Consider the following 458,828-nt stretch of genomic DNA (forward strand, 5'->3'; position numbering starts at 1 on the left):
GAATATATCTATAGTAAAACTCACAACCGTGCATTTTCCTAAGAAAAGTCTGAATTAACAGCTCACTAACAGGTAATGTGTGTGGTCAAGCAAGGTGTTTTTTTTTCCTCTTTCAAAATGTTTTGATTTCTTCCGAAGTATACATATCAGTGTGTCTGTATTATCTTCCTGTGTTCTATGCATATAAACATACATATATGCATATGTATATATAACCAGTTAAGAATGTATATGTGTGTGTACTCTAATACAATGATAATATTGCAGGGGGATTATATATATTTCATGCTATGTATTTCTTGTTAGGTGAATGTGTGAATTAAGAATTAGGAATGCACTAAGGACATAGCAATTAATTTCCCTTGTCATACTTATGTGATTCCCATTTCAAGATGTCAAAGGAAACTTTCAGATTATATTTTACTCCTTTACTCACTCGATGAAAATTTCTTACTTTAAGTTTTCTTCTTTCACACTGAGTGAAAGAAAACTATTAGTAGCAAGTATGAGACAAGCTCACATTATCGTCTTGGCAGGTGATGCTTGGGACTTCCTGCTTAGCCTATTAATGATCAGATTTTAATTTGAAGAAGTGAGTAAAGGTCCTAAACATCTTGTATATCTCACTCTGAGTTTTAATAAGGCCTAAGACCTGCAGAAAAGCAAGCAAAGCCATATGCATGCAGACAGGAATTCTTTTGTGTCTGAGGACAATGTGAGTTCTGGTGTAATTTCTGGCTCTGCCATGGTCTTCCTCTGTGAGCATGAGCCATTTGCTTCTTTCTCTTTGCTTCACATTCCATATTTTCATTTAGGCATTACATTCTTTCCTTGCACGTCCTGTTTATCTTGTTTGTTAAACTTCAGTCTAATCAGGACAGAATCTGCCTTTTACTGTGTATCTTCCGTCTGTATGAGTAGTGCCTGGTAGAGTGGGTTGCAGTTGTGGGTTGTGGTTTCTAGTCTTTGGTCATTTTGTAACACAGCTAAAAATGACTAAATTTATCATGTTGGGGCCATAAAAATAGATTCTAGACATTGAACTCTTGAGCAATTGAACAGAGAAAACATAATCTTTTAGATATGTAAAGAGACTAACATACAGGCAAAGGCTGTTTTTTTGGTGGTGGTTTTGTTGTTTGTAACTTTGTTGTTCTTGGATAGCAATGTAATTAATTTTGTCTTCAGTGAAGCTAATAGTCACAATATTATTAAATTAACAATTACTTTTTAAGTACTTTATATATCTTGTTGGTGAAAAAAGGTAAAGAATTCTAAATTTAAGGTTACTGATAAGTGATTTGGAAGTGTGTGATAATATATTGAAGTAGATTAAAGCTGCAACATGAAAGGCAAATAGTGTATGATTTTTTTGCCATCCACTTTAATGATGTCTCGGTGCAATAGGTACTTGGAAGAAAGGGATAAATTAATCAATAGTGAAATTGTTTACTTAATTTATAGGCTACCTTTCCAATGTCAGTTTATAAACTTCTGGTGAGAAAAACTACTTGAAAATGTTTTCCTTGGTAAAGGCTAATATAATAAAGTAGAGAGACTACTGGAATTATGTATATGTTATTTTTGTACGTTTCGAGTAGCAGATTGGAACCATAGCCATTTCCATTTTAAAGTACAACTTTTCAACATGTAAATAGGCAGTTACTGTATTTTTTAATTACTTCAAAATTGTAACATACCAAAAGACTCTCTGTAGCTATATGTAACAAATAAGAACTCTCAACTTCAGGTGTTCAAACTTATAATTCCTGAGAAACCTGCAGAGTATATGTATACTTGAAAGTACTTTTAACAGTTGTACAGGAGAAGATATTTATGCCTAGTACAGGACAGCATGCATGTCGTTCAGTGTAGAACAGTTTTAAGTTTACACACTGCCTATAAGCAACCTAGTTCATATTCCTGCATTGTAATTAGTTGATTTGTAATCCTGGTGACAATTTAGGATGGAGGAATTTGTCTGGGTTTCTCTTTGTTGTCTAGGGATTTAGCCTTTTATATGCCTTTCCACAGTAGAGCTAAAATTTTGAGTCGAACATGACTTCAGTCTGTTAAAAAAAAAAAAAAGCAACCTTAGTTTCTAGTGTCCTGGCATGTTGATTATCTATTTCACAATTTTTATAAGGCAATTTATACTTGCTGCACTGATATACATTTCCAAATCTTAAATTCACTGTGATTTTTTTTATTAATTGCCTTTTTTTGGTACCAAAACATCTAATCAGGAAAGGACATATTTCTTAGGGTATTACAGGATGTGAGTGACAATCCAGCAGATTTTAAAAGATCACTGATTACCCATGAATTCTCCCAGTGACCAACATCCAGTAAAGAGGGCACCGATATCATGAACTCTTTACAAAAGGATATCAGTGATGTCTCCTCACTAGTAGCAATCTTTTAAATTTTAGGTAAGAAATATGTTGGTTTTTTAGAATACTATATGTGATCTAGTAAATTAGAGTGGTTACTTCATAATTGTATTATTGTAATGTTTTCTATATGCATATCATAATTTATTGTGATGGTAGGACTGTGAGGAAGCATGCTGGATTGAACAATCCTGTGACACACAGTATGGGGTAACTGCAAAACATTGCCTGAATATGACCTGCTCTGGAGACAGCAGTTCCAGCCTTCCCTCAAAGGTGCACAGTGTACACCAACACATGCTGATTAAAAAGACTATCCATCGGAATATAGGCACTCTGCTCAGTGGTGACTGACTTAGACAACAGTTGTAATTTCTATGTTAAATTACTGTAGATAGGAGAGACATTCTGTGGTCCTTATATTCTTATTCATTGTTAAAATGAAACTGTGCTTGGCTTGGTTTTCTTTTTTATGGGTGGGGGGAGGTTGGTTGGTTTTTTTCTTCTTTAGTAAAAATAAAGACTATCTTGTCTCTGTGACAAATTCCCTAAGGAAATATGTTCAGATGTTGAATCTAATTAAGTCTAGCCACTAATTGTGGTGCAATCCTTGAGCTGTGCTCCTAAGGCAGTTTGGGTTCAACTGACTTGATCTGCTTAACTAATGAGAACTCAGTTTTGATGACTGCTACCAAATCTGTAAAAACAAAGCAGACCAGAAAGACGTGAGATTTACAGGTGTTTTTACAGTTGTGTCATCAAGGCCCATGTTTCCTTTTCCCAGCCTCAGAGATGCTGGGAGGAAAGCAAATGTCACTCCAATGGTGGACCTGGGGAACTATAGGCCAGTCAGCCTCACCTCCATCCCTGGAAAGGTGATAGAGCAGTTCATCCTGGAGGTCATCTCCAGGCATGTAGAGGACAAGAAGGTTATCAGAAACAGTCAGCATGGATTCACCAAGATCATGCCTGACCAACCTGATAGCATTCTGTGATGGCGTGACTGGCTGGGTCGACAGTGCATGGAGGGCAGAGCATATTGTCTATCTTGACTTCAGTAAGGCATTCGACACTGTCCCCCATAGTCTACTCCCAGGCAAGCTAAGGAAGTGTGGGCTGGATGAGTGGGCAGTGAGGTGGACAGAGAACTGGCTCAACAACAGAACTCAGAGGGTCATGATCAATGGAGCAGAGTCTGGGTGGAGGCCTGTCACTAGTGGTGTTCCCCAGGGGTCTGTGCTGGGTCCAGTCATGTTCAACATATTCATCAATGACCTGGACGATGGGACAGAGTGTAACCTCAGCAAGTTCGCTGATGATACCAAGCTGGGAGGAGGGGCTGATACACCAGAAGGCTGTGCTGCCATCCAACGAGACATGGACAGGCTGGAGAGCTGGGCTGAGGGGAATCTGATGAAATTCAACAAGAGCAAGTGCAAGTTCCTGCACCTGGGAAGGAACAACCCCATGCACCAGCACAGGCTGGGGGCTGACCTACTGAAAAGTGGCTCTGTTGAGACGGACCTGGGAGTGCTGGCGGACAACAAGCTAACCATGAGCCAACAATGTGCCCTTGTGGCCAAGAAGGCCAACGGTATCCTGGGATGCATTAAAAGGAATGTGGCCAGCAGATAAAGAGAGGTTATCCTCCCCCTCTACTCTGCCCTGGTGAGACCACATCTGGAATACTGTGTCCAGTTTTGGGCCCCCCAGTTTAAGAAGGACGTGGAACTGCTTGAGCAAGTCCAGCGGAGAGCTACCAAGATGATCAGGGGCTGGAACATCTCCCTTGTGAGGAAAGGCTGAGAGGCTTGGGTTTGTTCAGCCTGGACAAGAGAAGACTGAGGGGGGATTTCATCAATACCTATAAATATCTAAAGGGTGGGTGTCAGGATGGTGTGACTAGACTCTTTTCAATAGTGTCCAATGACAGGAACAAGGGAATGGGCACAAATTGAAATGAGGGTGACAGAGCAGTGGCACAGGCTGCCCAGGGAGGTTGTGGAGTCTCCTTCCCTGGAGACATTCAAAACCTGCCTCGATGCGTTCCTGTGCCCCCTGCTTTGGGTGTGCCTGCTCAAGGGGGGGGTTGGACAAGATGATCTCCAGAGGTCCCTCTCAACCCCTACCATTCTGTGATTCTGTGATGCCCTCCTGTTCTTTCCCTTGCCATATAACTTTCCCTTCCCAGGATGCTTTCTGCTTGCCCAAGAAGACAGTACACTATAGCAATGCTGCTAACAACAACAGCAACAACAAATCAATACACATCCAGATTGGATTAACTCAATTAAACTTTGCTTTTATTATCTCAACCAGGGCAGGCCAGTAATCAAAGCTTCAGAGGTTTAATTGCTTACTTTCCCTCTCCTCAATATCTGTACACAGGGCCAGGGGACAGTCACACATGAAACTTTTATTTCTGAGAAACTTTTATTCCTGAAACTGTTATCCAATAATTCTCCAAATCTGAAAATGGATTGATTGCATGTGAATTACTTCTGCTTGCTTTTCTCTTCTTTGAATTCCTTTGACAGCTCTTTTCTAGCATTTTCCCCTCAAAGTATCCTTTACACTCTTTCCTTGCTGCTCTCCACTGCTGTCCTCCAGAAGCAGGCATTTTTATCCCATTATGTGTTCAAATATTTGTGTTAACCTTTAACATACCTTGACCATTCTACTTAACCTTTGGAAATCTTTTTATGTCTTCATATAATTTATAGTAATTTCCTACATTATCAGCAGAGGACCCTAGAATATTTGTAATTCAGTGCAGGAAGATACTACAAGAGCGGAAGCACAAATGTATCTGTAAATACTGGTTTATCCTAGTTAGATTCAAAGACCTGTCTGCTAGCTGATGTATATTCGTGGGAACAGAGGTTTCATAGTGTCACTTTGTTGTCTGTTAGAGTCCTTCATTCTGGGCCTTCTTGGAAAGTCAGGCGGTCAGTATAAAACTTTCTAATCTTTTCTTAGATGTTTTCCCCTAGATCAGTGACAGTTTTGATCTTTCTTCCAACCAGTACAGGCTGCAGATGGGAAATCTAAACCTACTAACTAATATCTATTTACGTACTTTGCATACATAAACATACATCAAATATCTCAGTGGTCTGAGTCAGTCTCCATGTAGTTGGCTTACTGATCTAATCAAAGTTAGCAAAGAGCCTATTCTCTTTCAGTTATCTTTCTCATTTTCTTTCTCAGTCCTCATTCTCTTTCATGACAATCTGTTATAACTTCCCTTCAGCTTTTGTCTGCAATTTCCAAACCTTTAAGAAAATATGTTACAGATATTGTTTTCTTAATATTTTTACTGTAGGCATCATAATAGACTGTAATATTAGAAATATTTATATATTAGAAATCTTTTTGCTGTTTTATTTCTCCTTGAATAAAGATTTTTGTCCTTTCTTTTAAATTCATCATGTCTACATAGTTGCCCTTACAAACTTAAGCTAGGGTAAATCTGTTTTTTCTAAGAACTAATATATCCTCAAGTAACAAAAGCTTCATATTTTTGCGGGTGTGGGATGGCAGAATTTAGACACTTGGATGGAGAAAAAAGTCTGGGTTTCTGCACTATTAATTTTCCAAATGCTAGCTCCTAGTTTTCTGGGTTTCAGTCTTTTCCAATCCTTCTCAAGCTGTCTCTACCTTATCTTATCTCCATGATGATTGCATGGCAAAAATAACATGTAGAATAATGCATTTTATAATGATGATGATATGGAGTCCTGTAAACTATGAGAAATGCTTTCTGAAGCCGCTGCTAATGTCTTCTTGTCAGCCCAAAACTATACAATGAAGGCTTAGAAAGTAGAAATTTACTCAAAAGTGTGGTCTGCATAGCTCCAGTACACCAGTCAGGAATGATTTGTCCTTGCCTGTTACATTGTACAGAAACACCGCTAAATAGCTTTAAGACCATGGGTTGGTTTTTTTTCTTGCTTCTTGTCTCATCCAGTGTATAAGTAAGTATCCTGATTTTATTTCTTTGGCATCTTGGTATTTTCAACTCTGTATACTTACTCATTCTACCATAGTGTTTTCAAAGAAAGTGTAGAGGTTTTAGAGGAAGCTTGTAAGTGGTCAGGCTGGCTCCGTCTCTGGGTCCATCACAGCTGGAGTTGATCAAAGTTTGGGCTGCCTTGTCTTCTCCTCTATTGCCTCTGGCTCTGTCTTTCCACCTTCTGTGCTGTGCTGGCACTAGCTCTTGTCTGATCATTCTATGAATTGCTCCGTGGGGCAGAGCTGGCTGAAAAGTTTTTTTGTTTAGTTGTTCTTTTTTTTATTTTTTTTATTTTTGTGGTGTCAGCTTCCAGGCAAGTCACCTCCCTGAGTTGGCTCCTGCATATTTATGTGGGTGTTAGTGCTGATGCAAGGGAAAGAATAGAAAAGCTTAGTTGGTAAAGAAAGGATGGGAGGCAAGGCTCTGTCAACCTGAACGTTTGTTTGTTTAAGGTGCCATAGGATTCCACACACCGGCTGCAGTTCCACTCTTTCTTTAAGCTGGTATGATCTTCCTACCAGCACCCATTCACTCACTGCTGCCCCCTTTTGTGCCAGCACTAGTTTTTGTGTAGCTGCACTATTCCAAATCACAACAGACCCCTCTCCCTGCCCCTAAATCCAGAGCAGTTTCTTCAACTGGCTGCCTATGTAGATATGTTACTGCTGGCAGTGAGCATGGAGCAAGAAAAGTAAATTCTGTGATGCCAGCCATTAAGCCAATTAAAGTAACCATGGAATTGCAGCTTGTGAAGTATACATATTAACATTTTACAAATTAAACCGGTCTGTGTAGCCTTGATACAACTTTTAAGAAGACTGTTCCTGAATGGAAGATTGTTTACGTACACCACACCCCACCCCCCGAACACACAACTCCCAGTTTAAGTCTTTTTGCAGACACCTCTAAGTCTGTGTCAGTATAAAGCCCAGATCTGGCATCTTTCATATTCCAGAAGTTTATGATGTGTTTTTATACATATATACAGGTACTCCCATTTGTATTTACACAGAAGATTAAGAAAACAATAGGGTTATGAAAAAATTAAAAACAGGGCTTTAAGAGATTATAATTGAAAAGTAATTTTATATGCTTCCCTGAAGTGTGCAAACAGGGAAGGAATGGGTGGATCTGCACATGGTGTAATGCACATTAGCATTTTACATAGATGATGGTCTGACCTGAGATTTGCATTCTGGAGAATGACCAAGTAGGAGAATGGCAAAAGGTAAATGGTAAAACTTGACAAGGGTTGCAATAGTTGTGCAAGATAGAATTAATCTCAACTTGCTTAGTCACTAAAAGATAAGTATCTAGCCTAAATTAATTGTTTCTAGGTCCTTTTTAGGTCGGGAGGAAGGGACAGACTCCTCCAGTGGCCTGTTGATCTCTTCTGCTTCAGTTATTCATGGGCAAAATAGGCAATAGTGAAACGTGCTATGGAGATACCTCTCCGTATGTATGTATTTGATTATAAAGGAATTTTACACAGTTAGCTTAGACTAGACCGCTACTTTTCATTTCCTGAACTTATATGAGATATAATTGAGCCTCAATGTTAGTTCATCATATGCACAAATTTTTATCTCCTTTAAGTGTGCAAAACCTTTATATGACTGACATCTTTTTTGTATTAACAAACTTGAATTATTTCAACAACTTAGCGCTTACTCTTTACGCAGACAGAACTACATCCATTTTAAAGAAGCTCTGAATTTGTAAGTGTAGTGATTTGACCCAGAAAGAAATTTTAAGCAAACATCTAAGAAAGTATATAATTAATGAGTTTTTAATAAAAAACAATAAAATACAATAATGCTGGAAGCTTAATTATGTTTTGGTAATAGCTTGCTTATTGAACACAGGGCTGTTTATTTTGTCTAGTGAATATGTTCATGAAGCCTTAGTAAATTTTTGAAGTAAAATTTGCAAGTAGTATAAAGCTCTAGCTGGCTAATAATAGGACATCCTCTGCATAAGTGTACTAACCTCCCCCCCCAAAGTATCCAGATCTTAAGGAGTAGTATCTCTGCATCTAAAGGGCGAGAGTCTAAATCTGAATGTAAGTATAAAAGCTGGAAAAGATTGAACATATGTTATTTCCCACCAGCACAATATTAAATGCAATTATTTTCTTTCTGCTAAAATCTTGAATATATCTTGCAACACAGCCTCAAAGAGTCCCCTGCTGCTGTTGATTATAGTGAATCCCACTTCCTGCCACCCAGTAAGTCTTTGCAATTTTCTCTTTTTCGCCACCCTGTGGAGATAAATAATGTATATTAATGTGAAAATATCAACAGTAAAATCCCTTAATATTCTCCACAAAATAAAGCTTCTTTCTAAATCAAAGGATTTGTATCTTTCATTGATTTTTTTTTTTTTTCAGAAAAAGAAACAAGTTCCTCATGTAAGGGCTTTGAAAAGTTTGAATCTCACTCTTAGAAAACAAGTGTGCCAAATACTGTATAGAAGAGGGCTGGGTTTTTTAGGATTGAAAAAGGATTTGGTATGGTGTACTACATTTAAAGCACAGATTTTAGTCCTTCCTATGTCAGTCTTTCATTAAATAGGCCTTAACAAATCCTTCTTTCACCTCATTCCATGCAGAACCTTAGAAAGTATGCCAGAGTATTTTGTGCTGTTTTTTTAGGAATTGCTACCTGTGCTGAGCACAATGATTACAGAGGATATTTTATAAAAGGTTCATCATGTGTGGCTACCTAAGGTGCGTGCATTCAAATCTAACACATTGCTAATTCCCCACTCAACCCTCCCTGATTTTGTACATTAAAAAAGTAACATGACAAATTTTCTTTGCAAATCTGAGTTCTAGAAAGGACAGGAAAAGTGAAAGCAGAAGGTATGACCCCTTGAATACTGCTTTACCACTTAGGTTTAGGTTTCAGTGCTTAAGTGGAAAATTAGCATATTAAAGAAATTAGTACTTGCTGATCATGAGAGTTGGGGGGTGTGACCATATTGATTCTAAAGTGCTCTCCTTTTGCTCAACATATTTTTCTTTTTAATTCCAACTTCCATGAGCATGGGCTCCTTTGAACATTTCCTAAGTTCAATTTTTTAAAAAAATCTATACTATTCAGCTTGGGCATAACTTTCCGTTGGATAGATTAGAAAGCTAATTGAAAGACATGTTCAAAACAGAAAAGAAGAAAAATTAAACAAACAAACAACAGAAACCTTAGTCACAGACATTTCAGATGGTAGTCTGAGAAAGCTAACCATTCCATATTATTAAAATGCCATTACATTAAAATAATGGCAAAATACTGAGACAGTGGCAAATTGTGTCCCCTCCTCTGTGGTTGTGGCAGGCCAACACTCAAGGATCCAGCCAGGAGTCTAATTTCTGTGGGAAGAAGGGGAAGGAGAAGGGAGGACACCTTTTGTGCCTCTGGGCTGAGGAATGTGGTACTAGAAAAAAATAGGAAGCTGTGAGCTGCATTGTGTTAGCTGGTTTTGTACTTGGAATTAGTGCAATAGCAGCACAGGCTGTTACAGACTGGGAGAAGTTGTTCCCTTCTTTTGTCCCTATCTGCTCTACTAATAACAGCTGCTGGGAAGGTATTTCCCCGGTGGTGTTTTTTGAAAGGTATACAAAATATTTTCAATTATGCCTTGCTGTTAGATTTCTGTGTAAATAATTTGTGTTATGGTAAAAATCTGTCTAAATCAGGAAGACTGTTTGCTACTTTCAGCCCCAATTCTATAAACATTTATCTGCATGTTTAGTTTTAATCATGTGAGCAGTATCCATTTGGGTGAAGTTAGGTATAGCTGTAGCAGCAAGTTGGAAACTTGACCTACTTTGCACATCATTATGTATGTAGCATAATTTTAGTCCAGGAGAGTAGCCGGCAGATGGGAAGCCTGAGTTGCAGAAGAGTCCATCGAAGAAATGAAATCTGGCCAACTAATATGAATTAAATATTTTTGTACTTTAGTGTAATACATTCATTCACAACTGAATAAGTAGTAGGAATAGCATAAGCATTAACAGAAATTAGAATTTATTCAGTGTCTGAGGTAAAGACCAAAACCAGCTCGGATGGTGGCAACACACAGGTGATTTATGAGTATCTTTTATGATTAGAACTGAAGTTTTTGGCATTATTTGACACGTCGCAAAAAGGTTTTTGTTTGTTTTGAAAATGCAGGTATGACAAGGCAGCAAAATTTTTTTAATGTCAAGTTGGCTATGCATCCTCTTACTTGTACCACAACATTATAATAGCAATGTTTAAAAAATCCTTCTATTGAATATGATGTAGGACTTTAAGAATGCAAAGCGTGAACCTTATTACTAACTTGTATGTGTATTCTTATACATTATCTGTTCCATTAACTTAGTTCCTGATACTGCAGAAGTTTATATGCCTAGAATTATATAGAGTGAATAATTCTATTAGAGTAAATTTGACTACTACAAATGTGTGAAGTGAAACATGCATTTGAGTCTTTGCAGGGCTGGGACTTTTAATGGTGATCTTGTTATGCATAAATATAATTGATATGTGAGGAGTCTTTATTGAATTAAGTCTCCCAACAGTCTCTCTCCAAGTAGAGAAATAGGATAAGAAGACGAAAAGTCCAAAAAGGGTAGGCCCCAGCTTTCCAGAGACATATGCCTACATTCACATGCATCCAACATAAGCAGATACGGATCTGTCTAAATTGAGCTCGAGGCATGCATTCTTTGAATTTTTTCTACTCAAGTGACTTGGTGTAAGTCACTTGTTCAAAAACACGCTGTAGGTTTGTAGCACAGCCAGGAATAGAACCCACATCTCCTGAGTCATAGTTATAGACCAGACTTCTTACATTTGTGTGAAAAGTTAATTTGCCGTGCTTCTATATGAGAGAGAATTTATTAATATTGTTGCTATCTTCCAGTGTTTTATAATTTTCTTGGTGTTTTATAATTTTCCTGGTATGGTCCCATTCAGTGAAGGTGTAGAACTGCACGCGGGCTTACCCTGTGTAGATGCGGAGCATCTGGTTTATACAAATGGTTTCCCACCAAAAAGGGAAACTTGGAACTGTAGATTTTTAATGCACAGATCTTGTGCTGTTGCAATGTTAAGAAGTCCTTGTTGTTATGAATGTGCATTATGAGTATATTGTACACAGTCCTGGTATGCAAATGTGTAGCATTCAGAGAAGTGAAATAATTCTGTGTTATTATTATCTTTGTAAATTGCATCTTAAGAGTTTGTTGAGGACTTTATGACGGCAGTTTTCTATAGTCACAGCCATACAGCACAAAGTGTTTCTTTCATTATTAACAATAACTAAGCCAATGAAAATGCTTTTAAATATACACCAGACAAGCAGTTATCCAGCTCTTCCTTCTTACCATCCACAAACCATCTTTTAGCATCTTATAAACGAGCATGTAAAATAGCTTTGTAAACATCTGCTTTTCATTGTTAATTGTCAGGGAAAACTAGAGATTTAAATGCTTCTTTTGTAGCATCCTGTAATCCTATCAGAAAGGGTAGCTCTAGATGCTTCTCCTTCCTCACTGCAGATAGCTTCTCTAGGCTGTGGGTTTTTTTTTTCCTTTCCTTTTTTGTTTTGTTTCTAATATTGATAGTTTTTATTTACTTACAAACAGCTTGTTTCATATCTCAGTTTGAAAGGTCTTGCATATTCTAGTCTGTGTGGCAACTCAGTAAATTTAAACCAAATATACTATGTAATTATTGATTACTGTGTGAAATGTGTTCAAAAATCTACATCTTTTTCTCATTCGGATCTGCTCAGTATTTTCTCTCATGTATAAACTGTCAGACTAGGTATTGTATCATACACGTGCAATAAGAAAACAAGAGTATATGTTCATACTGTCCTGTAACAGAAAAAAAAAATTTTGTGCTGCTACAATACAATTATCTTTTTTTTAAAAATGCTGCCTTTATTTTGGTTAGTTTTCTGTTCTAATAATCAAGTCATTAATGTCAGTTGAGTGTGTCTGGCAATGATTTACTTAAGGTAGCATTCATAACACACAGTAGCTGCATTATACAGGAAAAATAAATCTATTCATGTTACATTTCCTACCTTTAAAGCTTTTTTTAATATTGTATTATGGTCCTGGATTTGTAACATCTGACTTCTTGCTTCTTGCACACACAAAAGGAACATTCATGATTTAAAACTATTTCACGTTTTATATTTCTTAAACAGGAAAAAATATTTTTTAATGTATTTTGCCAAATCTGCTTCATTGGGAAAAGATACTTTTTTTCCAGTTAGAGTTTGAATGTTTCCATAGCTTTCGTCTTTAATCTTGGTATTTTGAAATCAAACTCTGCTTAACTAGTTTCCTCCAGCTCAGATATAGTTTTAAAATAATTTAGAATTCTCCCTGTTTTGTTAATTAAATAATAATTGAAAGGTACTGTTGCCTATTCATATTTTTATTCCTGCTTTTCAATATTTACTTCTAGAACTTCTCAAAAGAATTGTTACAGGGACCTCAGCATCACTGCATATAAAATTAATTGAAATGACATATTGTTGCAGTTTCTATGACAACCATATCATGATGCCGGTGCTCTCAAAAATTTATAAACTACAATTTCAACTATGCTAATACCACTGAGTAGAGTTAACATTTATTTACTTAATATTCTTATTAGAATTAAGTTTTCAATACTTCATTAAAAAAAAATTAGAAAAAAGGTGTATGTCAGTGTTTTTCATTTGTTTGATGTTGACTTTTTGTACGGGAGTTCTAATTTTTATGAGAACATTTTAAAAAATCTAACTCTGCTACATAATGTTGATGAAAAGCTTATTCAATCAAAACAAAGCAAATGTGTATCACCAGCCACAGACTTTTGAATATGACATTCCAAAACAACTCTTACAATGTAATCCACTCCAATTGATTTACAGAGAGTCTTGTTTTGCTACTGCAATGTTTAAAGTCAATTTATTCCTATTTCTATTGTCATAGATGCTAAACCTCAAATGCTTCTGACATGAGAGTACTGATTCACTGGCATGACTTACAGAAAGTCACAAGCATAAGTGTCTGCATGGCCAGGCACAGAATTATAAACCCCCTAAAAATATCTACTTATATTACTGCCTTCTTTTATTGTAAATGTTAACAAGCTTTGCCTGGTAACTTGGTTTTTTTTTCCCCCCATAATAAATACATACCTTTAGTATAATCATGCTATTCCATCAATCTGCAGGCTTTTAGAAGTTAGCTGATTTTAACAGTTTGACAGGGAACTCTATTACTCAGGCAACACTCACATTGGAATCAATGAGCGTTTTACTTGAGTAAAAAATTCAGGACCAATGTAAGATGCCTTATTCAAGTTACTTCGTAATTATATAGATTGCAATGACTTAAAAAATGGAGAGTTTTGCTCTCAAAACATAGCTATTTTATTTGGTTTAACTTGCACTTATTAAAAAAGTGTGGTTTATATTCAAAATGCGTGATTCTTGTGTATAAGACTTATTGATCATTGATTCAAATAGGAAATAAAACACCTTGATCTTTCAGTCATTTGTCTTAGGAAGATTCCAAAGCAGTCAAATCACATTTACTTTACTTCAGTCTTAAATTTGATATTATGTTGGAAAAACATTTCATATAATTGAATGTTCAAATATGTTGAGATCATGTCGCATTTTAGTTTTTAACAGTCTGAATACTTTCAGCAGTTTCTACCCAATGTTCCTGGTTTAGTAAGTTATATTTAAACATGTTTTGAAAGATTTATACAGTGATTTGCTTCTTAGTCAACTTTTTTGCAAAAGTTACTACTGCGTATTTTGGTTAGAAAAGCTAAAGTGTTCTAAGAAGTGATCAAAGGGAGGAGACAGCCATACTACCCATTCAATATGCCATGATATTTATAAGCTCCAGGCAAAATGGGACAGTCTGAAACAATTTTGTACCCCAAAATTTCTTTGTAGACACTTTCACCTTTTTTCTTGATATTTTCTAAACAGCTTATCCTTTCCAGCACCATCATTTTGATCCTCTTAATAAGAAGCACGCACTTTACATGCACAGGACTTCAGCTTCTGGGTGAAACGACTGACAATGACACGAGCCTGCACGATTAGGCCATATTATCACAAACCCACAGGAACATCTTAAAACCAATGCAATTTATAAGTGCACAGTGGTTGTAATATAAAATATAAAATCATTTGCCTATCTCGAGGATTCCTTTTATTTCTGTTTGTGTGGCATATACGCGTGGCTTAGTGGCAATGCATTTGTTTGCAATGAGGGCCAGTCCTTGCGTCAGAGACAACTGTGTATATTTATTCTAGCCTTCAGGGTTTTTTTGTTTTTTACATGGTATCTTTGTAGCACGGTAGTTAAGTCAGGAGCTTTAAAAATTGTGCTTTGTTGTTGGGATTATGTTTTGTTTGGGTTTGTTTTTTTTTGGGGGGGGGGGTATGAAACAAAAATAAGCTGATGGAATAAATACAGAGTTATAATATAAAGTCTGTACATATTCTGTTGAATTCCAGCATGTGCTGTCAGAATGGGACACTGCCAGTGAAAAAAAGGAAAGCACTGTGGTGTGCTGATAAACCTTTACCATGCTTCATAGGGCTTTGCAGGAATCGTGTAGCAAAGGTTTTCCTGTGAGTGAGATTCTAGGGAAAAATATTCAGCAACTTTCATGTTTATATCATGGACCTACGATTTACTCTGAGCTGTAATACAAAATTGGACTACTGTGGGCTTGTAAGGGGGTCTTCTAGCATGTGTCCCCTCCCAGCTCCTCAAATGTGTGTGCGGATATAGATATGCCAGTATATCTTTCCGTCCTTCCTCAGTCACAAGATGCGCCCAGCTATTCCCAGCTGAAGCTGAGAATATAGGTATAATACGTGAGGCCACACAGGTGTATGCTCAAGGAAGAGATGCCTCAGAATGATGGTGATGATTGCTGTAAGGGTATCTTGCATGGCTTTGGGTGGCTTCTGAAAAAGTACATTTAAGAACATTGTTAATTTTGAACTGCCTTTTTATATGTTAACGGTGTTTTATGGTCATCCTAGTATACAGAGATAGGAGTAGAAAAATCATTAAGTTTATTATTAATTAAAATTATTAAGACAAATAGGCAAATCCAGCTGTTAGGTGGAATACCCAGAATAGGAGGAGCATTTCAGTGGAAATGTTTGCACCTTCCACAGTCACGCTACTGGTTTTCTTTTTTTACTCTATACCTGCAACGTATCAGGTATTCAATCTTAACGTGATTTCTAATTACAGCTGAATGTAATTGCCAATTTTTTGGAACTTGTTATTAATATTCTTATGATTTATTCGCAGAGCTTACTCTGCCAGTATGACTTGGAGCCAAGAGTTTGGTGACTTCAGCTTTGCCGGTGCAGTTAGTGCTTTTCTGGGAGCCCAGGTGCCCTGACGTGATGAGTGCTTTCCGGTGGCTGGGGGTGAGCATCAATCCCACCTGCTGCTGCAAGTCCTGGGAGACGACCCCCCTTCCTGGTTTAAGGCTTTTCGTGGAACTAGGGCTGAGAACTGCAATGTCTTGCGATGCATTGTGCCCCTATATAACAGGATCTGTCTCCTAAAGCTGGTCCATTCCTATAGCTTTCTTGCACCTGGAGCGCACCTAAGAAACTCACTGTGCTGCGTCTCGCCTACAGCTTTTAGCAGTGTCACCCCAGGTACTGATCATGGGTCATAACAGCCTAGTAATTCTTTCGGGTTTTTCCCACTGCCCTTCCATTTAAAAAAAGTACGTGTAGATTATAAACTATAAGCCCAGCCGCTGGCTTGAAATTATCTAAAAGACTTGAGAAGCAAACTCCCCCAGGAGAGCCTGGGCAGTGCCACCAGCCTGATGTTGGCCGGGGCAGGAGGTAGAAGGAAGGTGGGCAGAGGAGTTCCGAGCGCTCCCTGGCACACGCTCCCGGCGGAAGCCGCCTGGGAGGCGGGAGGTCGGCGGCGCTTTGCAGAGCGCGGAGCCGGGCGGGGGGCGACGAGGGGCCCCTCGAGGTGCCCCCGCCTCACCCCCCGGCCCCTCCCGGGCGGCAGCGGGCTGTGCTCGGCGGGGGGAGGGGGTGTCTCGGGGCAGATGGGTAACAACGCCGTTGTCGGGCGTTTTCTTTGTGAGTTCCCACCTCCCCAAACTCGCCTTAAATTCTACCCCTCTCGCTCTCGCCCGCCCGTGAGAGCGAGCGAAAGCGCGGGTGGGAGCTCCGGCCCGGGGCGGGGGGGCTGCGGGCCCCGCGGCGGAGCCACCGACCCGCGCCGCCGGCGGCGGGCTCTTCGATGACTTTCGCGCTGCCGCTAACGCTGTTTGTTTTGCTTCGCGAAGTGCTAATCCGAGAGCTCCTTGGCAGGCGGTCGCTCTCGCTGCTCTCTTTGCACTCGCCTCACGGTGGCGTTTTAAGCACATAAACAAAGCCCAAGCGAGCGGCGAGGCAAGTGTGTTTTCTAGTTTACCTTTATCAGAATAACAGTCCCGTTAATGTTTTGGATAAATCAAAACTGTCTATTCAAGCGGTTCAAGTACAGGAGAAGCGCGATGCTTTACGTCAGTGGAAGGTGGTTTAATCTTCCCGGCCGGCCCAAAGCCCGGCTGAATTAGAGTGAGAGCCTGTGCCATCTGAACAGCACGGTCTCACCTGGGGCTGTGGTTTTTTCCCTCCTCGCTCTGCCTCCTCCCTCAGCCCCCCAGGAGAAGTTTACGAAGAATGTGATTGAAAGTGTAAAGCAGCAGATGCCGACGTTAAACTCCAGCTTGAGTTGAGTATAACGATCTGAGACACAGCCCTGAGCCGCCGCCCTCATTAATACAGAAGCATGCCCCTGGGACCCGAGTTACCCGGAGAGAATAAACACAATATAGAGTCACCTTACCTCCGAGCCGAGAGAGCAACGCTAGAGGTAGGAGAGGGGAAAGCGTGGCTCTCCTCCATCCCACCTCGGCCGGTCTGTCGCAGGGCTCCGGCACCGCTGCCGCCGCCTGCCCAGCTGGGATCCGCTCCCCAGCCCGCTCCCCCCGCCCCCCGGCAGGCAGTCCCCAAACTCAGCCCAGCGCAAATCCAGAAGTCAGGGGCAGCCTTTCGAGTCAATCCGCGCCGGTGCAAATCCCCCATGGCTTCTCTTCGCCACAGCGTGGAACAAAATTGCCGGTTACCCTGAGTTTTTGTCAGGCTTTATTGGCAATCTAGGAGCAGGTAAGGCGGCTGCTGGCTGCCAGCGATTCCCGTTGCACTTGCAGAGAGCAGCAGAAGCCGGTGGGAGTGTGGTCTGCTCTTCATTAGGGAGGGGGGAACGGACCCTGGAGGTGATGCAGTGAAACACTTCGACTTCCTTGCATTGTGTTTGTTACAGATCACGGGCGCTCTCCTTCTATAACATTCACTCCAAGCATTCTCAGACCCAACCGGAATAAGTTCCGATCCTCCCCTTTAGTTTATATTGGGATTGTCAAAGGATTAAATAAATGAAACTTTATTTGACCGTGGAGTTTACAGACCCTGGGATCCCTGCGCGCTCTGGCCTTATTCTGATTCTATAGCGGTAATTACCCCTCGTTTCTTTAAGTGCAGTAGATTTATTGCCTTAGAGACTATGCACAGTTTGATTGAATTATTCATTTTTTTTCTTTGGTGTAGACTGCATCTGGGGACTGATGTGACGTGTAGATTTTTTTTTTCAGGAACAAAGGGAATGTGGAAATGAAAGAGAGAGGGAGAGAGAGGCTGGCAGATGTGATGAGATGCGGTGAAGGTGTATCCAGCTTGGCACTCCCACTCCTCTCTTCTCCTCTCATTGCAGCCCTGGGTGACTCTCAGGCTAACACAAACAGCTTTTCTTCCGCAGCCTGCCCTCTGTCACTGTAAGTACAACAGCCTTCTCTTATCAGCATGCAAATTCCAGCCACTCACTACCTTAGCCTGGTGTTTGCACTTTAGATCTACAGAGGGGACCTTTAAAATGAACTTTCCGAGACAGGAAGGGGTTTTCGTGTCAAACTTGCTTTTATTTTCTTTGTAAAAGTTTATGTGGTTTTACCAGGTCGTCGTGTGTCCGTGTCCCCCCCCTCCCCCCCCCCCTTTTTTTTTTTGTGAACGGGGGAGGGTGGTGGAGTGGGGAGATTGTTGCTGCGGCTTTTTACTTCACTATCAAGATGATGCACAGGTTCAAATGAAATTAAAATCCGCTTGATCCTCTTTCTGCCAGGACAATACATTATGTTGGCAGATGACGCTGTAAGGAATTCAGAGTTTTTGTTTTCAGTCAGATCTTTAGCTTTGGCCGTTATAAAATGCAAACGTCCCTTAAATTTTGAGGAGATCGCCAGAGGTTCTTGTTCTAGGGGAACTCGTACCAGCTGATAGGTTTGCTTAGGAAGAAACGTGCAGTAATGTGCTTCTATCTAGTCTAACAAAACTTTCTCCCAATCGGATGATCAGGCTTTAACTTCTTTTCCTTTAGCTTTCTCTCAGACGCTGTTGATTATTTTGCAAAAGTTTCTCTGAACATCTTTAACAAGGCTATAAAAAGTCTTCATTGTCGGAGAGCGTCAGCAGAGGGAATTTATAAATATGCCTGTTAATTGTCCGGCATTAACTGGGGAGAGAGGAGAGTTTAGAATTGGGTGAGTGACGGTTAAGGTGGAATTTCTTGCCATTTGAATCAAAACTTCTTAGGCTGTTCCACCAACTCTACAGGAGTTGTAGGTTTGCTCATCATGTTAAAGATGCGGTGTGTAAAACTCAACACACAGACAGGTTGCTTAGGTTGTTAAATATTGCTTTACTTTAACGTATTTAATGAAGGAGACGGCACAAAATGCAATGACAGCTGTGAACAGGTAAGTGCCCCGACGTGAACTGCGCGCCTCCGATCCCTTCCCTCTGCAAGGACCCACAGCAGTTGAGCATCCCTCCTCAACATCTGCCTGCTCTGGCTGGTTTTAGCCTTAATGAAGCAAAAGCAAGGGAAGTAATTTAAAACGCGGTCTCTAAACGTATGGTAATGCTGAAAGTAAAAGCGTTTTGTTTTTTTTTTTTTTTTTTCTCGGCACGTGTATACGTATCTACACGGCGGCTGTTCGCTAATGCAAACAAAGAGGGAACCACAAGTATTCCTGGGCAGCGCACATACACGCACATTTGCATACAATGCCCAAGGAGTCCGCTTTTTCCGCCGCGGAGAAGTTATAGCTCCCTGGCACTGTCTTACATCTGTAACTTAATTGATCACACAGGGGAAGCAACAAGCTGGAGAGTACGACTTGCGCTCCGCCTGGGAGTGGGGACGCATCTCTGCGGGGTCCTGCCCCAGCCGAGTGTCATTCTCTGCGTAGGATTTTCGGAAGTGCAGCGAGATGCTCCCCTGCTTTGGAGTTAGGTGGGCGGTTAGATTTATCTGATGCCTTAATTATCTCTTGTCCCATTACCGCCTCGTACTTAGGAAGGAGGACGCTACATTTGAAGGGTGGGTTTGGGATTTTTTTATGTTTCCCTGTTTGTTTCTTGAAAGAAAAAAAAACTTCCAGTAACAAATTGATGGGGTTGCCAACTCGGGCAGGATAGTTCGTCCCTATATTCAGATTACATCTCTTTTCTTACAGAGCTTTTTTTTTTTTTTTTGCGCGCCGAAGCTACTAGATATGCAAAAAGTCAAGGTGTTTCCTTTACTTGCAGCAGGTTTAAACGCGTTACAAGGAAAGTGTTAGTGACCAATCACGGGAATTCTTATAATTAAAGATCAAAAAGGACACAGCAATATCTGGAAAGGCAGCTATTTCCTGTTGTTGAATCTGTAGCCCATATAACAGCAGCAAGGTGAATACTCTGAATTAGCTGGACGCAGGTGAATACAAACTCAGTATTTAGAATCTTACAATTTACCCCCTTGTCTCTGAATTTCAGCTTTTTAGTATCTTCTGTTAAAATGGAAAGAATGCATGGAAATTAGCTACTATGCCCTCAACCAGCTAATTTGATGATAAAGCCTTACTAGATTATTTTAAAGTTCTGCTTCAAGGTGTTTGCTGCTTGCCAAATAGGACTTGATCGCTCCTTTTATTGTAGTGGAATTGCCAAAAATACTGTATAAAAAGGTCTGCTGTTCCAAGAGGTTCTGACTTAAAACTCATTTTCCCTGGACTCGATTCGAGAGGGACGATAGTACCTCGGATAGCAAGGTAGAGGATGCAATGTGCACGGCTCCAGTAGTGTGTAGAGTTTTACAGCTTGTTAACAAAATGAAATAGAGTCCGATCAGTCCTGTGCCATCATGTTAATGCTCAATTTTCATCACGTTCTTCTGAAGCAACGTTCACTCGCAGTGGGGCTAAGTACGCTTCTGGGTCTAACCTATTCCGCACATTTCTACTTGGGAGAGGAGGAAAGCGAAATCAGGCTTTCCTCTCGTCTTTTTGGCCTCTGTAAGTTATGAAGCTATTTTAAAATTAAAAAGTTTCTCTGTTACTAACTGTTCCAGGCGCCTTCTGGAAAATGGGGAGAAAGTGCCAAAAATACAGAGATGAATCAACAACTTCTCTCTCTCTCTCTCATTTTGTGGGCTTGAGGTTGCTTTCCGCACTCCCATCTTAACAACAGTTTAGCCTAGGTGTGAATAATATCAAAAGAGGGAGACGTTAGCTTTGCAGCGCTGTTTGCCCACCTGATCTGCGGGCCCCTGACAGTTTGAAAGACTCTTTTATGTTTACCTTTGGAATGTAAAAATCCAGCAGAGAGACTTTCTTGGGTTTGCAGTTCTCTGTACCACTGGTTGATTTTTCTCCTCAGCTCCTCGTAGTTTTCCCTTCTTTCTCCCAGCTCATATAACCCACCCCCCACCCCCCAATTAGCACTTCCCAAGGGAGCGTGAGTTCTTAAATTGGTATTCAAGCTGATATTCAAGTCCCTATCTGTTGCCTTTTGGTAGGCAGAGAGAGAGATATTTATACATTGCCGCTGCTAAAATCCCTCGTCGTCGCCAGGAGAATCCCAACTTCAGCTCGAGTCCGTCCTAAATCAGTTTTTCTTCTCGGTCCTACCTGTCTTCCCCTTTTAACTGGGCTCACCTTTTACCTTTCTGTTGAACGCATCACTAAATAGTTTGTGGACTCCGAGTGCCTTCTCCTTCCTCCTCTCCCCTGGGTCCCTGCAGCTGGACTCCCATCTCTAGTTTAGACTTCACATTTCATCTGGTTTTTACCCCGACGGGGCTGTGGGATCGGGCTCCTCGGAGCCCCATTTATCAGCTGTCAGTACGCGCTTGCTGAGCGCTTTCCTCCTCGTCCCCGCTTCCCCACCAGTCCTTCCCATCTCCTGCACACCGTCTCTCTCCCGCTTTTTTTTTTTTGTGTTTTTTTTTTTTTTTTCCTTTCCCTTCCCTTCTTTTTTTTCTGAATTCGCAAGCAGGAGCCCGGGAGGACGTCCCGGCGTGTGCCGCCCCACGCCCTCGCCGGGAAGCGCCGCGCCGCGCCGCGCCGGGCGGGGGAGGGCCGGCGCGGAACACGCCGCTCCCCCCGCGCAGCCCCGGCCCCGCGAACCGGCTCTCCCGGGACCCCCCCGCTCCCCCTCCTCCTTTTCCGGCCCCCGCCCGCCCTCCCCTCCCCGCCCTCGCACCCCCTCCCCGGTAACTTTCTAGTACCTTTCCTCACCACTCCGGGCAATCAGTGGTCATTAGAGGAGAGAGGTTTAAGGTTTCATTTGTCTAATAGCAATGTGAGTGGTGATAGCTTCTCGGGGATGCGGCTGGCAGCCTGGGGTGATTTCACTTTCTGTTTTGTGCTCACTTTCTCCGCAGTTGTTGCTTTCCCCGCTCGCTCGCTCTCAGTCTCCCTCTCTCTCTTCCCCTCTCCCTCTCTCTCTCTCTCTCTGTGTTGTCTCATCTTGCCTGTGCTGTCTGGGCGGGGGAGCCCTGCCTCCTTTTGCCTTCCTCAGATCAATGCCCTGGCCACTCACTTTCTGATGTTGCACGACGGGAAATGCTTTGAATACTTACGACATGGCCGCTCACATTGATTGCCAAGATTGACAGCAGTAACCATCGCCTTCACTTGTTTCAGGAGGAAAAAAAAAATAATAATAATGAACCTGATTGTAACCAAATCTCCAGGCAACCCATCCGCAAACTTCTAACGATCGGGATCCTGCACATCCATGGCCCGGAGAAACACCAGCAGACTCTAGTTAATTTATTTTATTTTATTTTACCGAATTATCACCCATTTATTCCTCTTTCTCTCTCCCCTTTCACCTCTTTCCCTCTTCTTTTTTTTTTTATTTTTTTTTAAATTTTTTTTAATGAAAATTACCGAAGCGCGTTGCAAAAAAAAAAAAAAGGAGGCTCTCCCAGTGCTTTGTGCCACACTGGATCCCGAGGAGGTAACCAGGAAAAAAAAGCCCTATTGTGTTGTATACCTGTTGTTTGCTGTGGTGTGTAGTGCTGCGTGGCGTGGTGGTGGTGGTGGCGGTTTAATGGGTTTTCGCTGGATTTATGTCGCTTTGCAGGAGAGAATCCGGTTCCCCTTGCGCTGTCTTTAATGGGTTGTTAGTTGCAATTGAGTGAAGCAGCAGCGTCCGGAGGTAGATCTGTTGTTTAGCTTTTAACATTGCTGAATTCACCCCTTCCCCCGCCCCCCCCCCGCCCGATTATTTACTCTTATACCACTAGGGTGGTGTTGGGTTGGGGTTTTTTTTGTTGTTGTGCGTTGTTTTGGGTTTTTTTTTAATCTCCTCTTCTTTAGGGAAAAGTAGTTCTAGCCTCGTCCCCGTGCGAGTTTCCGGGGCTGTTTGAATCCCGAGGTTTCCGAGATGTTAAGGGACCCCAGTACCTTGAAATCACAACACTTTCTCATCCTTCCCGAGCAGAGTTTATTTTAAAATGTAGTGACAGATCAGCGTTGTATTTTAAGATCACCCACGGCAGGCGAACACATGGTGCTGGGAAGATATTGTACGTAAGGAACTAACACGAGAGGGAGAAAGAGAGAGAGAGAGAGAGAGAGAGAGAGGGGAAAAATAAAATCCAAAATAAATCTTTGCGAGCAGAGCGCTGCTGTCATTATTCCGAAGTGCTCGCGTGGGTTTCTCTTTACGGATAACCCCGAAAGGCACGGGATGGGGAAAGGCGAAGGGAGTGTAGTGGTGCTTTTAAATTCTCCGTTAAGTTTGAGGTGGGTAACTGCTTTGAAGTTCGCCACAAATGAGTGCTACCCACGGAGCGTGGAATAATACAAAGCTCCTGGAGCGGAGGTGGTAATGCTGGCTTTGGCCACAGCGGGGCACTGTCCCGAGGAGTTGCCGGTCTGTGGAGGCGCCTTATCTCTCCAAGCAGAGGGTTTGGATAAAGTTATACTGAAAACTTTAAAATTGATACCGCACCCTAATTTGTGATACACAAGGAGGGGGGAAGAAAGCAGTCCATCATCAGAGAGCTCTGTTTACACCCGGGGAAGGGGAGATGTGTGCCGCTTTGTGGCAACATTCGACTTGGGATTTCTTGCTGCCTTAGCTCTTTGCCGGAGGTCATGCAAATCGACCTTAAAAGAATGCATAAGCCATAAATTAAAATAAACCCTTAGCCAGAGGCTGATCCATAAGTAGACAATACCTAACCTGGACAAAACGGCTTCCTTTGCGAGCTGAAAAAAAGAATAGTGCCTAAACTAAATGCAAAGTAAGTTTTCAGGAGGTATTTCACTTACTGTTATCATTATTATTATTATTCTTTTAAAATAAAATAGTGGCAGCCGCAACCAGCTAGCGCAGCTGTTTACAGACGGTGCTGTAGGATACGAGCAAGGCAAGGTGTGTCTGGCGGAGGTCTCGTTCTTTTCCTGGCTTTCACGACCTTCGAAGCTGTTTGTTTTTTGACTGGGGATAAGAAGCCTCTTTAACCGTAGAAGCAATTTAATGTTTTATTCGGATACTGCTGAAGAGTTTACGAACAAATCTGGGTTGCCTGCAAATGTCACATGCGCGCACACAAGCTGTGTCTGTATATAATAGTCTCGGGGCTTGTTTTTTTTTCCCGCAGTTTTTGACAATTGTTCCATTCATGATCCTGAAAGGAATCATCAGTGGGAGCTAATGAGTGTGCCTCTGCGGCTTGCCCTGCTCCGGGGAGGAGCGGGCACCGGCGCTGCCGCCGAGCCCGCTCGTGTAATGCATGCACGCGTGTACCGGCGGCGGGGTCGCCCCTGCGGGAGCGCGGCTGGGGGTAGATACGTGAGAGAGAACATATAGGCGTGATGTGAGCAGGTACTTCCACGCGTGCATTAATAATCGAGCTGCCAGGGAGTCGCTCCTCTGCCGAGGGAGCTTCCCGGCTGCCTCCCCGAGCCGTGCCGAGCAGGGCTGCGCAGTTAACCCGCTTTGCAGCAGGGGCTGAGTGCTTCAGCAGAGCAGGGCCTTGAGGTCAATCACAGGCACCGATCACGTCGGTTTGATTGCTGTCTTTGCTTTCTGCGGCCCGTCTCACCGTGCTGTTTGGTGGTTTTGGGGTTTGTTTTGGTTAGGTTTTTTTCCTTTTTTTTTTTTTTTTTTTTTTTTTTTTAAGGACGGGAAGGAGTGAAAGTGGCAACGTGAGAAGACAATTAGTGTTGTGTCTGAGTGGCGGGGGGGCTGCAGGGAAAGTCAGCCTGGTGGGAGCCTGGGGACGACAGATTAGTTCTGTCCTAGGGGTGTTTCCCAAAAACATAGACGGTGAAACTTTCTGTGATAAAGTAATATATCTTCGCCTGCTGTTTGTAGATAAGGTATATGTTTATTAAGCTAATTTAAATAGCCTTCGGCACAAGAGCGGCGTTCTGTTCCTGCTGTTTTCTTTTACCCTCCTTTTAACATTTTTGGTATTCCCATCTTCAGTGCTGATCGTGAGGGCGGAAGGACGGTTTTATCCAGTCCCCAAACAGGGTTTGAAGTCCAAAAATTAACGAATTTCCCTTTCTGTATTCGTGTAATGGAGCAGTTTTGAAACCTGTTTTGAGACTTCGACTTGACTTGACTTGTTTTATTGACGTGCTTGTGCCCACTCATTTAATTAAGCCATTATACCATAAAGTAAATAATAAGAATGAATGTGAGAGATGTGCGTGGAGTCTGCCATTATATACAAATATTTCTCTGGAAAAGAGGCTTTAAAAAACTTTTTTTTTTTTTTTTTTCAGCACACCACGATTCTTTGGCAGGATCTTATTGCAGGTTTTTGTTTTGAGCCAGGATATTTTGCGTGTTTCTGTGCTCACAACGTTATGTGCGCACTACCCTTGGAATATCATCAGCGAGCGTACCTAGCAGCTCATTCTAGTGAAACTAAGAAATAATCTATTTATAGCGAGTACGTTTAAAAGAAAATAATGAGGTCATTTGGAGTATGCTGCAGTTTGAAGTAGCTCGGCACCTGGCAGAGAATACATATGCGTTTTCTTCAGACTCTGCACTATCCATAACTTTTCCTTATAATACATTCTTGTGTTAAGTGAGAAAGGCTGTTTGTAAAACAATCCCCTGGCTGGTTCCAGCGTTGGGTGAAGCTGATCCTGTAATGGCATTTTGTTTTGAACAGTTGCTGTAGTTGAAGTTCCCTCATAAGGTAAGGTGGCACTGGGTCTGAAAGGAGGTCCAAATGCCACATTTATAATTAGACTGCCAATTCAGCACATTGTATCTATTGCTATACAGGGATATACTGCTGTGTCTGGTCCCTCAATAGACTGTATTCAGAATTAGCCAATTCAACTGCTTAAACTTTGGAGTCAAATTTAGAATAGGCAATGAGAGAAGGAAAGAAAGAAAACAATAATGCTTTCTCTTTTCCTCAGCTAGCTATTAAAAGCCAAAGAATATACGGAAACCGAACCAGGCACTGCACTTGGAATCAATGCACCAAGCGCAGCCCGGCCAGCCTCGCCTGCAAAACCGTTTTGAAGCGCCCTTCTCCGGGGGGAGGGGAAGGTGAGCCCCGGGCACCGCTCGGAGCGCCGCTCGCCAGGCCGCTTCCCGGGCTCCCGCGGCCGGGGGGGGGTCGGGGGGCGCCCGGGGCCCGGCGGCGGCCCCAGCGGGGCGCAGCCCTGCCCCGGCGTCGCCGCGGGGCCGGCCCGGGTGTCCCGCTGCCGCTGGGCGGGCGGGGGCCCCCGGCTGCCCCGCCGCAGCGCCCCCGGAGCGGCTCGCCGCCGGCGGCAGCTCCCTCCCCTGGCGGGGGGGGGGGGGGAGGCCGGCCCTCCGCGCCCCCTTCCGCGCCCCGCGGAGCGCGGCGGCTGTCGGAAGGGCTCCCGCCCCCGGGGCGGGCGGGGGCAGCCGGAGCCCCGCGGGAAAGGAGCGGCCGCCGCCGGGGGACCCCGCGCCTCCCAGGGACGGCGGGCCGCGGGCTCCGGCTGCTGCCCCCTCCCCGCCTTGTCCCCGGATTTACGACGGTTCCTGGCTCATTGTCTTCTGTCATACTTTTTGTCTCGCTCACTCCGATTTCTCCGGCCTCCTCCCCTCGAACTTTAATTCATTCAGCGATGAGAATGTAGGAGGCCCTTTGGTCTGCAATCTGGCATCCTCTGCTAAACGCGCGATTTTCTCTGTCTTGGTTGCAGTTCGGTACCCTGCTTCAGTGCTGCTGGGAGACTTAGCTGGGCTGCCTTAAAGCTCACTTAGTTCCCTTTTCTGCTAGATCGTAGGGTGCAAAGTAGTGCCATGTGTATAACACATAGCATAAAGGGAGCGAGACAGATGGCTGTCTCTCCCTGCACATTACTGATTCTCTGCCGAACTTACGTAACTCTGCTTCATTTTTTCCTCCTCAGGTTTACACACTGGTGAAAGAGAGAAGAGAAAGTGGAGGCCACCAGTTTCCTTCGTAAGGCCACTGGTGCCTGACTTGTAGAAAATAATAACTGATGTCCAAAGTTAGTTGCCTTCACTTGTCAATTTGATTTTGTTCACAAGTGGGAACTACCAGTGCTTGTTCCCTAGCCAGTGGTTTTTAATATGTGGCCAGCAATTGTTAGTGGTCACTTCCAGCTGTACTTCTTTTGCTCAATGGGGAACAAAAATCCCTTCAGACATGTTTTTGCATCTTTGATCGTATTTTTAGTTGAAAGGATCCATGTATGTGTGCATTTCTTAGAGGCCTTGGAATATCTTGTGGTAATAAAGGCCGGAGCTTTGCATGGTGATAGCAATACCAAATATATTTTTTTCTCAGTGAGCATTAGAAAGTTTCTTTAGTCATGACCTTATATCTGCTAAACACTGTAATCACCTTGGGAGATATCACTTCAGGAAGCATTTCCATTAATTTTTTACAGTTGGTTTGATTTCGCCCTTAAAAGTGTACAGATCACACTTAAAAGGCTTCCGTCAATTTATTTATTTATTTCACGGAACAAAAATTACTTTGGAAAGAGAAGCCACAATGCACGTTTGGTTATACCCCATACAATGGGGTGATGTATATTTCTTTTTCCATAGTGTGACTTTAAAGATCAGCGGGCTGGTTTGGCAGAGGTTGTGTGTAATGACTAACATTTTAAAAGTTATGTAAATAGGGGTGTTTGTGTATATATAAGCTATGTCAACTGAAGTGATACAACGACATATTTTAAAAACATTTCAGTTAATATAGTAAATCACAGAGACAGAGCTTTGAAACACTTGTGCATGATGTCAGAACCTGCAAGGGAAGTACTGCTTTCTGATGTATTCAGTAGTTCATGTACAGCTTATTTGTCAAGTAGCAGCAAAACACAAAGTTGCACGGTTCAGGTTTGCACCTTAGTAAGTCGCTTTCCAGTCTCTTTCAGTGTCTTTTTCTGCAGTTTTTATTTACGCTGATTTCTACTTTTTTCCTTAGGGAGAACAGCAAGAATGGGAACTTTAGGGGACTTGTTACCCAAACACAGAAACTGAATTCCCTTTTACTTTATATGAGCTATTCAGAATTTTTTAGACACACGGTTCTCCTGCAGTATTTATTGGTGCATCATTACAGGCCACGACATCATATTGTGAAAAGAATAAAACATGGTAAAATGCTGGTATTGCTGAGGTTGCGTACTGGGCCAGTGTGATGTCTATATGAAATACGTGTGCATTTTAGTAGATGTAGTTCTGCGCGGGAGGGAGAGACCTGATAGACGTATTTGCTGGAAAGCAGCCGATTTCTACAGTGATAAAACTGGATAATTACATGTTCCCAAAGCCTTTTCAGCACAGAAGTAGGTGTTCTGTTAAAACATTATTCTGTGGCAACAACAAATATTTGTGACATCATTGTAAGAGATTTCCTGCCAATTTTTAGTTTACTGTCTTTCAGAAAGTCTAGAGTTCTTTGGCACTGGTGAAACTGCTACACATACCCATCGTATATTCAAGTATTCAGCGAAGTTTTAAATAATTCTCTTTCAATTAGTACAACAGGAACCTGAAAAATGGATTTTCTCTTAAAGAAACAAGAATCAGTACATAGACATTTCTTTCCTTCTCTTGCATATTTTTAAACACTCATATCAGTTTTATGTTTACTATTTTGTCTCCTTAAATCAAGAAGAAAGAAAACAGTATCCCAAGTTTGAAAATCATTGCTTGGAAATTAGTTTAATAAAATATTTCTTGAGCCTTGTGAATCAGAAAGAGTAATATATTATTAGATATATTGGTAAACTAGGTTAATCAGGGTCATTCATTTATAGTGGAGAATAAATATCTATCAATCGATGTTTTTTTGAAGTCAGGCAAAACATTCCATCGAGTTAATGTGTTCAAGGGTATCATATCAGGCACAGACAGGTACTAGAAGTGATAAAAAACAGATAACCTACAACAAAATGATTTACAGATGGGTCATTATCTTCTATAGAGAGGTTACGCAGATCATGTTCTTTATAAAAAGAGAATGTAATTCTATAGAGCTAGGAGAATTATCTAAATAGGTCTGGGTATTTAATGTTTTTTTCTGAGTAACTGGCAGAATTTGTTAAAGCAAAATCTTTTATCCTTACAGGCAGCTTATTAACGCAAGATATAGAACAGTACAGGGTTTGTACTTGAAGTATTCTTTATGTTTATTTTACCTGTTTGATAAAGTAAAGCTTAGGAAACATTTTGCTTCTTCCCGTGTGAACTTTGAGGTGCATAACTTTAAAATATGCACAAAAAATGTTACGTACAAATTTAAAAAAAAAACAAAACAACACAAAAAAAGGCTGGAAAGTTTGATGTTAGTGATTTATTAGATTTCAGAACCTATTTCATACAGCAAGTGCCTAAGTTGTGTCTTCTCTATCGGTAGTAAGACAGGATGTCATTTAAATATATTTTCTTTCTTCTTGAGCTAGACAGAAAAGTGTACAGTCAATTGTTTCTCCAGTCGCTGGTAGACTGACATAAGGCAACAGGAAACTCTAAAACCTCAGAGGTGCAGTATTGATTTGATTCCTAACTGCAAATCCTTCATATCATTGCTCCAAATATCTAACTTTACACCAATATTACCCATTCCTTTTATAGTGACACCATGCTTAGTAAAAAACTTCTAAGCACTGAGGTCAGGTGTTGAGATTGGATTCTAGTTTATTTTTTATGAATCAGATAAAGATTTCTGTGCATGAGACCGTATGTGAAGATGAGAGAACAAGAACATTTCCATATCAAAGGCCATATATCTGAGGCTGCATAGTAATTAAAATGCAGTGGTTTGGACTCTGTGCACTAGCACTTACGCAGAGCGTTGTTGGGACCTTGTGCAGCATGCAGGCGGTTGTCTCTTGCATACTTCTAGAAATATACTTATAATTTTGTACAAACATTTATGCCAGTCCACACTTTTCTGTGGATAATTTGTATTTCATCCAAACCATTCAAAGTAGAAGTTATTTTTTGAGCAACCCCCTCATTATGGCTTTTGTGCATCAACTATTTTTATTCTGGTTGTTTGTATTTCCTCTTACCAGAATGATGGCTTGTTTATAGTCGTATTTTTTTTTGTGCATTTCTCTAAGACCCCTTCCATATACCACTGAAATTTTACTACTTGCTTGAAATATCTTGTATTAGAAACAAAAATGTTATTTTATTTTTAGATTTATTGAAGATGATGTGATTCCTTACATACCATACTTTATGGCAAATTAAATGCATGTGCTGGAACATAATATTTTTAATGAAACAATATGTAGTTACTAAGTCCAACTTACTGTTACACAACATAAGGAGAATGAATACATTACTCCAAGGACCTGCCGATGTGGGAAAACTGGCATAAAATAGTGCAGGACGCTCCCTACTGGGATACTCTCTTCTGGAATAAATGTGACTCTAATTCCTGAGTAGATCGCCCTGGTGAGGAGCTGTTCCGGAAGGGCTGCTGTTGAATTGTTTACTTCATAAACTCTATTGGTCAGTATCCCAGTGCGGAGGAGGCAGCGAGCGCTGCAGATTTCCTCATTGCTCATAGATACTTGTTCTAGAGAGGCTCTATCCATTAATGCTCTAAAACTGACGAGGTGAAGCTTTTGGGAAGTCTTGATATTTAAACAGATGTTTGTACTGTGAAAGTCTTGTATTACGGCAATCTTGCAATCTCGCTTCATTTTGTCTAGTTTTAGGTTACAATTGGTGTGTGAATACATGAGTACTTTGAGCTAGAATATCACACTTTCAGAGATTGTTCTGCATGCTTTTTACATCTGTATTGTTGTGGATGGGCTTGTTAAACTGAGTTCCTGACCGTTTGTGGTTAGTAAAAACCCATGGTATTTTTTGCAGAAGTAGGGGGGTTAACCTCAGTGTCATGGCCTAATTCCAGCTAAGATAGGCTGTAGTTGCCCATCTACATTCTTCTTGTAGTTTTAACTGGCTCAGTTAATCCTCACTTCCTTTCCTCAATGCGGTAGAGCAGCATGCTAAGGATATTCGCAGCATTTTACCTCGGAAGTACCAAATCCAGCTATTGAAGTAATAGGTGGAACTAGATAATGAATCACATTTTGGGAGCTTTCTGGAGAAGAGGGGTCCCGTATGCCTGACTGGCTGCTTATTATTATTAGAATGAACGTTTTGAAGGATTTCATATATATGGTATTTGAATGTTGAGCTGTTTCAGAGGAATATTTTGATATAATTTGATATTTGACAGATTCTCAGCTGACATAAGCCAGTCTAACTCCATTTACTTAAGCAGAAGGGTGCCATTTTACTCTAGCCACAAGTGCATTCCTTAGGACAGGATGCAGTTCTGGATTCAATGGAAAGACCTTCCTGTGACTGTGCTGGGAGGGGGGTCACATGTGAAGGCCCTGTTTGCATTGGATTCATGGTAGAAAATAACTTGGTTTCAGCTCATGGCTTTAGGATGACACTAACAGGAAATAATCTAATGTGAACTACATATTAGATCAACTGTCTCTCCATGTCTCATCTTCCAGCAGGTCTTCTGGTATCGTACATACAGCATTCGGAAATTCTGACTGCTGAATTCCTGTAACTGTCGAGGCTGTGGCTGTGTGTTTTCTTTTTTTTTTTTTCTTTTTTTTTTTTTTTTTCTTTCAGTCACATCTGATCTGCTGTGAGCAGATTATCTTCCTGCAGATCCTTTCATATTTTTCTTTTCCTGAGGGATTCATGTAGGCCACTGTAAGAATATACTTTAATCAACCTTTAGTGCAAGTATATGTAGAAGTGAACATGAACATTTTTTATGTACGTAAGTAGACATGTTTTGACATAATTTTAGTAGTGTTTTTGTTATGGTAATGCCTACAATTGAGATTTGTATTCACCTCTGGTTTCCATGCATAGGTTCTTACATTCTGCTATCTATGTCTATTCTCATTGCTTGCTCAAAAGGTCAAAGATGAATTTTAGGAAAACCCTTTCATGCTTTCTGGTTGCCTTCTGTAGGCTCTCATTCCTATTATACCACCTGTTCTTTCCACGTAGAAATCATGGTACCTGTGGTATTTCTCTTCGAAAATAACAATGGAATATTTTCATTTATTTCAAAACAAATTATATATGATCAACTTTTCATCTTGATTTCATGAGCTAGAAGGTCATCCCAACTGGTGTTGGGATGGGATGATGGCTACACAGGCTGTGAGAAGTAAGTTTACAGAAGTGTAGTGAGATGGAAAAATGTGAAAGAGAAGAGATCAGGAAGGAAAGGTAATGCCATCTAATGTTCTAGAAAAAGGAGTAAGATAAATTATGTTCTCATTTCTGCTGAGCAGTAGTACAACAGGTCTTTTGTACTCATCTTAGTGGTGTTATTTATGTATTTTGACCACTCTCAGAATACCCCAAGTCACAAATCTGTCAGCATACCTGCCAGAGAAAAAAAAGGAATGTTACTATGCTAAAAGATCTGCTTAGATTTAAAGTACTGAGTGGGCAATCACTTTGCTGCCTTAAGGTGGAAGAATGTGCTAATATTGGCTGTTCTGGCATCGGGCTACTTTGGACTTGGAGAACAGATGCTATTAGCCTTTCTACTTTAAAGCTATATTGTTGCTCACTTTATTCTTCAAGAATGATCTACGCATGTTGGGGATACGTTAGCTTATGTGTTATCATGCCTTTGGGCTTCTGCACCACAGGCATGATGCTCCTGAGCGATGGCATGGTTCAGGTAGCCCCCACTAGGCATAACAATCCCTTTGACTTTTCACCCTTTGCTACCTCTGTGTACAAACTCATATAGACACGGTGGAGTCAGTTCAGCTCACCTGCAATACTCAACCTAGGCTTCATGGGGCCATGTCTACAGAGTATTCAAGCAGTTAAGTGGGCCTTTGTTCCCTGCTTGGCAGGTCTTCCTTCAGCCTTCGGTGAAGGCCAAAAAAGTTTTGTTTTCTTTCCTTGCTTGTGTACATAGCCTTTCCGTGTGATTCCTTTTTCCCTCAGTGAGTGAAAACTCTCCTTATTATTTTAATCTTCACCATTGTCTCTAATAATGATTCAACCTGTAATGTTTATTTTAAGAATGTAACAAAAACTCTAATTAGCAATGGTGGTGGAGATGCACTGGCATGTATTTTAGTGCAGATATACTGCCATGCATTTTATGAGGTGAATGGGTGTGTCCACTAACAGTTGATTTGAAAACACCATTGCACAACACTCTGTGATGGAATGGGATCAAATTACGGACCCAGAGTCAAGACGATGGTATAAAAGTGAAAGTCTTTGAGTGCAGTGAGTGCTATATATAGTCTTTTCAGCGAAAGAGAAAATGTGGATAGGAGAGACAAGATAGTTGAGGGACCCAAGGAGTAATCACTGACGATTAGCTGGAGTTTCTAATTTGTTAAGTCCTCCCTTGGACAGCTTGAATTCAATTTTTCACGATGTGAGTATATTGTATAACATGACCAAAAGCAAAAGGAACAGGAGGAAATTGATTTGGTGAATCATATGTAAGGGTGATTTCTTATAGAAGTGCAGACTTCAGGGCATAGGCTGTTGCTGATTCTGCTTCTGATGTTCCCCACCCCACTCTGCCCCCAGTCAAAGTGTCACAGAAATGCACAGGATAACAAATAAACCAGTAACAGATAAATGCATCCCAAAATTGGTTTTGATTACTGCGCTCCTCTTATGGAAGACTTGCAGTAATTCAGCATGGGATGATTAGATAAAGAAGGTGAATGCTCGTTTCCCCTCATGCTGTCTAAGCGTGTCTCCCACATGATACTTCCTGTCTTTCACATATTGTCTCTTTAGTATCAATAGCAACTAGATGCAAATCAGCATGGCATCTGCTAGTTTGTTTTCAGCCGACCGGGCTAAACAGCAGATATGGAATTTATCGCCAGGAGGCTGTGACCTCATCACAGACAAGTGGCATTCCCACAAGCAGGTAATGAAGCACCCCTATTGAGAGTAGCTAAAGTCCAAATCCTCAGTAGAGTTATTACATATTCAGTTTAAACAGCGCTCCCAAACTTTAAAGCTCTCCCTCGATTTTTTTTTTAAAAATCCATTCACTGTTGTAGCTGGAACAGCAGCTGTTGCTGGTCTCTGCCGATGTCACACTTGCTGAATTGGGCCTTCTTGAAAGTGTGTGGGAGAAAAGAAGGGATGAAAAAACAAAGGGAGAGGAAGAGGAGGGGAAGGCGTCTGAAAGGACAAAGATGGGAGGGAAGAGTGAACGTGTTGAACTGAATAGTAACTGTAATGCTCTTATTGCTGTTGAACATGCATAGAGAGTATCTGTAGTCAGGCAATATTTGGTAATAGCTTCATACATTTAAATTATTAAAATGCCTCTATGTAGATGGTGTAATGCTGTCTTTTAAGAAGATAACATGTAGAGGTCAAAAAAATTCCCTTTAGTGTTTACCGTAGTCAAGACTGAACTCTTTATTCCTTTTCTGTTGCTTATCAAATCAAGTTGTTCACAGGAAATACTTCGGGACACAAGTTATCTGTCCTTGCTGTCTGAGAAAAAGTAGGCTTCTGGGGAAGCTTTGAGTGGATCAGCTTGGACATTTTTGTAGTTTTTAGCAAGTCTTGTATGTGTACATAAATATTATTTATATGAACAGCCCCTGAATACTTAGCATGAATCTTAAACATTTTTGTGTTTTACTGATCCTTCTAACAACTGATTGATAGCAAATATTGTTGAAAGGCTTTACAGATTCTGAATGATCAGTATAAATTAGTAATCCCAATACACTTGCACACCAATTTGTGGTCTGAATATGAAATGAAATTGCATTTTATATATTTTTGATCTTGTTAGCGATGAAGGTTTGAGACTAGCTAAAAGCAAAGCAGTAATGAAATAGGTGCTTTAGAACCTGAAGTAGTTAGTTTCTGTGGATGGGAAGGGAGGGAGATACTTCAGTGAGAGGAAATGAGAGGGGAAAAAGAAGAAAGGGGGTAGGGTGAGAAGCAAAGAGACTGAAAAAAACCTAGGATGTGTGGGGGCAGATCAGCATTAGTGGATGCAGCCTTTCAAGGCGTACTTAAAGACTTCGTTCTCCTCTGTCACCTATTCTCTTCCACTTTCCAAGAAACTGAGGATGAGATATCAAAATCAGCATTTTGTTACTCATAATCAAATGGGATATTAATTGAGCTTAGAGTGGGAGTAATGACTGAACAGCTGTTGATAATGGGGACATATAACCTCCAGAAGTGGGAATACTGCATTATGTAAAAAGGAAAAATAATTTTCCTGTGTTCTCAGCTTTTCAGCTTTCTGGAAAGTTGTGCGGTTCTTGTACTTTAAGTGAGAGGTGTGGTTTGGTTTTTTTTTTTTTTAACTTACCTGTGATAGACAATCCTTTTAGAGGAACCTAGACCATGGCCTGCAGTCTTCCCGTTGTGTGTGTTAGGCTGGGCTGGGCTCAGAGCACCACATTTAAAAAACTGAGATGCACGCTGGCCTGCTAGTTATGTCGTAGAGGTAAGAAATAGGGAACCAGTCCAAAAATACAAGAAATATGAAGCTTTATCATGAGAGGCATTGAGCCACTGAAACTTCCAGGGAAGAATCCATATATCCTCAGAGTCTCTCCTAAGCATGTCCAGGGTTAGTAAGATCATCTGTACTGTGGCTTGATTGGAATTCTTGAGCATGTAAAAATATGGCACAGTGCATGTCAGCTCTTTTTCTCAGTGAATGCTGTAGACCAGGATTCCCCCAGCAATGTTCTTCCTAGTTAAAGCTTCTAGATCGTGGCAGTTGACTGTCAGGTGATTTTAGGGTCACACTATTACTGGTTATGCATGTTCGCTGTTTCACTTCTGTGCCACAATGTAATATAGTTGTCCAAATGAGGCATAGCAGCCACTACACAAAACAGTATTCCACGATTTGTTATGAATCATGTTTCAGACGTGAAGGTACATGTGGTCCTTTTTATTCCCTTTAAGTTTCTCTGTGCAAATTCTCACTTGATTAATGTATCAGTATCTTACCAAGCTTTTTAAAAATTCAGATTCTAATAAAATGCCTTTACTTGCGTTTAAAAATATTTGGTATATCAGTGTTTTGCAATGAATAGGGCCCTGAAATAAAAAGGCAGAACATGAAACAAACAACCGCTTTTGCACACAGGTAAAAGGCTGTTTAACACTAGCCATTACTTGTTTGGTGTAAGAAATGAATTTATTTGCATTTTGCTCTTTGCTATTTTGCTTGTCTGAAAGTGCACTTGGTGACACACCAGTTTTCATAGGTCACGCTTCAGCCTTGATCTCCTCGTGGTGAATTCCAGAGCTGTGGTAAAGGCAATCACTGGGTAAGAGATTCTCATTTGCCAGAAGTCACTGACAGCCACAGGCTGCCTGCCTGTTCTCTGGTGTTGGAGCCATAATGAATATGATCAGATGTGTGAAGAGCAGTTTGCCTCTTATCACAATTTTTGTATTAAAATAAATAGCAATGATGAATTGGATAGCTGGCATTTATTCCCAATAATTCAGGCAATGATGATTCTTACAACTGAACTCAACAGCACATGTATTTTCTCAGCCAGAGGAGCTGATGGGCTTTGGTCCTTTTTCTGGGCCTATGGGAAATTATTTTTTTAATATTTTGTTTTGTTTTTGGCACCCAAACCAAAAGAAAATTCTGCAGTGGACCATTGGAATGGCTGCTGAGCCCTCATTCTTCCTACTTGTAGTTGTGGAAGAAGGATAATCTGAACTCATAATCTCTGAACGGTTCACATCTTTAGAATGAAGTTCAGAGTTACTGGCTAAGGCAGGTAAAAAATCCATTTGCTTGAGCTCTTTCAGGTCCAGCTGATAACACTGAGGGTTCAGGAACTGGAAGATACCAAATACTCTGGTCCTAGTTCAGCAGACTATGTAAGCACATGCTGAGCTTTAAAGCCCATGAGTAATCTCAGTGGGAATGAGACTATGTATGTGCTTAAAATTCAGCATGTAGCTAAGTACTTTGTTGGACTGGAGCCGACATGCTTAGCACTTTAGAGGACTGAATCCTTATTCACTAGTGGTGGTTTATATATATTTTTGGCTATGAATTTCCTCACTGACCTGCTCCTTTGTTTAATGGTCAGCCTGCAACATAGGCAGGATTAAAAACTTCTGGGGCTTGTTTTGTCTAGAAGGCTATGGCTAATCTCCAGAGGGAATGGCTGATTTTACATAATTACTGATGCTAAATAAATATGTTCTTTATAATCAACTTATGTTTAATATCAAATTGCTAAGGTTTTTGATCGAGACCAACATTTAACCCAGATTTTATTTTTCCCTTTTTTTAGAACTATGTTGTTTATATGCAGAAATTAATAATTCCTGTCTACAATTAGTATATCAAGTTCTGAAGATAAGTTATTTTTGTTTATAATGACTTTTTCTGTTTCCAAGTTCTCTCTGCTTTCTACCAGCTTTTTTTCTTCATTCTGAAAGAGTGTTCTTCAGGCAATAATTAGCGGTGGGCTTTATCTGAACTGAGATCTCTAGGCAGTTCTGTCAGATATTTGGTCTCCACTCAAAATGTCTTGGCCATGTAAGGTAATGGTTCTAATTGTTTTCTTCCTCCTCTCACCTGTTCTGCTACAAAGCGTAATCCTGGCACTACCTCAATGGTGTTAGAATGACAGAAGCCAGAGAATCTTTTTCTGTTACTGTATGATTATTCCTAATTATATTCTTTTAATTTTTTACCCACATATTTGTCCATTATTCTCTCTAAATTCATGACCAAGCATCATAAAAGATCAACTGAACACACTGAATTAAAAAAAAACAACCCAGGAAAATCCTAGATGTCTCAGACAAAGGTAGTGGATGCAATTTCTTCTCAGCAGGACCAAACCTTGTTTTTTTCAAACCAGTGAGGAAAGAGAATTTCTTTGTCTCTGTAACAGTTCTTGCTTGCTTCCACTAAGATGGAATAGGGGTACAGTTAAGCGCTATCTTAAATCTTGACTCTTTGCCTTTCTTTTTATGCTCCATCTTTAAAATAGCTGAGGTAAAATATATATAGATTAGAGCGTAGATGGGCATGTTGTTGCACGTCTAGCTGGAGGGACAGAAGAAATCATACGTTTAGCTCTTCTTTCCTGCCTCTTAGCTGAGGTGCAGTAAATGACTGTGTGAAAGCTTCAAATGTAATGTCACTGTGTGGCAAAGGGAGTTAGCTGAACCCACAGGTCAAACCATGTAATGTCTAAGTGGAGGGACAGTAAGTTCTAGCAGGGAGAGCAGTGGCTTCTTAAACAATTCTAGCTGCATTCATAAGAGGAGGAACAATATGTGCCTTTCATGCAGCCCAGGGAGCGGTGGGCGCCGGTACTTAGGGCGCTGAATGGGGAGGTAGTAGAACTTGGCATTACCTATTGTTTTGATGCTGCCACAGACCATGATTACAAATATGTTACTTTACTCAGTGTCCTTCTTTCCCCTTGTGTAATCTACTTAGATTACAAGGTGTAAAGAATGTCTCTAACTCAGTGTTTGTACTGTGGGTATCGTATTTAAGTATGTTTTGGGAACAAATGGTAAGAGTTGCAAATATATGAGCAGATAGTTTTTAATGCTGCTGTATGGATGTGTGCTCTGAATCCACAAGAAGAATCTCATTTCCAATGCAGTGTCAGTAAGGTCCGACATGATTAAAACACTGCAAATTATTTTTTGCCAACTACCAGAGATTCATTGAAGGAGGATGCTGAAGCATAGGTACTTTTAAAAACATTTATCACTTCATGAGTTTTAAAATTAGATGGTCCAAGAATGCTTTTGAGAAATTTTAATGAAGAAAACGTTCCCAGTTCTGTGTACTACCAAATACATCAAAAATTGTGCCACTGACATTTTTATCTTAATCTGAGTTCAATTTTCTGTTAATGACAACTGGTGTTTTTTTTTTTTTGCATTTCTACTATTATTCTAAAGGTTTATTCAGCTTGACAGTTGTAGGATTAAGCTTTACAAACAAAAGGATAATATATCCTATGTTTACAAGTTAGCCAGAGGCCAGGTTTTATAAACTTTAAAAATACAGCTATTGCTAGTTTATAAAATAGTCTAGTCAGCTTTCCAAGAGAGAAAATAAATCCAGCAATGGAGCTGATTTCCACGGGAGCTTGATACTCTCATGTATAATAATATATTTTGACCTATAGCAATGTTATACATGAATCTTAAAAATATTTTGAAACAGGTAAAAATATGGAGTGCAAAGTGGAGACATATGGGGCCTGATTCTGTATCGTATACCTCCTGTGAGAGCCTTCAGTTTCATGGGAAGGGGCACTGAGCAAGTGACATTCACTACCATTCAGAACAGGGGCCACGTAAGATTTTAGAATCCAATCTTTCCAATGCTTTCTGTCAGATGGAATGGTTTTCATTAGTTAAAATCTGATAATAAGTTCACAGGCAGGCCTGTAATCACCTGTGTTAGCCGTGGAGAAAGGTATCTTATGTTTTCTGCTGAAGGCCATCTAGCAATGCCTTTAATCTTAAAATTTCAACTCAAAACGGAAGGGATCCAAAGGTCATAGCAAGGAAAATAATAAATTCTGGAAATGAATTTGGGATGCATCGGGCAACACAAGTATCTTTATTTACAGGCATGAAATTTAAAGCAATTCCATGTAAACACATATTCCCATTTTATCATTTTCAGCACAGGAATAATTCATCTTCACATCAGAACGGTTGTATTTACATCTGATGAAGAGAACATCTCAGATGAACTACGGCTGCAATGCTGGGCATTTTTATTTAGTTTGTTTTTAGTAATGGTGATATATTTAAAATTATGAAATCGGATTTGCCTGTGACTCTGGTGCTCAGGTCTCCTGTAACACTGAGGAGGTGCTGCCCTGTTAGTTCTCAATCTTGTCATTTCTGGGGAACAGCAGTGAAACTGTTTGTTCCTGACAGCAGACAGCCCCACTGCAGGGCCCTGGTTTCATGTTACATTAAGTATTAGTGCTGTTCTTTCAGGAGCTATTATGCTGTGACATCAAAGATTTTCTGACAGGGCAGTTGTAGGTTAGCACTGAAGTTGTCTACTGAAATTTTTAAGAATGGAATTAAATATATATGATCAGATTTAATATGAGAGATTGGAAACTGCATATAAAATGGAGTTAGTGGTTAAAGAAAGCGGCAAGAATAATTATTTGGTTTGGCCTATTTGTCCTTTCTTGTCCAAGGCAATTTTTATTGCCTTTAATTTCTACAGCAGTTCCAAAAATACCGCCATATGTTAACATTTTTGTGCAACTGCTTATTTTCCAAAAAATGTTGTGTGAACCAGGAGGAAAAGGAGTTTTATAAAATAAGTGTTCAGTATAGCCTCTGCAGTGCATATACAAATTAAGCTGTAAACAATAATTGTAATAGCACAAATTCCTTTTTTTTTTGATTGCCTAATTACTTAAAAAGATCAAGATACACATTTTAAATAGTAAGAAAGCAATTTAAATAGCAAGCAAAATGTAATAGTAATTTCTGAGACTTGTATCTTTGTGTAAGAGAGAAACCCTAACTGTATAGATTGCAATTTCAACTATTTTTCTTCGGAAATTCTGAATCCAGTTTCTGTACAACTTAAAGGAAGATGATAGAATTTGAAACTAACTGGCTGTGTAGCTGTTCAGAACAAAAAAAGAATTCTCGAACATGCGCAACTTCAAATGTTCCTGTAGATTCTTATGTGATGAAATCAGCGTTGCTGCAACTATAAAATTACTATTATGCTCTGATGAGGCAAGTTCAGTGACAGGAAATATCAAAATTAATTTTGGAAACACATGTCTGCATATTTTTGATTATGTTACCAAGGCATTTGTTCCATTTCATATCAAGCAAGAGAATCATTTATTAAAAATGAAAACGTGTACAATAGAGTAATACTTTTGCAGTAAAAAACCCCAAACAAACCAAAACCAACCCCACCCCCCAAACAACTAAGCACTTGAACAGTACTGTTTAGCCATAAACAAGACACCAACATAATTTGTGCTATGTATTTAATACTTATTTCAAGCATAAGAAACACTACATAAAGAAGGTACCTCTTTCTTTGTAGTAGGATTTTATTTATTTATTTAATTTTATTTAAAATATAACCAGGAATAAGAGGTATGATTCTAGGTCCTTGCTCAGGTAAACAGATAATTTAATTATTTTTGGGCTGTTCTGTTCACTAAAAGCTTGCAGGGTCAGTTCTGAAGTTTATATTGCAGTAGAATCTGCTATTTACGCTATGCTAATTGACCAAAGCTAGCTGTGTTGTAGCTTTGATCAGGCATAATGATTTTAGTTTGTTTAGATAACATTGCTTGACTTCTCCTTTGGTTTTCCTGCAATGCAACTCACCTATCAGCAAATCAAAATCTTTATGGCTGAACATTCAGAGGCAGCCAGATTAGAATGAAAACTCAACCCTTTATACTGATGTGTGAAGCTCTGGGAATAGTGGCACTACCCTTAGGAAATACTCACTGACAGGTGGCAACAGTGGAATACAAATTTATCCTTTAGCTCTATAATCTCAAATCACAACATTTCAAATATATATAAAGAAATAAAAATGTGGGTAGTAGACCTGGTTCTTGCAGAGAATTTTTAAAGCTGTTACAAAGGTACATGACAAAGTCTGGTTTGCTACTGTAACTAAAGTATTTGTTGATGAATAGTTCTAATGCCCTTGAGTGTGTGAGGCTGGAGGTAGATTTTTTTTCTTCTTTTCTTTCCATGATTTATAAAGTTATAATGTAAAACTGTGTTTTTAAACAAATTTTCAGCAAACCATGTGTACTATCAGGAATCCACTTGACTATTTTCTTATTTTGGACAAAGTATCTTTTCATTCAGCCTGCAGTTGCAGAGCCTAAGGACTTTGTTACATTCAAGTAATGATGCTTACCAGTTTATCTGCACTGTGTCTATCCTGGCAACATGTTTCTTCTTGCAGCTTCATTATGTTGTTTTTTTTCTTGACTATTAGAGATGTTACTGTACTTCAGGAAACTGTTTAGGGAGGAGTTGTCAAAAATTCTCTCATTATAGGAAGGTCTTGAGTCCTCTCAATTTCCTGCACAGAATGCCTGGAGTTTGTTGAACAGCTAATATTTCAAATTCTATTTAAATAAACAGCAGTAGAACTGACTTGATAAGCGTGCCACTAAACATATCATGTTACCACTTAACTTGGAGCTAATGCTTAATAGTCTGGTTTGCTCCATTTTGGTGGCAATGTTCATGTAAAGGCCAGGCAGTTCCAGGAAAGAAACAAACAGTAGTATTATGTTGTATTACAGCAGCAATTATATTTAGTTTTCTGCGAGTGAAGAGTTGAAAAAATAATGTCTAGCACATGAATGTATACTAAGCAATTTTTTAATTATCTAGAGGAAACAAAGATTAATTATATTCTAAATGTTTAAAATCCATGACTACGTGGACCACATATGACAAAAACTGGGAAACCTAGCCTCCTGATAGGTTAGTCTGTCACCAGCCTTTCCTGTTTATAGAATGATAATAGAAGTACCAAGTCATTCAAGGTGTGGTATGTACACACAGAGACAGTATCCATTGACAGCTTTGGATAGATAGCTCTGGATTTCCCTGGCTTCTGGTAGACCTCACAGTACTTAAAACGATTTGGTGAAGTTGTCTTTGTCTCTTCTTGCATGTTTAAAATGTATAAATGCAATCAGGAAAGCATCAGTAGGAGGTGATAGTTTCCTCTCTCAGCCATTCAGTTTTGCTTTGGTAAATACCCACTGAACGAGGATGTTAAACCTGTATTATATTTTCAGGGGTCATTCAGTCCTTGGGCAAACAGAATCAAATTCTGTGAGCCGAATTCTGTAGTCGCAAAGTGTTTGCATGTACGTTGTGCATGAGCTAGACTTGGACAGTTCAGAAGGTATCCTTTGGAAGACGAGCAAACCTTGTGAATTACAATTAAAATTACAACGGGGAAATATTTTTCTCCTTCAATTAAAACATAACAACATAATAAGGGTCCTTTCTTCCTTTTCTTTTTTTTTTCTTTTTTTTTTTTTTTTTTTTTTTCTTTTGTCAAAGCTGTCATTTAGATGCTACAGAAGTCTTAGCTCTCTTAGCTTCTCATTGTTATTGAACACCTCACTTGTGTTCACAGAGTCAGGACCCTTTTCCTTCCTGACAGTTCTGTTTCAGAGCTGTCTGTCAATGGAGTCAAGTCAATGGAGAATGGCCACTCAAGGGTTCCCATGTTTGGAGATGCCAGAGACACTGGAGGTACTGTAGGCAGGTCCTGGAAGGAAGTTGCGAAAGCCTGTGTACACCATCTTCCAGAACGGAGGCTGAACAGGATCTTTAGCTGTGTCCTGGTATTGGAGAAACTGTGGCTGATTCAGGACTTAGAGTTTGAATGGCTGCTGAGTAAACTTGAGTAGTTCAGCCCTGATGGAGTCATGACAAGTTGGTATCTGATAATACATTATTTTTATAACTGAACAGAACTTTGCCACTTCCAACTGATTTAAAAGCCCAAAGAACTGGCAAGGCACTGCTTGCTATATATGTTAGGCAAGAAGGCACCATCAGCCATCTTTGGGCCAGCAGGGATTGTTATGCAATCTATAAGACAAAAAGCAGAGACAGGAAAAGCCTGGCTTATGTTACTGTGTTGGGAGTGTCAAACTGTTTCACCTTCTCTCACTATCCAGTCCCAGGTTACTTGTCATTTCAAGCCCTGATGGCTTTGGTCAGAGGTACCTGAGGGTTTCTGATGACAGGCATGTTCCTCCAGGTTTAGAAGGTGGTTAGTGCTTTTGTAAGAGTAAGACTCAAAAGAAAGTAAATGTGGACCTTGGAGGAGCTTTACTTTTGATTCTGTATGCCATTTCCGTGCAGTTTTCTTTCGGTCTCTCTTTTCCTCTAAATTGTCTACCTAACCATGTCTAAACTCTCTTGCAGGTTAGAAAGAACATATGCAAGAGAACATGCACGATTACTATTTGTCTTTTACGTTTGTTTAGAGATAAGGACATTGGAGCTTCTAAATAGACAAGATACTAGTACACTGTGTTTAATTAATCCTCCACTCTTGAGAGAGAAATACTGTAGGCAAGTATGTTTATTCTCACTTTTCCAGTTGGGAAACTGAAGCAGGAAGGTTTCAAGATGGTTTGGGTCCTAGCCAGAATTCGAACTTGGAAGATATGGCTCATTTCCAGGCCTATGCTTAAATTGCAGACCATCTCTCTTTCTTTTTCTTATGCAATATTTTGTAATAAAGATAAGACTTTTTATACCATTACATATGCAGTTAGAAATAGTTCTCTATGTACTTGGAGTTGCCTTTTCTCCATGGCTTTTGATGGAGCATATGTCTGCTTGATCCGTGCTCTAGCAAGGATGCAGACTGTTTATAACAAATCTGTCGTTTATTCCTGTTTTCTTCCTGCCTGAGGGGGACTGCTCTCTTATGCAGTAGGCCATACCACTTTATAACATCAGTAGTTCTGTTACAGTGAATTCAAGATTACAGCAGGCTCTGGGAGGCTGTGGAGTTCGCCCATCTTGCTCTTAGTTAACTAGCCATGAGCTCCCACCATATGTATGACTGAACATCTGTATCTCTCTTATTTGTGGCTACACAAGTGAGGCCTGACATGCAAATCCACTCCTTCACAGCACAGCAAAGAAAGAAGTTAAGTTAAATCTCCAGAAACTTTCTTTTAATTCATTTTGTCCTTGCATTTTTCTGCATTTGTTTCATCCTGTCTTTCTGTTTTACGACTCAGCAATATATTGTGTCTTGAAAACAACATTAAGTGTAGTTACGCGCACACACACTGAGAGGAGAATATCCCCCCACAGTGTTTACAGCAACACCTCTAGGTGACGGCAGGCAGTAAGCTTTCTTTTTATAGAGCTCCAGACTACAGATCATTAGCTTGATATGGTAGCTCAGTGGTGCAAAGTAATTTGAATATTTATTACCCTGCTTAAGACTTTTGCTTTTCAAGTGGGAAATAAATGTGATAAGACCCCCTTTCTGTCCTCTTGCCTGGCATGCTAAAGCACAAATATGTGAAATGGATTTTAATTGTGTTTCCTTGAACCTCTGTATTAGAGACCAGCAACTTAGATACTTCTAAGCAAAAACATGTGTTGAACAACTGCTCAAGTTTGCAAAGTCTTTCTACAACCTTCCTTCAAAGTTTGAGAGGATATTCAGCTTCAGAAATGAGCTGAGTTTTCAAAATTTAATATATAAATGTTAATGTATAATATACAAAAAAGCAGCTTTATAAATGTATCTTTCAATGGGGCACTGTTACTTAAATGAAGTACAAATTTAAAGGCCCCTTAAAATTGGACTTTGCCAAGAATCATGGATTTTGAGAAATAGTAACAAACCAAACACTGTGTAAATGAAGGTTTGGGGGGGGAAGCCAACCCTATTACAATACGATCAGCAAGACATGAAAGCCAGCAGCAGGCAACAGAAAGGCAGAGGCAGGCTCCTGAATATATTTTAAAGGTAGAATGTTGTCAGTGTGTTTTCATTTAGCTATTTTAAGGTGTCTGTATTTCGCTTGCTGCAGTCACAAATTCTAACTGTGAATAATAGGAATCATTATATGGGTGTAAATGGTATATTGACTACATTTTTCAGGCTCAAACACACCTTCCTTGTTGGCAGTGGAAGGCAATGAATGAGGCATTTTATTAAAACTGGTGCTTGTGGTACTAATCAAAGGTCACTGGTTAGCTCTCACTTTTCAGTCTCAGATTTGTCTAGATGTTTGATCAGGGGGCTGCAATGAAATTATTATGACAAAGACTTTGTACTAGGCGGTATCTGTCTGCTGAAACTTGAAAGTCTTTGCCACAGTGATGCTGACAGCATGTGAATGCTGAAAGAATGTGCAAGAAATGTTATGTCTTAAAGAAACCTTTACTAAGTATCATCTTCCCTTTGTGTTACGTTTGAAATCATTTCAGTTGCTATTAAGGTACGAATGAAAAGGTGTTTTCTTGATTAAAGGTGGCGTGTTTTTTTTCTAAGTGTACTGTGTGCTTTAAGACAGTCTTCCCATTACTTACTCTGTTCAGTCCCTGCTGCACACAGCAAGTTCATTAACATGCAGATATGCAGTGATTGAAGTCGGTTGCCTTTTACATTGGAGTTGTCTTGATATAATGAGCTTCTCTTTAATGTTCAAAAAACTGTTGTTACTTTCTAAAAGGGGTTTGTTTGTGAATTTCATTAAATTTAATTCCATCTTCAAACAATTTCAGTATTGTTCATTTTACTACTATTAACACGCTTGCTGGTACTAAAAACTAATTTTAAATTTTTATTTTTTTTTTTAAAGAGATGCATTTTAACTTTTAGGCAATATGTGGTGGAGGGTTGTCATTGATGCTGAATGAGAGACCTCCTATTTAACTCATGCATTCAATATTTTAATTGGTGCCCATGTGCAAAAGTAGTAGAGAAAAGTAGGTTAGGGTTAGTCTAACTGTTTTCCCTCTTGGACTGGGATAGACAGCATTCGGTCAGGGAGAGAGAAAAACCACTTACTATGCCAGCTTTGTTTTCTTTGTTAAATTAGGCCAGACAAATGGAGAAGGAAATGCATTGGTCAGATAATCTGTCTTTGGTAAAGAAAGCATTATAGGATGCAAACTTAAAAAGGATGGTTGTAATTTTCTGCTCAGTATTTCTGATCTAAAAAGATTTGGCCATTCAGGAAACATAAGGTAGGAGCTTTCTTGCTGTGAGGTCAAAAGACAGTGAGCATCGAGTTGCTAAGATTTTGAATCTGAGCCTTCAGTGCAGTTTCACAGCTCATTCGATGCCAGTGCCTCTTGGAAACTGCCTGTAAAAGAAAACGAGGCATAGCATTTGAGGAGTGATTTGCTTGGTCTGGAAAAACAGACGAAGGTGATATCAGACTGCAGGTGGGGTGGGAAGCAAAACTAGGCTGGAAAAACTTTTACTTTTCAATAAATGCAACTTCAGATACAGTATTACTGTCCTGGAAGGTCTCTCATGGATTAGGAAACCGTCTGACATTACGTATTTTAAGGATGGATTATGGTAGGGTACAGAAGCAAACAGGAAGCAAATGCTTTAACTTGAGCAAATGGAGCCGGGAAATAGGAAATAAGTTTATATCTTGCCTTATTAACATTTTTTTTTAATAAACTGTGCAACTTCTAAAGCTGTATTTCTGAAACAGTTTACTATGAACAGTGTCTGTTTATAAAATGATGGCATTGACAATTGGCCTTGATGTGAAGGTAATGCTGTCATCTTAATTTTAATTTTCAGGTTACATAAGGAAGAATTAATTACAGATAACCCAGGTTACTATGGTATAATTTTGCATTCTTGTGCAAAATGCAGAGATACAGAAGTGTTGAATGTAATTTGGGACAACTGAAGAAGCTCCAGTACTGGCTTTGGAGCTACTAGCTCGGAAAGTTTCAGGTTAACTTCTTGATGTAGGTAGCAGAAAGCCTGGTATAGATTACAAATGATAGCATTTTGAATGCGTATGAAATTGAAAGTAGTTTATATGTCCAATAAGATGGAATACTACTTCGTTACTGTTTGGATACTGTTGCAATAGTCTTGTTAAAGCAAATTCCATCCCCCCCCCCCCCCCATTTGTGCTAATGTATGAAATGGAAGTTATTAAAACATTCTGTGACTATTAATGTAAATGTTTCTTCATTATCATTGCAATTCCAAAATATCTTTTTCTTATCACCTGTAGAATATTTTTAAATGTTCCACGGGGTGTTTGGACTTTTACTACTGTATCTGGGAAAACATTCCTTAGGTTGATGGATTTATCACAATCTATTTCATCAGTATTGAACTAATTTCCTTTACCTAACTTATTTCTCCAGTGGTGAATCTTCAGGAGTAATCTGAACCTCCTATGATGAGAATCTGCATTTAAAACTTACTGAAACTTCCAAGACTAACTTCTCTCAAAGTGTAATTCTTAGACATGTCCTGAACTCTGCACATGTGTTCTGGATTTTCTTTTTACAGAAATATTCCATTTACTTAACCTGAGATATTTTTTTTCCCCTGGAGAAGCTTAACTGTCTTACAAATGAAAATGTTCTCTGTGTAGTATGCACAGTTTATCTAACTTCAGGCCCTTTTATGCAGTGAGTAGAGAGAGGGTCTCCTACTCACGTTGCTTTTAAATTTTGGGAAAATCAGGAACTGTATAGAAAGCCCTAGCTCCTAATTTAGTCATTTAGGCTAGATATCTGAAGTGATGTGGTGTGAATATTGCCTGATAACAATTTATCAGTGTCTTGGTAATGATACAGTGTGAGAGTAGCTTTACTGCTGCCAATGTACTTGATGTCAGTGAAAATTTCCAGGCAAGTAAGAGTACCAAACTGGGCATCTTAGTATTAGAATTTTAATTTAAATAAAGGCATCCATTGAAAATGAAGGACTTGATCCTCATGAATGTCCTTCTTATATGCTACAGGCCCTTAGGCACATTATGGAATCCTATTAAAGTCAAATAAGACTTTTTTTGGGCTCATGACTCAAATGTAGTATAGCTCCAATTACAAAATCAGACTGTTAATTGAGCTGAGCTTCACTGACTTCTGGTTTTTTTCCTTTTCTTTCTTTTGAGAGATTTTTGTCTATTTTCATCCCTCAAAAACAGTTGTTAATACATTGCTCAGTGCAGTGATTTTTTTGTTTTGTTTTGTCTTCCTGGATTGTCTCCATACTGTTTAAGTGTTCTTTTTTTTAAGCCTTAAAAATATTTAAATGCTTGCATATGAAAATTTTGTTGAAATAAACTAGAGACTCCAAGTAGACCGGTAACTGCAAGGATATAGAGTGCCTGCCTGAAATGACTTTATCGTTTGTTAAAATCAAATGACATTCAGTACGGATACTACGAAGAGAAAAATCAAAATAGACACCTAATTATAATTACTTTTTTTCCTGTCATTATATCCGTACGTGCAAAACAACTGATTTGAGATCACAACAGCTCAATTTGGTAGGTACAAAGGTTTTTCCTTCCTTTTCTTCATCATCTACAGGATGTAATATAATTTCTTATACTGACCAAAGTCTGAAATTTCCTCAAGTCAATGGGTATGCTACCTGAATTAGTGGAATTAATTAATAGTGTATGAATGCTATCAAGGTTGTAGACACTACAGATTAATCATACAAGCAGAATCCAAAGGCTAAGCCTCTAAATTGGCCTTATTGGCTCTTCCAGCCAGCCAAAGTTGTTGTGTTAACATATACTTTTGTTGCTGTTGAAGAAATGTAACTGAGAACTAAAAACAACACTTAAGTGAGAGGGAGGAAGATACATTTGTGAGATGGACTTTGCAATTTTTCAATGCAGAATGCATTGGCTTTCTTCCAGATTTTCATGACCTTTTTGAAAGTTTAGTCCAAACTGCCAGTTCCTTTGTTAGATGAAAAATAACGTTTACTTATGAAACTAACCATTCATGCCTGCAGCTCTCAGTGTGAAGTGGGACAGAAAAATAGGAGCAATATAGAAGCACTTCAGTTTGTATCTTATATACTACAGAAGGTCTGAACGCAACAGGTGTCTGTCATCTGTTTTCATATCTTTTTGGAGGGACTTGGTCTTTGTCCCTTGAAAGGGGTATGTAGAACATATATATGAAAATGTGTGCATGGGTGGGCACATGCACGTGCGTGGTACCGAAGGAAATGCTAGGTTTGTTGTTAGACAGCAGCTTGTTTGAAAGCTGAGCCGAAAAACCCAAGTAGTGTCAGGTCAGAAACATGCTAAGTACAGGGATATGTACACTGCTGTATGAAAATAGGGGAGGTTGGGATGGGTAGCGGAAATAAGTCTGCCATGGTTTGTATTGACCAGGGAGGGTCTCACGGGGGAAAAACCAATCATGTGCTGCAAATGCTTGTTAGGGAAGTCTTACTGAAATGATCCCATGGACACTGGAATGATGTTTTCAGAGTAGAATTGTCTAAAGTTAGAGTTCTGATTCATGCTGAGGATTCAAAGTGGATGTGGTTGACTTCTGAAAGGTGCTTGCCCTTAGAATCATGGAGGAAGAGATGCCTGCCAAACACCTCTCAAAATCAGGCCACCTTTGACTTGATGGCTACAGCAGGAAGTCAGGAGTCTTGCTTTAGGTGCTCCTGTTTCAGCTGCTTTACCAGTTACACATTAGAAACAGCTACCATAGCTGCCAGTCTTACCATAGCATTATCTATGATTTGACCTACACTTATAACCAATCTGATGACTCATGGATTCTCAGAGGAACAGTCTATAGTGCAGATGGGACTGTACCTGGTTATAAGCCATTTGTACATAGGTCCCCCATTTTAACTGTAATGTAGATAATGCTTCGATATGAGCACTGAAGAAACTAAATATTCAATTTAGCGTGCCAATACCATGAAAGATGTAGAAATAGCTGAATGGTAAATACTGTAAATCTTTCAAAAGATTGTCCAGAAATGACTGACCTTTTGTAAATCATGTAAATCATATAAATCATGTTATTGACATTGAAAATTTTTCTCTAGTGTTATTGTTTTGTAAAGAAAGCCTACTATAAAAAATATCAGCTGCATACCATGTTGTAAATTAGGTTTAGATTTAGCTGTACGCTTACCTGGGATATGGGAGGCAAAAAGCTTTTTTACCACTCTATCACTCTATCTAGTTTTAGATAATTTGTCAGAAAGTACTAGTTTATTCTAAAGTTCACAGAGACAATTAGAGGACCTATATTTTTCTTAATTGCATTTCATTTTGGAAACTGCTTTTAGTACAGTGCACAAAGAAATGTAAGAAAAAAGTTAAGTAAAAATTTGGTTATCTAAATTAATTGGAATAATTCCAATAACCCCTTGGAAATTTTAGCTTAAACAGAAGGAGAATAAAGCACATTCTGTTTGGTCAAACTATGCTTTGAAGATGCTTTTTTTTCCTTTTTTTCCTTTTTTTTCACCTGTCTAAATTATTTACCTGCTACTACTTTTACTTTAACGCTTTATAGATAAAGATTTTGGCATACCATGTAAACTGGAGGATACCACACCGTGTGTGTCTGTATCAGATATACTGTAACTGAGGAGACTTTCTTTTCCTGACCTAAAATGCTGGAGATCCTCCGCACCCTTGCCTCACCCAACAGGGAAATATACTCACTGATTTATGTTCTAGGATTTTTAATATTAGCATGTCAATCTGTGAAGGGGGAGGGGTAAGGTGTGAAAAAGTGTGAAGTTGCAGCTTAGTATTTTCAAATCGTGAGAAAGGTTTTTTTATTTTTTAAACCTCTTAAGGAAGCGCATGACAAAATAGTCTGTCAGAAGTGCCAGCAGGTGTGGCTCTGAAAAGAAACACATTGTCCTAAAACTTGTAGGAACGGTGGGGCTCCGGGGAGTGAGGCCCTGCATCGGCTGCGGCTGCCTCGCTGCCATAATGCAAGTCCCTCTGCAGACACAACATGCCCCAAGATGAGCTTTGCACAGTTAGGTGGCAGACTGATAAGCAGCTCGGTTTTTTGGAACCAAACTCAAAAGTCATTCTAAGCAGGGGTATTTTGCATTCACAGATAGCTGTACATTGTTCCAAACATTTGCTGTTTTCAGTAACGCATGTTGCTTTCTGATAATGAGTTACTGCTTTCAAGAGCAGGCCTTCTTTTCATTGCTATAATATCAACAGGAAGGGACTGAACTGTTAGTACTGATGCCTATTGCCCGTGTTATTTTGGAAAATAATGCTTTAGGTAAATGCTAATTTATCTTATACTTTTTGGTTTCAATTCTATGTAATATCCAGGTATGGTCATCCTGAGGTGGGGATGCACAGCAACACAAGAAAGCATTGGAGAATAGTCTCGCTGGAAAAAGCTGGGGAGAAAAGCCAATTTACTTATTATCATTCAGCCTAGAAATATGTAGGCATCATTTAGAAATAAATAAAAGTAAAATTTAAGTTAAAAATGTATTTATCTGGAAAGAAACAGAAAATATTAACCAATTTCTCTGAAATCGATGTTAAAAGCGACCAACGTTCTTTTAAATACAGCCCTTCCTTAATTTGTATTGAAATGTGTTTAAGATGGAAGAATACATATGAGAAATCTAAGTGACAAAAATAAAATATGCTTTCAGTAGATGCAAGAATATGTTATATTTACTTTAAACTATAAACCTTTGTTTACACAAATGTGTGTGTATATGTGTACATACATGTGCGCCGCAAGCAGAATGGAGCTGGTCAACCAGTCTGTCTTGAAGACTGTTGTGAAAGGATCTAATATGTTTTGACTTTTTTACACCATGCCTGAGTTACCATCAGGATTTGAACAAGGTGCCTAACTACTTCTAGGTATCATGATTTGCTATTACACTAATGACAGGAATTACTAAAAATCTTTGCCACCTTATTGACCATTTAAAGTGCTTAATATTTCTAAGTGAACGCATGCTTTGAGGAGGTTTGTCCAGAATAACATTTCAAAAAGCAGTTCAAAAGAACAGTGTGGAAATTTGCAAGTTAAACTATGATTTATAATATTATTTTTGTAAGTAGCAACCGCAAAAATAATTGTGCTGCTGGAGCCAACAGCAGTATTTTGAAATGGTAGGATCTAATGTATGAGGTTATTGCATATGAATGGAGAGATATGTTATTGCAATGATATATTTTATTACTTGCTTCTGTTTTTATTAAGGATAATGAAAACCTTCTGTTTGGCCCTGTGAACAAAACTAATGTGACCTTTCATGTGACCCACCTGTTGTGCTTTCACAATCGATAATAGTTACCTCATGTTAGGGTGATCTGGAAAATAACAGTGTGCCAGCACCACAGAAAATAACATTTGTGTTTCTGTAGTTAGAATTTGTATTTGCCTCAGATCTGAAATTAAGGAAAATATATGTTATCTAACAAAATGCTTAGAAGGCAAAATATTATTCTAAGAGCATTGTCTGTATTAATAGCAGATACATTTTCAAAGGCATTCAGTTGCTGAATCGTAGCTGTAAATTTGCAGAATTGGCTTAAAATCTGTGATTTTTAATAGTATGAAAGATGGTGGGGAAAGTCCAATTAGCTGTTTTGAAAGTTAGGAGAGTACACAAATTTAAAATGCAAGTTTTCCCAGTTTTTAATATTAAAAAAAAAAAAAACATTTTAATGTAGTATGTCGTGTTTATTTATTTTGAGTGGAAAATCTTAAAAGGCTAGATTATTTCTAGACATTATTTGTCCAATTGTGTGCAGGTCTTGATTCTGGAAACAAACATTTAACATGAATAGCGCAATGTTGTTTTTCTAGGGGTGCCTGATAAAAGTATTAGACTTATATTGGTGTGACTTACAGGTTATGGGTGTAAGGATTTGAAGGATCAGGACCTTAATTTCAAAGAGGTTTTTCACACGTGGATTTGAAGTACATGTGCTACTGCTATATTTGCTCGACAGACCAGAAGGGCTCTTTCCCTTTGGAGCCGTTATGGTTTATCTCGTCAATGCTTGCAAGCTAAGAAGGATTTACACATTGGATCAATGATCCATGAAATAAGGGAGATTTTCACCGTATCTGTCAGTGACAAGTTACAGTATGGCCACACAGTATGCATTTTCAGAATTAATATGTTTATGAAGAAATATGTAACTATAAATGATTATTATGTGATACTACATAATGGTCAGGGAAATAGATAAATAATGTATTATGCATATTAGAGGGAACATTGTCATGCCTCTATTTCTTTTGTTTGGATTGAAATGTGTGTGTACATTCTGTATTATGTGCCAACAGTCTATGTTGTATGTGCATCAACAAAAATTAGACCCAGTTAACACAAGAGGTCTCTCAGTACTACCCTTTTCCTCAAGTCATGTAAATAATTAATTTTTTAAATTCTGTCCAAGTAGATGTCCCAGGTTCTGAAGATCAGCAGTCAGCTGGAGTTACAAAACCCGAAGGTCAAATGTCCTTAAATGAAGTGTCCTCTCAGCAGCACCTTGGTGGTTAAGCCGTGAGACTGTCCGTTTGAGTGCCTCCTGGTGGCAACTGCGGAGTTGTGACATGGAGAGAGAGGTCTCCTACTGAGTAGGCAGGCCTTGATCAAAAGCCCCTTTGAAGTCAACAGAAAGATTTCTATTGACTTAAACAGGCTTTGGAACAAGCCCTTAATTATGAGGTACTCAATCAGGCACGTAATTAGCTTCTTATTGCCTAATTATGTATAAAGGTAACTTTAGACCTATGACCCTTATGTAGGTTGGAACCCTTATCTTCCAGAAGCTCCATACTACAAACTGACACACTTGCAAGAGCAATGTCCTAGGTCCTTATCCTCAGTTCCTTCTCTTGCCTTAAGGGTCTAACCCTACGCTGCAGTTCAGCTTTTCTCCTTTGAGTCAGATGGCTGGCTCACCCCTTGTGTTCCCCATTATCCTCCTGTAATGAAGAGGACCAGGGCTGCCCTGTACAGCAAACCTCAAATCTTGTGTGTAAACTTGGCAAACTTCTTGGTACCAACAGCAGACTGAGCATTGCCATGCAGAAACCCTGTGTGTCTGGATCTGATCTTTGCCGGTGTACCCGTTTCGGCTATCCTAGCAGGAACACTTTGGTTTCAGTGAGACTTCTTCATTACAGAGGAGTCTAAATAGTGCAAATGGTGCAGCCTGGAGCTGCATTGTCTTTTGTAAAGAGTCTCCATGGGAACATCATCCAGAGAGGTAAAATGAGCCTGTCTTGGTCTCCTCCCTCTTCTTCAACCCGTTTGTTGATTGCTTGGTATGTACAAGAAAGCCTCCGGGGGTACATTGCTATGGAAAGCAAATGCCGTTAAGAAAGACAAATGATTCTTACAGGAGACACTTGTCAATCAGAGTTTTACTACAGTTTACCTTGAGCAGTATGTAAAAGATCACCGAGCATTTCTTGGAAATAAGAGAGTGTTAGCACGGGGACGAGCAAGTTACAGGTTGAAAACGCAGTTTATAGGGTGCCTCACAGAGCTGTTTTTAAGTCACCTGGATTTCAGTATTCCTGGTTATTCTTTTGAGATTTGTCTTCAAAATTATTTGGTGTTGAAATAATTTAAGTCATGAACTGGCAGGCATGTCATACTGCAAAAAACCAAAATCTGTAGTAGGGTATCTTGCACCTGTTTTTCAGTAATGGTGCAGTTCTGTGACTTTATATTAGAATTTTCCATGACTGCTGGCAGTAGTGTTCTTAGTCACACCGTTAAACAAGTATGAATTTAGAGACAGCTTGAAAGAGGGGAACATATGAAACAATCCTTTCCACAAGTTTTTGATGGACATCTATTTGGTTATGTTCTGTCTGTGAGGTTTGAGGTTAGGGGCAGAAAAAACAGAATGCCAGAGATTCATATTGTGCTTTTAACCTCCTCCTTTGCTTTTCGTCACTACTTGTCTTCTCAAAATCTAATTTAGATTCTGAGTTGCTTAGATTCTAAGCAATCTGTGGCAAGACTTACGTCTAAAATTTTTAACAGACAACCCATTTTTGCTCTGTCCTGTTTTTGGTTATTCAAGGTCAAGACACCCAAAAAGGTCTCATTTTTCAATGGTGAATGGGCAGGGTTCTCTGACAGTCAGTATCTGGAAGGTATCTTTGAACCACTGGTGGGTTTTTTTTGAATGCTGAAAAGACCTATATCTTTTATTTATCTTTGAAGTCCACACTGAAGTCCATATTAAAGATAATTAAAGAGGGTAGTGCAGATTGGCATTTTTCACTTAGGACAGATAAATGACATTAGTTTTTATGCTTTGAAAAAATAATACTGATATTTGGTTAAAAAAAGCCAGTGGTTTTCATATACTAGAAATATTTCTGTCAGTCATTCATCTAACACTTTATTCTCTTCCCAGATCTTTTCCCTGTTGTGTCCTTATTGCAGCAATCATCAAAACCATTTGAAGAGTTTAATTTAGACTGAAATGATTCTCCATAGAATAAACAGAATATCTCACCTGTGAAGGATGATTACATTTTCTAAATTTGTTTAAAAAGGAAGGACCTTCATAATTCACAAGTGTTCTACTTGCAGGTTTTATGGTGGAGAAATCTTACATACTTTAGGTCTGAAAATAAAGCACTGCTGTATTAAAGTGCTATCAGCAACCTGATCTTTCATATTATTGGCACTGAAAGAGTAAGGATCAGCCTTTTGATTAGAGCCATCACCTGGCCATATATTACTATTCTTTTACTGTGAAAATACTTTTTTTCTGGTTATTTGAGTACTCACAATGTGCTGTGTTAAATAAGGGCATTTCAGATGTCTTTCACAAATTACACATTAGAAGACAGTTGTGGTACAGATATGGGTAAGACTAGACTAAACTAGTGAAAGTATTAGCTTAGGGTTCTGATGTATCTTCTGCATGTGTGGGTACTCGTCATCTGCTTTTGCATGCAGCTGAGGCTATTGGCTTGCTGTTTAAGCTACTTGGTTTGGTGGGAAGTTCATTCGGGTACCAAGTCTAACTGAATACATATAAGGATGGAAAGTCAAATTCTTCACCCGCATGCGCTCCCCAGCAGCAATGCTGGTACAGATTTGCTTTGCAAATAAAAGTAGACTTGCCAGGAACTGTGCAAATGAATTTCCATGGCATTCATGGCAAGAACCCAATCAGAGGATGTGCTGTGGTACGTATCAGCTGTCTCTTGCAGCCCATATAGAAGTTGTATGGCTTTGCTAGCTACCAAAGCTGTAGATCCTCAGTGATAGCCTCTAGTTAGGTCTGTGGCCCTGCCAACCCTGTTACTCCTCCAGATCATCTCCAATTGTGTAGCGTACACAAACAGCTAATCCAGTTATGCAGCAGTATCTGGCCAGTCCAGATTTCCAGTAAGAACAGGGTATTTCAATAAGACTTCAGTATGTCTGAGTTGTTAAATAGTCTATGCTCTCTCCTCTGTAATTAAACAGATATTTAGATATCATATTCCATATATCTGCAACTGTGAAAAGATATATTTAATATATTTTCTGTCTGTCTGAATTTGTGAATTTCCAGTCATTTTTTTTAGAGGGTGACAACCTTTGCTAAGGGACTGAAACAGGCCAAATATGCTACTGTTGCTCTTTCTTAGGCCTCTTACATAACCTTTTCCTTTAGTGTCAGTTATATTTTTTTTCTCTCTTCATCATAGGTTATATTTTTCTTTCTTTAAAGCTGTGTTAAATTTGTACACCTGAATTAATTTGCTATCGCTTGATTGCTCATTATACCTTACCTAGCTTGCAAGTTCAAGAAAATTTTCAATATATTTCCAGCAGCTCATGAGATGAAATGTCAACATTTTCAATGCAAAATTAATTGTGTGTGCTTTTGTTTTTAGGGTTAAACTTGAGACTCTGTAGAACCAGTTTTGGCAACACCTTTAGGAAAATCAGGGTCATCTCAAGATGGAGTCTTACAAAATGAGTGGCTACTTTAAAAGCAGATTTACTTTACATACTTTTAAATACCTGCTGCAGTTTGGTACAGTTGTGTATATTCTTATTTCAGCTATCTTTTCCTTGAAAGATTTGGCTATCCTTTTCCTTTGAGTATTCAGGATGCCCTGTGTCCTTGCTTCTCTCCATTGCCTTCCACCTTTTCAAAGAAAAAGTTATGTTTATTCTGTCATATTTATTCTGCATTAAAAACAGTATCTGAAAGTCAAAGGGCAGTTCTGAATGCAGTAGTCTGGCCAAAAATATATTGGTGTGACAGAATTTCTGTTCATAAAAAGGAGGGAAAAAAAAACCTGGGGGAGGGGGGAAGAATAAGCTTATAGATTTCCTTAGGATTTTAAAAGTTGAAGAAAGGTAAACAGTCATGTTCTCATTTTTCTTGAATATCTCTCAATTCAGGAATATTTTGTGTGTATCTGGCTAGTTGTGAATGTAAATATGTGAGTACATATTTGTGAAAACATGTTTTATAATTTGAAGTTACTTAGTCTCTTAACTAAAATAATACCCCCAAAAGCACTTGGTCTGTCATAGATGACATAGCTCAGCTTTTATATCCTCTGTTCATCAAAAGAACTGACAAAAATATCTTTCTGACAGCGAAGTAGCTAGAAAAATAAACTAAAGATTGCTGATGCCAGAGCATGAGCAACCCAAGCATTTGCTAAGGCTAATATGGCCGACTGTAACCTGATCATATATGGACCAATTGATGATATTCTGGATAAATTTTTCATATGACTGATTTGCAGTTCTAAATTCCAGGAAAATATCTACGTTGAGTTTAGTGAAAAATAGCCTATTTAGTTCAGTACAGATATTTTGCAGCCAGATAGTGATGGAAGTGCTTCTTAATAAGTATATGGGAAGTTGAGAAACACATATTAGAAGAGGATAAATATATTCTGTTATTGGCAGACTTCAGCTTTTTTTATTTGAGGTTTAGAAAAGGTGTTATCTTCTCTCATACAATTTTGTATTATAATTAATTATTAGACAAGGAGGAGCTTCAGATGCATTCAGAATTAAACAGAATGGAAATATTTTTGACCAGACACTGAAAAAAATTATCCTTCTGGGCTATACTGTTAAAGATTTATGTCCTTAGTCTTTCCTTCCTTTTTCCTCTTTGCTGCTTCCCTGTTCCTTGCTATTAAATGGCAGGATTGTTTTAATTGTTTAAAGGAGAGGGGATTGTGGATAATTCTGGAGTGTCAGCTTCCGTACCTAAGCCTTGCTGGCTTACCGAGCTTTTCCAGTTCACTGATGCAAGTGCAAGCATTGAGTGGTTCATATACAGCTCTAATTCCAATTTATCTGGCAGTTATTTCTTGAATGGCCTAATTTTACATGTGATTAGTTTTTAATTCTTAAATCATAACATAAACTGTGTGTATTAGACTACTATAAAAGTATGTTAATACATAGGATATGATTAACTTGAAGTGTGAGTTGTTTTTCCTGGTACACCAGTGTGCAACCACCATAGCTTCTCTGGGAACTCCTAGTTTGCAGCTGAAGGCAGAATTCGTCCTGAAGCAAAAAAGTGTTGCAGGTTTTTAGGATGTGACAAGAATAACGTTACAAGATCTATAATTACAGCAAGGCATAACAAAGAAATCTTGTTTCTGTGAAAAGCAGACTGCATTTTTTTCTGGGCTGATCCTGGTTTCTGATTCACAGTTGTGAAGGCCAAAACATATAGAAATGCGTATATTTGTGTATGGGGAGGACTTGGGAAATCTCTGCTGGGTCCTGTTCCCCTTTGGGTAGGTAAGATAGGGCCAGACAACATAGCTTGCTCAGTTTATATCCGCCAGCTTCTCCTCACTTCCGTTTGAGCGCAACTGTAGAAACAACCATGTGCTGGGCTCACAACTAGCTCATATGCTATGCAAAAACTGTCCGTTTTTCAGAGCTGACAACTCAGTCTTAATGTTCTCGAGGAATTTAGATCTAGTACTATCTCATGTCGTTACTTGTACAGAACTTGCATCAAAAATATGCCAGGATGTATCACTTTTTATAAATGGTAAACTGCTAGTTTTATTAGAAAAGGTGAAACAAGAACCTATCACATATGGGATTTTTTTTAAAGTGCGATGGAGGTGTTAGGATGTTTCTTTTTCTATGTAGACATTAAACCTAAGTACTTGTCTCAAAGCAAATAAGACTTCACTGTTTCTGTGAAGTTAACATGTAATAAAACTGAAGTAATAGATTAGTGAATCTGCCCCATTGTGTTTGGCCTTTTCTAGATGCTGTGAAACTTAAACCAAAATATTAATTCCACTGGCTTGAAAGCACCAGTATCTTTCCCTGTGAAAGTTTTTCTGATGTTAAAGTAGTTGGTCAAGATTCTATGGTGTAAGTTAAATGGTCTTTCTTAATTTTTATGCATTTTGATCTGATTGTTCCTTTTGGGGATGGTATATTATCATCACATTGTAGTTGTTACATGTACTTGTGATGACAGTAGTTGAAATAACAGAGACAGCCCATAATGCTTTTGAAAGATGACAGCAATCTGATTATCCTTCCTGAAAGTAAATACTTTTGTTCATTTCTCTTGTTGGTAGAGACTTAAGAAAGTTGATGCTGATGCTTAAAAAATACAAGAATATGACTTGACTAACCATTTGCTGCTTGCTGCAATATTGTTACCCATGTTAACATTAAAGGGAAAAAAACCTATGGGAAATAAATAAACCATATTGTTTTTTTTAAAACTCTGATGTTAGGAAATATGCTCTGAGATCCTGTATAAAAATAAGGATGTAATGTGCAGTTTGTTTTTGCCAACAGATGAGATACATAGTCTTTGGAGTGTCAGCCAATGAGAATGATACTCTATGGAGTCAAATGTTTATTTACTTGCTCATGTATTACGTTTTGTCTGTCTGACGACTCGTCTAATAAGGATGAACATATTTGTGATTCCTCAGATTGTCATATGCACTCATAGGTCTCTTTACCAAACTGACTGTTTCTAACATCCCACTTTCATCAGTTCCGCTACCTTTCACTATTGTGCAGATACATTTTTGTGTGATTACATATTTTATCCATCTCTTCTTTGCATTTACTATTATAATTTCATTATACTTGTTTCTTCAAGTGTTGTTTTGTTGAGGGACTAACCTTACAAAGTTACTTGTAATAATAGTTTGTTTAATTCCATCCAAACTTCTTATATAACTTTCTTACTAATATTTTGGTAAATTTTTGTTCATTTCTCCATGTCTACAATTATCTAATCTGTTATTCTTTCACTGTATCTGTCCAATTTATATCTATGAAAATTTTGATGGGTGTAAATCCATGTCCTGGTAGGATTATTCTGACCTGAAAACCTGTGTTTTCTGATTTATATATTATCGTGGTACTTTAAAGGTTTCCATGCCATGTGGAGTGTAGCAGCTTATTTGTTTGCTGTGGGACTTGTAGTTGTCAGCTGGGATATATTTTTCTGTGCTGCACTATTTTTTAAAATATTTGCCTGTTGTTATTGGTGTGTGTATATATATATATATATAAGAAAACATTTTTTTCATTTTTTTCCACTAATTTCAGAGCAGTTGACCCATTCTGACACCAACCAGACTAATACTATGTATGTTCAATAAGCAGAAGTCTTTGAGAGAAACAGTTTTTTCCACCTAGAATACTATATAAAGTAAATTCCTTAGGGTATATGTTCCAATAGGTTTGTTATCATTTTGTGTCCTTGAATATGGGATGCTTGTAGGTGAGGGACATTAAATGTAGACCTATCCTCAGAATTCCCCAAAGTAATTGAAATGTCTAGATTTGAGACTTATTGGTAATCACTTCAGTTGAGGTCTCTGATTTTTTTTCATGCTATCCATACTGTCCTGGAAAAGCTGAGAACAATATCATTACTGCATAGAAATGTTCACCTTTTCCCACAAACTTTACTGGCAGAAATGAGTAAAATAAGACAATTCAAGGCAATCTGCAAGAGAGTTATTAATGCTGTTGAAAGTATATTTGATATTCTCATCATGGTTTCTTTTATGTAGATCTTGAAAACCAAGAGCCAAAAAGAAGTCTAGTATCATTCAAGAGTAGTCCATATTCCTGTCTTCTCCCTTTGTTTTTCAGACTTCCCTGCATTTGGAGCTGTGCTCATATTATTGCTGTATGTGCAGGCACAGGAAAAAAAACAGTGGTGTCAGGCTCCCATGTGAAATATTCTTGATATGGTTCTTCAGAGTATTATTGTGAAATGACTTTGGTTCCTTTTATTTCTAATAGTTTAATTTCTGGTATATCATTAGTTTGATTTCAGAGCGAGACATCTTAAAAGAAACTGAGTCTCAAACTAGAGGCAATTCACTTTACCCTAGTCTGTTAGATAATGCTCTGAATCATCAACATATAGAGGAAGCATAGAATAATGAAACTGGTAGGAGGTGTCTTGTATGTGAAGGTGGGGACATTAGGTGAAGGTGAAGACTTTCCTTCTTTCTATTCTGGTAGGACTTCCTAGGATAAAACGCAGATTCTGGTGTGTTGAAATTTCCTTTTGAGGCTGTGCTTTGGCAAGACGCTGTCATGTTGCTTATAAAATGACTAAAGTGTCTACCAAATGCAAGTGCCAAGTCAAAATATGTTCTGTATTTTGGTAATTGTGCAGAAAGAACACCAGATGGTTCTGATGATGAAGCGCTTTGGGTGGGATCACCAAGTTTTAATGGATGGCAAACTCCAAAGGCTTAATTACTAACCTCTCTAGCAGCAAACTTTTTATCGGAGTGGACAAGATATTTTCAGCCACAAAAAAGAAAGAACCATATATTTCTTTGCATGTAGCTGAATAAAACCCACTTAGCTTCTCTGTAGGAGTATCTGAAACTCTGAATACTTGGGCCTAATAGAAAGGATGCCAAATTACGCTTCCAAAGTAGAAAAACTATATTATGAACAATAGTGGTTTTGTTTGAGTAGCTTGATATTTTTGCAGCATGCTCACTTTTCACAGTGTGCTATTAATGTGTAGTTCTCCAACAATATGAACATAACCTACATTTTGGGTTCAGGTGTATAATGATGATATTTATTTTCCACACCTAGTCTGAGATGTCTCAAGAGCAGTGTGTTCTTTTAGAAGATCTTCCTATCACAGGAACTTGGACAGTCCACATTTAGAGAGTGAAGAAACTAAACAATTAAATAGCAGGTTGCTTGATTTCATAAAGTAAGCCCGTACAAGTTTGAAGTGTTGACTGATTTGTTTCTGCAGTGTTAAAGACTCTTAATTTTAATACCTTCCAGCCAGCCCTAATAACAGCATAGCAGTAATTTGTGCGCTGTGATCGCAGAGGACTTTTTATGTATTTGAATTAAGTGTTCTGCATATGATTTTTTTTTTCTTGCATTTGTATGTTTGCCAAATCCTAGTGATGTTAGACAACCTGGTGATGTTAGTATTTGCTTCCAGTTTTTACACATAGTATTACTCTTGTCTGAAACTCTAGTTGTTCTTGTCATTGAAATCGCCTAAAGTTTCGCTATTGACTGTAGTGTGATTATAGGGTCAGCTGTTGAAATACATCTTGGATAAGGCATAGTTGAGATAATGAGGCCAAGTGTAGTCATCACTTGTACCATGCAAGTTCTTTGGTTTCTGTAGGGTTGGGCCGGTGCAACTGCGAAACTCTGTGAGATTTGAATTTTATAAAAGGAGGGAATCCTGCTTCTTATGTTGCCACGTAACAGTGAACAAAACCAGAAGGGCCGAACTCATTTTTAGACCCTCTTATTGTGTCTGCAGGAGCCAGGTTTTAAAGATTGTTGGGACTTGCTGTAGAGCACAGCTGCTTCTCCACATAGGGAGAGGTATCAAGAAGAGTATCATACATGATTGATGGGAGACTCTTTTGTTGGCTTTGAGCCACTTTGTAAATTTTTTTATATAATTATCTCTTAATTTTTGTACATGCACTTAAGCAACTTGTGATTAGTTCGTCTTAAAATTGGAGTCAGCATGCTTACAGAGAGGATTCATCTGACTTGTAACAGTAATGTATTTTTTTATACTTACAGATTTTAAAATGTTTTAATAGTATTTTTACTGATTTTTGCAAAGCTTTACATGGCTTAGACTGGGATTCTGCTGTCTCTGATCTTATTGAGTAGAATCTTATTCCCTGATTTTCAAGGAGGTGACTTGCTATTAAGGTGTTGCTTAATTGCACAAATGACTCCAGTATAGTCTGTCAGTGTTAGAAATTGTGTGTTGCTTGATATCCCTCCTACATCCTCAAATTATGGTTTGAAACTTCCACAAACTTTATGCTGGCACTCAGTATAGGGGAAAATATCATCCAACTGTAGTATTCTTAAATATTTCTTTTCTTGTAAGGTACTTTAAAATTTCATCTGGAAATGTTATATATGTGCACAATGTATTCTTGAGGTGATTAATAATAGTAGTGTTTGACTTTGTGGTAAATTGTCAGGTATTGATAATTCTGTTAAGTCCTGAAAATTTCTAAGAGATTCATTACCTCATTGGGGTGACAGAAAAAAGAGCAAAATCCTAGATCCATTGAAATCGTGGTTGTTCTGCAATAGATCAAGTACAGCCAGGTTTTAACTACGTGTTCCAAAAATAGCCATGCCTTCCTGTGATGTTAGGGGAGTCCCGGGTTTTGATATTTAGGTATTTCTTTGAGGGACTGTATTTATGCACACTGAGTAGTGTGTCTGTTGATACTTTCAAAATGCATGCCCTCTTAGAACTGTACGCTTTTAAGACCCTCTATGGCAATTTACACAGCACTGAGAACACTGGGTTCTTGAACGTACCTGCAACCTGCAGTACCACCCTAATGCACTTAGTTGGAAAGAAAGTGAAGGTTTAAGTTATTTGGAAGCAAGGAGTAGTATGCAGTAAATTAACTGAGATTTTAAATGTGATCAATGGAACTATAACTAATATTTTACAATTTCTTAAATGAAGAAAGAGGATAATAAGGATTAAAAACTTCAAGTGGGAAATTTGATCTGTTAATGTGATTTTGGTTCCTGAGGGTAGCATTGGCTTTGATTTAAAACCTTTACATTTTCCTTAATTTCCCAGAAAGTTTTATTACAAGTTTACTTACATGTAAGTAATTAACTTTGCACTGCATTCCAAAGGGTGCATATGTCAGTAAAGGAGGGCAGAGTCACCTGGAAAAAGGGAAATTTCTAGCTCAAGGAAGCAAAGTATGTCTAGTTGAAGTAAAATAGAGGAATCAGAAAAAATTACAAAAAAAAAAAAAATAAAAAGAAAGCAACCTACATACTTCATAGTTGCTGGGGAGTAGTTATAACTTGTGCTGTAATGATTTCTGATGGATGTTGCTGTAATGTTCACTCTGGTGTTCGGTAAAAAGAAAACAGAGAAAACAACACCCTAAAATTCCACAGCAATAGCTGCTTCATTTAGCACAAGGCAGAGGCATATTTGAAGCGCTTCCTAAAGAACTTTCTTTTTAAAGAAATGTAAGCTATTCCCTGTATATTTTTCTTTCCTCATTTATTTTCTTTTGTTTAGTTAAACCAGCGATAAGATCTTGTAATGAGACATGTCAGGCAGATGAGTTAATTTTGTAAAATTTTTAGGTTTGCTATCCAGACTAATGCCAACTTTTTTAGTGTATAATATTTAATTAATTTATTTATTTAAGATCGGTGTTTCGTTTACATTTTTGAAATATACGCAAAGCACCTAGTAGTCACCCCTCTAGCTGTCAGCTTTTCATTGCTGCCTGTCAGTATCATGCTGAGGGCAGGTGCAGGTAGCCTGAGGCTCATAGATGTTGAGCAATGCTAGTAAATGCCTGGAGGTATGATTTTATATGATTACCTAAAGAGGCTAGGAATCATTTCATCACGTGAAAAGCAGAACCCTTCCCCCAAACTTGCCTTTAAATTTGTAGCTTAGGACAGTCTGTCCTAAAGTGCAGGGCCCCTCTGACTCCAAGATCAACAGTTTACTAGTATGCAATCTCTATACACAATACAAAAACCAGGCTATAAACATAAGCCTGATCTTTATGGACAGATAGAAAGTAGTGCTTTAGCATTTTAACCTGCTTGACTATTAGTACCCGTGACTGGGCTTAACATAAATGGGAGTTAGGAGTCATCGTATCATTTATCTGATGGATGGTATTACCTGCAAGGATTTCTATCTATTGAATAAATAAATAGAACAGCAAATTATATATAATGTATAATACTGTATATTGTTATAATACGTGATATAGTGAATATATTTCAGTTCTGGTTTCAAAGGTGAATGTTGCAGAAAAAATAGGAAATAAAAATATTTAGAGGATAGGCAACAAGAACAAGTATTGTCCAAAATCACAAAGAAATTTTGACAGAAATGTCATAGGTGAAAATCAGAAGAAACTAGGGCTTCACCTGGTTAAGCCTCTAAAGCTTTAATTCTTATCAAACTGATAGCTTTGCCATTGAAGGCAAATTTCTGTTTCAAGGTGTACTCTTTCCTTAATTAAACAAATTTTTTTGCTTACTATATAACTAATGAAGTAGTCAAGCTTTAGGAGAGACTGAAAGGAGGCTAAGAGGTTTCACTTTTGAGGGCTTGGCGAGCGAGGTACCGTGTGTGTGTGTGTGTGTGTGTGTGTGTGTGTGTGTGTGTGTGTGTGTGTGTGCGCGCGCGCGCTCCCCTCCCCCCGCCCCATGTGATTTAGTTGTCCGGCAGGTGAGAGTTAATTGTCTTCAGGATTGATTACTGTAGATAATCACAAATAGAATGGCTCTTTGGGCAGAATACAAAGCCATATCCGTGCTGGTAGTGCTCTGTGCCACATGCTTGGGGAACCATTTTCTGATAGAGGATACCTATGTAAGATGGGATTCTAACTGACTGAACAGATCCTTGAAGAAAGAAGTTTTATTTACTTATGATTTTTCTAAAGTGAAATTAAAATGAGAGCACTCAGACCTCCTCTTCTTTGCTTCTAGTGTCAGGAGAAACGAATTTCAAAAATTGGAGCTGAAAGGGGAAGGTTTATTTTTTATTTATTTTATTTAAAGAAAAAAAAAAAAGGCTTAAGCTTAATTATTATGTTTCAGGGTTTTGGGAAAAAAATAAAACCCCAAGATATGTAGTAAGGAGGTTTTGTCCCTCAGGGAATCCAGGGAAGTAGACCTGAAGGCAGACATTCTTAAGGCCTTCTAATTGATTTTTATGTCCTACTTACCTAGCTTTGAAAAATCTGAGCTTCAGTAATGTGGTACTCTCCAATACAGAACCCCAATATTTTGTCTGGATTAATGCTAGTTTCAGTGGGAGCAAATGGCACACATATTATGTTGTAATAAGACAAAATGGAATTGTCAGAAAAAAAGGTGAGTTTGCGTACAGCTGACTTAGCTCCTGGCCTTTTGGCTCACAACCTACTTATATTAAATTCTGAAGGTAAGGATACATTGTTACATTTTTCTTTTTCTTCTTTATTTTTTTTCTTTTTTTTTCTTTTTTTTTTAATTGAAATGACCGATCTCTGTTAGGGTTTTTTTTTTTTTGGTTGTTGTGTAAGTGAGCCACAGTTGTGACAGGTTGAATCTCCAATTTTTAGGGGATTTTCAAATCCCAAGAGCTATATGGTATATTTTTGCTGGAATTTTAAATATGGTAATGTGTTCCTAAGTACTAGTGTTATTGCTGATATCTCTAAAATATCAGATAGACACTTCAGCTATCTTACCATTTGTAGCTCTTGGAAATAATGCTAAAACAGGGCTTGCACAATTAATACTTCCCTCCCTTCCCCCATAAATATCTCTCTGCTCGAGGGCTTTAGGTTCCTGATTAAGAGGTTTCTGGTTACTATTCCAGGCCTTGCTTATGCATATGTAGGTATTATGCTATCAAAAATTGTGCCAAGGAGTTTGCATCTGGTAAATGTAGCACAAGTACAATTTAGTAGGTGTTCAAGTCCAGTGAAAGAACCTGATGAAGATGTGTCCAAAACCCTTTCCGTGTTCTGTGTGCAACAGCTTCAGACTTTGAGCAGCGATGTACGACTCAAAGCCTCCCATGTTATTTAACTGTTCACAACTCTACACAATTCTTGATGCTTTGTCTAGCAAAGAAAATACAGTCACAGAATTTGTTTTCATTTTTCTTTCCACAAAGACTGTTTATTTGCTCAGAGGAAGTCAGCAATTGTAGATAAAATATACATATATATAGGTATTTAAAAACTGGGGATAAAATTGATACATACCTGTACATACAGAGAGTTGATTTAAATCACAAGTCAATATAATTCCATTCTGTTTTGTAATTGAATTTCAATTTAGTCCAATCTAGAGCTCCTGAAGCTCATTAAAGAGACTTAACTGTGTGCTAAGTTACAGTTTAAATAACATTTTATACTTTTTCTACTGTTGTTTTCAGTCATATGAGTGAGCTGAAATAATGTACCCTCTTTTCAACAAAATAAACCAATTCTTCAGTAAAATTTCTTTAAATATCCGTCTGAATATGAAAGAGCAGGGAACCAGACACATGTTACTTATTCAAAAGATAAAGGGAGCCAAAATCTACTAATATAATTTTAATACAATTGTCAAGAAAAAAAATACATCAATGTGGTAGGCTAACAGCTCCTGTTATGTGTGGTGTTCTCCTTGCACAATACAATTATTGTGAAACGATATTACAGAATAAACAAAAACATTGGCATTATTTTGTGTTCAAGTTTTATCCATAGAACCCTTGTGAGATTGTTTTACAGCAGCGTCCTGAGACCATGTTATAGTTGCAAGTCCCTGTACACACACAGGGAGAGATTAAAAAGCTATCATTCCAAACAGAGAGAGTACTGTTGAGGCAGAGAGAGGGAGATGAGGAAAAAATCGCCAAATATTATCATGCAGGTCAATGCCAGAGCTGCCATATCTGTCTTTGAGTGGTTGGTTTCAATGGCTGTGTGATAAATGTCCCTGAAGAGTGACCCTGGATGCCATCTCCAAGTCCTCTGCACACCGCTGCTTCTCCAGGTGTAGAAAGTAACTTTCCAAGTGCAGTTTGTATTTACTGTAAAACTCTCTCTGTATTTGATATATCCTTCTAACTACCACATATTGGAAGGGTTTCTGGTATTTGGAACACTAGTCATGCTTCTTGGGGCTTGTAATGCTGTAACTTTTTATTCTGGGCTTAATTTGCTTTGTGGTGCCTTCAGCACATGGATCGGTATAGGCAAACGCTACAGAAACATACCCATTTTGAAAGCTTTCTCTGTTTTCTTTAATTCAATCCTATTGATTAGGAATGACCCAGCCTGTGGCTATTAAAATGACATGTAGCTCACAAGTTCAGAAGTGTTTTTTGTGTCATAGCTACATCATGTGAGTGGCGGTGGGCTGGTGCAGGAACTGCTGGGAAATCTGGGTCCCTTGATCTGGAGCAGGGAGCCTGCCACGCTTACCAGCCTACCCCAGGCCACTGAGGAGGCTTTTGCTATCTCTAACCCCTGAATTATAACCGGAGTTCCTCCTCTCCCTTCAGCCTTCCAAGCAGCGTGGTGTGTGTCTTGTGGTTCTTATCTGCTTGAAAATATGAGTACAGAGCTTATCAGACCTGGAATGCTAGTCTTCTTCCTTTTATACAAAAGAATAAATACATATTTAGGTGTTTCTTTCATCTGCACAGTGAATTGGATGTTTTTGGTGTTTTCAAGTGTAATTTTGGTGGCAGGTATAATAATACATTTAAATTAGTTGTTGGACATGTGCAATACTTTTCATCAAAACCCTTTCTAGTCTTAACCTGATGCTATGCTATGAAGTGATACAGCCAAAAGACCTTTATTTTGTATTCTGTACTCAGGTCCTGTAGTGATTGGATGCTTTATAGATATGCAGGCACACGGCAGAGAAACCTTCACGAGCTGCCTGTTGAAGACATAATGCAATTTTGCAAATGCATGTGCCTTTACAGAAGAGACCATAAGGAGCTCTTATAGTCAGTTATATAATAAAATGCTGCGAGATCATGTGCCACCACTGAGTGATACCCTTTTTGGAGAGACAGGGAACAACTGTTGCGTGGTGATGCTTATGGTGTTCCTATTTTTTCCAAGGTAGCTTACAGAAACACCATCTATTGTATGTGGATGTCGACATGCTTTTTGTAGGCAGATGTGAGGTTGCTCTAAACTAAAAGTTGTGTAGCTTACGTAAGTGCTAACCATAGCTAAGCTGGATTAGAGTGGGTTTGTGGCCAGTCATCTCCGAGTGTGGGCAGAGTGAACTCACATCTCCCCGCAAGACTCTGGAGAGGTATCCTATTTTAGGTATTTTTTGAGCCTTGTTTCTGTAATAATGACATCACAACTTCTGGTATGTAGAATTGTAAAGCATCACTGTTACAGAAGGAAGAAATAGTAGCTCCTTTTTGTGAATAAGGAGCTAAGAAGCACAAAGAAACTCTTGCTGAAGGTTGAGCAGAAAATCTGTAGCCAAGGCAGTGACCAAGTCCAGAGCTTTGGAGACTGATGTTTACATCATACATGCTATGTTGTTCTTACCTCAGTGTGATGCAACATGTGTCTTAAAATGACCAGTGGTGTAACAGGTGGTATGCTCTGATTCCTCCTTTGATAGACCATTTGGCTGCAATCTCTGTACAGAGTACAAAAATCTAAATGCGGATCATTGCAGAGGGACTCTTCTAAAATGAAAAGCATTAGGTAAACAGCATTACAGTGGTTTTGGTTTGCTTGGGTTTTTTTTGTAGTTGTTGTTTTGCTAATGCATGGAACCAAGCAGACTCAACAGTTAAGAAACAAGACAGCAAAGGCAATAAAATACGATCCCAGGCCATTGAAGAGAAGTGACACAAAGGGAAGATAACAGGAATTTCCTATGTCTTTTGTAGAAAGTCTCATCTATAGTGGTTAATTACTATGTTTACTTTCCTGTTTCAAAATTATCATAAATGAAAAGTTTTCTGTGTGTAAGTAAACCATTCTTTGTTGAATCATCTTGAAACTCTGCCCTTTACCTCAATTAAGTAAGATTTTTAGAGATCCAGCTCAAAGGACCCCATCATAATCAGCCTACTGCCCCCTTAATTTTTGAAGTTGTAGCTAGGGACATACAGGTCATGAATGTTGTTTTAACTGTGAAATTTTGCACATTTCAGGGTGTGACATTGCTGTGTGATTCAGGCCCTAAATGTATAGCTTCATTTCTGTATTATTCCTTTTTCTCATTTCACATCATTCTATAATTCTGAAAATAGTTTTTTAACAGTTGTTGAATGGTACATATTTTAGTCCCAGCAGCCCACAATGATAGGCCACATTCTTAAATGATATAACATGATGCCATGCTTTTTACTAAATAACTGCTTCCATTTTTTACTTTCAGGCTTCCTTCATGCTCACTGATGTCTGTGCACAGAAAATAGAGACTACCTGTATAGGATCTATCTTAGAAGAATCTGAATATTTTAATTGAAGTTTTTATGACTATTTTTTTTTTTTGCTTTCCAAAGCAGTGAAATCTAAAATCTCTTGGAATTATTAGAAGCTGTTTGGGCAAAAAGAGGACCATTTTATGAGTGACATTTGGCTATTTATGGAATCTTCTTTGCTTCATAAGACTTAGTGCGCACAAGATCCTGCAGTCATTTAGTGATGTATGTAATCTGTTTTATGTCCAGCATTCTCTTGGTGTCAATATGTGTTTGCAGGACAAGAAAAAGCGTAGCTTTTTGAAAAGTGAGTTATTTTTAAAGATTCTGTGAAATTGTTGGATGACTGTACATTATTTTTAGTCAAGTCAATGAGAGATGGTTAACTTTATTAACACTTCTTTTAAGCCAGGCCTGTCACGTTTTGGTGTTTGTGGAAATGACCTTGGTCTTATTTCATGTTACCTGATATTAGGACACCTTTTCCTTTTCAAAAAAACCCAACCCCAAACAAACAAACAGTAAAAATAATGAAAACTGCTATGAGATTTGCTTTTGACCAAACCTTTTAATTTAAAATGTAACATTTTTATGGCTTTCTAAAATGAAATTTTTGAGGCAAACGAGGAGATAATCAGCCTTTGCTATTTTCATTGAAAGCTGGTTGCCTGAACTCTTAGGTCCTTTTGTAAATCCCTGTCTTTGTGGTTTTTTGTTTTCATGGTGTTGGCAGTTTGTGTTGTTTGGGCTTTTTGTTCTACTTTCCATGACTTGGGAGTCCATGGTGTGTTACCTCTGGGTGTTTTCAACAGCAAGTGTCAGAGAAGTATAACTAGTAAGTTCGTATAGATTTGCTACATTGCATCTGCGTTTGCCTCAGTTCTCCTGCCTTGCAGCCACATTTCAGCTTTTAGGTTGAAATGCTGATTAGTACCAAAGCACTGGTACACAGATTTAGGTCTTTACACTGTGTTTTTCCTCTGCTGTCAAAAGTTTTTGCATTTTAACAGAGTGGTAGAACAGAAAGTTGGCTATGGTACAGGAAAAAGAAAACAACCTTTTTCATTTGGTGCATGCTATGTGCCGATCTAAGTACGAAACATCTTTTGGCAAAGGTACCTGAAACCAAAGCATAGGTTGCTCTTACAGCTTTATTTTTCTATTTTTCCCCTTTCATAGTGGGACTGGGAAAGCCAGTCTTTGATAAGGATGCTAGCAACTTTTCAAACAAGCATCTGAAATACTTGCAGAAATTGCAGGTATTTAGAAGATTTTTGAGAGCGTTTCGACTGCAAAATATCTGAAGTTTCTGGTGGGACTTGTACCTATTAAACTAACAGAATACTACTTTAAAGAAAACTTTGTTCTTGTATGTGTTTATGCAACAACTGTTCACCTGTGTAGTCACCTGGAGTTCAACTCAAGACATCTAAAGTGAAAGTGTAAACGGTTTGAGCTAATAGCATAAGGCCTAGACTTCTGAAAGAGTTAGGTCTTCTCAACATCAGTGGGAGCTGGCCTCCCAAACACCTTTAAAAATGTGATGCAAGTCTTCTATTGGTAAAAGAGACAGGTGTAAAAATCTGCATGGAACAACTACCAACCTGTATAGTATTAGTCCTTGGTCTATTTTATTTATGTAATAATTCTGTATTTCTTTGTATGCTTGGTATAGGATACACCTGATAGAGATTTTGTAGTAAACTTTATGATGATAATGTCTGATGGGCAGAGGGTTTTCTACATGGATAAGAAAATTTTTTTTTTGTTTAAGTAAAATTACCTGAAAAGCTAAAAAGAAAAATGTGATGTGAGGCTAAAGAATATAGGACTACAAGTGTAAAAGGGGGAAAAAATGGTTAGCAACTATTTCATCTAATTAGGTCATGAGGTGTGCTTTTGTTTTGTATGCATGCGTTAGCTATATCATCTATCTTTTGAGCAAGGAACTATGCAAGGTAAAATGAGTCAAGGCAGTAAGAAACAGGTATCATTTTCTTCCATGTAAACCCCAGGCACCTTGCACTTGAATTTTCACTGTCAATAACTATTTCTGGTTGATTAGATTGCTTATACTCTGCGTTGGTAGACCACTGCTATTACTGAACGCTTAATTGATCGCACTATATTATTAAATTTACTAAGGGAATGTGGTTGAAGGGAAAGTCACTTTTGTATGACGTACTAAAAATACAACAGCCTAGCTCAGATGAGTCCATTTTGAGTAGACTGGCCTGTTTGGTGTGTTGTTTTTGTTTTTTTCCACCCTGACCAGCTATGTAATAGATAAGTCTGCAGCTGGCTCCCAGTTCTGAGGTGTTATCTGAGCAGCAAGCCTTCATTTGCTTAGGATCACTGGCTATGGTTAGCCATGTCCTGCCTTCTCCTTCACTTGCACTGTTGCTGTAAGAATCAAGGCTTCATATACATATTATTCTGCAGGATTTTTTACCAAACTGAACTTTTTCCTGATAAATTAAGAGTGCTAAAGCTAAATTTAAAATTTTGTATATTTAACTTTTCCCCCTAATTGCTTGCCCAGAATAAAGGTTTGGGTGCTTTGTTCCTAAATTCTCTACATGAGGTGGTGTGCATTAAAGTGTATTTATACTCTTTCAGATTAATTAACTGTGACCTTATGAACAACTGTCCTTGTTTAATTGGTGGCTCCAAAGCACACTAATGGCATAAATCAGCTGATAATAAGATTCAGACTTGCTTTTAAAATATATAACACTGCACTGATACAGCAAATGAGATTTGTTGACTGCTGGCATTACAGGAGAGAAGGCACAAATGTGTACTTTCAGGATGGGGGAGGGCTTGGTTGGAATGAATAATATGCACTTCAAGGGTGGGTGTATGAAATAAGGAGGATATTCTACATCGAGATAAGTTTGGTATTCTCTCCTTGTCTCTAGGCACTGTGCAGTACTGGCTGGTGCACTTTAGGATACAGAAATGTTGTGGGAAGGTGTTTCTTGAAGATTACTGGAGGCTAACAAAAATGATGATTTCATCTTAAATATAGTTACATGTTTTTAGACTGAGCTTACACCCACTGTTTTATGAACTGCAAATTAATCAGATAGCTCCCAGAGAACAAAAAGGTTTTGACCTAAACTAGTTGCCCAGGCTCCATGACTATTTTCAGTTTAATGTTAGCCATATCCATCCTCACATTTTGGAAGGAAAACAAGGGCTGTGCAACAAAGTTTCTTTGTTTTCCTAAGAACTAAAAATGTGCTGTATGTAGACCAAACAATAAAAATAAACTACTGAACTACCTTCTAATGCATGGGAGTTCTGCAGAGAGGAAACCATGGATATTTAGAGGCATAAAGTGAGTCATTGTGCTAGTTAAAGAATTTTATAAGCCAAGCTCTGTGGGTTTGAGTTGCATCTGTTACCTTTCCAACTAGAACTGAGGGGTATGCAGGAAAAAGAATGTTGGATTTAATCGTGCCTTATAGTGAATGCATTGTACTTAGGCTAAGCTTCTAACTGGGATCTAGACTGTAGGAGAACAAAATCATTAGTCTGTCTTTCTCTATGAATTTTGCCTTAGATGGGTTCCAGTTAAATGCACCTAAACAATATTATTTTACATCAGTTAAGCTGCAAAGTGCTGTTAACAAAATACTTCTTAAAAGTAATGAATGTTCTGTAACACTTGAAAACAAAAAACCAAGCCAAAACTCCCCCAACCTGCCAAAAAACCCCTCACAGCTATTTTCCTTATTAAAAGATAACCATGCTTGCATTTATGATATTTCTTAGAAGCTGTAATGGACTGGGTTGCTATGGTGTGAGATGCAGAACAATGAAATAATTGTTTCTCTTGGTATTGGCTTCCTGGAAACAAATTCTGTGTAAATTACTTGGCTGAAATAGTGACAACAGTCTTGTGTGCTGTTTTATTTAGTTCATAGTTAAGTATCATAACTGTTCTATCATAATAAAAAAGTAACATTTATCAGTTCAGGTCTTTCTTTTGTTTCAATTTTTTTTCCTTTTATGTTTTCAGGTCAGTTTCATGAATTCAAAAGCAACTTACCAGTGATTTCTGGGAGCTGGGGCTGATTTTCTTGTGTATTTGTAAGTATTTATTGTTTAATTTTCCTGTTACGTGCATCTTTCTAATATTCTTTTAACATGTAGAATGGAAGCTATTTTAAAATGTAGCTGTCTTATCACAGTTTGGGAATGTTCTCTTATTAAAATTGTACCTAGCTAGTTATAAATTCTTTGTAGTTTTTTTTGCTACCAAGTTACGCTTCAGTTATTCAGAGGGGCTACAGATGCTTGAATTAACAGTGAATACTCCCGGTATTTCAAGCTTTCTTTTGGTTTTCATAATAATAATAACAACGAGAGAACCTGTTGCTTACAGTAACACATCAGCTGTGACACTTGATAAGGATAGCAGTGCATCTTGCTGCTGTGATGAAAATTATTTCTAGAAATTAACTGGGGCTGTGATTCAAGTCTGACAGGACTTTTAAAGGAAATGCTGCATGGGTTTACCGAGGAACCACTAGGATGACCAGTATCTGCTGAACCAGGGATGTATTTCTGTATATCCTGGAGAAAGCTCATCTTAATGTTTGCAGCAAAATGACCAAGACCGTAGTCATCTAGGCTATGGCCCAAGAATGTTTCAGCCTATGCCTGAGTTCAAATAAAGCAAATGGGACTAGGCCTATGCATAAATGTTTTGAGAAAGGGAAAGTTAGAGAGGATCTAGGAGGAAGATAGTTATTTATGCAAAGAAAAGAAAGCTTTCAGAATTGCTGCTCTGGATAGTCTTCAGCTTTAGTCAAGTATAATAAGGAAAACCTAATGGGACTTAGGCTTGGCATGATATAAATTTCTGCAATAACTCTTGCATGAGGTAGTATAAATGAAACCAATCTATGCAGCTTGTTCTTTTAAGTCACAAATAGTGTTTATGAATAAATATTTATTCAATCATTTTTGGAAAAAGATATTCACAACACTACATTAATCGGGGATAAATATGGCTGGTTCTCCTCTCAATATGGAAATGTTCTCAATTTGTACTATCCTTTCCTCTTTACAAATGTTTATTTTCATATATGGTTTTGCTATTATGTTTGCACTTTCCTTCATTTACAGGTCAGCATGTTTTTAATGAGCATTGTCAGTCGAATTTAAGGAAAATATTCTTATCAAATAAACAATTTAAAAAAAGTATTACCATTGAAAAATAGTTCTGAGAAGGCAATGTAAAGTGATTACTGACTTGAGAGCACGGAATTTGTTGTAGCTCTTCCTGTCTTTGCCACTGCATTTTCTTTTTCAAGCAGTCAATTAGACTTTCTTTGCCTCATTTTTCTCATTTATAAATGGAAATAGTAATATATTAGTCAATACAAACAGTACCTCTTTATACCTCAGTATGGAGTATACTTTCCAGTCAAAGTAGTGGAATGAATACAATGGTAGATTCATGGTGAACTTCTTAGTGTGTACCAGGCTAATTGGATGAGAACCCGTAAGTATTGTTGAATTTATGTTCCTGTAGTATTATGAACATATAAAAGGCTTTAGTAATTATATTGTGGACTCCTGATCCGAGTCCTGCGTTTCTTGGCTGATAATGAAAAAAAAGCTGTGGTAAACAAAATTGACATAAAAAGTACTTTGAAAACAATGTTTGTGTTTAGGTCAATCAAATATGTACTTGAATTTTAATGAGAAGTGTGGACTGTTGTTATCACAGAACTGTACACTGGCTTTCTCAGGAAAAGGTGTTCGTACGGTTGAGACACCTTACAGCATTGTGACCATGAGACCTGGAATGTGGTTCAGCAGCCTTACCAATGAAACCAAGTAAATGACTGTATGAAATGACTGTACAAAATGAACCACAGACTAGTCTTTTATAGGTCTTCTCTGCAACTCAGAGGTCAATCACATTGACATGAATATCTGGGGAAGCTAACACTATGGCTGACTGTTCTTGTTCTGTGATTAAAGGACTTATTTTAGTATTTAGCACTATATATCTGGGAACATACGCAAACCTCAAGTTCACATAAACTGAAAAGAAAATGTAGGATGTGCAACTGATTGATTCAGCCCACTGTTTCCTCACATACTGAAAACAGGGTTGAAATATACATTCTATAGTAATACAGGTTTAGATCTTCTTAAATCATCTCTGTGTACCCCTCCGAGCTTGCAAATATTCTGTAGGTAATATACATTAGTTCAGCAGATACAGACTCTTACTATTCAGTAACAGTAATATGTACAATCTCATAAATTTTCCCTGTGCTCTATAGAATAATAGCATGGGTTGTTACCTCAAGTATCTTTCACTTTAAAGGCTTGATTTCTGCAAATACTTATTCATGTGAGATGACCGTGGAAGGTGATGAAATCAGGATCAGGACGTGAGGCTGAACAAATAGGCCCTAAGCAAACGATAGCATGTACGATGGGAGCTTTGGGGGCTTGGTGTGGAAGACAAAAAGTTTGCATATGTAAGGGATTTGGAGAAGATGAAATTCTACGCAGCATTTAAAAAATGCTAATGAGAAGTGTATACCTTTTTCATGTTATGCTATAATATTTGGGCATGTTTTTATAGTGTATGTGTTTGATCTATACTCCAAAGGGAAGGAGTGTAGATCGGTGCTAGGAAGATTGATCTTTGAAACTGTGCATATTTTTTATATGGGGATACAGCAAAATCAGCTAAATACTGCTATAGATCTATACCGAAGCTATTTCAACCAGGGGCTATAATAACTTCTTCCTCAAATTTTTGAAAGTTTTGTCATAGACGCATTTTGCTGTAACATGTAATTACTTGGCTCATCCAGTTCAGACAACTGTGGGGTTTTATTTTTTGTCGTATTTGGCTAGTTTTGTTCAGGAGAAAACAGGATTGATGATTCATACAAAAGTAAATTTCATGGAAAATGTGACATTTGTGCTTTTGTGTTATGCCCACAGAGTAATTGTCCTAACTAAAGGTTACTTTTTTCAAGAATGTGGTCCTAACATGGTTTAATTTATTTAGTTGTTCTTCTCAAGTAGGTTTCTCCAGTGGTAAACTGGAATAGTTATTTAAAGTTACAGGCAGCAAAATAAATGTCCTCTAATAACACAGCAGTTAAAACAAATTTTGCTTGTATATCAGCAGTTAGAAATACCTTTTTACTAGCAGTTCAGTTTCTGTGTAAACATTTTATTGTGAGTTGACTACAAAGTGAAAACACTGACAGCAGGGGGAAAAAAATCCCTGAAATGAATGGTGTCCATGAAACTTCAGTGTCTTGCAAGAACAGTTCTTCAGTGAAAAGCCTGTATTGAAAATATTGTGAAAATAATATAGTTGGTTTTGAGACTAAAATCAAATCGCTTTAAAAACAAACAGGAGCAATTTTTTTCAAAGAAGGTTTAAAAAAAAAATAGAGACAATTAGGGGACACACATGCACACATATTATAACGCAACAAAACTGAGATTGTGAGCAGCTAAACATTATCCTTTCAAACACTAACTCCAATCAGCACATCATCAGGGAGTATGCTTTGCTTCAAACTCTGTATTTAATATTTTTTCCTCAATCTTATTTTCAAGGTAATTTTTATATATATTTTTCTTGTTTAATTGGGAGTGGTTCTATTTAAAACCTAGAGAGTGTGTTTATTCACACCATGGAGCATCTGACCAAATAGATTTGTGGTTTGTGTTTGTATCAGCTTATTTAAAAGGAGAAAACTATTAAATTGTGAATATTTACATGATAAAGAAAGTACAGCTTATTTGGAGCAAGTGAAGACATATGTGGCTTTGGCACTGTTTACCTTTATGGGTTTAATTGATAACATCTGACATTCTACTGAATTACAGTTACTTTATTTGGGAAAATATAGTGTCTATACTTTCCGGAAAAGCAATATACTGAACACAAATCTTAAAAAGAAAAATCTCCATTTTTCTCATCGTAAGACGTAATTGTTCATCAGCATTTTGGTCAAGGAGGTTGTCACTTATCACTTACATCTTTCTATAAAGGGGTGATTCTTTCCAAACGCCTCTTAAGAAAGCAGAGCGATGCTGTACTGGAAGCTCTATTTGCTGCAACATCCATACTTTTTTGGCATGTGTATGCTGGAGGTACCAGAGGCCTTTATCCTCTTCTGCCTACTTTCCTGCCACATGCAGTAGACCCTCAGCAATTTGAAGCTCTGTGTTCCTGGGGTTAGTTTATAAATGATGAATATAAAATCTGCTTTGAGTGGAACACTATCTTACTATTTTTATGCAATGCTTGCACTAGAGTAGCACACAAATCTTCTAATAAGAAACAAAGTTCCAGTATATAATGTGAGTTATAAAGAAATACAAAAATAAGGCACCTGCCTTGAAGAGTTTTCTTGTCTGAGAAAGCTTCTGTAAATACACATATTTTAGATGTACTTAAGAGAGAGTCAGTTGAGTAGAAACAAAATGGAAGGGGGAAAAGGCATTTCTTTACATTCAAGTAGTACCTGGTATGTAGACACTCAAGTGCATTTGGCAGTGTGGGTCTAATAGAAGCATATTTCCATCCATCTAGAGCTTTCTAGTTGTATCTGAAGAGATGAAGGCATGGAAGAAAGACTGAAGGAGAGAGAAAGGTAGTTGGGACATTCATCTGCTGAGAACAGGGCAGAAGCCCAATCAAAACTACAAAAAGTTCTGTTTGTTTTTCAGTACCTGAGCTGAATTTCTCTCTCCCTGCCCCGTGCTTCTAGCTGGGATGTTTGATGGATTCCCCTGTGTGGATTTTTCTAAAACAGTGTGGTTACGGGAGGTCACCTAGGGACTTCTAGTTCTAATAGAAGGGGTGTCTGTTGCATGATGCTGGCACAGAAGTATGTTCCTATCTGAGTTCCCATTTACCTTCTGAGTGCAGCAGATGTTATTTTGGCTGCTTCTCTACTGACCGTACAGACTGTTTTGTGGTAGTGAGTAAATAAATGAGTAGATATACAGAATGCTCATATTGTGGAAGCAATATGCATTGTGTTCATTTTAGCCAGTTCTTCTTATAATAAGCAAATAAATAAACTACTTCTAGGATTTTGGTATTCAACATAGCATAGAAATCTTCAATTCTTTATGAAGAATGAAATGTATGCCACGAGGGAAAATACACCAAATAACAGTTTTATTCATATAAACCCAAAGGGTTTCATGCATTAGATTCTTTAGCACTCACTAAAATGAGGACACCACTGAGGGTGCGAGTGCAATCCAGCCAGCTTCTGACACGCTGCACAAAATCAGATGCCACGTATGTGGTCTCTGCTGAACCATTTAGTGAGGCTGCTGTTAGAAATGCTTTTTCAAAGGATTGACATGCTCTGGATGTAAGCGAGGACCTCCTTGCTCTACTGCTCTTCCATATGTGTGCTGGACGAGATCTCTGTAATGCACTAGATCCATCTGCTGTCTAAAAAATTCTTTGCAAAGGTGCTAAGTAATAAAATGGAAATTCTCATCCCAACAGTTCTATAAGCTGTTGAAGTTGCATGCAATGCTTAGGAGAGACGAATCTGTTAGGAAATATTTGTGCTAAGAAGCTGAATTAAGAATGTGCAAGCAAAGTATTCCTACAAATCCATACATGGACACAGTCCTATAGTTTTTCTGAAAGTGGTTGGCATTTGCAGAGCCAAAATATTTTTAGAAGAAATGGTTGTTCACCACAAAGCCAAAGACTTGGGTCACTTAATGACTACAGTGTGAGATCTTAGAAAAGCTGTGAATTTTTTTTATGCCATGCTGCAAGTACTAAATTATATACAGTATTTCTCATTCTACACAAATTACACAAAAGGTTTTCTTATTCTACAGTATGCATGAACAATACCAACAGTTGATGTCAGCATTAACTTTTCAAATCATATTACTTAAAAAGGTGAGGGTTATAAAGTGTCCCCAGACAGCTTCATTTTCTCTCTGTCTTCCTAATGCACATGTACCAATGGCTGTTTGATTCATTTATTGACATAAAACAGAATTGCTTAGAACTAACCACTCATTCATCATAATCACGGTTACAAGAGAGCGTGGGGTAAGAGGTTAACTGCTTGCTAGATGTATCAAGATCTTTGGTATATACCAAAGCCTGACTCAATAGAAATCTGATAACGGTCTGTTGAAGGTAAAATATAAGTGTTAATAGCAAAATAAAAAAATTGATAAAGACTGTACTGTGAAACACTGACATTTCTAAAGTTAATTAAAAAGAGCTGATCAAAGTGAAGCCTCCATTAAAAATGTTACTTTAAGATAGTAAAGATAAGAGCACAAAGGTCACTTTTAAAAATCAGTGCGTATTTTTTTTTTAAAATTAATTTTCCATTAATTAATTTTTTCTTCTTGGCAGTGCTTTCATTAATAATTAAAATATAAATAATGTAAAAATATTATTTTTTACTTTTGGTAGTTCATGCACAGTGATGACAAATTGATGTTTTGGTATCTACAGCAATAAACTATTGGACAAAATCAATTTGAATTAACTGGCAGCAGCTTGTGTTCTTAGTACATGTGTGATGCATTCAGTACTGTGAATCATAAAATATTCAAAGAGTCTACACCTAACTGTGTAAATACCATATTATCTTTATGGGTTTATTAGAGATTACTGTATAATCCTGGCTCTGAAAGTTAGTCTGAAAGATGCTCTCTGCAGGAGCCTAAAAGCCCCAGAAAGTAATTAGTCCAATTCTCTGATGCTAAAACAAAGCAGGTTACATGTGTTTTTGAAGTTTCACCTCTCATTTCCGCCATCCCTAATGAAAGAGTTCACAAAATGTAGGACTTCATTCAAAGTCCTTATTTTCAATATATATATAAAAGTTTGATTTAGAAAGGGAGATGATCGTTACCTGGAAATTGGCAGGAATGAGGGTCGGACTGAGACAAACGGACCTGCAAAAGATATACTGTAGGGCACCAGAGTGAAGATGGATGACTAACTAACAAACTGCCTGTGTATACGGAATTCCTACTGGTTTAGTATCTATTTTCTACTTGAATGCTTTAGTATTCAATGTATAAATCTTTTCTTTTCAAGAACTGCCTGGTCACTGATATAACACTGAACTACAGTTAGATCTGCTGAAGTGATCAGAGTGAAGCACAGGAAGCTGAACGCAAGCTTAGCATGATGAAAGTGAAGTAGAAATTTCACTCTCCACCCCCCCATAGCTACCTACCTAAAACTTGAGAGGTGCTCCTCTAGCAGACACAAGGGATCAGAGATGTGGTTAACTATGGAGTGTGTGATAATGCTCCTTGGCCCTACTTCAGCAAAAGAAGTTTTATGAACATCAAATCATGCTCATGATTAGCCAGCCCATGAATGGAAAGTAGGCAGCCCTTTGAATTTCAGAGACAAATAAAAATGTTCCAGAATGTACCTGGTTTATTAAACAATTCTGTGAAGTTCATTGAACTCACTTTTATTTCTCCTGTATTCCTGAGATATTTTTTAGACTTGAGCATCCTATCTTAATAGAACATGCATTTCTCTTTAAAGATATGATATTTATTTATTTTAAGATATATTTATTTATATCTTTATTTAAAGATATATTATTTTCTCATTTGCTTTTACGTCTTTAGGGTTTGTTTGTACTATTGACATCTTATTTCATTGTTCCATTTTTACCAAGTGATTATAGTTTGTATAAAATCCAGCAATGAAATTATATAGCTGAAATCATTCTTTCTAAGATGCAGTGTTCTGTGTTTGCCAACAGTAGGTTTCATATCACTTGGCTGCTTCTTAACTCAGTATTTTTAAAATATGGTTAGAAAGTCTTCATTTTATGGAACATTTCCTCCTCCAAATCATGATGCAGAATTTAATATAAATTTTGGAGAATCCATTTCCCCTACAACCGTATTGGATCTCCCCATGCCCTATGTCCACTAAAGAACACTTGCTTATTAGTACCCTCTTATCCCATCTTGCATGGGCAAGATTTGATTATTGCTAGGTTATTGACCTTTTTAAAATGATTATATATTAAGGTAGCATCCCACCCTAGCAAATAGCCCTTATACTTCCTTACTGTGTTCGTTAACAAAGCCTAGAACTGTATCTATGTTTGTAAGAAATGTGAATGGGTTTGAAAGGACTCTTTTGCCCAAAGATTCATTTGGTACGAATTGAGGTATATTCACATGTCTCTGAAATACCAAGTATTGGCTGCTGCCCACTCTGAGATTCTTCTGATTGAGGATGGAAACCTAATATGTTCTTAAATCTCCAGGTCTCAAAATACGATCAAAGAACAAACAAGCTGCATTTCTGATCCTTCACAGCCCCATTCCTAGACAATCACAGCTAGAAAGTGACTAGTACTACCCTGTCTGTGTGTAACTTTTCTGTTAGTTACTTGCTTTTTAAACTCTTGGTTTTTATGGACATGACTGTAACTTTCAAACGATGATAAGGGGAACATAACCATGCACATTCTATTTTCTTTTTTGCTGTATTCCTCAAAACAGCTTCAAGACCTGTATAATCTTACTTCAGATTCCCAGATTTGTACATTAGACAACATATATACATCCTCTTCACAGACCAATTTATTAAAATAATTATATAATTATTGAAATGAAATATAATAATAATTTTTCTCTTCCTGTATTTTTTTAAAAATGGAATTTATACATTCTGATTGCCACAGTTTGCATTACAGATTTCTTTCAGACTGCAATATTAAGCAGCAAGCTATAACAATAATCAATATTCTGTCCCGTTAAAAGTATTTAGGTAGAGTTCATGCATTCAAAGAGTGTTTTTTTTAAGGCCACATAGATTCTTGTACCTTACCCCAGAAACATGCCAACCTTTCTTTTTTCTTTTTTTTTTTCTTCTCTCCCCCCCCCCCCCCCCCCCTTTTTAACTCTGGTCGTTTGTTTCTGTGTGTGAATAAACTCCTTCGTTCCTCCAGAACAGCCTTCCGTTTGAGATGGCTGTTTTGGGGGGTTTTTCCTCACCCACCCACCTGCCATTAACTATTTGGTTGCCACTTGAAATACTTCATCATCGAGATTCAAACTCATTGTCCTGTGGCCATTGTTGCTTAGCAGAACACCCATGCTTGCTTCCTACACAAACACACACACACACAAATTAATAACTGAGTGGAACCCCTCCTCCTCTGTGCTCCAGAAGGAGCTGCTCCAAAAAGAAGCCATTTATAGTATCAATAAGCTGCTTCTCCAAACCATGTACAGATGTGTTATTCAACCAGTTAATATTGGGGTAGTTAAAATCACCCATTATTATTTTTCTGGCAGATTTTGCCACTTCATTAATATCTTTCAACGTACTGAGTTGCTTGGCTGTTCCTTCTTTTACATGGCTTATATCATATCATGCCATCACAGCATATTCTGTAGTTTCGAGTTAATTGCCCAATTAACAGTGGTATTCATGAAGTGCTAGGAAAATTCCACAACTAATGATTTGGACAATTTCAAAATAGGTTGGTATTTCATAGTTTAAAATGTCAAACATGCCAATAGCTGCAAGTTTAAGACTGTGCAGGCTTAGAACCCAGTAGCTCAAAAATTCTGTATTGCAAAAATCGTAATCCAGCCCTCAGAAAGATATTTCCCAGCTCCCAGTATTGCCATGTAGGGAAGTTCTGCACCACCCTAATTTCTAGTTAGACTGGTGAGGTGGGAGTGTGAAATTGTCCCTCCTTGGCTTCTCTGTATTTTGTGGAAATGAGGGATAAGTACCTTGTGGCAGCAGTGAATGCACCCTCACCACCGACATGGCCCCAGATGATGATTATGGCAGCACTGGGAAAGCTGCTGTAATAACAGTTGTGTATATGCTGATGAGACCCAAGAGAACAGAGGTGCGAGTAATTGGAAGGTTGTAGGATTTGCTAGAGGACTTTGTACTTTTCTTTCCTGTTGCCTGGATTAGGTAGGGATATTAACAATACATAGTTAGCTTTGATGGGCCATTGTTCCCAGATGCAACTGAGAGTTGCCAATAGACTCTCTAGGCAGTGATCTGATTTTTTTGTTTTGTCTCACCAGCTGCCATGCAGAGATGCCAGGGGATACACTGCCTACCCTTTTTGCCTTTTCTCAGTACCTTCTATGCCTTTTATGAGTTGTAGGACTGAGGTGGTGCCATGTACTCAGTCTACATAGTCTCGGGATGCGCTGGGGCTGTAAAGTAATTTCATTATCATTGACCAAGAAAGAAATTATTAATTTTCAGTCTTGAAATTCAGGGTCAGAAGTGTGGTTATGCTAAAGGAGACAGTCCATCTCCTCAAAGCTAGCGGATCACAGACCCAAGGTTCGTTTCTAACTTTTTACATTATTAGAACATTTTGAATTTTCCTACTTATCCAGTCTATTGAGACTGTATTGGTGATCTAATGCAAACTGCTCAAAAGCATATACGTATGTGATTAAGGCCTTCATTCAGCAAGGTGATTTAAGTACTTTGAGGTACTTCATTGCAATTGACGGGACTTTGCAGGAGTTAAAATCCTGTGAATACTGAGATCTTTGCTGGGGTGGTACTGATTATGTAAGTATGGATGCTGGATAGCTCTTTTTAAAAATTAAATTACTGAAATACAGTGTTGTTTAGCGCTTCCTTTTAGTCCTTCTTGGAGTTGTGGCAGATTCTTTAGGACATTATAATATTCATTTTATAACAAAAATATAGTGAATTGTCTTAGCTCATTCCTTTTGGCAACTCAGCAAACTATCATTAACATTTTTCATCAGTATTCTGTTTAGAGTTTTCTAAACTGAAGAGTATAGTGGTAACAGCTCATTTTTAGATGCTATTACAGTTCTTTCACATTTTTATAGTACTGTAGTAAAGCTGAATTTACTAGCTACCTTGAAAGCGGAGTAAGACGGCATTAGAATCTACATTAAAGTGATTCAATACTCTTTAGAGAAAAGCCTTCTTAACTTGAGATCAGATACAGTATGTGTTTTGGGGGCAGTTTTATAAGGAATGCCGATAAACTTGAATGCTACCAACAACAGCTGCTTTTTGAAATATTGTTCTGTCCAGCTCAATGAAATTTAGGGGAATTTGCTTTGCTTTGTAAGCACATGTGATCGACATTAGCATGCAGGGGAGCTGCACCTGCAAATGGAAGGGAGGCTATATCCTAGAGACTAATTTTATGGTTTGAATTGGTAAAGATGGGGGGGATCAACCTGCATGCACTTGTTTCTCCTTGAGAGTTAGTGCAAATCTCCAGTCTCTTAGGTAAGTAACACGCTCTGATATATTTTTCGTAATCGTTATTCTTGGTGACCATTCAGATTCTTTCCAGTCTGAGTGCATAGAGAGGATATTTGTTTTCATAAACATTCATGAGTTAGGAAAATGCAAACTCTTCTGGGTCATTCAGTGTTTGTGTCCAGTCAGGTTGACCTGCAGTAAGTCCAGTGGTTACTGCTCCTGGCTTTATGGTTCTGAGCAGCATACTTAATCTTGGTTTCCTTTCTTAATCTTTGGCTAACTATTTTACATTTTAAAAGTATAATCTTATCATGGATGGCAAAGTCTGGTGCCCAAAAAGGGATTAGTGGTGGCCTCCAGAAATGGCTGTAATACTGATTACAATTATTACAGTTACAAATACAGTAGTGATAGTATGCGTAGGACAGTTCAGTAAGTGTAATTTTGAACTACTGAGATACTAATAACTCTAAAGCTACCCACAACCACTAGAAAATGTCTTACTGCTTTTAAAGGGTACAGGGTTCTTCATGTTCTAATCTGTACAGAAGTTTTATGCGTGTCTTACCATCTTACTGTTTTTCAATAATTTTGTACCGAAAGCTTTGTTTTCAGGTTAAGCTTTGGTTGTAGAAATAACCCATGGCCAATCATAATTTTAGAGAATTTTATGTCTTAATAGCCATGAAAAAAACATTTGCTAAATTATTTTTGTGTAAGATATGGTAATACATTTCCCATTTAGCACAATAGAGCATTTAGTGTTCAGAAAGAAATGCTTTCAGTACTTGGAATGCAGCAGTGTAATGTTATTTCTCTCAAAATATGATAGCTTTTCAAAAGTTTTTTCTTTTCCAGGTCAAAATGAATATGTTAATTACACTATAGCCTTAATAAAATTTGAGAGTATGACCAATAAATACCAACATAAAACAGAAAAATATTAAAAAGAAGATTAAGCTGTCTTTTTAAAATAGTAGTCTCTGATTCTATTGAATTTTTTGTTTTATTCCAAAGTAGGAACTATAAATTAGAGTGAAAAACAAAAGAAGATCCTTCTTTTATTAGCTGCACAAATTATACAAACTGAAAAAAGGCAGGGATGTAAAAAGTGATTGACCGTTCATTGTCAATTTAATAGCAATGTTACCGTTACTGACCATAGTGACATGCAAAGTATTGCAAACTGAAGAGAATGGAAGCAGGTTATTTTTGCATTTAAAATATGTAATCAGTAATTAATAGTTAACTTTATATATAAATAATTTTAAAATAGAATGGTAACCTAACATACATATAAGCAGTATAATTTAAGATCCAAGATCTAGAAATATTCTGTTTCATTCCATTGCAAAGTAAATATTTTTTTTTGAGGGAAATGGTGTTTATAATAAATACATTAATCTTTGTCTTTATGGTTTAAATATTCATTTTGATAATGCTTGAGAATGCGCAAACGTTTTGGGAATTGGTACTTAGCCTTGAGGTTAGGAGTTCCCAAACAATCAGCTAGAGCCATTAAAACAGGTACTCCCTCACACACACACCCCCGCCCCAGTACTGCATATGAGAAGTCACTGAAATATGTCATAAATATGTAATTCTGTCCAAGGAAGGTATAAGTGATATTACTAAAAGGAACAATTGTAGTTTTTAGCTATTTGACTCAGCTAAGTAATCTAGTTTTCAGTGCAAACTTACCTTCTAATTTCTCTGCCAAATTTGACCAGCCTAAAGATCTCTTTGATAGTGTTGCAAAAGTCTCTTTGCAAAACCACTTTCTAAGCCTAATAGGCAGTGCCGAAAAAAGTCTTGAATTGTGCTGTCCTAAAATGTTCAGTTTCAGTTTTGCTGTGAGCGAGAGGGAGAAGTTGCCTGGTATTAGGGAGAGCAGCATATTTTTGAGATTGTGGGTTTTTTTAAGAAAGAAATTACTTCTCTCACCAGACCAATCCTGTGGAATAGCCTCTCAGGCAGTGTTTAAGGCCAGTACATTTAAAATAATGGTTCTGAAAACAGGGGAAAAGATATAGAAAAGGGTGATTCCTAATTGCAGCTATTTGCTGGATAGTTTCTCTGTTTTGTTGTCAAGTTTCTAAAAAAACCGGAGAGTTTACAAACTTTAAAGACTGAAGGTGATCCCAGACACATCCTGTTCTTGGTTAAAGGTTCTGCTATATCACTGCTAGGACAAAAAAGTGAAGTGCCTCTCCACCAGCTGCAGAGAAAGAAGGTGATTTGAATGTTAATGAAGGATAGAAGTTTCATAGTAACAGAAAAACAGAGGCTCTATAGATAAGAGAATATTTTCCCAGGACGTCTCAGTCTGCAGTTGTTGTAACCAGAGGAAGTCATATTACTAAGGAAGTATTTAAATGTCTTTAACAGGTATTAGATGATGCAGTGGAGTAGTCATTATATTCCTACCCAAGCTCCAATGCATGAGAGGTCTATTGAAATACAATCTTTTGAGAATATCCACTTAGTCCTGTTTCTAGGCTTCCAGATTAGTTTGGGCATCCTGTTAATCTACAGACCTCCCAACACAAAAGGTTTCTTAGAGAAGTTACTACAGTTGCTGTTTAATGTGGCGATAAATATAATAAGATTCATTGTCTTTATAAATTTAAACACTCATGGTCCCCCACACCCCCCTTCTGCCCCAGCTGGAAAAAAATCCCTGTTTCAACAGCATTGAAAGACTTTGCTGATATTTCACATTAGGTTTTTTAATGTCCTTTGGACCTGGCAGTGCCTTCCAATGGTTCATAGCTCTTGATGCGAACATAAGAATTCCTTTTTACTCCTGCTTACTCTTTAGTTCTGATCATTCATTGCTATGTTTCATGAGCCCCACGACACAATCCACTCTTTCTAAACATCTGATCCATTCACATAGATAGTCCTACAAACACTAACTGGCATTCATGGCCTTCCTTGACATTCCTGTCAAAGAGAGAGAAAAAAAAAGATAGTAAAAACCATCTGTGTCTTTGTCTTTTCAAGTTTGAGTCAACCTACTTATACTCTAAGGTATCAAATGTTCGGTTATTATTTAAAGCACTGTCACTTGGTATCCTCAGCAGTTAATTTCTACTGTTAAAGTGGGTATTTGTAAAGCAAATTAATAGAAAAGTAGCAATGAGTTTACAATAGTACCACTGAATTGCTCACATCCTGAGACCCTCACAGATGGGCCTTGAGCTTATAAAGGTACAGCATTTGTCATCCTGATGGATGACTTTTCCTGCCCATAAAATAAGGGAAGTAATCTGTCCTCATTCTGCTTAGTTCTCTCTAAGCAGAGACATATATTTGGTTGCCAAACTCTCCTTTCCATTCTTCAACTAATCCCAGGGAAAAAATGGAAATATGTTGAAAAGCCTGTGACACATGGTGGATGACTAGTTCTTTGCTCCCAGAGTGCTCATCTGTAGTGCCTGACAACCCTAAGCTTTTTCTTGCTCCTATTTAGTATCTTGATGGAATTGCTGTGGGATCCACTGAGATTAAATTTCTGCTATGCATAGGAGATATGCGGCTTTCTGGAATGATAAAACGCAATTCTGACTCTCTGAATACCCAGTACAGGGCAGAGTGAAGATCAGCTGGCTTAAGCTAAAACTGACTAGCATGCAACAAGGGTTGTCCTTCCAAAACATCTTCCTCTGTTTTTCTCTTTTGAATATATCTAGCATTTACCTGCTAGTTTTCAGATAAATACGAATAATAATCAATTTCCAAGACCAAAAAGGGAATTCTGTTCATGAGTGTTATTTCAAAATATTGATTTGGGAATTTGGGAATGATTATGGAACAATGAATTCTCTTTTCCCCTTGCAATCTGTTGTGGTTTTTTTTTTTTCGGTGGTGGTTCCCCCCCCCCCCCCCCCCCAATCTCATCTGTGTGAGATGACAGACTTAAAAACAGTAATGTAACAGTCTATAAGCCTATCGAACTTTCCTGTTAACTGTCTTTGCATACCTACTGTTGCCATCACCACAACGATATCTGAGTACCTTGCAATATTTTATTGGTATTTGGATAAAATAATAACTTTAAAAGAAGGAGGGAAAAGATAGCTTTACTCACAGTTCTTGGTTAGGAATGGAACTTCACATACAGGGTTTTGGGAATCCTTTCCTGAGTCTTATTTTGACACTGGTCAAGGATACAGAAATTATAAGTTAGTTGCTTGATTTCCCCCATCCCTCCCCCAAGGCTACCTCTGTATTCAACAAACAGGGTAAAATAGTCACTGCTGGGGGTGGGTTGTGGTTCAGTATCACCAGTACAACTTCATTAGAATTTGTTTAATTTGGCTAATCTAAATGTAGCTTTACTACCTCTAAACTATATCAAAGTGACTTCTGTGAAGTCACCCTTTGCATTAATTCGTCTCACCAAATTGATAAAATGTCAGCTGTGTCATGGGATAGAATATGCTGATGCTCCTTATTTTTCCTGTGTTTTTACACTTGCACAGGGAGATGCTTAAGGTTAATTCAAGATGGATATTAGAAGCTAAGTGAGAAAGGAGCATGAAGAGCTCTGGAAGCTTTGACGTGTCATCGTGGTTCTTATCTTTAAATATAATGCAGTCTGTTGTCATGTGCTAGTGATGTCAAATATCATCTGAGCATTCTTTGGGCTGTCTCCACGTGCTACTGGCACATGTACATATTTCTGTCCATTTTTCAGTGGTACGTATTGGGCTTATTCCTGTGTTAACATTCCTTCCATCAATCCTGAATGCAAGCCAGCTCTACCAGCAGGAGAATTTTATATCTGTTTCATATGTTAGTGCAATGATGACTTAAAAGGCCACTCCTTAATTCCTTCCATCTAAGGTTTCTTCATTTATTCTATATTGCAATGTGAAGGTGTTTTCTTTTGAGGCAGTTAATTTCAAACTGTCTTACATCTTTGATTACTTCTGTGAAGCAATATGGGACACACAAAAGCCAGGAAGCCAGGATGTTCTCCTGGTACAACCTTTAGTAATGCTTCTGTGCAATTACTGAGGCAGGATAAAATGGAAAAGGGTAATAATTCTCAACGCTTGTTTTCCTACAATAGAAGATATGTGTATAAATCAGATATGAACTATAAATCAGAGTTATTTTCATTAATTCTGTAGGTAAGGTTTTGTTCACATTTACATCTTGGAAAGATCTAATTCTGGAGAACAGCTGAGTAGGAGGATCTTTCTCTGTAGTCAGCTCTGACTGATAGCTTTGAAACAGTCTCTTTTTCTGTCTGTGAAAGCATATCATTCTATAGTAGGTGGGATTTGCTGGACATGCTCTTCTTGAAGAAACAGATGAGTTAGCAACATTTTCCACTGGCAAATCTCCTGGGCAAAATATTTTTTTATAGTTCTTGTATATCTTTATGCTTCAACTGCATGCTTTAATTTTTGTGTCTTAGTAACTTAAGAATTCTAACCTGCTTAGAGGGTACAAGTAGCTGCATAGTTAAAAGCGGTCTCAGTTTTTGGCCACAGAAGTGTATTATTCCAGAGCACTTCTAAAGTATCTGAAGACTTAAGAACTGTAGTATCAATTTCAGAATACCAGTTTCACTGTGCATATCTTGGGGATGCTTCAGATACCTGCCTCAGATGAACTTGACAATAGACTCCTCATGACTGGGAATTTCTGCCAGAAATCTCAGCAGATTTCTGTCAGAGTTTTGCTTTAGATTTGGCAAAAGTTTGAAGACAGCATGGTAGCTGTAATATGTTTGTTTACAGAATGCTGGAGTATCTGAAAAATTCCAGTCAATTCAGTATAGGAGTCTAAAGTCTTCTGCAAGTTTATAGTAGCTATGTTTATAAGTGTCCAAGTACCTTTTTAAAATGTGAGAATTCTCATTTGTTGATACATTTGAAAGTTTTCTTTAAGGTCTTTTAAAATACATGATAAGTTCTTTTCTGTTGAAAACAGGATGAACAGAGTTTTTGTCGCTGACCAATTAAAAGTTTAATTGGCTAACTGTACTTTTTGTGTCGTCTTTCTGAAGCCTATTGCTTCAGTGAAGATCAGATAGCTGCTTTTAACTATTTTTGAATACAGCTTTGATGTAATATGGTGACAGGGAGAATGGCAGAGCTGCCTTGTCCTCTGAGCAAGTATGTGAATCCAGGAAATGTGGTCTTTAGTGGTAAACTGATGGGATGGGGAACAAATGTGTTCCAGAGGATAATAAAGTTAGGGAAAGATAATATATTCTTTCATTTTTGAATTTGTAATGCCAACTAGAAGAATTACCTTTTCAGTAGCTTGTTCCTTTGGACTCTGAGCTGGATGGCAAGTTGCCACTTGTTTGTTCTGTCCTGTGGTGTGCTCTTAAAAACTTTGGGGATATAAGTTTCCAAAAATTTTATGTGCTACTCTGTACTGTTACATCTAAGCAAGCACTAAGTTTCTTTCAGTAGAATACATTAAATGCATGTGACAAAGAAGCACCAAAAATAAATGGAAAAAATGAACTGGATGATGAGTTTTATCATGTTTAGACAATTTTCTAATAATTAAGGACATCAGATATGTGTTTGGTATCTGCTCTCGAATAATGACCTCCTGTGAGACCTACCGTGAGCTTTTTTTTGTGCTGAATATCAAAGGCAGAAAAACCCTGTGATTCTGTGGAAAAACCCCAGACCAACCTGCCTTGTGATACTATTGTGGATTTGCCATTGACTTGCATTTATTGTCTCAAGCTAAGCCATTTTATTTGACTGTAAACTAATTTTTTTACTTCCTGAAGAAAAAGAAACTTTTTATCATGGGCATTTCCGGCATATAATGAAGAAATCTTGTTTCATTTCATACTTTGTTGCTTCCCGTTTGTTCTGCAGTATACTGAGATTTTGTATCAGGAATGTGTCCAGAGCAGTATGTAATTGTCCTGGATGGACTGGAACAGAAGAGCGCAAGCGTCCTAACATTTTGAAAGTCAAATGTAGAACATCTAATGCATTCATCTTCACAATTCGGTTAGTTACAAGTGAGGTTTACTATGTTTTAGTAGTTTTATGCCTTTACACAGCTGCAGTCTGCTACACTACAAAGCCAAAGCGCAGTTAATGAACTAAGCAGTGTCTTCTGAAGGAAGGCCAGAGAGCCTAGCAGACAGCACTAGAATGCATAGGAAGGGTTGGTTAGCAAATATGAGGATCCCATTCTAAGAATCGTTTGTGACACAAAAAGTTGGGTTTTTTAAAAAAATTTTTTTACAGATGCTTTCAGATATATTACCCAAGTAGTTGTATATGAAAAGTTTACAATCATTTAAGAAAACAGAACAGAAAGAATTTGATTATCTGGATGCAAGACAGGCCTGACCCTAAGTGACATATTTAGTCCCACTTTTAAGAAATCAGATGAGGCTTGTGGTCCTAAAGCAGTGTATTATTACTTAATTACTAAAATAATTAGCAACTATTTTAGAGCATCACTCTGCACAGAATAAGTAGGAATTGGCAGTCTTGGTGTTCTAAATGATATTCTTCCGTGCATCAGTCCAACTGAAGTTTGAGAACTAACTTATGCTGAAGTGCTATAGCGTATCAATAAGAAGTCAAAGTATTCAAAGCATGTGTTCTGCTGTAGAATTCTAAATTAAGGCATTGTACTTCTGTTGATACGCATGCTCAGAAAAGATGAGCGTATGTAAATGAGCTGAGGTTAATATCCATCATGTGCAACTTGTATTATGAGGACCTTTACGGTTCTTGTTTTCCTTGATTTTTGTTGGATAGACCTTTGACATTTTGAAGTTACAGAGTAAATTGAAAGGATACAGCCAGAGCAAGGAAATGGATCCTTATCTAAATTTAAAAAATATGAACAGAATAGTTTAAAAGTAACCAGCCACCTCAAATGAGTCTGCAAAAGTAACTTTATGCAGTAGATCATGAAAGTTGTTACGAATGAAATAAACATTTAAATAGTTCAGTAGCTTCAATTCCAGCATCACTATACAAAGTGCAGTACATCTCTGTGAGGGATCTGATTTGCTTCTGCCCTGCAAAGTCACAGTCCAACTTAGCTTTCTGACACTGACCAAGCTGTGTGGATTAGGTATCGTTGATCTTAAAAGAGAAAAATTGGATACTTGGCAAACCTAGCAGGTATTTTGACACACTCTTGGATCTGGTAAGAATAATAAATTTAAACATTACCTTGCCTTGCACAGAAACCAGACTTTATAAATGGCTTTGAATTTTTCATGAATGACTGGGCACCCTGTTTTACTGAAACGACAGAGGCTTTTGGGCTGGGGAATTCGAGAGGAACAGGACTATGAAGCATGCTTTAAGGCTACTGATGGAGTGTCGTATAATTTTACTAGTTGCATAACTGCTTTTAACTACTAAACTCTCTCTGATTAAAATAACAATCGAGCTTGTAATTTTTCTGAACAGCTGCTGCTACAGGGGGTCATTACCTTGGAGAGCTTTGAAATAATCGTACTCCTAATACATGAGTTATGTAGTCTCATGTTTTACAGCAATGCACAAAGTTTAAAGTCTATAGTAGAATGTTATTTGAAAGCTGTCAAACCATGTTAAAAAAGACTGCATCGTCAAAGCCCCTTGTGGCCAGGATTCAACATGTAGCCTTGTCTTACTCATTATAAAATGCATGTTTATAAAGTTCCACAGAGCATCCAATTCCCAATTCACTTATATCAGCAAGACTTAACTTGCTCATTAATCTAAATTCTTTTGCAACTTTAATCTACATGTTTAATTAATCATAAAATGAGGCGGTAAGTAATTTCAGCAATGTGTGGCTTGTTATCAGATGCATTTAATCACTCTTCTGTGAGCTCATTTGGAAACACCTGAAGATGTCGAGAGCAGTTTGAATAAGCATAAATTATTCTTTGTCAGTGTACTTCACTCAACTAATAAGACATTAATTTAAAAGGCACTGTTCGTCATTTTTAGATCCTCACCAATATTTTTAGCTTAGCAGTATAAATCTAATTGTACATACTGTATGATTCCCAACATAGTGCCCAACACTGAAAAGGGTAAGAGTTCTATTGAATTCATTTTTCTTATTTACATGTAATTATATCATGTAATCGTAATTTTAATGAGGATTAACCATAGGTATCAAATCTGTTAACTATTCAAATGTTTTTGGAATAAGCTGCTAATTACTTTAAATGCTAAAGAATATTAGATGGTACAAAGAGTTATAGATTCTGTTTTTTCTTTACAGATAATAGCTCTTGTCATATTTGGAACACTTGTCACATAGTAACTTGCTATAGATATGCCTAAGTAGCTCAAATGCAGGTAGGATTAGCTTTTGAAAATACAGAAACAAAGACTGCAGTATTGCTGGGCATGTTACATGAATAGCTGCTCTTTCAGTTACTTACACAGGATTATACTGAATGGAAAATAATTCTCCCATTTCTCCTAGTCACCTAACTATTATGTAGTCAGTGATGGCATTCTAAAAAAATAAGACATGACCTAAGAGCATATAATTCAAAGGGGCTGAGTAAGTCATATATCTCTTCATGTCAAGAAAATGGGGATAAAAATCACATTTTATTGAATGTCATCACCTGTCTATTCTGTGAGAGAGGATGACATCCTATAAGAATAATTATTTCACTGGAAACAAATTTATTTGCTTGCCACGGACCATCTCAGTTAATCTTGCTTTTGAACAGTGGACCACATTCACTAGTTGTCTGGTATGTTCCAATATGGATCATAACAGGAAAGGGGAGGATATACCGTTTTGCCATGGAGTACAAATCACTTCCCTGCATTTTCTCTGCTGTATTTAATGTCTGTGAATGAACTCCTGTTTCCTCTGACAGTGCAGTGCTCTAATAAGAATAATATTGCCGTAAGTGCCCTGCCTCTGCTACCATGTTAAAGTTGCTGTACCATTTAAACTATAGCAATAAATTGTGGCAGTTGATCCTTTTCCCCTGCTGTCTATGTGTTCCTTTCTACCACAATTTAGTTTTTATTTTTATTCAGCTGCCTTTTGCAGATGGAAGTGATTGTTTGTTTCTAGAGCGCTAAGAGTTTGAGAACAGTAAACCTTTTGCAGCATCATATAGTACCTATCACCAGGCTGGACAGTTTAACAATGTTTTATGAAACCACAAAAAGCTATGTACAGATTCCATTTATGGGCTGACTAAAACACATACAAACAAGGAAATATGAGCTGCTCCTAGGCCTTCCTCCATGTAAACGCTTATTCTGACTTACTTACTCTGTAGACAGTAATGGATCCTTCACATGTGTTGCTTGCTTGGCCTGTTTTTGCCTGGAAAATGTCTTTTGAAACATCTGTGGTCAAGTTCCAGGACTTTAAAACAAAAAGTCTCAGTTCAGTAAACTGAAAAAAGAGAAGTTCGATTTTTCTGTAATTGCTCCTCGGAGAGTGTTATCAATGCTTATCAGTAAATATTTCAGTGTGTCTTTATGGAGGATTTTGAGAAATCTTGTTGCTGTGTCCGTTGTGTGAACCATGGTTACCTATGTTCCTGTAGATATCCTGAGATGATGATTATTTGTTTCTTCTTTTCTTCCCCTCCCCCCACCCCCCCACCTTGTATCATAGAAAAGCAGAGCTAAAATGTGTGGCTGTTGTAAGAGATTCCAGAACAGAAGGCATCATTAAAATCTTTGCTAACATACTACTTGTGATAACTCTAAGCAAATATACATGTACTTCATTAGCTAGTAGGTGAATTTGTGAAGTTTATGTGCTAATCACATTGGCCTTTGAAGGGAACATTCTAATCACTTGTTTATATAGAAATTGCAGAGAGCTCATGCTAAATACATCCAATTTGCATAATATATTTTGGCCTTTTCTAATTGTTTGGATGTATCTGTTATCTGCTTCAAGTCAAAAATATTTATTGACTTTATGGACTCGTATGGATTCTTCAGAGAGATACAGCTTTTAAATTTGTAAAAGCTTATGTATTTGTTTTGCAAGTCTGACAAGAAAAAGTTGCATGCATTACGTTCCAGGGATGCCTAGTGCAAGTGTTAAAAACTTGAATCAACCGTTGTCCCTCAAAAAAGTATAACAAAGGAAAGGAACCTTCATTCTTTTCTCATTAAATTTGTTCCTTTAAAGTTTGTATTTCCAAATGTTTCTGTATGTCTAAGACTGTTAGATATTTGCAAAAATGTACAAAAGATGAGACTCTTGTGCTCGCATTACTCCAACGGTCATAGATCCTAACAAAAAAGAAAACCAAGACCCAAAAAGTCGTCAGACATTTGTAACAGGTCTATAAAAGGTGGCACCATGATGTCCTGCAATAAAGCTAAACTTCTAGGAATAGTGAGACACCATAACAGCAGAGACTTCCTTGGCACAGGGGCTTATATTACAGCATCTGATTCATTGCACACAAATATACCAAAGCAGAGAACAAAGTTCTCAAACAAAAAGATAAAATTGCTCAGCCATTGTTAATTCCTATCATTTTAGCTCATAGTACAAATCCAGATAGCTACAGGGAAGAATCATGCCTAAAAGACACATATGTCAGCAAACAAGTAACTAAATAAAATAGCTAAATTTTTTCCCAGAAAGTGAGAAATGATCAGTAGATGCTATAGAAATGAGATTGAACCTGTTGAGTGGTATGTACCAGGTCACAACTACAATGGACAAGGTATTGCAAAGGTAATAATGGCTTGAAAAACAAGTATATTTATTAGCTGAACACCTTTCTAAAAGAGAGTAAACCCAATAACTGTTCTCCCTAAACTTCATTTGTTCTGATAAACACTACAGCGAAATATTTCATTCTGAAAAAGTTCAGCTGGAGGGGACTGCTAATCTGTTGTTCCCAAAAATGTACTTGCCGTTTTCAGCTGCCTTTGCATGGTTAAGCCTCATCATTATTAGGAAGCCATGGATCTGACAGGTAAGCAGAACTGCCAGTTTTTAAGCAAAACTTAAAAAGTAAATGCCTCAGCTGAGGGCTGAGAAACCACACATTCTTGCTAGTTACATGTGTTTAAGAGACTCTTCCCTGTTTTCCCCAAATGTGAATCTGACTCCTCTGCTTGTGACAAAATATTAATTTGAATTAATGAACTATTTCTGTTTTCTAAAGAAAGTGCCCCAAACTGTGCTTTGCCTTTGTTCTTTGTGGGATGTGAAACTTCTGCCTGTTACGTGAAAAACAGATTTTGTGTTAAGTTCACTGTTACATGCACTTACAAGATTTTTTTTTAATGCTTGAAACTGGTCACTTGGACCAAAATGCAAGTGCACTAACAGTGATGTACTACAACTTGTTCTGGTCTCTTATTTGGTGTACATATGTCCATACACTCACAATTTTTTAAGACGTTCATGTTGCAAAGGATCCATGTAAATGAGTAATGATATAAGGTACAAAGAGTTGTAAATTACTCGAGGCATTGTATATGGCCAATGGGTGATCTTTTTGGCAATGAAACTAGTTTAATGTAAGAGTTTTCCCCAGTACTTCTTGGATCACAAAATATAGCTTGTGAGCATTACATTCTGCAGGATGTCCCAAGAAGTGAAGGGAAATACAGTGGAGTATCAAAGGAAATTAAAAACTTCCTGCCATTTCCTAGACATTAAATGGGAAAATTCTTAGTACTATCAAACCAGACTTTATTACATTTGGGTGTTTGAAAAGCACATTTACATAAAAAAGATGTACACTCTATTGAATCATCTTTAGATGTGTAAAAGAATCTCCAGACACATCTACTTAATGCTCTGGGAGTTCTGAAACAGGCTGTATCTTTCTAACAAGCATGTGACAGGCCACAAGTTTCCTTCAGAGACTATGCCTGGTGAAAACAAATCATTGAGACTAGTAAGATTTTAAAATGCTAGCTATTTACCCTTGAGGAGATCATTGGTCACCAGCATTGTGGCTGCTTTGGAAAGAAATAAATCTGAGAAGTCCAGGAAAATGCCTGTGTGAATTTGGGACCAGCATTTTGCAGTGAATATTGCAGTGCAGTGTTATAACATTGAAATACATGCTCCCCATAGATAAACTATATACAAGGCCCATTGCTTGCTTCAGCAGGAGGTACTGATTCACAATCAGGCTAGTGCTTTATAGAAACTTGACATGATAAGTAAAAAAGTGCCACTGTACCAAGATGCATTTTTATCCTATGCAAATGAAAAGATTAATAGAAATCTATGTAGTATTGATGTAATTAATTTTAGACATGCCTATAAAATACAGGAACAAAATGAGAATAAAAATCCCTACACCTCCCCCCACCCCCCCAAAAAAAGAAAAAAAAAAGGGGTAGTAAAAAGAAGGGGGGAAAGCCATTTTGGAAAAAATAACCTGAATTTATATTACAAGTTTCAGGAGGTCATTTTGTAACAATAATAAACTTTTTTTTTTTTAATTTATTTTGTGAAAACACACCCTTCTCTAAAGAAAAAGAAATCTTTGTACTTCAGAACCTAATTTTTCACTTAAAACTTGGTTTGAACGACTTTTCAACAAACCCATGGTAGAATATGTTTAAAAGGCTCTCAAAGAGATGATGTATCATATTTTAGAGTACCACTGATTTATCTGTTAATTATTTAATTAAGCTGTAGTTACTAACAAATTTCTAATATTCAGTATCACCTATCAAATACATGGCAGACTTCAGGGAAATCTGAAATACAACGGTAAGTGTACCTGGTGTTTATGGTTGGTTTTTCATGCCTTGCAGGTATCTGTCTTGGAACCCCAGCACAACAAGGAATTTGCTGATCAATGACAGGCTGACAGGGCTCCTGAGGGCCCTCAAATACGGGTGTTCTTCACCAGCTTGGCTGGTGTCAATGAATGCCTTGACAATTTTCTCTGGTTACTTTTTTCTAGGATTTGAAAATGAATGCAAATGGTGATCTTAGGTTTAAGAATATGGTCTATGTTGCTGATATTCTCACTGCTTGGACAACTGGGTACTGATCATCACATTCTGTGAATAAAATAGCCATAGCAGGAGGTATTTTTTTTTTCTGAACGGTCTTTGTTAAAATTGTTCTTTCATCTCCATGGCATCAAAAGGGCGCTATGTAGCAAATAAGGGAAGGCATCACCCTTAAAAAAATCTTGACTCTTAATTAACCAAATGTATCCACTGTGGCTTTTATTCCTTTATTTTGAAGAGTTCTGAGGTAACTGAGAGCCTGTTTTCTGTGACACAGATTTTTTTTATTGTGCCTTAATGAAAAGTGCGAAATGATAATGTGACTTATTGGAAGTAGAAATTGCATTCTGAGTCATACCATGTCCTTCATATCAACTTAATTTTCCAAGTAGGGGAGCCTGCTTGGCCTAAATCTTTTCCATAGGGGGAAAATTTCAGACCAGAAAGGTTGACAGTGGTTGATAGACTGACCTATTTATTAATTTATTTAAGGCTAAAAGAAAACAAAATCTATTTAAAAATAAGATTGTGATGGTCCACTGGTGCTGCAGATATTCAAAGAAACATAAAATTGTGGGAGATGAAACAATAATGACTGGAGAACTTGTGGGAGGATCTTTGTTTTACTGAAAAAGATTAAGGCCCATCAGTAATTCCTGGATTTAAAATTATTTTATTATGTATTGCTATATTTTAGTTATAAAATATATTCCAAAGTGAGCATCTGACATAAGGAAGATACTAAATACTGCTCTAAAATAATAAAGCCCACAGAATTTATGTGGTCAATTTAAAACCAAAGCAAAACAACAACAAATAACCAAAAAGCACTGCCCTTCCCTCCATTTCTCTAAACTTTTGTGAAGTACCAGTTTGATCCTCAGGAAAGATTCAAAGATCATGATGGGAGTAAGGGGGTCAGTGTGTCATTTTAGGACTGTAAAGTGCCTGAATTAGTGTTGCTATATAGGCACTGCACAACCGTCCCAGCAGGCAATTACAGATGTGAGAGTGAAGCATCGCCTTCCACTATTTCCATTGTTTGTAGGAAAAGTTATGCTCCTAAATCAGATATCCAATTAGATACCTTGCCACTCTCTTATTTTTTCCTGTATCCTACTGTGTTCTTGAATGGGTTGGATAATCCCTCTGATCTTGGGTTTTGCCACTTACAAAATAAAAGCAATGCTGATTCATCTTTACAAAGTTTTTTGAGATCCAAAAATAAAAACTGAGTCTCAGATGAGCAAAAATGTCATTGCTGAATATCCTCTCATATTCAAATTTGTGAGTTTTATGGTTAGAGAGTACATCATAGTATTAATAACAAAACAGAAAACTCATTAATACCGTATTTTGTAGATATCATATGTAATAACTGAAGATGGGGACATGAATAAGAAGTTCTGTAGGTCTTTGATGAAGAGGTTTTTTTACATTTCAGTTCACAGAGGGAAAAGGGCCAGAGTTCTGTTATTGTAAAAATTTCTCTTTACTCCATCAATAAATCTGCCTCAGACTATAAAAATTGGTAGTAGTACAGCTGATTTAGTGCTGGCTGTACTGAATGGGAAACAGTCTTAGTAACCCTTGAAGCTTTGTGACAACACCCAGACCTGTTGGAGCCTGTATGTGAAAGTAATTTCAGTTGTTCTAGTGGTAGAGTATTTGAAGAAACTGTGCTGACTGAATAAGATATATTAAATGCATTTGAAAAATTGTTATTGATTTCTCAAGAACAAGTTGGCAAACGTTTGCGATCCATACCGGAACGGGACATTGTCATCTCCCAGGCCGGTATGGGTGTTGCAATTTGGCTGAATTTCTGACCAGTCAAGAGAAGGAAAAATCTCTTGGTTGTAGTAGTGCCATCAATGAGAGAAGAGAGAGGGCCATATATGAGATCTTCCTTTTCAGCTTTGACAGTACTAGGGTTTCCCAATATCTCTGGCAATTTAGCTATTTAATTTGGAGCCATGCTCATACTTCCAGAAGCTGGAACATCTGGACCATTATACAGCCAATCAGTGAATTAATTGCAAAGTGTAGCGAACCATTTCTTCATGTTATTTTTCCTTCTCTGCTGTAGACCTCCAGCTAAGGAGGGAGCCAACGTTTGAGTCAAATCTCTGCTCTTTTGCTCTATTTTTTCTATAATTTCTTGGCTGTCACTCTGAAGGCTGCAGTTTGATCATGATTGTAGTTTAGATTTTTGATTCAAGGGCTCATCTGAGTTGCCAGGAATTCTTGTTGCACAGCATATTACTTTCCAAGATGGTCAAGATCCCCACCAATGCCCACTTCTCTTTAGATTTCAAATTCCTCAGTGCACTCCAGAGCTGGTTAGGCAAGCAGCAGGGCTCCCTGTTGTCAAGAAAGAGCTTTTCCTCCTGTACCAGTTAAAACCTTTGACATTTTTTGTTGAGTTCTGCTGATGTCTTCATAGCAAGCAATTTAGGTTTTTGAAAAACAGTAAGAATAAGGACTTCTCACTTCTGCTTGGATATGAAACTATATCATAAGGCTGCATAGAGATGTGTTTATGTTGGACCAAATAGAATTACTTATGTTCAAATATGTTCAAAATAGAGCAGCTGATGTTCAAATATGTACTTAATATTTTTAATAGGGCCCCGAGAAATGGACTGATGAGTATTTAGCAATAGATTCACAACATCACCATTCCATATGAATCACCAAAAGGATTTCTGATTCACATAATATTTTCTACTTCCTATTCTCCTTCACAGCCTGTTAGGTGGTACGTTTAGAAAGTAATTTCTTTATAAAAAGAAGAGGAGGAAGATGAAGGATAAATAACTAGGGCTGCTGAATAATTGCTCTAAAGTAATTGATACCCTGTGGTCTGCTGAATAGTTTGTAAACTTGTCCAATTAAAAAAAAAAAAAATATATACCTATGATTTTAAAACATAGCAGGACCTCTGATTTCAGGTCCTAAAAGCAAAAACTTAAAAATGAGTTTTCAATGATGGTAGGTTAAACAGAAGGCAAATATAAAACCTAATTTACTTATTTTTCATTATTATTCCCAATCTTTTTAAATATTTTATTTATTAGTATCTAGTTACTGCTTAATCTTCTGAAAATACTTCATTTTAGTTTAGTGTATTTAGGATAAATGAAGTCTCTATGATGATTGAAGAAGGTGGGCTTTTCGTTTTTACAGGATCATGAATGAGAAACTAACTGATCTAGATACTGAAACATAACTTGTGGCATTTGTCAAACTTGTAAGAAGTGAAGGAATATTTTGGAAAATTGGTTTCACCTACTACAAAGACTCTTATTTTTCCTTTTAAAAATACTAATTGCGTATCAGAGATCCTTTTATAGTGCTTGAAAGCTTCTATATGGCAATATTGAAATGCAACATGGGCTAAATCTGGTTCAGCAGACTTGGAAGCAAGACTTCTAAATTAGCCTCATATTGTCATTCATGTGTCATTGAGTGAGCTGCTTAACACATCTGTGTCTCAGTTTCTGTATCAGTAAATGTGCATGAAATGTCCGCTTTACTGTTACGTCATAAGAATGAAGAACTGCAAAGTGGTCTCCCCAGAGGTGTGAGACATTACTGAAATGGGCATTATTAGATTTCTATCATCATTATTTTATTTGTATTACAGTATGTTGAGCCTCTAACTAAAGGTAGAACTCATTTGAACTGAAGGTTTCTCTGCTGCTTAGCTTACTTTCTAAATGGATAATGCAGACAAAAGGTAGAGGACAGAAAATATTTAATATTCATGCGCTGATAGTAAATTTAGACCAAATTCATCCAGACTGATTACTAAGTTAAACGAGTCTCTGTATTTATTATAAACTGTGGACTTTTAAAGGTTTAGATGTCCATCCTTCAGGAAAAACTGATCAGAGGATCTTTGAAGTATATGAATCTGGGCCAGATATTAATCATGGTGTTTGAGTGCTTGCATGAAAGTCCAGTGGTGAAAGTCCACATGCATGTTTGAAAAACTCCAGTTTTAATAGGTTCATAACTTTTAAGACTAGAGGGTTCATAGTAATTATTTAGTGTGTCTTGCCATAATGCAGGCATAGAACTGCCCCTGAAGTCCTGTTGCTGTGAAAAGCCAAAATCAGGACTAGCGATAGCTAGAGTAGAGGATATATCTTTGTGGGATGTAGCCTGACTGGAAAAACTTACAGTGATAGCAGATGTACCAGAACCTTTTGTTAATTTGGTTTAGTGTTTGTCTCACTTATTAAGCTGTGTGCCATAATTCTAGTTCGAATTGGTTTAATCTACGTGTACAGCCATGGCTGTCTGTATGGCTGAAAAATCCTCTGTTATATATGTTATATATTTTCTTTTCCATGTGCATACTGCTAGATTCTGATCTAGTATTTCCTTTTTTTTTTTTTCAACAAATTTGATGGAGTAAGCCATTTGGCTGCCCCACTGCAGAATGTGTTTTCCATTATTTTAATATTTCTCATGATTCTCTGTTAGCCTTTCATAATTGTAAAGGAATTCTGTGGAGAGGTAGTAGTACTTCTGCTGTCACCAAGTCGATTCTAGTGAAAACTTTCTCTCTTTATCGTACCCTTTGCAAATGCTTCTCCTCCTATACTGCTGATGCATTTCTCATGTAAGTGCTGCAGCTTTTTTACATATCACTTATTCGCTATGTTAGAAGTAAGCAAATTCAATAATATGAGTCCATTATTTTGGGTCCTGGTTATGTTTGTTTTCCTGTAAGGTATATTTGATCCTGATTTAAATGTCTTTATTTTTATTTTCTGTTAAGTCCAAAAGAATGCAGGTAACTACATAATATCTGGTGCTGCAAAGTCATAGTTTATTCTTCTTCACAGTACCTGGGTTTTAGTTCTTGCATTAGAATTGTATAAAATAATTTTAAGCACTTTGAGCTTAAAATAGCTATAAAAGGCTATGAAAGTAACATGCTTCACAAACTGAAAAGTTTTCCACCAAGTGGAGAAAATTGTCAGAGAAACAACTAATTGATCTCTGCTCCTTTACAGCTGTGTAATGCTATGCATAACTAAAAGCTCCTGTTAAATTAATTAATGATTTCAATTATGAACTTTTCTCCAAAATGTTATGATTCGTATCAAGCTGATAATGCAGTGACCTGGGAGTGTGAAATCCGTGTTATGTAGAGAGTCGCCAGTTAATTGATTCACAAATTATTTAAAGTTTGTTGCACCCAAGGGAGTGCTCAGATCCATGACAGCTATTTCTTAAAGTGTGCAAACTCTCTTTTCTTTTTAAGATTGCCTTGTGCTAACAAGCATGATAAAATGGTTGCAAGCTGGATATTGGCAGTTTGTAGTGCGCCAGTTAATGTATTCAAAAGATTTCTCTAGGTTTTTTTCCTGTATCCAAGTAAATGTCTATATGGAAAAGAAACCTTACAGTATCAACAAGAAAAGATTAATGTCTTGTCCAGAAAAAAACTTTAGTCTATCTTTTTATACCAATTGCTTCTGTCATTTTGAATGTTTCTGTTAACTTTTCTTATCACCTCTAATCACATGTTTCGTTTCTGATAATTGTAGCGTAATTCTTGTTTCCTGTTAAGGGAAATACTAGTGAGCGTTTCTGAAAAAGCTTCTGAGGGTTAAAATGATGGATATTTTCATACAATATTGTGGTAAGCAGCAGTTTCACAGTACAGATGAGTAGCAATTACGCCAACCTATGTTCCAGAATTTAATGTTATCAAATCCTGTATTTCACTGACTTTGTCATGCCTTTGTATGTACAGAAACTTGAACAAGAAGTCATCTTACTTGCTATGGATGCATAGAGACAGGAGGGGATGTTCAGTGTAATTCTGTCTGATTTTAACATCTTAGTGCATGAATTTCACAACAATTAAAAATTGAAATGTACAAAGAATAATATAGAAGGAGGTATTAAAATAAGTTAAAGTAATGTTAATATTTTATAAACCTTGATTAAATTTTTATAGATGTTATTAAAGCGCAGTTGGGTTGACTTCAGTGTTGTATAAAATGACTGCTTTCACAAATCCTTCTGTGAGTGTGAGTTTTTACTGAAGGGGCGAAAGGATTTCATGTGGCTCCCTGGGTGTAAGGGTTAGGAGAGGTATGTCTCACTCTGAAGTTTGTGTGATTGGAGTATTAGCAAGCAGTAATATTGTATTGATTTTTTTTTTTCCTATCAAAACATTTGGGATTGCTTGAAAGTAGAAAATGATTTTAGATACTAGCAGTTAAATACTGTAGCAAATAAAATCATGGTGGTAACTGGTTATTCCCATCGTCTTTCTCACTCTTGGAATATTCTGCCTATCCAGAGATTTAGTTCTCTCAGTTACCAGTCACTTTTTCCTGGTTTTGTGTTTCTGTTAAAAATACTTGTCTTAACTCTCCTGTTATTAAGACAAAACAAAACAATTAAAAATAAAAGTGCATCTCATGTTATGAAGTTGTACATTGCTGCAGGGCCGTGAGAAGCTGCCTTGAAAGAGAGTGACTTTAAACTAATATCTGTATTGTAGAAAAAAAATACCATTTCAAATACTAAGTGACTACTTCTGTTTCCTAAAATTAAGGAGCCTATAATCTCAGCACCATTAACAAGTGCTGTCATTCAGATACACAGTGTCTGGCTGATTTAAATAAAATGAAATGAAGATAGTTGTTTCTGGTCCCTTGGCTTCACTCATTGCCATAAACATATGCTCTGCGTCCCGCTTCTTTCCATCTTATTTATGACTTTAATTTGTTGTGTGGGCTGCGCTAGAAATTAAATTTAATACAATCCTCTAAGGGACCCTGTCATATAATAACATGGTAATTTCTGTGTATCCTTTTGAAAAATGAGGAAATTAATTCTTCCTGACATGTTCTAATTATTCCAGTGTGAATGGCAAATCCGTTTTTCCCAGCCCCTGAAGTGTTATAGGCACATGGCTGCTGTTCAAAGCTGAGGTGCTAATGCTGACCAGCAGTGCGTTTAATTTGAAACATGAGCAGACACCTTTCAACACACCTTTGTAATATTGGAGTACTTTACAGAAATTAATTCACTACTTATTTGGCAGCTTAGCCTGGGGGTTATGTTTTTTTATTCATCAATACTATAGCCATGTTAGCACAATGTTTCCTGTTTCCTCTAGTGCTCTGTGCCTGTGCTGCTAAATACAAATTCAGAAGGGTGCAATGGTTAGTTTTAATGTATATATTTCTAAAGTGGGGATGCGGGTACCCTAGCACTGATGATTCTCTGTTGCAGCAGGTTTACAGTTTGGAGAGAGGTACTAGAAGGTCCTCAGTGTTGAGCTAATTACATACTGTGGTTAACACTTTCAACTGAAATTACAGGGAAGAACTTATTTGAACAAACTCCCTGTGAAAGAGCTCTTCCACTCAGATGCTGGCCTCTGTTGTGACAATCCCATGCCTGCTTCCGTTTCTACCATATTGTTGGTCTCTGACTGAAAACAGAATGTATATGCTGTAACTTTAATATTCCATAATATACTTGGCATAGGTAGAGTTCTGTCAAGAAGCTTGAACTCACATGGATGATTCTGGGCATTTATGACTTTTGATATGTTGCCTTTGGGAATTTCTGTTTTAGTATGTTCATTTTGGGCAGGACTGCCAAGTGAAGTCCTTCAAGAGTTCCAGCTTTGTAATACTCAGATGTTGTCTTTGTTAAGTGATCTTTCAGGATTCAGATGCATGGAAGTATAAAAGAAATTTTAACTATTCCAAGAAACAGAATTTGACAGAATAGTTTTCAGAGATGTTGTTGAAGAGCCGGAATGAAGAATTGTCTAAAGAAACTTGCTAACTGCCTAGCTATAGGGAGAAATGGGGTGAATTTTGTAGAGGTGTCAGTTAAGGCAGTAAGGACATGAAATCCATCAGGCTCAGACAAGGGAAAAGAGCTGAAACCTGAGTTTCTACCAGAAGAGGGGAATGGGTAGAAATAGTAGGTCTATGAAAGGTGAAAGGAAACAGTAGTTGCCTGAAATGGAGAGCTGTGAGAAAAGGGCATCAGCTAAGACTGGAGAAGATCATATATAGGTTGAAGGTCATTATGTATTTGAGTGAAGCAGTTGCAGTAGATGAGAAGGACAGAAATTATATTCAAGAAAATCTTACAATATCAGAACAGAGACCAAAGGCAGAGTTACTGAGGAACCTTGCAAATATGGAGAAGATTAAGCTAACTGATTATCAAGTAATAGGAAACATACAGGAACAAAGAACTCTTATTTTATGACTAGGACACCAAATGCCAAAGTAAAAAATTAATCTTCTTTTTACACATGAGATTAACTTTTGCTAACAGGACAAGGAGTCAATGTCAGAACAATGATTAGAATTACTGGACTATACCTTAGTATGAAAGTCTTTATATAATGTCCTTTCTATAATAAATACTTAACTGAAGAATGTGTTCTTCTCACTCCAAGTAGTTATTTACACTGAAATCTCTGAATATAGAAGGAGAAGAAATAAATCTTATATATGACTTTCATAAAGAGAGATTTTAAGGCATAGTTGAAATTACCTTCTGCCCAATTCATAAGAGGTTTGAATTTCTTGAGGAGATCCTATTAGTGATATAGTGTCATAAATACTCGATGCATCCTTGCTCAATGCTTTGTTCAAGTAGTTTCAAAATGCAGTCTAAATAGTTTGACTACTGGATCTGGTTTTGATTTTAAAAAGAAATTTTGACATTAGGATTTTCACTATAAAGGCTAAATTCTCCCTGTGGATCTGTGCAATAGAAGACAAAACTAATCCCAAAAGGCCGACAATCTTGTCAGTAACTCCAGTGATAAAATATGTAAGATGGTGGTCTGACTATCTGAATAGCAAAATGGAAGGAGGGTAGAGCTCCATCAAAAAAAGATGATGACATAAAACTTGGGTGTTGTTTCTGGGCACTCAGGACTCAGTCAAGTCTGCGACCCACTGAGGTATATCTTGTTACATAAAAATTAGTAGGTAAAGGGCAGAAAATGTAAGGCAACACAAACCATGAATATAGAAGGAGTACTCCTCAAAGGAGCGGTACTGATTCAGTGGAGCTAGTGCCACATGTATTGTGAGGGGCATTGGTTTAGTCCTCAAGGATGTTACCTCTGTATCATTTTTGTGTGCCTAAAGGAGCTGCAACATGAAGGTATCTTCTTTTTTCCAGAACTAGAGAGGTCTCATGGATATGCAGAGATCTTGCAGTACCACCTAGATCTCTTATTTCCCCAGCCTGCCTGTGCATAGCTATTGCAAGCACAGCAGTGGAAGCTGTGGCCAGCTGTCTGAAGTCTTACAACATCTGTTGCTGTCTGAAAGCCCGGTTCAGATTGCAGTCTATACACCAGGATTAGCCACATTACTCATCATTCAGTGTACTCTCCTGTGTCACTCTCTGCATCTTCACCAAAACCTTCAAGGCTTTGTATTCTAATGGTTCTGCAATGGTACGTTTACTGGTGACTAGAGAGTATGGTAAGAGGAATATTATAAACAAATTTATTTTTGTTTTTCTGCTGTATTCAGAGTGGTAATGTTCATAGTAGAGCTTCAGAATAAAAAGCCTCGTTGTTCAGGTAATATTTAGTGCCTTGGCTGCTATGCATTCATATCCATTGCAGTGTCATAGTGTTTTTCAGTCACATTTGTCTGGTAATTGCCTCAAGATGAAGATCATAGGATAATTAAGGTTGAAAGGGACCTCAAGAGGTCTGCAGTCCAACCTCCTGCTCACAGCAGGGTCAGCTGTGAGGTCTGACCAGGTTACTCAGGGCTTTATCCAGGTGGGTCTTGACAAACCTCCAAAGACAGAGACAGCACAACCTCCCTCGGCAGTCTGTCCCACTGCTTGACTCTCCTAATGGTGAAAAAGGTTTTCCTTATGTCCACTTTGAAGCTTTCCTGTTTCAACTTCACTCTTTACAGCAAAGCTTAGAAGAGCTACAACACTGGTTATTTAGGTGGTAATGTATGATAATTCTTTTACAAACTGGTTGCCTTAGTGACCAACCATATGCAGCAACTTCTCTGCAGTCCTTCCTGCCTTAGCTTTTTCCACTGATATCTCTAGGTATAACCTGGTCTAATCTCTCTCTTTTACTCTAAGATCTCTTTTCAGAGGGGAAACCCCTCAGCTTGAATTCTGCAGTAACCATTTTGGTTTCCACTTAAAGTGCATGCTGTTAAACATAAGAAGACAAACATAAGTTCCAACAATGAACAACAGATGCTTAGCAACAAAACTTAGCTAGTGAGGGTAGTGCAGCTAAAAGTTAGTGTCTGAAGGATGATTCTCTTCCTACTATGCTTCATGGTAAGGCTTCCAGTGTTGGATTACACAGAAAATAAGTGTTTGTGTCTGGTCTGAGCTCGTGACCTTTAGTTTTTGAGGCTCTTCTTCCTTTGTATTACTAAATGCCGATTTCATCATTTGTTAGGTTTTGTGGGTTTTGGGGTTTGGTTCCCCGCCTCCCCCACCCTGGGATTGGATTGCAAAGGAAAGATTTAATTAGAAACGGAACCTGTCATCCCAAAGGTCTCCAATTTGAACCCAGCCAAGTAAATAATAGCCTATATTTGTTACAGTTTGACAGTTAGGTTCTCTGTGTTATGTTAATTGATGGTTCAAATACACAAAGGTGTCCACAGGGCTAGGCCCATGGTTACTGGCACTACTTGATAGCTTTTTGGCAGCTTGAGGAATCTTATGAGGCTTGGAATGGAAATGGCACTTGATCTGTCTGCCCACTCCTGACAATCACTCCTTTTGGGTTGGGGTTGAAGCAGGTTTGTGGGGTAATGTGAAGAGGCCTGCATGGCCAGTGGAGTGTCTGTTCTGTGGATAAATGGAGCCTTTTCAGTTTCTGAGGCTGTCAACCTAGTGTAAGCAATACATTCACCTGTGGGCAGAAAACAGAAAAGAAAGCAAGAATACCACATCTGTGTTGAAAGGTCTCTTGTTCATGAGAAGAAGGAAGCAATGTAGGAAATGGAAGAGGCAAGGTCTGAATGATTGTTTTTTCTGGGCTAGAAATGCAGTAACTTCTTTAGTGGATGAATGAAGTGTTTGTCACTTTTTCCCCCTAACTATCTTGAGTTCATTGTAGATATTTTCTGTGGCAAACTTTTTTTTCTGTATGTCCAAGAGACATCACTGACTGAATAGTCTATAAATCTTTTGCTCCTTCATCTATTCAAGCATAAGACTGAGATTATTAAGTGAAAGAAGAGCAGATCACTAGCACAGATATTTTAGGACTATTGACAGTCTTCCTCTACTAGGTACTTGAGGAAAAAAATGCTCAGAGGTCTACTGATATTCTCTTAATAATTAATACTTTTGATGATATAGGTTTATAATTATGCTTTGTATACATTGTAGAACTAAGATACCCAAAACGTTAGTACTAAGATGTCATAATTGAAACTGGTGTATTCTAGGACATAAGTATATACTCATCCCTTGCTTTTTTCCTCTTCATTCTTAAATTATGCTCCTTCCCCTTTATTCTACCACAGCCTATATTCCTCCTGTCTTTTTAATTGATTTGGTTCATTGTTAAATGGGTACAAAACATGAAAAGCAAGGGATTTATGAGCAAAATTGGACAAAAAATCCAAATAGCCCTTTCAAACATTTCAAGCAGAAGTCTGAATTTGTGATTTTTTTTTTTTTTAAATATGTCTTACAAATTGTAACACTGTTTTAAATCCTAAATCTGCTTTTACTCCTAAATCCATCCTTACATTATATTGGCAGATATTGCAAGTAGTGAAACTAAAATGTAGAAGAAATTAAACAGAAAATTATTTGGCTTTTCGGACAGCATCGAGAAAAATTTTTAAGCAGCTATCATTTTTCCTATCACTTCAGCCATTGCAGCTTTTTAAAAAAAATATTATTTAAAGTAATACTGGCATTTCATTCTGTGAAAAAAATATTAATGTTTTGCACATTTTCAGTATAAAAGTGTCTTACATACAAAGTTACTGAAAATCAGATGGAAGTAGAAACGTTATTTGCTACTTGACAAGCTGCGGTTTCTCTTGCAGCGAGACAGAACTGGCTACGCTTGCATTTATGATGTATTTGTCTTGCTAACTTTGGTCTTCATTGTGAGAGCTCCAATTCCGTAATTTCCCTGGCCCCTCTGATGGCCAGTCTGACACTTCTTTTAACAGGCTTCTGCTGCAGCCGATGGAACTTTGTACCATGCGGTCCCTGACTCTGGCCACCCAAGTGTCCTGTCTCACCACGTGGGCTCCAAACTCACCTGCCACTAAATTTATACTGCTTTTGCATTGTTCTCTCTTGGTCACTGAGCCATGCTCTGCCCTGAGTCTGAATGGGCATGGCCTTTTCCTTAATTCTGTATCACAATGCTATGTTATTTTTCTGCCTTATTTTAGCAAAGGATTTGTGCCACTGGCAACCCCTACATTACTGATGATTGAATGTGCTGAAGACATTCTCAAAATCTATGAAATTATGCAGTAGAAATATGAGCTGTAGAATACGTTACTTTTGGATCATATTTTATTTGCTGAATGGATAGTGCAGAAGTGACTTCACATTTTGCATTTGTTCATTTAAAAAAGTACTCCCTCTGCAAATAATAACTAAATAGACATATGGAGTTCATTTAGTTACTGTACCAAGAGGTGTAAAGTGGGCAGAATGGATGTAAAAGTGTTAGGCAAGGATTCATAATATTATGGCAAACCCCTATGCATAGTAATCTTCCACATACCTTGTTCTTAGAGAAGAACCGATTCCTCCATTTCTTAAAGAACTTTATCTTGCCAAAATCATATAGGGTACTGAAATTATGCTAACAGAAATGATTGTCCGAATGCATTGGACTAATGCTTAAGGTTATTAATTTTTATTGTTAATGATAAAATAAAGATATAAACTGTTAGAATAGCAGGAGAAATTAAGGGAAATTCATCTTGGTCTTAAGCCAAGCTAGGACTGGATAAGTGTTTCGGGTGGAGCTGGGGAAGGCCTTGCACTGTGACTTTCTTGGTCTATGCCTGGCTCAGTTTGCTCTTTGTCGGTTGAGGAACACGTCCAAACGGAAGGGGAACGTCAGGGAGAAAACTGTCTGTGGCTCTTCCTTCCTTAACCTGCTACAGCCCAAGTGCCCTTTCTGCCTGTCAGCTATGTATGGGAATATAGTGTTGCTCAGTACGGGAGAGAAGTGGTGCCAATCCCATGAGTTAGAGCCTGAAACCACATTTTAAATCACTAATCTACAGAAAATTGGATGCTCTTTAAAACTGAGAAATGTATAGCAGTACTTTTGAGAAACATTACAAAATTATGGCCATTTTACATTTGTGCGCACAGACACACACACGCACCTGAGTATGCGCCTTGAACCATTTGTGACCCCTTTGAAAATGTCTAAGTAATAGCAATACTATGGTAAAAGAAGTTGCTTAAATGGACAAACAGTAGGATACGAGAATGTGTATGGGACATATCTGTAGTATATCTGCTCACACAGATATGGGAGCATGAATTAAACAGCATGTACATAAAAGAAATAGCAACTCTAGGGAGAGTATATGTGACACTGCTGCAGTATTTGTTTAGCTACGGAAATGTCTGTATTTAAATTGGCAGAAATTGCATAGAAATCTCTTAAACAAGTAACCTAGTCAAGAGCAATAATCTAAAAGCAAGTAGGAGGACTGTAAAATAGCATGATTGTTTAGTTAACGTAGTTTTTAGTATAAATAGAGTTTCAAGTCAGCATGACTTTAATGCTGACCCTCCCAGTACATTAAAAAAAAAATTAATGCTTGAAACTAACAGCATGTTAGCAGCTAATTCGTGCATTATTTCAGTATCATTCATAAATTACTTTTGAATCCATTGACTTAAGAAAAAGAAAATCCCACAAATCCTACTTTTGGTCAAAGCATAAGACCGCAATTAACTCGGCATGTGCTTTTGAATTGAGAACACAGAGTACTGAGCTTTCTTAAAAAGCTTTTTAAAATGTTGGGGCAATACTTTCATAGAGCCTTATTGACTGAGCAGAGTTTAAGATTTGTCACATATGAAGTGATGTTAATTAAATATTGTTACTTCTTTCTGTCAATCAAGTAAGGTCAAGCTTTTTTTGTTACTTGAACAAAAAGGGAAGTGAAACAGGTGAAAATATATAAAACAGCTGTGAGGAAAACAGGAGGAATAACATAGTAGGAATTTAATTAGTTGGAATTTATGGGGGATACAGAAGGTTTAGGTGCTAATTCCAAAGCATTGCATTTTTTGCAGTCCTAATACCATTTGAATATTTTTTGGACTTCTTGGCAATATATCATTTACCTAATGAATGTAGAAAATAAATGTAGTGGCAGAAGGCCAGTTTTTGATACATGCCTGTGGTTTATTTAAAGTCATATTTGCAAACTGATGTTTAATATGGCTGACACTGAAACCTTCTTTTTATTAAACCAAAATGTCGTTAATCAGCATCCCATTTAATGCTGCTTCAGCTCTTTTGGATGCTATAGGCATATTTTTAAGACAAAATGAGTTGTTGTTTGTATTGGGTATTCAAGTATTGCTGATAATGTCTCCTCAAACCATGAATTTTAAAATTATGCATGTTTATATCCTTTTATTTCTATTAATGTGCATAAGCCTGTTGGCGTATCATATGTGCAAGGACGTCTTCAGGACAAGGTTTTCTAGAACATTCCTTTTTGGAAGAAATGAAAATTGGAGTATAATTACATGACTTGAAATGCTGGTACTTAAAATCCACCACCAAACATCATATGGTCTTCTATATAGCTATTACAATTGACAATTCTCTGGATGAAACCAAGAAGCAGCTATGGACATCTAGAATAATAGCTAAGCTGTATTGTTACATCAATGCATGAAGCTTGGACAGTGTACTATTGCAAAAGGGCTATATTAATACTGTTGGTATTGAAACCTTTGAAGGCATGAAAAGCACCCAGGAAGAAACACAGGGCTTTGTTTTACCATTTCTTCTTGTTCTCTGCTTAATGGGGGAAAAAATTCTGTGTGAATAGAATTAAACTCGTGTTGGGACTTCTGCTTCTAAACTTTTGTTTCCCAGCCCTTCATGTTTTACTGTGGGTCTTTGGAAACAGTGTGGCCCGTTGATGATATAAAGCCATGAAAGGCTGCTTCAGAATTTTCAGTGCTTTTGAAATTGTGTAGGTACTGAGGTAATATTTCATGGAATGAATCTCTTCTGTACCTACACTTTGGAAAATTCAGAAGTCTGTAGCAAAATGATGTCTGTACTTAGTTTTTTCACTTCATCCTGGATAACTGAGGAAATACAGGAGCTTTGATGTCCTAGAATGATTTTTGCTTTATGATGTTCTTTGTTTAATTAAATAAATACCAGTTATTTTTAAAAAAACACATATAAATTCCCCCAATTTTAAGATTACCTGAATTAAAGCAACTTAATTTGCATTGGAAATGTCACGTTTTAAATACCCTGTATGTTTTTTATTGTTTGGGAATATTTTTTTCTAGTACAGTATTTAGGTTTTCTTTTACAATTTTCCCCTCCTTGAGATAATTCAAAACTTGACTGAACAAGTACCTGAAGAACGTGAGCTGCTGTGAGCTGGAGACAGGAGTTGATGACCTCAGGAGGTCCCTTCCAACCTATATGATTCTGTGGGGCTTCCCCACCTCGACCAACGTCTATAGGCTGAATTAAAGAGCCAGGCTTTTAAAGTGAAGAGCTCTGATGGACAGGGTAGAAAAGGACACATAGTATGTATGGAGCACTTATACTTTACTTTGAATAAGGAAACAAAACATTTTGCTTATAATCAGCTTTTTGTTTATAGTGAGCTTCATGTTCTGGATGTTGCACACTCAGATAAAATTACGAAATATTCTAGTTTCTCTGAATTTTTGAACAAGGATTTCTGCATGTCCCCTTTGGATTGGGAAATGAAAACAGTGTTAAGTGCAGCATCTCTAACACTTAAATAACCTGGGAGAGCATAAAGCTACGCAAACCTGAAGCAGTTTTGTTTAATAGTACAAGATAGTGCCAATTAACAAATTAATCGATTTGCCCTGCATTAGCTATTAGTTTTGATACTGGCTGGTAAATAACATATTATGCATCTTTGAAAAAGCCTGTTATACTTTGATCCGCAAATATTTTATTAACAGAGGCTATAAGCCACAATCAGTGGCTCAGTTGTGGGTGGTTTTTTCATGCTTATTTTGATGATATAGCAGTATGTTGGGATGACATACTGTAGTGAGTGAGGATAAATATGTGTTGCCAAGGTCTAAATGGCAGCAATATGGAAGTAATTCAGCAGTCAGTTTCACTCAAAGTTTGAAATCTGTGCTGTATTAGAGGTATGCATAGAAGCTGTGTTAATTGCTAGCTTGTTTTCCATATGGTTCTGTTTTAATGGAGCACATTTGTTGCAGATGGTTGGAAAGTGGGTTAGACAGTGTCTAAACTGGCTATGACTAATTCATACAGTGATCATACTATACTTTAATGTTTAACAGTTGTCTTTGTAAACTTCTTTCATTCACAGTTCATTTGCCATTGAAATGTGGTCCAAGATAACTGAAAAGTATTCTTCTTTATTTAAACTTGGCCTTAGAGAAGAGCAAGAGCATAGGGTTTGTAGTCATCTTTTCCCTGATTCAACTTCAAAACCACACCCCAAATTGGTTTCTTCAGATGGGTTATCTCCATCATTATTATGGTTTGCTGAGCATATTTAGCTGAGGTAATGGACTCTAAGAACAGCCACTTGAAGAACTGAAGTGACCTTAACAAATGCTAAAACTGGCTTTGTTCACACCACAGTGCTTTCACCTCTTCCTTGGTTTGCAACTGACTATAGCCATTTTGGATACTAATAACCATTTCTTTGCAAGTTTTAATATTGCTGACTCAGACTCGGGGACACTAAATACTTGCATTATGTTGAGGTGAAACTGAAGGAACAAATGCAGCAACATTTTGTTGTAGATTAATTTAGTGATGACATGCATGACAATAAAATTTCATCTGTTAGCCTGGTGTTTTAACAGTTCATCTATGAATTAATCCTAAATCCACAGAGGAAATTAAAATATAGAAGATTGTCCAGCACTGATGTAGTTGGTTCTTATAACAGTTTATTTGGGTCTCTTGTGACAAAGCTTGTATGACTGACTTTCTCTTTGCTGAAGACTACAGTGAATGTCATAGTCAAACTCCAGCTGATGGTTCTTAGTAGAGTAAAAAAGAGCGATACGGTTCAGTGGGTTTTGCTACCATTTTTACTGTTGTTTTCTCACATTGTCACTAAAATATTCTCTTTGTTTTCTGAATGGGACATCTGCTGACTGGCCTAGCTTTCTTTACCTGATTGTGTGAAAAGTCTTGGTTAAATCTGTTAGGCCTTGGAGGCCCAGTAACCTGCTAAGTGCTATAGAGCCTGAAAGACATTATGTCCTTGGACTAACTTGTCTTTTCTACTTACAGCTGAATGTGATAGATAAAACAAACTTACATATAAAAGACTGGGGTAAATGTAATTCTAATACACATCTGGACATATGAATGAATAGTTGCATTTTTCTTATCCTAGAATGTATAAAAATCCATATGGAATAAGGTGTATTCTGTAGTAAGGAAGAAAAATAAAACAGGACAATTTTAAAAGAAAGCCTTTTTCTCTGGCTATATCACAATCGTGCTCAATGGGAATTGATAATATGTTTGAAGTGATAGAGAATTTGCTTATTATGGCTAACAATGTAGAATAATGCAGACCATTTGGCAGTTAGCACTAAGATGTCTAAACTACAGCTTTCAGGCAATAATACTATAACTTGAAGATTTACCTAATTTATAATTTTTCTCAAAGCTTTCTCCTGCTCTAAACCGCTGTTTGGCATGGCACTTTGTGCTAACCGAAGTTTGTTTTGAAACACGTTTACATTTGATTGGTGTTTTCAGATTTTGATAGCTGCTAGTTCCTCTCTACAGAAGTAACCTTTTAAAATGTCAGTTTTAATGTACAAATTTTATGAGAATAAAAAGACTTTTTAAAATACTAATTTTAGACTCCTCCGCTGAGCTTGTAGTCAGCTACTGTTGTCTCAGGCTGAGTCCTGGAAAATTAAGTCACTGCTCACTATGATAAAATGTGTACTCTGGACTTCATGAGGAGAAAAAAACACTTTCCTTTTAAACTCTTTTTCTGTAACTGTTGCACAACTGCCAAAGTAATCTTCTGCCCTTTTACGTGTTGATATTTACCCTCCTTCCTTCCTTCTCTCTATCTGTCCTTCTGTCTGTCTGTGTCTAACGTGCGCTGGATTTCCTGCAAGAGAGAATTCCTCTCCTCTTAGGCGATAGTCCTCCCTGAGAGGATTAATGTCAGGTACATCTGATTTAATCTTGTGCTCTGTAACAGAAAAAACTTACAAATTAGGAGTACAGTTTATCAAATATTTCATGTAAAACATGGTTTAAAGAGTTTTTCCCTCTAAAGGTGACCCAATATTAAATTGCTGCTAAAAGATCTGATAATTTTCTGTAACCTTAATTGCTGCAGCTTTTCCTGCAATTTGTCATATTGTCTAGGTTGCTGTGTCATATACTCCATTACAGAGGTGACACTGAAATTCAAAAGGAATGGAAGGTTAGGCTTCCCCCCCCCCCCCCCCCCCCCCAAGATGTCCCTTGTTCTAAATCAGAAAAGCAGCACTTGTTTTGGCTTCAGGGAGCTGTATGTTCAAGCTCACAGCTGGAGGTATGGTGCTGCAGTGTTGGTCACCAGTGATGGGAAAGGAAGAGTATAATGAATTTAAAAAACCAGCAAAAACAACACCACATAAAAAACCCTTGGGATTAAAGGCAAGCACTTTATTCTTTTCTCTCTCAAAGCTCCTGTATAAATTGTGCACACAGATGAAAGAATTACAGAAGGGAATATGTTCAGATTTTAAATATCAACAAGATATATTTGGTTGTGATATTGCCTCATATGGAAGTAGACAGATTTTCTTTATCATCTTCCAGTTATGATTCCTCAAATTGTGTCTTTTTGGTCATGATTCTTTTCAAAGAAGTAGCAGAGCTAAGCTTTTTCATTTAATTGTAGTAAAATGTTGCCCTAAAGTGGAATAAAATATTATTTTTTTCCTAGTTCATATAGAAAAACATATAAATGTAATAATATTTTAACTATAGTTTGTATAGATCTCTCCCATTTAAACACTATGCAAATCTTTCATACTGCAGGGCAAATAACTGTGAGACTATAATGTGCGGTGTAGCAAGCATACACCATAAATTTGATAATCATACTTGTGAGTTCTTCATATTTCATACAAAGAATTGGGAAGAATAAAAATAGAGGGAAAACAGCACACAATGGAATTATGAATATCAATGTGTAAAAGAAATAAGGAAAGATTACCTTGATCTTCTGCACTTGCCTGTGCTAAAACTATTATGCTGAATGCAGATCGGATGCTGTGAGTTATAGTGGAATGTGGGAATATTATGGAATCAGAATTCCTTTCAGAGGTACACCATTACTTTTGAAGTCCTATTATTTCCCCATGTGTTCTGCCTGATGAAATAAGGAAAGGACCCTTTTAACTGAGGCAAGAGAAGACTTCACTGCTCAGCTTGTACGTGTTTCACTGTACACTGATGGGCCACTGTTTAGAGAAACATGGGTGGGAGGCTATTTCAAAAGAAAATGAAAAAACCATTTGTTTAACTGCATGGCAACACAAATATTTTACCAAGTGAGGGCTGACTATGCATTTCATTATGACAAAAGGTGCAGGCTTAAGGGGGGGGGAAGCGCAAACCACTATCTCTCTAGGATTTAAGATAATCACGCTATATGTGATTATTATAAACCTCTATATGAATTTATGTATTTAACTCTTTCATTTTTTGCATCCCGTTTCTAATCTCAAGTAGTCTGTCAGAAGGAAGTGCTCGCAAATGTTTCCTCTCAAATGCAGATGCTAGGCAGAAGCTCCAGGGTTATGTAGGGCGTCCCTGAGCTCTCCCAAGCTGTTGCCTCTCTCATTCTGCTCCCTCCTCTCTTACTGCAGCATCTGTTCCCTGAGGCCACTCACCTGCAGCACCTGCTCTGTCCTGCACCTTGTGGTGTCCCCTTTCAGGTACAAGAGCTGAGACATGGCTACTAATTTCCATCTGCTCTAACTGGTGGGCTTTGAAGAAAAGGCTGAGAACATAACCTAGCGATTTTGCTTAAATGTAACTGTACATGTAGGTATAGATACCTATGCATACACAAATATATATTTGTGCATACATATAAAAGGTTATATATATATTTGAAAAGTCAGGAAAACTGTGTTTTCAAAACACATTTGGGATAATCATATTTTTCACAAATGTTGAAGAAACCAGGTAGTTGTACAGCTTTTCTGTGATTACTAGCAAGACTTTTATAACCATGCTAAGTTAGCTTGGTGGAACACTGAATTGATTACAATAATTAAAAAATTTAGCTGGTTCAACTTATTTGCATTACTGTGCTTACTAAACTGCTTAAGTTTTCACCAGTGTGACAGAGTTTCCAGCTGTGTCAGCAGTGAAAATTTGGTAAAGATTTAGATACACCCCAAAATGTTAATATATACTGAAAATGACATATTTTCAAAATCTATTACTCTAAGCTCTTTGAGAGTGAACTATAAATGAGTGTCTATACTGTAGCTAGGAGTATCTTCTTTCTAATAGGTTATATATTTTAATTCCACTCTTTAGAAATGAAAGATTTAAAATCCTGATAATTATATGGGCAGAAGAAATGAGTACCCAAAGACTGGGTGGTGCATGTCATTAAACTGTGAAGGTATACCTTTGGAGGGATGTTTAATGTGGGGCTTGAAGAATTGTAGTGAAAGTGCCTGCTTGCAGCACCTTTCAGGTCTGAAACACTGTGTGGCACAGCTCCAGAAAGATTTGTCATCCTGAAAGCTATTACAGCTGGAGCTGGATTTTAGTCTGGACCTAGGAAAGATATGTACAGGATACAGCATGTAAACAAAGCACACTCACTGTCCTGGGTTCATTAATTTGCGTGCTCTGATCCACAATGCAGTAGTATGACTGGCTGACTGGGTATTGAAGGCTCCAATATTAAAGAAAGAAAAAAAAAAAAAAAAAGCAACCAACCAAAACCTCCCAGACCTGTATATTCATTTGAATGGTTTTGGTTTGTTTTTAAGTGATACCTGTTTCAGACTGCTTAGAGATTCAGTTTCCCTCATTCCCTCTTTTTATCAGCAGATCTCAAAGCAGTTTAGAAAGGTGATTTATAAAGGTTTTGTTTCTCCTGTTTAACACATGGGTAAACCAAGGCATAAAAAGGTAATTAGCATGCCAGGTACTGAGTCAAAAATATGCCTTACTCTTCTGTGTGCCCTCTTGATTAGGCAATACTGATTGGGAAATTTTGACCAGTGGGAAAATTTTAAGTTGAATGCTGAAAGGTGCTGAGTGGAAGGTAATGAAGTTCACCTCGTGGCTATCTTTTGTGTCTGACACTGTGATTATATATGCATGATGCCTTCCTGTGTATGAGATATTTCATGTTGGGTTCACCAGCAAACTGAAATGCCTTAACAGTTACTTTTGGCCTGGTTTCTCTTGAAACCCTGCATGTGATTCTGAACTGAGATGCAAGCCAAACTGCAGACAGATATTTTTCTTTTCACTTAATTGGGGTGCAATTTTAATGCAATTTGTGCAGGCTGCTTTTGCATGCTAGAAAGCAAAAATATGTTTTTGAAATGCTCATTGAGTATATTTTGTGCCCTTGAAAGTATATAGGTAGCTTTTCTATTACATATAATATGAAATAATTTATCAGCTTAATTTCTGACACTCACTATAAAATCAGTGATGAATTGCGTAGATCAGTATTCTCGTGCAGAAGACAGTTTGGAGTATAATAGCTCTATTATTTATTGACACCAAGTGATAATAGCCACAAGAGTGGAGCTGACTTCTTGTGTGATTTTTTTTTTGTTCCATCATTTATCTAGTGATCTTCAGGACTAAAAAAAAAAAAGCAGATATGAAAATATGAAGACTGCAATTGCAAAAAGAGTTTAAGATGTCAGATCAAAAGCTCAATAGTGTGTTCATAGGGGCAACAGTTCCAAAACCAAATAAGAAAATTATAAGGGATTTCAATAATGTTTTGTACGTTACATCACAGATCAGGTGGGAATGAAGTTTTGGAATGAGCTGGGATATCTAGGCTTGCAAGATGATTTAGGTAGTAATAAGAATTTCTAGTAGTGATTGTGGTAATCTGATAAGTGACTTGAATTCCAATATGAAGTTGCTTGATCCTGTAGTTTCTAGGGCTGAAAAAGAGCTATTTTGTATGCCCAAATACAGTCTTCTGGAAACCCAAAGAGCAGACAGGTCTGCCTTCTCTCATCTGACAGATATATGAAGCTGTGCATACAGTGATACCCATATGGACTGACCAGGTGGAATAGGATGCAGAGAACCTGTAGAGAAGGATTCATGGAAAAAGCTGAGATAGGTTGTACATAATGAGATAAACACAAAAAGCTGTTATCAGTGCTCAGAGATAAGAACTATTCTTGTTTCAAAGTATATGAAGATAGAGAAATTTGATGTTCTGTATAATTAGTGCTAGTGGTTGGGGGCACAAGCTGGTACTGTGAAGAACAGGATTGGGTTCCACTGTATGCCTGTTATATGGGTTCCATTATGTATATATAGATCCATATTATACAGGCTCAATTTTTTTTTTGTATATATAAAAAAACACTTACTAATCTGTGGGACTACATTAGCAACAAAAAAAACCCCACAACAAAACAGATTTAGAAGGAACAGACTTCCCTTTTCCTCATGTCTTTGGGTCAAATATGCTTACACTGTTATGCATGAAATCTCAATGACTTGATGATTTTTTTTCCTGGAAATAAATTTTGTTCTGCTGTGCTTTAGTGTAGAGCATATTGTGACTTTTGCTTGAGTGTGTGAAAGTGATGTTCAAAGAAATGAGAAAGTAGATTCTCTTTTCTGCTCTATGCGCCACTAGAGTTTCTGGGATCAGCATGGCAGAGCTGTATTACTCAGAGATGTACTTTAATGGGCCCAGTTGAACTCATAATGTATCAAAGCCTGATCAGTGTCTTATTCTGCACCAAACCAGCATGATTACTGAGTATTCGACTGCTTTACTAGTGTTTCTACCATACCATGCCACTAGCTGCTGCTGTGCCAGCCTGACTCTTGTCAGACCCTAACATTGAAGTTTTAGATTACTGGATTACTCTTGGTCTTTTACATATATTTCTATGTGCTACATGGATATTCAGCAAAAACCACAGGACAGAAAGTACTGATTGTTCTAATGCTGACTGTATACAGACTGTACCTGGACAGCTCTCTAGCTGGTAAATGTGAAATGATGCAGATAATTTGCTGTCTAAGCAGCTCTGATCTTAAAGCATGAATTCACATTCTATGTAGGATACTAATGCAGATTTTATTGTTCACTAAAAAAGCATTGGCGTATTTCGTATATTCTAAGGAACAAATAGAACTTTTGGGAAATGGTGTATTTGCATTGTGCATATCAATACAGTAGCTGTCGCAAGATGCCTTTAAAATACACTGTTAGGATGAATTCTACAAACATAGTATGTACACAGCCACAAAGGAAAATAATAGTATTTTCCTGGCTATGAGTTTTGAAAGATAGAGCCACCTATCACTGTGCATGAAGTCTGTTTTTTATTAGATGTTAGCATATTTTGTATAAATAAACTTAGCGGTGTGTTTTCTGTCTCACAGAGGTGGTCTTATTCAGGAAAAAATAACAGCTAAGAGGCAGCCAAGGAACACCAGTGGATGATACATGTGTCTGTGAAAACAGGTTCTCATATCTTAAGATGTGATTATCTTGGCAGAACAGAAGTTAAGTTTAAATAAATAAATAAATGGTGGTACCAGCTGATGACAGTGATGTCTCGAAGTTGTAGAAGACTACTGTGAATTTCAGCATATTTTTAACCAGATAGAATACTACTACATAGTTAATGTTATTAACATTTTGTTTACCAGAATTTATTTGCCACATTGTAAGCAGCTCAGTTGTTTTTGTGTTAAGCAAATTGAAATTACTGTCTTTGCAAATAAGTGTATTTTCCCTTTTTACATAGGCCATTTCAGTGATTTGCAAATACTTGTGTTAATGTTTTCAAGGGCAAGTTGTTAAATTTTTTTCAGGATCAGGACTATGTTCTGAGGGAGTGTAGTAGCAGAAATGTGGCGGAATCTGGCCTGTACTGTGTAAAATAGAGACAGGCAATACAGAGTGTTGACAGGTGGGATTGAGATGAAACCACACCCATGGTCCTTTATATGTTATAATTTGCTTAACCTGGCTGTTTTGTAATTTATCTGGAGAGGAACTGAATTGTACTTTCCACTGAGTAGTGGTTTTGGGAGCACTGGGATTTGGAATCACACAGTACCTTGTTTCTGGACTAATGAACTTTTAAGTAAAACATAATGTGATAACAGATAAAGAATGATTGAAAATACCCTTTGCAGTCTTTTTTGCCCTTTACTGGTCAATTAGGAATCACTTGAAAGGTGAGAGACTTCTGCGAATGAACAGAAATCAAGTCTAGCACAGCTTCTCAACATCTCATCCAACTTCCTACTACTGTGACCTCAGAAGAACACTGTCACGCTATGCTGGTATGTTTGGAGGGGCTTGGACTGGGATCTTTATGGCAAAGATGTAAAGTTATAGAGAACGCATTTTTTTTCTTAACTGTTGGTAAAAAAACCAGGTTAAGTGGCATTAATCTTGAATGCCCAGCAAATTATTTGGAGTTTTAATGAAGGTATTCTTTGTGGTGCTGAACGGCAGCCTCTGCTGCTGTTGTTTGGATCCAACGTTGGCACTGTCAGCAAGGTTTTGCTTCTTCACTGGTATCAGGTGGTGTGCATCTGGGTATTGTGTGACATTTCAGCTTGCCAGAGATGTGGGCTCTGTGACTGGAGAAGGACTGGGTCTGTGTACGGTTCAGGTGGTCAGAAGACTAATGAATATTTTTACAGCTACGATTTCAAAAAAGGAAGTCACCTATGATACATTTTGTCACTGGGAGATGAGAGTTCGTTTGAAATTTTGTGTGAAGTGAGTAAGTTTGCTAAAACTCAAGTATTCAAAAAACCCAGAGCTTCAAGTACCATGAGGTCTAAGAAAACGTTTTCTAGTTGGTTTGAATCTTTGAAGTTGCATTATCATACTTTCTCCTGTAGCATATTTTATGAAAATATCACAAGACTTGTGGAAAAATTTTGAGATTTGGCAGCTCTAGCTTAATTTTGTGTGTTCTGTGAACTTGTTACAATGAACAGTGAACTGCGAAAGGACAAATATATACCTATATTTGGGGTCCTTTAATGCATTATTGGCTTTTTGTGAACTAAGCACAGAAGCAGAATTTATCACAGCAAGTTGGAGCTGGTTCTTTTGAGATTTACAGAAGTGTAGTTTAGTTGCTGTCTGAGGTGGTAAGAATTTTCCATTCCATGCTTTTCTCTGTGCCTGGTCCAAGTATCACCTGGCCCATGGTTGGTTTCAAATGTTTTCCTCTTTCCCTACAGTGTCTGAGTGGGCACAGACATCTTTCCAGTTAACATACAATAATCTCTTGTGCTGACTACTGAACTCTGATCTTTGGCTGGATGCACGGTAGTTTCTTTAAGCACATGTGGTGCAGAGTAGACCTGGAGTTGGGTAATTCATAAGAGCTGGGCACTATTATTATTACTATTATTATTATTACTACTACTACTATTACTGTTACTACTACTTGAAAGGGTCTGTATTATTTTGCACAGCAGTGTGGTCACCTGGCAGCAGGTCATTAGCATTTTAGGTTTCTTTCCTTCACAACAATGCACAACATGCTAATTGGAGGGTTTTGAAAGCTAAGCAACCTGTTTTAAAATCAGACATTTTAATTTGCAGCTTTAATGGCTGTATTATAATAACTGGCTTGGCTCGGGGGAGAGGGGGGTGAGAAGCACTTCTCATGTTCCAGTAGCAAGGCCCAATATAACAGAGGCTGACAAAATTAAAAACCTCATAATGTGACCTTTGCCTGGGATAAAAGGCTGTTTCATAACAATTTCCTTTTGTTCTTTGTTTAAGCCATTACTCCAAAAGGAGCCTCCGATTAATCTAAGTAAATGCATCATTACAGACCTAATCCATGTCCTTCTGTCAGTGTCTGTTTTAATTAAATAAGAAACACTAGCAGAAAGATATCATGCACAAAGCTGTGATTGGAGAAAGAGGGCTGTCTGATCAGGGTAGGATTAAAAAAGGCTTTACTGTTTTGTCCTTTTGCTCTAGATGCCATAATGTAGGTTAAAGGAAGAAAACTTGCCTAATAGTTTAGCACATTGCTCCCCATTACAGTATTAAAATAACCAGATTTACCAATGAAACTGTCCCAGACATCCAATTAATTATATACAGAACATTCACAGACAAATGGTACAGCAACTTCGTTTGAGTAATTTCACACATTGATATGTTTGGGACTGTATAGACTGTTGGCCAGAAAGTGTATTCAAGTGCAGTTTTTTCTATTAAATAAAACATTGAGTAAAATTATTGATGAATTTAGGTTCTTTCTTTCTTTTAGTACTTGTGGCTTACAAATTGTAAACATGATCTATTGCAACCCTCCGATTTTTTTAAAAATTATTTTTCATTTCTCAAAAAATTAAGATAATTATTTTAAAGTGATGAATTAATAAATGTTGTAACATCTAGCTGGTTAATATTGCTAAAGCAATACATATGTGAGAGACTCTTCCTCAAGGTAGTGTTTCAAGATCCCTGTGGTGAGAGTTTTCTCCCATATCCAGGCCATTATTTGATGTAATGAAAAGAGAAAGTGTGCAACACAGAGATTGTTAATTAATTTAGCCTAATAAGATGAAGATAAATGAAGCAAAGCACAGACTGAATGAAGCAATAGGTCTTATTTACAATTTAATACTTCTTTATATTAGGCATTTTTCAATTTACAACAGAAAAGACCCTGACTTTAAAGAAAATGTGTTCTGTGGGTACATGCAAGACAACTTTATATTACGTGAGCAGTTCTAAGGACTGCTGGAAATGCCTTTTGGGTTAACCTTTAACTTTAAGTTTTCTTCCCCTTTTTTTCCCTCCTTGCATTTTTTTTCTCATTTTGATTTAGAATATGTTGATAAGAATAAGAAAAAATTAAAACCTAAACTTTTCCCATTGAAATAAACAGCAAAGTACCAATGGGTACAATTGCAAGTCCAAATTCTGTTATTTCTGAATTTTTTGTTTATATTAATCTGAAATCATAGCCTATTTTTGAGCAATTTGTATTTAGAAAGATGCATTAAGAGAGGTAACTATAAAAAAATACAGTAAAATGTGACTTTAATTTCTGTTCCAAAGTGTAAATTTGTAATTGCTTATGTTTTCAACTATTCCATTGCAATGAAAGCTGAGAGGAATCCAGGATAGCATTATTTAACAATGATTTGATGTAATAAATCTATGATTTTTGATTTGGGAGAAGTTTTTCTTTTTCTCAAGATCACACTTACAGTAAATGTTTTGTGAAAAGCTGTAGAATTTCTTATCAGTTAAAAATAATGCTTAAAAGACATTCCAGAGGTTTTAGATATCTCTTCCTCCCACTCCCAATTTTAAATGAAGAATATCCTTAGCGAACATTAAGTCATAATTTGTATCAATTCAGTCACTGTGTCTTAAGGTATATTATTCAGTTTCCCAACTACAAAATTCAGGGTACAATTCTATATAAGAGGTGGGGAAAAAAAAGTCTATTATTTTTAATATCTTTCCAATAGTCAAACAAAAAAGTCCTGTGTTGTGACTGGCTTAGACATATCTTTATCAGTTTGTTCTAAACTCAGAATTCTAAATGATGACCCAAAACATTAGGTGTTTTTTTTTTTTTGTTAATGAAACATCTTTTACAGATGAATTGGGTCTGTCCACTATTTGACCTTCTGTCATGATTTCTGTCGGCAAAGGAAATGCCTGCCTTCCTTTTGCAGAAGCTAGACAGGACAGCGTTATCTAGTGTCACTACAAGCAGTGGTCTCTACAAATAGAATTATTATGGTCCCTACGTTTTTATCTTGGGGGTCATGAACAAATCCATGCAACTGCTTCTAAAGATTTCAATAAATAGGACTTTTTATCCAGACAATTGCCTTTTATATTACTTTTAAACAAAACTACTAGTCCATCAAGAGTTTCAAAAGGAAAACAATTCTACAGAGTGCTGGTATGGCAGCACAGACCAATCATTATGGCACCCATTCTCCAGTCCTTTATTTTTCAAGTCCACAACAATAGGTTGTTGATTCAATGGACAAGACCAGAACAATTAAGTTCTCTGTTTAGCAGCAGTGCAGCATTTTAATGCCCTCCTCTAATAATGGTCTCATTATTGTTATTCTAAGACTGGGCCTCAGGAGGAGGAATATTTGCTGGAGGTACGTCATTATTTTGCAAATTTCGATTAGCTCATCATGTTGTCTGTACTGTGAAAATCGTAGCTAATTAGGGCAGTCAGTTAGCCTACCAGCTTTTGAGCTTATGAGTTAAAAGGTAGCACACTTGATAGGCCAATGATGTGAAAAAGGTGGTAAAAAGGGGGATTAGAGCTGTTGCCTTAGTAACTCTAACTTCCATCTGTGCAGGAACAATGGACCTGTGTTTCTCCTCCACCTTGGTGTAAAAATTGGTTTTGTTTCGAAAGGACGGGGCTTTTTATGACAATCTGGAATTCAGCCTAACGGGGTGTAGTTTTAGTTGTTAGGAGAGACCATTGGAGAGGATAGGAAAGATGAAAGGTCATGGCGAGCTCCAAGGACATGAAAGGTCATTGTCTCTTGTAACAATAGTGGATTGTTTTGTCCCATTATTTCCAGCCAACCACTCGGTCAGGTGATAGAAGAGATACCACCAGTTTAGTCAGGTGGAACAGGAGAGAAAGATAATGCACCTTGTAAAGAACAAAAGATAACTATAATTTGCCTTTATTAAACAAAATTGCACTTATTTGTGACCATCCTTTGAAAAGGGTTGTTTACTGACTTTCTATTCCAGCCTGCTTTGTTCAGCACAGCCTCTGTAGGCCATCACATCTCTGGGAAGCAATCCAATGTGTTAGAAAATGTTGTTTAAGCTGTCTTCCCATGAAGAGGAGCCCCCAGGAGTACCACTGATGTGATACTTAACAATAAATTTAGTTGTTGTAGCTTTCTCACATTATTGGTGTTCTTAAAAGGTTTTCCTTCAAACACTCACAGAATAAAATTAACTATAAATATGAAATAAATTTGCTTCAATACTTTATAGCATTTTATCATAAATTCTACAGCACATATCATAGAAAGTTTACAGCAAACTGTATTAGGTGCTACAGAAAAGAGAGAGCAGTAGGCAGAGAGCAGAGACTTAAAGTTGTGTAAAAATAGATTTGCTATAGGACTGTTCTTATGCAAAGGGAAATAGATAAGTCTCTTCTGTGCTATGCAATAACTTTTGGAGACTGTCCCTTTGTCTAAGGAAAAAACAAAAGTACTGCAATATTATTCAATAAAACAGCTATAGCACAATTTACCATGAAAGCATATCCGTTAGTGAATAGAACTGCCATCTTATATTTTTTTCCTAGAGCATCCAAAAACCCAAGTCATTGTTTTCCAGGAGAAAAAACCCCAGGCTTTCTTAAGATTTCTCCATTTTTGCCATTTTTTTCAGCATTATGCCTCAGTCATCCATGAAACAAGTTTATTTTTCTCTTCCTCTTCCCTCTGTCCATAATCAAAGCACATCCCAAGGTCCATCTTATACCCCCCAAAGAAAGACTAGTTTTTCTAGGTCAGGATTCCCAGACTGTTTCACCCTCCTATACTAGATCTCTAAACCCCTTTACTGGGTTTGTTTCAATCTTTTTACTCATTTCACAACAGAGTTACTGAAATATATTGAATTCTTATGAAACTGATAAAATGTATGTATTTTGCTACTACTACCTTTGAAAAATAAAATTATACATAATTGCTAGGTATCCCATCTTAAACTATTCTGACCTTATTTGAACTCCCCTTTTTAGCTATTCTGGGCCTCTCTTATCTCATTTTTAGTTCTGGCCACCCTTGCTCTTGCTTTCTGACGACACAGATGGATGGCCTTGCACAAACTGATAACTGTGGTAATTTCTCAGCACACTGTTCAATAATAAAAGACGTTATTTTCAGAATTCAGCAGGCGTGTGCTGTATTTACACGTACACCGAAGATGAGAGGTTGAACAGTAGTTTCATGGGAGCGTGCTGTTGTATGAGCCATTGGACTTTACAACTTTCAGTTTGTTGATGCATTGGTTTACCGGCTCTTAGGTTTAGTAAGTAGAGTCTTTAAGAGAAAGAAAGTCTTATTTTAAGTATCTATAAGCTTTTAGTTTTTAAAGATAACCTATTCTCTTCAGTTCTTTATTTGTCATGTAGATATTCTCATCTGTTTTGTTACTTTTGTATTAAAATGAACTGAACAGTGTAGGCTGCTTAGTTCAAAATGGGAGCCCTGCAAAGGGTTAACCAGCAGAGAATTACAAATGAACTATCAGGAAAGTTGATTATTAATCCAGCAAGAGAGAAAATATCCTTCCAGTTAACAAGAATTAGTACCTGAAGAGCTGATAATATTGTTCAGGCTGTCGGTGTGGAATGGCAAAACCAGGTAAGCTAGACATCTTCTGAAAGGAATAAAGTATTTTCTTTATGCTTTTTGCTGTAAGAGAGGCTAGTTTTAAAAAGAATCTTTGTTGATTTACTTAAACTATCAGCTTATGAAACAGCATATGTTGATCCTCAGTTTCCTGTAATGAATGAAAGAAACTAAAATTGTGCTTTAACTTTGGTAAGAAGATATATTTCTAAGCTATGCAATGTATGTAACTGAAATATTAAAACAATTCTTTACTGGTTTGTGGTTAAGTGTGAGAGCTGATTACAAAACCTGAAGAGTCCTTTGCAATTGCAACCTAACATATTACGTAAGTTTGTCTTTAGTTGTGCTTGAACATATTGTGGAGGTTTATGGAAACTTTTATGTTGCAGAGCAATTTCATTCACAGAGTTATTAGACTTCTGTTTTCACACTGTATGAATGATTTATTCAAGTTTGTTTTGATATTGTGAACATATTTGTGTTCATTAAAACCTTTTTTTTTTTTGGTGGGGTTTCAAAAATCTAAGATCTGGGGTTAGAAGGAAATGGATGTTTAGTAAACGTACCACTGTGTTTATACAGAGAAATGCAAACCTAACCATTAGATCAGTTGAATATAATCTTCTTATAATTTTGGTGATTTTGTAAAGACTCAAAATTCTGTCTTGGGAAAACTTTGAAATTTGTCTGTTTGCTGCTGATACTAATCAATAGGTATGACAAACATTTATTTTTTCAGTGTAGTCTTCACTATTTAGTTTATTAGATGGTATGTATAAAATTTTTTAAACAATGGTCTAATACTGTAGAAATTAGAAAGTCTGTATACAGTATTTAATGACTTTTCCTAAGTTGTGTGCTGTTACTTAAATCAGTAGCTTTTGAAAAAATCCTGATTTGCTTGTAGAGTGGAATTCAATATGCGTATGATGTTACTACAGTATCTGTCTTGATGGAAAAGAGCTCACCATCTCCAGATTTTAGCCTATATCTATGAAATAGCCTGAAAGCTACATGGAAGGGATTGTGGTTATACAAGAATGAAAATACAGAAAAAAACCTGAAAGTAACCCAAAACTGAAGGCTGAGTCCCTGTAGCTGTTTAGTTCTAAGTGGTAACCTTTCATGAGCCATATAGAAAGGAAGAAACCTTTTGATTCTGAGAATGGGATTAAGATATGGCCTAGGGCAAAGGAGGAATGGAAAGAAGGGAAGAACAGGCAGTGAGGAAAGTGAAACTGAGAAGTGGCGTTTGTCTGACAGGCTTCATTGTTTTGTGTGTGACTTTGGCCTACTAGAGCAGAGAGACAGCTGGTAGCCAATTTTTCTGAAGGGAGACTCATCACGTTAGAGTAAATTAAATCCTAGCATTTGCTGATGATGAAGCTATCAGGACAAAAACAGTGGCATTTTGGAAGCTATGCTAAATACTCAGATATACAGAGAGGCAAATAACTTCTTGTGACACATTTTATCTGAGTATTTTTAAGGAGAATGGGGACAACACAAATAAGGTGCTTTGCATGAATTTGAACAGCAGTATCTAGGAAATATATAAAGAGAAAGAAAACCAATGATGAAAAAATTGTCACACAGGAAATGATATACGTAGAAAAAACAAGATTGTAATTAGTGGAGGAAAGTAAGAAACTGATTAGAGAAATGAAGTTTCCCAGATGTTCAAGGAAGAAATTAAAGTTAAATTAGATAAGCTCTTTTAACTAGTATTGGAAAAGAATGCTTGCTTCAGAACGGGAAAGCTAAACTTAAAACTAGAAAAGAGCTGGCAACTGAGTTCAGCTCAACTGTTTTCCTGCACGAGTGACTCTTTGGAATGCTCTGCTTGGAACATCATCAGGAACAACTAGTGTAGTGCTGTTGGGGGGAAAAAAAATCCAGGATGAAACTTGCTGTATGCTTATTTGGAATGATTAAGGTGAATGTATTACTTATGTATGTACTAACCCACAAAATTAGACAAATTGTTTGGATTTTGAAGTAGGATTTCAGGATTTATTGCTTTTTGTGTGTAAATGTAGTTGACATCTGAGGTCTTGCACTGTACTGGTTCAACTGATAGACTTTAATAATTTTAACATTTATTGTAAGTATTAGCTTATTGGCAAAGCCCTATCTCATCAAATACTACCTGCAACTGAAGCAAAACAGTCTTGAGCCCCCACAACTGTAAGCCAGTGTAAATTGGCTATATTTAATTATTATAATTTAAATCAACTGTGATAAAAGTCATATTCTTGAATAAAAAATGGAAACAAAAGAGATCAAGCAGAAACTCTTTTTGTGCCCATTCCACTGACTTGTTTCAAATTCCACAAGATCATAGTATAACTTGTGGAAAAAAATGTCCCCCTACCAAGTCAGTTCAGCGTGGCTCTACAGCTGACGTGATCCTTGCTTTTGTGCCAATTGTAGCTTCTCAGTTGTTTTTTTTTTTTAATACACAAGTTGGATGTGTCTGGAATAGATTGATAAGAACATCATCTGATTTAGTGGAACTAGCTTGACTAAGCAGGGTTTTCATGTTAAGTAAGATTGTTGCATTTTCTTCAATGCAGACTGTGTAGCTCCCAGCCTGTTTAAAGGCTTAAGGTTGAGAACTGATGAATTTCCAGAGGTCTCTGACTAACTAGACATATATCTGGAAACAGCTGCAATTTAGGGGAGGCTGCTGAAGCAGTTGGCCTGCAGCAAGCAAGCCATTCTTGCCACTACATGGTTGGGACAGTAAGATGAGATGATGGGTAGGGTGGAGCATAAGTATCTATACATTGCTTGATTCCCTACTTTTAAAAACCTGGCAGTAGCCAGCAATAAGCTTGCCTACAGAAGCAGATGGACAAAGAAAAGGTTGGGCCAGGTCATTTTTGTTCCTTGGACCACACCTTTTCTACGATGACAGTGCTGGAGAGAGAATGTGTTTCGGCTCATTAGGAGCTCAGTGAGGCTATATGGATAACACTGAAGTATTTTATAAGATTCAGTGTAAAGCTGCATAGTTCAAGGAAGCTCATATCTTATTAGCTATGGCTAAGGTCAGTTATCCACACAATGAGGGGGAAACTCTTTCATAAACAAGTAGATAAATATGGTGCAGCTGGTGCTTAGCTGTGCTTCAGGCTGTTACATTACCAAAAGAGTTCCTGAACAACTCCGGCTTTTACAGACTCCTTACAGAGCGTCAGCAGCTTAGAGTGGTCAGATGTAAAATAGCAAGGTTGTGTCATGAAAAAAGGATAAATCCAGGTGAACTGGTGACTTTGCATATAGGTGTCTACCTCCTAGAAAATATTAAAGACAAAATATAGGAATATCAGAACTCTCCTTCAAGAAGAAAATAAACCGTAAAATGTTAGAACTGAAAAAAAACCCCAACCCTACCTAGCCTAAACACCTGAATAAAACAGGCCTAGTGTCCTGTGGGTCTGGTTTCAGCACAAGTTGCTAAGTGTTCCATGTTTTTCAAAACTGCCAGTTAGATACGGAGGTGTTTATTAGCGGTTGATCCATCTCTGATAACATAGAGGCAAATCTTGTAAGACTTCATTTTGCCTTTAGGACTAGCTGTTTTACTGTCGTATGGAAAATAATTATATTTTAAACAGCTGCAAAGAGAGAAGAGCTTGAAGAGTTAATTGATTCATGTGCTGCTAGAGAAAAACACTTTTTTTTCTTTCCTTTTTTCCTCATCAGAAGTAGGAGTTACATGTGTTCCTTATTACATCCAACATATTCCAATAGTTTTTTTAAAAAGACATGCTCATGAAACAGTGAATTTCTCGAAGACACATTACTTTATTTTCGGCTACTAAATCCTGGAGCAATCAAACATGTCATTTTTCACCATCTGAATACAGTTCTGTGGTAGTAGTAGATGATAGTACATAACATCCATAGAATTGTAAAATGTAATTCCCTGGCTGTCTTTACTACACAGGCTTTGGTTGTATTTTTATAGCTGCTAGTGGAGAATCTGTTGGTTTTTCTTCCAAAGATAGTACAAATCAGTATCTGTGCAGTTATTAATTATTCTGGAGCCTTTAGACCAAATGTTTTAATTGTAGTAAAAAACCCACAAAACCAAACAAATAAACAAGACCCACAGCAAATTTGCTCTAAAACTGCATTCACCCAAGTCTGTCAGAGCCGAAGGACAGTAGATTGACTGTTGCCCCACAAATAGTTCTGTTTTACTAACCAGACTGATGAGATTGTGTTGTTGTGCAGGTGTTCAGTGTAGGAGGCAAACAGTAGTATTCAGAACAGAGGGGAGATTTGTCAGGGTGCTTCTGCTTAAATAGGTCAAACCAACCAAACTCTGTTGCGCTGGGAGAAGGCCAAAGCTGGGCACTTCAGCAGCAGCTATAATGCACAGATGCCACTGCTACTCAGTGACATCCTTTTGGTCTTTTTACCTCTGGACAGGGGTGGATAATGTAAATAATATGTAACAGTTTGTCTGCTGTCTAGTAGTTTATGTGCATGTGCAAGTTTCCTGCCATTTTACAGTGGGAGAATCATCTATTTAAACATCAGTGAGAATTGCAGCAGGCAAATCCTAACTGTTTATGTTATTTGTTTTTTTTTCAAAACAGACTTTTCATCATGACCATACTTGTTTAATTCCAATTTAAATACATTTGTTCTTTTTCCCTATTAACTTGGATTTAAAAAAAGCCATATGTATAAGCATACATCCCAATTTTTGCATGAAAAAAGTGAGTTAATTGCATATGTCTTTGTTCTTGCTTTACCAGGGTAAGCTTTTAGCATTTATTGAGGTAATATATGTGGTTTACTAGTGCTTATGCTGGATCTTTCTTGCCTGTGATTTTTCCATAGACTGCTGCTTCTTTGAAAGAAATATGTTTAACTACGTTGTTGACTATTCTTTCTTCTTTCTACTTTTCCCATCAGTTGTAGTCCATTTAACGCTATCATCATGTTACAGAGCACAGTTTTGAGGGAAAAGAAAGTAGCTGCTAGTGACCCCATGACAACTGTCTGGTAAACATGATTACTAATTTAGAGTGTTGTTTAATGTAAAGGCCAAATAAAACTCTGCAGCAAAGAAACATTGTTTTGTTTAATATTTCTATTAGGAAGGGAGCTGCGGTGTTATAAGGAAGAGAATAATAAGCCTCCCTTGCTTGTCAGGATTCAGATCTAGGCATTTGGTGCATACTTGGCTAGACTTCCTTTTTCAAAGAAAGAGCTAAATTTTGGAATTGATGTCAGAGTCAACTAAAAAATAATCAGTAATACCAGGTTTTTTTTTGTTTCGGGGAGGGTCAGATTCTGCTTTGAGCTATACTGATATAGTTCTGAAGTTAGTATATGGACTTCATTAGGACTATTCTCTCCTGCTCCCTACAGCTATGACATGTAATCCAGAGTTACTGTGCCCTTTGTCTTCTGTTATCTGCTTTTATCTGTTTGTAGGAAGCAAAGAAAGGGAAGAATACAAAATGACTACTTCACTTGCTAGTATCGACAATAATTGCTGCATTGGATGAGAAATGTAATTTTCCCATTTTCCTAAAACAGATATTTTCAGGGAGTAAGAAGGGAAGCTTGGTGCCAGCAAATAAATTATTAAGCATTTTTCTGAATGTTCTTTTACACTGTCACACTATTGGCCTTTAAGGGTATGCGGACATGCCTTAGGTGGTAGATGATCATAGAAGTCGCAGAAATAAAATTGCCTGCCCACTTTCAACAGCATAGAGGCATATGTAGGAAGAATGTTTTACTTTACTTCACCTGTACTAGTGAAACCCAACTCATTTTCAGTTGAACTTTAATTCATCAGTGGTAATATTCTGATCTTCTGCAGCTCCAGCAGTGCAGCAACTTTTAGTTTGAAAGATGTGCCCGCATGTCTGAATACATCTTCATAAATTATTAAAACCATACAAAATGTATTGACTGAGCCACACAGTAAGCAACTGAAAGAAAAAAATATAGTTATTGTTATTAAAAAAGTATATTGCTTTGTAAACGTGTACTGTAGTTTTTAGACCCGGACTAGGAAGTGATCCATACTTTAGAAAATTTGTGAGCAAACACTGTGATCCTGCAATACAATACACTATGTCAGTTACTGTAGTCTTCATTAATAACAATTAGCTTAGTGAATTCCTTCCATATGATGCATATGTGTGTCTGCCTAAACAACGTATAGTGACATGCAGCTTATAGATCTTTTTATCTACATATTTTTATATGTGTGTGTATAAGCATGCGTACATATACTTCCATACATGCACGCAAATCCATTTTGTCCATTATTTATATGTTTTTCTGTGTATGTAAATATGTACATGTATTTGCATATATATGTATATGAACATACACATGCATCTGTCTAATGGTCATTTATGTACATATGCATAGCAATGCCCTATATACTTTTCATACTGGGCACAAAACTTCACACTTCCTACTTTCAGAGATGATGTTCTAGAATTTAGAGGAGTAATACCCTATCAGCAAAAATATTGAGAATTAGTTGATAAAATCAGCAGTAGATTAGAATGCTTAAGAGTCTTCCAGGCTGTTGTTAGCAGTTTTACTTATTAAATGCATGGGTCGGTTCTAGCATACCAATAGACCTGTAACCATCCTGATGTTCTACCTTGCACTTTCAGAATTTCTAATATTAAGCAGGTAGAGAATTGGACACTGTACATATTAAGTTATTACTGAAGATATTTATAAAATTGCTTTTAGAGATTATAGAGATTATATCTATGTACTTTGCCAGCTTTATTGTTTTTTACAAGGGCTTCAAGGGAACAGGCATAAGAAAATCGGTTTCTTGGCACTATCTGTAGTAGTACCATGCTCCTCATCTTGATAAATCTCACCGTGAAGGGCTTGTGTCCCCTAATTTATGTGGTAGTCTGGAACATAATTCATTTTCTCATTGTTTCTGTTGCCTTCTGGGGGATAACAAAATCTTTTAATGTGATGTTATATTGTGAAAACTGAAAATGAACCTAATGAAAATAGCTTTCAGGTGTGTAATTAGATTTTTTTTTTTAATGCTAGAAAATAGATTTTTATAGCTTTTATCTATAAATGTTTCCTACAAGAGTAAGTAAGTATTAGTTCTGTTTTCTAGTATTAATCCTACTTTGCCAATCTTTACTAAGGGGTGTTTATTACTTTTCTGTCAAATAAAAGCTAATAAAATATACATACTTTACAGCTTGAACATATATGAAATATTTTCTTACACCCTTGAAGTCAGTGGCCAGGTGATCAACCCCAAAGTCACTTCTTTTTGTTAATATTCTAAGTGACCTTTTTGCTGAATTATATTTGTTCATATATTTCTTTAAAAGCCTTATAGCAGGTCTCTCTTGAATAACCTCTGTCAGTCCATAATCAGAGAGAAGTATAGTTGAAAATTTAGAGAAATGTAATCAATCCTTTGTTATGCAATAATTTTTTATTAGTGCTCAGAAGAACATTTGCAGGTTGAAAATAATGTCTAAAAAAAGTGTTATAGCAGGTTACACCAGCTGTTGATGAGTATAAGATACAATATAGAATGAAGAATCTAAACATACACATTTCATTCTCAGGAAATTTTATCTATATAGGAAAAGAAGATCTAAGAGGGTAGATAACAGAGTGAGAATCATATTGTCCATTGATTATACTGTTTACCTTATTGAAGAAACTGATTTTGGGGCAAACTACCAAATGTTGTCTTTTTGATGGAACAAATTTCACCCTCACCAGCTAATTAAGCTGAAAGTGTTACTTCACAGTATATATACTTACTTAATACTGTTTCATATACAGAGGCTAAGAGTTAAAGTGTATTATGGAGCCCTAAGACAGAAGTCTTTTTTTTCTGATCAGTATATTCTGCTCTTTTTTCCTTCTTTTTCTCTTCTTGCAACTCTAAGCAAGCGTAAACTAAAGGGTATGGCTTTTTTTTTTCTGTAGTTGTTGCTATAAAAAAATCCTTGCCTTAATGCATCAATATTTTTGATAACATTACTATTGATGTCTTTATTTTACTGACAATTTAAATTTTTTTGCATACAATTCAAGAAAACACTGGTTCTCATTATATGGATCTGCAGAGGTTTTGTCTTCAATTTGTGTTTCATGAAAGGTTACACCATAAAGAACTTGGCAGACAAGAAAAAAAAGCCTTATTTACTGCTAAAATAGGTGAGGCAATCGATGCAGCTTTCATTTTTACAACATACTTAAAACAATATGTTATGATCCTGCTCTGAATGAAAGGACCAGATAGTATCTGTCTTGAGGAATTGCTGGGATTTATGTGATTGGTAAAGGTTTGCTATCGGCCTGAGAGCATCAACCCATTTTAGGGAACCATGGAACAGTGGTACATTTTATGTTCAGTAGTGACCAGAGAATCATGGACTAGTAATAAGGGGACAAAAAAGGTGCTTGTATTCCATTTCAGTTTCAAGAGCTTTATTCCCACTTAGCAACTTTTTGAAATCAGTTCCATAAACTTGTGTAGGTAGTCATCTACTCCTTCTACTAGGTGATTGTGGGATTGCTGGTAATGGTTTGCCAGCCTTCCATTTTAGCTTGGAGATAGTCTTGTTTTTCTTATATTGTGGTACTATTTGATACTAGTAACATAGGTGAAGGCCCAAGGCTTTCCAGTCAATGGAGCGGTGTTAGTTTAATTTCAAGAAACCTCATAAACACCATTAACCTCCATAGAGGCATCTGCACTTTGCTTATAAATTACGTACATCAGACTACAAGGTCAAGCACATAATTTTCGTAGTTTAAAAATAATATTGGATCAAGATTTTTAATACATTGGTTTGTTGCCTTATAGCCTTTTGATAGTGCCAGTTTTTCTCTTTGCTCTGTAACAAACACAGCATGGTTATCTGACCTTTGTTATCCCCTTGTCATAGTTTATAGGTTGATAACCATTCTATGAGCTACAAAGTGTGGACCTGCCCCTGCTGCATTCCCTGAAATAAAGAGAAAAAGAAAAACAAGAAAGAAAATAAAAAGAAAGCCCTCTCCACTAACCATTAAATTGTAGGGTGATCTAGAGATAAAAGCAGAATCTCTTTTCTGCTTTTCAAATATTTGCCTGGCCTTCAAAAGGTATTTGCCTTTTGTGTTTACATTGGATTTATTTTTTTGGCCTACATGCAGAAAGAGAATGATACATTAAAGAATAATGGACAATAGAGAGGAAAATGCTCTCAGCTTTCACATCTAGCATGTATTTTCTACTTTAGGTTTATTTTTTTAATCTTGTCTACTTTTGTTTAAACAGAAATTGATGAGTATTGTAAAGGGTTGTAAATGTGAAAGTATCAGATGAAGTACAGCACAAGAAGATTATCTACAGGTTGGCAGGCAGTAATGGGAGTTGGCAAAGTGCCATTCTCTACTTTGAAGCTTTGGGACCTCAAATTATTCCTCTGCGTGGCAGAACAATATAAGGCTTCAAAAGTCAGTGTTCTGTCATTTGCAGAATTGCTTTTGGCTGTTCCTGAAAGAGGCAGGTGAGGTTTGCATCTCTGAAGTTGTATAAATCTTCACCAAGGCAACAGGAAAGATGCCTTGGTTTGAAAGCTGAGGTCTGTGTCATATCATCTTCAGTTCTTTCCTTCTGGATGGCATTAAGGCTTCCTTGGAACCTGCATTGTCTCTTGTGGATTTGTTTTCATTGCAAGAACAGTTTTCAGCAAGTTTATATCAAATATAATTTGATATAAAAGCTCCTATTCAAGGGAAGCGCCACTTTGGGACAATTACTTGTCCAAAGGTTGTCTTTTTTGTTGCTCAAGTTGGTCCCTTTGTCATATAACATATTACTACCTCATCATGAAAAGCTTATGATTTTGTTAGAGTGGAATCATGAAATAGAGATGTTTCCCAAATCTGCTTACTGTAATAATCAACACTTTCTGATGCCACTAACTTGAAAACAAACATGACCCAATGATTTAACTGAAGTATCTTGATTAATGTGCTTTAAAAACATGTGCATTTATAATAGATAAAAATATATTTCACCACATGTATGTCATAAAGCTCTTAGTATGTTACATTTCGTGAAAATTACAGTCAGTTAATAATGTGTCAGCTTCCCACTGTGTGCTTCGTAGGATACCGAATGGGTGTTACATGATTTATCTGCTGGATTTTGCAGGCTTTCTGTAGCGTGTCAGATGCCTTGCTGATTGCTTGGTGAAGCCTAGAGCATGAGCTCCCTCCTGCAATGTTTACTTTAAGTCAATCTACATTTGCTTAAAAGTATGACAGTCTTAAAATAAGATCACCTCCTCAAAACTTTCATAAAAATCTAGATACTTTTTAATGAGAGTGTTTTGTAATTTAGATGTGTGTTTGTGTGACAATCATAATTAACTTCATAGTTCTTAGAATTACACGGAATGGATTGTTAATGAAGCAAATATATTATATTGTTGCTAGAGTGATAATAATACTGTGAATAATTTATATACATCTCTGGGATTGGGGAGGCAGGGGGAAGTTACTTAATTCACATTTATTGACACTGTCCATAATATAGTTAGAAGGATTCTCTTTCCTTTTACCACTTTCATTCTTACGTATTTCCTTGACCTTCTCATGTCCTCTCATTCTTTCATTAATAGAGAGAACTAATAGGCCACATTGATAAATGTGAAGTGTTGTTTTCCACCTGCAGACTCAGAAAGTGGGAATGCCCAGTTAAGTTTTAAGTTCTCTTTATTTGTTATTTTTCTGGTGATTTTTTTCCCCACTGTCTTTTAGGATTACAGTGGAACACTTCTGTGTGTTTGCATCCGTGTCCTACAGCGCACACAGACTTGGAGATTAGTTAGAAGGTGTAGAAATTCCTATTTTCAAAACGTGTAAAATCCTGAAGACGGTTGATGACTGGAGGTAAAAACTGTAGGAGTCTCAAGATGGCAAGCCATTTGAGCAAGGCATCGCTCTCTGTGGTGTTCCACTGTACTTCCATGTAGTATGCTATGTCAGGATAATATGGTTTAAACTGGATGGGTAAATCTCTGTGTGACTTTAAGGGCGTCTAACACCAAATTGTATAGCAATAGGATTTAATAGGCAAAGAAGTCGAAGGGAGTTTAGAAAAAGAGAAATTTTGTGAGTTGATGATTTAAGAATTGAGGCTCTTGTCTGACGCTAATAAAGGTTTCTGATGTCATTCTTTTTGTAGCTTTAATGTACATTACTGAAATAATTGGTGTACTTCTGTGCTTGTGTTTGCTATCTTGAATGAGGTATAGGTTTATAATTTCTGGCTTTCAGATTTAAATCTATGAACACAGCAAGAGCTCAATGAGTTCTGGTACTAATAGTCCTACAATGTGGAGATTCTGAGCACTTCCTTGCAAATGGAAAGAGTCATTCATCTAACAAAAGTGGTGGAGAAAGAAATTTGCCAGAGTTGCAAAGAACCATTTCTACAAAGGTCATGTAGAGTAGATTAGACCATAATAAAAATATTTTTGGGACAGCTTGGGATTTTGAGAGAGGTAGTTAAGAAAGAGCTTTGAGGATGGGTGTTTTGAGTTGTGTATTTCGGATCTATCTATCACTTTGTCTTTGATTTATCTCATGTGCAGTAAAAACATGCATATTGTGAATTATAGGCTTTAATTCCCTGTCTGGTTTCTACTGATACCATATATGAGGAGAGTGAAACTCAAAAAATTTTCATCTTCTCCAGACAATTACCGATGGAATTATAACCCTTGTTTTCTTTCTGTTCCTTTTTCCCATTTAGTGTGTAATTATGTGTGTAAAATAGGAGTGGTAGCAGTTTCTAGGATTAATGTTGAACAAACGTTTATGTTGTAAACTTTGTTTTCTCTTAATTTACAACTTCTTCAAACTCTCTTCTTCGTTTAAAATTTACCTTTCTTTTCTTATAAATGCGTATTTATTTTGTGTTGGTTTGTTTGGAAATATTAGAGAATTGTGGGCAGTGTTTATGGAGCTATCCTATAAAGTGTTTCTTGTATGCAGAATGAAATGGTCATTTTATTTCTGTCTTGTATTTTTGCTTGGTTTATATATATTTGGTTGTGGTTGTAGTTGTATTTCTTTGGGGGAGGCGAATCACCAGTTTTCCCAAACAGGCTGGATTGGCACACTGCTGGGGCACCTCCAGAGAATCCTGTGGTTCTGCAGAGTGTGATATAATCTGTTAACGTTTGTAATCTTCTAGCTCAAAACTTGGAATGTATGGAATACTAAATTTACATCTGGTCATTTTTATAACATTTCTGGAAAATATAGAGGAGGTGCTCCCAAATTCCTCTCATAGTATATTACCATGCAGAAATAATTTCTCTGCAGCCTTTCAGCTGTTTTCAAATAATAGCTTTCTGGTAGGTGCCAAGCAGATATTCTGTCTGTCAGGTGCGTTGATCTGCCTTTTACTCGTCTAAGCTTAACCAGGTCTCTGTGCTTGTTTCCAAAGTGCTGACTTCCCTCTGTCCCTATTCCTTCCTTCTTTCCTTCCCCACTCTTTGTGCTCCCAAAACCAGTGCCTGGTAAAGCCACCAGGAAGAGCCTCAGGCATTTATTGACCCTGTTACTAGCCGTCCAGAAGGAGGATGAGTGAAAGTGGGTCTGTAGCCTCAGCCCCTCTTTAAAAAGGCTGGTTGGTGTCAAGGCCATTCAGACTGGTGGCATCTGCAGTGTGTGTGCTGCAGGGACCTGGGGAGAAATGCGGACCCATTCTCATTGGTGATCCAGGAGGTCTGCCTAGTAAAGCTGCACCTTAAAATACCTTAAGTGAAATCCTGATTCTGCTGAAGTCACTGGGCACTTAGGCATTAATTTTATTCCAGCAAGGATTTCACCAGTATTTTTATTTTGCAGCTGCAGTGTGTGGGGGAAAACCCTAAACCAAGATGAATGTGACTTCACATTGTGAAATACATTCTCTGCTAGCTTCATCCTTGCCTTCCTCCCATCTAAATAACTGTAAATGATGTTCTCTGTTAATAAGTGTGTACTTTGTCTAAATTGCATTTATTTTTCTTTTGACATACATACCATTTTACTATTAATCATCCTCTTCTCCTCTTTACTGTACAAAGACACTGTTGTGCTGATGGAACATATTTAATCTTCGGTATGTTGTATTTTAGTTCTATTGTTGCATTCTCATTTCTTTATGGAAAACCTTTCTTTATTGACTCTTAAATCATGGGTTAAGCCCTTATTGAAAACATTTTCCGTATGTGCTTCTTGCTAGAGAAAAAATTTCTTTTGAGGTTATAGGCTAGGCTTACTCAAATACTTCACTATACAGTAAAAATTCAGAGGTCTCCTATACGTTATCTAAAGCTAGAAATATACCCAATTACTCAGCAGCACATCATAAAAGAGATGCATACTATGTTCATGTCTGTCAGTGCCTTAAGTCATCACTCTACAGCCTTTTTTAAATTCTCTTTTTATTGAAACCAAGAAACAAAACAAAGACCAAAAAAAGGCAAAACCAACATCAATTAGATGTCAACATGACATCAAACAGCATAATATATCATAAAAATAAATGTATGATCTGGTGACTCAATGATTTCTGTCCATATGGTATTTACAGAGAAGTAAAGGCAAATAGCTACACATCTGTATCGAGAAAAATATCCAATATAAAATTGGCCATAGTGACAGCACTAGAAAGCTCTCAGCTGAGATTACCTGGAAATAAATAATAGGTAGAAAGGGAAGCGAGGTTCCAACAGTCTCACTCTTATAGGTATTTAGAGTTTTGTACAGCAAGCATTGTGCAGGTCTTATACATTATTATAAAAATTACTTTAAGGATGGAGATATTCTACTTGCTAGCGATAGGTCCAGGTTTATAGATGGGTGTGTAGTGCAACTGCATGCAGAGTCATGCAAAAGTGCAATTAGGAAAAAAAGAAATCTTTGGAAACAAATGTGATTATCTGTTGAAACTATTAAAATGAATACTGACTCCAAGCCTATTTCTGTATTTGCAGAAAGACATATGAAAAAGCCTCTTTGTATAAGTGCTAAGCACATTAAAAACATGGAGAATCAGTTAAGCCTTTAAAAAAATAATCTGGGAATTCCATTCATTATTATAGTAAAGGGCATCATAACTTTATAGTAAGTAGGGAAGGGTGTGAGGGAGGTGAGACTGTGGGGGTGGGAACTAGAAAGCGAAAACCTACTAAGATCCAGAATCAAACACAGCCTCTGTTATTTGAATTTGTTGTTCATTTTCAATGGAGTGATAACTGCAACAGCTCAGCCTGAACTGCCTGGCTCGACACTTCCCTTTCTAAGGAACTTGGATGTGTTTCACAGCTTACATCTGGACAACAGGGTACAGAGAAAAAGCCACAAGGATAGACCACATATTCTCTTTGCATGCTTAGGACTTAAATCTCATATATAATAGATGTATGCACACAAAGAAACATACATGCATGTAGATACATACAGTTATATCTACACACACACATGTTCACATGTGTATAAATCCAGCTCCACGTGAGACGCCTTCTCTTGTTGCTGTTAGCCTCAGTTCATAGATCTATCTCCTGCCTCTCCAGAGATACAAGAAGTTCCCTTCTGCAATTTTGTTCCTTTTCCCTATCCAAGTTGTCTTTTTATACAGCGATATCCGAGATCTCCTTTTGTTAATGTTATTACAAGTACAGCTATAGGTCTTAAAGGAGGTGATAAGTAACCCATTGGACCTGGGAAATGGTATTTCTGTGAGAGCAGGGAATAAGTAATGAACTCCTCATCTTTCAGATCAGCGATAACCTCAGTGAGACCACTTGGTCAATATTGTACATCTCACTGTACAGCCATGTCTCATCAAAGTAGTAACAAAATGCATTCTTCGCAGTATATGCAACTGGCTATTATAGATGATAGAAAAGAGTGAAGCGCAGAGCCTGTGGGGAGATGCAGCTCCTGAGGGTAAAATAGCAGTATATTGAAACCTCAAAGGAAATTTAAGAAGGGATGGTGTGAGTGTATGCCTGTATGCATTGAAGTCTGAAGCCAGAAAACTATGAGGGCTATGTGGAACATTTCCTGGAGCTTACCACTAATAAACATGGCAGGATTGTCAGCCCTGCAATGTCCATACTTTCCTTCTGAACCTGTGTCAGAACCCCTGCAATCATCAGATAGTGCATCCTAACCAAAGGGTAGGAGGTTTTCTCGGTGTCTTTCTGCACATATATGAGCACTCTCCCAGCTCCACGTTCTGTCCAGCTGAGGACTTTTCAGTATGCTTGGACAGTGCCACCCAGTTGTTTGGATGTCACAGTGCAGAGGACTAGGGGAGCTCCATTTTTGCCGTCCCATTTTGTCGTTACTGCTTCAGGCTGTGAAAGGCTAAGAGTGGAAAGCAACTTAGTCATTTGACTTATTCATACACTAATTTATTTTGGGTGAACTAAGAGTAAACCACCAACTGCCATATCCCACAGTTTATTAAAATGGCCTATATAGAACACAATTGCAAATAACAACCAGTTCCTTTGTTTCCCTGCTCTGTCATGCTTTCATTGTAAAATACTTCTTATTTTTTGAAATTGGGCTCATCCCATTCTCACACACAGAATATCCCCTCTGCCACCAAAACACTTTGCATATTATGGGCAACATCCCAAAACCTTTACAGTCAGCTGGAGTCTCTTCATTTACTTCATTTGGACATAGGTCTGCCTCTATCTGTGTTCAGCACAACTGAAATGCAACTTTTTCTGGAGCATGTTGGCAGCAATGACGCTATAGGCATCATTCCAGTGGAATGTATAGCAGTAGCACTGCGACCTGTAAGGACAGACACGACCTGGAGGACAGACAGGACTTCAAACTTTAACACTTCCTTCCAAACTACTCCAAAATTTCACTAGTGTAAATGCATCTCTCTTGGAAGCAGAAAAGATTTCATTCTGTTGCTCCAGGCAGGACTTTTATAAGTATAAGTAAACTGTCCCCTCTAGTTTTTCACATTGACTTATTATGCCACACTGGCAAGCTTAATGGCTATATTCTGGGTCTGTGAACCAGGCAGTTGCTGGAGATGGGCTGGCAGGCTAATATAGGCTGAGGTAGCATCAGCAGCAAGATTATTTTGGTTTTCACTGCTGCCTTAAGGGAAATTCCTGGAAATGTTTCTTTTATATATTTACTGCAAGTCACAGTGGTCTTTTTTTGGCATGTTTGGTTATCAATGTGATATTTCTGTGTTTCACTCAGTTTTATATTTTTGTGCAATAAGATGAAGTGTTGTGCTGCTGACAACATATAAATAAAAGCCTGGGTGACATTTTGCAATGAAAATGAGGAGATTTTTTTTTTTAATTTAGGTTAGTGTGAGACAAGAACACGAGTCCCTACTCTTTCAAGGAATTTAGAAAGTTGGCAGTGATGTGGTTGTAGTAGTACGCCACAGTTACCTTTTGACAGCTTAATTAGTATTATGCAAATATCTTCTGTGAATTTTTGAACAAGCTGTATTTGAGGTGAAAAATCTTACAGCATGAACAGGAAAAAATTGTACAAAGTATAGTTTTAACACCATTTTGTCTCCAAACTTCTAAAGCTAATTGTTTTTCTATTTTGCCTCATAAACATACATATTTCACATAAGATCTGTAATAAGAGAGAACTTGTGGCAAATACTGTGACCTTCAGTAAACTGTGGAAAGATACCTCTTCTAATCAAAGGCAAAAGCCATGATCTTCCTTGTTGTAACTGACTGTTGACACAAGAAAGGCCAGGCAGATTGACATCCATCTCTATAGAAACCATTAACCAATGCTGGATAAATCCAGAGCATTGAATCCATATGCATGCTTGCTTTTATTATTCCTGACCTATTGGCAAACTTCTGCATTTTGTGGGCTTTGTTTTAAAGGACGCTTTGAATCACAGATAGTTATTATGTGATTTCATCGGTGAAATAAATAGTTTTGGTTGTCTAAATAAAGAAATCAGTATTATTTTGCATCTACTAAGCATTATTTGCTTAGGTGTGGCTTGGTTTGGGTCCAGATTAGCACACAAGGAAGACTGTTACTTTAGCTGGGTGTAGCAAAACCAAGTAGTTTTGTTCATGTTTTCCAAATGATGTGCAAGTAATGTGTCATTTGAGTCTAACCGGGGTTTTACTGGCCTACGGTCCCTTTCTACTCTGTAAAGCATTAACAATTACTTTGTTGGCTGCGAAAACATAGGCTTTTAGGAGCCCCAGTGATGCCTGAAACTCACATCAGTCATAACTTCAGAACAATTGCCAGTCCTGTAGCAAGACCAGACGCTGTTAATCAAAGATGTAGTATACTGAACACTGTTGCCTTAACTTTCCCTTGCTGAAATCTTATTACTAGTTGTGGAGTGCAAGGAAACAAAAATGCTTTTCATTTCACTCTGTGCTGTACATTTTCCAGTTTGGGTGACTAAAGCTGGCGAGGATGCCTATTTTTGGAAAGAGGAATTAAGATACTTTGGAGAAAGTAGTGCACTGTGTGCTGACATTCCAGATGTCCAAACTATAGTAGTACCAGCCCAAGTTTTTGAGCCTTTCATGCCAATGATGACCTCATGAGGTCCAGCCTGGAGAAATACAGACATAGTTCTTCAACAATGTTCAAGAATGGCTCCTTCCTTTCATATTTCTATTCAGTGATCTCCAGTGTCCTTCTCTTTTCCTGTCTCTGACAAAATTAGCTCTTTATAATTAACAATTGTTAGTTTTTTGGCTTGTCTTTTAGACTTTTCTTAGAGTCTCTTTCACCCAATCTATGTATTGTATCCTCGGTCCCAAACAGAAAAACTTGTGATATTTTTCTCTTTGGCATTCCTGTCCTTTCCTAGCTAGCTGTTTTAATGTGGACTGTGGGAGATTTTACACTTGATTTGTTGAATCTGAACTCTTTGCTGTAAACTCTCACCACACAGAAGAAACTATCTTTATAAATGACAGAATGGACCTGGCCTGAATGGTGCTTTGTTTACTGTTTTCCTAAAAGGGGCCCCTCTATATTTCATCTGTCAAAGTTGCTTTTCTTTCTTTCAACAATGCTTGATTGTTTTCACAAAAATTCAGGTTCCATAGACAGGAGAATTCTGTATTATATTTTCCTGCCAAATTCCGATCTCTGTTTTCCTTCCCCTGTGCTCACAAAGGGCTCATAACTTACTGTCAACTGTGAGGCAAACCACAAAGCTCCACTGTTGCTCAGCAAATAGGCTCTATTGGATGATGGCTTGACTGGCTGTAAAGTTTGCTTAACTGTAGCAGCAGTGGCAGAAGGCATGTGGGGTACTGTATCTCCCAACAGGCCCAAACGCCTTCACTTCTCGCGGTTGCTTTTATGTTTTTAACGACTTTAATTGTTGAACAAAGTTGACAGTGCTTTGTACAACAAATTAGATGTTGCTTATATGTATGGATAGATGTGGTAGCTTGGGAGCTGGCAGAGATTAACTCAGTGTGATTTCCTGACAGTGGCAGTGGTTCCTTGTGATTTGGGAAGGTGTCAGAGGTGTTATGCCATCAAACTCTGAAGTGCTGGCTGGTGAGGTAGGAGAAAGCAGGACAGAAGAGTGGAAGAACAGCCACTATATGTGAGTGATATGTGCAACTAGTAGTTGTGTTGTTGTTTTTTTTTCCCTCCTATCACTTTAGATTTCTAACTACAGTTCTAAAAGAAATTATAGTTTTTGAGCTAAAAATAACCTTTGCTATTATGTTTATAGTCATGTATACTTTTAGATGACGATGCAGAAATTTTATTTAGAGCAATGGTTTTATTTTCAGAAGTCAGTGATGCTCACTTACTATCCAAACCATGTAATTTCTCCTTGCATGCAGCCTAAGACATTTGCAGTAGGTACTGAGCAAACTATTGGTTTAATTGAATCAAAGCAAGCCGTGAAGGGAAATGTTTTTTTCATCGGTTTATAACTGAAGAAAAAAAAAAAAAGTCTTCAGTTAGATGTATCTCATGGGTTGATTTTCTACAACAGATGCAGAATGTTTTGTGTTTTTCTAGTGATGAACATTTCGCTGCTTAACTTATGTGTAATGTTAGCAAATATTCCATGGAGGTTGTATTGATAAGCTATTTGGTGGGCTTGTCTATTCATCCTATTTACAGAAAGGTCCTTGAAAATACTAAAATGAATAATTTTGCTGTCTTGAGATTTATTGATTTAGTATTTTAATTATGTATTGAAAAGATGCCATGCATTAAAACTACAGTAAATTTAATGCCTTTCTAAAGTATTAAATATAGTGCAGGCGATAATATTTTTTTGTCTGATGTTTTGCACCTTGTATGAAAAAATGCAAAAGAAATGTATATAGCACAAAGCAAGTTGACAGTTTCCATTCCATTCCAGAAGCTGTGCTGGTTGGTTAAAAATATATGTTCCTTTTTTATTTTATTATCCAGTTTGTGTTTTTAAAACTGACTTTGCATCGCCAGCCTCTTTCTGAACTTGTATTTAATGTGGTGTTCATCCCGGTGTGGGAGCTTTCAATTTCATATCACTTTGATCACTACTTGCCAGTGCAGAAGTGCAGTCAGGTTTTGTAGGAATTCACTATTCAGTGTCAACAAACATTTCTCCCAGCATTTACTGGCTGATTTAAGTAAACTGCAGCTTGTGACATGGTATAGTAAAAGGATAATGACAAAGCCATAGAAATAAATACAACTCTATGTGTCTGTTTAGTGAAATAAATCATTGTAAGGAAAGACCTCTTTGTCTGCTAGTGAAAAGAGACTTGTTCAGTTATGAACGTGTTATGAACCTGATTTGAGATTCATCTTTTGCTGCAGGTTATGCCTTTCACAGGGAACTGAGAAGGGCTGGAAATTCAGTCATATGTGCTCTGGACTTCCTTTGTTTCCCTGGGTTAATTCATTAAACTCACCATGTCTCGGTTTCTTCTTTTGTGAAGTGGGAGTGCTGAGAGAGTTGCTTAGTAAAGGTGAAGATATTTTGAGATTTCTGGAACACAAGAAGTTGTGCTGATTGCCAAATATTAGACTGCTTCATCACCTTCTATGAAAAAATAACCAGGGTAGAGTCTCAAAGTAAGGAAAGCTCTTTATGGAGGTGCCTCCACTTGGAGATTGACCTCTCTGTTGAAAAGACAAGAAGGTCACCCCAAACCTGCCTCCTTCCTGGGGTGACCCTGGCCTCCCTGCTATCTCCAGTTTCTGCCCTGGTAGGATTTTTGCCTGCCTGAATCAGCTCCCCAAACCTCAATGACCAAAACTGATTCAGCAGAAAAAACTGAAAGAGGCTTTGCTTTCTCTCTTTTTGCACTTTATTTTTGTCTGCTCAAAGGTAGGCTAAGGGGCACCTCCCCTAGCCCTGTCATCTCAGCCCTGGTCTATGTAGTGTTAATGCTGTGGAGAGGCTGCCAGAGTGGTTGTGTGCTGAGGACTGATGTGGCCTAGTATAATTAGCGCAGAGTTTGTGCCTGCTGTGCTGGGGGTCTTATGTATTTGGATGACCCCGTCTCTTCCATGACCTTGCTCCACAGGAGCTGCAGGACTGCAGTGCTTTGCCAAGTAGCAACATAAGAATTCATGTTCAAGTTGAAACCTAAAATTGTTTTTGTTCCAGTAGTTTGTATTCAATTCTTCCCAGAATTATTGTCTGATATTAGCACTTATGCCAGACAGAGAACTAATTTTTGCTAATTTTTTGGAAGTGCTTGTCTGTGTAAGTGAAGAGATCTTGTTATTTTGAATCAGTTCAAGAGGAATAGATTGAAAAAGTACAGAGTGCGATGCACACAGTCTGCTAGTATTCAGAATATACCTTACCATTTTTTTGCATTTCTCTGCTATGAGTGTTTGGAGGAATATTACCATGTCATATGATTCCTGGTAATAATGTGATGGTAGTCAGTTTTTCACTGAAAACACAGAAATTTCAGGTTGCAAAAGGACCCAATTTAATTCTTCTATGCCAAGAAAAAACTTGTTAAGGATATATATTTAGCTGAGTAAAGAGGATTCAATTAACCTCACTACAGCTGCTCTGATTTACAGTGTCAGGATCTGACCCATACTTGGAAGTCTGCAACGATTCTATGTCTGTGTCATAATTCCTGGATTAAAAGATACATTTATTTTCAATTCTATTTGTATTTGGTTTAAAACCACAGACACTGGACTGTCTTTTTGATGGTTCATGGTAGGGATGACAGCCGCACCAGCTAAATATGCCTGTAAAGCTGTATGTTCTGTATGGCAATGCTTTTGAAATTGATAACAGAGCTCTCAACAAATGTCCATGAGAAAATGAAACTGTTTGAATCTGTTTTTAGGAGTAATAGGCTGCACTGTTTGCTTATCTATTATAAATTATTACCAATAAATGTAAGTGGGAAACTGTTACAAAATATAGCCTTGAGCAAAAATTGACACTGTTCGAGAAGACAAGACTTCTTTACAAATGTAGGTCACATGTTTTATCCTTAAAATATAGGAAAAAATGGGTCAGAGATGAAAACCGTTACAAGGCACTGTATATTTGAATGGTAAACATAATGTATCACAAGTTATAATAGAATATTTCAGTATTTTAACTAAAATCACTTGTAAGGGATCTAAATGGTAATGGTAAAAATGTTTAATATCACTGACAATATTTTAAGTTTGCTTCTCAGGCATTTGATTTTTTACTTTCTAATTATTTGGGGACAACTTCATTTGACTGGGCCTTTGATTTGTGTGCTGGTTTATGTCTTCATTTGTATTCTGATAGTTATGCTTCATGATGATCTTTGACACATTTAAAAATACTAACACGGAAGTTTGAGCACTTGGAAATGTGGAGTAATTCAGAGCCTGGGCACTCTTTACCTTCACCCTTATGATTGATTTTGCCACGCATGTTTCCTTCTCCTTGCTAGAGATCAGTTGCTCTATGCCATAATACTCTATGAAAAGAGGATAGTTGAGGGTCCTCAGTTATTGTAAAGTATTTCTTCCTATTTTGTGGTACTTTGCAGAACCGAAACCAAAAGACAGTAAGAGTTTGTAGTTTCCTTCGCAACTTAAGCAGTTTCAGAGTGCTGTATGCAGAGACTGCACGCTGCTTGATGTCTTCAAGCTGAAAGATGAAGCGGTATACATTTTACTTGCAATTGCTTTTTAGGGTTCTCTGATTCTTTTCAGTGCCTAGTCCAAATACCTTAATGAGTTCCTTAAAAATACACAACTTGCATTGGGAGACTGGTTAATATCAAACAATTATTTTGGTTTTATTTTTATTTTACAGATAACAATGAAAATACTTAATTTTTTTTGGTATGTCACACTAAGAATATGCCTATGAATAACAATGCCTTAGTTACTTATTTTAATTTCTTTTTTAAAGGCAGTAAAATTGGTAGAGATTTCGTCTGTGGATCTTGTGAAAGGATCGAAGATTCAATGTCTCAATAAAATGAACTTTGAATTGTTTGCACTTCCTAATGGCAACTGATTAGCTTAATTAATAGAGGAGAAAATGTTTCATTTTACTTTATTTGAATTCCTAGTTTGTTTCAATTATTTAACTTTTGTCTTCATATTTTCATACTGAAGTAAACTAACATTAAGTAAAAAAGGCCCCATCTATTCCATCCCATGAGAACTTGCACAGCCCAAGCAGTGGCGGGCTTGTGGGGGAGAAAGAGAGAAGTTGCCGCATTGTTGTTCTTGGCCACATTGCCGATCAAACAGGGATATTTCTGAAATATTTCCTGGGTAGTTTCAGCTAGGCATAGTATCCCCTGTAATCTTTTTCTGAACAGTATGCTGCTTCAGACTACCCTGTTCTTTATCCCAGTAGTAGCTGCAGTTCACTGGTAAATGAGGTGTTTCCTGCAGGGGTCTGTAAACACATTTTAGGGTTCCCATTGTGCACATATGTAAGGATCATATTGTGTAAGCCTTAGTTCAAAACAAAGAAATATGGTGCACAATGCTGCCTTGTAAAAGCCTGTTTGTAAGGACTCTAACAAAAATAAGAATTTCTCAAAGTTGCAGAAATTGGGACATTTTGTCTAGTTTTGTTTTATCTCATCAAAATGCTTGTGACTTTAAAATTGTTACGAGTCTTTGCTACCTTCCTTTCTTCCTCTGTTCCCATTGTCCCATATTCCAATCTGTCCTCCTAAATTTGCTGCTTAGCCCCTTGAAAACAATGCCATAATTAGGAATATCAGCTGGAATGTCAATATTCTAATACAGTGGGAAAGAAGTTGTTGTGTCGTATGATACAGCGTAGCGCACAAGAGCAGGCATCCATGGCCAAAACCTGCAAGCAGGTTGTAGCTGGAAAGCCCAGCCTTTCGGTGCTGCTCCTGGGGATGCAACACCTGAGACAAGACATAGGCAGTGTTCCCGGTTATGTGAGGTCTGCAACTTTTCCTTAACCTCTTCTGCAAGGCTAACAACATGTTTAAGCAGTCCTTGTGCCTGCTTTATCCACAAGGTTTAGGATTACATCTGGCTCCGGTACAATTGTGCAGTGTGGAAAAAAACTGCTTGTCCCTTACTGCCATTCTTGAATATTCCTTTGGAGAAAAAAATCTGTGTTCCAAAATCGATTCTCAGCTTTGCATATTTTGCTTTTCTCTCTTCTTTTGTAACTCCTCCAGCACTAGTGGAACTTTAAAAAGTATGTGAAGGCAATGTGCATTTACATCAATAAATATACAAGAACTTTGTGTATGCATTAGAAATGACTGGACTATTGATACAGAAAAGGTAATCCATGGTATCACTTAATAACGCAATTTTTTCGAGAAGAATTTAAGTTTAGCTTCATTTCTATGAATCCAATAAAAATATTTTTTCAAGTATATATCTTACCTAGGACATTCTTTTATATTTTATAGGATGCCCAGAGCTACTGTAGATATAAACCGCAATTTGTGGATATGAGATTTCTGCATCCCCAAAATGCAAATTTAAGTTCTGAATAACCTAAAGAAATATATGCTGAAAATGTTAGTTCTCATGTATTCAGATTACCCCCTTCAAAGGTTTTCCTCAGGTTTTTAATATCCTGAAAGTCCCAGTTCTGAGGCAATCTGCAGTTCAAACTTCATTTTTGGTTCTTAGAGTGAAGTCATTTAAACAAACAAATAAAAGTGGCACGTCATGTATAGCTTGTGCCAAAGTACACCATGTGCCAGTTAGAATCAATTTTTATGAATCCTCACATGTATGAGTTTATAACAACAATGCAGATACATAGGCTTGTCCCTAGCATCTCCAATGACACTTGTGGTACTTTAAATGTGCACAAATAACATCCCAGCATGGTTCTGACCTGTGTTTATTTTTAGTATTTCGTGGATCACCTTCTTTAGCTGTTTTTCTTTTTCACTTAATGAAAGACTTATAAATCTTATTGCTAAATAACACTAGGGTATTTGATAGTAAAAATAAAATCGCTCCTCCTTTCTTTGTGAGTAGCCAGATGGATGTTTTTACCCTTTAGGGAAATTTAGATTTGATATTTTTGTTATGTTTTGTTTTCTTCCTGGTAATTATGTTGGCACTTTGCTGATCCCTAGTTGTGCATTATTACAATGGAAGGTGACAATTTGATTGTCTTCAGTTGGAGAAACAAGTAATTTTATATTTGCCAAGCTGTCAGGTAACAGTACCTCACAGTACTAAGAGCTCCTGGCGATGTGGTTTGGCACCTATATTTAAGTGCTTTGATGCTTGTGTAACCTCTACTGAATCAGAAATATTTTGCCTGCTAGAAATGTTTTTAGACTTGTAGTGTAAGGTTTTTATTAAAAAGACAATCTGTAACTGAACTGCAGAGCCATTGTTTCATGTTATGTGGAGATACTAATTAGGTAGTTTACTGCAACTGGCTACAGGTGAGCCTGAAATTGATACTTTTTCACTATCTGCTGAGGTGCTTTATTTGACTTAGGAATGAAAATCAAAAACATAGAGGGGAGGGAGGAGAATGGGGAAGGAAGGGAGAGAAATCTGATGGTAGATAAAACATTTCTGTTCTGAATTAGGTGGTGCGGAGAAATGGCATGTGCCCTTTTGTTTTCACACCTGTAGGACTGAAAATTAACTCTTTAACTCATTACGTAGAATCTTAAGCACCTCCTGAAAATTAACTGTAGGAGGAAAAAAAAGTAAGAATACTGTATCTTACCATTGCGCTGTGTATCTCATGGAGTATTGAAAGGATTTAACGAACATTTCAGGAACTTACGGCCATCAGGTTTAAGTGTGGTCAGGAAGATTCCTAGTTATTAGAACACGTTCTTAAGTGGCTTTGTGAGGGGGAAAAGAAAATGTATTTGTGTCTTTCGTATAAAGCCTCAACTCAAAGTCTAAGCATGCTAAAGTAATTCCCTTTTTGTATTTTTAGGCATCTTTTATCAAAACCATTTATATAACCATTCAGCTAAACAGTTAAGTCATTCTATTCCATAAAAATATGTGAATTAATGCTTATTTATAGCAACCATTGTTTTTAAATTTTATTGTTAATGATTGCTTTTATTTATATTTTATATTCTGTTACTTGCTGCCTAAAACAACAAATCCTAATAAGTTGCTAATGGATAAATTCTTGGCATGCTCACTCTTGTTCCCATAGTTATTGGTAAAGATAGCTGGAAGTCAGTACTGCCTTTTTTCTTTTTCTTTCTCCAACAGTAAGAAATTGGATATCCAGAGACACATGGTGTAGTCATAGGACTTTAAAGGCAGTCATCACTGGGAAGCTAATACCAACCAATTAAACAGAGGTGGTTACGTGATGTAACATTATCAGGAGAAACAATTCATGAGTCAAAGCATTCCAGGGCATATGAGCTCCAGTCCAAAGAACAGTCTCAGGCTGTTTAAATAAAGTGACAGCAATATTGTCAGCTAAATATAAACTATAGAAAATATTAACTACAGTGACTGAAGATGAGCACATCCCAGGTGCTAAATGACTATTCTTTCACTGCCCTTTACTGCATTCAATGTGAGTTCACCTTAGGCATTTTCAGTGAAAGCTCCTGATTGTGAATACAGAGAATGGAACATTTAACCTACTAGAAAGGTAGGCTGTATTTTCAGGATTTTATGAATCTGAATAAACACTTTGGATTTTCACTGAAAAGTCATCAGGAGCTGCGAGGCTGTTTTCCTGCATCCATTTTAGTGTTTTCAACAACTAGATGAATAGGCAGGAACTCGTTCCCTAATCCTAATATTTTACTGTGGCTGCACAGCTGAGAAGGTCACTATAATAGCAGAATGTAAGAGACAGGCTTTCCAAAAACGTCCTTTTAGCTCTCACATTATTTGATTACAAATGCAAAGAAACACCATAAAAATTATTCCAAATCCTCTGAGCTTTGAGGAAGTCTGAATCTGAAGTAAAACTTCGTGATGTGGACTCATATCTATTAGCAGAAGTGTAATTTGTCTGAATTGGAAAAACAAATGCAAGAATAGCTGAGTGTGTATCTTGGAAGTCGTGGGTGTATTGCTTAGCTTGATGCTTATTTCAGTTAGAGATTTGGGTGCTCAGTTAACATTATAGCTGTCGTTTCTTGAACCATATTTACTTCCATCCCTCCCCCCCTCCCCGCTTTTATTTCCAAGGTGATTCCTGTGACTACCATAAACTCTCTGATCTTGCAGTGCTGTTTATGATCTATATGTAACTAATTCTTGTAGTATTCCTGCAAAATGAAGCTGAGGAAGGGCTTGAGGGAGTTGAGCTGATTTGCCTAAGGCCTTGCTGTTACTCAGAGCCAGGAAGAGAAACTGGGAGATTCTCTCCCTTTGCTGCCTTGTCAATTTATATGGGGTTTGTGCATAAGGATTCATGTTGGGGTGTGGGGCCTCAGGAGAATGGATTCTTTTAATAAGTGTTCATTTGTGCTACTAAAGCTCCTTGAAAACAGATGAGATTTCATAATTTTAGGAAATACCTTTTTATTCCAAAATGGCAGACAGATTACAGCATTAGATTTACAATGAATTACATTACTGAGTTATGCCTACATAGCATTGTTTCACAGGGGCAGAGCTGCAAATATTTTGTCTATTGGCAAGCTTTTTCATTAAGTCTATCTGAACACTAGTGTAACTGGTATCATTATACAGCAAAAATAAAGATCAGTTTTCCTGAATGTTTAAACTATGCTCAGCTGGTTCACAGCTAGACATAAGTAAGTTGTTCCAGTAACTACTATGCAACTATGTCTGTGTACCCCGTTCCACATCAGGCCCTACTTGTATAGGTGAACTTGCACTGCAAAATAAATTGCATAAAGGATGCTCCATGGGTAGGCGCGTGACTTTCAGAAGGGGTTTAATGATCCATGAAAAACTCAGGGCTACCAAGTGATAAGGTGTGCCATAGGTATGAAAGAGGAGGATACTGTGGGCAGTGCAGGCAGAGAATAGCATACAATGGTTTTAATTTATCCTGAAGCTGAGTGCCGATTTGTAAAGGAGGGTCCTGTAAGTCACTTTAAATATTATGAGAGGAGCATGCACATGTGTTGCTCTTTTAGAAGGTGGGGAGGGCTAAGATGCTGTGCCTGAATTTTACTTTTCATGAACACCAGGTTAACATGAAAGTTTAGAAGGAAATATTTCAAAGGTTATGAGTACTTCTAAAAATGGTTTCTCTTAATTTATTTAGTTCTGGAGTCACCAAAGCACTTAGACATATGCTTAACTTTTTGAAACCAAGTAGTCCAATTTGAAATTAGTGGACTGCTTGCATACTTGCAGTTAATCATGCACTTAAGTACTTTAATCTGGCACTTTGGGGAAAAGGAATGGAGACTGTTCATAAAAGCTCTGTAAGTGAATGTATTTCTAATCTAATCTGATTCCAATCTACTGTTGGAGCTGTAGACCTGGGTTATGTCTATACTGCAGTCACTAAAACAGGATGAATTAGTCCATCTGAGTACCACGCTACTGGAGTTGGAGTGCTATCAGAAATGAGCTTGTTTAAAATCAGGTTGGATATCTCAGCATTACAAAGCAGTCATTTATGTGGCTGCAGTGTAGACATGCCTTTAGGTTTATGAATGCTTTTTGAGGGTGGAGCAGAGCAGAAGCTAGAGTATCTGGCCAACTACAAGTCTGCTTTGTCATATATCTTGTTGTTATTGCTTAGTTTATATGTTTTTGAAATAGTGTCTGGGCTATCGCGCTGTTGTTATCTGTTCTAGTACTTTGTGGGTTGATTCTGAAATGTCTAGCAGCTAAAACTCCAGGTCTAGCCATAATTCCCACTGTAATATTTAATCATTTGAGCAGTCAGCAGGGATGGAAGATTTTAGGCTTTAGAAGCCTTTCACATCAGGAATATCATCTAATTGTTTAGAAAAAGAAGAGATACATTGTTTGAAGAATTTGAGACCACAGAAAAGCCTTAGGAAAAAAAAAAAGTATTTGTATTCAGAAAGGTATAACACATGCTGTCTGTAGGAGAAAAGGAAACATGATGGTTTGAGAATCTGATTGGCAGTCTTCATTAGAGCAGAGAGAATTTCTTCTCTGATTAAAATAAAAAAATCATGTAAAATATATAGAGAATGGAGCTGTTTGTGACTGTGTTTAGTTTTATGTAGGTAAAAAACCCTTAGCAGTTCAATTTTAGCTTTACTACCTTGGTATTGAGGCTGGCAGAAATTGGAGTCCGTATCCTTAGTTTTACTGAGGTTTTGGTAAATGATCCCATTCTTTTTCTGTCTTGAGTTCAAAATGAGTTAGAATTTATTCTAGTTTCAGAAACCCAAATCAAGAGTTATTTAATTCTCAAAATCGAGTAGGTGATAGGACTTCAGATAATTACGGCCTTTTCCAGCTTTTTTTCATACCCATTAGGTATATTTTCCACCTTTAGTGATTGCTGTGTTCAGCTAATCTGTCAATTTAACCAAAGCAACAATTTCACAATGTAGTTTTCTTTCTGATTGTGTGCTGTGTAATCAATATACTGATATAATATGAGTGTAATTTCCTCTCTTATTTTATCTCCACTGCACAGTATTATAAATAAACAGCTAAAAAAGAAAAAAGAAAGAAAAGCACCAAACAAATCTGTTGCATCTTCTTTTAAGATTGTACCACTGTAGACACTTGTTCTAGTAAAGTAGAATTGGACCCACTTGATTGCATTTAAATTTTTCATGCTTCAGCAGTTTGTCTGGGAGCACAGTAAAGAAAACCCCCCGAGCGAGGATAGTTTAGAATAATAGAACTTGATTTTGTGTATTATAGCGGCACCATTTGCGCTGCTGTAGTTAGGGTTGTGTCAGCACTTCCATTATAAACTCCTGTTTGCAGGGGTTATAACTAGGGAGATATTTTTTATCAGAAACTTTTTTTTAAAATCATTTGAGTGAATTTAATTGATAATAGGAGAAAAAAATTATAATGGAAATTAGTAATTTTCTCATACCTTTTACAAGCCTTATTTATTATTAATATTGATTTTTTTTTCCCTCTCGCCAGGGATTTTAGCAAATGCATTTTGAATATTTTAAATGTAAAATTGGGAAGTTATTATGGCTTAAAATTTGACTGCTATTCAGACTCCTAGTTTAACATTAAAACATTTTACCACAACAACCTGTTCTGTGGTTTAACGTTGTAATAAACATAAACTACTGAAATAGGCCAGATTCTTCTCCCTTTTAATGTGTTGAGAGCTTGGACTTATTGGTCAAACCCTGCCTTTGGACCTCATGGACTTCCATGTACAGAATTCTCCAATTTGAGTAAAAACAAGCAGGTAACGAGTAAAAACCTGCATGAAGTAATTGACTAGATAACACCCAGCTGCAGAGTTTATATTTACTCTGTTTTACTGATTATAAACCTAGGCATAATCAATATTTGGTGCATAACCTGGCACCCTCAGAAGACATGTACACATGAGGTGTATTGATTGAGTTAATGATTGTGCTGGGAAAGAAAGGTGGAGGGCTTAATCTAGCAGGGTCTTACATCTCTGTCCCTTTTACCCCAGTGTTTATACTCTAGCAACCAAGAGCCTGAAAGGTACCATTAAGTGCTGACCTCTCACCAAAATTAATGCACTAAAACTTGCTGTTTTAATAAAGGTTTGGGGAAAAATAGAAGAGAAACACACCCCTAAAAATTATGTCATGAGGAGAGCAAGTGCCTGGGAGGCTTGCCTGAGCTTGTCTTTCTTTTCAGGCTCCAGGACTATAGGTAACTGAGTAAAGTGCAGTATGAAAACGTGTCTGACCATAATGCAGCAGTGGAGAAAAGGGGTAGGTGGAGCTAGGAAGCATCTGAACCCTGCTCTTGGACCGTTCTCTTAGTCTAGTACAGAAAAATGTTGCTGGGCATGGCTTGAGATTGTTAGTGAATGTGACTTTGTCAATATAGCTTTATTTTTAACGTTAACAGAGTCCCCTTTTCTCTATGTAATCAACTTAACAGAACATGAATAGAGACTTCTTTTTAATTGTGTTTAAAGCATCATGAATAAGAGGAAAGTATATGAGTGTATATGGAAAAGAAAAAGTGTTTCCTCTGCAGTGCATTACCAGTAGATAGCTTTACTGAATGGTCACTTGAAGAAATACCAAAAGCCTGTTTATGAAATAGAGGTGAAGCCTTTCTAGACTAATTATATTCAGCATGTAATTTCTAAACTTCAGTCTGAATTTTGATTTTCAATTAACATTCCCAATTTGAAGATAATTTTCTATTTAATGTAATTGCAGGAAATAATTTATTGGCTGATTAAGACTGAGGGCCCAGCCTTCCTTAAGAAAACAGTCCCTAACAAACCAGCCTTTAAAGCCAACTCGTAGCTTTGGACAGATTCAGCCTATTTTTGCAGCTGCAGAGTTGTGTTTAATTAGGATTTTGCACTATTATTCATTGGTGCAGTTTGTAGTTGAAATTATTCTTAAGAGACATTTTCATTTCTAGTTTTGTGTCATGATTAATTTATGGTGAAGAAACAGCCATAGCTATTGCTTTTCACAGGAGCCTGTTCAGTTTGAAACAGGAATGAGATCTGCTGAGAAGGTGAAAGAAAGGAAAATCCTTTATTGTGACTTCCAGTTTTCATGTCTGGTTTTCAAATTGCATAGAGCGTTGTCTTATATTTTCATGTGAGTGATTACATTAACAGGACTATTTTAATGAGAAAAGTAAAATGAGTAAACCTTTTATTTTATCTTGGATCACAGTAATTATGAACCAGAACCTTCTGAAGTACGTACAATAATGCTGGTTCCTGAACTCTTGGCATGTTCTTTTTGCATCAACACAAATTCTTTAGTACAGTAAGAATGTAATACACAGTTTAAATTCCTCAGTTCTGCTTATTGGTAACTTTAATATTAGACTCCCACTTAGACTTAGGCTCCCCTAAAGAAAATGCAAACCCTTTTTTCCCCCACCAGTATCGAGTTTAAGAGGCCGGATTATCTCTATTTACCGAATTGTTATTCTAAATAGGTATCAGTGTTCTAATACGTTTCAAAGCACTTCAAAGCTTGTAATACTTTCATATAGAACTGTACATAATTAGATTAGTTGATCCTATATTAATTTTTTTTCACTGTAGGGTACTAAATCTGAACTCCCTCATTAATTGTGAGAAATTTAGCATTAGCTGTTAAATCCTATGTGAAACACAGGCTGCTACATTAAAACTACTGTTTAAATTGGAATTAACTTAATTATTTTTCTTTGCACTTGATATTTCCTTCACTGTAATATTCATGAAAGCATGTGACAGATTTGTAAATTTAACTGTTAGTCTCAGATTTCCAGACCTTTAATCAGTATTTATTTGTCTGTAGAAACAGTACTAGCAAGTTAATGATTTGCTAATTTGAAAAATGCTCGTGTGGTTTCCTATGTTAACTGATTTGTGCATTTTTAAAGAAATGGTATGAAATCAATTATTGTTAAAAAGCAATTAAGGTGAAGATCTTATTCCTTAGTTTCTCAGCAATTTCAGTGTTGAGGATATTCTAAAGTTACAAACAGCTGATATATTTTAGCTGCCTTCTTTCAGATTTATTAATGATTGTTTTAACAGTTGCAGTTAATCTTATTAGAAATTTTAAACAAAGTGTTTTCAGATTTTGAGTTGAAGTCAGTTATATTTTCATATAAGTGCAGAAACCGTGTTGAAAGCTGTGTTTGCATACGAGATGGCAGTAAGAGGCCATTATTAGGAAAAGACAGTTAACATAAATCAGTGCATTATACTTTTAAGTCATTTAAAGTAATTTGTTGAGCTATATCCTTTACTCCATGCCTAATATGAAATGAAACAGAATTATTTTGGATTTTTAGTTCAAACTGTAAAAGATTACACAGCTATTATACATCTATTCAGTAAACAGTTCAGTTTTAGAATGCTTTTCACAGTAATGTCTAGAAACACTTTCCAAAAGGTAAAACTACGTAAAAAATTTAAACGGGTTAAGAGCAGATGCAGCTTTAAACAAACAGCAAAAGGACTTATAAAGCAGAATTTGAAATGGATTTAAAAATTCTCATTTGTGTAGAAAACATCTGCTAGCAAGGAATGAGGTTAGGAAATCATGATGAACTTAAGTGTTTGCTTACAACCTTCAGTTTGCTCATGGGAGTAAGAGTTTAAAGACTTGAACTCCTGTGCAAAACCAACATGAAAATACCAATAAAAACACTATTTTCTGATGGCTGGAGAAAATTAAATTGTTTGACAAGTCTAAATGAACAGAATGACATCATATAACTTAACCCTGCCCTTGACTTCACATCAATGAATACTTTATCTCAGTGTCCCCTAAAACCATACTTTTTAGAATACTTTTGTTTGTCTGCATATGACTAATTTTAACTCTTGTAGCCAAGCGTGCCTCCTATCTGGTTTGTTTAAAGGACTATTTTGAGCTTGACTTTTTTTCATTTAACACCAATGTTTTATTTTTGTCTGCTTTTCTTGTTTTGTAGAAGAATGTCTTCCAAGCAGGCTACCTCTCCGTTTGCATGTGCAGCTGATGGAGAGGAAACAATGACCCAGGACTTAGCATCACGAGACAAGGAAGAGGGCAACAGTGATCAGCATGCGACCTCTCATCTGCCTCTACATAATGTAATGCACCAGAAACCTCACTCTGAGGAGCTACCAACTCTGGTCACAACAATTCAACAAGATCCTGAGTGGGATGGAGTCATCTCAGTCCAACACAGAATGGTGAGTTTCACAGTGGCTTTCTAAATTGGTATGGTAAAGTGTGTTCACTTCCATTTGAAAGACGTGTTCAGTATAATTCTTCATGGGTGTAAATCTTTTTTAAATGTTAAAGTGTTGGTGTTAGTAATAGATCAACATCAATATGGTGTAATTGTAAATTACAATTGTATAATCTTCTTAAGTATACAGGTCTATATGAATGAGGTCATTTGATGAGTTCACCTTTGAAAAGGAAATGCATCTATTTATCATGTTTTCGTTCATACCTTGATTTACGTCATAACCTCTCTAGCTCATATATTCAAGCATTATTTTCTGACAGGAGGATGTAGCTCACAACTGTTTGTCATCTGCAAAGTGTTGTGCCGAAGGAAGAGGCTTTAATATATTTTTTTACTTGTCTCTCAGAAATAGAACCCACCAAATCTGGAATATTACAGCTTTACACCACAACAAAGAAGCTAGCATTTTAGGTGACACAAACATCCTGCTGCATTTATAGGAAATTACAACTTTTTGTGGAGGGGAAAGGTGTTTATGGGTAACTATGTCATGCTTTTCTGCTCTAGATCACCAGCTTGTATATAGGTGATGTTAGCAATGATCAGAATTATTATCTGTATTCTCTTCAGTAGCCTAGGTAAAATAATTTTGCAGTTATAACTCTGTCTCTGCATCCCCAAAACTCTGCAATAAATGGGCAGAATGAATGAAGACTGAATGGGCATAGCATCTCAGTCAATTTATTTTCTTTGCATGTGTTCCTGAGGAACAGAATTAAGGTACGTGGAGCAGCCAGGTGTTCTGTAAATTTAGAACATCGTAATTCCAGACTCTCTATAAAGTGACTCTCACAGACATTAAATTCACATAGTTAGTTTATAAAGAATACCCTGCCTTTTCATAAAATTTCTTCTCTATTTTTATTAAATGTCTGTGAGTGGATTTTTTTCAGCAAGTCTTTTTTTTTTTTTCTTTTTTTTTTTTCACTAGAGATCAGCAGCTTTCAATAAGGTTAAAAAAAAATTGTAGAATTTTTTGACAGCTCTAACAATAATGAATTTATTTCAAATTCGACTAGAAATAATAATTCTAGTGCATTAATCAATATAGGTACTGGAATTCTTCATGTGTATTGTGAAGCCTAGAAGTAATTAAATAGACCACTGTGATAATATCTATTTTGTTAATATAGAGGGTTTTTTTTTCTTTCTAAAAACCAAATGATTCAAAAGATCGAACCAAACTAGAAAAATGTTAACTAGTCTGTAATGCACGATTTAACCCAGTGCAGAACTTCTCTAAGTATTTGGGCTACTGTCATGAAGAATGCAAAATTTCAACTGTGAAAATGGCTTTAAAGAGAAATTATTATAGGTTAGTAATTTGGTAAGGTAGGTTGTAAGTAGTACATATGGCATCTACACAGAATTCTCAGAAGGAACCTCATTGTGGATGGAGAGTCACCCTTTTGCCCAAGTCATGTGATAAGCACATCAGAATAATTTTAACTTCCATGTTATCAGGAGGACAAGCAGGATGCAGACTAGAAAGGATCAATCAAGTCTGTTGATGAAAAAAATAAATCTGTGAATTCATCAGCTACTTTCCTTTTCATTCAGAGAGGCATGTGCACTCTCGGTATTTCGGTCTTAGGACACCAATAACATTGATAAAATGACTCTGTCTCCCAGGGAGAAACAAACTCCTAACCTCTAGGAGTCCCTCAAAGCATTTGTTTTTTATTCAGGCTGTTCCTTGGACCTGGAGTAATGCTTGAGCCAAAATGATAGAACCTCTTGCAGTAGGATCAGTTGTACTCATTTGTATTGCTCTGGAGTGGGTTTACACTTAGAGCAACAGAGCGCAATTTCTGTTTTCTTTCTTAATGCTGCGCTGTTGTGTTAACGCTTGTGATACCTACCTCTGAATCAATACCCAGCTTATCATGTTTTAGAACAGGTGCATAAACTTTGCTTGAGTGACTTAGCACTCTGGTTTTCCTCCTTTTTTTTCCTGTAAATATTCCATCATATACATAGATTAATGCCCCCAAAATAATTAGGAGTTTCCACAATTCCCTTGGGTTAAATCTGGTGGTGGATGTATGTCATCCTTATTTACGTAGCTCTCGGCTAAACCAAACAGATTTTTTTTGCCCAGCTCAAAGCTGAATAGAATTTACAAGGCTTGGCTAGAAGTGAAAACTGATGTTCTAAGGCATGCTGTTTGGTTGCACCTAAAAGACTGTACTTAAAATGTACAGAGCAAGGTTCCAGTGTATTTACAGTTTAGGTGAGTTAGATGGCTAGTTGGATCACAACAGTGAAGTGGTGAAAAAATTTTTTTCTCCTTGAGGGACTTTCATTTAGGGTAACTTGTCTGGTTTTTTTATTATTATTATTTTTTCTCCCTTATTTATGTCCTGCATGAGCAAATACTTAAGCCTCAATTAATTGCACAGAATTTCTCTGAAACACCTCAGCCTCCAAGCAGACATCAATATTGCTAAGAAAGACTTCAGAGGTGCCCGCAATTTTCCTGATGAAGGCAATTTCATACTCCTTTAAGAGAGGATAGGCGTTTCTTTCCAGACAGACAAATTCCAGAAGGTGGGTTGGGCAATTTTGAGATAGGTGCTGTGGTAGTGACTGCTTTTCTACTTAATAAAACCAAATTCCCAGAAGGAAAGCACTTTCTGACCTTTCCCAGACGGATCCTTTCAAAGCAGATTTGAAGAAGCACCTGCTCGTACCATTTACACTGAAAGTAAAGACAGTAGTGCTGTCATTAAAATGCATCAATAATGTGTGTTGTCTGGTTATAAGATAGTAAATTCAAAGAATGCTGTGCCGACATATGGGGAGGAAAAAATTTCTCTTTTATGTGGTACCTAATTAAGGGCACAATCCTGCATCTTTTGTGCCCTTAAAACTACTAAGGAGTTCACTGGAATTTGTGAGAGCATACAGTATGCATCGTAACATGCTACAAGGGGCTGTACAGATCTTAGGTGAAAAAAAGATACTGTAGTAGGGCAATTTGACTGAAAAAAGAGATTGAGTTTTTCCCCAGCATTTATGGTATGCAGCACTTTCTGTAATATAAGATACCTTTAAACTACATTGTGTATTATCATAAAAAACACACTGGCTAGAAATGTTTTCAAACTTTCACTCCCTTTTGATATCAGGCATTGCTTTCCACTGAGTCCTTTGTGTATTCTGAATGTCTGGAAGCCAAAATATTTTGTTTTAACTCCCACTCTATAGTATTTCCCAGCTGTGTACTTATATGGTGTAATAAAAGGATTTAACAAATGGGAAATAGCAGCTGCATTTGGAAATTCCCTTTGTGCTTCGTATTCATTTGACAGATTCAGCAATGTGTAACAACTGTAACGTCAGACCTGTAATGACTTACACTGCGAGTATCGTATCACAAGTCAATTTGATGTTACAGTGGGGAGAATATAAAACAACAAAAAGATTTCTGTAATTTTATATTACTGAGCTGAAAAGTTTATATGTGTATTTCTAACTGTAACCTAATATAAAAATACCTAGATATATGGGTATTTATTGCTGCCTGTAGTTCTACTAGAAAATAAAATCTATTTTAAGCTTAAGGATGTATCCGTTTGCTGCAGTAAACTGTAGAGAAGAGGGTGAAGTGGTGCTAAGATAATGAGGAAACTATCCTGCTTTCTCCATGGACAGTGAGTGGCAGGCAAGAAGTACAGTCAAATTTTTAGATTGCATCCAAAACCTGTCTCTCTCAGGGCAACAGACTGAGAGGATGAGAGGGGATAGCCAACAATACTTACTTCTGCTAAATTTAATAGTAACTGAACTGTTGTATCCCAATAAAATGTTTAGTAGTAAATATTTAAAGAAATGGAGAATCATAATTTGTGCTTTGTTCACTGGGGAACCAGGGATGGTCCCCATCTTTATACAGAGCCCTGCACAGCTTGTGAGGTAAATTATGAAGGTTTTCTATTTTTGCTCTGAAGTATCAGGAGAAAGCAGCACCAACAGCAAGATACAGAATTAGATGGATGAGTGGCCTGATCTTTGAGGAATGGGATGGTGTATTCCCATGGCTGTAAAGGCTAGATGTGAGCCTTGTGAAGAATAAATGTGAGCAGCTTTAACCTAATGAAACATGGAATCACAGACTTGTCCCCCCTGCCCCCAACAGTAAAAAGAAGAGAGAGGCAAATTCTATTCCTGTCCTCAATCCCAATATAACAATCTGGTAACAGACAGGGTTTGTGAAGAACTCACAAGCACTCTGCTGATCACTATATGTGATGATGTATCACTGTGATGGTCACTGTACTTTTCTTTTCCCACTAATGTTCCTCCCCTGCCCACCACCACAGGGGGTATATAGACAGCATGTGCATGCACCAAATGAGGGCATCCACATCTTTTTGCTCTGCTGTTACTTGGAACGATGCAATGAATGACTGTTACAGTGAACCACAGAAGAAAGTCAAGTCTAAAGGATGGATGTTATTTCTCTGTGACAGGAAAAAACAAACACATATACATATACAAATACAAGTTAATTCCCTCCAAATATGTGCTAGTTTCCCTATACATTTTGTAACATCATTCAGAGACCCCTTAGATTTAGAAATGAAAGATATCTCATTGGATTTTTATCTCAAATGGCAACATCAACATATATTTCATAATTACGTCAAGTCTCTATCTTGTTGACTTCTTGCCAAAAGAATGAAAGGCTTGCTACCTTTCCGCTGTGTCTGCACGTAGGTCACACCAGTACTGACAGCAGATTTGTATATGCAGAAGGAAAAGCGAAGTTGTCTAAATGCCACATGTATTTGTTGCTTTTAAAACTAATTTTAAATCACCAGGTATCAAATGTAACTTTATTTAGCTTTACCAAAACTACTGGCATCAGAAAGGCAAAAAGAGGTGGTACCCTGAAGGTCTTAATGTTTCAGTGCTTACTGTCTCTACCTAAAACAAGCACAATCCTGTCACTCCCCCCCACCTTGTTATTAGCTTCTGTTGTTGAAAGTTCTTCCCTTTAAGGAAAATAAACTCAGGTTTTTAGGAGAGATCACTGAAAAATGTTTATACATGCAAAACACTGTGATTTTGTTGTTATATAAATTCATGGCTTCAAATTCTCAAAAGTTATAGATACAATTACATGTTTTGAAATTTTATTTTTAGTTCATTTACGGGCTGGATATGAGCGTATAAAATGCATCAGATATAAATGCCCTAAACTCTGGCAATTCTGTATCTGCTAAATTGCTCATGCAGCTGTTATTTACATGTACAAATCTGAATTTTGTGATGATCAAAAGCAATTCTACTGTGCTTGTGATATTATTTCTGCATGCCAGGTAGCGCATCACAATTTTTATCTAACTAAAGAGATAAATACCTTCATATGTGATTGCATGGGTACAAAGTTTTGGCTGAAACTAAAGGGTGTGAAAAAGCAGATGATATGACATTTCATTTTCCCATAAAATAGACTTCTGTGAGAAATATATTGCAGAAAAGATAGAAATACTTTTTCTTTCAAGCACGTTGTTTTGATTCAAAAAGCATTTGGTAATGTGTTTAACCTGACTTTATTAAGACTACCAACAACTATAATGTTAAGCACATGTCTAAAGGTTTGAAAGATCAAGGATGTAGTTTTACTAGCTTTAGCACAAAAAATATGTTTACACTTCACATCAAAAATAATAAAACAATTCCCTAAAGGTGTGCAGGATAATGTGGTTAATGGGGGTGGTGAAATACAAAATAGACTTTAGTTTAAGAATCAAATAATTGTCCTTTTTGGCATGCCTGTTATACTTGTATCATTTTCATTTTGACACTGTACAATTTTATTTTTCCAAATGCATGGTCTATTTTAAACCTTTTCCTGTATTCTAGTGTGAACTGTGTTTAAATAGGATTAATCATCCACTGAATTTTTTGCAAAAGACTTGTAGTTTATGTTCATCTAAACCCATAGTAATTTTATTTCTTTCTCTTACTTTAACACTTCCTATTTTTTATAGAGCAATTTCTGAAAAGTTTTTAATTCAGTTCTGTATATTGACATTAATTTTTTCAAAAGTAGAAGCATTAACACACTCTAAATTGTTAAATTTTTTTTCCTTGGGCAAGAAGGAATCAGGTATGCATGCTGATTAACACACTCCAGTCATTAACATGTGATTATGTGGGCTGCATATTGAGCACCTGCCAAAAGATAAAATCCAGCACTTTACTACATCTGTGCAAGGACTTTTTGCATTTCTTTTGTACTTTGACAGCTCAAGAAAAAACAGACTTTGGAATCTGTGTACAGCATAATAAAACTGTGTACATAAAATGTCTTCATGGAGGAAGGAAAGATACCACATATATTTATTTTAATCTTTGAGGCCATGAAAAATCCAGTGACTGAGACTTACACAGCACCAAGTGTAATATGGATCTCCGAATGTACTGTATCACTGACATTCATATAGTTTACAACATTCCTGCATGTTTATAAGGATTATCTGTTCTGGGATTCAGCCAATGTTATTGTAATTCACAACAGTTTTATGTGATACCTTTATGTCTCATAAATGTCTTGTTTTTATTTTAGTCTTCCAAAAGTTTCATCAGTGTTTACCTTAAAGAAATACAAGTACTCTATGCAGCAGGCTGGTTTCCTGCATGCATTCCTCGGCAAATGCTAAAAGGGAAAAATAAAGCATGTAACACATGTCATGTAACTATATACAGAGAAGGATTTCCATGTGCATTTGATATTGCTAAAAACATAAATACAAACTTTATTTTGATATTTACAATCGATCTAGTTATAAGTTGGACAACTAAGACGACCTAATAGGAGGAAGTTGGGTATACACAAAGTGGTCTGGAATATCCAAGCCACACAACCCTTGTTTTATTTGGCAGCTTCTGACAAGTATACATCACAAAATATGTGTCTTTATTTACCCAAAAGGTAAACAGTGCTAATCAGCTGGGGCTGATCACAATGCATCTTCAGTTTCAGTTTAGATGAAAATATAAATCTAAATACTCATTCTGTAAATGGTTCTTCCATTACTTTTTCCTTAATAAGAGCATTTAGTCAAAGTCCAGGGCATAAAGTCTCAATATTGTTGTGATTTATTGCCAAACCTAAACACAGGGAGTTAGGACATATGGTGTTTGGATAATTAAGGAAATCCTTACCATCTAACTCTTACAAAAGCACACATGAGTTTATGCGTATAATTTGTGGGTGAGTCGATTGCCATATAGAAATGATTGGTCATTGTGTTTAACAATTTTGAGGTGATTTTCTATTCTGGAATGGAGGAAAATGCCTGTCAACATTTTACACAGATTTGCTCATTTGTAAAGAGATGGGTTTAAATCACATAGTTGAAAAATTGTAACCTTCTGAAAGCTCTCTACTCAGAAGTTGGTGTACCTGGATTCATTTGGTTTGCTCCAACAACTGACTATGAAGGGATTGCTGCAATTAAGTAGTCGTGTTTTACATCAAAAAAAGAGTCCCTGCCTATTCCTTCCAAAGCAATATTTAGTCTTGCAGTGGCCTATTCATGTTTGTGTCATGTATGCCTGATTATTATGTCATCTCAGTTTTAAACCTATGATCAAAACTAAAGTTATTTACCATTTTTTCTTAATTTAGTGTATTACTTCTTGGCTTAGAGCTAGTGCTTACTGTTGTATTGTTTCTTCTTGAGGTTTTTAGATGTGTATAAAAGGTGAAATACAAGCCTTTTACAGATTGTATTCAGCCTATACTTTGGCAGTGAAATCAGTGTAAGTTTTATCAGAGTAAATGCTGAGTTAAAGATCTGTGGTTTTATTCCATTACTTGCCATTTGCCCTCCCACTAGCATAATCTGCTGAGACTTTACAAATGATGTTCTCTCAATAGCACATAGCAGTCATTCTCAAGCCTCTGATTTAAATAAATATTTCTTAATAAAACTTTTGGGTTTTTTTTAATCAGATGAGAATTGGAAATGATCATTTAGATGTTTAATTTCTCTTAATTCTATTTAATTAAATTCCTCAAAATGGGAAACCTTATTTAATGTAGTGATTGGAAATGATTTTGTAAACATTTGCTTTCATTATATGTTAACTCCAGACTTGTTCCAAGTGCCAGCATGCCTCTAGTACTTGGAATCAAAACCACTCTGGATATCCAACTTTCCTGGGGTGTTTACATGTGTCCCATTCAATGCAGAGACAGATAAATATCGCTTTATAACAGAAAAGCTTCATCCACATGGAAATAAGCAATTCAGCTAACACATTTTATGTTACTAATATTTTCTTTCTACTTCTTGGCCATTCATCCTGTGATTTCAGTTGAACTCTTACAGAAACAGTTTTCTCTCTGGTTATTGAGTAGGATTGCAGTCATCAACCTTCAATCAAAGTCAATGGAAGTTATTCTTAAATTGCTAACTAACACTGTGACCCTGATTTTGTACAACCCACAGTTTCAGTTCCCAAGTTTTCCTCTTTTCTCACCTTCAGGGAGCTTCTCTCTTTGAGACAGAATCTACGCACCCTACATGAAAGATGAATGCCACCATAAAGAGATTGTGACGTCTCTTTATTAAAATTCAGAGCCTTGTGCACTCCCCCCTTCTAAGGCCAGACAATCCAGTTCACCTGACTGTTGGTCTGTCCTTAACCCTTAAGAGGATCCCAAAGAGAGATACGTCCCAAGCCAGATCTCCATTCATGATTGTGGAGTCCCCAAACTGAGATGTTGCTTCTCAGCCCCATGTTTTGTACGTCAGCCATTCAGAGGAAGGAGTGAGAATATTGAATCTTGACTTTTAGCCTACTGTTTTTCACCAATAGAACTGTAATTTTGTCTGTGTTTGTTCTATTTTGGAAGTGAAAGGGCTTCGTAAAAGTTGATACTTTTTGTTGTTTTGAAGTTGATTCAGTTTGCAGATACTGCTGTAATCATTAGCTTCCCGGTATGAAAAATACTGGGTGAACTTTCAATACCTAACAGTACAGCAGTACTTCTTCACTTATTCTGTTAAAACCAGTGGGACCACTCATGGGAATATGAACTACTTTGTTAAAATCTAAATACAGAAGAAAACACATTTTTTACACTAACAAGAAAATTATGATTATTTGTTCAATCCCTTTAAAACAGGAACACCTAAGAAACTGTAAGGGTTTTGTTTCCTTTGTACAGAAACTAAATAACTCTGTTTTTGAAGAATTTTACCTATGTAACTTGTGAAATTTGGTGAATGTACATTCTAAAAAATAATTTTCTCAGAGTAAGAGGCATGCTGAAATATCTATACATATTATCTTAATGTAGCAGTTTTGAATGAATTATTATGGATTGTGAAGAAAATACCATGTATGTAGTCACAAAAAGTCCCTCTCTTTATTTACGGCAAGCCATTGTTTGTAATTATTCAGAATTGTTTCTGCTGTTAGCAGAACTATACTTGAGCCATTCACAGCAACTCTAAAATGAATGGCCAACAGGCCACTTGTTTACACGAGGTAACCTGGAAAGCTGATGAGACTAAGGACACTGTTGTTGGACCACAAATATTCAAAGCAAGCTTGGGATTGGTTAAAGAAGTAAGCTGCCCCTTTAACAAGAAAACGGCCAAGGATAGACCCAGGAAAGCTTTTTACCATGTTGTACTGGAAATCTTAACGTTGTTTTCTCATGGACATACAAGTAGAGGAGGAGGTAGAGGTTAGAGGGATAAGTAAAAGTATGATTTAATGAACGGGCTACCTGTCCCTGAGTGAGCCATGCATAGTATTTTAGTATTCATGCCTTGATAACTTCTGGTGTTCTCTCTTTCATGCATTTATTTATTTTTCTCCATTTTGTTCACTTTGAAACCTAATTCTTAAATTTGAATGGCTATATATAGGTATTTAATCTGTTATGACAGGGACATTTTGTCAAAACACTAAGCACAATGGGTTGAATGATCTGTAATAAAATTTTGTCTGTGCCAATGGGCTGGCAAGGAAAGGTACGCAGGAGAAATGCCCTTTATTTACCTTGATATTAAAAAACAACATTTCAGAAATAGACTCAATTTTGCCCCTGCTGATTAGTAAGCAGCTGGAATAGTGGTCCAGACTTGAGTTTCTGTCTTCAGCTGCTGGGCAGTAAGATTTTCTGCTTTAGTCATCTCTGCAAATAATACCCCTTCAACTTAAAACATTGTATCTGACTGAATAAGGCAAAGAAGAAAGCTTAAGATGTAAAATAGTCACACACATTGTCCCTTAAGCAGTCAGATTTATGCCTAATTTTGTGTAATAAGCTGCCTTCAAATTTTAATGTTTGCCCCTTATTAAGGGCTTGTCTGGAAATGTCACCATTGTGATGGGAAAAACTCCTTGTGCAGTACCCTTATATGTTCTCATATGGGCATAAACAGTTGTTCTACAATTATCCAGTATTAACGTATGAGTGGGTGGATAGTTTTATAAGTCTAGCAAAAGTATGGTGGCATCCTGAGCAATCTGCACCAGATGTCACTTTGGATGAAACTGAGAAGAAAGTCACTTTGCTACGTTATCTGTAGTAAGCAATACTTTTACCTAACACTTTCTGTTAGGAACAAGTTCAAAATTTTACAGATACAGCTTTTTCTTAAATTTCTTCTTTTCTAAGCACGCCTTTCTTATTGGAAATAAAATGTGTTTGAGATGGACATAATATATTTATACCAACGCTTTATTAGTATGGCAATATTGTTTTATTTATTGACTGGAAATACAATTACTTCTAATATAGTCAAGATTAAAAATGTGTAGGGTTTACTGTGACTGCATTTCACCAATGTTGGATGATGAAGCGTGCTCTACATTAAATCTTTTGTCCATAGACTAAATATTTGCTATTTGTCTTTATAATAAGATATTTCCTTTTATCCCCACTCCTTACATGGAAATCACTGAAATCAGTAAGAACAGCAGACCTTGAAAAATTCACCTTTCAAAGGGACTGTCATGTGCTGAAGATACTATTTCAAGGCTTGAAATGCCTTTTTACAGAAATACATTAATTTTAAACCTGAGCTTTCAGGGATGTGTTGGTTGTCTAGTGTATTATGTAGCTATTGGATGAATTTGGGCACCAGATTGTGTCCAAATACATTAAGTGGATATTCCTATCAGGCATATTCTCCTGCCCATGTTCTTGTTAAGTATTATAAGTTATGCTGAGAAAAGTTGACCTGCATGGAGAATTTTAATCAGTTGCTGATGTATTGCTCAGCTGGATTTTGCAAAATGAAAACATTCAAGTTGATCTGGGCTAGGTACTTTACTTGTCTTTATCTCTCCTTCCATGCTCTTGGAAAAAGTGTGAAAAATACCTTTAATAACATCCTTCCTTTCACCTCTGAGGTGAAATGAACTGGGGCTTCTTCATTCTATAAAAGGTGGTTTTATAAAGTATCTCAAAGACAGGAACTCTCATTATTGAATCCTCCCATATTCAAAAGAACCAGGTTCTCCTTTCCTACCAATGAATTTATTTTCTTGTTCTATGATAAGAAGCATGGTGGTCCTTTTCCAGTCTGGACTCACATTTTCTAGTAAGAGTACCTTATGCATTGAAGCAAGAGGACCAACAACTTGTGGAGATGCTATAACCTTTCTCCCAGACAACACATGTGATCCACTAGTCTCTTTTCAGAGGATACCTGGGCCATAAGAATGTATTTTCAGTTACATTAGGAGGGTAGCTGCATGCTGCTTGTGAATGTCAATGCAAATTAATTTTTGATAGCCAGGCCTACATCTGATATATGCGATAGATGCGATTTTGGTCATGCAGTGGGTGAGGTGCTGGGACATAAGCATGACATGCATCGATCTGCAAAAGATTCTAAGATCCACCAAGCAAATTAAAGTCCTTCATAAATCTGCTGTAACCTTTATTTGATTTTCGACAAACTGAATGCTGCAGTAACAACTTCCGTCAAATACAGTTGAGTCTTCTTTCTAGAGAAAATATAACACAAATGCTCCCCTTGCCCCACTGTTTTTTGATCTGTCTAGTTTGTCATGAATGTGAGGTCAATATAACCTGTTCCTATGGTTGGAATAAAAAAGAAAGCTGCCAACAGTAGATACATAGGAGTAAAAATATCTATTCTGATTCTATAGCTATGAAATTCCTTCTGAAGCCTTTTCAATGTCTCATTTTATCTACATTTTATTTGTAGATTATTCACAAATTTATCTAGAATCATAGAATACATGGGAATTGGTTTTGTTTCTTGTAGATAATTGTACATGCAGCTGATTTAGAATTTTCTAGCTGAGTTCTGCTGTTACTAGATAAGGTATTTACATTGGACTAGTCTACAGTTTTTCCATTTGCCAATTTAATCCTTTGACTGCCTTTCAGTTTGCGCAGTTCTGCTGAATCCTCAGCCACCCTTTTTAACCATTTCTGATTTCAGAAAAAGACAGGGCTCAGAAAGTCATCCTTGATGGATTTCTTAGCGTGCCAGTTCAGCTAACACACTGCAAATGTGTTAGCCATTTAGCGATCGCAGTACTACAACTGTAGGGCCAAACAGAACCAAAAACATTAGGGAAACCTTTTACTCTTTTATTTTTATTGGGCACAAAACTGACAATATAAAATATCTATTAGTTGGATCCTCATTCTTGCAAAGGCTGCCATTCTGCCTCCATTCCATAAAAGTACATTATTTCCATGAAGTTTAAACTTGTCTTATCTTCATTACGGATATTGCAGTCTTCTGGGCAAGAAGAAGTGTGGATGTACCGCCTGATGGAGGCAGGACTTGGACAGTCTTTCATTAGCAGTGAAGGAACATTATCCTGGACTATGTATGCATCCAGAAGAGGGAGAGGATAGTTTATCAGGAGGAAGAGCATTCAGTCATTTCTACTTGCTCCACAGCTTAGCCTTATCTTCTTATTTCCGGCCTAAACAATAGATTTAGTGTTCCTTGCTGAGAGCATGAAAAACACTGCATTGAGTGTGGATATGCACTGTAAGAGGACATTCCTTTCTTCGGAACAAAATCCTTTAAAATTACTAATTTGCTCTTAGACTGTAGTCTTCGAGGGTGAAAATGTTTTGTTATTTAATATTAATACATTGTTGAGGAAAAGTATTATAGAAATACAAGTTTTAAATTTAAAAAATACTAGAAGATGCTTTTGTAATTTCTATTGTAGCTTAGATCAAGTTTTAAGAAAAATGCAAAGTAGTTTTCAGAAACAACTGAAGCTAAGAAAGTCTTTTTCGAAAGGCAACTAAATAAATTCAGCTCTGTACCTGGTCTAAGCTATTGTTGTCCTTTGTGATGTTTGATTCTTTAATGAATACAAACGTATGGAATGAAAAATTCTTTAATGTTGGATAGATAAAAAAATGAAAGTAAAGTTTTTGTTCCATGTCACCTCTCTCTGTGTCAGTGCTTACAAAACCTCTGTTGCTATAACTGTGTTGACAGGGATGCTGCTACTGCTGGGATGCGATAGTGTCTTCTAGTTAAATATCTTAGTGAATAAATACATTTTCACTGTCACTAGCAAAGGCTGCCTCCTTCTCCAACGGCAATAATAGTGCTGTGCTGATCATATACTGCTGTGCTTGATGACGATTTGTCACCACCACCTTCTATGCAGTCCACAGCCCTTAGTTAAGGCAGTTGCTCATTAGTGTTGCTCCTTCTGTTACATTGCACAGCTACTTCTTAATCCTTTCAAGACCGAAGCAAAGATTTGTGTCTGATGTTGTTGCTGATGGTTAATGTTCTCTAGTCTGTGTTTCCTCAGACCTTGCTTCACCTGGGACATTTCCCAACACAAGTTTCTTCAGTACGCTGTAGATGGGTATTTTCAGCTCACGGAGTAGTAGAAATATTATTATTTGTGGGGAACACTATTTATTGGGAGAATGATTTTTGATAGACTTATTAATTAATCTTTTAATTCTTAGATATATTGCCACTATTATTATTACTCTTTAATTTTAAAGAAAATCTGTTTTATGGCATCAAATATACATGGCTGACATTTCCAGGCATACCATAAACAAAAAACCTTGATATTGTTTTACCTCCAATTTTTAGCACTCCTAGCTTAGTATTATTAAAAATTAAAATGGAATAATAATTTTGGAAAGGGAAGTGCAGAAGAAATTCCCATGGTTGAGTTTCTGAGGGCAAATTGAAGAATTTGTGCTCTTTTTAGCTGAAAGGGTGAAAGCAGAGATGCAGCAAATGTTGCACCTATGGTTGGGAGAATGAGGAGTCTGAACCAGAGAAATTCATGAAGGGCTTGACTGTTGGGTTATATCACAAAACTGAGGAGAATTGACATTACTTGTTGCTTTTTGATGCCTTTGGTTTTTTTAGCTTATTGCTCAAACCTGATATATTATCTATTGACAAGGGAGATAAACCATTTTTACTTCTCTCTGTTTCTAACTATGTAACACCTTCTGTGATACATGTAGTCTCAATACTTATATATGAGAATACATGACTTGTTCTGCCATAAACTTATTTCCTTTCTCATCCTTGTCTATGTTAGCCTGGAAAGTAACATATCCTTTTGTATATTATAACCTTCATTCTTTAAGAAAAGAGTTTAATTTAAATAGCAGTGAACGAGCATTGGTAAAAACATACTATAAGTTTTTTTGCTGAAGTGTGAAGTAGCTTCCTTGCCTCTCAGTCATTGTTGGTCTAATTCTTTTTCTAGTTTTAAAGTTAAGCTGTTTTCCATTAGCTGAGGATCTATCCAGGAATAATTTGTCCTTGCCTGTATTTTCTCTCTCAGTGCTACATGTATTGCTCTTACTTAAGGAACTAGATTAAATTGTAAAAGCTTACATTCATTGAAAAAAGTGTTGAAGTGACTCGTTTCTGACAAGGAATATCCTTGATGCGGAGTATCTCAGGCATGAAGTATGATTGTTAGAAGCATGGAACTGGACTGGCCTAAAGGGAAAAAGAGCCCCTGTCAAGCACTGAAACTGCGAAATTAAAATCATAATGCTCATTTTAGAAACAGGAGAATACATGTAGGCTTGTTAATATTACAGACTAATAAATAATGCTTTCAACTTTTACCTGTTTGAGATCCTACCAACGTAAGAGAATAGCCTATGTTTTCACATTGTATTCTTTCTTTGCAGGAGTCAGAGAGTAATAAGTTATGTTCCCTATATTCCTTCCGAAATACCTCTACCTCACCAAACAAGCCCGACGAAGGAGGCCGTGACCGCAGTGAGCTAATGACCAGTGTTAATTTTGGAACGCCAGAACGCCGCAAAGGAAGCCTTGCAGATGTGGTGGATACACTGAAGCAGAAGAAACTAGAAGAAATGACCAGGACTGAGCAAGAGGGTATGTGTTGGATAAGACCGATAGTTTCCCCACTCCCAAACCCTACAATTTTTACAGCATAAAGATTGTGTTGGGTATCAAAAGCCAGAAAATTGCATAACTGGCAAAGGCTAGGATAAAGTTATTCACAGGTTACCATAGCAATGGTAGCTTGAGATCCATTAGGGATTTTAGGCAAATATGCCAGTTTTTTAAACTTTCTAAATTGGGTTGGTTGTCTGTGAGTCAAAGCAAGAATGTTGGTTTAGGTGAAAACTCAACTCTTACATGAAAGGTTATGATGAATTCTTAACTGGTTGTAGAGATGTGATGGATATTCTTCAGTGGTATTCTTTTTCTTTTAAAAGATAAATGTTTATTTTGAACAATAGGGATGAATAAAACAAGCTGGTTTATTTTGCCTTAGAAATTCTCATCTTTCACTTTAATGACCCATCATCTGTGGCTAGGAGAATAGGAAACAGTATTAAGTGTAAAGAGTACTTAGTTCTGACCTATATATCTAGAATTGTGGCTGAAGAAATCAACTTTTTTACAGTCTGCTTAGATATCATTACAAGTGTTGAGAGAGAGAAAAATGAGGACAAATCTTTAAGCATAAGGCTGTTTATATATTCAGTCCTATTCAGATATTTTCATTGGCTTTGCTAATGAAAGAAACAAAACAGAATTGGAGAATGAGTTTATCAGAATATGTGTGCACATGGTCAGGGTCCATTATGAAAATGCCTCCCCATGTCAAGTAAAATGAAGTCTTGGTTGCTTCTGCAACAACACTTTCTAGTCTGTGAGCTCATACATGAGTTTGAACCAGGGAAGATGTGAGAGCAGGAAGCTCTGAAATAGATAAATAGATGTGGAGGCATCTGTGTGGATCCTGTTAATTTACCAGTGTTGTTTTGTGGCATTAAAAATAACCCAGGAAGAATATTTATAATGTAGTAGAACCATAAGGCAGTAGAACTTTGTGATTCCTTTTTTTCTTTGAAATATGAATAAGTTTAGAATGATTTTACCTTCTCAGTTTCATGGTATGGTCACAGTGCACTTCAAACAGTGCACTTCAGGATCCCTTGGCTCCATGTAGCAATGTAGATTTCAATTAAAATTGATGCTGATACAATAATATATTAAAATATGGGATAAAATTGTGTAGAGATGGAAGCTGGCTTTCAAATTTCTTGGCATAATTGTTAAATGCCAGCACATAGATAAATGTGTTCTATAGGTGTCCTTTCTGAAGCTGGTGAAACATCTCTAAAGAGAGAATGTCCCAGATTCTTTACTACCATCTGTCTGTTTTCAGCTGTAAAGATCAGTCTTTTAAAAATTGCTTTCTTAGATTTGGTGGTTAGACTAGGAAAAATATTTTAAATGTTACTTTGGCAAAGTTGTTTTTTACAGGCAGTAACAGTCGTTCAACACTCCATGCTAATCAAAGGTCTTGGCTCATACTTTGCTGCAGGAGTATACAAGTTGGTGTTGATTATAGTGACACCACAGCTAAGACTTCCAGGAGTATACTGAATGGTGTGCTAATAAAAATGTGCATCAAAATTTTAAACATAGTATGTTACTGTAAGGATTCAAGCATTTCATAGCTTATTTTTGTATGAATTCTCAATAATTTTCTGCACTTCCTCTGTATTACTATACACTAGTTGATTTGAGAGGTATGTGCACAGCAGAGAGATCCCTCTCACTGAATTTGAGCCTTCTGTGCAGTATGTTCCCACCAGCTGTGAAACAGAGGTCATTTCTGAAGTATAAAATAATCTTGCCTTTTATGGACCACATTCTACTGGAAAACCATTCTAAAATCTGCCTTTAAGTTCAAAAGTAATTGACTGTATCTTCCTGTTAAGTTCTTTTCGATCCATCCAGCATTTTCTGTAGACAAAAAGGTCACTTCCATTTTACAGAAAATAATTAATGAACATTTGACTGGTACCGTATAAACTAACATGGAAAATTACTAACAAGGAAAGATTGAAAATCCTTCAGGATGTTACACTTAGGAAATTCTATGGTTTTAAACTTCTGTGTAGACTAGGAATACCAAAATTCTATGACAGATTGGAATGGCTATTTCAGTATTCAGAGGTTTCTCTGAAATAAAAAGAAGTAAACTCTCCATACTTGTTTGATTGGAATAGAATAACATTTTTTAAATAATTACTATTTTGAGACTCTGATCTTTGTTGTGACTGTGGGTGCTGCAACTGACTCAGTGAAGAGTCAGTTGGAGAAATGAGGTCTGAGATTATGAAAATGTTTTGCCACTTTATAGTCTCTTTTAAACAACCTAACTAATAGCCTAATCACACATGTACCATACATGATGCTCTTTAACATCTATCCTTTGAAATAGTTTTCTGTGGAGTTCTTTTCTTAATGTATGCAGCTAATGCTGTTGAGGAACCCTTTGTGTAATAAGTCCTGATGTAACACAAATTGCTATCCAAATTGAAAACACCTGTTGATTTTTTGAGCCAATAGATAGCAGAATATAATTTCTTTAATGACATGGGAAAAGACATGTATTTCTACTGCATATTACTGTGTAAAATCTGTGGGGCTTGAAGCCTTGCATCACGCCTTGGAATAAATTAATTGTACATGTTAGCATCTTTTATGGGGAGGAGCTCCACAATCATCAATGCAGCTGTGGGAATTGGGCTAACATACAGTTTTATGCCAAGTTAATTGTAGACTTAGAAGTGGAATAAAGAATCATGGAATCATAGAATGTCCTAAGTTGGAAGGCACCCGCAAAGATCATTGAGCCCAACTCCTGTCCCTGCATAGGACAGCCCCAAAATTCACACCATATCTCTGAGGGCATTGTCCAAGTGCTTCTTGAGAATCGTCAGGCTTGATGCCGTGACTGCCTCCCTGGGGAGCCTGTTCCAGTGCTCCACCACCCTCTGGGCGAAGAACTTTTCCCAATATCTAACCTAAACCTTCCCTGGCACATCTTCCTGCCATTCCCTTGGGTCCTGTTGCCAGAAAGATCAGTGCCTCTTCTTCTTTTTGTGATGTAGTTGTAGACCATGATGAGGTCTCCCCTCAGTCTCCTCTTCTCTAGGCTGAACAAACCAAGTGACTTTAACCGCTCCTCATATGGTTTCTCCTCTAAACCCTTCACTAACTTCGTGGCCCTCCTCTGGACACTCTCTAGTAGCTTTGTATGCCTAATATACTGTGGTGCCCCAAACTGCACACGGTACTCGAGGTGAGGCCACACCAGCACAGAGCAGAGTGGGACAATCACCTCCCTCGACCGGCTGCAATGCAGGGCTTGATGCCCCCCAGGGCACGGTTGGCCCCCTTGGCTGCCAGGGCATGCTGTTGGCTCATGTTCAGCTTGCTGTTGACCAGAACGCCCAGGTCCCTCTCTTCAGGGCTAACCTCCAGCCTCTTGTTCTCCAGTCTGTATGTACATCCAGTGCTGCCGTGCCCCAGGTACAAAATCTGTCACTTGCTCTTGTTAAACTTCATACAGTTGGTGATTGCCTGGCTCTCAGAACTCAAGAATTCCAGTCATCTGCTCTAACCCCCACACGAGTACAGCAACAACTCTCTTTTAATGTTATTATAGTAACTTACTGGGCCATATATAGGATCTGAATTTGAGTAATATGAGTTGCTGGTGTCAAATACTTAAATATTTTGTGCTATACTTTCAGATATTAGATGTCTATTATGCTTTTATAGAGTATTTGTTGTCTCCGTTCTACCTCATAACATTGGGAAAGAGGTATATACTGAAAGAATTTATCGTGTCTAAATAGATAGCTTTAATCAGAGTCCTCTGGCTTCTGAAAATATGTTGTCTAATGAGAATTTCATCTGAGCAGCTGTGACTGAGGAGGTCAACAGGCATTGCCTAAGAGAACATGGCCCAGCTGGTTAAATCTGGTTGTTGTAGTGATTTAAATGGTCAAGTGCTGCTTGTAATCCAGGACCGTCTGTTTGTAAAGGAGTGAGTGCTTCAGCATAATGTACAGCTGTTTTAATCTTTCTTTAATAATAGTGCTTCAGCTAGTGTCATGTCTTGTGTATAACACTGGGAACATGAGCACCTCATACAGGACTGAATACACCTTAGGTACATTTTTAGCATTATTTGTAGTTTGAACAAAGATTACCAGCGTCACAGGATAAACAACATTTTTTGACTTCATGGTCCAGCATAGTACACTAAGGCCTGTGTCTTACTTTGTCTTACTGTGTCTTACTTTGTAATGATTTGAAAATGAGAAAACTGATGAGAAAATTGTAACTGGGGAAAAAAAAAAGAATGATACAAATATTTAGAGTTAATTTGAGTATGTAAAGACTTTGCTGACATGTGTTCTCTTAAGACAGAAGAGGTCAGAAATGAACAGGTGTCTAATTTAATCAACAACACTAAACTGTAGGGCCTCTTGGATAACTTCAATATATTAATCTTCTTAGTTTTTCTATGAGCAGAAGGATTGTTTTACTGGTTTGTTTTTGTTTTTTTTTTTGTTTTTTTTTTTTTCCCTTTGGAAGTATCCTCCAGGACAATGAAATATTAAATCTCTTTGCAGCTCAAATGAAGAGTTTAAGTTAGATAGTACGGTCAGACTGCTTCTTTCCCTTTCCATCCCCCTACAGTAAAAGACTTTTCTTTCAGAATATTGCTTATAATACTTTTGTGAGGAAGATTTACATCACCTGGGCTGAATTCTAGGCTGAGAATTGGCTTCCAGACAACTGTCGTGCTGTAGTTCATCATAAGCCTCTACCAGCAATAATTAGTAGTACACATCTTGTCTGTAGCTAGGAAAGCAGATTTCCCTCTTTGAGATCTGGAATGCTAGGTTGGCAGGTCAGCTGGCACTTCTGAGCTGGAAACTGGGCATGTCATTTCTGCTAAGTGCTAAGCCCTCATTACTCAGGGGCTGGATTCCTAATTCACTTTTGACCTTGATCCTGAGTGATGTATACAGTATCATTTTTCAACCAAGCTCAGTTCAGAATTCTAGCACAAGCTTTTTATAAACTGCTTCCCATTCTTGTTTCCTCCTTGAAGACCATAGCTGAACATTCAGAGATCAAAGATTTTTACGTATGTGTGTTGGAATAATGAACATCTATATAAAGAGTCGTATATTCATAAATTTCCATCTTTTCTCTGTCATGTGCACCTGTCCGTACTCTCTCTCTATGGGTGGATATAAGTAACTCACAGTGATATATAATATGTCTAAAGATACTTAAATTAAAATTTAAGGATTCACATGTATTATTCATTTTACATGCAATAAGGAAAACCTTACTATACTACTTGATAGTGGTGGTTTTTCTGAATTTGTCTTTTGTTATTTTTTTTCCTTTTTTTTTTCTTTCAGCCTCATTAGTTAATAATAATTGAAGGCTTTCTTTTATATTGCCTTAAAATAGATGAACACTTTCCCTATAAAATTTTCTAGAATGCCAGTAAGGACAGTATACTCAAGTATTGCATACACAGATATGTACATATTTCCTGTTGACTTCATTGGGAAATAAGGCAACTTAAACTTTCACAAACTGTGTTTTATAACTGGACATCGGTAAACAATTTCAGCTGTAATTTTATGCAGGTTTTTTTGTTGTTGGGTTTTTTGTTTTTATTTATGGAATGTGTGTGCTATATTGCATTAAAGGAGAGTTTCAGTTTTGTATTCTTTGTTTTAAGCTTCCCACAGCTAAGAACAGATGGAGTTCAGGCATATACACTTGGTTTTTTGGTATAGTTTTAAGCACAACCTTTGAGGACATTACATGTCAGGAGTTCGCTTTTGTGGATCAGGTCTAGAAGTGAACTACTGACCATCTGTGGTCAATGAATATTTTTGAATTTTTTTTTTCAGAAGTTTTACTGAGATTTAATTCAACCTATCTGTCTTATGGTGTGCTCTATACACACACTTCCCATAGATGAAGGCATGATCCCTGGTTGTCCTACTGCACTTGGCATTTATAGACCCCTTTTCTTTATTCTTCAGTTCTCTTGATGGCTCAGATATTTTGTTCTGGGTTAAGGCTTTAAAAATGTTACTGAGATTTGGTATTAGGATGATCCAAACTATTTAAAAAAAAAAATTTAATACTACTCTTCTATTTTTTGTGATACCTATGGAATTCATAAATGGTAGCTGGGGTACCTCTCAGCTAGAAACAAGCTCTTCAGATGTGAAAAATCCACTTTCTTCAAAGTCCTTTCATCATCTTTGAAAAACCTTGCCACATCTATTAGTTACCACCATCATTGTGTTTCCCTTTTATTCTTCTTAAAAGTAATTTTTGGTAAGCAAATTCAGAATTAGCTACTTATATAGTTAATTTAATGCATATCTTTTACTTGCTCTTTGTTAGAAGCCATATACGATAGCATCTAGGCAGAGGAATTTTTCTGCTAAACTCCAAACATGCTTCCAAAATAAAAATGCAAAAGCCCAAAAGTCCACACAATAAATAGACAACTCAGATCAAGTTAAGGAGAGATATGAGGCTCATTTTCCTAAACTTTCTTGAATTACTTACCTTGGTACCATAAAATTAAATGCAACTCACTGTCTGTCTTTTTTTTTTCATCCAATGATCTTAGTAAAATTACATTGGTCACTTCTTTTTCTTGCAATTTCTGTTGCTATTTTAGAAAAATATTCTATTTAGACAAGTTTTATACATCACAAATTTTTGAAGAATTTGTTTGTTGAAGTGTACAGTGAATTCCTGTCTTAATGTGTTAAATTAAAGTAATTTAGGACTTTTTAGGAGCCTTACCACAAAGAAAGTGGTTTCTAGGGCTATTTACCTGGTAACCAAAAGAAGATGCAGCCTAGTTTCTTTTATCTGATGTATTTGATTTTTCTATCAAAAATCATTCTTGTCTGAAACAGGAATAACTTTAATGAACCTGGTTTAATGATATTTAGAATGCAACATACATTTTGGTAACTATTTTTTTCTTTTTTGCAAAGGCAGACCTAGCCTGTGTAACCATACTGTACCTGGCCACTTCTAGGTATATGAGAATTTATGCTTTTTTCTTTATTATTTCCTGTCTTATATCCTTTAAGTCTTTCACAGTACTGTTCTGTGATTAAATGCTACCTCACAGTTTTTATTTAAGAAACTGGCACATGTTGTCATCTTTCCACCTTATCCTCATGTTTATTATCTAGCTGTCTACACTATGGTCTTGCCCAGTGTTGTAGCATTTGAACATATAGTCATTACATGTTCTGTGAGAATTACAGTATAGTAATTCTTCAGCATTTTTCAGTATGTCCCGTGTTACATTTGAAAGCTTCCCATAATTTTTCTTTGTTCTGAAATTTGTTCATGGCACAGAAATGGGGAACAACACAGGCTTTTACATAGGTATCATGAAGAATAAGATCTATATGAATAAGTCAATAGATTATGGAGACCATCTTTTTTGCTAAAAGGTTTTCATGTCCCTTCAGTTCTTAGCTGTAATTCAGGATTATCAACAAGAATGAGGCGAGTGTGATGGTAGCATTTTTCATAATAGGATCTGCTGAAAGTTCAATAGAAATAGCCACATGAGGACCTATTGGGCAATAACAGACCCTGGTCACTGCCAGGCAGTTACCTAGATGTAGGATCTATGGCTTTTTATGGAGCTTCTACTTTTCTGGAGGTTCTTTTTCCCAATGCAAGTTGTTTTCTTGTTGAAGCTTTGTACCTCTGTACCTCTACAAAATTGTTGCTTTTGCTAATAAATTGAGTTGGTCGTAGCTTGAATCATAATGTGGGGGGAATCTGAAATTCAGGTCTCAGTTCTGAAGATTGGGACATCCCTTCTAGCTATGATAATCTTTAAAGTATTTTTGGGTTGATGTTTACTTTCAACATTTTGAGTTGCTCATGTTACGTTGAGGAAATATCTTTATTCAGCCCTGAATATTTGCGATGAGTAAAATCCTTTTCATTAGCACAAATGGGTTTTCAACCTTTCCACATTGTCTCTGAACTTGAGCTGCAGACAGGGACAGATTAAACTGAAACAGGCCAAAATCTTCTCAATGCCAGCATCTACTGACAATTCCAACCAGTTCTTCCACAGTGACTGTGTTTTCCAATGTCTTACCTTCAGAGGTCATCTCATCTTTTTCTTTAATCCCGTTGTACCTCTCAATTATGACATTGTCTACTGCTGAATACAATTTCATTTCATTTAATTTCATTTTTACTGTGTGATAAATCACCTCCATGCTTCCATTTTATATAATTTTCTGCACTATGCTCCTCTACATTTTTGTCTCCTTTTTGGACATGGTGTAAGATCTGCTATCTTTACATTAATTGTATGTTATTAGTATTATGAAAGCATTATTAAAAAAGGATACCTAAAAAGCCAGCTTTTTCCTTAGGGCAATAAGAAATGTAGGCTCAGTATGAATGGGTACAACTGACATTGGGCTCTGTGGTGAAGAATGTAAGTGAATAAATAGCTGTAAAAATACAGAGAGTTGCTTCACTTATGTGATCTTGGCAGCAGAAAAATAAATTCAAACGTCATTGGTTTCTGATGTACTGTGACACAAACAACGTTATGATCAAATCATTCTTTAAAATGGGAATTGGAATACATTTTGTAGTCATCAGGTTAATAGTAGGGACTAGACTGCAGTACTTCCCTTCCTCAAATTGCTAACGTAGATACAAAAATGTGAGGGAAAGACAGGGCTCGGATGTGGCCAATGTTGTATGCCATTCTATTTTCCAAGTTCTGTAGGGTGCATGACCTCAGATTTCTTTGGTGATGAACTTTAGTTTTAGTTGGCCTTATTTTGCTTTGCCATTCCTGCTGTTTTGCAACAGGGCCTAAAAGTCCTTTAAGTGCTTGTGACTGGGGTAATGAATGAAAATATCTTCCCAGCACTGAGAGTATTGCATTAGACTGAATAGTCACCTTACTTGTAAAAGCACTATTAGAGAGGGGCAGCTGTAAGTAAGGATAACGATTTGTGTCCAGTGCTTATTTACTGAAAATTGTAAATGTATTATTTATTGAGAGCTCTCCAGACAGTGCTTGTCAGAATAAAAATGTCAACTCTAAGCAAAATGTTATAATACATAATAAAAATGCTAGGTGCGCACTTTAGAGATACAGCTAATTAGATCTGCTTTTCTTAAAGAAATGACACTAAAAATGCTCGGCAGCATATATATTTTAAATACTGATATATTCCTTATTTTTCTGTACAGTATTTGGTTCAGGTACCTTATCAGTACTTAAGAATAATTTTGACAACTTTATTTGGTTGCCATGAGAGAGACAGAGACATTCGCTGCCTGGTTTCAGGAGGCAGCTACATGTCAGGAGGCTGTCTTGTTCATCTAATGGAGAGAGCAGCTACTTTCACCTCTGTGTTTTAGTCTGAAACTCCAAGATGCCACTTCTTTCATGAGGGAAACCTGCCTCCAGTGGAAACAACAAACAATTATTGAGATTAGTCTTCAGCCGTGCTAATTAACCCCAAACAAATATTATGTTAAGGAGACTAAATCCATTCAACGGCAGTGTTGCTTTTGTGGTTTAGTCAATAGAAGTAAGAATTAGGAAAAAAGTAGTTTTTTTTTCCCTTTTAAACTACTACTTTATTTAAGTATTTTTAGACATTTTTATTTGCCCTGAAATTTGCAATGGGAAGAATTTGAGCTTAAAATATTAGAAAATCTTCTAGAGTGTTTTATAATGTGAGGAAATTGGATTTTGAAATTATCCTTTTTACAAAGAACTGCTCAGTTCAGCATCATAAAATTTAGGATGTCATCATTAAAAGCAGCTTTCTTCTTTCAAGTATATCAGCCAATTTGTGAAAGAGCCTTACTGTGATTATTTCAGTGACAATCTATCCACGTTCTCCTGCATTCAGTTTGCTGTTGGTTTCATAGAGCTGGAGAATCACAGCGGCTGAGGTGGGAAGGCACTGCTTGTGATCGTCTGGCCCAACACCCCTGCACAGAGCAGGATTGCCTAGAACAGGTTGCTCAGGGCTGTGTCCCATATCAGTTTTTGAGTATCTTCAAGGATGGAAACTCCACAACCTGTTCAGTGTTTGGTCATCCTTACAATAAGAAAGGTTTTTCTTATGTTTCAAGGGGATTTCCTGTATTTCCATTTGTGCCCTTTGCCTCTGGGCCTGTCACTGGACACCACCGAGAAGAGTGTGAATCTGTTTTCTTTACTTCTGCCATCAGATATTTATATATTATCTGGAGTGTGTTCTCTTCTGGGCTAAACACTCATGGCTCTCTGAGCCCCCTTCATAGGAGACATGTTCCAATCAGTTGGTTGTCTTGTGGTCCATTGCTGGACTGTCTCCAGTATGCCCATGTCTTTCTTGTACTGGGGAGCCCAGAACTGCACACAGCACCCCATATGTGGTTTCAAATATGGTTTACTTTAAGGCCTCTTGTTCTGCACTGTAAGATTGATCTGGTACGTTTAAAGCCACGAAGGGCTTGATCATGAACTTAATTGGTAGTATGCTTAAGCCCTATCTGAGTCCTATTCATGGGTCTAATTTCAGTTTTAGCCCTATGAGTGTGCTTTCACTTCCCGGTGCATAGCTGATGAGCACAAAGTGAAAACCAGGAACAAAACATAATTCAGTGTTCTGAACTACATGTTTCTGTGCTTCATAAGCACGTTATGATGAATCCTTCTAATTCCCATTTGTAGCCAGGCTTCTTCCTTATTTTCTCATTGGCATGTTGATCTCTAAAATGAAGGAAGAGTTAATAGTTGTTAATGTGTCAAAATTCTCCCTATTCTGTATTACTTTACTAACATAAAGAAGTGGGGTAGAGTTCAGATTGTGATATTAATGAAAAAAGAGTGCGGTAGCCCTTGTTAAACGTAGTCGTGAGGGCAAGTACTGTGTAAACATCTGCAGATAGCTCCTGTTAGCATTGCTCTGTCCTGACTAGCAGCACCCATTCTGCTGCAGTCTTGGGTCGGTCTTTAACATGGGCTGCCAATCAGTAAAGCCGTGCCAAAATGTCTTGTTCTACAGCCTAGCATTTTGGAATGTATCTAATAGCTATTTTCTTTTATTAATCATAATATATTTTTAGTTTTACTTACATAGGTGCCCAGAGTTCCTGGGCACAGTGCCCTACGTATGAATGCCTGTTTATTTTCATCTTCCTTTTTGTTAACTGTTTTACTTAATGCTTTACATAATCATTTGCCATATTTTTGACATGAAGCTATAATGCACTGCTGTCTGCTCACATTTCTTCAAGAACTTGATGTGACATCACCTTCTATGGTGAGTCATGATCCTCACTGAACCTAAAAATCCCCATCTTGAATACTCTTCTGTCTTTGTTTGAAAATGTTGAAGCAAGCAGGCTCTTTCACACATCTGGAGGAACTCTGAACACAGTCTAGAGAGCCTGCAGTGGCACCAAAACCGTTGAGAGCTCTGTAGTGAATTTCTTGGTAGTCTTGGTAGTCCACCCTAAGACTGGATCCTGTTTGCATTTATGCCATGCTGTATGTGTTAGGGGATATGCACAAGGACAGGATTCAGCTCTTTCTACTCTACCTTCAAATTTATCTGCATTTTCAATGTTTAAAACAGCTCTGGTTCTCAGTGCAGGTCTTAGCAGTCCTTATCGTATCTTAAATATGTAACAAGCAGATTACTTTTAAATATTTACAGTGAAACAAAAACTAACACATTGGGCAGAGGTTTGTTAAAATGTCAGAAGAACTTTCTGTAGTGTAAAATAAATATTGAACCAAGTTTATTCCTGAGGTGACTCTATTAATTTCAGCGGAATTGCTGCAGGAGTAGTTCTGAAAAAATCCATCTAGATTTTGTATCATAATTTTCACATTTTTTTAACAGAACTTTGAATAGCTCAGAAGTAATTTTGTAGATCTGGCATGCATATGTATCACTAAGTAAAATAAGCTTCCTTCAAGTTTCTGTTTCCTCTGCGGACTGTTTGTGTTTTTAGCTGTTGAAATGCAGTTGCTGCAGCTTTATTAATAGGTTTGATTATATCTGCAGTTATACTCATAATTAAAAATTTAGTTGGAGCATTGATTCCTCCAAGTTTCACTGTATCTATTGTTTCTGCTGTATAATGACTAGCCAACATATCATGTCTGTTGCCTTTCTGTGTCTGTGTATCAGATAACACAACAAACAGTGGCCAGACATACGACCTCAAAAATCAAACTAATTTGTTAATGAACTAACAAGGCAATGTAATAACCATCTCTATTCAGTCATCTTCCCCAGCTTTCAGTTATTCCTTAGAGCAAGAGTAGCTAGTGCTGTATCAACAAATTATTTGATGACAATAATTTGGCTGATGAGAATACAAGGAAAAAACCCCAATCTAATTAGAAAACACTGTATATTAGGTGGCAAAATGTGGCTAATATTTTGTCTTTTATTGTAAAACTGCAATTTGCAACTTCCAGCAGTTAATGATGTTTATGTCCCTCCTCCCCCTCCCTGTGCACAAAATAATTTAAAAAAAGGCCAAAAAGAGACTACAGGATTTGAAATACAGTGGCCCTGAAGTGATGGGAAAATGGCCAAGGTGTCACAGCTAATTTCTGACCCTGCTTTATGAGTTCTGCTGTTCCTTATTCCCCTTGTCAGTCTGTGAATCCCTGAGGCTGTACAAACTGGCCTAACATCACTCAACTCCGGTTTTATATCCTCTTTTAATAATGTTGAGTCTATTCTGTCCAACTTTGATTCAGACAACCTGCTTGTCTTGAAAAAGTGATATATTTAATCAGTGGCCCTGTCTCCAGCATAGCTCCCACTGCGTGAGACTAGAGCCAAAGAGTAGTGCAGTGGCCTGTCACTTCTGTTTGAATAGGTAATGTGGAGCTGTTCAGCCGAAGAGACAGGAGCTGGAACTGCTTGTTAGGACACATGATCAAAAGCCACTCTCTGCTTTCTGCCAATCAAGCCTCATGTCGCCTTGTGGGGCAGACATTAAATAGATTTTTCTGCCGTACACTGTGGGCACTTTGCCAGTTTGACATGTGAACTGTTACAAAAGATACCAGAGTTTCCACTGCTTGCTGACTGCTTTTAAATATTACCAAGTCCTTGCTGTCCAAAGTAAAATATTTTAAATAATGGATTATGAAAAATTTCCACTATTATTAAGCAGTTTCCTTCCTGCTCCCAACAGTTCGAAGATATTTTTAAAACCAAAACTGTAAGTTGGTTTCTGAAAACAAAAAACTGTTGAACAACCCTATGGCACATAGATTTCAACAATGTGATTATTGTCTGAGAATTGCAGTGAGTTGTGGCTTTCACTGGTGCGATTCTGAATATTGTTTCTATTTTTTTGTCTTTTCCCATTATTTAATTAGATTTTCCTAGTTGAGATCATAGCACTATTTTATTATTATGTTTATGTGGAGGGATATTAAGATTGGCTTGTTTTGTAAATTAGGTTGAATTTATTTATTGTGTTTATTGGCTGCCATTGCAAATATAAATTTCTTATAATGGTCTGCAGTTGTTTTTAGTTATACTTACCTTTGTTTTTTTTCCTCTTTGTCTATTACCCTTCATAACCACCTCAGCTCTTGTGCCCATGGCAACAACACTCAGTGGTGGAGGCTAACAAAGATGACATTTAGGCTTTGCCTAAGAAATTAATATTCTTTTGTAACTTGCAGGGCCACTGAATTTATGTCATTTTTTTAGAGGTCCCCAGTACCTAGATAACTTCTTCTATTAACGTACTTGCAGTCATGATACCCAGATATTTGCTCCCTCGTGCTTGTTCTTCCTGATATATCTTCTTTTTCTTTTTTTTTTTTTTTTTTGAGAAAAACTTTTGTACCAAAACATACCATGGCAATCTAGTGGAACTCATTTAAACAGTGGGCTACACATAAACAGCTGCTCCTTCAATAAGCCATGCTTTATAATACCCTTATTACCTTCTAGTGTCTCAAATTCTGATTAGTCAACAGTGCTGATTACTGTATGGCATTCCACTGCCCATCTTCCTTCTGCTCAGCTGCTCATGTCTTAGCTGTTACGTGATTACAACACAACTCATGCATTGTTTCTCCAAGTTGTTCTTCATATTGTATATCTTAAAAAAAACCAACTAAACCCTCTTGAGGAGATGGAAAAATTTATTTTGAGTCACAATGAATTCCCTGAAACTCTGTGAATTGTCTTTGTACAACTGTGATCTTCACAGCCTGCGTGCTCTGCAACTTTCTAGTAAGATTAATAAGTTATTTAGATTTGCAAGGGTAATCTATAAATAAATTGCAGTTAGAAGAACTTTAGAAAAATGATGGTTAGTTATTGTGAAATTTGTAACAGGACAGAATAGGAGAGACCAAAGACTGTGTTTAAAAAAAAAAAACGACACCCAAAACCCCCAGAAAACACACGGAGCTTCGGCTTAGCTTTGCTTTCACAAATATCAGTGGGTTCGAAAGTCAGAAAGAATAGAGCTATGGTGTGAGAAAGCGGTTTGGAAAACATACCCCCAGTAACACATTCTGAGTTTCAGAAAGGTGTGTGACGGTAGAAGGAATGCACAGAATGAAAATGGGAAAAGAAGGAATTGAATCACCAGCACTCTGGATCTCTGATTTGACCAGAAAGCAGCACACACAGAGGTTTGTTAAGGACATTGAAAGTTTGCCGTTTATAGGTAAATAGTGTGGTAGTGAGAACACCCTTGCTGTGGCTCCATAACCCCCCACAGCTTCCTTTGGTACAGCTCCTTAGAATCAAGTCCTGGTGAGTATGAAACGCTGACACACTCAAAATGCAACCCCATTAAAGGCCTTAAATCTGTCATTGTGCTCTGGAGCCTGTTCTGAAAATAGCAGAGCTCTTTTTGTAAATTAAAATCGGTGTGAATGGGAACAGATGTTGACATGCTTTACTTTATCTGCAGGGATCCCTGTTAGGGGGGAGAGGGTCAGTGAGGTTAGATGGTAGGAATTACTGCAAATGTGCAGAGGACAGGATAGTCTAATATAGACATTGTCTTTGGTTTTGTGTAGAGCTGTAATAATATCCAGTGGTTACTGCTGGTTGCTGATAGGTCTGTATATAAGGAAAGATGATTGTGTAATACCTTTATTTCCCTGGGAGAATACCTTCCCCTTTTATATCTGTTTACACAGATAAAAAGGGAGGGATGCTCACCTTGATTTTCAGAGTTGCCGTACCGGTCAGATCTGGGTTCCAAGAGATTCTGAATGACCTCAGTTCCCATTTACTTCCATGTTACCTGAGTTTACTCAGGACCTCATGGAAGGTGCTTAGCGTATTCTGGGCTCAGCCTACAAAAACTTTGTATTCAGTCTGACGTTGGGTAGAATTTTTGGTGTTTCATTACTTTTGAAGATTTTGGGTGAACTCTCATGTTGCATTAGAGTCATCATCAACTTTTAATAGTTCTTGAAATAAAAGAATAGTCTTATTTTGAAATGTGCAATTTATTAAATAGCTTTGCTAGTCAATTTAAATAAATTCTAGTTGAAGATTTTTTCTGATTTAAAAAAAATATTGCAAAGGATGAATTTATTTATAAGAACTGTAATAGTTTCCCTCAATTCCTTTTATATTTTAGATTACCTTATAATTTTCTAAATCTACATGAACAATAATGATCAATTTTGTCAGTATTATTCACACCTTTTATTAATTTAGCATAGATGAATAAATGTGAATGTTGTGAAGAGTTGATTGGGAATAGATTTTAAATCTGACAGTTAGATTACAGGGTACCTAAGAAAAAATGGCTCTTTCACTAGGTACCTAGTAATTTAATTCTTGTTTGAAATTATTATAATTTATTACAGTGTGTGGGTCCTAATGAATGTCTACTATTAAATGAAAAGGAGAAATTGAAATTATGAAATTCTTTTAACTTGTATCTTAAAAATCCTCTTAAACAATTCAGTAGATATTAATAAGCAATGTGCTTTTCTCTCCCTTTTATGTGAGTGCAAACAAAAACATTTTCGCCAGTACATAATGATATTAAATGAGTGCTTCTGGAGATTCTTACTTAGAATCAAGACTATCCTAAAATAGAATAGAATAATTTTATATGATGAAAAATATCTAAAATTTGCTATCTTGATTAGACATTTAGACCTTAACGTATGAGTCCTTCTTCAAGGAAAACTAAAAATCATTCTTTAGAAGTTTTACCTTTGTTAGAAATGCAGATATGTCTGTGCTGAGAAATTAAAACTTCACAGCATTTTTCCTACTGAAGGAGTCAGTCATCAGACTAGCATGAGAATATAATAAGTGTTATACTTTTACTATCATTATATAAAATTCCTGTTCCACTTCCCTTATTGACTTTGTTTTGAAAAATGGGTAGGAGAACTTGGTAAAAATGGGTAGGTATTTCCAAATAAATGGAAAATGGGTAGGTATTTCCAAGTAAATGTGAAGAATAGGCTATAGTGACATTTTAAATCAGTGGTGGAACACGGATTGTGAAGTATCTTTGTTAAGAGGATGAACACACATTAGAAAATTATTGGATACAAGCTATATCAGTTCATAGTACTGTAGCTCATATAAAATTAGGCCACTAATGGGGTTATACCAGGAAAAAAACTGTTTAAAAAATAGGTGGCCTTTAGTTTTGTCTGTAACATACCATGGTATCTAAAATTATGTGAGCATTATATAAGCAACTGATAAATAAAAAAGGTAAGAGGTTTCAGTGGAAATTTTGTTTGTAATTACACTGCTTACCAAGTCAGTAATAGTTGTGGCCATAGGCATTCACTGGTTTCAACTGGCTCAGGTTTCTCATCTGTACTGTTTTTTTGTAGTTCTTCTTCATCACTTACTATGCAGCATTTCCATTATTAAAATATGAACCAGGATCTTTCTACAAGTCAGAAGAATGTATTTCTAAGTGGACAAAGTCACTAGGGTTGCCTGCCATTTCTTGATTATTTTCTTTAAGTGGAAAACAATACAGTTACCTCCTTAGTGAAGTCAATTTAGTATGGGTAATAAAATATTACCTCTGGTTACCTGTTGCTGTCTTGCAGCTGACAGATGGAACACCGGTTGGATAGTCCATTTTAAGGTACCAAGATAGCATTGCGTGCTTGTGTCCTTTGAGATTCATGTGTCTTTCCTCTGGTAAGGGTGTGTGGGATATTATTGCACTGCGTGTTTCCTGATGTGATGCCAGAAAGAAAAAGAAAAAAGAACAGAAAATAGAAAAGAACAGAAAAAGACAACAGAAAGAAAAGGAAAGCAAAAAAGAAAAGAAGAGAAAAGGAGACAAGTCTGTTTTGGGGTGTGGGTGTGATTTGTCACTTCAATAATTTTTGCATTTTCATCAAATAGATGTTTCTAAGGTCAAGTGGACATATATGAAGCCAATATTCTAAGAAGTAACATGGATTTGGGACTGTTTGGGTTTTTTACTTTTATTTTTTTTATATTCACTACCCAAAATAAAAGGCACCCAACATTACCATAGTTCAATATGACTTTAGGCACAGAACCAAACTGGTTATGTTAACTCTTTGTGCTCTTTCTCACTGCCCACAATTGTGATGTAGAGTGTGATCTTGTATGAACTTTGCTATCTAGCTGATAGGATCCGTTTCAAGCTACTAGTAGAAAAATGGAGACTGAAGAGAATTTGTTCTTTTCAACCTTCTAAAAATACTTGGGCCTTTCTCATGAGTTAGGAATTTTTATATGTTTACTGTTCTTCAGTATAACCAATTCCAACAACTGCCCTGCTACAGTAACAAAATAGGAACATGCTAAAACATGAGCTGAAATATCCTTAAGAGCTAACATTTCAAAATATAAATGTGAATTAATGCTAGTGTAGATTTTTTCCCCATTTACTGAATTTCTTAGGCATATTATAGCTATGCATGCTGTTAATTAAAATTTATTTTCAGTAAAATATGTATCTACTATGAAATGAAGTTACTTATTTTATTAAACTTGTGGTTTAGGTATTATTTGAACTTTGAATGTGGAAATCTGAATGAGATGAGATTAAAAGGTTTAAATAGCTTTAAAATTATATTTACATTAGTGCAATCTGTCCATTTTAATACTAATCTGCTTTTTTAGCTGAGATTGTGTTATGAAAAAACCACCCAGAGTGGCTTAAAATAGCCCAAAATATTTGCAATATGAAGCTTGTTTGTTCATTTCTTAATCAGTCAGAGTTCTCAAGGAAAAGTTCAGTTCAGATATTAGCTATACTTCTTAGAAATGACCTTGTGGGGTAGAGAAGCATGGCACAGTGGCACTTTCCAGCTGTACACATGGTATCCGTCGGGGTACAATCATGCTCAGTCCCAGCACCGCAGGCTTGGACATATGTTGAGTTTTATTTCTTTCTTCTGACATTAATCCTATTCACCAGCTGTTCTGCCAGCTGCCATTCTTCAGCTTGGAGATTACATTTTGGGGGATACCAACAATTGCCTAGTTGACCAGTGTTCTCCCCACTTACTTTAAAAATGATTGGAGTTTGGGTTAACATTACTCAGTCTTTTTTACACTCTATGTCCTTAACTGTCTTTGAATTCTAGACTTGATTTATGATCACTTTGAATACACTGCAGAAAAACCCTCAAAAGAGCTCTGATTTCCACCATACTGGTAAATCTGTGCTCACAGAAAAAAAAGGTTTGCAGTTAACATTCTGAAAGCTGTAATTAATGTTACATGCACTATTATGTAAACAGCATTAATTACTGACAAATTCTTCTGATAAAAATCATATTTTAGTGAAAAGAATGTCTTAATTTTTCATTTTTACATGTGTCTATTTTAAGAAATAGCATTTTTGTAAGAAACAGTTTTACTAATCTAGTTTGAACAGACTATTAAATCTCTGTTACACTCATAACATATACTAATAAGTCGTATAGATTTCTCAGTTCATATTCCAGATGATCTGTCCATAAGCAGGATGTTAAACATCTGTAGTTTAAGCCTTCTGGGAGTAACAAATGCATTAATGCTGGAAAGAAATGTGGCCTGAACAATAAGGTTACAGACCATGTGGTAAAGAAACAACCCCGATATCATCAACTCAGCACATACAGTGCACTGTGCCTGAGTTGTAATACAGCAATAAAAGAACAATGACAGTCTTAAAGTGTATCCATTTATAGCATATATTTATCACCTTCATATCAGTAAAGACAGAGAATCCCATATTCAGTGTAATTATTTCATGTGGCAATTTAAAGATCTTTGTTGCACATCCTTCACAATTGAGCAAAATTGGCTATTAGCTGGATAAGGTTAAACTAAACTATAATGATAAATATTTATCACAGGAATATTCAACTAATAACACATATTCTGCGTTTCTTTGCACAGCCAGTGATTACATTCAGATTGTGTAAAACAGACATTGGAATCATCCAACTCAGGTCACACTTTAAGGAAACAGAAGCTACATTAATAAAAACCACCCACCTTTATTCCTTTTCCCTGTTCTCTTTTGCAGACTTCACACAATATTAATTTAAAACAGTTATAGAATTAAGGTATCAATACTTAATACAGATGAAATATTTTTTAAATAGGAATTACTTTTGACTTTCACCATAGTCAGAAAAAGTTTTGGGGAGGAATGGGGTGAGGAGCAGAATCCTAAGAAATATTCCTGATGAGATGATGCTCCAGGCTCACCAGTAGTGAACCCCCTTTACTAAATACGGCCATTCTATTTATAGAAATATTCATATTTTCATTGGTGGCCAAAGCACTGCTTATAGGAAAACCTACAGGTGACTAATAGGAGTTGCTCACTAAGTGGAATAATGAATAGTATTAGGTGTCAATTAAATCAAGCTTCCCCGAGGTGCAGGTGCTCCACAATGTACTGACACATTTCAAGTAGCAGCGCCACTTCACCCATGCATATGAACAAGCACATTTGCATATTAAAAAGCTGAAAATTATTTAACTGAAGCAAAAGTCTTTTAGAGATGATGGAGGTTATTAAAACTGTTGACAAGAAAGAAGGTAATTGCCTGAAAATGAGAGATGACATTCTGCTATACACAGGGAACGTTGTTTTTGTTGTATTGTGCAGCAGTGCCTGGGTGTATAACCTATTACATTGAGATTGCTCCTATGCAATTAGACCCTTTTTGTCCTCACTTCAATAAGGCTATGATTATGAAGGATTGAAGAACACTTGGCATATTGAATGTCTGTTGTTTTTATAACTTCGTCAGAAATGACAAAACACGTTTTGTGTCCTGTTTTTTCTTTGTAGGCTTATTGATTCTGTGATTATAATATTCATAAAAGACAATGTGTTCATGGTTGAACACTCTGTCATTTATACAGGTTTTATTTTTTTTTATTTTTGAGCATAGTACTTGTTTGAATGCCAAGGTGTTAGTCAGAAAGACAGGCATATAGAAAGTAAAAGATGAATAGGTGAGAAATATAGCACTCTAATAATGCCAAATATTTCTATTAAAAGTGAAATAAAAAGACCATGTATTTCTGAAGTGTCTGCTCCGAAATACTCACCAACTTAGAGTGAATTTACTTTTTATCTCTCAGCACTGATTGTTTTCCTATGTGTTTTCTTTGTCCTGTCTTTCCTAGTAATAGTCTAAAGAAACTAGTTGAATTGCACCTTGCAAATGGCAGGAAAAATTGCTTCCATGTAAGCTATGAGTGAGAAACTTCTTTTAGCTAACATACTATTCTACAAGGAAGGAAACAATGGAGTGTTGTTTTATGTAGCTTTCTAAAATAAAGGTGCCTGGCAAGCAATACCATTTAATGCTTACCACCTAAATGGTCATTTGTGGTGGGATTTGCAAAACTGCCTAAGAGATTTGGATGCCCAGTTCCCATTAAAGTTAATGAGAATTGGCGGCATCCAAATTCCCTTTGCAGCTTTGAAAATGTCAACCAGCCTTTCAGTGTTTGTGATCATGCTGTACGTTAAGAGAATATTTCCTACAAGCTCTGTTTTTGTCAGGTTTTCTACTGTGTTCCAGAAGTTGGCTCAGAATCTGGAGAGAAGCACAGTGATTGCAGCGACTTGCTTTGAGTTTGGGCAAAGATGTTAACCTTTCTGCTTCAGATATCTTGTCTGTAAATTGGAACCCTAGCATTTACTTGATTTTGCACTAGGCTTTGATATCTTTTGAATGAATTAATTTATATGAAAAAGTATTAGTACTTATTAATAAGAAGTTTATGTTTCACTCTTAGTGTCCTGGTCTGTTGAGGTGTGTGAGACATGCAAGGCCCTCATCTGTCTGAAAGTTTTAAACGCATTAAACCACAGAACATTGTAATGATATAAATTATTTATGATATAATTGATGTACTCAAACACATAATGAGTCATGAGGATAGATGATCCAAACTCAAGTAAAAGTATGTCATCTATTAGTATTAAGTATCTCTTCAAGAATGCATGATTTCTTTCAAGTTGTGGCTTTTTCATATGTGATTGCATTTTAATCTTTTGTCAGCCACTGTATGCCATATACTTTCAGCTGGCCCTTTCATGAAACCATTTATTTACTTTGATCTCTGAGACACTGAAATTATCTGGTTTCTTAAAATTACATTGTTCACAATTTGAAAAAGTAAAATTTAGAATTTATGGGATCAATCTTGCAGTTCTTGCCTTGATAATACACTGTTATGCCCCAAATGTAAGAAATTATTATATTAAAGATGCTATTTGGACTTCCTGTCATTCTGAGATACCCCCACTGGACCAGATTTTCAAAGACCTCTAGTGTCAAACAGCTCTTATTTAGTCACATTAAAAAATGTTTCATTTATTAAAACTCTCAGTGCTGAGAATAGTGGGAACACTTCAGAGAAATTGTTCACATCTTTTGAGTGCTTGAAAGAGAGTTGAACTTTCTGGAAAATCTAACTACTTGATTCTTGTTTTAAATGCATAAGAAAAATAGAAGCTCAGCAGCGGTCACATAGTTCTAATCTAGTATCATGTTTGGTGTGATATATGGTATGTACGTGTATATTTTGACAGTTATATATTGAATATTTGATATTTTGTTGCCTTAGCATCTAGTATTCTTTTCAAACAAGCTAAATAGAAAATCAAAGAAAACACTGATCTATTAGTTCCAAAGGAGTGCACCACTTATAGAGCATGTCTACGGCTTGATAAAATGAGTTGTAACTTCAAACACAGTAGCTCAAATATTCTGCTATAATATACTGTGGGAGGGTTTCTTAGCCAGGAGAAAGAATAGATGACTGTTATGGGCCAAGAAATATAATTTGATAGGTCTTGTGCAGAAACCATTATGGAAGTGTTTTTAAACTAAAAGTAATCTCACAGATTTTAGTAGAAAATAAATCAGTTTGCATGCTATTGAAAATTAATGTTTCTAAAATAAATCTTGTTTTAACCAACAAACATTTGGCTTCAACCAAAAGACAATTGAAGAATGTTCTCTATGCCATTAGTGAAGCAAAGCATATGTTTCTGCTTTATCGGTTGCTGACATTAAGAATACTGATTTACTGGTTTGAAACTGGTAGTTGTGCCACTAGGATTCATTTAATTTGTGTTAAGAATGAAGTTTATATTTTCTGCTGCACTTTTAAACTTTAGAATTTTTTGTCATTTTTTAAATAATATACAGAGAGAGTAAGGGATATTCTTAATATAGGAACTTTCTTCTACAAAGCCAGGCAATCTCCTGTGCTCTGAGGCATAGAAAGGATGAGAATGGTCGCTGTTCTTTTGCAGGACTGTCAGTTGGCAGGCAAGTAGGGAAAGAAAAATTACATTAAACTCAAGTCTGCTGAACCCCTGCTCTTATAATCACTCTGAAATCAGAACCGTGTTCATTTTGAAGTGAGTAGCCACGTGGAGCTTGGTGAACTTTGCAGACTTTGCTGCGGATTATTATATGGTTGTCTTCACTTACTGAGGACAGGACTCATGGGCTGAAGAGATTCCTGCTTGACTGGGGCTCCTAATGTATGGGGTGGCTACTGAGATTTCTGACAAGTCTTTAGTGGCCTTTGTTGTGTTCCATGCTTCCAAGATAGGAGGTACAGCATAGGTTTTGTGAGTTGTGGCAGAAGGACCTGCAAAAGGGCTGTCTGAGGTATGACGAGAAAGGGTTAAGAACCCCAAAAGAAGTAGCTGACTCCCCCCAGGGAGGCTCTGAATTCTAAAGACATATTCGCAGCTAGTGGCTCCTGTATTGCTTTGTCTGAAAGGAATAACAGCCCTTTTTTCTGATGGAAGTGATATTTATCTCATAGTGTCCTGACTCCGTAGTTGTGTGTATTGTGAACATACTTTCCAGTGACCCAAATGATCAGTTGTGGTTACTGACTTTGGATGCCTAACTTGAAACATACTGGGACTGATTTCTGGGATGTGTTCAGCGCTTAGAACTTCAACTTCCAAAACTACAAGGTCCACCAGCTTTGAAAATGAGACGTAATTTGATTCAAGCAGTGTACCTAAAACTTCTGGCCGTTTTTTAAATACCGCAATTGTGTATGTATCTGTATCTAGCTATGAGCACACGGATGTATAAATGAGTTTCATAAGCATTCAATGTACAGAAAATACATGGGCTGTATGTATTATTCCAATTCATCTGGGCAGTAAAACCCAGCTGTCATTAAACAACACTTTTCCTCTTTCAAATGACAGTTATGAAATGGCAGACTAGTCATTCTTTCAAAGACCCAGACCTCTGTTATTGAGATGCTCAGAAGCATCTGTTGATTTTGCTGTGCCTCTATTATGCCAGGCTGAAGGTGCTGTTGATAAAGCCTTCTGAACAACCTTCTGTTTTAACAGGGGTCAAATTCTCTTTATTAGCATGAAAAAGAGAAATACTTATCATTTGAACCAGATAAAAGCTTCTCCAATTCTTACTAAATGTTTCTGGAATCACAGTGGTCAATAAACTCTTCCTTTCTTTTCTGATTTTTGGAGGTGCTATCTTGTCTGTTAGCAGCAAATCTGATAAATAAAAATCTGTATATATTTCAGTGAAAATTAGGCTTTATTCTCCCTATATTTATGCAGGCAGGGTTGTTTTCCTGTTATTTGGTTTTGTCTTTAGCTTAAGAATGGAATGGTTGAGAGGTCTTTTACCATTTTTTTCATAGGGATAATGCTGAGAGTTTCATTAACAGAAAGCTTACATCTCAGCAGAATACAGGCACCCAAACTATTGTTTAGCTATCTAACTCCCAATTACACAAATGGCAATTAGGCACTTAAATCGTATTTAGATATCTGAATAACTTCAGGGATTTGGCTAATAGATCTTTATGGCTGACACATTTCTTATATGGAGAGAATTAGGGAGGGGAGTATGAAAGCAATAGTACAATATCTGATGAACTGATTCCCAGGTGATTTGCCTGGCTGACTCTACACAGCATTTGTAACCATCTCAATGAAATGTTCAGGAAATTAGCCTCTGTCCTACTAATCAAATTTTGAAATTTCAGAGATCCACCTGACACATTTGATTTTTCCAAAAGATAAGTTAAAAGGAGAGCAAACTCTTTTGTGAAGGCCAGATTCACATTTGGTGTGATTCAGATGAGACTTTAAACCTAGTTTCTTTTTGCACCTTATTTTACTCTATGGCTCAAAAAAATATTATTTTTTTTGCATGACATCTGTGGGCAAATCTGACCTCTGCTGAATAAACCCCATTGGAGTTTGTCTGAGTAACTGTTTGAAGAAATAACCAGGTCCAGATTCTACTTGGGTTTTTTTTTAATCTGTAGATTGCACAAAAGCTAAGAAGGGACTTGGTAAGAAAGATCACTTGGCCACTTTTGGGTAATGATAATAACTGACAAGAAATTCAGAGCCCTACTTGGAATAATTAATTATTACATTTTCCAGGCACGAGTATTTGGGGTAGCTCTTTTCTGTCACATGTAATCATTTAATACTCATTATGAAATTATGGTCAGGATGAGCGTAATAACTGTATTGTTATGTTTTCAATTCAGTTATCTCTATTACACAATGTTATTTTTCAAGTCCATCTTCTAAAAGTTGTGATTTGCCAAATTTTCCTGTTTATGAACTATTGAGAGATAATTAAAGTTGCCTGTTTCTCACATGTATCCTATTCATGCCATCTGCTACCTGAAATTTAGTTTGGATACTTGCCATGCAGTTGTAAAGTGTTTTCAGTTTTATTTATTTCTTGTTGAACATATGTTGTACTTATATTTATGTATGCTTAGTATCATATTCATACATAGATATAAAGAGAAAGCATTCATTTATCTTGGTTTACCCAGTTTACAGCAGATGATATTACCTCATGATGTCTCGAACCCAAAATTAATTTAATTTGGATTTAGTGAAATTTGGTCTTCATTCATGCCAAAAATTAAGAGGTACTGAATATGAATATTGTCAAGTAAACTTTGAAAATATGTTAAAATGTAGTTTAACTGAAAAAAAAAATACTGTTGTGCTTAAAACTGTTTGTATTGCAATTTTGCAAAAGAATTAAATTCTGAAGTAGTTGTATGAGACAGAAAATCGTCCTTCGGAGAAACTGAATCACGAAAGCATTGAGGGGTTGATTTTTTTCCCCCACTGGTGTTTTGAAAACCAGCATGTTTTGCTGGAGTGTGATGATATACTCTGATATTCCTATATTCCAGCTTCGTTCTAATGGGGTGGACCTGCTAGAATAGTCTGTGTCACTGTCCAGGAGTAAGCAGAGCAGTTTCTGCAGTTTCTTCATGCTTGTATGGTATTTTTATAGTACTCGGAGACTTATTCTTCTAGGCAGTCTGAGCATTGTTAGATTTTCCCTAACGCTAGGTTGAACAACACCACTGTGAATATAGGTGTGCAGTACAGCTGAGAGTTGAATTGTTATGATATTTATCTTCCTTTTTGCAGTGAGATGGTATAATTTACTCCTGGCTGTATCAGTCAGGAGTAATGCTTTCTCTATTTGCTCTTGGAAGTAAATTTTGTAGCAGGTCAGCCATCATATATCTTTCAAATTGTTTCAGAAATGTGTGTTTGTATATGTCTGTATATATAATATGCATTCTGCCTGTATCAAGGGCCGATAAAAGTGCCAAATAGCAGTGTGGAGTGCACAAAGTCTTTACCAGCCCAATCATTATGGTTGGGCGTGCATGCTGACTGTCTCTTCCTGCTCCTTTAAAGCTCCTGGTGGCAAATTATTGAAGGGGGGTGGTGGTGTCAGAGAGGAGTCATGGCTTCACCTCTGTATCTAAGCATGTATAAAGACCTGCCTGGTCACAGGGAAGCAGCCTCACCTGCTGAAGGAAAGTTGCTCGGAAGGTCTTGCTGGGTTGATGTGGCTACATTGTTACCTGAAAGGGCAATGGCATGTGCTTCACTTGGTGTTTCTGAACATTGAACTGCCATGCTTTTCCAGAGAGAGAATGCTGAAGAGTTAGTGGAAGTAGAGAGGTAAAGCTTATCACTCTAATTCATTCTCCAAAGTCTCATTGGAGACCGCTTTGTTGTAGGCACAGAAGCCATTTTTCCTCTTTCAGGCGCGAAGAGCTCCGTTCCCTAAAACGTACGCGTTATATGTGGGGATTAGAATTATTACATATTTGCTCTTCGGCATTTAGCCTGTGGTCACCTGATAAGTGTGGCGTTTTTAGGGTAAGTGCTATTATTTTACCAGGCTCGGGGTTTACACTCGTCATTCGATTTGGAAAATGTGGACTGGATGAATGGGCTTGTTCCTTTTGTAGGGGATTACAATAATACACGGAAGCTTGTGAGTGCTTCTGACAGATGTGTTGGCGGCCTGCCACTGCATGAAGGGTGCGGCTCTGACTGACAACTTACAATTATATGATGATGAATGGTTTTGATGTGTGTTCAAGAGAAAACCACTTTCTAGAAAGTGAAAGTTGTGCATACGGTTCCTATAAAGTAAGTCTTAAGAAGGGCCTTAGCTTCTATTTTCTGTTGGGATAACCAATTTGGATCCCCTTTTCTGTCAAACTTCTTCTGGTTTTGATAAATAAGGGCCAAACCGAAGTTTATATGGGGAAAATTAGCTTTGGCCCATTTTGGCTTAAGAAATGCTTTATCTGCATTTTTAGTCAAACTGACATCATCACTGTAGAGATATACAAATCCATATACACAGAGAAATACTTAAATATATACACATGACTGTCCAGTAGCCAACAAGTTCATCAAAGAAAATCCATCGAGCAAAAAACCACTTTTCTGTCAGGGGTATAATTCACCCATCAGTAGGCCTGTGTAGCTCATGTTAGTGTTAATGGGAGTTTCAACCACACACCAAAGACAGAATATACCCACAGATGAGTTATAAATGATCTCTTTCTTTGCTAGATTTAATCCAGATTTTTACAATATGGTACTGTCAAAGTCGCAGCCTCCAAGCAACAAGACATAGAGATAATTCAGTATAGCAGGGCACCTGGCACCTTGGCCCTGGCAAGTTGATACAGAATATGGTTGATGTTGGCTGACTCAGTATTGTTTTCCAACATGTGGACTGCATCTAATAGCTGATATGAGTTGCCTAATTTTGGGGAACTGTTACGGATAACTTTGCCTGTTAAAGCTGTGATATATTGTGAACTGGAACAAGAACACTTGCAAAACAAGGAATTGGGCTTTAAGATTAGGATATACCATCTAAGCAAGAAACAGGAGGTTGTAAAAGTAATGTTTAAAAAAACCCTAGATTGTGTTTGATTTGAACAAAGATAAGAACATGTGTATCTGACCATGTAGATAACATATCTTTTTGAGTACAAAATTAGTGGTTTACAAGTGGGTTTTGTGTAGTTTTCTGTTTGGCCAAACTCTGCTGACCCTCCCTGTGGACTGCTGGTCCTTGTTGTCTCTGGTATAAAGGGATGGACTCTTCTTCAAAGGAAAAAAGTATTTTTGCTTAAAAGTGCAGTCTTGAGTATAGGTGGAATGTGCCCGTGGTATTCAAATTTTTAATCTAGTCTTTGCAAAAGTTACCATTGTTAGAGAGGAATTGTTAAGCAGCCCGATCCAATGTCATGATTACTGCATGGCTTTGCAGTAAACAATTGTAATGGTTTTCCTATACATTTGTTGACAATGTTTTTTTTCTTATTCTCCGATCTGCTATATAATTCAGTATAAGGTTCCACTTTTAGGGCCTGGATGTATGTCTTTACCTATCTTTTGTAATCATTTCACTAGTGCAAAAAGAGAGAAAAAAAGAAAGCAATCAAAATGTATGGGCAAATGGACTGTGGCAATTTAAATTCTTTAACCTGTGTTCTGGGACTAATTGCCTGTAGCCTTAGGTGCTGAGTAGGTCCAGTTAATAGTTTTCAGAAGAACAAGATGTTATCATCTTTGTATCAAAGTTCACATTTATACCACTGTTTATAAGATAATAAACTCATTAGGGAGTTATATTTTGCTGAAGAAGGAAATAGTTTATTTCCTTTCAACTAAAAAGCTTTTGGACAATTCCTGAAAATATTTGTATGTGGGATAGTTCACTGAAAGGAATTATTGTTCCTAAATGAGAGATCTTGTCAGAATTCTTCTTACTTGCCTAAAATTGGAAACTTTCTGAACTTGAGAAACTCGAGCAATCTCCTTCTCGAATTAAAAGAATCCCATGTGACTTCAATGCTCATGGAGAGTACCGGCAGCTCTGGGACCTGTGGTGGCTGGTTTGCCTTGTGAAAAGCTGTGCCTGTGCATACTGCCTTCCTCCCTTTGTGCAGGGGAAGGTATGTTCATTGACCACTGGCTTAGGCTGAGCACTAGCAGTTGTTCCAGTTGAGATAGTAGGTTATACGACATTTATAGCTTTGAAAGGAAAAAGGAACAAAAACAAAGTAACTTATTCCATGGAGCTTAGTTCACTGAGTTCTGAAGGTTCTCTGAGTTTCACTAGAAGGAATTAAGATGGTTCCTTATAATTTTTTCCAGGGTCCTCTGTCAGGAGTACGTTATGTGCTGGACATAGAGCAGTAGTAAAAGCGAACAACAGTCCTTGTCCCAGAGAGCTTTCAGTCAAATCTTATGATGAGAGAGAACAGGTGAAAATATGATTGGAGGGGAAAAGTGGGCACCACTGACAATGATGTTAGCGTATTTGATGTAAGGAGCAGCAATCACAGTGTACCACCTGCCCAGCCATACATAAGGTGGTGTAAATTATACCTTGTCCATAAATAAGTGTTTAAAAAAAGCTTAGGGAACCAGAGACGTGTAACTTGCGATGTTTGAGACTCTGCCTTTGCAGTGCTCATGATTATATTAATAGTGTGAGTGCAAATGCGGGAGTAGGGTTTAGGCAGGTTTGCAGCCTAAGGATTATAGAAGTGGTTAGTTCACAAGAAAGATTGTCTGGTTGTCTACATACAAGGAGTTTTGTGGGTAATGTCGAGATAAAAACCCCAGTAAGACAGTTCTCATGTGAAGTAAAGACAATGAAAATGCAACCAAAGGGTAAGAGATTAATCTCAACTTCAATATATGTAAACACAAATTAGATGCACCAAACCATGACCATGTGGAGAACCTGGCAGCAGCCCAAACTTCTGCCTTTTTCTTGATAGTAACAAGCCTTTGCATTTACATGTTCAAATCATTGTGGCCACACTACTATTTCTGTGTGAATTCCACGTACAATCTTGTTTATAAAGGATCTAGCCTTAGAAATCATGCAGTGGCCTTGATAAAGACACTATAAAAGGCGGGAACTATAGCTTAAAACTAAGAAATTATAGATCCTGTTGTGAATTTTGTTATTATAAGTGCATGAAATGCATTAGACTGTGATCTAATGAATACAATAGGAATAAAACCTTCACCTGTTACTCATGCACTGAATTTGGTAATATATTTAAATTAATAAGGCAATACCATAATTTTCCAGTTTACTATGTCATTTAACATTTGAACAAAGACATTTCCTTCCTGTCCTGTTCTCTGGAATGCGTATTTCTAAGATCATAAATCAGAACATATAATTGAGTGATCTTTTGTGTGAGGGTTGTTCTGATAACAGGAAATTTTCTACTGGTCCTAAACATGAGAAAAATAATTCTAAACAACTGAGTCTTTGTTAGAATCTTTTGCGTTTGTGTAAAGAGTATATCATAAAGCAGCATTAATCTACAATTTCAAAGTAGGTGTATAGAATTTCATGCATGCTTAAATTTTCTGGGGAGTCATGCAGCTAAAATTCAGCTCATTAAATTAAACTGTTATAACTATGGAGTGTGGATTAAATCAACAAAAGCAAGAAAATTAAATGTTTAAGACAGAAATAATATAAATTATCTTTGTTACCTGCAATATAACTTTTAGTGAAGGTTGTGGTGTAATTCTCTAGAGCTCCATTGCTTATTTCTTCCATGCAGTGAGGAGGATTCTGGAAGAGAATGTTTATTAGCAGAATAGGGAATAAAGAATAACTTTAAAAGGTAGCATGACCTTACCGTGGTTGCCCTTCTCTTGTAGCTATGAAGATTTAATTGTACTGAATAGGTATTTACTTCTTTGGATAGCAGATTTTGGGATGAGAACTCCCCAAGTATTATTAAGTCTGGTCCCAGATGTTTCCAAATGATGCCCACCTTTCTTGGCTCTGAAATTTATCGTATTACTGTGCTACCTATTCTGGGAAGATGTATATGGTGATGAATTTGTGCAGCAGCTTTGGGGGTGAAAATAATTTTCTGCTGAGAAATGTAATGAGTTAATGGGTCAAGTAGCACATCACACTGTGACATCACTTCTAAGCAGACAGGGGAACGTATACAGGTGTTTCAGCCTGCACATGGGGGATGACAAGATTTGCTCTATCAGGAAGGCAAAAGGGGGCTGTGTCTGTTTTGCTGCACTAGGACAACATCCTGCACTAGAGTGCAACATCCACTCTATTATCATGAGGGCTTTTAATTTGTGAAGTCCAGTGTGGAGAAACCGAAGTACATTTCCTGTTCACCCTGTCTTTAATTCGGCATGATCAGTACCCTTCAAATTGCCATTGTTTCCAAATCTGGCTACTAAATCTAATTTATAAAAATCTGAGCTGTATATAAGCACAGGTATAAAATGGTTTTAATTTTGCAGAATATCTGCTTAACTGGTTAAAGTTTTCATCAGTTACCCAACAGAACTTAAAATGTTTTAAAATGAAAACAATTTTTGTTTCCATGTAGATAAGTATAATTTTTCTTACATGGTTAAACAATATTTTTCCTCAAAAAGAATTCTGATTCATCCAGTTCACTAACAGGATGACCCTCTAGGAACGTGCAACTATCCAGTGGCTTGTTATATCCTTACTGGTCAAGCCGAAGCCTTTGTGTCTATTAATTAATTATTATTCAGGCTGTGCTCTGAAGACATGGATATTACAAAATTGGCTGGGGTTTTGCAGCATACTCTGTACATGTGCTACAAACAAATTATCTTCTCAAAGTCTTTGTAAAGAGGAAAAAGGGTAGTCAGTATACCGAATTCACAGGTGTGGGACTAAGAGTGTGACATTAAAAAGATCATTGATTTATTGGTTGCTCAGCCTGAGGTGTTTAGGTCCTGATTCTTTTCCAGAGGACCTAACTTTGTGCAGCAGTTTGTATATAGCTATATATATGTTATAGCCTCAGTCTTTACATTGACTTTACATTGACACAGCTGCAGCTGTGAATGTTCAGCAATTCCTCAAATACAACCCCAAGTTTTTTAAATTGAGCTCCCAGAAAATGAAACTGCGACCCACCATTTCTCCTTTTGCGGTTCCATCCCTCATTCATTTAATTTCTTTGAACTTTTGCAAGGAAACTTGGACATTTGTTGCTGCAGTTCCAGTTTATGCTTTTGTCCAGGGTTGTCTCATGTGCTGAATGGAGCAAGAATCCCGGAAAAAAAAAAAAAGGTGTACATTTCTTTTTTTTAATTGCTTTTTTTTTTTTTTTATTTTTTTTATTGAAAGAGTTTATCATAATGTTTATTCACGCAGTGGCTGATTTAGGATTTCTTGGACATCTTTAATTCTAGCATTTCCATATCTTTCCAGTACTTGCCTTTACAAAATCAATAATGATCTTTTACAAGAAAAAAATTGATGGCTAATTTTCAGCTCGATGTATATAGGGAAATTAAAATTTTAAGAGATTATTCTTGAAGGTGTTAGTGCATTCTTTTCTTAAATCTTTTCACAGATTTGTAACAAACCAGCTATTATTCCTTTAAATATATATCAATGGCAAGTAGATTGGGCTTGTGAGATTTGTAAACCTTTTAAAGCTCAGTTTGCTGGAATTAGCTCAGGAAAGTCTTGCTTGTTCTATATTTATATTTATACAGAATATAATAGTTTGTTTAAGTCAAAATTTTATTAGTATAAAGGAGGCTATAGAAGTGATTTTGTCAGTGTATTTTAGTGTCCTGGAAAAGACTCTGTCATAAGCCATAGAGACCTTCTGAAATGGTAAATAGAGAGGAGATTCTAGCTATTGTTTTCATTCCTTTGCATCCTTGTTTGAAGTAATTTCAAATCAAGAGCATATTATTTCGTTTTCTTTGTATTATACTTTTACATTCAAAAATGCTTAAGGATTTCTCATGAAAAATTCTTGTTGTTATACAATTGTTTTAATTTCAGAATATTTTAAGTAAGAGCTGAGTTAAGATTTTTATACATAATATTAAGAAGCCTTCAAATCATTAAACAGATGTTTATTACTGCATTATTAGGGTAATGAGTAGAATACAATTTGGGGGAATAAAATAGAGGTCTTTTGAATCATCCATGTTTTGTTCATAAATCATCTGGTATCACAAATTTTCTGAGGCACATTAATCAGTTTAATAGAAACTGATTCTTCTTGATTTTCAGGAAGTCCCCTCACACCCTGACCCCCACAAACTAACCTGGTTACACACACTTGTATTACCTTTTGTTTAAGATTTTTTTACTCCCCCAAAATTTTACTAATATTTTCATAGTCATTTTGTGGAACTTCTGCTTTGTTAAATGATACAGTATTTATTTGGCATTGAACTTGATAGGACAAGATACAATGTTATAAATGCCTATTTGTACTACCAAATAATTTCTTGAGCTGAGATGGGATTGTCTTCTTGCTTCAGGTTGGCATGAGAATCTGAGAGAGCTGTGCAATGTTAAGAGAAAATAAAATCTGCCCCCATGTCTTCAATAAGATGAGTCCAGTGAGTGGGTTTAGTATGTAGCTGCACACAGGCTGACATGCAATCTGCAACTTCTTGACCTGCTAGGGAAATTCACTTGTAAAAGAAGGACACTGCATGTCCAGAAGCCATATGATACATGATTTATTCCAGAGCAGTTTAACAAAGAAAGATTTAAAGATTAAACTCTCAATAGTTTAATAGAGTAATAATGAGAAGAATGTCACTTCAACTCACAAGTATTTGAAAAGAGTGGATACCAATCATGAAAGTGAATTGTTTAGGGTTATAAAAGGACTAACAAGGAGCAGAGGTATGAGATTAAGGGAAAGAATAACTAGGCTGAATATTGGGAGAACTTTCAAACCTATTTAAGATTAAGCAGACTTTAATGCAGCTATGCTGATTAGTTCTAGCTAAGATTCTGGCTCAGTCTGTTCTTGTTTTCCACTCTGAAGAAAAAAAAAAATTGATCTTTCAGAGCTGGTCAATACAGAAGGATGTGAAGATGAGAAAGCAAAGAAAAGTAATGAAGATTTTGAGATCTGCTTCCATTAACACAACTTTATTTTTTTGTGCTAAAAATAACCAAATATTGCAAATCCTATTGACTTTGTTACTTTGGTGATACATAGTAAAAGACAGGAAAATAAGTGTATCATCTCCTTTATTATACCAGTTTATGTAATCTTTCGGACAGGGATTGCAAGAAAATTGTGCTCCCCTTTTCCTGACTATCCCTGATTGCTGTTGTGTAAAGGCTGAGACTCTCTCCTGCCAATATTATATTTTCACTTGGGAAGTAAATAAAGGTGCACATACTTAGGGAACAGGTGATTACATACAATACACAGCATACTGTCATTGTAATGTAAATAAGGCAGTGATGTGTACTTCAATGAATACAGCCAATCTAAGAGTAAAATATAGCTTATAATGGAAGGGAAACTTTAAGTGGAGGAATTAAATGTACATGTAATTTTGACAGGCTCAAAAGATATTTCTTTTCTACTAATATTCCAAAACATTGCATCCAAGCAATTACACTGACATTTGAGAAAGCTCCTTTTGACACACATGGTGTATCGTCTAGTGCAGTGTTCATGAAATTAACATTTTCCTGAAGTAATCATATACAATTAAGTGACCAAATAGTTCTGAGGCAATACAACTGTATTTCACAGGAACTAAATATATTTCTTCACACTGATCCTGCATGTTTTAGTTGAGCAGTCATTAGCATGTTTATAATGGTTCTAATTTAGCACAACATTTTCTGAATTTTATCCCTGAGTCATTTACAAATTGTTCATATTGAGTAAACAAAGGAAACAGATTGCATTTTATACTTAGTAATTTATCTGAAAGAAGAGGGGAGGGTTAATTGTCTGAAAGTTTTGCTCTGTTTGGGGAAGTGATTCTAGTCTTGCATTGCTTGGCACACAATGCCTTTTTCCCTCTGTTCTGGGGAGAAAAAAAAAGAATGAAGGAGTGAGTAAAATGAAAAATTAGGAGCAGGACAAGATTTGCCACTCCCAAAGGGGAGTGTGGAGCAGAATTGGAGCTGGCACGAGATTATCTAAAACAGTTGGTGCATTCCTTAATGATCAAGTGCTTGAGAAGTCCAGCTCGCTCTCACAGAGCATCTGTGTTGATGTTTATATCTGTGCCATGCTGTATGGGAAAAGCATGCTTTCTCTTGTTGCTTTTCTAAAAATAGTGTGGCGTATAGCATTGTATGAGTTATTTTAAGAGAACAAAAACATTTGCAAGGTTAAAGGTTCTGCTTTTTAATAAATAAATAAAAATAAAGGTCAGAACTGTATCTTGAGTTATTCTTTCCACGAAATTCAAACTGTTTTTTATCTAGAGTTTTGCACTGAGCACTTTGCACTAGAAAATTCCTGTTGAAACAAGCCATTTTAGGTGGAATTGGTAGAAGCTTCAGACTCTCTACAGTTTTTCCCAGTAGCCGCATCATAGAAGACAGGTCTGAAAATCACTCCCAGTTAAATTCCAGCATTTCTGTTTAGAATGTCTGTTGTTTCATGCAAGATCTAGACCATTCAAGTAGTGCAAATGAATTCAGAGGAAAACCAGAACATTTTAATGCCTAATTATTTTTAGTGAGCTTGGAGAGTTTTAATTAAAAGTTAAGAGAGCTCTCCAAGCTCTTACAGTTCTAATTTTATCATATTGTGGAAATCTTGTCACTGTGAAAAAATGTACAGCAGTTGGCAGATTTACTTGGTTCCCTGTCCTAAGCAAAACTGTAATCTTAGGTAGTCAGATCTCAGTCACTTTTCCGTTATTGCTCTTGCAAGAAAACATCTACTGCGAGCTGACTGCCTTTTGCATATAATTGTATTTAGGAAGGCTTCTTTGCCCTTTTTTTGTTTTTCTTTTTTCCGTTTTTGGTTTTACAGTACTGCCTACAGGTTGCACTGAGAATCAGAACCGTGTTCTAATTGGTGAACGGAAATGTGCTAGGTGTTCAACAAAACCCTTGCGAGATACACACGTCTGTGCCAGAAACATCACAGCCTCAATAGCCAAGGCAGACAAAGAGGTGGATAGAAATGAGTCAATATGAGAGGAGGGAGTAAGCGACTGGCCAGGATTATTTGGCTCCTTAAAGACAGGAGCAAGATAGAGAATTTAGGAATGATTTTTTTTGTTTTAAATTTGCCGTAAATGTAGCAAAAGGAATTAGCAGGTTTTCCTGTTCTAAAAGTCATGTTGCTCGTTTTTGTGTTGTGATTGTATTTTGTTTTTCAAGAACTTGGCTTTTGAAAGCTTATTAAATCAAGAAAATCTTGAAAAGTTGCCCAAAGAAATCAGTTCACTGGCTAACAACATGTCTGAAATGCCTTATATTTTAATTTTCTGTTAGACCACGACAATTAATTACTGTACATGAACAGTATGGAAATTGAGAAGGAAGAGATGAGATTCTCCTGACCTGCCTCTCCACTGACAGCAAAACTGAAACCAAGCTGCTTATGAGCAAGAGACAGTGGCAGTACATTGCAAATATGGGTGTTAAGCCTTCAGGCTGATTTTTGATTAGTTTTGTATTGTTGCTGTCTCCTTTTCTTTTATTTAGAGTTTATTGAAACAGGAAAGGATAATTTGTGTTTGAAAGAAGAAAAAGTAACTATGGCAACAAAGAATCTATTTTAGTAACATTACACAAACTTTACATCCTTGGATTAAAAAAGAATAGATAGTACCATCCAGCAGTTAAGTTCCTGATAGTCATGGTTAAATTATAATTTTATTTCTCATAATCATGAATGTAAATGTAAAGTCCTTAATTTAATTTTGAATTGTTAGAAGACTATAAAATCATGTTCTTTCAAAGTGAATTAACCTTTTGCCTTTCCTTTTGATACCAAAATGTTAGAATTTGCATATAATTTTAAAATACATAATATGAAGCGTGAAAATTAGGAAATATTTTTATGATATAGATATATGCTAGGTGGTTCCTTACCTTAAGGAAATCTGATGAGCAGTGAACTCACAAAAGGCAAGCTGTTTTCCTGCACTCAGAGATGGATCAGTTAATCAAAGGTCCCAACACAGGTATATTAGAAGTCATGACCGGATTTTAATAAATGTATTTAATTTTCTGAATAGTTAATATTTTTTATGAATGGATCTAATAATAGCACCAACAGACCTAGTGTTTTAGTTTAGTTATAAGTAACAAACACTGACTGGGGTAAATCTAAATTATGCTTGACTTTTATTCAGGACTATTTGTAAAGTACTGATTTTATTTAGATTTTTCTACTCTGAACAGCATTTAGTATTCCATGAAGAATACAGAAACAAAACTTCCTACTTCAGATGCATGATGGGTTTTATTCATAGAATCATAGAATGTCCCAGGTTGGAAGGGACTTACAAGGATCATCGTCGTGGTGGTGGTGTTATTTTAGATGCCAGGTCCCTACCTTCACCCACTTGAAAAAAACACATTTGCACTGGAGGCATGGGGTGAGATGTGCAAAGGTACAATAGGGAGCAGGGCAATGAAATGGTAGCCCCTCTAATGTTTATCTGCAGCTTATTTGGTTTTTGGGGAAAAAAGGCGGCTCTTCTCCTATAGTAGGAATCCGGTGCCATAGGCCTCGTAAGCACACAAATGTCTGTCCCAAGGAGTTAATAATCTCATTTAACATTCTTTCAAAGAAAAAAATCTCCACACAACACTTCTTCTCTAACAAATATTTCAGAGATGCTGACAGGGTAATTCCACTTGTGCTGTTTTCCTCATGATATAGACTTGAATGAGGCATTTGAACTCATTTGACAAAGGCTGATCCAAAGAACACCTTTTCTCCTGTGGAGCTGAAGGCAAATAAGGGTAATGAGAGTGGCCTAGAGAATATAGAACATTAGAGTTGGAGGAACTTGCATATTGTTACGCAGTCCTAAAGCTTGCAAAAAATATACTCTTTTTATGTTTAGCAATATCTACTAAATTGTAATGGGGTATAACTATAGACTATAGTTCTGAAATAGAGACAGAGATGCCACTAATTCTGTAGTATTGTTCTTCTAAAATGCAGAAGGGAAGTGTATCCTCCTCCTACTGAGGATCTGATCATGTTTTAGAACAGTTTCTCTTGCAGTATGCCTGATTTCTCTTCTAATTCCTCTATCATGTCTTTCCAGTGCCTCTTTCCTTGATATGTAACAGTTCAGATGCATGTAGAAATATGTCACCTATACCTTTGACTGAATTATATTTCTGTATTGTTTATGAACTTGCTATGCATTTGCAATCATTATTAATAAATCAATGTGCTTTTGTCTTCTGTCACAAAGTAATGTATGTATTCAAAAAGAATTGTATGCAAAACAAGTCGTGTTTTAGAACTCAAATCATTAATAATTATCAGTTTGCAGTATTGTTACAACATGTTTTGAGGGAAGCTTTTTATAAAAGAAATAATGAGGTACTGCACAGTAGCAAGAATAAGACAGTTCAGTTGATCACTGATATAGGTGTTATAAATATGCCAGTCTGTACTACAGTGTTTTATTAAGTCTCAAAAAGTCAAAGCTGATTTGAAATAATAATGTCTGACAGTCAGTGCTTTGAAGTTTTGCTGCTGCACTCTCACATTTAGGCTTTCTTTTATGTATGACTTTACCATAAAAACAAAAACACACAGACAGCATGAATGCCTTTTTTTTTTTTTTTTTTTTGTATCTGTATTTCAAAGAAAGTAATAGGAGGCTACTTCAGTGAATTAAAAGGAAAAAAAACCAACCCCCCAAAATCGATGAGGGTAGGTGCAGGCCACTGTAAGGCCATACAGTATTCATGTAAGCTATAGCTGGGGTTGGTAACTTGTTGAAGACCATAAAAGTGAAATTTAAAAAAGAGGGAAAAAAGGGAAGAATAAGGAAGAGACAAGAAGCAAAAGCTACCCTTGACAGGAACAAGATGACTTTCATTCAGTCTGAAGAACTTGAGAGCTTGGCTGTGATAGCTAACACACTCGTTCTTCATCACCGGTCGTGAAACAAAGAGCTGGATTCCATCCATTCCATGACTGATTGATTACCCAATGGACAAATGTTAATTCTTTTCATCGATGCTTTGTCATTGTGGAGAGATCCTTTTCATCTAACACCTAGGCTTTTTTTTTTTTTCCTTATTTATCTTTTAACATCCTCTTCTCATTTACCTTTGCAAAACTGTCATGTCTAACAAGATTCTCACAGTATTTTAAACTCCTTTAGTCTACAATTAAAATTGCTAACAAAGTATGTAATAAACCATGATATTAAATAATACTCAATGATTTCATTTACTCACCTCAGTCTAATTATACTTAACCTGTTTGCTGTCCTTGAAAGAAAATTTTTCCTAGTTCACAAGAGAAGAATAAAAAGGATGAGAAGCTGTGTGTTGTTAATATAATAAATTGCTCCAGTGCAACTTCACGAGTTTGAACTTACATGTGTCAGTACAAAATATGCTACTTTGTGGAATAATCCCAACTGTGGTTTATAAAGCCAGTAAGAAGAGCTAAAAATGTATAAATGCTAATTTCTTTCTTTGCTTCTTTTATAATTATCTTTAAGAAGAATACCCTTAATTTTTAAAATGTTGGGATCCACAAGGTTTTGGAATGGTTCGGAAGCAGAGCCTCGGTGCAGGGAGAGTGATGCAGTGCAGATGCGAATTCAGGCTTCTTCAATGTTCAGTGCTGGATTCCGAGTCAATGTTTTGCTTCTATAATGAATCAAATCAGAAAATGAATCAATACAGATGAAGACATTTTACTGATGTCAGAAGATGTCTTTGTACATTTTATATGTATGTAAAATTAATTTTGAGTACAGAAAGAAGAAAAAATTCCTTCCTGATTCACAAACCTTTCCAAAATGTGTGTTTGTGAACACAGAATACAGAAGTTGAAGGGAGACATGCCTTTCAAGTATAAGCCTTTATATTTAGTTTCATGTCTAATGTGGAGGACCTCCACACATATCATTATTTTAAATTCTAAAAGGTATGCAGATTAAACCTGCTAATTGAAAATTTTCAGGAATTTCAAAAGAGCTGTTTCTACAATATTATGGAAAAGTTTATTAAAAAATCTCATTCTGTGTTTTTGTATTCTTCCCAATAACAAAATGTAGTAGCTATAAATTGTGTGGTCAGATCTATAACACAGAGTTTGAACGAGATATGGGTGTTTAAAGAAATGTTTCTTAAGGATTTCAGTCATTTCTAGAGATAAAAATTGTAGCTGGCAATGTGATTATATCAGAAAGAAGACACACAGATAGATTTGTCTTCCATTACAGTTCGTTGTCAGTCTGTCTTTAGAAATATAGGTTTTGCCCTTATGAAATATAAGAACACTACAGATAAACATGGCTGTTCTTAACAGTAAGAGAAGAAATAAAGCAAGTGCTTTTGAGCTTTTGAGGAAAGTATTTTGTCAGCTCCTGTGATATTCTAATTGTTTCTTGTTTTCATTTTTTTTTTAAATGTAAATGTTTTTCCTTCTTTGTATGAATTGAGGAAAATATCTTAGCTAAAAAGCAGTAGAATACATAACCTATAGCAAACATCAAAAATCCTTTCTAAAGCTTTTTTTTTTTCAGGGATGAGGGGTCTGAAATTTTGGCAGGGGAGAAACACAGAAACATCTTTTTAAACTAATGATGATATCACAAAAAAGGGACAAATTATAATGTTCTATTGATAATTGATGGTTATTTCTTGATTCTTCTATTATCAGGCCAGAACTCATAAAAGTAATAAGTGCCTGTTATTGTTAAAAGTAAATTGTTATTATATAACAAGTATTTTAACACTGCCTATTGCAACTTACAGCTCCTTAATTTTGTCTTTTTCATAGAAAGATGTAATTAGTAAATAAATTAGCTTTTCTACTGAAATATTACTTCAAAAACATTTACAAGCTGTCTTGTCTTTCCATGGAGGCTTGCACGGTGAAAATGTGTTGCAATTAAAACCTGATCTTTGATCTTTTGGTAGTTACACTTTGTGTTGCTTTCAACTGCGTTTCAGGGGTTTTTGTTTGTTTGTTTCTTTGTTTGTTTCAAATGAGTTATGCTAATGTGAATTTTCGGGTTGAAACTACTTGCACCCTAAAAAGTGTTTGGCCATATGACCTTTTCTTCCTTAAACTTCTCCTTGAATCTTTAACTCCTCCTTTTGTGACCTCTTTGAATGCTTCTCCTCCCACTGAGTATTTTTAGAATCTTCTGAGGTGGAAGAAACTGTTACCCATTGCATTTATGCGATCTGTGTTGCCATTCTTAATCTGGGCTTTTTACCTTTGTTTTCACTTGTGTGACTGCTTCTGATGGGACTGCCGACATGAGAATTTGAGCCAAGATTTGACCTTAATCTGCCAGTAATTTAACAGAAGACATGTTAGGCTGAATTCTGCCTTCTTGTACACCCCAGTGTTAATTCTTAAGTGACTGGAGTGGGATCAGTGCAAATTTCAAAATTTGGAACATTGTTAGTTATTTAGAAAGCAATGTGTAAATTGTTCTAACACAAACGGCAGCTCACAATGGGAATTTCTAACAAGCTAAGGTGTGCAGCTATTCCCAGCATATGCACAAAGAAACAACATGCTCAGCACCACTGAGAGTGGTGCGATCTAATAATGAAGGTTTTAGGAATAAAGTTGCATTTAAGTATTTTTGATATCTTGCTAAACTGGGCCTAAGAGTTTTCAAGCAGTTTAGCATAGACATTTTTGATAAGTCTGGCTACCAGTGAATGCACAGTGGAGATTCTATTATTACTAACTGGGAAGGGAAAATAAGTGTTCAATTGTCTGTAAAGTTTTCTTGAAAATTGTTTATAAATCTGAATTGTGGTTCTTAAAGTCATAAAACTCTGGATCATAACATCAGCCATATGAATTCCCGTCTTAAAAATCACCTTTTGTAAGTTATATGGAAGGTTGTGTACAATTTAGACTTCAAACCCAATTAGTTTAATTTAGGAACTGAAAAAACGTTAGATTTATTGAAGTCTGTTATGCTCAATATCAAATTTTCTGGTGGAATTGAGGACGGATCATATGAAACTTACTAAGGCCAATCTTCTACTTTCTCCTAAGTGTAATGACTTCAATGAGAGTTTTGCCTACAGAAGGCCTCCCAGATTGGGGCAAAGATTTGAAATGTATTCTGAACTTCAGATTATAAAAGCATATCTTCTAATCATTGAATGTTGTTTATAGTGTACTGAGAAAATTTCTTATACTGTGAACATCCAATATGTAGAGTGCTTTTATGAATTCCATGGAGACATTATGTGAATAACTTTTGCATTGACATGGGTATAAAAATGGGTTTCAAATGTCACTGTGTGCCAAATTTCCAAAAAAAGCTTCTAAATCTTCATGTATAATTTTGAGTGTACAATCATTCTCAAATGAAAAAGACAGAATTTGTATATACATTGGCAATCTATGCATGTAAATTGGCAGTTAGCATGCATAAATCCTGAACAAAGTTTTTTCTTTCAATTAGACCCTTGTTAAATCCATAGTAACTCCATTAACCTCGGTGGAATTACTTTGGATTTAAAATGCAGTTAAATGAGAACTCTGGCTACAAGTTCATTTCCCCTTGAAACTATGATCCAACTAGAACAGGGAGAACAGTTTTAAAAAGAAAGTGACACCTGTTTTCCTGATGTGTGAGATTATATTTGATAATTCTTTCTTTTATTTATTTTTTTTAATAGATTCATCTTGCATGGAAAAGCTGCTCTCTAAAGACTGGAAGGAGAAGATGGAAAAATTAAACACAAGTGATCTCCTTGGAGAAATTAAAGGTATCTCACTAGATCAAAATTTAAATGTTTGCATATATTTTAAAAAGGGGATTGAGGTTTTTTTAAAGTTCAGCAAAAATAATAGAAATAATGATCATAAACGGAGGATGCTTTTCTCCTTCCAGTCAACTCACCCTGTTTTTTAATGTTTATCTTTGAGATGATGGATGTGTCTGCCAAATAAATAGTGTGTCTCACAATCAGTTATAGGCAGTATCAAGGATGTTATCACAAACACCAGGTTAGTTACATTAGTTCACTGACACTAGCTATATATCTCTGTGACCAGAGGAAGAGCAAGAAACGTCTCGAAAACATGGAGTTACTAGTACTTGGTACTCTTTCTTCTCCATTGCATAAAAGGTTACAAAAGGGGGGTAATTGTGTGATTACTGTTCTAAATCTTTGATTCAAAATTGGGAAAAAAATATTTGATTATATTCATGCTATTCCTGCAGCGAAAGAGCAGCTCTGAATGAAATTTGGGATCCCCTGAAATCAGTGCAAGTTTTATTGTATATATAGACAGTACTTTCCAGTATTGCCAAGATGTGTTGAACCAGCAATCTAGTAAAGGTGGAATTCTCTGACAATTAAGTATTATGTAGAAATCTTGAGGTGTTTTTCCCCACCCATCAATTCTTCCATGGATTTTCTCTGTAAGAAGAAATTCAGTGTTATTGATTAAGCAACAAATTAAAAAGGTGGGGCTTTTTTGTGCTGGTGGTCATAAGGCATAAGTGGTCATAAGGCATGTTTGAGGATTACAAAAGGTACCTAAGATTTACTTCTCTTCATTGGTATAATTTTATTAAATAGCAACTACAAATATGTGGAAACAAAGAATCCTGTGCATCATATTCATAAATATTCAGTAGCATTAAAAAAAAAAAAAAAGGAAGATACTATTTGATAAAAGTCAATGCTTAGGGTTTTACATTTCCACCAGTGAAACTTAAGATAGTTTGGGGTTTTTTATTATACAAACAGATGAAATATTGGCCTTTTTTAATAAGTCAGCCATAATTTGTTCCTTCAGCTGATTCACGACCAAAATCTTAGGCAGGTAAGGAATCCTATAGTAATGTCAGTGACAGAAATGTAGTATGCAGTTTTACAGGAATATGTTAAAATTGACTGTAATAAAATCCAACAAAATTATGTCTTGAATTTGCATTCTATTTAAAGCTGTATTGTCTCTTAATAGTGTGGAAAACATTGAATGCTAGTTTGTCCATTAATTGTGCAATATAACTACTTAGTCTTTAAATAGAAACTACTTGAATGCTATTAGTGAATCAAAATTAAAAGAGGTGGGATCTCTAACAATGCAGAATAATGTTCTTTATTCTTTTATATGGTGCACAAAGCTTTTCATGAGCTTTCATTTCTTAAAAATAAGTTTGTCTTTCTGGATTTATGTTATTCCTCCTATTTTCTTAGTGTATATATATTCACTGCAGAGTGAACAGGTAGAGTTCTTGCTCCTAACCCTTTTCTTATTTACCTACAAAGCATTCTCATACAGATTTGGAAGAATTTTCAACTCATTTAACTACCTTTTCTGGGGGTATAACTTATTAGCTGTATAAAAAGGATCACCTGATTAGGCTTACCAGATTTATGTGTTGATGGTCATTCAGTTAGTTTCCACAACCTACTTCCTGTGTCTCATCCCTGGAAACCTATCCTTAAGAGGCCTTAATGTCTGCAGTATCCCTCTCCACTACTAGTTGACTTCCAGCAAGACGCAATACTGAATCTTTGCTACTGCAACTGCATTTAAGATTTTTCACGAACAGGCAAAAATACAGAAAAAGCATACAGAAACATGGAAGATAAATGATGGTTGCTGTTGTGTTGTGCTTTATGCTTACAGTATTCAAACCTCTTGACAAAGACATTAGCGTGATTTTGTAAATGAAGAAAACAAGGTGCAGAGTTACATGGCAGGAGTAGTGGCAGGTCTGAAGCAGCCCATGCCTTTGGGCTCCCAAGCCAGTGGCTGAACCGCTGTCTCCAGGATGGTTAGCTCCTAGCAACCTAATAGCCTGGTGTTAACTCATATTAGCATTTGTGTGTCTTAAATAATCTCAAAAAGAAAAAAACCAGCCCAACAGTCTAGCCCATGACAGCATGAAAGCCAGATTTAAAGAAGGTAATAAAGCAAAGTAGGGGAAACAGAGAGAATTTTTCATCTGCCAAAGACGCATACTTTTAAAAAAAAAAATCTTTTCAGTGTTCAAGGTGGTAGATTTCCAAATCATGAATTTCATTTTCATAGTGCTGAATGAATTTCTGTTTAGGTGACTGGCAGGGCACACTGAGGTCTGAAAGAACTACTTTTGAAAATGTGCTATCTTTGGGAGGTCAAATATATTTTTCCTTAATTTCCATTAGATTCTAAATCAATTTATTTAACTGGCTGATATTTTTAGCTTTTGTGCAGACTTTCTGCTCATATTACTGAGAGCCTAACTTAAAGACAAGAAGCGATGCAGTAAAAATAAATAAATGAGTTCATTAGGGAAAAAAAATCTTGATTATAAGAAAGTGAGGTGTGGTCCTGTGGGGAACTGCTCTTTGCACTGACTGTTACTGGGAGTTGTTTATTTTAGAGAGAAGGCGTTGTTCTTGCTAAGGATAACCTGAGCACATACTCTTCCTCTCTGTCTGCACAACTAGAACCCTTCCCCCTTCCACAAAAGACTAGCATCTTGGTTGTGGGAAGGCAGTTCACTAAGAATCAGTGCCAGAAAAAAGGATGAAAGCAGAAAAAAAATGTACCACTGACACAAACTGTTTCTATTCATGTTTGGGAAGTACATAGACGAAAAGAAAAGATAATTGGCTGAGAGAAATAAATAAAAATGGTATTTTCTTGCTTTACCTTCTATATTTAGAACACAATAGTGTTAATCAAGATATAATTATAAACTATATCTATTAATTCAAACAATAGAAGCCAATACAAAAGTAACAAACAGTGAATAATTTATTTTTTCTCTAAGTGGGATTGTTCCTGTTCACAATTACTCTTGCATAGTGTGCTTCATTTGTAAAACTGCTTTTTCTGAGTTTCTTTATTAGGATTTCAGTTATTGATAATAGTCCAGATTCTTCCTTGAATTCCAGCCAAACAAGCCATTGACTTCAGGGAGGTTGCATGAAACTCAGAGGAGCATTTGGCAGAAAGCTTTGTAGCCAAATTCCAGTGGTTAAACAAGTCTGCTTGTTCATTTGATATGTTTATAAATGAAACACATAGGTCAAATTTTCAAAGGCCTATGAAGCAGTTGAGCTGAGTTAAATGACCGGCTCACCTGGAAAAAACCCCACAGCTGCCCATGCAAATCATTTGGTTGTCTTCTATTTGCCAGGGTGTGCATGCAAATACATGTATTTAAGGTCTACAAGCAATTTGTTAGGCTTATGTCCGGCTTTTGCAGTGTTGTTTTTTGTATAAAAGTAAGGATCAGGAAATACTTTTCATTCTAATTTTTGTTACCATGTCTTTGAATAATCAAAGTGGTGCAGGAGACTTTCCAAAATTTCCAGATATTTGGGTGCACAGAGTTCTGTCCTTATCCTCCCTTGCTGCATGTATTTCTGTTGCTTAGTTATCTAGTTTTTCTTCAGCAGCCACAGCTAGGCAGAGCAGCATCATTTATCACTATCCAGAGTCTGTTTTAAGTTTTCTGTTTCTGTTCCAAATATAAATCTCTGGAATAGCTTAGTCTTGCATGCATCAGGCAGTTGTCCTACTGAACTGCCCCGCAATGGTCTTTCTCAGCATGCAGGGTCTTTGAAGATCAAATAAGAAAGGTCAGTCTTTAAGTAACTTAAGTGATGATGTTATCGTGAAAGGATCGGAATTGGTCTAGCAGTCGTATAGAAGAGTAACTCCCGGGTCACCGGCTACTGTGTTGCAGGTTAGTTCTCTGGCTTCCATTGGTGGTGTTTACAACTTGAACTATCTATATTTATAGGCATTGTGACTTGAATGTCACATGCTGTCTTTGTACAGTATACTCTGTTTTGAGGATAGTGATTGATGTCCATAGATTTATCCAATACATAAGGCTGCATTACGTTTCCCGTGCTTATTCCTTCCCCTTTTATATTTGCCAGTTTATTAAAAAGAGCCCAAAACTCCTATTTCATGTGACACGCACACATGTAATGGCCTCAAAATATTTGGATAGGTGGGAGGCAGCATGCCTGTTTCCTAGGATATGTTGAATTCAGTAAAACGAGGCAACTTCACCCACCTGATAGTCTCCTTGTAAGATACACCATAAACAATATGGAAAATGATATTTGACCCTGGTATTAGAACACAGAAGAGATGGAAAGAGGTGTTTTCTAGGAGCATTTTTTGTGTGTGCATTAATGACTGGAAGAGGAGAGTGAGGCACAACCGTTTGAATCTAGTAATTTAACACTATCCATTTCTGGAATAGTCTTGGAGAGAATTCTGCATGAATGAATCCATGAGAAAGTTATGGTTTCTGTGTTTTTACAGTGAATTAAATTTTTTCTTAAAATATGCATGATTTACAAAACATTTTAAAATGTTATTTTTGCTTACATTTTATAAAATTTGCACAGATAAGCTTTTGGGTATTTCTTGGTGTGCTCTATCAAATGTGAAGACCGTTTTGCAGAAATAAATCTGATGTTTTCCTGCAGCCCTGACCAACAACCTGTAGTCTAGATTTGCAGTAATTATTTCTCAGTATAATTGCTGAAATTTCTTTCTCATTAATTCTACGGGTATATAACCGCGTGCCTTAAAAATAGGTATAAATAAATATATAAGTCATATCACAGAGGTACTCTGATGTTTTTTATTATGTCACTTTGTATGGCTATAGACATTTCAAAGCTCTCCTTTGTGCTCTCTGCTATAAACATATTTTACTTCTTTTGAAGTCTGTATGATATAAATACTAGCAATTAAAAACCAGCTTAGGCTTTGAGACACAAGGTCTTCTTAATTAAAACTCAAACAAAGGCTACAAGCAAAAGCCCCACTATATGATTAAGGTCTAAAGTGTTATGATACATTAGAATCATTGTTAACTGCTAGGATTTAAAAAATCAATACACAGGAAAAAGGATCAACTGGTTCCAATTAGTGAAACCAATGGAAGCATCCAACAAAACATAACAAAACAACGCAACCCAGAACCCCTGCACCCAAATCCTTAAGAAATTGGTCCTGATTAGAAATATACCACAGGCTTTAAAAGCTTCTCATAATGTATTTATTACCATGATCCAATGAAGTGATATGTTTAGCTTTATGTTGTAGCTCTTCAAATCAGAGACATATATTTGTTTTGCCTTTGCTCAAGTAATTTTGTGTAATGTGTTACAAAAATTACATTTCCAGGTCTAAGCTGACCTAAGTGGTACATTGATATTTGAATGACTGAATTTTCCTTAAGCACTTTCAACAGTTAATATTTACATACTCTTTAGTCTGATTTGCATGAAGAAGGTAATGGATTCCAAAATAAAAATATTTTGCTTAAAGTTACCACACCCCATTGTATCTATTTGTTATGGTTAAGATACTGATGTAATTAGTTAGACTAATTATTAGTGTGAACTAGATTAAACTACATGGTCTTTTGTCGCCTTGACTTTTTTTGATATGATATAAGTTTCTGCAGCTTTTGGATTTAAATAGACATAACTTGAACTGTACAGACACAGGGTAGTTCTGTGGAAATGAATGGGACTGCTCACTGTACATAATGATATTATTTAAATTATGTACATGTAAGTGTTGGCAGGATTGAAGCTGTACTTAGCACAAAAGAAAAAAATAATTTTTGTTGCTCTGGTCTTTTGGTCAGAGGGTCATATTTCAGTGGCACCTATCACAATCATGCCTGCTTCTAATGTTAAAAGTTAATGACTATTACTGTTTCTAGTTCTTAAAACTCCACAACTATAAATTACATTGTAATCAACCCTTCACATAAATCAAGTTCTCCATATTGTTGAATACATTTTATAAATAATATCAATCAAGATACATGCAGTATATTTCCAGGCACACAATTAATTTGTTACTTACTGCAATCACATACATCTATATATTTTTTACCTTACTAGTGTATGTTTCTAAGCTTAACAATTCAGGGCTAAATATATGAATTCTGTACCTTACTGAAATCGATGGGACAGCTCACTTATATGCTGTGTTCTGTGAAACTGTGTCCCAAATAGTGTACTAAGAAATAGAATCAACTCTTCTTGAGAAAAAAGAATAATAATAAGAATGATGCTAATAATAAGGAACTTGAAACATCAATACATTTATTGGGCACATTAGAAAAGACTACCTTGTGGAATTTGATTCATTCTTCATTTGTACAAATAGTGACAAGAAAAGGCATTGTACTGAAATGGTGTTAAAATGTTCTTATTTTCAAAAGCCATTTAGTTTTTTAGCAGAAAATAGTTTAATATAGACTAAAAATTACATGTAGGTGTTCTTCACTTTTGCTTTGAAAATTTGCCATTTTCTTCTGTTGGTAGGTTGTTTTTGTATTTATTTATTTTTAATTTTCATTATATCAGTAATTGTTTTATTTAATAAATACAGGGTCTTTAACTGTAGTTGAAAGGCTTCTATGTTGAAGAAGCCTATCACTACTTAGAACTTAAGGCCTTCTCTTCTAACAATGGATGTCAGTGGCAAATTTCATTTTGACTCAAGTCCCTTTTTAGTCACTAGTGGAGTTACTTACCTTTGGCAAAATAAAACTCCTACTGAAGACAAATATACAACTTCATATGAAAAAGCAAATGCATATGTAGGAGTTTGCACTGCTAAAACAAGAGTGGAAGCTCCATTTGTAGTGTTTCATCATGTTTCAGTGCTTTTGGCTTTTTGTTGCTGTAGATATATAATGTCAAATTCTAACAAATTAATGAATGTAAGCATTTGTCTAGAAAGATGCATATAGACACAGTACTGAAAGGACTGACATTTTCTGGTTGATTTGGATTCTGTGGAAACCTGTAGGTGTACTTTATCAGTCTTTTGTTACAGGAGTTTCATATTAAGGAAATCTTTGATTTGTCAGATATAAAAACCATACTATACTGTAGTGTTCTGTCTCTATGGATACTGAGCAACACGGGGAAGGGTGTAAGGAAAGGGCAAACATACAATAATATTTCCTCAATATACTCTTCCAGTTTCCCATGAAATATGATTAATGGGTTCATGATTCAGAGGTGGTACATTCAGGTTTAATGGCCCTTGGTAGAATTATCATCTATGAACATGTTCAATCATTTTTGAACCCTTTAATAGCTGGAAGATCTGTGGGGATCAGCTCAGCAGTTAGCAATATGCTGTATATTTGAACCTAGTACCTCGTAGGTGTCCCCTAGATCTTGTATTATAATAGACAGGGAATGGTCTTCCCCTGTTCACCTTCTCTGTTACACTACATTAATTTGTCTCTTCTCCAAGTTGAAAAGTAAAAATATATCTATTTGTTTCTTATACAAAAGCTATTCTGCACTTCGGTCACTCTCATCAACCTTCTCTGCAGTTAATTTAGAAAGAAACCTTTCGCACAAAATATCCCTATTCTGAGCAACATCAAACTTTGGCAGAGATTAATGAGAACCTTTGTGACAATCATTTTAAACTCCCTTTCTGAATAGGGAGTCTGTCTTAAGTATGTGGATGTTGCGTGGTAATGAGAGCATGCTGATGGTATCAAAGATATCAGATTTTTTTTTTTTGTGTGTGTTTTGTCTTAATTGATGTGTAAAAATACCTTACTGGGCACTTTACAAACTGTGGACCCAGAGATGACTCAGATATGTCATCTGTAAAACTTAAGGGACATAACATTAGTACTCAGAAAAAATGAAGTATGAGTGTATTTGGGAAACTCACGTGCAACTGAGAATATCAAGAACATAATGTACAACCTGACAGCCAGTGCCTCAAAAGCCTAAGCTCAATGAGGAATGGAAGAAGAAATACAAGAAGGGTTGTCCTTTTCCTCTCTAAACAAGTTGACCCTTTGGAAGAGGTTAACAATCAGTATTTTTTTCAAGAGGTCTTGATTTGTCTAACTGTGTCACCTCACTTCAGATCTGACCAATGACATCTGACAGTTTTCTGCCAAAGGGCAGATCTAGCCAAACTGGGCTCATTTTCCTATGTTTTCACCTTCCCCTGCCAACACTGAAGTGATTTCAGGCTAATCAGGAACCCCTTGCTCCAATCAGGTCATTCACGATACCGCCCTCTTACTTGGCGAGTGAATGGGTCTCAATTCACTGTCTCCCTTCTGTGTCTCCTGCAAGTATTTGTTCTGGATTAAAGTAACCAATTTCTCTCTTTTCCACTCCCTAGACTTTTTTTTTGTTCTGGCATGATTTGCCGATAGAGAAAATTTTCAAAAAAGCTGAAGTCTCATCAATTAACATGAATGTATGAATTGTAAGGCAAATTGGGAGAGCTATATTGAAACAGTTTCCATAGGAAATTTGTCCGAACGGAGAAAACAGAAATAGAAATCTATTAAGGGCATAGCCTGCCCCGATTCTGTGAGTTCATCGTAGGTTGATGAACACCCTCTGTGTTGATAAACTTAACAGATGTATACCCAGGCAGGTGGAACAGAAATGGCTCATTGTCATTAGCTATCACACTTGAAATCCTGTTATTTTATATATATATACATATATATATTTATATATATCTTACCCTCTTTTCTTTGAATTACAGTTAGTTTGACCCACATATCCTAATATTTACCTTGGTCTGTGTCAATATGAATTAACAAAGTTTAATGTCAGTTAAATTGTCATAAATGTTCTTTAAGACTGGTACAAAATTAAACTGAGACCTGCTCAATAGCTGTTTAAAATTTGTTGCCCCGTAGATAGCAATAATGAGAGGCTAACACACTCATGTTGGGAATGAATCCTCATGTCTATTAAGATTTGTTTGAATATGTTCCCATCACAACAGGTGCACAATTATTTTATGAGTAAAATATTATCAGCCTTCCAAATTAGCCAGGGCAAAATGCAAGTTGTCTGATTAAATAATCAAACCCAATACTTAAAATGCACTTGATTTCCACAGGAATTTTAAGATGCTAAGTCCCAGTCTATCAGTGAAACTGTGATTGTTTGCAGCATGAAAGTAGCAGCTTGTAGAGTCTCCTGTTTGGTATGTTTTACATAATTCATCCTACATTATACAAGACAAAACTGCTAAAAAAGCATATAATAATAGGTTTTACTTCTAATCAAACATTTTTAATCTACCAATGAAGGTATTATACTGTGCATTAAAATCAGAAAAAAGTGAGCCTCTAATGGAAAATAGTTTGAAAGTGTTCTGCATTCAATTAGGAGGCACATCAGTTTAGAAATACAAAACCCTGTGTTGTTTTTTAAATAATTTACTTTATGAAAGGGGAGGGGAAAAAAAGGAAAATCCTCTGCATCTGAAGTGCAGCTCGCAGTGTGGAGATCACATATGTCACCAGTTATTGAATAGCTCAGTAAACACAGTGACTCACAGACCCAAGAAATGGGTAAAATCTGAAACAGTAGGTTCACGACGAATGGAAAACTTAGAAGTGCAGCTGTCAGACACAGATTATATACAGGTAACTTTGTTTTCATATCTGAATCTGTTTGTCAATCAAGGAATCCTATGAATTGGGAGATGGGATCTCAAATACAAAACCACAAAGTCAGAGACTGTATCTGGAGGAGTTCCAAGCCACAAAAATTAGGGAAGAAGCACAGAGGGAACAAAAACTGTAAATGCTTGCATGGATTCTGCCTCTATATACATTGAATTTAAATAATTGTGTTGATACACCAGCAATAATAATTGCTGATAAAAATTATAGTCCTTATTTTGGGCAGCAATATGTTTTACTAAATGTGAAATTAAATGCAATTTGTATTAATTAGGGATAATATGAAAGTATGTAAGTGGTTGACATTTCCTACATTTTTAAACATACTACAATATGTGAAGATACATCTTTTGCATTTGTTTTGACTTGAAAATACTGTCGATTGATCTATGCCCCTAATGTGTTCTATTAAAATAAGATTACACCTCTAAACTCTAAGATCAGAAAAGTATTTATAGACAAGGTTCACCATACTTTGAAATGTAGTTATAGGATTTGATCATTGGTGTAACTGTTTACTAGAGAATTGTAGTTCCCTCTGGAAGCTGGCATACAGTCTTATTACAGATAATAAAACAAAATCTACTGTTAAAATGCAGATGGTGTACTCAAGTTGCAGGATTTTTACTTACACAACTTAAAAAGTCAGTTTAGTGTATACAGACATTTTATGTAGGTTTGTCCCACTTCAGTTTTTCTAAACCGGGGAGAGCTTACAGAGGCTTCAAGTTTTGATTGGTAACATCAAAGGAACACAAACAGAGGTTTACTAAGAAAGATAAAGAAAATAAAACGGGCATAACTGCTCTGCGGTTTGGTTTTTTTTTTTCAGATTCATTAAGAATCATAGAGTTCCTTTTAACTTGTAACCTTCGCCGCTTTACTCTGGTGCCAGGATCCATTTGCCTTTGTATTGTTGGGATTCTGCAATAGCCATAGGATGACTGGATTTTCTTTTAGAGGCTGTAGTGCATAGAGGGTTCCTACTTCAGGATGTATTTGTAAATCAATTAACCCTCTTCTCTATTTTGTTGTTGTTTTCTCCACCTTCCAAGGGTCTTACAGGGTGATTTTGGGTGTCTCAGAGTTCAGCCAGAGATGAGGGTGCCCACTTCTGAAATTTAAGTTTTTTCCAAAATGCAATACTTTAGCCTATCAGATTACCGTCTGCCACTTTTCAAGATAACAGTGATTGACAAAGGCACTTTGGGTCTCTCTGCATACTCTCAGATAACATATCCCGCCATCAGACAAATATGAACACTTGGTGCTAAGAACTGGCTGTGAGCAGGCCACAGTGAGAATTCTCTGTCTGCTGACCTGCAAAAACCATTGTCAGTCTCCACACATAGCTGAAGTTTAGTTAACTTCACAGATAAGTAGTTCTCTTCTCTCACTTTGCCTCTTTTTGTTCCCTTCCATATGTATTGTGCTATCAAACACCAAGAAAAACATTTTTCTGAATTATAGTTACAACTATGGTGATAATCAGCAAATCACCTGTGACAAAATATAGGTGTTAATTGCACATCAGCTGAATCTGCTATAAGAAATTTACATTATGACAGCTATGCTGGTGTAAAATGTTTGAATGCATTAAACACGTAGAAATTAATATAAAGTTTAAGTTTGGAAGTGAGGGAAAACTGAAGATTTATGTAATGAAAATGAATGTTGTTTAACTTGTTTTCATGAAATAGTTTTCACAAAGGGGAAATAGACCCACTCCAACTCTTGTAGCATGATCTGTAAAAGGGGAACACTGCTCTTGACTGATCAAATTCAGATCCTACAGACCAGCTGGCATCACCAATGCCAGGGCTGAGACTGTGGCTGCTATCTGAAATGTTAACATTCATAGTCTCAGTTTCTGTGATGGTCCTTAACAACCTCTGAGAAGTATGTATTTTTTATTTTTTAAACAAAACTAACATGCCATTTTTCATTGGAGTTTTGAAAGAGTTTATTTGCTGTTGTTCATGAACTCAAGATATATGATCTTTGTTTAATGTTCTTGACTGACAGCTAGAAGATAGGAAATGGTTAAATGACATTGAGAGTTAGAAGGTTAGTTGGTGAACTAGGTAATGCTTTTGCCATGCATACCTATTCAGGCTTTTAGAGTAGTGCTCTTTTTTCATCAGTGTTAGCAATGCCACAGCAGGCATAGAGCTATGCAGTTGCTTAAGCAACTGAGAAAGTTGCTCCTCTTATAGTATATACATTGAATTAATACCTAAAGCAATATTGAGTACTTGAGTTAGTAAAAATCCTTTTTGTTTTTTGCATAGGGAAATAAATGTGAATAAGTGTGTGTGAGTGTTGCCTTATAAATGCATTTTCTTTATTATCTTCACATGTCAGATTAGTATTCATTCTGATGCCAGCTGGTCTCATATATGGACTTTTGTCTTTATATGTTGAGTCCATGATATAACTGAAAGCTTACTGCAAGCTTAGCTTTACTGCAAGCTGCTGAGGCTGCCTAAATGCATCATTATCAAGCCAATAATGGAAGAGCTCCAAGGAAGGATTTGAAAATATGTAAATGAATGCAGTCCTTGCTATTTTGAAGTTACCAAAGTGCTACTGAGTTCTAGGAAGTGATATCTAAATACCCCATGTCCTTCAGCAGTTCTTCGACAATATTTCCATTTATGACTGTATTTATTTTGATAACCTGAAATTATGATGATAACATAATGTATTCATGGTTATATGTTAAAATTTAGCTGTAAGGGTGCAGCTGAAAACCTTTTTTTGTGCTAAGGTTATTACCTATGTGAATCTCAAAGTGAGGAACTTAAGGTTTTGACTGAAACTTGTCAGCCCTAAGCCTGTGTATACACACCTTCACACAGATCTACATTCTTATGTGCACTAGCTGGTGTTGCATATCAGAAAAGTAAATGGAACTACTTTTACGTTAAGGAAAGACAATTGACCTGTAGGTATGAACTCCCATACAGGGAAAACAAATCTTAATAAAAACTCATCAAATTCTGTGTCTGAAGGGCTAAAGTTGCTACCCAAGAACTCAGAGGAAGAAATGGAAAGGGAATCTTTGGTATAAAGAGGATAAAACAGAAAAACATCCATTTGACTCCAGCAGTAATCATAAACGGACACCAGGAACAAGGAAGAACAGGGAAAGCATATACTTTCACACTAGCATTATACCAGCCTCTGACTATTTTCAGTTCCAGGGATTTCCTGACCCTGAGTTGGTTTGTTTTGTATCAGTCATCTAGATCTCTCTTCCCTCCTTCCAAAAACTTGTCCAGTCTCCCCTTGAGCTTATAGAAAACTTTGAGCCCACAGCATCTGTTAGAAAGATATTACATGGCTCTAGTGCCCACTGTGTGAAGAACCACTTCAGATCAAAATAAACTGAATACTTCTGTGATTTAGACTCATCTATATAATTTTTAAAAATAGGGTAAGATGCTGTCTGAGTCAAAATGTGTTAGATACTTAACATATTTTTAAAAACATGACAATAGATCTATCTGCAATAGTAAAGTCTTAAAGCCCTTTAAAAACCTGGCCCAGATACACCTAAATCTAAGAACCCCCTTGGAAAAATACCCCAGGTCTTTACAGATGCAGTCAGATTTTAATTTTAATTTATATTTCAAACCCACAGAGAGGAAATGGCCATAAAATACATTGCTTAAGTGCAAAATTATTTTGCAGTTACAGTTAGCTGCCTTCTTTGTGGGCAGTATCTCAGCATCACAGTTACACTGGTGTAACTTCTGAGAAACATGTCAGAAACATTGCATCGAGTTGCAATGAGTTTGTTGTTCCAGACACAGCTCATTTTTTTAATAGGACACTTAAAAGGAAGATGATTAACTTTGAAAACCAGTTGACAGAAGTCTCAGTAAAAATCTGTTTTCCCTGCTCCTGCTCCTTTGTTTGTGGTTTTAGTTTTAGTGTCTTGTTAAAAAGGAAAAATAATGATGAAATTGCAGTCACTGTAGAAATAAAGTAATGAAAATGCAACTTGGACAGTGTTTTATTGTCTTAAGGAGAGAGGAACAATTAGGGGATCCTGTTTTCTTAAATATATCCCACATCTATTTATAATATATTGAATTGGAATGCTGTTATAATGGAATTCAGAACCTCTTGGTGTGTTTCCTACACACTCCCAGTGCTTCAAGACTTATTCTGAGTTATCTTTAGACTGTGCTTAAAGTTGTGCCTCAGTTCAGACCTTTGAATGTTAAATTACATTAAGTCTTTTGAATAGGCAGTGTTTATGTTTTCATTCTATGCAATTCTGTCTGAGTGGTAGAATACCTGTATAAACACAACTAAATAATATGATACCACTCTCTGGTTTGGGACTGTGAAGAATTTCATTACCAGTGATTCTGTAGCAAAGGGCTGTGTTAAATGTTTTGGTTTGTGATCAACTAGGTATACAAATAAATTGAGTTAAGAAAATTTCCAACTGTACTTTTAGTTGCTTCTAAGAAACATCTGGCTAAATATACTCATGCTTGTGGTTAGATTATAATTATACCAGAACACTCTTAGGGTATGTGTGGAACTTCAGTCTGCAAACATAGGCCACCTCTCTGCGCTCTGGTTAATATGATTTAGGAGGTTTTTCTGCAGTTAGAAAACTTGACTGATAATTTTGTAGCATATTTCATAGAGCACAACAAGCTTGTCATAGAATTCTAATTTGTTCTGGAATGTGTTCCATTTATTTATTTATCTATTAAATAAACTTTGAGGGAACAACAGTCATAGTTTACTTGTTTGATTTTTGTTTCTCATACCCATACAGTGAGGTTGTGGTTATTTCAGAAGACATAAGATAATTCATATTTGTAGCATTAATATGCTCTGTTAAATTGGTTTTACAGATTACTAGGTTGTGTGTAGCAGATAAGTAGCACTTTCAATTTATAACTGTTTGATTATGAAAGAAATTTAAAATAATATTCAGATTTAGAAGCCTGAAGCTGCCAATTTTGACCACCTAATGCCATTATTAATGAATGTATGAATGGACCTGTTTCAAAGCCCACTGAAATAAGTGTAAATCCTTCAACTGACTTCTGTGGGCACATTCTAAATGTATAAAATGTTGTTGCTTTTCCATACATATCAAAGGATTTTGACTAAATTGTCTCTTCTCAGATGAAGTAGGAAGTTTCTTCTTTACAGCTTCCATGATAGACAGGCTATGCTAATGTCCTTGTTTTGCAATAAACTTTGCTTCTTCATTACTTATCACCAGAGGCAATAAAAATCTTCAGAGGCAAATATAAGTTTTTCATTGATATACTTGTTTGTATTTGTAAGACATGAAAGATGAACATGTAATTAAGATCAAAATTAAAATTTATATTTAAAGTATATAAATCTTGCAGTACTAATACTCCTCATATTTATATTTAGACATTTCTGAGTGGTGTAGCTAATAACTACTAACTAAAAACTCATGGAAGTAACTTATTTAACAAGATATAAAACGTAACTGCAAGACATCATAAGTCAGAGTACATTTCACATGGGCACATCTCCTCTCCTGTGTATATTGTGCATTCTGGATGCAGTAGAAGAAATGCATTTGGGTTACAATTTTGAATATAGGAAGAGAGGCAAGACTCCTAGAGCGTTTTGGAGTGGGATCCTCCGTGTTAGCTTTAAGGCAAATGTACTCCAATAATTGAACCCTAATATGTAAATCAATTAGTCCTTTTTTATAAAAAAGCTGCAATGGCACCTATGGAAAGGATCTCTTCCCTTCTTTCACCCACAGAGAAAAGTATTAGTTCCTGTCCTTGTTCTCATAGACCTTCCTAGCACACAGATGCTCAGGTTCAATATAAGGCACAACACCATCCTCCTTAAAACTAGATTGGCCCCACAGGAAGATAGAGTCATGACATGTTTTTTCACCTGATTTGGCTGTGTCCAACTGCAGGAGTACACATAGAAGCTGTATGGCCTTCAGCTGTCACCTTTTCTTGCCATCAGCCCATGTATGTGTTTATAGACATTACAGTGCAAAGTATTCCTTGCTATTTAAAGAGAAGAATCATGTTTTTCTGCAAATACTGTGACAAAAAGCAGAAAAAATTTTAAAACCTCCTTTTCTGCAGCTTGCTGTTTAAAATGGAAAACATAAAACATATGATTCTTTTTCATCTTTCATTATTAATCCATAGTTTAGACAATGTGAGGAGACCTAACAAACAAGCAAAAGCTTCTTCTACATCATGAACTTTTTTATGAAAGACAAATATCAGCTAACAAAATCACAAGTAACTGTAAGTCCTGTTATATAGAGAAATTAACTCATCTAATTCGTACGAACTATACTCATCAAATGAGATATTAAACTAACTTCCTCTAAACTCATCTTCCTTCCAGTCATTTTTATGCATGTACATATACAATTCTCTTTCCAGAAAAAGATTATATAGAACAGATATTCCGTTCATCCCTGTGATTGAAGATACGAGTTTTAATTGGAGAGCTCTTCCTTGCAAACAAGTGCTTTTTTGCACTTGCACCGCAACAGGAAGAAATACTAGTTTAAAAAGAATGAAAAATTGTATGTATCACTTGGAATTGTATCATGTTTACATAATAAGAAAATAAGATTAATTTTGAAGAGTATCATGGCACCCAGAAATCACTTGTTAAAGTTAAAATTGAATATGTAAAGAAAATGACTTTTATCCAGCTGTATGCTGTTATGAAAGAACAATCAATTAAATGGAGCAATTTCAAAATCAGTCCTGAATTCTCCATTTACATTTTTTCCTCCAGCAGACTCCTAATCTTTTCCTGTTGGTTGATAAGATCCTACTGATTCCAGACTGTCATCAATTGTGACTCTCAACATTGTAATACCAAAAATACTACCTGTGATTTTGTACAAGCAAAACAAAATAGCATTTCACATCTAAAAGAGGAAGTTACAAAAAAGTATCTTTTTTACACCTTTTACTGCAATGTTTTGTATGAATATTAGAGATGGCTTGGCATTCACATGTCATACCATCTGTTCCTCCATATTAAGGCACGGGTGCAAATGTTCACCTAGAGCTAAAATATTTTTCTTGTTTTCTGGAAATGAAGGGTAGGAGTTTTCCATTGATTTCAAACATCTAAAACATTAATTAAGTAAATTAAGATATAGTGACACTACTAGTGCAGCAGAACTCTGTTCAGTAAATTTTATGAGTCAGAAGAGAAAAAAAGAAATTGAAAGAATTATCCAGAAAGTGAAATAACGTTTAGGACAAAATGCTGTTGTGTTGGAATCCCTCTGAAGCTGGTGTGAAAAGTGGGGCAGTATTTCTCTATGTAAGTACCGCATTCTCAGTTTCACATCAAGCTATAAGCTGCTAATGGAGAGAGGTAAGAATTTAATAAGAAAGTGCATTTAAAATTTCTAATACTATGTACAGTGTTGTATGTCAAATGATGCTGTTGGGACAAAGCAGTCTCAGACCTAAATCTAGGGTGGTGCTGTAGAATATATATATGTATAGGCTTCTTCATTAACATTTCTACACACCTAATATCATGAGTTTTCAGAAACTGAGAGGTAGAATGTCATTTAAAACAACGTTATTCTACAATGTTCAGTGATGAGATATTTTGCACTTCTATTTGACATGTCTGCTATTGGTCCTCTGACAATTACAAAATTCCGCCAAAGCTGCTGAAAGAATCTCTGTGTTTTGAGTCAGGTTCAGGGGTAAAATAATAGGGAAGGTGAACAACTGGCTTCACTTCCTATTAATGGGAACATGGGGATTGGTTCTCATACTGTTATAAATAAAGGACATTTCTACTGAACTTTCTGGTTCTACATGTATGCGTAAATAATGGGAAGAGACAATTAGGCTTGATGAGTTGTTAATTCCAGTGTAACAAAGAAGCTACAAGCACTGAGAACATCATCGTTATTAAGGGACTCGATTTTTCTGATACTTAGTACTCATGTTCTGTCTTCGGAAAGAAAACTTTGTCTGTCTCCATTTTCCTGTGAGACTTCTCCCGTTTTGTTATGTTAGAGCATTATAGGGCTATTGGGTTGGAGATAGTTGTACAGACCTTGCAAATGAGAAAAGTTATAGGATTTAATGTTCCAACCTTTTTTATGACTTTCTAATCTCCTTGAGGAAAACATAACATTGGCCTGTTATTGTTTTTTGTCCTTAATGTGTGTTCTTTGATAGAGAAAGGTGAACCAGCCTTGTGCCATTTTAAATTAAGACATTAACTTCCACAAAAAAACTGGCAAACGTGATCTGTGTGGGGATGTTTGCACAGAGAAGGTTCCAATCCTGAAAGTTTATTCCTACTGTGATGTTTAAGTATTTCTGCTATCCTTATTAACACAGTTGCTGTCATGTCACTGGTTTTCTACAGAAGACAAACTGTTATATAATTATGTGACGGGTTTTTTTTTTGTTGTTGTTGTATTTTTTAAAATCAGTTCTTTTCCTTTCCAATACCTCCTTTATCCTTTGGATTTTTTAATTTTTTAATATAGTATTTCCTTCTGTTATATGGCCCACAAACACAGTTTGGAATCTTTACTGTTCCTATCCTCAGAACAACATCGTTCTCCCCTTCCCCTCCCTGATCTAGGGAAATACTGTAATCTGTATTTAAATGGGAAGAACTAAAACTGAAGGTCAGGATATTTTTTCAGCTCTCTTAAGTCCTGAGTGAGTACCTTAAATGGATGGACCATCTTTCCTCCTCTTGTTTGTAATTTTTTTTTTACTTTAAAAGCACTGGAATAGAGAATTAGAGTAATTAGAATCAATAATAATATTAATAATACAAAATTTGCTGTCTATATAACACCACTATGTTAATTTTATTTTACTGGGTTATGCCTTGGGCTACAGTATTCTCAGTTAACAAAATACAACTACTCATTTTTCCTTTCTCTTTACATCATATTTTAGTGTTTGTACCACTGTACAGATTACTCACAGCCCATGGCCTCTGCTATATCATTATATTCTAATTCAGCAAGAACAGGTTGGCTGTGAGTTTTTAGTTGCAATGTATAAGACTATATTCAATAGTATCATTTTTTCCACACAGAGTCCAAACAGCTCGTATAGAGTATATATGAAGCATTTCTAAACTAACTGAAAGCACTAAAGCATTCATAACTAAATCTCTACTTGCTGTTGAAAAACCCTAGGAATAATTTATTCAAAAAAATTGTCGTCGTCTTCCTTCCACATGCACATGCACGAATTAACACTTAATATGTACTTGAATTAACACTTAATGTGTACTTCTAGTATTATTTAGAATGTAAGTGACAAGTTCTTCTAGAATTTGAGAGTAATTCTAAGCAATTGGCTAAAGTTGGTTTAGGGTTCTTTTTTTTTTTTTTAAATAGCAAACAGTACTGAAGTAGAATTGTATGTATGAGATAGTAACAAAATAGCTAAATGTAGCTGAAGTCTTCCAAGGCTTGTGTCAGATAGAGTTCTTCTTTTCACGCATGTGAAAGAAAATAAGAAGTCAAAGAGATTTGTTGGAATTCTGCTTTTTGCTGGGTGCTGCTTCAGAGGAGGGGGAGGTTGAAGCTCTGGCTAGCATCACATTCTTTCCTACATTCCTGACGTGGATTACATTTTAGGACAACGTATCATTGTGCTGCTCCATGAGCTGGCCAGGCACTACTCAATTCAGTCCTTTGACTAGTAGGTTGCTTTGATAGTTTTGGCACTGTTTGGTAGTAACTTGTAAAAAGTTTATGTTGATCTGGTCACTGCAGTGTGTTTCGTTTGAATATATTGGTTTACTTTGATTAGAGCTGTTGTGAAAAACAGTCAAGGAAGAAATCCTCTGAATATAAGACATTCCTCAGGAACCACTTGGGAATTGCTAAGAAACAATGCAAGAACAAAAAGTCCAGCAAACACATGAGATCAAAATATGTCAAAGGCCAAGAAAGAAACATTGTCTCAGAAGACGTGGGTTATTTGCAGGAGCAAAGCTAAGGTACAAGCACTTGATGGGAAATGATAAGGCAGGTAAGCCTGCCTCAGTTGCCATCAGGTGATGGCAAATCTTGAGGGGAAATATTCAGCTAGATTACTGCATATATTCCTGAGATTTATTTGTTCTTTTTGCAGAATAAACTGTTCTGTGATTTGTGAAGCCTGAAGAAGGGATAAATCTGTCAAATTCTTCTGAGAAGGTGTTCTGGTTTTGGGTAGGGTAGAGTTAAGAAACTCTGTTTAAGAAAACAACAGAGTGCGACACTTTAAATGATTGAATAGGGTACAGCTGGACCTGAACACTCAGTTGTGCAATGATAAAGTCAGGGCCTGTGAGGGCACTTAGGCTGAGGGACTCCTGTCTCTATCCCAGCTCAACGGCCAGGGAGAGCGCTGGATGTGGATTGCTCTTCTGCATGTGTACTGTCTCCCCAGTTAGGCAAGATGTGTGTGTGGATTAGATGCAGACCTTGGTATGATCCAAACTAAATGGCGGTGGGTGCAGGACCCTGATGTTTGCTGTGAGATGTGCCAGCATCGCAGTTTGCACAGAGCCAGAGAGGTGGCTGTGGTGATGGAGGTGCAGCCTACCCCTGTAGTTGTGGGTCCCTGCCTGCTCCCTCACCTGTTTGTGGGCATACTGACATGGGAAAACGAAGGGTCATCATGACTTCGCTGACGTAGTTTCTTTTTCACTCTGCTACCTGCAGTTTTATCGCTGTCTAGGAAAAACAGTCTGGCCTATGCTAAGTTTAGAATTGTACTAAAACTCTCCTGTTTTGTGAATGATATTAGTTTCAGATTGCTCCCACTTAAGAAATGGCTTAAGCATCTCAGGTTTGGTATGTGTGAAACTAGGATGAATCCTGCAGATTGTCAGTAAAGCATTTTCATTGTTCTCATAACCATAGCTAACTTAAGCTATTTTTCGTTTTTCTAAATCTGACAAGCAGATTTTGCTCTACAGAATGTTTTCAGTATTTCCTAATATTAATTCCCATTACTGTTTATGGCATAGGGTATTAATTTTTCCTTCATCAGAACTTAAAACACAGAATCATTTTGAGACATAAGGGAGAGGGAGGATCTCACACCTTCAAAAGAGAAGCTATTTGGTGTGGTTTGCATGCTGGACATGTTTGCTGTGCTGCCTTCTGCACTGGGATGCTACAAAGCACAATGGAAGCATTTATAAAACTTTTTATTGACTAAGAACTGGACAGTAGGATATGGGAACATCGACAATTGCTAACTGATCATGAAATAAAGAAATTCCAGTATGTTAGTGTTATAAAAAGAAGGGGGGAAAAAATCATTCAGAACTTAGTCATATTAGTTCAGCTGTTGTAACCAAAGACCGATAAGATAATAGAGGTCTTTGTGGCTGTTTTCAACTGAAATGCTTTATCTTTATGATGCACTTGGGGCTCTTTAGAGTGGAAAGCTTTTTAAACTGCTGTTGGAGTTAGAACTCAAATTAGATGCTATTGCAATGGGAAGGGGGCTCCTTAGTCAGGCAGCCCTCACAAAGTGACTTTTATCTCCGAAGCCCTTCCATTAGATTGTTACTTTCTTCTGTTTTCCCTGTTTATTTTTGTTGACTTTTGCTGCCCTATTTTGTGGCATTTAAAAGGTGACCCAATCAAAAAAGGGTAAATGCTAAATGCTGGACAGAGCCTGTGAAGTAGAGACATCACAGCCTATCTGATGTGTGCTGCAGACTGCCGTGTTAGACAGAATGGTTTAACCAGGTTATCTCTGGGCAGCTAAGATCAAATACACTTTCTTTTATGTCTAGCATTGTGTTTTTCCTTTCTTTTCAAACAATGTCCATTAAAAAAAAAAGAACTAACAGGGGAATTGATTCATAAAAGCTATTTTTTTTTAAATGCTGAAATGGCTTAACTTGATTCAAAATCATTTTGATTGTTGGTTGAATTGCTTTGGTTGATGATACTTTGGAACTGCAGTTATGTGATTTAAAGCCCTTCTTAGTTTCTGGCAAAGTTCACACTTCTTTCTTGCATTACTGTCTCTTGATTTCATAAAAGTCACACTATGTGTTTATTCTAAAAACACAACAGAGTAATCATTTGTGATTTATTAATTTGTATTTCCTGTAAGTATATGGGGCAAAAGTTAGTTTAGATGCAGTGCATAAACAAGGATGATATTTGTCATGCTTACACTAATCACAGAATTCAAGGGAACCAATAATACTTTGCAGCTGTGTAGAGATTCCATGCAAAGATCTCAAAGCACTTCAGAAGCATTAACTAACCAGGCATAAAAACCTCTGATTGGTAGTGTTTTACTTTGTGTACATGTTGGGAAACTAAGGCAAGCACATTCAAGAATCCACAGTAATTTAGTGTCACAGCTAAGAATCCTACTTTGGCAAGCTTTGGATCACGCCTATAAATTTTTGGCTTATTTATGACTCCAGTATTTTGTCTTTTATTCACTTGATAGGATACGTGGTTTTATCTTGTTTTCTTTTGCTGAGTGTTGAAGAGATTATTTTAAATTATACTATGTAAATCTAGAAGTCTATTTTTTGTTATTCCTGCTTATTTTTTTTCCTTACCAGCAGTTATTCTTCTGCCTCTATCTCATGACAAATTGCCACAAGGACATTTCCAAATTTAACATTGAAAAGCTTTCTGTGTTTCTTGACATGCAGCTATATCTGTATATAGACTGAATATGTAGTAAGAGGTAACAAGTGTTTTAATGTGATAAACCAGAGGTTGATATAGGAACTATAGATATATTGTGTATCTATGCCTACAGGATACTAGATTTTTAAGCTTTTTTTTTGCAATGCTAAAGAAATCTAGTTAGCTAAAAATGCAAGATGATGTTCATGATTTTTATTAAATGCATTTTATTGTAAGATATACAATGATCTTTCTGTTGCTCTGTGTACCAGAAGTCATGTAGTATTGTCATCAGTTTTAAAAGGTAGTTTTTGGCACAAGCGGAATTTTTTCTAAATGTAATTTTAGACAACAGTTGAATTCTTGTCTCTTTTTCGGCAGATTTATAGCTACCTTTTATTTTCTTACTCCCAGTTAGATTGACCTATGACCAGAATTTCTCAAAAGTTCTCTTTGATGCCTTAGTTCTGTTCAATTGGATCATTTTATCTCAATTTGTGCTCAAATCCATACAATACAGGATAAAACAATAAGCACACATGGAAAAACTAAAATATTGCTACAACCAAGTTATCTTTAGCTTATGATTATAACCACAAAGGCAAGAATATATAATCAAAGTACTGTCACAAATAATAACTATTTTTTCTGAACTTTTGATAAGACTAACTGTTGTATTTCCATTTTAAAAAGAAGCCCTTAAACACTATAGGTTTCCCACCAACACTCAAAATTTTAAATACTGCTGGTAAAGGGAGTCAATGGATCAAATTCAGTATATCTGAAGTCACTGAAATAAAGGCTCCTAAGAAAAATGTGTCAATTTTAAAGGTCTTTCCTAACTGAGGACCATTTTGCGATAGAGCCAAAGGTTAATAAAATCAGTAGTGAATGTAGCAATTTTACAGATAAGCTATTCACAACAAGTGTAGTTACTTGAATAAAAAGCTAATTCAGTTCTAAAATGCCACATGCAGTAGCAGTGAATAGCTGCTTTTAGGTGCTTTCTGGAGGAGGATAAAATACAGAATCACAGCACTCTTCTTTTCCAGCATCCCTGGCTGCCTGTAAATTGCTGTGAATGGGACTGTAGGCTGACAGGCTCTATTAAGACAAACTGCCTTTCTCATCGGAGAGATAAAATAAATCAGGTGTTTAGTCAAATTAAAATACTTCAGATGGAGCAGGCCCTGGGGAGCACTGATCCACCTGACAAATCTGAGAGAAACTCAAGACAGATGTGTTTTGGGGATAAGGAAGACCCCATTGGAAAAAAAAAAAATGCACGGCTGTCTTTGGAGTAAGAGAATAGGATTAGAACAGAGAGAGCGCTGTGATATATAATATTTTATGGAAGCTGGCATATTTATGGTATATTTCTTACTAAGCTTTTTGTTTTATCTGTTTTTATGGCAAATACATTTTACAGATAGCTATATTTTTATTTTATTTATAGATATTTTTAGTCAGCAGAAGAAGTTTATTTACTGGTAATGAGTTTAGGAATCTCATTGCTTTCTGCAGTAAGTGGATGCAAAACAGATGATGATGGCATACAGCTACTGATGACCTCTCTTGGCCCAGCCAGATCAGCTCAATCTGGTCTGCATTCTGAGCGAGTTGCTTTTTATTGGTATTTAAACTGTAAAATAATGGTTGGGATTTTCCACTCTAAAATTAAATTATACCCACCCCCCTGTTCATACAACAACATTCTGCATCTTATGCTTTTTCTTGTCTTGAGCAGTGTTCAGTTAGGTGTCTTGCAGCTTCATGGAGGTCTCATTATTTTCCAGGAGCACAGTGTACATTTTCTGGTCATCACTTCTATTCTGTTATTGGATTACATAGCACAGAAAAATTAAAGAGTAGAGTACTTTAAATGGGGTCATTTATTTCAGATGTGTTTCTTGGGGGGGTGTGGGGGGGGGTGGCAGTGGGAAGGGGAAGGAAAGAAAAACAGTTACTATGAATTCCTGAATAAGAACAGTTAGTTCTGCCTGCTATTGTCTAAAATAAAAAAAAAAAAAGGAAAAAACCACAACCTTATAAATTCACTGCAACTATATAAAATAATTCTAACTAATCATAACAAAACAATCAAAATTGGTAGCCTTGGCAGGCACGCTTTGTGGTAGCTTTCTACTCATATTATGAAGCAAGTCGAAAGTATCAGAATAATATGGAAATGGAGTAGGAGATTAATATCTGCTTTGGGTGTGTAAAATACTTTATGACTGTAAGATCAGGGGCCTGCATTACAATGCCAAAGCTGCTTGACAGATGTGTAAGTCTCAAGCTGTAGTTTCCCAGGTGGCAGTGGATGGCAATAAGTATTATCTGAGGCAGTGGGTTGCTTCCCATTGGTTTTTTAAAATAGGTGGAGTGGTTGATCTCTTCTAGTCATGATGGGCAAGGGAATTTTTCTTTGGCAGAACAGTCTTTTACCTGTGAAAATTAATTTCAGTATAAAATAACATATTCAGAAGCACGTAAATAACCTTTGATACATGGTGCAAAATCTTCAAGACTGAATAATAGATTTTAAGAGGGTTAAGGTAAGTCTATACTGAAGTTGCAGATAAGTGAACTGATGTCAACAGTGTGGAGCTCAGTACACACAAATAGATTCTGGCAAGGCAGTACCTTCAGTGCAGATATGTTCCTGGCCACATACCTGCTTAAGCTTAGTTTCAAAACCCGCCCCCCCCCCCCCCCCCCTTTTTTTTTTTTGGTTGCTTTGAAGCAGCATTTTGCACAGAACTCTTTTATTGCTTCCATCATGTGTATCACACTAAGGTTTTGCAATAAGTTAGTCTAAATAGTAGAGTGTCCTTCAGGTTTAACTTCATGCATCCATCATACTTCTTGTGACTAAGAAAATTACTAACCATTTCTAAAATTTCTGCTACCGCAGAAGTTACTATTTTTTCCATGTCTGGAGACCTGTGTCACATGTATAATGAATTAAGATTTGGCATTAAAGGGTAATGGAACATTAGTTTGTTGCAGACTCTTTTAAAACTAAGAGAGTTAATAGTAGTTAAATATTGAATATTTTCGGTACTTTATGTTGTTAAATGAAATTAAGCAATGTAAAGAAAACAGGTACCCTTTGTTTCTGGGAGTTTGGGTTGTTTAAAGTGAATGACTTAAGCCATGCAGTTTCTTTTTCCACAGAAAGCAAATATAGACAAAGGTTTTCTTGTATGCTGCTTTTGCAAATGAAAATCTGTTTAAGAATAATGTTGGTCCCATCACAGCACACTTTAAGTAGTAGAGCATCTTGGGTTTGTGATCTGCTTGGCAGGAGTCTGTTTTGTCTTCCCTCTCTTTATGAAACCTGTCAACCTCTTTCTTCTCTTCCCTAGAAGATATCCATCTTACTCCTGGGAAGAAGGTGGAGTCATAATTTTGGTGACAGTTTCTCCATTCCCTCCCAGGTCCTGTTCCTCACACATTTTCTTCCTCTTCAAAAGTCCTGTGACTTCTGTATCACAGTCCTCTGTTGTGAATGGAGGAAAGGAAAGATGCGAATACCTTCTCTTTTGTGCCTATTCTCATACCATTGTGGCAGATTACAGACCTGACTAGTTCTTCATTTGGTTCGCTTCTTCTCTAACTCTCAGTTCTCTTGTACAACACAAAATTGCTTGATTTATCCCACTTCCAACTGTAAATCTCTTTCAGATGCTCTTCCAATATTCCTGAACTGCTACCATTCTGTAATTATGTGACCTCTTATAGAGCGGTGGGTCTGAGATTCTCACACAAGTAAATGCAGTGTATGGCTCAAATATAGGAGCTGACACTGCTGTTTGTGACAGAGTAATATGTTCATACTTAAGATGGGATATTTTTGGATTGATTTGCAAAAGGACCCTGTACTCTCTACTTAGGAGACCCATGCAATTTACCCATAAACAGACCATTAAGCATCATTAGTGCAAAGAATAAATGTACCGTAGTTTCATATTAATTAAGTGCTCTCTGTAGAGTAAACTTTGAAAGTTAAATGAAAATTTTTAAGCCATTTTCTCAGGTTAGCTATTTCTCTTAGGGACAAAGAGAGCTCATTTTTAATATGCATTCCAAACCAAAGCTTTCATTTGCCCAAATGACCTACCAGATATATGGGTATTTTAGAGAAATGATCAATAAACTATAAAACTGCTTCTTCCACTGAACAGCATCTTTTAATTTTTTTTTTAGCATTTTTACATACTTGGGAAAAAAACCCAACAAAATATATAAAGTGAAGGAAAATTATGTCTAATAAACTGTGAATGTATTTATCACACTGGGCAGATTTAGATGGAAAAGATTTAGGGATTTGTATGCAGTGCATTGTTAAATACTGCTGTCAGAAAAGAAGAAATACTCTATATCTTTTCTGCTCCAATTTTTGTTATATCCTCCAGTGCTTAGAGCACAGCAAAGCTATGTGCTAGATTCTTTTGGGATTTGTTAGTAAAATATATATTCAAGCTGCCACTTGAAATAAACAAGTTGGTGATTCAGCCTTTTTTTTTTTTTTTTTTTTTGTGAATATCGCTTGGTAACTATTGTCTATCTCGTATTTACAGTACATCTTTCCTGCACCTTTAGGTACACCAGAAAGCCTGGCAGAAAAAGAGCGACAGCTCTCTACTATGATCACCCAGCTGATCAGCTTACGGGAGCAGCTCCTGGCTGCCCATGATGAACAGAAAAAGCTGGCAGCCTCACAAATTGAAAAACAACGGCAGCAAATGGACCTTGCTCGCCAACAGCAAGAACAGGTGAGGCTCCAAGAAAGAAACCTGCGAAAATCTTTCGTGCAGAATGGTTATCGTAAACACTGTTCTGCTTAGTGTTTCCTTTCATCTTTTCTTGACAAAAGAGCTTAAATATCTTCAGCAATTACATCTTTTTTTCAGAAAGAGGAAGTATTACAGGACCCAGAGAAAAAAACTGGGTGTGGACATTCAAATAATTTATTTCCTAGAAAAAATGGCATTTGATAGATTTCACAGTTCTTGTTTCTTGCACTGAGACGCGATTTTGGGAGTTACAAATAAGCCAAACTGTAACCCTTATTTAACTCTTTCTTTTTTTGACAAGAAAATAATTTAACCTTAAAAATAATTTAACCTTAAAAAAAACCTTAAGCATCCTCAAACCTTCAAATATCTTCTACAAGTAAGGCTTGATTTGTTTGTTTGTGTTGTGGGGTTTTTTGGTGTGTGTTTCGTTGTTTTGGTGGGTTTTTTTCTTGGGGGTTTTGTTTTGAGATGCAGTTGTCCAAAGAGCTGTCCTTTTCTCATTGTACAAAAGTGTAAAAACAGTGATCCCATATGCTAGTCTCCTAGACATTAGATCAGACAGATCCAAATTAATGTGTGGTTTTTAGGAATCTGACATTATTACTAGAATTATCTTTTCAGTTAAATGTATTTTATAGGATATATACAGCAATATATGCTCTGTTGATTTTAATGAGTTGTGACGTCTGGTATTTTATGTGCTTGAGTATTTGCCCACATGTAGGAATATGGACTCATCCCCTAATGGAAAATAACATAAAGGAACACTGTAAAAAATCAGAAGTTAGAATGTCATTTAGCCATCCAGAGATGACACAGTAATTAACTATTGACACTTGTGAATAAGCTAGCACAAATTAATCTTGACACATTTGCAGACGAGTGATATCTTACAGTGAACACTTTGTAATTATATTTCAAAATGAAAATTAAATGACACTTAAAACTAGGTTGTCATGCTCAATGAAGCAAGCATGTAGCTCAACCGATAGGCAAATAAAATTCAGAATTTAAGCCACATGGTGCTTGTGTTACCCTACTTTACTGTGTCAAGCCTATACATCAAGACTATGCTAAGATAGTTGCATTGTGGGGTATTGGATACATTTTCTGTCACAGTACTGTTGTGTCTAAGAGGAACCATTGACATAAGATGCTTCATGGAATATTTCTGGTTTTCATCAGGAAAAGCCTATTCAGATCGTACTACATTGTAGATACAGGTACAAAAAGCTGGTCACTAACAGTCTGAACTCTGGCAGATCAGTGCCTGTGCACATGTGAACAAAGATCTCATCGTCGCCTGCCTTGGCTGTAGCTTACCATGTTAAGTAGCAGCCAGGTCACCAGCAGCTCTGAACAATTCTAGACATAGGATACTGTGTATCTGTGAAAAAAGATATGGCAGTCAGAAAGAATGACCCATGATGCAGCTCCATGTGGTGTCTGATTTCAATGTGAAATTACAGATAATTCCTTTCTGAAGCTGAATATAATGATAAACTTTCTGTTTTCTTCACTAAGATTTTAGCAGTGGGGACATCTTTAATGACAAGCACTACTCTTCTAAGATGGAATAGCATCATTGGTGTGTTACTCATTAAAAGTAGTAATAAGCACTCATACAGGTTCTTAGATATTCTCTGTAGCACAGTTACCATTAGAGTTGCTTTTCCAAGCATAGACACTCCTGCTGACCACTGATCTGACAATAGATGACCTGAGGTCCTAGGAGCTACCCCTAGGTTATATGGGCACATGGGCAGCTACCTCTGCTTGAACTACCTTTTCTACTGGCCGGCCAGGGCCTGCTTCTTCAGTCTTCATTCACCATCTTTTTATTTACTTTACTGGGAATTTTATCCAGCAATATTTGAATGCCTGGCTTATAAAGGGAGTTTGATCCCTGTTACAAATATCAGTGTAGTGGGCTCTGATAGTTGCTTGATTCCTTTTGTGTGCGGCAATTTGCCTTGATCCAGCCCCAGAATCGCATAAACCTCCATTTGCCTCTTAGAGGCCATATGCAAGACTTAAAATATGTATGAATTTTGTATTGGTCTCCCATACTAAAGTGAATTTTAACTGTAGCAGTGAAAAAAATTACATATTTCCAGCTGACAAAGTAAGAGATTAAAGAAATGACAGACTTGATCTCTGTGTGTGCACAATTACAAGCTGTTAATATGTAACTGTAGATTCCTTAGGAGTTAATCTGAACAGTTTGCACTAAAACTATGTAATTGTTTATTTCTAAATCAGCCTTGCTACATTTATGTAGTTTTTTTTATCGTAAAAACATTTTACTTAGCTTTTGCTGTTTATAGCATGCTTGGAAGATGGTAGGGGAAGAAGACAAGGAGGTTTTTTTGCCAAAACCAAAACAGTGGATTTGCGTGACCAAGCTACCTTTGTCACCAACTCCTTGCTCTTTTATATGGTTCCTTTGCTGTAGATAAATATTTATAGGAGGGGAAATTATACTTAGGAAATAAAGGTAGCAGAAGCGCTGATGCTAGGGTTTCCAGGAAACACAAATCTTGTCCTTGTTTCTGTCTGCTGCACAGTTGCCCTTCAAAAGCAGTCCAGTTATTCCTCCAGCTCCCTGCAGCCTCTCCTCCATAGCTGCAGTCCATGTTACCCATTGCAGGGAGCTGCTCTGCAGTCTGAGGGCATGACCCTATGCTGGTTTTGGATGCTTTGTGGGAACAGGGCAGGGGTGGTGGTGGGTGGGTGTGCCTGGGACAGATTCTCTCTTGTTAGTCTCTTAGCGCTCCCTGCCCTGAACACTTGCTTCTCTTCATCTATGTTAGAGAAGGGATATACTGAACCTTTACTCTCCAGATCCCTTACTAAATCTACCAAATGAGGGTAGGAATATCTATATATTCCACTGGGTTGTGCTGAGGATGAGTTACTGAACATCAGGTACTGCTTTTACACAGAATAAGACCCTACTTCCTTGAGTAGTTCTAAGGAAGACTTCAAGATTTACAAGAGAAGTAATGTGCTGCTCATTGTGAACGAAGTTAGAGAAGCTTGCCCTAAGAGCTTGTGCTGAATAGTGAAACATCTATAAATACTAGCTAAGGCTCCAGTTCAGCAAAGCAGGAAAATGTGTGTTTAACCTTAAGCACCTGAGTAATCCCATCCCCATTCAGCAAAGCACTTAATTTTAAGCATGTGTTTCATTCCCATTGTAGCTAACAGTAATGCATCACAGTCAAAGATCATCACAGGCTTAAATGCTTTGTTGAATAGTGATGAGATTATTCACATCCACACAGCTAAACCCCTGTTTCTATGCTTTTCAGAGTTGAGGCCTAAGTGCTTAAAAAACATATTTCTTACTGGCTAACTGGATTTTGATGTTGCATTTAAATTTTAAATGTTTATATCACGTATAGAGATAACTCTAAAAATATCCTTAATTTAAAAAAAATTATGCTAAATAAAAATATAATAAAGAATAACTAATAAGATGTTTTCCACTCATAATATTGAAGTTTCAATATTACTGTTTTAATTTAATGGAAATTTTATTTCTAATAGATTGCAAGACAACAGCAGCAACTTCTGCAACAGCAGCACAAAATCAATCTACTGCAGCAGCAAATTCAGGTCAGTGTGTTTTATTGCTCTCTTCTGATTACACTTAAATTCTATTTATGGAGAGGGAAAGATCTAAAAGCAGACACGCTTTACTAACAAGTTTCAGTAAAGATGCTCTTTATGGAGGATTTTTGTGTCTTTGAAAATTATTGTCAAACATCTTTTTGGTGGAAAGAGCTTTTCTTTAGTAAGCAGAGTTTTCTTCTGAAAGTTATGACCTATTTCTTAAATCTTATAATTTAATTCTGAAATCTGCAATCAGTTTGACTGGTATTGTGTGAAGTAAAAGCAGAGTCTCAAACATTGTGTATAGAATTCCTTATTCTACAAAGGCAAAATTGGCTTTATAAGAAGGTTAGAAGGATGTTTTCCATTTCATTAACTAAAGCAACTAGCTATAGAATAGGATAATAGACACTGAGACAGCACTAAGTCCCTGGGATCAGTCTGCTCATTTACAAAGACCAACAGGTGTATGAGTCTCATGTACCTTTGGAATAACTGTACCTCATGGATCTGGGAGTGTTCTGGAGGTAGTCTGTTATCTGCACTTGTACTCAGCACTTTAACTTTGCACAAATATATGCAGCTATAGAGTGACATATAGGTAGGGGCATTGTCAACACGTGGCTGTGTTCTCTGCTGCCCAATTTGAAAGCATTGCCATGGGCCTGTTCTTTGGTTTAATTATTTCTGTTCGGTCTGACAGATGATTGTGCTGCCACTCACTTCTAAGTTTGGACTGTCAGGTTTTTTCCTTAATCAGCTGATTGCCACGTTACTAGGTGCCAAAACTGAAGTTTTTCCTTCCCTCATCCCAAAGGGATGCTTGTAAATGCTTTTGTCAATATTGTAATGCAGTTTCAGATACACTTTAAGGAGTTTATTAACATGTATAAATGTGTTGATACCTGGGATGAGAGACACAATTGAGTTTTAAAGCACCATTTGCCATTGCCTATTGGAAGACTGCATGTTCATATTAGGTGTACAAAAAGGATGGAAGAGACATAAGAATATTGAAAGAAAAAAAAATGCAACATCTTCTCTAAGTGTTATTTGCAAGTCTGGCTTCAAAAACCAAAGAATTATGTAAAAAAAATATTTACTTGGCATAAGAGCTAAGACTGAAACATAGCTGAGTCTGCTAAGCAGCAGTTATTTGTATGAGAGATCTGTAATTTTTTTTGAAGTCCTTTAAAAATTAGGACACAGAAAGAGGAATCATGACCAGATAATTTTTTTTCCCTATTTGGAGAATGTGGGTATGTTTTACTGGGAAGTATGCCGCTCTGTAGTAAAAAGTTTAAAGGTACTTTATTTCAACTCACTCAATACTTTCCAGTAGCTTTACGGTTCCACTGACTCTGAGGAGAAGCTGTCTTATAATAGGTTGCAGTTTCATTTTAGAATACGATGCAGGCTCATTTTCTTGTTCACTCACAATTTTCCTCTTATATAGTGCTGAAGCCTCCACAAATTTTCTTTTGTGTCCTTTCCTAAACATATATGCAAAGAAGTGTTTCAATGATTGTTTTGTTCATGTGAGCTAAATTATTTCTAGGTGATTCTTCCCTATATTGTTTTCAAAATTCTTGCTAATATAAGCTACACTTATTCCATAGTTCCTCAGTAGTTCGGCCTCTTTATTTATCTTTATATTTACATGAATCTAATCAGTGTATTTGAGGCAGTGAGGGCTGTTTCCTCTCCCAGCTCATTAGCCAGATTGGTAGTGGGCATCTCATTGCCCAAGGAACATTACAGATTCCCGTATGAAGCCCTAGGCACGTTGGGCAGATGCCACCTCAAAGATACATTGATCTTACGAGGAGATTACTAAAAAAATTTGTTAGGAGATTGTTTCCTGGGCTAAACACCAGCTTACATAGTCCATTTGCTTGTGAGCCAAGTGGTTCTATGTTTATTTGTTTTTTCTTAATTCTGTGGCAGGTTTGCTAGCCAAGAGTTGCTTGGGAGAGAATTTGGTTCTTAATTCACCTCTGCAGTTCTTAATAGGTTTGTTGCTATTGAATTGATTACGAGTGTTGCAGTTTGTTGAGACCTGTAGATCCCTAAGGAGGGATAAATGGGATGGATGTAAACCAGGAGGCAGGTGAGAGATGCAGTGCTGTGCCAGTTCTCCTAGGTCCCCTCCCACCACCTTCCCAGGAGACCTCAGTACCGATACTGAAGTTGTGCTGGTGACTCTGGGTAGAATTCAGCATACCAAAAGTAGATAACTGTAGTGTAGACTCTGTCTCAATTAATTATCCAGACTGTTTTTACAGTGAACAGAGACAAGCAGAGTGAATAGTTTTAGGATGCAATTCATCTTGTCCTAAAGTAGACATTTTAAATGTCAGATGAATTGTTCTCTAAAATGGCTGTTTCTCTCCATTAACTACAAAGGATACGGATGCTGATGTCTATAGTGTAGAGATCTGAAGTGAGATGAGGTGAATCACACTCTCTGTGGCTCGGAGGGAAAAAACAATATTCTAATAAAAGTTTGCATTCCCAGTTTAGTTTTGTGGCTTGGTAGAATTTGGAACTGCATCCCCAATAACTTATTTGATTTTATCTAGAAGGTGAATTTGTTTAAAGATACTCTTGAGCAACCGTTTTTGGGAAACAGTGATTACTTACATAAAATGGCGTGGATTCTTATCTGTACTTTGTATGCATGGAAAAACAATAGTACTCTTCCCTGACACTCCCCTTTTGAAAAGATTACAAAATATAAGTAGCACAGGTGCCAGTTCCATCTGGGCATGGGCCTATTCATGTCACAGCTACTTGAAATAAGTACAGTATGTTCTTCAGGATGCAGGAATGGGGCATTGCTGATGCAATGTTTTCATCACGAGACACACAGTGTATCACTGTCATCTTCTGAGGTACAGTGTTAATTCTTAAACAATAATTTCTGAATAAGTGCATCCAGTTTGTTTAATCATTTAAACAATTTGAAATTACTTTAGATGGGGCTCAAAAGATTTGTCAACCACATATGAAGGTGTAAATAATCTATATTAACAAAAACACATATTTCGCTGGACAAATACTGGGTTAATTTACTGAGAATTTTCATTACTTGGTACCTATTATTTACATTGTGCTGTGTAGTATTCGTTTATTTAATAATGTTAACACCTTATTTCATTTAGTTGAGGTTTTTTGTTTTGTTTTGTTTTCTTTTTAAGACCATTTACTGGAGCACCTTACTCCAGACTTGTTATACACCCAAAGCTTTGTCAACAATCTATGAGCAAAGAGGACATTACTAGGCTTAGCATATGAAAACCACATAGGTATTTCAAGAGTACTGAGGTCATTAAATGTTCTGCATAATTGTCTCATGTTTTCTAAGTGAAGCTAATGTTAGCTTCAGGGAGTGCATGTTGGAGAAAGCAGTTTTCTCTGTTGGCTAAAGGGAGTGGGAATCTGGAGTTGTTAAGAGTTCTGTCTCTGATTATCTGAAATTTGGGAAATTGTTGCCTGTTCCTCAATTTAAAAAAGTGTTTTGAGAATCTTAAATGAAAAATTTCCAATAAATGCAGTGTATTATTACTTTTCAGCTCAAATGCTCGTAATCTTCATAAACACTTTTCTACAGAGGAGTCCACAGAGATGGGAGGAAATCTAAGTTCTTTTTTCTGCAAAGTTGTGCAGAGAAAACATTGCTTTTAGTGGAAATATAGTTGAGAAAATATTGTAGGGCAAGTAAGAGCTTATGGATTGGTCTCCAGGTTAACTCTGAATTTTCTTTTTTGTTTAACAAAAAATATTCATTCTTAAAGTAGTAGTGACAAAATGGGACTATTTCAAGGACATCTCTTAGCCTGTGCTGTGAAAGTGAAAACCTCTAGGGGTAATGGAAAAAGCTGTTTAAAGAAGGAATTTGGTGGTACATAATGAAGATAAACCTACATTGGAGGAAGGGAAGGCTTACATCTCTAGAAAGTTTCTAACCTTGAGAACGGCTTGAGGCCCTGAAATCCCAGTGAATTCAGTGCCTCATTGCCAGAATTCAGTTCTTTTAGAATTTAGCTTGGGGACTGCTTCTGACTCCACCATGTCCAGTTGAGGAAGGGGTTGGATCCCACTGGTGCTTGGAGCATGTTGCTCCAGTATTTCCCTCTGGGGAGGTGGTGAGGTATGGATTTAAGGGATGAAGGTTTGAGGGCTTCCCTCCTCTGGTGGCTGGGCTTCGTTAGGGCGAGCGGCTGAAATCATTAAAAAGGACACTGGTTGTTGAGCTTTTCTGGAAAAACTTGCCATGATTATTATAGTGACAGCTGATCCAAACTGTTTTTGTCCTTTTCCCTTCATCTTATTCCTCTGTAGAATGCTCAATGCCATTGCAGAGCATTTCATTTTCTCTTTGAATCAGTATGACTTCCATTGCATAGAAAAACTGTCTTCCTCTGCTCTCATAAGTATTCTGTTTTAATTCAGCCACTACAAATTATTCCTAAAAGTAATTTTTTTCTAGTTTTAATCTATAAATTCATGCTGCTGTAGATTCATATTAACGTTCTTGCATTTTCTGTTTCAGTCAAAAAGAGTGAACATGATTACTGTGATGGTAAACAAACAAAAGAATAGTAACATAAAAATTAGAACTATTTAAACTGTCCTTGAATAGGAATCATTTGAATCATACTTAAAACTTAAGAGGCTGAACCAACGAGTCTCTCTTCTTATCCATGATTAACTACTGACAATTCAGGTACCCGGTGAGCTGAATAAGGACTATCTCTTTATGTAAAGTACATGTCTAAAGATCAGGAATAATTACATTTCACATTAGCCTTCTTGGCCTCCTTGACCTGGTTAATTAATTTTTTGCTAGGATAATAATAGTAGAAATAGATTTAAAGATATGCTTTATCATTAAGTATGTGACTGACCTCCAATTTTAAGAGCTGAACCTTTCATTTATTGCTTTTTGGAGACAGGTTAAAGCTCCTTGCAGTGTGCTTGCTGAAAATGCACAAGCTGGAATCCAGTTATTGTCAGTTCAGTTACGTTCTCTGAGGTTGTCTCTCTTTGTAAACTGTATTTAGCATTGACAAGCAAAAAGCAAGTGCAATGCTACTGTTCCGGCACTAGGGAATATTCTCCCCACTTTTTTTTTTTTTTTTTTTTTTTGTTATTGATCATGAAACTGATCCCCTTCCAGCAAGCTCTGAACAGGACCAAATAAAGCCATTGAAAGCAATTTGATACTTCTATTGGCAGGGTACGCAGATCAGATACTCCCTTGAAAGAGAGCAAGAGTTATAAACAAAGCTTAGAAGTCTAGGAATAGCCCCCAGCTTCAGCAAACCCTTAAAATATTTTGTAATTGTATCTTCAATCATGAATTAGCCAGGAAAAACAGACCTTTTTTCCTTTATATTTCACTGCTGTATGCTGTTTTGAATTGCCCACAGGCACGCTGTTGTGATCTTCTTTGGAAGTTTAAAACCAGGATAAAAATGCAAATCTAATTATTTCTTTTATCTAATCTAATTAACTTTTACAAGTAATGATAGATGCACTGTAGCCTGCATCAAACATTTTAATAATGATGTTTCTGGATTAAAGAATAGGTAAAACTACTGTAATTTATAAGCAGTCAAGATTATGGCAGTAGAAAATGTAAATTATTGTGGTGGCTTAATAAACTATAGCTGCAGTTTATTAATTTACAGTAGAAAGGATACATTTCCCTTAAATTCCTGTTTGCTTATGAATCGGTTCCCAGCTGTCATTGGTAGCTTTTTTCCTTTTTCTTTTTTATAAACAGTTCAGTATTTAAAAATCTATGTCTGACTCCCTTCTGCAATGCAGTTGTATGCACATGGAAGAGAGAAATGCTGTTATGTGCCTCTATCTTGTAGCTGGCTGCTAAATCATTGATTTAAATTCATGGGGCTCTACTGTAGGCGTGGCATCACAGATTCTGTCCAGCTCATAACTTGCTTAGTGAAAAAGGAAACTGATCCAATGGAGGAAAGACAAATATGCTGAACATCAAAGGAAAATGTTTCATATTTTATTTATTATTACATAGCAGCTTATCAATGAGTTCTAAAGTCCTTATTTGATAATCACCCAAGCAAAAGGTCTATTACAGTCCCGCTTTTTCCAACAAAAGCCACCTTTGCATCTGGCTGGCTTGGAGTTTCCTCTGTCAGCTGCATGGGAAGAGAAGCAAGGTGGGATCCTTACCTTCTCCCAGCAGCCTATACTTTAATAAATAATCCGGCGATGCTCCCTATCCTTTATTCAGCCTCTTCGATACTAAAAATGCTTTGGTGTGACAGCATGGTGGTGGCCTCAGCAAAAAAACACACTGTTGACCCCTCCTGTGATAATCCTAAGCTTCTGGTCTTGCACCTTGGTCCCCCATTTGCAAGGAGCCTCTTAGCTGCTCTGCTGCTGGGGCCCTCAGCCCCTGGAAACAAGACTTATCCTGGCAAAGCAGAAAGTAGTCCTGGCTTTGACTTTTAACACAATCCTTAAAACTGTATGCAGTCTTGAAGTGGGGGAGTACGTTTTTAAAAATTTTTATTGTGACCTTCTAAGAGTTAAATTATCTTTCTTGTAGTTTCCTAATACACTATGTATTTTTTTTTCTTTTAAATAGCTTTATTTCGCCTACCCAAATCTAAACAAATTGTATTTAATGCAAAAATTAAGCCTGTGTATCTCTTTCATATGACTTCTCTAATTATAGAGCAGTAAATGGTAGAATAGCATATGTTAGCAACATGAGCAGCAGTCTATGAAATGAGCTACAAGTTAATAAAATGATCTTGTGGTGGTGTTGGCCAAATGTTAGCACACATGTTTCGGAAAGTGATATTTCAACAGACTTGAAGAATAGGACTTTGGCACATGGGTGCTGAACATGATCTGATGTGTGGAAATTAGTTAAACCAAAGTAAATGTCATTGTTTCTCAGGCTCATGTTGGTGCAGAAAATGATAGTAGCTGCCCTCCCACTTTCCCTCTCCCACGTCTGTTTTAAAATTGGAAATGAAGGCACAGGCATCCATATTCCCCAGTTCAAGTACTGTTGCTTCGTTCGCTCTGGGTGTGCTGCATTGCAATCTTGCCAGTGGCTTAAGGGCTTGTTCTCAGCCATGCCTCTGTCAAAGCCCGGGGCTAAAATCTCATTGATTCTATTGAGCCCAAACGTTCATTCTCTACAGCCTTTGCTTACAGAAGGGCCTCAGATTTGAGCCCTGTTAATTTAGGGGCAGATTATAACCAGCTCCTGAATAACACCAAAGGATCAAGCAAATATTTGCTACCCACCTCTACTGCTGTCCAGGGGTCACTCTCAGCTGGTGGTCTGCCTGTTCCAACCAAGTGTGGAGCGACATGCTGTGGCAGCCTCAGTGCTTGCTGATCCAGATACCCTGGTCTAGCTCCCAGAGTGTTTGGCAGAGATTATGCCCCTCTGAACCCCTCTGCTGCTATTCCTCTGGTATCACAGGTCTGCATCGCCCCCTCTGTCAGTCTGCATAATGTAATATTTGCAACATTGCAATATTTGGAATAATGCAGTAATAATGTACTACTTACTCCAGCACAGAAACCAGTTTCCCTCCTAAGGGGCATGTGCACAAACTAAAATGGGTAACTGGGAACAGAATCTGAGCCAGCTGGCAGCCTGCCAACAGGGCTGATCCTGTGAAGTCTTATTTGCTTGAGTAATACTTGCATAGCCAGTATTTGATGACTTGTATATCTGTGTGTTACTCACATAAATAGGCTTTGAGCACCCCATATGAGGAAGGACTTAGAATATTAGTATTGTGTTTGGGATATCAAAGATATAAATGAGGCAGGGGTTTTAGGGAATGCAATTTATTTTATTAGACAAATAGATATTGTTGGAAAAAACAGGCAAACTTGCGCACACCAAGCTCTTTTTCAGGTCTTACATCATTTTTGCATTGAAACATATCCCAGGACTCACAGAAACTGCTGAAGATATTGGCCTTTGATTTCTAATGAGTTACTTCTTCAGTGATGATTTTTGTGATTGACAAACATTTGATGCCCAAGAGGGAAAACAATCAAGATTTGCATTACTTTAGGGAAAAAAAAAAACAAACAAAACCAAACAACAAACCAACCCACAGTATCTGACACACTCATCAGGAGATAGTGAATAACAAAAATAGTTAATAAATGTTAGTATTGAAATGACTCGATATATGGTGATACTTAGATACACAGGCAAGACTGGAATGTGATGATATCAGAGGTCAAAATTTCTGTCTACAGAAGCAGGTATTTGGAGGAAAAGGATGCAGTACAGCCCCACATAAAAAGGCCAAAAGCATTTAGCAAGTAAACTGTAAAGTACTTTTTGAAATCTCTCAGTAAAATCTTAGCCTATCTGGTAGATTTAAATCCTGACCTATAGAATCAGAATGTATTTTAGTTGTAATAGTGGGAATGCTCCAGAATGCAGGTGTATTACTGAATCAATTTGAGCATAAAAACTTATTTTAAATGTATTTAATATCATGACAAGAGGGAAGAAGTGAATGCATTGCTCTCTGAATGCATTCAGGAATTATGAATTCACATAAAAAAAGTAGTAGTATGTGCAAAATGGTAGATGAGCAAACCAGGTGCTGTTTAACATTTAGTGTACATTTGATGGCATGTATGTAAAAGTAAGGTGAATGAGTATTTCTAATATTTGCTTTCTTATGCAACCAGCTAATCCAGACACTTGCAAAAGCATCAAAGCATAGCTCTCAAGGAAAGGTAAATGGCCTTGCCTGGAATTTACCTATCTAATTTTAAAGTCATTGTTAAAGTAAGGAAAAGCTGGTTTATGACTGCAGTTTACACCCTATTTCCTTTTCTCTGTTACATTAGAACCCCTCTCTCCAAATAATTAGATAACATAGGGGCTTGTGGTGTATGCAAGACTTTTGCTTGTTTGAAAGAACTAGTCTTTTATATAAATCTTGTATATATCATCTTCAGCAAGTTGGGCATTTGCACAGCTTGGGTAAATTATGTCTATATTGAGAATCTAAGAAGTTACACAGTGTGCATTCCATACTTGAGGGATGGGAAATAAAAATTGATATACTGTGCGGCACATGATATAACACAGTGAAATATCTTTTAAATTCCAGAGGGATGCACTGACATCACCACACTTAATTCACATGCAGTAACTCCCACAAAATGTTATTAATTTTAAATTGAAGTTTGTAATCATGCAATAAAAAGAAAATAAATGATGTAAACAGTATACAATGGTGCATTATGAAATGCTGAATTAATCTTATTCACCCACCCAAAATGACAGTATGTTAAGAAAACATTAAAGTTGTAACACCAAACAGCAAAAGCAAAGAAATTCACAGTTGATGGTGAAGTGTGAAATCCATCCTGAGACACATCACTGGTCCACAGTAAGGAGGGGCACTTCTGAGTCAGGGAACTTTATTTAAAGTAATGTATTAGTCATTTTTATTCTGTAAATGAGAGATTAACCAGCTGGAGGAATATACACTTAGTTTAAAAGCTAGATCAGGTAGATAAATGAATAGTGTGGGTGCTTGCTACAGGTAACAAAATAAAGTTGATAGTGCAATATATACCTAATATTCTAAGCACCGACTGAGATTCCTTATCTGACAAGCAATTTATATAATATAAATATAGAAACAAACTTTTCTCAGAGGAGGAGGTATGGCACTTGTTTTTTGCTCTGACAATGAGTGATTTCTACAAAGAACTCCACTATCACATTTCTAGCTTTGCCTTTCCGTCTCATTGAATTTTATTGGTGATATATTTTCAGGATACTCATCTCCTCTGTAACCGCATATCTGAGTGTCTCATAAGCTGAAGTGTATTATCCTCACAACACTATTTTGAGGCAGAATAAAAACCATATAGATATTTGGGGGCATCTAATTTTAGATATCTAATTTGGGTGACTGAATTAGGACTTTTGACTCCATATATAAAGCAGTCCAGGTGCTGTGAATTACCTTCTGTTGATTAGACAACGAGGTTCCTAATTTAAGCACCTAAGTTAAATTTCCTAAGTGACTTGATCCAGTTCTTGTATGAAATTTGACAGATGTGAAGTCTGTGGTTTCAGAATTCATGGGGTGGTTCTCTAACATCTTGATCATCTTTCCTATCATGACTGTCTGTCACCTTATCACTTGCCTTAATTTACTCTGATGGAGCTTTTAGCCAGAGTGAATCCACTTCAGAAATATCTGTTTCTTCCTCTCACCCACTCTCCTGCCTCAGTGAAAACCATTTCAGCTAGCTTGAGTCTCCCATGTGGTTGAGCTGCTGACCACATATAACTGTTGTCATACAGAAAGAGGCAAGTGCAGAGACTGTTCTCACTGAAGAAGTCTGTAGTTTCCCAAATCCATGTATTTTCCTTACACATATGGAGCAACTTCCATGGCTGTGATACATCCTTTGAACAGTGGCTTATTGTGGAGGGAAAATAATTTTTTGTTCAAAGAATGCCTAGATTTCTCAGTGGTCCCTTGGACATTTTGTAGGGCATTCAAAAGACTTACTTTAAACAGCCTTTAAATAATGTTTTTTATTTAATCAAAATGGCTGCTTCTAAATGGAGGACTTGCATGCCACATTTTAGGCCAGAATATATTTTTATGGCCAAGTTATAAACCTCTGAAAAAGGGGGCTTATAATGGAAAGGTTGACACAACATTAATTTTAGTGTTGTAAACGCAGTGGTATAATTTTGGAAAAAAGCCTTTATAGCTCTGCTAAGATATTAATTGCAGGAAATTACAGCATATCCTATTAAAGTATTATGTCAGTGGCATACATAGCATATAACACCTTTGCATATTCTCCCTTGTTTTCACGGCAACGGTTTGCATTTTGATCTATAAAGAGTAGGTGAATAAAGTGGCTCAGAGTTTCTGATCATTTTTGCTCAAAGGGAAAAAACCAGCCTGGGTAATGCTTTCTTATGACCTACTCTAGAAACAGATCTGGTAACCAGGTAAATCTAATGTGGGTATTGAGGAATGAACCAAATTCTGCTGAAATGAAAGTCTTTCCTTTGTTTTGTGACTTTTGCACCAGGGATTTGAATTTAGACTCAATCCTTACGCAAATTAGGTTTAGTCAGATTCTTTCTAGGATGACAACTACTTTTATGACAAACCTATTTTTACTGATAAGGGCTTACTTTTCATTTACTTAGGCTTACTGAATCATTCCTAACTGTTACGACTGCACAGCAGACCCAGTCTCTCAATGTTGTTGATTTCTGTTCAGTTAATTATTCAGAAATGCATTTCATGTATATATGGTGGAGAAGAAGCTGTACATCCCTATTAAGTTGAACAATGCATATATCTGCATTGTGTTGTACAGTTTTATTTATTCTTAAGAAATAGGCTATTTGTTGCGTTTCTGCCACTTTTAGGATTGCAGGGTCATGATATAATAGTATTATGTTTTCTTTACAGGAATTTGTTCTAATAGGCAATTATTTATTAATATCTTGGTTTTAATATAAGCTGAATTGTAGCCTTTGGGCATAGGTTGGAGTAAGGTTGGACTTTTTTATCTGTGGTTGCTATTTTTAACTAGGATGAACTACTATTACAATACTTTCCTCTGACTGTCAGAGCTTTCAGGACAAGGGGCCACATCTTCATATTTCTAAAGCACTCCATATTGAGGACATGATCCTGTCAGGCATCTTTCATTGCTACATTGACACAAATTTGCAGTGAAAAATGTCAATAATAGCAACATGCAGGGTTTTTTTGTTAATATATAAATAGGACCTGGAGTCTTGATATCTTATCTCTTTTCCCCTCTAAGGAGAGTGGAGCATGGCAATTCTTTACACACAAAAAATGGCATGACTGTTGTACAGTAGGTGAGTTTTTAATAAGATGGGAGAAAAGGCCTCCTCAAAGACTGATATGCAAGTTCATTGGACCATCGATGTTTCCCATTAATTGCAAGGCTTTAACATATAACCATTGACTATATCTGGTTTTACTTATCAAATCCAGAACTGCTTTTTCTCTGCCTGCTGAGCAGGAAAAACTCCATGCTGTACCAGTTTCTTTTTACTTGGGGCTCCCAGTATCATCAGGATTAAAGCTGTCAGAACAGTCAGCCCTCTTTATTTTGTGGTTTTAAATACAAAGCGTAATATTGTTGCTTGAGAAATGGCATGCTTTCAATGTGTTAGTTAAAAATTGCCGAGTGGACAAAACAAAAAAAAGATCCCTGTTAATAGCAGGCATTGAAATATTGCTTTCACCGTTTCAGGGAAAGAAGGTACAACTCTGCACTTTAATGTGTTTTTATTCTACACCACTAACTTGTCTTTGTTGGCTTAATCCTATACTCAAGTATAAGGAAAAACTCATGCTCAACTTAGTAAGAGTTTTGCTTCATTGAATGCAATGCAGGGTGCCATTTTCTCAGCTGGTGTTGTTCATGTTCTCTCCACTTATGTCAGTCTAATACTAGAAGTACAGAATTAGGCCCTCTTTTTAAAAGCAAAAAGAGCTCACATGGAAATGACAGCATTTCATCTTGCCTTTTTTATTCACTGTAAAATATTCCTTTGCTCTGTGTGTGCATTTTTATTTGGGGCTAATTGTGCCCATCTACCATAGAGCGCTTGGAGGTAGCTGATATATTGTGTATGAATACTTTTGTCTTGCATGTCTTGCATGTGTTTACTTCAGTTATCACTTCGTGCAACTAATATTTTTTTATCATCAGAATCCTTTTCCTTTTGTTTTATACAGGATAGTATAGATGCATCTTTGCGATAACGCTTTCTAAAGAACAAAACTTAAATGATTTCCTCATTATATTACTTTCCTGTTTGGTTTGTTTTAACTGAGAAAAGACTCTCTTCCTAGGCAAGGCTACACATCTGTCATTTTATTTACCCTGTTGTTTTACTATCAGTTGAAATATGCATACGTTTCAGATGTAACTTTAGGAGGAACAGAATATACTACTAATTTATGCAATAGACACTGATGATTACTGACCATTAAAGAGTAATAAAACACTTCCTGTGTGAAATAGATGTAGCATCAAATGTCTTTATTTCTGACAGCAAATGTTTCAGGTTTACTTCACAGACATAAATGACATAAATGTTATTATATAAAGGTAAAAACCTGGCCACACTCTAGCAAACATAGGTCACCTCTTAATAAACGGATGGAGTTGCAAGCAAAAGAAAAAAATACTTTGAAGAAAGTCCCAGGCTTGTGTATATTAACCAGAGCAGATGAAATGATTTATTGGGTTTTATACACAATCTGTAAAGGGTAAGCATTGCTAACAGAATGAGTGGCAGCCTCAGGAGCTGAGTAGCCCCCAGGGACCAGCCTTTGTTCCTCTGGACTTGACAGGCATGTGTCCCTGTTAAATGAGGGCTTAATTTCTCTCATATGTGCACAATTTCCAAGCTCAACAAAGGCAGCCAGGACTGGAGCTATTTAAAAGAGCCAGCTCAGGAGGAAGCATTCCTGGAGAAAGGGGATGCTAAGGGGCTAATTACTCACCATAGTTCAGCAACTGATTTTTTTCCCCCCTAAGCAAGGTTTATTAACATGGAACTGCCACTTTCATTTTACATAAACATATATTAAAATTACAAGGTTGTTATTTGTCTTTATGAAATAGCCTTTTTTAAGGTCCTGCTGACCAAAAATAAAATAATGTGCTCATTTTGTTTCAGGCCTACAATGAAGGCCATCATATCTTAAGACCATGTGAAGATTCTTTTTTCCAAAAGGTGCAGAGAAATTGCGTCTCCAGTGTCTTCCTCTTCTTTCTCAGTCTATCCCTGTCTTGCATATAGTAGTAGAAGGTGTCCTCAGTCCTTGCTGCTTTCATGTAAATATAATTTATATTGTCCAGATAAATGGTTCAGCATATGTAAAGCATGTTAATATTTACTTAATTACATATCTAGTGTGGTATGCTTTTTATAAGACTCTCACTCCATATTTAAACATGTGGTTAGAACCAGCAGACCTTTATGGTGCCTTTCAAGTAGCCTAGTGACACTACTCCACACAAGAAGTAGGATATTTTCTAATGTGGAGCTTGGGTCACTCCTGTCTTACTGGCAATTGGCATTCTCTGTGGAGAACAGGCCAATCATTTGACAGAGTGACATAATTTTTTTTTAAATAATGTGGAAAACACAGTTATTTTCTTTGGACAGTGTTACCAAACTCTGTTGTTACCTTGAGAGAAAGATGAGCCACTCCAGCACAACAGGTTTGAAAGGTTGTGGTCATCATTAGCAAACCACTTTGTCAAGAAATACAGTGTGGTTTCAGGCTTATTTCCTATTCTGAAACAAACAGGAAACATTCTTGTGAAACAGGCAGCCCATTTGATTCTTCTCGATCAGAACATACAGATCCTCTTAAAATCAGAAACCAAACAGGTGGAAAAAAGCATTCTCCCATTGCTCTGTGGGGCCATGGGCTGAATGGGCTTCAATGTGGCCTAGGAGGCAGCTTTTAGATATGCAGCATCGAAGCTTGTAGCCTATGCTCAGGACACGGTGCATGTACATTTGTGAAAGCTGAGACAATAGTAGCAACTATAGAGTGACCTCAGTAGAACCAGCTTGCTTTTTAGATCAAGATGAGCCTTTGGATATGTAAGGCAAGAAATTTAGAAAAATTGAAACTGGAGCATCTAATGGAGTGCTGCTTCCAGCATTATATAGAGAGTTTGTACCAGTAATACTAGATGTTACCCCTTTGGCATAGGTCCTATGAAATCTTTGTGAGATTACTCACTGACTAATGTTACAGATGTAAATATGGGTTTTTTTTTTAATTAGATCACAGAATCACAGGTTGGAAGGGACCTCAGGGATCATCTAGTCCAACCTTTCTAGGAAGAGCACAGTCTAGACAAGATGGCCCAGCACCCTGCCCAGATGACTCTTGAAGGTGTCCAACGTGGCCAAGTCAACCACTTCCCTGGGGAGATTATTCCAATGGTTGACTGTCCTCACTGTGAAAAATTTTCCTCTCACGTCCAATCGGAATCTCCCCAAGAGCAACTTGTGTCCATTCCCCCATGTCCTCTCCATGTGACTCCTTGTAAAAAGGGAGTCTCCATCATCTTTGTAGCTACCCCTTCAGTACTGGTACGTGGTGATGAGATCCCCTCTGAGCCTCCTTTTCTCAAGGCTGAACAAACCCAGTTGTCCCAGCCTATCCTCATATGGCAGGCTTCCCAGTCCTTTCATCATCTTGGTGGCCCTTCTCTGGACCTCTTCAAGCCTGTCCACATCCTTTTTGTAGAGCAGGGACCAGAACTGTACACAGTAATCCAGGTGTGGCCTGACAAGCGCTGAGTAGAGTGGGATAATGACTTCTTTCTCTCTGCTGGCAATGCCCTTTTTGATGCAACCCAGCATCCTGTTGGCCTTCCTGGCCGCAGCAGCACACTGTTCGCTCATGTTGAGCTTTCTGTCCACCAGGACCCCCAGGTCCCTTTCCACAGAGCTGCTCTCCAGCCAGGTGGATCCCAGTCTGTGCTGCACTCCCAGATTATGTGTTCCCAGGTGCATGATCTTACACTTCTTGTTGAACTTCATAAGGTTCTTGCTGGCCCACTCCTCCAGCCTATCCAGATCTCCCTGCAGAGCAGCTCTCCCTTCTGGGGTGCCTACTTCCCCACTCAACTTGGTGTCATCAGCAAACTTCATCAGGCTACACTTGATGCCATTATCCAGACCACTTATAAAGATGGTGAATAACATTGGGCCCGATATCGATCCCTGGGGGACTCCACTAGTGACAGGTTGCCAGTTTGAGAAAGAGCTATTTACCACCACCCTTTGGGTGTGGCCTGTCAGCCAGCTCCCCACCCACTGCACAGACCACTTGTCTAGGCCATAATGCATTAATTTCTCCAGGAGGAGACTGTGGGGGACCGTATTAAAGGCCTTGGAGAAGTCCAGGTAGACAATGTCCACCGCCCGCCCCATGTCAACCAGGCAAGTCACTTTGTCGTAGAAGGCCACCAGGTTTGTCAAGCACAATCTGCCTTTAGGGAAGCCATGTTGGCTTTTCCCAATCACGTGCTTCATTTGACTTGTGATGGCCCCCAGGAGGATTCATTCCATAACTTTCCTAGGGATTGAAGTAAGGCTGATGGGCCTATAGTTACCCGGATCCTCCCTCGAGCCCTTGGATCCTCCCTCGAGATCCTTCATACATGTTGTGTGGGGGCTTTTCTGTGTTGTGTTGGGCATTTTTGCTTGTTTCCTTTTTTTTTTTTTTTTTAAAACAGTGTTGTACTTTGATATTCAGGCAGTTTTAAATCAAAACTGAACCAACTAATTTTAACTGTTTTCTTCATCAAGTTATACATGTGGCATTGGAAGCAAAACTTAATCTTTTCAAGGCTGAGATGGTAAACTAAGGAATGTTTTTCCTTACCTTGCATGGTTTCTTTCATATATAGTTTTTTACTGATAACTTTATTTAAAATTTTCACTTCAGGTGGCCACCTTTAAAACCAATATATTATTATAGTATTATAATATTTTCAATATAGTGATTATAATTATCAGAATTATTTTGGAAGTTTCAGGTGAAGCTTACAGTGTCTCAGATCTACATTTAAAATTGTAATTCAAAAAATATTAGAGAAAGAATTTGTTCCTAATTTCAGTATTTCTGATTCATTACATAATCTAGGCAGCATGTATAGGTGTCCTCACAGAATTAACAGAGCAAATAATCAGGTGTTATTCTTTGAGCTTCCACTGTACATGGAGGAAGATTGCAAACTTTTAAGTGCTTTAAATCACCCGAGTAGACAGTGCTCTAGCAGTATAAGGAATTAAAGATTTTAGAGGTACTATTTTAGATGAAAAATATCCATTTTTTCTTTCTGAGAAGAATGGAATGGACAATTGATCACTGGAATGGGATGTAGGACTCTTGGTTTATCTACTCTTTCCTTTCAAGGCTTTGTTTTTTCATGCTGAAGAAGGGAATAGTAGTAATAGGAAGGAGTGCAAAGCTTCCTTAGGGTTTGTTAAGAGGGTCGCTGTTTGGTTGGGTTTTTTTTAAGTCATTGTTAAGTAAATAAGCTTCTGTTTCTTTTCACTAAATGAAGGAATTCTGATTGGATAGAAGTCACAAACCTGACCCAGATCCTACTTACCTCTGTGCAGAACAGCAATAACTCCAGAGAATAGAAACAGTACATCTGCCTTCATCCTGGTAATAGATTTACAGCTGTCAAGGCTTAGCGTCACCCATTTCTTTCCTTTCTCCCTAGAGATGACAAAGTATATAACGCTTGATGAACTGCAGCTTCCAGGAACATTCAGATGTTAATGCTACAAAGGCCTATATTGCACATTGAAATCTTGCCTGGATTAAAATTCTGTTTTGGATGAAGTTAAGGAGCTACATACATGCAGGGGCATTTAGTACTGTTACAAGGCCCAGGGAAAATGGTTTAACCTGGATTCCATGCAGATTGTGACTAAGCCTTTCTCTAAAGATTTGTTTCCATTCTCTGGAGGAGGAGGGGCTCCTTACCAAGAGACTTTCTTTCCATCTGATTAAGAGAAAGCACCTTCTAATCAGAAAGGAAGGTCCCACACAGATTATCTTCTTGTCATGCTATGACAGGACCCAGATTTCACTGAGGCTTTTGTGAAGAGCCTTGGAGAGTATTAAAGCCATAGCTCCACAGTACTTAGCTTTTTTTACAATAGAAAAAAAGAAGATGAACTCATGCTCACTGTTTCCAGCTAAGAAAACTTTTATTCCTTTGTTGCATTGTTGTCTGGTTACCAGAATGAAATGTTAATCATGTAAAAGTAGCGTATCAGTCTGCTGAAGAAAGAAGAAATAATCAACACTTCTCTCTCACATTTTTGCTACCTGAATGCTTTCACTCGATGTTACACTTCTCCTCCCCACTTCTTAGATCTTTTTCTATATTTACAAACAGCTGCCCTTGTCTTTTGGGAGGTTCATTACCATTTTGCAGCTTACTTCCAGAAAATGGTAGTAATGAATGCAAATTTCAGACATTCAACCTGCCTGTTTCCTGTGTCATAGCATTTACTTTTAAAGAAAAAAAAACAACCCCCAAAACCAAAATATTTTTTACCTGGTTTCCTAACGAAATAACTTCTATATAACTGTGCTGCCAGTCTGCTTATGAGTTCCACCTGAATAGTTTTTTGGACATGTTAGGTAATTAGGTAACCACATTTGAGATACAGGAAGAAGCCTAAAAGGTATTGCATTAATTTAAGTCTCATGAAAGTCTCAGTCTAAGCTTTCCCCATATTAGAACTTGAAGAATGTATTTGGGAAAGAGATGTTAAAATGTCCTAGCTTCAGGTGAAGTTTTGATCTGAGCTTATACTTAAAAAAACAGCAGAGAAGCAAACTGAATTTGCATCTCATGCAAAACCATGGGAAACAAGCATTCATAAGTTACACTGCTTACTAAACTACTTGTTCTGGATATGCACACACTTCCCATGGAAACAGAGCCTTGGGTACTGACCAAAATACTGTCGTCTTTCCTTCTTGCAGAGGGTCTGTACATGTCAGGGAAAACATTTCATTTCTGGTGATAATATTTCATCTTACCCTACACGTTTTCTGCAAATTCACCAGTTACAATTTTGTTTGAAGTTTCAGTGATTTGCTTTGAATATGCTGCACAATTTGAAGGAAGATATTACTGGGGGATTTTACTCTAAAGAAACAGCCAACCTGTCACCTGGTGAAGCTTTCAGGTTTTTCCCTTTGTTATGTTTGCACTGTTGAGGCTTAGTTAAAATGCTTTCCATTTCATCCACAAGAAGTTTTATGAAACTAATGCTTTCTAAACTTCTGGTGGCAATCCTATGAAATTGTTGACAATAGTCATATCTAAATTATATTTATGGAACCCACTAAAACAATTAAGGTTTAGACACATGGAGACTTTAAATTATGGTTTTATGAAAATAAGTTTCACTCCATCGATTCCTTTTCATATTGCTCTGTACTCTGGGAGCAAGTGTTCTAAACAACCTACCAGCAACAGAAGTGCTTTTGTTTCATTAGGGTATCACTAAAGTAAGAAGGTTTGAGAGAGATCTGTAGCCTCCATATTTGATCCATACATTTTGAATTATTTTTCAGTAATTCACAGCTAGAAACAAATACCCTTAAAATATACAGAACTATTTTTGTGCATCTTAGGAAGGAGGTATAACATGGAACTGGACAAAGTCTGGCCCTTTGTCAAATTCTTTGCTATTAATTTTTATCTCTGGCCCATAATTTTCTCCTGACAGTTTGTACTTTTTTCCATGGGTTCATTGATAGGTTTATGATCAATCCTGTTTCAAATGTAAAAGGCTTCCTAGTTGTATAACCACATCAGTCCAGTTCCTCATAATGACTTACCTGCATTCAATGATCTTGCTACTAGGGAAGCTGGGCAAACTTCCTAGCCAGAAATATTAGAGGAGAAAAGTGTAGTGTATTTGGTGAATGACTGGGAGGGATCTATCTGTTTGTGCGTTCTTTGTGATGCTTAAAAGGGCATAATGTCATGAAAGGATCTTAGAAACTATATTGTAACCCTCAGAGGAAGCCACTTATTTACTGCTTCTCTTGGGCCAATAGTTCTAGCCTCTCTCTTCTTGGCTGAGTTTACCTGATTCTCAGTCCTGTTTCAGGATCTCTATGCCATCTATGTGCCTAAAACCCAAGTGTGCACCACAGCCTGGTGGTGGTGTTATCACCCTGACGGAAATGTGTTAGTGTGCACCATGGCCTCCATCCCACTCAGCTCCTTGGGCTTCTCTTGGAAGGAAAACCTAGATGTAAGAAGAGTGGAGCAGAGCCCAGTCTCCCTCTGGTATGGAATCCAGACTTAGTTTGCATGCACTCTCAATACAGGACTGTCTAAGAAACACGTGAGCGTAGGCTCAGTGTACAGAGGCATAGCAGGACATTTTAATGCTCATATTTAAACAAGGCCTTAAAATAGTATGTTACTGTTTTACCCAACACTCATTTATCATGTCTTGCATTTTCCGTGGCTCCTGGCCTGATACTTCACCAATCAGAGCCATCTTTCAATATGACAGGAAGGCCTACAGTTTCTGAAATCTCCATCTCAGCAGAAAGAGATCACTAGCTATGTGATTCAATTCACATAAATAAATAGGCTCACAGAAAATAGGCTAATAGGTAAAATAGGCTCACAGAAAATGGTGCACCAGAGCTGGCAAGAGAGCAAACATGGGAATGAGTTCCTGGGAAAAGAAAGGAGAGGGATTGAAGAGGGAGGACTGGGGCAGGAAGACCTTCCACTTCGAGGAGTGAGGTGTTGCATTGTGCAAGCTGCACTCTAAAGTGGAGTTTAAGATTGTAGGAGCTCTAATCTTTTTCTGTGTGAAATTTGTTTTTTCAAATGTTGTCTGTGGCATTATAGTCAGTACTGTGAAGAGACCTTGTTGTAGCACACAGTAACAACACTAAAGAAGCTTCACTTTCTAGACCTGTCAGTTCTGTAATTTGAGTAGAAGAGGAAGATACCAGATTTGTTAGCCGGATTGCCTCTGGAAATGAGCTTTATGCAACTCCGTGTTCTGTGTGTGAAGGTGTGTATGCCACTAACTTTTCAGCCTTAAGAAACTGGTTAAGTTTCTTACTTCTGCCTTTACATGCAAAGTTGCTGTGTGACAGTTTGTTGTTGAATGAGATAATTGAAAATGGGCAAAGGCCTTATATATAACCCGACCACAGGAAAAGCTTCAGTGAAGTTTTCACCTCAGTAGACAGTGAAGCCAAACAATTGGAAGTCACAGATCCATTGGGCTGTATTTGCCCTTGAACTTGTGAAACTTCTTGTGTCACTCATTGTTTTAACGGTTTGTATTCTAGAAGCAAACAGGGAGTGAACTGGAGATTTTCACAGCCAAAGGTTGATATATGAACTGTGACCTGATAGCAGCACCAAAAGAAATCTGCCTGCTTGGAATAAATTTTGCTGCAGAAAACAATTCACAACTGGAAGACAAGGGAAATTTCTGTCAAATTATGATCTCAGAGTGCTTCCTGTAGTGAAAGAAAACTCATGAACTGAAAATGTGTGATCTTTTGGTTTCCATTCAGTACTTCAAAGGGGGATTATTGGTGTTCTATTTATTTAAAATGCGTATGTGAATGCACAGGGGTATAAGTGAAAATATGGAGTAGCAGTAGAAAAAAGTTTTAACACCCTTGAGTTTGGGATAGCTTCTTTAACTGAAAAATCACAAGTGGATTATACACACAACATACCATCAAAGATATTGAATTTGTTTTGGCAAAAAAACCATGCAGAAATATTAAGTAGAGTGGTGGGAAAAACTGGAAAATTAAGGAAGTCCTGAATAATAAAAAATACAGTATTTATATAGGTCATTCCTTTATGCTGACAGAAATTTTTACTGGGGAGTAGTTCTAGTCTTACTTGGTTACAGGAACATGAGTTTCTTCAGACTAATTATATAATTAATAGGAGGAAAATTTTACGTAAAATAGTGTGAGAAATTTACGTGATGCATACATATGCATACATACAGTGCAAAGGTGGGAAATAGATACATATGCATGACAAATCTCTGTCTACGCTGGGTGTCTTTGAGAAATTCTCTTTCCTCTGTCTATTTGTTGGTTCTGCCCTTTTTCTTTTTTTTCATCTTTCCACTCCTCTCATTTCCTACTTACTTTTGAGAAAGGCCACTTCTGCACATGCAATAATATTAGGTTAATATTCATAGCCGTGGTTATGGAAAAGTTGGTTCTTGCACAGTTGTTTAATTAATTCATTGTTTAAAAGCACTTTGAATATCAAAAGAGTAATCAAAGCTCTAACTATTATGTTGAAGAAACTGAAATCTCTATGCAGTGGAGATGTTCTGAAAAAATCTGTTGTTAATGATCTTTCTTTTTAAAATGGTTTTATTATATCATTTATTTCTTGAATGTAAAAAATAGCTACAGCTAATTTAGACAATCATCCCCAAATTCCAGCAGTTTAGTTCTAGCAGATACCCTTGGGTATCGTGGGTGGTATAACTGCACATCTATTCACTTCCTTATTGCTTTCATACATACACACTGCATAAACTCTGCCCAGCTGTGCTATATCAGACAATGCTTTTGTCAGGGATAACTGGTGACAATATAAACCACGAGAAAGAGAAAGATTCATATGGTTTCTACATGTCACCAGAAAAACAAGATTAAAAATACAGTTTAACAGCATGTGTAGTTCTGGTGTTGCTGGTTATTTGTAGAAAGTGGGTACCAGTGAAAGGTCATAGATGCGAAAAGCAAAGGTTTGAGATTTTTGTTCAATAGACTTCAAAATCTGAGCAATTTGACAGGAAATATGGCAGCTAGAGTTCACTGTTAAAATTAGCAGTTGAATTCCTTTTAAAACACATAATCCTTTTGTTTAAAGACTTAGCAAAAAGCCATCCATGCTTTCCTGGATTTATTTTTGCCCCCTTGAAATATCAGATATTGACCACAATTAATTGCAAGGCACTGACAGAGCTGAACTGAGAGTTTTAGGTTATTGGAATGGTATTGGAGTAGAGTCAATCCCGTTCAATGTGTTGGAGATTTTGTCATGGTATGAATGACCTTAGACTCTTCAGTCACAATTACTTCTGAGAAGCAAGTGATGTCCCTCTCCCTAAAGAATCAAAAAATCTTGCTACATAAGACTCAAAGGAAGGGTTATAGAAAGGAAATTTTATTTATCCTATTTTACAGGCAAGAAACTCAGACACTTAAGTGACTTGCTCAGAGTCTCACAGGAAGCCTGGGTGTGGAGCTGGGAATTGAACGCAGATAACCTGAGTCTGAGTGCTTGACCTGGAAGGCCACTTTAAAATGTTTTAGAATATGGCTTTATTAATCTATTAAGTAGGGTCTGAATGACATGGAAGATATGGGCTGGGGAACATGCTAGGTACATAATATATCTTTGGTGTACATATATTTTATAGGAGAGTATAAACTCAGTTGCTGTTTCAGGCATAGGTTAATATCACATACAGAGTGTCTCAGTACACTGAGCATACATTGCAAAACATTGAAGAAAAGGAGTTTTTAGATTGCTAATGATTTCCTTTTAAGGAACATGTGACTAAGGGCTGAGAGAATTTGCTGCTGAAACTGCTTACTACAAGCCTTTGAAAATTCCCTGTCTAGTTATTCACATAGGAAATATCTGGTTGCAGGCATACTTGGCTGTGCAAGCTTCCATGAGTACCCCGTATTTATAAAGCCTGTTCATTCAGGCCTTTGAATGGGAGCAGTTGACAGAGAGAGTGTCATTTTTGTGAGTTCTTTTTAAGTATAGAGGGAACTTGCCTCTTGACTTTTGGATGTGATGCTTCATTGTGATTCATACAAAGTACAGAAGCCATATGCTACAGAGATAGATAAATATAGAGATGAAATATCACCAGTTCATTTAAATTTCAGTATCACTTGTTCATTTATTTTTTCTTTTTCATTAGTGTTAGTATTTTTACTGTGTACCTGCCTTTAAGTTTTCCAGCTCTTAGGCTCAGTTCAGTATCCTTCATGAAAAACTATACTCACTGAAGGCTGTATTCTCAGAGGCTTTTGGAAAGTGGCCTGGAAAAATTGTTTGCATGCCTGTTTGCACTAGCAAAATCCCAAATTACGTCTGTTACTGAGTGTGTCTAAGCCTTCAGTTCTTTTCTATATTTTCTGTAGTCCTTTAGAAATATTTTCTCACTACTACGCTTTCAAGCAGTAATACTAATCTGTTGGTGGAATTCTTTTAATTTCATCCATAGCAAGATTAATTTACATGCTTCAGACTTAACTAGAATGTATCTAAATGTCCACAAACTGATTTTCATGTGAGGCTGGTGTGATTTCTGACTTTGGATCAGCTAGCTGTTGCTTCACTTTGAGTAATTCAACCCAAAAATAAAGTAGTGGTTGTACAAATCCTTGCAAAATGAAATCACCAGGTTTCCTAGAGCTCTGCTTTTTAATTATCCTTCTTTTTGCTCATGAAATGGTTGAAAATAAATTTCATGTAAGATAACTGTTATGTATATTTCAGAAAGACATATGTTCAACTTGCCACAGAAATCCAATGCAATTATTGTTTTCTAAATATTATTGAAATATCTTGAGCATCTTTCTGACATATATTAAGGTCCTGATACTTCTCAGGCTGGCCTGGTTTTACTCCACCAACTTTCAGGTCACAACTTATGGCAGGAGCAAATTATTCCAACCATTTCTTTTCAAGTGAAGTTGAAATAATTTAGACATCTAATCCCAAAGTGCACCTGCAAATGAGGTACCAAATTGTTTAGGTTAAAAAATTTGCACCCCTATTTTATTTCATCTGAAGCATGTGGATCCCAAAAGTTTGTTTATTTTTAAGTAATCATAATAAAATACTGTTTTATTAAATTTGGTGGGAAAAGATTATAGATGCACACAAATATATAGATATGCAGAATTTAAAATACAGATTCCAAAGCAGTGAAGGGGTCAAGATATTCCGTCCTTCTGCATTTTGCATCAACAGTTTGGAAATTCACATGTAGGCTAGTTGTGTCCGTATATGCAGGGGACCGAGTGCTCACATTTAGAGAAAATTATATGCAAAAAATTGTCAAGATAAATCATAAAAATTTACATAAATAGTTCACATTTCTTACCACATTTTCTCTTCCTGTCTTTGTGCAGAATATTAGATGCCTTCATAAATTGTTGTGCTAACTCTAGAGTACAAAGAATAATATCTTGGTCTCAAGCATTTCAGCTTAATTGTTATCTATATAGCTCAGAGCAAAAGAAACACAAGCATCTAGTATAAATGAAGAGGGGGAAAAAAATCTTATGAAAAGGAAGGTCTAGCACCAGAAAACTGACAAAAACATGAGCAGCTAATTGCTGTAGGCTCCATCCGTCTTGGAATGACCTAAGGGGGTATCAACAAATCACTTTCCACCAGGGTATAGTAACAGCAATGGCATAACAGTGAAATCACTGGCAAAAACTAGAGGAAAAAATTCTTTTAAAGTATTGGCATTAGCATGTTAGTGAGCAATTATTTTTCCATTTTAATAGTTATTAATGTGTGTGCTTGCATTTAACATCTGCAAACCCTCCCTTCCCACTTTTCTCCCCAAAAAACAACTGGTGGTGTGGTAACTGGCTTTTATGTGTTCATCTCCAATTCCCTTGTGGATTTGTGATCCTGAATAATTCTTTCTAATACTGCCACCCAAAACCTAAGTTATTTGGTGCTAGTATTTATACGTCCTCCCCCACCCCACCCTGCAACCGAAGAGATCCGATAAAAAAAGAGTGGTTTTGTTTTTAAACAATTAGAAATTTAGAAATTCTATTTCCTTCTTGATCACATGTTCCAGGTTGCTCATTTCTAAAAAGAAAAATAATGTTCAAAGTTTTTAAATAAATTAATTAGATCATTTTGCAATCACTGGTGAAAGACAGCATGTAAAAGAATTTGGAAATATCCCTAGTAAGGGCCATTCTTTTCTATTTTTGCAGAACTCTCCAAACCAATAAGCCAAGCCAATTTTTGAATCTGATGACAGATATGTTTCCCAACAATTTGATTTGGCCAATACTAAATATTTAGTTGTAGATTTTACATTATTCCCATATTTTGTTTTCTCAAGGGCAGTATTGAACCTCAAATATATCATCAGTATCTTTGCTAGGTAGCTTAGTTTAAAAACCAGATTTCTCCATGTTTTAACTATAATACTGGTCGAACAACATTCGCTTATGTGCAGTGAACCACATTGCTTTGGGAAAACAATGCTCTCATCTCCTCCTCCTCCCTTCAGGTACTTGCAGGTTTTGCTGACAGTTGTTGCCATTGCAATCAACAAGAATTTGAACCTTTTCTAAACCAAACTTTTTTTTGTTTCAGCTGTATTCACCCTAGTGCATCTCTAGCATCGTGTCTGAAATTTGTTCGTAACAACATAATTTTATAACATGGTTCTGAAATATACTCTACACAAAAACCCCTCTGCTTTGCAATGGAGCTGTGACAAAGTTGTAGCACCATTGTGTTTTAAGTCTTTCTTTAAAGGCATTACTCTTTCTTTCTTGCAAAGACATGAATATTTGTGTAGAACTTCCCCATTTGTATTAAATGTGGTTTGTGGTTATTTTGGTTTTGCTTTGTTTTGTTTTGTTTGTTTTGTGGGGTTTTTTTGTTGCTGAGGAGTCTAAATGGGAGGAAAAAAGTCTACATCCATTCAATGATCAGTCATGGTATTCCATAGTTCAATCTAACTGCAAAACAGCGTTGTTACAGCTCCAAATATTTTATATGTTTGAAAAAAAAGAATACATTAGAGAATAATAAAGACTATAGAATATATATTAAGACAGTCCATATTTAATCAACATTTGTAGGTTTAAATATTGAAATGATTTTTTATTTTTAAATGATCTCATGCCAAACACAGGTACAGCCTTATTTGTGGTTTCCCCCAGATACTGAATGATGCTCTGTAGCGGGGGTCAAGCGCTCTTGTGACATTTAACCATTGGAAACGAAAGAAAACATTTGTGGTGTGAAACAACAGCACATACTTGACCCTTCAAAGCATATCCATTTATAAATGGATAAAAGTGACTATTTAAAGTTGTTTTATAAGGAAACCACTGTGCCAGCTGAAAACCCCTAATTTACTGTTTGAAAAAGTAAATGATATGTGGGTACAAGAACATGGATTTTTAAAAAACTTCTGTGGTGTTCCTTGTGTTGCATTTGATCTTAGTGGTAAAACAACAAAACCAAGTTTTAGAGGGACATAGCTGCCATCCTATTTTTAATTCACTATTACCTGTTAAAATAACCATTAGTTTAAAGTGAACAATCGCAGCCTTGCTTTCACTGGTTGTTCAGGTGTTTCTTTTAAACCAGTTTATAATTTTACAGATTGTTTTGTGTAAGGGGTGCAGCCCTAGGTGTAGACTAGGGGAGCTGGTGGTGACTCAGTGACATTCCTTTCCTGCTCCTATTTGCTATGGGGAAGAGGATGAATGAATAAGAGAAACTGTTATTTCACCCTCTTTTCTGATCTCCTTATGTGTATGGCAAGCCACATCAAAAAATTAGTTGTTTGGGTCAGCCAAGACTCTCTCTTCTGCCCTCTGCCTTCTTACATGCTTGCAGGAGTTGGCATGAGATCGTGATTTGAGAGTGCTACTACAAGAAGGTGTGCTCCCACCCATTCTTGTTTCCCCCCTCAAGTAAAGCAAGGCAATGACACTCAACCCCTTTGTGTTTAATTAATTTTTTTCTTTTTATTACACTTTGACTTCAAGCATAATTATAGCTTATAAATAGCTTATAAATATTAGTAAGTGTCAAAGTGCACTTGCCTGTATGGAACTCTCCAAAGGTTATAAAATATGGATCTCAAGCAAAACAATCAGCGGTAAAATGTGATTTTGAGGCATGAGAGATTTTCAGAATGTATTTTTAAACAATCTGGATGTAAACAGATGAGTTGAAGACAACTTCAGTAAAGACAGCTTTCTTGAACCATCTACAAGCATTTTGTTAAAGAAAGCTGAACTATGACTAATTCTGTGAGTGGTATGAATTATTAGGTGATGAATTTAAAAAGTAGTGTCCAGATGTAAATAGTGAAAGCATCCAAAATATTACTCAGCAGCTGCAAGAGCTATAGGAAAAGCTGACATGACAAATTTAGTCATTTCTTAATCACTTTCGTTAGGCGGTATTGTCAGTTCCAAGAGGCAAATTTTCATCTTGATTTAGGCCGATAATAGAAATGGCTGCAAACTGAAAAGTTCTCAGAACTGTTTACTTACAAAACACCTTTTAGGTAATTTTGGAAGCTTCCTATGACCTAGCAGTAATGTTCTTTACACATGGGAGTTCAAAAAATACACTTTTAAACATCTTATATCAACAAAGCAATTTTTTCCACTTTTAAAAGTGACCTTAACATGTGTGCATGGGCAAAAACTGGCTTAAATGTATTATTTACAGAGATATCAAAATTTATTAATTAGTTACCTTTGGTTTAAATAAAATTGATTGTTAAATCAGAAAGTAGAGGTTGATATGAATTTTATTCTGCAGTAGCTTTCAGATAAAAGAAGCAGTGACCCAACTCATTAGCCCTTTGATTTAATATATTGACACTTGGGTACGAATAATTCCGTTTAGTGGCTTTTGCTTCCCAGGGATCAATTTAATTAGTTATAAAATGTGACTTCAAGTCAGGAGCCAGAAGAAATGCTGACGTTAAATAAAGTCATACGCAATTTAAACAATAAAGCTATCGATGCCTGGTTAAAAGTTAATGATGCACAAAAAATGGCTTAATAGAGACAACCTCAGCAATGAAAGTGATGGTAGGAAAATTAAGCTAAGTGGATGAATGAGAAATGGTGATGTTGTTGGATTGTTAAAACAAATTCATGGATGGCCTGATGGTTCATTTCATAGTACTGTATGTTTCTGATTTAAATACATGTTTGAGGGTAACCCTGTACTTTCATATTAGGAGTGACAAGAAGTGGTCTGAAACCTTTCTCCTTTAGATTCTGGAAAAGGACAGACAATTCACCTGTGCACATTCATCTTTGATGTGTCCCCCTGGGATATATTGGGATGACCCAGTATTAACCATAATGACCTCCTATTATAATATAATACTAATATTTGCACAGTTGGTTGAGACCCCAGTCAGGATCAATGTCATGTTGTGCTAGGTGCTGTTTATATACTGTACAAATAAGAAGGGTCATTTTGTGCCCTGAAGAAGGGTAGAAGCTAACGTTAAAGCAACATATCCTTTTAAAACCCATTTAATGCTGTAGACGTAATCTACTCATGTTATTTAAGCAGGGTAAGAAGGCTTAGTGAAGAAAATAGCAACCCATAAAATTGTTGGAGGTACAAGTCATCCTTCATTTTTCCTTCTGTTGCTCCATATGAACACACAGATGCACCAGAGCCCTTCAGGAATTAGGCTTCCATTGATTTCACATTTCCCAGCCTGCTTTGAGCACAGCAAGGTGAAATCCATGCTAGATGCCTTAAATAATAACCTGCAAATCCATATTCAGACATTGGGCCAAATTACTGAAAAAATAATTCTCATCTTTCTACAAGTAGCATTCAAGGATTTTTCAGGTCATGGTGGGTTGTTTCTATGTCAGTGAAACAGTGCTCAGATTTAATAGTGAATTGATATAGTCACCTCATTTAAAGATATATAGACACTTAGCTGAATATGCTGAATAGATATTAGGTCAAAAGAAAATATAGAGAAATGTGATTCCTTAGCTTAAAAATGTATGTTAGTCAAACGTTCTCTGACATAGAAATTATGATTAAAAATAACACCAAAAGCTTTTTGTTTGCTTGCAATTTATCACTGTTCAGATGAGGTTGGAATTAGTCCACCTGTGAGGAAAAAAACTCTTATCAACATGACCTGATGTTGAGCCAAGCCATGTTATATTTTCAGTTGTATTAATCCTTTCAGGTGCAGATGGATTCTGATTAGGAAGACCAACTGTGAAAAGGGACAGTAGTAAATTAGGCAGTTAGATAATAATTTTTAACAATTGTACACAATTGGGCTCATCTATAGACTCCTAGAAAGCTTGAAGCCAAGCAGCAGGCAGCGGTTATTACCTGCTAAAAGCATTAACAGTAGCTACGGTAACTTGCCGAAGGATAGAGGGGATATGCCTTAGAATAAAACCTCTGTGTGTCAGAGGGATTTTCAGACTGTACAAGAGTTATGTTTTTTTTACTAATGTTAGGCAAACTGTTTTGTCTTTGCATTGACTTTACATTGGCCGCAGCCTACACAGAGGGAACTGCTGGAAAAAAGGGGGGCATTAATACTTTTTACTGTGTGCGGGCCAGCCAGTAGTTAGAGAGGGGGCCCATGTTTTCGTAGGGCTCAGATGGCAAAGCTAAGTATTCAGCCTACGGCAGGAAAAAAGTGCCTTTTTTGTTTTCTGGCTGGAGAGTCCAAGAATTCCCAAAGGAACACAATGAATGGCCCATTTTGTCTGACACTGTTTCGTAGACATAGAATTCTTGTTTTTTCATAATTATTCTTGCCTGTCACTGGGTATGCACATGACATTTGAGCGTGTTTTAAAGTCTTAACACACTCATGTGCCTGCAATAAAGTTACTCATAACAATCCAGGCTTTCTGCAGACAACAGAGCAGGGTCTGTTGTTTTCACAAGTCACAGCAGCTGGGAGGCAATTGTGAAGACAACAGCTTAATCTAGCTGGAAAATACAGGAAGAAGAGAATATACACTCAATTTCCTTCCATATTATTGCAAACAATGCAGAGGGCTTTTTTTGTTGTGGCTTTTTCTTTTCTTTGCTCTGGGTGGTCTGGCTGAAAATGTGAGTGGCATAAAATACACTAGTAAATATACTTTGAATTTTCAACTTGTTGCTTTTATGTATTCATGCAGATGTGCCTAAATCTGTTAAAGGGTGAGAATATTAATCTACATGAGCACATTAAAAATCATACAATAACAGCCTTATTTTGACCTCATCTACACAGTGTTTACACTGGTGTTGGTTTACAACATATGTTGCAGTTGCTTCAGAGTTACAGTGGTATAAATGAAACTGGAATCAGGAACTTAGGGAAAATCTGATTGCTGAAAACTTCCTTTCAAAACAATAGTAGTTAAAAAAAAATAAAGCTAGGCAGTCTTAGATTTTTGAAAGTTGTATTTTAGCTTCTGTGTAAAAGGACAAGGGTACTCAGTAATTTGTTTCTTTATTGCATGCTTCTGAATCTGTAGATTAATCATATTTGTAAATGCTTCATTTATTTCAGAAGCACATTTACAAACAAAGCATGCAATAAATTAACATGCAAACTCAGTTAAGCATCATAAGTAGGCAGTGATCAGATAGTTTTTACCCTAGCTATATTTTCTGGTGAAGTTTTGTGAAATATTAAGGAGCTGGTTTTATTTTTCTTCCTTGATGCAAGGGATGAAAAGTGAAGAGGAATGTATACTTCAGTTATGTCAACACTAGAAAGAGTAAAATGCAAATTAACATAAATTTGATGGGAGAGGTGGGGGTAGCTTAGCAGTCACCATTAGATGTGGTTTCAGTGAGGGTAGATGTTCCTTTTAAAAAAAACAGGTGATATTTATCCAATTGCAGTAAAGGTACCTTGCTTTCCTGCTCTTGGGAATGCTACGTACAGCAGATTTCCAGTAACCATGGCAGACAACTCAGATGGGAAAGATTTTTATTATGCATTGCACAGAGGTTATAGCAGCGTCTGGTAACAGCAAAAGCCAGTCAGACAGTGAGTATGGAAAACGTATGAGTGATTTGAACATGGTCCAGACTTCCAGGAGAGCGAATTAAGATCAGGTTGAAGTATACTGAAAAAATACAATATGAATGCTGAGATGAGTTAGATGTGCACTCTGCTGTTTCTAACAGAGCTGCAAATAGTACAGTACCACGTGCATCAGCCGAGTCTGGGGCAGTGGTATCGGGGATGCAGGTACTGTTGAAAATGCAATGACTATTATTCTGTTCAGCCACAAAATAAGGCAGATAGATAGTAACAGTATCACACAGGCATCCGATCTATTTAAAAAAGCATGGTTGTGCACTTCAGGGTCTAAGCATTAAATCAGTTAAGCACACTACTGACCTAACAGTAAGCAAAATCTCTTCCTGATAAAATAAAATAAAATAAAATATGATAAAATAAAATATCACACCTCTCCCCTCCATTTCCCTTAAAAATACAATACCAATGTACTCCAAAATAAATACACAGATTATTTGGTCTGTGCATATCACACTAATCCTGTTTAATCCATTTGTCCCCACATCTCAGAAACACTATATTGCTATCCTATTTTCTTGTATTTTATTTTGTTGCAATCTTGGAGTTAGACTGACTTTCACAGCAATCAAAACCCCACCAACCTAAAAATTATTTTGAAAAATTCATCTAAACTGAAATGGAAAATTGCATCCTGAAAACTCTTGTTTACCTGAAGAGACAGTGGAGACAAACACATGCAAACAAAACAGGGGGTGCGGGGAGGAGCATTGTTTACTCTGAAGATCCTTGAGTGCAGTAGGAGGGCTTTAGAAAAGTATGATTTTCATTTGCCTCTGCTGCATCTATCTTAAAAAAATAGATGTTTGTGTATGGCCTTATTTCCTTGATATGATGCTACTTTTATGTCTAAGCTTTTCTTGTATTTGTGACAATGACCTTCCTAAAGCCAAGCAAGTGAAATGTACGTCACTGTTGTCTCCTTCCTCATGATGGAAGTTTATTGACAAATTTTGGGCGTGACTTTATTGGTATCAGTGGCCTAGAAAGGAGAATTTACTGCCATATAGCTACCTTCTATAGCCAAAAAATACTCTCCAAAAAAGATGAGGTGAGAGTGAATGCTAGGAGTTTTGCAAGGAGACTGAAGGTGAGGAGTGAAAAGGTTAAGTCAAGGAGAAAAAAACTTATTTGATAAACAGAAGAGACAAAAAGAAATCCAGCAATAATATGTGACTGATAGCGTGATTTCCAAATGACATTTTTTTTGTTACTCAAGTTGTCTACCACTATGATTAGCCCAGCTGGCTTGCTGACTTCTTCACTCAGCAGTGAATCTGTTAAATGTATCATGCTCAAAGTACGTCTTTACAGAGATAGAGGTGGTCTTCCCAGTGCAGACATTTAAGAAACACAGGTTTTGTGGGTCCAAGAAAGTAATTCGAATGGTGACTATCCAGGAGAGCAGCAAGCAAGCTGTATAGTGAGATGGGTCTAAGAACACTGAAATCCCAAGTGAGGGATTTGGAAAACAAGAGGAAAGCATGTTCTACATATATATACATGTGTGTGTGTGTAGAAGTATATTAAAATATTTATAGAAAATATATGTATTTCTGTATATAAATATATATTGTACATATATATGCACAGATCTGTATATTATATATGTACATGTGTGTATATGCAGAATATGCTTTTCTCTTTATAATATAAAATATATATGCATATCTATACACTTGTGTATTTTTATAGAGAGAAAGAGATGTTCGCTTTCATTTTAAGAAAATGTCTAATAGGAAAGTTTCTGCTTGTTAAGATGTGTGACTTTATAACAGCATGTACTGCACACTAACTGCCATAGTACAGGAAGAGTAATCTTCTAGTGTTTGAACAAATTTCCACATAGGCACCTTCAGTGTACTTAACCATTTTCCACGTGTAGATGTAGCGCAGAAGAGCTAAGGTGCTACAAATACATATACTGAAATAATGTGTGGTTGTTTCCTATGTAGTTGAACCCTAAAATAGACCTTCAGAATGGAGTACAGTGGCTTACAGGTAAACACAGATGTAAGACTTTGGACAGAGCTACTGAAAGAAGCTTTTTGTCTTCTCTGATTTTGGAAGCCTATTTAGATAGGCATTTTTTCAGAGTTCCTTCTCTTGTTTTCTTATTACGTGACCAAGTGTCCAAAATTATGACAAGGATAACTTACTTTCTGGATCTGGCTGTCCCTGGGACATGCCATTGTGGCTCACAGTTTTGCAAGATGTTATGATGTTAGACTGATGTGTTGGACTCTGTACCACCAAGTCAGCCCTTACTCTTACTCTTACTCTTAATTTTTATTTTTTTCCTACCTATATGTCTCTTTCATTCCTATTCCAAGGTATGTAAAAAGTGTCAGCACTAACTAGCTCCTACTTTGGAAAAAAGTAGCACTTCAGCTGCTCCTGCAAATTCTTTCACCCTCTGAGCAGTGATTAATATACAGGTTTAAGAAGAATTTTTAAACAAAACCTGGAAAAAAAGGAAAAGAGCAAATATGCAGGCTAATGGTGTACCCTGAGGTGAGCAAAATGCATTTTTTTAACAAGCCAAGCATAGCAAAAAAGCTATTCTACAGTGAAATTAATAATTACCAAAAAGATTTGCTAGCATTATTGTTGTATCCTTTATGAGAATATGGGTAACTTGTTTAAAAAACATGGGAAGTGTGAATCAAAGCCCAAAGATTCAAACTGGTCTCTAATTTTTAATGTGAATTCTATTCATATGCCCCTGGTGCATAGACTGAAATACAGTCTGTGGATAACAACCGCCTTTAGAGTTGTGCCACTTAACCTGAAAACTGTAGATAGTATGGCTTTCTAATTTTCTTTACCATCCTGCTTTAACAAAGCTTTAAGATAGCAGGGCATCTTAGTGCCACATGTCATAGGTACCTGGCTAGAATACATCATTTCAGCCCCAGATATTTTCCAAAGGCAAGGTTTGTTTATTAACTGAACCCCATGCTGAGATTCAATCAATCTAATACAGGCTGAGTTTGAAGTTGAACATTCAAACGTATGCCCATACATCTTGGGCATATATCTTACATAATGATGTTGGCCCCAGACATCTTTCTGGGTTTGTTTATGTCTGTTATGGATTCCCCTAATTATCCATGCTGTTTGAGGAATTCCCTATGGATTCAGCCAGTTTATTGCATACTTTTTTAATTTTATGCCAAACTGAATGTTCTGAGTGGCAGCTCGTATGGTAGCTCCGTACAGCTTCCTCTCAAATCCAGAGATGAATGCTGTGATTAAGGTTAAATAAAATAATACAAAAACCAACATGCTGCAAAAGGGTATGTATGAGAAAGCCCCAGGAGAGGCGAGAGGGTTATAGCAGTAATGCAAATGATAAAACATTAAGACGTTGACTACTCTTCCTATTTCTTTTCCTTTAATTATGGTTAACCATTAGAGCAACAATTCTGTAACTTACAGGATCTTCCTTATTGAGCGTCTATAGTAATAACACTGGGAAAACTCATTTATTAAATTTCATCAGAGTGAAGGGATGTTTTAATATGCCAGTCGCTAAGCATATCTGTGTGCACACAACTCCCAGTAATGTTAATTGGAGATGCATATGCAGATCAGCTGGAGAACAGAGTCTTAAATACAGAAAGCAGAGATTGATATGGGCCACGCTCTGTTCTCAGGAGTGTGTCCTGCTCCACTGAAGTAAGTGGAGTTTCTGAGGCTCTCCTGAGAGGCGAACATTGTCCTTCTCATATTTAGTGTATAGTACCCATTTAGTTCTTGTAGGAGAGTTTACTAGGAGTAATATATGGCCAGAAGAAACTAGGGCTAAAAGACAGGTTATTCTTATAAAGCCTTTGCATTATGAAAAATGTTGTTTTCAATCTGAAAACTCAGATTTATAAACACTTAATTAATCAGTTCCCTCTGCTTTTCATTTGAAATAAACAGCCAGCAATAGTATTTTTAAATAAGGCAGAAGGTGTAACAAAAATGAAGTAATGTTTTGAGAAATATGTGATTGATGACTAAAAAATAGAGAAAGAAGGGGTGGGGGGGTGTCAGTCCAGCATTCATTAGTCAGGCAAAACTTCTATTTGAGTGTGCATTAAGTCAGGAAGACCAGACAGTGTGTCTGGAAAATTATTCTCTCTTTGAAAAGCAGTCTCTCAAAATATATTCTCTTGTTTCTTAAATCTGAAAGCATCCTTTCACTGACTTAGTTATTTTATATCTATTGATCCTAGAGAAAACAAAAGAAACTTTAAAACCTGGAAACATAAACGTCATTGAACCACCCACTTTCGGGGGAAAAAAAACAGGGGGGTGAGGGTGGTGGAGAGAAAAAGAAAAGAAAGAAATCACAGTGGATGTTTTCAAGGAGGGAACATGCTACGCTGTGTAAAGGGTGCTAGTGTAACAAGAAGTCATCTATTCTTGGTTCTTTAGACAGCTAGAGCTTTGTGCCTTGTCTAGTTTCTACATTTTAAAAGCTTGTTCTGTGTAGCAGAAATAATACAATAAATGGGTTTAACCACATTTGTCTCAGCTAGACAGTCTGCTTTGTCAAAGATTGCTGGTACAACATAAACAAATTATGTGTTTGTAGTGCTTTTCAATGAAAGACTATCTAACAGAGCGGAGATTGTGTTTCGGCAGCTGTAGATTTAATCTCCTACCTGTCAGTTAAAGCAGGCATTTCCTGAGCAGATAAGGCCTGGCTGCAGAGGGGAGAGCAGCCACAGCTGGACAAAGGGCCATTGTTATTGCCCTGTAATTCTGCGTAGAGTTGCCCGTGCATTTCATCGCACCAACTCCAGCACATTAGGGTTGCAGACGAGCCAGCCCTTCGCTGCAAGTTTGGCAGGCAGAGAGAAAGGGAATTGCAGCACAGCTTTGTGCTATTGACTCCCACCGATTGTCATGAGGAACTGAAGAAAATATCCCAACTCTGAAAGCAGCATCACTCTAACGTGAGTGTGATCATAGGATTCGTGGCAAGGATCTGTTTGCAAGCTGAAAGCGCGCTTTAAATAACGCTGGAGTTCTGACAAACCTGGGAAAGCCAGAAAACAGCAAGATTGACATTCCTTCTTGAATATCAGGATCTTCTGCAGAAAATGCAGCACAGCAGTGTGGATTTATGTCTGAAGTATAGCTGTTGCTGGAATTTTAACACCCAAACTTGGACAGGAAATACTTAATGCTCATTTTAAATTAGTTTCCTGGTTTTCTGCCTTATTTTACTTTTTTAATGATTTTGTTCTTTCAAAATGTTTTTGTAGATGAATCATAAATGCTGCAGAAAGGTGAGGAGCCAATATAGCTGGTTGGAACCAGATACAATTGGTGTAGGAATGAAGCAGGCTGTGTTTATGTCGTTGGTAGTTTAGAAACTCTGTTGCTTGCTCCCAAGTCTGCAGTAATTGCTGTATACCTAGTGGTGGCCATCACCTCAGTCATACTGTGCAAACACACAATTTCTTGGAGCCTTTTCTGAGTAAAGATGGTCAGGTTGTGTCAAAATCTGAGGAATCCTAGGAAGAGATGGAACAAATGAATTTTTGCATGCAATCAGTATTCTGATTTGACTTTGATCTCTACACACAGGAGGTTTCTGCATTAAACTAGTTCTCCACATAATTGCCTTTGATAAACCTTTGTGTTTCGCTGTAGACAATCCATAAATATAATATCTGGAAGTTATCTAGGTTACTATTTGGCATTAAACGTCTTTCAAAAAATATACAGAAGCAAGAATATTATCGCTAGATGTGAGTGTTTCCTTTGACCTAGTCTCTTGACTATTATCCATTTAGGCTTGAGGAAAAATATCAACACTTGTCTCCATAATAAAGGAGAGTAAAATCACAAAGGAATTAATAAATGAAGAAATCAGCCATAGGACTGGGTGGGATGGGAAAGATATCCTCCTTTTTGCACCTGTGACTCACCTTCACCCTTGTATCCTTCCAGGGTACGAGTGTTTGAGGGCTAAACGGTGTAGCGCTGGTGTGTACCTGTTCAAGGCCGCTTTGAATGTCCTCCTGTGTGAATGTAGATGTAATACTGTCCTCTGAATGGGTCTTTGAGCTTGAAATAGACAATAATTGTAAAGTATTCATAATCTCTAAGTGTTTATACAGTTACAGTACAATATAGTTACAAGTCTTGGAATATCAGTGAAAACACAGAAAACTTTAAAAACAATATACTGGTTAGGAAGAAGTTCTTCCTGTAGTGAAGGAAAGGGCAGAATTTCTGTTAGCATCAGTGATCCCTGGGCTCCAGATATATTCTGTATTTGTTTGACATAAGAAAATTCCCCCAACCTGTTCTTTTGTTGTACCTTTTTTACCTTTTTAGGGCAGGAGTTTTGATCAGAGGTATTGAAAGATGTTTCTGTTTTCATTCCCACTTCTGCTGGAGCTATTCTTTACAGTGAAAACCAATCCTTCCTTTAGCAATCATCAGTGTTGTGATGTTAGATGATTTTTCATACTGTACATTGCAAGCCCTTCTATTGAAAGAATTAGTTTCATGTTAATAACTAGTGATGGTTACTATTCAAAAAAGGGCCTCTGTCTTTAAACGCTGTGGGATGAAAACTCTGCTTGAAAGCACCAATATGAAATGCAAATTTTAAAGAATCTCTTGCTCTGAAGTTTTCCATCAACAGGAACTTTCAATGTACTCCAAAAATCTTGCACATTTTTATATCACCGTAAAAACATAAGCTAATAAGGAATTTCTGACATAATTTATATTTAGATTTGAGCTCAAGTAATGGAGCTTCCATATATAAAATATCAACAAGTATCATTAGGCTGCAATATTTTTCTTATTTGGGCATGAATAAGACAAGGTGCAAATGAGAAACATACATCTTCACTAGCCTTTGGAAATATGAGAAATAATTGACTAGCTCAGTCTTCTGTGATGGCTTGGTGACCACTAACTGTGACAATTTGCATAATAGTCAAGTCTTCCACTTCTGTAGAGATAACTGTTTGTATCTGATTAAAATTAGGACTGTTTTAGTTCTCTTGACTTTTCCAGAAGTTGCAGAAATAGAGCTTTGCTGTTATGCTTTAACCAAACAAATGCACACATGGGGATAACAATATGCTGAGTTTATGCAGATTTTACAACACAAATCTGAATAAAATACCCACTAATAGACCCTTAAGGAGTAATAAACACACATGAATTTTCCTTAGTTGCACTTTAAAGTGATTTTAACATACTACTAGACCTTAACAATAATATTTAATTGACAAGATTATGCATTTGTATGGATTGAAAAGGTGGTAGAACTCTAATTCCAAATGAACTATAAATTCACTTTTGCATAACATGTTTTATTTATTTCTCTATAGCAGAGATGTTCTCCATCCCTCCTAGTGAGAGTTTCTTAAAATACGGACAATTTAAATAGATTTAATTACCATTTATCATACTCTTAACTTCATGAGATCATCTTTAGTTGAATTCTGTATTTCCAGGTAGTCAAGGAGCTAGAGAAAAACAGGGCAATACAATGAGACGCTAATAGAAATGAAATGAGAGCTACTGTTTAAAACTGTTCTGTTTTCAGTGTGGTTGGTAGTATTTTTCTGTTGCTCTCACCTTTATTTCCCAAGTAGATGGAATTTAAGGTTAGTTCATTTAAAGTTTCAAAGTAGTGAGGAAAAAATAATAAAAAATAAGGATGCTCTGTTTCACTCTATAATCATGGCTGCAATTTTCACATTAACGTTGTGGCAACTGCAGTAGACTTAAATCTCCAAATCATGCTGAACCATTGGACAAATGGAAAAAACTATAGGGGAAAAGAAAGAAAAGAGCAGTTACAATCCATTTACAAATTCAGTAGTAGGCAACATATTTTTCATAGTATTTCCCATATGAAATGTTCTCACTTTGCATGTCTATGGTATCTTTTTTACAGTTTATTTGCCAACACTTCCCCTGGGATCTTATTGGCAGACATTTTCTTTGTGGCTCATGTATTTTCACTGAGAGGAAATATTTTTCAATTAGACTGTAGATAATTAGATGGCAGATAAATTAGAACATAATATACCTCCCTATAAAGATATAGCTCCAGTGATTCTATATTTCTAATGGGAGAAGAAAGTAGCCTCTGAATAATTCTCAATGTAGAGCTACTTCAATGAGATTTTCAGTGTCTTAGCTATGATGCAGTGCCTGCATGATCACTTTCAGTTTGTTGGAGCCCACCTTTCTTCCCCTGCTGTTCCTCCTCTTGCAGAGTCACAGTTGCTTCCCTGGAATTACTTATGCTAGAGGGGATTCTCACGTAAGTGTTTGGGTCCGCTCTCAACACTTACCTTTACATTAGAGAATGCTAGACAGTGATGGCACGTTAATTCAAAGCCTTCAGAGTTCATCGGTTACATTTCTGAGCTCAGAACAAAAGGCCCAGCCACCACTCCCACACAAAGTAGCCAGATCCTTTATAACTGAACTGGTCAATTAACCGGGCCTTACAGTCGCTTTGCTTCTTCAGAAGAGCACAAATAAAATAGCCAAACCATCAAACCATTCCATTATAACCAAAGAGATATTTTTAATTTTTTAGTACAATTCTGCAGTTGTTTTTTTAAAATAGATCATTTTTGGGACCAGAAAAGGGCTCAGTCATGGCATGGGTTCCTTTCAACACGGGGAGGAGATTTGGGCCCAAACCTGCAAAAATCTTAGCACATAGCTGCCCTTAAGCATTTAAGTGATCCCACTGGCTTTCATATATAGGAGTTTTCATAGAAGTTCCTACTTGTTTATGCAACATGGTGTTTGCTTTCTTGCAGAGTCAATGAAATGACCTAATAAAAGTTCAAATTAACAATACTTCTTACATTTCTTCTTTTACAAAGAACAACAAAACCCAACACTAGTTATTGAACTAAACAAAATTCCAATAGTGGTAAAAAAATAATAATGCCAGATATTGTATACAGACTATTTAAAATGCAGAAGGCGGCTAATACATATAATATGCAGGGTATTTAAAAACTTGCACTAGTAGTACTGGGGGCATAGGCACTACTTTCAGTGCCATTAAGATTTTTAAAATGAATCAACCTAAAATGTAATCTGTTGAGCTATCAGCTATAGCCATTATGTTCTATCATATAAACTTGTATTTTGAGCATTCTGAAAATGCACTTTCTTACTTGATCAACTGCCATTACCTGGGAAACTCTTCTGTTACACTGCAGTTTCTAAATGAGAGAGTAGAAAATCTCAAACGCATTATTGCTATGGAAATTAAAAGTTTAATGACTGCATAGACACATCAAAGTTGTAGTCTGGCTATGCCAATTATTCAAGAAGTTAAAAAATCTTAGGTAGAAATTCAAGTTTAAACTATGAAAAGTCTAAACCTGCCTGTGAATGAATTAGATTCTCACAGAGACTGCAACATCACAAGGACAAAAGGTACTGTACATCCTACAATAAAGAAAAAAAAAAGTCAATTCAGTAAATTCAAAGACTTGTTTCTCAGCTAACATGCATTGGAGTAGTCTGTTAGATTCAATAAAAATCTCAAGATTTCTACATGTTGAGAACAGGGTCCAGAGATTTTATTGGTGGAAGAAGTGGGGCTCAATGGTTTTAAATCGTGATGTCGGATTATTCTAGGTGATTAGAACCTATTTAGTCTATCACACTGTTTTATACTAGTGCTTGTTGTCATAAAAAAAAAGCTTTAAGGAAGGGTAAAATATAAATATTGTGCTTACAATCTCTCAAAAAGATGGCTCTTAATTCTCCCCTTTACTGAAGTAAACTGCAACAGAGAGGCAAATGGTCAAGCTTGATCTTGAAGATTTTGCGAGGAATTCAGCTGCCATTATAGGGTGGGATTTAATCCTGCTCTTGAAACCTGTGATCATTGCAGCTAAGCAGAAATGTGTGAGCTGCCTTTTTGCTTGCCCTGCTGCCATCCTTTTCTCTGAATGCTTTTACTTCTCTAGCTGCAATGTTAGTTGTTTTAGAGGCAGCTTTGGTTTTTAAAGACAGAACCCTTCCTGTTCCTTAGTCTCATTAAATATGCTGTGTTCCTTATCCAAAAGAGGCAGATCATTATCATTCAAGATATTATTTTTGTATGACATATCACTTTGGCTTCCATTTTCTAGGCATAATGCTAACCATCAATGACTTGTTAACAAGGAGGATTTTCCAACCAACTTCTGAGATTAGCATTCACAGGACTGTGGGACAAAGCACTGCAGATTTGCCCAGCTTATCAAACAGGCCACCAGCTTTTATTATTTCAGGGAGAATCAAACTGGAAGTTTCTTCTTGAACTAATCAGGGCTGATTTGCTCTAAAGTTGCTTCCTGACTTGGATCTCAGGCAAGGAAATGCTGTAATCAGTTCCCAAGGGCCATCAGAGTTGTGATGGGATATTAAAGGAATGGTACACTACCTTTTAAGAGTTCCCTAATCTTGGTGGCTTCTCATGTTTAACACAGTTAAACCTGAGCTTGTTGTATAGAAAGAGAGATCAATTTTATGAGGTAGCTTCATATAACAGACAATTTTACTCAAGGTTGCAGAACTGAATTTTGGAAAGAATAAACTCAGGTTTCCTCAAGGGTTTGTACAGTTCAGTTGAAGATACAGCCTGGCAGAATTGTTCAAAACCAAACATTTACTACCCGTCACAAAAAAAATAAATAATCTTCATGAAAGAGAAAATGAGTCCCCCTGAGTGTCACTGTTTGCATATTAGCCCATAGTCCAGGCTCTGCCAAGTTACTCTCTGACTGACTGCTGCAGATGCTCTTTCTCAAGTATTCTGAGTGAGATCTTCAGTGCAAGTCTTTGGGGACAAACAATAGCACCTGTTCCTCACAAGATAGCAGCCCAGTTAGTCCATTCATGTATCTTTAATGAAGCTCTGGGGCAGATGGCAAAAAATGGCATCATCAACAACTTAGCACAGAGGAGACAAAAGGGGAAAGTGCCAATCCAACAATAAGCTATTTTTACGAATGGGAAGAGACAGAGTCAGAGTGTTTCTTGGGCATCTGCTACAGTCTTGGTTTTCAGAAAGACCTGAGGAACATCTCAGCAATTAAAATTTCTAGGCATGTAGCCAATTTTATGAAGTACACCAACCAACCCTTTCTCCCAGTTTCTCCCCCCTCAGTAAAAACAAAATAATAATAATAATAATAATAAAAACCTCAAGAAAAAAAAATTGTCAAAAATTAAGGTGTCTACTGTTTTTCTGGAATTCATTTTACATCTTTAATAATTCAGTGACCAGTGATACTTGTACATTCTCTTCCTTTTTAATGCTTATTTGTGCTTTTCAGTTGACCTGTGCTGAAAATCAACACCTACGAATGTAATAATTCTGGGTGAAACCAACATTTACCTAGGAATAGTATTTAATATGTGCCAGAGGGAAGACCCACGGGAAGGAATGGTTGCCATTCAGTATGGGCTTTTTTCAGTCTTTGAAGTGTAAACTCAAACTTACATTCTAAACGTTACCTTTCGCCAAAGTAAGATTGATTTATATAGGCGAGGACCTCATCCAGCATGCAGAGTTGTATTTCAAGGAAGAAGAGCAGATATCCAGAACATGCAATGGTAATTCTCCACACTTAACAGAATTGCTTTTATCTGAGAGTTTAAAACAAAATCTGTTTTGATATGGTGGAATGGATCCAACTCCATAGGATTGCATTGAGAAGAAGCTTATGTAATAATTAGGGCCAAATCCTGTAATGGTTGTGTGTGTCAAATGATTTCTGTGATGCTACAGTATGAAGTATTGTTATGGGTATGTACGCACCATCAGTGTAACCACAGTACTCACTCTGATCTCTTCTATCTTGTGAGATTGTGTTGGTGTCTTGTACCTTTGCAACCCCATGGAAATACTTTCTGTGCGTGGTGATTGAAAGGGATATTTCTTAAGCCATTAAGCCATTCTTAAGTCTATTTGATTAGACTGTAGTTGGGAACTACTGAAAATGACTGTAGTCTGTATTGTGGTGAATTTCTTCCAATACATCCTATAGTTGTTTCTAGCAGACAAAGCCTGTGGTTTTCATTTGCTGTATTCCTGTAGAGCCAGTGCAAAGGAATACTACACAGCAAAACTAGCACTATTTTATTGGAGGTAAATGCCTGTGCCGGGCACATGGGGATCAACTCCAATCTAACAAAGTTTAACTCCTGTCCTAAAATGCACAGCCAGCCTTACCTCAGCTAAAATGAGAGAAATAGCTGCTCAAAGCTAGTTTCTTTCACGCCCCAGTGCCATAGCAGTAATTGCACAAAGACCTTTTTATTATAAGTTGATTTTCCTGAGAAATGGATTCAAAAAAATACTGTAAAGTGTTTATTTTTTTGTTTGACCTTTATTAACCTACATCTTAGGGCTTTCCCAAGAGAAGAGTTGTTGGTAAATTAACCCTCATAGACACACACAGTAGCATTTCTGCACTGCATCAATGGTTGTGAAAGTAATGGGGATATGACAAGAAAATTTGGCACTATTTAAACAATGTCATAGGTCAACATATGGGATTTGACCAGAAAAGTTTTTCAGGAATTAAATGAAAAAATATTGCCTGAAGTGTACTTTAACTTTTTAGTAGTATTTAATGTCACCGATTTATGGTAGGATGAGAGCAAAATTGTTTTTCTGCCTGAAAACTCAATTTCTTCCTACATTTACTAGCTTTGATATATAAACCATTATATGTTTGCTTAACTACTAATCAGAAGAATCATAGTCAAACCCTTGCATACTTCTGGGGTTAAGGAATGGTGGATAAAAACTCTGATCCTAGCCACTGTCTCTGGAACACATGTAGCATATATTAAGGAACTAGGAAATTAACACGTGGATTTAACAGACACGATTCTATCCCATCTCCCATTTTCTATATGTCGAATACAAATGCTAGTATAAAGTGAGGAATATTTTACTTTTGCATGTTTGTGCTTTTTGATACATTTATTAAGGTTAAATTAAATTTGATATAGTAAGTTTTATTCTGAAATGGTCTCTGAATACAGCTCCATAATTACTGAGCTACATGATAGTGCATAAAGCTATAAAACTGCTTAGACAGACAAGCAATTTATATGTTATAGTGAGGTCTGTATGGCAAAGGATGTTAGTTTAATTGGGAGCCCAAGATGTTGGAGCCTTAAATCTTAAGAGCTGGAGTGCTCACTAGAAAGACTATTTAATACTGTGGTGAGATTCTGAAATAACATACCTGAGTCATTGGTGTATATATATGAACAATACAATGTTGTAAGATCTCAGAATTAAAATTACCCTAATGATACTAAAATTTGAACATCTATGTAGCTACTGTAGTGTTAGGTTGCCTCTAAAATGCTTGTCACTCTACTGTCTGTGACCAAAGATGAGAAAATTGTGAAAAAATTAATAGAAATACGTACCACTGTTCTTTTTAAAGAACCTATGGTATATTAGAAAGGTTTTGCACCTTTTTACCATGTGTCAGAACAGGGAATATTAGTTGAAAAAACAAAATAGAGAACCAGGAAGAAGTAGGGAAATGTGCAGTTCACTGAGACTGTTACACCTTTGACACTGAGGGAAAACAATGTTAGTGAGGGCTTTGATGTGATAATGTGAAATTGTCAGGGATTACATTAAGGCAAAGGTTCTGTGGGACTGTGTGAACACAGAACACTATCAATACTGGAGAAATACCTGTCAAGACAAATTTGTGCTATTTCTGATCAGAGGCTCTCTTCTGTTTAGCAGGTTCAGGGTCACATGCCTCCGCTCATGATCCCAATTTTTCCACACGACCAGCGGACACTGGCAGCGGCTGCTGCAGCCCAGCAGGGATTCCTCTTCCCCCCAGGAATAACTTACAAGCCAGGTAAGCTGACAGGGATGTGAAGCTATTTAACATTTTAAGATATTAACTGTAGCTTCTTGTGTGATCTCTCATACAGATGATGTTACACAACAGGCGTAGCTGACTGGAAATAATGTGGAGTTTTTCAACTCCACTTGAAAAAAAAAATTCTGGTTTGAAGGAGGTGGATGGAATATTGGTTATTGAACATTTTTTTTTTACCTTTATATCCACCAAAATAATTTACTTTAAATATATTGGCCCACTCGCCTAGTAATTTGCATGTCGTTTGCCCCATGTCATTATACAAAAGCTATGTATCTTTAATTCCGTTATCTTCAGTATACTTGTATTTTGTGCCAAAATTCTCACTCTTAATTAGAGATAAAAGTTCAGAGGAGGTATAATTTAATTAGCAGGCTTCAACTGAGCAACTTTTTGTTTGATTTCAATCTGAATAATAAAAGGTTTCAGTAGTTCAATCCCAGTCATCATTCAGACTTGTAACAGGTCACATAACCTTGCAGTGAAATATGTTTTGAGATGATTTAGCAAATGTTGTGATGTCTTTCTTTTTTCCTCCGAGTTTACAGGACTCCTGGGGAATTCAATTAGGGATATAATGGTTTGAAGCTACTTTCAGAGCCTCCTTGTAAACAGGGCTTTAAATGTTTAAAGACACGTTGCCAAAGGAATTCAATGTAGGAAGATAGTTAAGTAAATAAAAGTCAACCTTATTTTCATTTGTACATTCTTTGTAAGTGACCTCAGTCCAGAAGCAGCAACCTTATTTTGCTCCTTAATAGTATTCCCTGTCAAGCTGCCTTTAGCATATTAACCTGATAACTAATAACTACAAAACATAAATACCAGTTTCTTTTTTTGACGTTAAATATGAAATGTACAAAGTAAAGCATTGATCCTGCTCCCACTGATGCTAGTGGTGTTTTTGCTGTTGACTGCAGCAGGAGCAGGGTCAAATCCAAAGTAAAGCCTCAAAAGAGATGATGTAAACAGCATACTAATTAAAAGCCAGGTTGAACCTAAAATTTTTTCTAGCAAGTTTACTTAATATTAGATGAAGTGGGGCCAAGCAGGATTTCAGCAAGCATTTCCGTTTGTTCCACTCCCTTCTGTCTCTTTAGCCTAGAGACATTCCTATTTAAACACAGAATCTTTGTCCAGTTGTTATCTTATTTTCAGGTTTAGAAATTCCAAAGTTCTCTTCCAATTTGACAAACTGTATGCAGGAACTAGTTAAAGGAGCTCTGAAGGGCAGCTGGCTCTAGATGATGGTTATTCACACACATCACCACCTCACAAAAATTGGGAACCAAAGTGAAGAATATTTTGTCTCCAAAGACATAAGATTTGCCAGTTGTGGAAATTGCCCACAACACCCTGGCTAATACCTTTCTTCTTACAGTCAAGAGAAAGCATGTGCTTTAGTTTCCTTGCTTTTCCCATTTTAATCTGAGATGCTTTCTGAATAGTGACTATTAATGGTTAAGCTGTTGGTTGTGCTTCCCCCTGAAAGGTGATATGTCAGATCATGTCCCTTTGATTTTGGTGCTGTAGGCTACTTGGAACAATGATGACTTGAGAAGAAGAGAACCAGCATGATTTCCTGCCCAAGAACAGATTTCTGCCCGTATTCTAAAGTTCCTTACAGTACCTATCCTAACATTTTATCAGGCTTATACTGCTTTACCTGTGATCCTATTGACCTCATAGTAGAAGGTGATACAGCTTTAGGGCATTTTTTTATTTTCTGGAATGCAGAAAAAGAGATCTATAACAAATGTTAAAACAATGAAGTGCAAGCAGAAGTCAAGGCCTAGATATCTCAGAACATAGCTAAGCTGTTTGCTTGGATGTTAGAGGTTTATATCCAGCTGATGCAAGGAAAGACCAGAAGTCACAATGATCTGATTATACCCAGTGGCTTGCAAGAAATGAAAATATTTATATTTTTAATATATTTATTAAGTTCTACAGCATGTGTGGCAAAGGTAGCTGGGCAGGTTATTAGTTTCTGTTGGAGAGAGATCTTGATAAAAAACCCACTGTAACTACACTTGGTATTGATTAATTCCTATTTTTGGCACTCTCGGCACAGTAGTTAAGGAATTAATGAAACTGGAGATTAAGCTACACTTTTTCATAGAGAGGGTTCTTCAAAGTCATTTCTGAGGAATATTTATGAACTTGACTGCTACTACCTGTACTCTTCTACTTTTGTGAGGAATGAAACTTTCACGTCAGTTTAAACTTGCTCATACTTCTGAGAAAAGAGAGGAGATGGATTAACCCTTCAGATACATATCATTTTCTTTTTGGTTGCCTGCTTAGTTTCATTTTACCCTACTTTGATGTAGGCAAGACTGAGTTTTGACACTGCCAGTTTTTCTTGACATTCAGAAAATACAGTGAGAGGGATTTCAATAATAGGAACTGTGGGAACTGAGCACTTTTGAAACTGACTGTGTCATTTAGGGAAGGTCAAATATTGTGTGCACAGTCACTTAATTTGCTTTGCCCTCAAAATGAGCTAGATATAAGCCAGCTCTGACTTGGAAGTGGCGTATCAGTGTTAGTGTGACAGTGCAGCTGAGATGAGAAGTCCTGCCTTGGTGTATAAGTGGGGGTATGATTATGTGCACATGTCCATGCAGATATATCTTCATGGGCTAAGTGGGAACCAATTTCATGGCTGTTTAGTTCAATGCCAAGTTCAATGTTGCAAATCTGCATTTAACCTCTATGCCTTGAAGTAGGAAAATGGTATTCCTATAACAGAGTACACTAGGTCATGCCCTCAATGGAAGGACCACTAGAAGACAGGAGAGTTTAGTAGGTTCTGAGGCCCTTCCAGCACATGCCTTAGTTGCTCCTGAACTCCTGAGATCAGAAAGTCATTATGAATAGAAAAGTCAAGGAATTGCTGATATACAGCTGTGGTTTGTATCAAAGCCTGACAGGACAGAGTTTCCTAATGCCTGGCAGGATATATAACATGAGGTGGCTGTGGCCCTCCCCCCCATATTTTGGAGCTCTAGGAGGTGAAGCAGGCCAAAGTTAGCAAGTGCTGACGACAAGTAATAATTACATTAGGAAAAAAAAAAATCCCCAAAGTCCCATGCTTCCTTATGTATCTCAAAGTCATGTAATATAATTTTCCGGCATGGTAAGTACTAATTGAGAAATCAGAGCTGCATAGACCACCTAATTAATTTTTTATACATATTTCAGTATTTATACTGTATACCAGATTAATTAAAACTTTAGGGCGCTGTGCATCTCAAATGACTGTTGTGACTATTGACCTGCAGGCGCTTGACGAGCCTCATAGAGTACCTGGTTGTGGGGTTTGCCACTTATTCCAGTGGGAAGCTGAGTGTGGCAGCTGTTAGGAAGCTAATACTTGCCCAGAGATGCTACGCCGTTAATATAATTATTTTGCGTTCCAAGTACAGCAAAGCAACAGTGCTGGCTTTCTGACTGTGACCACTATACTTACTACTTGGAACTGGTGGGTAACATAAGTACCATTATGCCTCCTCTCACAGTGCAATTTCCCTTCACTTAACCAACCACACGCATCCAGGAAAAGTTAGTGGGCTGGACTATCCTTGAATGTGATTAGTGTGTTCTCATTAGCGCCCTGGGTCAAAAGGAGAAGACAGTGAGTGGGATAAAGAGGAATACAGTTCCTTTCTCCATCTTGCAGTGCTTACAGTATTACTTCCTTCAAGTTTTGTGGCTAAGAGGGAATGGGGAAGTAGGTTGATGACAGAGTGAAAATATAGAGTAACACTGGGCAGGAGCCAGACCATAGTTTGAGCAGAGCTCAGAGCTATGGTTTGCTCTGAGCAGAGAATGGGAGGGCTGCTCTCCATGCTGGTTGCATAATGGCAGTCCATGTGACTTGGAAATGAATGATCATTTTTGCTTGATAGACTTCTGCAAATATTTTGTATTACATCAGTTCTTTACCAGATGTGGAAAGTATCTCTGAAAAGGATTATTGAAAATAGAGACATTGAGGTATGGAGATTGTAAACATCTATTTAAAAGGGTTTTTAGAGTGATATGCTGCAGTGTATTTTCAAAGCATTTCTTCATATTTCATACATAAAGTATTTAAAGATGATGATTAGAATGGCTAAGAAACAACTCCTGTCTGCCTACCTAGGTCATTCTGCTTTAGACACAAAAATAACTTATAAGAGATTTTGCTATGTCAGCGGTACAATGAAATGTGAAAATGGAGACTGTTTTCTTAGGCTGGTGGCAAAAATAGTGAGAAATGGAGCCGACGTTTTGGCCTGGTTTTGTTCCTACTTGCATTGGGGAAAATCAACAGTAACTCCTTTGAAATCAACGAAAGTAAAATGAGGTAAAGCATGACAAACAAAACTCTCAGGCTTATTGTCATCTGGCTGGACCTCAGAACATTCCAATACTGTGAGGTATTTGTCATCAATCTAATTAAACTCCTTGATTACAGTAGCTAGTCCACATAACTAACATCATGTTAAATCTGCTGGATTTCAGTGATATCCATCATTTCAGTTTCCATTTGGAACAGGCCTTTCAGAAGTTTTTCCTAAAGCTCTAAGGTGGTTTAAATTTTACATAGCACTGTACTCTATTTTCAGTAGGCTGCTGTTCCTCTTGGCAGGTGGGAACAGAAAGCATGCATCAGATCAACTATGTACTGAGTTGGCCATGTACCTTTGCATGGCAGAGGTGCTGTGTGAGTCTTGTTTCTAATGGAAATTCCCCAGGACTGAGTTAAAGTCTGTCATGTGTTCCCTGTTGGGTTTCACTAGTTGGAACAAAGAACCCGTAACCTCAGGATTTGTTGTAGCAATCCATATGTGTCTCACCTCTAAATGTTGAGGTAAGAGCTGGAAGTGGTAGTAGGCAGCTGAATATTTTCAACTGGGATTCTGCGCTGAAGGTATTTACCTGCAGACAGGCAATTCTTGGGGCGACTGATTTTGATGTGACATAAGGATGGCAAAAAGGCAGTGTTGTGGCAAACCCTGCTCATAACAAAGGCAGAACTGAGGTAGTGTTATCAGACAGAGGAGATGCTCCTTAGTATTGCCTTAGCCAGTTACCGCTATTAACATCTTTCTCAATCCTGATGCTGCTGCACAAAGAAAATGCACGCCCTGTGTGGGAATACTGTAGGAGTGGGCATCTGCATCCTTGCTGTATCCTGACAACACCCTGAGGAGAAGTACACTTTCCTCAGTCTGTTCATTATGCTTGGGAGGGGAGGGCCTGGAATTTGTCATCTCTCACGTCTCTTCCAACTCCATTTCCTGTTACTCTGTGATTCCACATGGAAAGTGTGCAAGTGGCAGTTTGAGGTCAATGTGCGAAGAGACAGATTTTAAGTTACAATTCCAAAATGGGGAAACCATCATCAGACTGAGAGCTTTGTAAGTCAGATGAGGGGAGTCAGCTTGTGTCTTACAATTGTTTTAGGAAAGATGGTTAATAAAGCAACACCTTCCCCCCCTCTATTCTGAGTCTCACAAGAGCCAGACACCCTTCTTTTGTCACAGCTCACAAAGCCTTGATCTGGAAAGTAAGTTCATACATCCTATGAATAAAGTCCACTAAGCTTTATCACTTCATCCAAGACAAAAAGAAACATTTCCATTATTTCTATGTAAAATAGCATAGTACAATTGCTTTTATTCATTTGGAAATGTTGCTCAACCTGACAAATGAAACAGAAGGCTGGCATACTTTTCCATGGCTTGTAAACACCAACTTATATATAAACAACAGCAGCCAAATGTAAATAGACAGTCAGCACAGCAAGGAGATTGAACAGTTAGGTTTGCAAATCATGACAGATTTTCATCTTCCGGAGTTCTTCTCATTCTTGGTTATCAAAGGCCAGCACACAACGGTACCTAAAGGACACCTGTTTGAACATGTTCTGCTGCCTTTTGTACAAATTTAAAAGAATGGATCTTCCTGCAAGCATTCCAAATCAAGAAACAAATTTGAAAAAAATTGCTAAAATACATTGACTGATTTAATTCCAAGACATCTACTGAGAAGCTTCTTGATCCATTCTTGCACGGACAAAATAAGAGGGAAAAATATGTACCTTCTGTAATTAAAAATTAAAACCAGTCCATTCCCTGGGTGCTCAGTTTCCTCAAAGGAGAAAAAAGTACTTTTGCTCTGCTTTTACTTCTTGGTGTCAGCAAAGTACTCCAGATCCGAAAGAGTATTAATTCTCGTACTCAGTGCAAGCATACCGGGAATTAGCCATAATCTAACACGGCAAAATGAGGGGGAAAGGGACAGTATTATGCTTTAATAACAAATATATGGCATAATTAGAAAATTATTTTTCCTGTAACAAAAGAAAGAACTGTAGCCAGCAGGTGAGCAAGAGAACACTGCAGGGTGTGGTAGAGATACTATTAAATTAACTGCGAAGCCAAAAACTGTGTGTGTGCATACGTACACGTGAGTGTATGTGTATAAAAGATCTGGCTATTTCAAACCATAGGAGCATGACAGCTGTGAAAAAGGAGTGCCGCAGGGAATTCTTTTAGAGTTTGAATTTTTCAAAAATATGTTTGACATGGAAAATGTTTTAGTACAAATAAAGCAACTGGTATTGAACTTAAAAAGTGTATGTGGAGGGGGAGGGAGAAAGAAGAGATTGCTGTGTAGAACAGGAATGAATAATTAATGATATTTAAAGAAAGAATGACTCCAAAATGTTCTGCAAGGCAGTCCATGCTGCTAACTTGGATGGTTATTTCCCACCCTCCCCCCCCACACCCATTTAAAGCATCATTAATTCAACATCTTTGTGATTTTTTAAAACCTTGTAAGATATTTCTGAAAGGAACATTATTTAACTTAGATTAGGATCTTAATTATTCAGATAATTTCAAACAAATATCAAACATATGAGTAGAATTATTTAACCATAAAGCAACAGCTTTAGTACTTTAAGAAAAGGATCAGGGTGGTGTTGGGTGGTGGTGGTTTTTTTTGTGGTTTGTTTTTTTTTTTTTTAACAAGAAAACCCCAACAACATTGCAAACTAAAATCAGCCTCATGGAAGGGGGAAAATAAGAGGAGATATTTTGAACATTACTCCATAGGACACCAGTACAATATAGTGTTAGTGAATGCATTGTAGCAGAGCTCCATATGCAATCAGAATCCAATTGTTACTGGACTGTGTACAAGCGCATACTGTGCTCAATGGTCTGATGAGGTATTATGGATATGATGCAAAGAGACCTTGTGGATTAGACATGTACAATTTATTAAAAAAGTGAAACAGCTGAACATTTAAACTGAGCTGAATACAATAGTACTTCAGGTGCTAAAAAGGAGAGTTCTGAGTAATCCAGTGACTGCAAAGACTTCAGCTATCATTATTTATTTGAGGGGGGTGACAAAAAGAAAATCTAACTCTTGGAATTTCCTGATTATATTATTTTGGAATTTCTGTATTTTCCCTCATTGTTACATTCTGCTTTCAGTGTGGAAAAGTTCATGTAAAGCAGACTGATTATTGTAAATCTCAAAAATGTACAGAGAAGCAGCCTGTTAAAATGTAGCCTACAGATAGTACATAACACTAACTTTAAATAAGAATCTTGAGCCAAATTATATTCCATTAAACCATAGTTACTGTGTAATTTATCTATCACTGTATTAATTTGTACATTACAGATTACACTGCTAAACTATTTCAGCCTCCTTTCATTCTTTACATTGACTAAGAGTCTCAATGGTAGGGTGATGCATTGCTGCAGTGGCTCAGAAGTGGGAATACCCATAGATGTTATAACATTGTAATGCTTATTTTGGCTCAATAGTATGTCTTATTTTCTGGAGTATTTGTTGTTCCCTCAATGCAAAGGGCACACATTTTCAGTGAACAGTACACAGAAATTTTAGTGCCTGGATCTTCATGTAACTGAACAACTATGTAATCTATCAACTTTGGTAGGGTCCCAGCTCTAAGAGAAAGTTAGAGTTATATTTCTAGGTATATTTAAAAGTGATTTAACTTTATTTCTCTCTATGACTGCCTTAAAGGAGTTGTCCCAAGACACAGAACCTCAAAGCAAAACAAGAAACAACCTCAACATGTGTTGAGGCAACTAGGTAGCTTTCCCATGAAAGAGCCACTCAATACTGAAAAGAAATCACCCTGCATTAAACAGGGCTGACATTTCTTGGGTTATAACAAATTTCTCCTGTTTTAAGAAACATGTGGTGACAACAATGGTTTTTTTGTCTGGGAATCACTGGGGTTTCCTGGGATATCTTGTCTGTGTGTCTATGGCCTTAAGGCCCATTTTGTGCCCCAGCGTACATGCTTGATTTGAACATTTGCTTTTGAAAATGAAAATCACGAATATCACGTTAATGTTTTGCCAGTTTGCCTACCAGCTATCTGCTAACAAAAAAGTTCCAAGGGAGCACGGCAAGTCTGTGCCCAGCGAAGCCTTTTGTTTTTGCAGATGTTTAGGCTTAGAGGAGTGCTGTGGAGCACAGGCAATCCTAGGTCCGTGTTTGCACTTGTCTGCTGCTATTTTCTGCTCATTGTCTGAACCTGCATGCATTGTTCTCCCGACAGGTGATAACTACCCTGTGCAGTTCATTCCATCAACAATGGCAGCTGCTGCTGCTTCTGGACTCAGCCCTTTACAGCTCCAGGTATGTGCCAGAACAAAAAAATGTGGGATCGAAGCCAACATTTTAGTGGAAAACTGCTAACCAGCTGTATGCTAAATAATAGTCTGAATGTTAAATAATTTTTGGGCACAGCCCAGCAGGATTAACACCTTATGTACTTATGGTAATGCAAATATAGCAATGTGCGGCCAACCTTGATAATGTAAGTGAAAGACATTGTTCTGTGTGTTTTAAATTGGCAGAGTTAACTGTATTTTTTTAATTATATGACCAGTTGATGGGAGATATGATCAAAAATCTTTTTGTACTTTGTTTTCATTTAGTCTTTCCCCAGTGGCTGCAATGCACTACCTTTAATTGGAGCAGTGAGTGTATCAAAACAAATGTGTGTTATTGGGTTTTTTTCTTTTTTTTCAGACAGTGTGGTGCTGACAATACAATAAATTGCAAACTCTTTCAGCTTCTGTATTTAGTTAAGCGCAACCTTTCCATACATTAAGCTGGTCAGATTCCAAGCATGGTCAGGAGCCTTGGTTTGGTCATTTAATTATTTTTGGCATATATAGAATGAAATGTTGTGAAAGCAAGATTTATGTGCCATATTATTAACTAGCTTTTTGTGGCAAGAAGTTTTTAATTTCACAAGAAAAGACACAACAATGTCATAAATAATGAAGAAACAGTCCAAAGCTTTCAGAGTTAAAATGTGTGGAAATGAAGTGACAGTGAACATGAGAGGAAAGGCCATTAAAGATGCATGTAACTATTTGCAAGTAAACCTTTGAAAGCCCTGTTTGAGTTAGGTTAGAGCTAGGTTCAGATGCAAAGTAGGAATAAATTGTGCATAGAGTAGCAATGTACTGCCATATTAATATCCAAATATCTACTTTGCTTACCCTTCCGCAATTATATTATTTTCCAGAGGGACCAAAACAAATTAAAACTCCTCTCATCTTTACCCAGTACTGATATTCTTCTTGCCAAGTTAACTTAGGATAAGTGAGAATGGGAACACAACTCACTGTTCACTGATGGTCCAGAACTGGTGAAAAAGACCCCTTGAGCTTATGTCTGACCTAACCTACAATCAAAACTTGAAAAGAGAACACCCTGACACTGCATGGAAAGATATGCCCAAAATACCTTTGAGTCATGGTAGTATTATGTTAAGACATTACCTTGGGCAGGCTTCAAACCAAAGGGAAGCTTTTTCAAAAGGAAAAGAGCACGTATCCTTTGAAAACCTGCATTTGAATACTTATAGAAGCAAAAAACTTATTAGTTTTAGCTGAGAAAATACTTCAGAAATCAGCTTTGTGAATAGAGACACTATTTTTGCTACCTTTGAACAGCAATACAACAAATAGTGAGCCTACACAAGGCTGTAAGGCAGGAAAGGATAAATCTGTTCAACTGCAAAAGAAAAAGGTTCTAAACCACAAACATTCACGACTCTTCTTTTACAAGAGCCATTTGTAGCTTGACCCACAGATCTATTTGCACATCAGCCTTTATTAGATCCTGTAGCAATAGTGCAATTTCATTAATTTGCAGAAATGATCAACTGAGCTGTTAAACACAACAAGCACAATTAGAGAGAAAACAACCAGCAAAGAAAGTGGTGCTAATAAATTCAGAAACATTTGAGTGGCCAGAATTTTGCTTCAGATATATTTGTTGTAAAAGGGGTTTTTTGGTTTGTTCCCCCCATCCCTTTCTATTTTATTTGAATTTCACCTTTATGGGATTTTAAAACCTTTAATGTTTCATGGTCATTAGAGCTTAAGAAATAGAGTACTTAATCTACAATTAGTGCTTGCTCATCTGATTGTCAAATTGGCTGAACTAAATTTTATTTACTCCTACTATTAATATTCTCTTTGTGTAAATTCCCTAAGTGATCCCTAAATGAACACTTATTTGGGTGTGTGTGTTTGCGGGAATTTGGTTTTATACCTGATGCGTCATGAAGACTGCTGGGGGCGTAGCATTTCAGCTCACTTTTCTACCTTTGCTTCCCTTCCCCCTTCTTTCGCTATTTTGCTTCCTTTCTTCCATGCACCCCACCCACTTATTTATTTACATGAATGCTGTGACCATGGTATCTGAGAATTTCCCAAGTGCTTAAAAATGCTGATCACAAAACTAATCTCTGTTCCTTTCAGCCAGTGGGAGAAATAGCTAAATCATTTGCAGGCTTGGTTTTGTTTCTACATGTGAGCATGTGCATGATATCTATGTTTGGAGAACTTGGGGAGGTAAACTATTTCAATTAAAAAAGATTTGCAGTAGCTCTAACATTTCAACTTTGCCAGGGCATTATTATTAGTTCCAAAATTATATTCCATAATCCATATCCAGCTGCGCTGGAAAATCTGTCAGTTTCGAGTTTATAATTTGTCTTCTTTTTTTCAATTATGCTTTTTTGGGATGGTCATGCTTCAGGTAGGATCTAGCAGTAATTTTGTATTCTCATCTTTCTGGGTGTTAGGACAACTTCTATGGAAGCTCTGAATCTAATAGGACAGAAAACAATTTACTCCCAGGTACATCATGTAATGATAGCAATTATTCCACAGAGGATGTTTCTCCAGTGGGCAATTTGTAATTAACGATTTGTCCATCTTATTCAAGCTATTTAGAACATTGGTATCAAAATGTATTTTCTCTGAATTGTATGTCTGTGTTCAGCAGTGGATTATGTATATCTGTGAGTTAAAATACTTTATTCAAATCATATCTAGGAATGTTTCAAGTTATTAGTTTCACTCTCACGGGCCTTATAAAATTAATACATAAAATAAAATGAAAATTTTCAAAAAATTAAGTTCTCCTTCTTCACCTTCACCTGTTTGACCCATCTACTCTTAAGATTTTGCATCACATTGATCAGTTAGTGGTAAAATACCATTAATATGCAGTTGTAGCTTTGAGTATCCTCAAAGAAAGTAGTAGTTACCACACGTTTATGCCAGTTCATATTCCTGAAGTGGCAGCTTGCTCTGCTTTGGGCTGACATCAGATAGCTTCTTTTAATCTGTGTACTGATCTCATGAGCGTGGCACTGATGTTGACAAAAAGACTTAAAACTCTGTGTTCCACACTCCCCACTGACAGCTCAGACCCATCTCACCAGTTTCCTCAACAGCTTGGCCAAGATTTAAATAAGTGTGATAGGACCAAGCCTTGTTAGGACTCTCAGCACGAGGGATGGTCTTGCTGATGAGGGAACAGTTCTCTAGGTATGGTCTAAGAGGAAGGACCAAGCTATTTCTGTTCACCCCTCCAGCTTCAAACAACTGAGTGAATCCCATCAAATCAACCTTCTGCTAAATAGTTTACAAATATATTACCAAAGGCACCTGTAGCAGGTATGCATAGTGGTGTGTGAACCAGTTCTGATGCATGTGTGTAACAGAAGTATGTTGCTTTAATTAATCAGTCTGAGCAGTAAAATCTGTCAGGTTTCTCTCTGCTCCTCTTTTTTATACCCACCTTCTCCGGAGTTTCTCCCCTTTCCCATTTCCCTGAATTTTTCCCTGGTTGTCAAATGATTGCACTGATATTAACTGATTCTAGATATATGTGCCCAGTGATCCTGCTAAATGAGTGAAGCTGATCATGAAGTGGGTTTTCCCCACTCTCGTGGTTCTGGTAGCAGTAACTTAGTTACTGGGAAATCTCAGTGGTGGCAGAGGTGGCACCTATATGTCCTTAGTTTCAAACAAGGAATGTTGCTCTTTATTGTTTAAAAAAATCTGCCTTCATTCTTAGATATTTCTACAAAGCAGTCTATGTGGTAAATAAGGAAATGTCGCAACTCTCTCAACCACGACTGATAAACTGTTGATAGAAATGGAAGCACTACAATGATGCTAGCTGGACTTATTCCTAAACAAAGTGAGCTCTAGGAAAAAAAGCAAAACAAAAAAAGCTTTCGTTCATAACTCTTTCCCCAAACTGTTTGTGTAATTTGTCCTTCAAAATTTATCACTTATAACACTAATGAACCTTGGCAAGTCTTAACTATAGTTGCAGCTGTGTTCTTGAAGCCTGAAGTTTTTATAATCCATTAAAATTTTTATATTTTAACTAAACACATATTTGTCTTTTTCTTTTCTCCCCTCCTATCTCATCCTCCTCCATACTCTCTTCTAATTGCAGACAAAGTAAATGACCTTTTGTTATACCACTGGGTGTGGATCCAGTGCGCTGCTGAAGCATTGCATAGCCTGCCTCAGGGGCACAATATTAGTAGAGGGAAGGCCAAAGAATGCTATTTTTAGTTGAACAGTTCAGCAGATGGAGGCATGAATACTCATATATCTGAAGGTTGAGGGGTTTGAACCATTAATTTTGATAATGTATTTAACCCTGGGAACAATCAGAAACTGTAACTCTAAGGTTACAATGTTTTTGACCTTTAGAGAACAGAGGGCACTTGGTACAGTAAACAATATATTACATTTCTACTTATTCCAATTCTCTCACACATATAAATTTCAGGACATAGTTGACATTTGCTTTCCTCAGCTATTTTAGTGTTGGTCCTTAAAGTAAGTCAAGAAGAATGTGCAGGAAAGAGGCCAATGTAATGCGACAGTCATGTAAATATGGCCTTTAAATAGCTAAGATGTTAAATGTGGCCTTTTATGAAGAAATATTATTCTCAGGAACTAGAATCTTGGTGACTTATTATTTCAATGAAAAAGTTGTTTTGGTGGACTGCTCCTCTTATGGAGTTTCCTCTATATGTTGTAACCTTAAAGCAATTTTTTAGTGGGGCTAATGTGATCTGAAGGTGATAGCTTACGCTGGAAGTGATTTGGTCCCACTCTGGTACCACATCATGCAAAGTGATGTACCTGCCTTACGTCTTATTAAATGATGCATGTTCCTCTTCAACAAATATAGCAGTTAAATATCACGCAGCTTAAGTATTTCTAATTAAAATATCTCCATGTGTCAGCATATTGGTAATGTATTATTTTAATCCATTTATTTTGTTTATGAAACAGTGACATATGTTTAGATTGTGAAATATATGAGCCTTAAAAATCACTTTATTGAAGAAAATTAATTTCTACAATGCTGGCTCAGTAATGTGTTCACTCACCCAGTCAGTCACTGGCAGGGCTGCCAGTCTTAATGTTGGTTAGACACAGTTTAACAGTTTTATCTGACATAACACTCTCGGATGTAGGAAATAATAATTTTTTCAAATTAAAAAACCACGGGGTTTTCCTTTTTTTATTTTTTTAACGCAACGAAGAATGGGGATTGGGTAAATGTGAAAGAGATTTGGTGAGACCAATCAAAATTAAAAACAGCTAGTTACCTTTTCAAAGTTAGACACTGTAATTTGTTTGTCAGCGGGTAGATGTTTGGGTCAGTACTGTGAGTGAGTGACTGTCAGCGGGAATTCCTACAAGACAAGTAATTTCCCTCAACGTATTACTGACAGATTGCTCACTTCTTCGAATCACTAGAGAAAACAAACTTAATATTGTTACAGGCAGAGTTTCTGTCTTCATTAGCCTTATAGAATGATTTTATCTAGCATTCAAAGACTACTGAGCTCTAGGTGGGCATATTTTAACAGAATGTTCCTTATTATGATACAGTGAATAGTGGCCTAAATTAAGGGAATGGTGTGTGCAAATTTCAGTATATGGAGGAAGCAAATTAAATATTTTGGTCCTTTTCCTATGTGGAAATTTAAGTTGTAGCATAGGAAGGAAAGAGGTTGAAAGAAGGTTTTATTAGGGCTCTGAGAGACCAAGCAAGCCCTTTAATGAAAATAAAATTAAAAATATGCCAACCTTGCAATACTTAGGAAATTTAATTAAAATCAATGAAATAGTTATACTTGTGCCTTTCCCTACTTGAATGTTTATGTCTCTGTATGTAATATCTCTGTTATCAAGTTGAATTATATCAGTGGCAATATCAATGAAAATTATGTCATTGAGTCAATATTTTACCATATGACCTCCTTTCTTTGCAGAATTTCTTAATACTCCATCTTCTTCTACTCCTCCTCAACTTCACCCCTGAGTTATCTGGCAAAGTGATTTTTATCAGGAAAAGACAGCTCACTAAAACTGAGACTTTCTGCAGTAAAATATCAGTTCTGATGAAATTTTTGCCAGGAGGATTTTCCCAGCTACCCCAGTAGTGGCATCCCTGGTCAAAATGAGAGGGAGTCTCCTTATTCTCTTCAAGTTAGTAGAAATGGACAGACAAACAAACAAATCTGTTAGCCAGAGTAGTCAGCCTGGTACAGCAGCATTGCAGCTGCAAGACCCTTTTCTCACCCATTTAATGCCCTGCATCTCCAATGACTGCTTTAAACTGCATGTCTTTGTTACTCTCATCCTTGCTTAATGGAACGGTGTCACATAATTTAATAAAAAATTTATAGGAATGTTTAAGAGACTGTTTCTATAGTCTGTAGCAGTTCTAGTACTTGTCTTGCATATGACAAGCCTAAGTCCTGTCCTGGGCTTGTGTTTCTTCCCACTGCAGGAAGGACACTAGTCACAGGACTGTCACCCGGTCTGGCACAGCTCCCTGTTTCTGTTCCCTTCAGATGACCAACCCTTCCTCTGGCTTGGGAAGTGCTTCCATCCTGTGCCTACTCTCTTCTCGCAAGAGGGAAACCTTTGCAATCTGGCAGCTAGGGATCTGGGTACTGGTATGATTCCCATCTTTTGCACCTTTTAGATCTTACCAAGCAGGTCAGCTGCCTTCCAGGCCCATATGCTCTGTTCCGGGGAGAATTTACCATTGAGATCATAACTGAGTTATGCCTGTGCCATTTATCAGGAAATGTGTATGTTTAAAAGGATGTCATCCTTAGCCTGGATTGCAGAGTGCTTCCTGTGTCTCTTCAGTCTGTATTGAGGCAGAAGCTTGAGCCCAGGTGACTGGAGGAGGCTGAGCCCCCAGCGTCAACAAGTCGTTCACGCTGCCTTAACCACTGGCTGCCCCTCACTGAAAGCCCAGGCTCTATTTTAAAGTAATTGTGGTTTGCAAAGCTCCCTCCCTGGGGTATGTATTCACTCAGAAGCCAGTAAGAAGCAAATAAGTTACTGCTGCATTTACTGACAGAGCACCAGAGGCACCAGTACTACAGAGTGCCATCAGGGGATGAGCACATTTTTTAAAGCTCTTTTAAAACTGTGGCATTCCTTTAGGGAATAGGCTGACTGTGAGGCATACTCTGAGCTGGCAGTTGGATTCCTTCAAGCTTTCTATAAATGTATATGGTGTATGCCTTACAGGAATTAGCTGCAAGTGAAAATGTTTCTGGAATTTTACTATACTTCTGATAACCATAGAGCAAGCTGCTTAATTTGGCTATAAATTACAAACATGAAGGCTTTTTTTCCTGTTAAGGTGTTAGCACGTTTGGATGTTGAGGAATTTAGCAGCAATCGGATTAAAGATGAAAATGTCTTTTAAGTCAGGTCTATACACAAAGGAAAATAATACACTTCCATATCATCTTTCCTTCCTGACTAATTGCTACAGAAGAAGAAAACTTATTAACTCACCTTTCATCTGAAGTAAAAGTTCTAAGAATAAGGATGGTTAGATGAGAGCTTCTAGGTGTAGACATGCATGCACGCACACACACACATGCTCAAAGGATGCAGAAGAATTCTCTTAGAGATGCATAGACTGGAAAGATATCATCACCTGACTTATTTTGGAGGATCTTTGATTATAAGGGAGTGTTCCCTCCCACTGGCTTACTTCAGAAAGAAAGGGAAATTCATAGAAGATTAGATAGAACTCATCAAATCAGTGTGCAGATACTGCTATCACTGAGTAGAGTCTTTTTAGATGATGAAGTAAGAATGATATTGTCTCCAACAGCCTGCTTGTCTAAGATGTGTGTGTATTTGGTCTGTGACATTTGAGGAATCCATATGATTGAGAAACTAGAAAAGTGTCCTAACACATAGAAAGTATTGGAATCATCTGCCTTTTCTTAAGATTCAGCATGAAGGCTGCATATGACTATGGGGCACAACAGAAGGCTTGCATATCAGTCCTGAAAAAAAGGAGACTGGGGAGAGGAGCGTCTTACGGAATACAGGAGGAAAAATGCATCATGCTTAAATGCCAGGAAAAAAGGGATTATTCAAGACTTAAAGGAATCATTCACAAAATCTAGTGAAGTCAACACAAGAGAGGACATATTTTGGTGTTATGCATGAATTACAGCAAGTAGCTAAGCATGAAAACAAAGTATTTCAGGTGCAGGAAGAATGAGAGTGTGTTGTCATATCCACTGGCATTTTTGGAATTGAGATGAGAAATAAAAGAGGTAAAGTCCTTTCAGAAAAGTTGTGTCACTTGTCCTACACACTAGGAGGAGAACAAGTCACCAGATTTAACTAGTCTACAGCTTTACTAAATACATCTGTGGACTATCCATAGTAATTCGTCCAGTACAGGCCATCTCTTCTGCTCCAGTCTTCCACACCTAGGAGAGGGCTAAAATGAGGCCTCACAGCCATTTTAATCTGGTCCCACCACTGTTGCTGAAATATGATCACACCCACTGCAGTTCAGAAAGCATGGCAGGCTTACACCAAATTCACATTTACTTGTGTATAATACATCAGCTTACAATGAATTTGTAATAGTAAGTTCCCAGTTACCTGGTTTTGAGGTGCAAATGTGGATTATTTTTATTTTTAGATGTAATTTTTATAAGCCCATTTGAATTTGTTTTGCATAATTTTGTGTGCTCTTCTTTTAAGGAAATGATTTAATTTTCCTTGAAGGGGCATGAAAGTTCTAAATATACAGTAAAAGATCAATGAGAGATATCTGCTAAGCTGCCTGTAAAGCACAATTATATCTAATGCTTTAAAATACCTGTAAACTGGGCTTGTTTTCTGCTTCACAAAGAAAACATTTCACTGTTTTCTGCATTTAAATATACATTTTAAATATGTTGACTTATCAGGTAACGCAGCAGGCTGAACAGGGACAAACCATTTTTAATGGTATGTTAATTGAATGGGATGCTAGAGATGCACCTGAGTGACTTTTTTTCCCAGATGTGCCCCAGCTGACTGATAAAGCTTCTCCTGATCAGTAGAGCCAGTATATATTTATTATATCCCTGTCTTTTGTCCATTTTCACTAGTGAAATAATAGAATGGCTGCAAGCTACCACATGAACTGTCTGTGTCTTTTATAAAAGTAGGAAAACATTATGGCTTCAAACCCCAAACAGCACTTTCAAAAATTCAGCTCTTAAATGTAGAGCTGCCTTGGCATCTTCTCACAAGGTGGGGATTCAGACAGGGGAATTGAGAGAGGTAGTTTAAATGTGACTCCCTCTTTTCCTGACTTGCACCCATTTATTATTGGGATGGTGTCTCATTATTCTGTCATGGGAGTCTGTAGGAATTTAACTGCAGTGCTTTTGCCCCTCAGTATGATTAGCAGTGGTAGGTGAGCATTTGGTTTTCTTGTTCTGTGTCTGTATGGTTCTACGCAGGGAAATACCGCAATCATTATATTTGACAATTTCTCCATCTGGGTGGTCAGATAGTGAATGATCCCACCAACCTATGCTAGATTTTAAGCAATATTTCTAGAGAAGATTTATTGCCATTTATTTTTTCCATGTCTGGATTTCTTTTTCTTTTACTTATGCCTCTTTTTCTGCCTGCTGCCAAGCTGACAAACATACAAGGTCTGCACTAGAAGCAGCACTTGCACAACCATCTTCTGTCCTGAATTTATTTCATCCCCTGTAGGATTAGGAGAATAATTATGCTTTTAGACCCCTTCAACTGAGATAGTCTACATTACTGGCAATCGTACCAGTGGCATGAACATGTGCTTACTAGGAATCTCATTCACTGACTCATTTCACACAGCTCAACAAGCAGGTACTCATAATTGCCTGTAATCCTGCTGACATGAGCCTGAATGAAACTCCTGACTTCTCTCACAAAGCCCATCTATGTGTTAACATTTTTTAAAAAATAAATATATTAAAATCTGAAATGCAAAATTTGATAAGCTTTGATAGCTATCATCTGTTCAGCAAACTTACTGTAATTAATTGCTTTTAAATCATATAATTTTATTTCCCTTATTACAGGCGTTCTCTTTAAGCAGCTCCTTTTTACACTAGCTATAGTCCAGAACACATTTCTACACATAAAGTGTGTGAAACTGTCTGAATTTGTGAATTAACTGCTCTTCATATAGACCTCTCACATTTATTGTTAGAGAAACTTTCTATTAGCAACAAGGAATAAAAACGTGATTTTTGGAAGAACTTCTAAAAGAACATCAGAAAACATTTTAAATTCTTTCTTTGAATAATTTGATTTACAGTGTCACCAGAGAAGGTAATATTATGATAGCATAAAGTGAATGAAAAAACTGTGCTCCCATGCAACCATCTGGTAATATTTTCATATTTTCCTGATAGATCCGGTTATATTTTTATTTTAAATAAGTGCTGCTTATTTGCTTTCCTTGGATACAGGAGAAGGAGTCTAAAATACTAGAGCCTTTGTTTGCAGGTATCTTTGGAGCCATGCTTCCTGGTCCTTGCTTGCTTTCCTGGGTGAACTTGTTACGCTGTTGACTTTAGTGCTATCCACAATTTTGATGAGGTAGAGTTTATGCTATAAAAATGTCAAAAGCCAATTCTAATAGAAGCAAATATAGGAAGGTCACATAAAGATTTATCTTCAACATTTCACATTTTTTTGTCAAATAACATTATCCACTGGAAACTCATAACTACTTTTTCAAACAAATGCTGTTGTCCTTTGCTGTGACTGGCTTTCTACCAAAGGCATTTAGGCTTAAATGAACTTTTATTTATCTGCGTACTTCTGTATCAAATACATAGTAGTTTTAAGCAGAGTGTGTCACAGTTATTGCGTAAAGTAATAAAAATGTTAAAGATTTTTTGCCAATTTCCAAGCTGTGTAGTACAACATATAATCTGGAGAATCAAAAGGTAAGTTGTGTTCTTTCCTGTTCATGGTAAATAACATTATACTTGTTCACAAAATACTTTTTGTGATCAAAAAGTAGCATATCAGTAATCTGAGAGCATTAAATGAAGGAATGCAAATCTTTGTGCTCAAGAGAAAGATTTTATTGACATTTCTGCTATCCTCCTGCAGAGGAAATGGCTATAGACATTGACATTTTTACATATTGTTTTGTTCTGTTTTTTCTTGGTATTTACAATGTTTTATTAGAATAGCGTACTTTCATTAATGCTTGCATTTTATCTTTCATAGGAATACTTTATGATTGTATTCAGATATACCAAGATTACACACTGTAGTAACGCAGTAACTGTGTATCCATTTCATAAGCATCCCAAAGAAAATGGTAACTTGTTCAGGTTCACAGAGGATGTGTTTAAATGGAATAACTTCCTAGGGATACTTCCTAGTTTCTGGGTACAGGTGCTCACCTCATGTGCAGGTGGGACACAGGAGTATTTAGTCCATCCTGCCTTCTGTGCTCCCATTCCCTGGCACACAGAGGTGAGCCATGTCCTCAGCCTGGCCAGAGACAAGACTAAGCCAGGAGGCTGCACTGTGAGCGTGCTCCTGCTCTGCAATTGCAGAGGAAGACTCCTGGTTAAACTACGTCTCATTAGGTCCTCCTCTTCAGGAAAAAATACAGCGAAAAAAAAGATGCACTCTCAGTCTGGGCTTTGATCTTGCTTTCATAAACAACTCAAAGAATTTGCATGGTAGCATGCAACTATTCCATTATTGTTGCTAGCAAAAATACAAGAGAATAGATACAGAAAGTGGAAGAGATGAGAACAGTTAGCGTTCCTTTATTACTTGTCAGAACTTAATCTAGATCAACTGAAATGCTTGCTGGTTTTGTCAAGCCTCAAGATAAAATGTCAATTCCTGTCTTTCAGACAAAAGATGCTATTGTTTTAGAACTCCTGAGTTACTGTCTATAGGAAATTATAAATATGTAATAGATGTCTAGTTTCACTTCATTTTGAACTATTTTGTATAAAGAGCAATTTTTATAGCCACAACAAGCAATTTGTGTTACATACTTCTGCGCTTTTTCTTCTTACACCATAAAGAATTAAACCACGGTAAAATTAGTAAGATGAGAAGCTAAGGTGTTATGGCCTCTCCCTCCCTTAGGAGAAAAAATGATATGCATATATTATGTAGAAAGGGTTGGGGTTTTTTTTACTTATCACATTGTCCTCCCTGCTATTTGTGTAGATTTTTAGTCCAGAGAGCTCCATTTAAGACAGTGATCAAACTCCAGTTTTGGGGCTCCAAGCATTTAACGTTCGTTTCTGTTTCTGCATAGAGGTTTTTTAGTGATATGTACACTGAGCTATGCAACTGCAGTATTTCACTCCCACCCTCATCCAATTCCCTACTTAGTGCAGCAGTCTCAGTGTATTCAGCAGGTTGTATGCCAGCAGATGAAACAGATGTTTAGGCCATACTGGAATGAAGCGGCATGCTGCATCAGGACCTGGATATTCCTCTTGACATCTGGATGCTGCTGGGCTGGGAAGCTTGCCTTAGGCCAGGAGGCTGTAGGAGCCTTGTGGCAGTGAACATAGGGTCCTTGCTGCTCTTTAAGCGATTAGTGCACTGAAGCAGCAATAATGCTGAATTATCGCTTGGTTGCATTCTTCTAAGGAATCTTGGGACAAAGGGATAGTCAAGGAGGAGTATTTACAGTACAGTCATGTTCAGAAAGACAAGACTAATTACTATGTATCAAAAAGCTTTCTTTCAACTAATTTAATAGTCAAATTGTTATGAATACTTTAGGAAACTTTTTACAAAGCAGTAAACAAATAGCTTACAGAAAAACCTCCCTTTCTCATTTAAAATCATTAAGATGAAAAAAGACAATTTCAGCTACTTTCCAATTGCATGGTCTGGTCAAATTGTATGGAACAGACAACAAAATGTGACTGAAGACATGAAATTGAAGGTATACTAATGTTCATGCCTACTAGAGACAAAAATGTGAACTTCTAATAGCTGCAGGGAAGAATATTAGGTATGGAAGCTGTCTGACTTATGCATTGATTCTTTATAGTTTCACTTTATCAAGTTGAAAATTGTGCTGTATGTGCTGCTACAGCATAAATTGTCTGCTGCAGCGCTTTCCTTTATGATGTGTGTTATTTAAACACAATAGACATGGAATATTGCATGGAAATAGGTGTTTAATGTTTCGTGATTACTAGCTGTCAGACAAAATAGCATTTAGCATGGATTCCCCCCCGCAATAAATTTTCATTGTTAAGACCAATGTGTTTAAATGAGGGCCCTCCCAAACAGATTATAGCTTTTTGGAGAGCATGAGGTAAAATTTTGAAGAAGAAGAGTTTGTTGCTTGCATTTAACCTCCAGTATTCTAAAGGGGTTATATTTCATTAACACTGGCGAAAGGCCTGACCTGAAAGGCAACCAAAAGTGATTGAACTGCATTTTCAGATTCAGGCTGTAATCTATTGGGAGAGGAATAATAATAATAAAAAAAAATTAGAAAGCACCATTTACTGAAATTCTTTCTAACTAAGCTGTATTTCAATGGGCCATTTAATGCTCAGATGGACAAAGGTATTACTTCAGTCATTGAATTGTATCAAACCCTTTCTCAGAGGCCCAGTTTAAAAACTCTACAGGAAAAGTGGCTTAGCATCATATTCTCAGCAGACCAACACTCAGTCTGTTTGGAAAGGGGAAAAAAAAAAAGAAAGAGTGAAATGAGGTGAGACACAACCGCCAAGTCAGTGAGGATTTTTGCCTCTTCCTCCAGTCAGTGGATTCATGAGGGAATTGCTCTTCAGAAAGCCAAGAGCTCCACATTCTCTACAGAAGGCTTTAAATTCTGTTGGGGTTTTTTTTGTATTTTTTTTTTAGTAGCTGTTACTCTGTTCCCCCTGGTCACCTTTCAGCCTCCCTTTGTTCTTTTCCGACATGGCAGAAATGTACTTTTCTCTCTGGGGGACTTAGGACCAGTATCTACAATTTACTGGGTTAGATTTTTGACTCGGTCACATTGGAAGAAATAGGAAGTCTCATTTAAATATCACAGACGCTGACACCTGTGAGTTGTTATTTTATTTCAACAGAGCCAATGTTACATACATTCTCTGGTGATATAAGATACCTAATGTACTGTTTGAACTTTAATTGTATACAAATTTTAGGATACATTTTTTAATTCATATTTTTTGCAGAGAGTAAACTTTTCTTTTGCAATTTTTATGCTGTCTCATTAAAAATTACCAGCAGCCTCCCAGGGTGATGAGGTGACATTGTATCTTTGAAACTTGTCAAGGGTCTGTAAAACTAATGAACCAACAGCTTTACTTCCTAAGAGGAAACAAATACAGTATTACAGAGGCAACTGCCAGGTGCCAAATTATATACATTGTCTTAGCTACTTGCAGTGATAGACAATTTATCTGAGCTCTAAGCATTCTTTCTTGGCTTTGCCCACGGCTTTACAGTAAACAGGTTGTGAACAGGCAGTTGCTGAGAGATTGTATTTAATTGTCATAATTCAATGAAGTCAAAGCCATTTGATTTCTAAGAGGCACGATCTCAGGATCAATGCCTAAATGAGAGTTGTCTGCATTTAGGCAGCAAAGCCAAGTGAGCTGCTTTGATGGCCATTTCTACTTCATTATGTCAAAGCAGGATGAGGTCAAAGGAATGAGAAATACAGTTCACAAGCAAAACAGAAATTATTTTAAGAGCACCTTAACGCACATGTGCCTGAAGGCAAGTTAGTTCTTTATTGCACGGGTGCAGATATTTTAGCTCTGTGGCATTTCTCCAAATTTACATGACTATAACTGAGAGAGACTTTGGGACTGGATGTCTATTCTGTCAGGCCATGATGATAAACAGGTGAGGATAGGGAACAGTGAGTGAGTAAGTCTCTAAACGTGGATCTTGCTGCACGTATCTTCTCATTCCACTTACCTTCCCCCCCCGCCCCTGAACATCAGCATGAACCTTGAGGCCAGAATGTATTCTCTGTAAATCCTTTATTTAAAAATAAGCAATGGTTATAACATTTAAAGAAAAATTAGCCAAATGTTAATTTCACCTTCATTTTACATTTCCCATTGCATTAAAAATTTAAGCAGATACTTTATAGCTGGCAATACTTATTCAGGCTCTCCCAATACAAGCACACACTATGATGAATAAAACCAAACAAAATAATAGTGCAGGAATGACAGCATGCAAGAATATGTCATGGACAAAAAGGTCTATCATTTCTTCAGAACACATGCCAATGCAATCATTTAATCCATTCATATTTTGAGCAGGACCTGTTATATGCACTGTGGGACTCTATCAAGAAATGAAAATTTGCTTCTCCAAAAGATGAGGCAAGAAATGAAAAACTATGAAGAATAGATATGGTTTTGCTAATTATTTTCCCCAGCAGAAGTCTGGGTCTTTGTCACTGACTTATTTAACAGATCCTCTATAACATCTGTCCAGCAGACTGTGGACTTTATTAGCAGACAAGAAACCCACCAGATTTAGAGCCTGCTGGGTGCATCTTCATCTTCACAGCTGTGGATTAACTCAGACTTTCCAGAAGAGGACAACCATATGGGATAATTGGTGTCATTGGGTAGCTAAAAAAATATGAAGAAACAAATGTCGTCCAAACACAATTCACTGTTTTTACAGCCACAATTACCAGTCTGTTTAAGAAATAAGAAAGGCAGCATTACACTAAAAAAAGAAAATCTATTCATATCTGTGTGGGAACCTAATCAGGCTCTTGTTTCCAATGACGATGGCTCCACAGTCGCACCAGGTCTGCGACAAGAATGCTCCTTTTGTATGCCGATAATGTGGAAGCGATAAAATTTCCTATAAGAGACATATGTGTTTACATCATGAGATGTGTTATTTGACAAAACGCTTTGTTCTCTGCATATTTTCCACGCAGAGCTTCATGCTGGGTTGTTTTGCTGGAAAGCTTTGATTAGCTAGAATTAGTTGCTGAAGTAAAATAGACACTTTTGTTTTATGAGTCTTCTTGCTGAGCTGTAAATTATAGTAAAACATATAAGGAGTGACAGAAAGAAGTGCTGATTTGAACCTCTGACCCATGATCGGCATAAAAACATAAGATAACTCTTTCAGAGGACTACTGAGAGCCATAAATATTCCATGGTCCACTTAAAGTTAGGCCCTTTTAACAAAATAAATCTGTTATTTTGCATAAAGGGATCTTGACTCTGCAGTACTACAACAATACAAGCTGCAGTATCTAAAATGTGTAGAGATTCTTTTATTTTTGGTATGGGTTGGTCATTATCTGCAGCAGGGCAGTAGAAGCAATGAGAGTGATTTTCTTTTTCTGAATCAGTACAATGAATTTGCAGTCGGTAAAAGGAGTTGGAACCAGCAGACAGTGCTGAAATTGGGTATCTGTTACTTTGCAGCTTGACAGAGAAGGAAAACAGGCATGTGTATCTCCTAAGGAGACAGGAATTGAGTGGAATTTAGAGCCACATAAAAATTTCCCTTGACAATATATAGTAGAGCAACTGGCAGACACCAAAATTACTGGTGTTAATAGTTCAAAAAACCTGACGTGAATGAATATAAATAACTGGTAGAAACATTCTTTTAGCTGAGAAACAATTTTTTTTTTTTTCAGTAGTTGCACACCGGAACATATAGGAAAAACTGATGTCTTCCAACTCCATCTGTGACTATGAAATGTATTACTTGTATTTTCACAAATACAGCTAGTTTGTTTGCACATATAGTACCGTAATAAATCTGAGAGCACATTAGCCAGCAAGTGCATAAATAATCACTGCAACAATCTTTGTTATTATGACATTAGTTATGGTAATTCATTAGCTGCCTATTTGCGTTACACCTTAACGCCTTTTTGCAAAGGTATTTGGTGCATTATTATAAGAAGTAGAGGCTATTCACACTCTGTAACAATGAGCAGACTCTGCAGTAGGGTGATATATGGGTGTTTAAAATCACAATGTTATGTCCACTATGGATAGGCTAGGCATGTACAAACGGGAGGGAAAGGAATGATGTTGTTAAAATGAAACCATGTACATATATTATGACACTTGGATTCTGTAGAGAAAAAGAAGTCTTTGCAGTGTACTGTTACTTATTATTTATCATATTTCTAAATTAAACACTTTTCCCCTAATTGCTACTCCAGCTTCATGTAGCTGTACTTGACTGACACCATTTCAGATATACCCATGTAAAGCCAAATAGTTCTCAGTTATTTAGCATAACCTGTGAGTTAAGTTGATGTTGCACACTTGTTGGTTTTTAAATAGTAAGTTGCTATTATCTGTGTGGTGCCATATGTGAAAATGAGAGGAGGGTCTGGTCCCATAGTACTAGTGGGTCTGTAAAACTCACCTTCTTTTGATTTAACATTTTTTCTTAGAACAAACTGAGAAAATGCTATGGAGACATCCAGATTTCACGAAAACAAATTTATAAAATACACTGTTTTAACAGGTAGCACCTGCATGAATTTATTGTAAAACAGAAAACATATACTCTTGATGTAAAATATTCTATTAATTTGAAGGGATCTTGTTTTCATCGGCAAAAGCTTTGGTTTTTCCAATTTCTAGATTTTTTTAAATTCAAATAAGGGTTGCTTTCATGTGTATGTACATTTCATTTAACAATCTTACATGCACCTATCCTTCTATTTCTCCACCTCCTTCTTTTTCTTTTGTGTGGAGAGACACAGATGCTGAGCTGTGGAAGGTGTTTTTCTGGTGATGGCATCTGGCTTCTTGGCAGACTCCACACGCAGTAGCTGCCTTCAACTTGCCCCTGGGTTTGTCACATATTTAAGCTGCTGATGAGTTACTTAGGCAGTCTTGTGTTTCTGGATGTCATTTTCTGTTAAGCTACCTCTCACTCTAAGGCTCTGCATAAAAATCATCTTAAAACAAAGAGAAAACAATGGTGTGTTTTTTAAAAAGATATATATACATAAGCCAATAACCCCATTTCTTACCTCAACTGCAGTGTTAGTCACTGAACGTATTTAGTGCAAAAGACATGCCAATATAAAAACATGACATTTGTACACAAAAATAGGAAGGAATAAGTAAAGTTAATGTTACTTTTGAAACAGTTTTTGCATTTAGATTAAGACGTGTGTGAAAGTTTTGAGTAGGATATTTATGCTTATGCACTGCTTTTTGAAAAGTTTACCTTGCCTGAACTGCTGAAGGCTATACCAGTGACATTGCGTTCAGGTCAGCACTTAACCTTTATTTCCATAGTTATTATCTGTGACACCCAAAACATGGGTTTGAGCACTAACCCATTCTTCCTCCAAACAGAAGATAAAGTTTTTCAAACAGAGACTCTATTTCCTTTAATCTGTTTGACATCAAGCTTAAGCACCTCTACACCAATAATAAAAAAAAAGCAGTCCCACCATAGGCGAGATTTTTTGTTTTGGGTAGCTTCTTTTCAGAAATGTACACTGGAAATAGTAAAGATGTTGCTGGTTTTGTTGGGCTTGTAAAAGCCCTTTGTGATCTGACTGTTCTAAGTATTTTTACTTCATGTTATGTACTCAGAAGGAAAATTCTGGAATTATAGCTTCGCAACACTATGCACTAAATATACTATGGAAAAAAATAATGGCATTACCTCTTCTAGTGTAGGATTTCAACAGCAAACGCAGTCACTCCTTACAGTTTTTCATCTTTAGAAACCAAATTACTCATTGTCTAAATAGCTGAACTTTCATCTCTATAAATATTTCAGCTTTGCACAATTCATTTAAAATGCTGACAAATAATGATTCTCATTTGATTCTCATTTGATTCTCAGTAGTTTTATTGTTTAGTTTCATTTACTGTAGCAAATGTATTTGTTGAAGAAGTAACATAGGACTTGCATCTTCAGTAATGGAAGACTTCAGAATTAATCAGGGTTCATAAAATTTAGCATTTGTTTCTGAGAAAAAAAAAAATAGCACCTTTGGAGAAATAACGTACAAATACAGAAAAAGGAGAATGTCTTTTTATTTTGGTCATAAATCTTCCAGTAAAACAAAATAAAAGGGTGATTCTTGAACAGTTCACTTCTTTCTCCTTGAATCAAGCCACCTTCTAGTGAATTTCTTTGTGGGGCATCTTCCAAGTACATCCATTGCAATTCATCATGCTAGGCCAGCCCTTATCATCTGCACTTATCTGCCACTTTGACTACTGAAACTACTCTCTTTCTTATCTCCATATTTCACATATGGCTTTGCTATAGTTTCTTCTGAATTCTGCTGCAAATAATAGCACCTGAATGATACCTCCACTGCTGTGACCAAATTCTCCCTCGCTGATGCCATCAGCTGAAATGCTCATTTGCTGTGTGCGGTGTCATTTGGCAGGAACGACACAGGGCTATGTGCAAGCAAGAAGTCATATAGGAAAGGGACCTGAGCTAATGAAAGAGCTTTGATTATTGAAAGCCCATTGAAAAAACTAGTTGAAAAACTATTGAAAAAATGCTGAAACCTGTGAGAAGGATGTGTAAGCCTAAGGCCTTTGTCTTCTGGCAAGACATGAATGAACACTGGCAGTGAAGGCAATTATCCTGCATCGTGAAACTTTGATGACGTTAAGAAAGGTTTTAGTATTTGGATCAGTCAAGATGCTCTATTATTACTTCATAGATTTTGAACAATTTTAGATCATGGGTGATACTTTTTATAAAAAGTGTGAAATGGAAGTAATTCATCAAATGCCATAGGCAATTTCTGAAGCAGAAAATACCACCACCACCACCACCACCACTGGATTATTATTTTTGTTAGTTATTCAGTTCTTCTTGGATGGTAGCTCTAAGGTATAGCAAAGACTTAGTATGAATTCTGCTGTTTCCACATAAAAAAATCCTTATGTTCTTGTGCTGTGCTGTACCATGCTGAGCACAGCACTTTCCCACTCGTCTCTAATTTTTCCTTAGGTAGATGAACATCATTCAGACCCATAGTGACCTCCATCTTCTATAAATTCCCTTCAGATTTTTAGTCGATTACAACTGGAATAGAGTTTCAGTAACAAGTGCTTACGTTCATAAGCCTGTAAGTTTATAGGTGCCTAAATGTGAGACTTCACTTGCCATTGCCTTAAGTGTGAGACTTGTGGCATTTCAAAATCCCGCTCCTCAGTGTCAGTTCACGATGTTAGAAGAAGCCTGGTTCTGAGAACTGTAAAACTACATCCTTGCTCATGTACCTTAAGTGAGCTGTTTTTCAAAACTGTTAACTATGCAGGAGCACTCAGTAACTCAAAATCAGCACTACTTATATTTAGATGCTGGGAACTGGATTGTAAGAATCTTAGTGACTTTTTAAAGAATAAAACCCAGGCTATATATTTTTAGGCTCTTAAAACAATCGTGAATACTTGATGGTTTTTGAATATCTAATTTGTAATCAAGATCCTTCTGAGTCAGTTGTTGGCATAAGGGTTATGAAATGCTCTCCTTTTTATGTGCTAGACATACATTGAAAAGAAGATATGTTTCAGTGTTTGAGGTAGGTTAATTTTTTAGTTGCTGCTCAATAGTTGGTAGGTTAGAATTTAAACTGAAAAAACTCCATTGAAACTTTCGGTTTTGAACATTACAAGCTATCAAACAACATTCACTCAATGTTTGGATTTTTCCCCCCCTCCTTAACCTTGCAAGTAAAAGCTTCACAACCTGACCATCTCAATGTGAGGTCCTAAATTGCCATTTCAAGCCAGAACGCTGGTATTTGCAAAAATATCCATTTTATCCCTGCAACAGTGGTGTGCACATATTTTACCAGACCGGCTAGCTCCCCATACAAACTGGTATTTAAAAGAGGTTATATAGCCTCCCACACCACATGGCAGTGTTGCTAGCACTAGTGCAAATTCTTGCAAGATTTGCACTCGTTTGTGGAACAGCTTTGTTTCCAAGTCTAAGCAAAGCAGAAGGCTAATTACTGTTACTTATTTTTATGTTTGCTTTTATGGTGTAAAACAGATTTATAGAAATGCCAGACTAAAGCCAGTACTATGCCCTTGGAGTAACCCAGTGATTAATTATACACACACATATAGAAACATCAAAATTTCTTTTATTTCTGTCTCCCTTTAGAAAATTTTTTTCCTCATGTTACTTGCAGCCAGTACAGTCCTCGGTACCCTCGGAAGGGAGTGTTGTATAACTCTAATTTTATTCTGCTTTTAATGTTTGCATTCCCAAAATCAGAGAGTGTCCTATATAGTCACTGTAACAGCCCACTTGTTGCTATGTCTGTGACCCTTAAAGTGCTGTGGATGTCTCCATGTCTTCATTGCTAGCCCTGCTGGGACTCAGGTACAGGTCACTGACGAGCCTTCCTCCAACTAGTGTCAAGCGTCTCTCTCTTCACGCTGACCTTGAGACAGGAGGCCAAGATACAGCTACACCCTGGGCTGCAGCTTTTAGAGATGATAAACACACCTTTGCTTTCTTATCATGGCTAACGAGGCTACAAACTCCATTTGCCGTGCGTGCCTGGCGTCGGTGCCGTGGTGCTGGCAGCGGCGGGGCTGCGGGGCGCCCGCTGTGAGGAGAGGCGGCCGGCAGCTGCCCCGTGCTGGGCGCAGCCAGTCCCAGCCGGTTCCTCCAGGCCCCAGCACAGGGCACGGCCCAGGCTGTCAGTGCCGCTGGCGGCGCCGCGGGACAGCGCCCCCCACGAAGGGCACAAGGCGAGCGAGGGGCGGTGTGAGGGGCAGGAGGTGGAGGAGTCTGCAATGAAGGAGTGAAGCTGAGCCTGGGAAAATGGTGGGAATGGGTGATGTTAGTTTTTGGCTGTTTCTTGCCATCCAACTCTTCTGTAACTGGTAATAAATTAAATTAATTTTCCCCAAGCCAAATCTGTTTTGCCCGTGATGCTAACTGGTAAGTGATCTCCCTGTCTTTATCTCGACCCATGAGCTTTTCCGTCTTATTTTCTCCCCTGTCCTGTTGAGGAATGGGAGGCCGGGCGTGGCTGGCTGGGCAGCTGGCAGCCTGGGCTGACCCACCACGCCATCCTTCTTGCCATCACTCACTGTTGACTTTTATCCTCTAAGGGAGACTAAATTTTGTAGAAAGAATAATTCATACTGCCCATTTTTGCCTGATGGCCTACCTGAGAAGAGAGAAGGAAATTCTTTTGAACTTTAGTTGATAAATCTGGATTTGTTTTTGCACAGAATTCCTTTCCAGCTCTGAAAATGCAATACACACTACATTAAGTAGTAAAGTTTTAGTCTACTCTTAGTAACATGTAAGTCATCTCCCCGAGACAGTTGAAGTAGTTGTTAGTTTCCTAATTAAAAATAAATAAATAAATAAAAGAAGAATTTTAACAGACAAAGTACAGAACACTGAGAAAGCTATTGTAATCTTTGGATTTGTCTTTCAATTGTATTCAAGTTTACTGTATAGTCTCTGTCATAGTACAGTGCCTGATTATTTCTGAGCTGAGAATGTGCAACCTTTCAGAAGTTTGTGAAATGTGCTTCTTACTCTCACATAAGCAGAACATCCTATTAAGCACACATAGATTGATCTGAAGAATATGCTAAAAGGGATAAGATCCCAGTAGGGCGGGGGGTAACCCACTTACTATTATATACAACGCTTCATTTTCATTCTCCAGGACATCACCAAAGGCTGGGAATTTTTTCTATTGTCAATTTTTCTAGTTTTCTAGTGCATTAAAAAATAATACCTTAGCCAAAATATTTAAACACCATTGATTTCAAAATATTAATATCTAATCCCTTTGTAGCCTCTGTGTGGTATTGAAAAAGGGCGGCAGGAAATAAAAAAGAGTTTTCATTTGTCACCCAGAGTTCTGACTCTGCCCCTCCTTCACACCTTTGTCTAGCCACTGAGTCAATGAACTTACAGTATTGTGTAACTTTCATTTCTGTGGAGGCTTGTTATATTAGAAAAATTGTTCCAAAGAAAGCAACAATTATGACATAAGCACATCTGGCTCTTGCAAATTATTCTTTATTAAGCTTTCATTTAATTACATGTGCTGAAAGGTCTGCTTTTGATTACTGTAATTTTTTTTATTTGTCCATCTGAATGATAGTAATGTTGGAAATTACATACAAACCACCTGGCTTTTTTCTCACTAATAAGGCAAAGTTTATATAGATTTATGTGTAGAAGATGGATTAGGATCTTCCCTGTTTATGGTAGAAGAATTATTGCTGATGCTAATTGAAGGTGAGGGTTTAAATTTGGTCACTGGAAGGAAATTAAACCTTTTTTTTTCCAGTAAACACTTTATATTGGTAGGAATAGTTTATTTTAATGCACAAGTCTTTTATTATGTTTCAGTTAAACTTTTTGAAAAGTTCCAAAAGGGTGTTTTTGTATTTTCATCACTATATAGAGGAATTTTTAAGGCCTACATTCCTTATTAGCATTTATAGAGGTTATAACAATCACTGTACACTGAGATGGAGACATACCCTCTTGCCTGTTTTAACTTTCATTGCTACCTAGAGAAGATGCAGCATCACCTTTTAGTAGCAAACAATTCCTATGTCAGCTCCTAGTAGAGGTTCTGGAGTTGGTGGGTAATTTCTGGGTAAGAACAGAAGGACCTGAAGCATTGTTGTTTCTGACAGGGGTTTATAACTCCTTTTCACAACCAGCCTTACGGTTTTGCCACTTTTATTTTTAATATTCAGGCACAGTATAACCTTTTCCTTTTTAACATGACCATCATTAGCAAGAGGTGGGGGTGGGGTGAGAGGAAATTAGGTAGAAGTCAAATTAAGAAAAAAGATATTTGTGTGTGGGAGTTTTCCAGTCTTTTTTTTTTCCCCTTTGAAAATAACAAGAAGGGAAAAGCCACAATCAACAAAATGCTGAAAAAGATCTGTAGTTCCTTTAAGAGAAGAAACAGCAGAGCAGCAAAAATTATGTACATTTACAGCTTCTTTTTTTAGGAATTTTGCAGGAATATATCATATATCTTCTTGTCTTCCAGCAACTGTATGCAGCTCAGCTGGCAAGCATGCAAGTTTCTCCTGGAGCCAAAATGCCATCTACTCCACAGCCACCAAATACGACAGGGGCACTCTCACCCACTGGGATGAAAAATGAGAAGAGAGGGACCAGCCCGGTAACCCAAGTTAAGGTATTTTTCAATAAAGAAAAAAGTCCGTTTCTGCAAAGGGCAGTGAAATTAAATGGTCTGTTTAGTTGTTTTACAGTTGGAAGTTGAACCGCATGAAAGTTCTTTGATATTCAAATAAAATGTTCTGTTTTAGTGCTGTATTATCAGTATAGAGAAGGGAAGAGAAAGCATTCACTTCTTGCTTCCAGAAATACCAGGCATCCCTATTCCTACCACAGGCAGCACAACAGATTCTTCAGTAGAATGTGATATTTTCAATATTTCAGTTCGTAATCTAGTAATGTGCGTAAATGGCATCCATTTCATGAATTGTTTCACATTGAACTTTCGAGTATCTTAAAATACAGTGCTAGCTTATATTGTTAGGGCATGAGAGAGACTGTAGATCTTCTAATTATTTTAAAAATCTTTAACTGTACTTATTCTACAATTTTGGAAAAAGCCTCACATAAAAATAAGATGTAAGTCAGGACTCCAGGGAAAACATTGTGTCACTGCAGATTGATTTGACTTTTGCTGATTTCACACAGCTGCTGACAACCGGGCTGCTCCTTGTTGGTTTTGCGCCATTGCTGAATGCTTGTGCCTGCTTATTCTCACTTGCTTGGAACCAGGCAGCTACAACATGGCATTTGCCAGCAGCTTGAAATGAACATCGTGCACCCCTTGAAATCTGTGGTGCAACTAGTACCTTTGGATGGAACTGGCTGGGTTTTATTGCTGTGTTCTTCTGTGGTTGTTCTGAATATCATGAGACCAAATATGCTGAGAAACAATTTACTTCAAACTGTAAAAAAACCACCAACATTCAGATGTTTTATCAATTTGATAGCACTATAAACGCAGAACTATTAAAATATATCTAAAGAAGGCATATAGTGACTTTGTGGAGAGAGAGAGAGAATGCATTTTTTTGCTAGCTGCTAACACCTTACAGGCACAAAGTCTTTAGCCTCAGACCAGCCTGGGAAGATTTTACTCACTTGAGGTGAGGGTTTGGGTTTTTTTATTATTTTTTTGACATGAGAGTAAAATATCATTCTTTTTTTCATTATCATCAATCATCTTGGTAAAATGTTGGTGAGTAGATAATTCTGCCTGGGCTGATAAATTTCCATGACACTTTTTTGCTAGGCTGAGAGTGCTAATAAATAAAAACTATTCCATTATGTCCAGATCTAACATTTATTTAGTAGAGCGTTCACTTTACTTAACTGTAGATGTGTATTAGTCTAATATTTTACCTCTTGTAATCCAATGCCAGGCTTGAGAGCAGTCAGTGAAATTTACCACATATGCAGAGTTTGTTATGGTCAATACAGGAGCCACCAAAAGCAAGGCCCAACTGTTTCAGCAAAGTTGCCATAGTATAGTGATACCTAACACCAGTGATTTATGGTATTGAGAATATACTACCGACTACTTTAATGTGAAAAAGTAATTTCGTAAGTGAGTGAGCCAAATGGATCTACACCAAACCAAACCTTTAATATATGAGTAAAATTTTCCCTGGTTAAGTTCAAGCACATATCTCCTTGAACCAAGGCCAATACCATTCCAGCTTTGTGGGCAGCTGAGTCCTATTACAGATTTGACCACATGCAAATTCTTGGGGGTTTCCCTACATAATTTAACTTGAATGGACTGAAATGTATGTTAATAAAAGAGAAGCCTTTTTATTCTTGTTTTTATTAAGCGTACTACTGCAATGAAAATATTAAAGATAAACTGCAAGTTCTTTGTGTGGACAAATACCAATGGCTAATGCAGAAAGTAAATATTAAATGTATAAAAGCACTCTAATAAACTAGTACCTGTATGCTGTCTTTGCGGATTGTTACCTTTATAAGACCAGTTCCGATGGTCATGCGTTGCTTAACAAATCCTCTATATTTTCTCTGTTTTTAAACAGTTGTTTGTATATACTACATGCATTATTTATAGAACTAATGGATTTCTTTTAGAGGAGTCAGATCTTTCAAAAAGTAATGGTATTTCTTTTTTTAAGTTAGTGACCAGAATGTTTTCAAGCTTTTTGGTTTCCTCGCAGAAATGAGAATGCTGTCTGTGAAGTACAAACAAACAGGTTCTGGCAGTGTTTAGGGTTGTTTTCACATGATCATATCAGTACTAAGCAGAAAATTATTTAGAAATTGAACATGGTAGGGTAGATTCATATGTGTACGTGCTCACAGTACCTAGTCTGGCAAACTTCATAGTCTGAAAGGAGCTCTGAACTCTCACAGCAATTTATTGAAGCCACTTTATATCTCTGCAAGGAAACAGCTTGCATGTAAACATGGCCACAAAGCACAAGAATGGACTATGTCCCTTATACATTTGTGTTTCTGCTTTCATGTGGACTCTGAACAGGTGTGGACATTTGTGCTCACTGCAAGGTCAGGAAGAATAAAAATGTCATGCAGTTTTATGGAAACAGTTTAAAATTTGAGATATGATGGCATTACAAATACCTGTTTGTTACATTTTCCTGTTTAATGCATTGTGTATGATCAGATATACTTCACTAAATCACCACTTGACAGTAAGGAGAGTGGAAAAGAAGAGCTAATGTAGTGTATTATTGTATTCCAACATATATTTCTAAGCTTTGAAGTGATCAGTACAGTGTTTTAAAATGTGGCCGATATTCTTATATCCAGTGGGATTCTGCTTTAGGCCTATTTTAAAGCAGAGATATGTCTTACTGGGATCTTTAATTACAGAAAATCACTGTTTCACAGTTTTCCAAATGCTCTGTCTTGCTTAACATATTAAGCAAAAGGAGTAAGCTCAAAGATGGGCAGAAGTTTACACTGTGAATATTTACCCTGATCAAAGAAATGAATTGCTTGAATGAGTCTTCTTCCAAAAGTTAAGATATTTCTTAGACAGACTTATTCTCCTATAGCACTGAATATATGCCAGAGAGAATCTCTTGCATAGTTGCATATGAAAAGTTTAAAAAGATATAAAAGTGCTGATACTAGATTTACATATCCTTAAAAAATATTCCTTGTCTTTATGCAAATAAACATACAGATACACTAAAGGTTGAATGCAGCAGAAACAACTGCAGAATACAGAAATAATTACAGAAGTATCAAACAAGAAGCAGAATAGCATTTATGTGAAAAAAATATTGATTTTACATAAATCTGTCAAAAATACATAACACATTTGAATAATAAAATATTGTAAAATATACAAAATTAAATGGTAGAAGATAAAATATATTCTGAAATGCATATAGTATGCATTCATTACCGTAGTAAGTCAAGGAATTTGAGCTCAGTGAAATTGTTATCTTCTATTATGAGGGAACGGCATAGATTATTTTACTAAACAAAACATGCACTCAAAATAAGATGCATGGAATGTATAAGTTAGCAGCAGCACTAAATGTGGGCCAAAGAACTGTCAGGGCTTCCAAATGATTCTTTCATAGAAGTACTTCTGATTCCTTAGTTTCTAATACATTTAAAAATAAGCTACATAACTTATTTTTATAGTGCCAGGAACTTTTCAAATAGAACCAATGCTAAAGCATTATTGAGCTGCTGGAAATTTTAAATAATTCTTTGTAAATGCCCTAGGTTAATTTAGATCTCTGAAAACACATTAGGAAATTAAGCTGTAATGTGAGCTAATTCAAATTTTAATTTGGGAAAAAGAACGATCCAGCCACATAGTTAATGTAAATAGAAGCATAACACAGAGAAATTAATGAGGTTTCCTTTTGTTGAATCTTAAAGGAGGCAGATAATTAGTTTCTTTTGTTATTATTGCTGGAGAATGTGGTATTGTCTTCGAGGTGTAAAGTAACTGCTGCTTGTAAAATGATGTGTTCATTTGTCTTTTCCTAATAATTATTTACAATAAACTCTTGTAGGATGAAGCAGCCCAGCCACTGAATCTTTCAGCCCGACCCAAAACAGCTGAACCTGTCAAATCCCCAACATCTCCAACACAGAACCTCTTCCCAGCCAGTAAAAGCAGTCCAGTGACAGTGACGAACAAGAGTGGCATCCCCAGCCCGCTCGGTGGATCTCTGGGAAGAGGATCCTCTTTAGGTAACTAATCTGTCCTGGGAGATGAGTTTTCTACATGGAATCTCACCTAGAGCACACTTACTTATGAATTAAGTAGATATTTGGGCCTACATTTCTGTTTAAAATGGAAAAAAAGATGCAGGAAAAATTTTCAAAGAACTCTTGACTGCCAAGTTTTTATGAGAGTAACCAAAATGATGCAGCGGTGATATGCATCTACAAGAAATACAGCAAATAAATATAGCACATAAGGAATATACATACATAAAAATATATATACATTACATACGTGCAAATACATGAATGTAAGTAAGTAGAGATGCACATGAAAAACATGTAAAAGAGGTTTGTATGAATATCTTCCCTAAAGACATCAATTGGGGGTATACATGCCAAGTTAACTTTTGAATTTTGACCTCTGGATTAAACAAACAAAAAGTACCTTTGCATGCAGGTAGAGCCTGACCAAATACTACACATACACACATAATGGCTGGTGTGATTAGTGTACATGCAATGCAACAGTGTAACATACCTTAAAATAAACAAGTTCTCAAGCATTTTATTGAACCAGGGTCAGGGAACATTCAGTATCTCCACAGTTACAGTAAACTGGAAGCCAAGCAAGAAGGTAACTCCAAATATAGTTTTCAGCTATTTAGCCCAACTTTACCGTTATTTTTACCCAGAACAGCATTCTAAAGGAAATCTAATCCTTTGCATTCTGGGTATTAAGTTCAACTTACAAAGACCATATGCTGAATATATATATATTTTTATTTTTTTTTTAACAAAGGCAGAAGAGCTTCAGCCCAGCCAGTTTATTTTATTATTATTTCTTCATGTTTTTATTATTTGTTCACCAAGTTGTCAAAATTTTGTTAATTTGTATAGTTGCAAATAGGGAATTTTTGACCTGTGTTCAAGATTCTTTAATTTAGAAATAAATCTTTATAAGTAATGAAACAAAATTCCTCTGAAAACTATGTATGAAGACTAACTTAACCAGTGAAAAAATAGAATCAAGGGCTGCAAAGTGTAGATGATCGGCTCTAAAGTTCAAACAGTAAATTTTACAGTGACTAAATACTTACTACAGACCACTTATTCACAATCTGTAGCTCAAGTGTACTTGTAAAATATATAGAAACACTTGTGAATAATGAACTGATATGTTAAATACATACATTAAACATATAAAAATTATGACTTGTTCTATTCCCAAAACACTTGGGAACATCATGATCTGTAAGATACTTTCTGCAGCTAGCTAGATAGTCTACCTGTCAATTTATTTCCAGCTCTCACTGCACTATCTAACATTAGAAAGTGTCATATCGGTCTGAAGTCTTAGACCATTCCAGAGAAATGGCTAGAGAAGATACACCTAAGACATGAATATTTTTCATGTAAAGTCATAAAACTGTTTCCTTTCAATCCTTAAGTATAAAAGAAGCCAGGGAATATTGTCAAAAATCAGCAAGCAATGTAGGAGGTTTTGCTCCATTTTTACAAAAAATTTAGATGATTGGGAGTCTAAGTCTCACTAAAAGTCATGCAACTATGGTTCCCAACTTACTTAGGCTCCAGACTAGAACTTAGTTGCTGAATCATTTCAAAGCTTTGGAAATTTTACCCAGCAAGAACAATGATTGTTCTCTAATATGTTACTTTTATTTTGAAGAGGGGTGCTTCATTCAGACAGAAAACATCACAATTCCATCTAAAACATCACAGTTTGCATCTCTTCTCATCCAGACTACAGTATTCAATCAACTGTTTGGTTCCCAGGATAAAGCATGAGAAACCCTTAATCTTAACCTTCTTTATTTTAAAATAATTCATGGTCCTTCAAGGTTGAATTTGCTATATTTTACTCAGCTGAACTTCAATGAAGTCAAAAAAATATGAAATTTATCTTTGAAGAACAATTCCAAGTCTTAGCCTGGGTTTTTTTGTTGTTGTTTTGGGGTGTTTGTTTGTTTGTATAGTGGGCTGTTAGTAAGTACACAAATCTAGCAATTTCAGAGCTTTTATAAAAGACGTTTGCCTGTCAGGCAGGTGCACAGGTCATGCACAAACTTTGGTTGCTCAAACTTTCCTGGCTATAATATATGTACACAAACCTATCCATGTGCAGTATAAAGGATACTCCCATGCAGGAATATGTGGATCAAGTTAAAGCTTTGTCACAGCAACACAAAACAACCAGTCACCAAATTGCTGTCTTTTGGTCTCAAATCAGAAACTGTATCTGGGGTACTCGTCTTTACCTCTAGCGTGCATTTTAAGATGTGATAGGAGTGTTTTGTGAGAGTTTGGTTCATGTTTAAAAGTTTCTCTTTCTGTCCAGAGTGATAGAAAGAAAACCATTTTTCCTGTACTGATTTAGAGCTTTATACTCATGTTAAGGTGATAACAAGCTCTGTCCCCCAAAAGTAACGGTGGGTGATCTTTCTGAAATTTAAACCTAAGTGTCTGTAGTGATGATTCTCTCAGTACAGAAATTCTAAAAATTGACATAGACTTTCATTGCCAAGTAAACCAGATTTCTTTCCTTCTTTGTTCATTTTATTGATTATTATTAGTACTTCAAAGGCTTACCAGATTATCTTCAGAATACTATTGTCTTAAACACATATTTAAGTTGAACTTTGAGTCCATGAGTATGCTTAGCTATCTCCATATCAGGCTATGCCAAAACTTCAGTGGTTGTATTTATAACAGAAAAAGTCATCCACAGGCTTATCAATCACTTCTATAGATTAATTCAGCCTTCAAACAGACAACAATTGCCACTCATCCTCCTTTTACAGATGTTAGTTGGGTGCAGCTCTAACAGTTTGAGAGTTGAGTGCTCACCCCAGATTCTAATCTGGATGATTGATTACTAAATAAAGTGTGTTCTCTGTTTGTAGATATCCTTTCCAGTCTTAATTCGCCTGCCCTATTTGGGGACCAGGACACAGTAATGAAAGCCATTCAAGAGGCTCGAAAAATGAGAGAGCAGATCCAAAGGGAGCAGCAGCAGCAACAGCAGCCGCATGGTGTTGATGGAAAATTGTCCTCCATGAATAACATGGGCCTAAACAACTGCAGAAATGAAAAGGTAATGTCACCCATTGCCACACAGTCTGCCATCCATTCTTCTTTTCCCTGCAAATAGCTTCTTATTTTTATATAAAATTTTTTAGAGCTTTTAGCCATGTCTGATTTCATGTTGAATACACCTTGTCACTTGACAGTGCTGTGCTACAAACTTCTCTACATTTACATGACAGCATTCAAAGAAACAGCCCTGTCCACTCATGTGATTAAGCTGTAAGCGTGCATATAACAATGTGGAAAATGCATTGGCCGAAGCCATTGTCTGTGGGCACTAGATTTTAAATTGTGCTTTTGAGAATGATTGGATTGATAAATATGGCAAAAAGGCCAGTTATGTACTAGCATGGTTGAGCATTACAATGCTATTGAGTGTATCTGAGTGTGCTTGAATCTGTGACTCAGATGCAACAAAGCATTTAGGTTCAAAATAGTGCTTTTGCTCTTAGTTTCAATGGGAAATTAGAGATCAAAGTTCTTTGTTGAATCTTGGCCATAGTTTCCAGACACTAATATGAATGGGTCACTAGAGTAAAATGGTAAATTAGAGAAAGTGGTTAGAGAACATGACCAGCATTGGACTGAGCAGGACATAATTCAGTTTACAAAATAGCAAGCTGGGACCATATTCAAAAGATGAGGAACAGTTTCTGTCACACACACTTTAAGGACTGCTCAGAGGACAAAGAAGTCTCTTGGAAAATTATTTGTATATGTGTCATCCTGCTCTGTGGCCTTTGCAAGGTCTACAAGATCTACTCCAAGAGCAGGTCTCTGTATCTAACAGAGCCAGTGAACACTAATTAGGTAATTGGCTGAACTATAAGAAGCCCTTTTGATGAAGAATCCTTCTCTGTCAGCTTCCCTAGAGGTGGCTTATGCTGCAAAAGATACAGCACACAAGTTACTTTTCACCACTGACAAAAGACCAGTTATATGCCACAATACTTATTCCAGTTAACTAGAAAAGGAAAATTACTACCCCAGTATTGCTATGGCATTGGCAAATAGGAACAGTTACAATGCAGTTCAATAATGAATGAAAAGAAGGCTGACACATTCATTAGCCTATAAAATAACTAGTGTTTCAGAGTATTTGCTGCAAAAAAAAAAAGAAAAAATTGAAAACCAGGTAGCTTTTGATACCTATAATTCATTAATGAAAATTCTGTGCTATATCTATATTATAGGGTAGGTTCTTTGTATCTTGGGGTAGGGGGGAAAGATTACATTATACTCCAAAGAATAACAGGAATTTTTAGTCCAGGTTGAGTATAAGACTCTGCAGAATATTAACTCTGTCTTAAACAGTGAATTTGATAATACTACAATCTTTTCTCAACCCACAGGGGAGTATTCAGTGAGTAAGTGGATTGTAGCAAGGCACAGAAAGGCAAAGAAACGTTGTAAACAGACCCAGCAAAGACTGATACATACCTTTTAATGTACATTTTATATTTTTGGTTTATAGGTTCTTTACAGTACTCAAAACAAGAGAAAGGCTCAGTGTCTATTAAAAATATTTGGTAAACTGTTACCACACAGGATTAACAATGCTTTTACGAGTCGAATTCAAAGACTAATAAATATTTATTTCTGCTAGTGTTAGTTTAAATGTCAGTATTGAAAAACTCATTTAATGCAGATTGATATTATGGAAAAATATAGAAATTAATAACTGATCAAGCAGCCCATATACAAACAACACTCTGATTGTAAAGTCAGTGTTTGTCTTAACTAACCAAGAGGTAGGGTACTAAAGCCCAAGTTATAAAAATAAAATAAATGTCACACCTATGATCAGTATTAAGAGTTTGTAAAATCATGCTTATTTTAAAATATATTTTATGAGTTTCAGTGGCTTGACATTTAAAAATATCTAATACACTATAAGGGCTATTAAAAGAATTCTTAACATTTTATTTGATTTTGAAAAGTAAGTATGAAAATGGCATCCACTTACTTGTCATGTCTGGTCCCTGAGTATTTTCAGTACCACGTTTACATCTTGTATTTGATATAACAAGTTTCTATTTTGTCTTTCACATTTTAAAGCAGATTCAGTAAATATTTTAGTGAATAATCTGAAAATTCTTTCTTGTGCCAGTTACTAGCGATACACAGATTGATATAGAGCTTCCAGATTGAGGTTATACATCAGGCAGTCAAAGGAAAAAAAAAATTTTTACTTGCAAATATAGCAGAGTCAATTGGAACTCTTTAACAAATATAAACATCATCATTCTCAGATGCCATATTTTATGGGGAGACTTTTCATGGTAGCACTTGCAACTTTTAAAACCTAAGAATAAAACAGCAGCAAGGGAATCTGTTGTTGAATCTCTCCATGCCCTTATACAATCCTGCCAGGTTTATTTATTGTAGCATGTACTATAGAGTGATCCATTAAGGCAGGAAAAAGATGCAATATGTACTCTGGTTTTACCTTTGGTAGTCTGTTATCCTTGCTCTGTAGATGCAAGAAAAGGCATTAATAGAATAGGATATAAATCAGTCATTTTAAATGACAATATATCCCCACTCTCTATCCTAAAGAAAATAAAAGAATTAAGTCAGTCATGAATACTAAGGGAATGTATTTTATTTTCTAGCAAGTATAAAACACATTAAAACCAGAAGCATCCTTCGCACAAAAAGGATTCTAGAATACTCTTCTTTCCCCCTTTCCCCTCCGCCTTTCAATTTTTACATTATGATATATTTCTTTTACTCTAAAAATGATGGGCAGGATGATCAAAATGGGGGGGGGGGGGGGAGGGGCAGGAATGATAGATCACTTCAATTAGAAAAACATAATTCTGAAATAATTGCATGCCAAGAAGATTGTGTATAGTTTCTGTCATGATCCCAGTGAAGCTGTGATAGCATAGTTGCAATTTTGGCCTGGTTTCTTTTGAAGAATCAGGACCCTATGTTTTCAGGACCAAATTTTCAGAAATTGGCTTCAGATAATTAGACTTGTATAAATGAGTAGCTAGAAGCTGGCACCAGAAAAAGATGACAAATTAATTGCCTGCAGCTTGTTTAAAAAGGCTATTGAGTTCTGGTCAGTTACTGGTCTTCAAGTTCAGATAGCTGGTAATAGTTTGTTGTGCAAATGATTGTGCTTACAAAATTATGTACATAGCTTCAAAGCCTGGGCTTAGGCCTTTTTGAAAATGTGTCATTTAAATCTCAGAAAGCTTTGTATTTGGCTGGAGCCACAGAATTGAAAATTGCCTCTGTTCATATTCTGCTGTTCAAAAAAATCTCCTACAAAGCTTTAAAAGTGCTCACAGAGATTCACTCATCAGAAAGACCAAAACAAAAACATGCAGCACTCTGGCACAGTCAAACTTTGCCATTTGCTAAAGCATTAACATTAGGCTATACTTTTGTGATGATACCATTCTATGGACATCTACAGTTATGGAATTATCTCCATTTGTATACTGTTGTGTGTCAGGGTAAAGGTAGGCACCACACAGCCACTCACTCACTCCCCTCCAGTGGGATGGGAAGAGAATCAGAAGGGTAAAAGTGAGAAAACTCGTGGGTTGAGAAGGTTTAATAAGTAAAGCAAAAGCTGTGTGAGCAAGCAAAGCAAACCAAGGACTTCATTCACTGCTTCCCATGGGCAGTCAGGTGTTCAGCCATCTCCAGAAAAGCAGGGCTCCATCACGCATAACAGTTACTTGGGAAGACAAATGCCAAAACTCTGAATGATTCCCCTTCCTCCTTCTTTGCCCAGTTTTATTGCTGAGCATGACATCATATGGAATACCCCTTTGGTCAGCTGGGGTCAGCTGGCCTGGCTGTGGCCTGCCTTGTGCATCCCCAGCCTACTCGCTGGTGGGCCAGCATAAGAAACAGAAAAGGCCTTGATGCTGTGGAAGTACTGTTCAGCAATAGCTACAACATCCCTGTGTTATCAGCACTGTTTTGGTCACAAATCCAAAACACAGCATAATGCAAACTAAAAATAACTCTCTCTGAGCCAAAACCAGTACAGTGCACATAGGTCATTATAGTAGAGTTGACTTTTGCTACTCCACCTGGTGCTGGTCAGGTGTAGTCTGACTGAGGAAAGAGAAGTAACTGTGTAAGTGGATTCCAGGAGTAAACAGAAACACTGGGGAAGGGGAGAGAATTAGGAAAATCCAGAAAATAGGCTACAGAGTTCTTTCCATGTGATATAAGCAAAAGTAAAATACAAAAATTGGGTTTGTTTAGAGGATGTGACTTTTTTTCCATTCAAGCAATGTTTACTTCAACAAAAAAGATTACTTAAACAAAATTTGCATTGCTAGAGCTACTTGTATTTATTTTAGTATTTTGAACTAGCATGATTGCCTTGAAGATTTGCTTTGATTTATGGCTTTAAATGAACCTGAAAATGCTATATAATTTATAAGACAACTGACGTTATTTTTAAAAGGACCAGATCCTATCTTTTTTTGTGCATAAAGCATGAAAACACTGAGAAAAAACACTTCAGAAAATCTTTGTACAAAAAATATAGGCAGAAATGTATTAATTTCATTGGAGAAAAAGATTTGAAGTCAAGCAGAACATAAATTCAATTAATAATCACAACATGTCTGGTAGACCAAGGATGTACCCCCACCTCTTCATTTACTTAACCACGAAGCATAATCATTGAGATTTGAGAGGAAGCAGAATACAATATAACATTTTAATGTTTGTATTCCATTCCCACTCTTTTGTAGATTTTCAGGCAAATGTGTATTTGCAGTATGAAACCAGAATTAGACCCCAAAATAAATGACATGAGTCATCACCTACTTCCTGGGAACTGTGGCACCTCTTATAATGAGCCTTTTATTCCTTTCTTATTTCTAAATTAAAGTTTTACATGTTGAATCCACATCATTTATCCTAATATAGACCACAGTCTGTATGCAAAATGTGTACATTCTTAAAAACGTATATTATTTACCCTTGGAGATGTTACAGTCTATTGATCAAATCCATATTTAGGCACTTGGATTTGACTTGATAAGCCATAACGACCCCTTTGGAGGTGTTACAGTCTGCTGTATTTAGGGACTGTTAAATATGTGGATTATTGACACCACAGAGTGTAACAGCTCCTCTGGAGCTGTTACGCTTCATGATCTGTATGAAGCTACTGAACATGCGTACAAACTTTGCCTGATAAAAACACTTCAGGAAGTCTTTGTAGGAAAAGTTACTAGTCATGCATAATCTCCTTTTGACTGCCTGCAGCCCTGCAATGACTCCATCATTGTATTGCTTTTTTTCTGAATTTTAGCAGTACTGGATTATGTTGCTGACACTTTTTTTACCAGCTTTTTTCTCCCCATACATTCAGTATTACAGACAGAACAACTGCAGAGGCAGGAGTCACCATGTCTTTTCTGCAAGTGCAGGGAATTTCTCAGGCAGTCACCAAGAGTAGCACCTTGTTGTTTGCATCCTTGTTATTAGTAATTTCTCAATTCAAATTAAATAAAAAAAGGACATAGTTAAGAAAATGCTTTTCCCATGCATCCTGCATTCAATTATCATTTCTTCTTTTACTGAAAGTAGTCATGACCACCCTTAAATTGAGAACATGAATAAATTGGTCATAAGGGCCTTGTGGGTTTTTATAAATCTTTATGAATAACTGGTTTAGATTTGCAGGGACTGATCTATTCTTATTTGCTTTTATGTTTTCAGAAAAACTTCTGACATTTTCTTTTTTCCTTTAGTTTCTTATAGAAGAATATTTGTAACTGTTAAATGTCAATGCTTGTATTTCAGTCTGCTGGGAGACATAACAGAAACTGTAAGCATTTTCAATTCGATCCTTATTTCTGTTGGTTAAAGCTTAGTTCTACTTGTAATTAAAGCACAAATACCTCATAATCAGGCCAAAAATTGGGCAGCAATATCAACAGCAAGTGATTAGTTTTGTGAAGTCATTACTTTTATTATGGTATTGTCTCGATAGTCATTGTACCAAGATCTGTTCTCACTTCAACTTATGGAAGGTCCTGCCCCATATAGCTTAAACTTAGGTATAAATGAATTTAAGTTTAAATATATATATTTAGATTCTATAATAGAAAATCTGGAACTGTAGAGAGAAAAAAGACACTGATTTACTTAAGGAACTGTTAGTGTTGTCGCACTTTCTTGCAAGAATATAGGCAATTTATTCAACTCAGTAGGAGTGTATTCCATCTGTCTAATGAAGAATCTGATTTCCACAAAGAGACATTGCAACTGGGAAACTGTTTTGCCTGACTATGTCATTCTGTTCAGTCGACAAACCTTTCCCTGGGGAGTTTCTGAGATGTAGAAGGACATGTTGCATAGAGACAATCTCTTTACATTCCATCATTTTATAACAGCTAAATTACTTGTATAAGTTAAATGCCCCAGAATAGGGAAAAGTTTCAAATAAAAATCACAGCAGTCCTCATAATTCTTACAAAACAAATGTCCTTTATACTTTACTGTATATTTGGCTAATTTAGTAATCTTCTTGTGGCTGTACATGACGTATGTAAGTAACGATTTTTTTATAATGGGTGTTCAAAGTTAACTTCCTAAAGCCATATTTGGGCACCAGTACTTTATTCTAAAGAACCTTTACTTAAGGAAAAAAAAAAAAAAAGAAATATAAAAATATTTTGTTCCTTTTTTTTGTTTTTGAAACTGCAATAATTTTGCAATTTCCTTTTCAGGCTTAGGGCTTATCCTAGCTACATGAAAAATGTGCCTTCATTTTATATCAACTGTAATATTTCCTTAATAATTTTGAAAGAAAAATAGTGACTCAAGTAAAAATTTTCTAAAGTAGCTGAATGCAGGAGCCTAAGTTACACAGAACTAGCTCTGAAAATTTTACCCAAAGGCAGACAGGCAGATTTGTGACTGCATATACATTAACAGTCTATTTTCAGTGAAATTCAGCAGTTTTGTATCCTTCTCCAGCACTTTTTACAATAATTTGGACAATTCAGAATTTCAGCTGATGTAATACTGCCCCCTTTTATTAGAACTGGAAAACATGCTGGACTTTAAACATTTTGTTTTGTAGCTGGAGGCATTCTGTTTATTTTTGCTGCTACTTCCAATATTTGAAATTGCAAGACAGGATAAGATAAAGCATGAAATCGATATAAGTTTATAACAATGAATGGGGGAAAAAAATAATGATTTCAAGCAAGATTTTTGCAGGTTGTGTTGTGTATGTTATGAATGGACTTCCTAGGCAGCATATCATACCAGGGAGTTTCCTCCTTTTTTTTTTCAAGAAGTTCAAGGTGTTGATGATTTTTGCATTTGTATAAATTTCATTGTAATATGTGCTTGTGTTGGTTTCCTAAATCACTGTATTTATAGGATAACAGTAGGGCACAGTGAGCATTACATTTTTTTTTTCTTTTTTCTCTTTCTATTGTGAGGTCTTATCAGGAATTAGATGCGTCTTTGAACAGCTGAATGATTTTAATATCTCTCAGACACAGAGAAGTGTTGCAGTGAATTTATCTTTACAATTAGAACTTTAAAATGTAATTTGAAATTTAATTCAAAGCAGAACATCTTGGAAAAAAAGAAATTAATCCCTGGGTCTCTGACCATATCTTTTAAAGAGAAATATTTCTATTATAAACAAACAGGAAAAAAAAACCCTGACTTTTAACATAACCCTGAAGCCTTTACTATGTCACTAGTTTTTGTTGATATCACAGGAAATAAATCAGGCTTAGAAATTGTACTCATACTTAAAGAAATGTTTTATCTGATCTCTATGTATTTAGTGAGGAAGGTGATGGAAGTTGTAACTGCACATGCACAGAGGGGGTCAAATACAGCCATAACACTGGTACTCAGGTTATAAGAGTTATGGGAGGAAAATACCATTGCTAACATTAGCCTCTGTAGAAGAACATAGCTCCATTATCAAGGCCAGGTTTATAATGGGAACCAGGTGCAGGAGGCTGTGGGTATGAAATCTTGTCAAGTCTGTTCCTCAAACTCAAGAGATAGAAATATTAAAGCTGGTCATGAAATGTTAACTTTCTGTCTGCATGTAACATATGATTCAGCATTTAATTGATCACGTTATTGCTCAAATACTATTTACACCCAAGTATTCATACTCATGCCTACCAATATACCTAGTAATTTTTTTTTCAGATTTACTTTGTATGCTATGCATAGAAAGACATAAAAATAATGTATTTGAAATTTACACATTAAAAATACATGTTCACTGAAACTGGTGCTGACAGTGAAAAGACAAAGAGACACAGTGCAAAATCTCTGACATATGTAGGTCATCTAAATTTACAGAAAATTTAGCTTTGGTGCCAGCCTACTATGGATCCAGTTTTGCACCTATGGAAGAATTTGCTGTGCAGAACTTTGTTTTTAAGCATTTTGCTCAGTTGCCTTACTTTCCAAAATTGTCTTGATAAAGTTGATAGTTTGTGCATTTATGTTCCAATATATTAGATGTGCAGTTAAATGCTTAGTCCCTCAAATGATGTAAAGACTGATTAAAATAAAATCTAAATTATTTTTCCATTGATTAAATTATCAAAATCAAGTGAAAAAATGTGCCATCTTTGCAGTATCTAATTCATGGAAACTTTATTGGGCCATAAATTAAAAAAAGTTGGACCAGTCCAATAATGATGTACATATGTCAGAAATTAAAAAATGCACCTAAACATAAAGAACCTATACGAAACATCATTATCTGAGTAACCATAAACACATATATATACAGGTGTGCATGTGCGTATATATCACACACACTGAATAGTGAAGAAACTTCCCATATTAGGTGAAGTTTTAAAGTTTTTCATGCTTCCAGTTCAATCACAAGAGAACTTGGCAAGACAATATTATTTTCAGGAAAGAAACCAGCACACTTTTTTAGTATTGAAAGCTACTTTTGCATTTGAATATTGGCTACTAGAGTTTTTGCCACTACCTATGCTTAATAGTATGCATGTATGGTTGCTGAACACAACTATGTTTTATTATTTCTGTTGTCAGGGCTACTTGAAGGGGTTGCCTAGCTGCAGGTTTTAGACCTCATTGATGATGATGACGATAATAATAATAATAATAATAATAATAATAATAATAATAGTGATTATGTGGTTTGGCCCCTTTCTCCTATTGCCTTTCCAGCTCAAGAAAAAAATGCCAAATACACTGCTTTTTCACTCACATGGGGTATTTCCTGTGAAAAGGATACAGGTTTTGCTCTGTTTTGGTCTTCTCTCTTAAATCTCAGAGCAGCAAAAAGTCACAAAGGAACAGAATTAGATTAAAATAGGTCCCAAGGGTGAATGTTGAAAAACATGCACAAACCAACAAGGATAATTTTTCCTGAAGGATGACGTTCTGCCATAAAGGATAGCGTCTTTGTGATGATTGTAACAGCATAATGATTGTATCTTATGTACAATCCTAAGCTACTCATGAGACTTTGCAGATAGATACTGAAATGTATTCCATGTTTTTATTATGCTTCTCTAGAAAACAATAAAGATAGGCTGAAAATTATTGTTTGAACATGAATTTGCTAGGACAGGAATATATTAATTGATTTAAATTGTGGGTCAGAATGGCAGCTGCATAATCCTATCATATCGCTTCTTCAGTTGTCCTGAGAACTACAGAATACATTTGCATATTATTTCACACTTAGATACAATCAGAGACATCTACAAAAGTTGCTGCCATTTATTTCCAAGCTCTATGTATTCCTCTAAGTAAATTCACAACACCAAATGCATTGCCAACATAACTGTCTTAACTGCAGTAGATTAAGGACAGCAAGGATAAATTTGGATTACTTTATCTGATACTTCATTACTTTCTAAAATTAAAAATGTCTCCTGTTTCTCAGGTATCATTAGGCTGCATCAGCAGGTATGATAAATTGAAATACAATGCCTGTAGTTGAAGGATGTTTACTTAGCTGCCTGTTTGGGGATTATATGCTACTTTGTGCTGGTTTAACTGTTTTGCTTCAAAAGAAAGAATAAGCATGCTAGCCGGTAAAATTGTCTTCTTTTATCTCATGAAAAGACTTGAGCAAATAATGCAAAATGGTATTTGCAAATGTTTGTTTGAAATCTGATTAATGGAGTTTGACCATGCTTGTTCCTTCCTTTGTTTTCTTTTCACAAATATTCATGCAAACGGATTTTTATTTCTATGGGTGTATTTGCATATGAACATGGACGTTTGTGCACAATTGGGCATTTCCTGTTTATACCCAAATTGTTCACCCCCGTTCATAAAAAAACAGAGGCTTTGATGCAGCACCCACTTCAAACGCCATGCTGACCAAATGAGGAACACAGTATCAGGGAGCTCTTCCAGCCCTGATACAGTGTCAATGCTAATAGATCTCTACAGCAACGCTGTGAACTCTGCAGCAATTTAATCTAGAGGTCCTGCAGGCCATCCTGCACTGTGCCTTACCACTGCCATCTTTTTCCTACCAATGGTATGCCAGAGGCAGGTTCATTGTTTTTTCTATGGTGTTGGAGCTAATGGATGCAGGATCTGATAGACAGAAGTAAAGGCTTTCCACTACTTGGGAGGTCTTTTGGCTGAGAGGATTCCCAGTTGCTTTTTTCAGGTAGTTTAAAGCAATGTTGCAATACTTAGCACTGAGCCAGACATTGAAAACAATATAATTTGTCTTAGGTGACCATCTATGGCATAAATCACAAGCAGCAGCTATTGAGCATTTAAGTGTGTAGTTCATGCATAACTCAAAAGTTAGATTGTTAGAACACTTACAAATTGCTCACACATGCATAGAAATTGCTGATCCTCCAGGGTTAGTTTGGAAAGATAAGAAAGACTATATTTGTTGGATAGATTGTTCACTGCACATAGCTTGTCACATAATGTAGTCACATAATACTAACTCCATAAACAGGTCTATCTCAATTGGAAATGTGTAACAGGGTAATAAATGATATTCAACATCAGATTACTTGTACTAAAATCATGTTCAAGTCATAGTAAGCTGTTATAACACTACTTAAAACCTAAAGTACGCCTAACCCACAAGCTGAAATTGCCCTGCTTACATCCTGAAAATCTACAGACAACATTAGTTTCCCAATATTTCACTTTTATGCCTGTGGCCTCTAACATGTTGCAAATGCTTCTATAAAGGCTGGAAAAACATATCATGTTTCTGTTCTCTTCCACTTGCTGACATTCATTAACTGAAGGAGAACACTAAGGCAAGGTTTTGGAAAGATCTCCTCTTTACCTCCACCCCTTCCAAAGCAATTTATTAAACAGCCAGTAAGAGAAGTGGACACTTGTCATTTGATGTCAGACCCATGTTGCTGGGTGCATGCTTTCACTGTTATCTTGCCAAAGGCTTCTTGAGATATCAGGCAATGGATGCATTCTTACCTCACTGCCATTTCCTTTGCATCCTTGAGTTAAATTGCTACATGACAATTTCATTATATGGCTCCTATTCAAAAGATCTTTTTATATACATAGATTCTTGCTTAGTGCATCCTACTTTTATATGCATGCTCCCTTCCATTTCTAAAGCACAGGAACACTCTTTGCTATATTTTGGATGCCAGTACAAATAGAAGCCATCACTGGGAAGACGCGCATTAGAACTGTACACAAAGTGAGTCACTAACACATCATGTACTGTAAAACTTCTTGGTCTGTCAAGGGTTCAACAGGTTGCCAAAACATGTTCAATTGCCAGCTCCTTGCCAGAATTCTGTTCCTCACCTGAGGCCACTCAAGCTCTTTGAATACTCATGAATAAGAATAGGTTGTATGGCTGCACTCTTCCTCCCAAGGGATTCCCCTTTATCAAGGGATTACCTGCATGACCTTTGCATAACTCCCGTGTTTTATTCTTCAGTATCACACCACAGATCACACTACATTATGACAAATGTCTCATTCATGGAAGTGTACATCAACAATTTGTTTTCTTTAAGAAATAACCCAAAGCTTATAAATACAAGAAAGATACTTTCCTGCAAAGTTTTGATCCCACCCTCTTTCACCCGAGGTTTATTTTTTTCTCTTTCTTTGCAGGGAATTGGCTGAGTTAATATGCACAGTTATAGACTGACTGGGATACCTATCACTCCTCTGCACTAAACAGCATGCTTTGCTATGTAGGATTTTCATTCCATTCAGTGCAAAAGCCATCCAGAGTTTATCAGTATATACTCACTACCATGGACAGGCAAAAGTCATGAACTGCAGTATGGGAAATTTGTAGTGAATGTGTGAGCTATCATATAAGAAAAGGAGATGAAGTGTACTACTTGCTTGGTTTGCCAAATGATTTCCCTTTATCTCCATCCATGACATGTTACTGTAGCTACCTGGGAATATGTGTTATGAGAACATAAAGAATCCATTTAAAAGGGGAAAAAAGCACCCAATTTCCTGTTTGTGACCCCATTTAAGGTATCCTAATGTAAAGCATTTGCTACATTGAGGATGGCTTTCAGCACATGTGCCTCTCTGAATCAGGACCCACATTATTTATTCATCTTTCAACTGTTCTAAGATTCCGCTCTTGCAGTATTAGGAGTGGTCCTAATGTGGTGCAGGCTATGGTTTAGGTAGTAGAAGTCTCTATCATTCTCTTATCATGAGAGACAGGGAAATTTTCTTGCAGATTTTGCAATGATCTGCTAGCTTGGGTCTCCATTCCTTTCTTCCCTGCTGCTGCTCTTCCCTGCTGCTTACCCTCACTGTGCTTTTGCTGGGACTCTTCTAGTGTCTCATGAAAACAACATTCTCATATAATTGTTAATTAATGGATAGAACAGCACACAATTTCCACAGTAGAATTCCCACTAACATCTTACACAGTGAAAAGTGAATATTATTTCACATATTTTTGGTACGTAGTGGGTATATTCTCTACAAAACTGCGTTCTTGTTGCTAAATCTACCTTGGATTTGAGTTCATATCTAAGCTAAACACTGAACATTTTCAATAAGCAAAATACGCAGTTTATCACGTTTTTGATCGCTTGGAGATAGCAAAGGAATAAAGATAAAATCGAAAACTGCATTATAAGTTAATCAGTCATATTATTTTTCTTTAATATTTCTATTTTGTTAATGATGAAAGAAGTCATTTAGGATCAGACCCTTTTAGGTTGTGCTTTGAACCATACCAAAGCATGTATAGTTCCTGAGATGTAGATCTTTAATAGATTTGAAAGGCAAAGAGCTATCTAGCTTCCACACGCTGCCCCTCCAGTGCAAAGTTCTCAGCAACCTGGGCTGCAGCTCACTGCCCACTCAAGGGTCCAACTATTTGAGCAACTCTGCTGCAAAGGCGGCAAAACATGGCTTTGGAAACAAGAAGTCCTCCCTCCCCTTTTATTTTTAAACTGGAACACTTAACTGTATCAGTTTTCAGCATGACACCCTGAATAGCTGAATCAGAAGATTTAAAGGATTGTGGACTGTTTGTGTTGGGAGCCAGTAGGTTGGAAGGTGAGCGATGGGACAGGGCTTCACTGCTGCCTACAGTGTCTGTGAACCTCCACTTTGAACGTAACGCAGAGTACAAAATAAGATTAAGGGAGAGCACAGATCAGAATATGAAAATCCTACAGTTTGAAGGTGGATATACAACCAGATAGCTCCAGAGCATATAGTTCTTTCCTTCCTTTTGGCAACATCCCTTTCAGTTCTCCCAATATATAATAATTTGAAATTCCTCTTATGTCTCTGTTTCTAAACTCTAAGAAGCAGCAAACCTGAGCCTTGCTGTTTGCATTCTTCTGATATCAAAGACTTCTATCCCACTGGGGCCCTTAGCCATAGGAGAGGTTTGAGGGAGGGGGAAGAGATGTTTTTCCTCCTCCTTAGCCACTCCACCAGATTGGAGGGTGGAAAGGGGAGAGGGAGCAGACAGTAGATTTTAATGTTCAAAATGGAGGCTGGGATGTGACTGATACCTGAGCCCGACACTGCTTATCACTGCTTCTCTTCGCTGATGTGCCAGTGGGGTTGGAGCTGGGTGGAGGTTGGTACCTGATGATGCTGAGTACCCATCCTCTCAGGGAGCCAGGGGCAGCCTTGGTCAGCCTGTTTTTGCAAAACTCCACACCCTAGAGATATCTTGTCCCATATAGCAAGCAGTAGAATGATATTTTTCTTTATGTTTAAAATGTGTGTTACAGATTTACAGGAAGTATTTATTTATTCTTCAAATTAGCTGAGCAGGAGAATTAGCTAAACAGAGATGGATTTAGAGATCAGCACAATGAAGCAAGATTAAAAAACCCTTTCCCTCTGAATTAATGAGCTTCAGACTGCTTTTCATAAACTAGTTTTTCAGAAGTCATCTGTGAAGGCTTGTATAAAGAATTTTTAAAGGTAACTTAATGGGATGGAGAAAAGGTTTAAAATTATCTACTGGGGCTGTTGCAGGAGATATTAAATATTGATTTATCTTGGAGTAAGAATCATACTAAAGAGTGAGGCTTGTAGTCAGATCAATTTATCTGGAATACAAACTGTATGGCTGTATTTAGTACAATGTCAACATGAATCTTAAATAAGTAGATGTGAAAGGTTGAGCATTTAATCTAAATCAATAGACTCTCCAAATCTTCAATTAAAAAAAAAAATCTTAACAGTTCAAACTCAATGGCTCCTAAAAGTTTCAGGCAGTTTATGTTTTAAAAAAATGCTTTGTTTAGTCAGTCATACTATATCATAACCCTCTCCTGCGCATCTTGTTGCAACCAGGAACAAAAATCCAAAAGTCCAAGGCTTTTCCAAATCTTAAGTTTTTAATACTCCAAACTCTCTTGAAAAGCCAGTGTAAATCGTTCAAGTAATCTGGCAAATAACACTGTAAGCAATTTTCTGCTACTTGCCACTGCTACTGTACTGCCAAGATTTTGGTCATAATATAAAAGTTGGCTCAGATTGTACTTAACCAACTAAAACTGATTATGTTCCCTTTTCAGACATAAATAGATACCAGCATGCCAGCTAGTGGTACTGGCTAAAATATTTTTCAGTATGTATAAGTGTACATAGGTTTCCAGTAGGAAATCCTTTATCCAAGTGTGACATCAAAGCAGTATGTCTCAGATAATTTGTTACATTTGCTTTTGTTTGTGCTGTTTTCTTTAAACATATTCATCAGACAAGAGCAGAGCCTTTAATGTTCCATGACTGAAAAATCCATCAAACAGATTTACGGCAGAGGCAGTGTGGCATAACAGCCAGTGGACTGGCCTAATGTTCAGAAGTCCTGGGTTCAGTTCTCGGCTTAATCATTGACTGTCTAGGTAACCAGAAGATAATAATTTCCCCTCTCTGTGCCTGGAGATACCGTTACCAACCTCCTTTTTAATATGATTTGGGTACTACTGATGCATAGTGGTAGGTGCTATGATTGTCTACATATACAGTAGTAAAAAACTCCAAATACTGATTGCTTCCCCAGGACATTATTATTCTCTTTCCTGTAAGACATAGAAAGAAAATATAACCACAGTTATAAAGTATACAAGTATACAAAGGAGTAAGGAAGGTATGACAGAGGAAATTCCCTCTTACTCACAGATTGTATTGGTCCACAGAGCAGTGAAAATCTTCCATTGGAATGAGGTGCTGGAATGCTCCTTCAGTGAATTGCATGAGCTTTTCCATACGTCATCCAGGGTGGATGAATAAGGAAAGGGGAAAAGAGAGTAAAAGTCCATTTTGAATGTGGACAGATGTAGTAGGACCCATTTTACGCTTATGCTGAAAACGAGGTCAAAAATAGGTCTTAAGTGGGATGTAAGTGGCTAATATGCTCTGTGGGTTATACCACTACTTTTGAAACTCCCTTCCAAGATTGGTTGTTAAGGTATAAAAGTGTTTTCTAAACTGTCATTGTTAGATTGAGCTGAAGAATACTTTAATGGATATCTTATGTGGGAAATTTGAAACAGGCTTTTCATGATAAAAACAAAACAAGGTTTATAAAATCATTCTACTTTAAATGAAAAGCTAGAGAATGGATTTTTGCCAGTAGCATTAGCTATAGATGACTAGCAGTTTTGTCTTTGTATATTGCAGCAGTAAAACCACGTAATTTTTTCAGCCTGTAGGTATTCATTTTGCATTTAAGATGGTTTCAGGTGTAAGGGTTCCTGAATTCTGCATGAAAAAAATGCATAGCCTTCAGTTATCCATTTAAAGTACTCTCTTTCTTGCAGTATTTTGAGTCCTACTTCCTGCATGGAAGAGTTACTCCTTCTGAGAGACATAAATCTTTCCCAGTTTTCAGGAAGTACGTATTTGCCTACATTTGAATGTTGGATGTAGCAAATGGAACATTTATCCTATTTTATCAGTTGCTCTTTTTTTGTTTGTTTGTTTTGATGAATTTATTGCATTAATAAATCCAGTTTGGGATGCTTTTTCCTTGAGTATAAATTTTAAAAATATAAATTATGAGCAACTTGGTTCTGGTTGTATTAGAAAAATAAGTAAATATAGCAATTTCACTCATAGGGAATTGTTCCTTTGCCTTCAGCTAGGACATTGTTAATGCAAGGTTTTGTCCACTTGCATAAATCCTTTTAGAGGACTGTGTTCTTGGCTTTCTATTCTTTTATTCCTAAACAAGAATAGTTCTTCTTCATACTAGAAGGCCTTCAACCTACCTGTCTTAAAGGGAAAAAGGAGTAATCAATAAAAAGGTGGAAGCATCTTTTTCAGCCTGGAAAGAAGTTTTCTGATTTTATTCTCAGATTCAGTGTAAACCTATGAGAACTACATACTTTGGCCCTGACTCAGTGAACAGTAATCCATTCTTAATATAAGCACAGAAGTATTCCCCTGGAGTTAAGTAGTGACTATCCATGTCCTTGAGGCCTCTGTTGGACTGGAGTGAAAGTACTCAGCACCTTACAAGATTAAGGCCTATACAAGGCTGCAAGAATTTGCAACTCACTGTTTTGTTTTGTTTTGTTTTCCTGTTGAATGAAGATTAAAGACAGGAGCTAGTTGAGGGGTACATCTATATTATCACAGGCATTACATATATCACACTTGATATTGTAATCATGCAAACAGTAATCTTTCCTTCCTGACATAAAGACTAAGCAGCATATTTTCCTGAGGCTGAAATAATCAGAGAAAAACATGGCAGTGATGGGGGTACAAGAGGCAAAACACTGCATAATGATGTTATTATCATTGTTCCATTGTCACCCATCCTTACTCTTTAGTGATATGTTTCTTTTCTCTCTAAACATAACAAAAAAGACCTGAGTATAAACACAGTAATATATAAGCAGCCATCATAAAATTCAACCTTGAAAAAGTATACTTAAAATGCTACAAAATAAAAAAAAATCAGATTGATAAATACGGAAAAAGCCTACTTATTCTTTACATGCATGGAATGCAATTATATATTTACAACCTGTGCAAGGCATGTACTTGAAGACAGTAGCATTTGGTGGGATTTTGCTAACTGTCTTGACTGCATTTCTAATCTTAAATATGAATATGAACATTTAAGCCCAAGTGTCTTTTGCATCACCAATTTAACTACTTCAGGTGGCTTCCTGAAAATGGGATGGAACAGCCATGTCTAGAGGCCTGCATTGCTTATAGGGATAAACGAAAGGGGTAGGTACCCCTAGTGAATCATTCAGAGTATCTGGGTTAGGTATCTGTACTTCCAAAGCCCTGGAGGATTTACCCTAATGGAGCTACTGGAATCTATACATACCATATGCAACACTATTCATGTTCAAAGATTGCTGTAATAAAATGCACAAAACTCAGATTCAGATTTCCCTGAAGTTTAGACCTTTAATTGTAAAAATACTTGCAAATAGAGTATTTGAAATGTTTGCTTTTAATTCTTTATAACTACTACCCATGTGTAGAGTAAGAAAAGTGCATTTATTACTATTTCATAATGGATTATTGCATCATGTAGTCCACTTTTATCACGGTTTTTCCAGTATTGGTCAATCATGTCACAAAATCTGATATGTGCCTATTATAAGGCACAGTTGAAGTGATGGAATGAAAGTATATATGAGAACATCATCTGTCTTTCTCTTAGCTTTTAGACATTTAAAATCAAACATATATATGTATCTGTTTCAATGCGCTTACATTTCCCTATTGTTCAAAAAGAACAATGATATTGCTTCTCAAGATGTTTGACCAGTGGTGTCTGTGTATGTCTGTGTGTGTTCTGGATATTTTTTTAAGACCTCTCTTTTCCCAACTTTGTGTGGAGGGCAGCTGAATTTGCTTTGTGCTGTTGAGGTTTGCAGAACACCACAATGAAATTGAAATTGGTGACTTCTTTTCTGCCTTTTTTTTTCCATTCCAAAAAAATTGTTGTGCTGAACCTAGAATAGTTTTGCTGGTTGTTATACTGCTGTGGCTTCTTGCTAAAGCTGTGTTTTCAGCCTGGAATATATTACTAGAAGATTAAGAGAAAAGGAGATTCACAGTTTTGAGGCTAGTAACCAGATCTCTGAACTTCTAAATTCTGTTCTGATTCCAATGCATGACAATACTTTTAATGAAATTTAGTCACAAACAGAAAAGTTTGGGGAAGCATGCAGATCTATATACAGAATCATGGCATTGTTTAAATTTGGTAGAAGTATTTCTGTACACTTTTATGGCATTTCAATTTTTCCATTTTTAAATACATGGTGAAAACAAGACCATAACTGACAAGGTCCAACCAGCTGCTAAATTAAACTGAAATATAGCAAAATGTGTATTATTATTCCTCTATAATATTTAGTCTACTAGGAAAAACCTTTGTTTTCCCATATCCTTATGCATTTATTCTTGTAACTCAAATGTTAGAAATTTGAATGATCATTCTGAAGGTCCAAGAGTAGCTATTGAATTGCTTCCATTAGTCACTTTACAGCACAGGAGAAAAAACCCAAACCCAGTCCTGCTATTTCTTAGAAGTGTCTGTCAATTGTAATTTGTGTTTATTTTTGTCTGTCTCTCAGAAATGCACATGTATGTGTTCAGTTAAAGAAAATATGTTTTTTTAAATGGTTGCATTCAGATCCTTTCTTATTACAAGGTAAACAGATTGGTCTATACCATTTACCAGTTCTCCCTTAAGTCTAGTGAGCAATACCTAATGTTACAAAAGAAAATTAACTTCTTTCCGTAGAAGGCTCCCAGTTAATCATCTGTGGATGTTGGTCAGGAGGGAGGGGAGCAGCAGAGAGAATGAGGGAATTTCTCTTTGACCCCGACAGTCAAACAGCTTACACTCTGGAACATGAGATTTGATTATCTTAGCACGTGTTACTACAAATGTTATTAACAGTCATAAAATTATCCAGCTCTCCTAAAAACAAGTGACAGCCCAAGCTTTGGACTCTTTCTGACCTCTAGCGAATTCTAGAGCCGTATTATGCAGAGTGTAAAGGAGTAACTCTTTTTGTTTGCTTTTCATTTACCAGCTGTTAATTTAATTCATTGTCCCTTCATTTTTCAAGGACTAATGCCTTCTCCTCAGTCTAAGATGGAATTCCACATTTTGTGTGATTTTTTTTTAAACCTTTAAATTTTAGTTGATGTGTAATTTTACTGTAGGCTGCTGTATGAATTTGCTGCTGAAACAAAGAGTTAATCAGAAAGTTCTCAGATACTGCCATGCATCATGCCTTTGTGCATGAATAAAAAGTTGGAAACCGCATGAAAGCAGTAGTTGGGTTACCACACAACTGGATATGCTTAAGTCTGAACGCTTCATAACTCTAACTACTGGGGAGTTGCAAACTTATAAATAACCTTGCAATTGGTTAAAACCATATTAAAACCATATGAACAAAGACATAAAGCATTTGGTTAAGGGGGCTCAGTAAGTGCAGTAATCCTGTTGAAAGTAATCTAACCAGGGCAGATCCATAGCTTAGGAGGGCCTGCAAGTGTGGCAATACTTATGGGTATGTCAATACTTCATGTGTAGGAGGGCATTATATCCTACTTAGGTGGAAACATTTACTATCTGGGTTGAGTTTTTTCCTTATTTTTAAAAATATTTTAAAATTCATACACTTATTTTTAAAGGCAACCTTCAATGCACTGAAGTCTATTGACTTATTAATATATGCTGAATGCTCCAAATGGTCAGGGAATTCACCTAAATCCTTCTTATTTGTGTTTGGAGATCAAGATGGCTACTGTTCAGACTAACTAGAGGCTCTAGGAATTCTGATCCTTAAAATCAGACTTCCAAAATAATTAGCTAAGGAGAGTGTTCACAAGTAGGTACATTTAGGTTTTCATTTATTTATCTGATGAATTTTTTCCCTTTAGTACTCCAGTTTCAAACGTTTTTGTAGATACTTTAAATTTTGATGAAATTGCAGTTCTCAATTTTGACCCCAGAACCTGGGTATTAGAAAAGGAAAGTCCCATATCATGACAATCACTATGAAATTCTGTTACTGAACAACTTTGGAGGATTTTCTGCTTGTGATGGTCTTGCATATGTCACATGGTCACGTGGAAGCCAGCTGAGGCTTGCCAGTCAGGCAAAGAAATTTTAGTGTGAATTCCCTGTTATCTGCTTTTAATCCCTTATTTTTCAGTTATACTTTAAGATGGAAGAATATGTTTAAAAGGGGACCTAATGGTTCTCTCTCCCTGCATCTTTTCAAGCAAGCTGTTTGCTTTGAGGCACTGTACTGTAACACAAATATGTAGTCTGTGGGAGGGATACTAGTCCATGCTGTATGTTCTACATACAAATATAGTACTGGAACAGTTTATGAACAGTATAGGGGTCTTCAAAAACTGAAAACAGCGGTATGTCAGGGTGAAAATTCACTGAACTGTCCCTTTTTCATTCCTGAGATCACTGAATTCAGGTATTTCACTTGCATGAAAAATAAAGTACAGTCAGGTTGTGTCAGCATCGTAGGACTCAGCATATAACCTTCATTCATGCAGCCTGTAAATCAGTGGTTGGAAAATATATACTTTCTTTCTTGTAATATATTAAAATATCAGCATTCCTACATTAAGTCTGCCTATTTTGCTGGTTTAATATTTCCAGTTTCTTGGAGCAACTCTTGCTGCTATGATGTTGAAAATAAGTTCTAGATATTCACCACAGTTCTGCAAAAACAAGGGCCTTGCTTTTTATTGTAACAATAATGCCACTATTGTATTTATCTACTTTGCCATCCAAAGAATTCCAGCAGTTGCATGCTTGCACACCAGTAAGATGATTGACATTGTTGTAATAAGGTTAATGTTTAAACTTCCCACCCGTAATAACTAAAATATCCAGAGATAAGGCTGAAAGTCAATTTGTAATTATCCTTGCTGTGCCAAGATGTTGCAAAAGATTCTAAGTGGAGGGTAATTTAACTTTTCAGTCTAGCCATTAAAAAGTAGTAAGAAGGTGGTGAAAATCTTGGGCTGTTTGTATATTGACTTTCCAGGGGGAAAAAAATGGTTTTGTGATTCCTCGTTATTCAAACTGGGAATCATTTTCTCTGTGTTCTACTGCAAATGTCCTTTTTATGTTTTGAATACAGTAAGTTGTTTGCCTGTTGTTTACTGTCCATGGTACATGAAGGGAATAGATCACAGTTAGCAAATAAGCTACTAGAACATTTACTATGGAATAATTCAATTTAAATACATTTTGTACATAAAGACAACATGTGCTAATTGTTTGTAGTCATTCTAACTAAAGTACTCAGAAGAAATAATATCCCTTCAGTCACATGCCCTGTGTCTTCTTTGAATGACCTGTATTAATTCCATTTCTAGAAACTGGCTCTTTAAATTAATGTTGGTGACTACTTCCATGCTAGACTACTGAAATAAAGGGTATTACATCACTGTCCAAACATGTCTACTTAAATAAAAAGTATTTGTTTGCAAAAAAAGATATATATTTTAAATCTTTTACACAACGATCAGCATGCATGCCATTTTCCATTTCAGACTAAGCATACTTTTCAGATGTGGAAAAAGCAAGCATGTTGAAATAATTTGAGGCATGGGTATAGTCGGATCAGTCTTGGTAATCCAGAAGGGAGGGGCGCCCAGTGTATTATTACATTTCGTATATTATTTTTCAAGAGATGGATGCAATCAGTCATCTTCTCGCATATGGTTTGAAAAAAAATTGTCTTGCTGGCAAGTAAACTGTTATTTAAGTACACAATCCACGATACTACAGAAACAGTTTTGCCAAACTTGTCCAAGTATTCTCACATCCTTAAAGATGGTATAAATATCATTTATAGCAAGCCGTTTACTTCAGACTATATGGAATGCCTTCCTGCTCCCCTGATCTAAGTGTCCCAGTTTGCATTATGGCCTTTATTGCTTCTGTTTGATGGAGTGATCAGTAAAAATTTAATGACACTATAAAATAATAAAAATGTCATTAATTTACCACGGATCTTGGATGCAGTGGTTGTAAAGTTACATTAATAAACAGAATATTTTTTACAACAAAAAGCATTGTTACGTGGGAACATATAAATAACACACATAAATTTAAGAGCAATTTTGCTGTTAGCACACACATTATTATGGAATAGCCAATAAGTGTATAAAACATAGTATATAAAATTTTATTAAAATATACTGTGCACATCAAAAATTCAGCTTTTATCTAAGTGCAGAGAAAAGCCATTATTGTGTGCTTACTGTTTCATTGCTGTTCTTTCACAAGATCACAATTTTATATTTGTTTCTAGTCATTTGAAGTTTGCAGCCTTTTCAGAGGTAGAGGCTACTACTTCCTTTTCCTTTACACCTTGCTTCACTAAATCATTCTTTTACCTTCCACACGTGAAGAAGAATTGATTCTTTCTGCCAGAACATGACAGAAAAGTTGCTAATTTAATGCAAAGCTAAAAATAATGCCAAAGGGGTTGAAAGGCTTGCTTGGCGACTCTGGAAATAAGGGATAACTATCTAGCAGTCTATCTGTCATCACTGGGGCTGCTCCATCACTGACTGTGTTAATATGTGAATATGATGGATGCCACAGCCTTGTGGCTCATAACATTTAACATTCATCAGCTCTCACTAACGGGGGCTTTATAATTTAAATATCTTTATTTAATATGCAACATCTACCTCATATATCATAATTTCAAAGCACTTAGAGAACCAACAGTCCTGCAAGACAGTTCAGCAGACTTTAATTTTTTCAATAACTTTTGCGTTTTCTGCATGTTTGTGAGTGACAACACATAAATAAGTGCCTAATCATATCACAGAATGGAAAATTAAGATTTGGCTGCTAGGAGGAAATTTTTTTCTCTTCTTTTTCTCATTTTAAAGAAATGGTTATTTTTACTGTGTGTTCAACATATAAAGAAGCACAAAGGAACTGAATTGTGCTGGGAAGAGCTTTCAGTTTTCTAGTGCAAACTCCAATTGATTGTGTTGATCTAGTCATGAGAAAGGGTTGTCAGTGTCATCTCCTAAACCCTTTTTCTTAAAATTAAATGGGAAAACTTAATGTGACTATATAGTATAAGCTCCATAGCCAGTACAAAGTATCAGTTCAAAACAGAGGTCCAAAATGGTTTTCCCCAGGGATCAAAAACCCTGCACTGTCCATAGCAGTGCACTTTATTACAAACCCACCAACATTTTCTATTAATGTAGCTTAGGGAGGTAACAGTATATCCAGTGGTTGATGTATATGTGAGCAGACATAATGCATGAGTAGGTAACATATTTGTTAGCATAGCTATGTTGAGGGACGTTGACCTTGGCTGAACACCAGGTGCCCACCAAGCCGCTCTGTCACTCCCCTCCTCAACAGGATGGGGAGGGAGAGAAAATAAGATGGAAAAAACTTATGGGTCAGGATAAAGGCAGTTTAATAAAAGCAAAGGCCACATGTGGAAACAAAGGAAAACAAAAGATTTAGTCTCTACTTACCATCAGCAGGCAATGTCCAGCTGCTTCCTGGGAAGTAGGGTTTCAGTACGTGTAGCAGTTGCTCCAGAAGACAAATGTTGTAATAATGAATGCCCCCACTCCCCACCCCCCGCCTCCTCCTCCTTTCTCTTAGCTTTTATTGCTGAGCAGACATCATATGGTATGGAATATCTACTTGGTCAGTTGGGGTCAGCTGTCCTGGCTGTGCCCCCTCCCAAGATCTTGCCCACCACCAGCCTATTGGTGAGGGGGGAATGTTGGAGAGGCAGCCTTGATGCTGTGTGAGCACTGCTCAGCAGTAGCCAAAACATCGGCATGTTATCAACACCTTTCTAGCTACAAATACAAAGCACAGGACTATGAGGGCTGCTAGAGGGAAAATTAACTCCATCTCAGTCAGACCCAATATATATGTATAGCCATTTACTTTTAATGAAGGTATGTAATATTTTGTTCATATAGGAATATTATGTACAGAATCAATCTTTCAGTCCTTGCTCATACTAGGAAAAAGGTATACTTTTAAAGGATTTTTAGTGCAAGTAACTATTCTCTTTAGGAGGGATTCAAGATGGGAGCAAAGACAAATACCATAAAAAAGGATTGGAGCCTAGTGGGACAAGTTTCCTCTCTAATAATAAATTTCATGTGAATTTGTTGTATTTCATGGAATTGTAAAGGCATTTACTAGATAAAAACATTATTAGTATTAAGGAACATTTTTCTACTTTTTACAGTTCGCTGTCTAAACCCAATGCAAATATTGAAATTTTTTTCTATAATCACTATGAAGATTATTTTCAGTAAAAAAAGCAAGCAAATGAATGACTAAAAGGCATTTCAAAGACTTAAATATAGCTAGCTTTGTTACAGCTTTTTATGAATTAGAAGGAGGGGCTTATGACGTAAGTAAAAGTACATGTCCTTTGTCTGACAAGAGCAGGTATGTTTATGGTATAAGTGCTTTCATTTTACTGTTCTTGAACCTTATAGTGTAATTTTCCGTTTCCTCCTTCCATGTCAAAATATTGATATTCTTTCAGAAACTTTCTTTTTTTTTTTTTTTTACAGAATATTTTCTGGTAAAATCAAAGAGAATGAATGACTAGAAAGATATTTCAAATGTGCATATTGATATGTAGCAGGGTCTGTTGATTTTTATAGCAGAAAGGTATTTTTCCTTCTTCTGAAACACACTTAAAGGCTGTTCTTCCAAGAATACTGCAGGTGCTGTATTAACATCCTTAAGAAAAAGCTTTTAGCACTAATATTTTGGAAGAGATAATACATGTGCCAAAAGCTGTTTTCTTAGTACTGACCTTTGTTTTTATCTCAACTGCAAATCAGCCCTTTGCAATGGAACACAAGATTCCTTGACAAAATTATTTTTTTATTCTGTCTACCAGTAAAACAGATCCCATCCTGATGATTCAGATGTATTGTTACATTTCACAGCATTTTTTCACTAAAATATTGGGCCTCTAGTGTTGCAGTGCCTTTCTGCAGCCACATATCATTTGTAACTCTTTCTTTTCTCATGAGTTCCTTTGTATATGTAAGCTCCTTCATCAACTACAGATTTTGCAGAAGAAAATAAGTGGAGAAGTTAACCAAATAGAAAATGCAGAGTTATTTTGTTCAACAGCTGGAAGATTCTGAGGAACTTTTAGAAATGCAGTTAGTACCTGAAATGCCTCAGCTGCATGTTGTGGCAAATCCACTGTCAGGTTGTGCTTTCTTGTCTTCCTCCACAAATTAAAAAGAAAATAACTTTAAAAATCCATGGCCGAAGGAATCAAAAGAACAAGGAATCAAGAGAATTCCTCAGTTGTTTGCCTGGTGGGTTTTCATTACTGAAAAGTAATGATAATAGAAAAATAATCACATTGGAAAGCAGATGTATTTGGAGGTGGAGCAAATGAGGAGTCTAGGCCATCAAGTATGTTTTGTCCTTAACAACATTTCCAAGTTTCTAACCATCTTGAAGGAGAGAAACTCCTAATGTTTTCTTCTTACGTCTAGTAGGCGCAGCGCAGAACTAGGTCATTGAACAATAGACTGAACAGCAATCAGCACTCTATTTCTGCATAATGCATTAAGTATAACATGGAGAAACTGTTCATAGAGCTGAAAGCTGGTATTTCATGTCTGTAAATTCAAGCTGACATGACATTTAATATTGTTTCATAGTAATGAACAACAAGGTTTCATTCATTCACAAGTAAAACATAATGCCAAGTTCAGTCTGAAGAGGAAACAACAAGGCAAGAGGGAAAACATGCTATGTTCCTTCAAATAAGAATGCTAAATTAATGATAACCATTGAACGCTTTGCTACTGATACGCAGTACTACAGAGAGTACTATTGTGAGACAATATTACACTGTCATTTATAGTGCCCTTGTCCAGTACTTGATTAAAGAACTGGGTTAAAGCATAAAATGCCTTTCAGTTTCCACTTTCTAGTCCCAGGTTTCCTATGGAGGTCTCCAGCTCTCAAAAGCTTTCTGTCTAGGAGTGTGCATTCTTCTTCCTTTTTTAAAAAAAATCTTAGGTTCTCTTTCCACTGAGGTCCAATTTAAATTCCTAGACAAAATAATAATATCAGTTCTGTCATCTATTATTCCTTCTTTCAAATACTTCTCTTTGAAAGCCTCTTGCATAAAATTCAGACTTGTGTTTTCTCAGAGGTGTGAATGCAAACTTGAACCTCATAGTGGGGGAAAGGTGCTTTTTTCCATTAAATTAGCAGTGTATTTTAAGACAAACTCTCAACTTCTGAATTTTCATGTCTACCAAATGTTGATTGTCTTTTCCAGTTTAAGTTAGAAAATAAGTGGAAAGGCGAAGTGAGCAGCATCAATCAGCACTGTTTGCTGCCAAGAGTGTTTTGTATTTGCATGTAAAATCGTTTATGCGTTATGGCAGTGCAGATCAAAATAATCTCAAAGTTTTCTATATGTTTCACATTTAAAACTGATTTTCATAAATGCAAACATTCAGAATATGTAAAAAAATGTCCCTGAGTTAAAATTCTATTTAAATGCACTCATTATTTGTTCAGATATAAAAAATAAGGCATGTATCTGTGCATACACATATGCACAGGCATATAATGAGAACTAACCTATATGGAGCATTAAGACTACTTCTGTTCTTTTCCAGGAAAGAACCAGGTTTGAAAATTTAGGCCCACAGTTAACAGGAAAACCCAATGAAGATGGAAAACTGGGCCCTGGTGTCATCGATCTTACAAGGCCAGAAGATGCAGAAGGTGAGTTGCAATTTTGGCTATGGGTTATGGAATCCTGCATCACAGAATGGTATGGCTGAAATGCTGCCAGTGTCATAAGTACTGTCTAGCTAACATCCCAGGGTAACACTTGAATGATCTCTGTGCGTTTTTGTGAGATTGCAATTAAGTCCATAGTAGATATATGAAAAGGACTGTATAGCCCTCTAAGCCCTTCTGCAATGCAGCTTATTTTTTTCCCCCAGCAGCTGTCAGTTAAGTGTTTACATTTTATACTCTTATTAAATGTGTAGGAAACATTGAGAAAATTATCTCAGCAAGGCAATATATACATACATATATTTTCACCATTTTTTAAGGATTTAGCAGCCTTGAAGAAAGTTAGAGCTCTTTAAGAAGTCTACCCATCAGTGCACTCACAAACTATTCAAGATATAGCAAGCACAATTCTATTGATAGGCAGCTGTCAAATCATAATGGAAAAATATTTCACATTTTCTATAGGAAAATGTCTTTTTCATGATATAAACCTACAGTGCATTTGCACTCATTTCAGTGAGAGTTCAACACATCAGGCATATATTGTCAAGCTGCAGGTGGAAATCAGTGTTTATCAAGACTGAGTTTAGTCTCTAACAAGGTTACCATGCATGCTGTGGAAGTGGATGCCACTGGTATCCTCTCTACCCTATGATACATTAGAAGAGAACATGTAGATACATAGGAACCCTACCAGTCACTGTAGTAAGATTAATGTACTATTCAGAATATTATACAACATTTTGCCCCCTCAGTTTACTTCTGTTTGAGAATCATTTTGCTCTTTTTTAACCTGAAAAGTTCTAGTTATGCCACTGTTCTTGGGCAAAGGTTAAAACATCTCCAAATTTTTCCATTAACATCCAAACATCTGACAGGTTCAAAATTTGGGTTTTTTTGTGGATCAAAAGAATAGGACCAATAAACTTGTGATTGTTGACAAATAGAGTTATTTTCAAATGACTCCTGAAATACTAAGACAGAATTTTCCTGATAAAAAGGCATTAATATTTCCTGTATAAAGAAATATTCCTATGAGCACATATTCTATTCTCTCTGTCTGTGACCTAGAAATAAATGGTCCAGGTACAGCCTCACAAATTGTCCCTTAATTTTGAAGTCTGACAACAACAGCACATGTAAATGTTATCTTTTCTGTACTGTATAGGTAGTACATTAAATGCCTGTGATAAAACATCTTAGAGCCCTGATTCTTCTCACTGGCCAGCCAACATACATTATCTTTAATCAGTCTCTAGGCAAACCAAAAAAAGCTGAATTTAAAAGTATTTTGTGCAAGGACTTTTATAAATGGAGAAGCTGCAAGTTCAGTTCCAAGATGTTCCTCTCTCAAATTTATTTCAGAAAAATATTCCTACTTATTTACTTAATGTCACGAATAACTTATCACATGGAACTGACATGTGCATCAGGAGCACATGCTGACATGATTTTTGCTAAAATTTTTTTTAAAGTATTTTGACATAGTCAAGATCGGCCATTTATTACAAACAATATTCAGAAGGAGGCTAGCACCTTAATCAGACATTTCAGATTTTTCCCATACATATATAAAATATATTTTTTTTTAGTAGTTCCTTATAAAATCAAGAATTTCCAGATTTTCATTTTTAGGGAGCTATTATTTATGAGCTTTGTTTATTCATCCTCTATTGGATGTGATTGGACACTGCTGTATTGTCTTTAAACAGAAAAATCATGAACAGGATGTAGGTAAAATATAACTATCAGACAGGTGTTTTGCAATGTTTTTTTTTTTCCTAGCAAAAAGGACTTAGGAGATACATGGACTTTCAAAAGTACTTGTTGACTAATCAGTTATTTATAAACTGCTTTGTAAAGGAATTTCCGTCCTGCAGCAAGGTCTCATGTTTCAGCATGTTGAAGGATATTTTTGTCCCTCAGTCAGGATGAAAATTTGCAGCAGAATACTTACAGATACACAGTTACTGGTTCATATGACATCAAGTCCCTGACAACTTTCTTGGTTTAGCTCATTTCCTTCAATTCATCCTTTCTCTTTTTAGTGTCCTTAATTTAGTATCTTGGTACACCTCATTGTACTGACAGCCTCCCCTGTTATAGATAGTGCAGAATGAAGCTTTGACATATGTAACCCAAGCTACAGTGATGTGTGCCAGTTTAAGGACAGTGTACATGTCTTTCTAGAGCTAGTGGGGCAATTGAGCATGTGGTGTTGCCACATGGGAAGTCTGAGTTCATGAATGGATTCAGATTTCCAGACTTTGTTTAGCAGCCAAGAGATACTCTGGAAAAGAGGTGCTGGATGAATACCTCTGCTGATCTGAAAAAAATAATTGGCAGGAGTTCAAAACTGAGCTGCTTATTTGTCCTAGTTGTAGCCAAGGTGAATTTAGATATTAACAGGTTATAAAAAAAAACCCAAAACATTCAAAACATCACCCAAGTTTTGCCCTTTATCTTTGGCAAGCTAGCTAAGAGATGACACTTCTAGCATGGCAGAGGAAGTAAATTGAAAACAGTGCTGCTGAAATATCCGCAGTTAAACTGTGGCCTCTGATGTACTGTACCATGCTAGAGACTCTGTTAACCTTCAACAAGAGTAATGCTTCTAATGGTCATGAAACTGTTACAGATCTTTCTAGTTTTGCCATGTCACAATTTTTTTAATATATGTTGCTGTTATTTTGTGCTTCTACATGTGTCTGTTTCAGCACTGGGTTACTAAGAAACTTGACAACTTATTCTTCAGAATCATAGAAACATTTAGGTTGGAAAAGACCCTCGAGGTCGTAAAGTCCAACTGGTAACCTAACACTATCAAGTCCACCACTAAACCATGGCCCTAAGCACCACATCTACACATCTTTTAAATACCTCCAGGGATGGTGGCTCAACCACTTCCCTGAGCAGCCTGTTCCAATGCTTAATAACCCTTTCAGTGAAGAATTTTTTCCTAATATCCAATCTAAACCTCCCCTGGCGCAACTCGAGGCCATTTCCTCTCGTCCTATTGCTTGTTACTTGGGAGAAGAGACTGACTCCCATCTCGCTACAACCTCCTTTCAGGTAACTGTAGAGAGTGATAAGGTCTCCCCTCAGCCTCCTCTTCTCCAGGATAAACAACTCCAGTTCCCTCAGTCGCTCCTCATAAGACTTGTTCTCCAGACCCTTCACCAGCTTCATTGCCCTTCTTTGGCCTCCTCTAAGAAGAGAGCCTTCTTGCATTTTAGTGTGTTGCCAAGGTCACAATCTCAACTGAATGTCAAAGGTTCCTAATAGCCATAGTCATATTCTTCACAGACTTTGTTTCACACCTTCCTTTCCATTTTGTCACTGTTATGTACTTTTAATCTTTTTTAAAAGATGGTGTAACAGATTTATTCCTGAGCCAAGGACTCCAAATTTACACCCACTTCTGGCTATAATCTGGGGGCAAGTGCAGTTTGGGCTCCATCCTGATCCCCCAAGTGATCTAGGCCAAAGGGACTATGGAAGTGCAGTTCCCCTCCCTGCCTACCTGCACACCTGTGTTTCCAACAGAAACTGAAGTGTGCAGAGACATGGTACATGTCTGCTTCATCCCAGCAGGCAGCCAAGATGGACCAAATCTGGGAAGTGCTCCTGGTTCCCATAGTTTTGACACAGCCTTTAAGGTTCAAGTAATTTGTTATAACAAATATCAGCAGGCTTCTGCGTTTTATGGAATGCCTTTGTAATAGTATCTAGCAATGATTTCTCTCTACTCCTTATATCTTTTCTATAATATATGGCAGTGCTCTCAGTTTGTCACGATCAGAGCCACATTTTCCTATAATTTTAGGAGTGTTTGTAGTACCAGGTCATTGATCAGAAGCTGAAAATACATATATTTTTTAAAAATAATGAATTATAAGACAAGTCTTAAAATTGTTTAAATTTAGCTCTATGCAGTTATAAGACAAATATGAAAGGATACTGCAGAATGACTTTTGAGATTAATGGTAATGAGGTGTACTTTCAGAGATGACCTAGTATATGAAGTCGTATTCAAAACTTGTGTTACTCATAATGACCTAACTGTCACCTGAATGGAGGCCTGAAAATCATCAACAAGAGTTTTATATTAAATATGACATAAACTAACACCTCTATTACCTCCTTAGCACCAGCAGGACTAGGCTAACTATATTAAAAATAATGCTCAGACTGTACTCAAAAACATTGCTACTGACTGTGACACCATTGATGAATAATCCACACCTATTAGACTTATATCATTACCTGGAAATACCAGTTGTCATGTTAAAATATACTATACATTTGTAGCTAGCAAAATACAAAAACATTATTTGAGAGCCTCATAAGTGTTTGGTGACTGGTAAGCAAAATTATAAGCAACAGCCAATCATAGAATTAAACAAGGATTTTTTTTTTTCTCCAAACTTCATCATTTTAAAGGAAACATCAGTCTTTTTGTAGGCGGCTTCATAATTTTGAACATTTGAGATTGTCAGTAATGAAATACAGCTAACTAGCATGGACATACCAAGACAGCTTTGAATCTAGCTGTACCTAAAACCTCTTTCCGAACACAACTGATATACGTCAACTGACCAGTGTGTAGAATATAGGCAGGAGCCATAGGTCAGCGCTGTTTAAATTCCAGGTGAGGGAACCTAAAGTATTTATTTTATAGTTATCTCAGAATATTGGATAGTCTGCACATGGTTTTTTGGTTGAAGTTCTAAAAAAGATATTCCTTTCACAGATGCTCACTTTTAGTGGTACTGCTGCTGCTTTTGAATCATATCATGTACTCTATGTTTATGGATCTTGTGCTTGTATAATGTGCTCTATGTTTATGGATCCTTCTGGTTTTGTGGTTGTGGTCAAATGCTTTGGAAATTTGTAGGAAGTATGTTAAGATTTTGTTTTGTAGTAGATAGAAATCTGCAGAATAGACCTAATGTTCATGTTGACAATTACTGATTTTACCTTAGCTCAGGTTGCACTGTGGTTTGCTTCAGCAGTAATAGTCAGGATTCAAATGCCATCAAGACCTGGTCTTCATTCCTGCCAAAGAATTGGATCTGTTAAAATATAGTTTTCTTGACTGGATCCTGGGCTCAGGGCAAAAACATCTGAATGTTATTGTTTTGCCACTGCCTCACTGTGTGATTTTGTAAAAGAGAAATAGCTTCTCTGTGTCCTGTTTTCCTAAGTGAAAAATCAGATGCATTGCTTAACTAAATTCATTTTTAGAAAGCAAATGGAAACAGATGAAAATGCCATATTAGTGCTTAACATTTAGTTCCATGTTCATTTCTGTTAATACATTAGAAATGGGGGCTTGTGTGTTAATCCTTTGGCTTCACAATTTGCAATTTGGGACAACACACACAAAGACCTTTTCTTCTTAGTCCTGTTGTGATTTCATTTGTTCTGTTTCTCATGTGGTAGTTTTCTTGATTCTGTAAACTTTTTGCTTAGCACTTGCTGCTTCTTTCTTTGATATTAATCTACCAGTGTGTGTTAAGCATGGACCATAGTTCTGAGGATAAGTACCCGCCTGCTAGTTTAGATTATTTAAAAGCAGTTTTTAATAATGTGGTGGGATTTGTCTGTCCACTTTATCTGTATCTATGTATTTACTTTTTCCTTGTATTAGACTATTACTTTTCAAAGTTTCAAAAAGGATAACCTTTGCTACGAAAAGTAGATTTTGAGTCAGTCATTAAGAGGTACCTTGGAGTCCTCAGCATGGGATTGGTACCAGCCATCTTCTTAAATTTATTGACTTAGTGCCTGTGTCCTCCTTAGTGCCCGTGTCCTCCCTTGTCCTGCCTGCTGTCTCTTACTTTAATTTCTAAGTTCCTTGGTTTAAAGATTGTGGTTTTCTATATACCTGGTCACTGTTTGAGATAATATAGCTTTAAGCCTTACCTGTCTGATCACGTTCCAAGTAGGCTGAATGCAAGTCAGCTGGGGACTGCAAGCTGCATAACCATTGGTAATAGGCTGGTTCCAGTAGTAAGCCCTAGCTTGATCTTATTAATTCCAGTTCAGATATACACATATGAACCTGATTTTGGACCTCAGCCCAAGCTTGGAGGAGCACAAGCTCACCTTTCCTTTTAAAAGAACATATTTCTATTCAGCAGTAAGCTTAAGAACCGAGTTCTGCAGCGTATCAGGTTGTGTGTTTGCTGACAAACACATAAAGCCAATGAATTGCTCAATATTTCCTGCTTCATACAAAGCAGTCTGTCTTTTTATGTGCATGAGATTACTGCTTCCCATTCATATTTGACTTGGGCTAGCCATGTTGCAAGGCATGTTATAGTACAATGGGAGATTCTAGCTGCCCGAAAGCAAGGGAAATTGAATGACAGAGAAAGAAAGCAATTGTGTTAGGCATCATCACGGATTTAATCAGTATACAGAACGTGGTAAACAATGAATGGCTGCAATGGCAGCAGCAGCAGTGAATGTGGAATCGTGGAGGAGAGGAATGAGCTAACTGGGGGAAGACAGGGAGTCTTTGCAATGTAGAGGATAGTTTCTTGTCCATGTAGGGAGAAACATGAGAAAAAGGAGCTACAAAGGGAACACGGGCATGATATCTAAGGGTGAGGAGAAACTGCCACCTTGTCCAGCTCCAAATTTCTGTCTGCCAAAGCTCCATTTTCTCCTTCTGTGGCAACAGAGCAGACATCATGACAAGTGCCTGGGTTTGGCAAATCTATTAAGTAAAAAACAGATCAACACTTTCTTAAAAGAGCACCTCTACCATATACTCAAAGCCTCAACATTGTCATATATGCCCAATAGTAAATAATTCCTTAAACAGAAGGGTGATGCAGTTCTTTCTTAACTTCAAAAATAGGTTAACTTTGAGCAGCTGAAGAGATGGGTGAAAGGGAACCATATATTTGTAGGCAGATCAATCTTGGCAGGCTGCCAACACAATCCAAACCTGTGAGGTAACCTGTTTAACATTCTCCTATGCAGAGGTGTAAACAGCAGGTAGTACATGCATGACAAAGCATCACCTACTTTTGGGACAATGCTCATAAATACTGGAGGAAAGAATGCCTCTCCAGCCAGTATTTGTCACATATAAATATTTGTAATAGTTGCTATGGCGCAGTTGAGAGAGGAAAGATGAAAATCAGAAAACAGTGAAAGTTGTCTGAAAACAAAGAAGTGTTTCCGGAGAGAATGCAGTAAACTCAAGTACTGGAATTTTTATTCTCCTGAAGTTTTGTTACAGGTCTTTTGATTTAAAAAAATCCCATAAGTGTATCTTCATTATTTAAAGATAAAATAAATCATCTTAATGAATTAGACCAGATGTTAAAAGGTGGCCCACATTAATTGTGGTTGCCATTTTTAATACCCATGAATCTATTTGATTGTGCCTGATACTTGAGTGATACACTTAAATTTTTCAGAATAACTCACAACAGATCAGGAATCTGGGATAAAGTACTTAGGCACAGTATTTCAGTTGTATTGGATGAGATTCAGCTCCTCAGCCCTGAAGTAACTCAACGCCTGTAAGTGGGATAGGAATAAGATGTTCTGTCTTTAAGAACCATCCCATCACTTTTCTGATGGCAACCACTTCATGAATCTCATTGTTGCCAGAATCCCCATAACATTTTACAGGGGGAACTCCCACTGAGTACTGAAAAATCTGAGCTGGCGGTGTGCGGACTGATCTTCCCATGGCATTGAAACTTATTCCTCTCAAGACACTAATATTTACCATATAGTATGCTTCTCACTTTCAGAATAATATATCTGGATGACCTCCACAAGTTTTACCTTTTCATTTTCAACTGTCTTAGGTATTTTTTTCCTACTGCTAAATATGAGGCTTTTTCATTTGCTGTTTCCATGCTACAGTAATTTGTTCTTATAGAATAGTACCTTTATTTTAAAAAATTCTAGTTAGAATTTCTGACGTTGTACAACCAACCGCTGTTACAAAGCCCTCAGTTTTACATAGGGGTGCCTATTAGCACAGTCATGGTTAAGGGCTTGTCACAATTTCCATTATATAGTAAAACATTACTTTTAGGAATTTAGAACAAGGCTGTAAAAAGTAACTGTGGGCTGCAGTTTTACACAGAAAATCTTTGCCCATGAGAAAATTATTGTCACAAATGCTGAAAGCATCAGTCAGTCTGCTTCGCTATTTTTAAGTGGAGCGAGTGAAAAATTAAATGTAGTTCAGTGATTTAAAACATTTTTTCACACTCAGACACAGCCACCACAGGTGTAAAACACCCCATGGTCCCAATTCTTAGCTCTGCACATGTCTTTGTATTGCTCCAATATTGCAAAAGGATCTTGAAGCTGCCTAAAATAGCATAAAATTTCCAGGCACAATTGAATTTTCAGCTGATGGAGAAAGCCACCATTATTTCATAATGCATGGAGTAGGCAGGAATCTTGCCCTTCTTCCATACCTCCTTGAACACAAGGAGCGGAGCAGAAATATGAATACATTATGGAGAGAACATCATACATTCTGGCTGAGCATGAGCAATTGATACAGATTCAGACAAGCCCTCTGTTTATACTGTCCTCTAAGTTTATACTGCACACCATTTTCTCCTTCAGGAACCTCAGGATCTCACCAATGCAAAAGTGTTTAAGAGCATCTGCCTTTCTTCCACATAGCTATGCCAAGTATCTAAGCTAGCGTTTAGTGCAGAACTTAGTAGCAAGGGGACAATATTTTCTTAATTTGTACTTTGATTTAGTTTTACAGAATCAGTAGTCCAAAATGGGAAGGGGGTGGGGGGAACAGACAACAGGGATGGGACATTACACTATTTTAACAGCTTCTGCAAATACTAAATTATTGTTTTCAATTATGTTTTCAGTTTGGCAGGGGTAGTTTCACAGGAAGTGCAATATTTAAAAAAAGAGTAATTTGTAAATTTTCACATAAGCCCCTATTTCATGGCGAATCACACATTTTTAATCCAAACCAGGTAAATGCAGCAACATATCTGGACATGCCATTGCCCCATTTGTAAAAACATCTTCCTGGCATCACTCACGAATCCCAAATGTATAGGTGCAGCATATTGGAAAAATTAGCCTTAAGAGTTCTTCCTAACGTTTACTATTACTTGTTAACTTACAGCTCCTGTTATCATGCTGCTTTTGCTTCTCTGTCTTCATGGTATATTATTTACTATTTATAATATTAGCTATTATAATATCAGCACCCCATGTGAAAGCAAGAAGAAATGGCATATGCGTATCCGAGCCCTAGGTCCTTGCCATCTAATTACTGATATGATACGACAAGTGAGAACAGCAAGCACTGGATGGAGGGAATTAGTTATATTGATACAAAGAATGATGTTGCATATGCTAGAAGGTGATAAATTCAACTGCAGATTGAATGCAGGAAATGGGCCAGTAAAGCAGTGATTCCGACACACATTAAAACCTTTTGCAAAGTATTCTGCATTTCATTAATATCACATATTTTGAGGGAGGTGGTTCTGTAAACCTCTCTCCCATTGTTAAACATAGTTCCCTTTTATAAACCACATTGTACTTAAGCTTTTAAAATTCATTGTTTTGCTACATAGGAGCAAGCAAAGCTGTTCATTAACAGAGTTCAGCCACACCTTGAACAATGCTTCCATCAAATATGAAGTCAGGCTGCCTTTTTTTCTCTGCGGTGAATTCCTGTCTGTTATTTGTCCATCTTAAAACAAAACAGAGCATTGAATGAAATATGAATGGATCATGTCCTATGGCCCCTGTTCAGGCAGGATTTAAAAAAAATAACAAATCCCAACTGTTAGGAATGACTGAAGACTGTAGAATTAATCCCTGTGTTTTAAATCAGTATAATGTTTTCTGGATGTCCTAGGTGACACTGTTATGTCAGGAGAAATTTGAAATTATGTGACTTGTTAGTCCACTGGCAATTGAGCTGTTACCCTTATGGAAACATTTTTATGTTAAATAGATTAGTTCATTCCTCTTTGTATTGTTTTGACTTTGAATATTATTAATATAGTAACAATAATTGCTTAGCTGTTAGAACAAGTTTTTCTGAAAAAAAAAACCCAACCAAAACCAAACCAAAACAAAAAAACAAACCCACAACAAGTTGCAGTTCAGATAGGTCTTGTCAGATACCCAAAAATAATTATTAGTAATATTTGTCTTGGCCTGGGGTGTTTTGTCCATGATTTGCCTTTCTGTGGGCCTCTACTTTCCTCATCTGAGCATGAAATGAAATATCAAAGGGAAACAATAGTTTCATGGGAATGTCACTTGTAGTTAGAGCTGATGACTGGCAATCCCTTACTTCTGGCGTCATTACTTAGGCTGAATAACTTTCAACTTAAATATGTTTCACATTTTTTTCTATCAATAATATATGTGTCAAAATGGGGTTATTAGCATTTAATTAATTATCTATGAAGGGTCTTGAAGTCTGCAAGTGGCACCTGACTGAAAAATCTTATGACACTTACATACCTCCCCAAATTTATAATAAAGGCTGCTTCTTCATCCTAATTTCTATCTAGATGTTTCAGGGATTTTCACAGCATAACTTCTCATGCTCTTATGTTTCAGCACAAGTGGGACTACGTAGGCCACTGAAGGCTTAAGTGCCTTAAGCACTAATTAATTCAGTTAAGATTCAGTGTAATTTAAAAGATTACTGTATTGTTTTAGCTGTATCCCATTCCAGATTTCCATGAGAGTTAATTTTGCCATAAAACGTGGTCAAGAAATCTAAACTGTTTGTGTAAGCCAGCAGGAACGTAGTTGCATTTAGCAGTTTTAATTCATTTAAAGAATGTAGATTTGGGCATGGCTGGCTGTGGAGCATGGATGTGCTATAGCTTATTTAGAAATGTTGTTCCGGTATTAATATGACCCAACTTTAAACACTGGTGAGTGAACTGCTACCACTGATAGAGCTGACAATAGTCGATTTAATTTCACACAAAGATATTTCACTATTAATTTTAGCTCTAGACTTTCAAATGGGGAAGCACATATACGCAGGTTGTGAGGATGGCTGTGAAAACTGGTGCTGTGTTTTAATTGAGATGAAGAATTTTGCTTGCATATGTAAAACAAATGTACTAAAGAAGTTAACTCACTGCCACCAAAACTGAAAACAAGGCACTTTGGAAAATATATGCTGATATATAACTGGCTAGAATTTCCTTCATTTTGCAAAGCCACGAGCCACATGCATCAGCTCACCACAAAGTCATTAGGTCTTTTTAAACTCAGATGAAAAACATTAACAAATACCACAAAAGGCTTTAGTATGGCCCCTTTGTTCATTCACATATGGCAGTTTATAACTCCTGCACCACTTGGGTCGTGTGTTTGTTTAAGCTGCCTCCATCAGGCCAGCCCTGAGAGAACAAAAGACATCTTGAGCGATCCTAAGCAGGAAATGGGCTAATCTAAACATGGCTTGTGACACTATAAGTAGAATAGAAAGGGGAGGGATTGATTAGTCATTAATGTCCAATTGACTCCATATGGATGTTGCAATAATAAGGCCTTTTTCAGTGCAGTAGCGGAGTTATTGAATTAGAGGTTTATGTTTCCTCAGAGCTGACCTTAGGGAATTCCCTTTTGGTTCTTCTTGTTGATGTTTTAAAGAGAACGGAGTCTCTTAACAGGAAAAATAGAAGCCTTATCATAACCGAGTATTGCATGGATGTAGCTAACCTGTGCAACAGTATATTCCTACCTCTTAGTATTTACTTAGCACATTTCAGAACCCTTGCAGGTGAAATATTTTAACGCCCATTTAAATATTTCAGTATTTCATGAATCACTTATGTCTTTCTCAAGTTTTTCCCCCTTTTCATTCACTGACACGCAGCCTATAGAAATATTTGGCCCTTAAATCCCAGCTGAGTAATATTTGTTTAGCAATTGGAATGAAAGCAGCTTGACAAACAGACGCTTCCCTGCAGAACATTTGTGCCACTGTGTGACTGCAGGCATCCTCGTCCTGGAGCTAGTCATGTTTCCAAGTGGGTGTTAGTTTTGCCTAGTGATGACAAGACATGCCAGTAATGACAATAGCTCATGAGATACCCATTTATTTTGCCTCTCTTATGGTAATAAAGAATGAAAAATTCTTCTGAATGTGGATGGAGATGAAGAAGTAAGAGGCAGGCAAGGAGCAAACAGATAAATGTTACATTAACACTGCTACAAGTCACTTAGATTACAGGGAAGTAGTAATTTTTGTAACCTTCAAAATTGAACATTGAACTTAATAAATCAAAATAATAGTTAAATGGATATTCTTGTATTCTAAACTTTCCAATGCTTATTTTGTCATTCTATTCTTTCCAGATTTGCATTTTTTTCGATTTGATTTGAAATATTGCTATATCTTTCATAAAGGCTGCATTTGTCTGTCCACAGGTTAAGAGCAGGAAGGGGGGCTGCCAAGCCAGTTTTTAATGCTCACCGTTTTTATGGCATTTCCATGTTTATGAGTAACCCGTCTCTAGTAGCAAAAGAGTGACTCCTGTTTGCATGTTCATTAGGTTTTGGTCTCTGCAATGCAAGCTGCTAGCAGTGCTAGTTGTATTACCACAGACAGGACCAGGTATTTTGGAGGTCACAGTCAGCCTTTTTCCAGAGCAGACAAAAATGCCATCTCAGCTTAATGAATAACTGATGACAGAAGCTTTACTACTAACCAGGCACTTTTACACTAGGAACCTAGAATTATTATTTTTATTTCTATATATCTAGCTTGGTAGGTGTCAATGGAAGACGATATGCAGTATATTCTCTAGAGTAGCCAAAGATTCATTACCCAGGCAGAGTCAAAGGAAATGTATCACTTCAAACATGAATCAATGGCCAGAGTGTGAAGAGTAATTAAGTAATAACAGAGTGACTGACAAAAATCTCTTTCTTTTTGGTGTCACTTCTTTTCTCTTTCTTTCCTCGTCTTTTTCTCAACCTTTTTTTACTCCTTTCTATCATGTTTATTATTGTTTGCATTCTGGTAGCATGTAACATGTAAAGGCCCAGTCTGAGGTTTTGTTGTGGTAGATGATGTATAAAATGGAAGGTAAAACCACATCTCCTTAAAGACAATTGGATTAACCCAAACGTGGCCAAGATTTCAGGGAACATGCTAAGAGATGGTGCCTGTCCTAAAATTCTTGTAATTATAAAAGGTGAGAAACTCAGATAAAGGCAGGAATAAATAAATAAATAAACAATTTAACAATTGTTACTGTAAGTTTCTTAACATTTAATTAATGTGAAAATGTTCATCTTTCCTGTTGGTGATCAGCTTCTTTTCTCTTTCTAAAGAGCAGGGGTTCTTCTTCCCCTGCACTGTCATTAGAGCACAGTCAGTCTCTTTTAGAACAAAAATATTGTTTTAAATTATTTTCATGAAGCTGTAACATTTTTAGATTCATTCTGTGATGTTCTTTGACCCAGTATTGTCCCCAGAGTCTAGTTGGGAATCCAGCTTCCACAGAGGAGTTGCCTGCCACATATCCACAAAAAAGTGATCATTCTCCTCTAATCTGCTTTTAGTCTTACATCATCAAAGTCATGACAAGTTGAACAAATGCAAAGCATCTAGGAAGTGAGGCAGTCCACACCCTCAGAGGCTAAAAGTGTCACTTTGAGGACAGCCCCAGCCTTTAGGCCGAAGTGTAGACTTCTTTGCCAACTAAGCCATTAGGGCAGCCAAACTGTACTGCTTTTGGAATAATCTTTAATTCTGACCAAGCTCTTAATTCTGAATATCAGAATCTCCTCCTGTGACTGCAGATGAACAGTAGCTAGCAGATAGAGCATTAGTTGCCACAGAGAGACAATTACCAAATTCCTCCTCTCTTCTCACACTTCATTAGTAGTATATTTTTACTTTATCTGTTATTTTGGGTTTATTATTTATTAGTTTCCGGAAAATATTTTCGGAAAGAAGTAAAGCACCTACTTCTTTGCAGTTATATATATCTTTTCCTAAAAATTTCAGGCGTCTCTTTCAGCCTCTGTCAGTACTGCAACAAGTTGAGCAAATGCAAAGCATCTAGGAATAAGAAAAAAATCCATACTTCATAAAACCTGTTGAAATTGTTTATATAGGGCACAATAATGTCTAAATATCTGATTGACAGGATGAAGTACCTAAGAACAACCAGTCTAAAAGCTTGTTCTCATGTGTTTCAACTTCTAAGAGCTCACTGAGCATAAGTGCTTTTTATATCATTAGCACCTCATTTCTAAGCTAAAAAGGTACTGAGACTTTCTGGCTACCCACATAGAACCACATGCTAACAGAAGTATTTTCTTGTAATGCTTTATATGCGGAATAGAAGTCTGCAGTTCTGAGATAGTTAGAAGAACATGGAGATTACATTACTTTAGTTATTTGCAGAAATTCATTTTGCAGATGCTTTTGTGCTGGCCTGTGGGTCAACCTGCAAATATTCCCCCAGAGATCAAGCACAAAGAACATCAACTCTTTGGCTGCTTTTTCAAATCCTTCAAGTATGGACTTGCCTCTTGGCCCTCTTGGGCTGGTTGTAATTTATTACTCTAAGTAAGAATTGTTTTCTAATATAACCTTTCTCTGAAAATAGATTATTTACGGTGGGTTTTTTCCTTCCTCTTTTTTTTTTTTTCATTCTATCTACATTATATCCAGATTAAAAAACTGGCCTATAATCTTGATATTGGTAAAGGTATTCTTTGCCTGCATTAGGATTGAAAGGTCAGGCCAAAATTCTGTTCAAAAGGGCTAAAGACAAACTCCTTAGCTGTAGTGAACAAATGCTTTGGGAAAGTAAAAGATGGACAATCATCTTATGGTTTCAAATACATCTTCTTTCCTTTGCTGTGTGTAGAGTAGCTGAATAACAAATGGCAACTTTTGCATCAATAATAGTTTAAATCTTTTAATTTGTCACCAGCTTCCTAATTGTCCACATACTAGTTACAAATATTATAGTATTATTTTAAAAGATGGAACAGCCATTACATGATATATTTGGTTTTTCTCAAATTATATAGCCATTCGTCTCAATAAATGTTTCAGTATTGACTTACAATGTTGTAATTTATAATAGTTTCACAATAAATATATCCTCTTGCAAAAGGTGGTATCTCTGATATTCATGTTCAAAGCCTTCTGACAACAATGGTCAGAGCCTCACACACCCCTAAACTGGTCCTACATGCAGGTCATTCAGCAAAACTCCTGTTCCTTTTTGCAATAAAAAGCTAACGGCAGCTGCAGCCTCCTGTAAATGCTGAACACCTGTAGCATGGTACTTAGAATAGTATTAAAACAGTTTTGCATCTCACATTTGCCACAAACCTGCCTTCTATGTGCACGCATGTTAGTATACAAATTGCCAAATTGGTGTCAGTTGTAAAGTAATGACATTGGAGGCATCATAAATTACCATTCTTCCTCAGGAGAAGACACTGCTGTATACGAATGAGTGTTTTGCTCTCAGGGTAATGTATGTCTTCATCTGGCCCAGTAGTCAGCATATTGCCCTGTGTTGATGGATATAGTCAGCTTGAAACTACACTACATTTCACTGCACAATAAACATGGCTGTCAACACCATATAAAGCAAAATCAATTTATCCTGTATGGTCAGTGCGTTTTAAATGAAATTAATGTACTGTAGACCTAGTGGCAAAAAGGTAGTGTATTAGTTATGCATCCTCTGTTTTAGGACTTTTTTTCATGAAAATGTATTTCCTATATAGAATTTTTAAAATGGTATACCTAACATGTAGTGTTTTCACACTGAATTAGGAAACTTAGTTTTTGCATAATTATAAACTTGTCAGTCACTGAAATCAGTAAATCTGCACTGTTTTACTTAGTGTGAAGAACTAATCTTACATTATTTGGCAAATAAATCCCTGTGGGGAGCTGTAATAGTTCACAAAGAAGGAGGCCTATTGCTGCGCTACTTCGTTGTCAAGTACCTTGCTTTTTCAAGGTATTGAATTACATGAGCGATTTGATGAGACCTAAGACTAAGTAGGTCATTCTCCCACTGTAAAGACTTTTTGTCTTTCTTTTGTATCTAAGGTATAACCCTAAAAACGTATGCTATCATCACAATTGCAAAAGTTTTTCTGGTAAAAGCATGCCTTATCTAGGCTCGGTTATCTCTTTCTCCTGTATTAACTGGTTCTGCACCTCATAATCAGCTCTCTGAACTCTAAAACCCCATGAAGCTTTGCTGTTTCTGGTCAAGCAGCAGGGCTGGATGCATTAAAAAAAATGGTTAAGGTTAGCATGTACAAGTTGACTTGACGGTGGATAGTGACAGGACACTGGTGTACATTAAAGCACAGCAGGCATGGAGAAGCTGGAGTGCCTGTCTCCCATTCCAGAAGCTGAAGGTTGCTGGGCATGCACCTGTTGAAGGCAGACAGTTTTATTACATATATGTGATCAAATGCTCCAAGACACATCTAAAATTCAGCTAAAGCAGATTTGACTTTAAAATGTTCAGCTCCAAATATAATCGGATCCATACAACTAGCAGCATGTACCTGGTGTACTATATAATTTATTTTATGAAATGTTGGCATGTGCTTCACTGCTCAAGCAGCAAAATCATTGTCAATTACTTGTGTGAACAGATCTGCATCAGTTTGGATTCTCAAGTGTAATTTTTATGTGACTTTTGTTGAGCATTCAGAACATTATGCTATGTTAAAGTCCCAAATGGAATTTTTTTTCAAATCTCAATACGTTAACTGCAGAAATACCAGTGCAATTTGTTTCCCCACTCAGATGTTGATGCCTTCAGCTGGGTGAGCCCGAGCAATTACACTGAAATCACTGGATATCCTTTCTCTCACTGTCTCTCTCTCTCTCATAGATCTGGCAGCAAAAAGAGAGAGAGAAAAAGAGAATGAGGCTAATATAAACACAGCACTGAAAGCACTTGCGTAATCCACGTAATAATGTTTTGCATCCATCTTGTTTCTTCCTGCCCTGACATTACAGGAAGTAAAGCAATGAATGGCTCTGCAGCTAAACTACAGCAGTATTATTGTTGGCCAACAGGAGGTGCCACTGTGGCTGAAGCTCGAGTCTACCGGGATTCGCGGGGCCGAGCCAGTAGTGAACCGCACATCAAACGACCAATGAATGCTTTCATGGTTTGGGCAAAGGATGAACGTCGAAAAATTCTCCAAGCGTTCCCTGACATGCACAACTCCAACATTAGCAAAATCCTAGGTAAGTGCAAGACAATGAACAAATCATGACCATGACTGAACCAAAACTTAGGGAAGGTTAGAAGGCTCTGATATAGTAGTGGCAATTGGCAGAGCTTAGTTATTTTTGGAGCTGTGGAAAGATGAGGTTATTTACATTGGTGACACAGGCTAGTTACTTTCTTCTTGGATATGCAACTTCTCTAATTTTAGGACATATTTTGTTTGGGAGATGTTCACTGAAATCGGAATAACTGAAATCTATACAAATTAGGACTCATGGGTTGTTTTCATTTTCATTCCCTTCCTTTTCCCTTTCTGCCCCTTCCCTAATGCATTTTATTTTCAACAGCAGAGTCACAATATGCTTTAAAGATGTAGCAGCATTCAAAAGGAGTATTTTGTGAAATCTGTTGCAAAAGTGTATCCTGATAAAAGGTCTAATTGCAGGACCCCATTAGAAATCACCTGAATTACAAATCACCTGAATGCAAAATGGTACTTGCTGGAGTAATTACTGGGAAAAAATTAATAAAGTACAAAATCAAAATCAAAGGTTTATGTCAGACAGTGCAGTGTCAAAGAAAGAAAGCTGGCACAGTTCAAAAGATATGTCTGTGCAAACCTGCTAGCATGGAAAATTATGTTTGATTCAAAATATTACAATGTTCAAAAAGCCAAGGAAGCACTAGCATCATACAATTAAAATACTGCTTAGTTTAAAAGACACCATAGTTGATAATTTGTATAGATTGGGACAATCAGGGAATATGCCATGCATTATATTTTACCACTGTGCAAATAAATTGGCTCATTTCTGAGAAATTTTGATTTGCTTTTTAAGTCTCCTCCAGAGAATTAGAAACATACGTGAGAATGAGTGGTGAAATGTTAAAACCTATATTTGCTTTCTGAGTCTTTGAAGTGAAAGACAGATTCTGAATGTAACTCGTAATAAATAAAAGTAAAAATCAAGTTTCCTCTGTAATCATTTTATTGTAAACTTTGAGTTCAAATACATTCTTAACAAAGTTTGTTGCATGTTAGCTCAGAGGCAAGAATACATAGAAATAAATGTTACTTTGTCCTAAAACTTCCAAAATCTTACTTAGTAGTTCTCATATTTTTGTCTACCATATAAGTAAGTTATATGAATAGCCTTTCAGTTTTGTATAAAACCTGCACTGTTTCAGTGTTGGCAGCTGTAGGGAATCTATATTATTTGTGTGCATTCTGTGAAAAAAACTATTAGGAGCATAGTAACTGTATTCATTAAAATGTAAACTTCCAGTATAAATATTTCAGAAGTGCCAGCAATTGAGTGTTTGTTAACCACGGAATTAACCTGTCAGTATCTGCTCGGCCACAAATAAGTCTAAGTCCACATAATATCTGTGCAACTTTTCCAGGACAATGAGAAAAGAGACTGAAATATTAGAACTGACACAGAGTATTGCTGGCTACGGATAATATTTATACAACTTTTCCATTTGTTGATGTATGAAAAATCTTGGTAAAAGAATAGCTTCCACCCACGTTTACCACAGCTGTAATCATTTTATTCATCTAAAAGACACCAAAAAGCTATTTTCTGCATTTCTTATCCCCTGGAAAAAAAAGTCCCTTCTCTATTCAAGTGTTTAGATAGCTCCTTGTAAACAATACAAGAGATTGGAATACTTTTTCCTCTTCCTGTGTACACTGTCTTAATTTTTTAAATTTTTTATTGGTGCAGCTTTCAATGAGAGTTTACAGTACCTGAAGTGGTGTATATAATTACAATGTGCTTTCTGATTTTATCTTTTTTAAAAAAATATGTTTGTTAAATGTAACTTTCTCAGTGCTGTTCTGTGCATTTATTACATCTGGCCGGAAGATAATATGCATAATAGGATTTAAAATATGGTAAGGTGCCAATATTATGCCAAGTTTATATCACAAGATTAGTAAATTTAAGACACCCAGACAGCAAGGGATTTTTCATAATTTTGTTGAACCTATAAGGTTTTGAATATTCTTTCCTGCCACACAGCAAGGTATTAGTATCCATTAGTAGGACTGTGTAAACCAAATCCTCATAAAACTATCAAAGAAGCATGCATCCCTAGGCAATGTGTAAAGCTTTTAACAGTAAAAGGATGGTTGTAGACCTTACTTAACCATTATACTGTGTGGGCTATTACAAAGGTATAGGATTATTCACAGAATAATGCTCATATTGTAAAAAATTAAATAGTCTATTTTGCAGCATGAGGCTGACATTTTGAGACGTAACTATTGGTTTTAAGTGCGCCTATTCTAATAGAGATTTACATATGCTTGGTCTGCAGCAATATCTGAAAGTCAAGGTTCTTTTAAGGGGTCTCAGGTTATGCATCCCAAATATGCTGGCTGATGTAAATTCAAATCAGTTTAATTAACTTATTTAAAATCTGTTTATTACAGCAAGAAGGCATGTTGAAATGTGTATGTGTAAAGCTAAATCTGCTTTACTTGAGCACTCACTGATGCTTTGTGTTAACAGGATCTCGCTGGAAGTCCATGTCAAATCAAGAGAAACAACCTTATTACGAAGAGCAGGCACGGCTAAGTAAAATCCACCTAGAAAAGTATCCTAATTACAAATACAAACCTCGACCAAAACGTACCTGCATTGTTGACGGAAAGAAATTGCGTATTGGTGAATACAAACAACTGATGAGGTCTCGAAGACAGGAGATGAGGCAGTTTTTTACCGTAGGGTGAGTACTATTGTTGTAATTGTTTTCAAAGACAGAGCATGCTGTTTGAAAACAGATAGACTTATCTGTTTAAGTCACTGACTAATGTCACTTAGAAGGCAAAGATTTGAACCTGTAAAACCTTATTAAAAACATAAGATATATCATGGAATATGGAGCTATCAGCTTGCCACTGAATGCTGATTATGAGGCTGATTGTGGAATTCTTTAAAGTCAAAAGAAGTTGTTTCCATTAGCCTGAAAGGTTTGAATTGTGTCTTTTGTGAATTATTAGTAAGCTAATCCATTCTGGGTTAGATCATTTCCTAAATTAAGACAAGAACAAAGAGAAAAACCACAAAAGATTATTCCAGTGTAGAATAAGGAGTCAGGAGAGGAGGAAAAGGGAGAAGGCACAGGAGTAGTAGCAGTTACATTAGGAACACACATGAATGAATGATGTCATAGCATGAGGCTATTGGGTATTTTGTTATATACAGAACTGTCAACAAAAAAAAAAGTTTTAAAAAATAAATGGTTTAGGAAGAGTCTTTCAAGTAGTGCATAGATAGACTGGGTGGATTTACAGCTTGGAATATATGGTTCAAAAAGATCCTGGCACAGTTTAAAACCAATGTGTGTTTTTTAACAGTATTTCCTCTAGCCTTCAGCAAAGAAAGCAGCACTACAGGCTAAAGATAACAGAAGTCCAGTGAAAAAACTGCACCATAACTGATTTTTCTCTCCTGTTTTTTTATGAATTAATCTGTGATGCTCAGGGCTCTAACACAATGTTTCTGGTCATTTACAAACAGTCTAAAAGCTATCTCCAGTGTCAGCCTTTCCAAATTCACAATGTTCTGCTTATATCTCTAATCACAATAGTCTCCTTTTGTTGGGCACTTCACTACCAGATAATTGACCTTGACGTCGATTATGTGCCTTCATTTTTGGCTTGGGATGCAGAACTCCTGTTGCAGTCAATTATTTTGTGGTACAGCCTGCAACAATGTGGGCTCTTTCTTCAATCACTAAATAGAAGTGTTTCTGATATCTTGAAATAGACTTCCAGCCTATAGTTCTGACATTGTTTTTTATTCTTTGCTCTAAGGGAAATTGTTTACTACTAGGCTTCCATCACAATTGTACATAGAACTCTAAACAGAAATCTGAATTTTTACAGCACATCACAAATTATATTCAGACTGAGGGAATGTCTTCCAAAGCAGATTGACACACCAAATCACATCTAGACAAGAAATGCAAAAGAAATGCCAATGCAGCAGTCTGAAGGATTTGAGAATTGTTTGCTAATTCAAAAGAGTATTAAGCAGTAGCATTTTACACATTGGAAGTGGTGGCTAAATATGGAGATGAATATGGAGAATGGATTTAAGAAACTTCTAAAAGTGCCTACTTGAAGAGTGATATTATGATTTAAAAAAAAAAAAAAAAAGAAAACTCTTAAAAATTAAACTGCTGGTGAAACCTAAATGTAACATCTTTCTCATACATCAAACAGTATGATCAAAAAGACCATGAGAATGTCATAATTTTCTTGAAAGGATTGGTTCTAATTTGTATTTATGCTAAGTCCACTTCACACTGCTCTATCCATTTTGAAGACATTTTGAAGTAAGAGTGCACTTACAGAATGGTGCAGTGGACTTTACCAGAAACAGTGACTTCTAGTTATGCAAGTAATGAAAAAGCGGGTATGAAGTCTAATGGAAGCGTTCAATAAAGGTGAAATGAGATCCATGTTGCAGCTCAATATAAACATAAATTTTGATACTGAGGAAACATAGGCTGTGACTTAAAAAAAATTATTTCATACTTTCCTGCATCTTCCCACTGTTGCCCCAAATGCCCTTTTTCCCTAAAGAAAAAATTAAAACAAAATTCTAGGATGAGATCAAGCAAAAAAAGTGAAAAAACCAGACCAGGGCAGCTTTTTTGAACTGAAACATAAAACATGGAATCATTTATTTCAGTAGAAGAGTTTACTGAGTAATAAAAAAACCACATTTATTCCAAATTAGATTATAATTAAGTGAAACACACTAACTGAGCCCACCAAATTCTTAAACTTATTTTTCCTTGTGTTTAATGCAAATATCACACAAAGCATCAGCTGGAACAGTTTTCCTAACTGACCTCGTATACCGATTATTTTTCCACTGTTTTTATGGAACAAACAGCATAAACTGTCCATCAGAACTGCAGACGTGGGAGTTGAGATGCAGTTTCCTTTTCAGAATGAAATAGGAGACAAATGTGGTTCTTAGGATTGAATACACTCTATGTTTAGAGTAAATATGCCAAAATGGCAAAAAATTATCATCACAGAATAAAAAGATAAATAGAAGATGTGCGAAGAGAAAGACAGACCTTCAAAACAGGTGGCTAGGGGAAAGTATAAATAGCAAGAAAAACTATATTCTTCCATATCTGTGTTTGGTATTCTCCTATACTAAATCTACATTTATGACTTAAGCAGTCCACTAAGGTCTAGTTCCTATCACACCGCCTTGGGTGAGCCATTGGCTAGCACAGAATAATCCCGCCATGTGTACAACGAAAACACCCCACCCCCCCAAACAGAGAATTTTACACTGCTTGAACTTTTAAGATGCTAAAAACTCATACTGCTTACTCCTCTGAGCCGCATTCTTTGATAAACATTGTAGGATGCACAGAAGTTGTTTAGAGAATCTCAATATACAAACTAGCCAAGCTTTAAAATAAAGCAGAGGAATAAGCTAGTGAATGCCAGGTTCTGTCCAGATTTTTGAAGAAAAGCTTCCAAAGAATTGAGTGAGAATGAAGATATGTTGGAATAAATTGAGCAGGACAATCATGTTTTGAGATAAATGTTATATATGTGTCAGACCAGCACAAAAATCTAGGAACTGGCAAGTACTTTAAAGAACAGAGTGGAACTTAAAATGTGCGTAGGCCTTCTATTGCATCCCTACATGAATGTTCCAAATGAGGCAGATAATACACAGAAATAATTAATGTTTAATGCAGAGTATATTAAAATTTTGCTGGTTTTAATCTAGTGGAAGCTGAATCTGAAGCCAGCTATGTCTTTAAAATAATTGAGTTATTTCTAATAATAAAATTATTAATGGGGAGTTGTGAATGATAACTTCAGCATAAATTAATCCCTGAACAGGCTTCAAGTGATTCACAATATATCTTCAATAGTACTACTTTTGTAATGCATAAATAAATGTGAACTGAAAAATGGATCATATATAAGCCATAAATTCAGGCATTTTAAGTTGAGTCTGTCTTTTGTTGCCTTGTCTTACAAAAATAATTCAATTCTCAGTTGTTTTTACACTCTAATACACTCTAAATAGAAGTATATGATATATATATTTCTCTGCAAAATTATGTAAGCAGTAACTTTTTTTGTGTGTTTTACCAGTGTAAGATGTTTGGAATAAAGCCTTTATAGTGTTTATAACTACTGTACACATAGTCTGAATGTTGCTAAACTACAGTCTTGAATAAGGCTGTAATATTATACTGCTATAGCTTGAACTTAAAGTAAGTACACAATGGGTGCTTTTGTGAGATTTACTGTTATTTCATTCCTTATGGGACTGTAAGCTTCAGGGCTGTGTAGCATAGAAGCATTTTCCTTAATGCGATTGATTTTGCTTCAGTCATTTAAAGAGCTGTCAGAAAATAGTTGGGAAGGGATCAGAAAACAACGGTAATTTGCCAATTTAAAAGTTTAGCTAGTTTTGCAGAAGTCAAAAGTGGAACGTTTTCAGGAAAATCCTAAGACTATTAATGCCACAAACCTGTGAGCAGGTCAATTGGTCTAAGAATTTTCATGTGACCTCCTTTTTTATATTTACCGAACTATCTGGGACCAAATCTTTGGCCCCAACCAGACAGACATGTTAGCAATGCTGGCAGAGCAGAGAGGCAAGCGACCTATAGTAATTGGCCACATAAGGATTTCTCTGGCAAAGAGGAGATGGTGGAGACAGGAGTGGTTTGAAGCCAGGGTATGCAGCTATGCATTCCTCACAGGTCTGAAGAGACAGGATGATTAATTTTGGGTTCTGGAAATCTTAACCAGGCAGAAAACATCCTTGCTTTAACCATGTGCACCTGAGCTGAACTGTTACCTGTAGCTTGCAGTAAAGTATATTTTTATCTCCTCACTCTAAGGTCCTACAATAGGCAAAACTCTAGCAAGATACAAGGATTAAACATGTGGAATTTAATGTTATAAAAATACCATTAACATGAATACCTTTAAGAACTACAAATAAAAGAATATATAATGGCCAGAGTCACAGGTTAGAAACTCCAACTATTCCTTCCAGGAAGAGTGGCTAAAATTTAAATAAATATTCTGATTTCTGCCCCCCCCCCGCCCCCCCCATTTTAATTACTTAGAAAATTATAACACTTATCATCAGTAACATATGCCATCCATACAGTTTGTGATATCTTAAAATAAGGCTTTCTGGGATGAAATGCAGCACCTTGAGCAGAATTTACAGTGACAAGCTGATCAGCTCTAAATAATAACAGGGCTCAAGTGAGAAGTAGGTGTCCAGTTACTGGGGGTGTGTGGGTGCCCATGTTTAAGTGCTAGCAAATTTTTGCTAGCAAATGGGTAGCAATTTGAGACACTTCCCATTTAGGTGGTACAGTTACCACATGTTTACAGTTCCACGGTGAGATATAGGTAATTTAAAGCTCACAGTTATTACCCACCCAGCAGCAGGCATGCACACCATGACTGATTTTTGTTTAACATGTGAAAAAGAGCTGCATTTATGAATGACAAATTCAGTAAGCCTTTAACTTTCCTGTTACACCAATCAAGTTATTTACTACTTAGATTCATTCTGTAGTTTGCCATGTATTTGGTGCATTCTCAGGTAAAAGGTATATCTGTAAATTCTGCTTCATTACGCTGAGATGACCAGCTCCCTTTAGACTTTGAAATGAATGGTACTGGGATAAGTATACCCTGTCCCATTGAAATGTGGAAATGCAAAAGTTTTGCTGACTTGATAAACATTTGAAAGAATATCTGAAATTCTTAACCGAGTCTGTCCTTTAGGGCTTAACACTGACAACCATCATTTTATCAAGACACCTCACAGCCCTGTCCTGAACAGATTTTTTTTCCTCTTGCTGCTTATAAAAAGGCAATATGCTTCTAAAAAAACGCAAACTTTTTTTTGGGGAGAGGTAGGGCTGGATATTAGGGTTCTGATCCATAGTGTCATCTATAACACAATAGCAGCTTGCACTCAATCATTCTTCAAGTATATTCTGCAACTATTAATATTATTATTATTATTAGAGTTGTAAAAACAACAAAACACCTTTTGGCATTAATACTGTGGTGTTCTTTGATGAATGATTGAAGATGCTTTATTTTGTGGATTTATTTATTATAAGAAGTATTGGAAAAAGTATTAGCCCCAGCAGTTGTTAGATGGGCAGATTAGAGAGAATTAAGTGTGTATGGCCTGGTGACAACTACGTAGAATTTTGCTGTGACCATGTGTGGGTTTCTTTTTTCCTTTGCTTTGTGGAAACAGTCATTAATGCAAACATTTTCTGCACTTAATAATTGTGGAGGAGGTACATGTGGGGTTTTAACAGTAATAGTTTATACTCCTGACAACACTGAATCCTAAAACAGAAATGTTCCCATGTGAGGTAGGTGTTCGATTTTATGGATAAAGTATTGAAAGATGTTTGCAGAAACTCACTTGCAACCAAATACATTGGCTGAAAATTGTTTTCACAGAACATTTATCAGACCATTTAAAAAGTGAAAATTTAGTGAAAAATCCCTGGCTGTTTGTAAATCATCTGCAAATCATCATTTGCAAACAGGAGTATAACGACTGTGTCAAATGAATTACTGCGATGTTTTTGCTCACTGCTAGCCAGGTGTACCATACTTATACAACAGATGTTTAAATTTCTCAAGCTGTGCAGAAGTTTTAAGAGTTGGGCTAGCAGCACCAGCAATGACAGTACTACACGCTATTTTAACATTATCTTATACACACTGTTCATGTTTTGACTGTCTGTATTGGTTCTCAAACTTGAAGGTTTCCCAGTAACTCAGTAGTGTGATATTTATCAAAATTAGAGTTTGATCAATGGACAATAAAGACTCTACATTTAGGGTCTTGTAAAGAAGCTTTGCATTATTTTGTGTATTGATTTAGCCAATGATTAAGAATTTGTGAGAGACTGGTTTATGGAATGTCCTTTTGAATTTTAGCTTAGAATGGTCACAGTTGTCAAAAAGTTATAGATTCATTAGACTTCAAACACATCTGACACTCTTTCTCCTGCTAAAATTATATGATAGTTCTGTAATACTTGGTCAATATTGCTGTAAAGAAGGTTGGGAATATGTTGAAATATATGATTCTTTAAATAGATTATGCAAATAGGCATGTATGGTCAATAACTAGTCAATACTAAAACAGCATCTTCCAGGGCACTTAGGTATTTCTGGTACTGGAGTATATTCACTCAGTGTTACATCTGCAGTATGATGGAGATTCTTCTCCTTCAGACAAGTTACATCCCTTCTTTTTCTCTTAGCTTTAGCAAAGGTAATGATCCAGAAATAGTATGAGAATATTTGTATGAGTATTTTAATATAGTAAGCATGTTATTAGTTAATTAACCCAAACATAAGAGGTAGATTTACTTTGTAGCCAATAAGAGCTTGACCATGGAAAGGGTTCAGCAACCTGACCTTTACTCAGCAAAGCATTTGAATATACATACATCACTGTAAGAAGAGACATTGCATCACTTAGTACAACTATGTACATGCTTACAGTAAAGCTTGTGTTGAATTGCTTGACTGGCAGTGATATAAGCCTATTTTAGATGAAGTGGGGTATTGCTCCAGTACGCTTAAAAATCACACACATGAAAAAGACAATATGACATAGTGCAAAGTCAGATACCAGAAGGTAAGATGTGTTAAAGGTAGAGATAATGCACCCTTAATTGAGTCTTCCTGTGTATTTGCATTGTCAAAATAAATCAGATCTGACACTGGGTCCTCGGGATGAAGTCTTAATTTCTGTAGACTGTCCATTACCATAGAAAAAAGAACATTTATTATTTTTTTTAAAGTACTTTCCTTCAAAAACTCAGTCTTACACATTAAATCCTGAAGAACAAATGGCATTCTGATCATGGATTTAAATACAAATCAAAAGCCAGCAATAAAACATCAAAAGTATTTATAAGTGACGTAGGAGTCTACCTAGCACTTAAATAGTAAATTACATACTTACAGTTAGACAATGTTACTTAGTCACCTGTCTCCCATTTTAGGGTACTTACAGGTAATTTGGAGGTCCCCCATTTAAAGAAGCTCTTGCCAGGAGTTTGGAGGATTTAGATTTTGGATACGTGATGTCTATGGTAGCAGTTCAGCATCACACAGGTGCCTGAAGCATATTGATGATCTCTGTCCAAGTGCTAGTTTGCAGTATAGTTTAAACAAACACATAAAATACATAAAAGAATCAAGTAGCTACTAAACAGTTTACTCTCCAGTTGTCCTTGGGGGGAGCTAAGGTGAACCAATACCGTATGGGACCAGATTGTCAACCCAAAGGAATGCATGTAGCCTTTCCAAAAAACCACTTGCTTTTCTTTCACTTGGATTTGCAGAAGGTCTTCCCTCCTCTGAACACAGGAAATCACATTCCCCTCTTGTTTTTCCTTCCAGACAACAGCCTCAAATTCCAATCACCACAGGAACGGGGGTTGTCTATCCTGGTGCTATTTCCATGGCGACTACCACGCCATCACCTCAGATGACATCAGATTGCTCGAGCACCTCTGCCAGCCCTGAGCCCAGCATCCCTGTCATTCAGAGCACTTATGGTATGAAGACGGACAGCGGAAGCCTTGCTGGAAATGAAATGATAAATGGAGAGGATGAAATAGAAATGTACGAGGACTATGAGGATGATCCCAAATCAGACTATAGTAGTGAAAACGAAGCCCATGAGGCAGTCAGTGCCAACTGAGGAGTGTTCACAGAATTAAAGTACTCAGACTCATTTGGGGTTTTTTGGGTTTTTTTTGAACAAAAGTTCTTAAAGAGCCTGCATGCATGTGTGGCTCCTACAGTTACATCAGCAGAATGGTCTTAAATGTTTCTTAATGTGTGAGACAGATTGTTTCCCTAATTTTTCATGAACTTTTTTGTGTTGTTTTTTTTTTGTTGTTTTTTTTTTTTTAATTTAGATGAAGACATATATTAAATATCAGACATCAGGACTTGAAAACGTATATGAATCAATAGCTGTCTTACAAGTCTTACCTTTTGTCTTTTTCCTTTTGGATGCTGATAAAGGTTTAAGTTACTGTTTTAGATGGGGGTTATACATTCTCACTCAGGTATGCTGTGCCAGCCTACAGGTTGTGAATGTGTTTTTATTCTGGATTATTTTAAAAAACAAAAACTGCAGATTTCATATTGTGAAACAGAACAAGTCCACAAGTGTGCACATCTGTGCATCATAGCTTGTCTTTAAAAAATAGTCTCTGAATTCCATTTTTTTTTCCATATGTATAGCTGAACTTCTGATGTGCCAAACTTTTCATAACTTTTGAATCTTAACATTTAAAAAAAAAAGTCTTAAAGGAGACACTGTAAAGTCTTAGACAATCCTTTGGCATCTTAAAAAAAATTATAAATAAAACCTAATTTTTTCCAGAATATGGTAAAGTACTCAGGAATCTGGAGACAGGATATTCTTAAGTAGTGAACATGGTTGCCATAGTGCATGTGCCCAATTGCTTTTGCCTCTTGATGTGCCATTAGTGTGAAATTTTAAGTAAGCACAAAAGAGCGATCACCAGCTATGCACGGGCCTGTCTTAGCAGTGTGAGGCCACCTCTGATTTACATTCTCTACCCCTTTGCTTTTAACCCTTGCATTCAGTCTTAACACATTTTCTCTTAAATAATTTATTCATTCCAGAATGTCAAGGGTCCAAATACTTAATATTTATTTTTAAAAGTACTGTTGGTGGCATTACACTTACAATTCCTTACCGACATTTTAAAGAGCCCCTTCTTTCTCCTCCCCTAAATTACACAGGTATATGAAAATAAAAGTGCATCTGCTACTAAAATGAACCTGACATTTATTTATAAATGAGAAATTCAGTTGTTCCTGTAACACTGTATGTTCAAGGAGCACTTGGAAACACTCTGCTATATGTAATGCAAAATAATGTGAGTACTTTTACATGTACATACAGTACAAATATTCCTAACAAACTGTGCTTATAGGTATAAACCTCTATACTTAGACAGCAAAGGCAGGTGTAAAATCCAACTGCATGTAGAGTCCACCATGACGAATTTTTAGGGCCTGTAGAATCCTGCAGTGAATCATGGCTCCATGCATCATGTTCCTGTTGTCACCTGAAGGAACTGTTTGCTACCTTAAGTATTTATGCAGTGATTTATATGTGAGACTCCTAGTGGGGGAGGGAAGGCCACACAAATATCTGACTTGCAAAGCTGGGAAAATGGTGCATCAAAAATATTTATTGAGTATTAGTCATGTGGGAATGTGAGCCAGATCTTGATAAATGCTTGTCAAGTGCTTTGGGATCTTTGCATGTTAGGTGCTATAGCAACTAAAATTTTTATTTGTATTACTACTAGAAACAATGCTATTGCTAGAGAAAATTCTGGGAAATACACGAGAGAGAGATTAAAAGATTGCAAATTTATTAAATTTCAGAGACAGAGAAGAAATTGCCTTTATTTTTTTCCCTCACACTCCTGTTCACAAATACATCACTGTATATATATGCAGATCCAATGGGCCTGATGAATAGATGTGCTGAAGCTCCTCAACTCTTTCAGGTTTTATTTTGAATTGGATATGTTCAGCACATTGGTGATAAATTCAGACTCAGGCTGAGAGGTATGAGTGGGCCTAGAGCAGCTCCTCTTGAAGTCTGTAGGAATCTTCCCCCAGAGCTGAACGAGTTTTGTCTAGGGCCCAGCCAAGGAAAGAAGTATAGTGTTATTGCTGGCTATCCTCGTGCTATCATCCTATCTTGCTGAAATTCATGTGAGGTGCAATGACAAAATGCTGTATCAGAAGCAGTCATTTTCCTCATAGCCCCACTGATACCTATCTGAGCAGAGACAGCCATTGTTGCCACTGTAGGAATCACATTTAAATGTGCAAGAACAACCCCCAAGACAAAGAACGTTGTTCAATTTACAGGACAATTTATAAAGACAATGGCATAGAATCACAATGGTCAAATTTCTGTGACCATTTTGTAATTTGGAACAAAATGCTATATTTTTAATATTTATTTAAATGTGTTCTGAGTCCATGTCTAATAAGCAATAAACTGGTCTAGCCAAGACTTTAAAGGCATATGCTGTGTTGTTAGCTGGTGAGCGCCCTCTTTAAGCTGGCTAAGGTACTGATAGAAAGTGTTTTTTGTTCTTATAATTGCTTGGGAATTTCAACTGTTTTTAATACATTCAGCTCAGATTGGGGGGAGGATACCATTATTTCCTAAAAAATTGACTATTTATTAATGTCTTACATAATTCTCCAGTTCAAAGTATCTCTTACTCCCCCCATGTCACTTTCTTTTTCTCTTGCTCTTTTCTTCTGGTTTTGTTGCATAGGTAGAACGCTGTATTGCTAGCATTGTATTTTATGTAATTATTTTTTTGCACAAAGGCAAACATTTAGATTAGTTGGTTAATTTTTTAAAATTTTATGACCATGCCAAAATAATATTCTGCAGGCTTGTGGAGAACAAAGGACTGTTCTTTAGGACTGAAACTTGATTTTGCTTGTAGTACAAAAAAACACACACTCACAGATGTTGTTTCGTAAGTGTTATAAGCACTGGATATAAATGGTATTTTTTATCACTTCTGACTAATGTGAAACTGTTGTACGAAAACTACATGAACAAAAGTCATCTGTTTCGACTCGTGTGGGCCTGCCTCACAGTTGCCGGATTTGAGTCATTTTTATGTCTTGTTATTTCATTTATTTATGCAAAATACATGTATGTATGAACACTTTGTTTTAGCTCCAGCCCTGCCTCAATGCTGATGCTCTGTATGTTAAAGCCACATTCTTGAAAATGACTGGCTGTTCAGGAATCGCCAGCTGGTAAAAATCGCATTTACTGGCTGGGCGAGTGGGAGGAACATATTTGAATCTGAATTGTGCATATGAGCATTTTATTCTATTTATTAGCCGACATTGGCTCTAAAATGTCAGTAGAAATCAAGGAAGGACAATCATAAGAATAAAACCCAACATTTCTACTTTATTAATTGGAGCTCAAAACAAAGTTTTTGATGAATTTACCATCTCATTTTAGAATTTTTTTAAATTGTGTAAATATAACATAGGAAATAGAATTTTATTTTTTGTTCATGGATACTTAGTGAAGTATAAGTTATGTATTTACTTTTGTTCTATATCAGTGTATGTTGGTCCATATTAAATGCTGACAAGTCACTGTACCTCATGTAGATGCTGAATTTACACCCGCAGTGTGAGCGCAGTATTGTGGACCTGTAGCTGGGACAGCAAGATGCCTCACTTGTGCTCTCACTTATTTTTAATAGCATATTCCACAAACACAGAATACTTTCTTCTTTTTCAGAAAGTTGATACATTAAACATACCCAATTTCTGATACATTTGATAGGAAACACAGTTAGTCTTCTGAATCCAAATAAAATTGATGAGATCTTTTACTTCTTAACAAGAATGGCATTTGGAAGTCAAAAGCATATCCTGGAAAGATTATCACGACTAAGATGGCCCTTGCAATGCAGTCAAGACTTAATAATATCAAACCTTTATTTCTACATTCATTAAATCACATTATTGTCCAGTTAGGGGAAATTGTTCACACAAAACACAGTGAGGACTTGTGGAATTGCTTTTTAAGCATAGTGTTTGAGCCCCTCTTAATAACTCTGACTGAAAAAAATAACAACTCCATTCAGGTAATGCACAAATATAGTAATACTATTTTCTCTGTGAACAGACAGTTTATTTAATTAACAGATACAATATATTTTCTTTTTGGAAAATTATAAAATACTTATTTTCAAGAGAAGAACACTCCCAAAACAGTCTGATACCAGCTAGAATAGTTCACTTCATATTTCATAGAAATGGAAGATAAAAGTCTTAACGGAAACAGAACTGCTTTCCAGGGTTCAGGTTTACATGGAGAAATTACTCTGATGAAGTGGCCCAATTCTGGTCTGCCTGTATGATTGGGCATCACCATTTAGCTTGTGAAGCCGCCTGCTGAAAATACATGGGATCACAATGTGCTCCTAAATCAGTGTACTCAGGTGCAGCATGAAGCAGAGGGAGGGCAAAAGATGGGATTGCTCCGGGACGGGAATGCAAAACAAACAGCAGCATTATCACAATAAATACGATACCCTGTGCAAGGTGTACAGCAGTCAGCTGTGGGCAGTTCCTGCTTTGAGTACAAACACAACCACCTCCCAATGCAATCTAAAACATAGTCCTCTCTCTGGGTTGGCTTTCTGGTTTTGTTTTTTGGTCATTTCAAAGGCATGGCATTTCAAAATAATTTCCTAGCAAAACATACTACAAGATTAACACCCCCATCCTCCCCCAGCAAAACACCTATCTACCTGCTTAATATTAAGCATGTTAGTACTTCCATGGTGGTCATGAGGACCTGTAAAGTGTTGGTGTTAAGCGGGGCAAACTTTGCTGAGCCAGGGCCACAGTGTGAACAACTGCACTGGAGATGCAGCCAGCAGAATGTATGATAGAGTTCTTCATGTTTTTATGAGAAGTTAATGAATGGGCTTGGACCCTTGGTGTTTTGCATGCTTTTTTAAGATTCAAGTTGGCACTTAAGCATGTTCTTTTAAAAGAATAATACTACATGACCTCATTCGATCCTTTACAAAACACTTACTCTTTTTCCTTTAAAAAAAACTTTCCCCCAAACCTTTTTTTTTATATAACTCATTAATATATGTGATTTTTCTCAGATCAAACTATGTTTTTGATATACTGTAATGTCCTGCTACAGAAGGGAAAAAAATGTATATGCAAATATATTTCATTTTAATCCTTTACCCTTTTTTAACGACCAGATTTGTTAGAAATGGTGACAAAGAAGTATTCTGAGATTTCACACGCTGGGTAAAAAAGGGGGGTGGGGGTGGGGTGAACTGGGCTAAAGGAAAACTTATCAAATTGGTATTTATGGCAATATGAAAGCTATAAAGCAACTTAGTGACATGGCTTGCTTTGTAATTTCCGCTTTCTAAAAACCACAAGTGAGGTCCTTGGTGCTCTTGGAGTATGGGGAATGTGCAAATATTTAACTGTTTGTATGCTGCACATTGCAGACCTGCTAGTGTGCATTCTCCGTTTGTCTTCCTTTGTCATTTGTGTTTTGCTTTCTAGAAAGCAATGTTTTTTTCTTGTACCCTTCTTCAGCTTGTAGCAAACTAGAATGCTTAGCATTTATGTTCATTCATTATTGTATTTCCCATGTAAAAATTTTTTTATTACATTAAGACAAGCTTATAAGCTGTTACTACATAACTTATCTTACTGTAACTCTTATTTCCTGACATTGTAATTTGTTTGTGATGTATATTGTGAGATTGTACTCTATGTTAATTTAATCAGCACAATTCACTGACATGCTGGACTGACATGCTAGCTGCTGTTTCAAATTGTAAAGTTTGTGTAGAGCTGTTGGGACAACTGAGACTCTTGTCAAGGTACTATGCTTTGATTCCTATAGCAACACTGTGGGTGCAGCTCTTAATGGCGAGGGCTGCTCATTGGACACCCACTGGCTAACTTAATGGGCAGGTTTTCTTTGTAGAAATTCTATATACAATGCAGGTACCTACCTGGGCCCATGGCCGGTAATTATTTGGGCGTTTAGAGGAAAAACTAGTGTCTATTGCTGCTTTGAATATGTTTTAAAGTCTGAAAATGTAAATAGTTTATCAAAAAAATCTTGTACAGTCCAGTGTAAAGTTTTTAAATGAACTTAAAGGTTGCCATCACATCTCACACTCTCCTCTTGATACAGTAAAAAAAAAAAAAAAGAAGAAAGTTTGCTAAGGATATTGATTTTAAAAAAAATCTGTTCTCAATTTAAAAAAGAGAATAGTTATTCTTAGCTCTGCTTCATTGCATAAACAGACTTCTTGGATTTTGTTGTGCAGTATTGACGTGAGGTAAATTAAATATTAAATAATCTTTCAGTGGTACTTTTAAGAGTCTTCTCCTCCTCTGCCTCAGTTATTAGTGGAAAAGACAAAATTGAAAGACACTGTCCATATACAGTACGTTCTGGTGTACGTTGGCACCTTACCTACATGTTTTGGTTGGGTTGGGGGGGATTTTTTTTTTTTTTTTTTGCACAAGGTGCTTTCCTGATATGTTAAACATGTCATCCTTGGGTGATACAGTATATGCCATGATAGGGGTTTAGACCCCTCAGGGGAGTGTCTATAAGACTGCCTATTTATGCTCATTTACCTCAAGACTGTCCTCTCTACCCTTAATCTATTCACCATCACTCCATCTTTTGTACTGCTGTTGACACTTACAAATTAAAGATAAATTTTGTTTTATGAGATGTGTGTGTGACTTCTTCTATGCATCCCTTATTGTTCCTTTGAAGTTAGCATTAAAGATTTAGCACGATGAGTTGATGGACAAGATAATGCAACTAGCCTGTTCAGCTGGACTTCTTTAAACTTAGTGACTGAATCCTCCAGCTCTTAGGTTTTCCCCATGCCTTTCCATTCTACAAAGGCATTTATCAGTCTCTGAAACCCATTAACGCCATATGCTGTAAAAGACATGCATGATAACCAACCTAATTTGATAATATTCACTGGGTACCGTTAATTTTGTAAGCAGGAAGTGCTGTTGGTAGCAACATAATCTCAGAAAGATTTTAACTGAGTAGAAATGAGACAAAATGGTTCTCAGGTTTCTTCTTTCTTTGCCTTCCCCTTTTCCGCTGCATGTAACATTAAACAAACTAACCAAAGTTGACAACAAAAACCCCTATAGTTGCCATATTGCCATGTCTGTAAACTGCTGCCATTTATATATTATGATTGGCTTTTGACTTAGTAATTAGTCATGGTTCTCACAGGAAAAGAATAAATTACATTGAAGTGTACTGTACTATATATAATGTAACAGAACATTTTGATTGTACATTACATCAGATTTCAGCCTACTTTCAGTTATTGCACAAACCACCCTGAAACATCTAAGCAGGAAAGAATCCTTACTTCCCTAGAGAGAGCATCATACATGAAATTATTAAAAATTACATACTGCATTATGAATATATGTGATTAAATACTTCAGGGTCAAAAGTGGATGTAATGAAGTTGCTGACCACCATGTTATAATAGATAAATACATAAATATTGACTGGTGCAATTTAAGCTTTGGTTTCTGGTAAGCAATCAACTAGTTAGTCAAAATGCAACACTAAAGTAGTCTTGAGGAGAAGGCAGAAAAAGAACCCCGTGTTTCTTCTATTGAATCTATAACAGTTTGACAAAATGTGGCAATGGCCATACCATAAATTTGAAAAACAGAATTAGGCACTACATCACAGCCACTCCATCTTAAACTGCTATGGTCAAATGCACCTGGAGATGAAGCACCATGTCACCAGCCTGAATTTTACTTCCATATGATACATCTGCAATAGGGTCCAATGCTCTGCTGATGTATTTTCATATTGCTCCACTTAAATCAACTAACACCATCCAAGTTTTAGCTTTTTCTCTGTTTTCCCCACATAACCCCCTTACCACATGATTTGTCTCCTCTTCTTGCTGGAATCTGCAGCTGTGAATAATGATCAGTAATCTGGGAAACACTGATGGTGTCAGTTGGGTTGTTACATATGTACAACAAAAAGCAAGCTGAGGAATGGCATACCAAAAGTCACCGCTTCCTGCAGCAGTAAGAGACAAAATGTTTATTTGACACCTCTAGTTGTCAATTAAAAAAAAAGCAAGCCAAAATTATGAAGCAGGCTGGGTGCTGTCTCCACACGTACAAGAATCTTCTACAGGACGTAGTGTGTTGGAGGCTGCAGAGCAGCACACGTTGTTCCCAGTGTGAGAAGAGTAGCATGCCCAGGACAGACGGGTGGCCATGCACAGGCAGCATATGGTTTCCTTCCCTGGAGGACAGCAGCTCTGACCCACTCAGTTGAGCTGGCTTCCCTGCGCTAGCCTTGTCGTTACTTTAAATGGCCACCTTAGCCTTCAGCAATTTTACTAATAATACAGTGGATGCATCAGGTCACTGCAAGAGGAAGATAGCGCAGTGGTGGATGAGTAATACCTCTTGGCCTCCTAAATTACTGTTGTTATTCCAGTTATCACAGGGAAGATCTACTGCACTGGAAGGCAAGCCACTTCTCTGGCACCAAATGAATGACAGAACACAACCAAGATGAGAACTGAGGCGCTCCTGCTGCTCTGTTCCCTTGAACGTGTTTCTCCCTCTGGCTGAGCACTGAAATGCAGCCTCAGAACCCCGCTCACCAGCTGCAGTGGCAGGTTCCTTGGGGAGCCCTTAGGACTCAATGCAGTTAGGGGTTTTCAGGATTACAAGGTTTGGCACAATGGTCTGTCTCCCCACTGGTTACTTACACTGGGATTTTCCTGTGGCAATTAATTGCTACCACAGTAGCCCAACAGCAGCAGCTCGCAAGGAATGGGAGGGAGGTGGGGAGAAAGGGGAGAAAAATAGTAGTTGATTTATTTCTTTAATATATGGTTTACAATAGTAAATATGAGCTCCAGGTTGTGTCTGTAAGCAGTTAATGACCAGCTGGGTTAAGGGCCTTCAAATACTGCCATTGGTCATTAACTGCCAGGAAGTATCCTTCCTGTCATCTATTATTGCTTAATTGTATCAAGACCCACTACAGTGGAGGATTGTTAAATCTGCGGATTAATTGGAATCTGACCCTTAGTAGTTCTAATAATATCAAGGCCACTGCAGGTTAGCATTTGGGATCTTGACATGACAATCCATAACAAATTTCTTCAGAGCTGTTCTGCTTTATATTAATGCCTATTGGATGATTGACACAGTAAAACATAATTGCCCTGTAGAAATCACTGTGGTCAGTTGTATTAAGAACTACTTAGGGACGCTTTAATTTACTTTGACATCACAGAGTTTAAAAGCTTCTATACTTGCATTAAAACCTACTTAGAGGTCTGGTTGCTGTTGTAGCTCATCAGCAAAGGATCACTTGGTAAGAAAAAAAGGTAATTATGAGAGCTTTAAATAATTCTTCTCAAATAAATTACAAAAGAAATACATATAGATTACTTGGGTATTTTTTGCCACTCTACTGGTTAATTAGCTAGTAGCAGGAAGTATGAAAAAACCAAGTAATTATTTTAAATCGGATTTCAAAAATGGGATGTAAGCTCAAAACCCATAAATGTGAAGTACAAAACCCCCTGACTCTTGCATTACTTCCACAACATCCAGCTTTAATTTTATGAATGAGGTACCTCACACTTCAGACACAAGACTAAGCTCCTTTTTAAGTCAGGCCACACGGAGTTATATCTGGAAATCAGGAAATATAAATATTGTGCTATGATCCACAGCCACACAGCAGGACCCTACCCTGTGAGACACTACAGTCAGCAAGTGGAAAGCTATCTCTGCCCCCATGATGGCTAATAATGTCTTTATAGCTACTCTATGTTCACAACTAATTAGTCATAAATAACCTACAAAATTGAAAACATGGTAGCTATCCTACCAGGTTAGATTACTAGCCCACCTAGCCCAGGAATTTTATGTTCAACAGTGGCAATAGGAGATAGTAGCTAACGGGAACACCTGAGCCTGGCCAACATTTGTGGCTTGTCCTCATATTCCTCAGGTCGGGCTGCTAATGGGTACAGCCCTTTCCTAGTTAGGAACATGACGCGGTGCCTTGGTTGGTGAAGTGACTGGGGGCAAATTAGCAATTAATCACAGAATCACAGGTTGGAAGGGACCTCAGGGATCATCTAGTCCAACATTTCTAGGAAGAGCTTTTAAGTTTGCAGCCTGATCTTTCAATGAAGGGCCTTGATAAGTTTTGCAACAGCCCTATTTATTCTTTTTAATGGAAGAGAATCAAAACAGTCAATGTGCAACTGAATTGCCAAGTCCATCACGTGACGTAAAATATTTAGGAAGCTAAACTTCTCCCGCTTTTTGTAGAATCTGGTTAAAACTTAACAGACTTAATTCAGAAAATCTGGAGGTCATTGATTTTAATGATCAAATTACTCAATATCAATGAAATATCTTTTATTCAAACATCAGGAAATCCATACTTGATGCAAGACTTAGTTAATTCCACTAGAATAGCTGCAGCTGCTGGAAAACCAAACGGTAAGTGCTGGAGAGGGAAAAAAATCCCCTGAAACCCACCCACCCACCCAAAAATGCAGGCATTTTTCTGCATGTTGAGAGATTCTGCAGGAAAAAGGACTTCTGGAAAAACCTTTAGGTACAAACTACCTATTTTGAGGACTGTAACTGTAGAGGCTAGCCAGCTCTTCTAGTTTTGACAACTGCAATATGGGTTGAAAGAAAAAGTGGGGGATAGTTGGTGTGTTTGATCTTATTTGTGCAGCTTCTGTGGACAGAGCCTGCAAATCCCCCTAACACTACTTTGATTTTATACAACTCCAACTACAGGAGGAAAACACTAGATATCCTTGCAGCTTTAGGTTATTTTAAGGAAAAAACAGCTTATTTCAAGGAAAACGAGTAACTATGAATATTCATATTACGCTATTTCACTGAGCTGCAGTCATCTGTGCTAAGAATGGCATTGCTTTGCTTCTCCCATGCATACATGTACGCATGTGCAAGTTTATCAAAGATTAATGGCTCTTTTATTGCTTGATAAATTGTTTCATGACCGTTTTCTGTATTTGCAATTTATCAGGTACTTAAGGTGAACCTCTAAAACTAGAAAACTATAAGCAGATTAATATAATTGCTAGAAATCGCCAGCTCCTCCCAGCCCCCCCTGCGGTCAGTGGGATGACTGTCACGGTGGGTAGCAAGAGCGCAAAGTTCAGCCGGCTTGTAAAGTAACGTCCGTCGGTCGTTACTACCCTTCTTTCTCAGTCCAACACACGGCAGAACACTTCTGAGGTGCCGTCCAGCGCTTCGCAGATTGCTTGCTAACCGTGGTACCTCTGGGCTGTCGCAGCTCAACACGCCTCGCCGCCGCCCTGGGGCTCTTCGGAGCGCACCCGAAGGGCGGCGCGGCGAGCACCTGCGCGGGCCCCGCGAGCCGCGGCCGCCTCCTCCGCAACGCCGGCGGCGGCCGCCGCTCGCCCCCGCCCCGGCAGAGCCCACCCCCGCCGCGCGCGCGCCCTGGGGGGCCGTTGGTAAAGCCCGTCCAACGGCCCGGCGCGCGCCCTGGTCGGCGAGCTCTTACTAATGGCGGGTCCGCACGCAGAGGGGGGCTGAGGGCGGTGGCTGCCGGCGTCCTCCGTCAGGATAAGGGCTGGGCTGCTGCCCCCCCGCAGCGCCAGCCTCCGTGCGGGCCCGCCGCCCGCGGATTTGCCCTCTGGGCGTCCCTCCCGCCGGGTGCGTGTGGGGCAAACGCTCCCCTCCCGTCCTCTCCCCGCTTCGGGCACCCTCAGTCCTCCTCGAGCGGGTGGAGCGCTGGGCTTATTTTGATCTGAGAGGAAGCAGGTAGCAGTTAAAGCATTTACTCCATTGCATCTGCGGTGGGTGCTGGCACTGGGTGGCTGCAGTCTCCTGGGGACAGTTTGTGTCTCTGGGAAGGGGTGCGAGGAGCATGGATGGAGCATTGTGCCTGTCTCGGTGCTGCTGGAAGCAGAAGTGCCTTCAGAAAGACCTCAGAATGTGTATAGGAAATCTTAGTTTTTCTTACTTGTGTAATTCAGTAGCCACAAAATATGAACAGTCAGAAAAAAATTGATGCCTCAGCTTAAAATTTAAAATTTTGTTCCAGCCTCCATTTTTCCTACTACAGCCTTTGCTGCTGAGGAACTTGTTTGAAACCTATCTGGCATCTCCAATGGGACGTTGAGGCTGTTGATGATACAGTCTGGGCAGAACAGCAGTGGGTCCTGAAGGCTCCACCACACAAGTGATCCTTGTTGGACTGTGAGCTGATGCAAATGGCCAAGTGCACCCAGCTGACATGAATTTCTGATCCCATGGGACAAACATGGCCTGGGTGAAAGAGAGAATGTGAGGGTTCATAGTTTGTACCATTCTTTGTCTTTCTCACAGTAGTAGAAGCAAAAGGCGAAGGTTTGAATATATTCTTATGTTTTCTTCACAGTGTTCTCTGAGTTTAATGGAAGAAAAAAAACAAAAGGAAAGGAGAGCTCTACCTGAGCAGCCTTGGTGGGCATCCTACCAAACAGGGTGTTTGGAAAGTGCTGCAGCTGTGATGAAGAATGTAGAAGTGCTCACTAGCACTGTCTTTTGGCAATTTGTCTGGTGAGAGCAAGAGTGGAGTTACAAAAATGTATTATTTGGCCAACACCTTATGGTATAAAGGACAGTGAATGATTTTAAATTGCTTGGTTACTCTTTTTTCAGATAACAGGTTGCTGCTTGGAAGTTCTGAGTATGTCCTGCTCCCACTCCTGTCACAGGAAGCAGACAGTTGGTTCAGTGCTTGGTAGTAAGTGCACAGTATTTTTCCAGATACGATCTTAGGATTCATATTAGATGTTATACCCTCAGACAATCATTCATAAATCTACTTTCCCTGATTTAATCCCTGCCTAAAAACCTACTGATCATGCTTAAAGATAGTACACGCTTCTTTTACAATTTTTTTAGTTTTATACTGGAAGGACTTTGTGATTGAACTGCAAACGAAATAGATCAGACAGTATACAGTCTTAAGATGCCTGTAAGAATCACAGGTTATGAAGGACTTCAAATTGGTTCAGTTATTTATTCATTTTTAGGGGGATGAAATAGTGGATTTCCACAACAATAAGCCCATGCATGGAAGCAGCCTGCATTCCCTTATTCCCCAAATTTCAAATACAATGAAGTTCTGAAATGAACCTAAAGCACTCTGAAATAATGGGAAGAAAAATCCTGTTTTTTTCTCTTTTGAAAATGTTATTACCATGTGAGGGATAAAAGTAAGTGTTAAATAGCTCATATAGAGAAATACAAAATTTGCTACATTTTCTTAAAGCTTTGTGCAAAACATGCATCTCGGCTATATTTGGAATCTTATAGTAATCACTAAAGCATCTTAAAATTTTAAAATTTTCTGTCTTGATATTTGCTTATCTTCTCTCACACTCTTGCTTTTAATGTCTGAACACTTAAAATTCAGGCATCATAGATTGTGCTTTCCATCTTTCCTCATTTACCTCCGACAGCTTAACCTGCAATTTATTGCAAGGATTGCACCTATAAGTAAAACAGGATCAGACCTTAATTTGTTCTGCTATTTATCCGTTGTGTTAATTGTAGCCACAGGGTTGTATTAAGAAAGTCAAAAAGTACCACTTGTAACTACGGAGTGGCTCTCACCTTTTAAATGGAAAAACACTTATTTTCTAGAAAAAATAGGAAAAAAGTGGTTATGAGCTAAATTAAGAAGGCAGAAGGGTTTCTGCTTTTCCATTTTTAATGTAATTAATATCATATTGGCACCCAAAATGTAGCTGTCTGGGTGCAAGCCTGTTCCTAGCTTTTACTGCTGTTGGTGGGAACAGATGCATAATTTCTCACGCTTTTGTTTGTTTGTTTGTTTTAAACTGCAAATGGGGTTCTTGTTAGGCTAATGGATGTTGGGATTTTTACCTCATGTTAATCAGGAATTTCATCTGTTTGTATTTCTGAATGATGCATTCTTCTTATGCTTGCCTTTTTTTTTCCTCCCAGTGCAAGAAAGATGACAATTTACAGTAAGAATGACTGAAAAATGAAATTGAAAAATTGCTAAGAGAAATTCTAGTCCTACAACAGCCACCACAGTGGTAAATTCCAACATCCCAAGTGGAAGGCTTTGACAGAGGGCATCTGTGTTATGTCTCACAGTGCCTGCTGAAAATAAGGCACCAAGCTTGAGAATGGTAAATTAAAAGGAAAAATCCCACCTTAATTCTCTTTCAGGGCAGACTTAGAAATTGAGGTATTCAAATTCCACTGAAAGGCAATAGGTTTAGAAGTACCTGGTTCTCTTAGGCCCCTTTAAAAATCTTAAGTCTTATGATGCTTGATGATTTTGGAAAATGAACAATAAACACTTCCAGTTCTCAACTTTTGGGAGTGGCTTTCCGTAGCTTGTAATATTTCTGCTTCCTTTCAGAGCACAAAACTCCGCTGCACGCTGAGGTTTAGGGCTGCTTGATGACTTCAGAGAGTCATCTTAAGCCTGATACTTTCCATACTGCAAAAGCAAAAATTTCTGGTAAGTGATTAGTCTATCTATAATGAGTTGATGCTGCACACTACAGTGAAATATGACAGAATACCAGAAATGGGAACTTGTTCTCACTTTCTTCTTTTTCATAAAATTTCATTTTTTGTCTGTAATTCTTTTTATAGTTTCTTTAAGGATAAGAATGCTGGCTAATCAGTGGATAATGTGATGGCCAGAGGTGTGTTAGAATGAGAACTATTGCTGCTCCTGCCTTCCCTGGTTTAGCAGGACTCCCCCTCACATTACAGCAAAGGTGGGAGTTCTTAGGGTTTGGGGGTTTTTTTAATTATTCTTGCCTCTCTTTCAGTCCTACACTTTCAATATGAAAAATCTGACTGGAAAGTTCTGGATGATGAGTGAACAAGGTAGATGCACCACCAGTGGCTCAGGAGTGTCTTGTACCTTGACTTCACCAAAGCCAGCTGCCATAGTAAATTCAAGGTAGGACCATGCAAAGCAGGGCCCGAGTACCTGTATAGTTCTCAAACAATGAAGGCTGGTAAGGTTTGCATCAGTGTTGATTGCAAGCAGCACAGTCCTTGACTTGACCTTGCCATTCCTAGGGTTTGTTTCTTGGTATTGGGATGGCACTACAGACCTAGTATGTCGAAGTACAAGTGAGCTTAAGCTGTCCTTCCCCTATTACATTGACAGAGAGCTTTTCAGGGAGGAGAAAACCCCCTCAATATGTCTATGTGCTGCCCAGGTGCACGTGAGTGAGGAAGAAGACACCTGGGGAACAAAAATGTTCCCAAATGTTCCCACAGGTGTCTCAAATCTCAGTTTGGCAAAACACCCTCCTCCTTGGAAGACTCCACTGATCCACATCAGGGTCTCATACACACAAGCAGGTTAAGAAGGTATTACATCTGTTTTCTATAAAAGAGGTAGAGAGCTCTGCTTTTTCCTTTTGTGGAAGGAGGGCTTGCATCTGCAAAGCTAGAAGGCTTTACTACAAGCACTCTCAAAACTTTGCACTGCTGCTTTGAAACTTGCAGCATCCTAGGTGAGCTCTCTCCTGTTTGTTCAGGCTGTTAGATACATCTAGGTAAAGAAAGAGGAAGTGTAAGCTGGTGCTCTTAATATTCTGTCCATCTGGTTATTAGAGTTCTTTTCCTCAGTAAATTGGTTTATTGGGTGGTTTTATTCTGCTTTCTTCACAATAGAGCATAATGACATCTGTTCTTTTATTACTCTTTACTTATTAGAAATACATGTGAAAATGGGGTTTCTTCAGTCTTAAAACATTTCAAAGTAATTTGGAACTGAGCTTATCCAAAGAAATGCTCCTCTGACTTTAAATGTGAAGGCAATAGTACTTCTGCCAGTATGTGTGGTGGTGGTGATGTTCAACACAACTCATAATCAAAGGCAGGGGAAAATTGTCATTGATACTATGTGGAGATTTTCCAGCACAAAGGCCAGTGGCAGATGGAGTTTGGTGACTAATGGCATTTGAAAATTTCTTTGTTTTGGTTTATGAGTTTAAAAATTATGCATGTAATACTAGTTGGAAAAGTAGTTTGTTTTGCTCATGTGAGTTGTGAATACTTTCAAGAAAACCTGTGGTTTGCACTCTTTTGTCCAGCTTCCAGCAGATGCTGATGGATCTCTTGTGCTTAGAAACTGAGGCCTAGGCCAATAATTCCAGCCATGCTAAAATCTCTGAGAGACCTGAAGTAGACTACAGGGCAACAGTATCAGTTCAGGAATTCTGCTAAAATGCTGATCCTAACCAACTAGATGTCTTTGTGAAGGTAATTTGCAGGTGCACAGCATCCTTCACCCATTTCTTTTCCATCTCTTTTTGGTCTTGGGGGTGGGTGGGTGTTATGACAAGACTATGTGGGGCAAGATATGTAAAGTCTAGAGAGATATATGTGTAGCCAGATTTCCTTGTGCCAAAAGGCAGTTTTCCTGGCTCCTTAGTTCAACCATCCCTTAAAAATATAAGATAAAGAAAGATTCAAGGATGTGGGTGACAGTCTATAAAAAACAATGCTGGGAACCTCTGAGGTTATCTCAGCTTGTTGGTTTTGGTTTGTGTGGTCTGAATCTATTGGATGGTTGAGAAAATTATGCCCTCCTTACTGTGACTTGTGCCAAATCAGTATCTCTAAGATCTCTGATTTCTTAAGGGAATTTTTCTGGGGGTGGAACTTTTTCCTGTCTAGAAGGCAACAGAGAGCTTACCCAGTTATCTGGAAAGACATATTATTGATGTGGTGGTGCTATTTTATGTGAGTGGCAACTACAGGAGTATGTTATTAGTCTATTTCTCAAGTATAATGTGAAGGTTTCTTAAGTTGAGAAAGAAGTGGAGAAGGCTGCAGTTCCCATTAGCTCTTATACAAGATGGGATAAAGATATACCTAAAGAATATGCAGTTTGGGCCCCCTGCTGTCAATGAACAGATGTTAATAGCTTTTTTCTACAACTCTGAGTCCATACCTCTTCCTGCTGGCCACAAAAAGGCACTGGCATCAAGGATGTGCTATGTCTAGTACTTTTTTTGAACCTAAGTGCTGAGAAGCTTGCCTGGCACTGTATTGTATAATACACTGTTCCAGACTACAGTCCACACAATGTGTATGTTGTACTAAAGATCCTTGAAAGCGTATGTGTGGGTTTTCTTTTTAAATATCACCTACAGGTATATACTATTTCTGGAGCCATGCTTCTATGTGGGGACAGAGAACAGGCCTGCACTGTGCAATATTGTGTTGTTTTCTGCATGGCAGTATAGGGTCACTCTTACTGCCCTGCGTATGGTTGAGCTGGTTGCTTGATTAGAGATCAGAAGGGGATTTTTGGCAAGGGTACAATAGCAGAAATCTGAAGAACACTTGCCTTTTTGAGACTCAGCTTTAGGTGGACTCTAACTACTTCATCTGTCTTTTTGGACCTTGTTCTGTCTATGCACTTATTTAACAACAATAAAAAACCTTGGCCTTTATTCTGAATCCGTCAACGTGGCACAAGTGAGTCTCCATCTGCTGTTGCCCATATATAGAATTTATGGTCACATTGACATGTAATTATAGAGTGCTAATGAACTGAGTGATAATTAAGAGAGGTGTGGCTGCAAAGAGGAGGCAGCCAAAAATTAATGGTTATTTCTTAACTAAATTAATGGTTATTTCTTAACTCTACCTACCCTCTCTATTTCCCACTCTGATTTGCTGAATTGTTCCATTTGGACTGATGTTTTTAATGCTTACAGCCCAAAGGTGTGTTTTTGTGTTTCTCTTTTTTTCTTTTCTCCTTAAGAAGAAAATTGGTTCCTTATGTTCTGTACATTAGGTTTCCTTAACGTTTTTTCAACATGCATAAAATTACAGATCTCTAGAGAGAATGAAATACCACATTGCACATTGTAATACCACACCCAATCGCTTGCTTCTCTCTGCTGCCAAACCTTCCAAAAATCATAACATAGCATTAATACATTCATGGGCACTGGTTTTCCATGCTTGATACAAAGTAAAAATATAACTGAGTAACAAGGCATAAAAGTAAGTGATGTCAGTTTGTGGTGGATAAATACAATTCTGGGGAATAAAAAGGTACCTTTGCCTTGAATTTGCTGCCTACAAAGAGAGTGGAGAGATCTGGTGTGTGAGGACTAATTTTAACAGTGCCATCCTGTGTGTAGCTATGGAACTACACTGTAGGTTACAGTGAACTAGCACCCCTGAGAGAATCGAAAAGATGACATCAAATTTGATAGTTGAAGCAGATTTTATGAGGATAGTAAATGGTACCTAATATAAACCAAAAGATATTATTCCTAGGTTATCACCCTGTACTGTGAACTTGAAGCATAATACTGTGTTTGGATATATGACTGTTTGCAAACCAATGAGAGCGAGCATAGGTTTATGGACTGATGTGTATTTTTCACTTTTTCTTGATTTGCATTTGTAAAGCAAAATGCCTTTTCTGAGTGCCAGTTGTGGAGCAGACTACGCAAATCATCTTTTCTCCGTTGCTCTGGCATACAAGAAGCATGGTGTGTCGTACGTTTTGCTCTCTCCCTGACAAGCTGTTCCCAAGGAAGCAGGGACGTGGTTGTGGAGCTTGTCTCCAGCTACATCTCTGAGATGAGGTGCTCAGCATATTAAAATGATGCTGTTGTGCTATGTGGCTCGGTGAGATGGATCCCAGCTCTGCTCCAAATAAGTCATTTACTCTGTTATTGCACCCTCCCACTATATCATTCGTACTGTTTTTTCTACTCCCATTTAAAAAATTTTCTTTCTAACCTTTTCCTTTCCTCAAGCTCTTTCTCCACCCCTGCTAACCTCTCATATTCTGTGTGTATCTCTTGCTGGCAATCCTGAGCTCCACAGTCTTGCTCTTCTCTCTTACCCCTCCAGGACTTTGCTTTTCCTTGTTGAGTTTATTCTTGTTTTCCCCTCTCCTCATCACTTCCCTCTGTTATTTCCTTTCTCCACCTTTGCTTTGCTTGGACTATGTCAAGTCAGCTATCTGGGAGTGTACATGGAACATTTGAGAAAACCAGAGTAAGGTAAAGGAAGGTAAGTGAAAGAAGTCTCTAGATAGTTGTTTAAAGACGGAGTTGTGTTTCCAGTGCTTAGGGGGAGTAAATATTGAGAACTGTGTTCCAGTGAGCTCCTGTTCATCTTGAATCCTGTCAGCAGGGAACCTTGCTACAATAACAAGAAGTCATTAGCTGCCTTGTTTTATATCCATTGAATGAGACACAATTTTTACAGGAAAATCTGTGTGACTCCTCCCTTTTCCCTCTTCTCTCCTAGCCACAAAACAATTTGGAGAAGGGATGGGATACCAAGTATTTAAGAAGCCATTAAAAAAGTTCTTTTTTGTTCTTTTCATCAACTTTCTCCCTGTCTTCTTGCCAGCATGTGCAGTAAGTTCCTGTCCCTGAGAGTTTGCACCAAAACCACAGTTTGAACCAAGCTGTACACAATGGGCGTCTGTTAGTTCTCGCCAACTGAAGCTCCCAGCAGTAGATGGAAAATTAGACATACACCACTGCACAATAAATCATATTGTAATTCACCCAGCTAGCATCACCACGAACAGGCCTTGAAAAATGTGTTGTGTGTGCTTGAAATCATACTTGTGCTCCTGCCATTAAAGAATAAAAAAAAAACTCGTAAAAAAGTTTCATTTACTTTTTTGTTATAAAATACTTTTTACTGGTGCCAGCTGGAAGGAAAATGACCCAGTTAGATCTCAAAATTATGATGTAGCTTTAAGTGCTATGTTTAGATTAACTGCCAAAATGTTAGTATAAAGTGGTAGGTGTTTGTGCTGCAGATAATAACTAATGTACTGTTGGTCAAGATAGGCCACTGTTCTGTTATTATTGTATGGATCTTATGACTAAACATTGGAGCAAGCCTAGTGGAACAACAATATTTTACTGTGCCTGGAATACTAGCTTGTCAGAACTTAATTGGGGTGCCAAAAGTGTAATGAATCAGATGGGGAAGATGTCTTTTTTTGTTTTCCTCTCTGTGCTGATATTTCTGATTTGTATTGCTTTCTGTAAAATGAACTGTATTTGTCTTATATGTGTCCTGGCAAGTGTTGTCTCAAATACCCCTCTGTTTGTCAAATGATTATGGTCTTCCGAAGACAGTGAAAAATGTTCAGTTCCCCCCCCCCACTTGTGAAACTGGGTTAAACGTGTTGTATATTTTAAAGACCTGGCTTACAAGGAAAAATCAAGGTTAAAAGCACTTCAGAACTCAAGTTGTGCTGATGTGTATGACCTTTGGGCCCAGAATTAGCTATTTTTACTCTGTTGATATAAAACATTAACCTCAGTCAAATGCTTCTTGCAAGAAATGAAAACAAAACTGTGATGTTTAAATACACAATCTAGATGTACCTACACCAGTCGCCATGAAAAAGTCAACATTTGTTAACAGACACCACATGGTGGATTCTGTGGTACTGCAGCTATTTCTTTGAATAGGAGGGGAAGTACCTGTGGGAGAGGAAACATCTGAAATACCTTGAATTTACATAAGCTCCTAACCAATCTTCTGTTGTCATCAATCCATACTTTGATTTTCCCAATTCCCTTCTCTCATCTGCTCTATCCCAGGCAATAATCATGACTGGATATTGTTCAGTAATGTTAGGTACCTGTCTTCTTGCCCCTGCTCATGGCTCCAGTATTACTGTTGTGTGGAAAGATTTGGTAAATTATACCAGCTGCAGTAATGACCATTGTACTGGACTTCTTTTTAAGGAGAGATATTAGGTTGAACCAAAACAGGAAATTCTTGAACATGTTTCTTGGTCTAGTTCTGTCTCAGAACTGAGCTGCCTTCAGTGTTGTGTTTGGTCTTGCTTTTCATAGCTGATAAGACTTCTAAATAAAACTTGGGAGTATTTTCAGAAAAGGGGAGTTCAGAATAACCTCTAACTCTTGACTAGTCCTAGGCTAATGGATGGAAGTGCCATCTTTACCTTGCTTAGAGAAACAGTAGATTTCCAGGAGACATGCAAATAGCAATGCTAATTAGCAACTTGTGAAAATTGCTGTTTTCCAAAGCCTCATCTTGGACACCATTTTAAAGGAAAAGGATATTACCAACAACATAACCAGGATAAAATTTATATTCAGAATGTACACTAAAGTTTCATTGTTCTTCCGAAATTAACTTTCAAATGATTTTTCTGTTTATGTAAAATCCAGCACAATAGTTCTGCAGCTATGGTACACAATTGAGAGAGGTGATTGATGGGTTAATATTTATGCTTTTCTTCAACTGAAGCTAATAAAATACTTGCTGTTTTAATGGCTGTGGTTTCAGGAATGGATAGGGAATAACTGGCAATGTTTCAAATAGGGGAAGTAGTGTACTTCAAATAATGCTATTACATTGATCTTTTTACAGTAATGTTTTCCTTAACATTCAGAATGACCAAAATTTAGGCAAAAGCCTCTGGCTGCCAAATTAAAAGAACAGCAGAACTCTTTCCAGAGTCGTATTACTGTATATTTGGGAGAAAGATATATGAGAATACAGCATGGTGTAAAATGGATATGCGTAAAAATACAGGTTAAAACTCCTTCACATCTATATTCATATTCAGGACATCTGCCCTGTGGACTGCTTCGCTTTGTTAGAATGCTAATGTTTTTAGACTTACTAAGCTTTGAATATTCTGAAAAGGGAATGCTGTAGGCAGTGGTGTTTTGAATTCACGAAGACCTATAATATTTATCTAATGTGTTTTTCTAATCCACTCAATCTAATGTTAAATACACTTCAAGTTTTATTGCAAGTTCTCCTGCTTAGATTCATAGAATGAGAACTTAACGTCTTAGCCTTTACTGTACCAGGAAGTGATCAGTGGAATGCTTTAGAAAGTGAACACTGTTTATTTTAATTTGCTACTCCAATTAGAGTGTTCATTCAATAAGAAATACTTTTAATTAAAATATAGGTGCTATGAATATGATGTTACTCTTTTTCAAACTAAGATGCTTAAAATAGCACTTTGGAAATATAACACTTTCTACTACTTTTTCTGAAAGATGTGGCAGAAATATTAGCATATGTGTATGGCAATGAGCAACTGGGACAGTACCACCCAGCTGGCACAGGGGACTGAATGGTTAGAGTAAGATGGTGTAAGGATATTGAAGCTTTTTTTTTTTCTACAGAGGCATATAGCAGAAGAGGATCTGATGAATGGTCCAACACAGGACTTCTAAATACATCTTTGAACTACTTCCAGAAACACAATAGAATGAGAATCCCAGTCTAACAAGCTGTGGTAGAAAGGATTCAGTCTGAAAATTAACCTTTGGATTTTCAGCTTGGCTGCTAAAGTCCTGATTCCCAAACTGTGAAGCCTTGTATCCTCCTTGTTTCTGCTGGCATCACCTCTCAGAATTGGGTCTGAATTGATGCTAGAGTAGTTCTGTCACTGTGCTGGGATTTTAGGGTGCATGGTTTAAAATGGGTGAACAATGCAGCTTTTGCTCAGTTGCACCTGAGGGTTAACTTCTTCATTGAAGGGTTGGGATTTTTGTGTGTGTTTATATTTGCTGTGTAGGAGCTATAAGATGAAACCTCAGCAGTCAAAGTTTAATGCTACTTGGTATTTACTTGTTTTTCTTAGTAATATGAACCTTTCTGAGGAATTGAATAGATTTGGGGTTGGGGGTTTTTTTGGGTGTGTTTGGTTTTGGTGTTTTGTTTGTTATTTTTTTTAACACAGGCCATGTAAGTGATAATCTCTGTACTTAATTTGTCTGACAATTGCTGTAGTTTGATACTGTATTTTTTCCAAGTGTTCCAGAAGTTGCCAGGCCAAAACCTTGACTATTAATAGCTCTAGGTTTGTTGAGATGGGAATGGCATCCAGTCTTGCCGAGAAACAGCTGAGTATCTGGGAGTTTGAGACACACACCTATTTTTCTTTTCCTTAGTGAATGTGTAGTATCCAAAAGGAAGGGTGTGGGCTAAGAATTATATGAGTACAGGTACCTCTGTTGGTAAGATTTATGCTCTGGTAAATGCCACGTATTCCTTGAAACTTCCAAACTCCCCTGTAGACAACACACAATGTTTCCATTAACTGCAGCAGTCTTAGAATCTGTACCATAAATAACGCTGTGAATTCATCTCATGTGTTCGCAGCATATAAGATGACCAGGGTGGGGGGGAGGAAATCACTAAGGAAATACTGTGTAGAGTGATAGCTACAGAAAGCTACAGCTATAACTGCATTTCTCCATAGTCTGGGGACAGAACATGTAGTTATATTCTCCCAAAAGTGAAGGTACTTCCTAATTATGTTAGTTTGGTTTTATTTCTGGGCAGCAAAGCAGTCCAGGCCAAAACACTGTCTGAACAATCTTCAGCTTTAGGATTCTTTAAAATCCAAACTTGGTTTGTATCTGAAATGTCTCCAGATCCTAACTGTGTAGAGTTGAAACCCTTTCTAACTCTTACGTTTAGCTTGCTAGTATGTAAATTGTAATGATAATTTACCTCAATTGCTGATGTACTTGCTATCCTCAGATATTCCCCCTAATTTCCCTGGGATAATAAAACCTGCTATCTCAGGTGTCATTAAAATTAAATACTGAAAGTTGGATTTGGCTATGTACTGCCCATGGATGATGAGTAAAGGGATGTTGTGGTCACAGTGACCAGCATTACTGATGAAGGTGCTGCTTAGTTTTGCACTGAAAGAAGCTGTCTGTTGCCTGACTACTCCAGCTACTGGACAGTTGAAACTTTACAACATGAATCATACACCTTACAAAGCCAGAAGTTTGCTGCTGGAACTAAACATTGTTCTTTTACAGACCTAAGATCCTGCTTTGAATCCCCTACACTGCATGTTTTACTTAAAGGCGTGTACTGGGGACTCTGTTGGGTCCTGCCATTAGTTTCAGTTTTAGGTGGTGCATGTTGTCATGAGTTGCATGCTGTGCTGATTAAGCTGCATACTTCACTAATCAAGCTGCAAAGTTAAGTAGGTGAAATTTAATACACTCTACTAATCAAGGTGCATTCTTTCTCGAGCAAACTGAATATTTTAAATGTAGAGGTTTTTTTTATGTACTCTGGTAACTGGCTTGGAGGTCTCTTATTGCCTACATACATGGCTAGCAAAAAGCCACCAGCAGCTATTCCATTACTGACAATGGAAGGAATGTGAACTTTCACTTTGATACTTGCTCTAGTACAGCTAGGGAAGAAGTAATCAAAATTAGCCCTGGTGAGCAAATGACGCTATTTGCCTTTGATAAGTCTCATTGGATTATACTGGAACACATTCCTACCATAGCAGTTCCTACCAGTAGTTAGGGTGCATATGACTTTTGCACCTCAATTTGGTCTGCAGGTTTCTCATAGAAGTAACTGATCTTTAAAGCCCTCTCATGATTATTATTCTCCTCGTTCAGATAATCTTAATTCAGTTTTAATTCTGAACTGCGTCTCAGTCATGTCCCTAAACTAACTGACAAAGGTAGAAGAATGGGAGTTTTGTCTCTACCTCTCTTGCCAAAAGTGGACAGAACATATTGGGAAATACGTGAAGCATAGAGGAAAGAATAATTGCTGCAGAAAGTTTGGTAGCACTAGTTCAGCACTAGGACTGAACAAGTTACACAGAACCAACCTAACAAGAAACAATGTGTCCTAACTAGTTTAGGGAATAATGGTAAAGTGTGCAATTAAGGAGACTAAGATATAGGTTTTTTTAGAGGGCAAAGTGAAGCATTGCAGGTAGGAACTGAAGCTGAAGGTGGAAGAGAGGGGAAAGAGAGCAAATGCTGAAAACTCAAGTAATTCCACAAATTTATGCTCAGCATCCACATGTGATAATAAAGGCCAGTAGATATCCTGTCTGTGTTGCAAGTCCACATGTTCTAGCCTTGGTGATCTTCTGGGTCAATCTAGGGGTAAATTCTTTCTCTGCAAAATGCTGATGGGCTCATTTGTATGTATCACAGGGAAGAATTGCTTCCTTTGGTCTGAGTCAAGCCGCCTCCTTCCATTTTGTTTGCTTCACTCTGTGGATTTTAACACAGGGATACCTATGGTCAACAGTATGCAGGGGCATCCTTCACCAAGGAGAGATTTCAGTCTGTGTGTTTCAGCAGCTTAAAAAAATGACATAAGAGGAATATTGGCTGTTTGAAAAAAAAAAAATGCTGGTGGTTGCTGTCCATATGGAAAAAATGTGTGTAAAGTAAAATGTGACAAAAGGCTTTCTGAGCTTTAAAAAAAAGCTTTCTTGCAGGTAACTTCAGTGTAGGGTGCTATTAGAAAGCAAGCACTTGTATTGTTTAGTTTCTATTCTTTGGAAATATCTTTTGCTTTGTTCAGTCTGTATGGAGTGCAATGCACTCAGTTTCAATTCACCAGCTTGTTTTATATCTTTATGTTTATACCTGTTAGTTTTTTACTTATATCCTTTGCCTCTAGCCACTGGCGTGGTTTAACCTTAAGGCCATTGGTAATTGAGCAAGTTGGTGACTTTCCTGGTTGCTCATTCTGGACCAATAAGAACTGACTCAAGGGGCATAGCATTGTCATACTCTTTGGCTTAGAGTGGTGACTGGACATTATCTTCTTGTCATCTTTTAACTAATCTTTAGGCTTTTGTTGGGGTATATGCAGGGAGAGATGAGGGATATGTGATTCTAAGGAAGAAATACTTAGTTAATGTCTGCTGTCAAACTGCTGACTTTCCAAGCTATCCGTGTAACACTTTCCACACAAAACATCGCAGTTTGTTTGTTAACTGAATTACTGAGATGTCCTCTAGCTTTACAGTCAGTCAGTAAAATACCGTATTATACCTAGTAAGAACAACTAAGTGCCATAAATTATTAAAATTAAATTGGAATACTCAACAATAACAAACAGAATATAGTGCAATGCTATGACTCTGGTGTGCTGGTTTTGTTTGGGGTTTGGTTTTTTATCTTTGTTCACCGATTTACTTAAATTAGGATTCCATGATAGTGAGAAATAGTCAGTTCTACTGTAACTTTAAAATTTTGAGTGGTGACCAATGCCAAATGGATTGTGCTGCCAGCTCTTTAGAGCAGGGACTTCTATTGGGTATGTACAGCATAGTTGTACGTGGTGTACACAATAGAGATCGAATCCAAAACCGGATTCTTGAATGATCAACAGGTATTAGTACACGTGACCAGTTGCATAAGAAAACTAGGCACAGATTTAACTTGCTTTTTTTCCTTTTAGGCTTTCAAAGTAGGAATTTCTGTTGTGTGAATTTTGTTTTAAAGGACCAAATGAGAATTTTGGTTGAAAGTTGTTGGACGTAAAGTTAGATTCCTAGGATGCTTCACAGATTTGAACTGCAAAGGATGAAAATGTCCATTGTGTACCATGCAGTGTCAGTGTAAAGCCTTAAAGAGTAAGTAAATTGCACAAGATGTAAATTCCACTCAGTAGTGTGCAAGTTGATTACGGCTCAACATTTACATAGGCTCTTTAATTAAGAGTAAAGGTCAATAGGTTAAATAAGTAACTTAATCAGAAAATTATGCAGAAGTGCCACAAATCAAACACATTATACAACCCTTGAGATCGATACGGTATGCAAATCGATCAGTAAAGTATATAGTGTATGACTTCAAGTACTGGAACATGCAGCGTGATATTGGAAACACAATAGTCTACAGAGTTTGTCTCGGTTGACAGCACAACAATTTATTTAGTTATTTCTTTATTTTTCAGTAGCAGCTCTCCTTTGTCATGCATAGTGTTTGATTCCCAGGTAACTGTTTTAGCTCATCTTGAGTGTTGAACAAAGCTATGACCAAAGTCGGTGTTTGGATGAGTGAGTAAAGGAGAGGTTTCAGAGCATGCCTGAGGTGGTGTAATCACCAAGGTTCCTTAAGGGGCAGGGAAAGGCAACAAGACTTATTCAACTGGTAAATTAGGGTGTAGACCCTCTAGAATATCAAAGAAACAGGGTCCAGATTCTCTTCTCTGCTGTGGTTTGCTTGGCAAAAGGAAGGAGGAGGGGACTGACTTATAGTTCATCTCTCTTAGTTCATCTGTGCCAGGCCTGACCATACCTTAGAGTAGAGAAATGGTTTCTCTTATGAGAGCTGGGGCAAGCCGAGGTGCAGTATGTTCCAACCACAAGGCTTCTGTGTCCCTGTTTATTTGACAGGACATGAGGATTTAGGACCAGATGTTCAGCATGTAGAGGTGGGTATAATTCCTGGCACCTCTGTGGACTTATGCCCAGATTGAGCCACCTTTCTTTTTTTTTTTGAGCTTACTTTGCTATTTGTTGGAGTCTTGCTCTCTTCCTGTTCTGGAACAGGTGACTCTTGTCTGTAAGAGTTCAGGCTATTGTTATTGATGCCATGTTGCAGGAGGTGGCTGTTGGAACAGTTTTGAGGGTTGTTCGGATTCAGAAAAACCTATGCTGTTCTGAAGAATTGTTAAGATTGGAAATGTGTTCCATAATCAGATATTTCTAAGGACTAGCTTTTTCAACTGGTGGGAGCAATTTTTATCACCTCATGGGTTGCAGTAGGTTTTGGGTTTTTTTAGTGCATACCAATCCATTATCAAGTCAGAAATGCATCAAGGTCAGAAATTCTGCACCTCTTCAGATCAGTAGGAAACGCAGGGATACAGCACTTCAGGGGGAGGGAGGAGGGTGGGGAGAACAAAACCAAAACACAAAACCAAACCCCCAAAAAACCTGGATATGGGAATAATTTGACTGTCCTCACAGCAAATATGCAGACTAATTGCATTTGGTTGGAACGGTGTTCACACGTTGTAGTCTTTTTTAACTCTTCCACATAGTTTCTGAAAGTAGCCAGAGTTATTATGGGAATAAGGCAGATGGAAATGCCCTCCTCCCATAATCACAGTATGATGAGCTCATTGGCAAAGGAGCCAGGATTTCCTGCCCATAAGCACAAATACAGGAGTCACTGGTGTTTAGCAGTGGAAGTGATGGACACTCTTGTGCCAAGTGGCATTCTGTTGTGTCTCTTTTTTTTCCTTTCCACTTCTTTTGTTTGGAAAAGCCTTGGCCGAATGTATTCCAAGTGGCTGCATTGTTGTGAAGGCCTATTGTAGGAGGAGCCAACTCAGTAATGCAATATTACTGAGGAAGAGGATATTGGAGCTACTTATTTTATTATTTTTCCCCTGATGTATGAAAATAACACCCCTGTATCTCTCTATCTTTTTGCCTGTTTCTGTTCTTTCAGTGCTTTTCTGTATTCAAGTTACATGGTCTGTTATGTAGCCATTATTTCTTCTCTATTTTGTTATAAGTAATTTAACCAGGTAGAATAACTTCTGTGACTATTTTGGCAGGTTCTCACTTAAGTTTGTTTCTAAAAATCTGAGCTTAAGCTGCCATTTTAAGTTGTAAGCTACTTCTGTATCTATACTAAGATTTCTGCTTAGTAAATAAACTAATCATGTTATAGCATTTTACCAATACTGTTGTTATTTCTGCTGTAGGGAGAGGCTGCATCAGTACTGAACTTTTAGGATGTTTTGACAATGTAAGTCCCAGACTCTGTGGTTTGAACCAAACCTTTCCATTTTTTATGCAAAAGGTCAAAATTCCAACCACATCTCTGCTTGCAAGCGTCTTCCACAGCAGTGGGTGGCTTCAGTATGTAGCAAATCTAGTGCTTACTAGATTTCAACAGTGGTCTTGTACAGTTGTACCATGTTTTGTTAGAGAGATGTGCCTGCAAACACCACTCGTGATTTAGCTTTTTTACCTCGGGTGTTTTCCATATACCTGATTTAAAAAACCTACATAAATTAACAAAAAAAAAAGGACATTGTGCCATCAAGTTTCCTGTGATCAGACAGGTGAAAGTAAAGATGAGGGGAAAAAGGGGCTATTCCAAATTAGATAAGTAACGGAAAACCTAAGAAATTAATGGAATGTGCTATACTTAGTCTATATCACATCCCTTAGCTAAAATAAATTTTAACTAAAAAAACTCCAAGTACCTATGGCTATAAAACTAGTGCAGCACTGAGCTTGGTTTGCTGAACCGTGGCTGGAATATTGACCAAATGCATCTGGCCTGGCCTATTGTGTGTGCTGTTAGTGGACTTCTACCAGCATTCAAACTATTTCCCATGTGTTTGTGTGAACTGCAATTGCACCCTTACAGGCACTGTAAACATAGTATTCATTCACTAAATAGTGAATTAAATAGTCTAAAGAACTTGGTTGGGGAGAATGGGCTCTTCTGTCAGCTGCTACGGTTCCACTTACTTTCTTCTGTTCTCTAATTCTGGAGGCAAGAAGCTTTCTTTCTTACCTGTTTCTTTTGTATTTTTCCTTTTTTGTTATTGTCCACAAATATCTCAATGAGATCTGAACATGCTGTAAATGTTAGAAATGAAAGAATAGGAAGAAATGCGTATTGAGTATATTTCAAATCTCGTAATTTCTAGTTCAATTTCTAGCTCATTATTTGATAATGGTCTGGTTTAAGCTGTCTACATGTTTGTGTTTGGCAATGCTAGATTCCATTGATGATAATATTAAAACTTATAGCAGAATTTCCTAGCATCTGAGGAGGCGGAACTTCCTCCAAGATCTAGCTACCTGCATATTAAGACACTGATAAAATGTGTAAGATCTTCTATAATAGCACCCTCTTGTCACTCACTAATCAGTCTTGACATACTTAAACTGGGTGTGTGTTGTTCATGAGTCTCTTGGCAAATCTTTTCATAAAGACACAATGATCTTCAAGCTTAAAACAAAATTCAAAACATGGCAATTTCTCAATTGTTCTGTGGTTTTATGTGTACATTTGGTAGTGTTCAAGTGGTGTTCGAAGTTGAGTAGAATGACTCACAATATATATCTGCTTTCAAAGTGTAATGGACTTTTTCCAAACCTATTCACAGCAATCACCTTCAGAATCCTTTTCCTTGCATCTCTTCCTCATATAAAAGCTTCAAGGTAAACCTAGCTTCTTGTGTAAGGTTTACTATATTTTTGCCATAAACTTCTTGCCTCACTATTGGCTTTGCTAGTTAAGAGGAATGAGGGGGGAGGAGAGCACCAATTTGACATCTTAGCATGTGATGCTTGCTGCTCTGAGGGCCTCAGAAATGACTAATGAAGGAGCATAGTCCTCCTAGACTCCTCTTTGCATGTGCACGTGCTTATATAGCTAGTGCATTTGCACCTGTGTGATGCTCTATTTACGTAAAATGCTTTCATTCTTTGTATGAGCCCATTTTTCATTTGTTTCTCTGGTTGATTCTTAACATACAAATCTTTAACGTTTATTGCATAGTCACATTTTAAAGTAATAATATTCTTGCTTTGCTGTAGGTTCCATAAAATGAATTGCTTTGGTTTTCATTACCAATAGAAGGTAGAATCAATAAACTTCATAGTGTCATTCAGTCTACATATAACTTTATTACAAAGGGCTGTGTGGAAGGAGCATCTCTGGGCTCAGAATGTTCTTATTTAAAAGGTTGCACTGGGACAATGAGTAAAACTAATATTTTAATGGATGACTTCTATATTGTTTGACCAGTGCCTCTCATGTTTCTGTTACTAATCCAAATTCTGAAGCCCAGCAGAAGAATGCAAGTGTGTTGCATTATGTAAATGATGTATAGGGTTCATATTGTCAAGAAAAATCCCAAAACAGATATCGAATTGCTAACCCCAAGGCAAGAATCACCAGCTGTCCTTCAGTTCCATAAAGTAGTTACTAACAGGGGCAGTTCATATGATTCTCAGCACTACTCGCACTTCTTAACTATTCCAATGCATGAATCCCTGTGCTAGTTTGGCTGGGATAGAGTTAATCTACTTCACAGTAGTATATGTAGTATAATCTACTTCACAGTAGTATAATCTACTTCACAGTAGTATGGGGCTGTGTTTTAGATTTGTGCTGGAAACACTGTTGATAGCACAGTCATGTTTTAGTTACTGCTGAGTAGTGCTTACACAAAGTCAGGGCCTTTTCTGCTTCTCACATCACCCTGCCATCAAGTAGGCTGGGGGTGCATGAGGAGTTGGGAGGGGACATGGCTGGGACAGATATGCCATATTTTATGTAATCATGCTCAGCATATAAAGCTGGGGAAAGAGGAAGGAAGGGGAGACATTCGGCGTGATGATGTTTGTATTCCCAAGTAACCGTTACGTGTGATGGAGCCCTGCTTTCCTGGAGATGGCAGAACACCTTTCTGCTGATGGGAAGCAGTGAATGAAGTCCTTGGTTTGCTTTGCTTTCATGTGTGGTGCTTGCTTTACCTATTAAACTGTCTTTATCTCAACCCACAACTTTTATCCCTTTTACTCTTCTGATTCTCTTCCCCGTTCCATTGTGGGGGAGTGAGAGAGTGGCTGTGTGGTGCTCAGTTGCTGGCTGGGGTTGAACCGTGACAGTTCTGTTATTGAACAGAAATAAAAATACTTAAGTTAGCATTTCAAAGCCTGCATTTCTTTTAAAAAGGAGAGGAGAATAGCACATTTTTGTAAATCTCTGGGTTTTTTATGGTTATTAAGCTAATACACTTTAGGCTATTTGTTCACATTAGTAACTGAAAAATGCAATAAGGACATGAATGTGTTATCACAGCTGATCTGTAATACTTCAGGTATGTGAGATGCAGTATATGTCATTATTATTTAGCCCCCTGAGGTATAGTAGGGTCTTCACAGAAGACACAATCCTTGATAAATAGCAAGTGATTATCATCTCAAGCTCTGGACCCGCAATTTACTGTAGGAGCAGTACTTCCATCTGTGCAGAGGCTTATCTGCTTCAAGGTTTCAGTCATATAAAAAGCTCTCTGCAGGAGGATGCCTGGCTTCAATAGTTCCTTGTTCTCACGTAGATCCCTATCTTGGTAGAGCTTCTTCTGTGCTCAGGGCCTGTGACTAAGCCATGACACAATTGGCAAACATTGTTCTGTAAAGGGATCTGGGAGTTGCTGCGGGGAGATGGGCGTATGTATAATCTGGTAGTTGTGTTTTTGAATCCCCCCTTGCTGCAAAATGGAATAGCGGAGGTTTTTTTGTCACAATCAGCTTGAGTTCCATTTTTTAAGAAATAGTGTACTGTATTTAATGAGGACCCATGTAATCAGGACACCTGCGTTCCTGGTATGTTGCCCAGGGAACCAATTTACCCTAATGACAGTGAATGACATTTACTGCTGCTTAGACTAGTGCTTAATTTAAACAATAGTGCATTAGCAATATTTAACTTAATGGGGATGTATTGGGTTTATGCCAGTGGGTTAAGTAATGTTTAACTAGGTGTTAAATAGGTAATAATAGAATAATACTTTGATTTATGTAGTGCCAATACATTGTACCTGAGAAATCTAAGTGTTAAAGAAATGTTAAGGTATCGTACCTCATAGTATCTGTTTTGAAAGGGGAAGTAGTTTTTCTCATTTTCCAGAGATGCGCAAAGGAGATAAGTCTGTCCAGTCTGTCCTCGGTTTGATGTCTAGACAGTAATATATTGATACTAGCCGTAGATGGACTTCTGAGTAAAGTACTCCATTCCCCCAGACTCTGTGCCTGGGATAGGTTTTGGCCCTTCGCTTAAATTTCCTAGCTCACTCTCCGCTTAGTTACATGACAATCCTCTCTCTTTCAATTAAAAAAGCCACAACAAACAAAGAAAACCCAACAAAAAACCCCTCCTGAAGATGGTGGAAATATACAACATGACACTGTTCCCCACAAACAGTGAGATCCAGCTGAACGTTTTAAAAAGTTTGTATAATGTTCTATTATAGAATGAGTTACTTGGCTTTGCTTAATTTTCAACATTGTAAAGGTGATTTCAGAGTGCAATGGCAGTGGGGCCCAGGTCAGTAAGGGAAGCTGGTTTAGAGGTCGGAGACATGATTTATCATTGTGTTACCTCATTGTAATCCCTGGATACAACTGTACCAAACATGCCATCATGAAACCTGCTGTATATAACAAGACGCTGATTTCAGAATGTTGACATCTAGATCCCTGCAAAATTCTAGACTGTTTTATACTGGAGACTTGAATTTGTCAGAGATGTGTAGCACCCTGTCTGCCACTCCTGTGGTAAGCTTCCTTGCATGTGTAGTTTAAGTTGCCTGCTATCTTTAAGGCACCTCCAGTTCGTCCCTAATTTATCTAGGTAGGGCTATCCTAGTTCTCTAACATCTGTTTCATTGACTTGAACTTTTGTGTGAAGATGATTTGTGTTCAAATCTGACTTAATGCGGATTGGCTCCTTGGTGCCTCTATAAATGTTGTTTGATTACTATGTCAGTAGTTCATTTTACTGGAATTAGGGGTCTCGCTATAATGGTCATCATTCTCCTCTTTCTACTGGTATTAATCAATTAGTATTAAAAGCTAGTATCATGCCTAAACCATGATCAGAAGGGATTTTGGATGCTGCATCTTCTGTCTATATAACCATGATGTGAATGATTTTTTAAAAAATATGTTAAGTATTTATGGCATAAAATGTGGAATGTTTGTGTATAAATATATGAAAATAATAATATATAGAATACCTAAACATACAGAAATACAAATGAGGAGAGATCGATGCTTAAAACTCTGTGATTTCACCAAGAATATAGGCATGTTAACCTCTTGCGATGTCAAAATAAGGCCAGCTTGGAATATTGTAGCAAATATTCTGTATCTGTACATTTTGCATTATAAATTATCAGATTATGTTCTGCCTTAATTTTGGAAAACAGGATGCTTGACTCTTAGACTGGTAGGAGGTTTGTAGCATTTCAAATAGAGATAAAGCCTCTTGTAGGTATTTGCAGTGAAACATGATTTGGACTATTAGTATATCTCAATAACTATGAAAAATACATACTTCTCTAAAGTCGTTGCAAAGTAGATATTTATTATAATGTAGGAGCAGCTAACAAAAATTTATTGTATTACAAAGAAAGATTTGGACAGATGAACAATAGAATTTTTTACCTCTAGTGGAAGCAAAGTGTACCTGAAAAATTAGTCTTACTGTGTATGGCAGATTATAATGTGGTTTGTTTCCCCTGCCATGATATCATGTGGATAGGAGGAGTTGCATCATTTGCTTCCTGCAGATTTTAAGTGTAGTGTGGTTGGTTGTTGGGTTTCTTTTTGTTTGTTTGGGTTTTTTTTGGTCTCAATGAAAAGCTTTAGGGAATGTGCTTATGGATAGTTGATCTTTAGGAAATGGTTGCCTGTTATTTCAGCTAATGTATTTTTGTTGTGTTTTAGAGCATAAATTGATAAGGCATTTTGCCAGGATTAGTTGCTTTCTTAAAAAAAAAACAACCACAAAACAACAACAAAAAAAAAACCAAAACAAAAACAAAGCAGCCTTGGAGTGGAGGCAGGAAATGTTTAGTCTCAAAGGGAAAGGACTGAACTTCTCCCAGGCAAGAATCTCATCGACTTCAGTGAGAGGAAACTAAATCATCAGACTTTGAAAATTTATTTCTGTTATGCTGAGTTCTGCCTATGCCCAAGCAAACAGGATCTGTATAGGGAAAACTGATGGAAATGAGCAGAAAAGGAATTCTTCCCTCTACAGGCTAAAAGCCTCAGAAGATGAGCTAGTTAAACAACTTATGATCTGGAAGAGCATGTACCTTAAATGAAGGGATAGCAGTGAGAACCGTACTTCCTTGCAGTGATGGATCCAAGACTGTTTCCTCAGTGCCTTCTGTTAAATATCAATTACCTTAAATCAACCAGTGGTTACCAGAGTCTTTGTTCTTCCTTGGGAAGCAGAGTAGGAGCTTGTGCTGTGATGCTTATCCATGACTTAAAAACAGAAATTTGGGTAGAAACAGTTATTGTGTCTGAATATGACCGGTTGAAACACAAAAGAAACATATTTTAATCTCTATGGAATGTTAAGTGCAGCAATACCCATTTTACATAAATTTACATAAAGATCAGTTAAGGCCAATGGGGTAGCATTTTGGTAATTGAACAGGATGTGAAGACCTCACTCACACCTTTTAACTAAAGTGATGCATATGCCTTTAGAGGAAAGAAGGCTGTGTTAAGGTCCTGACTGATCTTGATAGGAGTGTCTCGAGCCTGCTTTGGTTCATGACATTTTATCTGTATGTATACATACCCAATGTTTAATAGATAATATAAATATTATAGACACATGCATAATATGTTAATATAATATACAATAAAATATCACTATATAATATATACTATGTTAATAATTTATATCATATAAAAGCTATTAAACAATTTGTATATATATAAAATATTCATGAGCAATTGACAGGTCAATTTTTTGGTACTTGTTTATGAAAATAATCTTTTACAGTGAAAATTTTTAAATAAAAATAAAATAGGACATTTTTAAGGATTACTTTGTTTAACTCAAAATGTTGAAAGCAATAATTGTAGCCATACATGCAAACAACGTTGCAATCGGACTGAATGAATATATTAGCACTGAGTGTGACTATTCCCTTACTCCTTAGAAGGGTTTCTTCATTTGTCCAGAAGTAGCATTTCATAGGCTCCTCCAAAAGTTATATTCCACTTTAAGGCTTCCTGTATGAGTTTACTGGGGAGATGTTTGCTGTATCAAATTGTACATCAGAGCTCAGTGAGGTTAAGAGCATGTGGAATCAGTCACTATTCTACTGGCTGATAGGAGAGGTATGTTTATGATTTAATGAAATCTTTCTATTCCTCGGAATGAAAAAGCCAAAAGGAGTGCTTTCAGCTCACCTTGTTGATTAGCAGTATTTTCTTCTGGGGGACAGAAGTTAGTTGTTAGTGCTGTAGAAGGTTACAGGTCTATTGTATTTCATCTGAAAACTGTATTTGCAGATGATAAAAAAAGGAAAGCTTCTTTATATTACAGGACATAATTTAATAAGCCATAGCATATCTTTTGATTCATGAAGATGGGGGTTCTGCTAAAATCAACAGCAAGATTCCCATTGCCAGTACAGGATATCATGTCAAGGCCTTTGTACTATTTTATAATAGGACAAGGAGTTGACAAGCGTTAGCCTGTAGTTCTAGTGAATTTGATGTGTCCCCATAGAGGAACTGTAAGACAGGTTCAGGGTTTGTGCTAGTAACAGGAAAAAGTGGAAAGAGGAGCTGATGGGGGGAAAATAAACGTGTAGCTAAGTAGTGGGATCCCATTCTTTCATCTTTTTCTTAAGGCAAAGAATCAAGGAAGAAAAGACAAAAATTAATAAGGGGATGATGCTTGCTCTGTTTAGGCTAAGTGTATTTCTCAAACCTGCATGATAGTATCCCAAGTCTTAATGTGGAGAAAGGCTGTTGTCCTGTTTCAGTTTAGTGAGGTCTTACAAAATGCCTTCCTCCTGGCATAACTTTCATTATGGTGGCATATCCTAGCACACATATTTTTCAAAAATTGATAGGCAAGTTAACACAGAAGTATAATACTCTTGTTCACAATGACAGTGAATAGTGATTTCTTCTGCTGTGGTGTGCCACAGATAGTCTCTGCTCTTGGTCTTCTGCTTAGATTTCTGGAGTTTGTTTAGCCCTGAATCTGTAGACATAGAAGCACTGCTTGTTGCCTCTGCTTTGCAATAACTCCTTCAGCAACACAGCTTCATTTGATTTGGTGTGAGAACTTGGAATAACTTGATGAAAGTTGTTTTAGGTTTTTTCCAACACTCCCCCTCCCCTTGTCTTTGGCTCCAAGTTCCTGAGAGGAATATAGAGAGATGTCTCCAGCTGTACCATGTCCATTCTTTTTTCCTTGGCAGATTTTTTTTTTTTTTACTATTGGACTGTTCTGCTAAATATTTTTGCAAAAATAACTGTTTTGAGAGTGATAAGGACATATTCTTGCCAGGTTCATTTCTGTCCACCCCTTTTCCTCACGCTTTCTGAGAAAGAAGTCTTGGAATGGAACCATTCATGATAATAAAGCTATAACATTAATTTCAAATATGGGCCTCATCCGTGTTGTTATGAAGTAAAAAATATTCTTTTCATTGGGTGTTGGGCTGAGCTGGAAAGGAAGCAAGAAAATTCCTGAAATTTTAAGATTTTTTTTTTTTCAATGCCAAGCATAGCTATTTTAACGTAATTAGAGGGGGGGAGCAGTAATCTAACAGACATACAAAGACCTCTTATTCTACAAGTAAACCTTGACAGAAGAGATGGGGGGGAGGAGGAGGAAGAGTAGGAGAAGGGATAAAGCTGAATATATGGTATAAGTAAAAATAATTTTCTTCATGAAACGTTGAACATAAAGGAACTTGCAGCTAGTATTCATGGTAGAGAATTTTTTGGTTAAAAAGATTGACATTTTAATAAACTGATCTTAATTAACAGTACTTTGAAATTCTGAGTTGTACAGTCCCTATCTAAAAACACTAGAACCAGTGGCTTTTTAAATAATTTGCTGCTTGTGGGTGATCTCTTTTTGAAACAAACCCAGACCCTCCAGTCACAATTTATTTTTTATTTCAAAAAAGATTTTTACTAGCAAATTTTGCTTTGGTTCAAGAGAATTATAAATCATTATTACACAGCCAGACACTTCAAACATTTTGTAACAGCTTTGTGCCCAATGAAGCATCAAAGGCAATGCTGAAATTCATGATTACAGCATGGATGCATGTCCATTCATTAATACATTAAAGTTCAGGACTCTAATGTTATTAATAGGGTTTCTAGATTGTCCTGCATTTCTCTCTTAGAAAAGGTGGCTCTTCCTGCCAGACAAAGCAAGAGGATTGTTCTTCATTAATGCCAATTTATGGAAACTTTTTTTTTCCGTAGGGCTGCAGAACTTAGACTGAGATTTCTTAGGAGCTTTTTGCTATTATTTATTCACCAAAGGCAGGTTTAGCTTTTGTTGCCCCTCCCCTCTCTCACACAGTGAATTGTTGGTAATTTGTGTAGGGAAGGAGGGAAAATAGGCAATTATCAATAGATGCTTTCCTTGACCCCTTCATTTCTGACACTAAATTATACTCAGTGATCATGAATCTTGACGTAGCTCTCACTGTAATAAGCTCTGGAAGACATACGTAACAGGCAACAATATACTTTTGCATGTACTTCAAACATGAGATAGCTCTTAAAGGCCCTGCTGTGTTCAGATCTCTGTGGTATTAGACCCTGCACAAATCCATAATAAGAGATAGCCCCTGCCCTCCAGCATTTACAACCTATGTAAATGAGACAAAAGAATAAATGAACTGCTGCCTGGTTTTTACTGCTGGGGATCAAAGAGTCAGAAAGATTAAATGATTTGTTTAAATTGTGTATTGAGTCTATGCCAGAACTGGGAAGTGACTCCCTTTCTCCTGAGATGCCACCTTGTTATTTATTCCTTCTCAAAATACATGTCCATAAATGTGAAAAGAAGGGACAGATGTGCACCAAAATTCAAAGCATGCTATCGCCCTGTTTTGAGTTTTGTGAAATTCCTGACTAGTTACTGAAGGTTTTTTGTGTTACGTGGCATTTGAGTGGATGTAATAAGAGGTGCACTAGTTTTGTGTCAACAAAAGCTTATTGCTATCAGTGGCTTTCTCAGGGACCTGGGCGGGTTTTGAAAGTTGGGAGGTAGTTTCTCAACAGAATTAAGTGTTCTGCTCTCCTTTTGCAGTACTGCTTAACAGGTGCAGGTATCTTTCAAAACTAACTTCTCTGTACTAGCAGAAACTCCCCTCCCCCTAAGCAGAGGAAGTTTCTTAATTGAGTCTCAGTTAATTATTTTCTTTAATCTTCTTTTCTTGCTTGCTTCTGACTAACATCCAAAAAGGTATTTCTAAATAATTTTTTTGTGTGTTCCTTTCCTGGTTATCCTGTTGTGGTACTACTTCTGTCTCTCTGGAAAGAGAACTTCACCCAAAAGATCAAACCTCAGTAGCAACTGCAGCTCTGTCCTGCATATAAAGCAAACATTATACACATAACTTCTTTTTCTCCCAATGTCTTAATAGGTATGTAAGTAGGAAAGATAAAGGATGGTGCAGGAAAAGGTCATATGACTTTTTGAGTTAGGTGGGTTCATCATGGTCATCAGCCTGCCCTCCTTGCTGTGGAGATGTTATCTAGTGCTGGCCTGGAAGCTGTTATATCCATGTTGGTGCAGCCCTCTGCCTGTCCCAGAATGCCTTGTTGAGGAGCTTACCCTGAGGAGAATGGCCATAGTAGCTAAGGCACTGCTAACATGACTGCTTGGGCTCTAGGCAACTCAGAGTTTAGGAAGAGAATCTTGGGTCAAATGTATTTGTCAGTGTTGACAGGCCCATTTTAGATCAACTGAGTATAAGAGTTAGAAATTCTCCATTGTGGTCAGTCCCTTAGCAACAGAATGACTCTTCTCCAGGAGAAATGGCAGTGACTGGGAAGAGTTGTGACCTGAAACCAATGTGTTGAAAAAAATTTTCAGTATGATCACTAACTCAGGTCAAAAGGGCCCTGGAAGATACCAGGATGGCTGATGTTTGTTTTAGCACGGAAGAGAGGTCAGGAGGTTATATTTAACCTGGGTCATTTCTCTGTTTAAGTATACTTTTCATGTGCATAAGATACCTAGAGCTGGTTGTTAAGGTAATGACAGAGATAGCTTGAATGTTTGTTATACTCCTGATACCTTTTTCCCCTGTTGTGGAGGCAGAAGGGTCCTGTTTAGGCTGCTTTGCTCCATTTCTGAAGCAGTTCTCTGCAAATCAGGGAAAAGCCTGTTGTGAGACATGTGCTTTATGCTAACTGAAATATAAAATGAGTTCTAATACTTTTCCTTTGAGTCCTACAGGAGGCTTGAAATTTACTTGCAGAGGAAAAGGCTTTGATCCGCATGTTTTCATAAGTATTCATAAAGAGACAGAATTAGAAGCTCCCCTTTATTCCCCTTTTCATGTATGCTGGTTTTAAAACACATTTGAAACTGTGGAATTGATTGGACTTCCAGTGAAGCTTCTTTCCAGAGATGGGCTAGACTGAGATGCAGGGTATCACAGGAAGCAAAAACATTCCACAGAATGCTATTCCTCTTCACTCTCAGCTGGAGTAGTAGACTATGGGGGGATGTTGATATTTGCATACTTCATAGTTGCTTTCTTAAACTGCCTACATAAGCACTGGGGCTTTCATACAAGCATTTCAGTTGCCTTGAAATAGCCTCTTCCTGCTAATCTGTATGTGAACAAGGGACTGACTCTTCACTGGTTTCTACCTTGCATGGCATTTATACTTTTGTGAAGAGGTGATAGAAGACGACCTCACTCACTGATTGTGTTTTGAGATTCTTTAACATGAATTTTTCAAACATACAAAGACAAGAGCAAACTGGGGCTTTAACTATAGGTTACAAATTCTCTATTTAGACTGAATAATGAAGCCTGCACCTGTGGAACAGATGCTTTTGATTTTGTGAGATGTCCGATTCTTCCTTTTTTTCCTATTCAGTTTACAGAACTAGTCAAAAATGTTTGAAAACAGATCACCTAAAACACATCATACCTTTTCAGCTAGTTCTATTTCTAACCTCTATAACTTAGAACAGTAGCTGTTGTTGGAAATAGTTCCGATCTTGGAACAGGCAGTTTTAAGTGTAGTACCTAGATTCAAGGAGGTTTCAAATCTCAAGCAGACAAATGCACAGAAAGAAAGGAGGAAGGAATGTCGTAATGACAAAGGATATCTGACCACATCAATGTAGAATGTGAATGTTATCTGACTGTGCTGACTTGGTTCCTTAAAATAGAATGAATGGGGTATTGTGTCTCTAAATTTCTCCTTCAAATATTCTGTTTACTGTGCTGTACATCTGGTATTTTATCCTCCTTTATTTCTGGGATTAATATCAGTTGTATTAAACTGATGCAACAAAATATGCTGTGCTTCAAAGTGTTAGAATCTTCTATGTGGGATTCTTAGAGCTTTGCCAGAAATTTCTGGTGTCACCCTCAGTAGATCATTTCACCTCTTAATGCATCGGTTCCTTTCTGTTAGATGAGAAGATTATATTCTGAATCTCACAGGGTTGATGTAAAGATTAATATAATAGAAAGTGAATGCCAAGATTCTGAGGACCATGCGAGTACTTTAAATAGGAGTCAGGGCTTTCCTGAGAGTTTTCACAATTTTCCTATATCTCTATTTCTGTGTAGGTAACTAAAGGGAAAATGAGGCACTATTAAATGTCATGTAGTTAATCTGTAGTACAGTCAATGGTACATCTGGCTTTGGCCTGTTTCTTTATCCTTTCAGGGTCTCTTTCCACTTGCAGAAGCACAGCAGGCCCTCTTGTTTACTTATTTGTTTGGTTTTTTTTCTGAACCAATAAAATATTTAGATGCAATAAAAATGTTTATTACAGCTAAACAGCACAGTAACTATGTTTAAAATAGAAATACACAAAGACACAGTGAACAAATCTTACTCCCAGGTGTTTTCTTGACGCCAGCCATGAAAGCTGGAAAAGTATTCATTATAAACTATCAGTTCTGTCAAGATCAAGGATAGATTCCTGGAGTGAGCAGCACAAAAGGCAAAATGAAAGGATCTCCTTCTCTGTTACAGATAGTTCTACATATGCATATGTATATGCTGTGCATGTAGGTTTATACACAGTCTATATAAATCGGTAGTCCTACCATCTTCTATTGAAAATATTCACAAAAGTGTCCTCTTTGAAATGTGAATATCAAAGGAATTCTTTTCTCTGTTGTGGGGTTCCCAGAATAAAACAACTGTACGGAGAATTTGACCAACCCATCCAAGTTACTGCCTATTTGAACATGCGGCCTTTAATCTCCACTGAATATACTAAGCCTTTGGTTACTATTCAGGTTCTATTCCTCAAATATGTGGTGGAAGAACATGTGAGGGAAGTGTGTGTATGTTATGGAAGGGCTGGAAAAATATCTTCCCCCTCCCCTCCAAGAAAATCAGTGTGTCATTACTAAGGTGTGCTTGAAAACAGCTCCTTGAGTTAGTGGTCATGGCCACTAAATAATAAATACTTGGTATGAGGGTGTTTGATTTTATACCTTCCAGTTCTGGCCACGCAGTCTTTAAATCTTCATTCCAAGACCTAGCAATGTTGGAAATCACCAGATGAGACAAGGCAGTAGTTTCTAGTTTCATTAACGCACAGGCTTGGTCTTTGACATCAGCAGTCAAAGTGAAAGCCTTGGAAAACTAGCCTGGGTAGCCTTCTCATATCAAGCTACCTTGCATTGGCTGTCCTGATAAAGAATAAGCTATCTTGTATTTATCACTGGATAATGTGATACAATTCCTTGTATATACTGTATATATTCAGGAGAGGAGGGAGGAGAAGATGCTGAGAAGATGGGGTAGTCAGAGTTAGGAAAGGATGGGATAAAGGGTCGTGCTTTGGAGGCAGGATAGGTAGGATAATGGAGCAGGAGAAGTAAGAGGCTAAAAGGAGGAAATGTGAGTTTGGGTATGTCATGCTAAGGAGCTTGGAGTTGTGTGTGGGGAGACAGCTGAGGGACATAATGAATTAATCCTTAAGGTATGAGGCTGGTAAATTCACTTTGTTAAAGAATAATTTAGGGCTTCACCTCTTCACTCACTAGGATCCTGGGGTTGCCTGCAAGAATGGTTTTGTCATTTGCTATATTTCTGTTTTCAAGAAACTTCATTCCTCCGTGTTCTCTTTTTCTGTCTACAATTTGGAGGACTCATTCATTGAGTAGATTAGGATCTTGCTATTAGTTATACTTTCAAGTTAGTGAACGGGGTCCAGTGTAGTGTCCTGGGTATTTTGATGTGGTGTCTAAAGTGTTATAAGTGCTAAGTGAATAGATTTCCTCAAAATGCGATGTTCCTTTTTTCTTAGTATCCAAACTGCTTCTACACCTCCTTAGCCTCTCCTTATGCTACATGGAAAGGTAGTTCCTTGATGGACTTGCCTCAGTGTCAAAACACTTAAATTCATGCCCTGGCATTGCTGTATCCTGTCCTCTTACTTGTGTCTATGCATCTCTGTGTGACCACACTGTAAGCTGGATTGGTGAACTGTCCTCAGTTAAATAAACAATGCAAGGGTCCCACCTCTATCTCCACCTAGCTAGTTTAAGCCAGATCTTTTCAGTGAGCTAGTTCACTAAGCAGTTGTAAGGGTACTACTGGTAATAAGGTGGTGGCTGGTAACTGAGGGTGAGGGAAGAGGGATTGAAGTGTGGGGGATTTTTTTGTTTTTTGTCAGCTCTGAAACAAATGTGATACAGAACTATTTACTTAGTGCCACGTAGGCAGTGTGATCTCCCTGTGAGTGTATTTTAGTACCAGACTAGCTCCAGATGCTTTTGTTAATGAAAGTGGTGTCTAAAAGCAGGAAGACTGATTTCTCTGTGCCTTGCTTAGATGTTTTCACATGGGCCACAAAATGGTTGCACAGCACTGCCATTCTTACCTGCACCAAAAAAAGAATTGGCTTCCCATTAAGTGTCACACAGCATCATGCCCCTAAACCTTTCATTAAATTAAAAAGGCAGGAATAATTCTGAATTTAAAATGAGGGAAATATTTGTGAGAAGCTGACCAGTTCTTCACCTTATATTGTTCAGCTTATATTGTTTGCCTTATGATATCTTATATAGTACCTGCTTCATTTGCTTACTTTCTAGGCTTTTTGATGTTACTCAGTGTAATAATAATGTAATAAACAGCAGGTGAGAGCAGGATGGAGGAGTTTCTCCTGCCACTGTCCACATGCTATACATTCTGTGGTTTAAACAGGATTTCAAGCTACTCTACATTTTTGAAATACTAATTGCTATGAAGAAGCATATTCTTATACAAGTATGTAAGTATGTTGAAATATACTTCTAAAAATGTCTCTAAACAATAACATCTGTGTTTCAGAAACAGTGAAAGCATGATCAATTGGTTAAACTCTGATCTGAGCTAATAAAAATGCCATGGGAAGTAAGAGTTTTTAAAAAGTATCGTGAGTGAAGAGTGAACAAAAGGTTAAAAAAAAAAAAAAAGGTAGTAAAGTTTATGGTTAGCTAATGTTTATTGTCGTTGGTTCCCAAGGTAGTTTGTCCTCTCTGGTCTAACCTCACAAGTGCAGTTCTTTTTTGATTGTACTCTAGTAGACACAGAAGTATTAATGCCTGATATGCTTTATTCTGTAGTGGGTTCAGGGATTAGAGTACCTCCTGCATCCCTGTGGGTTTCTTTTATTGAAAAGCCTCATATCTGTGCAGCAGTCCCTTTTTTTTTTCTCTACTCACATGCTGCCTCACATAACTTTAATATTACCTTGGCTTAGCAGCAGCATCCATATCAGTGAAGGATAGGTAAAGGGGAATCCAACTCTGTTCTCATGACTTGTTGGAGGGTGGAGCATGCACTGCATTCATAATATCAGGCAGAAATCTTTTCTGATGGAAAAGCTTGAGTACTGCAGCCAGCTTTGTCTGGCTTTTTACTTGATCTGCTAAAATGTTAGATGCTAACCTAATGAGAATATCCTTTCTGATTACAACTCTTCCTTAAGCTTGAGGCTGTTGTGTCCAGTTTCTTGTTCTAAAATAATTTTTGGGACTTCTGTGCATGCTTGTGGGAGGGGATTGTTTTCATTTAAACACTGTCCGTTAGTGGAGCTATAGAAGTAAAATATAGTGCTGAGCATGGTAGGGCTTGAATCAAAGTTTTGGATCTGAGAGTAAAATAGGTCATGATAAAATAAAGTAACAGAAATTGTGTAATGTACCATCTCCTGTGCCCACCTCATTTTCTGTAGAAGCACTGCTGAATGTGTTAATTTTCAGCATGAGCTGTCAGTCTCTTGTATCTGTTAATAAACCTCAAAGCCTTGAATATATTGGCTAGTTTTTTTCAGGATACTGTTGGCTGTGTTTGTGCTCCAGGACACAGACATTCCCAGCTTAACTGGGAGTCAAAATGCAATGTGATGCACAGTCCCATTGTGCACCTGGATTCTCTTTGCAAAGGAAATTTGGTGCATAAGGCCGGAGGAAGCTAAACCGTGTTCCATTAGGTCCCCTGGGACAAATAGGTCTGGATGACTGGGAGACTAGGCCTGAGAACAGATGCAGGCATGTGCTCTTTGGTCTCATCTTACAAGCAGAAACACTGCTGTTGATCTAGTCCCATTGACTTCTGTGGATGCCAACTTAGAGATGAAAATTTGATATTTATGTTTATTTGTGTAAAGCACGCATGAGAATCATGAGTGCTTTTAGGATAATGGAAATTGTGGTCCAGCACTGGTTTGCAACAAATTGGGGTAAAAATTTAGAGAACAGGGAGAGGCAAGTAACTGGGCTTTCACAGCTTAAGGAGTTGCTGTTAACTGCTCATGTGCATGCTTCTAACCTACCGTAATTCCAAGGTGAGAGGTATTACATATTAGAATGTTATGATTCAAACTAAATACCAGTTTAAAGTAACCTACTTTCCTTTGCAATAGCAGTGAATCAGAAGTAAGCTGTGGTCCATTAATATAGTTCATCTAATAAGTGGGAATTTGTTAAGCTGTGCTAACTGTAGTTTGCAGTCATCTATCCGTACCCTAATTTGCCACTTTGGGCACTCATTCTTTCCATTATGTTTCCTCTGGATATTAGGAAAAATAGCTTCACTGGAAGTGTTATTAAGCACTGGAACAGGCTTCCCAGGGAAGTGGTTGAGTCACCATCCCTGGAGGTATTTAAAAGATGTGTAGATGTGGCACTTAAGGATATGGTTTAGTGGTGCACTTGGCAGTGTTGGGTTAACAGTTAGACTCAATGATCTTAAGGGTCTTTTCCAGCTTAAATGATTCTATGATTCATCAGGTCTTGGGAATAATCACTCTTTACAAAGCAGTGCTCAGTTAAACATTTTAAGAAAGGAGTTTCTAGGCTTGATTTCAGGCAGTTGCACTATTCATCAGCATTGGACATTTCAGTACAGAAGAGCTGGCTGGCAGCATAGTATAGTAACAGCACAATTCAAACAGATGATTATTACAGTTAAAGTGTGATGACAGCATCTGTGAAAATGTAACCAGCCCATCAAGGAACACGCAGAATTGAAGTGAACAGTTGCACTGGCAATAGAGACTAGTGATCATAAATCATCTAGCAGCCGAAGTATAGACAAAGCTGAGGATCTGAAAAGCATCCCAGGCGTATGTGGGAGTCTTCGTTTTCCCTTTCTGCTCTCCTGTCACCTTCTCCATTATTGGCTGCTGAGGAAGTAGAATTCTTCCTCTGGGTTTGTTGTGACAACATCTCGGAGAGTTTACAAAATGATTTTTGGTGTGAATCTTGTCACCTTGCTTGACAATTTTCATGCCTCTTTGTAATGTTCTGTGGGGTAACGTAAACTATATTTGAGTGGTTCTCACTTTGGAGAACATGTGCCTCAAGGGGTATGTAAAGGCAGGAGATATTAAAAAAAAAAAAAAATCTACATAAATGGCACAGCAGCCTGACCAGGAGTGGTGGGCGGGAGGGGGGAGGTGGCATTACTTTCTTAAACTGTCTTTGGGTGTAAGTGTGGCCTGGGAGCTGCTGACCACTGTCAAGTGCATCATTAATGGCAGATGTGATAAAAACCTAATTTTTTCTGCCAATCAATTTCTTGTAATCATTCCATCTAATTTTACTACACTACATTGGCTGAAGGATTGAATGGAGGGGAATTGCAGCACAATGTAAGTTTTCTCAGTTACCATAGTACTTATAGGGAATGATGGCAATGCCTTGTATTTGAGTTGTTCATGTTTAAACCTATAGCTTGACTCTCCCTATGCCACAGTTCTCCTTCATTAGAAGACCTTTTTGGCAATTTCTTGTTATGCTGGAGCTATAAACATTGTTTGAAGCTGTTCTACTGTGGGGGTAAACTACACAGGAGAAGGATAGTGGATACCTAAGCTCACATTCGGACTCCGTGCGTCCTAGGTGCAAAGTACATTGAATGGAGGTTTTCCTCCATAACAGTATATGGGTCTGAGGAGAAATTTGCATCTCCTCATTTCAGTCAAGAGAATTGAGGAAGGTATTTGAGAGATGTAGATTTTAAAAAGGAGCTACTTTGTGAAGGGGTAGTGACGGTTCTGCAAGAAGGACCCAGTGAATACAGATTATAAATCTCTTTGAGTAAAAGGGACTTGTGAACGTCGTGTAAGTAGACAACTTAAGAAAAAATTCTGATTCTGCATTGTCAGTTGTTTTTCCTCAGGAAATTGGTTAAGAAAGTTTGAAAATCTGCATCTGATGGTTTAAAAAATTATGAAAATCTAAATTCTGAAACTCACTAGCACAGAACATCTCTTTATTTTCTGACTAGCAAGAGAGTGGGTTGACTTGTACAGCAATACAGAACTCAACATGAATAAAGTAGATGGAAGGTATTGGTAAAATAAGCCCCTTCAATGAAACAAGAATTCATAGCCATAAAATTAAATAGTGAGATTTTCATCTGCTCATTCTGCAATGTATCTAAAATCAACATCTGCCTGTGACGTTCTATTTACTAGTGTATCTTTGATGAAATTTAAACGAATACCTAGAAGTTTTTTTGTTTTGAACTGAATAATGCTGTATTTGGCTACACCCACAATTCTGCAGTAAGAGCTGTGGCCAAAACCTTTTGCCTACAGCTGGTAGACAGTGGATACCTTTATTCTAACTGATGTAAGTTACAGACTACCTCCCAAAGGCTGGGACTCCAAACATCCATCATATAGATTTATGGACAAAATAGATGTGAGTTTAATTATTAGTAATGCTTCTGTGCTTCCCCCAAATTATTGTTCACATGTCTAGCATACTGAAAAGGTTGCATCAGCCATTGTTGTATGTCTATCTGAATTCTCTTTGCCTTTCCTTGTTAATTTTCTTTGCTTCAGTCTACCTAAAGTCTCCTAAAGCCAGGATCCTTGTAGCATTCACCACTATGCTCTGGGAACATGCACGAAGTGCAAAGGATTGATTAGTACCTGTGGATGGAGTAACTGTATGGAAGGTAAGATGCACGTCTTGGAGCAGAAGACCTTTTTACCTGGAACATTTTTCATCCTGGTCCCTTTTCTCTCCAATATAAGTTCCACTTCTAAGTACAGTTTGAACACCTTGTATTAAGACATCAATAAATGGGCCACTTACAAGACAAGAACTATACTAGTTGTGTTATTTGCTTCAGTGTAGTTCAAGCCCCATATCCTTTAAGAGAAGGAGAGGGACAAATGGAAAATGAGCATCTCTGGAGGAACACAATGCATCCCGAACCCTGGCATTGCCTGTGAAAATCCCAGCAAAACTTAATTTTGGGGAAGCTGGCAGGTAGCTCAGTAGTGCTTTTTCTGTCCCTCAAGTTCATTGATAATGCTGGGCTAGATATATAGCTGTCTAGCGGAGGAGATGTACCAGAATGGAGAGGAGAGAAGTAAATATAATGTGGTGGTGCACTCCTCTGCACCAGAAGAAATTTCTTTGTGGTAGATTATACCATACAAAAATCTCACCATAACAGTGTTCCTGCCTTGCCTGAATACATGAATTTCTCAAAAGATATTTACAGCAGTGTAGAGACACTATATTTTTCTGTTACTGTCCTGTTCTCTCCACTTTTTCCCCCATAATCTCATAGAATTTCTTGGTGGATCTCAGGATACACATTAAGTTTTTAAATACTGAGATTCACCTTAAATATTAGGAAAAGTAGGATGTAGGGTTATTCTAAAAGAACAGGATGAAAACTGTAATTTTTCCTGTGTATGGAAATAAGTGGGAGAGCTTATCTCCTCTTTACCTTTTTTATTTTCACAGGGGAACACATTTCTCAGTACCCTTTTTTTTTTGCCTTTAAACAGCTGCTTTCATAAGCAAGGGTACAGACCTAGCTATCTTATCTTTCAGATAGGCAAACACAATGCTTTTGTTGTTATTAAGGAAAAGAGAGCCAAAGATGCTCAAGTAACTGGGTGAAAATGAAATAACCCCTGGGAAACAAAATGCATAGTTAAAAATAAATTCATTGCAAAAAGTTCTCCAAAAGGATCTTTTCAAGTTTATGGCAGAGAATGAATCTGCATCCTAAAAAAGAATAAAGTCAGCAATTGTATGCACTTTTCATGACTCTCATGTAAAACCTGGCAAACAGATTATTTGTTGGCTTAGTAGATTAGACATGAGGGCTTCTGTAAATTAAAAACAAAAGCAGCTTTGGAATGTATTTCACTGTCTCAGTTGGAAAACAAAGATCTCTTTCCCTCCACCCCTTCGTTTCCTTAGGATAATTAAAAATAAAAAAAGTGTGCAGAGCCATATAAATAAAACAAGGGCTGGGATGAAAAAAAAAAAAAAGAAAATCTTCCTTCAAAGAGATGTCAGCAATCACAGTTTTCATTTGTCTGTGCCAAGAAATGTGCTTATATGTAGGTCTGAATGTAGTTTATTCTTGACTATTTATGGAAGTTATGCTCTTAGAGACCTTAATATGTAATAAAAAAAGGAAAATCCTTAATTACAATCTGTTTTAAATGATGCTTAACTTAAAAGCTTTCAAATACCCCTCTAAGCATTACACAATGTTCCACTGTCTTCCTTTTCTAGCATTCCTTACCGATACAAATATATTAAAGTTTATGCTCTAATTATATAGGATTTTGTTGCATTTTACTTCATGAAAGTGTAAATGCATTCTTCATGGGCAAAATCTGTTACTTCAACTTTCTGAAAAACCCCTTTGGCTATACAACTTCTCATCAAGTTTGTAACCTAAAAGAGAGCACAGTCTGTAGTAAAGAACATAGAATACATTTAAAATACAGCTTAATGTTAAAAATCATTCAAGAAAGAGTAAAAACACACAGTCCAGGCATGTGACTGCCTGAGGACAGCCCAGAATTGTGCCTTGATATGTTATACAATTATTTACTTTTGTATTAAGTGAAAAATGTAGAAATTGCTGTAATACACAAAATATATATTCTGACCAGGAGCTACAGAATAACTTCTTAAGAGATACTTGCCTAACACACAGGTTTCTGATTGTACTGAATGCTTTTGTCAATGTTTATTTTTATTTCGTGGTAGCTTCTTTCTGTGTTTCTCCATCTCTCTCTTTCTCTTCTCATATTTAATTTCGGGCTGAGCCTTGTCAGACTTGAGTGGTGGGAGGATGACAAGTCAAAGGAATTATAAGGTTCCCAGGGAACTGTCTTTGCTCAGTCATAGAAGCAGCTCAAAACTACATTCCTTTTCTAGAAATTGCAGTATTTCCTCTGGTGCCCCATTCTGCTGGGATACATTCAGCTTGAGAAGAGGATGTAGAGGAAAGAAGAGTACTGAAAAGTGATACTGTCTCCCTTGAAGCCATTACCTGTGGTATAGCCACATTCTAGCCCATGTTCCCATCTTGTAAACTAAACATGTGCTTTCCTTTGAAAGGATGCTTCTGCAGGACATCAGATACACTGCATTGCTATACTGCTTTTGTTACCTGGTGATTTGCAGAATTTGCTTCTCAAGATAATCCAAATGAGTTTGAGAGTCATCTACTGCCTGTGGAAAGTAGAACGCCAAGTGGGGAAAATGAAGTCCTCAAAAGGCATGTGGAAATCTAATGGACATAAGTGAACAGTTTGCTGGCATCTATACATGTTTCATGTGTGGTACCATTCTTTCCTCCCACTCTTTCAGGACCTTATAGAGAGTGCAGCCAAAACATCAAGACTTTAGGATGTTGTATGAGGAAAGCAAAAACCAGTTTTTGTATCAGCAGTTGGGAAATATCTTGGGTGGTTTTGGCTAATAGTATTATCTGGCCAGTTATCAGGCATGCTGCATATGAGGCAGTAATTCTCAAGGATATTCTTGATTTTGATTGAATGGGGTTTTTCTATCTGTGAACACTACAGTCTTTATGTCGAAACTAATATTCATTTTCAGTTCTGGGCCAACTGGCAGATCCAAATACAAATATTACTAATTGGCTGTTCATAAGCCTTTCTAGCAATTAATTCAGTTATAAATGATTCAGACCTTTCTGTAACCCAAATAAGATTCATGCTTGGTTTATTTTTCACAGAATTATTTCATGCTAGACAAGGATGTGTAATAAACCATTATCAAGGGTGGGGGAAATTAGATGGTTTATTTGACAGTCTTCATTATCTGTGCTGCAGTGTGGCCGATAGACAAAGTATAACCTTTATTTTGAAGTGGGTTTTTAAAATTTTTTTTTGTAATAAAACCACAAAAAATATAGTTCTTCCATTTCCAACTTTTCATGGAATATTCTGTCAGCAACTTTGAAACTCAAAGAAAGTATATGGAAAGGTTACCTAGGGAAGATGTAAGATCCTAACTCTGACCATTGGTACAATGATGAACCAAATCTTCAAGTAAAAGATCAGTTGTTTCACATAAGATTATGCACCCATACGTTTGTGCATTGTTATTAGTTTTCCAGGTAAATGTTTTGTTACCTAAATGACTGGAATGAGTGGTTGCAAGTAATTACATGTGCATTTCTATATGGTGATGAACACGTGAAATGGGGCCTCTAATGGAAGTCTGTCCATGAGGATCCTGTAGCATTCTTTTTAAACACTGAGGCATTTCATCCTGGTATTCCAGCTGGATTTACAAGTGATTACATTTTCTTGTCTAAACTGCCCTGCAGTCACTGTTGGCACAGTATTCTTTCTCTTTTCCAGCTTTAAGCTGTTCTCTGTTGAATTAGACAGCTGCATTCCAACTCCATGACATCTACGTTTTGGGGATGGTTAGGCTCTGATCCATACAGGGTCCACCAATTCCTCTTTGGTGACTGAATGATGTTTGGCACCTATTTGGCCTCTGTCTCAAAATTCCTCTTTAGTTTCTAGCATGGCATTGTTGGTTGCTATTTGTTCCTACTGTTTATATAGTTCACAGAGGCTGAATGAAATTCAGAGTCTATTAATATTGGGGTCATGACAAACACACATTGGTTTGCTTATAGAATTTTTAATGATTGTCAGATATTGCAGGGCTGGCTGGACATACTATCAACTGCTCAAAGTTACAATAAGACTGGGTGAAATGAAAAAGGACTCACATCTGTAGGCTGGGAAAAAGATTCAGGTCAACAAGTCTGTGAACCAGCGGAAGTCACACAGGCATTTGTGCTGTCCTGTCATGTGAAAAGGCACAGAATAATGATGATGACAAAAGCAAAGATTGCTGTTTTCTTTAGCCATACTTCTTCCTGTAATTTTGATGAAGATGCAGCAGGGTCTTTTCTAGCACCTCCTAGAAAGTTCAAGGGCAGTCCACAGCAGTCATTACTAAAAGAGGAATTATTCTGCATCCAAATTGCAAAGAAAATGCTTGGAAATGTTCTCTATTTCCTTCTGTGGGAATTTCAGAACCTTTAGGAATTCTGGTTGCTATTCTAAAGAACATAAAGTTGAGTGGTTTATAGGCTTAGCATTTGGAAATTAAGAGGAAATGTCTTAGAGGAGAGGAACAGATTCTCTTTCCTGAATATGCTTTCACCTACTGTGTGTGCGTTTGTTTTTTTTTCTGAAAGTGTAGCACATTGATCTAGATACATTTTTCTAGTCAACCCAGAACATCTTTTGTCATCTTACATCCTCTGTGTTATTTTGCCTCGCTCTTCTGTGGTTGAAGGGGAAAAGCAGCTTCTGACAAATAGGCTTAATCTTCCAAGGTGACAAATAATATAAATAATATGGCCCTATACAGTAAAGTACATCCATAGTTGATCTTAAGAATTTGAATCGGTTTGCTGATTTCAAAGGTCTTTCCCCAAACCCCAAGATCATATATGTTAAGGATTACATGACAAGCAGGGTGTCAGGGACTTATGTACTCTTGCCTAATAAATTTCCTTTCACTGTGAATGAAGGAAGTGGATGAGGGGGCATAGTTTAGGGAGAGGCTAGACATGTGAAAGGACAGACAGACTTAGTGAGGTCTCTTGCAGAAGTGGTGTCCTCCATACCTTAGGTTACTTTCATTATTAAACAGATGTAACTCAATAAGTCGTGCAGCAGACACAGTTTCTGTGCCTTCCGTATCTTCTGCATTATTTTACCCATTAAGTTCACTGGGCATTGGATCTCATTCTTGCCGTTTATTTAGTGATGTTATTCAACCTTGTGTCCTATTAATAGCTTAACATCAGCTGCATTTACTGCTTATTGTCTCTTGTGTACCTTCTTTCATTTTGATGTGATATTAAAGACAACATACTTTAAATAGAGGTCATCAGACTGAGGATGACATGGTCCTGTAGGTGACCGAGAGATGAGAGGATTTTGCATGGTGTTTTATTTCATTGTGTTTTGTTTCTCCCATGTGATAACATGGAGAATAAAAGGGTACTGCAGAAGCAGAGTTGACTTCACAAGGCCTAGTGCAGATCTGTTGCAGTACCTAGAGTTATACCTCGGTCAAACTAGTGTGAGAATCAAATCAAGACAACATGCAGTAAATATACAGTTAAATCATTGCCATTTGTTTCTTTGTATTTACTTATTTCAAGGATCTTTACACAATCAGCTTATTCAATTTATATCTGGTTCAGAACTTATGCTGTCATGAACACTAGGTCAAATCTTATTTGGTTGACTAAATTCTAAGAATACCTAGGTTTGATAGAGTGGAAATGAGTGTATGAGCACATCTCTGCACAGGCAGTTTTTAAAAAAAGTCGTTTTTGACAGTAATAAATTACTATGTCTGCCCTGAGTTGTGAAATCCCCCTGGAAGATTTGAGAGCAAAATGTTACTGTGATTGTAGAAGTCTCAGTAGCTTGACTACACTGTTTGCTTCTCTTTGGAAACGCTAACAGATAGTAGAGCAGACTATGGACTAATGTCTTGCCAAGGGCCTTTTTTTCATGCCAGAACTATTTTTTTTCCAAGATAAAAATCTTTAAAAGCTTTTCAGTTCAATAAACATCTCTTTCTCTTCAGACATCTATAACTGAACAGTTTGTGTGTATGTGTTTGTCCAGAAATGGTAGAAGAGATGAAATTTCAAGATAGAGCTTAGTCTCGGGTTAGAGAGAAAGTTTAGGCTCTATTGTAAGTGTCTGGCTCAAGAGTGTTTGAAAAGTAAATGCTGGCATAACCCTAACTACCATATAACAGCAAAGTAACCATTCCCTGTTTAACTCCAACTGTGCCTATGTTGTTGGTCCCTTTATCCATAAAGAAAAGGTGTTTCCAGGCTTATTCTCAATGACAACTTTTGCTCACTTAAAGCAGAACAGTATACATCTGGGCAAGTTTTTAATAATTTTTTTTTTCCCCACAAAGCACAAGAACTGACTCTCTGTCATATACATAAAAAAGCTCTGGCACAATTTTGCACCTCTCATTTAAAATTTGTTTTATGGGCTAAACGCTAAATCCTCATTGTCTAAATTGTCAGGATGGTTAAGGTGGTTAGCAAGCTACTTAGATTGAAAAGTGGCCTATTTTAGGCACACTTGTTCTCTGCCAAAGGTTTGTTTTTCTTGGTGGTTTTTTTTTCCTGCCTCTTCATTATTCTCTGAAGGGACTGCTACATTTTTCTCTGATGGTGATTAAAACTATGTCAAATTGCATGTGGGTGCCCAAATCTTTCAGAATTGATTATTAATAGAGTTTTGGAACAAATAAAACTGTGTTAATTAGTGCATCTGTAATCAACGATAATCAACTCTATTCATCTATAACAAATAACTTCGCCTGAACACACTATAATGTAAAATAAAAGTGGCAACAGTTTGTATATTAACACAACTGTCATGAGCCCTGGTTTTGGATACATTCAGTACTCAATGTGATCTTTTTGACTTGCTTCATGTGTTTAATCATGTTTCATCATCTGTCTATCTACAAGGTTGTTCGGGTACACACTGTATTGTAATTTTTACTGCTGTGGCAGAGCATCTACTGTAAATCAGTGGTGAGTTTATTGATCTAAACCATGGCTCAGATAGACCTCTCTCGTATAAATCAGCATATCTCTATCAAACTTATTCATGTGGCTGCATCTTCTGGTGTTTCACATTCTTTTCTGTATGTTTCTGTCATATAAAAATATTTCTCTAAATAAATGATTTGGTCTGATATCATGTAACATGGTACTAAAATAGTACCTGAATCTTAGGTTCTTTGTAAGATACCCAGCTGCCATGCATATGTGTGTGTTACTGGAATCTCACAAAGAACTCGAAGGATTTTGACCATCATATGAAGATAATTTCTTTTATGGATGACTCAAAAGTTGCAGAGCTACAACTGGATGGCCAACACAGTGTTTGGAACCTTGCAAGACATTATCGTAAGGACAGCACTGATTAAGGCCAAGGATCTGTCTAGCCTAGTATCCTTTATTCAACAGTGGTAATAAGCCCCAGCATAAAATAAGAACAGGAAAAATATATGGTATTTCTAACCCAAGTTTCTCCTAGCTTATATTTTTTAGCTCAGAATTCCTGAACCTCATGTGGTGTGTTTAGTAACTCAGTGTATTTCTTTTTTTAAGTGTAAGGTGGTCTGGTCAACTGGTCTACTATCCATTGTATGAAGAATGACCAACAACTTTGTTTTTCTAGCTTTGTTTGGTAAACAAAGTAAACAAATTATTCCTATCCAGTATTTTTCATGTCACTCATGATGGTGTAACCTTATCATATTAGCTTCTAAATACTCTGTTGTTCAGGATGAAGAGTCCTAATGTAATCAATCACTTTCTATATGGAAGGAACTATTTCTAGTTCTAAAAATATCCTTTTTGAGATTGGGAGCCAAACAGCACTCTGTAATTGAGGAATAAATAAATAATGAATTTATATGGTGGAGTAATTATATTTTTTAAGTGGTCACTTGTCTTTTCCTACTAGTTCATATAATTGCAGAAAAACATAGGTTGGAAGGGACATCTGGAGTCATCCAACCCAACCTCCTGCTCAATGCTGGGCTAACTTCAAAGTTAGATCAGGCTGTTCAGGGCCTTATCCAGCTGAGTTGTGAAAATTTCCTGAGACAGAGACTCCACAGGCACTCCAGCTGCCTGTTCTAGTGCTTAACTGCAACCACTGCATTTTTTTTTCCTTCATATCTAAGATTAATTTCCATTATTGCAACTTGAACTATTGCATTTTATCCTTTTGCTCTAGGAAGAGTTTGAGTCCATCTTTTCTGTGACCTGTTTTTAGGTAATGGAAGACTGCAATTAGATCTCACCCTAGCCTTCTCTTCTGGCTAAACACTGTTCCTTCAGCCTCTCCTATATAATTTGCTCCAGCTCCTAATCATATTAGGGCCCTTCTTCTAGACTCTTGGGAGTCTGTTAATCTTTCTTGTACCGGAGTGCCAAAGACTGGACACAGTACTCCAGGTGTAGCCTCGCAGGTGCTGAACACCTTCCCTTGACCTGCTGCCTACATTCTTGCTGATGCAGACCAGAAGGTGGTTGACTGACTTTGCCACAGGATTGCATTTAAACTTGATCCTCAATTCCCTTTCTCCAGAGTTGTTTTCTAGTCAAATGGTTCCCGGCCTGTATTTTTGCATGGGTATTTCTTCCAGAATTTGTATTGTCTTTCATTTTTTATGAGGCTCATGTTGGCCCATCCTTCAGCTTTTTGAGGTGTCCCTGAATGGCACCTGTGTGCCATGGTGTCCCTGCTTTCCAGCATATCAACTGCTCCCCACAGTGTAGTGTCATCTGTGAAGCTGGTGAGGGTGCAATCTGTTTTAGAGTTAGTCACCAATGAAGATGCTAAAGAATATTGCCCAAATAGTAGCCCCTGAGGAATGTTCCTCATAACCACCGGCCATTAGTCTTTGAAGTATTGACCACTACTCTTTCAGCTTCATCATTCCTAACTTTTCATTTCCTTTTTTTGACTGCTACTGAGCTAATGTTTATATAACTCTATTCACTGTAACTTCTCAGACTTCCAGTTGAGTACTTGTAGTCAGCTCACAGTCCTGAGTTTTACATTTGGCTGCCAGTCTAACCTAGAATGCGTTTTTTAATTTTTAACATTTTGGAACTATGAAAACTTCTTACATGCAGTTTGAGAAGTTAAAACTTTTTTCAGTAGTTTGCAACATAAAAAATTTCTAAGCAATTGAAAAGGAAAGCTGATTCAACGTGGGGATTTATTTCAGGTTTCTGTGGCTTAAATGTTAGATTGGATCTGACATTGGATATATTGTGAATGATGGAAGGAAACTTTTGAATCCACTTTGGATCACCAATCTGCTTGATCACCCAGTTGTTTTTATGCAGTCCTAAAATTCTGCTACTGTGAATGAGTATAGAACCGCCCTTGGATCCTTCCAAATTTTCTATGGGGACTGCTACTGAGCAATGTCCTCAGTATCACAGTATGCAACATCGGCTATTTCTGGCTTTCAGTTACCTACCAGATGAGTAAGCTTTGAACTGAGATGCAGCTGAAAAACATTTCTAATTAGTTAACTACCTGCCTATTTGCTTGGTTTTGTTGTTATTTTCTTTAAATTGTGTTGGGGAGATGCCAAAACATCTGTAAAGCTTTATTTTAAATTTCAAATCTTTATTACTCTGGTGGCAAAGACCTCCTGTGCTTGCTTTTCTCCAACACCCAAGCCACTGAGCACTGGTCACATGAATCCTGATAGAAAGCAAATGTTAACTTTTCATGCTTGAGTACCTACTGACAGCTAACATTAAACTTGTAAGCACATGTATTTGCAGTGGAAGTGGTATCTGCTGTATGAGAGGGAACACTGCTTAACATTGTAAGGTAACGTTCCTCAGATCTCCTTGCCAGAATATAAGAATGGAGACTATTAAATAAGATCTGAAATATCCCTTCTTAGCCATGACTACTCACGTGCATAGAGTGATGACCATGATTATGACGGAAAATTAAAGTCTAATACATGCAGCGTTCTCTGTGTGTATATATAATGTATATAAAATATGAATGAAAGCAATGAGACAGTTTCTCTAAAGCCTTTTGCCAGACTCCCAGCACAGAAGCTGTTAACATAACCTGTCAACTGGAACAGTCTTTCACTAGCACAAGAATGGAGCCCTGTTGTCCCTCTGTTCTGTTCCAAGTAAGGTCTACTCTGGAACCATGAGTTAGAGCAGATCTTATTTATTCCACTCCAGTTTATGGGAATTCAGTTTAACACCCCATGAAATAGTAAAACCACTATCTTCCCAGAAAGTTTAGAGATATTGTCATCATGGAATATTGTGATTCCTTTTCAACAGGACACCATCTCCCTGAAGAATTGTCTGACTGCTTTAAAGTATCATAGCAAATTGTCAAAGTATACACTCTGGTAAGATTTTTCTTTTTCTCTATATTTTTATTTCTGTTTTACTAGCAGGGCAATAGGGTTGCTATTATTGCCCAGCCAAATCCCTTTCTCATCAGTTTAGTCACTGGATTTTTAGTTCTGCTTGGGGTTGCCATAGATTTTTTTACAAACTGCATTAATTCTTGGCATTCAATCCTGTCCATGGGAAATCCTACAAGCCTTCTTAGAGAGCTTGATGATATCACACTCTTTCTGGCATGGTGTTTACTATTGTTTTTTCTTGTCCATACCATACTTTTTTGAAGAACAGGATTTCCATCTTTGACTTCTGACTACAAAGCTCAATGATAAAGCCCCACAGACTTAACAAATTCCTGCATGTTTTATTCTGCTCATCAAGAGGCCAATGCCTAGATTTTCATTGTCAGCTATCTTCTCAGTTAAGAACAGACTTCTTTATCAAGAAGATCCTCAAAATGGAGGAGGTAGATCTTTCCTTTTGAGAAGTGAGTAGTTTTCTAGATTTTGGGTTTTTTTACAGTCAAGTATTTGTACTTCTTTTAGTCAAAGTTACTAAGCATGTTAGTGTGACCTGGTATTTCTTTCCTTGACACACTCTGTAGGGTTTACTTACAAGATAAACTTTTGCACAGATGAGTCCTCTGAGATTATCACCTTTGTAATTGAAAATAATATAGCTGATTCTACTAACCCTCTCTACTGAAACGTAAAATAGCATATAAAACCTCATAAATGTATGTTGGAAAAGTGTTGTGAAAGAGGCTGTGGCTGACCTTCAAAATGTTTTGGGGTTTCAACACAAAGAACAGAGAATCTCTGTTAATAGTATAATCTGTAATGGCATAAAATCCTAGGCACTCCACAGAATTAATGTGCTGACTTCACATTAAGTATTTAACTGTATGAAAATACTCTGTTTTAACAAAGCTAGTAACAATGAAGCTGTAACAAGATTAATCGTTGTGTACAACTAAATAATCCTGTACTGTCCTCAAGTAAAAAACTACACCCTTCTGCTGTTTTCTAAGCAACTAAGAACATTATGAATGTATGTTGCTGCTTAGTCTCCCAGAGTTTACTGAGTTGAGCACAATTATGTGATGTGATAGTTGTAGGAAGCTGAAGTTGTCCAATACATAGATGTACTTATGCAAAGCATAACCAGAGAACTACTGCAGTTATTTTGCTGGATGGTGTGGTTCCTTGTGGTACTTCGCTTACCTGAATAACAGAGGAACTTGTTCTGTTGGCAGGTGACCCTCAAGAAGACAAAAGGTCTTGTGGTGTTTTTCTCATTGTTTGAAGCAAAGCTGTTTCGCATCTCTTCTGGTAGCTTACAAAATTCTTTTAGATAACATTTTGCAAAATGTAATTAATGGCTGCATAATTATCAGAAATTCCTACAATAATATAATCATATCCTGTTTATAACAGGAATTATCAAGTTGGGAGTGATAACAATTAGAAGAAAGCCATTTAATATAGAGATAAAGGCAAAATGACTAGGGACTAATTGGTATGGTAATTAACTTAGCCAAGGTGGAACTAAAATTGAAAGAGCTAAATATGCTTAGAATGGGTGAACTTAGATATTCTTCAGTGTAGAACACTGAAAGAAATAAAGCTGCAGGTCCCGTTTCAAGGGCTTTTAATACTCCTTTGAATGGCACCAGATGGCTGGAGAATAGCAAACACTATTTAAGATGTTGGTGAAAATCTCTGGAGTATGTAGAGACCTCTAAGTCTGCTATGTTGGCATGCACAAATTTTTAAGGGAAGGTCAGTTAACAATATTAATAGAAAATGGGGTGGCAACAGGCTAATCTTGCATCTTTCTTTGGCAATTTAACTGATTTCCCAGTCTAAAAAAGCCAGCACTGGTAGGTCTAATTATATTGCAATTAGTATTTAATATCGTGCAAGATGGAGAACTATTATAGAAGATGTGATTGTGTATCATAGTTGTGAGATAGGTAGACACCATGTGAAATAATAGAAAATACCAATTTGTATGAAAGCTAGAACTACCAGTTGGGGCAACAACCTTACCTAACATATCCCTCAGCCAGAACTTGGCCAAAGAGCAAGCTACTTTACAGCTACATGCAGCAACAGCTTATCAATGAACCTAGCCTTTACACTTTGTCAAGAGGCAACTCAGCGGATATCCCAATGGTCTGTCGACTCCTTGCTCTAGTTTGATGTCCCAAAATACATAAAAAACGTTGTTAAGTTTTCAGTTTGCTTTGGCTGTCACTATAGCCGAAAGGTCTTCACAGGAGACAAAACTGAGTAGCTGGGAAGACTGATTTCTTCTCCCATTCTACCACCCCTGTTCTCTTGAGGGCAGGTGCTGAGTCAGAGGCAAAGGAAGGGACAGATCTCTGGACTTCTGAGCTTTCTGGGCACATGTGAGTTTGTGTCTTCTGTGCCTTAGTTGCCTGGGAAAAGAAATTCAGGTACACAATCCCCAAAGCAGCAGACCTGGACCTGTCTTCCAACATATTCCTGCTGTTCATTTCTAGGGCAGTCTTTATTCTCAGTCGAGGTACAGTTCATGGTGTATCCTCAGAAAATTAGGATTCTTATTAGGCTACATATTTATTTTCTGTTTTTGAGTTGCTAACGTGGAAAATATGGAGAGTTTATTTCTGATTCTTGTATATCAGCAGATCATTTACCTTTATTACACAGTTATCTGTCATCTTGTAATGGTACCTTGGTAGTCTCTAGATCACCAGAACAGTGCAAAGGACAGTAGAGTGAGCTACTTACCCTGACCGATGCCACAAAGGCATTTTGCATACATTTTAGGTTTCACAGATAATTGTGTAGAATTTGCTCTGGTGTCTCTAAAAGCTTGGTGACCAAATGCTTTTCCAGCTGTCATTCAACTGACACTGGGTCAATGGCTTCATAAATGCAACTGTTCTGAACACAGCTACCCTCATCATACCTGTTGAGTCACAGCCATTTTCTGACTATTGCCAAATTTCATCTGGTACTTTCAAAGTGGCATTAGGTTTGCTGTTGTCATTTTGTGATGGAGTACAGCCCTGTCTTTGGATTTACAGCTGTAAAAAAATCTACTGCTGCATGTAAAATATTGCTTCCTAAATCCAAGTGTAGCCAAGTGCACTGTTAAGATATTTAGAAGGTTCTTAAATTATTTCCACTTTAAAAATACTTTTATGTATTCTATTTTGTTAACTTCTTAGGTTAATACAAAATTGCTTTCCTGGCTTGACATTGACATAAATGTTCTCTTTTCCCCCCTCTTTACAGAGAACAGTTAATTTTGTTGCTTGATACTTAGAACAGATACTAACTTTGAATAGGTCATTGTTTCCCAGCCAGATCAGTAGCTACCTCATGGGGATCTTTTATCAGTATTAGTTCAGGACTGGCAACAATACAGCAGTAAAAGAAGTAAAAGTTTGAGTATGCTCAGGGATTATTTAGGTTTAATCCAATAGCAAACATTGTTAATTTCTTGTTTATAAGATTTCCCTTCCCTCTCCTGTAACTATTTTTAGCTGTCAGCCTCTAACCTTATTTTAGTGAGAATGGCAACTCTAAATGCCTTCTGATCACTTTTATTTCTTACTGGTTCTAAGTAAGGATATTCCCAGTGTGTATTAATCTCACTTGGAGATGTTTAATCAACTGATTTCAAAGAGGCCGAGTCCTCTTATGCTGTCTATTATCACTTTGGCTCTTCTGCATTGCTAGGGTCGACTATGTTAGAATATCTACTGCTTGCACTAATTCAAACCAAGAAAATTTTAAATTCAGACTTCCTCCCCCAAGACCAGTGAGTTTGCTTCATTTCATTTAGTTGAATGCTACCTCAGAGGAGAACAAAAGGAGCAAAGAGGTAATTTATATATTCATTTACTACAAATGAGACAAATACCTTGATTTCTTTGTTTCCCTCCATTTCTTTGTTTCTCAAAATGTTTTGCCATTTTTCCATTTTCAGTCCTCTTTCCTTTCCCTCTATCTTCTTTTTAATTTTCTTTTTTCCTTTTCCTTTTTTCTTTTTCTTGTTTAAGCTGCCAGGGCAAATGAGGAAACAATTACAGGATGTTGGCTTTAAAAGTGTCTGGCTTTGCCAAATAAGTTTATCTTTTTTTTTCATTGCGGCTTAAAACATGCTAAACTCAAAGCCAAGTTACTAACCTAAAACTCATGGTAACTTCAATTTTTTGCATTAGGCTTACAATAAACTTGGATAGTTTTTCCACAGTCCCTTTGCCAGTGATTAGTTTGGAAGATAGTATGTTTTGAATTTGCTGAGAGATCTACTGCTCTTAGCTTAGTTTTAGTACTTTTAAAAAGCAATCAATAATGCCCATTTCATAATAAGTAAAATTTATGAACTGACAAGCAAAATGTAATTATAGTGGGTATTCTGTGCAAGAAAAAAGAGGTGATCTTAAAGCCATCTCAGCATTCTGTTTGCACTCATTTTCATTCATATAAATGATTAAGTGGTTCTGTGCTGAAACGTTTCTCTCTCAAGGCTTAACATGAGTCTGGAAAAGTTGTTGCCAGAGAGTTCTATAATGAAGTCAATGACCATTTGTATTAACTTTTCATTGTTAGCTACAGACTAAATTTTTCAGAGTATTATTTTTATGACTAAGACCTTAACTCAGCAGCAACTTAGACACCTTTCATTTTTGTTCTCTGGAGACTGTACTCTATAAATGTGTAAATTCATGAGAAAAGTGAAGCCTGCATCAAATACTTAGGTTGATTTTGCAGTTAATGAAATTGTTTCCCTTGTCCTTTCCTCTGCTGAGAAATGGCTCCTTCCTGAATGAACCACTAAAAGATCATTCAAAAAATATGATACAGTGAAGAAGAAAAAGAAGAAAATTTCATCTCATAGGGCCTGATCCAAAACTCAGGTTTGAGAAAAATCCACCTACTGAACTCAGTAGGCTTTGGATCAAACTAAAAAAATTGAGATGTTAATTTCCATTTAGAAATGGGTCAAAGCTATGCTTTTTCCATGCTGTTTACCAGTAGATGTTGAAACAATATGAAATTAAATAAACATTGTCTTTTACTAGTCAGAAATTGCAGTGGATTTTAGTACAACCTAAGTAGTTCAGGCAGTTTATGTAAAGCTTACCTAGTTTTGAAATGAACACATTCTGATACATCTTAGCTGCTCTTGGAAATCAGCTCGAGTCAACCTTCCTACTTTGCTTTCTGATCATATGTCTTTCTAATTCACCAGTTTCAGCTGCATAAACTCTTGCCAAAAGATCCCCTATACTAGGTAGTAAAAAGAAACAAACAAATCAAAAAGCCTTCAAGTCTTTGAGTCTTAACGTCTTCATGTATTTAGAGAAATGTACATCTAATCACAGTAGATCAGATCATCAGATGGGGCCTCCAGCTGTGCCCAGTATGTAATGTTGCTGGTTAAACTTGTATGGACTATTGCTACCGCAGCAACAATTCCATAATGCATCCTGCCAACTCTGCAACAACAGACGCAGAGGCCATTTCTTGCAGTGCTGATCACTTTATACCTGACATTAAGAATAAAAAAATTTCTGTCAGGCCTGAAGATGTAGTAAGTGAAAACCTGCAAGTTTGACTGCTAAACTTACTGGAAAACATGGACCAACTCTGGTAGAGAGGAAAAACCCTCACTATGGCCTTCTTCAGTAGTGAACTCAAACTGACAGATATGTGCACATAAAGCTCTATGGACCTCTGTGGGACTTTATATGAGGGTGAACAGATCAGCCAGCACAAATCTTTCCTCAGGACTGGGGCCTAAGACTTAGAGTTGGA

At 37.1% G+C, this 458,828-nt stretch overlaps 1 protein-coding gene and 2 long non-coding RNA genes across 15 annotated transcripts; 2 read left to right on the top strand and 1 right to left on the bottom strand.

The window, feature by feature from the left end:
- Positions 1-8,187: 8,187 nt before the first annotated feature.
- On the bottom strand, positions 8,188-25,033 carry LOC135313494 (uncharacterized). Its single transcript, XR_010373130.1, has 6 exons — positions 24,655-25,033; positions 22,846-23,966; positions 22,073-22,480; positions 17,315-21,039; positions 10,237-10,334; positions 8,188-8,668 (listed from the first exon to the last, which is right to left on the bottom strand). It is a non-coding gene; the product is annotated as an uncharacterized LOC135313494 (long non-coding RNA).
- Positions 18,281-401,281, top strand: SOX6 (SRY-box transcription factor 6). 9 transcript variants are annotated; one of them, XM_064452625.1, is made up of 16 exons: positions 18,281-18,299; positions 75,427-75,497; positions 164,614-164,857; positions 180,098-180,308; positions 222,865-222,954; positions 249,952-250,124; positions 253,701-253,769; positions 299,096-299,219; positions 307,849-307,928; positions 332,007-332,156; positions 336,049-336,229; positions 339,127-339,317; positions 366,464-366,572; positions 383,629-383,862; positions 386,365-386,581; positions 394,329-401,281. In XM_064452625.1, exons 3-16 carry the CDS (start codon positions 164,618-164,620, stop codon positions 394,630-394,632), a joined length of 2,373 nt encoding a protein of 790 aa, XP_064308695.1. In that variant the 5' UTR covers positions 18,281-18,299; positions 75,427-75,497; positions 164,614-164,617; the 3' UTR covers positions 394,633-401,281. The 9 variants fall into 9 exon arrangements, with proteins under 9 accessions (XP_064308695.1, XP_064308693.1, XP_064308694.1 ...); XM_064452623.1 differs by lacking the exon at positions 18,281-18,299 and adding an exon at positions 22,403-22,809; XM_064452624.1 differs by lacking the exon at positions 18,281-18,299 and adding an exon at positions 23,951-24,103.
- Positions 401,282-406,050: 4,769 nt separating this feature from the next.
- Positions 406,051-418,240, top strand: LOC135313495 (uncharacterized). Of its 5 annotated transcripts, none has more exons than XR_010373134.1 (7): positions 406,051-406,421; positions 406,705-406,946; positions 407,041-407,201; positions 407,304-407,388; positions 409,045-409,146; positions 409,284-409,411; positions 416,834-418,240. It is a non-coding gene; the product is annotated as an uncharacterized LOC135313495 (long non-coding RNA). The 5 variants fall into 5 exon arrangements; XR_010373132.1 differs by lacking the exon at positions 416,834-418,240 and adding an exon at positions 410,747-416,226 and having other exon boundaries at positions 406,052-406,421; XR_010373131.1 differs by lacking the exon at positions 416,834-418,240 and adding an exon at positions 414,045-416,226 and having other exon boundaries at positions 406,054-406,421.
- Positions 418,241-458,828: the final 40,588 nt, after the last annotated feature.

Source organism: Phalacrocorax carbo, chromosome 5 (assembly GCF_963921805.1).
Source record: "Phalacrocorax carbo chromosome 5, bPhaCar2.1, whole genome shotgun sequence".
Lineage (NCBI taxonomy): Eukaryota > Metazoa > Chordata > Aves > Suliformes > Phalacrocoracidae > Phalacrocorax > Phalacrocorax carbo.

Excerpts from the sequence above, each read along its gene's own strand:
- SOX6 (XM_064452618.1), top strand. The coding sequence starts at position 150,141 with ATGCCATCAAACTCTGAAGTGCTGGCTGGTGAGGTAGGAGAAAGCAGG. Across the intron at positions 299,220-307,848 it reads AGGAATAACTTACAAGCCAG|GTGATAACTACCCTGTGCAG; the intron begins GTAAGCTGACAG and ends TTCTCCCGACAG. Across the intron at positions 336,230-339,126 it reads GGGAAGAGGATCCTCTTTAG|ATATCCTTTCCAGTCTTAAT; the intron begins GTAACTAATCTG and ends CTCTGTTTGTAG.